Source organism: Orcinus orca, chromosome 13 (genome assembly GCF_937001465.1).
Source record: "Orcinus orca chromosome 13, mOrcOrc1.1, whole genome shotgun sequence".
NCBI classification, from domain to species: domain Eukaryota; kingdom Metazoa; phylum Chordata; class Mammalia; order Artiodactyla; family Delphinidae; genus Orcinus; species Orcinus orca.
Genome location: NC_064571.1, coordinates 65,720,988 through 66,260,767, shown reverse-complemented (window position 1 = coordinate 66,260,767; position 539,780 = coordinate 65,720,988). Strand labels below are relative to the sequence as shown.

Below are 539,780 nucleotides of genomic sequence, written 5' to 3'. Positions count from 1 at the left end.
ATCATGCTGTTGAGATTCTCCTTGCTGTTTGCAGGAATTGGTAGTTCAGTCGTTTTTAATGGCTAAGCAGTATTCCATTGTAGGAACAGATCAATTTACCTATTAATTCTGTTGATGGACATTTGGTTTGTGTCCAGTTTTTGGCTATCATGAATGAAGCTTCTATCAACATTCCTTTGTGGACATACGTTTTCATTTCTATTGGGTGAGAATCTAGAAGTGGAATTTCTAGGTCATATGGTGAGTGTATGTTAATTTTATAGACGGTGCCAAACTGTTTTTTAAAGTGGTCATACCATTTTACATGCTTACCAGCAGATAAAATCAACAGTTCCAGTGGTTCCAAATCCTCAGCAGCACTTGGCATTATCCGTCTTTTTAATTTTAGCCATTCTAATGAATGGGTAGTGTTATCTCATTTTGTAATATTAATTTTCATTTCTTGATGACTAATGATGTTGAGCATCTTTTCATGTACTTTATTGTTCATTCATAAACTTTTTGTGAAGTATCTGTACAAATCTTTTGCACATTTTACAAATTGGGTTGTCTTTTTATTATTGACTTTTAAGAGTTCTTCATAGATTCTGAATACAATTTTTTTGTCAAATACATGTATTATAAATATTTTTTACTCATCTGTGGTTGTTTTGATTGTGCCTAGGATTTAATTTACAGAGATAACTGAGTGACAAAATGAAGACGTCAATGCCAATGAAAAATGTTTTATTACTTATGATTCGCAAGAGAAGGAGGGCCTGCCGTGCCACACAGGACCACATGGGGCCTCATGGGGAAGTACCAGAGTTGATCAGGAGGCAGAAGGAGCAAAGGAGAAAGCTTAGCCCAGAGCCTCTATAACAGTTTTCACAGGAAGAAACAGGTGATGCAGGGTAGGCAAGTTCAGCAAGTTTAGGATTGGATAGTTTGAATAATTTCAGTAGACTCTGGACTATAAGGGTGGCCTGGGAGTGATTTAGGGCAGGGGAAATATTGGCTTGATGTGTGAGAGTTTGATAAAGTTGGTGGTTGAAGATACGGTCTTTGGATTCATTTGTTTGCATATGAAAGGCACACTCACAGGCAAGTTTTTTGCTATCCCTAGGAATTAGCTAGCCCTGGTATGGGCAGCCTCTTTTGGCCAGCAAAGCCCCCAAGATATCAAAGCATCATAAAATATAGAAAATAAAAAACATGATTAATACAATGGTTTGCCTTTTGTTCTTTGCGTCTTTTGAAAAGCAAAACATTTTTATTTTTATGAAGCTCAACTTATTAATTTTTTCTTCTTTATGCTATTTGATTCATGCTATTTGTTCATGCTATTTGTGTCCTCTTGAAAAAATCATTGTTACCCTGAGCCACAAAGATTTTCACCTAAGTTTTCTTTTAGAGGTTTTATAATTTTAGCTTTTACATTTAGGTCATTGATCCATTTTGAGATAATTTTTTGTTTATGATGTGAGATAAGGAGTTGAGGTTCACTTTTTTTCCATAGGGATGTACAGTTTTTCCATCATGATTGGTTGAAAAGAATATCTTTTACCCACTGAACTTGTGAACATATTTCTGGACTCTATTCTGTTCCACTGATTTATGCCTGTCCTTATGCCAATATCACACTGTCTTGATTACCGTATCCTTATAATAAGCCTTGAAATCGGGTAGTGTAAATCCTTCAGTTTTGTTCTTTTTGAGAATTGTTTGCATTCCCATATAAATTTTATTTTATTTTTATTTAACTTAATTTAATTTTATTTATTTTTGGCCACACCACACAGCTTGTGGGATTTCAGTTCCCTGACCAGGGATTGAACCCAGGCCCTCAGCAGTGAAAGCACAGAGTTCTAACCACTGGACCGCCAGGACATTCCCTTTATTTAATTTTATTTATTTATTTTTTAGCATGACGTATTAGGGCAGTTTATTACACAGCAAAAGCAACCAGGACAATGAGCAACAGGAAGTGGTGGCAAACATTAATATTGATGCAGCTTCTAAATCACAGAAACCCTAGAATTGAACCTCCTGCTTTCTGAGGTATGAATGCCACGGAGTGTCACAGTTCAACCCTTCTGCCTACATTTAGAGTTCTCTCTCCTCAGAGCCTGGTGTGTTTCAATTCTCTGCTAGGTTTCCTGTCTAACTTCTAGATCAAGAAAGTTTGAATGAACTTTAGATAAACACTTAAAATTATTTCCTGGAAGTTCACCAGACCGAACATGTGAATCCTCCCCAGTCTGCACAATTGAAAACACGTTATATAATTTCTGCTTCTCAGGGCAGTAGGGCTGTGCAAGACGCAGAACACTGGGACTGCTGCCTGTCCTCTGGAATCACATTTTATTTATTTTTTAAATATTTTAATTTTATTGGAGTATAGTTGATTTACAATGTTGTGTTAGTTTCAGGTGTACAGCTAAGTGATTTAGTTATACATGTACATATGTTCATTCTTTTTTAGATTCTTTTCTCTTATAGCTTATCACAGAATACTAAGTAGAGCTCCCTGTGCTGCTATACAGTGGGTCCTTGTTGGTTATCTGTCTTATATATAGTAGTGTGTGTGTGTACATCCCGTGCTCCTGGTTTATCCTTCTCCTACAATGTTTCCCCTTTGGTAACCATAAGTTTGTTTCTGATATCTGTAAGTCAGTTTCTGTTTTGTAAATAAGTTCATCTGTATCTTTTTTTAAAAAATTAGAGAACGGACATGTGGACACGGCAGGGAAAGGGGAGGGTGGGACGAATTGGGAGATTAGGATTGACATATATACACTACCATGTGTAAAATAGATAGCTAGCAGTAACATTCTATAAAGCACAGGAAGCTCAACTCGGTGCTCTGTGACTTCCTAGATGGGTGCGATGGGGGTGGGGAGGGAGGTCCACGAGGGAGGGGATATAGGTATACATATAGCTGATTCACTTCATTGTACAGCAGAAACTAACACAACATTGTAAAGCAATTATACTCCAATAAAAAAAATTAGATTCCATATATGAGTGATATCATACGATGTTTGTCTTTCTCTGTCTGACTTACTTCATTTACTATGATAATCTCTAGATCCATCCATGTTGCTGTAAATGGCATTATTTCATTCTTTTTTATGGTAGGGTAATATTCCATTGTATATAAGTACCACATCTTCTTTATCCATTCCTCTGTCGATGGACATTTACATATAAATTTTAAAATTAGTTTATTAAATTCTGTTTTCAAAAGAAGATTTTTTGACTTCTGCTTTCTGGCCGGGCACGTAAGGAAATCATTACTCCATCCTAATGTCAAGTTAAAAGCTGAATAAACTGAACATGAACAACTCTTCTTAGAGCTATCAGAGAATTGAGGTCACAGAGCAAACTGCTACTGCAAAATTGAAGACGCAGTCAGGCAGACACAGAATTGCAAACTTACTGGAGCAGAAACCCAGGAGGAGCAGACACTCATGAGCAGAAACCTCAGAGGATCTCATAACCAGGTAGGAAACCCTAAACTGTAATTGATGAATTTCTAGAGGATCAGTGTGGACAAGTCTGTGAGTTAAAAACTCCAAGAGCATCCAGTTTAGCAAAGTCCCCATGCTTTTGTGAGTTTTACCTCCAGGAGCCCTACCAGGTTCTCATAGTGTAGATCAGAGAAAAATCTCTTGCTTCCAGTAAAGGGAGGGGAAAAGTAGCCATTTTGAATTATGCCCAGAGCATTCTATTCTTCCTAAAAAATCCTGCCCTCAACATCAATTATTTTACCAGAACCTCACCTACTGAGATATTAACAGAGCTTAGCTGACCTGGGGGAAGGGAAATACCCAGCTCCAGCCTCCTCTAGGAGGAGGAATATTTTATTTATTTATTTTACTACAGAGACTTTTAAGAGCCATTACAATCAATACCAAAGAAACAAGAGCATGGACACTATTTCAAGTTCTGGAACATAATGTGAAATAGAATATTTATGAATTTCTGCTAAACCTAGCATCATGTTTAAGGCTTTCAATAAGTCTTTTTTTCTGTTGCTTCATGTGAAAAAAACTTTTTTTAACATCTTTATTGGAGTATAATTGCTTTACAATGGTGTGTTAGTTTCTGCTTTATAACAAAGTGAATCAGTTATACATATACATATGTTCCCATATCTCTTCCCTCTTGCGTCTCCCTCCCTCCCACCCTCCCTATCCCACCCATCCAGGTGGTCACAAACCACCTAGCTGATCTCCCTGTGCTATGCAGTTGCTTCCCACTAGTTATCTATTTTACGTTTGGTAGTGTATATATATGTCCATGCCACTCTCACTTTGTCACAGCTTACCCTTCCCCCTCCCCATATCCTCAAGTCCATTCTCTAGTAGGTCTGTGTCTCTATTCCCGTCTTACCCCTAGATTCTTCATGACCTTTTTTTTTTCTTAGATTCCATATATATGTGTTAGCATAAGGTATTTGTTTTTCTCTTTCTGACTTACTTCACTCTGTATGACAGACTCTAGGTCCATCCACCTCACTACAAATAACTCAATTTCATTTCTTTTTATGGCTGAATAATATTCCATTCAACCTAAGTGAAAAAAAAGTGAAAAAAACTTTTTGAAATTAAAATTTTTAAGAAGTGTTCTTCATTTAACTATGATCAAAGATATATTAACAATTCTGGCAAGACTCCATTGAACACAAATACACAAAATGATCAATTTGCTAAAGTCATTGAAAAAGGTACAGAAGGTAAGGCTTGAGAAGGGATTTTATTATTCATTACTATCCTGGACTGATATGTCGATATAGGTTTTTCCTTTTTTTGTACCTCAATATTTACTCTAGTTTGTATGTTTGTATGTTTTTACTGCCATGATTACATACACAAAATTCAATAAAAGAAAATTGTCACTACTAAAACAACAACAGGATTAAAAAATGGGCAAAGAACTTGAATAGACATTTCTCCAAAGAAGATATACAAATGGCCAAAAAGCATATGAAAAGATGCTCAACATCACTAATCACTAGGGAAATGCAAATCAAAACCACAATGAGATATCACTTGAACCTATTAGAATGGCTACTGTTAAAAACAAAAACAGAAAATAACAAGTGTTGGTAAGGATATGGAGAAATTGGAAACCTTGTGCACTTTGGTAGAAAGTAAAATGGTGCAGCTGTTATGGAAAACGGTATGGTGGTTCTTCAGAAAATTAAAAATAGAATCACTGTATGATCCAGCAATTCCACTGGGTATATATCCAAAATCATGAAAGCAAGGTCTCATTGTAAGTTGTACACCCATATTCATAGCAATATTATATTATGATAGCCAAGAGACAGAAGCAACCCATGTGTTAATTGATGGATGGATGGATAAACAAAATGTGGTATAAACACAAAATGGAATATTACTGAGCCTTAAAAAGGAAGGAAATCCTCCAGCAATCCCACTCCTGAGCATATATCCAGAGAAAACGCTAATTTGAAAAGATACATGCACCCCAGTGTTCATAGCAGCACTATTTACAATAGCCAAGACATGGAAGTGAACTAAACATCCATTGACAGATGAATGGATAAAGAAGATGTGGTACATATATAAAATGGAATATTACTCAGACATAAAAAAGAATGAAATAATGCCATTTGCAGCAACATGGATGGACCTAAAGATTATCCTGTTGCAAGGAAAGGAAGGCAATCCTGTCACAAGCGGCAGTATGAATGAAACTTGAGGACATGATGCTAAGTGAAATAAACTAGTCATAAAAAGATGAAAACTGTATGCTTTAACTTAAATGAAATATCTAGAGTAGCCAAATTCATAGAAACAGAAAGTAGAATGGTAGTTGCCAAGGGCTGTGGGGAGGGGAAAATGGGTAATTGTTGCTTAACAGATACAGTTTCAATTTTGCAATACACAAAAGTTCTGGAGATTGTACAACAGTGTGAATATACATAACCGCTACTGAACTGTACACTTAAAAATGATTAAGATGGGGGAGTTTCCTGGTGGTCCAGTGGTTAAGACTCCACGCTTCCACAGCAGAGGGCACGTGTTTAGGGAACTAAGATCCTGCAAGCCATGTGGCAGAGCCAAAAAAATAAACTAATAAGTAAAATAAAATCCAATGTCTAATTTTAAAAAAATGGTTAAGATGGTAAATTTCATGTTACATGTGTTTTACCACATTAAATTAATTGTCACTGAGTTTCCTTTTTTGCCATTACTATCATTAATCTTGTTGTGTGACTATTATTGAAAATTAGTTTATATGGAGGAGGGAGGTGTACAAAATGATTTGTTTAAATGTCAAATATGCTAGGTACACCCAGCTGAGATACAAATAGTCATGTTCTTAGGGCCAAACTTTTCATCACTGGACAAATAAATGAGATTAAAATGGAACTTAGATGGCTAATGGATGGGGCACCAAAGAACTGGGCCCCATTGTCTCTGTGTGAGGAGCCAGAGGATCTGAGGCTTTCAGAGATGAGAGAAGCAAGAAAAGCTGTCAAAGGAAGAAAGAGTTTCTTTGAGGGCAGTTTTTCAAACTAGTGAGCTCATTAGCAGGTCATGATATCAACTGAAGTGTGTTACAATTAGAATAATTTTAAAAATGAAATAGAATTAAAACTATCAGAATGTACTGTATTTTTTCAGGAAAGTTTCGTTACAGTTACTTGTATATCCTGGCACTGGGTAATGATGTCTTACTTCTTATTGTGAGTTGAAGTCAGTAAAAGTTTGAAGTTCAGTCTTGTAGGAGGAATCCCATGGAGGGATTTAATTCTGCCTGTAAGAGGTGACTTTTGAATTGTTCTTAAAGGAAACCAAAGTTCACCAGGCAGTAAAGGGGAAAGGCTATTTCTTGGCAGAGGAAGCAGCATAGGAAAGGAGCCATGGGGGAAAGAGCCTGAAAACACGGATTGAGACAACTCATGAGTGTGAGCAAGGGCCTATTTTCACTCCAGGACTGAGTTCAAATTCCAGCTCTAGCCCTGACAGCCTGGGAGTCCTCAATCAAGGGATAGTGACCGGCACACAGAAAGGATAGCAGCTACTACAGTTTCTTCCCTCCCTTCCTAGACACCTCCCAGAAAAAAGGGTGGGTCTGGGAGGAATCAGTCCTCCACTGACTAGGTTAGAGTTTAAGTGAGAACAGAAAAAAGAGGAAGAAGATAGAGGAAGGGGCCAAGAAGCTTTTTATATTCACATGTAAAGAGAATAAACTAGTCCCAGAGTTAGCCGTCCAGTCACTTCGTCCACTAAAATGATTAACTAAAACTTTACGTGGATCATCAGGCAGCAATCTCAGCTGATTCTGAAGATGCTAAAAATTCATATTCAGTTTGGATACTGAATAGTCTTCCTACCCACAGAGAAGTCTGTGACTAGATCAGGAAACCTACTCAGAGATAGTCAACTAGTTATTTGTTGATCTCAAGAAGAAAATCTGCCTGTAGTATGAAGCTCGGGTCATCTATTGTTACCCACTGACATAAAGAATAAGGCTCTGACCAGTTTGCTCCCCTGGACCCTGGCTATTGCTCTGAACACCCCCCAGGTCCCACCCTTAAGCAAGATGTCCAGAGAATAACTGAATTACATGGAAGAAGTCCTTTTCCTATATTTGTGCTTTGGGAAATAATATTTAGAACTAATTCTAAAAATGGATATTTTCTTCAAAATGGTTACATGAGCTCCTTAGAGAACTGAATTTACTCAGGACCCATAAACCCACGTCTATGGAGCCATTCCTACAACTTATGGATGAAATGAGAGAAAAGTTATATATAATGGGAGCAGAGAGGCAGCACACAGAAGTGGAAAATGTGTGTGAGCTTTGGCATTGCAGTCCTGAATTCAAATCCTCACTGTGCAGCTTATTAGATGGGTACCTTTACCTATCTGAGTCTTGATTTCTTTATCTGAAACACTGACATGGATAATATCCACCTCCTAGGACTGTTATGAAGATTAAACAGGAGAGCAGTTGGGACAGCGATGGTCAGTGGGCGTTATCTGTCTCCCTTTCTAGTAAAAAGGCTCTAGTCTAGAATGCTCTTAGATCTCCAATAGACTCCAGCAATCTCACATATTATTGTTACTGTTAATGTTATTGGCTGAATTGTGTTCCCCCCAAAGTCCATATTTTGAAGCCCTAACCCCCAATAGCTCAGAATGTGACTGTACCTAAAGATGGGGGCCTTTAAAGATATAATTAAATTACATGAGGCCTTTAGGATGGGCCCTAATCCAATCTGCTTGGTGTCCTTATAAGAAGAGTAGATTTGGACACACGGAGAGAGACCCCAGAGATGCACGCCCTGAGGAGAGATCATGGGAGGACACAGTGGGCAGGCGGCCGTCTTCAAGCTAAGGAGAGCGGCCTCAGGAGAAGCCAAACCTGCCAACACTCTGACCTTGGACTTCTGGCCTCCAGAACTGTGAGGAAATAACTTTCTGTTGTTTAAGCCAACCGGTCTGTGGTATTTTGTTATGGCAGCCCGAGCAGACTAACACAATTAGTATTATAGAAGGGCGCTGAACTGTTAAGAGAACAGTGACAGGAGACGAGGTTCTATCCTAATTCTGTAGACAATTAGCTGCGTGACCTACAGCAAGTCACTTGACTTCTCTCTACATTTTCCACCTCTCTCCTCCAGGGTTGTAAGGATTAACTGAGATAAAGTCTGTAAAGACCCTATCAATAATAGGTGTCCTGTAAGCAGCGGTTCCCTTCACTGCTCTGTCCAGATATCAGGTTTCTTGTAATTCAGGGGAGTGCATGGACTGAGCAGTGCCCCTAGGGCTTTTCAGCTCTGACCTCCTGCAACTCTAATAGCAGTCTCACTAACAACAGTAGGTTTCATTTCTGTAAAGCCAAAAAGTATTTTCAAAGTCCTTTCCCTCACAGTAAACACAAATGCATCCCTCTGACTTAACATGCATTTAAACATCAATTCTGAAGAACCCCATGAAACTCCAGCAGACCAGACCCACCACCCCTAAAAGTCTCCCTGCAGGCAAGTCCAGCCAGCCAAGCAAAACTGCATTCTTCAGTGTTAAGGCTTTCATACCCACCAGACACAAACTTTAAATGAATGTAAATCCAAATTTCAACATTAGGTTCCAAAACCCACTTAAAACCCCATTCTCTCTCCCCACTGTACCTGGATGAACAATCCAGTTGCCCTCTTCTTGGTGGATCAAAAGACACTTTTAAAATAAAGTTTCTTTTCATTTGCTTTCTGTTTCACAGCAAAGCCTGGTGTTCCTGTAGATCTGAAGTCTCATTCTGTGGCAGGGGATTGTAAGAAAATGGCAAACACTGACAAGTTCCTCTTTTCTTTTTCTTTTTTCAAAGCATAGTAAGAATGGTTTGGACACAGCTCAAACTGTGTTCAAAAGGGATCAAAAAGGGAAGATGAGTGTAAGTACAAGTAGCTGGGGAAAGAAGTGAAACGAGCTTAAAGATGCAAAAGCTGGAAATTCACAACAAGAAAGGAATTACTCATTTGTTCCCTGTTTATTCACAACATATGAATCCTACTGCTGTTAGTTTATTATTCTATAGCTTAAAATGAAAACAAAGTGTTTTGAACACTTAGTGTGCGTTAATTTTTGTCATTAACTGAGAGAGAAAGAGAAAGAAATGAAATAAACTGGTTTGGTTAGTTAAAGTTTATTGCAAAGCAGCCAAAGTCATGCTTATCATCTGTACCTCGGGTCCCAGGAGACTTCTAGCAAATGCATACTCTTAGTCACCAGGGTCCTCAGCAAGGTGAGCACAGAGCAAATGGACCACCACTATCAGCCCACCCAACTGATAGTGCTCAGGGCATCCTCCAACTATGAAGAGCCACAGGCTCCCACATGCACACACACATTCAGAGCTTGTGGTCACAAACTCCAGGAAGCTAGTTCACACTCAGCTCCCAGAATGGAGAAATCTCCCAGGACTTCTCTTGAGAATGACATTCTTGCATACATTTTCCCCATCTTTGCACAATCTATCATGAGATTTTTATGTTACAAAACTTCTTATTTCAAAAAGAGCATTCCGACATTAACTTACCTGACATAGAAGGATACCTAAGTTTTACCCTAAATAAATTTCTACATTCTGGGTTTTCTATGGGAGTAACAACAGTGTTTCCCAACTTGTGAGATGGGCGTCTCTGAAGTGAGATTAAGGGCTGTGCCATCAGCTGGATTTCTGAAATTTTAGTGAAACTTATATGTAAATGTGTGTTCACAGAGAAAAAACTGTAAAGACAGGCACCAACAATATAAATACTACTTATCTTTGGGGAGTAATTTCAAATTTTTTTCTTTTGTTTATCCATATATTCTGATTTTCTATAACGAACACCTATTACTTTTGTAGTAACAAATGATGTAAAACAGGATAGAAAGGGGAAGTGTAGAAATGTGGTTGTAGTTTCCACCCAAATATATCAAGTCTTAATCCCTGGAACCTGTAAATGTTGTATCTTTATAGACTTGATTAAACTAAGGGTCTTGAGATGAGGAGATAATCCTGGATTATCTGGGTAAGCACTAAATGCAGTCAAAAGTGTCCACATAAAAGAGAGGCAGAAGGAGGTTTGAAAGAGATAGAAAAGGAGAAGACAATGTGACCATGGAGGCAGATATTGGAGTGGCTGTGAGTCAAGGAACAGGGGCAGCCACCTGAAGCTAGAAGAGGCAAAGGATGGATTCTCCTCTTGAGCCTCCAGAGGGAGCATGGTCCTGCTTACAACTTGATTTCAGCCCAGTGATGCTGATTTTGGACATCTGGCCTCCAGAGTGTGAGAGAATAAATTTCTGTTGTTTTAAGCCATCCAGTGTATGGTATTTTGTTACAGCACCCGCAGGAGACTAATGCTGTAGAATATCATGGTAAAAGGAGCAAAATTATATCCACATTCATTCACGCACATCCTCCATGTGGCCCCATCACTTTCCTTTGCAAATGGATTTGCAGTCAGTTGTTTTCAATGAATTTAGAATGGATAACGTACTAAAAATCTTGGCATCTTGAAGAAGTTCCAAGAGCTATGTCCCTTGCCTTTTGCTTTTCCTCCTAGTCTCTTCCCACCCTTTACTCTCCTGGGAGTGTGGCAAAGTGGAAATGCCTAGGGCTCTGGAGCCAAAAGACCTGAGTTCAAGTGTGGGTTTCAAGTGTGGGTTTCATCTTGTTTCTAAAACAAGTCACTTAAGCTTCTTAGCAGGAAAGTGGTGGCTTAAGCCTATTAGCAGTAAAACAATCCCCAGCTTGCTCCAGGATTGTTTGAACATCATCTGAGCTACTGTATCTGAAAGTACCACCTGAGTGCTATTTGGTGACTTTAAACATTTATAGATGCTCATGCTTTTCACTCTCAATTTAATGGGGAGGGAGGGGAAAAGTGACAATACTTTGCTCCCTGGGGGCCTGTAACTCCTAACTCTAATAATTGTTCTAGAATTTTGCTAGTCTTCTGCCCAAAAAGTCAGTGGCAGGGGAAGCTATTGGGCCAATTCATTTTTGGCAACTTCCTAGTATGCCTTAATAAAGGAGGGCCAAACCTTCTTGAGTAACTAACTCCTTTAGGAAGTAGGGGTATATCATGTCTATTATTCTCAGCTTTATATATATATATATATATATAATATATATTTTTTAAAACTCTATATAATTCCCCATCCTCACTCCTTACAATTGGCCTGTCTAATAATTCAGATACACTAATATAAGAGAGGCTTTAGTAAGAGAAACTGAATGTGGGAGGACAGATTGTTGATTTTCAAGGTGACTGAAATCCTATCCTAAAATTAACATTTGAAATAGCTGGAGATATTTGTCAAGAAGAAAAAAAACTTTAAGGAGTTTCGATAGCTGTGTTCAGATGTCTGCAGGGGCGTGGCATAGGGAAGAAGGAGCAGGTTTCAGATGCTTATGACAAATAAATGTTATTTACAAGGAATCAATATTTCATTCAAAACGCCAAGACTGCCAAAGATAAAATGCACTGCTTTAGGGTAACTGGTCATGCTTTTTGCTCTCCTTGAATTTTAAAACACCCTTCCAATAATTGGGGTTTCCCAAATTATGAAACCCACATTCCCAAAGCAAAAGCCAAAAACCCTTTTTCACAGCGTCCCTTGAAGTTAGTGCATACTTGCCCCCAGGGTTCTGCCAATTGGAAACCAATATGAGACTGCACTTGGAGCCAACATGGTGCCAATGTGAAAGCCATCCTGGTGAAATAGCGAAGAGATATCCAGCTTGTGGAAGCAGTAGCACAGTTGCTCCAGCTCTGGTGTCCTGCAGAGCCTGTGTCCAATGGCAGAGACAGTAGGGTTGCCAAGTGAGCAATCCAGCCCTGAAATCACCTGCTCTTGCTTGCACAACCTCCCAATCCTGGTTCTCTGGACCCTCCTGAAGATTCTGTGAGTTACCTGACATCCTCGATAAAGTTCTTTTCTGCTTAAACCCACTGAAATGGGCTCTGTTGTACTTTTTCACATTGACTATTGTCTTAGCAGCTAATTGGCATGAATTCTTTAGGAGGTTAGTATTTGCTTTATGTGGGAAGTTGAATTAGTTCTGATCTCTATCAAATTTAAGATTCTCTGAATAAGAGTGGTAAGGGGATGACAAGTAGGAATCTGGGTAAGTAAATTTGATTAGTGTCCTATAAAAAATTTGTGATTACTTCTCCACCACAGGTGATTTAAAAATTTAAGCAAGAGTATACAGAAGACAGTTAGGCCAAGGCTTAACTAATATTCCACCATTAGTCATATAATAATTCCTTTAGGTAAAGCACAAACCAATCAGTCCATTTTTACAATGGAAATATTTTGGAATGAGTCTATGATGATTCTACTGCCTTTGATTTAGTGTATGAATTTCAAACTCAGGTGTGAAAAGATGCAAACTTTATTTCTCTATAAATCAAGCTGCTGTCTGATACAATCTCCATTTAAGTTGATGGGAGAATTCTAATCTACTCATTTTGAGGTCAGTTTCTCCAGTTCAGTGAGCCCTCAGTCTATCCAGATCTATAGTTTAGTCATATTCCAACTTAAAACTCCTGTTGACTTTTTCTTTTCCCTCTCTCCTTCCTAGGATGTAGTCTAAGTTCTGCCTCTAACAGCAATAAGGGGGATCAGAATCCTCTCCTCAGCTCAGTTCCTATGATGGAACTTGTCGCTGGTATACTCATCCTGAGTGTTACACTTGGCTTGGATGGTGTGTAATTTCTGTTTCCCAGTGTGGATCCCATCTGGTTGCCCGCTGCCAGGAGACTGCTAAGATATGGCTCCTTCCTCCTCTTGCTCCAAGTCAGCAGTTTACATCTCAGCCTTTGAATGCATGTTTTCCACCCCTGCCTTACACACTGTCTGTCTCTCTGCTTCTCCCATCTCCTCACAGAAGACTGGGAATTTCAGACTTCCTGAATGCTACAGGAAAGCCTCCGGAAACTAGGGAGTAGGGTCATCCCCGTCCCAACCACGGATGCTCTAGATATCTGGGTCAATGGACTCAGGACTATTGACTGAGAAAGGTCTTGAGAGAAAAAATGATCAGACTTGCTGGTTAGTATCTAAAATAATTCATCCGCCACATTTTATTGAGGATGGACCTGGATTAAGCTATTTATGTTTGAAAAGTGAACATACCATTTTCTAGTTTCTAAAAAGCTGATTCTGCAAAAGCATTTTTGTATGTAATTAATGAGATAATTACCTCTTGGCTCAATGAAGAAAATACAGCAAGTGCTGAATGGGATATATTTCTATACCATTTGAAACTAATTAAACTGCTTTTATCTTTATAAAATATTTTTAATTAAAAAAGTAATACATATTAATTTCAGAAAATTTGGAAAACATAGAAAAGCTTAATATAGAAAAGCACAGAAGCCACCCACGATAATAATCACTTGTGACACTTTGAGATGTTATACTTTCAGTTATATTTTTTATATTTCTGTATCTATATAATATTGGGAGCATATGCAAATTGAGATCACGAGCAGATCAAAGTGAAAGTGAAAAAACAGATTTTTTTCACTTCATAAAGAATTTTGAGATTGTTTTCCCCCATATCATGAAATAACTCTAAAAGATGATTCTCAGTGTATCATTTCATTAAATGGCTATCCCAAAATTTATTTACTCATTCTCATGGACATTTAAATTGTATCCAGTTTTGGACTTCCCTGGTGGCGCAGTGGTTAAGAATCCGCCTGCCAATGCAGGTTCGAGCCCTGGTCCAGGAAGATCCCACATGCTGCAGAGCAACTAAGCCCGTGCGCCACAGCTACTGAGCCTGCACTCTAGAGCCCGCGAGCCACAACTACTAAAGCGCAGGCGCCTAGAGCCCGTGCTCTGCAACAAGGGAAGCCACCCCAATGAGAAGCCTGCACACCGCAACAAAGAGTAGCCCCCACTTGCCGCAACTAGAGAAAGCCCGCGCGCAGCAACGAAGACCCAACGCAGCCAAAAATAAATAAATTTATGTAAAAAAAAAATACCAGTCTCTGCTTCCCAAACCAAAACATCCACTACTGTGGACAGTTTAAGTAATTATTGTAACAAGAATATCTGATATGTCACTCCTTTGCTCTAATTCCTTTAATGGTTTCCCCCAACACTTCCATAAAAATATTTTTTAATCCTTCGAATAGCATGCAAGATTGTTCATGATTTCTTCTTTACCTATTCATGCAGTCTCATCTGTAGCCATTCTCTCCCACGTAAACTAAGGTCCAAGCAAACTAAATGACTTCCAGTTTCCCAAGTCCATTAAATGATCTTTGGAATGTTATGACCCAGGCTGTCAGCCCCCCACACCTCTTTGGCTGAAATTTTTTACTCATCTTTTAAGTACCAAGTTAATTGTTACCTCCTGTGAGAATTTTTTCAATATTCCCTTTTACACATTAATGGCCATGACTTTCCATTGCTCTACCGCTGATCTATCATTTATTTCCTCAAGGCTGTCCTCATAATATACCCTCAAACTCTCCCTCTCCAAATTGGAAGTCACATTAATGTAGCTTGGATATTAAAATTAAGTATATCTATTTTAAAACTTCAAAAATTAGATGGATTTGTAAGTTTATCAGCAGACAGGACCTTGTAGTGAAAACAGCATTGGGGACTTCCCTGGTGACGCAGTGGTTAAGAATCCTCCTGCCAATGCAGGGGACACGGGTTCGAACCCTGGTCCAGGAAGATCCCACATGCCGCGGAGAAACGAAGCCCGTGAGCCACAACTACTGAGCCCATGTGCCGCAACTACTGAGCCTGCGTGCCTAGAGCCCGTGCTCCGCAACAAGAGAAGCCACCCAATGAGAAGTCCCCGCACCACAACGAAGAGCAGTCCCGGCTCGCTGCAACTAGAGAAAGCCCGCACTCAGCAACGAAGACCAAACATAGACAAAAATAAATAAATAAATAAGTTTATAAAAAGAAAGAAAGAAAGAAAAGGGCATTGGACTAGAATTCAGAAGATTTAGGTACTTCTGTTCCTTCTTCACCTTTTCTGGCCTCAATTACCTCCCTCATAAAGGAATGTGGCTTGACTACAGCCCTAGTCTTTGGGTGGCAATTTACAGTTTATCTTCTTTTTTATTAGTCCAATCCAGCCCCCTTCATTTCCCAGATGAGGAAACTGAGTCTCAGAGAGGATATATAATTTAAGTTAAGATACTATACAATTAATTAATGACTAAGGTAAACGGAAGGGATCTTGGACCGGTGCGGACCAATGCTGACCTCTAAAAACACTCCCTCTTCTAAAATTCTTTAACCCGCCCAGTTAACAAAAGCAGAGGATATAAAGAAAGGCCACAAGAGAATAGACTTAACGGAAACAAAAATCAGCGGGAAGCTCGAGCTTTCCACGAATTACAAGTGAACTTCCTGTCCTGGGTAAACTTCCGGAATCAACAACAGGGAGAGCCAATCAGAACCTTCCTCCGGGAGCCAATGGGCGAGTACATTACAAAGAGCCAATCGCAGCGACGCTGTCACTGTTATGGTCCTGTCAGGGCGCCGGCGTTGTGGTTTCTGGGCGGCAGCCACCGAGAGGACTTTGGTGGGGGACCCTCAGGGGCAGCCCCCCGGCCAGCTGCGCTCGTCTCCGGACTCGTTCCCAGCCTACATATCTCGGCTCGCGGGTCGCGCCGTCGGGCGCGCGTGCTGGTCGGTGCCGCGGCCGCCTTGGGGCCTGGGCCCAGCCACAGCCTCCTCCTCCGCCGCGGGCTCGGTGGGGCCGCGAGATGCAGCCGCCGGGCCCTCCCCCTGCGTATTCCCCCACTAACGGGGACTTCACCTTTGTCTCCTCAGCAGACGCGGAAGGTGAGACTGAGCCCCGTGAGTCGCACTGGGGGACGCCGGGCGGACGCGGCAGTGTCTTTCTGGGGCCGAGGCGGTTGTGGCCCGGTGGGGACGGGCAAGAAGCTGACCCATGGGGGACTCGAGCCCTCTGCTCCCGCCGGGCCTTCCCAGAGGCCCGAGTGGCCGAGGGTGGGGTGTGGGGAACTTTCCAAGTGACTCGGTCAGCTTCTGGTTTTCGCTACACCGTCTGGTGGCAGGTTTTTCTGGCGAACTTACCCACCTCGAGGGCACCCACGGGACCCAAGATTTTATTTCTAAAGTGACTTGGCATTGCTCAGAAAGGGATGGTTAGATTGGCCGGGCTAGGTGTCAAAGAATGAGAACGAGGAACGAGAGCTTGTTGCTTTGTTATTTATCAGCACATAACTTTTTGCTGAGATTAAATTAGGCGCTGCTAATACTAACTTCCCTCGAGGAGTTTGTGGGTTTTATGGAACCTGGTATCTTGCCAACGTTACAGTTTTCCTCCTATTTTATGGTGTTTGACCTCAATATTCAGAGAAGTAGACCCAGATATATTTGGGAACACCCAGCTGGATTACAAGAAGTTTCAGTTGCTTTCCAGATTTCCTTATGTACTGTTTTGAGGAAGCATTTGTGCTGGAGAGATTTTTCTACAGCACGGGAGAATTTGTTTTCCTCTGTACTTTACCAGACTCTTTGTAACTGAAATCTTTCTCTGCTACTTTTGTTAGACTTTGTATACCAGTATACCAGTAATTTTCCAGTGACCAGACTTAAGTGCTGGATATGGAAAAATAAGTTATACTTAACTATAGAAATTTCATTCTAGAGAAGGACCTAGTGTGTTTCCTGAGAAATCGAGTTTTGTAATGCATCAGTTAATATAGCTTGCTTTCCCTTTTTCTGTTTTGCTTTCCTCGTATTGGTTTTTGAATGGCGTTGTTTAAAAACAAAAATAGCACTGTAGTTTTGGTTATATTAAAATGCAAAATACAATTTTTATCATAGAGAACATAGCTGATACATTTAAATGTAATATGGAAATTTGGTGAAATATAGCAACCCAAAATATTTTAGTTTGTTTCATCTACATTTGGTAGCCTAGTGCTTGGGGAGGAATAACCAACCATAGTTTTCCAGACTTTAAGGAAAAATTGTCTGTATACACAAAAAATTGAGTATCACAACCTGATGTTTGTTCAGACTTATATATCTGTGTTTATAGTTCTAATACCCCCACTTCCTCCAGGAATTACCTTTCTTAAATATGCCTAAAAAATCTGACAATAATATAACAAGCTAATCCATTGACTCCATATATTAAACCAAGAAACCTGGAATAAGTAAAATCCGTAAGATTTATTCAGACTTCTCCGTATAGCCTCCAAGATTGTATAGACTCCCTGTATATCCAGGGATATACAGACAAGGATAGATATTTGTATAATACCCTCAAGTTTATAACATTATACAGTTTAAATTTACAGTATTTTAAGCAAACGGCTTGTTTGATCTTTCTAAGAATCCTGCTGAGCTTTTTTATTCCTGTGTTTTTTTTTTTAACATCTTTATTGGGGTATAATTGCTTTACAATGGTGTGTTAGTTTCTGCTTTATAACAAAGTGAATCAGTTATACATACACATATGTTCCCATATCTCTTCCCTCTTGCGTCTCCCTCCCTCCCACCCTCCTTATCCCACCCCTCCAGGCGGTCACAAAGCACGGAGCTTATATCCCTGTGCTATGCGGCTGCTTCCCACTAGCTATCTACCTTACGTTTGGTAGTGTATATATGTCCATGCCTCTCTCTCGCTTTGTCACAGCTCACCCTTCCCCCTCCCCATATCCTCAAGTCCGTTCTCCAGTAGGTCTGTGTCTTTATTCCTGTCTTACCCCTAGGTTGTTCATGACATTTTTTTCCCTTAAATTCCATATATATGTGTTATCATACGGTATTTGTCTTTCTCTTTCTGACTTACTTCACAGTAAGTCAGACTTACTGTGTATGACAGACTCTAGGTCTAGTGAACCTGAGGCTTAGAGAAGTTCAGTAACCTCCACATGAAGGATCTGGAATTAAGAGCTAGCGTTCTGTTTCCTAAGATTTCTTTATACTAAACCATGATGAGTCTGACATATATTTTTGTAAACTGAAAAGTGTATCTGAAGTATAGAGTCCTGGATTTGCATCCTGTCTTTACCAATTACTATCTTTGTGATGTTGGGCAGGTTACTTAATCTCTCTTAACCTCAGTTTTCGTATACATAAAATGAGAATAATAATACCCAAGTGCTCAAACATTTTGCAAATGCAAAGCACTTAGTACACCTAGAAGAGTTAAGTGCTCAGTATTTGTTAGCAGTGTTGCTGCTGCTTTGGATTTCATTATTAATTGGTGCCACGGTTATTTTTTTACTGTTCTCTAACATAAACATTTGACTCTGCAACACCAAGTTTCTTCTCTAGTTTCTAAGCGTGTCACGTAAATTCTTGCTTTTCCCCTCTTACGGTGTTTATCTAACCATGGATGTTTTTAGCTTGTAGAGGTTTTATTGTATACCTTGCTTCTAGATTCTGTCCAAGTCTCTTTCTCAGTGATACTTATCAATACTAATTTGTACATGTCCTTTGTTTTAAAATGTGCCTTGGTGTTTGTCTCCAAACCTATGTGTATCAAGGTCCTCATGCTTAGAATGCTTTTCTCCTTCTTACCCCAAGATGAAATTTTTTTTTTTTTTTTTTTTTTTTTTTGCGGTATGCGGGCCTCTCACTGTTGTGGCCCTCTCCCGTTGCGGAGCACAGGTTCTGGACACGCAGGCTCAGCGGCCATGGCTCACGGGCCCAGCCGCTCTGCGGCATGTGGGATCCTCCCGGACCGGGGAACGAACCCGTGTCCCCTGCATTGGCAGGCGGACTCTCAACCACTGTGCCACCAGGGAAACCCCCAAGATGAAACTTAAGGCTGAATTCAAATACTCCTTTCTTGCTGAAACTTTGCTTAACTGTTCCTCAGAAACAGAAATGTCCCTAATTTTTTCTATATCCCAGCACTTAGCACAGAACCCAGAATATTAACATCACAAAGTAATTGTTTGTTGAAGGAATAAATGATTTCTGCTTTCTTTTATCTCCTATGACATTGATACTTGGGACTATAAAACCTAGCACATTTTGGATGGTATAACTAAAAAGTTACTGGTTTAGAGCCAGAAGACTTCAGTTAAAGTTCTGACTCTTACAGAAGCTATGTGATATTGGCCAAATTACATAGCTTCTATAAACTCACATTTTCATCCATAAAACGAAAATCACACTTATAAGAATATTGTGAAAATTACTTAAGGTAACGTGTATAAAAGCAAGGTCCATAAGTACAAGTTAAAAGAACGTAGACTAAAAAAAAAAAAAAGAACGTAGACTATGTGAATAAGCTAGTAAATGAATAATGAAATCCAGACTTTATATTCAGTTCTGTGGTGTAAAACTACATCCAAAAGCAGTAATGAAATGCATGTGTATAAATGCAAGAATGTACCACCGCAATGAGAAGCCCGCGCACCACAACGAAGAGTAGTCCCTACTCACCACAACTAGAGAAAGCCCGCACATAGAAATGAAGACCAAACGCAGCCAAAAAAAAAAAAAAGTAATGATACCATTAAGTATAATATAGACGTCTTTAAGACAGTCCTTTGACTTTATTTTGTGTCACACAAATAAGTAGTTCTTTGCCTGCTTTATTTCCACAGACCAGCAGCATTGGCATTACTGGGCTCTAGTAATGCAGAATCTGCCTTAATCATAATTTACATTTTGACAAGATCATCCTTAAGTGATTCATAAGCACATTAAAGCTTGAGAGGCACTGATTTAGAATATTATGAAAGATCAACAAAAAGAGGAGGAAATTTTTTATAGCTAGAAGATCAGGGACAATTTAATATTGGTCATATTTTGCCAAAATTTGAAAGATAGGTAATGTTTTGTATATGTAGGATGGAGTATGTCCATATGCAAGGGACTGTATATGAGGAAGTCCCTAACCAAGAAATGGCTTAATAAGAATGGGATTTTAAAGAATTCATCATACATAATAAATGCTATAAAAAGGAGGTTCAGGAACTTCCCCAGTGGCTCAGTGGTTAAGAATCCGCCTGCCAACGCAGGGGACATGGGTTTGAGCCCTGGTCCGGGAAGATCCCACAAGCTGTGGAGCAACTAAGCTCGTGTGCCACAACTACTGAGCCTGCTCTCTAGAGCCCATGAGCCACAACTGCTGGGCCCACATGCCACAACTACTGAAGCCCACGCACCTAGAGCCCGTGCTCCGCAACAAGAGAAGCCACTGCAATGAGAGGCCCGTGCACCACAGTGAAGAGTAGCCCCCACTCGCCACAACTGGAGAAAGCCCGCGCACAGCAACGAAGACCCAGTGCAGCCAAAAATAAATAAATAAATAAATTAATTGAAAAAAAAAAGAGGTTCAAAGGTGGAAGTGGTTAACTGCAGGAAGGGATCAAGGAAGTCTTCAGAGACAGATGAGGTACATTTTGAAGGAAAAGGAGTTCTTCAGGTTGAAAAAAGGGAAGAGCATTCACTTATAAATTATGCAAATGCAATAATTGGTCGAAGCAGTCCCTGTATTTTATACTTCTCAATCTTCACAGACCTAAAACAATGCTGATTTAGACCATGAGCCCCTTGGGGTTAGAAGCTGTGTTTTACTGTCTACCAGTATCATACCCACTGCCTAGCACAGAGCCTGGTATATAGCAGGAACTTAATAAATGTTCGATGACTACATGATACTTTTTGATTAAGATAAAGGTGTTGTGCTGCTAGAACTGAAGCCAACACTAATTCAACAGAAGTCCAACAAGTGGTTGGAAAGGGCGTGAACAGAGACAACTAACCAAGAAAGATGATCTAAGCCACCCAATAGCCATTTTCCCGTCCTCATATTTTTCTCCCTCTAATGATCATTTTATGTATATCAAAACATTCATCTTTCCTCCAAATCTTAAAGGAAACCTTTCTTCCTTTCCAAGGATAAGCCTCTACTAGTGCTTTTATTCGCATATCTTCTTGCCTCTTTTGGAACCTTTCTTTGTTTTTCTCTCTAGCATTTTTTATTTCTCCTCTGTTTCTTCCATCACGATCATCACTCACAGGTCCCCTCCTAATTGACAGAATTTTTAATTAAATCTACTACTTCCCTTTTTCCTTACTTTCACAGCTAAACTATCTCTTATTTCCTGTTTCCTCAGCATCCAGCAATTCCTACCATTCTGCTGGAACTTGACTTGCTTCCTATCATCTACAGAAGGACCTTCAGGAGTGTTTCCCAAAGGGGAAAGGTTGCATGACAAAAATTGGGTAAATAATGTGTTAAGCTAAGTTAAACCAGTTTCCTTAATGCAGAATTCCCAGAGCCTTTAATATGACAATATTAGTTCTGAAACTCCAAATGGAGGTTGTAGTATGCAGGGTTTTCCAAACTTAGTGAATATCAAAAGCTTTTTGTAGAGGGCATCTCATAGGATCCAGATTCCACAGAACATGCATAAAGAAATGCTTACCTATAAAGACAAGTTTAAAAATATTAGGGTTTTTTTGCCTGATATTTATTCTCTTAACACTTTGTCCCCAACCTATCTTCCACAACTTTTGAACTCTGTGCCTTTTATAAGCCTTGGGCTTCCATGCCTTTGTCTCTGCCCTTTCTTTTCCTTGGAATGATTTCTTTATTATTTTTAAAAATTTTATTTATTTTTTATTGAAGAATAGTTGATTTATAATGTTGTGCTAGTCTCTGCTGTACAGCAGAGTGACTTAGTTATACACATGTAGACATTCTTTTTAATATTCTTTTCCATTATGGTTTATTACAGGTTATTGAATACAGTTCCCTGTGCTAGTAGGATATTGTTGTTTATCCATACTATATATAATAGTTTACATCTGCTAATCCCAAACTCCCAGTCCTTTTCTCCCTCACCCCTCTCCCCCTTGGCAACCAGTCTGTTCTCTGTGTCTGAGAGTCTGTTTCTGTTTTGTAGATAGGTTCATTTGTGCCATATTTTAGATTCCACATATAAGTGATATCATATGGTATTTGTCTTTCTCTTTCTGACTTACTTCACTTAGTATGATAATCTCTAGTTGTATCCATGTTGCTACAAATGGCATGATTTCATTCTTTTTTATGGCTGAGTAGTATTCCATTGTATATATGTACCCCATCTTCTTTATCCATTCATCTATCCATGGACATTTAGGTTGTTTCCATGTTTTGGCTGTTGTGAATAGTGCTGCTATGAACATAGGGGTGCATGTATCTTTTTTTTTTTTTAAGATTTTTTAATGTGGACTATTTTTAAAGTCTTTATTGAATTTGTTACAATATTGTTTCGGTTTTATGTTTTGTTTTTTTGGCCCCAAGGCATGTGGGATCTTAGCTCCTTGACCAGGGATCGAACCTGCACCCTCTGCATTGCAAGGCGAAGTCTTAACCACTGGACTGCCAGGGAAGTCCCAGCATGTATCTTTTTGAATTACAGTTTTGTGCGGATATATACCCAGGAGTGGGATTGCTGGATCATATGGTAATTCTATTTTTAGTTTTCTGAGGAACCTCCACACTGTTCCATAGTGGCTGCACCAACTTACATACCCACCAGCAGTGTAGGAGGGTTCCCTTTTCTCCACACTCTCTCCAGCATTTGTTATTTGTAGACTTTTTAATGATGGCCATTCTGACTGGTGTGAGGTGGTACCTCACTGTAGTTTTGATTTGCATTTCTCTAATAATTAGTGATGTTGAGCATCTTTTCATGTGCCTACTGGCCATCTGTGTGTCTTCTTTGGAAAAGTGTCTATTAAGGTCTTCTGCCCATTTTTCAGTTGGGTTGTTTGTTTTTTTGATAGTGAGCCTCATGAGCTGTTTGTATATTTTGGAGATTAAGGCCTTGTTAGTCGCATCATTTGCAGATATTTTCTCCCATCTTTGGAATGATTTCTTATTCCTTCTCTGCTCATCCACTTATCTCTCATGGCCAGATTCCAGTTCTACTTCCACATAGCCTTCCTGACCACCTCTTTGATAGCTTAGGTCTCTTTACTCCTATGGCACCTATGATCTGTTGGCAATAGGCATTGTCATTTACCTACACAAGAGTGTGTTTTACAGTACTAGTAGGGTTTTGTATCATATTCAGCACTCCAAAAAGAAACCCTGTACCCATTTTCAGTCACTCTCTATTCCCTCCCTGCCTTCCAGTCCCTGGCAACCGCTAATCTACTTTCTGTCTCTATCGACTTGCTTATTCTGGATATTTCATGTAAATGGGGTAATACAATATGTGACCTTCTGTGACTGGTTTCTTTCACTCAGCATAATGCTTTCAAGGTTCATTCATGTTACAGCATGAATCAGTAACTCATTCCTTTTCTGGCTGAATAAAATTCCATTGCTTGGATATACTGTCAGTTGGATTTTGAACTCCTTGAAGTATCTCACTTCTTTATATCACTCTCAGGGCATTATAGAAATAAGTAATCCTTAAATATTTATTGGTGGATTAATTAACCAATGTTGAAAGTGAGAAAGGTACTAAAGTGAAAATGACTTATTGTTTGTGATATAGTTCCTTTTGCCAAAGGCCAGAAACTTGTCTCTAGTCTCTCTCTCACTTTCTCATATTCAGTTGGTCATCAAATTATTTCAGAATAGTTCCAGAATAGCTATGTAATTAATCTGTCCTTCCCTTTCTACTGACATTGCCTTAGTTCAAGTCCTTTCCATTTCTCATCTATACTTTTTGCTGACCATACTCCCTCCTCAAATCTCTCCCCCACTTAAATCAGCCCTCCACAGTGCAGCTAAGATTATGTTTACACAATGCAAATCTGATTTTGTATATTTACTTTATTAAAAACCTCTGATGTCTCTTCTTGATATAAGCTCTGTGGAGCTATTTGCCCTTATATTAATTAATTCATCCAACCAGCACACATTTATTGGTTGCCTACTATGGGCCAGGCACTGTTATAGGTACTGGAGATACGTGTTCAAAACAAAACTACAACAAACACACCTTAGTTCCTCCCATCAGCGAACTTACAGACATTATCCAAATAATCATACAAATACATTATTATAAACAGTGATAAATGTTATGAAGGAAAAGTCCAGGGGACTATGAAAGGAACCTAATCTAGTCAGGGAGATCATGGAAAATTTCTTTAAATAGGTATATCTAGGGGACTTCCCTGGTGGTGCAGTGGTTGAGAGTCCGCCTGCCAATGCAAGGGGCATGGGTTCGAGCCCTTGTCCAGGAAGATCCCACATGCCGCAGAGCAGCTAAGCCTGTGCACCACAACTACTGAGCCCGCATGCCACAACTACTGAAGCCTGCTTGCCTAGAGCCCGTGCTCAGCAACAAGAGAAGCCACCGCAGTGAGAAGCCCTTGCACCACAAGAAGAGTAGCCCCTGCTCGCCATAACCAGAGAAAGCCCACACGCAGCAATGAAGACCCAGTGCAGCCAAAAATAATAAATAAAATAAATAAATTTATATATTAAAAACAAAGTATATCTAGGAACTGAAGAATGGGTGGCATTTAATTATCTGAAGTTAGGGGAGACAGCCTGGTACAAAGTCCCTGAGGTACAAGGGATCCTGGTTCATTCAAAGAACTGAGAGGCTTAATATGGCTAGAACATAGGGTCACGGTGGGTAGGGAGGCAGAAAATTGTTCTGGAGAAGTAGATAGGGCATGTAGAGATTGTTAGATTTGAGCTGAAAAAGTAGTGGGAGGCCACTGAAGGATTTTAAACGGGAGAGTGAAAGATTTGCATTTTAAAAATATTCTTCTGCCTATAGGTGAGAATGGATTGGAAAGAGAATGACTAGGGAGAGGAGTTAGTAGACCATTATAGTCATACAGACAGGAGATGTTAATTTGCACGAGCATGGTGCAGGTGGTAGAAATGGAGAAAAGTGGGCAGGTTCAAAAAATATTTAGGGGTAAAAGCGATAGAATTTAGTTGTGGTTGAATGGTGTGGGGAGCATGTGAATGAAGGAAATTGTCAAGGATAATTAAACTTCTGGTTTACAGTGCTAGATGGGATTAGTGGTACTATTCACTGAAATAGGAAACTGGAGGAAGACCTTAACTATCAAGAATTCAGTTTTGGAATATTGAGTTTTAAATGCTTTTGAAATAACTACAACGTTAAACTGACACTTGATTGTATAAGTCTACAGAAGAGGACTGGGCTCAATATATTGCTTTTTGAGCTCAGCCTTCCTCAGTGTTTTTACCTCTTTTTATGGTCTGAATGTTTGTGTCCCCCAAAATTCATATGTTGAAATCCTAATGCCCAGTGGGGAAGTGGAGCCTTTGGGAGGTACTTAGGTCATGAGGATGGGGCCCTCATAAATGGGATTAGTGCTCTTATAAAAAAGATTTCACAGATCTCCCTACCCGTTTCTGCCATGTGAGGGCACAAGGAGAAGTCAGCTAGCCAGAAGAGAGCCCTTTCCTGACCATGCTGACACTCTGACTTTAGACTTCCAACCTCCAGAACTGTGAGAAACAAATTTCTATTGTTTATAAGCCACCCAGTCTATGGTATTTTGTTATATAGAAGCCTAAACAGACTAAGACACTCCTATATAAAAATGATAGTATATACAACTCATAATACTTTATTGTGATCAGTAATTTATAGACATAATAATGCAATAATTTTTGTGTTAATAGGCTTTTTTGAGTAAACAATAATTTTCTGTTACTCTGTTAAGGTGTCCATTTAGCCTACTTTGTGTGACATTCTCCCTCCCCAGGAAAGATGTCACTTCTAATATAATTTAGTAGTGTTGATAGAGGAATCTTTAGTTTTTCCTCTTTAAAAGTTTCCTACTTGATTTTTAAAAAATTATATCCAGATAGATATTATCACAAGTATCTTCTATACAATGTGCTCAAGAAGTACAATATATGATATATAATGGGTGCAAGAATAGCTTTTCTTCTGTGTTTGAAAATTGAAAATGACTTTTTAGTCAACCTTTCTTGGGAAGAAAACAAGGTAGTTAAGCAAGATTTATCTTTTAAAAAAATTAATCTATTTCTTTTCATAAATTTTAAACTTGTAAGGCATTACACAAATCCATAAATGTGGTAAAATTGCATAGAACTATACACACATACACACAAATAAGTGCACTTAAAACTGGTAAAATCTGAATAAGTTCTATCAACTGTATCAGTGTCAGTGTCCTGGTTTTGATAGTACGTATGATGGTATGGTACCATTGGGGGAAACAGGGTGAAGGGTGCATATAACCTCTCTGCAACTTCCTGTGAATCTATAATTATTTCAAAATAAAACTTAAAAGACTCATAAGGCAAATAAAAGAAATTTCTGTTAGATAACTGATTTATGCCAAAATGGGATTTGATTTTTCTAAAGGTAGGCTCAGGAGATGTAATTGATTTTAATTAATATTATGTGCAATATGAAAATTAACTGGCAATATTGAATAGTAAAGCTACTGAAATCGTAAACCAAAATGATATGAATAAAAATATAACCTAGGGGCTTCCCTGGTGGTGCAGTGGTTAAGAATCCGCCTGCCAATGCCTGGGACACAGGTTCGAGCCCTGATCTGGGAAGATCCCACATGCCGCGGAGCAACTAAGCCCGTGAGCCACAACTGCTGAGCCCGTGTGCCTAGAGCCCGTGCTCTGCAACAAGAGAAGCCACCGCAGTGAGAAGCCTGTGCACCGCAACTAGAGAAGGCGCTTCCGCGCGCAGCAATGAAGACCCAACACCGCCAAAAATAAATAAAAAATTAAAAAGTATATATATATATATATATATAAAAATATATATATATATATATATAAAACCTAGGACACAATTTTATACAAGGCTTTAAAAGTTTTTCTCATGGAGTAACATAATCAACTCCAATATAGGTCTAGCAATTATAAAATCATTATATACTTGTGTTGGTTTCTTGAGCTCTTTCATTGGCCTATATACGCATTAAAATGTTTTTATAACTAAAATGGAACAGTGTTTGTCCCTTTAGTATGAAACATGTGCTTGTTTTATTTTGTTGCACAATAGTCAATTCTGGTTTAGATTTAAGCACACATGGATTTCATTTTCATTCAGATAAAATGGAATTATTTTTGTCCTTGCTCTTGGTTGCTTGTTAAGTAAGAAAACGCTTATTCATGTTATGTAAGAAGTTGGCAAGTACCAACAAAATGTTCATGTTCATTGCAGATTACTCTTCTTTCATAGAAATCTAGAACTTTTGTAGGGGCAGATCAGTAAATCTCACCCTGAGTATGCTCTCATACTACACTGACTGAATTCTTCAAAGTGAAGTTCTCAGGCTGAGGAGAAGATTCAGAGAAAAGATCCCTCACCCAGTAATACACTTGAGTTGAAAGGGAGGGAAGATTACTGTTAAGTTTTGTTCTGCAGTTTTTCCAGGTGGCTTTTAATAAAACTTGAAACTTACTGATATTCTTTCCTCTCTCTGAACCCAAACAGTAGTGGAAACATTTTTAAGATTTCTTTCAAAGATTATTTCCTCTTAAAACCATTTACATTTATTATTATCTTTATGTTATTTTTTACTTAGAAAATGACAAGAATATTATAGTGTAGTAAGAAAGGATTAATTTAAGATCAGTGTTTTATAATTCTGGACACCTGTCCTAGAGTTGACGATCAAGCAAGCTGGTTCTTACCGTGGTTTAATGTAAGACAGCTGTGCTCCTGGAGTGACCCCCCCCCCCTTTATTTTTTTTTTAATATTTCTCATTGTTTTCCGACATTATTTTTTACCTGTTAGCTTGATCACATGTTAGGCTAACTACTGAGTTTTTTTACTTTTCTGTTGCTTTTTTTTTTGGCTGTACGCTTTTTTTTTTGGCTCTCACTGTTGTGGCCTCTCCCGTTGTGGAGCACAAGCTCCGGACGCGCAGGCTCAGCGGCCATGGCTCACCAGGGAAGCCCTTCTGTTGCTTTATTTATTTTATTTTTTTTGCGGTACACGGGCCTCTCACTGCTGCGGCCTCTCGCTTTGCGGAGCACAGGCTCCGGACGCACAGGCCCAGCGGCCATGGCTCACGGGCGCAGCCGTTCCGCAGCACGTGGGATCCTCCCGGACCGGGGCACGAACCCGCGTCCCCTGCATGGGCAGGCGGACTCTCAACCACTGCGCCACCAGGGAAGCCCAGTTGCTTTATTTTTAACACATGTAATTGTGTCTTGGGGGAACTGGATGGTTTGTCAGACTGCTGTTTCTAGCATTCTCCTACCATATGTCCATGATATTTTCCTTCTTTGCATAGAATGGAAAACACTACAAAATTATAAGCTAAAGGTGTCTTTTTGAGGTCCTGCATCCCTGCTATGAAAAACTCCTAAACATATACAATTCTTTCTCACAGCACTCCTTAGCACTATAATTTATATATCCTTTTTTGGTTTAGATTAAGGACTTTAACTGCAGTCTTTTCTAGAGGCCAGGAAACAGTTGTTAAGGTCCTTTCCTGCCTTATAATTCCAAAACCTTTAATGTCACTGCTCTACTAATGACTTCCTGATCTAAGTTTTCCTCTTGTTAAATCAAGAAAGGCACTCTTTGTACCTGTTGGAAGTAGAATTTTAGTTAAGTTTCAACTCTTTCATTTTCAACTTAGAGTATGACAAAGAAGCAGAAAGTAATTTTGAGAGAATATTTTAATCACAAGATTCTATGGCAATTAGCATCTATAGGGACTATTTTTAAGCTTTAAGTAGGGAAGGACAGTGAATTCAAAAGTACTTGCATTTTATCTCTAGATGAATTAACTAAACTATAAAAGCTTTTTAGAATCATGTAATGTTAAACCTGGAAAGAACTTTGAATAGGAAACTGGAGACCAGAAGGCATTAATGATTTGCTGTATTAATTAGTAGCTTAGCTAGGACTTAGCTTCAGAATGCAAACTTTATTATAATTAATTGCAGGAGTTGTCAGAACCAGATCGTTATGTGACTCATAATTGATCCACTCACTGATTGAAGTTTAAGCCAGAATTTTTTAATGGCAGTTCTCAAAAGCTAACCTAGAATTTAGGGTAATGTGCAAATTAAGCTCTTCGTTCTACTGTATAGGATCTCCAGGAAAGGAGAGTCTGTGTTGAGTGTTCTGGTTTGCTGTTGCCGAAATTGTTTTCTAAAGTATCACTCCAGTCTTTTGACTTCTAGTTAACAACATTGATGGTTGTTTACTAGTGCATGTTGTCTGGTCCTACAAATGTGTTTTTTTATTAATTCCTGTATGACCTCAAGCAAGTCCTTACTAGTCCCAATTTTTTTTTGACCAGAAATTTTGACATATGTACTACTGTGATTATCTGTAACCTCTAAGGCACTGGTACAGACTGTGAGTGGAATTTATTTTGTAACGTGGATAACAGAGTCTCTTCACTGCTTTTTTTTTAATCTATGTAAATTTATTTATTTATTTATTTATTTTTGGCTGCGTTGGGTCTTCGTTGCTGCACGCGGGCTTTCTCTAGTTGCGGCAAGCGGGGGCTACTCTTTGTTGTGGCGTGCAGGCTTCTTATTGTGGTGCCTTCTCTTGTTGCAGAGCATGGGCTCTAGGCATGCGGGCTTCAGTAGTTGTGGCATGCGGGCTCAGTAGTTGTGGTGCACGGGCTCTAGAGCTCAGGCTCAGTAGTTGTGGCGCACGGGCTTAGTTGCTCCGCAGCATGTGGGATCTTCCTGGACCAGGACTCGAACCCGTGTCCCCTGCATTGGCAGGCAGATTCTTAACCACTGCACCACCAGGGAAGCCCTTCACTGCTTTTTAGAATTGACCTAAAAAAACCCAACAACCTTTATTTTGCCAAAACTAAAGATAAATGATGTAATTATATAAAGAAAAAAGTTAGCTGAAATAGTAGGAAACTCTTACTAGTCAGATTTATCCAAAACTAAGCATTAATATATGAGGCACTTAGCATAGATATTTAGTTTTAAAAGAAATAATGTATGAATAAATATATGAAAAAGTAAGGGAAGTTATCTGCGGTTTTCCTTTAGCAAATAATTATGTCTAATGGTTTGTATATATAAATATGTAATGCCTTTAAAGAGAATTTATACATCACTTTGTTCTGAAGCACATAATGTACATAATAATGAAGGGACTCCGAGATGATATCCTGTTGGGAGTTCCTGGGGGTCCAGTGGTTAGGACTCCGTGCTTTTGCTGCCGGACCTGGGTTCAGTCCCTGGTCGGGGAACTAAGATCCCGCAAGCCTCGCAGTGCAGCCAAAACCAAACCAAACCCAACCAAACAAACAAAAAAAACAAAGTGATATCCTGTAATATATTTTGTATATATCTTCCATTTAAATTTTAAAGTTACAGTTTTAAGTCTAGATTCTGGTACAAGGCTAGCTAGTTAGATGTGAAACCTTTCATGTGAATTCACCTCTCTTGTTTTCGTTTTCTTGTTGTAAAAGTAAAAAGTGGTTTTTAGATATCATTACTGAAAAAAAATTCAACTGAGTAACTTTTAAAGATTTTATTGGCTTATTCAGTGATACATGAAATGGGCAGCATTCCAATTTGCAGGTAGAAAGGAGCTCTGAGGAGCTGTACAAAACGAAAGACTTTAGGCAGAAGGAAGTGGGACAAGGAAGTTATACTAGCTAAAAGTGGATTAGTTATGGCAAGGTCACTTTCCTTTAGGAGATTGCAGGGGTCTTTCAGGCACATTACTTCACTAGTGCTGACCAGGTGATTCCTGATTCACTAGTTTAAGGTTCTGTTTCTGGGAGAGGCCAAAACTGTAATTAAGTCTTGGTTTGGTGACATGATACTTAGCATAAGTGACTCCATTTTGGGCCTGCTGTCTTGTTTTTATCACTGTCAACTATAAAATACAAAGATTGTATACAGTAGCAGATGTTCATATGTAGAGATCTTCAAGTGATAATTATTTAATTGGATATATGCTCGTGTTGGTTAGGATTCACACATTTTACCTTGGTTTATAGTTTTGTCCTCTTTTCTCCTTAGATCTCAGTGGTTCAATAGCATCCCCAGATGTCAAGTTAAACCTTGGTGGAGATTTTATCAAAGAGTCTACAGCTACTACATTTCTGAGACAAAGAGGATATGGCTGGCTTTTGGAAGTTGAAGATGATGACCCTGAAGATAACAAGCCACTCTTGTATGTAAAAATAATATGTATTTTTTGGTTTTTTAGAGCTAGTCTGTGGGATGATTGTATTTTTTCGTATTGTTTAAGACAGGTATAGAAAATCTTAACCTTTTTGGTCAAAAGTTTTAGCTATTTTCAGTTTTACTGTTATAGTTGACCCTTGAACAACACAGGTTTGAACTGTGTAGGTCTACTTGTACATAGATTATTTTTAATACATACATTGGGAATTTTTTTGAGTTTGCAACAATGTGAAAAAACTCGCAGACGAACCATGCAGCCTAGAAGTATCGAAAAAATTAAGAAAAAGGTATGTCATGAATGCAGAAAGTATATGTAGATGTACATGTAACATATAAAATATATGTTAATCAACTGTTTATGTGATTGGGAAGGCTTCTGGTCAACAGTAGGCTTTTAGTTAAGTTTTGGGGGAGTCAAAATTATATGTGGATCTTTGAGGGTGGTACCCATAACCCCAAAGTTGTTCCAGGTCAACTGTAACTAGTAAAACTGAAATAATGAGAGAATATTTTTAACCTACTGAATGGCAAAAGTTAAAAGAATCATAATCCTATATCACACACAAATATACTCCAAACTGTTAGGACTTACCTGGGTCTATAGATATCTGAAGTGAACATACAATGTAAGTAAAAAAGCAAGGTGCTTGGGTGCGTGCTGTGGAAGTTCAGTTTAAGATTTCCAAAAAGATTACCCCTCCAAACTCTCTCCTATATAGAAATTCTAGAGCTACCACTGGGAGGACTATAGGGATACTTTCACTTTCTTCATAGTACTTGAAAATTTTTAAGTGATTATGTATCACTTGGGGAAAAAAGGTGAAGAATTTAACAATTTTGGAAAGAAGAACCTATAGCTTTGTAAAATCAAGGTATTACCAAGTTATTCTCTGTAGTAATTATTGGTAGATCAAGTGCTAAAACATCCTGTTTCTTAACTGTTAATATACCGAACTTCATCAAATCTAAGATGGTATGGATTATAAGATGCAGTTATTTCACGTTTATTGATAAAACAGAAAAAGTACCTAAGACAGCATAAAGCTAGGACATCAAAGGGCTATCTTATCTCCTTAGTGTAAGGATAAATGAGAAATAACCTACCATACAAAGAGAGACAGCAAGGAAGTTTGCTTGTCTGTTTGGCACTGGGTGGGGTGTTGGAAGAAAAAGTGTCTGTGAGAATATAGGATTGCAGTCTGATTTATCAGTACGGTCCCAAAAAGTCTCAAGCAGAGAATTTTATTTAAAGTCCCAAGTTGATAGTGCCTCCAGGAGACTGGCAAAAGGAAAGGCAGATCTTGGAAGCACTTGGCTTCACTCCAGACTGACAGCAGTTGTAAGACACCAGCTATTGTGAGATGCATCCCAACTTTAGAGATGTTGAAATGATAAAAATGTTCATCATGGAACCAGTGAAATGTGGTACTTCAAATGCAAATGTTTTGTTGATCTGTGGTGACTGTAATGTTATATTTAAACTTTTCTTAAATTCTGCTGCAACTGTCTCAGTATTCAGAAGTGTGTGCTTTTTAAGAATTCTTATTTTAAAATTATAGGGAAGAATTGGATATCGACCTAAAGGATATTTACTACAAAATTCGATGTGTTTTGATGCCAATGCCATCACTAGGTTTTAATAGGCAAGTGGTGAGAGACAATCCTGACTTTTGGGGTCCTCTGGCTGTTGTTCTTTTCTTTTCCATGATATCATTATATGGACAGTTTAGGGTAAGTATATCTTACTTTTCACAAATTCTAAATAGTTTAAGAGTTTTAAAATTGAAAATAGCCAAATATTAACTGTAGTACTTCATGTTTGAGAAATGCTTTAGCTTTACCCATTATTTCTCACTTGTTTATCCCTACAAGCTGTTCTTAATTAAATAAGTGGGGAGTGCCTTGGATTAATGATTTCCAAACTCTTCTACATCCTCATTCTCATAAAAAGTATTAGTATTTGTATGGCAAGTGGGTAAAATGGTTGGGACTGCTCCCAGCTGCCCATACCCTTTCTGATTTCTCCCAAGGATAAAGAGTTTGAAACACAATACTCATGTTCTTATCTTTTATTCATTTTTAGTTCTGTTTTTTACAGTAAGCTTCTTAATAAATGATGACAAGAATTCCATCCGTTTTTGTTTTTATATAATACTTTGTCCTATTCTCAGAGGCTTTATCTCTATCATCAAAATATGGCACATGCATATCATTCCCTCATCCCTAGTTTAAGGCTTTAGGGGAGTAAAAAATAACTCTTTACCACAGAGTGATTTGGAAATGAATTAGTTTCCTTTTGTACTATAACATATTTCCACAAGTTTAGTGGCTTAAAACAATGCAGATTTATTCTTTGACAGTTCTGAAAGTCAGAAACCCAAATTGAGTCTTAAAGGGCTAAAATCAAAATGTCAGCAGGGCTGGTTCTTCTGGAGGCTCCAGGACAGTCTGTTGCTTGCCTCTTCCCATGTCTGGAGGCTGCCAACATTCCTTGACTTCTGGCTGCATCACTGCAATCTGTTTCCATTTGTCACATTGCCTTCTCTACTGTAGTCAAATATCCCTCTGCCTCCTTTTTTAAAGGACAGTTGTGATTACATTTAGTGCTCACCAGATAATCCAGAGTGTTCTCTCCATAGCAAGACCCTTAACGTTATATAATACTGGTCCTATTAGTATTTACCTTGGATCAGTAGTTCATATCAAGTATTCTGTTGCAAGTATAAGGACCATTGAAGAAGTTGAATGGGGGTCTGGTCTCCTACCCACCACCAACCCTTCATGTAGAACATCTCTATATGAATTTTATCTATTTTATATAATCTTTCATTTGAACAAAGTGTTCTAAGGCTAAAAACAGAAGATTCTTATCTCCATAGAATGCTTCTTTGTCATTACTTAATCATTCATTTATTTTTGTCAGTATGGACTCATGGATATTTATTTTATTTTCTGGACTATAATACAATACTGTCATTTATTTTATTGCTCAGATTGTTGCAGTTTTAGCCATTGGGAGCGCCTTCAGGTTAGCTTCTGTATCCTTTTGCCATATCCCCATCTTTTTTGAGTACTTCCTTTCTTTCTGACTCCACAGAGTGTTCTGGGCTCACCTTTTATTGTCCCTGTCCCAGCCCAGAATCAGTCATTTTTCTAGGGAGTCCTAGTGCCTTTTGGGGAATATTTAGAAACCAGGATCTGGGCAATAAGTGTGCTTATGTTGCTACTGGGTGTCATTATTTCTAGACCCCCCCAAGGAGACAGAACTTGGAAATACATGCATATATCATTACTATGTCAAGTCTCAGGAGTTAAAATTGTGTGAAGTATCGTCCACATTCTATTACTTGGATAAATGTGTAATTAATGTAAATTTTAGAGACCTCTTGAGAAGACTGGTAACTTGTTTCACAGATGAATTTACCTTCCAAAATGCTATACAGCAGGGGTTGGGAGTCAACAGTTTGGTCTTTCTTTGCAGTTCTTTTATTATATATCATAAAATACTAAGGTTTCCTTAGGCAATTGATCATTGCTAAATTTTCAGTTTGGATGTAAAATTACATTACACATTTATATTCTTATTAAGTTTTACCTGGGAACCCAAACTCTCTATGACCTGAAGTTGGGTATACCAAAATATATGGTAGAGGATTGAGTTCGTGGGAAATTATCAGCTTATTTGGTACACAGATATTAACTGCATGAATTTTTTTTCTCTTAAGGTGGTCTCATGGATTATAACCATTTGGATATTTGGTTCATTAACAATTTTCTTACTGGCCAGAGTTCTTGGTGGAGAAGTAAGTGGTTAATTTTGAAAATAGCCTTTGTTTTTTATGGTAAGCTTTATTTTTGATACTGCAGGTAGTATCAGTAGCTATGTTCATTGTAACTGCTTTTTGTCCCAGAATTGCTTTTAAGTTATGCTACTTCTTTTAAGGTGATGTAAATATTAGTATAAATGTTATGAGAAATAAAGAGGAAAGAAAATCCAATTTCACTCATAAATAATGTATAGCTTTTTAGGGAAGCATGCAATTTATTCTCTGTTACAGCAGTTCTCAAACTTTTTGATCTCAGGTCCCCAAAGAGATTTCTTTCTGTAGGTTGTATTTATTGATGTTTACCATGTTAGAAATTAAAATAAAAATTTTAAATATATATTTATTCATTTAAAACTAAAAGTAAACCAAATACATTTTGACATAAAAAATACATTTTAATGAAAACTATTTTTCAAAACAAAGTGAGAAAAAGGTATTGTTTTACATATTTGCAAGTAGCTTTAATGTCTGGGTTAGTGGAAATTGTATTCTAATATCTGCTTTCTGCATTCAATTGTTATGCTATATTTTGGTTAAAGTAAAAAATAAGGCCTCACACAGGTATATAATTTTAAAAGGAAGAGTATTTTAATACATGTTTTGGATGATTATGATTATTCTACTCTGATACTACATCAACACTCAACAAGTAATATTTTCTTAAAGGTTCGTTGTAGTGAGGAATCTCAAACCATATCAGTGAACTTTTTATACACTGTATCATTGAAATTGACTTTGGATGGATCTTTTTACCCATGCACGATCTACTAAGAAAACATTAGTTCCCTGAGCTTTGTAGATCTTCCAAATGTTGACTCGTTTTATTGTACAATGTCAGAAAATCACATTCATTAATATCACCACCTATTTCATCAGAAAAATCTGTATTGGAAAACTATCAAGATAAGAGTGTTGGATACAAGTTTTCCAAAATTCTACTTTTTGCTTGAGAGAAATTTTGTAATTTGGAAGAAATACTGTCAGTTTTCCTTGAAATAAGAGGCTCACTTCATTCATTTTCATTCATGTTGCCTGTCAGTACCTAACTCTGAATAATCATAGTTTGTCTTTCAGTTGTTCTTTCAAGTAAAAGTGGTATTCTATGGATAAAGCATCTAATTCAACTCTTCACTCACACAGTTGTACAAATGCTCTTCCTTGGGATAACCATTGAATCAAGATACAGAAGAAATGCTTTCTGTGTACTTCTCATTTTGTTACACAGAATATTAAAAAGACATATTCAAAGGTTGAGGCTTAATAAAATTAATCATTTTAACTGCTTCATTAAGGACATTCTTAAGTGAAACTGGCTTTTTTTCTTCTTTTCCTGTGAGTGTGGGGTAGTAAAGAACACAGTAACTACTAGTATGTTTCATGCCACCTTATTTGTGCTAAAGCAGCATGTTTTACCCATTGCTTTTGTTCTATTAGTACCAATATCAACCCAATTAAAAAGGCAAATAATATTTTATTACTATTATAAAAAATAGTTTTGTGGGTTTTTTTTTTGCGGAACGCGGGCCTCTTACTGTTGTGGCCTCTCCTGTTGCGGAGCACGGGCTCCGGACGCGCAGGCTCAGCGGCCATGGCTCACGGGCCCAGCCGCTACACGGCATGTGGCATCTTCTGAGACCGGGGCACGAACCCGTGTCCCCTGCATTGGCAGGCGGACTCTCAACCACTGCACCACCAGGGAAGCCCTGGGTTTTTTTTTTTAAGTTTTATTTATTTTTTTTCCGTGCCTTGTGGCATGTGGGATCTTAGTTCCCCGACCAGGGATTGAACCTGTGCCCCATGCAGTGGAAGCGTGGAGTCTTAACCACTGGACCGCCAGGGAAGTCCCCTATTACAAAAAATAGTTTTGACGTTCCAGTCTTTAAGAAGAGTCTCTGGGACCCCCAGAGGTCCATGGGTCACACCTTGAGAATCACTGCTCCATTAAATTAGACTTTATGAATTACTATAAACCTAGGAATTCCAGCACTCTGGAATTCAACTCTCTGTGAAGAGGGTAAAGCACAAGGGATGCCAGGCAGAGTTACTATATCATGTGGGTGCTGACTCATATCAGGCTTGCTCTATGAACACTGAATGCTAAATGCAGAACTCTTGAGCCTTTTTCTCATACTTGGTGGAAAGGTCTCCACCAAGCTCTTGTTCTTCTGCTTTCCAGTTTCCAAAATCAAGGTGCTCTTGTCCTGTCTTCTAATCTCCTGTTTATGCTTCTTATAAAAAGGAGTTTCCTTTTTTCCTTCCCTTTTAATGGAGTTTCAGGAAGGAATGGTATTAGATATATGCACTCAATCCATCATCTTAACTTAAAACTCTTGAATAAATGTAGAATAACATTTATCTATGTAATTTTATCACTCTGCTTATGAAAATTTAAAATAATTCTAACAGTGACATTTGTTTGCATATTATTTCTTACATTCTAGACAAAACCTCATATAATTTTTAGGTGAAAAAAGGTGTCACTAAATGTTTTGGTAATTTAGGACTGTTGATAGAGAAGTTAAAAGACCTAGATCTTAATTTGAACTCTTACCAACTAGCTTTGCTTTCCTGAACAAAGCTCTTTGTCTCTCTGGAATCACTTTCTTCATAATGGGGACAGTAATACCACATAGGGTTGTTAGTGCCTTTGATCTTCACAATATGTGAAGCTCTATCACGGAGTGTGGCACACAGTAGCCACTAAAAAATATTTCTCTCTTCAGTCCTCCTACCTTCTCTCCCTTCCCTTCTAGTCTGCATTTGTCACATCTAGCTTCTCTAGACTTGAATTTTTCATCAAAATAAGATGGTTGTGGTTCCTTTAAATAATCCTTCTACAACAAGGGAAATAGTGACTAAGAGATATACTCAAGGTAATTGGATATATAAGTCTGAAGCTCAAAAGAGAGAGGGCAGGAAATGTAGATTTGGGTATTATCAGAATTGATAATTGAAATCACGGTGGGTTGTTGACCTTGTCCACGAATATGAGACTATATGATAATTTGAAATATAATGGGTATGATACTTTTTTCTTAATTCTCACCTTTATGTAAGTACAACAAAGTATATATGATGTTTAATAGTGGTTAAAATAAGTATCTTGATTTCTGTGATATTTATTTAACATTTTGAAAATTCACAGGTTGCATATGGCCAAGTTCTTGGAGTTATAGGATATTCATTACTTCCTCTCATTGTAATAGCCCCTATACTTTTGGTGGTTGGATCATTTGAAGTGGTGTCTACACTTATAAAAGTAAGTAGTGTGTTATAAAAAGTAGTTTACTGTTTCCCAGTAAAAAAAAAAAAGTATACAGTTGTCCCTCCGTATCCATGGGAGATTCGTTCTAGGACCCCCCCGCAGACAAGAAAATCTGCAGATGCTTAAGTTCCCTGTACAAAATGGTGTAGTATTTACATGTAATCTGTGCATATCCTTCCATCTACTTTAAATCATCTCTAGATTACTTACAATACCTAATACAATGTAAATGCTATATAAATAGTTGTCTGTAGTGCAGCAAATTCAAGTTTGGCTTTCTGGAACTTTCTGGTATTTTTTCTTCCCCCCAAATATTTTCGATCCACAGTTGGTTGAATCCGTGTATGCAGAACCCACAGGTAATAAGAGCTGACTGTACTAGTTCTCTGGCTAAGAATCTTGTAATCTATAACTGTTTATCAAACAGTTCGTAGTGTTTTGGAACAGGGACCTTACTCACTAATTATACCAGTTGTATTTCTTTTATTTTCCCCTTTTAATTGCCATAAATTATAATGTATGTCTATGGCAGAATAAAGAACAAAGAGCAAATCAGACCTTGGGGTATTACACTCAGAGAATTTTTTAATTTAATGTTAAAATTTTCTTCTAGTTCATCTGACTTAGATTTTGTGGGAGGTATTTATTTAAAATTCCACTGGCTCAAAAGGACACCTGTACCCCAATGTTCATTGCAGCACTATTTACAGTAGCCAGAACATGGAAACAACCTAAATGTCCAACGACAGATGAATGGATAAAGATGTGGTACATATGTACAATGGAATATTACTCAGCCATAAAAAAGGAACGAAATTGGGTCATTTGTAGAGATCTGGATGGACCTAGAGTCTGTCATACAGAGTGGAGTAAGCCAGAAAGAGGAAAAAAATATCATATATTAATGCATATATGTGGAATCTAGTAAAATGGTACAGATGAACCTATTTGCAGGGCAGGAATAGAGACGTAGATGTAGAAAATGGACATGTGGATACAGGTGTGGAAGGGGATGGTGGGACAAATTGGGGGATTAGGATTGACATATGTACACTACCATGCGTAAAATAGATAGCGGGAATATTCTATAAAGCACAGGAAGCTCAGCTTGATGCTCTGTGATGACGTAGATGGGTGGGATTGGGAAGGGGGGTGGGAGGGAAGTCCAAGAGGGAGGGGATATAGGTATACATATAGCTGATTCACTTCATTGTACAGCAGAAACTAACATAACATTGTAAAGCAATTATACTCCAATAAAAAAAAAACCTCGCTAAAAATAAATAAAATAATATTCCACTGGGACTGGACATTTATTTAATAATTGTCACTCATATTTGAATAGTAAGTTCTTTACCAAATATGATATATATGGTTCTAATAAATTGGCTTTTCTGTGTTGCAGAGATCAGGACTTCTTTGTGCTGTGTTAAGCTTATATTAACATATGTACCCACTTTAAACATTTACTGATAATATTAAATATTAATGAGTAGTGATTGAACTTAAATTTTGGCATTTATTAATTTTGAACAACTTTTGGAAATAAATGACCACTCTAACACATGTATGTATATAACATAGTGAATATAATTTTTTTTCTTTATGGAAAATAGAACTTCGACTTAAATTTTTAAGTAGAGTAACTTTTATGAGTTTTGGTTTTACTTAAAGTTTATTACCAATTCCAATATAAAATTATTCCTTTTAGAATTGAGTAACTACAGGCTAATACTGACATTATATAAGCCTTGGGTATTGAGAAGAGTTGGATTTTGGAACCAGTCAGTTCTGAATTCAGATTCTGGTTCTGCCACTTACTTGCTGTTTGCCTTGGGGAGATATCTTTTAGTACCCTCCTGTGCAAATTGGGAGTCTTAACTACTTTTTAGGGTTTGTTACGGATTTTAAAGTATAAATAATGTCTAGTATAGTGTTTAACAGAGTAGGCAAAGTGGTAGCTGTTATTATTATAAATGTTAATCGAATATTTTGAGAACATCTCTGTATGTTTGAACTGTTTGAACACTTTAGAGACCAAGCAGAAGAGCTTTCTTTCCTCTAATCCTAAATATTTTTTTAATTGTCATTATTAGCACTTAGTTTAAAAGTCTTACAGTACAAGAGCTAGCCCCATGCTGGCATTTAATTATCTAGCCTTAGTGAACATACCACTTTACTGAATCATTCAGGATCACTGCTTGTGTGTTGTTTTACTTGGGTTAAAGCATGTTTGAATGCTTCTGAGACTACTGCCCAAATTGCTAAAACTGTCCTCTGGTTATTTTTAGTCATTGAGTTCAACTGAAAATTGGTCTTAATGTTCTTTATGCAACATGTGAATGTTTTATTATAAAGCGGAAGAATCTTTTTTATATCATTAAAAGTTTAGGATACAATTCTTTTTAAACTTTAGATTTTCTTCCCCACATTTCTTTCCCTAATCACTTAATCTTCTGTGTGTAGCAATCTATTTTACATGTTTCTTGTTTTAGTCCAAAGTTTGCTGAGAAATAATGTTGCAAAACTCTCATCACTTAACTCTAGCATTAGAATACAGTTTAATCTACAAGCACTCATTTTTTAACATTAAATCTCTGTAACTCTTACCAATCTTTAACCATTTATTTACAAAAAAATTTAATCATGCCATACAAATGCAATTTGATTATAATTTTACTTGATTTATTTCCCTATACTTTTTTGTAGGTTTAAAATATCTTGCAGGTTTTTTTGTATGTTTTTAGTTTAAAAAGCACAATATAAAATCGGACCATCTCAAATACATTTTCAGTCAGTCTGCCAGTATTTATTTTTTACCTCTGTACCAGTGGTTCTCAACTGATGGCGATTTTGCCCCCCTAGGACATTTGGCAATGTCTGGAGACATTTTTGGGTATCACAAATGGGGAGGGCTGGGATGGCACTCGTATATAGTGACTAGAAACCAGGGATACTGCTAAACATCCTACAGTGCACAGGACAACTTCCCACAACTATTTTGATTAGTGCATGGTTGAGAAACCCTGGTCTGTGCCAGGTCTGTTTCTGTCATAGTTTCCCTGATTTCTACCGTTATAGTTCTTCCTTTCATTTTATTCTGTAAAATGCCTTCAGTGACTATATTGATAAGTATTATATAAATTTCTAGTTGAAATAATTTAAAATTAAGCACGTGCATAATCAGAAAACTCTCTTCCATTATGGTTTACCATGGGATATTGAATATAGTTCCCTGTGCTATACATTAGGACATCAACTATACTTCAATTTTTAAAAAAAGCAAAAAAAAATTTTTTATTATGAAAAATTTTCAAACAATAAAAAAAAAAGAAAACTCAACCAAAATGTTATGGTTTTCCTCCTTTCCATGTAACACTATACTTCTACCTTGTCCTGGGAAAATGATTTGATACTTAATAAATGTTGTGTAAAATTTTCACTTAATATGTTTTTCTACTTCTTGGGGGAAAAAAAGGAAAAATTTCTATTTTGTGAAGATCAATTAGTTTTCTTTCAGGAAACAAATATCTTTCAGCTGCCTATCCCTATAATAGTTTTTCCGAAAGTTGCCGTATCTTAAGTCACCAGGGACACTTGTTAAAAAGTCTGATAATTAGACCCTTCTTCCCCTTAAAGATTCTGATTCAGGAGAACTAGAATGAATCCCAGGATTCTGTTTTTTAATAGGCACCCAAGGTGATTCCTATGATTAGACAAGTTTGATAACAAAAGACTTCATTTGCAGAAGTCAGGGAGCAGAGCAAGGATGAATATTCCTAACAAGTTTTAAACATTCTCAATAAGTGTTACTGCTTCTACAATTGGTTGTTAGGGTTGTTTTAAAAAAATACTGTAAATGTTATTTTTATGATACCCAAAATGTTAATTAACTTGCTAATATGCTGCCTTTTGTCTTTTTTGTTTGTTTTTTTAAAGCTCTTTGGTGTGTTTTGGGCTGCCTACAGTGCTGCTTCATTGTTAGTGGGTGAAGAATTCAAGACCAAAAAGCCTCTCCTGATTTATCCAATCTTTTTATTATACATTTATTTTTTGTCCTTATATACTGGGGTGTGATCTAAGTCATATATGAGTAGAAAAAGACGATGTTACCTTTCTGTGTAGGCTGGGAATTCTTGCTTGAGGGGATTGAAAAAAACGTATTGCTGGTAAAATTTTACATGTTCCAGATGTAAAGGCAGTCTAAGGTCTTTTTAAAACAATATTTTTTTTTGTATTTAATTAAGCAATTGCAGTTACCTGAATATTTTTGGTCAGAATTCTGAATTCTGTTTGATTCATCATATTCCAGTGAATAAAATATAAAAGCATTGTGTTTTTAAGATTGTGTCAATATTCTCCTAAAAACTTGTGCCAAAAGCACCTGGAATGGTAATTATATTTCACTTGAAGGGTAAATATGACAGCATCCTGGTAATCCAAAAGTGCAATTTTTTTCTTTAAAGGGTTTTCTCCTGCATTGCAGATCCTGTAGATATATATTTATATTTATATATATATTTATGAAGTAATTCTTATTATTCACAAAATGTATTTCTGAATAACCTAAAAATTAAGATATTTTAAATCTGATGCTTAAACTTTATTTAATTTGGCCATTAATCTTTTTATTTATAAATTTAATTTTGCTTTTAAATTATATATAATTAAAAAAATCTCATACATGCTTCAGTCAGTATGTCCTTGTTAAGAATTCTTAATAATAACAATTGAAACTAATAACAGTTGCTGATGTAGATTTGGTTGATTTGGGTGTGCTTTTAAAAACCACTTTTGAATGTCTAAACATTTGATTTAAAGTTTCTGTTTATCTTTCTGACCAAAAAAGCAAGAGATATGATGGATATGGCATTCATTAAAATTGTCAATATGTAGAAAAACAGTAATATTTATAGCATCAGTAAATATTTTTAAGTGGTACTCCAAAGTCATAAAAGTTGCTGGAAAGAGACCATTAGAGTCTTGTGGTCCTGAACAATGTTATATGAAGTAGAAGAAAATAAAATGCTTCCCAGCTGTGTGTTTTGTTTTTATAACACCTTGTCCTGTATTACTTGATATTTTAACAAGTATCAGGTACTCTTTAACAAGAATACAATAATATTTACAAAGGGAAGTATTAAATTTTAACTAGAGAAATTTTTTTGGCAAATAATTTCATAGACTGTAGATGTACGTTTAATCTTAGTTTGTACAGTAGATAAAATAATTTATATCGATAAAATAGCAAATGCCTAATAACCATTAGCATATTATTATATTATCCTTTCTGGTCTCAGCTGGAAGAGTTAACTGCTGTCTTCAATATGGTAATGTGGCCACCTCTTGGTATGTATTCCTTTAGCAACCTAATCTGTCAGGAAATATCCAGCAACTCTGAAGTAAGCCTACAGATTAGCAAAATATCAAGCCCATCTCTCTTCCATTTCCCCTCTCCCCTCCCCCACCTGAAAAAGAAAAAAATAGCTTATTTTAAGGAAAACTGTGGAGCTACCTTTGGGCCAGAATAATGTGGAAAAATTACATAATGCTGGTTATTTAAATAAGTTTAGGAAAGCAGATTAGAAGCAACAGGATAGAACCTCTAGAACCTAAAATAATATGGAATAGTGAGGAAGGATCTACAGCTACAGAAGCAGCAACTGTAAAATGAACATTTGTCATACTTCAGGAGTTTCTGAGATCAGTACTTTATTATAGTAGATTATTATATTTGATGGTCATAGTGTTGACCCTGAAATCTTCCTCAGAAAGCTTAGGGGTCCACACCCGGCAGTAGAATTTTACTAAGCAATAAGTCAAGGCATTTTAGGACCAACTCCATCAAAAAGATGGTTTAAAAATTTTTTAAGCTATCATTTCTTTAAGATGTGAATAAAAAGTTCACTTATATGAATCACGTTTATTCCTGATGATGTAAGATAAAAGGAGATATTTGTGTTCTAAAAATAACAGCATTTAATCTTGGGACCTGTCCAATTTAGGATATATATAAATACAATTTATAATGTTTCAAGCTCAGCCAATGTCTTCATGTGCTAATGAGCAAAGCAGTTAAAACAGATTGTTAGTTTGAAAACATGACTTGTAAATGTGTGCAAGATACAGTACTGCTACAGCTAATAATGGTAAGCTGACTACAATGTCCTCTCCTTGAATTTATATATAATAATATTTTATGTCATATTGATTGTAAATCATGATTTCCAGCCTAATTATTAGTTCATTAGTGTTTTTAAAACAATTACCCAGATAGCCTCTTCTAGGTGTCTGTGTGTGCGTATACATGTTTTAAGTGTTTTCAGTTGTAGTAATCCTGATGAATGTTAATCCTCAAAAAAAAAAGAAAAGAATTATGAGACATTTACTTCTGTTTTAAATTGATTATAAAATAACTGAAATTTTGAATATAAATCAAAGTCTATATATAATTTTCTTTGTATTAAAATACAGTTTAGGGAGATTTGTAAAGTTTTATGAACCATTACTAAACCTGCTAATTTCTAAGGTCTATAAGACAGTTTTATATATATCTATTTCCAAAAATTCCCCCAATATTAATATATTAATATTCTAAATTAGTGAAAATTTGCATTGACTTAAAATGTGAGGTAGATATTTTTGTTTAAATATTGTTTAAAATTTAGTTCATTTAAAAAATTCTGATGTAATAAAACATTGAATAAAAGAATGCTTCTACAAACAATAAAAACAATATTTTTCATATTCAACAGAACAGTATTTTAAAATGATTGTTATTTATCTTTTACATTTTCAATACATATTTTAGCTAGTGTTAGGCTTCAGGAAATTGTGACACGTTTGTTAAGTTTTGTTAAAATGTCTTACTTCCATACAGTTTTTTTTGGTAATTGAACAAATTGGTTTTCTTGTTTTGTTCTTTGCAGCAGAGGAGAACAACACACATCTTGGGGAACCAACCATAGGGTGTCTCAGAGTGTTTAAAAGGCCCTATTACAGGATTTAGGCTTGTGTTAATACAATTCATGGCAGTCTGAAATAAGTCTTAATAGAGCCAAAAATCACCCTTAGGTATTCTCTTCTCTGAAATTTTAGTCACATAAACAATATAAGTGTTTTATTATCTTTCATAAAAGGTTTCTTTAACTGAACCCTGTACCTAGTAGTACATTTTAATTTCCCTTTAGAAACTGAATTACAAGTACTCTATTCCTCATTTGTTTAATCTCCTGACAGTACTTTGTGTGTTTGAGAATCTGTTGTCACTTTTCAAATAAATTCCAAAATATGATTTTTGACATTAGTGAAGACTAGACATTCTTATATCTTTGCACTAGAAATCATTATATTTTCTGAAGAAAGTCTGCTTGTGAATACATTTTCTTTATAACAAACTTTCTTCCTGTACATTTTCTTTATAACAATTTTAGGCCCTACTGTGTCTTATGGGGTATAGTGGTCTGAAGAGAAGTGGTTAAGAGAATACTTATTCCCTGGTGCAAAGCATATATTATTGCAGCTTAGGGTTAGGTTGCTCATTTGAAATTCTTTTGATATGCTGAGGTTGCAGTTTGGAGATTAATTTAAGGAAAGAATGTCAGGATGATTAAGATGGCATTAGTAAAATAATTTCCTATTTTACATTTTGTATTAGTAGTAACCATGGTTTCAACTTTTCTAATTTTCAGCAAGATATCCACAAGTTTTTACTTTGAAGATACTTAATTTGAAATTTGCAAGTGCTTGGAAAAAATTCCTGAAACATCCCTTCTGAACAGTTCGATGATATACTAATGCTGTCACTGAGATTTAAGTTAGATATTAATATGAAAAAAATTTTAATGAAATATTTTGAATTTACTTGTAATTAGAGTATATGAAGGTTATTAATGCCTATGGGGTGGGGAAAGTAAGCTTTCCTACCTGTAATAATTTTGTTAAATTAACACTTGGAATATAAGTAAATTAGATTTATCAGGAGTAGAAACCTTAGTTTTTCTATAATAGTTGCCACTGAGCTGTTTTTATTAAAAATCAAGCAAGCAAAAATATCTTACCAAAGTACTTATACAGGATCAAATGAAATTACACAGAATGACTGGTTATGGGAGAAATTTGTCATCTGGTAATAAAGAGAAAAAGCTAATATAAAAGTAGATTGGTGCTATTCACAAATAAGTGCTCACTGATGAAGATAAATGATTGAAATTCTACATTTTTCTTGGTTTTATAGTGATTCTTTTGTGGAATTAATCAGTTGCTATTTAAATATCACTTAAATTGTGTGCACCATTTGATAATGAAACAACCCATATGTTTTGTAATCCTTATGCTGAATTACACTCTGATAATTTAGTGTCTCCATAGAAAACAGTGAAAATATTCTTGTTGATGATGATGGGCCTAGGTACTAAGTCCCTCATACTCCATCCTCTGTGCTAAATGGGACTTAGGAAACTCTTTAGCCTAATACAAATTTATTTTCCAAGGATGGTACCGGTGATGGCCCCAAGAATGAAACGTTCAGAAGAAACAGCATTCGAATTGGGTAACTTGAATGTGAAGAGATAGTAGATATTCATCAGCTATTAATTGACCCCTTTCTATGTGCCAGGTACTACACTAGGTGCAGGAATACAATGATGTGCAACAAAGACCACACATGCACCCTAATGAGCCAGTATTTTTTGAAAGATAGACAATTAGTTTAACGAAGTGTAAAACAGTTGCAACAAATGGAGAAAGGCCTGTGGTGGCAAGAGAGTGTATAACAGAGGAATTAGACAAGAAAAGGCTTGCTGAGGCAATGATGCTTAAGCTGAAATCCTTAGGGATAAGTAAAAGCTAACTAAGCAGAGAAGGGAGGGAAGACTGTTAACAGACAGAGGGAATAGCAGGTGAGTAGAAGGAAACGAAAACTCGTTTGGCTGAAGTTTAGTTGTTTGTGAAATTGAGCGGGTATATTGGTACCACACCATACCTGACATTCTAAGCTATGTTTTCTTTGTCAGAGCTTTTGATTAGAAATACGGTATCTGAAACATGTGCTTTTAAAACTAAGGCCAAGGTCTGCAATTCTACTCCTGATATATCCCAACAGAAATGCATGTACATATGCCACAAAAGACATGTGCAGAGTAACATGAAAAATTGGACATAGCATATCCATCAACATAAAATGGTACAATTATATGGTGGAATCTTATGCAATGAAAATGAATAGAGTCTTGTGCAAGAAAGTGACCACCAAAAGTCTTAATGCTTATCCCTAATGGGGAGGGAGAAGAGTTGTATTTGGAAAGACTCTTGAGGGACTTTAATGGGTGGTTTTTAATGATGTATTAAGCTGTATGTTTCATGTACTTTTCTGTATGTGTGTTACAGTGCATCCTTACATTGTTATAATTGTTTTAACGTAGTTAAATTGCCACTTTGCATTTTACTCTTTTTCATGTATTATTATGCCATAGCCATCTTCATGTCATACAAACTTCATAACCATTTCTTCAGAGAAATCTTCCCTGAATCTTGTAACTGTCCAACCATGTGCCCCAGTTTATCTCTATCACATCATGGCTTATTTCCTTTGTAGTACTACTACTCTTGGTGTCTAGGTTTTTTTTTATTTTTTTCATTCGTCCACTGTAATGTAAGCTCCATTGGGGCAGGGACATTTTCTGACACGTTCATCAGTGTATCCTCAGTACTTTTGTTGAATGAATACATGAACCTGGTCATTGAATCCCGAAATCATATTCGGATCCAGTGAATTTCAAAACCAATAGCTTAATTATAGTCTTTCATAGATTGTTAGAGTTAGGCAAAACTCTAGAGATCACTAATGAGTGTAATCATACGTCACTATACAGATGAGGAAAGTAAAGCCTAAGGAAGGCTTGTCTAAAGTAACACTGTTGACCGGCAGAGTTGGAATAAGAGCTTATGTCTTCAAACCCTAAGTCTAGTGCTCTTTCCATTACAATGTGGAACAACAGTGTTGCCAGTTAAGAGAGCAACATAGATAGTTGCCTTCAGCTCTAATCCATCATATAGATTATTGAAACACCCTTTCTTTCTCTTTACTTTTTGATCTTTTCCATTCCACTTTTAAAAATCCACTATTGGGCTTCCCTGGTGGCGCAGTGGTTGAGAGTCCGCCTGCCGATGCAGGGGACACGGGTTCGTGCCCCGGTCCAGGAAGATCCCACATGCTGCGGAGCGGCTGGGCCCGTGAGCCGTGGCCGCTGATCCTGCGCGTCTGGAGCCTGTGCTCTGCAACGGGAGAGGCCACAACAGTGAGAGGCCCACGTACCACACACACACACACACAAAAATCCACTATTAGCTCTAGGCTTACAAGTGCTACACATTAATATTAAATAATTAAGGTTCAAAGGGCTGTTGTGAGGTTTAAGCGATCTAGTTAATATAAAGCATATAGAATCAGCCTAGTATTTAGTAAATAGTAGCTATTAAGCTGAAGTCATTTACATCAATGAAACGAGGGTTTCCAGAAACATACTCAATTATATATAGGAAGTTAGTATGTTAGAAGTTAGAGGTAGCGTGCCAAATTGGTATAAAAAGATGGATTATTAAATAAGTGAGATATTGCATCAATAAGAATGTATTTGTTTGCAAGAAACAACCCTATGATCAATGGCTTCAGTAAATAGGAGCTTATTTTTCTCATAAGTAATCCAAGAGTGTATAATACAGGACTAATATGGCAGCTTAATGTCATCAAGGACTCAGGCTCCTTTTATCTTTTTACTCTGCCATTTTTGGTGAGCGGCTTTCATCCTTGTCTCAAGATAGCTGCTTCACCTCTAAGCAGGAAGAAAGGTGAAGGTCAAATGGAGCATGTCAGTCAAAATTGCCTTTATTTAAAAATCTGTCTGGAAGCCACATTCAGTGACTTCCCCTTATAGCTCAGGACAGATATGAATCACTTGGCCACCCCTTGCTGCAAGAGAGTCTGGGAAAGTATTTTAAGCTGGGCACAGTTGCTGCCCTAAACAAAGTCACATTGTGTTAGTAAGGAAGAATGGATGCCAGGTAGGTAACTAGCAGTGTCTAACAAAAATATTATAGGCCACTTAGAAAAATACAAGGCTAGATCTGTACTTCTTATGCCAAAGTAAATTACAGATATATCAAATATTTTAAAAACAAAGTCAGAAAAAAACGAATTTTTCATATACTCTGAGAAGGTAAGGCTCTCAAAGCATGACATAAAATACAAAAGCCAAAAAAGAGATTAAGAAACTTGATTACATATCATTTAAAACAATTCTATAGGAAAAAGATGAACTACAAATTGGAGGGAAATATTTGTAAGACATGTAGACAAAAGGCTAATTTCCTTAATATAAAAAGAACATTTGCAAATTAGTAATTTTAAATGGGCAAAGGATATACATGGGCAATCATACAGTATATAATATATAATAGTAAAAGTATAAATTGATAAAATGGACAAGGAATATAAATGAGCACCTCAAGAGAGGAGAAATGATAAAGACCAACATATATATGTACAGGTGCACAAATTCATGGTTAAATACAGTTTAGACAACAACATTGGCCCTCCGTTTGCCAAAACTTTAAAAGATTGATAATATGCAGTGTTAATTGGTTGGGATTATGAGCAGATCTGATATTTAGCTGATAGACACCAGCATAGCTGTCTCAGTTAAAGTACTGAAATTTGTACCAGTGGTAAATAGTATTACTGTAACTGTCATAGCACTAAAATAAATAGATTGTGTAAATTCTAAGATAAGTTCATTAGTTCTTCTGTGACAGCCATTGATAACAGACCTTTTGTTGTAATGACATCTGAGAAACATTTGCAACATCTGTTAGCTTGGCCTGTGTAAATTATAGTAAATAATAGTAAATAATGTCACTGCCTTGTGCATTACCTACGAATCATTCCATGTTCTAACAGTTGTTACTGCTCCTAAATAGTTTAATTTTTTATTTGGTTTTACTGTTTTAGTGCATTGTAATTCTTAGGTGAAAAGTAAATACAGTGGTTTAATATTTTAAAATAGAAGAATTTATAACAAAATAATAATGAACACCCCAAAACTATTTGACAGTATCTGCTGTCAGTGTTGAACATATGCATAGCTTTTGACCCAGCAGTTTCATATGTTCACCAACACGTGAATTCACTGTGCAATGGAACTTGCTGCAGTGATGCGAGTGCTCTATTCTGTGCTGTCCATACAGTAGCTACTAGCCACATAACTATTGAGCACTTGAAATGTGGTTAGTGCAACTGAGGAAGTGATTTTCAATTTAATTTTATTCAAACTTAAAGAGCTACATTTGGCTAGTAGCTATTGTATTGGTCAGAGCAGTGAGTGTTCATAGCAGTGCCATTAGTAATATCCAAACCTGGAAACAACCCAAATGGACAAATTATGGTGTTGTCACACAATAGACTACAATAAGATTGAAAGATGTATAACTACGTGTAAGATTACGGATGATCTCAAAAACCTAATGTTGAGCAACAGAAACCATACACAAAAAAATACGTACTTTATGATTCTATTTATGTAATGTACAAAAACAGGCTGTTGGTTACTCTTGAGTGGGAAGGAAATAACAGAGAAGGTATGGGTATTGGGGCTTCTGGGATGTTGGTATGTTCTATTTCTTTATCTGGGTGCTAATCATATGGGTGTGTTCAATTTATGAAAATTTATCAAGCTGTTGTAACATGTACACCTTTACATGTACACCATGTAACATGTACACCTTTACATGTACACCTTTCTGTAAAGGTATTGTGTTTGAGTTAAAAGTTGTAAATTGGAGAGAGAAAAAAACACCCAGAATGAGTGTTAGCAAAGTGTTGTTAAGCTTCTTAACATTCCTTTTAAATGCTTTAAATATTCATATTCTAAAACTGTGGAAGAACATGATAATGAACTATAGCTTGGAACATTTCTTAAAACGTCCTGAAATGTCTTTTGATATTGTGTAAGAATTAATATAAAATAAAACAAATGATTTTCATTTCTGAAATGAAAACATGACATTGCAAGTGACATGAATGTCGAATGCAGACACTCTTCAAAATTGTAGTGTTGAAAGTGCTAAACTAATATTTCATCCAAAAAGCCATCGTGTTCACATAAAGCTCATGGTTCAAACAAAGATTTGCAATCATCAGTGAGAAAAGAAAAGGATAATCATAAATCATTTTCAACAATAAAGAATTTGAAATAATGACTTCTGAGAATTTCACCTAAGAGTTTCAACTGATCAAACAAAAAATATTTTTAAATACCATTCAAATTGTTAACACCATCTACTATGTTGTTAATGTTAAGTATAATCAAAAGACTTTTAGGCATGAAACGTTTAACAAAACATTAATACAGACTTATTGCAATTTAGATTTATGGTCTTATAAAACGTATCTGACAAAAACAGGAAAGAAAAACTTCAGTCGTTATTGCACAGCTTCAATTGTTACACATAAAAGTGTCTTAATTTACTTAAAAGGCAAAATAAGATTTAGATGCTGTGGAGCTAAAAGTAACATCTGGGGGAAGATATCAAAATTTATTACAGGCATTCAAGTGAAATGATTCCAATAAAAACTATATAGAAATTTTACTGGGTTTTGAACAGCCAGTACTATGGAATGCTAGGGGAAAAATCTGGAAATTTAGCCAAAGTTTTAGAAAAATTTCCAGATGTTTTAACTTGGCCCAAAGACACTAAATTCAAATATCTCCAAATGATGTAATAAAGATGTAAATAAATGAATCACTTTTAAGTATTTTCCCAGTAAACTATATATTTACTATCGTAAATTTGTGATAGCAAATAAAGGTAAAATTTTTCTGAGAAAGTTAAATAATATATGAAGAGCTTAGAATTGTGATAATGATAATTGGAATTATATTTTGGTTTCAGTGGCAGCCTGTAGTGCTAGAACTACAAAGGTAATTTGGAAATCTTATCAAGCCTTGTATATTTTCTTCATTAGAGATTTTGAAATCAGAGCAAACATTTAGAATATGAAAATATTTTTAGAAATTTGTCCTTACTAAAAGGTTTTATTTTTATTTAGGTTTTCCAGAATAGAATGTTTTATTAATTAAGATTTATAAATTAATTTGACAGGAACTAAAAGTGATTGAAACTAAAAACGTGAAAAAGAAGCAATGGAAATACATGTGATATTGTGTGGTAATTATAACTCAATAAAAATTTTAAAAATAAAATATGGAAATATGCCATTTGAGATAAAATATAAGGCCAATTCAAGTGAAACTATTATTATCTAATAAATTGATAACATTTTTATGTATTCCATTTTGTGGTGGTTAATATTATATGTAAACTTGACTGGGCCACGTGGAGCCCAGATATTAACATTCTGTGAGAATGTTTTTTGGATGAGATTAATGTTTAAATATAGACAGAGTAAAATAGATTGCCCTCCTAAGGTGGGTGGACCTCAGTCAATTAGTTGAAAGCCTGAATAGGACAAAAAGGCCTACTCTCCTCTCCCTGCCCCCAGTAAGAGAGAATTCCTCCTGGCTGACTGCCTCCAGCTGGGACATCTGTTTTTTCCCCCGGCCTCGGACTCAACTCTTTCTGGGTTGAGCCTTCTGGCCTTTGGACTGGAGCTGCACCTTTGACTCTTCTGGGTCTTCAGCTTACCTGCTTACCCTGCATGTCTTGGGACTTGTCAGCCTTTATGATCTTGTGAGCTACTTCCTTATTATAATCTCTTTGCATCTCTATATATGTCTAAATGTATGTGTCAGTGAGAGTTTAGGCCTCACATTTTAAAAGAAACAAAAATATTTGTAGAGGGATTTTATTATTGCTACTGTTAAGTAGAACTTACAATATAATTTAGCCCTTTCTTAGAGGTCACTGAGATGTATTCAGCTTTTTGCTGTTATAGTAAATATCCCTAGACTTCTGGGCTTCTTGGGATCATAGATACGCTTTTTAAAGTGTTTGTCTCTGGCAGCTATTGTTTCTTTATGTTCAGACTTCGCATTGTATCCTCACATGGCAGATGGGACTAGGAACCTCTCTGGGATCTTTTTTATAGGAGCAAAACATTATACACACACACATACACACACACACACACTTCCTATTGGTTCTGTTTCTCTGGAGAACACTAATACACTTTCTTTTGTTCCTTATACATACTCTTAAAACATGGACATTCTATATAAGTAACTTCTTTGTAACCTTTTCTAAGTATACTTTAGTGCTCACTGATTTTCAGGAACCTATATAAGAGAAAATAGAGTTATATTTACCTTTTTAAAGCATAGGGAATACAAGGTTTTCTGTAGGTGGGTTGGCATACATGTAAACAGCTTGACATAGAATATGGTTATCTGAAAGCTCAATTTCACTCACTTCTGAGTACTTTTTGGCTGTTCCTCAAATCTGGCTGTGGCCTAACTGGCATCCAGTGGGATTTTTCTCCCTCCGGTGGTCTGACCATTTAAGTCTGTCAGTGCAGTCTGCTGTGGGGTTTATTTTCTTGGAAGCTGCGTCACACTGATAACCCAGCTTATGGGTTCAGCTAATACTTCTTATACACTTATTTGAGAACCTAAGTTTCCTTGTTTTACCTTTGGTCTGGCCCATTGGTTTGGAGGTTATTTTTTTCCCTTGAGAAGATGGGAAAAAGAGACTCCTAGCTCTGTTTGCTTCCAATTATCTGCTAACAATGTACTCTCTTCTTTGGATTTGGACCTGTTCCTAATAGTCTCTAGCCTTTGCTTATTCTGCTTTCTCACATTAATGTGTAATCATTCAGGTACAAGAAACATCACGTTTCTCTGTTTTTCTAAAGTAAATTAAATCTAACCTGAGCTTCCTCAGGGCTGGCTAAAGAACTTCCAATATGGGTGGGAAATGGGATTTCCTAACCCCTTCATTGGCTCCTAAAAGAACCCTTGGCCTTACCTGATGCCAAGGATGAGGTGTGGTTCATTGTTTCCATTGCATTGCTCCTTCTAGAGAATGCTATTGCTGGGGATGACACTCTATCTAGTAGACCGTTGCTCTGTGAGGATCACCAAGATTCCCTCTCTGCCATCTCCCCACTGACCAGGCTGGCACAGCACAGGGACTTATGCTCTGCTCTCAAGGCCCCTGCAATTACACCAGCCTTGACCACCCTGGACATGGCCACATAAGAGAGACTTGTCTAAACATCTTAAGAAGATCCCCCAAACCCAATCACCTTCCCAGTCCCCAGGACCCCTCCTTTTTCCTCTAATCAGACTACTTTTTCCATCCCAGTACCAGTATCTCCCATATCCCTATTCCATTCTCAGCACCAGATTAATTCCTTTCCAACAAAGGCCTAGAAGAAATTATTTTCCCTGAGCCACTGAAATACGAAGGAGCCACAACAGACCCTCCCCTCTTCCTACACACACACACCAATGGAGAAGAGCCCAAATTCTAGAACATAAAGGCTTGATTGGAAAAGGGGTACTACCTCTCTATCATGATGAGGAACTATGTTCGTATCATGATGAGCCTACAGTCAGGAAAATAAGACCAAGGTTATTTATCTTTTAAATATACTATGAAACATTTCAGACTCATAAAAAGTATGCAGATTAATGTAACCAGCACCTGTGTTAAAAAAAATAAAGAACTTAAGAAATAAAGCGTTACTAATAGTTTGTACTCCATAATCACTTTTTCCTTCCTTTGTATCCCCCCAACCCCAACAAAAATGCCAACTCCTAAATTTGGTGATTTTCGTTTCCATATATTTTATTATAATTTACATTTGTGTGTGTGTGTGTGTGTGCGCACGCATGTGCAAGCATGCATGCATATGTTTGTGTCAAGCAATATATATAGGATTTCTTTGTTTAAAAATTTTATGTCAGTGGAATCTTTATGTATTCTTTTGCATTCTGCTTCATCTGTGGGGATACATCTAGCTGTAAATTTATACATTTCCACCACTGTAGAGAATTTACTTGACTGAATATACCACATGTTATTTACCCACTCTCCAGTGGATAGGGGATTTAGGTTGTTGCCAAATATTTGGTATTACATACAATGTAGCTATGAACATTCTTTCTCTTAGTGCCTTGTGCACACAAGTAACGTTTCTCTAAAGGAAATTTTACCTAGGAGTAGAATTAGGAGGTCCTAGGGCATGTGCATCTTCTACCTCAATATAAACTTCCAAATTGCTCTCCAAAGTGGATACAGCAACATACTCTTTTACCAGAACTTCCCTTTTGCTTCACATCTTCCCCAGTGTTTAACATTCTCAGAATTCTTAACTTGCCAATCTAATTGTACCCCATTATGGTTTTCATCACTGATTACCAATGAAGTGGAGCATCTTTTCATATATTTGTTGGCTCTTCAACTTTCGTTTTCTGTAAAGGACTCTTGTGAATGTTAATACCCTATGTCATCATCATCATTAGTAGTAGTAGTAGTAGTATTTTACGGTATTGAGTTGTCTTTCTTGTATTGATTTGTAGGAGTTCTTTACTCAAGAAACTAATTCCTTGTCATTCATTTGCATTTGCAAATATAGTGTTCCAATCTGCAGCTTGTTTTTTCACTTTGTTTATGGAAGTTTTGAATGTACAGAATTTTTAATCTTTAACATAATCAAATGTCATTTTCTTGCACGTATGCTTTAATTTTGTTTAAAAAAAACAACAACCTTTTCTATCGTACAGTCATAAGGATATTCTCCCTATCCTCAGCATTCCCTTGTTTAAAATTTTTGTTTTTCATATTTAGGGCTTTAATCTTCCTGTTTATTATTTTATTCATGGTGTGAAATAGGAACGGATTGTATTATTGTTTATGTTATTTTGTTTATGGTGTGAAATAGGAACGGATTGTATTATTTTCCATATAGATAATCAATTGTCCAAGCAACAGTTAGTAAATAATTCAACATATCCCCACTAACCTGCAGTGCATCAAGTTTCCACGTACGTATAAGTCTATACAGAGGTAATTTGTGGTGTGGCTACCCTACCACACTATCCTTAGAGTTCTTATGTTTTCTATTCATCCGTGATCTTTTGGGTTTTTCTGTGTTCATCTGAGAGCTCCATTCATGGCACTTTGGGTGCTTTGAACACCTCCCCTTCTTACTCAGTGGAATCACTGGCGCTTATATTGTTAGAATATCATTTAGGTTCCCTGTCCCTTTGTATTTCCTTCAAGAATCACTGGCCTTGGTGTCACATGATGAATTTTAAAAATTTTCATGATATCACTCACAAAATTAGACAAAGTGTATGTCTAATTTATATTCAACCTTCTTTTTGCTCTTACAAAATCTTCCAGGGATAAATTCACACTGGTGTCATGGCAAAGTCTGCCCTCCTGGTCAGAATTAAATTTGGCTTACAAGTCATTGTTAAAATTTTTGCTTCCTTCAGAGCAACAGAGTCATGAGCTAGGCAAGAAGAGCTCTCTGGATAGGTATTAAAAACTTTCCAATATCCCACCATGAGGTATTTCTTGATTACTTTTAAAGTAATAAATATCCTTTGACCTTATCAAAAAATCCACAGTCCTATTCATCCTCCACTTTAAAAAACACACTAATTTTCTTGTTTTGCATGCATACTTTGAAGTGTGAATAAGTAGCAGGAAATGGAGCCTCAGCTTAGCCTGAGGTGAAGTCTGATCACATACACTGGATAGATGGGCAGGCTCACCAGAAGCCTATTTCCACCACGGCCTGAAGATCCTCAAAGGGCAAGACTCAGCCTTAGGAAAGAGAGAACGAGGCATAGCAAGTTTGGTGCAGTTGCAGACCTTTAGTTTTCTGAGTGAAGAAGGAATTGTGTGTCGTCTCGCTTGGATTTGATTCCCAGGTGAGCAGTACATTCCCTACCTCTTCCCCAAGTAGAAAACGGGATATGACATTAAAGTCAAAGAACTCAATAAAAAATTTTAGATCATATTGGATAAACTTCCTTCTCAACCCTGGAAATACTTTTATCTTTAAATAGTCATGCTAAGGACAGGAATAAAGACGCAGATGTAGAGAATGGACTTGAGGACACGGGGAGGGGGAAGGGTAAGCTGGGACGAAGTGAGAGAGTGGCATGGACATATATACACTACCAAATGTAAAATAGATAGCTAGTGGGAAGCAGCGCATAGCCCGGGGAGATCAGCTCTGTGCTTTGTGACCATCTAGAAGGGTGGGATAGGGAGGCTGGGAGGCAGACGCAAGAAGGAGGAGATGTGGGGATATATGTATATGTATAGCTGATTCACTTTGTTATAAAGCAGAAACTAACACAGCATTGTAAAGTAATTATATTCCAATAAAGTTGTTAAAAAAAATAGTCATGCTAATAGGGTAAGCCTGCAGCCAGACTGCCCAGGTTCCGATCTCAGCCTTATCATTTGGCTGGGAGACCTTTAGCAAGTTATTTAACGTCTTCTGTGCCTCAGTTTCTTCAATTGTAAAATGAAAATAATAGTAAAAGTGGTAGATATTTCATAGGATTGTAATGATGAGTAAATGTTAATACAGAAATACCTTGGAGATAACTGCGGGTTCGGTTCCGGACCACCACAATAAAGGAAATATTGCAATAATGAGAGTCACGCAAATTTTTTGGTTTCCCAGTGCATATAAAAGTTATGTTTACACTATACTGTAGTGTATTAAGTGTGCAATAGCATTATGTCTAAAAAACAATATACATAGTTTACTGCTGGGACTTCCTTGGTGGTCCAGTGGTTAAGACTCCACGCTTCCACTGCAGCGGGCATGGGTTCAATCCCTGGTGGGGATCCCGCATGCCACACAACACGGCCAAACAAAAAAAAACTTTATTGCTAAAAAATGTTAACAATCATTTGAGTCTTCAGCGAATCGTAGTCTTTTTGCAATTGTAACATCAAAGAACACCATAACAAATATAATAATAATGAAAAAGTTTGAAATATTGCGAGAATTACCAAAATGTGACACAGAGACATGAACAAATACTGTTGGAAAAATGCTGCGGTGATAGACTTGCTTGATGCAGGGTTGCCACAGACTTTCAGTTTGTAAAAAATGCAGTGTCTGTGAAGTGCAGTAAGATGATGTATTCCTTTATATGTATATGTATGCATGTATGTATATACACACAAATATGTAGGTATAAATGCCTATAAATACATCTATTTCCCATTTGTCTGTTCATTGAGCCTAGTAGCAGCAAGCACACAGCATCCAGCTGCTGGCTTTGAAATCCCATTCTCCACTAAAAAGAACCAAGACTTCTTGAAGAAATGCTTGATTCCAGGACTGGGACAGAGAAAATACAAGATGAGCCTCGAACATCTTTTTGAGCTATGTCAATTACAGAAGCCTGTTCGAAGGAGCTCTATTGACCAAATCTGTAACAATTTGAACATCAAGATAAAAAATGAAAGCAAAGGAATATAACCTATTGAATAAAGAGCAGGACCACAATGATAGAACTAGATAGACAGATAGGTAGATTCATAGGTAGACAGATAGGAAAAATAAGTTCATTTTTAAAGTAGAAAGGAAAGCCATGTAGAAGAAATTAAAACTTAGAAAATCATTATTTGGCAACCATAATAGTAAAATTACAGGTGCTAAAACTAGTGGGTGAAAGTTTGAGGATAAAAGAATATTTACATAGTCTCAAAGTATCTCTCTACAAGATACCTATTAACTACAAAGGGTGAACTAATAATTTGATGGTGGAGAAACCTGGCCGATAACACCTTAACCAATGTCAAAGACAGTATCACTAATATTTGGAAAAACCAGTATCATATGTCTTTTGAAGCACTGAAAAGAACTCACCGTCACTTCTGTGGTATTCTTGCCATATTGCATAGCCTGAATCTAATCATGAACTATCACACAAATCCAAACTGAGGAACAGTCTACAACATGAGTGGCCTGTACTCGCCAAAAATGTCAATGTGATTTACTGCAAAGAAAGACTGAGAAACTGTGCCAGACTAAAGGATGATAAAGAGCCATGACAATTGAATGTGCAAATTCATCTTGGATTTTCCTCTGATTTAAAGGACATTTTTAGGACAAATGGTGAAATCTGAATGTATGTAGATTAGATAATAGTATCATAATAATGTCAATTTCTTTGATTTTAGGAAAAACACTACACCGAGGTATTTAGAGGTAAAAATGACATAATGTAACTTATTCTTAAATGGTTCAGGAAAAAATTACATACTATAGACACACACACACATGGAGGGGGGAGGGAGAAGCAAATGTAGTAAAGTGTTAGCAACTGGTGAATCTGAGTGAAAGATATTCAGGAGCTCGTTGTACTGTTCTTGTAATTTTTCTGTCTGAACTTAAGTCAAAATAAGACATTTTATTTTGATAGATATGTTTATTGCCTTGATTACGCTGATGGTTTCACAGTTGTATGCATATGTGCAAACTTATCAAATTGTATAAATATGTGCAGGTTTTTGTATATCAGTTATACCTCAATAAAGGGGAAAACAATTTAAATAAATTTGAAGGAGCTTAGAATGAGGCCTGGCAAATAAGGAGTGTACATGTGTTTGCTGTTACTGTAAGGATAGATTAGAAGCTTAGGTTACATGAAGATATAAGAAGGTGAGAGTAAAGAACGTGAAGGTAGATGACATTTTCCTTAAATTTAGAAGTCCCAGGGATCTCAGGACTTGTGATGGTTTGCTTTAGTGTCTAATGTAGCCTGGACTTTTTTTTCTCACTTGGAAAGAATCTAAAAGCATATGATCTTAAAGTGGAAAGTGAAAAATAGCTTTTTATTTGAAAAGAATGGAAAGATTTTGTAGGCAGATCATAAGCATGCCATCTGGTTAACTCAAGAGAAATCCTAAAAGCTTAGATTTCACATTTTTACCAGCCATGTATGGTTTAAGATAGACTCCCTAAGCTAAAAATAGCGAATCATATTTGTTCTGCTATTCATAAGTTAGTTGAAAATGCCGCTCAACTGCAGTGCTAAAAGATTCCATTTATCTCAACTAAGAATCGGAGGCCACTGTGCCTTATATTTCTCAAATCGAACGTTCATCGGTATGCAAGACAAATTCATCACAAAAGAAATAAGCAATGTTGGCACAGTAATAGTATCTCTAAAATAAATTTTAGATCTTTGAAAATATGATCTCACCCAATGATTCTCAACCAGGTACAAAGTCTGGGGACAGTTTTGGTTGTCACTGCTGGGAGTTGGGGAGAGGGGAGGGCATATTACTGGCATCTAGTGGTAGAAACCAGGGATGCCGCTAAATATCCTATAAGGCACAGGACAGACCTTCAACAGCAAAGAATTACGTGGTCCAATGTGTCAATTGTGCCAAGGTTGAGAAATCCTGCACTAAATGAACATGTTTTCTAAAATTTCAGATAAAGTGCTACTAGGGATGGAATAATGCTTCTAGCCCTGTCTTGATATAGGATATTATGAGCTAGCCTTGTGCCTGGTAGGTAATATGTACTTGATATGTATTTGTTTACTGAATCTATTCTATGTGTATTTTTATGGTTTTCCCTTCATTTTTGTAGGCACTAAAACTAGATCAGAATTTCATTACACCTGCTTCATAAATATCCCACCCTTGTCTCATAAAATAGCAAAGGAGAGATTTTTATACACGATTATACATAAACTAGGTTGTAGGAAATTGTAGAAAAGCCAATATTCATTAGAGGTTGAAAGAGAACCAATTTTTGTAGCTTCTAGTATTATGAAAGAATCTTAAATGTAATGAAGATATTTATTAGGAAATCTCATTTTAAAAAAAAGTTCAAATGATATTAAAAACATGGATAAGAATTCAGCCCTGCAAGGGTTCACACGCTGTGCAAATCTCTAACGCTATTTAGTAAAGAAAAATTAGCCAGTCCAGGGGACTTAAAATGAAATGCCACAGCCCCCCTGCCATTCCTTCTCCATTCATCCCAGTTCTTCTCTGGGGCAACTCGTTTTGTTTTCCAGGTAGTCATCTTTATAACTCTGAATAATATTCCTATGTTAATACTTCTTGATGTATCAGTTGTAGACATTTATTCCTACCTTTGAAAGGTAGGGACTTTACTTAAGCTACTCTCCCTTCTCTCCAATTTTAGTAGTTATATTATCTTTAATATAACTTTATTCTATTGGAAGTCTTTATAACTTAAGATAAACTCCTATTTCCTGTTCATCAGCTTTTTTTTTTTTTTTGTCTGCGTTGGGTCTTCGTTGCTGCGCTGGCTTTCGCTGGTCGTGGTGAGTGGGGGCTACTCTTTGTTGCGGTGCACGGGCTTCTCAACGCGGTGGCTTCCCTTGTTGTGGAGCACAGGCTGTAGGAGCGCAGGCTTCAGTAATTGCAGCACGCGGGATCAGTAGTTGCAGCATGCAGGCCCTAGAGCGTGTAGGCTTCAGTAGTTGCAGCGTGTGGACTCAGTAGATGTGGCTCATGGGCTCTAGAGCCAGGGCTTGGTAGTTGTGGCGCACGGGCTTAGATGTTAAGCGGCATGTGGAATCTTCCCAGACCAGAGCTCGAACCCGTGTCCCCTGCATTGGCAGGTGGATTCTTAACCACAGCACCACCAGGGAAGTCCCCATCAGCTTATATATATCAGGTGTCAGGTCTTAGTTGTGGCAGGCAGGATCTCTTAGTTGTGGCACGCTGGATCTTTAGTTGAGGCATGCGAACTTCTTAGTTGCGGCATGTGGGATCTAGTTCCCCAGTCAGGGATCGAACCTGGGCCCCATGCATTGGGAGCACGGAGTCTTAGCCACTGGACCACCAGGGAAGTCCCTCATCAGCATTTTTTTATAATAGCTTTGTCTCCCCTGTAAGATGAAGCCATTGTCACACCCTCCTTTCCTTTTCTCCTCCTGTTCTTCCACCCAACCTCTGTCAGCTTCACTTTTGCTTTCTGTATTTTAATTTTATGACAGCAAGGTTAATGACAACTACACTCTGTTCTGTAGCTATAAATAAATATGCAGTGTTTTGTCTATAACTGATTCTAAACTTTGAACGGCAGTAAGCAACATTTGCTTTATTATCACTATGTAAATATTACTCAGTGCAGCGGCAGGTGCTATGCCAGGACATTTCCTCCTTCATGAGTCCACTTTTTGACCCCTCTGCCACCTAAGAGAATGTCCCTTTCCTTAAATCCAGTCAACTGTTCAAAATCAAGCCACGTTTTAGTTTGCTTCATATCTGGACTGTGGCTTTCTTGTGAATTTTTCTGTTTTTCCTACAAATTCTAATTGCCTTTCTTTTTCCCTACTGAAAGAGGAACTATGTACCTCCTTTATCCATCTACAGCACGAAAGGCATTCTGTTCTCATTCTTGAATACATGTTCCTTGGGGCCCACTGATTTACGTCCTGTGGAGACAGGTTGTTTCCAGCTCTGCCACATTTTGGCATTGCTCTTCGCTGGACTTTTGGTTGGTTGCTGTCTTCTTGTACCCCATGTCTTCATTGTTCTTGATTTTTGCCCTTGTTTTGCTGGCATACGTCAATAGATTTTCACAAGGATTTCTTGTTTTCTGATTTAGGACATTTCCTTGGTTCTCCTTTCTGAAAAAAATAAGTGATATGCACCCATTTGAATTTCTTCTACTTTAAATGTTCTTCCTTTTGAACTTACCTTCCAACTTCCTTCTTAGATTCCTTACAAGAGAAGCACAAGTATCCTCCTTTAAAAGGTAAGTGTATTATGAATTCTATAACTTGGAGCAATCATTGGTTCTCTGTATGGTGCAATCATTGGTTCCCTGTTTGGTGAAATAATCTAAATAATATGGAAAAACCTAATATGTATTTTGCAACATAAAATTTGCCAAATCGAGTGTGAGTTTGACTAATTTTGTCAGCCTGTCTTGATTTTATTTTCCAATAACATAGATTAACTCAATTTAAGTGTGTGGACATAATTATTGTCACTATATAAAGAGATCTAAATAATAACCACAGATTTTATTTTTTAATAATGGTCATGAGATAAAATTTTGTTTAGCCTAAAGAATTTAAGCATATTTTAATGTTTAAAGTGTTTTAAAAATACTGTTTCTTAGAATGTTAATTTTTTCTTGTAAATATAGTTTAGAATAGGATTGATTCAGGAAGCTAGGACTAAAGGCAGGTAAAGATTGAGGCTTTTAAAAGGGATCCATAATCCCAGGAGTCTTTTCTACAGTAAGACATGAGCTAGTTAAGAGATCTGTCAGAAGACATAATGGATAATATAAAAGTCTTGGACATCAGTGGAAACTAGAATCTAAAACCAAGAGATGGAACAGTAAAGATTCATGGAATAAATAGGAGGCAAGTTTCCTAGCTGCAAATAAATAATAGAGGTAAAGAGGTAACCCAATCAGCAAAGACACTACAGACCTGCATACAGAAATGATCTTCAAGTGTTTGACCACCAATAGGGAACAGTCAAGGACCAATCAGAATTGAGCCTGACCATGGCTCTGGAACCCATGCGTTGAGGACTCTGCTGGATAGAGCTTTGATCTTTAGTGGATGCATTGTAGGGAGGGTCGATGTGGCCCCCAGGTGGGAGGGGAAGTGTGAGGAAGCACTGGGGTATCCAGGAGAGTGGCTGTTTCAGTATTTTAACTACCTGTACAGCCATGCTGGTAAGTCCTGTCTCTTCGAGTTGGTCTCCAGCCTGAAGTGCTTGCAGGGATCAGGGATCCAGACAGTGTTCTAACCATCTATTTAGGAACTCAGCTTCCAGGGTGTTAGGCAAAAATCAGAAACTGAGTCACAAGTGCAGAAACTCAGCTCCAGAGGGGAGATTATGCCAAAGGATGAGAAACTTGGAACAAATGTCAGAGCAGGATAAGTAGCAAAGTCAGATGGCTACTGATTTTGAGCTCTGTATATCTTATCAGCATGGGGTCAAGGTTGGAATCACAGTGAAGGACCCTGGAGTGGGGGTAATTAGAAAACCTGGATTGGAACGTGAAGGTCTGGGCAGAACATTTCAGTATATTATTATTCTCTGAAATCTTATTGATTGTACCAGCTAGGGTTCAGTGCAGGAAACAGAAACCATTGGAAGTATTTTAAGCATGAAGGGATTTATTATGCAGATTTACGTGCTTAGAAAATCTTTGAAAGGGCTGAAGGAGCAGGTTCTAGGCTGGGACTTCAGTAATGAGTCCTAGAACAATACCAAACTGACTCACCAGGCAACTGCCTTCTGAGGCCATTACTTTGAATGATCAAGTACAAGACCCCAACATCACGTATACATTCCAGGGTTCAGGAATCCAACATGGCTCCTATTGCCACAGTAACTGCACCCTAAACCCCAGGAAGCGGTAGAAGGAACACTGAAGGTGCTACCGTAAAAAAATAAAACCCCACTTTCCCATGACCTCACCTGAAGCAAGAAAATAAGCAAGAGGAACAGGAAAATAGCGTCTACCTCACTTTTGCCTTCCAAAGCTCACTCGAATGTGTTGAATTGGTGGAAGCTAATTCACATCCAGAGCTGTACCTGCAAAGGAGCCAGACCATAGATTTCAGTGTTCTAGCCTCTCCAGTCCGGGGAGGTACCCTGGAGAAGGGTGCAATGCAGGCTGAGTGAACCAATCCACATTATCCACTAAAATGACACATCGACTTAAAGGTGCAAGGAAGTACACTGAGCAGAAACAGGAAGGACCGCTCAGGGTGTCAGCTAGAGGCCAGGTGCTGTGCAGGGGTGCTGAATGCAAGATCAAACATTTCTCTATGGTGTTTACAATCACTACGGCCTTATTGGTCAATCTTTTCTCCTTTCAAAATAATTATTTGAGGGACTTCCCTAGTGGCACAGTGGTTAAGAATCCGCCTGCCAATGCAGGGGACACAGGTTCGAGCCCTGATCTGGGAAGATCCCACATGTAGCAGAGCAACTAAGCCCATGTGCCACAAGTACTGAGCCTGCGCTCTGGAGCCCATGAGCCACAACTACTGAGCCCACGTGCCACAACTCCTGAAGCCCGTGCACCTAGAGCCCATGCTCTGCAACAAGAGAAGCCCCCGCAATGAGAAGCCTGTGCACTGCAACAAAGAGTAGCTCCCGCTCACCACAACTAGAGAAAGCCCGCACACAGCAACAAAGATCCAACACAGCCAAAAATAAATGAAATTTTATTTAATATTTATTTATTTAATAAAATAAATTTAAAAAGATTATTTGACAGTTTAATTTTATTTTGTGAATAGGTATTGCATCCATATGGTTCAACATTTTAAAGGTTCACAAGGCTGTCCCTCAGCTACTCAGTTATTCTCCTTATAAGTAAACAATCGTATGTATGCTTCCAGAGATATTTAATGCAAATACAAGCATATATGTGTATCGTATTCGTCCCTCCCACAGTGGTGGCCTTTACATGCCTTGGTCTGCACTGTATATTTTTCACTTCCCAATAGATCTTGGAGATTATGCTGTATCACCACAAAAAGAGCCTCTCCATTCTTATTTACAGATGCCTAGTGTTCCATTGTATGATTTTTAACCATTATTTAACCAGTCCCCCACTGATGGATGCATTGATTGCTTGCTTCTTTTGCTATTACAAATAATACTTTGAGAAGTAGTCTTATACACATGCCACTTCACAAGTCTGCAGGCATATCCATAAGATATTCCTAGATGTGGAATTCCTGGTATTTTCATTATTTAATGAAGAACATGGACTAGAAATGACGAGGAAGACCCGGAAGCACTGAGACAGCTCTGCAGAGGAAGGTAGCCCTAGTGTGCTTAGGTTTGGGTCACCCTATGGTAGATCCTCTAAGACTTTCATGAGGACCTTGTGAAAACCAGGTTTTACTTGCATGTTTGTCCTTTAAGACTCCAATTTACTATGATCAACTGGTCCTTTAAAATTAAGTAATATTAGTTAAGTAAAATTCCCTTTTGTGCGACAGTTTAGCAGTATCTATCAAGATAAATAATACATGTACATTTCACCTAGCAATTTCACTAGAATCACCATAATATCTAGCAAGAGGGTCTGGTTAAAACCATTGTGATGCATAGAATCAGTGGCTTACTGTTAGTTGTATAGAAGAATGAAGAAGCTGTTTATGAACTGATATGGAAAGATTTTCTAGAAACATCCTGAAGCAAAAGAAGCAAGGTGCAGATAACTATGTATAGTATGCTTCTAATTGTATAACAGTAAAAAGAAGGACAACATATACTCATATTCGATAATAAATAAATATTTAAAATTTCTAGAATGATACGTACAAAACTAACAATGGTGGTTAACTGTTAGTGGAAGAGGAGGAAAAGCCAGGCAAACAGAAGACAGAAGGAGGTGGGGAAGGTGGGATGGGTAAGGAAGAGGGAGAGGGAGAGGAAATGAATTTTTAAAGACAAAGTGTAAAATAAAGTAAGCTTTAAGTAAAATAGTCCAGAAGGACAATATCCCGGGAAACCCAGTATTCCTTCAAAACCTCTGGAAATTCTTATGGTCCCCACATATTTCCTATTTGACTCTGTCTTTGAGTTCTTGCTTCTGCTGACTCTTTTTTTCTCTGCCATTTGACCTCCCACACAGTGTTGTCCCTTTGTTGTCCTGTGTTACAGCTGTGCCTCCTCCTGATTCATTCAGTTCCCAAAGTACAACCACAAGCCTTCACGGAGCACGCTTTTACTCAAGGGGTACGTGGTAGCCCATTATGGCCCAACATAGAGCCTCAGGTTGGATGCCGTTCTTAAAAGTCCCTCAGCCACTCCCTCCTCATGACTGCCTCTCCACAAAGAGCCTTGTAGTTGGGGACTTGTCTCCTTTTTGACATTCTCCCCTCTCCTCTAGTATCACTCCCCAAAGTCCTGTGAATTTCTTGAGCAAAGCAGTTTGGCTCTCTCTTTGCCTCTCAGTCCATCCCAGAGGGCCTCAATCAATCTAAAGCAACCTTTAAGGTGTGTGTGTGTGTGTGTGTGTGTGTTAACTTTTTATTTTGAAGTAATTTAGACACGCTAAAGTTGCAAAAATAATACAGAGAGTTCCTGAGTACCTATCACCCAGTTTTCCCTAATGTTAACATCTTGCATAACCATAGTACATTTATAAAAACCAGGATATTAACATCAATACAATACTATTAACTAAATGACAGACTTTATTTGGATTTCATCAGCTTTTCCATCAGTATCTATTTTCTGTTCCAGGACCCAATCCAGGATCCCACATTGCATCTTGTCATCGTGTCTCCTTAAATCTCCTCCAGCCTGTGACAGTTCCTCAGTCTTTCCTTGTCCTCATGACCTTGAAACTTTTGGAGAGTACTAAAATTGTGAAGAGTACAGTTCTTTTGTAGAACGTCCCTTAGTTTGGATCTGCCTGATACTTTCCTCATGATTAGACTGAAGGTGTGCATTTTTAGCAAGAAACTTCAAAGTGATGTCCTTCCCAGTAGCATGTCACATCATGGGGTTCATATATATATATATATATATATATATATATATATATATATATATATTCTTTTTCCAATTATTTTCCATTGTAGGTTACTACAAGATACTGAATATAATTCCTTGTGCTATACAGTAAATCCTTGTTGTTTATCTTGAAAGGTACAGTTTTATTAATTTGATATTAATGCTCAAAGGAAACAGTGTAATGAGAGGACAGATTGGGTCAGAGGATCTTGTGCTAGTTCTGGTTTTCCCAGGTGTCCCTCACTTTGTCCCTCTGAGTAGTAATTCTCAATCACAGGAGCCCCTCAGGCCTCTAGGGGAACTTCCTTGTCCCACAGTAGACCTACTGAGTTGGAATTGTTGCCATATGGGAGAGCAGGTCAGGGTAGATAGATCTGATTTTTTTAAGCAAAACCATCAATTTGGACTTTTAATGTGAAATCTGAATGAATAGGTGAATGATCTCCTCATTGGTCTTCCTATTTCTACTCTTGTAGGGTGAGGCAAGTGAGGCACTCGCCTGAGGTGCAAAACTTATGGGGGTGCCAAAAACCTCAATGATAAATCATATTTTAATGAAGTATTTTTAAAAATCAAAATAAATGCAAAAAAATGGTGGAAAAGCATCAAAATTTTTAGTAAAGACAGGATCTGCACTTGCACAATCCTGTTGTATTTTCTTAAGCTGATCTCAGCCCTGGTTCCAAGAGAAACTTATTTACAGAAACAGGGAGCTGGACTGTAGGCCATAGTTGGTAGATTTTATTTTTTTAAATATTGCTTTTAAAGTATGACTAATCTGGATCACTGAGTGTTTTCGCAGCTCTTTAAATTTCTCATCCAAGGTCAGTGCTTAACCCAAGTGCCTTACCCAAGGTGAGTGCCGCTTCCTGGTTGAGCCTGGCTTGTGGGATCTTAGTTCCTGGACCAGGGGTTGAACCCCAGGCTCTTGGCAGAGAAAGTGCAAGTGTGGAGTCCTAACCACTGGAACACCAGGGAATACCCCCTGCTGTTACCTTTCAATTTACTCTTTACATAGCAGTCAGAGTGGTCTCTTTAAAGGTAAATCAGATCCTGTCACTCCACTGTTAAATGGCTTTCCTTTGCACTTAATGTAAAGCCCCAAATCCTTACTGTGGCCCACACCTACCAGCTCCGACATAAGCTGGCCCCTGCCTTCCTCTTGAACTTCATCTGTGCCATTCTTCCCACGGCTTACTCAGCTCCAGCTACACTGGTGGGAAAAAGCCAAATGCCCCAGGGACTTCATACAGCCCAGAAGATTCTCTTTTCCAAAATACTCCTAAATACTTTCCTCTTCAACTGGTATTTAGATGTTAGATGTCAGCTTGACTTCCATGTTTGTTGAAAAGCCTGATTTCACGCTCTAGTCACTTTTTCATAGCACTATAAGTTTTTCCTTCATACACATCACATTTGTAATCACATATTTTTTTGATGATGATTTGATTAATGTCTGTTAGCTCACTTAGTTGTAATCCCCAAGGAGCAGCCATGCTCTGTGGCTTGCAGGATCTTAGCTGCCTGACCAGAGACTGAACCCGGGCCGAGCAGTGAAAGCGCCGAGTCCTAACCACTGGACTGCCAGGGAATTCCGACACCTGTTTCTTTGTTCTGTTGTTTCTTTCATCTTTATCACTAGTGGCGAGGTTGTAGTAAGTGCTTAATAAATACCTAACACAGTGACTGGACCATAATAAATTCTCAATAATTGTTCACAAAATATTATTAGAAAGCTAAGTCAGGTAGTGTATGAAAGCAAGGAGGAAAGCAAATGAACTTTCCAGGTACTTTAGTCAACTTCCAGTGAGTTCCCACTATTTTTTGGTTTGTTTTTTCAGTCCATGACTTTTCCTTTAATCTCAGGCTGCAATCCTATGCTTACCCTTATTATATCTATGGCTCCTGAAGATGTCTATCCTTAATCCAGAACAGCCTGGTGAACTTTTGTATCGTTGCCTGAAAGTGTCAAAGGTAAGTGGATCAGGTATCCAAAACTTTCAGTTAAATGCCACATTGAGCTTTTCTCCAGAAATAATGACTGCTCACACCAAAAAGGCACTAGGCTTTTCCATATGATTATTCTATATCAAATTCAGAAAATGGAAGGTGTTCAACATGCTTCACTTCCTGTGAGTGTGGTTTGGCCAAAAAGAAGAATTGAACCTATGAAAAAATAGGGGGTTCCCCTGTCTCTTGTTTCTGATCTTCTAGCTCTTTGATTCTCAAAATATGGTCTAGGCATCACCGGCATTGGCCTCAGAGCCGGAACTTGTTAAATGCAGAATCTAAGATCCCCACCCCCAGAATCTATATTTTAATAAGATCCCTGGGCCTTAAAAAATTTAAGAACATGTGTTCCTAGTAAGGGTTTAGTATAAACAGGTACCCACTTCAGAATGGGAAAAGACTCTGTAGTCCAAAGGTTTCTAAACCTGGTTGATACTAAAACCCCATGAGACACTTGTCTAAAAAATATGGATTTCGTGAGAGTCTAATTTTATAGGCTTAGGGTGGGGCTCCAGAATGACTCTGGTGCTGCCAACACATAAAATGACTTTTGGGAACTGCTGGTTTTGTCCAGTTTTATAATTTCACACAGGAGGTGACTGAGTTAGGAAGATTTAGCAGCTTGCTTTTAGTCACTAGTGATAAAGCTCCACTGGAAAAGAATTCTTTTGGAGGGGGATTACAAGTGTTTAATTTTATTTTTTCATTCTGGTAAGTATTTTAAAAAATATTTTATTATGAAAAGTTTCAAACATACAGGAGAGTTGATAGAACTTTCATAGTAAACATAGTAAAAAAGATTCCACCATTAACATTTTACTATCCTTGCTTTATCCCATATCTACACACTTCAATCCATTCCTCTATTCATCCATCCCCAATCTATCTTTTTTTTTTCAATCTATCTTTTTTAGTGCATTTCAAAGTAAATTGCACATATCAGTACGTCTCCCAAACAATGCATCATGTATGTGAGATAATTTGTTTGATTTCTCATCTTTACACTGTATCACATTTTTCATAGGAAGGGCAAGAAAACTATGAAGATAGCAGAAGTGAGAAAAACAGTAAAAACATGTAGAAGAAGGAAAGCAAGAAACACTGGCACATTTAAAGATGATTACCTCCAATTTTCGAAGTACAGAAAACCTCACACCAATCTAGTAAGCTTGTGCAAATTACTACAGAGAGTAATTTTTAAAAAAACAGTACCCTCTAGATACATATTAACTTCATGAAGACTGATCTTTGGCACTAACCCAATATTTGGAGCTAGCGTGCTCTTGTTCCCTGTGACTGCATTTCCCTCCTAGAAATCATGATATTCACATCCCAAATATACACATCCTGTAACAGCCCTAGCTCTGGCCTCTTTCCAGGACACTAGGATACCACTGATGTGAAACGAAACTGAATCTGGAATAACTGAGGAGACTCTAATCCCTGCCCAGTGATGAGAAACAAATGTGGACTGTGCTTCTGTTTTCTCCTGACAGTAAATTTTTTTATTAGAAAAATTGTGATACAATACATATAAAACTTACCATTTTGACCATTTTTAAAAATTAATAAACTTTAGTTTTCTAGAACAGTTTTAGATTTACAGAAAAACTGAGCAGACAGTACAGAGAATTCCCATATAACTGCTCCCCTGTACTCAGTTCTCCTATTATTAACATCTTGCATCAATATGGCATATTTGTTATAGTAAATAAACAAACACTGCTACATAATTATTAACCAAAGCCCATAGTTTACATTAAAGTTCCCTCTTTGTGTTGTACAGCTCTGCGGGGTTTGACAAATGCATAATGTCGTGTATCTGTCATTATAGAAACACACAAAATTATTTCACTGCCCTAAAAATCCCATCCTCCACCTATTCATTGCTCCTCCCTTCCTATTAACCACTGGCAACCACTGATCTTTTCACTGTCTCCACACTTCTTCCTTTTCAATAATGTTGTATGGTTGGAATCATACAGTAGGTAGCCTTTTCAGTTTGCCTTCTTTCACTTAGCCTTATGCACTTATGGTTCCTCCATGTATTTCATAGCTTGATCGTATATTCCTTTTTATCACTGAATGACAATCCACTGTACAGATGTACCACAGATTGCTTATCCATGCATCTATTGAAGGGCATCTTAGTGGCTTCCAAGTTTTGGTGATTATGAATAAAGCTACTATAAATATTTGTGTACAGGTTTTGTGTAGACATAAGTTTTCAACTAAGTTGGGTAAATACCTAGGAGTGTGATTGCTGGCTCATATGGTTAAACTATGTTTAGCTTTATAGAAAACTAACAAAGTGTGTTTCAAAGTGGTTTTACCATTTTGTATTCTTTTTTTTGAGGTATGCGGGCCTCTCACTGTTGTGGCCTCTAACGTTGCGGAGCACAGGCTCCAGACACGCAGGCCCAGCGGCCATGGCTCACGGGCCCAGCTGCTCCATGGCATGTGGGATCTTCCCGGACCGAGGCACGAACCCGTGTCCCCTGCATCGGCAGGCGGACTCTCAACCACTGCACCACCAGGGAAGCCCCCATTTTGTATTCTTACTAGCAATGAATGAGAGTTCCTGTTGCTCCACATCCTTATCAGCACTTGTTATTGTCAGTTTAAAATTGTTTAGCCATTCTAATAGGTGTGTAGTAGTACCATCTTAATCATTTTTAAGTTCACAGTTCAGCAGCATTAAGTACATTCACATTATTGTGCTACCATCACCACCATTAATCCACAGAGCTCTTCATCTAGCATGACTAAAACTCTGTACCCATTAAACAGCTCCACATTCCCTCCTCCCTTTAGCCTCTGCAACCACCATTCCACTATCTGTCTCTAAGAATTTAACTAAGTACCTCATGTAAGTGGAATCATACAGTATTTGTCTTTATGTGATTGCCTTATTTCACTGAGCATCATGGCCTTAAGTTTCATCTGTGTAGTGGCATGACTCAGAATTTCCTTGCTTTCTAAGTCTGAATAATATCCATATATAGATATATATATCTCACATTTTGCTTATACAGTCATCAGTCATCTGTCATTGATGGAAACTTTGGGTTCCTACTGCACTTTAGCTATTGGGAATAATACTGCTATGAACATGGATGTACAAATGTCTTTGAGATCCTGCTTTCAGTTCTTTTCAGTATGTACCCAAAAGTGGAATTGCTGAATCAAATTGTAATTCTATTTGTAATTTTTGGATGAACAGCCATACTATTTTCCACAGCAGCTGTACCATTTTACATTCCCACCAATAGTGCACAAGTTTCAATTTCTACACATCCTTGCCAACACTTTTTTCCTGTGTTTTTTTGGTTTTTGTTCTCTTTTGTTTTGTTTTGTTTTTTATAGTAGCCATCCTAATGAATATGAAGTGGTATCTCATTGTGCTTTTTGTCCTTAGAGTGAATTTTAGTGATACATATACTGGCTGTCAATATCAGGCCAGATAGAAAGAATTTCTAGGAGATCAGCCTTTCCATTAGAAATCATTAGAACTTCATTGTATTCTGCTTTGGGACAAGGCAAATCTCCCCGTAAACTTCAGCAGAGAAGTTAATTGGGCATTAGGCTGTTGATTTCCAATTTTTTTTTTTTTTTAGTTTAAAGATTTCTTTATTGTCATCAAAGTTTTTTTTCTTCCCTAAATTCAGATTCCCTTACTATATCAAGCATTTGTTTTATGCAATTTTGTATATAGCTTAAGTGTGTGTGTGTGCGGGTATTGTGGGTTTTACTGGAGTATGTTATAAATGTGCCCCAATTGTAGCTCCTATGGCATGACCTCAGGCATCCATTCAGACTCCCTCTAGTACTTACCAGGGAATCTTCAGGGACAGTGTTTGCTCTGTAAGCTCCAGAATCAGTTTAACCTCTCTCTCTGTTCCTGTGTGTTTCCAGACAGGCCTCCACTCAGCTAGAGCCCCTGCTTACTCCTCTGCCAATCATCATCTTGTAGTCCTGGGGAAGCTTGTCTCTTTTAGACCTCACCTCTATTCCTCCTACTACAGGCTGGTTCCCCATCACCAGTGACTGCACAAGGGAAAGAGAGGGGCGGGAGGGAGTGAGAAACTCTGCTCTCTCTCTCTCTTTTTATGCCTTTTATTTCTTTTTTTTTTGCCTTGTTGCAGTGACTTCCATTAAGTTCCAGAACTTCCAGTACTGTGTTAAAAAGGACTGATGAGAGTGGATGTTCTTGACTTGTCCCTGATTTTAGAGGGAAAGCAGTCAGTATTTTACTGTTAAATATGGTGTTAGCTGTAGGTGTTTTGTGGACACTTTTTTTTTCAAGTTGGGGAAATTTCCCTCTATTTTTAGTTTGCTGAAAGGCTTTTTTTTTCCTTGTAATGGATGTTGGATTTTTTTTTAAAATATATTTATTGGAGTCTAATTGCTTTACAATGGTGTTAGTTTCTGCTGTATAACAAAGTGAATCAGCTATACATATACATATATCCCCACATCTCTTCCCTCTTGTGTCTCCCTCCCACCCTCGCTATCCCACCCCTCTAGGTGGACACAAAGCACCGAGCTGATCTCCCTGTGCTATGCAGCTGCTTCCCACTAGCTATCTATTTTACATTTGGTAGTGTATATATGTCCATGCCACTCTCTCACTTCATGCCAGCTTACCCTTCCCCCTCCCCGTGTCTTCAAGTCCATTCTCTATGTATGCATCTTTATTCCTGTCCTGCCCCTAGGTTCTTCAGAACCATTTTGTTTTTTAGATTCCCTATATATGTGTTAGCATACGGTATTTGTTTTTCTCTTTCTGACTTACTTCACTCTGTATGACAGTCTCTAGGTTCATCTACCTCACTACAAATAGGATGTTGGATTTTTATCAAAATGCTTTTTCTGTATCAATAAGGCCTGTTTTTTGAGTCCACATGTCTGATTCCAGCAAATTTCTCTTTCCAGAATGATTGTCTGTGAGAATTTCTACTTCCTTTAGGTGATCACCACCTATGCCCAAAATGGTTGGGCTGAAGGCCCTCAAAAGGCCACCGCTTCAAAATAGAATAGCCATGAAAATCAGTACATTTTCAATGTCAGGAGTATTTGCTCTCAACTCCGCGAGCAGAAAGACATTAACAACACAGCTGATGCTAAACTTCACCCAGTCTTGCCTAATTTCATTTCCATGATCAGTTCCAAGAATCTTACCCTGGGTCCTGAAACACTTCACTGCAGTCTGGAGGTCTCAGCCAGTGCTCAAACAAAAATACATACTCACAAAAACAAGCAGCAATTTTCACTAAAGATTGCTCTTTGCAACACTGGTTTTTCAGGGTTCTATGGTTATATGAGTTTGTGAAATGTTGATAAAAGGAGGTTAAACAGTATATATGCTAGTATGTATGATAAATCTCCCAAGAGGAGAAATACAGAGGGAGTTCTTTCTCAAAATTTTTTGATTATTAAAGTGTTGTATTTCAGGACATCTTCTGGGTAATGAGCTTTGGAGAAAGCTAATTTACAGGTGAAAGAAATCTAAATTCACAGAAAGAATTATATATATATATTTTTTCCAATGAAAAAATGTAACACAGTCTAACAGAAAAAACTATGCCTTTTATTCTTTTCAATATAGCACATTAAAGTACACTAAGTTTAAATTTAGTGTTCAGTTTACTAGTTTGTTTTCCCTACCAACAAGATGGGGGGCTTGATTTGTATTAAAGGCCTATTCAGGGGAACCTTTCAGATTAATGGAAAAGTTTGGCCCTAATGGGTCTTGAGAGAGAAAATCTTCAAAATGGCAGTTTTTATAGTTTCAGCTTCAGTCCTCTGATTTAAAAAACTGTTTTGGAAGGATACCTCCAGTTACACTTTGATTTGATCATTTGCACTCCTTTATTTAGCTCAAGACACTGAAGTTTTGAGCAGGAGGCTTAAGTTTGGAGTATGGGTTTTGGAGTCAAACTGCCCGAGTTCAAACTCTAGTATGCTATTACACTCCTCCTCACAAGCTGTGAGACCTTGGGCAAGCCATTTAATCTCCCAGTGTTTCCATTTTTACAGTTTACAAGTACTTTCACAAAGACTCGTAAAAGTAGGGGAAATAATTTGATCATTTCCATTTGACTCTTGATGGAACATTTTCAGAATGTATACATGACTTGCCCAAGTTCACAGATAAATGAAGCCACAGTGACTCAATATCAGATATTCATTTAGACTTTAATACTTGGGTATTTTTCCCAGTTTATTATATGTTACCTCTCAACATCGGATAAAAATGGCATATTTGCCATTCTAAAATGGAATGAATATATAGATTATATAAATACAACTTTGCATATGAATAAACAGGTTTAAGATGTAGTTGGGATAATTCATGAAGATTTCCTGAAGGACGTCTGCAGGAATGTGGGAAGGTAATTAACATTCATAACTTTTATTGAGCACCTACTATATGTCTGATCCTATTCTACACATTTAACAAATGATTCTTAAGCCTCTCAGTAGCACTTTGATTAGATTTTAAGGAAGAGGAAATTAGGCTTTCCGGGATAATACAATGTTCCCCCAATACACAGAATAGTCCTTGATTGTGCTGCATGAATCTACACGTGATAAAATGACATAGAATTATACACACATCGTATGTCAGATCGCTGCTTTTGATATTGTACTACAATTATGTAACTGTTAGGGGACTCTGGGTAAGTAGGACCTCTCTATCTTTCAGGAGTATTGGTCAGGTATTTTATAGAATGACCTTCAGTTTCGGTTTGTCCAATGTTTTTCTCTCAGTTAGATAGAGGTTACGGGTTTTGGGGTGACAGACCACAGAAGTCTGTACTATATTTGCAACTAACTGTGTATAATAATTATTTCGAAATAAAAAGTTAAAAAAAAGCATTGTTATGCTCCAGAGGGGGATTTGTAAATTTACTTAACTGCAGTCCCACAACACCCATACACACCGATTAACAAGTTCTGCGTTTGGAATGTGGATAAACTAAGCTTAACTATACGCTCCCAGCACCTCGTATCTGGCACTTCTGTTCAACAGAAAGATTTGGGGATGGGACGGGGGGCGATGTAATACGCGTGGGCTTGGGGAAGTCGCTCGGTTTCTCCAAATCCAGACTAGACGTTTTTCAGACTGCTAAGCCGAGGCCCAGACCTGAGGTCTCCTTTGGGCCATAGCCAAACCGCTGCACCGCGCTGCTGGGAACGGTCCGGGCGCAGCTGGAACCGTAGCAACGGGCCTCAAGGCGTCTCGGCCAGGTCGCACCGGACGGGGTACTCGCCTAGCGGAAATACACGTCCCAACCCCCCACTCTCCATCCATCCACCCCGCCGCGGCCCGGAGCAGGGGAGCTGGGCGGGGCGCAGGCTGCGGCCACTCCCCGGGCTCGAAAAATACTGGGACGTTGCGGACGCGTAGCTGGCCAGACCAGAAGCGCGTGGCACGCGCTAGCCCTCCCGCGCATGCTTCTCCCGCCCCGGGTCCCGCCTCTCTATCTCCCTCTCCCCCTCCTTCGCCAGCCTCCCTCGCCAGCCTCCCTCTGAGCTTGGCCCCTCCGGGCGCGCGGCCGACGTCCCGCGTGCGTGCCGGCGCCTGACCTCACTTCCGGCTAACGCGCTTGGCTTGCCCCCCGGCCCCGGATGGTGACTGGGGGTGGTGCTGCACCTCCCGGGACTGTCACTGAGCCGCTTCCAGTGTGATTGTGCTGAGCGCAGGCCGGAAGATGGCGGCTGCGGCTGCGGCGGCCTCGGGCCCGGGCTGCTCCTCGGCGGCGGGGGCGGGAGCGGCCGGGGTCTCCGAGTGGCTGGTGCTGCGGGACGGCTGCATGCGCTGCGACGCCGAAGGGCTGCACAGCCTCTCCTATCACCCGGCGCTCAACGCCATCCTGGCCGTCACCAGTCGCGGGACCATCAAAGTCATCGACGGCACCTCGGGGGCCACCCTGCAGGCCTCGGCGCTCGGCGGTGAGTGTGCCGCACGCCGGGCGGGGGCCGGGCCGGCCGCGGGAGGAGCCGGGCCCCGGGATGCTGGGGAAGGAAGCCGCCCAGCCTCGGGGCTCGGCCTCCGGAGGAGGGAAGCGGCGTGACTGGAGCGGGTGGCGGAGGGCAGGGCTGGGGGCTCAGGCCTGGCTGTGAAGGGAGGCCCGGAAGCTGATTGAGGAGGACCTTAGGACTTGGCTTTTTCAGCGGCGGCAGCTGGGAAGTAAAGACGGGCGAGGCGGGGAGTGGTGGGAGTTGCCTTTCGGGCTTTGAGCGTCCGGTGTGGGTTGGTCCTCTGGGAGAGGTGAGGAGGCCTAGGAGCTCAGCACCGGAGAAGCTCAGGCCCCCTGCTAGGTCCTGGAGAGGGTGTCGGTACTGCCTTCTCTTAGATCAGAAAGCGACAGGGTCGCAGGGTTGGTCTCGACGTGAGAGGCCGGTGGCCAGAGGCGAGCGTCCGAGGCGACATCCAAGCCCTACCCTCTTGTGGAGAGAAGTGGATCCGTGTCTGTTCCTGGGACTCGCAGGTGCTGGGATGTACAGCAGGCTTCGCGCCCGGGTTGGGGGTGGGGTGGGTCTGGAGTGGGGGCGGGGAGGGAAGTAGGCGGGCCAGGTGCCTGAACCGTTCCGTCGACGACTTTAGGATTCGGGAGGACGCCATGGAAGACTAGCCCTTGTTCCCTAGGTCGGGGCTTCCACCTTATACTCACCAGGGACGAGAAACTCGGCACCTGCGGTGTATGAGTTACAGATTTCCTTTGGGTTCCGAACTAGGTGAAACTTCCGGCCCTCTCTGCCGGTTTTACCACTGCGAGCTGAAAGTTGGGATACGGAGGCGCGTGTGAGGCTCACCATTGGAGGAGAGCAGTTCTGGCTGGTGTAAACGTTGGTCCAGGGATGGGACTTTGAATGTGCATGAGATGAACGCTCGGTGGGCTGGGGTGGAGTGTTTTGGAATTGCCCTGGCTAGGTTACGTTTGGCTGAGACGACATTTCATTTGCGATAGAATGAGTGGCTTAATTTAGATGTTACAAATTGATATTGGAAAGTTAGTATACAAGTGAGTTAGACTCATGCACAGAGATGTAATGTGTGTGACTGTCCATATTTAGCCAAGTGGAAGTCGTGAAGTGGTCTTACCCATTCACTTGTATTTTAACAGAGACAAATAAGGAAAGGTCGTTATTCTGATTTACTGTCTGAGGCACTTAAGAGTAAATGGGAATCTAGGTATACAAAGTTAAAGGATTTAATTTTTGTTTTTGTGAGCGTTGTGAAAGAAATGGGCTGTGTATAGCTATAGAAAATAAACCTGGAACACATCTAAAATATGTCTGAGGGAAAGTTTGTATTGTAGTCTTGTAATTTTTCTTTTCTTGGCTTAGGTAAAGTACAGGAGTGGTGTCCCAGATGTAGCAATGAGCATTTACTGCAACTTGGACATAACAGCTTGTCACTCTGTATGAGAGGGTGCTTCTCATTAATAGTTGGATTTCTTTCCTCTTAAACTCACTTAAATATATTTCACATATGAAAAGGTATAAAGAACAATTGTGGCAGACAACCATGTATTCTCGACTTGGTTAAAAAAAAAAAAACATCACAAATAGAGTTGAAGTCTTGTGTGTCCCTCCTGGATTGCATTCCTTCAACTCTCCCTCCCCCATGAGCATTATCCTTAATTTGGTTTTATCATTCTTATACGTGTCTTTATGTTTTTTAGTATATACCTTTATCTTTAAATGGTATCTATTACTGTCTTTCATGACTTTAAATTTTGAATAAGTGGTAACATAGTATATATACTTGAATTTCTATAAAAAGCCATCTTAACAAAAGTCTTAAAATGTTTTCAGTAGAAAGAGGACTCTCACAGGGTGATTTTATATCTGGAGGTCGTGTTTCAGAAAGATTATATGTGCCAGAGTTAGTTATAAATGATTGGGGAAATTGGACAAATATGAATGTGCCTGTTCATGAAAGGGAAGAAAACAGTCACTCTAATGGTAGATTACTTAAGGGGAGGGCTTTATGTAAGTGTAAAGGTAGATATATAAACTGTAGCACTGATTTGGGATACCTTAGTTGAGGTATGTTGGAACATTTAATTAGAAAGTATGGGATTGGATACAATGGTGGATAGCTATGCATTGAGAATTGAGTAGTATGTGATTAAAATTATGTAGAAGAGTTTATGGCAAATAAAACAAAAGGATTACAAAAGAAGTTTGAAAGTAACAATGGACAAATTCTGAAGTGTTTTCATATATGAGAAGTGCAGTTTATTAATAATAATTACCAGAGGTTGTATAGGGTCCTGTGTGTGTCATTTCTTCAGATGATGGGGGAAGGAATGCTGCATTTTATGTTTTGCCTGGAATATGTAGGTACTTAGTAGGTTTGGCTTTAATGATGAATAGAGGGTGACAGTCCTATAAATAGGATGGGCAGAAGGTGCCGGTAGTGATGATGGCCCTAACATGACCCCTCTTTCCAGTTCATGGGCAGTGAGCCACCTTCTTTTCTACCCCAGAGGAAAGACATCTTTGTTAAAGGGGATAAAGAGTGGTGATGTAAGTGGTTTAAGGGGATAGAGAGTTTTATTGGGTGATAGAGTAGTCTTATGGATAGGTTCAGTTTATGGGGTTATGGGTAGTCTGTTGGTGTTGGTTGGAAATCGAAAAATGGGAGCAGGACTTGTATGTATATGTATTCACTTGGATGGCCAAGATGGTGAATTTTAAACCACCGTTGTTGACTACTGTATATGTTTAAATTATCTGTATCTCACAAAAAATGTTTATAAATGCATTTTCTTTAGATTAAGAGTCATCAGTATATACTTAGGTTAGGCAAGTATTTGCCCCCTGTTAGTGTTTTAGAGTTAAGATTTCTGAGTCTCTGTGCTCATTCTTTGGCCTGGCATTCAGTAACCTCCATGATCTGGCCTCTAGCAGTCTTTCCAGTCGTGTCTCCCTATTTTGTTTTGTGAAACTGGTTCATTTAATTTTCTTTCCCAACTCCAGTAGTTTTACTCTTTCTTGGAATTCACCAATTCCCTCCAGAAAATTAGACAAATCTTACCCATTTTTCGAGACCTAGAGCATACCTTTGACTTCCTGATTCTTTTAGCCTGAAGTGATCCACTGAACCCCTAAGCACATATTGTTCTATTAATTCTTATTTCAGTAATTTGGCAACTTAACTCTTTGTGATATGTTTTCTGTCTGGAACTATTTAAATTCCATTTTATTTAGTTTTTTTGTGAGTATATGATGTCTGTTTAACTATATTTCAAACTCCCTGTCACAAGGAGCCTTGTCTACTTGTTTATATCCCCTCCCCAGCATGCCTAGTACAACATATTAATAAATATTTTTGATTTGGTATATGTATACTAATGAGTATGTTAAATGGATGCTGCTTTACATATTAACTGCTAAGTAAACACACTTTCTTTGGCTTTGGTGATTTTTGTTTTTTCTTTCTTTCTTAAATGGACATTTTTTTAGATTCACAGTAAAATTGAGCAGAAAGTACAGAGTTCCTCTATTTACCACCTACCCCCATGAATATCTGACACACGTTGGTATGTTTGTTACAATCAATGAACCTGCATTAACACATCATTATCACCCAAAGTCCATAGTTTATGTTAGTGTTCACCCTTGGTACTGTACATTCTGTGCGTTCTGACTGTATATGACATATTGTAGAATATAGTTTCATTGAAATCCTCTTACTCTGCCTATTCACCCTCTCTCCCTTCTGCTCCCTGGCAACTACTGATCATTTCACTGTCTCCATAGTTTTACCTTTTCTAGAATGTAATATAGTTGGAAGCATACAGTATGTAACCTTTTCAGTATGGCTTCGTTCCCTGAATGATATGCATTTAAGTTTCTTTCATGTCTTTCTGTGGCTTGATAGCTTATTTCTTTTTAGCATGGAATAATATATTCCATTGTCTGGATGGACCACAGTTTATTTATCCATTCACCTACTGAAGGACATCTTGGTTGCTTCCAGGTTGTAACAGTTATGAATAAAGCTGCTATAAATACCTGTGTCTAGGTTTTTGTGTGGACATAAGTTTTCAGTTCATTTGGGTAAATACCAAGGAGCATGATTGCTGGATCTTATGGCAGGAGTATGTTTAGTTTGTTTTCTTTCTTCTGTTAAAAAAAATTTTTGGCCGTACCGTGTGGCATGTGAGATCTTAGTTTTCTGACCGGGGATTGAACCTGTGCCCTCTGTATTGGAAGTGCGGAGTCATAGCCACTGGACCAACAGGGAAGTCCCAGGAATATGTTTAGTTTTGTAAGAAACTGCCAAATTGTCTTCTAAAGTAGCTGTACCATTTTGCATTCCCAGCAGCAATGAATGAGAGTTCTTGTTGCTTCACATCCCTCATCAGCATTTGACGTTGTCAGTGTTTTGGATTGTTGCCATTCTAATATGTGTGTAATATCTCATTGTTTTAATTTGTAATTCCCTAATGACATATGATGTTGAACATGTTTTCATATGCTTATTTGTGGACTTTGGGTTTTAAAAATCAAAATAGCTCTGTGTACACCACTAGACCATATTGTTTATATTACTAGATATGTCCCTCTCTTTAGTTATTGTTTGTTAATGCCATTGAGCATAATAGGAAGGAGCAAAGTTTTGAGTTAAGATCCTAGTTTCTGTTTTGTTTTTTTTTTCCTCCCTGAACTGTGTAACTTTGAATTACGTAGCATTTCTTTTCCACTTTCTCCATTTGCAAAAAGGGGGTGATAACTGTATTAATTGTGAGGACTAAGTGTTACACGTAAAGTGCTTAGAATAGTGTGTTCACTGTTCAAAACATGTTTTTTATTTATTTGTAAATCTCTTTTTTTTACTTAAACCATTTTGATGTTCTGTTAAGTTTTTTGAACTTAACACCACATTTGAACTTCTTAGGATTTTTTTTTGTAATTTACCACTTTTCACTATCTTGTAGAATCCATCTAGTTTTTGCTTCAGTGTAAGAGTAAGGTATTGTTAATTTGTTTAGTATTTTCTTATTTATTTAATTACTGGTGGTGGTGTTTTCTCTTGCTTCCTGAAATAGAGCCCCTTCTCCACTAAATGTGTAGTACATTATATATATGTATAGTATATATATAATTTATATATATACATTTTTTTTCTTTTTCTTTTTGTGTATATATACATATTTTTTAAGCAAGCTTTTCTGAGGACATGTGGAGAGAGAATGGGCTTTATGTAGTCCTGAATTTTGAATTTTAGCTCACTTCCTAAACTTCCTGAACTCCAGCTTCCTCCTCATTTGTAAGTTATGATTAATACTTAATAGGATGGTTGTGAAGATTTAAGAGGTAAACATTTTTAAAGTGCCTAACACTGCTAGGCATATGTATAAGCAGATACACAGTGAATACTAATTCTCTTAAGCCACAGGGTGCTTAGTATTGCCGTGCCCCTCACTGTTACTTTAAAAATTGTTCACTGACTTAGTGTTTATATTACAGAGGATAGATTTCATTAAAATGTAGATGGAAATAAAAATGTTGGTAACAAATATTATCTATATTTGGATAAATATCTTTCATTGTGTTGGTGTGGCTAAATGTCAGAATGAAGTCAAGACTGTTGTATTACTAGTTCTGTGTGTGTGTACACACACACACACACACACACACACACACACACACACACACACACACACACACACACACACACACACACACACACACACGGCCAAAAAGTTCATTTGGGTTTTTTCCACAGAAAAAACCCAAATGAACTTTTCGGCCAACCCAGTAGATTGTTCATGCAATATATGTACATAAGTAAATGAAGATATAGATGGGTATTAATCAATGAGTATTGTAGTATATGTGTAAGAGTAAGTTACGTTTCTTCAGTTTCTGAAGTGGGTTACAGATCTCTGTCATAGTGAAGAAGAGGAAACTCCAGAGTTGCTCTGGAGTTTTTAGACAATCATTCTAGTTTTATATATTTTTTTAATGGATATCTCCCCTTTTCCTTTTCTGAGACATTTAGTTTTTGGCTGTGCCGGGTCTTAGTTGTGGCATGCGGGACCTTTCATGGCGGCGCTTGGGCTCTTCGTTGTGGTGTGCAGGCTTCTCTCTAGTTGTGGCGTGCGGATTTTCTCTTGTTGTGGCTTGTAGGCTCCAGGGTGCATGGGCTCTGTAGTTGTGGCGCGCGGGGTACAGAGCACGTGGGCTCTGTAGTTTGCGCCATTCAGGCTCTAGTTGAGGTGCGTGAGCTCAGTAGTTGTGGCGCGTGGGCTTAGTTGCCCTGTAGCATGTGGGATCTTAGTTCCCTGACTAGGGATCGAACCCGCATCCCCTGCATTGTACGGCGGAATCTTTACCACTGGACCACCAGGGAAGTCCCTAAGACACTGACTTTGATTTGACTTGAGAAGTTTGTACAGTGATCATAAATGAAAAAAAAGATCATTGTACTCTACTCCAGTTGTAGTGAAGTTCAGATTGGGTGAATTTTAATCGATTGATTGATTGTCTGGTATGACGGCTTCTTGTTCAGACTTAGAACTCAGAGATACCTGTTCCAAGAAGTCTTGGAATGTAGAAAACTAATTAGGTTAGCTTGCATAGTCCTCACGAAATGAATTTTATGGATGACACTCATATTTATCATCTCTTTAGAGGTGGAAAATATTTTTCTTACTACTTCTGAATTGGGCATGCATCAATTTGGGTAAAATGCAACATCTTCCTGTAGATCTCAGTTTTGGAAATTGTAAATGATACAGATCACTTACTATGTCCTGACTAATTTTGGTGCATGAAGCCTTCCTAGTCTCAGTTATAAACATGGTATAGAGTTGGGGTTTCAGTAGCCTTTCAAGATAGTTGTCTTCTGGATACGTCTGAGTTCCTTATAAAAACTTAATTCGGCAAGTATCTTTGTGGGCTATGACTACGTACTTTGGCTCTGTTTCAGTTGACTGACTTTAGTAATGCTACAGAATGACCTATCTTATGTCAAAGATTTGGTGTTTTATTAGCAAAACATTTTTCTGTAATTAATTAGAGTGAATTAATATTCTTAAAAAATATTTTGCTATGTTTTCAAGATCCTCTATACCCAAATTTTTACATTTACCTCCCACATTTTCCTAACTATTCAATGTTCAAAGATGGCTTGGCTCTAGGAAAGAATTTACCTAGTCTTTGTTTCAGTAGTGTTAGACTTATTAATGAGAGGCAGTATAAGAGATCAGCCTCTGGAACCAAATAGCTTGAGCTTTAGTCTTGGTTCTATTCGATCTTGAAGTTCATCAGGAAGATGAACATAATAATACTATCTACCTCATAAAGTGGTTGTGAGAATTAAAATGAGTCAACATATGTTAAACATATAGAATAGTGCCTGGTATATAGTATGTGCTCTGTAAGTTGTTCTTGTGGTAGCAGTGGCTGTTTGAAAGTTTGCTGAGTGTAGTAGATGTTTTTACTATAGATACTCTGTTGAAATTGCAGTGTTTTTTTCTTCCAGTTTGCCACGTATGTGGAAATGTGACCACTGAAATCGAATAGACATAAGAGCAGTAATTTTGTATTACAGGAGAGTAAAAAAAAATTATGTAAGTTAATTGATTTTGGACTTGAAATTGTTAAAAGAACACAGTGATGTGAAGAGCTGGTTGATTGGTATTCATTTACACATTTATTGAACATGTGCTAGTCATGGGGGCACAAAATAATTAAGGCAACATTTTGACCTTTGAATGCATAGAGGAGGGAGTTTCTTCAACCTGAGCAGAATAGAGAAGGCTTCTCAAAGGATGTTGCCTTTATGATTGGGTTGGGAAGATGACATAGTGGGAGGGATGATCATCTTAGGCCAAGGTACTTGGCTTATGCAGAGACATATTGGTCTTTAAAAGCATGGTGTAGGGACTTGCCTGGTGGTGCAGTGGTTAAGAATCAGCCTGCCGATGAAGGGGACACAGGTTTGAGCCCTGGTCCGGGAAGATCCCACATGCCACGGAGCAACTCAGCTCGTGCACCACAGCTACTGAGCCTGTGCTCTAGAGGCTGCGAGCCACAACTAGTGAGCCCACATGCCACAACTGCTGAAGCCTGTGTGCCTAGAGCCCGTGCTCCACAACAAGAGAAGCCACCTCAGTGAGAAGCCTGCGCACTGCAATGAAGAGTAGCCCCGGGGCGTCCCTGGTGGCGCAGTGGTTGAGAGTCCACCTGCCGATGCAGGGGACACGGGTTCGTGCCCCGGTCCGGGAGGATCCCACATGCCGCGGAGCGGCTGGGCCCGTGAGCCATGGCTGCTGAGCCTGCGCGTCCCGAGCCTGTGCTCCGCAATGGGAGAGGCCACACAGTGAGAGGTCTGCGTACTGCAAAAGAAAAAAAAAAAAAAGAGTAGCCCCGCTCGCAGCAACTAGAGAAAGGCCGCGTGAAACAACAAAGACCCAATGCAGCCAAAGAAATTAAATAAATAAATAAATAAATGCATGGTAAATTCAGGGAAGTTTTGGGGGGAAGACGAGTTGGGGTTGGATGGTTAGAGTTGAAGCTGAGAGATTGGCAAAGACAAGAACGTAATATGTTTTGCTAAAAAGTTTGGAGTTGATATCAATGGTAGGGAGCCATTGTAGGTTATGACAGAATCTCAGTTGTTTTTTATTTATTCATTTATTTATTGTTAACATCTTTATTGGAGTATAATTGCTTTACAATGGTGTGTTAGTTTCTGCTTTATAACAAAGTGAATTAGTTATACATATACATATGTCCCCATATCTCTTCCCTCTTGCCTCTCCCTCCCTCCCACCCTCCCTATCCCACCCCTCTAGATGGTCACAAAGCACCAAGCTGATCTCCCTGTGCTACGTGGCTGCTTCCCACTAGCTATCTATTTTACGTTTGGTAGTGTATATATGTCCATGCCACTCTCTCACTTCCTCCCAGCTTACCCTTTCCCCTCCCCATATCCTCAAGTCCATTCTCTATTAGGTCTGTGTCTTTATTCCCGTCTTGCCCCTAGGTTCTTCATGCCTTTTTTTTTCTTATTTTTCTTAGATTCCATATATATGTGTTAGCATACGGTATTTGTTTTTCAGAAAGAAAGATTCCAAGCTAATGCCCAGTTGTGAGAAGTGATGAGAGCTGCATCTAAGTTAGTTTGAGAGGTAGAAACAACATAATTTGGTGAACGTGGGGATGAGAGGGATTGACAAGGTGAAAATTACTCATACTTAGCTTTCTACTTTGGGTAACTGGATGAATGAATTAACCTGAAGTACAAGAAGTACAAGAAGGTGTGGTGAGTAGCTTTTGTTGGCGAATGCTGAGGAGCAAGAGGGACATAGTGATTTCAGTTGTGTTACTTTTGAGGTTATTGAAGGACATCCATGTAGAGATGTCCAGAAGACATTTGGAAATTCAGGGTTGAAGCTTGAAGATTTGGGAATACAGACTTGGAAGGCATTGGCATTTATAGACAAAGCCTAGTCTAGTGGTTAAGGATATTGGCTCCGGAGCCAGACTGAGTTCCAGTCTATGATTTATCACTTCCTAGCTGTGTCTTAGGCAAGATGCTTAACCTCTCTCTGCACTTCATAATTAGTACCTAACTCATTTGGTTTTTGGAAAGATATTAAGTAAACTAATGGATGTAGACATTGCTTGACCCACCATAAGCACTCAGTAAATGTTACTTTTTGTATTGGTGTTTTAAATTATATAGTTCATTTCAACAGGTGTTTGCCGCATGGGGATAATAAGATGAATTGTAAGTCCACTCTCCTCCCAAATTTGGAAAGCTTTCTAAAAGCAGTGACACCTCAGTTGAAACTTGAAAGAAGTGGAGTTAGCCAGGCAGAGGGAACAGCATGAGCAAGAGCCAGAGGCATGCAGCAGGTAATGTTTGTTATAAGCAGTTTGGTATTAGAGTGCAAAGCATGAGGAAGGGAGTGATGGGATAGCCTGAGGATCTTGGACTTGGCCCTCCTGGGCTATGGCTCCCATATTTTTCAGTTGAAGAACTCCCAGTTTAAGGTAAAAACTGTAGGGCCCTATTATGATAGGTATGTTTTTAGTATTAGTTAATTGAGAAAATATTGCAAAAAGCTACTACTTTTAAGTAATTTTTATTTTAGACTTATTATTGTCTGTGTAATTTGAAAAATACTGCAACACGTAATTTGAGCTTTCCTCCTTGCTGGCTTAACCTTGAAATTTTTATGGGGGGGAACAAGTCAGTTAATATTCTTCTACCTGCCCTCCGACTTCAAAAATTTTGTTGTTATCATCTTCTCACTTGGTCTTTGTGGCCTTGTTTAATGCCCTCTTTAGTATGTCTTTCCTGTCTTTCCGTGGGAGCATGGGAGGGAGCAGAGGTAAATGTGTGTGCATTATATCCTTGTTTAACTGGAAATCTGTAGTTGTAACCGTACTTAAGTTGTTGAACATTTGGAAATCTATCCTTAGGAATGTTCTCTATAACTATAGATAGAATATAAACAATAATAGATTTCTGTAATGGAGTAGGTAAAAATAGTGGGGAGGTCGTGGGAGGTACCTCTCTGATATGTGCATTGTACTGATCATAGCCTCATGCAAAGGTGGGTGCATTTGGCAAGACACTTCTCTGGGTTACCATCTCTAAAATGGGCTAATAATTCTTGCCCAGACTACTTCATTATGTGATATGATAATGAATGTAGAAATTCTTTGTAAATTGTACTTCAAATGTGAGGGATACAAAATAGTTAAGCCAAACTCCTTTGGTATAGAGAGGAGAAAATGGAGGTACAGATGACAAAAAGAATAAGTTATTTGCTATATAAAACAGTTTGTGACAAGGGCAGTGCTCCTAAAAACAAGTAATTGTGCTCTACTTGAGTATGTTAAATCAAGGATGTATTTTAGAGGAAATAAATATTCTTACTTTTTAGAGGAAATGATTGGAATGTTAGAGTAGGGCAGGTAGAAATGTGTTGTGATTTATCGTGGGCACCAGGAGTTTAAATCTTTATGATTTGTTTCTGTGCTTTTACATTGATTTATGTAGTCGGAGAGAGACAAGAAAGACTGGGGAGATAGCACAGGGCAGTGGTTCTCAGCCCCACTTGCTCATTAGAATCATCAGGAGAGCTTTTAAAAAACTATTCTGCTTGGGTCCCAGTATTCTCACTTAAGTGGCCTGGAATGGAGCCCAAGCGTACTTTAAAAAAATTTTTTTTTCTTTTATTTTTAGAGCATGCCTGATGATTCTAATGGGCAGCCAGGTTTAGAGGTTCAAACTTCACCTAGAATCTTAAATGAGCAAGTTTATTTCATATGCCTGGGATGAATGAGAGACAAATTTTATTTGAATTGAATAGTATTGTATTTAGCCATAAATTTTTTTTTTTGGTAAGAAAACCTCCCAAGTTAGTCTGCTAATAAAACCTACCCCACTGTATCTTTTTTTTAAAAAATATTTTAATTTAATTTAATTTTTATTTATTTATTTTTGGTTGCATTGGGTCTTCGTTGCTGCACGCGGGCTTTCTCTAGTTGCGGCGAGCGGGGGCCACTCTTCATTGTGGTGTGTGGGTCTCTCATTGCAGTGGCCTCTTGTTGCGGAGCACAGGCTCTAGGCGCGCGGGCTTCAGTAGTTGTGGCACATGGGCTCAGTAGTTGTGGCTCGTGGGCTCTAGAGCGCAGGCTCAGTCGTGGCGAACGGGCCTAGTTGCTCTGTGGCATGTGGGATCCTCCCGGAGCAGGGCTCGAACCCATGTCCCCTGCATTGGCAGGGGGATTCTTAACCACTGCGCCACCAGGGAAGTCCCCCCACTGTATCTTAAATTGTATTTAGTGTATATATAATGAATATGCTTGTAAGCAACAGGAATATACCAAGGGCCAAATTCCTGTTGCTTTCTATTTTGTCCTTTTCTCATGTAATTCAGTTTTGTTTGATTTTTTGGAACCAGTTAAGTGCTCTGATTCTTTTTCACCAAAATGCCGCTATAGCGAGGACAGTGACCTCATACTGAGGGCAGAAGGAGGGCAGGGGAAATAGTGGCTACAGAGGGCAGAAATGGCTAGGATTATCTACCAGATCAACTGTTCCATGCCTCAAATGTCTTTGTTTCATGTTGTCTTAAGAAAAAAGCTAACTGTTAGAATGTTTCATTTTATCACATTATAGCTTAGTTTTTAAAATATATTTTAATTAATTAATGATTTATTTATTTAGGCTGTGCCGGGTCTTAGTTGTGGTACATGGGATCTTTGTTGTGGCATGTGGGCTTTTGGTTGTGCCATGTGAACTCTTAGTTGCAGCATACATGCGGGATCTAGTTCCCCCACCAGGGATCGAACCCGGGCCCCCTGCATTGGGAGCATGGAGTCTTACCCACTGAACCACCAGGGAAGTCCCAGTATAGCTTACTTTTAATCCATTAAAAAATTCTTCAAAACTATAGAAAATGATTCATTTATTCAGAAACATTTACTGGGACTTCCCTGGTGGTGCAGTGGTTAAGAATCTGCCTGCTAATGCAGGGGACAGAGGTTCGAGCCCCGGTCTGGGAAGATCCCACATGCCGCGGAGCAACTAAGCCCGCGTGCCACAACTACTGAGCCTGCCCTCTAGAGCCCGCGAGCCACAGCTACTGAGCCCGCATGCCACAACTACTGAAGCCCGCATGCCTAGAGCCTGCTCTCTGCAACAAGAGAAGCCACCTCAAAGAGAAGCCTGCACACTGCAACGAAGACCCAACACAGACAAATAAATAAATAATTAAATTAAAAAAAAAAAAAACATTTACTGTGTGTCAAGCACTGGTGATACAGCAGTTAACAAAGTCCTTGCTTTCCTAGAGCTCATGGTTTAGTGGAAAGAGGTGTATTACACACCACACCACACCCCCCCACATACCCTATATCAAGTGGTGATAAATGCCATAAGATATCAAAACTGATGTGAGATGATGGTGGATAAATTTGTGCTGTGTGGTGGTCTCGCGGGGTGGGGGTGGGGTCTCTCTGTGATGGCACTTGAGCAAAGATCCCAGTGATGTGAGAGAGCAGCAAGGCAGATATCCAGGGGAAGTTTTTGTTGGTCTGTTATTGTAGTATGCAGAAACAGCTGGGTGCATTTTCATCATATTTGGATGGAATTTGACTTGAACTGACTTAAAATGTAGGCTATGTGAGGAATGATGATGCGTGCCATCTATGCTATTTTATGTTAAACAGAAAATAGCAGTTTCAGATATGAGCTCTGAATAGAAATTCACAAGGTCACATGTTCCAAATTGTAGAATTATATTGATTTGTAGCTGAGTTGCTTCTCACATGGGCAACTTCCTGTGTAGCAACAGGAATTTATTTACAGATGGTTAGGGGTTCTCCTGTGCAATATCAGATAGGGAAGTTAGTCCCCAAATTTTACTTAATTATAGCCAGGTCAAAATCCTGAAGGAAGCATGTAACCTATATATCCCAGACTGGTTAAGAGATTTAACTGTGTCAAATTGAGTAATGTATATGAAAAGGGCCCCACAATTTCTTACAGGAAGTAGGTCCTTAAAGATTGAGTCCCGTCCATGGAAATTTTTCAGTGGTGATTATGTTCTCAAAACTTTCTCAATTGATGTCAGATACTTAAGATTATTGTAAAAATAAGTGGTCTGGTGGTAGTTTTGGATAAAGTGAATAGGGAGAATTGGAACTTGGAACTCTTAATTTCAGTAATTCTGTATATTTCGGAGAACCGCTTCCATGTTTAGGTAGATCTGCCTAAATAATACTATCCCTGCTTTATATTTTATCCATTTGTTACTTTTTCTTCATGGCCTAGCCACTGAACTTTCCCAAACTTCCTTTGCTTTGCACCAGGTTCTTTTTTATAGGAATACTCATTTTGGCTTTGAATAATACACTATACTAACAACTTTTGTTAAATGATTTTATTTTGGTAACTTTAAATAAATTTTAAGGGCTTTATAAGAACCTAACATTAATTTTGCACGCTCTTTATTGACCTTGAATGATATTTGTATGTTTGTATGTTATGGTAGACTATTTTAAGCATTGAAGTCTGATGATATCTCAGTGGACATGGACTTTTACAGTGTGTTGTGTCCGTTTGCAAAGATAATGTATTTCTGATAGTATTTTTAGAAGTTTTATAGGGATGCACATGGATGGTGTATTTTTAGAGTTGACTATTTCTTAATATGGGTATTAAAATTGATAACTAATTTAAAAAACCCTGCAATTTTCTTCCTTTGAAAATTTCCATTTTAAAAGTGATTTACCTTATTATAGGACATCAGATAGACTAAGGGAAGGTGCAGTTACCTATGGTTTCATTACCTAGAGATGGCCCGTCTTAGCATTTTGGTGTGTAACAGGTTCTTTTTGACTTTTTCTATTATTTAATATATTTTTATAGAACTTGGATGGTAAGATATGTTATGAACCATTTCCCCCCTTTGTTAAAACTGTATTGTAAATATTTTCCTATGTCTTTATTCTTTTATATAATTTAAAAATAAATTTTGATTAATGATTATAATAAATGGCCTTTTATGTGTGTATACTAGTAATACATGCATAGATTCATGTAACCATCACCACAATCAGGGTACAGGGCAGTTTCAATACCTGAAAAGTTCCTTGTGGTATCCACTTTGGTGTCTGTTTGTAGTTAGCCTCCCCCCCACAGCCCCAACCTTTGGTAATCACTGATCTGTTCTCTGTATTGTTAGTTTTGTCTTTTCTAGAATGTATGGAAATGGAACCCTACAGCATGCAACTTTAATTAATGGCTGTGTTTGGTCTTTGTTGCTGCGTGCGGGCTTTCTCTAGTTGCAGCGAGTGGGGGCTACTCTTTGTTGCGGTGTGCGGGCTTCTCACCACGGTGGCTTCTCTTGTGGAGCATGGTCTTCAGTAGTTGTGGCACCCGGGCTCAGTAGTTGTGGCTCGTGGGCTCTAGAGCACAGGCTCAGTAGTTGTGGCGCATGGGCTTAGTTGCTCCGCGGCATGTGGGATCTTCCCGGACCAGGGCTCGAACCCGTGACCCCTGCATTGGCAGGCGGATTCTTAACCACTGCACCACCAGGGAAACCCAGTATGTAACTTTTTTTTTTTTTTTTTTTTTTGCCGTACGCGGGCCTCTCACTGTTGTGGCCTTTCCCGTTGCGGAGCACAGGCTCCGGACGCGCAGGCTCAGCGGCCATGGCTCACGGGCTCAGCCGCTCTGCGGCATGTGGGATCTTCCCGGACCGGGGCACGAACCCGTGTCCCCTGCATTGGCAGGCGGACTCTCAACCACTGCGCCACCAGGGAAACCCAGTATGTAACTTTTTTTTTTTTTTTTTTTGCCGTACGCGGGCCTCTCACTGTTGTGGCCTCTCACATTGCGGAGCACAGGCTCCGGACGCGCAGGCTCAGCGGCCATGGCTCACGGGCTCAGCCGCTCTGCGGCATGTGGGATCTTCCCGGACCGGGGCACGAACCCGTGTCCCCTGCATTGGCAGGCGGACTCTCAACCACTGCGCCACCAGGGAAACCCAGTATGTAACTTTTTTTTTTTTTTTTTTTTTTGCCGTACGCGGGCCTCTCACTGTTGTGGCCTCTCACATTGCGGAGCACAGGCTCCGGACGCGCAGGCTCAGCAGCCATGGCTCACGGGCTCAGCCGCTCTGCGGCATGTGGGATCTTCCCGGACCGGGGCACGAACCCGTGTCCCCTGCATTGGCAGGCGGACTCTCAACCACTGCGCCACCAGGGAAGCCCCAGTATGTAACTTTTTGCTACTGACTTGTTGCACAAAGCATAATGCCTGTGAGAATCATCGAGTTGTTGCATGTATCCATAGTTCATTCCTCTTTATTCTAAATAGTATTCCACTATTTGAATGTATCACCATTTATTTAGTCAGTCAGTCTTGGGAGGACATGCTTTTGATAATTATGAATAGAGCTGTTATAAACACCTGAATACAAGTTTTTATGTGAATAAAGGTTTTATGTCTCTAGGGTAAATACATAGAAGTGGGATTGCAAGGCCATTTGATAAGTGTATGTTTAACTTTATAAGAAGCTGTCAAACTAGTGTGGCTGTACCATTATGCATTTCCATTAGAAATTTTTGAGTTCCACTTGCTCTGCATCCTTGCCAGCATTTGGTATTGTCTCTATATTGTTAAGAAGTCAGTACTACCCAAAGCTGTTTACAGATTGCAATCCTTATCAAAATCCCAATGACTTTTTTTTGTAGAAATAGAAAAATCCATCCTAAAATTTGTATGGAATCTCAAGGGACCCCAAATAGCCAACGCATTCTTGAAAAAAAAAAAAAAGAAAAATGTTGGAGGACTCACACTTGCTGATTTCAAAATTTATTACTACAGTGCTACAGTAATCAAAACAATGTGGTTCTGGCATAGACAGACATAAAGACTGATGGACTAATGAGCACAGAAGTAACCCCTTACATATGTGGTCAAATGATTTTTGACGAGGAGGCCAAGACCATCCAAAGGGGGAAAGGACGATCTCTTTAAGAAATAGTGCTGAGAAAACTGGATATCCACATGCAAAAGAATGAAGTTCGACCATTATACAATCATATACACCATAGTCAAACATATACAAAACACCATATACAAAAATTAACTCAAAATGGATCAAAGACTTGAGTGTAAGAGCTATAACTCTTAAGCTCTTAGAAGAAAACAAAGCAGAAAAGCTTCAAGATGTTGGATATGACAGTGATTTCTTGGATATGATACCAAAGGCACAGACACCCAGAGAATAAATAGACAAATTGGACTTCATCAAAATGAAAAACTTTTGCACATTGAAGGATACTATCAAGAGAGTAAGAAGGCAGAACACAGAAGGGGAGAAAATATTTGCCAATCAGGTATCCAGAGATATAGCCAGATATATTTAGACAATTACAGAGAAGCAACTCAACAACAGCAAAAAACAAATAGCCTGGTTAAAGAATAAACAAAGGACTTAAATAGACATTTCTCCAAAGAAGATAAACAAATGACCAACAAGCACATGAAAGGATGCTCAGCATCGTTAATCATTACGGAAATGCAAATCAAACCCACAATGAGGTATCACTTCACACCCATTAGGATGGCTATTATCAAAAAAGAAAAAAGAAGAGTAAGTGTTGGCAAGGATATATAGAGATTGGAACCTTTTTTGCCATACTGGTAGGAATATAAAATGGTGCAGCCATTGTGGATAACAGTATGTGGTTTCTCAAATAATTAAAAATTACCATATGAACCTGCAATTCCACATTTGAGTAATACAGTTTCTCAAATAATTAAAAATTACTGTATGAACTTGAAATTCTACGTTTGAGTATTGGGTATAAAGAATTGAAAGCAGGATCTTGAAGAAACATTTGTATGCCATGTTCACAGTGGCATTATTCCCAGCTAGACAAGAAGTAGATGCCACCCAAGTGTCTATCAGTGGATGAATGGATAAACAAAATATGGTGTATGTATACAATGAAATATTAGCCTTAAAAAGGGAGGAAATTCTGAGACATGCTACATCATGGATGAACCTTGAAGATGTTATGCTCAGTGAAATAAGCCAGTCACAAAAGAACAAATACTGTATGATGCCACTTACATGAGGTACTTAGTCAATTTCATAGAGACAGAAGAAAGTAGAATCGTGGTTGCCAGGTTCTATAGGGATGGAGGTGGGGAGTTAGTGTCAATGGTTATAGAGTTTCAGTATTGCAAGATGGAAAGAGTTCTGTGGATGGATGGTGGTGATGGTTGCAAAACATGAATGTACTTAATGCCACTGAACTTTACACTTAGAAATGGTTAAAATGGTAAGTTTTATGTAATGTATAATTTACCACAATTAAAAAAATCATTTAAAAAAATCAGATGGTTATGTTTATGCAGTTCTGTCTCTGGATTCTGTTCTGTTCCATAGATCTAATGTGTCTATACATTTTCCAGTAGCACACATTCTTGTGGTAATATAAGTTTTATAGCAGGTCTTAAAGTCATATAATGTGATTTGTCCAGCTTTATTCTTTATCAAAATTGTTTTGGCTATTCCAGTTCCTTTGCCTTTTCAAATTATTTTGGACTCAGTTTATCTATATCTCAAAACTCCTGCTGGGATTTTGATTGAAATTGCATTAAATTTATAGAGGACATCTTTGCGATGTTGACTCTTCCATTCTGTGACCATGGTTTTATTTAGCTCTTCTTTGATTTCTTTCACTGGTCATTTGTACTTTTCAGCATACATATTCTGTATACCTTTTGTTAGATATGTATCTAAGTATTTTATTTTATGTTTTTAGAGCTCTTGTAGACTGTTAATTTGGGGGGTGAATTTTGGTTTCAGATTGATCATTGCTAGTATATAGAAATACAGTTGTTTGATTTTGTGTATTGACTTTGTTCAGTGAAACCTTGCCCAACTAGTTAGCTCTAGGAGTTTTTGTTTGTTTTTTAGATTCTTTGGGATTTTCTACATAGGTAATCATGTTATCTGTGAATAGGGACAGTTTGATTTCTTCCTTTCTAATCTGTCTGGTTCCCCGTTTCTTATTGCAGTGGCTAGATCTTCCATCATGATATTGCATAGGAGTGGTGAGAGTGTAATATCCTTGTCCTGTTCGTGATCTTAGGGGGAAAGTGTTCAGTCTTTTACCATTAAGTGTTTGATAGTGGTAGACTTCCTGTAGTCATCCTTTATCAGATTGGGGAAATTACCTTTTAATTTGCTGAGGGCTTTTTTTTCTTTTTAAATCATGAAAAGATGTATTTTGCCAAATGCATCTGCTGAGTTGATTATGTGGTTTTTCTTCTTTAAGCAATTATCATGATAGCTTACATTGATTGATTTTTGAATATTGAACCAGTTTTGCATCCCTGGGGATAACCCTACTTGGTCCTGGTGTATTGTCATTTTTATATATTGCTAAACTCCATTTGCTTTTATTTTGTTGAGGATTTTTGCATCAATCTGCGTGAGGAATAATGGTATGCAGTTTCTCTTTTTGTACTGTCTTTTTCTAGTTTTGATATCAGGTTAAATCTGGCCTCATAAAATGAGTTTGGAAGTGTTCCCTCTTCTTCTGTTTCCTGAAAGAGATTGTGTAGAATTGGTGTTACTTTTTAAGTTCTCCAGAGAAATCAGGTAAGCCTGGAGATTTCTTTGAAAAGTTTTAAACTGTGAATTCACTTTCCTTAATTTGGATTATCTGTTTCATTTTGGATAATTTGGTAGTTTGTGGTTTTTAAGGAATCTCACTAATGTTTCAAAATTTATGTGTATAGATCTACCTGTATTATTCCTCAGTTACCTTCTTAACATTTGTAGTGTCAAATTTATTTATTTTGATGACCTAAGTTGTCAAATTTATGTGCATAGAGATGTTCATAGTATTATTTATCTTTCGATGTCTACAGAATCTGTCGTCTAGCTCCTCTTTCATTCCTGATATTATTGGTAATTTATGTCTTCTTTTTTTTTCTTTGCCAGTCTTGCTACAGCTTTATAAATTTCATTGATCTTTTCAAAGAACTCGTTTTTGCTTATATTGATTTTCTGTGTTGTTTTTCTATTTTCACTTCCACTGATTTCTGCTATTATCTTTATTGTTTCTTTTCTTTTGCTTGTTTTGCTCTTTTTCTGGTTTTCTTAAGTAGGAAGCTTAGGTTATTGATTTAAGGCCTTCTTCCCCACCCCAGTATAAGCGTTCAATTCCTATAAATTTTACTCTAATCACTGTTTTAGCTTCTTTTTGTTTTTAAAAATTATTTATTTAATTTTTGGCTGTATCGGGTCTCAGTTGCAGCATGTGGGTTCCTCGTTGTGGTGCATGGGCTTCTCTCTAGTTGTGGCACGCAGGCTCTCTAGTTGTGGCCTGTGTGCTCAGTAGTTGTGGCATGAGGGCTTAGTTGCCCTGTGGCATGTGGGATCTTAGTTCCCCGACCAGGGATTGAACCCACGTCCCCTGCATTGGAAGACGGATTCTTAACCACTGGACCACCAGGGAAGTCCCTGTTGTAGCTTCATGTGACGTTTTGATATTATATTTTCATTTTCATTCTTTTTTTTTTTTTGGCTGTGCTGCAGCTTGTGGGATATCAGTTCCCCAACAGGGATTGAACCCAGGCCACGGCAGTGAAAGCGCCGAATCCCAACCACTAGACCATGGGGAACTGAACTCCCTCATTTTCATTCTTTTAAAAATGTTTAGACTTCTTCATCAACCTAAAGATTATTTAGAAGTATGTTGTTTAATTTACAAGTATTTAGAGGTTTCCCATTATATTTCTGTTACTGATTTCTACTTAAATCCATTATGGTCAGAGAACATACCTTTTGTTTGTTTGTTTGTTTTATTGAAGTATAGTTGTTTTACAACATTGTGTTAATTTCTGCTGTACACTGAAGTGATTCAGTTATACATATATACATTCTTTTTTTAAATATTCTTTTCCATTATGGTTTATCATAGGATATTGAATATAGTTTCCCATGCTGTACAGTAGGACCTTGTTATTTATCCATTCTGTATACAATAGCTAACATCTGCTGACCCCATCCCTCCCCCAATCCCCTCCCCCTTGGCAACCACAAGTCTGTTTTCTGTGTCCGTGAGTCTGTTTCTGTTTTGTACATAGGTTCATTTGTGTCATATTTTAGATTTCACATATAAGTGATATCATATGGTATTTTGCCTTTCTCTTTCTGACTTACTTCACTTAGTATGATAATCTCTAGTTGCATCCCTGTTGCTGCAAATGACATTATTTTGTTCTTTTTATTTGCTGAGTAGTATTTGATTGTATATATGTACCACATCTTCTTTATCCATTCATCTTTTGCTGGACATTTAGGTTGTTTTCGTGTTTTGGCTATTGTGAATAGTGCTGCTGTGAACATAGGGGTGCATGTATCTTTTTGAATAATTTTTGTCTGGATATATGTCCAGGAGTGGGATTGCTGAATCATATGGTAATTATGTTTTTAGTCTTTTGAGGAACCTCCATACTGTTTTCCCTAGTGGCTGCACCAACTTACATTCCCACCAACAGTGTAGGAGGGTTCCCTTTTCTCCATACCCTCTCCAGCATTTGTTATTTGTAGACTTTTTAATGATGGCCATTATGACCAGTGTGAGGTGGTACCTCATTGTAGTTTTGATTTGCATTTCTCTAATAATTAGTGATGTTGAATATCTTTTTATGTGCTTGTTGGCCATCTGTATTTCTTCTTTGGAGAAATGTCTATTAAGGTCTTCTGCCCATTTTTCGATTGGGTTGTATGAGCTACTTGTATATTTTGGAGATTAAGCCCTTGTCTGTCACATCATTTGCTAATATTTTCTCCTAGTTCATAGGTTGTCTTTTTGTTTTGTTTATGGTTTCCTTTGCTGTGCAAAAGCCTATAAGTTTGATTAGGTCCCGTTTGTTTATTTTCACTTTTATTTCTGTTGCCTTGGGAGACTGACCTAAGAAAACATTGGTATGATTTATTTCAGAGAATGTTTTCCCTATGATCTTTTCTAGGAGTTTTATGGTGTCATGTCTTATATTTGTCTTTAAGCCATTTTGAGTTTATTTTTGTGTGTGGTGTGAGGGTGTGTTCTAACTTCATTGATTTACATGTGGCCATCCAACTTTCCCAACACCACTTGCTGAAGAGACTGTCTTTTTCGCATTGTATATTCTTACATCCTTTGTTGAAGATTAATTGACCCGGAGGTGTATGGGTTTATTTCTGGGCTCTCAGAGAACATACTTTTAACTTCACTTCTTGTATATTAAGGTCTGTCTTATGATCCAGGATATGATATGTCTTGATTAATATTCAGTGTGCATCTGAAATGAATGTGCATTCTACTGTTGATAGGTGGAATATTTTTAAAATGTCATGGGTTGATGGTACTGTTTTTTTTTTTGATGGTACTGTTTTCTATCTACTAGTTCTGTTAACTACTGAAAGTTGAAGTCTTCCGCTGTAATTATGGATGCCTATTTCTCCCTTCAGTTCTGTTAATTTTTGCTGAATGTATTTTGAAGTTCTCCTATGTGTATATATATTTAGGATTGCTTTTTGTTCTTCATGAACTGACCCTTTTATCATGTAATGTCCTCATTTATTCCTGGTGATTTTCTTTGTTATGATCATTGGCTGATCTAAATATAACTATTCCATCTTTCTATGATAACATTTGCATGATATATCTTTTTTCCATCCTTTTACCCTTTTAGAATGGTAAAAGTTTCTTGTAGACATCATAGAATTGGCTTGTGTGTGTTTAAATTCAGTTTATCTTTTCATTGGCATACTTAGGCCATTTATGTTTAATGTAGTTGTTGATATTTTGATTTAGATACTCCAGTTGATTATTTATTTGTTTCCTCTTTTTTCCTTTATTTTTTCTTTCTGCTTTTTTTGGCTTGATTTTTTTTTTAAACTTATCTATTGCTTTTGCCTAATTATTTGTATGTGCTTTTGTAGTTACTTGAAGGATTGCAATATACATACTTTTCTCAGTCTATTTAGAGTCAGTATTTTACCACTTTATTTATTTATTTATTTAGGGAACTTTATTTACTCATGGCTGCGTTGGGTCTTCGTTGTTGCGTGGGCTTTCTTTAGTTGCAGCGAGCAGGGGCTACTCTTCATTGCAGTGCATGGGTTTCTCATTGTGGTGGATTCCCTTATTGTGGAGCATGGGCTGTAGGCACATGGGCTTCAGTAGTTGTGGCACGAGGGCTCAGTAGTTGTGGCTCTCGGGATTTAGAGCACAGACTCAGTAATTGTGGTGCACAGGCTTAGTTGCTCCACGACATGTGGGATCTTCCCGAACCAGGGCTCAAACCTATGTCCCCTGCATTGGCAGGCGGATTCTTAACCACTGCGCCACCAGGGAAGCCCTATTTTACCACTTTAAGTGGCATATAGAAACCATACTGCCCTATTGTACCCTTCTCTCTTTTAAGTTATGGTTGACTTATTTATTACATATATGTGACATTGAAGACCCCCAGGCATTGTAGTAATTTTTGCTTTCAGTTGTCAAATATATTTTAAAGAACTGAGGTGAAGAATCATCACTTACATTTACCCAGATATTTACCATTTCTGTTGCTCTTCCCTCATTCTTTTTTTTTTCTAATATTTATTTAGTTATTTATTTTATTTTATTTTTGGCTGTGTTGGGTCTTCGTTTCTGTGTGAGGGCTTTCTCTAGTTGTGGCAAGCGGGGGCCACTCTTCATCGCGGTGCACGGGCCTCTCACTATCGCGGCCTCTCTTGTTGTGGAGCACAGGCTCCAGATGCGCAGGCTCAGTAGTTGTGGCTCACGGGCCTAGTTGCTCTGCGGTATATGGGATCTTCCCAGACCAGGGCTCGAACCCGTGTTCCCTGCATTGGCAGGCAGATTCTCAACCACTGTGCCACCAGGGAAGCCCTCTTCCCTCATTCTTGATACTCTAAGTTTATTTCTGAATAGTTTCCCTTCTCTTTGATGAACTTCCTTTTGTGATTCTTTTTGAGCAGGTTTGCTGGCAGAATTTCCCTTTAGTGTTCCCTCATCTGAGCATGTCTTTATTTCACCTTCATTCCTGATGGATATTTTTGTTGAATACAGAATTTCTTTTTTCAGTATTTTAAAAATGGTTCAATTCCTAACAAACCCCATGGTTTTTAATGATAAATGTGCTTTTATTGTAATTATTACTTGCTTGTACGTAACATATCCTCTGGTTGCTTTCAAGATTTTTCTATGTTAGGTTTCAGCAGCTTATTGTGTCTGGCTGTGAATTTTTAACCTACTATTTTTGTGAAATTTCCCCTGCCCCAAAAGAAAATCTGTACTAATGCAAGTCATTAGTGTCAGTCAGGAGTCTGCAAACTATGGCCTGCCACCTCGGTAGCTCTCAACCTGTTTCCTGATTTTGCAAATAAAATGCTACTGGAACACATATATACCCGTTTATTTACATGTTGCTTTTGCACTACAGTGGCAGAGTTGAGTAATTGTGAGAAAGACCATATGTATTGTGAGGCCTTAAATAGTTACTATCTGACCTTTTTATAAGAAGCTTGCTGATCTCTGGTATAGTTGGAGGAAATTTGAGTGTTTCTTCTATTAAAATTTTCTGCTTGAATTTCTTTTTAAACTTTATCCTGTAGGGTTCAAAGTCATTTTACAAGTATCTTCTATAGAAAATTCTAACAAGGTGTAACATGTCATAGAGGGTAGGTGTAAGAGTTTTTCCCCTGTATTTAAAAGCCAAAAATGACTTTTTAGCCAACTTTTCTTGAAAATTTAAACATTAGTTAAGCATGACTTACGTTTCTTTGAGAAATTTATTTTCAGACATTTTAAACTCAGAAGGCAAACAAAATAAATTTCTATTAAATAACTAACTTATGCCAAAATGGGACTTAAGTTTTTTAAAGGTAAACTTGGGAGGTTTAGTTTAAGTACAGGTTATAAGTTTTTTATTTTTTATAAACTTATTTATTTTTGGCTGAATTGGGTCTTCGTTGCTGCGTGCAGGCTTTCTCTAGTTGGGGCGAGTAGGGGCTACTCTTTGTTGTGGTGCACGGGCTTCTCATTGTGGTGGCTTCTCTTGTTGTGGAGCACGGGCTCTAGGCGTGTGGGCTTCAGTAGTTGTGGCATGTGGGCTCAGTAGTTGTGGCGCATGGGCTTAGTTCCTCCATGGCATGTGGGATCTTCCCGGACCAGGGCTCGAACCCATGTCCCCTGCATTGGCAGGTGGATTCTTAACCACTGCACCACCAGAGAAGTCCTGTAAGTTTTTTGTTAATGTTATTTGCAGCATTAAAATTTATCAACAGTGTTGCGTAGTAATACTACTAAAACCATGGAACAAAGCAATATGAATAAATGTATAACTTAAGAGACAATTTCATACAAACCTTTGAAAAGATGTTTTCTTACTGAGTGACACATCCTGGCTTGAACATAGGTTTCTTGGTTTCATCTCTTTTATGAACCTTTATGCACTTAAAATTGTTATTCTTATAACTAAAAATAAATGTCTATTGTTACCTCTCACTGTGAAACCTGTGCTTGTTTTTTTGCTGTACAAATACTCAGTTCTGGGTCAGACTTAAGCACACATGGATTTCATTTTTATCCCAAGTTAGAGAATTTGTGTCTTTGGTCTTATTTCTTGTTAGGTAAGAAAAGACATGCCCAAACGTGTTAGAAGGTGAAAAGTTCCATAAAATATTCTTTGTTCATTGCAGGATATTTTTTCTTCACAGAAATCTAAAACTTGTTTAGGGCCAGATGTAAATGAAATCTTGAGCATACTATCAGCCTACATTAGCAAAGCTCTTTTTCTCGAAATAAAGTTCTCAGGCTGAGTAAAAGATTCAGAGAAAGAGTTTGTGTGGTGGGTTGTACAATTCATGTGCACATGGGACCTCAGATTGTGACCTTATTTAGAAATAGGGTCTTTGCTAATGTAATTAGTGAAGATGAGGTCACACGAACTCAAAGAGCCTTTGGGGTAGTATGGCTGATAATAAGTTTACTGTCTTTCTGGTGTGTAGTACAGCAAGTCACTGCTTACAAATGGCCTTCTGTAACTTAGGTCAAAAAATCGGGAATGGACTCATCTGAATAAACACGGTTCTACTACATGCTGCTCTGTGGGCCTGGAAGACCTCTGAAGAAATTGCCAGTAAGGCTGCTTGGTCACTGTGCATTACTTTGAGGGCTAATATTGTATAGTATAAGAAGTTCCAAAAAAGTGTTGACTTTTTTTTGTCAAGATCTATTGAGGAATTTCTAGTGACATTATATGGAATTCTAGGGTTGCATGGAAACCCAGTTGAAAAGCTTTGCGTAGATTCTCACATTTTATACCTCTCTGGGAAAGTTTTCACAAAATAATGGTTTTTACAGTTCCTTACCTAATTACCTGTCCCTAAAACAATAAAACAGAATTCGTAGTTTTGGTTTTAAAAATTTTATAGTTATGTGTGGGGGGCATGGCACATATGGGAAATCTCTGCCTTCTGCTCAATTTTGCTGTGAACCTAAAACTGCTGTAAAAAAAGGATAGTCTATTTAAAAAAATTATAGTTAATGAGTTTTGAAACTATCTTTACAAGTTCTTACATAATTTTACTCTCAGTTCCTATAATGTGTATGATTTCTTGTGATTTCACCTAGAGATCAAAAGTGCTAGGTCAATATTCCTGTTTTATTGTATTACAGAGATTATTTTCCTATATGCTAACATATATTTCAAATCAAAAGATCTGGGAATGAACTATAGAAATTCCATGAATTTTTCTTGGTTTTATGTAGATAATGAATTAGTTCCTAATCAGTTACGTAATGTCTCCAGGAGCTTGAGAGAGCTGTAATAATCTGGGATTAAGAAAGCCAATCCTAATATTAATTGATTATAACATGTTTTATAGTTGTCCTATAGGTTGATGAGTAGGACCCTGATTTATCTTCTCTTTTCTGCTTTTGTATCACTAGGCAATAATCGTACTACTATCAGGAATGTTCTGTAGCGTCGTGGTGGGGGTTTAGAATAAGGTATACTGGCGGCAGGATTGCTTGCTTCCAGAGAAGTTTCTTCATTAGTGCAATAAAATTTCATAGTTGATCATTCTTTCAAGTCTTTTTTACAGAGACTCTGTATTCATGGGAGAATACTTAACATTAGTCTCCTTATAAATCTCTTATAAATTAAAATGTATAAATTGATGTTATCTTTTCCAATATTTTTTGGTATTTAAAGCTTCTGTGTTTTACTGTCTTTTGTAATACTTCTTGAAATTCTACTCTAATTTATTCTGAGAAATTTTATTTCTGTTAAAATACTCTTCTGAAATTGATTAATGGAAACTTCAGGGGACATTGATTGTCAGTGATAGTTGACTGTTTTTTCAGTGGTAGTTGAACTAGAGACTTTACTAGTTCTCTTAGCTTAGGTTATAACCATTCTCCATAATTTTATCTCAGATATAAAAGCCCTAAAGAACTTTTGAGGTAGTTACCTAAAAACTGTCCACATTGACTTTATGCTTAATGACTTTTGGAAAAAAGATGTAAAGAAAATATTGAGTATTTATTTTAATTGAAGTATAGTTGATTTACAATGTTGTACAGTATTGAATATTTAAAAAATTTTTCCAAACACTTTATTTTGAAGTAGTGTAGTACAAAGAACTTCTCTACACCTTTTACCCAGTTCCACTAATTTTTTTAAATTTATATATTTTATTTTTTTAAATTTATTTTTGGCCACGTTGGGTCTTTGTTGCTGCGTGCCGGCTTTCTCTAGTTGCGTGAGTGGGGGCTACTCTTCATTGCGGTGCACGGGTTTCTCATTGCGGTGGCTTCTCTTGTTGCGGAGAACAGGCTATAGGCACACGGGCTTCTGTAGTTGTGGCTCGCGGGCTCTAGAGCACAGGCTCAGTAGTTGTGGTGCATGGGCTTAGTTGCTCCGCGGCATGTGGGATCTTCCCCGACCAGGGCTCGAACCCGTGTGCCCTGCATTGGCAGGCAGATTCTTAACCACTGTGACACCAGGGAAACCCCCAGTTTCACTAATTTTAATTTTAAATCTTTTACCACATTTTCTTATCATCCCCTCACACATACATACATATTACTTTTGCTCTCTTGTGAATAGGTTGCGTATATCATGTTCCTTTACCCTTTACTATTTCCATGTGTATTTCTAAGAATAATGATATTCTCTTATAACAGCAATATAGTTTTCAAGTTCTGATAATTTCATATTGTTACTTTAAGCTACAGTACATATTCCAATTTATCAGTTCTAATGTCCTTTAGAGCATTTTTTTTCAGTCAAAGATTATTATATTTAGTTGCCATGTAAACATTTATTTTAAATGAACTATTGGCCTTAAAATCTTAAGTGTTGAATTTTTGTTCTTTTAACAGCTAAACCAGGTGGACAGGTGAAATGTCAGTATATTTCTGCTGTGGATAAAGTTATTTTTGTGGATGATTATGCAGTAGGGTGTAGAAAGGACCTTAATGGAATCTTGTTGTTAGACACTGCTCTGCAAACTCCAGTTTCAAAGCAGGATGATGTGGTTCAGCTTGAATTACCTGTCACAGAGGTAAGTTGAAATAAGTATCAATATGCTTTTCTACTTAATGTAGTTTCAGACTTACTAGCTGTTAAATGAAATTAGGTTGTCCTTTGAGAATATTATATATGTATCCCTATAAAAACAAAGAAGTATGAACTGTACAGGTTATACCACTGTAACAGAGGCCCCAAAATACAGTGGCTTAAACAGGATAGTTTCTTTCCAGTAACAGTACTGGGCTAAGTTATAGGGACAGCTTTGTTTACCTCAACACTTAGCTTCCATTTCCTGAGTCCAAGACAGCTGCTTCAAGTCTCATTACTTCTGTCTTAAGGAAAAGGTGGGCAGAAGGCCAGGGGAGCACACTAGTATTACCCACCCTCTTTCTCTCCTTTTCCTTTCACCTACTTCCCTCATCCTCTCCTTCCTTCTCTTCCCCTCCATCATTTTTCTTGTTCTCTTTTACAAACTCTTTCATATATGCCCTTTTCATATTTACTCCATTGGCTAGAATTCAGTCACATGGCCACATTAAGCTGAGGTGGTTCTTTTTTCTTTAATATTAAAAAAAGAAGGAATAAATAGTAATTGACAACCAGTAATCTTTGCTATGTATCATGTTTCTTAACAATTCCAGTTTAAAATTTTAGCTATATGTATTTTTCTGTGTTACATATTCATTACTTAATTTGTAAGTCTACCCTAACTTAAATCCTTTTGTGTGAGTTGATGTTCATATCATGGAATTTGAAAGTACATTTTTCCAATTTATCAGATTTTAAATCATCTCAGAATATAAAAGATTATAATGCTGTACACGCTAATAAAGTGAGATATTATTTGTCTTCATCCCAGTTGTTGATTATTAATTGTTTTGCATTTGGCAGACTGATATGATTAATTCATAAAAATCAATATAGCATATTTCCCATTTTTAGGACATGAAAAGTGTTAATGTGTGAATTTTAAGTGCAGTTTAAATGTTTTATTCCCTCTTTGGAAGGCTTTTTGTAAAAAGAAAGTACCAATGTATATCTACTTGGATTTCATATTTACTGTCATATCACAGTCATCTAGTATATGTTAATATTGAAAGCATGTTGCTAAAGGTTTGAGTTCTGAAAACAGAGTAGCCATCTTTTTGTCATCAGAATATCTGGATCTGGGGGCATGTCTAAAATCTTTGGACAGAGAATTAATTAGTTCTACTTGTACTGAACATTTTTTCCTCTCCTACTTTAAGGAAGTTAGACCATGTGATATCTTAATAAAGGATATACATCGTAGCCTACAATGAAGGATGGTATCAAACTGTTGGGTTTTAAAAGGAACTACAGAATTACAATAAAATAGTTGAACATGTATATGAAATGGACCGTCAAGTCAATATTTTTCCTACTACTCTGACCTAAATGCTAGATATTTAGCCAGCTTCTGCCACCTCCTCCACCTTGCCAGCTCATAATATCTGTAGCTGGTTTTCTTTCTTTCTACATAAATAATTACAGCTCTCTTGTTCATGTAATATTGTTTGTAGTCCTTCCACCATCCCAGGCATCCTTTCCTGCATCACACTAGTTTGTTACTGTCTTGCCTAAAGAATGGGGTCCTGGGTTTGGTTGGATTAGTGTGGATGTGTTCTTTTCCATATATTGCCCAAATATTTCTGTTAACGTAGTTCATATTGAATATGTGGGTAACAATGCAAAGGGCTTTTTTTTTATTACCTGCTGACTTAGTGAGTGACCCCTCTTATGGTTTTGCATAGTTTGAGTATTTTAAGCTCATTGGAGCACTTTACATTTATGTCTTTACATTTTTATCTCTTTTACTTTTGTTCATGGTTTCAGCTTAGCCAGTTTTTTCTATCTTGCTTTGGCTTATAAAAGCTTCTATGTACTAAAAGTTTACTATGTGGTACTACACTGAATACGTTGCTTTATCTCATTTAATTTTGTAACAGCCCTTCAAGTCATTATTTGATTTAACTAAGTTTGTTTAAAAAACGTAAAAGTAGGAAGCTTTAGTATAGTACCTATCAGAATTAAAATATTTGTATAAGAATCTGAATTTAACATTTTTGGTTGTGGTTAATTTTTTGTGATCATCTCTTTTATTTAGGCACAACAGCTCTTATCTGCATGTTTAGAAAAGGTAGATATTTCTAGTACGGAGGGTTATGATTTGTTCATCACACAGCTCAAAGATGGTTTGAAAAATACATCTCATGAGACTGCAGCAAACCACAAAGTTGCTAAGGTAAGAAGTTAAAAAAAAATTACTTTGGGGTTGTAGTAGAAAGAACACCTCTATACTTTTGCCTTTCTCTGTCCTCCCCACACTGATGACTAAGGATGTCTGTGGGAGATGGTGCTTTGAATTAAATCCTTGGATATATTTCATTAATTTTTCTGTGTTTTTCTTTTAACATCTTTCCTAAGTTGTAAATATAGTACATATACAATTTTTATATTGAAGGTATAAAAGGTAGAAGGTAAAAGCTATTTTCCTAAAAATAACTTTTGCATCTATAAATATCTTTTTTTCTCGAGTACAGTTGAAATTATACTAAAATATTGTGATGTACTGTCTTAGTCTGTTTGGGCTGCTATAACGGAATACCACCGACTGAGTGATATTTCTTCTGGTGAAGTCCTTCTTCCTGGGTCATAGCTGGTACCTTCTCACTGTGTCCTTACATGGTGGAAAAGGGAAAGGATCTCTCTGGAACCTCTTTTATAAAGAGGACTCCACCCTCATGACTTAAGTACCTCCCAAAGGCCCTACTTACTAATAACCCTCCCCTTTGGGGGTTAGAATTTCAACAGGTGAATTTTGGGGGGACACAAACATTCAAATTATAGCATATACCATGCTTTTTTTCATTGAAGGATGTATCTTGAGTATCTTTTTGTATCAGTCCTCATAGATCATCTGTATTCTTCCTAATATTTACATTGAAGTTTATTTTTATAGATTTACCATGATTTTATGAACCCTTATTCCATTGATGGGACATTTTTATTTAGTAAAACAGAAATCATACTGTGTATTTCAACAGAGAGAATTTATTGTAAGGAATTGACGTAATATGTGTATGAGAACTGAAAAAGCGAAAAGGAAACCCTGAGGTAATACACAGATGGTAACTATGGGAATCAGCACTCACCTCAGTCTGAAGGAACAAGAGGTTAGGATTTTTAGAACCTAGATACTTAAAAACTTAGAGAATAGGCCCCATGGGTCTGGAACTCAGACTTCTGAGGAGGAGATGTTATCCAGTAGGTACCTCAGGAGCTTGGAGATTGGAACTTGATGAACTGAGCCTCAGATTTCTGAAGAGAGATGCTACTAGGCTAATGTTAGTGTCTCTGAGGGAGCTCTGTGAAACTGGTCCTGGGAATGCTAAGAAAACAAAACAAAAAACCTCTAAAGACCAGAAGAATCAACTGCTGCCACCAGGTCCTTCGCTAAAACAATATTGATGGTAATGACGAGTAATAGCAAGGAGCAAGTCTTTCTCCCCTCATCGTGCTTTCCAGTTTCCATCCTGTGTTCCTTTTGTCAGAACTTAACAGCCAGGAAACTGGTTGGCAAAGAAGAAATAATAGTTTACAGAATCCCAGCCCAAACATGATGGAGAAGAAAAAAAAGGGTAGGTTTGGACCCGAGAGACAGTAGTTTAATAACTGGCACATGCCACTCCTTTGGCCACTCTGCATCTCCATACATACCATCTATATGTGTTTGAACTTTCATACAACAAAAATATTATGCTTTTACTTAACAAGACGTACTGTTCCTTTTTACAAATGAAGATATTCTCTCCCCGTCCCCAGAACAGACACAAAGTTCCAGCAGATATTTTATCCATCCCTAGTTGATACTAACTACTCCTAAAATTTATAGTTTCAAGCGTTTAGGTAACAGAACCGTGCTACCTAAAGACTAAATTAACTACAACAAAAATTCTTACGTGAAATAATGTATCTCTCTGTGTCTGTATCTATCTAAATATATATCCATCTATCATTTATGTATAAGGGAAGAAAATATATATAGTTGCTGTATCCCTCAGTTCTATAATGGTCTGTAATATCAAGAGGATATATTTGATATTTACAGCCTCTTTCTTCTCCTACCTATTCCGTATTCCCTTTGTCCTCAGCCAGCACCTCAACTGGTCAGGTGTCTTTACGTGGTCAGGTGACTCAAGGCTTCACTCTTGCAGGATCCAAATCTTCTGTGGTACTGTGTTAAGTTGTAATTGTCCTTTCACTGTTACTATTAGATGTGGAAGAGCTTAGAGGCACCCTAGAGAGTCTCCTGGATTGTAATTAAGTTCTCCTTGCTCCTGTTATTTAGCATCAATCCAATTTCCCTGTGTTTGTCAGTTTTCCTCATACCAACCAGTAGAATAACCACCTTCTTTGCCTGATGATTCAGTGACAAGAGGAACCCAAAATTGCTGGGTAGCAGTATCAATACCTAATTCAATGGAACCATTGTACCCTTGGTGGAACATTCCTTCCTTGACACAAGACCTCTAGAGCCTAAAGCTTAAAAAAAAAAAGTCTGTGAATGGATTATTACGTATAATAGCAACCCTGCTAGGAGAAGCTGTGTCATGTGTTTTTTGCCGATTGAAAGCATACACATAATCCTGTAAGGTAGAACTCCAGACTTTCAGACGTCTCTCTCAGTTAGTACTGAAGATGAGTCTTTGGTAAGGCATCACACCTTTCTGTCAGGTCAGCTCCTTCTCTATGATACCCTGGTAAGACCAGTCAATCTCATGGGCAAGAGCCCGTTGCTGCCTTTTTTTTTTCCTTTGAAGTGCTTTCTTGGTCAGAAGCAAAAAGCAAAGTTGTATGGAATACTTTGTTGGTACATAAGCCATTCTATTAGTCCCCAGTAGTGGTATAATATTATGGCAGAGCATTGTGGGCAGAACATATAAATGCACATCCAGAATACGTGCCTATTACAGTGAATACAAATTGCTACCCAGTCTGTGACTGAAGGAATCCAATATAATCAACCTGCAATCAGATAGTTGGCTGTTTCTTCTGGAAAATGGTGTCCTATTGGTGCCTCAGCTTTGGTATTTGCCATTGGCAGGTTAACCTGCCGTTAGCCTGCTCAGTCCTGGTGAGAGGAAGTTAATGTTGGGTCTGTACATACCCTCTGTCTCTGTTGCCATGGCATTTCGCATACAGGTCCATTGAGCAAGCACTGGAGTGGCTATGGCCAGAGGGTGAGTGACATTCGTATAGTGTGTATAATTTGCCCATTTCCTCTAGAGTGGATGCCTTTTGATGAGCATTCACGTATTTCACAAATATTTTCACACTCGGTTTATTTTGAGAGGTCCTTCCAAAGACTTTAACTGTTGACTTCCTTGTTAACAGTCTTCCAATCCTGATCCTTCGGAATTCCTGAACATCTAGCCAAAACATTACCTACTGTTCATTAATCATTGAGGACCTTTACTTCTGGCCAACTCTCAGTCCAGACAAAGAGAACAGCCAAATGAACTGGTTGAAGTTCTGACCACTGAGAAGATTTCACCTTCACCACTGTCCTGATTGGGACTGTGATGCTGCAGCCATCCACTTAGGGATGGTACCAACATAATGTGCAGAACCATCTGTATGTCACAGCTAAAGGTTTTCTTCCTCAATTATCTCATCATAAGGAGTTCCCTCTGAAGCCATCAATGTGGAATGAGAAAGGAGTCATAAAGAGTAGATATTGTGGAAATGTGAGCTACTCGATTATTCAACTGGTCCAAAATTGAATTGCCTTTTGGATTTCTCAAGACTGATTTCTTATAAACCACTTAATGAAGGCTAGCCCTCATACCCAGTGTTATGGTTTGGTGTGTCAGATAGCACCTAGTTTGTGGTGAACAACTCTGATTGCATAGACATTTGTCTCATGGGTAGGTATTTCTGTCAGGGACTACTAAGAAGCCAGGAGCTGTTTCTCAAAAGGAGAAGAGTTATTTACAGGAGCGGGCATGGCTTTGCCCTAGCGTTCTGCTACGTGATTGTCCCAGAGACTCCTGATAGGATCTTTACTTGCGGCAGACACTTCTAGTGTCATTGAATATGCTCACAAGTTACAAGTGGTAGAGCATCTTGCAATTCAGCCTGGACATGCTACAGAGCTTCTTGTGCCTTATGTATTATTTGATAATTGAGTTAGAGCAGCATACTCAAATATGCTGAACGCTGGGGTCCAAAATCCACTTAGGCCCACCGAGCATTGTGCCTCTTTTCATTGTTTGCCTTTACAAGTTATAGTAACTTATCTTTCACCTTGGAGGAAATATCCTGACATGCCCAGACTACTGGACCTTTAGAAAAAACTTAAAAGAGATTTTAGGACCCTGAGTTTTTCTGGGGATTATTGATTCTCTCTGGCTTGCATGTGTCTTACTAAGGCATTTAAGTTCCTTGCTACTTCCCCCTCATCTGGACCAGTTAGTGTGATGTTACTAATGTAGTAGACCAAGGTGGTGATCTGCAGGATGTTAGGCTGATCAGGATCTCTACAGACTAGATTATGGTAAAGAGCATGAGTCCTAGGGTAAGACTGTGCAGATTTATTGTTTCTGCCAGATAGAAGCAGTCTACTTTTGGATGGCCCTAAAAATTAGTATAGACAAAAAAGTATTTGACAGAATTGTAGCTGCCTACAAAATATCAAGGGATTTGTTGATTTGCTTCAGTAAAAATATCTCATCTGGAACAGTAGCTACAGTTGAAGTCATCACCTGATTTTACAGTCCATAGTCATTCTTCAAGATCCATTTACGTTTGCATGGGCCAAATAGGTCAGTTAAATGGAGATGAGATAATTTGATTACCCCTGTATCTTTCAGGTCTAGTATAGTGACATTAATCTCAGAAATTTCCTTAGGATGTGGCATTGCTTTAGTTTAGTAGCTTTGTAGAAAAAATGAAAGTTCTAGGGGCTTCCACCTGGCCTTTCTTACTTTAGTAGTACTCCAAGAGGATCAGAGAAACAGTGTAGGAATTTTTCTAGTTGCCTATTCTGTTTCTCTTCCAGTTGTACATTTGGGAAGTAGAGAAATAGCTACAAGATACGTCTGGGGATCCACAGAGCTCATTGAGACAGCTTTGGGCCAAAATTCCATCAATCACTTCACCATCATGTCCCCACTTTCACTAGTGGACCACAGTGATGTTTTAGGTCAGTTCAGTGTTACTATCTTGTGATGCCTGAAAGATCAAAATATTTTCTATTCCCTAGTTCACAGTGACTACAGTGAATGTCCACAGGTGCCTTTGGGGAAGGCTTGGAGTATGATTTACAGTGTAGAGTTGGGGCATTGTTGTAGGATCCTTTCTCAAGGGGATTTGGCCTCCCTTTCAACCAAGAGGCTCTGGGTCTATGAGCGGATTAGGTCTAGAAACAAAGTAAGAGCTTCTCTCTCTCTGTTTCTTAGGTAATGGAAGTCATGTTTCTGGCCACAAGTTTTTCCAGTAATATAGATAAGTAGTAATTTAGTAGGCTGCCTAGAGTGTATTAGACAGAATGGAAACCATTCATAGGCAAGCAGGAACAGGATATAAAGATGAAATTACTTTATAGACTTATTTCTCTTGGAGATTAATACTTAGGATTTTTTTCAGTCTAACTTCTTAAGTAATTATTTTAATATTAAATAATTGTAGTTAACACTTATTGAAGGCTTACTCTGTTAGACACTGTACCAATCCTCACTTGAATTCTTGTAAAAACATTATGTGAATAGGTATTTGTTTTTTCCCATTTCACAGAAGCAGGAAATTGAAGTTAATTTGACTAGGGTCTCATGGTTGATGGAGAAGCTGGGCTTAGAATCCAAGTCTGTGGGACAATAAGGTCTATGCTTTAGATACTTTGCTGAATTATGGTGACAACAAAAAATACATCTGAAGTAAATCTTCGTATAACCCAGTAGCGATGAATTGTGCAGCTATATATTTATGAGTGGAGATATTTAAGTGCCTAGTTTATGCTTAACATTGTATATGTGCTGGAGGAATGTGAAAAATGACAGATGATTTTATTTATTTAAAATTTTAATTAATTTATTTTTACATCTTTATTGGAGTATAATTGCTTTACAATGTTGTGTTAGTTTCTGCTGTACAACAAAGTGAATCAGCTGTATGTATACACATATCCCCATATCCCCTCCCTCTTGAGTTCCCTCCCACCCTCCCTATCCCACCCCTCTAGGTCATCAGAAAACATTGAGCTGATCTCCTTGTGCTATGCAGCAGCTTCTCACTACAGATGATTTTAGTTCTCCTTAATTGTGGATGAGATATGTAAGAAGATGTGCTACCATTTGGTTCTAAACTTTCTTTTTCAGGATGGTTAGTTTCATTTTTTATGTAATTGCAGGTTCTTACTTTAAATGATAAATTAATGGAGTAAACTCACTTGAGACTGTAAATAGTTGTTTATCTTATAATGTATAAGTCATGGTTTTGGTGAAAACTATTGAGTATGTTTTCCTTTGCTTACACTCCTGTTTTCTTTCAGTGGGCCACAGTTACATTTCATCTTCCTCATCATGTGTTGAAGTCCATTGCCAGTGCCATTGTGAATGAACTTAAGAAAATAAATCAAAATATTGCTGCCTTACCTGTGGCGTCCTCAGTGATGGACAGATTGTCTTACCTCTTACCTAGTGCACGTCCAGAACTTGGGGTGGGGCCAGGTCGTTCTGTGGACAGGTATGACCTTGCTTATAAAAAGATGTGACAGTGAGATTGAATTGATAAGTTTTTTGATTAACAAAGAATAACTGTAAAATTTGATGATGATTTAAAAAATTTCAAAATATTTTTGAAAACCACTCAGATTTTTATTTCTCTTAAAATACTGAAGTGAAGTAAACTACTCCTTGACTTGTTAAACAATTTCTTTTGGTGCCTGGAAAGTATTTAAAGGGATTATGAAACTGTATTTTTAAAATTCCATCTTTGTACTTGCTTAGTAAATATTTGAGTCAACTTAAAAATATTATAATTATTAAATATATATGAATTATTTTGCCTTGATGAAATTTTGTGACCTTTGGCATAAATTTTGGTAAGTTAAAAGACTCTGCCAGAATCTGAATAAAAGAGCTATATATTATTTCCTACTTAAAAAATGAACAGTTAAAAAAGCAGTTAGGGATGGGCTTCCCTGGTTGTGCAGTGGTTGAGAGTCCGCCTGCCGATGCAGGGGACACGGGTTCGTGCCCCGGTCCGGGAAGATCCCGCATGCCGCTGAGTGGCTGGACCCATGAGCCATGGCCGCTGAGCCTGCGCGTCTGGAGCCTGTGCTCCGCAACGGGAGAGGCGCCAACAGTGAGAGGCCCGCGTACCGCAAAAAAAAAAAAAAAAAAGCAGTTAGAGCAATTTTTTGGTTTTTTTTTTTTTTGTTTGTTTTTTTCTTTCTTTCTTTCTTTTTTTTTGCCGTACACGGGCCTCTCACTGTTGCGCCCTCTCCCGTTGCGGAGCACAGGCTCCGGACGCGCAGGCTTAGCGGCCATGGCTCACGGCCCTAGCCTCTCCGCGGCATGTGGGATCTTCCCAGACAGGGGCACGAACCCGTGTCCCCTGCATCGGCAGGCGGACTCTCAACCACTGTGCCACCAGGGAAGCCCTGTTTTTGTTTTTCTAGGGCAATTTTGAATTAAGCTTGTTATGCTGCCTGCCCTGGATTTGAACAGTATTATAAAAAACCATACCTCAATCATTATTTTCTTCACTAGAGATTTATTGGAGTTCTGCTTTGTGTAAAACTAACTAAAAAGTCAGTAATGCATTCATTGAAAAACTTAAATGATTTGTTTTTGAAATAAAATTTATCAGTACTGAAGTTTAGAAATGCTTTACTGAAATATTAAATTTAGCAGTTTTGATAAGTTCACATTTCCCTTTCCATGTAGCATTTTACATTTTCACTTCTTCATTGAATGTGAATTGTAACTGCCTATGCTGTTTTCTGAAGTACATTTATAAAGAGTACATGCTGATGTAGCAAAAAAATTACTGAATGAGTTAACCTTTAACTTCTGTTATCTTAAGTATTGCTCCCCCCTGCCCCGCCCTCCCGCCAGCTGCACTGTGCGGCTTGTGGGAATCCCAGTTCTCTGACCAGGGATTGAATCCGGGCCTCCGGCAGCAAAAGCATGGAGTCTCAACCACCGGGCAGCCAGGGAATTCCCGTATAGCTCTTACATTAGTTTGCGATATTTATTAGTTTATCCTTTTGTAAACTGAAACTGCTTAATCAATTGCCCTTTTTTTGTTAAGTGATTTTATTATTGTGTAAATAACTTCTCTTGGTTGTTAACATTTGGGAAGAATTTTTGTATTCCATAGTAATATTGCTATCTCTAACTTTTGGGCAAAATGTGGAGACTTTCATTTTTAATAACTGTCAGATGATATGTGCTGTGGCTATCATTAAAATGTTCTTTGGAATATGTCCGGAGAGGGGGAGAAAAAGGAAGAGTATGTATTTAGAATAAATGTTTCCTATCTGAGAGCCATGCCTATCTTGAGATTATAATTTCAGAGCTATTTTCTTTGCAATCAGTAGGAGAGTATCTGAAGAACTCAGTGCAAGCTGTCATAAATGGTTTATTTTAGAAAATGCATTCATTAGATGGGATTTTCAGTGTTTCTGGAGGTGTTAAAATGTCTCAAAGTATTAATTTTGATATAGCCTGTGGTGTTTATTTCATTAAATATGAATCTAGGAACCTTATGAAAACCTTGATGAACTCTGTTGGAGGTTTGAGTAAGGGTCTACTGGATGCTATTGCTGTTTTGTTTGGTAATATAACTAAATAGACAGGTTTCTGTTTTGAGACTGACACAGATCTTTGAAGACATCTATACCCTGTAGATGATAAAACTTTTCTAACTCAACAATTTTTTTTTTAATTTTTATTTTTTTTAAATTTTGTTTACTTTTGGCTGTGTTGGATCTTTGTTGCTGCGTGAGGGCTTTCTCTAGTTGCAGTGAGCGGGGACTACTCTTCGTTGCATGGGCTTCTCATTGTGGTGGCTTCTCTTTTTGCAGTGCACAGGCTCTAGGTGTGTGGGCTTCAGTAGTTGTAGCACGCGGGCTCAGTAGTTGTGGCACACAGGCCCTAGAGTGCGCGGGCTTCAGTAGTTGCGGCGCATGGGCTCAGTAGTTGCTGTGCACGGGCTCTAGGGTGCATGGGCTTCAGTAGTTGGGGTGCACAGCTCAGTAGTTGTGGCTCGTGGGCTCTAGAGTGCAGGCCCAATAGTTGTGGCGCATGGGCTTAGTTTCTCCACGATATGTGGGATCTTCTCGGACCAGGGATTGGAACTGTGTCCCCTGCATTGGCAGGTAGATTCTTAACCACTGCACCACCAGCAAAGTGCCTGTTTTTCTTTTTTTCAAATCAGAACACAACTATGAGTTAAACCTAAAGCTCTCTAGCAATATTATAGGAAACCATGTACTAATTTAAGGGAAGAATTTAAAGAAAAGTATTTTTCTGGTCTCTTTGTGATGACCTTTACCACTTTCTCTCTCTTTTTAAAAATCAGTTGCCCTTCTGTGTTAGGAAGAGGAAGCTCTGCTTATCAGTCCTTTCTTATTTGAAGCTGTTTGGACTTTTTCTAATTTTGGTAGTCTCCCTTAAAAAGATACTCTAGTATTGTTACAGGTTCACTCTTAGTGAGCTAATGTATTTTAATGAAAACATATGTGAAGATTTCTTTTTTTTTGACAATTCCCTGGAGAGTACAAGTTTCCTGGAAAAGGATTTCTCTGGAGAAAGAACATATAAATTGCTTTCTACTTAAAAAAAAAAGAAATTAAACTAGAATATACTTTCTCAATATGGTTGAGATAAAACTACCATTCCTTTGGTTGTAGTTTTATCCATTTTTGCAAAACTTGTCACATGATGAAAGTGTAGGGTTCTCTGCCTCTACATTTTCAGATTTTCTGCTCTCTGATTGCTAATTATGCAACATTGGTTAATTTAATCTCCCCGGGAATTGTTTATCAGTTGTAGCTATCTTATCATGTTTCTTTTTTCCCTACTCTGTTCAAGGGAAGTTCCTAAAACTGATCATTTTTAATTTAAAATACAAATTTGAATTGGTAATTAGACATTCCCAGTTTGTGTTGATAATCCAGTAAACTTTTTTCTTCAGTGGTAGATAGTAGTGTCACTGTAATTTGATGCCTAACTTTGGTTACATAAAGTTTGTTTACTTTTAGATCATTGATGTATAGTGAAGCTAACAGACGGGAGACATTTACCTCATGGCCTCATGTAGGCTATAGATGGGCACAGCCAGATCCCATGGCTCAAGCTGGATTTTATCATCAGGTAAATAAGGCTGTCAGAAATTTCTTCACAATATGACTTTGTAGCCTTTAGTAAAATTGTCAACATTTTAATACTTTTTCAGTCATTATACTATTTTATGCACCCAGGCTCTGTGCTTGTGTGTATGTATATAATGTGAGTTTTGTTCTTATACCTTTGATCTTAATACTGACTGGCTGTTTCCTATGTCACATACTGTGTATGAAAGGGGAAAACATTAAAAAAAAAAAGTAACCAATAACTGAGAATGCTTTATAACTATTTTCTTTCAGATTATATATAAGTATGATATATACAATATGTTTATGTATACAGTTAATCAACAAGCAGGCAGTATTCTCCAGATTTGTGTCTTGAGAAGTGTTCTCTCTGGGTGTGTGTTTATTTTCAGTTTTGACTTATGTATTCATAACAGAGTAGTACATGTTAGGGTAATGCAATAACAGCAATACATTGCAGTTACTCTTGAAATTTTAATTTTATTGGGATTAAAAATTACCTATATATTAGATAACTATGGAAGCAGCATTGTGGGTAGTACAGTGTGACTTGAATACATATGTATTGAAGAATTGATCAAGAAATTATTTAGAAAGAGAAAGAATTAATCAGGGAAAATAGTCATGGTTTTATGTAGGAAAAGAGGAGGGTGTACAGGTAAGGATGAGTGTGACAAAAAGACATGAGAATGGGACATTATAGAAAGCTTTGTGGAGCTAAAGTAGAGGAAGTTAAGAAAAATGAGTTTAGATAGGCATAATAAACCAGTTAAAGGAAACTTCAGCTGAATAATGTAGACTGGCCTACCACTGTTTTGCCATTGCTAAAGAAGCTGAGAAATCTAATAATTACATGTCAATTTACATAAAACATGCGTATTTAATTTTAGAACTAAATTAAACTTTGAATACATTGAAGTTACTGTCATAAAGAATCTTAAGAGTGATTATTCCTTTGTTATCCTGAAGTGTTCTTGAAGTATCTTAAACTAGGATTAAATCAGAAAACCATATATATTTGAAGATTTTATTCAGAGTTTGTCAAATTTCCAGTTAAAGATAGATTTATCTGGGGACTGGCTAATATTAAAATCACTGAATATGTTTTCCTAAGTTAAGGATTGAATGAGGACTATTTTTCCTAATAATTTATCTTCTTCTTATTTGGTGTCATTTCCTAAAACAGTCTGTTAGGTGATACCTTGATATTTTTTCTGTTGAGCTCTTGTTCATTGTATTCCTTTTTTTTTTTTTTTTTCCTTTTGGCCGCACCATGCGGTTTGTGGGATCTTAGTTCCCTTACCAGGGATTGAACCCATGCCCCCTGCATTGGAAGCACGGAGTCTTAACCACTGGACCACCAGGGAAGTCCCTGTATTCCATTTTTGCAAAGATCAAATCATAGGTTTTCTAGAATCTTCTACCTGTATTAGGTGCTGATTATTCTCAGTCTTCTAAAAAATATATTTACACCTGTAGACATACTAAGTGCTAAGTAGAGTAAGTATTCAAAAATATTAATATTAGTTTTTAGAGGTATATTTCAGTTCAGATTTAGATTTTATATATGTATAAATGTCATTTTGTCATATGTGTTTTACTTAAAGAATGTTACCTTAATTACGTTCACTAGTTTGCTTTTCCTTTTTACTTGCCCTTTCCTATGTAGTAGTATAGAATTCAGTTTTTAATAATAAACCTGTTAGACAATTTCCTTTCATATACTTAACTATATTTAAAATACTTTAGTAATACAATTAGAAGATGCTAGATCAGAGATTGAGGATGTGTGTGTCCCCATATTTGACTTAGTGGTCATTTGCTGATGAAACATAATTTTTCAAATAAGGCAGCAAATTTATAAACGTTTGGGGATTAAAAGTATATTGTTGAGGCCTAATAGTATAGGCTAATTTTCTTTTCCTCAATATGGAATTTTACCTAAAATTATGAACTTATTTAGAAGAGTTTTTATTAAGCAATTTTAATATTGATAAACCTTTTCTGTCTTCTTTATAAATTTGCAGCCTGCCTCATCTGGAGATGATAGAGCCATGTGTTTTACTTGTAGTGTATGTCTCGTCTGTTGGGAACCTACTGATGAACCTTGGTGAGTCTTGATATTTCTGAATGTAATAGGCTAAGTTCTATAAATGTGCTTCTAAATTTTATTTTTCTGATATCTGTATATTAATACTCTTGCCTTTTGTCATCTATATTTTTGCCTCTGTCCTAAGAGAATGAGGTAATGCTGTCTATGCTGTGTCATATCACTTGGCATACAGGATCTCTAATGTGTAACTTTCCAAGATGTGTACATGGGAGAAGTGCCAAAGAATGGAACTAGACTCTGACTGAAAACTAGAAGGCTATGATAAAATAAGTTTAAAAAGCATGATTAAATTCAGCAGTTTAGCCTTGTTCTTTTGAGGGCAGGTCATCAATAGAGAATCCACGGAGGAGGGCCTTTATGATTTGCATTTCTAATTTTGAAGTAATTCTAGGGAGTCTGTGGTGGTTTTGAATTCTAGTGCATGAAAGTTTAGAACTTGGTTAAACAATAGAGATCATGTATTGGAACCTCATTTTTAGAAATAACTACCCAGAGGCCCTATTAATAGAAATAGTGGGACTTCCCTGGTGGTACAGTGGTTAAGAATCTGCCTGCCAGTGCAGGGGACGTGGATTCAAGTCCTGGTCCGGGAAGATCCCACATGCTGTGGAGCAACGAAGCCCGTGCTCCACAACTACTGAGCCTGTGCTCTAGAGCCCATGAGCCACAACTGCTGAGCCCACATGCCACAACTACTGAAGCCTCCATGCCTAGAGCCCATGCTCTGCAACAAGAGAAGCCACCACAGTGAGAAGCCTGCGCAGTGCAATGAAGAGTAGCCCCCGCTCGCCGCAACTAGAGAAAGCCCGCACGCAGCAACGAAGACCCAACGCAGCCAAAAATAAATAAAATGGTAATAATAGCAAATATTTATATAATATGGTTTACCAGATACCATCCTACACATTTTATATATTTTTAACTCATTTAATTCTCACATTAGCTTTATGAGTTAGGTATTATTATCATCTCCATTTTATAGAAGGGAATTGAGAATATTCTCCAGTTTAATCCATAGTCACTCTATGAGATAAGAATTATTATACCATTTTAAAATAAAAAAAATAAAATTTGGTGAAGAGCATTTGGCTAGTAAGTCATGGAGCCAGGATTTGGTTTTAAGATATACCACTTATTTTGTACTCTAATTAGTTCGAGATCTCTGAATGTTAATCAGCTGATGTGAACTTGCTAAAGCCTATTAGAGTGTGCATGTGGATTCCAGGTTGCAGTGGGAAATACTGAAAATATGAAAAATTGAAATTGCGTCTGCTGACTGAGAGTTGAGTATGAGCAATTTCCAATTTAGGTTAAGGTTCTGTTTAGAATTTAGTCTTTTCCCCATGAAACCATCTTTATATATATAGCAACCATTTTAACACGTATATTTTAGTTTCTTAGGCTGATCCTCAGAAAGTTATTTAACCCACACCTGAAAAATTATACCATAACATTATAGAATGTATCTTTATTCATAAATATTTTTCTGTGGGAAAGTTGATTCAGATTTCCAACTTGGGCTGTTTAAAACCCATCTTTTCTTGATATGGTCAGGAAATCAAGGGTTCTACCTTTTCTTTGCCCCGGGATTCAGGATTCCTCAAACTCTTAAGCAGTTGGTAGAGTCTCTGAGGGCCTAGGGCCAGTGCTCCAAATGGATAGAGGGAATGGGATTGATGGGGGCTAGGGAGCTGAGCCTGTGTACCTTCTGAATCTGAAAGGAGGAATAGAATGAAGATTTTTCATTTTTAGGGGAAGATGGGACTCATATTTTCATGGTGGGAGTTGATAGAGCCACTTTGGAGGGAGATTGAACTTTAAAAAAATAAAATAAAATGGGCCCCTTATTATCTAGCAGTTCCACTTCTAATTTACACTAGAGAATTAATTGCTCTTATATGCAAGGAAGCGCAAAATGGTCATGGTAGTGAAAAACTGGAAAATCTTACATGCCTCTCAGGAGGGGACTACCTAAGTAAAATATATTCATGTAATTGACTATGATCCAACAGTTAAAGGAATGAACAGTTAGCTCTCTATTAATCACGAGTACCTTTTAGATATGTTATTGTATCAAGAAAGCTGTTGTAGGGACTTCCTTGGTGGCGAAGTGGTTAAGAATCCGCCTGCCAGTGCAGGGGACACAGGTTCGAGCCCTGGTCCGGGAAGATCCCACATGCCGCAGAGCAGCTAAGCCCGGGAGCCACAACTACTGAGTCCATGTGCCACAACTACTGAAGCCCGCGCACCTGGAGCCCGTGCTCCGCAACAAGAGAAGCCACCGCAGTGAGAAGCTATGCACCTTAACAAAGAGCAGCCCCGGCTCGCCACAACTGGAGAAAGCCCACGCACAGCAGCAAAAACCCAATGCAGCCAAAAATTAAATAAATAAATAAATAAATTTATAAAAAGAGCAAAAAAAAAAAAGCTGTTGTAGAATGATTCATATAATAATATTGTTTATTTAAAATGAAAAAACCCATATTTTCTGAATGTACATGTATGTGTATAAACTTATAAAAATATTTTAGAAGTATATTAAATTCGTAATAGTGGTTACCTGGAGGTGGGATAGGAGATTACTGGGGTTGGCTATTATAACCGAAGTGGGTCTTTTGCTGTATTTCAGATAGTCATATGTTGTGTAAATAAAATTTTAATTAAAAAGTTAAAACTCAGGTTAAGAGAGAAAGATGGAAAGAGGAAAAATACCCTAAGGTTTGGCTGTGAAGGAATCCAGTTCAGATATCATGTGCCTGCAGATGCCATGTAAAAGCATTAACGTAAGACACCTTGTGTATTGTAAAGTGTCCAGGATTTATATATGGTTATAGGTAAGTTGTAGGTGCAGTGTAAAAAGAAATATGTATACCCCATGGAATATTTTATAGTGTATAGCTTTCCTTTCTTTGACATGGAAGTATAAAAATGGGTTTTAAAAAAAGCCTCTTTTTTTGGATGGCAGCATTCTTACATTTCAAATAATGCCTTGTAATTACAGCTAGTGAAAGTTTAAAAAAATAAAAAAAAAGAATAACCAAAAAGAAATAAAGTAGTCACAAAGTTGGGCAGATAATTTTTAAGTGTTAAGTTGATCCTGCTTTAAATATTTGAGAAAATTCTTTAAGTCAGTATACCAATCTTGATCTGAGGTCCTAGTATTTTATTCTTATTACACATGTTAGGGTTTTCTAGTAAACTAATTTACCATTTCATTTTGCTCAGTAAGTATTTATGTGAAGGAAATAATGTACAATCTATAGACATTATCCAAGTTTCTTTAAAGTTATTTGTCTGATGGAGTCTGATAGTGAATGTGAAGGGTATATCTGTGTTTTTGATATATGTTATTTTATCCATACTCTAGAGATCTTTCTGCCTTCAGGTCTTTACTAAAAAAGTTTTTTGCAGTATGAATGGCATTTATAGAGTTTTATTGTATGCTCTTTACAGCTGTGGCCACTTATATAGATAGGTGGGTCTGTATCTACGTATGGATTATTTATTTATTTATTTTAAAAACAACTTTATTGAGATAACTTTGACATGTAAAAATTACATACATTTAAGGTGTACAATCTGGTGTTTTAGTATATATACATATTGTGAAAAGATCACCATAATCAAGTTAATTAACATATCCATCACCTCTAATAGTTACCAGTTTGTGTTTGTGTGTTAAGAATGTTTAATTCAAGATACATCCTCTTCACAAATTTCAAATATACAATATGGTAGTGTTATCTTTTGTCACCATGCTGTAGAATACATAGAAAATTTTAAACTGAAACAAAGTAATTATTTATTTAAAGCTGTGGGAAACTAGTGTGAAGAAATATAAGGAGATTAAACAGTTTTATCAGTATATTAATATGATATAAATTTTACTGTATCATTTATCTGTTTCATCTGAGACTGGTTTTGTTTGTAATCAGTTAAAGTGAACAATTGCTGTTAAAGTGAGTAGTTTAACATGTTAGAGTGATCTCAGTAAAATGAAACAATTTGCTATTTAAGTCTTTAATTAAAGAATACTTTAAGTTCAATTAATTGTTTTTTTTTAAAGAAAAAATATCGTGGAGTTCTCTTTTAGTGTACAGACTTAACGGCTTAGTTGTTCAGTAAACTTTCCCTTCCTTAATTTGTGTAAAGGTCTGAACACGAGAGACATTCCCCAAACTGCCCGTTCGTGAAAGGTGAGCACACACAGAATGTGCCATTGTCAGTCACTCTGGCAACAAGTCCCGCGCAGTTCCCTTGCACGGATGGAACTGACAGAATATCTTGCTTTGGGTCCGGGAGCTGCCCTCACTTTTTAGCTGCTGCAACGAAACGAGGAAAGATCTGTATATGGGATGTTTCCAAACTTATGAAGGTATGTTTTAATTTTGAAGAAACATATTAGTGATTGAGAAAAAATCCGTTGTAAATTTAGGCTTTTCATTTATTTGTTTAGGTGCACTTAAAATTTGAAATTAATGCATATGATCCAGCAATTGTACAACAGCTTATTCTCTCAGGAGAACCAAGCTCAGCAGTTGAATCTAGGAGACCAACTTTGGCATGGCTGGAAGACTCGTCTAGTTGCTCAGATATACCAAAATTGGAAGGAGATAGGTATGTAAATTTGTTTTGATAATATTTATAGAAGTTAAGTGTTTTCTTTTCCTAAATTGTATATTCTCTTAATTCTAATTAAAGAGGCAGAAAACGTTGTTAGTCTCAAGAGATTAGAGACTCAGTGTTTGGTTAGAAATCTGAAATAATTGATTCTTGAAAGAAATTGTCATTCACAAACAACATAGTCTATAAAATATACTTTATTTTCTATCTCAGTCTATGCCAATTGGGAATAATCACACCATTGAAAAGTAAAGTCTAAATAATGAAATGAAATCCTTGGATTAGATTTGTAATTTTGCCTTCTTCTAAATCTTTTCATAGAGCAGTTGAATCATTTGGTTCATTTCCCCTTTTTTCATTAGCAGCTAAAATATAGAAGTGGTAATGAATAGTGAAATAACCCATGGCTAGGCAAGGTGATCTAATTATTTAAAACAATAAATGTATCAGTAGTCAACAGTGAGTTGAGGTACAATAATTAATGCTAAGGAAAGATTCTGGTAGAATTGTTGTGCTGGATTCTATTCTATTCAGCTTTTCTGGAGATTGATGATTTCTGTGGCTGTATTTGACCTGTGTGGGGGAAAGAGAGTCAATTAAAATCCCATCTTACCTACTTGTCTCCAAAGAAGGTCTGCAGTTGTAACTCTAAACTGGGTAGGATTATAGATAGAGCAACATTTGCGATACTCCCAATGTAGGCAGAATGAAGGGGTCCATAAGCCACTCAGCTTGTTTTCAGCAATAGCAGCTACCACTTTTTAAGATTCTGACGGTAGCCATGTGAAATGGAGCCTGTGTAACTGATCAGGTGTCCTGGTATACTGAGATCTATCATTTCACTTGCAGGGCTTCTTGTGTTACTGATGTGTGATTGGTGTTACACCACAGTGATTTATCATTTTTATTTCGCAGTCTGCTTATTTGGTGGCATGCACTTTCATTAAGAAGTAATATAGGGGCTTCCCTGGTGGCACAGTGGTTGACAGTCCACCTGCCAATGCAGGGGACACGGGTTTGTGCCCTGGTCCGGGAAGATGCCGCAGAGCGGCTGGACCTGTGAGCCATGGCCGCTGAGCCTGCGCGTCCGGAGCCTGTGCTCCGCAACGGGAGAGGCCACAACAGTGAGAGGCCCGTGTACCACAAAAAAAAAAAAAAAAAAAGAAGTAATATAAAACTTTACGAATGGAAATGATTTCATTATTTAAATTAATGGGGAATTCACAACATATAAAATGGGAAGTTTACCTCTGTCTAGTCCCTCTTGCTAATTAGTATGTGGAAATTATTAGTAGGTAAATGAATGTGCTTTGAGTTCTGGAACAGACTGAATTGAAGCTTCATGGTGCTCTCAGTTATTTTAAGTCCCTGTGAGAGCTTGATGGGAAAGCAGTTGGCCCATTGTTGTCTTGAATTTGACCATATTTGCCAATAAGACTGAAAAGTAAGCATGCGTGATCTCTTTGATTTACTTTGAAATTAGTGGAAAATTATTCATAGAAGATAATGAAACTGGTGTGTCCTGAACACTGACTTTAACTAGAACTTTTGACTCAGTTTTGTAATTTGAGGATTAAAAATTGAGTCAAGATGTAGTTTTAAGATCACACACATATACACACCTTGGTAAAATGTACATTTTAGGTAAACACTTGTCCAGTATTTCTTGCGGACAGGTATTATCTGAGCTCGTGTGCTAGGGTTGAGATATAAATCGCTCTGCCTGCTTTTTTAAGAGACTTAAAATCTTTCCAGGGTAGAATGACCCTTTTCTCCCAAGATAGTGTGAAATGAGTCATATACAAAGATTACTGTGTGTCGGGGTGGTAGGAGGAAGCTGAAGAGGTGGAGCTTCAAGCCCTTTCTCTCTCCTTCCTTTCCTCCAGAGGTAGCAGGATTCCTGTTGAATTGGTGGTAGATATAATGAGCCAGACTACCTCTGCTTCTGTGGCACGAGATATAGTATATATAGTATATTTTGTCTTAAAATATGCTTTGCTTCATTAGCTTGAAGAATAATACATTAACTGAAGAAATTAAAGCTTAACCAAGAAGTTTAAAGTAATTAGCAGTATAGCTTGCTTGGCAGTTGTTTTTTGTCTATTTCTGCTTAGAAGGCAACATTTGTTTTTGTTCTGAATTTATTTAAGGAAGAATATTTGGGACACATTTAATTTTAATGAATTAACATTTTTGTCTGGATGCCTCATTTGTATGTTATGTCTTTCAAATTTGCAAAAATTTCCTGAGTTTAACTTTGAAATTGCTTATAGTGTTGTATATCTTAGTTATATATCAAAACTAAGGTACACCTGTAGTATTAGCATATATAATCTTAACTAAGCATTTTAAACTTACCATATATATTTTTTTGCATGTTTATTACTTTGGAAAAGGTTTTATATCATGTAAAAGACTTCAGTAAATCTAGTGTCTATTATATAAGTACATTTGACCCTTGAACAACATGGGTTAACTGCGTGAATCCAATTATGTGTGTATTTTTTTTAATAGTGAATACAGCACGATCTGTGGTTGGTTGAATCTGCAGATGCAGAACCACGGATACAGAAGGGCAATTAGTATAAGTTACACACAGATTTTCCACTTGATGGAGTATTGGTGCACCTAACCCCTGTGTTGTTCAGTGGTCAACTGTAATGCATGTTTATTGTAGAAATATTAGAAAATATATGGAAGTAAGTTGAAGAAAAGTAGAGTCCCCATTATCATACCATCCAGTCTTGTTAACGTTTAGGTGTGTATAGTTTTTTTTAAACCCATGTGATTAAAAAAAAAATTTATTGATGCATCATTACCCATCAGAAGATTCACCCTTTAAGTGTACAGTTTAGTGGTTTTACTCATATGATTTTATCACTTAGTAGTATGAGCATTTTTCTGTGAAGAAATAATGTTTTTTTAAATATTATTTTATTTTGAAGAATTTCACAATAAAGCTTGTTTTTTTGTGGGCTAATTAAGGCAATTATCTGGCAACCCTTTGTAACATTCTCTGTAACTTCAAGACAGCTGAATTCCTTCTTTAAAATACACTACTACTAGATTTTATCTTTTGTCTCTGTAACTGGGTAATATTTGGCTATTTTTCTTAATGCAAAAGCCCTCAAAACCTATAGTTTCTTCTTGGTTTGGACTTCTTCATTCTGGATAATTCCCAATCATTCATTTTTCCTCTTAGGATTTATTTTTCCAAATATCTTTATTATTTTTTCTGAAACTAGCCAGTTAATATTTGAATGGCTTGAGGCTAATTAGCAGCTCATCTTTTTCACATTCTTTTTTATTTTTAAATTATAGCACAAAATTTGTTTATGGTTAATTATTACCAATTGAAAAGACTGAAACACAGAAATTATGTCAAAAATATCTAAGCAAGTATCTTCCCACCCCAATTTCAGACATTACTTTAAGCATTTCTAAGGGACATTTCCAGGTTACGTTTCATAATAAAATAACATTATAAATGCCTATGTATTTCAGATGGAAGGTGCAATATATTGTTTCAAAAAGGGAGAATTACTTTTCCTTCTTGTGAAATGCATCTTTTAATTTTTGTAGTTTAGGTTATCAGAATTTTAGAACTGCTGTAAATGTGCTGATTGTTAGTTCATACACTGCCTAATGTTGTGCTAGAGTGGTCTGTAATTATATCTTTTTTCCTGTTTGCTAACAGTGGAGACTGAGGATAATGTTAGATGCAAAGAGAGAGGCTGGCAATTTCTTGGCCACCTGAGTGAAGAGGAAAAAGAGTCTTGTTGTCTTGACTCCTAAGTTATGAGTTTTAGTAGTTTTCCTGCTTTATCAAGGTGGTCTTAACAGCCCCTCCCAAACAAGGAAAAAAAACCAAGAGCAAAACACAAATTAAATGCATATCTGTGTGAAAACACTTACATACACACATATTTATACAGCTATTCTATTTGGTTTTAGGGTAACTTTTCTGAATTCAGTAATAGAATAGTTACTAAAATTTTACTACTGGAAGCTTGTGCTTGATTTTATTAGCTGTTTTTCTCTTTTTTCATTTTATTTACCCAGACTATCCCTAGTCGTACCTATTCATTTGTCGAATTCCCATAGATTCTGTTGTAAATTTTTAGAGATTACCACACTCTATTTCAGGCAAACATTTATTTAATGATTTAAGATGATTCATTATTAGCATTGTTAATCAGTTAGGGTCTCAAACTACTTATATATCATTTAAGCTAGTTGTGTGGTGCTTGTTTGAGATGCAAAACAATGGTGGTAACATTGTCCTTTTTTCTTTGCTGTCTCATGTTATGTATACTTTTTTTGAAATGGAAATTAATTTTTAATTTATCTTTTAAGTGATGATTTACTGGAGGATTCAGACAGTGAAGAGCACTCCAGATCAGATTCTGTGACAGGTATGTAAAAAATACTAGATAATCTTTTTTTTATATCCTTGTATTTATATAGTTTTTAGGTAAAGCTAAATACCACTTAATTCTGTATTTCTTAGTGCAAACTCTAAATTTTCATTAATACACAAAGAAATCTCAAATATTATGTATCAGAGATCTTGAATTAGTAGTGTGTTCATAGAGTTTCATACTTAAAATTTAAATAGTACCTATTTGAGCCAAAGGAATTAAAATGAATCTTATTAAATCTTTGTCACATATTTCAGGGACATTAAACTCTTCCAAATGTGTTCAGCTTATTTGTATAGTGTATTGTATTGTTAAATAAAAGTAACATTTAAATTAATAATTATTAATTAATGATTTCTTATTCTCCCCAAAACACAGGTGAATAGAGAATAAATTATAAAGTATAAAATCATAGACATTAAGGCATCAAATAAATGCTGCCTTGTTCATTAACTTATGAAATATTAAGGCGAAAGAGTATGCTTCATATTTTAATGTAGTTATATTATAGGCAAGGCATCTCAGAATTCGAATCCTAACCCTGTCACTTTTTTTTTTTGGCTGTGTTGGGTCTTCGTTGCTGTGCATGGGCTTTCTCTAGTTGCGGTGCGTGGGCTTCTCATTGAGGTGGCTTCTCTTGTTGCGGAGCACGGGCTCTAGGCGCGCGGGCTTCAGTAGTTGTGGCTTGTGGGCTCTAGAGCGCAGGCTCAGTAGTTGTGGCGCACAGGCTTAGTTGCTCCGCGCCATGTGGGATCTTCCTGGACCAGGGCACGAACCCGTGTCCCCTGCCTCGGCAGACGGATTCTTAACCACTGCGCCACCAGGGAAGCCCAACTCTGTCACTTACTATAGTCTGATTGCACTTCCTAATATATAAAATAGTGATATTAACATCTGTTACTTAAAATTTTGGCAATTGATTAAGATAAAAATATGTAAACAGATTACCTGGGAAGTAGCCACTATTTTAAAGAAGTGACCATTATTAAATTCTGGCTATTTTCTAATGTCAAATGTCATGAAATAAGGACATATATGACTTATTAAATCTCTTTAGGGGAGACTTGGTTTTGTATAGTTCAGTTGTTAAAAGTTATGTGTCTAAAGTTAGTATAGAGTAGCAGGTGCTCTCAATTCCAATTTGTTGTAAAATCTTTTTAAAGCCACCAAACAGAACACTGCACTGATTTTTGCGTTAACCCTCATTTGTCTTTTAAGGTAGTTCTTAGCAATGAAAACAATGAAGAAAAATGTAGGAAATGGCCCCAAATAATATACAAATGTGTAATTAGCTCTAGGAAGAATAATTGATTACATTTAAAAAATTTAGTCTGATGAAGAGTGCTCTTTTTCCACTTTGTTACCCCTTTGCAAAAGAAAGGGCTACTATTGCATTTTGAAAAATCTGATGAAGAATAATACATTGGTCACTGGTTATCTGGAGATCTGGTTAGAGCTTGAACTCTTGCAAAATAAGTCTTTGGTCTTGTCAGGTCACTTAAACTCTCTGGGCTTCAGTTTTTCCTTTGTCAAGTGAAGTATTTGAACTAACTGTTCCTTTTTCTGCTCTTAAATTTTTTGATTCTAGCTATTATCCTTTCCTTTGTATGCTGTGGCCTAGCTCTTTCCTCTGGGTCTAGGGATCTCAGTAGGTATTTTTGTAATTATAGTACTTATATATTGATCTATTTCCTTATCCCCTTTCTACCTTTATCATTTTCATCTACGCCCATTTGATCTTTCACACTTCCTTTAGATTCTGTAGTCCTGTTTACTTCACTTCCCGCTTACCGTATATTTTTGTTGACTCTTTTTATGATACCTCATTCAGGGTTGGGAGTGGTGTCCTCATGTAGTATTAAAAGGTAACCATGGTAAGAGAAAAAAATTCTTCCAGTTCAGAATTTTTAATTGCCTCATTTGAGGATTTGTAAGTAGTTCATTGATTTATAGTAAAATATGTATCTTCTAAGCTAATTCTTTTATATTGAGAGACTGTTAGTGAATTTTGGAGCTTGTGATATTAATGGGAGATATATTTTATTCCTGAAGTATCTAAAATAAGTCATAGATGCTATTTCCAAACTTAAGTTTACTAACTCCAAGTTCTTCCTGTCAAATTGAATGATATGGTCTGAAAAATTGTAGAATATATTTCTTAATTTCAAAAATGTGAGTGGAGACTAAGAGACTTTTATCTGTTTATTAGTTGAAGGTTATGACTTTTGTAAGTAGATCATGTCAGAGAGAAAAGTTTGCTCTTTGGTTCATATATCAGAATTAAGGGTACATACCGTCTTGTGTAGAAGGAGAAGAATGTTTGGCAAGAGATTGAAGAACAGTTCAAATTGAAATTTGATGGTTTTAGGAAAATGCCTAATGTAAACCTCTGGAAGTTTGGCTGGCAGAACTGTGGGTTGACACTACCTAAGTAAGCAGAATAGAGAAGGGTTTCCCAATATGATTATCTGAAGAATATTATACTGCAGGATATTTGTAGGTATGTTCTGTAAAAATTTATTTTGTGGTCCAACAGGTTTGAGAAATTCTGAGACAAGTAAAGATGACAGTTTTCCTTACTGCAGTATTTGACAGTGGTCATGCTTTGTCAATCTTCTGAGGAGAATGTACTGCATACGCTGTTTCCTAGACATCAATTAAATAGTTGGGAAGAAACAGAGTAGTAATGCCACTTGTTATATTTTCTTTTTTAATGGATAATCTCATCTCACATGTCTTTTGAATATTGTCTTAAATGTGTGTTAATATATGTAACTTATGGTCAGTTTACTTTGTTTTAATATGTACATAAGAGCTTTTTCTTGGCAATTTCCTACCATAACTAAAAGAAAAAAATCAGTTAAGTAAATTTCAGTTTAGTCCAATAGATAGTTAGCATCCTCAAGATTTATTACAGTGTATTGCATGTTATAAAAATCTCACTCAAAATAATGTTTCAACTTTCAGCCTCATATCTAAATGAGTAAATTTGTAAAGTAAATATATATAAATATTGCATGGCAATATAAAGGCTGCACATGAATATAGTCAAATGAGTGGTTAAACAGCTTCATTAGTACAATTAAATTGTTAAGTTTATAACTAAAGTTTTTTCTGCTTTGCTAGAAATGGATTTAGTTTTAGATGATAATAGTGACATTGTGTGAAATGAGAAGTTTATGCTGAGAAAATGGGAAAGTCTAGATAAAGCTGTCCGTGAGCATTTTGAAGATATTGCATATGAAATCGTTAACAAAAATGGTGTAAACAGAGCTTTCAGTATATCTCAAGTGTTGGATGTTCCATGAATCTCTGTTGCTCATTCCTGTACTTGGGTAACTTTCAAACTTCCATGCAATCACCTTGAGTTATTTTATACTTATTTCCTTACTCTTCTATGCTCTTCCTAATCTAAAATTGTAAAACCAATTCCAGTTTTTTTGGTATTTCCACAAGTTACATAGAGTGACCTTTACATTATTATTGCTAATAATGTTGTTGCCTGATAGTTTGTGCTATTGAGGAAAAAAACAGATTGGTTGAAACTTTGCATTCAGTATCAAGAGATTATACCTGGTTTAGAGGTTGACTGACACCTACTTCAGGGTTTTGTGTTGAGAGAGGTGGTATTTTTGGAGCATTGAGACTGAGGAATGACCTTTATACTATTTGTAAGGGGACAGCTTGAAGATCACATGGTAGACAAAAGGTCAGTAAGGGTATTGTAATGTAGTTGACTTGAACTATAAATGAGAGGATAATACTGAAGACACTTATATTTCACTTAAAATGACTAATTTTGGGAACTTTATTTTCTAGTTATTATTTTTTCTGAGCTGAGGTTAGAAATAAATTGCATGCTATGACAGTCAGCTGATAATTAGCATGGTGGGGTGGGAGAGAGGTGATGAACTGAGATTACAGTAATGTTTCATGGATATTCTTCAAAGTGCATAAATGACATATGCGTAGTATTGAGTATATTTTTGGTTTAGAGTTGAAGGACAGAAATCTTTTATTTTGATACTAATAATGTCTTCATTCTTTAACCCTTTTTTCCTCCTTTTTTTTTTTTTTTTTTTAAAGATTTTGCTCACAGATTGCCAGGAGAATGTATTCTGAATTAAAAATGATTTTTGAAACTCTTTAATACCTCTGTGGTTTTTCTGAGTAGATTCATCTCAGGTTTGATTAAATTTCCTTTAAAAGGTCTTAAATTCTTCCACTAGTGTAATTAAAATGCACCAACTGGATGAGTCAAAAAAAAGAAAATTAATGAAAATGTTATACTACAGATTTTGATTTATATTCACAAGGCCATTTGTAATGAATATTGTTCCTTTTCAAAGGGCATGCATCACAGAAGGAAGCCATGGACGTGAGCCTTGATATAACAGCACTCAGCATCCTCCAGCAGCCAGAAAAACTTCAGTGGGAGATTGTTGCAAATGTTCTTGAAGATACTGTTAAGGATCTTGAAGAACTTGGGGCAAATCCTTGCTTAACCAACTCTAAGAGTGAAAAGACAAAGGAAAAGCACCAGGAACAACACAACATTCCCTTTCCATGTTTATTAGCCGGAGGTTTATTAACATATAAATCTCCTGCTACCTCACCCATTAGTAGTAATTCTCACAGGTCACTGGATGGTTTAAGCAGAACTCAGGGTGAAAGTATATCAGAACAAGGGTCAACTGACAATGAATCCTGCACTAATTCAGAATTAAATTTTCCTCTGGTAAGAAGGACTTTACCCATTTTGCTTCTTTATAGCATCAAGGAATCTGATGAGAAAGCAGGAAAAATCTTTTCACAGATGAACAATATAATGAGTAAAAGTTTGCACGATGATGGTTTTACAGTTCCACAGATTATTGAAATGGAGCTGGATAGTCAGGAGCAGTTGTTGTTGCAGGATCCTCCTGTGACTTACATTCAGCAATTTGCAGATGCAGCAGCCAACCTTACCTCTCCAGATTCTGAGAAGTGGAACTCTGTGTTTCCCAAGCCTGGGACTTTGGTTCAGTGTTTGAGGCTGCCAAAGTTTGCGGAGGAGGAGAATCTTTGTATAGACTCAATAACTCCTTGTGCTGATGGAATTCATTTATTAGTAGGACTGCGGACATGCCCTGTTGAATCCTTGAGTGCAATAAATCAAGTAGAGGCCTTGAATAATTTAAATAAGTTAAACTCTGCACTATGTAATAGACGGAAAGGTGAGCTGGAATCAAATCTTGCTGTAGTGAATGGTGCAAATATTAGTATAATCCAACACGAATCACCAGCAGATGTACAGACTCCTTTGATAATTCAACCTGAGCAGAGGAATGTTAGTGGTGGATATTTAATACTTTATAAAATGAATTATGCCACTCGGATAGTGACTTTAGAAGAGGAGCCAATAAAAATCCAACATATCAAAGATCCCCAGGACACAATTACCTCGCTCATTTTGCTTCCGCCAGATATACTGGATAATCGAGAGGATGACTATGAGGAACCTGCTGAGGAAATGCAGTTAACCTCAAAGAATGGCATTGAGAGAGAGAAAAAGTCTGATATTTCTACTCTTGGACACCTGGTAATAACCACTCAGGGAGGATATGTAAAAATATTAGATCTTTCAAACTTTGAAATTTTGGCCAAAGTGGAACCTCCTAAAAAGGAGGGCACTGAGGAACAAGACACATTTGTTTCTGTCATTTACTGCTCGGGCACAGACAGGCTGTGTGCATGCACCAAAGGTAAGCTATTGATTAGTTTGGTTCTTCTACAAATCTTATAAAATCAATGTATATGGCATTCATTTATGTGCATACTTAGCATGAATTTTAGATCCATATAGATGGAAATTTATTTTTTTTATAATGAAGTCGTAAATCTTTCTACTGTTTTAACTGTTTTTAAAACTTTTTTCTACTGCCCTAGGTAAGGATTCTAATTTAAATAAGTTAATAAGTCTCTCAGAAAGTATCTTCTCTGCTTTAACCTCAAGAAAATAACCTGCTGTTGTTTCTGTGAGTCCTGACTCTGCATCTGCTCAAATTTGTGGCTTTGGACAAGTTACTTTAAACTCAGTAAACCTTTGTTTCTTTATTTATAAACTAGGACAAGGCAGCCTATTTCCAGGCTTGGTAGAATTAAATGAAATAATGTATGTAAAGTTTCTGGCACAAATACATGTCCTTATTTCCTTCTGAAATAAAAGTATTTAGTAAATAATTATTAGTTTTACCAAATAAATTTTTCTTGTCTTATTTACTCTTAACCTTTTGCTGATAGTGAATCAGTTTTGCAACATTTGAGGCTTCATACAGAGTAACAGATAGTGTTACTAAGGAATTACTGACAATATCAAGAAAATGAATAGTCCTATTGATTGTTTAGTAGGAATTTAGGGCCAGGAAATATTTGAAGCCTAAGTAACTATAACCAATGCTTGGCAGAGGAATTGGGTTTGGGAAGAGTTATGCATCTCATTTGTGGTTCTGGTAGGAATTAACCTGAATTTTTCCTCTCTTTAAAAAGATTTTAAGAGTTTGGCTAAGAAGGATAACAGTGGACGTAGTGGTGTGGGTTGCCTTCTTTGAAACACATCTAGTGAAATAACAAGGGGAAAAAAAATCTTCAAATAACATCAAAATCCAACTAGATTATTTTAAAAAATGAGCAGTGTAGAATAATTTTAGAATAATAGAACTTTCAGAAAAACCATTAAAATACTATGTGGTGTCAAGGATAAATTGAGCTTATTAATCATGTATATGCCAGTTCATTTCTGTGAGAGTTTTACCTCTGTTAATTTGTTTAGTCATCACACCAACTTTATGAGTTATGTACTGTTATTGTCTCCATTTTACAGATAAGGAAACCGAGGGAAAGAGGTTAAGTAACTTGCCTAAGTCACAGAGCTAATAAATGACAGAGTCAGCGTTCAGACCTGGGCAGTCTGTCATCAGAGTGCTTAAACTACATTAAACTGCCACAATGTAATAAAAGCAGAACACCCATACATTGAATTTTTTGGAATATTTTAATCTGAAAGATTTAAAAAATGAAAACAATATAATTTGCTGTAGGCCATCTGGAAGTGGAGCTGGGTTTGGAACCTGAGTTACCTGGTCCCAGGGCACATATTCATAAGATACTAGTAGTTTCCACAAACGCAATCAGAGTTTAATGATTTGATTTATTTGATGAGATAGCTTTTGGCGATTCAGAGGAGAAATAGTATTTAAGCTATGAAATAGATTAATGTTTTCATGGAGTTTGGACAATGAAAATTTCTAGGAAGTGATCTCATGTAATGGAATTTATTTAGATGAATTGAAGGACGAGAGAAAGCCTGAGAAGTTAACCACTTTAAAAATTATCCCCCAGTTCTTTAAGGGTTGACTGATCAAGATGCATTTGAAAAGATGAGATTAATAACAATAAAGAGGACAGAAAAGTTGATGTTTTAAAATGTATGTATGACAGTCCGTAAAGTAGATTTTTGAAAAGCACTGTAGACTGTAAATCAAATGGATTTGACTCTGTCTTGTGAGTATATTCAAATAGCATAAGACTCTCATGGAGAAACATTGAGTCTTTTGATAAAAATCTACAATTAATGTTGTAAGTTAATTTTTTTTTTTTTGGCCACACCATATGGCATGTGGGATTTTACTTCCCCCACCAGGGATCGAACCTGTGCCCCATGCAGTGGAAGTGTGGAGCCCTAACCACTGGACCACAAGGGAATTCCCTATTATTATTATTTTTTGATGAGAACTCTTAGGATTTACTCTTAACAACTTTCATATATAACACACAACTATTGATCTGTTTTTATTTCACTGATTCCTTCTCCTGTCATCTCAAATCTGCATTGAGTCTCTAGTGAACTTTTTCATTTTAGGTACTTTTCAACTCTAGGATTTCCCTTTTGTTCTTTTAAAATAATTTCTTTTTTTTTGTTGAGATTCTTTATTTGTTGAGTCATTTTCACCGTTCGTTCTTCTAATTCTCTATACCTGGTTTTCTTTTATTCTATAAAATATTTACAATAGCTTCTTTGAAGTATTTGTCTGCTAAATCTAAATATGGGTGCTCAGAGATATTTCTCATTGATTTTGTTTTTCTTGAGCATGTGTCACTCTTCACATGTTTTATAATTTTTAATTTAATACTAGACATTTTAAATAATGTTGTAGAAACTCTGGACTATGATTTACCCCCCTTTGGAGGGGGTTGTTGCATTGGTTATTTGGTAACCCACCTGGCCTAAATCTGTGAAATCTGTTTCGTTTGCAGTGAGCAGCCACTGATGTTTCTTTCATTTTTTTACCCCCTCTGGTTTTTATTTATTTATTTTAAAAAATGTATTTATTTTACTTAATTATTTTTGGCTGCATTGGGTCTTTGTTGCTGCGGGCGGGCTTTCTCTAGTTGCGGCGAACGGGGACTACTCTTTGTTGTGGTGCGTGGGCTTCTCATTGCAGTGGCTTCTCTTGTTGCAGAGCACGGGCTCTAGGTGCGCGGGCTTCAGTAGTTGTGGCTCACGGGCTCTAGAGCGCAGACTCAGTAGTTGTGGTGCACAGGCTTAGTTGCTCCGTGGCCTGTGGGATCTTCCCGCACCAGGGCTCGAATCTGTGTCCCCTGCATTGGCAGGCGGATTCTTAACCCCTGCGCCACCAGGGAAACCCTCTGATTTTTATTTTTAAGACTTGTATCTTATTTGTTGTCTCTCTGTCCACATAGTTTAGTATTCAGCCAATGATTTTGATAATTGGCTGTGACGAAACACCTTTACTGGTAAGGTTGTGTTCAGGTGTGCCTTGGCTGTTATTATCTTTATTTTTATTTTCTCTTGTGCCCTTTCAGGTCTTTTCTACGTAGGCATGGGGACTTGGTTGACTGAGAATATGTTGATGGCTTGGACCCCATCTGGTCTTTGCTGCACATATTTGCAACCTCTGATCAATGTGGGATGTGTGGAATGTTTACCAAGCCCCCTATGTTTCTTTCTTAATCTCTCGTTATTTCTAGTGTTTTGCTTGTCCTACACAGGATTCTGACTTCGGATAGTAGAGTAGATGGGCCTTCTTTTCGCCCCTGAGCCACTTTAAGCGGACAAGCTTTCCAAATCAGAGTCCCCTGTGGCAGTAGTAGCATATCTGCTGGTTTTCACCGTTTGACCCACTCTGTTTAAATTACAGTTTTGTGCAACTTTATAGATGCTTTTCAGGAATAAGATTTTTGTCTTCCTTATTATTCTGGAAGCGAATCTCCAAATATTCTTGTTTTTTTTTTGTTCTTAAATATTTGCTAAGCTCATTTTCCATTTTCTTTTCTGTGATAGAAATAATGAAAAATAGAAATTTGATTTGATTTCATTTTATTGTGAATGCTTCAAAAAATTAAGAATCTTTGTTCAGTTTTGTTACTGCTGTGATTAAGAGATTGGGCTGTGGATTCCAACATAGCTAGTGCATCAGTTTCCTCATCTGTAAAGTGGCCACAATTATACTCCCTACTTTAAGGTTATTTGTGAAGACTAAATGAATTAAGCATTTAAAATAGTGTCTTACACATGTAAGTACTAGATAAATAACTATTTTTACATATGTTTATGTATTTGCCATTTTCATCATTAAATTTAATTTTCCTTGACAGTTTGATTTCTGAATTCTTAGAGATATGTCACTTTGGTAGCCCTCTTTTTTTGCCTTTTGAGTGAAATTTAAATAAATTAAGTTTCTTAACTAAGTAGTAGACACTTGTCTGTTTACCTATTTTTCATGTACCTACGTTGATGGAATTTTACTACACTGTAGGTGGTGAGCTTCATTTTCTCCAAATTGGAGGAACCTGTGATGATATTGATGAAGCTGACATACTAGTGGATGGATCTCTTTCTAAAGGAATAGAACCGTCTTCAGAAGGTTCCAAACCTTTATCAAATCCTTCAAGTCCTGGCATTTCAGGTATGGTATTAACTTTTTAAAATGATTCTTAAAAATGCAAATTCTTGTGATGTTCAAAGTTTTCTGGATCTTTCTTATATTATCTTAAACATTATTTCATTTATAGTCAATTCTTGGTTACTTTGAGAGAGTTCATTTCCTTGTGGACATTCTGTTGCCAGGCTTGTTTTTGTCTATTGTTTATCACTATTTTTTCAGTAGTTGGAAAATGTTGTAAACATTAGAATAAGAAATGGTTCTCAACCTGTGGTAGGTTGATCAGTTTTGGTGAAGTCACCTAAGAGGTAAAAACATTATTTTGGTCGTTAAGGAGCTTTCGGTCTAGTTAGGGAGCAACAAAGCATATGAAAAAAAGAAGAGTTCATTAAGTAAGTGTAAAGTGAGTGGAATGGCTAATATTACCAACATTACTACTGGAATAAAAATGCTGAAAAAATATTCTTTCCCAGGGGTGATATATTCAGACTCTCATTGCCCCATTGTGAACCTTTACATAGGTTTTGTTTTGTTGTTTTTGCCTTTTCTCCTACCCATCTTCTCTACTGTCCTCCAAAACTTGTTTTTCAAAAGAAGTAATGTTAGCATTGTTACTCCTGCTTAAAAATCTTTACTTGCTCTGTGGGCTAATAACTAGTCTTTTTCTCAACCTCCAGTTATAGGAAACTTTTCATGATTTCTTAAGTGTATTCAGTTTCATGCTCTTCATATGTTACACTAAGCTCTCTTTCCTTATCCTTTCCCTATACCACAGTCCTTCTGTACTTCCATTGTGCTGTTATGTTTTATTCTTAGCACTTACCACATTTTATTCCCCAAACCTAGCATTTAAAAGAAATTTAATGAATCTTTAAAGAAAAAATGTGTTTAAACTCAAATGTATTCCAAACAAATAATACATGAAGTTGGTATTTGTTCTTCATGAATACTTATATTTGTGCATTTGATCATTCTTCTTTGCACCAAAGGGAAACTTCTAGTGATTACTAGTATAATATATCTTAATTTTAGTGATTACTTGTATAATATATAGCAGTCTTTACTACCGTAAGGCAGGGTTTCTCATTCTCAGCACTATTGACGTTTCGGACTAGGTAATTCTTTGTTGTGGGAGGACCGTCCTGTGCTGTATTAGGAGTATCTCTGGCTTCTACCTACTTGATTGCTGTAGCACACACAATTATCCTCATCCAAATGGCCCTGGGGAGGCAAGATTATCCTCTGGTTGAGATAAAGTGACTCATGTCTCTTGCTATGTATAATTAGACTTGATTGTCTTGATTAACTACACAAGTTGGTTTAAAAAGCTAACATATTGAATGTTTTCATATTTTATAGGGTATTGGTGTAATAAGAGTTTTCATATAAATTCCATAAAAATACTATTTAATAAAGATGAATTAGATTATAAAGAAATAAAGAAGGAGCATTGATATGCTGTTAATGTTTACAAACAACATTTAATACAGTTTCAGTCAGATTTCTGTAAGCTTTGCGGAAAAATGTAATTTGAAGTACACTTGTAATAATTTTATAGAATGCAGTGTAAACTTTCTTTGTGAAGCTATTGTAAACTTACCAGATTTCATATTTTAGTCTTTTTTAAAAGTTATTTTTGTTAATTGGAATAAGAACAACAGTTTTTCAGCTTTGTTCTACGTTAGGCATTTCACAGATGTGAATACATATGTTTGTAAACGCAAACTAATCTCTCTGAAGCAGGTTGTTACTCTTATAATACTGGTATGTATACAAGGTATTCTTAACTACCCCAGAAGTGGAAAAAATGCTGTTTAAGCTTTTGGTTTGTAAGTATTTGTTTGCCGTCAGTATAGCTTTGACTTCTTAAAAATTACTTTTTAATACAGTAAAAAGGGGCAGATATTATGTGCTTGCAGATGTTTAGCATTTTGTTTTATAAATGACAAAGTGTAAAAGTTAATTATTGATCTGATGTAAGTCAGGCTTACATTTCAGCACCACTACTTCTGTTGCCCTTGTTAACCTGGTGCTCGTTAAAGCTCAGTCAGGGCTCTTCTAACAGGTTGAGTTTAGGTTTCTCCAATAAGTACCCTTTCTATAATTTAAAATATTCAAGATGGATTTTTCTTAATGCTAGTTATGTAGTCAGTGCTAGTTGCTTTAGTTGTATATAGGTATCTGAGCCTACATTATTAACTTTGAGGCCATTTGGTGAATGTTGTAATTGACTAGACAAAAAACATGGATTAAAACTTTTTTTAAAACCTATTTCAAATTCTACATTCACTATTGTTAAGGAGTTGATTTATTGGTGGACCAGCCATTTACCCTTGACATCTTGACGTCTCTAGTGGAGCTAACCCGCTTTGAGACTTTGACTCCACGGTTTTCAGCTACTGTTCCTCCATGCTGGGTAGAAGTTCAACAAGAACAGCAGCAAAGGAGGCATCCTCAGCATTTGCATCAGCAACATCATGGAGATGCTGCTCAGCATACTAGAACTTGGAAACTACAGACTGACAGGTAAAACATTCTTCCAAGCTCATCTTATATATTTGTTAGAGACAACATAGAATTGTTATATATGTTACTCTTTTCTTAACTTTTGCATATTAACAGCTTTGTTCCTTTCATTTGTCACCTTAATTTTAGAAATTCCTATATTCTTAGTTGTAGGATAAAACGCTAAGAGTAATCCATCATTGCAGTTAGTTTGTTAAATAAATTTGTGGATTGTGTGACTAAATACTTAAATGTTTGTTTTGTGTAGGTACTTTTTTTTTTAATATGAGTTTTCCTTTTTTCTGTTTTTTAAAAATTTTTATTGGCGTATAGTTGATTTACAATGTTGTGTTAGTTTCAGGTATACAGCAGAGTAAATCAGTTATACATATACCTATATCCACCTTTTTTTAGATTCTTTGCCCATATAGACCATTACAGAGTACTGAGTAGAGTTCCCTGTGCTATGCAGTAGGTTCTTATTAGTTATCTATTTTATATATAGCAGTGTGTATTTGTCAATCCCAGTCTCCCAATTGTGCAGGTACTTTTGAAGGCACTAATAATATGGCTTTCATGGAATTTACATTCTGGTGGGGATAGACAGACAGTAGCAGATATCTACTATGTCATATATAGTCATAAAAGCTCTGAAGCATGTTAAAACAGTATGGTGATAGAATAGTTGTTGGGTGTGTACATGTGTGTGAGCGTGAGAGAAGGAGAGAAGATATGTGTGATATTTTTTTATATAAGGGCCCTCAGAAAGGCCTCCATGAAGACATTAATTTGGAGACAATAGCAAGTACAGAGACCCTGAGAGGTATGTTTTATGAATTTTAGGAAGAGCAAGGACACTACTATTGGAGTGCAGTGAACATGGAGGAGAGTGGTAGGAGGTGAGATCAAAGGAAATGGTTGGTAGCCAGATCATGACCATCTTTATAGGCCATAGTGAGACTTTCATGTTGAGTGAGATGGGAAGATGTTAGATGGTTTTGAATGTAGGAGTGATGCGATATAATTTATATATTAGAAGGATACATTAAGACTGCTGTGTTGGTAGTAGATTACGAGTGGTTGTGGTGTGTGTATTGGGGGGAAGTGATAGAAGCAAGGATTCTAACTTGATTGCTGTTGTGGTAATTCAGGTAATTATGGTGCTGTTGATGGTAACTTGGACCATGATGATAGTTGATGGAGGAAGTGAGGAGTGGTCACATATAGTTTGGAGGTAGAAGGAATAGTGTATGCTAATATACTGAGCATCTGGTGTGAGTGAGAATAGTTAAGGATGACTAATGTTTTGGATTGAGAAATGGAATTTCTTTTTACTGATATTGAAGTTAGTTATCAAGTAATTTGGGTTTATTTATGATAAGTTTGAGATACCTAGTAGGCATTTGGATATGAATCTGGAATTTAGTGGAGTTTTATTTTACAGCATATATGTAGAATTTAAAATCAGAGAATGGACATGTATAAGAAATACAAAAAGTTCTTATTTTAAAATACAGATTCCTGTGACCCCTCTCTTAGATTCAGGGTGGGCCCCATGAATCTGCACGTAATTCTGATGCACAGTAGCTCACACTTAGGGGAACAAGGGCTTTTGGGAATGTACAGTTCCGAAGGCAGGTAGAGATTCCTGAGGTAAGATTATTCATTGCCCTAAGTTTAATCTTTCTCAGTAGAACTGCTTATCTTCTCTCCTGATCTGATTGAGAAGCACTAAGTTTTGTTGGAGGCTGCAAATCAGAGTATGAAAGGTGATATTAGTGGTAAGATGGTTACGGCTGAAGAAAGATTTTCGCATTATTTACTATTTTCTCCCTTACTTGACAGCAACAGCTGGGATGAACACGTTTTTGAATTGGTTCTACCTAAAGCTTGTATGGTTGGACATGTGGACTTCAAATTTGTTTTGAACTCAAACATCACCAATATTCCACAGATACAAGTGACACTGCTGAAAAATAAAGCTCCAGGCTTAGGGAAAGTCAATGGTAAGAATGGATCAAATTTTACATTGAAGATTTTATCTTGTAGTTGGTTTCTTAAAAAAACGAATTTTCAACTTGGCTGTCTAGGTTTGACGTCCCTCCTTGCCCCCCCACCCCTGTGGTATTTTCCTTCTTTACTTTTTGTGGTTCTATTTAGAAAAGTTAATCCAGAGAACATTTAAGAGCTTTTCAGTAACTCATTGTTGTTCAGGCTTGCATAAACTTAAGTAATTTAATTATGGTTCTTGGGAAATGCAGTTAGTTCCTGTGTGAGTTAGTTTCACTTTTAGCATTACTAGACTTACGCATTTCTCTTCCTAAGAGGAGACTTGATTGGGAAAAGAGCTTTGTTATGGAGTCACATATTCTTTTAAGGTTATTAGTAAAACCCAGAAGGTAATGCCAGAAATACATTCATCTTTATTTATCTTTCTTACAAGTTCCGAATTTGATGTATTGAGTTATTAAAATAGATCGTACATATTTGGCATATTGGAAACTAGATGTTATTTCTCAGTGTTTTCTTCTTAATAGGATAATTTAAAAAACTGGGGATAATTTAAGAGTAAAATGGCTACTTCACATCAGGGGTAAAAACATTGAAACCTGAAAAATTTCCTGTTTCACAAATATGTATGTATGTGTTTGTGTATATATGTGCGTTTGTATATATACGTGTGTATTTGTGTGTGTGTGTGTGTGTGTGTGTATTATTTTGAATCATGACAGACTCTGATGTAATTGGGATAGGACTTAGGTGTTGGTATTTTCAAAAGTCTGCAGGTGCAGTACTGTGTAGCCTAGGGTAAGAATTCTTAGTTTAGTTGCCAGCAGATTATTTCTTCAGGTGAATATCCACCATTAAAAGAGAGAAGAGTGTATGAAACAATTGAATCTAATTTTCTTCTTCTCCTAACAACCATTTTAGCATCTGTGATAAAAATCACTGCAGTTCCCAGTTTAACAGAGAATTTTAGAATTTTAGGCACATAAATCATTGATATTAAGCAAAATTAAGTTTACTAATATTTTTATCCTCTAGAAACAGCAGTAGATAGGCAGATCACCTTTCCTTTGTCTCCAGCTCTTAACATTGAAGTGGAACAAAATGGGAAACCGTCCCTGGTTGATTTGAATGAAGAAATGCAGCACATGGATGTAGAGGAATCACAGTGTGAGTTAAATTACAGAGCTGTTGTCCATGACAGTAAAAGGAGTAGTGATCCAAATGCATCATGTTGGGCAAAGATTTCCTTATGGCTTGCAAAAACATGGTTTTAAGAACACAGTTAAAAATAACCTATAATTCTGCTTTGGCAGTATGCTTTAACTTTCAGCGCATCTTTGTGAACACAGCTGCACTAATACTTGCATTCTTGTTTTTTAATATCTTGAGATTTGAAATCATGTCATGGTTCTATAATTTTTTTTTTAATCAAGGTGAATGTAAATAATATGGGAGTGGAAAAGCAACATAATATATCAGATAATTGATTATAGTTCCTTAGCATGATAGTGAATTCTTATTTGAACACATTCAAATATGGAATTTTGTGTGGTGCTGTTACATGTAAATGGGATGGATATTTGCTTATTAAATATTACATTTTAAATTATAAGCTAACTTAAAAATGTGTATTTTTCTTTTTAGGTCTTAGATTATGTCCGTTTTTAGAAGATCATAAAGAAGACATTCTGTGTGGGCCAGTATGGCTTGCTAGTGGCCTTGATCTATCAGGGCATGCTGGGATGTTGACGTTAACAAGCCCCAAACTTGTTAAAGGTGAAGTAACATATTTTACAAAAGCAGAATAAATAATCCCACAATTGTAAAAGTAGATTAGAAAAAACTGATTTCAGAAAAGTAAGATTGTTTTTTGGGGGACTTTTCATTAGTGATTCCATCAGTTTCCTGGTAACTGAGGTAATTTCCTCTCATAAGTGATTATTGTTATGTGAAACTTCAGATCCTACTTTCTGTGTCTTGAAGGTCTCAGTGCTTTTTAAAAAAGCATAAAGAAGATGAATGTAGGATGACTTAGCATGACATACAGAATTCTTCAAATAACCAGACATCATGTTCTGGCATGTTTGCCTTTTCCATCAATTTAAAGTCCTGTGTCTTCAGAGTGTTGTATATTGTTATAATATCTTCGCTTATGGGATTTTTATAGAGGAGTTTTGAAAGTATCAGATGTAATGATCTGAGTGTCTTAAGCACAAATTATAATTAATGTATATTTTATATCTTATATCTGTAAGATATTAGATATTGCAGTAGTAGGACATTTATTTCACCTTTGTATCTCAGGGGTGAATAAAAAAAGCCAACAAATGAGACACTTACCTTGATTGTTAAAGTAAAATTGGAGGTGGGTAAGGTGTGGAGATCCTTCCCTAAACCAAGAAAATATCTGACCACCTAAGTAACAACTATTTTAACTTGTGTACATTCCCTTCATAATGTTTGTCCCTATTCACACGCTTACTTTTAGCTGCAGACATAGTATATACACAAGTTTGAATGTACTCCCTTGACTACATCTTATTCATTCATTCATTAACTTTATGAGACTCTTTAACTTTATGATGTGTTAGGCCACATCCTGGGTTAGTGGTGAGCAAAACTAATAACATCTCTTCTCTCATATTGCTGAGAGTACAAGTTAATTTTGTTGAATGAGAGTGTGAAACTGAAAATTTTATATGAAAATTAAAATGTCGGCTTTGACAAAATTGGGGATAAAATTATGTAACATGTATTTCAAAAGACTCAATAATGTAAAAGTGTTAATTTTCCCAGAATTTAGTAGAAATGACTCTTCTTCCCATCAAATTCCTAAAACTTTGAACTGGAGAAAATGATTGCTAAATTTTTGTGGATGAATAAAAGGATGATATTGGCCAGAGACATTTAGAAAAAGAAGATTGAGGTGGAGGGTCTTATTGGATTCTAGAACCTAGAATAATGCAGCAGTAAGAAGAATGTTAACAGTGTGGCGCTAGCACAGTAGGCAGACAGATCAGTGGAAAACAACAAAAGTAGCTTTTGTAATTACAGAAGGATTTCATACCTGCGTAGGCAACAATCAGCTTATGGTTTGTTCATGGGTATATTAGTTTGAGGGTATTTTTGCAATAAATTTTACATATAGATTGTATAGTATGATCTCAACTTAGTTAAAACCATATAAAATTGAAGCTAGCGATAATAACAACCAATATTTATCGAGTGCTTCCTTTGTGCCATGCAGTTATAAGTGTTTCAGTTACCTTTGAGGTAGGTACTATTATTATTCTCATTTACTTTTGAAGAAACTGAACCATGGAGAGGTTAATTTGTCACATGCCTAATAAAATGGCAGAACCATTATCAAAGCCAGGTAGTGGCTCCAAAGCCTGTGCTTTTTCAACTGTAATACTATAATGCTTATGTGTATGTATGCATTCACATATGTATGTGTGTGCATGCGTGCATTAAAGGACTGGATGGATACACATACGATACATCATTATCTTTGGGTGGTGCTTTAATGACAGTATTTTCTTTGTGTTTTTCTGTAGTTCACAAAATTTCTGTTATTAAAATGAATAACTTCTTTGATTGGGGTAAAACATGCGAGGTGTCAAAACTTTCTATCTTAGGCTGTTCATATAACTCCTGTGCTTTTTGTTCTTTTGCTACCAAAGGTTATTTAGCCATATTGTATGTAAACAGTGTAATTCGAAAATTCTGGCCAAGTGTGTTTTTCTTTTTGTGGAGTTAATTTAACTTGCTCTGGGAAGACAAAAAACAATTTGATTTTTTGGTGATTGAATAATTTACCCCCTTCTGTACCACTCCTCTAGGTATGGCAGGAGGAAAATATCGTTCATTTTTAATCCATGTCAAGGCAGTGAATGAAAGAGGAACAGATGAGATCTGTAATGGTGGTATACGTCCGGTAGTAAGACTTCCATCCCTAAAACACCAGAGTAACAAGGGTTATTCACTTGCTTCACTCTTGGCAAAAGTTGCAGCAGGCAAGGTATGAAACAGTATCATTTTGAACTGTAACGTGCTGTTTTAAACATGGTGGTTGAGATTTGACACACTGTTAGAAGTAGTATGGCCCATAATTGATTTATCAGTAGACACTTTGTTTGTTTGTATTTTTTCTCTGCAGCAAGTTAAAAAAATATAATCAAGGAGAAAATATTTGAATTAACTTTAAGCCGACTACCTAGCTTATATAAAGTACATTCAGTAGGGAATAATTGTTAGCAGGTACTTCCCTGTATAATTATTCTTAGTTCCTTGGGTGTGAGAGTTTGTTTCTCTGCCCTCTACTGATAATTCACTACTTTTTTTTGTTTGTTTGTTTGTTTTGTAAACATTTGAGAGACTGCAGGAACAGAAGTTGAGAAGTGATTTTAGAGATGTATCTTAATTTTCATGGTTCATTTTCTACAACTAGCTATATATCATGCAGTTTCCTCATACTTGTTTGATCTTGGACTTTCCTGAACTCTGGAGAGATTTTGTTTCTCTATCATCATTATTCATAAGCAACAATAGCAGTACCAGTAACACTAATCATCTTATATTTGTATAGGTCTTCCAATTTTTCAAGGACTTCTGTGTACTTTATCTGATTTAATCCTCAAAATAACTCTGAGGTAGGCAGAGCAGGTGTTATTACCTCCAGTTTTTCATGTTGAAAGTGAGTGAACCTTAGAGATTGGGGAGCTCGCATATCTTGTAGAGCTGTAGCTGGGACTTAGACTCAAGACTTTGGCTTTATAATCTTAATTCATTGGATTATTACCTTTAAACAGTGACTATGTCTTTCTTTTTTTTTTTTTTTTTTTTTTTTTGCGGTACGTGGGCCTCTCACCGTTGTGGCCTCTCCCGTTGCGGAGCACAGGCTCCGGACGCGTAGGCTCAGCGGCCATGGCTCACGGGCCCAGCCGCTCTGCGGCATGTGGGATCTTCCCGGACCGGGGCACGAACCCGTGTCCCCTGCATCGGCAGGCGGACTCCCAACCACTGCACCACCAGGGAAGCCCGACTATGTCTTTCTTTCTTTCCCTGTTATAATTCTGGGCTAAATTAGTCATTTACTGAATATGAGGGTGAAAGCTGTCATTTTAATTTGAGATTTATGTTTTGATAGCCATAATTCAGTTATATTCTTTTATTTATAGACTTTAATAGTAAATAATTTTTTTGTTTCATTTGTTTGTTCATTCAGTTATTTATTTTTGTATGTTTAGGAAAAATCCTCTAATGTTAAGAATGAAAATGCAAGTGGCACCCGTAAATCCGAAAACCTCCGGGGCTGTGACTTACTTCAGGAAGTCTCAGTCACCATCCGAAGATTTAAGAAAACTTCAATTTCTAAGGAAAGGTAACCTCATTTTCTTGTACTATTCTTAAAGTAATAGGAGTACAAAGGAAGAATTCCAATAAATATACCAAAATACACAAAATTTTTAAATCCTGACTTTTACTTGAAAATTTTTATTTGCTTTTCATTTCTCTTAAGAACTTATCTCAGTGATGGTATATATTGTCTTTCCACTTCATTGGTTCATCCCTGGTGTCTTTATAGTGTTTGGGAATTTTCAAAAGTTCTTTTTTTAAATTGTGATAGTAATGATTTCAAGTGAAACATTATATGTCCAACCAGGTTGAAATAGCTTCAGTTTTAACTTTTCTATTTTGGTTGTTAATGTGTTTATATATTCTTTTTTGTAGAGTGCAACGATGTGCCATGTTACAGTTTTCAGAATTTCATGAGAAACTTCTTAACACTTTGTGTAGAAAAGCAGATGATGGCCAAATCACAGAACATGCCCAGAGCCTTGTGTTAGATATTCTTTGTTGGTTAGCTGGAGTACATTCAAATGGACCTGGAAGGTTAATAAGATTTTATTTACCACGGATTGCCCTTTGGATGTTATGATTGGAAGTTCAAGATGAGCCTAAACATCTGCTATTGTTTTGCAGCTCAAAGGAAGGAAATGAGAGCCTGCTTTCAAAAACACGAAAATGTCTTTTAGACATTGTACATGTTTGCTTCTTTGAGGCAGGACGCAGCATAGCCCATAAGTGTGCACGATTTCTAGCCTTGTGTATCAGGTTGGTTTTTTTTCTTTGTTTTTGCTGTACGCGGGCCTCTCACTGTTGTGGCCTCTCCCGTTGCGGAGCACAGGCTCCAGACACGCAGGCTCAGTGGTCATGGCTCACGGGCCCAGCCGCTCCGCGGCATGTGGGATCTTCCCGGACTGGGGCACGAACCCATGTCCCCTGCATCGGCAGGCGGACTCTCAACCACTGCGCCACCAGGGAAGCCCCTGTTTTTTTGTTTAATTTGAAAATATACGTTGCAGGTGCACCTGCAGTTTGGCAGGGGATACCTTGTCTATAGTGTTATTTGGTCCCTGTTGAATATATGTATAACTTAAGAGGATTTTCAAAAGTTGATGAGGATTATTGAGATTCTAAGAAAAAATTTGGGTTTTTTTGGGCAAAATGTCATGTTAAATAAATCTAGTAATAAAAGAATTCTACTAGGCTTCTTTGCCTATTAGGAAAACTTCGGGGAGTTTGGTAAGGGGATCCCTTCCCCCACTTTCACTCCTACTGTCCCTGATTGTCTTTGGATTGTTCACCTGAGGCCTTGTTCCCAGTTACATAATAATTTTACCAGACTTATATGTAGTGTTATGCAGATCATTTTCTCTAAACACTGAAACTATCTAGGAAGTGTTTAAAAGCTAATAGTCTATATTGACTATACCTGCTTGTTAGCCCTTTTTGGTAAAAAAAAAAAAAAAAAAAAAGTGGTTTAATGTGTAAGAAAACAGTTACAAAGACCCTTAGTATAATCAATCCCTACTATCTTTCTGCATGTCTATAGGGCTTTAAGGCAGATTTTCTTTCAATTTGTATGAACACATTTTAAAGATTTTAAAAGTACTACACCATGTTTAGAGTTGGATTTAGACCTTGAGTAATGTATTTAAATTTTTTCTTTTAAAATTGTTTTCAGTAATGGCAAATGTGACCCATGTCAACCAGGATTTGGATCTGTTCTGTTGAAGGCCTTACTTGATAATATGTCGTTCTTACCTGCAGCAGCAACTGGTGGTATGTGAAATTAGTTCAATCACAAATAGCTGTAGCCTTAGGAAATATCTCACAGTATGCTTGGGGTTGTGTAGTAACTTCTTTTTTTTCTCAATTAGTTTTCTTTTTTTCTGTAGCTTATCTGTTTTTTAAGGGGTTTTAAATTGTGATTGGGTAGGCAGATACTCTCTGTTCGATAATATTTTTAGGAAAAAGTTAATGGGAGATTTAAGTAAATAACCAGGTCATCTCAATTCATACATTTTCTGTACTTCATTAAAATAATTGAGTTGCTTGGTTGTTCACAAACTAAAATGTCAGTAAGTGCCAGAGAGATGACATAAATAAGAAGAATGGTTCATAAACATATTGTGTGAGAATGGTAGGGTCTGTGGCAAACTCTGGTTCCCTAAAAGAAGCCAGTGGGTTGTTTTTTTTTTTTTACAGCACCTAAAGACTGGAAATGCCATTCAAAAATGAATGTAGTTATCAGGTAGGAATTTACTATGAAGGGCTACAGATTTGTCCTTTACCTAGTGTTAGTTTTTTGTGGGCATTTCTCACAGTCTTTTATTTTATAAATAACCATTCAACAAGTTATCTCAATGAGATAAACATATTCCACAAGGATTTGATCTTGGTGGTATACCAGAAAAAAAGTTTGCTCAAAGTTAGGGTAAATGGTTATTTTATCAATACCTTAATTTAGACAAAGAGTCTGTTTATATTTACCTTGAACATATATTGACTAAAACTATGAACTGTTTGTTTTATAGAGTAGAATGTTTTGGACTTGGTTGCTCACTTTAATAGTCTCTGGTGTTTAAAACAGTTTCTTGAGGATAGTGTTAGTGGTAGGGTGCTTAAATTATGGGATGTATTTAGTTAGATATCTCAAGTTAGAGTCTTAAAATACATCATCATGGTCACCTTTTAATATCACCTTTGGTCTGTATCTAACTGGCAGTATGGAATAACTATACTTCATTCACTTGCTAAAGTATATTATTTGTAGGTCACTGCCATCAACTGGTTTTGAAATTTTTAGTATAGAGAAATAGTATTTTAGGAAAGATGGCTTGAAGGACCTGACATCTCCGCTTTTCTAGCTATTATAAAATGTCCCTCAGAGTCATCTCACGTTACTGAAAACCTAAACGACTAGGTTGATCCTATACACTTCTCAAAAAATATGATTGCAGTTCTTTTTCAGTGTCCTCTTAGAGTCCTCCAAGGAGTTAGTCCTTCTTTGTAATTTGCCCTTACAGATTTTATTTCCAGAAAATCCTTCTAGGAAAAGGGGACATACTGATAAATATGAAATCTGAAGTTCTCTTTGTTAGAGAAAAATGAGGAAAAGAAACAGTGATTTAGACAACTGATTTGCTGCTGTTGTTTTCAGGTTCGGTCTACTGGTATTTTGTCTTACTGAATTATGTTAAAGATGAAGATTTGGCTGGGTGCAGTACCGCGTGTGCATCTCTGCTTACTGCTGTGTCCAGGCAGTTACAGGACAGGCTAACACCAATGGAGGCTTTGCTTCAGACAAGGTATTTTAATCTATGAAATGACTAATCATGGGCCTTTCTGGATATGATACCACCTTTGCGCATAATTGTTATTATATATATTTGCTTAAGTTTTTCTTCCCTTTATTTTCTCTGAAAATAATTCCCTTTAACAACTTTGGAAGTCCTGGAGATGGTTATTCAGAGGGCTAATTATATTAAAATACTTAAAAGTGGTGTATCTTGCTAATGGTAGAAGCACTTAAGGTAATTTGTTTCTTTGTTGTTAAAACTTTGTAAGCAAAATTATGTAAATCACTTATTGCCCTTAACTAGTATTCTTTATCTGCTGTTTGATTTTCTAAAACTTAAACATAATGAACTAAGAAATAGCTAGAGGTTAGATTTGAGTTCTTGCCTAATCTTCATTATTTGAAGTATCTTATTTAAAGCAAGGATTTTTGTAATCTTTATAGATTAGAAATCTTGATTTCAATGAGATGTTACTCAAAGCCTTTGTACCTTCTGCTGAGTCAATGTAATGATTGAGGCAAGGGAGGGGTGCTTGATAGCTCTTTCTTGATTCAGACTGCAGATGAAGGTTGTCTTGGTTCATTAGTTATCAGCTTAATTGAAATCACATTTATTGAGTCTCTGGACTGTATCTTTTGGAGTATAGGTTTTCAGGGAACACAGTTGAGATTCAGTGAATTTAAGGAGTTAATAGTGTCTCCTTCTGCCCTGTGTAAAAACTGCTTTGAAAACTAAGTAAATAGATAATTTGTTAATTAGATGGCTGACAGGAAAATTGTTAGGACATTATTTTATTTTTCAGATATGGATTATATAGTTCACCATTCGATCCAGTCCTCTTTGATTTGGAGATGAGTGGCTCTTCTTGTAAAAATGTATACAACAGCAGCATTGGTGTCCAGTCAGATGAAATTGATTTATCAGATGTCCTTTCAGGTAGTAAAGTCTTTTATTAAAGGAATTTCTGAATTTTATATCTTGGGTTTAAGTTACCATTGATTTTTTAATAGATTGTAGTCACTACATTCTATCTTTGAGAACTAAAAGTTTTTAGAACTTAACTTTAGTATCCGTGAGTCATTAAACTATTTGCCTTTGTTTCTTAACTCCCCCCTCAAAAAATATTGAAGTTATTTTTGAAAGGGTTGCAAATTTGGTTTTTGTGTGTGTGTGTGTTTCATTGCATGTCAGTATGACGTTAATGCTAATAAGAGATTAAAATTTGGTTATTTGTTGTAGTCCTTTCAGTTTTATGTGGTGTGCCTTTGTTGTTCATAAACTCAAAGAACATGTTATTTCATATTACAAAATATGAAAATAAAATTAATTTATACTTATTTTAATAAGCAAAGATGCAGAAAGAAAAAATAATTTTCTGCATCTTCTGTCACACTCTCCTGAGGTGAACTTGGTACACCATGTTACATGTATTCTTGTATGCATTTCTAAAGAATATGTTTTTAGGATTGAATGTATAACACTATTTGTATAATCTTTTCAGGTGCTGGAATTTGGTGTTTTTCTAGTTTTGTCAGATAGAGCAATGATCGCTTTGTTTTTTGTTTTCTTCCATCTTACCGAACTTACTGCAGGTGTTGCTAGTAAACCAAAATGTTAAAAAATTTATTTGTAAACATACTATGATAATTACCACATTAATTATAAGTAAATTTTGGGAGTTAGTCTCAGGTTTGTAAATTATGAGTTGTGAAAAAAGCAAAAGAGAAAAATCAAATATAGAAATATAAATAGAACACAAAATGTCTCAACTCTAACCTCTTCATCCTTTTAGATTACCATTGTTAACAGAATGCTTAGCTATTTAGACGTATTTGCTGCACGTGTTTATGAGCATTTTTAATGAAAGAGGTCATACTATACTTCTGGTCTGTTACTTGCTTTTTAATGACTTATTCTGCCTTAGATACTGGTGTTATCTCCTCTGTTTGATGACTTAGGCTCCTGACTACCTTACTGCCAGTGTGTCTCTCTCTAAGTGACTTGTCAAATTATGACTAGAACTCAAAGGAGGGGTTAGAGTTAGACCTGTAGATGCCTTCTGAACTCCTTAGGATAGAATGAAATTCCTTATAGAGAGAACGTAAGGAGAGGACCGTAGAGCTCAGGCCAAGCCTGGGGGTTAAATAAGCAAGAGCAGCCATGCTCTATATTATAGAGTATCATAGGCCCAGAAGAAGGGACTTAGAAGTCGTGATATATGTCTCCATATGAGCGTCTCTTCATTTTATTTCTCACCATCCAGCATTCCTTTTTTCAGTTAATGGCATCCATGGCACAAAACAGAAATCTGAATGGTATCCTCTCTTTCTCATCCTCCACAATGAGGCTGTCGTTAGATTCTATTTTTCCACCAACATATATTTCAAATCTGCCCATTCTCTTACTTCCCACGATCGCAGTATTACGATCTAAGCCACAGTCGTTTTGAACCTGGACTACAGTAATAGCTTTCTAACTGGTCATTCTGCATCTGTTCTTGGCTCACTTCTGTACATTCTCCACAATGCAATGAATGCAATCATTTTTGAATGCAAACCTGATCTGATCATTCTCTGTCTCTTCTTAAAATACTTTTCATTTCTTTCCATAATTGTGCAGTCCAGAGTCTCTAATATAGCACAGAACATCTTGTGTGATCTGCCCTGTTAGTTTTCTTTCTGTGGCCCAGTGATTCTCAAAGTGTGGTCCATAGGTCCCCTCAGGGTTCCTGAGATCCTTTTAGGGAGTCCACGGGTTAAATGTTTTCATGATAAAACAATGTTACTTGCCTTTTTTCATTGCATTGACATTCATACTGATTGTGCAAAAGCCTGATGCTCTTCCCCATGCACTTAGAGTAAGAAGTATGGCAGTTTCACTTAGAAATACCTTTGACGAAACAGTAAAAATTGTTAATTTTATTAAATTTTGAACCCACGAGTATGCATCTTTTAAGTATTCTGTGATGAAATGGGAAGTGTGCATGAAACACTTCTGCTGCATGCTGAAGAACCATGGTTGTTTCAAGGAAGTGCACTTGTGTAGTTGTTAGAGTTATAAGCTGAACTAGTTGCTTATTTCATGGTATACCATTTTTATTTGCAAGAATGACTGATAAAATACGTTTATTCAGATTTGATTATTTGGCAGGTATTTTCTCAAAAATGAATAAAAAATGCCTGTCAGTATCTATCCAGTTGATAGTATTTGTTGCCAATATTAGAAGCAGACTTTTAAGCAGAAATTAGAATTTTGGAAAACTTGTTTCCTCTGAAATGAGCTTTAATGACTTTTCTGATGGCCTACGATGATATTAGTGAATGTCATTTTCTGATATTATATGATGAAATGTGTTAACATTTGGAAGATCTGTATATAGCAGTGGACCAGTATTTTCCCTATGATTGATGCATGGTGATTCAACATCAAGCATGGGTTTGAGAAGTTCTTTTTTTTTTTTTTTTTGCGGTATGCGGGCCTCTCACTGTTGTGCCCTCTCCCGTTGCGGAGCACAGGCTCCGGACGCGCAGGCTCAGCGGCCATGGCTCACGGGCCTAGCTGCTCTGCGGCATGTGGGATCTTCCTGGACCGGGGCACGAACCCGCGTCCCCTGCATCGGCAGGCGGACTCTCAACCACTGCGCCACCAGGGAAGCCCAGAGAAGTTCTTTTTTTAAGATTTTTTAAGATAGAGTTTGAGAAGTTCTTTTTTTAAGATTTCAGATACCGTATTGCAACTAATCCTAAACTACCACTTTTCAAGTTTTTGAATATTTAATACTTTATTAAAATATTCCGTTCTTTTCCAATCACATATTTGTATTGGGTCGGCGTTTCTTCATGTATTTCTGCCAGAGCATCCTATTGTAATACATTGAATGCAGAGGCAGATAGGCAAATCCAACTACCTTCTGATAAGCCAAATTTTAAAGAGATTTGCAAGAATGTAAAACATCACCAGTCTTCTCATTATTTTTGTTTTTTTTTTAAAGTATAATTTCCATTTTATTGTCTTTCCAGGGGGCAGTATTTCTTTAGTCTTTAAGAACTTAGCTTCTTACCTGGGCTTTGGTGGAGGTCGTGGGGCAGCACCAGCAGGTCTAAATCCAGGTGGAGGTGTTCGGTCCTTCCCGGCTTCCCGAGAACGATTCCTGACTGCCTTGCTGTGAATGGCACAACTCACGCAGTAATGCAGTTTCACATACAGCTTGGGAAGCACATAGGCATCGAAAACACTCGCTTTGGAAATGTCCTGGATGGCTGTGGCCTCTACGATGTTCCGAATGACGAGCTTCTTAATGGCCTTATCCTCGGGCACGCGTCGGGCACAGTTGGTGCAGCGAATAGGCTGCATGTGGCTGCGGCCCTTCTTGGCACGACCATTATTCCTTGTTTTCTTGGTCATAACAGTCATTTTTCATCAAAAGATGCTATTTAGTTTTATACCTAATGAGTTTATTACTGTTATACTAATTAATGTTTAAAATATTCTCATCTTAAAATTTCTACCTTGATAAATATTTCTATATAGACACACACACACACACACACACACACACACACACACATACACACAGAGCCAACATAAATGAAAACTCAATTTTCAAGTTCTTTTAATTATTTTAAAGATGTGTAGAGGGGTTTTAGGGTTGAGAAATGTTCCTCTAGGCACATTTTTCTTTCAGTTTCTCTAATGTGTCATGTTCCTTCCTACTGAAGGGATTTCACCCATGTCATTTCTTCTGCCTGGATTCCCGTCCCAGTGAAATAAAGACATAAAAATCTTTTATTCTTCCCATATGTCTCATCACCTCATCATGGAAGTATTTTATTACCCCTGGCATAGACTGATTTCCCCTTGATTTATTTATCCTTTGAACTTCTCTTAAGTAAAGCATAGGAATTTTTTTTGGTTCAGTTGTATAATTAATTAATACCTGGTAACCTTGAACAGAATATGCATTTCATGACAACTAGGGCCTGTCCCTTTTCTTGTATCTCCCATGTCTTCTATTGAATAAGTGCTCAATAAATATTTTTTTAACACACGTGTCAGGTCCTATGCTGGGTGCCAATGGGACGTTGGAGAACAAGGTTTTGACAGTTTAGTCTTGCGTTTAATTTATTCCTTCAGATGTTTGATGATATTTTTCATATCTCTCCATTCTTTCCATCTTCTCTTTCTGTTTTACTTTGTGTGTTAAAGAATTCTGTTTAAAAGTAGTGCTCTGATTAGAACATTTGAAAAGTACTAAAAATAACCCTTCCCTCTTCCTCCCCTTGTACGATATACACCACTCTTAATTCTTTTGTGTTCTTCTGTCCAGTCTTCTTACTGTGGTTTTACGATTCGCATAGTTGTGACCATTTGATTTTTCTTTCTTACTACTACATGTGCCAACTTAAACTTTTTATGATTATAAGGTAGCATATCTCATTCTAGAATATTGATATTATATTCAAAATATAAAATTTATAGATAAACCTTGCTAATATTTTAGAATTTTTTTTAGTTTTTAATAAGTGTCATTTGTACTGTTGACATCATAGAATGTATTCTGATATTTTGCATACTTAAACAGATTGAGTAATAGCTAATCTAAGTAGCTGGTTATTTTTTCCCCTCATTTAAAATCTATTTTATTTATTTATTAATTGTTTTTCTTTTGTCTTCTGTTCCTCATTTAAAATCTAAATCACTTGTTATAGTTTCTTGTTAATGTGAATGGCCACTAGGTTGCTTCTCTGCAACTCTGCTTTTGTAGTAAGGAGACTAGTATCTGTGTGTTTTCTTAATACCATGTCCATTGTTGAAGCCCTGTGTAAACCCTGTGTTTATGCATTTATACATCTTTCTATTTAAAATCGAAGTAGTAGCTATAATTCTCAATATGACTATTGCCTTTTTAAGGTTAATTCACGTTTTATAAAACTTGTCTCTTTTTTGTATTAGGAAATGGAAAGGTCAGTAGTTGCACAGCTGCTGAAGGTAGTTTCACATCTCTCACTGGACTTCTAGAAGTTGAACCTCTGCACTTTACTTGTGTGTCAACTAGTGATGGAACCAGAATAGAAAGGGATGATGCAAGTACGTTTACTGGTATATACCTTCTCTTATTATATACATTCTTTTATTACATATTTTATGTTGTAATAAAGTGATATATCAGTATTTACATATCAGTTTATAGTATATGTAATTTCCTTTGCTGTCATGTTTAGTAGAAACTTATTGGTAGGAGGCACATTTTGGGGAAAAATCATAAGTGGTTTCATATTCTTTTCTAAGTCTATTCATGGGTTTTTTCCTACCCTCTAGAACCCTATGTTAAATCTTTTTGTTTTATGTATGTGCGTTTTTAGAAACATTTTAATTTGGAAAATATCAAACATAACGAAAGTAGAGGGACGAGTACAATAGACTATATTTTCATTACCCACCTTCAGCAATCAGTCTTGATGGTCAGTTTGGCATCATGATTTAATTTCTTGCGTTTAAAGTTAAAGGTATATTTGGTAATGTCTTTGAGAAGGTTGAGATGAGTGAAGACGAAATACTGTTTTTTCAGCTAGTTTAAAACAACTTTGGATATATGAACCAGTATTTGTGTGTGTTGAATATATGGTGTTGTTGATGTTTTAAATGAATAATCGGTGAGAAGAACTTCTGTTTATTCTGTATATCTTACTTTCTGTGTTTTTTCTTCACATTGTAGGATCAGTGTTTATTTACAGTTAGTTCTATCTGGGCACAAATAATTGAAGTTTTTATAATTAAAAATATTGGTATATGGTTTTACATTTATATTACAGTCCCAGAAGTGTTTTTGAATATTGTCTTGAATGAATTCTGCTGTTGATGGTTTTTTGTAAGTAGGTGTCTTTTTGTTTCTTCAACTGTCTAACAGAAAGTAAAAATAGTTTGCTTGAGAAGTCATGAAAAATTTAATCTTGCACTTGGGTCCAGAATGGCAAAGTGTTTTAAAGGGAAATTAACAGTCCTTTGAGTGCCTTTTTATTCAGAATCATCTTGTATCTTCCAATTGTAGAAGTAACCACTAAGTGAAATTCATGGCTTATGTAGCTGAGAGTTTTAATTTAAAAATAAAATTTTATATTTCTTTCATATGGAGATGCCAGAAGGGTCAAAATTCATTTGTGTTTGTTTTCTTGGACTATTGCAGTCATTTTGTAGAAACTTATATATTTACAGTGGTATGGAAACATGCGATAACAAGAAATTAAACTTCCAGAAAACTCTTTGGTTCTAAATCAGACTTTTTTTTTGGAACTGTCATGAAATTAATTTTTTATTTTAAGAAAATTAATGTGTTTGAATAAGTAATACTTTCAGAAGTTATAAAATTTAAAACATAAAAGATCTGGTTTGAAAAAGAAAAGTATTTCCTCACGTTCCTACCCATTTCTACTCCTGTAAAACGTACAATAGGACCCGTTTCTTGTCTTTCCAAAGGTAGCCTATGCTTTTATAAGCGTTCACCTCTGTATTCCACCCAGATTGAAACCACCACCAGCAGAGGGATACTTACTAAATGTTAGGGCAGAGTCCTGACTAGTGATCATAAGGTGCTAGAAGATGACTGTAGTCTCTCAGCTTCCTGTCTCCTTTTCTTTTGAAACATGTTAATTGTGAAATATAATGCGCATACAGAAAGGTGCAGAAAACAATTGTATAGTGAAGCAATTTATCACAACACAAACTGCCCATGGGACCACCAAGTCAAGAAATAACATTTCCAGTACTCTAAAAAAGATTTCTTCATGCCCCCTTTCCATTTATTTTTCCCTCACTCTCTCCAAAAGGTAAACATTGTCCTAACTTTTAGAGTAATCATTTCTTGGTTTTTATTTGTTTCTTTGTATAACCTCTTAGCTACGTGTTCCTAAACACTGATTGAGTAGGGTCTGTATAGTATAGAATTGCATTTATGTATTTGTTGGTCAGCCTTCTGTTCCATGTTATCGTTGTTAAATTCATCTATATCATTGCATATATAGATAGTTGGTTCATTTTCATTGCTGTTTACGATTCTACTCTCTGAATAAAACAAAATTTATGTACCCACTATTGATTTGTGTACTCGAGTGACATTTAGGTTGTTATATTGTAGTGCTGTTAGTACTAGTGGATACACTATTCTCTTAGCTATGACTGTAGAAGTTGATTTGCTGCTTTATAGGGTTTTCATATATTCAACTTTAATAAGTAACGTTAAAAAATGCACTCCTTAATTTACAAGCATATTAAGATTTTCTAGTTATCATCTTACTCATTTCTATTTAAAATGCTGTGGGGTCAAAAGAAATACTTTGTCAGTCTGCAAAACTTATTGGGAATTGCAGAGGATCAGCAATAATGCTTGACAATAATGTTTACTCTGCACTTGGTGAAGTGTGCTCTGTATATCCACTTGGATTAATTGTGGTCTTCAAATTCTCTGTCTTTGATTATTTCATCTTTTTTTTTTGTTTGTTTTTGTTTTTAGTTAATAAGATCAACGTGTTAAATTCCTTTCATTATACCTGTGGATTTGTCTATTTTAGTTTCAACAATTTTTATTTTATACATTTTGAAGCTACCATATAAATTTAGAATGGTTGTATCTTTCTTGTGAATTGAATCTTTTATCGTTAGGTATTCTCTCTCTCTCTCTAAGACTGATTTTCCTAAATTACTTTGTTTGATATTTCTCTACCAGTTATCAGCTTTCTTTTAGTTACTATTTGTATGGTATATATTTTTCCTGCTTTTTACTTTCAGCTTTTCAGTGTCTCCTTTCATTTTAGTCATGTCTTTTATAAGCAGAATGTAGTTGCTTTTTTCCTCGCCTTCTTTCAGTTGGAGTATTTACTTTATTTACATTTAATATACTTAGTAATATATTTGGATTCAAATCTACCATGTTTTTCATATATTCTATTAGATTTCTCATCTTGCCTGTTAGATGTTTCTTTTTCTCCTTTGTTTCCATTTTATTGGTGATTGTATTTTTATTGAGCTATTTTTCTACTTTTTATTATAATATTTTTAGCAATCATCCCAGAGAGCATAATATACACATATCCTTGACATCCAGAAATCCAGTTGCTTTTCTTTTTACCATACAGTGCTAATATATTGAACATTATCTATCACCTTTCTAATTTATATGGCAATGTGGCTTTGTACCTTAATTTTATATGTATTTTAATTCCATGGTTATTATTATAGTTTTTATATTCAGTATTCATTTGGATTTATTTCATAACTCCATTTTCATTTCTCTGTTTCTTTGCTTTTGAGCTTTTCTGTGGTTTGATTTTTCTTTATGTCTGAAAACTCTGTAAGATCACTTTTTTTGTTCTTGTCTACTGATGATGAATTAACTTAGTTTTCTATAGGAAAATTTCAAATATTTCTTGAAAAATTAGATAAATGACAGCCATTATCCATGCATAGTATCTATCTATTTATTTATTTTTTTATTTTTATTTTTTTTTGGCAGTACGCGGGCCTGTCACTGTTGTGGCCTCTCTCGTTGCGGAGCACAGGCTCCGGACGCGCAGGCTCAGTGGCCATGGCTCACGGGCCCAGCCGCTCTGCGGCATGTGGGATCTTCCTGGACCGGGGCACGAACCCGTGTCCCCTGCATCGGCAGGCGGACTCTCAACCACTGCGCCACCAGGGAAGCCCCGCATACATAGTATCTTAAACAATGCAGATGTCCTCTTTAATAACTGATTCCATTTTTATTATAATTATCTAAGTTAACTATGGTTTATTATGATGCACTTTATCATAATCCAATAAATTAGTATAATCAATGTCATAGTATCATCTAATTTTCAGTACTTAATTAAATTTTTCTGAACATCATAATAATAACTTTCTACATTTGGCTTGTTTGGATCAAGATATGTCATCTTCATTCTTTTTTTTTAAATAAATTTATTTTATTTATTTTATTTTTGGCTGCGTTGGGTCTTCATTGCTGTGCACGGGCCTTCTCTAGTTGCGGCAAGCGGGGGCTACTCTTTGTTGTGGTGTGCGGGCTTCTTATTGTGGTGGCTTCTCTTGTTGTGGAGCATGGGCTCTAGGCACGCAGGCTTCAGTAGTTGTGGCACGTGGGCTCAGTAGTTGTGGCTCGTGGGGTCTAGAGCGCAGGCTCAGTAGTTGTGGTGCATGGGCTTAGTTTTGCCCCGCAGAATGTGGGATCTTTCTGGACCAGGGCTTGAACCCATGTCCCCTGCATTGGCAGGTGGATTCTTAACCACTGCGCCACCAGGGAAGCCCCCATCTTCATTCTTGAAGAGTATTTCACATGTTATAGAATTGTAAGCCAGCTATTATTTCTTCTAGTTATTTAAAGGTAATCTTTCATTTTACTTTACACTGTTTTTGTTAGACATCACTTGTCAGTCTTATTATTCCTTTTTTAATGTCATTGTCAGTTTTCAAGGTGTTTTTGAGATTCATACTCTTCCCCCGCCCTCCTTGATTTCTCCCCTTCACCTCCTTTCTCTCTGTTTTCAGCATTTTTCTATGATTTCCTACATGTGGTTTCAGTTGTAATTATCCTGGTTGGGATTCACAGAGCTTCTTGAATGCTTACTTCGTATCTTCCATCAGCTTTAGAAAGATCTCAGCCATTAACTGTTGAAACACTGCTTCTGCCCTGTTTTTTATCTTCTTTCTTTTTGCATCTCCAATTTCATGTATGTTACACTTCATCACTATAACTGACATAATTTCAACTTTTAAATCTCTTCTTTTACTATGGGTATTTTCTTCTAATTCATCTTAGTTTACTCTTTCTCTCTTCTGATGTGTAATCATTTGTGGGGGAAAAGCTATCTTTCCTTCACTCTACTGCAATGTCACCTCTCTTCAGAATTATGTGTTTGCTATCTGTGTGGGTCATTTCTGTTCCTTTGGTCAGTTTATCTAGCCTTATGCCAGTACCTCATTGTCTTAATTACTGTAACTTTATGTTAAGTCTTAAGATCTGCTAGTACAAATCTATCAACTTTTTTTCTTTTTTGGTAGATTTAGAAAATTTATATATGAAGTTTTCATAGTGTTGTGCAGTCATTACCACTAATTCCAGAGCGTTTTAATCACTCCAGAAAGAAACCCTGTAACCATTAACAGTCACTCCCAATTCCCCTCTCTCCCATCTTCTAGCAATCACTAATCTGTTTTGAGTCTATGGATTTGCCTACCCTGGACATTTCCCATAAATGTGGAATCATATAGTATATGACCTTTTTGTCTGGGTTCTTCCACTTGGTTTAATATTTTCAAGGTTTGTCCATCATTTTTGATGTACATCATTTTTGTAGCTGAATAATATTCCATTTTATATTTACTACTTAAAAATTTTTTTGGATGTACCACATTTCGTTTATCTACTCAGCAGTTAATGGACATTTGGGTTGTTTCCTCTTTTTGGCTATTAAGAAAAATACTGCTGTGAACATTTTTGTGTTAGGTGTTCATTGTGATGTATGTTTTCAGTTCTCTTGAGTGTATACCTAGGAGTGTAATCCACCAACATTCTTTTTCTTAAAGGTGCTCTTTCATAAAGATTCTGGGTCTTTTGTATTTCCATTTTTTCCAGCTTTATTGAAATATAAATGACATATAACAGTGAGCAAGTTTAAGGTGTACAGTGTGTTGTTTTGAAAAATTTATATATTGTAAAATGATTACCTCCATAGCATTAGCTAATACCTTCATCGCGTCACAGAATTACTGTTTCTTTTTTGTGGTGAGAACATTTAAGATTTACTCTCTTTGTAACTTTCAAGTATATAATGCAGTATTATGATCTATAATCAATGTGCTGTACATTAGATCTCAGTAATTCCATTTAAATTTTAGAATTGGATTGATAATTTATACTCAAAAAACTTATTGTATTTTAATATGGGGTTTGAATATAAGTCAGTTTGGGAGGATTGACATCTTAACATTAAGACTTCCAGTCCATTAACATGGTAATATTCTTTAGTATATATTTATGCTAAATTAGGTATTCCATTTATCTTGGTGATGTCTTATAGTTCTTGGTGCACTAGAAGTTTTGCACATCCTTTTTAGATTTGTACCTAGCTATTTGATTTTTTATGCTATTGTAAGTGCTATTTTTCTTAATTTTATTTCCAGGTTTTTCTTGCTGGTCTATAGAAGTATAATTGATCTGTGTATATTAATCTCATACCTGGTGACACTGCTATATTAACTTATTAATTCTTGTAGATTGTATATTCTTAGGGATTTTTTTTTTTAGGGAGTTTAAATATACACAATTATATCATCTGTTAATAAAGAGATTTTTACTTTGTTGTTTTTCTAGTTGTTGTATCTTTTATTTCTTTTTCTTGCTCTATCATGCTTCCTAGGACCTCCTGCATTTATACTGATTAGGAATGGTGATGGTAGTCATCTTTTTCTTGTTCTCACCTCTTTTTTTTTATATCTAGTTTTAGAGGCTCTTAGTATAAAAATAGAAAATGATATTGAAAACTCAGACTGTGCAAAAGATTTAAAAATTAGTTTTATAGTAGCAGGATGACTTATTTTTCTTGGGTTGTTTATGTCTCTTATGTGTTTCTTGTGACTTAGCTCATTTTCCTTTAAATATTATTTGGGCATTAGATTTTTAAAGTCAGTAAAGGGCTAAAATACACATGGTTAATATTGAAAAACCACTTAAATTACCCCAAAGTACAAGTACAACATAAATGCCTTAGTAAGTCTAATAATTTTCCCTCTAGAGTTGGAATGAACTGCTGTTGCTTTGGTGGAACACTTGATGGAGCAAGTGGATTTCATTTTGCAGCACACAACTTATATGAGTTATGATTGCTCTTTCTTTGCCCAAGCTTACATAGTTGAATTTGTGCAAGTTAAATGAGGTGTATGATGGCTACACTGTAATGATCATGTTTTTTTTTTAAGTTGAGTTTTAATTGTTAAGAGGCTATGCACAGTTTTGTTGTTATTTCAATCTTGTGATTATAGCTTAGTTTTTAAAAATAGTTTATTTGAATTCTGGCATAATATAGTCATTGTTAGATGTTAAGATAGGCTGTCAGATTACCTTTTTTCTCCCCTTTTCAGGTATTTATGAGCAGATTACTTCCCTCAATTTTATTTTATTTATTTTTATTTTTATTGGAGTATAGTTGATTTAAAATGTTGTGTTAGTTTCTGCCATATAGTTCCCTCAATTTTAGATACATTATCTGTAAAATGGGATAATATATTACCTACTCATGTGCCATTGCAAAGATTAAATGAGTTGATGTAAGTTCCATGCTTAGCACTATGCCTCATGTTAGGTTTGATTTCACACAGCCCTTGGTTCTAACCCTAGTTCTACCATTAGGTAACTCTACAGGGTAACTTCTCTGAGCCATTCTTTACTTAATCAACTAAAGACCAGAATCATAGTACCTGCCCTTCAGGGTTCATTTGTTGAATGTAGTAATTAACTAAAACAGTGTAAGGTAGTAGGTAATACATACTAAACATTTGTTGTTATTGTAGCAGTTATCTTTCCTTAATATAAGTAAGTCTTTCTCTTACTTCACTTAGTATAATAATCTCCAGGTCCATCCATATTGCTGCATATGGCATTATTTCATTCTTTTTCATGGATGAGTAGTATTCCATTGTATATACGTACCACATCTTCTTTATCCATTCGTCTGTTGATGGACATTTAGGTTGCTTCCATGTCCTGGCTATTGTAAATAGCGCAGCCATGAACATTGGGGTGCACGTATCTTTTCAAATTAGAGTTTTCTCTGGATGTATGTCCAGGAGTGGGATTGCCGAATCATATGGCAATTCTATTTTTAGTTTTTTAAGGAACCTACATACTGTTTTCCATAGTGGCTGCACCAGTTCACATTGCCACCAACAGTGTAGGAGTAGGAGGGTTTCCTTTTCTCCACACCCTCTCCAGCATTTGTTATTTGTAGACTTTTTAATGATGGCCATTCTGACCAGTGTGAGGTGGTACCTCATTGTAGTTTTGTTTTGCATTTCTCTAATTATTAGTGATGTTGAACATATTTTCTTGTGCCTATTGGCCATCTGTATGTCTTCTTTGGAGAAATGTCTATTTAAGTCTTCTGCCCATTTTTTGATTGGGTGGTTTGTTTTTTTGTTATTGAATTGTATGAGCTGTTTGTATATTTTGGAAATTAAGCCCTTGTTTATCACATCGTTTGCAAATATTTTCTTACAGGTTGTCTTTTTGTTTTGTTTATGGTTTCCTTTGCTGTGCAAAAGCCTATAAGTTTGATTAGGTCCCATTTGTTTATTTTTGCTTTTATTTCTATTGCCTTGGGAGACATTGGTACGATTTATGTCAGAGAATGTTTTGCCTGTGATCTCTTCTGGGAGTTTTATGGTGTCATGTCTTATATTTAAGTCTTTCAGCCATTTTGAGTTTCTTTTTGTGTATGGTGTGAGGGTGTGTTCTAACTTCATTGATTTACATGGGGCTGTCCAGCTTTCCCAGCACCACTTGCTGAAGAGACTGTCTTTTCTCCATTGTATGTTCTTGCCTCCTTTGTCGAAGATTAATCGTGTGAGTTTATGAAATTAAGTTTTTATTTCATCTTTTTCCAAAATGTTTTACACAGATACTGGTAAATATATCATGGGAAAAAAGTTCTTTTATGCTGTATATTTGAATAACATTGAAAAGAGGAGTAAAAAAATTTTAACTTCGTGCGATTTCATAGGCCTGTAATGATGGTAATGTTCATGGGTAAGCAGTGTGTGCCAGACTTATTTGACTGTGCATCTGACATGCTTCTCCTCTTCTTAGTGTTCTGAGGAGCATATGGTAGGAAACATTGCTTTGCATATTCTTTGTGGGCAAGATTCTCTTTTCCAGGCTATGCTTTAAATGAGGAAATAGGTGTTGTCAGTCTTGTTAAATGATGTTCTTGTAATTGAAAGTTGTTTGAGCTTTTTAGGGGAGGGAGAAGAAGGTGGTGTTGCTGTAAGAAACTTAGTAAAGGAAACTCAGCCTGTTTCTTATGCTCAAATTGCATAAGAGTTTAGCCATGTTAAATGAAATTTCTTCCATGCTGACAACATTTTTAAACTCAAAAGCATACTAATTTTTCTTTGATCAGAAGTCATTCCTGGATCCCTTATACTTGAATACTATTATTATTGATATACTTTTACCATTAAGATTTCCTCTAAAGAGTCTTATTTTTTAAAGGAAAATTAACTGTAGTTTTAGTGTGAAAGTAGTATATACTTTGTATATGTTTCTCTGTGAACCTTTTCTTCATCCTGTTTCTTTTCCCCCCTTGTCTTATGCCAGTGAGTTCCTTCGGGGTTACTCCTGCAGTAGGTGGACTATCATCTGGGACAGTTGGGGAAGCTTCGACAGCCCTGAGTTCGGCAGCCCAGGTAGCTTTGCAGTCTCTCTCTCATGCAATGGCTTCAGCCGAGCAACAGCTGCAGGTGCTGCAAGAGAAACAGCAGCAGCTTTTGAAGCTTCAGCAACAGGTTGGAGACTATTTGGCTCTTTGTTCATGCTGTCTCTAAACTTCAAAAGCTGAAAAAATACTGTAAAAATGACCATTATTTTTGTAAAGGTTGACCGATCTGAGCTAATCATTTTCTACAAAAATTGAGGTAACATCTTTGTGATATACTTAAATTTTTAAAACTTATATAAATGCATTTTCTTTGATACATATCTGGGGGAATATAATTGATATTTTCTTTGCAGTCTTTAAGTAAGTTCCATCCTTTACTCTGTTTATAAACACTCTTGGTCAAACATAAGAGTTAAAAGTTACTATTTTAATGGATTGAAAAACCTAAAACAACATTTTAAAGACCAATTAACTTAACGTGAATTAAAATTTACTAATAATAGCAGATGTTTTGGAAACTTCATACAGTTCCAGGTGACAAATTGTATCAGGTTAGGCAGCATGAGAATCCATTTCCTGTTAATATTTTGTTTTGAGGAGAACTTTCTTTCCTTATTTACATTTAATTGTTCTGGTTCCTTTCCGCCTTTGCTTTGAGAAATTCCTATTTCCCAAATACTCAGGAAAGTTTATATCAAATATTTAAGGAAGTATGTGTGTGTGTGTGTGTGTGTGTGTGTATTATACACACACACACACACACACTCACACACACACACATATATAGCATAGAAGTACTCCATGTTGAGTCCATTTTTTACTTAATTTCCTTTTTATTGAACTAAGATACAGTTAATCATGTTTATTTTCACAATATATACCCACGTAGTATTCCCCACAATTTAGATAGGCAGGATTAGTCTATATTTGTTGCTTTTACTTCTTTTACAGAAAGCGAAGCTGGAAGCCAAGTTACATCAGACAACAGCTGCAGCAGCTGCAGCAGCATCCGCAGCATCAGCAGTAGGTCCTGTTCACAACTCTGTGCCTTCCAACCCAGTGGCAGCCCCTGGATTCTTCATTCATCCATCTGATGTTATTCCACCCACTCCAAAAACAACACCACTTTTTATGACTCCACCACTCACCCCACCCAATGAAGCAGTTTCCGTTGTGATTAATGCCGAACTTGCACAGCTTTTCCCAGGCTCAGTTATTGATCCCCCAGCAGTCAATCTTGCTGCACATAACAAAAATTCCAACAAGTCCAGAATGGTAAATTACTATATTTTAAATAGGTGTTCGCTTAGACATTTAAAAGTATTTTGATGTATACGCTAACTTTAGAAAGCAAAGTTTTATTATGTTAACTTGTTATATCAAATTAGATTTTTTATTTAATGTTATAGAATATACATCTGGAAATGGGACTTGTTAACTTTATATTATGGTTATTAGTTTTTATAGAGCAAGAGTGATATCAATATAGAGTTATACTTTTTTCTTTTCTAGAATCCACTTGGCTCTGGTCTAGCCCTTGCAATTTCTCATGCTTCACATTTTCTTCAGCCTCCCCCTCACCAGTCCATTATTATAGAACGGATGCATTCAGGTAATCTTTGATTTGCTTAAAATATTTTTTTTGCCTTGTCTGCTGGCCCTTTGAAGACTTAATATTTTGTAGTTTGATTTTCCTGTGCAAATAAATCACATCTGCTCTTGGGAAAGTCTTTTTACCAAGAATAAACATTACATAAGGCTCAAGCTGTGTGCTTACCAAGTTGAATGGAAGAGTGCTGCTGAGTGGTTTCATTAATTGTATCCAAACAGTGGATTTCTTCTGTATAAGAATCTCACCTGGGGCTTCCCTGCTGGTGCAGTGGTTGAGAATCCGCCTGCCAATGCAGGAGACACGGGTTCAAGCCCTGGTCTGGGAAGATCCCACATGCCATGGAGCAGCTAAGCCCGTGAACCACAACTACTGAGCCTGCACTCTAGAGCCCAGGAGCCACAACTGTTGAAGCCCGCGTGCCTAGAGCCCATGCTCTGCAACAAGAGAAGCCACTGCAATGAGAAGCCTGCGCACCACAACGAAGAGTAGCCCCTGCTCACCGCAGCTAGAGAAAAGCCCACACGCAGCAGCGAAGACCTAATGCAGTCAAAAATTAGTTAATTTAAAAAAAAAGAATCTCGTCTGTTGAACTATGGTTGACATAAATATCTGTCTTTATTGTAGCTGATCAATTACCATTACACTAAAAATTATGCTTAAAGAAGTATTCATTAAGACTAGCATTCTAATGTTGGAACCATTTTTTGAGAATAGCTGACAAAATTACTGCTATTAAAATAACTGAGTAGGATTACTAACATTTCATGGTCTCTGGATAGTTCAAATTTTACTTAGGCTTCTACCATGCTTATATGCTACAGACCTGTGATCAGGATAGTTGCTTTTAATTAGAGCATGTTTACTAATACACTGTAGGCAATATTTGCCTTATTATCCTACCAAATGTTATTTCTGGGCTTGAACAGCAGCAGAATTTAATGAAGTCCTTAGGTATGTTTTATAGGAGGAATTAACATGAATATAGTGCATACTGTATCACTTTTCATCATATGAAGAGTTGAACCATATTTGCTTTATTGCAGTGGGTTGTTTCCTCTTTGGAAGAGAGAGTTTTAAAAATTAAAGTGTTACATGCTGTTTTCTGCCCAATTAATCATCCATTGGTAACAGTAATTAGTGTTCATGGCGTATAGACTGAAATTCGTTGTTGTCCAGTCTCTATGAAATGTCAGCAGTTGTTTACACTATGATTTGGTTTTCTATCTGTGGACTCGACTGTGGCACGTAAGCCCCCTAAAGGGGGGAGAATTATGTTTTTTGTTCAGTAGTCTTTCTGTTTAGGAAAATACTGCCTTGTTTTCCTTAAAATGGCTCTATGGAAATGGCACTAGTCCTACAAGTTAAATTTAGTTGGGTTCCTTCACTGTAAAATGTAACTGGTAAGGTTACTATCTGCCCCTAACACAATAAAGAAGAAAAATAAGTAGGATTTTATTAATGCCTGCTGTTTCACTAACTGAGCTTATTCCTGAAATGTGTGTGAGTTGAGAGATGCAAATCTGCTCCTCTGTTTCTCTCAGATCATTCTTTTGTTAATATATGAGCTTACACATAAAAGACATACTGTCTCTTTAGTGTCGCCCTTAAGAGTAAGCCTTCTACTTCATTTGGTACTGAGCTGAAGAGACAGTGATGTGTCAGTATGGGAGGGAAGCATTGTTTGTAAGTAAGTTTTATCTGTCTCCATTGGAGGACCTTCCTCAGAGATTTTTTAGTGTGGTAGTAATGACTACATGTGATTTCAGCCTTACGCTTGTCTTTTACATCTTAACCCCAATGTAAGATGCAACTCCAAAAGATGTTAAATAAGGCTTAAGAAAACCAAAATCAAATAATAAAATTTGGTATCAGTAATAAATACATTTAGTTGTAAAATTAAAAGACCAAATGACTGAAAGAAAAACCGATAGGTACTTCATTGAATTAATCTATATTTTTGCTGATTTACCTTTTTTTGCTCTAAAGTTTTAAAATAAGCTTATATGTACAGTTGATTGCCTTCATAGTAACAAACTTATTCTTGTATATTTTTTACTTAAATCTTGGGGTTCAAACTAATATAAATTGAGGTTTTAGACAGTTTTTGAATGAGAATTATTAACATTTCTTCTTGTTTGTAGTTTAGTGAGTTGATTTCATATTTTAAGATGAATGTTCCAGATTGTTTCAGAGTGTGTCTTTTGGTTAATTGATACATGGTATTTTGTGTCAGCTGTTGCTCTCTATCTCTCATAGGAGCAAGGAGATTTGTGACCTTGGATTTTGGTAGACCAATACTGTTGACAGACGTATTGATTCCCACTTGTGGAGACTTGGCCTCCTTGTCAATTGACATTTGGACATTAGGAGAAGAGGTTGATGGGAGGCGACTGGTAGTGGCAACAGATATAAGCACCCATTCACTAATTCTTCATGATTTGATACCACCTCCAGTGTGTAGATTCATGAAGGTAAAGAACTTCAAGAAAATGAATTGATATGCCTTCCATGTTTCTGATAAGTTATGGAAAATATTCAGACATATAATTTAAAAGTATCCTTATAGCACAGGGAACCATATTCAATATCCTGTGGTAAACCATAATGGAAAAATTATGTATAACTGAATCACTTTGCTGTACAGCAGAAATTAATACAACATTGTAATTCAACTATACTTCAATTAAAAAATAAAAACAAAAGTATCTTTTTATAATTTATAATATAATTATCTTTTAAAATACATGACTCAGATTTTTATTGTGGTAGATGGGTGGTTATGTATATTTATAAGTTTTCATTTCAGATCACTGTCATTGGACGCTATGGAAGTACAAATGCCAGAGCTAAAATCCCATTAGGATTTTACTATGGTCATACCTATATCTTGCCTTGGGAGAGTGAACTGAAATTAATGCATGATCCTCTGAGGGGAGAGGGAGAATCTGCAAACCAACCAGAAATTGACCAGCATTTAACAATGATGGTTGCTCTACAGGAGGATATACAGTGCAGGTTAGTAGAAAATTGCAATATATTTTAGTCTTATTGAAACCCTATATTTTCTATAATGTCTCCCACATACTTGTCAAGAAATGACTTTTCATAAGTGTATAGAAAAGAGAAAAAGGCAGTAGGACACTAGCATGTTACAATAATGTTTAATGCATTAATATATTGTGATTAAATAATTGGTTCTATTTTTTTTAGTACTTACCAATTGATGAATTGACATTGATTAATTCTTTTTAATGGTTGTGTGTTAACTTGTTTTAGAGATTTAATTTTAGTGTGTATTCGTACATGTATGTCAAAGAGAACATTGCAGGAATTATTTTGTTCGTTTATTTTTTACTTACAGGTATAACTTGGCTTGTCATCGACTAGAAACTCTTTTGCAAAGTATTGATCTTCCTCCTCTCAACAGTGCTAACAATGCACAGTACTTTTTGAGAAAGCCAGACAAGGCCGTCGAGGAGGACAGCAGGGTCTTTTCTGCCTATCAGGACTGTATTCAGCTACAGCTTCAACTAAATTTGGCTCATAATGCAGTGCAGAGGCTCAGAGTAGCTCTTGGAGCAAGTAGGAGGATGTTGAATGAAACTTCAGACCCAAAAGATTTAATTCAGACGTCTTCCACAGAGCAGTTACGTACTATCATCAGATATTTATTGGACACTTTGCTCAGCCTTCTTCACTCTTCCAATGGTTTGTATTTGACTTAAGTATTTAAAAAGGCCGGAAATATATTTGATGTGATTTTGTTGCATGTTTTGTTGTATTCATATTTCCTGGGTTCTGTTTATTTTGGTATCCTTTCTGATGTTTTTATGTAATGTGTTTTTAGGTTAATTCATTTTTTCCCCTTATTTTTGTTTTTCTTAAATAGATTATTTTTTAAATTTTTTGAATTTTACTTTATTTTTATTATACAGCAGGTTCTTATTAGTCATCCATTTTATACACATCAGTGTATACATGTCAATCCCAATCTCCCAATTCATCCCACCCCCCCAGCCGCTTTCCCCACTTGGTGTCCATACATTTGTTCTCTACATCTGTGTCTCTATTTCTCCCCTGCAAACCGGTTCATCTGTACGATTTTTCTAGGTTCCACATATATGCGTTAATATACGATATTTGTTTTTCTCTTTCTGACTTACTTCACTCTGTATGACAGTCTCTAGATCCATCCACGTCTCTACAAATGACCCAATTTCGTTCCTTTTTATGGCTGAGGAATATTCCATTGTATATACGTACCACATCTTCTTTATCCATTCGTCTGTCGATGGGCATTTAGGTTGCTTCCATGACCGGGCTATTGTAAATAGTGCTGCAGTGAACATTGGGGTGCATGTGTCTTTTTGAATTTTCTCTGGGTATATGCCCAGTAGTGGAATTGCTGGATCATACGGTAATTCTATTTTTAGTTTTTTAAGGAACCTCCATACTGTTCTCCATAGTGGCTCTATCAATTTACATTCCCACCAACAGTGCAAGAGGGTTCCCTTTTCTCCACACCCTCTCCAGCATTTGTTGTTTGTAGATTTTCTGATGATGCCCATTCTAACTGGTGTGAGGTGATACCTCATTGTAGTTTTGATTTGCATTTCTCTAATAATTAGTGATGTTGAGCAGCTTTTCATGTGCTTCTTGGCCATCTATATGTCTTCTTTGGAGAAATGTCTATTTAGGTCTTCTGCCTTTTTTTTTTTTTTTTTGCCATACGCGGGCCTCTCACTGTTGTGGCCTCCCCCGTTGCAGAGCACAGGCTCCGGACGCACAGGCTCAGCGGCCATGGCTCACGGGCCCAGCCGCTCCACGGCATGTGGGATCTTCCCGGACCGGGGCACGAACCCGCGTCCCCTGCATCGGCAGGCGGACTCTGAACCACTGCGCCACCAGGGAAGCCCTGCAGATTTCTTTTGATTTCCATTTGCATGGAATATCTTTTTCCATCCCCTCACTTTCAGTCTGAATGTGTCCTTAGGTCTGAAGTGGGTCTCTCGTAGACAGCATATATGTGGGTCTTGTTTTTGTTTTTGTTTTTTTTTCTTCGGTACACGGGCCTCTCACCGCTGCGGCCTCTCCCGCTGCAGAGCACAGGCTCCGGACACGCACACTCAGTGGCCATGGCTCCCGGGCCCAGCCGCTCCATGGCATGTGGGATCCTCCCGGAGGGTCTTGTTTTTATATCCATTCAGCAAGCCTGTGTCTTTTGCTTGGAACATTTAATCCATTCACGTTTAAGGTAATTATCGATATGTATGTTCCTGTGACCATTTTATTAATTGTTTTGGGTTTGTTTTTTGTAGGTCCTTTTCTTCTCTTGTGTTTCCCATGTAGAGGTTCCTTTAGTATTTTTTGTAGAGCTGGTTTTATGGTGCTGAATTTTCTTAGCTTTTGCTTGTCTGTAAAGCTTTTGATTTCTCCATGGGATCTGAATGAGATCCTTGCTGGGTAGAGTAATCTTGGTTGTAGGTTCTTCCCTTTCATCACTTCAAGTATATCATGCCACTCCCTTCTGGCTTGTAGAGTTTTTGCTGAGAAATCAGCTGTTAACGTTATGGGAGTTCCCTTGTGTGTTATTTGTCGTTTTTTCCCTTGCTGCTTTTAATAATTTTTCTTTGTCTTTAATTTTTGCCAATTTGATTACTGTGTGTCTTGGCGTGTTTCTCCTTGGGTTTGTCCTGTATGGGACTCGCTGCGCTTCCTGGACTTGGGTGGCTATTTCCTTTCCCATGTTAGGGAAGTTTTCAATTACAGTCTCTTCAAATATTTTCTCGGGTCCTTTCTCTTCTCCTTCTGAGACCCCTGTAATGTGAAAGTTGTTGTGTTTAATGTTGTCCCAGAGGTCTCTTAGGCTGTCTTCATTTCTTTTCATTCTTTTTTCTTTATTCTGTTCCGCAGCAGTGAATTCCACCATTCTGTCTTCCAGGTCACTTATCCATTCTTCTGCCTTAGTTATTCTGCTGTTGATTCCTTCTAGTGTAGGAATCACTTATTGTATTGTTCATCTCTGTTTGTTTGTTCTTTAATTCTTCTAGGACTTTGTTAAACATTTCTTGCATCCTTTCGATCTTTGCCTCCATTCTTTTTCCGAGGTCCTGGATCATCTTCACTATCATTATTCTGAATTCTTTTTCTGGAAGGTTGCCTATTTTCATTTAGTTGTTTTTCTGGGGTTTTATCTTGTTCCTTCATCTGGGATGTAGCCCTCTGCCTTTTCATCTTGTCTCTGTTTCTGTGAATGTGGTTTTTGTTCCACAGGCTGCAGGATTGTAGTTCTTCTTGCTTCTGCTGTCTGTCCTCTGGTGGAGAGGCTATCTCTTAAATAGATTTTTGATGATTTTTTTCTTGAGTTTCCGCTATTGATGTGTCATATCATTGTGTTACTAGCAAAACAATAAATAATGTTTGAAAGTGCAACGGTGAAAACTGTTAATAAATTGCTAATCTAATACAGAACTGTCATTTTCTAACCAGGAGCTATTTTTGATTATTATATATGATGTAATGTGCGCACGTGCACACACAGCCATCTGATACACTGAACTCCACAAAAAAAGAAATATAATTGATATAATTGCTAATTCTTCTTTTCTCCAAGTATTTGACAGTTAAAATTCTACATATAAGGAGTAAATAAATGAATAGGAAAATAAATAGACCAAAAATATGCTGGTAAAGAGGAAAGCCTATCTAGGGATGCTGATGTTGATACTATAGCATGCTCTTAACTAGGAAATTTTACTGTTTTCTTTCTTGTAATAGGACACTCTGTTCCTGCAGTTTTGCAGAGTACATTCCATGCCCAGGCCTGTGAAGAGCTTTTTAAACACCTGTGCATCAGTGGAACCCCAAAGATACGGTTACATACTGGTCTTCTACTGGTTCAACTCTGTGGTGGTGAAAGATGGTGGGGCCAGTTTCTTTCTAATGTTCTTCAGGAACTGTACAATTCAGAGCAACTTCTCATCTTCCCACAGGATAGGTAGGTCAGAAAATATTGGATTAATTTGTTATTAGTGACTTATGCTTCCCGCAGTGTTCAGATTTGGAAATCTTGTGTATGTGGATACTGAGTGTGGAGAAATGAACTAAAGCCTGTCTTTTCACAGTTTGAGGAATGCCCAGTGAAGGGCATTTTGAAGAAGATTCTACATGATGTAACTGGACTATATTCTTTAGTTTCCTAACTGAATCTGTGGAGTTTATAGATCTGTGTTTACAAATATTTCCTATCAGATCATGTTATTTTATGTATCAAATTTATATTTTTGAGTCTATTATACAGTTCTCTCTAGTTGATTTCTTGTAGATAAAATTAGAAAATATAAGCAGTAGCTGAAAAAGAGCTAATTTTAACATTATACTTCCAGATATAAATCTTACTAATAACCAGATATTCTATCATTACTCTCTTAGATTACAAAGTGAATTATTTTTAAGATGAACACTTAAAGTGATTCATATTGGCTATTTTATTTGTATCTTTTTTTTTTTTTAGGGTCTTCATGTTACTTTCCTGCATTGGTCAGAGATCACTTAGTAATAGTGGAGTATTAGAAAGCTTACTTAATCTGTTGGATAATTTACTGTCACCTCTTCAGCCGCAGTTACCCATGCATAGGAGGACAGAAGGTATTATTTAAATTAGTGATCTTTAGTAAAAACGTAAGATTCCTGTAAATACGGCTTTTATAAAATGACTAGTCTGAAATACTTATTTTACTATTCATTTTGCTGCACACTAATATTTTTATGATGTAGACTTTTTAGAATGATCAGCCTTCGTGTGATTGACTGCCACATGGTTACTGCTTTTTAAAAATGTTACCTTTTCTTTATGTGAGTTTTGAACTTGGGAATTATTGTGGGTATGTTGTTTTTATACTATCATAGATAAAATCAAACTCTTGTGTTTAAGCTTTAAGGCAGCATTGCTGTTCTCATCATGGATAATGAGCTTCATTTGAGCAAGAAAATTGTTATTGGAATAAAAACTTTAGAGCATAGTTTAAAACTGTATGAATTATAACTTGAGAGACTTTAAATTTCAGTCACCTGTAAGTCGAGGAATAGCTTCTTATACCTTGTTTTCTAGTTTATAAGTTATTACCTGTTAGATTCAAGCTACACTTATGAATCTATTTTTGTACCAAGAAGCATTTGTCAAGTCTTCCATTTGATTTGATGTGTTACTTCATTTTTGGCCATAGGTTTCAGTTTTGAGGCTTACTATAAATATTAGTGTTCATAATTATATGGTGTGTTTTGGATTTATAAAATGTCTTAATTTTATAATTATTTTATCAGATTTCATTAGGATTCTTAGAGTCACCTGATTATTTTTTCTCCTCACATTTCTATTCAGGAGTACTAGATATTCCCATGATCAGTTGGGTTGTTATGCTGGTGTCCAGGTTGCTGGATTATGTGGCAACTGTAGAAGATGAAGCAGCAGCTGCAAAGAAACCTTTGAATGGTAAAGACAGGGAGAGGTTTATGACAGGTATCAGAAGTTTATAATAATCTGTTGGTGGGGATTTTGAGTGACTACCCAGTTTTTCCAGAACTGGCATTGGCCTGGAGATTCCAGCTGTATGTAATTTATGTAAAATATTAATTAACTTTACCAGGAATAACATACATATAGGTGAAGTTTATAAAAAGGAAATCTGTGGAGAGTTATTGTATTTAGTTTAGTATATCATTCCATTTACTATTATAAAATGTTTCTACTAATTAACTACAAATGACTTTTATGCTTAGATATAGAAATTCTCAGATTTTTGCGAGTTGTAATCTTTCTCCGTAAGCTTAAAGCACAGAAAATTTTTTAAATGAAAGACAAAGTGCAAGACAAATTTTCTTCTCCTCTTCCAAGTTAACAAGACTTTATGAAGTAGCTACATCTAATATGTAAATACAGATAGTAAGTGCCTTAAAACTTAGAATTTTATACATTATTAGGATTATAATATTAAAAAAAGATCACTTGAGATGTTTTATAGGTATAAGATGTTACAGAAAATCCTGAATGAACTTTTTGGCCAGCCCAATTAATCAGTTGTTTATGGTACACATTATGTTTGAGAATAGGGTGGGGAATTCTTTTCATGTACAGGGAATATTTTTAACAAATGCTATATGTCTCAGTTATAGGATGTAGAATTAAGACACAAATACAACTACCTGTAAAGTTGGAATGTAACAGATGGTATGGGAGGAGTTAGTTTTTATTTACAGTATTCATGTATTATGGAAATACATTAGTAGAAGACATTTTTTTAGGGCTTGAAGAATTTGAATTGACTTGACAAAGGGATAATAGAAAACAGAAAAAGATGTCATTAGGTTAAGCAGACATGAAAAAATCATTGAGGATGGTTAAAGTATGGGATTAAGCCTGAACTGAGCAAAGTGACAAGGAATAATCTGGACACATTCCAAAATGAGAATAAGTAGAGCTACACAGCATGTTTTTTAAACTATCCAACTTTATTTTTGCAGTCATTAAATCAGATTATTGAGTATCCCTTTTTTTGGGTCCCTGTACAAAAAGCATGTGAGTTCGAAATAGGCAATAGTGAGCATTTTGTTGTTGTTACAGTTGAGCGACATTATCAAAGTTGTGTTGTACAGAGATCAATTTTAAACAGTTGTGGAGAAAGTTGGCTGTTAATGAAAGGATTGGAGGCAGAGAGAACTGTGGTCTTAAAGTCATTTAGGATCTAGGTTAACTTTTCTAAGGTCAGATGTTCTTAGCAATTTCTTTACGATGGTTTCCTTAATTTTTTTAAAAATTGCTTTGTCGTTATTGACACATTTATCATTTTATGTTTTCTGGGTGTCAATAGTACTTTAAAATCACATTTAACAGAATTATTAATACAACTTTTCCTTGCCCTGTAGGTAACCAGTGGAGTTTTATTAATAATAATCTGCACACCCAGAACATAAATAGGTCTTCCAAAGGCAGCAGTAGCCTTGATAGATTATATTCCAGAAAAATAAGAAAGCAGCTAGTTCATCATAAACAGGTAATTTTCAGTATTTTTTTTGTTTGTTTGGTTTGTTTTAATGTTTGAGACATTGCATGAGATAGACCTGCCATCAGACCTTAGGTATGATATTTAATGAACTAGTTAATTTAGGGAAATTATTTGACACTTTTGAGTCTGAGTTCCTTATTTGTAAGATGGCAACAATATGTAGTTTACAGATTTTTGGTAATGTCCTTTAAACCGTAGGGACATCCCTGGCGGTCCAGTGGTTAAGACTTTGCCTTCCAGTGCAGGGGGTGTGGGTTTAATCCCTGGGAGCTGAGATCCCACATGCCTCACGGCCAAAAAACCAAAACATAAAAAAACAGAAGCAGTATTGTAACAAATTCAATAAAGACTTTAAAAATGGTACACATCAAAAAACAAAAAACTGTCTACCTCTTCACATGTCTATTACTACCATTCTAAGTGCAGCCGTCATTTGCCTAGTCAGAAGGCCTATCTGCCTTTGTTCTTTCTCAGTCCAATCCATTTTTCATGCTGCCCCTACAGAGTTCTTTTAGATACAAACCTAATCATATCACTCCTTCTCTAAATTATTAGTGGTTTCCAGTTGAACTTTGGATGACGGTCAAACACCTTAACATAGCTTTAGTATATCTGTCATCTGCCCATCTAACTTTCAGGTTTGAATTTTGGTCTAGCCATACTGAATGTGGGTTCCTGGACCACCTACACCAGTTTTTTCATCCAGGATTTTAGTATGTGCTTATCCCCCATCCCTCCCCTCCTTCCCACCAACTACTAAATTTACTGTTTTGCTTGGATAATCTAACTTATTTTTCACATGTTAGTTTACATTCACTTCCTCAAAGACGTTTTCCCTGGTTTCTCAGTTATTATCCCATAAAATATGTTCCCCATGTACCCTATATTTTTCCTTTCATTATATTTATCATACTTTTTTGTTGGGATTCTTTTATTAACCTGAGTTTATAGCTGATGTCAGATTCTTATGAGCCAGTTCTTTATTTTAAAACGTGTCTTCCTCTTTGTCTTACAGTATATACAGGAATATATACTGTATCTTTGATACCCGGTATAGAGCCTAGTGTGTCATCTAAAAATATTTGTATAATTGATTTAAGATGAAATGAGATTTTATAAGAACGCCTTTAAGATCTGAAAGTTTGTGAAAGCTTTTGGGCTTTTTAAAAAATATGAACTCAGCAATAAATTATTTAGTTTTACTACTGAATTTTTCAACTATGAGCAACTATTGGCCTTTTGCAAGAAAAATGATGTGAAGCTTTTCCCTCAACTCCTTTTTCCATTTGAGACTCCTAACTAATTTTAGGTGGTACTAATAATCACCTAAAATTTCAAATTCAGCTAAAATTTATCGAGCACTTAATGATTATATTTGCTGTATTTACTTTAGGATATGAAGATGGAAAACAAACCTAGAGAATGATCCAGTGGATTTTTCTTAGCAGTATTTTACTATTTTATGCTTTATTATAAAGGACATTTTGGGGACAGTTAGCAAAACTTAAAAGTGGGGTCTGGGGCTTCCCTGGTGGCGCAGTGGTTGAGAGTCCGCCTGCCGATGCAGGGGACGCGGGTTAGTGCCCCGGTCCGGGAGGATCCCGCGTGCCGCGGAGCGGCTGGGCCCGTGAGCCATGGCCGCTGGGCCTGCGCGTCCGGAGCCTGTGCTCCGCAACGGGAGAGGCCGCAGCAGTGAGAGGCCCGCGTACGGCAAAAAAAAAAAAAAAAAAAGTGGGGTCTGAGGAATAGTTAGTTGTTAGTAGTGCATGGATGTTACTTCTTTGATTTTAGTGGTTGTATTATGGTTTGTAGGAGAAGGGTCTTGTTTCTAGGAAATACACATTAAAGTATTCAGGGGTGATTGGTCATCAGGTTGCCAACGTATTCTCAGATAGTTAGGGAAAAAATGTCTTTGTATAGCAATATAAATTGTTGATTAAGATTATGGTTGTTTCAAAATAAAGATTATATTTTTTCTTGATTGCAGTTGTTGTATATGTTAATTGTAGAACTTTTGGAACAATTTTCTGAAAATACTGATTTGTTCTTCTCACATTCACATACCATGTATTGATTATTTAATACACGTGCATGCTGGTTTTAATTTATGATATATTTTTCTTCATATATGGAGATAACAGCCAAATGGATATTTCTTTATAATATAATGTTCTTTTTCTTGCTGATAACAAAAATATGTAGCAACAGTAGAAATTAAGGAAATATTCCTTGAAAAGGTAGATTAAGTTCTTAACTGAATTGTGCATTTATAATTATGGCTATAATGTTCTAGTGACTTTCTGTTTAGAGTAATGTTCTGCATAATGGATATATGGCAAAGTGGTTTTGTCATTCAGCAGATTTTCAAGGTCTTTCTAGGCAGAAATTTTTTTCTCCTTGTTGGTCTATTTGTTCATTTCAACCTACTAGTGGTTGCCAGGGGTACGGATGGGACAGATAGGATAGGAGGGAGGAGGGCGGGCAGCATAAGAGGACAACATGAGAAAACCTTGTGATGGTGATGGTGTACAGTATTAACTGTAGTGGTGGATACCTGAACCAACAAATTGGGTAAAGTGTACCAGAGATCTCTGCATTATTTTTTAACAACTGCATGTGAATTTACAGTTACTGCAGTAAACTTTTTAATTAATAAAAAACATAGACATACCAAAAAATGTTCTACTTTTGAAGATTCCCATAAAAGCCAAGCTAAGAATATTGTACAATAAAAGAATTTTCCCCATGTATTTAAAAATAATTCTTTTCCTCTGTTTAAAAAATACTCCATCAGTCAGTCTCATTAGTGGCTTACATAAAAAAGTATTCCAGTTATTTCCCTTCTCCCATGGGTAAGAAATTAATTACTTCTTAATTACAACAGGGGGAGATCTTTTATTTGGAATTTGGAAGTGATTTTTAAAAAATCAGCAACATAGTTTAAACTAGATTTTTCAGAGAATTACTTATTCTATTAGTTTGATGTATAGATTCTGAGGAGTATAATAATTTACTTTGTTGTTTTTAACACTGTTAACTATAAGATTAACTTTTTTTTTTTTAAGCAACTTAACTTACTAAAAGCAAAACAGAAGGCTTTGGTGGAACAGATGGAAAAAGAAAAAATACAAAGCAACAAAGGATCATCATATAAACTTCTGGTAGAGCAAGCCAAATTAAAGCAGGCGACCTCAAAGGTATGATCTTTACTTTTTAATGTAATTATCTTAGAAAAGTCACTCTCCCTTTTAGTATTTTAAGTTACTTGAATAGTTAAGTATTTTTAGTAATGATCAGGAAACTTTGTTATTCTGCTTATCAACAAAAATCTATTCCTTGTACCTTTTTTGGGAAAGGTAGCTTTTAACTCAAGTAAATATATGATTAATGTGGGCTTAAAGTATTTTTATAGTGTATTTCTTCTAAAGTGAATTGTGTTCCAGTAAATTGAAGATAAAAGGACTCAGGAAATATATGGTTTTCCTAATGTGTCCTTTATATGTAAAATTTTTAAAAATAATGATATATTTTTTTAAATTTGGGGGATAACATTTATATGTAGCAACCAAGTTTACATATTGTGTTTCTTTAAATATGAAATTACAGTTACTCCATCAGAGTTTGAAATGAATTAATACTCTGTACTTAGTATATATAGGTTTCTTTACCATTCACCTTTTATGATTATATTTAGATGTTTTGGTAATATTTATTTAAAATGTTAGATTTGACCTGTTGTAGCCTTTCTATAGAACTTCACCTTTCTGATATTCTGTTATGTATCTGATACCTTATTTTAAAATAGGACATGAGGTATATTGGTCAGTATAGTTTTTAATAGTCTTACTTTTTGAAGCTTATGGTTTGCCTAAAAATTTTGTTCTTTAGAAGTTGTAAGTTTTCTGAGTGAATATTTTCATGTCATAAATAAACTTTTACTGCAAGAATTTTCATTCAATAAACAGTGGTTTAAATATTGTAAATTTCTGTGTACAGCACTTTAAGGATTTAATTCGATTACGTCGGACAGCAGAGTGGTCTCGTTCTAATTTAGACACAGAAGTTACAACAACAAAGGAAAGCCCAGAGATAGAACCACTTCCATTTACCCTGGCTCATGAACGTTGTATTTCAGTAGTCCAGAAACTTGTCCTTTTTCTCCTCTCCATGGATTTTACATGCCATGCAGATCTCTTATTATTTGTTTGTAAGGTAAGTAAACGAACAGACATAATTTATAATTATACAGACTTAGTAAGAAAAAGAAATAAGAAAAAATGCAGTTTTTAATTGATTTTTAAGAGAAATAAAAGTGCTTTCACTGGTTTTCCTTTTATGCAGTTTAGTTTTTTTTTTAATGTGCCTTGAAAGGTTTTAAAAATATTTTGGCACTTATTTCTTAGGAGACCTAATGTGTGTGTGTGTGTGTGTGTGTGTGTGTATATATATATATATATATATATATTTTGCGGTACGCGGGCCTCTCACTGTTGTGGCCTCTCTGGTTGCGTAGCACAGGCTCTGGACGCGCAGGCTCAGCGGCCATGGCTGACAGGCCCAGCCGCTCCGCGGCATGTGGGATCTTCCCGGACCGGGGCATGAACCTGTGTCCCCTGCATCGGCAGGCGGACCCCCAACCACTGTGCCACCAGGGAAGCCCCTAATGTATATTTTTAACCTAGTTAAAACTAGATTAATGTAGATTTGAAATGTAAGTAATGTGGGTATGTCTATCTACAGCCTACCTTTTGTCTATTAGGATAGGAAATTATTATTATCAGGATAGGAAATCTACAAACGAGTGTCAGATTATAGCAGTGAAGGGTGTATTAATGCCCTGAAAGCTTTCCTGTAGCATATTCATTGCTTATAGAAATTATTTTAAACTATTCAACTCAGGTTTTTACCTGGATTTTAATATTTGATCCATGAAATTACATTTCTTTTGCATTTACATCAAATAATTATTTTGACATCAAAAGCATATCTCATTGAAAGCAGTTACTTCAATGCTTTATTTTTGGAAAAACATATTTAATTGCTATTTAAGTGTATGATTTTATAAAATGTATTACAGGTTCTTGCACGCATTGCGAATGCCACGAGGCCAACTATACATCTGTGTGAGATTGTGAATGAACCCCAACTGGAAAGACTGCTATTACTCTTGGTTGGAACTGACTTCAATAGAGGAGATATATCTTGGGGTGGTGCTTGGGCTCAATATTCCTTAACTTGTATGCTACAGGATATTTTAGCAGGTTTGTTAGGATTTATTTTTAATAAGGTATGTCAAAATTAGCTTGTTGCTGCTTGACTAATCTTTAAAGGAAACTGTGAGCTCCTCAAAAGTATAAAATGTCTCTTTCATGTATGGCAGTAGCAACCATTTAGAATTACTTTTGCGTTTAATTATGTTGACACTTGTAATAAATGCAAGTTTTTATGGAGGAGTTAGGTTACAGAGTACAGGGATATTGGAGCTAGTCAGCTTCCTTATTAATACCAGCAGTGGGCTGCTTCCTAATTCTTTATGTGCACTTGAGGAAGGTACTCCCTGCTCCTCAGTTTTTTCATCTGTAAAATAAGGATAATAAAAGTATCTTTCTTATGAAGTTATTTTGATGAATAAGTGAGTTAATGTGTGTAAAGTGATTATAATAACTCCTTGTTCATATCGCACATTTTGTATTTGCTATTAGTTAGCATTTGAAGGTAATGCAGTGAGCCCTAGCATTTCCTTGGGTAGGTGTGGACTCATTTGCCTCAGAATCTTTTGTGGTTGGTAGAGTACACATGCTATTCTCAATACTGGATGAAAAACTATGGTTTGGATGTCTGTTTACTAATTACTAAAGCAGTTAGGATGCTCTTCTTACCTGCAGGAGAATTGCTGGCTCCAGTAGCTGCAGAAGCCATGGAGGAAGGAACAGTGAGTGATGATGTAGGTGCAACAGCTGGTGACTCTGATGACGCCCTGCAGCAGTCTTCAGCTCAGTTGCTGGAAACTATAGATGAACCTTTGACACATGATATAACAGGTACATTCTTTAAATTTTTTACTTAAAATATCTGTAGCTCTTTTTTAAGAAAATGAAACATGTTTCAAAATTAAGAATATTAATGAAGTATAAAGTTAAGTTTTATATTAGGTCTTTGGCCTTAGTAACCATATCAGTTATTTTCCTGATAAGTATGTTTTGCTTTGATTCTCTGAATGCATATTAAAATAAAATGGTATCCTTTCACAGGGTCTGTGTTATCTTGATATGGTCTTATTTGGCTATGTTGAAAGAATTACAACCTAGAAAACAGTTAAAGATACACAGTGGTAAAGATAGCAAGGCTCTTGTTCTCTTTTTCTTTTTTCTTTCTTTGTTTTCTGCCTTTTCAAAAACTATAATGTGTATCTTAGCGTGTACAGTCCTTTGTGGTGTACTCCTTACTTTTGAAGACTGTTTTGCAATGCTGTGGTCATTTCATCTGTCTCATTCCTTAATCTTAGATTCTCTCATGATTTTATCCTTTCTGTCTGATAGTCCCTTTATCTGGAGTAGACTTTCTTCTCTAGTTTGCATGATGAACTTCTTATCTAAGATTCCCATAAAGCATGCTCTCCTCCAAGAAGCTTTTTCCATTACCACCAGCAATGCTGGAGACTGCCATCGGTGCTGCCTGCAGCACTGCCTACATTCTAGATTGTCTCTGATAGCACCTATTACGTTGTAGTTGGTTTAATTTCTGTAGTGTACCCTCACCTCTGAACCTCTGTTAATTTGTTGGAGGGTGGACATTTGTTTTATTAATCTTTATATACTCAGACCCTAATACAGGCTAGTATTTTCTTGGCATTCTATAAATATATGTTGAATAATAGAGGGTGGGAAGGGAAGGAAGATAAGAGTTGTAAGGCATAAAAGGCTAGTTAAAAATTTGGAGTCATCTGAGAGCAAAATCATTTCCAATTCATGATAGAAAAATAAGGTGAATAGCAGTCTTAAAACTGAAATCTTTGCTTTTCACTGTAATACCTGGTATTATTTCCTTAACTACTGGATGTAATATAATGAATTACATATTGAGGCAATAAAACGAATAACATTGTTCATTCTAGAAATGGTTAATGATTATTTTTAACAACAAAGTTTATGTAACTTGATTCAACAAGGATTAATCATATGGTCTTTTTCCCTAGGAAGTCACATATTATTGCACTGGTGCTCTTAATTTTGTGTTATAGGGTGATATTTTTGCATACTTACTCTTAATTGTCAGGTATAAAAATTTAGAGATTTTTGTATCAGTAGAAATATATATTATGTATAAGTAAATTAACTTTTTCTGTAATTAAAAGCAATATATTGGTTAAATTTTATGTTATGTACTCCACCAAAAAAAACCACTTTCAATTATTTGAAGGTGCACCTCCTCTTTCCTCTTTGGAAAAAGATAAAGAAATTGATCTTGAGCTACTTCAGGATCTAATGGAAGTTGACATTGATCCTTTAGATATTGATTTGGAAAAGGATCCTCTTGCAGCCAAAGTTTTTAAGGTACGATATAGTAGAGTATTCTTTGCAATTAAAACCTTTCATCTTATACTTCTGGTTTATTAATTACTTAAAAGACGAAAGTATACACCTAATATAACCCATTATTTAGCTTACTCAAAATTAAATTCCTCTAGGTACTATAGTAGATTTTTTATAGAACTAGTGGAATAGTATACGGAGGACTTACATCATTTTATTAATATAGCCACTAACATTATCTTATATGATAATAAGAACCACTAATAAGCATGGGAGGTATGGTTATGGACTGTTGACATTTCAAGCAGCATTTAAGCTTATCCAAGTTGGGTTCATTGCAGAATCTCCTTCTTTGTTAGCTGCTACTTTTTCTAAAGGAGATACCTCCCTAATACTTTATTTTGGTTCATTTTGTGTGTAAGAGATTTTATTAAAGATGTTAATTACCTCTCAGAGTCTAACAAATAAGGTTTTTTTAGATTTTGGGATAAAATGGAGAGAATATTAGGAACCATTCCTTTAATCATTAAGATTATGTTTTAGAAATTTAAAGGGTAAGGAGAACGTTTATTTTGTAGCCCTGTTTGACTTTAGGTAATGTAAATAATATGTCACTCTTCGTGAAGAGGCAAAAATAAACCACAGTTTTTTCCTATTCTTTTAAGCCAATAAGCAGTACATGGTATGACTATTGGGGTGCTGATTATGGCACCTACAATTACAACCCATACATAGGAGGTCTTGGAATTCCTGTAGCAAAGCCACCAGCAAATACAGAGAAGAATGGATCACAGACAGTTAGTGTTTCAGTGTCTCAGGGTAAGTGTGTGTTCATATTTTAAGGCATAAGCTATTCTTAAAACAAGTCCTCAATTTATGTATTCTTTGTCTCCTGAGAATTTGATCCTGAGTGTTTGCTGAGAGGGTTTATTATTGCAGGGGTGCCGTGAGAGTGACTGTCATTCAGAGCTGTGTGTCAGTCAGTTTAGAAGAGCTTCTATTTATGGTCTATTTTTTGTTTCTCAGAATAACACTTTGCAAAATATATTTGTGAGTTGTGTGGGTTTGCTGGTGGTTTTAATTAATTGTGCTTCCTTTTATTTTTATTGTTAATAATAAATTTATATTTTATTTGTAAACAGAATGAAATCACGTTGAGTATTATTTTTGCACTCTTCTAGTCACATAGAGTATATAACTTTTTTTAAAAATAAAATCTTTTCTTAAATTTTGAAACAATCATACATTTACTGAAAAGTTGCAAGTTAATACAGAGAACATTTGTTATCCTGACCCATTTGGGAGTAAGTTGGTAATCTGATGTTTTTTTGTTTTATTTTGTTTGTTTTACAAAGCAGAACATTTCTTCTACATAAACACATCAGGAAGCACATTCCATCAAAATCAGGAAATTAACATTAGTAACTTTAAGACCCCATTCAGGTTTCAGCAGTTATGTCTAAATTATGCCCTTTATGCAGAATGATCCAGTACAAAATTGTGTGTTGCATTTACTGTTGACCCTTGAATAAGGTGGGGGTGGGGGGCCCACTCCCACACAGTTGGAAGTCTGTGTATAACTTTACAGTTGGCCCTCCGTCTCCAAGGTTTTGCATCCATGCATTCAACCAACTATGGATAGTGCGTACATATTTGTTGAAAAAAGTCCATGTATAAGTGGACTCATGTGGCTCAAACTGTGTTGTTCAAGCATCAACCGTAGTTATCATATCTCTTTAGTCTTATTCAGTCTGCCACACTTTGTCAGAGGTAACTTTCATGACCTTGGTGCTTTTGATGATTATAGGACACTTGTTCAGTAGTATGTCCCTCAATTTGGGTTTGTATGCTATTTCCTCACAATTAGATTGTGGTCATGTGTTTTTGGCATAAATATCAAGAAAGTGTACTGCTCAGGTTTTCTTACTGCATCCTATTAGGTGGCTCATGATTTTAATTTGGACCACTGCTGGTGGCATTAAGTTTAATTACTTGATAAAGGAGATGTCTACCAATATTTTCCAGTGAAAAGTTATTCTTTTCCCTTTTGTAAGAAAGTTTTGATGGGTTGGAGTGGCAGAATAATACTTGGAATCTATTCTTTTTTAAAAAAGTTATTATTTTATTCACTTAGTTTTGAATAGACCAGTGGTTTCCTATTTTATTCAGTGGGTTATAATTTGTTATCATTATTTTCTTGTTTTTATTGAGGTAAATTCAAGAGATCATAAAATTTTCCATTTTAGCCTTTTTTTTTTTTTTTTTTTTTTGCGGTATGCGGGCCTCTCACTGTTGTGGCCTCTCCCGTTGTGGAGCACAGGCTCCGGACGCGCAGGCTCAGCGATTGTGGCTCACGGGCCCAGCCGCTCTGCGGCATGTGGGATCCTCCCGGACCGGGGCATGAACCCGTGTCCCCTGCATTGGCAGGTGGAACCTCAACCACTGCACCACCAGAGAAGACCCATTTTAACCATTTTTAAGTGTACAATTCTGTGGCATTAAGTACATTCGCAATGTTGTCATTATTTATTTTGATGTTCGAAATGTCCCTGATTTGACACATGGTATCTCCTTTAATCTGGTCTCTGTCTTTTTGAAATGTCTTCATATTTCTTTGAACACTTCTCTGTTTCCTGGCATAACAAAATGCCCCAGGCTCATCATTTACTTTCCCTTCCCCAGACTGGGAGTTAGCCACTTCATGAATGAAAATGGTATTTCAGAACCTTTTAGTGGAGAAATGTGATTAAGAATTCAAGATTTGAGTGCTAGATAGACTTGCTGTTAATTTTTGGCTGTTCCACACTCTCTCTTGATGGATAAATCTAGGGAGTGTGTACACACATTTGTGTTTATATTTATTTCTATATTTGTCTGTCTATCCGTCTAGAATGCCATGAGTCCACATTGATATATCAGTTAATCTAACAGTAATCTACTCCATAAGCTTCATATTAGTTTTTTCCTTTTCCATATTTCTCTTTTCTCTGATAGTGAGGTACCTGATTCTCATCATTCTTAATTTATTTGCTTCCATTATCATTACTTCACTTACTTGATCTACCTCTCTTTATATATCTACTCTCCCATCTCTAGCCTCCTTTGCACAGATGTTGTTACCTGCTGTAACTCTGATACCCCATGCCAGGTTGTTCTGATGTGAAGATACACTACTCACCCTGTTTTGGGTTCAGATGTCAACATTTTATTGTAGGAAGTAGGACGTGAATAATAATTATCAAATAGGTTTTGTTTTTTCTTTTAATTGCTTTCTGTAGCCCTAGATGCTCGTCTAGAAGTTGGACTTGAACAACAAGCAGAACTTATGTTGAAAATGATGTCAACCCTAGAAGCAGATTCCATTTTACAGGCATTAACAAATACATCTCCTACCTGTGAGTAAAAGTCACCATTCTTAGAGAATTACCATGAACAGTTCATCTCCTGATTATTTTCAGGTGCACTCAGTAAGGATGGATTTTTAAATTCTCCCTTGCTAAGTTAGTAGGAAGTTGAGAAATAAGACAAAGGATTAATAAATCAGGAGAGCAGAGGGGGAACAAATTACCTCCATGTAGTGCTCATAAGTTCAGTCCAAAAACCTGAGTCATGTTTTTGTTATGGTGGTGGTGTGCGGTTAATGAAATTCCTGGGGGAGCCTGCATAGCTAGCTGCCTGGGAGTTCGTTGCATTATATCCAAATTTATGATAAAATGGGTTTCTTAATAGTAACATCTTTATCTTCCTTTAAGACCAAGATGGAAGACTTAGGTAATGAAGATAGCCAAATGGGCCTGATTGAACTACAGAATTGAGAGGATTTACTACCTAATTATTTACAGCAAAAGAAGAAAAACTTTTTGTAGTAAATGACTGGATAGTAAATATTTTAGGCTTTCTGGGGCTATACAGGGTGTGTTGCAGGTCTACTCTGACTTTGCAGCAGGAAAGCAGCTGTAGACAATATATACCTAAATGAATAGGCATGGTTATTAAAGAAACCGTGTTACGGAATCTGGTGGCCTGTCAGATTTGGCCGTTAGGACATGGTTTGCTGACAGTTGATGTTGTTCTAGGCTTGGGTAGATCCCCTTCTGTCAGGTGAGTATAGTTAGATAGCAGCCTGTCTGTCTTAACATAGGAGCTGTGCTGACGTGATGGTGATATTTTTATTTTTCTTAGGCCAAGAAAAATAAAAACATGGTGGGTAATGGTGGTGAGTAAAGCTGTAGAGATACTAGTTAGAACCTAGGAAGCACATCATGTCCTTCTCCTATGAAGTAAAGTTCCCAACCCATTTCAATAGAGAAATTTGGATTTTTAGATCTTCCTATGTTAAATTGAATTCTTTTGGTTTGCATTCTGTATTTCTTGCCTTAGGAAGTATATAAAAAAGGAGAAAAAGAGAAGATTTGTCTAGTGTTCTGTTTCTTGATATATTCTATCTTTTGATTATTTTCCTGTGCAGAACTGTGTTCTCCTTTTAATATAAAACTTTCTAAATATACGAAAAACTCTCTTAACATCCCTTTATTTCTCTGCTCCCCATGAATATATACTCAGTTAGTTTGGTGTGTGTATCCTGGCATCAGAATTTTTGAACACTTCCCAGGCAATTTTAATGTGCTATCAAGGTTGAGAATCAATGGATTAGAGTCTAGGTTATTCTAAAACTACCTTCTCAAGAAATAGGCAGGATTCTTTTTTCTTTCCCTTTTCTCCTCCCTCTTATTAATTAGGAAAAAATTGAAAATAAAAATTTATAGAGAGTAAGGTTCTTCTCCCTTTGTGGACAAGTCCTGTGAATTTGGGAGCTTCTCTTTGTGGTGATTATCTTTTGAACTTTCAAGTAATGTTGTAAAAACAGGTTTTCAAATAATACAATGCTGAACCATTTTAAAGAATGCAATTTTAATTTTTAAAAAAATATACCTTGACTTACCTGTACATATTAATAACTAGTTAACGTTTCTCCTGATACTTTGTGTATAAAATCATAACTGTGTTTAATTTTCAGTATCACAGTCTCCCACTGGAACAGATGATTCGCTTCTAGGGGGTTTACAAGCAGCGAACCAATCCAGCCAGCTCATTGTACAGTTATCATCTGTCCCAATGTTAAATGTTTGTTTCAACAAACTTTTTTCCATGCTTCAAGTCCATCACGTTCAGGTATGACTTCAGGAGAAATTGTGTATTTTTAGACATTATTGCCAGCCTAGAAAAGATGAAAATAAACGGGCAGATCAGTCTTAACCAGAGAGGGATGATTTCTTTGTCATACTCAGATGAAAAAATGTTGGAGATACTTTGATTAACCCAGCTCCTCAGTGATAGGTTATTTATAACTTTTATGATTTTAAGCTTACTGCTTTTGTTCCAACTACATATTATACACACACCTGCATTTAAAGACTTGAATCACGTCTTTTAATTTAGTAAAACATTTATATTAGGTAAATTATAAATTTTAATTCAGTTAAATTTCATTTGATCTAGAATTTTAAGATGTGTTTGCTTGTGAACTGAATTGAAAGTAACCAGAAGAAGTATTTTTCTTTAACATTTATTTTTATTATTTATTTATTTAATTTTATTTTTGGCTGTGTTGGGTCTTAGTTGTGGCACGCGGGATCTTAGCTGAGGCATGCAGGGTCTTTTGTTGTGGCATGCGGGCTCTTCATTGCAGCGCACGGGCTTCTCTCTAGTTGTGGCATAAGGGTTTTCTCTCTCTAGTTGTGACACGCAGGCTCCAGGGTGCATGGGCTCTGTAGTTGTGGCGAGCGGGTTCCAGAACAAGTGGGCTCTGTAGTTTGCAGCATGCAGGCTCTCTAGTTGAGGCACGCAAGCTCAGTAGTTGTGGCGCGTGGGCTTAGTTGCCCCATGGCATGTGGGATCTTAGTTCCCTGACCAGGGATCGAACACGTGTCCCCTGCATTGTAAGGTGGGTTCTTCACCACTGGACCACCAGGGAAGTCCCCAGAAGAAGTATTTAACAGAAAAATTATTTACTCATAATCATAAGGATTCATACATGAGATTTTTGCTTAGATGGTATTTCCTAATAGGTACATTTTCTTTCTGTCAATTTACATTCTTTTTCAGTTGGAATCACTTCTCCAGTTGTGGCTCACATTGAGTCTGAATTCTAGTTCGTCTGGAAACAAAGAAAATGGAGCAGACATTTTTTTATATAATGCTAATCGAATACCTGTCATTTCATTAAATCAAGGTAAGATTTATTAGAAGGAAAGTTATTAACGTAGCATAAACAATCTAAAAAGGTATTGATTAGGTTAACACCTAATCTTTGTCATTAGGGTTGTAATGTTGTAGTGAAAAAAACATTTAAAATACTGACTGTTCTCTTTTGCAGGAAAGAGAACAGAAAACTTATTCTCTGGTCTGTATTATGTCTGTGTATAACACAGACATAAAATCTACAATGTTCTGTTTGTCTTTACATTGTAGTTCCTTAAAGTATTGTCTTGTTCATAGGCTGTTCTTTTGCAACTGGTCTTTTTTAAAAAATGTGAAATACCTCTAGGGAATTGGTAAATTGGAGAAGGATGTCAATTTTTTGTAGAAATTGTGTTCTTTCATTTTTTTTCTTGGCAAATGCAGGAATGTGGGAATAGTGAGACTTGAATAATATCCTTCAACAGGAATAGAACTAGCTTTCAGCTCGGGCTATAGGAATCTATTTAAAGAACAGTAAAAATCATTTATTCCTGATGCTTTCTCTCTAGAGATGTGCATCATGCATGGCCTTCACATGGCCTGTCTGTCAACCTTAGTGACAGCCACACTGGCTTACGGTCCTACTTAACATCCGCATTCTCTCAGCAAGAGCTGGCCCTACTTTAATTATTAGGTTTCCTTCTGTTTCACTGTGTTAATGATTATTATTATAAATTTTACTCCAATCAGTTTTTAAAACTTTTTTATTGTGAGAAACATTAAGCATAAACAAGAGTGAATAGAAGGGTAAAAAAAGTAATTATTTCTTACTGTCATCAGGTATTTTGTGAGTATTCAAATTTCCAATTGTCTAAACTATTACAGAATTTTTTTTGTATATTTGAAATAGATTCCATATAGAGTCTACACATTTTAATTAATTATGTTTCTTAATTCCTCTAATCTGTCTTTTTTTTTTAATCCCCTTGCAAAGTTTGGTTGTTTTGTCTTTCAAGATTCCCTAGGTCCCAATTTTTAGTGATTGTATCTCTATGATGTCCTCTCTACTTTCTATAAATTGGTAATTAGACATGGAGCTTAATTTGATTTGAGTTTTTTTTTTTTTTTTTTTTTTTTTTGTGGTACGCGGGCCTCTCACTCTTGTGGCCTGTCCCGTTGCGGAGCACAGGCCCCGGACGCACAGGCTCAGCAGCCATGGCTCATGGGCCCAGCTGCTCTGCGGCATGTGGGATCTTCCTGGACCGGGGCACGAACCCGTGTCCCCTGCATTGGCAGGTGGACTCTCAACCACAGTGCCACCAGGGAAGCCCAGAGGTTTTTTTTTTAAGGCAGTTTCATAGGTTGTCTTTTTTTATGTTGTTAATAGACACTAATGATTAATGCCTAGAATTAGTAGCAGTTCACAGGAAGTTTTGAAATGAAGATAGTCTAATTTTGTTATTCCTTTTTTATTAACTGAAATACTTCCATAAAGAGAAACTTCCTTTCATGTGCTATCATGTCACCCTTTGGAGATACAGTTTTTATATAGAGCCAGGAAAAATGCTAGAAATTTTCTGTATTTTAAAATTAAATTTAAAAATTAATTGGTTCACAAGTAGTCTATAATCATGACCACTTAGTTTCCTTAGTAAATATCTGTATAAGTTCGTGATTTTAAAGTATTTCTTACGTTTCTGTTACAATCATTATGTTTATTGATGCTGAAATTATGCTGTTTGTGGTCAGTAAGATGATGCTTCATTAGATTCTTTTGGTTTTGTTTTTTGTGAAATACACAACTATATCTTTGTTAGATTTTAATATCATAGGTGTTCCAAACTATATTTCCTGCCTGAGATCTGGAATCAGCCATTCTACACAGTGTTTTAAGGGCAAAAACTGGGCACTGTATTATGTTTGTTTATTTTTAATAACTTTTGGCTTCTCCACCTGCCACATGTGCTTCTTATTTAGGCCTTGCAGGTGACTTAGTTATTGTTTTAGTTTGTGCTTTTTCTGTGAAGTTACATTGGTTTTGAACGGTCAACCCCATCCCTGTCTTTCCAATATGCCCTATTATTTTCAATTTTTGGCTTTGCAGAATGTGAGGATTTTTAGTAAAGCACAAATTGTGTTACAGTAGAAATGCCTGTAGTTTGGAAAGGACAACAAATGTATAGTGATGACATGTTATTTTATTTGTCATGGGATGAGCTTTAACCTTAGATATAAAATGTTATTGACTCTCTAATGCTTTAGTTATGTTTAATGGGGAACTTTTATTTATATGTTTTGAGGACACAAGGTAGTGAATTGATTTAAAAAAATAATGTCATGTTTTACAATTTATTCTTTTTGTTTTAATTCTTAGTAAACATTTGCTTTTTCTGAGTTAAAATTTCCCCTTTCTCTTTTCTACGTAGCATCAATAACTAGCTTTCTCACGGTGTTAGCGTGGTATCCCAATACTTTGCTCCGGACATGGTGCCTTGTTCTTCATAGTCTAACACTCATGACAAACATGCAACTTAATCGTAAGTCCAAATATTTATTCCTTTAAATCTCTGACATATACTTTATTATTCTTGCTATGAGATTCTTGAAAAAGATTTTTTCAAGAAGTGATATAGTTGTGAAGATGATTAAATTCTTTATTTGCATATGTCTCTTCTGAATTTGTTCTTTTTGTTGTTGTTCTTAATGTATCTTGCCCTTTGTGCTTCTTTACTTTGATTATATACTCTCATCTATCTACAGTTACAAGATCAAATTATATTTTTACCTTCTAAAAACTTTTACTAGTTTTTAAAAATTGATTACTCTTAGAGTACAAAGTCAAGTATTTAATGTTAGTCTATGTCTTGTGTTGGTTATTTATTCTTTTTAAAGTAACTTAGCAGTTAAAAATGATTTATTCATTATAATATTCATGAACGTATATGACTAGGTTCCTCGGTGTATGCTTTTCACATCTAAAACCTACATTCACTGAACCTAATCGCTTCTTCTCAGATTCTAAAGTCCTATTAGTTTCCTACTTTCTTCACCCCACTCCTTTATTTCCCAATTAAGATAGTAAAATTAATTTCTGAACCTTTTAAGAAAGGAACTTTTAGTGCTTTCTGTGGCTTTTTGTATCTCAAAGTCACAAAGATACTCTCATACATTATCTTCTGTACTGCTTACTGGTTTTACTTTTTACATTTAGGTCTAGATTTTATCTGACATTCTTAGGTTGTTGGGAAGTAGGTATCCAAGTTCATATTAGAGAGCAAGGAGTAGCCATTTGTGAATTGAAATCTTCATTCCATCTGTAGGTTATGACAGCAGGTGGGTGGATTTCATCCCCATTCTCTTTGGGCTTAATTTCATTGACTAGAAAGCAGCGTCACCTTGATAAAGGTATTAATTAAAATCATTGCTGAGAATCAAAATGCTACTTCATTTTTCATTTGGAATATAATATTTTCCAAATATGGGATTGAAAACATCCCTGTGTGATACTGAAGATAGATTTGACTCAAGGATATTTTATTCACTTCAGAAAACTTGTGCATTGTCTGTGTATCAGTTAACAGTATACAACCTTTATGTAGCTGACATGCAAAAATGAATAGGTTTTGCTTCAGTTTATCTTAGAAGGCTGTGTTAAAATTTACCTGAAAAATAGATCTTTATTTCTGGAAGGGGGAAATAATTACTAAGAATAGGCTCACCAAAAGGACAGTAAGCATTTAGTTATTTCTTTTCCACTTGACTGTATACTGAATAAGATGCACATTAAACTAGGTATTTTTCACAGCCAAACTAGGAGAGAGGCAGGAGATCTATGGCAGATGAAAATAGAGAATGAGGCTCAGTCAGTGCAGTAGAGATTCAGATCCTTTTAGTAACTCCCAGGAGTATGTGAGTTTCCTTTGAAATTAAAAGATGTTTTAAATACTGCATTTCCATTGTTTCGGGGTCCTTTCGTTGGGGACTTTTTTTTTTTTTTTTAATGTTTTATAGCTGGTTCCAGTACTGCCATTGGAACTCAGGAGAGTACTGCCCATCTGCTGGTTTCAGATCCAAACCTGATTCATGTTTTAGTGAAATTTCTTTCTGGCACCAGTCCACATGGAACAAATCAACACAGTCCACAGGTAATGTGACTTCTGAAAGCCAGTGATAGGCCCAGATTATACAGTAAACTTATTTGTAAAGGAAATTTTAAGTGCAGTTAAATACATAAAATTTTCATTACTAAAGCATTAAATGATGGCCTTTTATGTATCAATGTAATAAAATGTTTTGAATTACATATAATAATAGCTATGCTGAAACTGAATTATAGCAGGTAGTAAGTTTTCTCTTGGAATTTTACTGGATTTTTTAATGTAGCGATATATTTTTGGTGTTAATTTCATATAATTTGAGAAACATTCTAAACAGATATTAACCTTAATGTTAGGGAAGCATTTAAAAAATTGGGGAATTTAAAAATTTTTAAAAATAATGTGTTATGGGCTTCCCTGGTGGCGCAGTGGTTGAGAGTCTGCCTGCCAACGCAGGACACAGGTTCGTGTCCCGGTCCGGGAAGATCCCACATGCCGCGGAGTGACTGGGCCCGTGAGCCATGGCTGCTGAGCCTGCGCGTCCGGAGCCTGTGCTCCGCAATGGGAGAGGCCACAACAGTGAGAGGCCCATGTACCCCAAAAAAAAAAAACGTGTTATGTTAAATGACCTCTATTATCAAGATTGACAGGTCACCTAACTTAATTCTTTTATGCTATTAAGTATTTTATTTAACAAAAAACAAAAAGATGACATCAATGGACCTAAAGGGTATTATGATACGTGAAATAAAACAGAGAAAGACAGATGCCATGTGAGTTCTCTTATATGTAGAATCTAGAAAACAAAGCAAATGAAGAAACATAAGAAAACTGAAATTGAGTCCTAGATACAGGGAACAAACAGCTGGTTGCCAGAATGGGGGATGGGGGATGGGGGTGGGGGAAGGAGGGTGAGGGAAATTGAGAGGTACACATTTCCAGGTACAAAATAAATGAATCACCAGTATAAAATGTACTGTGTGGGGCGTATAGTCAATAATAATGCAATATCTTTTTGATGACAGATGGTAACTAGTCTTATTGTGGTGAGCATTTTGAAATGTATAGAAATATCAAATCACTGTGTTGTACACCAAGAACAAATATAGCATTGTAGGTGAATTTTACTTCAAAAACAAACAGGGCTTCCCTTGTGGCGCAGTGGTTGAGAGTCCACCTGCCGATGCAGGGGACACAGGTTCGTGCCCCGGTCTGGGAGATCCCACATGCCATGGCCGCTGAGCCTTCGCGTCCAGAGCCTGTAACAGGAGAGGCCACAACAGTGAGAGGCCCGCATACCGCAAACAAAACAAAACAAAAAGACACAAACTCATAGAAAAAGAGATCAGATTCGTGATTACCAGAGGCAGGGGTTGGGGGAATTGGATGAAGGTAGCCAGAAGGCAAAAACTTGTTGAGAGAGTAAATCTTGAGACTTCTCATCATAAAGAAAAAAAATTTTTTTCTTTTATTTTGTATCTATATGAGACGATGGCTGTTCTCTAAACTTACTGTGGTAATCGTTTCATGATGTATTAAGTCAAATCATTATGCTGTATACTTTAAACTTATGCAGTCCTGTATGTCAATTATATCTCAAAACTGAAATGAAAAAAAATATTGCTTTTGTTAATTCAGAAAAAGAAGATATATCAGAGCTTATAAACATTTTTAGTCTAACCAGAGATTTCTTTTATATCAGTTTAGCTTTTGTTATATTGTACTGCTTTAAAAAATATCTTTCCTTCATTATATTTCTTTTCACATAAAATATATTTAGTGTTCATAGCATCTTTCCAATGGACGTTATTCAAGATTATCTTGCAAGGTTGTCATCTTTTATTTCTTAGCTATGTGCTTATCTATGTGCTAGGTCTAGGTGCTGTTCTAGGTGCTAGGGATTTAAGTAGTTACCCTGTCCGAGTCTCTGCCTTTCTTGGAGCTTAAGTTCTGTTGGATACATTTAGTCAGTACTCTCATACTGAATAGACTTGATTTTTGTAGATCATCATAAAATAAACCAGACAAGGAAAAAAATGAGAAGGAACAAACTACTTGTAATTAGATTGGGCCAGAGTTTTGATGGGGGTAGAGGCATGTTATCAAGTGATTATTACACATAAAGATTGCATGAATTTGGAATGTGAAGATTCCTGAAATCACTAATTCCAGCTTCTTTATTTTACATATGAGTAAACATGCATTATCTGCATTGCCCACAATTATACAACTAGTTAGTGATAGAGCCTAGGTGTCAGGGAACATGCCGCTGTATAAAGTAGTGTTTTTTCCTCTCTTTTTTTTTTTTAAAGGCAAAGTAAAAGTTACTGAAGGTCAAGGTTTCCTCAGATATTTTGGTTTTGTAGTTTGGTTATGAATGTTATGATTTTTATACTCAGTGTTAGAAATTGTTAACTTTAAAATGGTTTGGAGAATTACATTGCATTTTGTTTTTTCCAAAACTCCTCTAGGGTTTTATGATCATAACATTCCAAAACATACTTCAGGGTACTTGGTGTGGTTCTCACTATCATTTTTTTTTCATTGAAGAGATAGAAGTTTGGGAAAGCATTGTTTTTACAAATAGATACAGGTTCGTTTTTAGCTTTAAGGGGTTTTTTGTAGGGTTTTTTCCCCAATTCACTTTAGTATTTGCTCTGCTAGTCATTAGAAGCATGACCTTTTGTGAATCACTTAACGTGAGTCTGAGTTCTTTTGTTTTGAAATGGGATAATTAAGAAGATTGTGAAAATCAGTACATAAGTTCTTTGTGCTTTTGAAAGCATTATAAAGATATTCTTGTGTAATTCAGGTGAGTCTTTTTCTGTATTGAATTAAATAAAAGTAACAAGTTATTCTAAACCATAATGAAAAAAATATTGACAATAGAAGCTATAATTTTCGATTTAAAATAAGTATATCAAGATCTAAAAGCTTAATTGGTTTCCTACTATCACTGTTAATATTTTTGTTCTTCAAATGAAAAGTTTCACCCGTATGGCTCTTGACTTAACGTTTGATGCTTTTTTATTTTTTTTTCTCTACAGGGAAAGAGAATTTTTTTTTCCACATCTTTATACAATATTGTGTTAGTTTCTGCTATACAACAAAGTGTATCAGCTATATGTATACTTATATCCCCATATCCCCTCCCTCTTGAGCCTATCCTCCCTCCCTATCCCATCCCTCTAGGTCACCACAAAGCATTGAGTTGATCTCCTTGTGCTATGCAGCAGCTTCCCACTAGCCATCCTTTTTACATTTGGTAGTGTATATATGTCAGTGCTACTCTCTCACTTCATCCCAGCTTCCCCTTCCCCCGCCGTGCCCTCAACTCTGTTCTCTACGTCTGCGTCTTTATTCCTGCCCTGCCACTAGGTTCAGCAGAACTGCTTTTTTTTTTTTTTTTTTTTTTTTGCGGTACGCGGGCCTCTCACTGTTTTGGCCTCTCCCGTTGCGGAGCACAGGCTCCGGACGCACAGGCTCAGCAGCCATGGCTCACGGGCCCAGCCGCTCCGCGGCATGTGGGATCTTCCCGGTCCGGGGCATGAACCCGTGTCCCCCGCATCGGCAGGCGGACTCTCAACCACTGTGCCACCAGGGAAGCCCCAGAACCGCTTTTTTAAATTCCTTATATGTGCGTTAGCATACGGTATTTGTTTTTCTCTTTCTGACTTACTTTATTCTGTATGACAGATTCTAGGTCCATCCACCTCACTACAAATAACTCAGTTTCGTTCCTTTTTATGGCTGAGTAATATTCCATTGTATATAGGTGCCACATCTTCTTTATCCATTCATCTGTTGATGGACATTTAGGTTGACAAAAGATTAATCTCCAAAATATACAAGCAGCTCATGCAGCTCAATATCACAAAAACAGACAACCCAATCCAAAAATGGGCGGAAGACCTAAGTAGACATTTCTCCAAAGAAGGCATACAGATGATACTTTTTAAATGAATAATTCTGTAGATGGGATCAGTAAGCAGTTGTCAACAGAATTTCATTTCTCTTCAGGTTGGTCCAACAGCTACGCAAGCTATGCAAGAATTTCTTACCCGATTACAAGTGCATCTTTCTTCAACATGTCCTCAGATATTCAGTGAATTTTTGCTCAAGCTAATTCATATACTTTCAACAGAAAGGTAAATGTCAAGGTGTTACATATATTCCTGATATAGAAGCAATAGGTAATCCTCCAAATTAATTTCCCCTTAGCATTTGTTGGGAGTTTATCTGGGAACAGATAAGCAGGACGATATTAGGAATTAAGAGGGAAAGGTTTATTGGTATGTTTCCCAGTTGTTTTCACTTCTTTTCATTATGGCTCTCCCAGATCCTGAACTCCTTCTATTGTGAAAGGAATAACAGGTTCATAGATTAGGAAGTATAAACCTTCTAGGTGAAATTTACTTGAAGCTGTTTAAATTATTCTAGAATACAGGTAGAGAATTAAAGCTACCAGTAATTTTATTTGAAACCTATATTTGATAAAACCCAAAAAAGATATCTTAAAAAAGAAAATTAAATACTAACCTCATACAGAAATCCTAAATAAATTGATTACCAAAGTCAGGCAATAGGTTAAAAAGAATAAGCTGTGACCGTGATGGGTTGATTCTTAAAATGCGTGAATGCTTCGATATCATATATCATATTAATGAGTCATTTTCGTCATAGTTTAAGGCATTTCATAAAATCCAACATTACTTTCTGATAAAACTTTTAATGAAATATAAACAGTATCATCTTAAAGTTACAAAAAACATTATGAACAAACCAAACTCTAGTATGTTTGATTATTTTAAAACTTCCCATTAATATCAGGAAGAAATTAAAGGTGCTGTTTGCTATATTTATTATTTAATTTCATTGTGGAAGTGCCAGTGAATTTTTTAAAAATTTATGTTAGAAAATGATTAAAATCACTTGTAGATTATATCACTCTTTAAAAATTAGTTCGAAAATATTAGAAATCAGAAAAAGGTATGATTTATAATAGTTATAAAATTAATAAATTTATTCATAATAATAGTTATTTTTCATAGATCAGTAGCAAAATGCCTGAAACCAGTATAAAAATTAACGCAAAAAATTTATATGGCGTATGTTTTCATAGCTGCAGAAAATTTTATAGTACTATCCTCATTTGTTTTCTTCCTCCTTTATAACTATTTTAAAACACTAATGTGGTTGTAGTTCAACTTGTTTGTAGTGTATACACAGTGAAGCACAGGTGTGGGAAGGAGTAGATTCACAAAACCAAAAACATGCTGTTATGATATGCATCTGTGTATTTGGAAAACATGAACTTGAGGTTTTTGTGTGATCCAATTAAGAAGCAAAAACCAGTTACCATGGAGTTCATTTTTCTTTTAACTAGGCTTTTTTTTAAACTGTATGTGAGACCTCTAAACACACTCATTAGATGTAGACTTTAGTATCGTTCTGTCTATGTAGGGTCTAGCAGTAAAAGGTTTCATGTGAAAATTCGATGCATTTACTCTAACATTTCCTACAGAAATATCAATCTTGTTTTAGTTTATAACATGCTGTCTTTTTTAAAAAAATCTATTTTATATCTTTTTTTATAAGTAAAGGTATTTATAGGTTTACGTGCCTCAAAAACTAATTACAATGTTTTTTTCCAGCTCCTCTTCCACCCTGTACACACCTCATACATTTTCTAGCACATTTTCTTTAATTGGGTCCATAACATTGGCCCAAATATATTCTTAGCTTTTGTTTTCTTTGTATGTTTTTAAGAAAGTGTCTGGCATCCGTATAAATTAGCCTGCAGCTTTTTAGTTCAATTAATACTATAGGTTGAGAAGAAGTACCCAGACTTCATATGAAGAGGGCACTCATTTATATCACATAAGTGTTTTGCAGATATATTCTCTTGGTCTGTGGATTATATTTTCATTTTCTTAACAATATCTTTGAAAAAGCAGCTTTTAATTTTGATGAAATTTTGTTAGCTTTTTCTTTTATTTATTATTATTTTTGTTTCATAACAATATCCTTGCTTAACCCAAGGTCATAGAGATGATTCTCTATGCTTTCTTCTAGAAATTTTATTGTTTTAGGTTTTACACGTAGGTTATATTGAGTTAAATTTTGCATTTGGGTCTAAGTTCTTTTTTTTCTTTTTTTTTTTTTTTGCCTGTGGATGATGTCAAATTGTTACTATACCATTTGTTGAAAAACACATCCTTTTTAAATTGAATTCTCTTTCTGCCTTTTCCAAAAATCAATTGACCATATTTGTTTTGCTCTATTTCTGGACTCTATAGAATTGATGTTTTTGTCTATTCTTTTCTGATAACACACTGGTTTGGTATTTTTATATTATTTCTTGAGGTCTGGTAGTGTGGATTTTCCAACTTTGTTCTTGTTGTTTTAGAGTTGTTTTGGCTATTCTGCTTTCTTTGCTTTTACATGTAAGTTTTAGGATCAGCTTACTGATCCCCCACCACCCCCACAAAAACAAAAACAAATCAAACCAAAAAAACACTTCTGCTCCATTGTGACTGAATAAGCGTGAATCTGTAGATCAATTTGGGAGGAGTTGTAGGTATATTTATAGATACAGATATAGTTATTCATATAGACATAGATACAAAAATATAGTTATACGTAAAGTTATATATATATTTGTGATTTTTCTTTGTACAGTCATGTGGTTAGTGAATAGTATGTATGTCTTTTTGCTTTTTCTGCACCTACTGAAATGATCATATATTGTTTCTTCTAAAATCTGTAGGTATGATAAATTACATGGATTTTTTTTTTTTTTTAAGTGTTGATCAGTATACATTCCCAGGATATATACTCACTCGGTCATGATGTATTATCCTTTTTATATCTTGCTTGTTTAAGTAGTTAATGCTTTGTTGCTTCCCTGGTGGCTCAAATGCTTTGTTGAAGATTTCAAAATCTCTGCTTATGAGAGATATTTGCATTTTTAAAAATAATGCCTTTGGTTTTTATGTCAGGATAATCCTGGACTCCTAAAATGAGTGTTTCCTTTTCTGTTTTCTGGAAGAGGTTGTGTAAATTGGATTATTACTTATTTAAATGTTTGATAGTAATTGCCATTGAGACAACCAGGGTCTGGAGTTTTCTTTGTATTAATAGAAAAAAGTTTCTACTTATTTTATAGGTAAAAGATTATTCAGGTTTTCTTTCTTCTTGAGTGAACTTTGGCAGTTTGTGTCTTGAAGGAATTTGTTCATTTCATCTGTGTTGTTGAATTCATTATTTGTAATTTTTTCAATTATGCTTTTAATGTTTTATAGTATGTAGTTTGATTCATTCTATCATTTCTGATATTGGTAATTTTAATCTATTTATCTTGGTCATTCTTGCTAGAGGTTTATAATATTATTGATATTTTCAAAGAACCAACTTAAAGCTTTGTTGATATTCTTTATTTTTTCATTTCCAATTTCATTAAATTTTGCTCTAATAGTTATTATTTCCTTCTTTCAGTTTTTCTTGTATAAGTGTTTGACAATATGTGTCTCTTAATTGATCTGTTAGACCACTTTACATTTAATGTAGTTATTGATTTAGTGGACTAAAATGTATCACTTTGCCAGTTTTGTTTATTTAATCTATTCTTCGCTTAAAAATTTTTTTTCCTGCCTACTTTTGGATTAAGTAATTTTTATAATGATTTCATTTTGTTTCTAGTATTATTATTTATAACAAAGAAATTTTGATTATAGTGTTTTCCCTAGCTTTGCAATATATGTCTTTATTTCATCACATTCTGCTTTCATATATTATTATACCTTAGCTCACACATAATGTAAGAACTTTACAGCAGTAGATTTACAGTTTCTTTCTTTCATCTTTTGTGATGTAGGTATCATATGTTTACTTTTACATATGCTGTAAACATAATACATCCCTACAATTTTTGCTTTGGATAATCACATATCTTTTAGACACTGAAGTAAATAGTATTTATGCCTGGAAATGGACAAGCCTCTTCTACCGGGTGATTAGTGTGAGGATTTGAATCACTCTTTTCAAGATTTGACCTGGCTTTGGTTTTATTGTTGCTATGGTTACCTTTTGTGTTTTGTCAGCTTCAAAATGATCTAGTTAGCTTGTTTCGATGTGAGTCAGGGTAAAGGGGGTGGTTTCCAGTTTTATTGTTCCATCCTTAGCTTTTGTTGTTCCTTATACATTTGTACCACAGAGGGACTCTCTCTCCATGGCTCCATCTCTAGCAGTCAACTGCTTTTGCTTGTTTCTTAATGTTCACTAGACTCCTAGTGATGGCGGGTGTTTTCCGATATTGTGTCCAGCCTCAGTCTTTGGCAGGCACTCTGTGACTGAACCTCAGGGGAAGGAGCTTTCTCAATAAATTTTTCCTTCTTTTTGTCAGCCAAACTCTGGCTTATATCTTTGGCCATTTCTGAGGAGAGCATTTCCTTCTCTCCAGTGGTAGGAAACAGCTATTGGTATTTGAGGGGTTTTTTCACTAGCACCAAATACATGGTGTCTTTTTTAACACCATTTCCCTGATTATCTGACATCAACCTGTGTCCTACAGTTCAGTTCTATTCTGCCACTATCCAAAGTTAGCCCAGGTTTACAGTTTTAACTGTTCAATCCCACAAGACTGTCCTTACTTCAGAGGGCACTTACAAGTCCAAGGTCCCCAGGTTACCCACATTTTTGTATCATTTGACTACAAATTCAGGGGTTCTCACAATCCCCCCCTCAGGTTCAGTAATTTGCTAGAAGGATTCACAGAACTCAGGAAAAACACTTTATTTTACCAGTTATATAAAGTATAGCTCAGGAACAGCCAGATGGAATAGATGCACAGGGCAAGATATGTGTGGGGGTTGGTGAGGGAGGATGCCTGTGAATGGGTATGAACTCCAAGGGTTCAGTGTTACCACACTTACATACCTGGGGTTTAACAACTTGTAAAGTATTTTACCTGAATTCTTCTTAACCATATGTATATTGCCAGCATCTCGACTTCCCAGATTCTGCGACAGGAAAGCCAATGCTCATATTCTGTCTTCTTGGAGGAGGTGCCTATCTTTTCATGGATTTCAGGCTTTTTGGTACTCTTTTGACCTTAGCTCTCTGATGGGTTCAAGAAAAGTTATGACTTTAGAGTTAATTTGGCTTTTTTAATTGATAAGCTGGGGCCAATGACCTTTCCAGCTTTCTATTTCTTAGGCATAAGTAGAACTTGAGAGCATTCAATTTTGATGCATAAGAATTACTTGATTGAATCTTAATTTTTGAAAATCAAAATCAGTAAGAAATATTTAAACTAACAACATTTGAGGTTGTAACAAACCAGAGCTCATTCATTATGAGGAGTGCCTTGTGATATATAATTATTTTAGTCTGTAGCTTCAAAATCATCTCTTTGATTTACTTGTCCTTCAGTTTTCTATTTGGAAGGGAATTCATTTTTTATTTTATATGATAAAATGGAGGCAAGAACAAGAAGGACTCAGGAAGAGCTGGAAACTCTTTGCTACAAAATGAAATAGTGAATACCAGCAGTTTAATTATTGTTTAGCTTTCTTGTATTCTGGTGGTTACTTCTTTCAAAACAATTTAAAATGGATTAATTTTTAATCCTCTCTCTTTTTCTGCAGGGGTGCCTTCCAGACAGGCCAAGGACCTCTTGATGCCCAAGTAAAGCTCTTAGAATTCACTTTGGAGCAGAATTTTGAAGTCGTTTCAGTTAGTACTATTTCTGCTGTGATAGAGTCTGTCACTTTTTTAGTGCACCACTATATCACTTGCTCAGACAAAGTAATGTCTCGAAGTGGATCAGATAGCTCAGTGGGTGCTCGAGCATGCTTTGGGGGACTCTTTGCCAACCTCATTCGTCCAGGTGATGCAAAAGCAGTTTGTGGTGAAATGACAAGAGATCAACTCATGTTTGATTTGTTAAAACTGGTTAACATTTTAGTACAGCTGCCTCTTTCGGGCAATAGGGAATACAGTGCAAGAGTGTCTGTGACCACCAATACGACAGACAGTGTTTCAGATGAAGAAAAAGTTTCAGGAGGCAAAGATGGTAATGGAAGCAGTAGTAGTATTCAAGGATCACCTGCATATGTCGCTGACTTAGTGTTAGCCAACCAACAGATAATGAGCCAGATTTTGTCGGCTCTGGGCCTGTGTAATAGCAGTGCCATGGCGATGATAATTGGTACGTATTAATATTAAGAATATTAATCTTATACTTGTTTCTAGTACTATATCTCTTTCCTTTAGCAATGTATGAATTCTTTTACTTTATAATGCAGAGTTACTCTTTTGTAAACTTCTTAGCATGACTGATTTTTATTAGTGAAAACTTTTATAGAGTGGCTTCAATCAGTTGAAAATTTTTAAGTGTGAATTTTTTAAAAATTGGAAAATACTAACAAAATAACTTGTAGTGAATTAAGAAAAAAAATCAGTCTTGTAAGTTAGGTACCATAATTTATAGTCACGTATCGCTAACATTTTAACGATGAAGAATTTCACATCAAATTTTGTATTAGGGAATGAGTAAGATTTATTTATTCACAGTTTTTTAAAAAGTGAAGTATAAAATTTTGTTCAAGTTTCTATGACACATATATCAATGTAAAATTTATATATAGTTGCTTTCCTTTTCTACCTATTTGAAAGCTAATATATTATGTTAATTTTTTTAACTAATTAAACTTCTGTAAATTGTGACAAAATCCATTCCTGATATATTTTTGCTTATTAGTATTTCTTTTTTCATGTAAGGGAAACAACCATATCTTTTTGATTAAAAGTTTTGAAGTTTAGTCACATAATAGTATCACTTATTTTTCTCTCCTTTTCTTTTTGGTATGTATAATGATGTTCCTCAGTCATGTAATAGAGCAACTTTATTGTTACCAACAACAGAGGTATCTCCTATAAAAGATACCAAAAAACATCCTCTACTGAATGTTATGAGAGATATTTTAATTTCTAGATATGTGTATATGTATACACACACACACACAGCTTTTATGTACCCATCCTTCAGTGGTTTGGGGGTAAAATGGCTTTTAAGACTCTATTTTAATTATTATGGTTTTTAAGGATATGCGTTTTAAAAATGTGTCATCTTTTTATTTAAACTAGGGGCAAGTGGATTACATCTCACCAAACACGAAAACTTTCATGGTGGGTTAGATGCCATATCAGTTGGGGATGGATTATTTACCATACTGACAACACTTAGTAAAAAAGCTTCTACAGTTCACATGATGCTGCAGCCAATTTTAACCTACATGGCCTGTGGATATATGGGCAGACAGGTAAGTTCAATCCAGCAACAACTGCAGTAATTTAAGTAGTTACTAGCAATGGGAGCAGAGAATTATTTGTAAGACAGAGACAGCGTATTCTAGTTATATGTTGGAAAATGAATGGAGTCAGCGGGTGAGAACTATAGATTACTAGTAGAAGTTGGAGAGGAAAGTTTCCTTGAAACTGTCAAAGATGACTACAGTGATGTAAGAATAAAATGTTTAACATATTTTTAAATTTTAGATTTTCTTTCCATTGTCTTAAGAAGTAGTTCTTTCCTTTTCCCTAACCATAGCATAGTTGAAAACCAACATGTTCTTCGTAGATGTTACATATGAAAATTTAATATGAGTATTTTTTTTCAAGCTTAAGTTACATATTTAGTTTCCTTTCAGTTAAAAGGGGTTAGGGTAATTTTAAAAGAGAAATAGGTTAGAATGTTACTACTTTTTAAATTTCCTTTTTAAAAAATGAGATTTTAGGAGCCAGTGTGATTATTTTAATTTCTAGTCCATTTACCATTTTTTTCAAAAGCAGATTTTAAAACAGTTTCTTAAGGAATCTTCTATATGTCAGTGTATAATTATCATTTTCATAAATATACATTGCATGTGTATATATATTTCCCCATTGGAAGATACAAAGATATTTGAGAAGGATACATGTTTTAAATGAAAGTACTGTCTACTCGAAAACAAAATCGATGCACATTAATTTAAGGTAGAAAATGATAATAGTAGGTAAACACAGATGCAAAAAATGCTGAGTTCAGAGAGGAGACTGTTCATTTCCTTTTTGATTCAGGTTAAGATTTCCTAAATATTTTGGCAGACATTTTGTATTTAGTGATTTAGGTTAAGGTTGCCATTTTATAATAATTAACTGTAAAAGAATATTACATTCAATAAGAAATTTAGTTGTCCTAATTCACAGGAAATTAATAATCACCTTTTAAAAATCACAGTATACATGTATGGTTTTTTTTTTTAGGGCTCTCTCGCTACTTGCCAGTTATCTGAACCATTATTGTGGTTCATTTTGAGAGTACTGGATACTAGTGATGCCTTGAAAGCATTCCACGATATGGGTAAGACAAAGTTACAAAACTGTCATTTAAGTGTAACCATTTGATAGTAAATTATGTTCTTATTTTTGTAGTCTTCTGTGAAAGTTGACTCAATGTCAAATCATCTATGTTAAGATAATTTTCATTTAGTATTCTCCTTAAATTTAGGTGGTGTTCAGCTCATTTGCAACAATATGGTTACTAGTACAAGGGCTATTGTAAACACTGCAAGAAGTATGGTATCAACTATTATGAAATTTCTTGACTCTGGTCCGAATAAAGCTGTTGACAGCACTTTGAAAACACGAATACTAGCTTCTGAGCCTGACAATGCAGAAGGGATCCATAACTTTGCACCCCTGGGTAAGAAAAGCGTTATTTCATCTTATGAGTATGAATTTAAGTAGTAGTTAATTGGCTGGTATGAAGCAAAAATAGTTGTCAAAGTAAGTTGATTGTGTTACAGTATCACCATTTCAATTACAAGCCATTGATTTTAAAGGTAGTAGTTTTCCAAACATTCTACTGATTAGAAGGAAATTTTTAATTGTTCTTTAGTAGTAAAATTTGTTTTTATTTCTGAGTTTAAATAGAACACAATTTATGAAACTAAGTAGTAGATTCTTATGTCAGTTTTCATTGTAAATGTTAGTTTTAAAGGACTTGTTCCTTCTTATTTGGAGTGGTACTTTTTTTTATAAAAAGTTTCAGATTTATATAGTTATTTTTTTTTCCATTCTACATAGTTTCTTTTTATATTTTTCTTTTCATATTTCTAACTCATGAATATTGACAATTTAGAATAAAGGTGATTATTTTCAAACTGAAGCCTGTATTGGACATTGTTTTTTACTTAAATCATTTGAGAATTACTGTGCTAGATTTGTTGTTGCTAGTTTAGTTTTCATTTGACATGTTAGTGCATAGAAATTAGGCAGCAGTTAACAGTGAATTTGTCGCCTTGCCAGTTGACTGGATGTCCTGAGGTTTTGTGAATACTGTAACAAATTATGCTAAATGTATTAAGTACATTCATAGTATTAAATGTTCATGTTTTTAGCTAATTTTTCTAGTGTAATTATTATGGTTTGAATAGTTCTTGATGCCTTATTGGGTTTCTTTTGCAAGTTTTTATTTTATTTAAAATACTTCTGTAGGTACAATCACATCTAGCAGTCCTACTGCCCAACCAGCTGAGGTGCTTTTGCAGGCCACACCACCCCATAGAAGAGCTCGCTCTGCTGCTTGGTCCTACATCTTTCTGCCAGAGGAGGCTTGGTGCGACCTTACCATTCACCTTCCTGCAGCAGTGCTTCTTAAAGAGATACATATCCAACCTCACCTTGCATCTCTTGCAAGTGAGTAATATTTTTTGTAAAGATCCATCATGAAAATAAACTATAATTTAGAAGCATTTAAAAAATGAGAAAAATACTTAGCAAACAGTGATTAACTTAGATACAATTTCCAGATCGCTTAATTTTGAACAGTTTTAATATAATATTTAACACTACCACCGAATCATTTCCCATCAAATGAATTGACATGGCTATTCCCCTGAAACAAATAGAGTGTGTGATGAAATTTAAACAAATATATTCTAGTTATATATTATTTTGCCTTTCCTCTTCCCTCAAATTTATGAAGCTATCTATATAGCATTAAGATAAAATAAGTTAGTTTATACAGCTGTAGACAGCAGTCTTAGTTTTTCTAGGCTGGTCCTCAGTCCTAGCTCTGTAATGTGAAATTAGCATAGATTCCCCTTCACATTGTAAGGTAATTACATCTGCCTTAATACTTTGTGATATTTTGAATATTTATGATCTTTAGATTTTTAATATTTTGAGTATCATTCATTTGATGCATTTTCATTGAATACATTTTGTTGTAACTTTGCAACGTTAAATAATTGAAAAGAATTTTAGAAAAGTTGTACATTAAAAGGAGCAGGAACTCCTTTAAGTATTCATGAAGGAATATGAAGTACTATTTTAAGTTTATGAGGGTCCCCAAATTCTTTCAATATAAATATAATAATTTGTACAGAATTGTTGAAGTCGTCACAGTCATTTATCTTCATTGATTGATTCTCATTGCTATCATATGTCACTAATTTAATGAAGAACTATAGGGAATTTTGTAGACCCCTGGCATATTTGGAAGAATCAATTTTTCCATTTATTTGCAAGATTAGATTATTATACTCTAATACAGTTGTGGAATCCACACATTAGATAAAAATAGATATAATGAATAAAATGGCAGAAGAAAAATAGACTAATGCACAGTGTTTTAGCAGGTCAAAAATAATTATATTACATGGCAAAATATAAGTCAGTGTAAGACTTAGGGGATAATCTAAGATGAGGAGGAAGCTCCTTTTATTCAGAAGGAGAAAGTGGTTCATGTGAATGGTGGCTTTGGAGTGTAGCTAGAATTTGCACATAGGAATTGGGACAGGAAGGATGTTACAATGGAGAACTCTGTACATTATGAAAAATCAGTAGGTTAGGTGTTCTCCAATACAAGTGTGATTAATAATTTTGGTTTTGGATTGGAGCAGAAACTGAAGATATAGTGTGTTTCAGTGGAAATAACATAGCCTTTAGAATCAAACATGGGCTTGAATATAAAATGTGCCCTTTGTTCATTTGGGGGTTTGAATTATTTAATCTCTTTGTCAGTTTGTATTGACAGATTCAAAGAGATTAAATAATGTGGATAATACTTATCTCAAAAGGTAAGATTAAATTTAAAAATTGATGTGACTTGTCTAGTTCTCAGTGTAAACCAGGAGTGTAATTGGCATATAATAAAAGTTACTTCCTAATTTTACAGTTGATATTAAAGTCAAAGTTCAAAGATTGTTTTAGTTGATAGATAAATTTATTATATGGGCTTCCATGTTTGTGAGAAAGAAATTTTCCCATAACAGCTGCCAGTTATTACTTCATTGGGCCTCCTTAAATTTTAGCAGGAAATGGTTTTATTTTTAAGTATTCTGGACGTTTGTTTAAATTTTGAAAGGCAAAAACAGATTAGAGGCAAAAGCAATTTCTAAATTCAACTGTGTTTAAAATCATAGCAGTATGGTAGTAGTGAAATAATGAGTTTGTGAAAAAGTACTTTTTAAGTTACATTCCTCCCAATTTACAACAGTAAACCATAGCATATTAATCACCATATTGTTGGTGATAATTCTGAGTAAAGTAGAAATAATAGAGTAAGTAATTGCCTATTTTTCTTTTCTTGGAGCGAATTAAGTACATGTGGATTGCATATCTTCAGTTACTCTTTTTTAGGTTAATGTTAGAATTTTTTAAATATAATTTTTATTATACTGTGAATTTCATATAATAGCTGTAAAATCAATTATGGTGAAAGTCAGTGACAAAGTATGACTTGGTGTATACATTTTCTTTTTATGAGTTCATAATGAATATAACTGAAAGCTGTTTTACTGGGATTGCCACTAAAATATGAACTCTAGTTTACTTTTCCTTTAGTAATTGTTCAATTTTCTCTTCCTGTAGCCTGCCCATCCTCAGTGTCTGTTGAAGTAAGTGCAGATGGGGTAAATATGCTACCATTATCCACTCCTGTTGTCACAAGTGGTCTCACCTACATAAAAATTCAGCTTGTAAAAGCTGAAGTAGCTTCTGCTGTCTGCCTTAGACTTCATCGTCCACGAGATGCCAGCACATTAGGCCTTTCACAAATTAAATTACTGGGCCTCACTGCTTTTGGTACCACTTCTTCAGCAACAGTTAATAATCCTTTTCTTCCATCTGAAGATCAGGTATCCAAAACAAGGTATGTGGTTTCTCATTCTTAAGAAAAACCTTTCTGTGCTTTTCATGAAATTGTTTATACTGTGTTTTTTTTTTTTTAGAGTTTAGGAAATTCTTTGTTCCATAGGTATCTAAGTAATATCATAATTTTATTAAGTGTAATAAAGAATAATTCTACAGAAGCAAAACCTTGAGGCTGGTTAAAATTGAGATTTATGTATGTTTAATCCTTGGGATGATCCACAATGTGGTATATGTGGGTGTGGGTTCCAGTTCTTTGGATTGTAGTCTTATGTAAGCATTTCCAAATGCCTATCCCCAAGAATACATCTGAAGCATACAAATTGATCATATAGATAGGCACCTAGCCCTATATGGTCATTCCTAAGTTGCCAGTCTGCAGAGGGTTAGATTTGAACCATACAAACTGACCAAACAAAGAAGGACCTGAATATATCCTTTAATTTACATTCTTCTGGTAACGTTTGATGGTTGAAAATTTTATAGATTGTCTTAATATAAGTTTTACCTGACAAAAAAATTTAGGATTTCTTTTTTATTCTTGAGCTGCCAAGACTTTACAGTTTTGCAATTCTGTGATCCTTTGCAGTTTATATTTATGCATATAAATATATGTATATACAAAAACATTTCCTGACTAATTAAATAAAAAGGAAGTTCATAATTCCTAAATGCTACTAGCACTTAAGTATTTTATTATGTTATAGGGGAAACTTACTGTGTGTTTAATTCTTTATTGATGTTACAGTATTCTAAAAGTATTTTTTAACGTAGATTGGTGCTACTTACGAAATACAACATGCTGATCTTTTCGTTTTTTCTTTCTTTTTTTTTCTGCTTTATAAGTCACAAGGAATTTTTTTTTTAAATACATATCCTCTCCTTGTTTTTTATTTAGATTCTTTTCCCATGTAGGTCATTACAGAGTATTGAGCAGAGTTCCCTTGCTATACAGCAGGTTCTTACTAGTTATCTATTTTATATATAGTAGTGTATATATGTCAATCCCAATCTCCCAATTTATCCCTCCCCCAGCTTACCCCCTGGTAACCATAAGTTTGTTTTCTACATCCATGACTCTACTTATGTTTTGTGAATAAGTTCATTTGTACCCCTTTTTTTTAGACTCCACATATAAGTGATATTGTATGATATTTGTCTTTCTGTGTCAGACTTACTTCACTCAGTATGACAATCTTTAGGTCCATCCACAACATGCTGATCTTTGAGAAGTTTTGTTTTACCCCTGAAGTAATTTAAGCTACTTAAATTTACCCATATAGGCCATTTTGTGTTGTGTATTGCAGTATTGGATGGTTACGGTTATTACATCATTGCCTTACTCACATAAGTGATCTGGAAGGAATGATGGCAAGTGCAGCTGCACCTACTGCTAATCTGCTACAGACTTGTGCTGCCTTATTGATGTCTCCATACTGTGGAATGCATTCACCCAACATTGAGGTTGTGCTTGTAAAGATAGGACTGCAGTCCACTAGAATTGGCCTGAAGCTTATAGACATTCTTCTGAGAAATTGTGCAGCATCAGGCAGTGATCCTACAGGTGACAATTTTGATATTTTAATTTTTACATATCTGCAAAATAATGGCAGTTGAACTATGTGATATTTGTGATTAATTCTGTTTCTGAAATTAACTTCCATTATGGCTTCATTATTTTTGGAGTTTTGTTTCTGTTGTTGAAATTTACAGAAGTTATTTTTAATGAATAATTTAAGATTAAATTGAGCAAATCTTCTCATCCCATTTGCTTATTTAGCAAATTTTTCCTTTTGATTCTTTGTTGCAAGATTTGAATAGCCCTTTACTTTTTGGAAGACTGAATGGACTCTCTTCTGACTCTACGATAGATATTCTTTACCAGCTTGGGACAACTCAGGATCCTGGAACAAAAGACAGGTAGGTATGTGGTGATCTCGGTTTTCATATGAGGACACACATACACACAATCAGATGTAGTGAATGTTACTTGGAATGCTTTATTTTTCTTTTTTTAAATTAGTTTATTTATTTTTGGCTGCGTTGGGTCTTCATTGCTGCTCGTGGGCTTTCTCTAGTTGCAGCGAGTGGGGGCTGTTCTTCATTGTGTTGCACGGGCTTCTCATTGTGGTGGCTTCTCATTGCAGAGCACGGGCTTCAGTAGTTGTGGCACGCGGGCTGAGTAGTTGTGGCTCGCGGGCTCTAGAGCACAGGCTCAGTAGTTGTGGTGCATAGGCTTAGCTGCTCCGCAGCATGTGGGATCTTCCCAGACTAGGGCTCAAACCCGTGTCCCCTGCATTGGCAGGTGGATTCTTAACTAGTGCACCACTAGGCAAGTCCTGGAATGCTTTCTTTTTAGATCTTTTCATAAAAGTTAAGCTTAGGTATTACTAAACATGTAGAAATATAGGAATATTGTGTCCATATTAGGTACTTGGAGTATTTTGTTAATAGCAATAATGTTTGTTTTTATTGATTACTTATTGCTATTGATTATATTATTCACGGACAACTTTTCATATACTCCTTACCCTCTTTCTCCTGCTTCCTACCATAAAATGAAACACTCTCATACCAAGTAAATAATATCTGAATGTTTCACCTAAATGTTTAGTGATCTTTCGGTATAGGTAATTTTAGGTGAGTTTTACTAGTGTAGATCTTCCTTGATGTCTTTTACCTCCAAATTGATAGGAACTCCAAGTAATTTTGAAAAATGTTTTAGTTGATAAATTTTTGAATGATACTTTGGTATTCTCTGGTTTTATGTATATCATCTGTATCTGGAGAACATATTTATAGAGTGTGTGATTCTATAAATAATATAAATTATCTTCATACTAGAGATTGTTTCCTGAGTTAATATCCTTTGAAGTATATTGAATATTTTATATCCAATTAATATTCTTTAATATTGTTATTAGTTTGTGTTTAAAATGAAATCATTTGGTATGTTATTAAATGTCTTACTTCATAAATTATTAACAGATTATTTTTTGTGGGTGCTTATTCATTTTATAGCTATTTACCAAGTAGTTGCTATATGCTTGACATTGTGCTAATACTGGAGAGGTAAAGTTTATTGAGTCCAGCTTGTGCCCTCAGGACTGGGAAGACAGCGGTGTCACTCATAAGGGAAGATTTATGAAGGTCAGACTTAAGGGTATGAATTAGAGTGACAGACAGTGAGGGCATCTCGGAAAAATTGTTACTTAATCTCTGGTAATGTAATAGCTTTCATTTAGTTTAGGCTCATTGCTTTCAGGTTCTCTGGATTAAAAATATTTAAAGGACATATTGAACAAAGTATAATTAGTTTCAGCAGGGTAACTTTAAAATATTAAATAGGCTGACTTCCTTTCCATTAAACTTTTTGCTTTATATACACTATGTGATACCTGTATTATATTTAAAAATATACTGGAGTATTTTTGACAAAGATATTAATTTATGTCAATTCATAATTGTTAATAGGATTTAAAAATACATTAAAAATATGTGCTAAATATTTTTCTAGAATAGTTTTCTTTAAATCTCTTGTGATTATTAAAAAAATTTTTTTATCATAAGAAAATTGCATTTAAAATTATTTTCTTAGCATAAATGCAAATGTAAATATTTCAGAATGTTTCAGAACTAACATTAATGACAAGATTGTTGGCTGCTGTTTTTCTAGAAAATGTTACTCTTCTGTAATTGCCTCATCTCCCTTCTTTTTCTATGACTTGTCCTTATGTCCTGTCATACGAAATTTAAAGCATCTTACCCTTCAGTCCTTCAGGGTAGAGAGAGGGATTAAGTAGTATTATATACGTTCCAATTCCCATTTCTTTTACCCTGAAGCAGAGAATCTTGTGCTCTAAACTAGACATTTAAAAGTAAACAAAAACAAAGATAAATACAGTGTTTTAAGAACTTGACAATAAGTCTTACCTCCCACCCCCCCAAAATACAAACTCCAAAGCATTACTGCTTTAAAAAGCCTTTTGCTTTCATTTTGTGGTCTCCAGCTCTAGGGGATTGAGTGTAGAGTGGCACTTGAAAAAGAACATATGTTGGGGCTATTCTGTTGTCAGAGTGAAAGAGAGTGGGTGGCTACTACTAGTATTTAATGCTTGGGGGCCTGAGTTGTGAAACATTTCATGCTGTATTGCATGAAATTCTGCACAATGAAGAACTGGCCCCAGATCGCTGCTCTGTGGTATGTGGATTTGTTACAAGATGAGTGAAAATTTAGAGGACAGAGTGAGTTTGTTTAAGCTGTGTATCCTGTAATTCTAGATATTTATATATTCTGTCATAAATGAGGTAAGAATCAATGATTATTTGCTGAATTAGACTTGAGTTATCTCAAACATTTTCATTGCTTAAGATTGGTAGCGTTTTGGAAAATTAGAGTTACTATGACCTTATTGATTGTATAATTCCTTTTCCCTCCTATTTTATTGATATGTTAAAACTATTGAGAAAAATCAGTATATTATTCCGATAAATACATTGCTTACATGCAGTGGTGGTATTTATATGTATTAAATGTCAGCTGGAGTATAATTGGTTATTCAAATTCATCTTCTTCTTTTAAGAATTCAAGCCTTGTTAAAATGGGTCAGTGATTCTGCAAGAGTGGCTGCTATGAAAAGAAGTGGCAGGATGAGCTACATGTGTCCTAACTCTTCAACAATAGAGTATGGTCTTTTGATGCCATCTCCTTCTCACTTGCACTGTGTAGCAGCAATTCTGTGGCACAGTTATGAGCTGCTGGTAGAGTATGATTTACCAGCACTGCTAGACCGAGAGCTCTTTGAGTAAGTATGATTTGTGAAATTCTCTTTTCCCCCAGTACTAGATCACTTTAGATTTTTACTTGATAAAACAGCATTTTACATTTTTATTTATATAAAAATAATACTTCAAAAAGTACTAGTTAAGTATAATCAGTATAATTTCGAAATGATATGCTACACAAATTTAATTAATTTATCTTCAAGTTTTAAGAAGCTACATTAGTGTCATTGCTGCTTTTCCCACCTAAAATTGGAATGTTTAATATATTCTCCTGCAGGTCATAATGTTTATTCTCATCTGCAAATTTACCTTCCAGATTCTTTTATCTTTAATATGCAACTTTGGAGGGAAAGTGTAGCTAGAAATTTTGAGAGACTACTTTAGACAGTTTTTACAATTGGTTGTTTTTACTTCTTTCTAGATGGCTGTTATGATTGCTCTTTTGACAAGTAGTTTCCACTTAACCCACATTTCTTCACCATACTCAGTTAAGGCTTTGTTGAGCTGACTGCCTAATAACTGCTAAGTCTATAGCAAAATATAATAATTTATTTCTGAAGAGTTCCATGACTCTTAAAAGGTTGGCTTTTTGTCCTCTAGTTTGTCATTTTCATATTTGGTCCTATCAGTTGGCATAATCCATGACTTATTAGTGAAACTTGCTAACAGTTTTCATTTTGCAGATATGAATTAAAGCCATTAATAATGTCGAATTCAGTCTAGACATTTCTTAGGTATAATTTTTTTAATTGTTTCTTTATGTCATTTTTTTGAGGTCACACAGAGAATGGTAGAACCATTTTGATATAGATCTCTTGGTTTTCTATACTCATTTTACAAATCTAATCTAACTTCCAATCTACTGAAGTACTTAATGATGTTTATCACAGTCTTCCTGAAACATTACAGTGTCATTATATTGAACGTCAAACTATATAATTTTCATGAAAGTGATTTCTACTAGAAATAATTGACAAAGAGGTCATACTAAATATATGTATATATTGTTAACATGGTATCTTTTATTCCGTAGGTTACTTTTTAATTGGTCCATGTCTCTTTCCTGCAACATGGTTTTGAAGAAAGCTGTTGACAGTCTACTTTGCTCGATGTGCCACATACACCCAAGTTATTTTTCTTTGCTTATGGGCTGGATGGGAATTACCCCTCCTCCAATGCAGTGTCACCATGGACTGTCCATGACAGATGATAGCAAAAAGCAAGATCTTAGTTCATCTTTAACAGATGACTCTAAAAATGCACAAGCACCTCTTGCACTAACTGAATCACATTTGGCAACCCTTGCTTCCTCTTCTCAATCTCCAGAAGCTATCAAACAATTACTGGACTCAGGTTTGCCTTCTCTTCTTGTGAGGAGTCTGGCTAGTTTCTGTTTTAGCCACATTTCTTATTCTGAAAGCATTGCTCAATCAATAGATATTTCCCAGGACAAACTCAGGCGGCATCACGTTCCACAACAATGTAATAAGATGCCTATCACAGCAGACCTGGTTGCTCCTATTCTTAGGTTTTTGACAGAAGTTGGCAATAGCCATATTATGAAAGACTGGCTTGGTGGGTCTGAAGTCAATCCACTATGGACAGCACTTCTGTTTTTATTGTGTCACTCTGGGTCCACTTCTGGAGGACATAATTTAGGTGCACAACAGACCAGTGCAAGATCAGCTTCTCTTTCTTCAGCTGCTACAACAGGATTGACTACTCAACAGAGGACAGCAATTGAGAATGCAACTGTTGCATTCTTTCTGCAGTGCATTTCATGTCACCCTAATAATCAAAAGCTGATGGCCCAGGTAAGAGTAGAAAAACTGGCTTATGTTCCAGTGTCTTATTATTTTAATGTGCTGTAACATGGCACTCTTGAAATTAGCTCAGAAAGGATCATGTATTAAGGCCAGGTGATGGTGAAGTTTGGGGTTGGTTGCATTTAAGGATTTGAATTTAAACTATAATTAATATCTCCTCCCTCCTCTCCTCAACTGTTAAATAAATCAGTTATTATTTCTGATGAATGATGGGCAAATTCATGGAGATTCTAGCTAAAGATCATACATTCCTCCTTTTAAAAAACTGCCCCTAATCAAAAGAACAACGCTTCAGGGACTTCCCTGGTGGTCCAGTGGCTAAGACTCCGCGCTCCCAATGCAGGGGGCCTGGGTTCGATCCCTGGTCAGGGAACTAGATCCCACATGCTGCAACTAAGAGTTCGCATGCCGCAACTAAGACCCGGCACAGCCAAATAAATACATAAATAAAAATATTAAAAACAAAAAAACAACGCTTCAGCTATTGGAACAGGATTGACCACTTGAAGGTGGCCATCAAGTGCCTCACAGCATTGAGGCATTGCATTTTATAGTAACCGGATTGTTAGAGCTGTTGATTTGCTTCTAATGAAGCAGACATTAGAATGAGTTTCAGATAGGAGACTCCTGACAAATCACATTAAAGGTATGAAAGATGATTTTATTGTATTAAGTCCACAGAGCCAAAAATCTTGAAAGCTGGAGTTATCTGGAGCATAATTCTGGTTGCTTTTTGCCAGTTTCTGTCTGTTGAGATCTTCAGCAAGTTGTTTAAACTGTAAAATGGAGATAGTAATACCTGCCTCACAAAAGGTTTTCTTCTTTTGAGAGGATTAAATATGATCATGTATATGAAGTATCTAGCATAGAGCCTGTCTGAGACATGGTAGACACCAATAAATAGGAACCAGCTTCTATTTTTACCCCCTTATTTGATAGTGCTTATTCAGGTTAAACTATTAATGAAGGATGAGCTATCATAATTTTAGAATCTAGAAGGATGAGCTATCATAATTTTCAAAATATACTGAATGATTTAACTTTAAGAAGAGGAAGATACTTTGTTGCATAAAGTAATTAATTATTGGGAAACTACTTAATGTGTCTAATTTGAAAGAAATGCTTAAATGACCAATTTTAACCAAGTCCTTGAATACGGACATTTCACAATTTGGTTTGTGCCTGTGGGTAGTATGAAACTTTGTGTTCCATTGTCTTCTGGCCTAATAATCATCACTTAGCTTCTTGTTAAGGCTTTGTTTTATATTTTTAATATATTTTTTCAAAATTTTTGTTGTATTGTAACCACATTGATATTGACTGAAGTTAAAATTAAGTTGGTTTTGCTGGGTATTTATTATGTGAAAACCCTGTAGTAGTAACTTCTCTCATCCACAGAAATTTGTATTTCACTTTTAACTTTTTGTCTACTTCCATATAATCTTTAATTGCTGATTTGATGAATTCAAATACACTTATTAATCCACATTTAAAATTTCCTCTTTGTTCTTTAAAATATAAAGCTGCAAGTAAATACCTCATTTAACTTTTTAAATCTCTCACTTTGCCAGGTTCTCTGTGAACTATTTCAGACATCTCCTCAAAGAGGGAACCTTCCAACATCAGGGAACATTTCAGGGTTTGTACGTAGATTATTTTTGCAACTGATGTTAGAGGATGAGAAAGTGACAATGTTTCTTCAGTCTCCCTGCCCAGTGAGTATTTAACAATTAAATTAAATCTTTATGATGAGCTGTGTGTAAAAATATTTTATGTTTTCATGTCAGAGCTTTCAGTTATCTCTGTTCTAATTTCTAATGAAATGAAATGAAATAGAAATCAGAGGTTGTGCTAGCAAAGCGAAACTAGCACAACCTTTATACTTAAGGATAGGACTTAAAAATCTCAGCTAACCCTCTCTGTCCAAAATAACCTAGTTGTAACTTGCCATAGATAGTATAATTTGATTTGGGGGGTGGGATTGACAGATTATTAGGTACAATAGTGCTAATGCAAAGTATGATGAACAAATCGCATGGCAGACATGCCACATTTGAAGAAATATATAAAATAAACTCTTTACATTTTTGTATGCATTACTGAATTGTTTGTTTTTCTATGCTTCTGAAATTGTTATATAATGATATACATTTCAAAAAAACCTTCTTAATTTCTTTTAAATTTATTTCCAGCTGTACAAGGGTAGAATTAATGCTACTAGCCATGTCATCCAGCATCCAATGTATGGAGCAGGCCACAAGTTCCGTACACTTCATTTGCCGGTCTCAACAACATTATCGGAAGTTCTTGACAGAGTGTCAGGCAAGTCACATTTAAATATTTGTGTTTCTTTAACTTTATGTTAGATGTATATAGGAATTTTATTATTTTTATAACTTTATTGCATTCACTCACTCACCAACCATTTCATGACTAGAAAAGGTCAAGGTAGCTTCACATTTAGAAGCATGATGCAGTGGACAAAATGTACAATACATTCCAGCACCTGTAATTCTTTTGCTGTGATGTTTGTTATGTGTAGTAATGACAGAATGGGCAGTTGGAAATGTAGACAAGCTGTGGGAAGCCATTGATGGAATTTTCTCATGATAAACCATCAGGCTGTGTTTTTTGTTTTTTTTTTTTTTTGTGGTACGCGGGCCTCTCACTGTTGTGGCCTGTCCCGTTGCGGAGCACAGGCTCCAAACACGCAGGCTCAGCGGCCATGGCTCATGGGCCCAGCCGCTGCGCGGCATGTGGGATCTTCCCTGACCGGGGCACGAACCCCTGTCCCCTGCATCAACAGGCGGACTCTCAACCACTGCGCCACCAGGGAAACCCTGGGCTGTTTTATAGTAGATGAATTACAGTGTATTAGGTTGCATGACAGAATTCTAAGTAATAAACATTTACTAAATCTAGGGGAGAAATGAGTGGTCAGTAGGTAGAATCAGCTGGTGACCTTATTGTTTATAACAGTGAAGAAAGCAGAGAGCACGTTTCCCCTAAGTTTTTCAAGAGCTCTCCAATGATGCCTTTAAACAGGATATAAATTATTAAAGTAAAAGCATTTTTTTGAGGTAGAATACAAATTGACTGTGGTTAGTTTGGGTTTATTGCCTCTCAGAAATCCTAATCAGTGATGAATTCATTGAGCATCTGCTATGGGTAAACACAGTAATTTCTTCTAGGGATGTAAAAGTGAGCAGGACATATATTCTACCTCTCAAAGTATTTATGATCTTTTGTATGTTGTCAGAATAAAAAATAAACTGAAAATTTTAAATGTTTGCATTTTAATTTAAATATAAGTCAGTGTGTTTCTATCTGTATATATTAGAGGGGGTACCTAAGTCTTTAAGCAACACTGATAACTGAAAGACGTTAGGAGTATCCAGAAAAAAAGCTGGTGCTATTTGTTAGTTGGAAATAGAAATCTAAACTTAGAATAAAAGACTGAGTTGAAGAGATTTGGGAGTTGTTACCATACATACGTACATAGATGGTAAGTTAAACCATGTGAACAGATATGATCACTTTGAGAAAATAATGTAGAAAAGATTCTTTACCAGTTTTAGACACTGCATCTAACAGAAATGTGTGCATAAAATTATAATAGTTTCCTACATTTTTACATGTTATACAGTAAAATGTTAGAATATATGATAAATGTGTAACAGTTTTTTCTTATTTGAAAATGTCCACCTTACCTGTTACAGCTAAACTTTTGTGAAAATTTGACTTTGCAAACTTTTTTCTAAATTTCAATTTTCTGAAATTGTACCTTCTACATGATGAAGAAAAACTTTAAAATTAATTAATTGAAGGAAGGAAGTGGGGAAGAGTACTAAACTTCAATATTTGAGATTTCATACATTAACTTGATAATGGAAAAGTGTAGACATAGTACAAAATAATTGGAAATTTAACATTTTTATTTATCTTTAAATGAATACTATTTTCTAAAATGTCATGGTCTGTCATTTAGGATATTTAACAAAATAGTTCCCTTTATTAACTAAAAATTAACAAATAAAACTTATTGCTGTGGAAGAATAGTACATCCTAGTAAAAAGTCCAACAAAGTTATCCTGAGCAAATATCCGAAACTTATAAGTGCTCAGTTTAACCTTTGTTTAGCAACGCTTTGGTACTTTAAGGTGTATTTGTGATATTTAGCCATATCTTACGATATCTTAACATGTGCATGTGTATTTTATTAACATGTATGAAAACAAGTAATCCAAAATTATTCAAGCCATACTTTTACCCACTGCCTATAGCTTTCGACTATACTGCTTTCAAATAATAAAGTTCATGTGTCTTTTTAAAAAAATTCTATTATTGTTTTTAAGCAATTTGATTATTATTATCATCAAATAATATACCTTGTAGTTATCTTCATGTTTCTTATGATTTGAGTTTTTGGACATGAATCTGTGTGGGTGTATAAATTTCATCAAATTTGGAAATTTTTTGGCTATTAGTTTCTCAAATATATTCTGTCTCCCCGTCACTCTCCTCTCTTTTGGTGATTCCAGTTACACATTTATGAGGCCTCTTGAAGTTGTTTCACAACTCACTGAAGCTTTGTTCCTTTTTCCCCCCATTTTCCCCCTGTATTTAAAGAAATTATCTTTTTTTACAACTTTATTGGAGTATAAGTGCTTTACAATGATGTGTTAGTTTCTGCTTTATAACAAAGTGAATCAGTTATACATATACATATGTTCCCATATCTCTTCCCTCTTGCATCTCCCTCCCTCCCACCCTCCCTATCCCACCCCTCTAGGTGGTCACAAAGCACCGAGCTGATCTCCCTGTGCTATGCGGCTGCTTCCCACTAGCTATCTGTTTTACATTTGGTAGTGTATATATGTCCATGCCACTCTCTCGCTTTGTCACAGCTTACCCTTCCCCCTCCCCATATCCTCAAGTCCATTCTCTAGTAGGTCTGTGTCTTTATTCCTGTCTTACCCCTAGGTTCTTCATGACATTTTTTCTTCTTAGATTCCATATATATGTGTTAGCGTACACTATTTGTCTTTCTCTTTCTGACTTACTTCACTCTGTATGACAGCCTCTAGGTCCATCTACCTCATTACAAATAGCTCAATTTCGTTTCTTTTTATGGCTGAGTAATATTCCATTGTATATATGTGCCACATCTTCTTTATCCATTCATCCGATGATGGACACTTAGGTTGTTTCCATCTCCGGGCTATTGTAAATAGAGCTGCAATGAACATTTTGGTACATGACTCTTTTTGAATTATGGTTTTCTCAGGGTATATGCCCAGTAGTGGGATTGCTGGGTCATATGGTAGTTCTATTTGTAGTTTTTTAAGGAACCTCCATACTGTTCTCCATAGTGGCTGTACCAATTCACATTCCCACCAGCAGTGCAAGAGTATTCCCTTTTCTCCACACCCTCTCCAGCATTTATTGCTTCTAGATTTTTTGATGATGGCCATTCTGACTGGTGTGAGATGATATCTCATTGTAGTTTTGATTTGCATTTCTCTAATGATTAATGATGTCGAGTATTCTTTCATGTGTTTGTTGGCAATCTGTATATCTTCTTTGGAGAAATGTCTATTTAGGTATTCTGCCCATTTTTGGATTGGGTTGTTTGTTTTTTTATTATTGAGCTGCATGAGCTGCTTATAAATTTTGGAGATGAATCCTTTGTCAGTTGCTTCATTTGCAAATATTTTCTCCCATTCTGAGGGTTGTCTTTTGGTCTTCTTTATGGTTTCCTTTGCTGTGCAAAAGCTTTGAAGTTTCATTAGGTCCCATTTGTTTATTTTTGTTTTTATTTCCATTTCTCTAGGAGGTGGGTCAAAAAGGATCTTGCTGTGATTTATGTCATAGAGTATTCTGCCTATGTTTTCCTCTAAGAGTTTGCTAGTTTCTGGCCTTACATTTAGGTCTTTAATCCATTTTGAGCTTATTTTTGTGTATGCTGTTAGGGAGTGATCTAATCTCATACTTTTACATGCACCTGTCCAGTTTTCCCAGCACCACTTATTGAAGAGGCTGTCCTTTCTCAACTGTACATTCCTGCCTCCTTTATCAAAGATAAGGTGATCATATGTGCGTGGGTTTATCTCTGGGCTTTCTATCCTGTTCCATTGATATGTTTTTCTTTTTTTGTGCCAGTACCATACTGTCTTGATTACTGTAGCTTTGTAGTATAGTCTGAAGTCAGGGAGCCTGATTCCTCCAGCTCCGTTTTTCGTTCTCAAGATTTCTTTGGCTATTTGGGGTCTTTTGTGTTTCCAAACAAATTGTGAAATTTTTTGTTCTAGTTCTGTGAAAAATGCCAGTGGTAGTTTGATAGGGATTGCATTGAATCTGTACATTGCTTTGGGTAGTAGAGTCATTTTCACAATGTTGATTCTTCCAATCCAAGAACATGGTATATCTCTCCATCTATTTGTATCATCTTTAATTTCTTTCATCAGTGTCTTATAATTTTCTGCATACAGGTCTTTTGTCTCCTTAGGTAGGTTTATTCCTAGATATTTTATTCTTTTTGTTGCAGTGATAAATGGGAGTGTTTTCTGGATTTCACCTTCAGATTTTTCATCATTAGTGTATAGGAATGCCAGAGATTTCTGTGCATTAATTTTGTATCCTGCTACTTTACCAAATTCATTGATTAGCTCTAGTAGTTTTCTGGTAGCATCTTTAGGATTCTCTATGTATAGTATCATGTCATCTGCAAAGAGTGACAGCTTTACTTCTTCTTTTCCGATTTGGATTCCTTTTATTTCCTTTTCTTCTCTGATTGCTGTGGCTAAAACTTCCAAAACTATGTTGAATAAGAGTGGTGAGAGTGGGCACCCTTGTCTTGTTCCTGATCTTAGTGGAAATGCTTTCAGTTTTTCACCATTGAGGATGATGTTGGCTGTGGGTTTGTCATATATGGCCTTTATTTTTTTTTATTTATTTATTTTTTTATATGGCCTTTATTATGTTGAGGAAAGTTCCCTCTATGCCTCCTTTCTGCAGGACTTTTATCATAAATGGGTGTTGAATTTTGTCAAAAGCTTTCTCTGCATCTATTGAGCTGATCATATGGTTTTTCTCCTTCAGTTTGTTAATATGGTGTATTACATTGATTGATTTGCGTATATTGAAGAATCCTTGCATTCCTGGAATAAACCCCACTTGATCATGTTGTATGATCCTTTTAATGTGCTGTTGGATTCTGTTTGCTAGTATTTTGTTGAGGATTTTTGCATCTATGTTCATCAGTGATATTGGCCTGTAGTTTTCTTTCTTTGTGACATCCTTGTCTGATTTCGCTATCAGGGTGATACCAGGATGATGGTGGCCTCATAGAATGAGTTTGGGAGTGTTCCTCCCTCTACTATATTTTGGAAGAGTTTGAGAAGGATAGGTGTTAGTTCTTCTCTAAATGTTTGATAGAATTCGCCTCTGAAGCCATCTGATCCTGGGTTTTTGTTTGTTGGAAGATTTTTAATCACAGTTTCAATTTCAGTGCTTGTGATTGGTCTGTTCATATTTTCTATTTCTTCCTGATTCAGTCTTGGCAGGTTGTGCCTTTCTAAGAATTTGTCCATTTCTTCCAGGTTGTCCATTTTATTGGCATAGAGTTGCTTGTAGTAATCTCTCATGATCTTTTGTATTTCTGCAGTGTCAGTTGTTACTTCTCCTTTTTCATTTCTAATTCTATTGATTTGAGTCTTCTCCTTTTTTTTTCTTGATGAGTCTGGCTAATGGTTTATCAATTTTGTTTATCTTCTCAAAGAACCAGCTTTTAGTTTTATTGATCTTTGCTATCGTTTCCTTCATTTCTTTTTCATTTAATTCTGATCTGATTTTTATGATTTCTTTCCTTCTGCTAACTTTGGGTTTTTTTTTTTGTTCTTCTTTCTCTAATTGCTTTAGGTGCAAGGTTAGGTTGTTTATTCGAGATGTTTCCTGTTTCTCAAGGTAGGATTATATTGCTATAAACTTCCCTCTTAGAACTGCTTTTGCCGAATCCCATAAGTTTTGGGTCGTCGTGTCTCCATTGTCATTTGTTTCTAGGTATTTTTTAATTTCCTCTTTGATTTCTTCAGTGATCACTTCGTTATTAAGTGATGTATTGTTTAGCCTCCATGTGTTTGTATTTTTTACAAATCTTTTCCTGTAATTGATATCTAGTCTCATAGCATTGTGGTCGGAAAAGATACTTGATACAATTTCAATTTTTAAAAATTTACCGAGGCTTGATTTGTGACCCAAGATATGATCTATCCTGGAGAATGTTCCATAAGCACTTGAGAAAAATGTGTATTCTGTTGTTTTTGGATGGAATGTCCTATAAATATCAATTAAGTCCATCTTGTTTAATGTATCATTTAAACCTTGTGTTTCCTTATTTATTTTCATTTTGGATGATCTGTCCATTGGTGAAAATGGGGTGTTAAAGTCCCCTACCATGAATGTGTTCCTGTCCATTTCCCCTTTTATGGCTGTTAGTATTTGCCTTATGTATTGAGGTGCTCCTATGTTGGGGGCATAAGTATTAACAATTGTTATAACTTCTTCTTGGATCGATCCCTTGATCGTTATGTAGTGTCCTTCTTTGTCTCTTCTAATAGTCTTTATTTTAAAGTCTATTTTGTCTGATATGAATATTGCTACTCCAGCTTTCTTTTGGTTTCCATTTGCATGGAATATCTTTTTCCGTTCCCTTACTTTCAGTCTGTATGTGTCTCTAGGTCTGAAGTGGGTCTCTTGTAGACAGCATATATATCGGTCTTGTTTTTGTATCCATTCAGCCAATCTGTGTCTTTTGGTGGGAGCATTTAGCCATTTACATTTAAGGTAATTATCGATATGTATGTTCCTATTCCCATTTTCTTAATTGTTTTGGGTTCGTTATTGTAGGTCTTTTCCTTCTCTTGTGTTTCTTGCGTAGAGAAGTTCCTTTAGCATTTGTTGTTAAAGCTGGTTTGGTGGTGCTGAACTTCTCAGCTTTTGCTTGTCTGTAAAGGTTTTAATTTCTCCATCAAATCTGAATGAGATCAATGCTGGGTAGAGTAATCTTGGTTGCAGGTTTTTCTCCTTCATCACTTTAAATATGTCCTGCCAGTCCTTTCTGGCTTGCAGAGTTTCTGCAGAGAGATCAGCTGTTAACCTTATGGGGATTCCCTTGTGTGTTATTTGTTGTTTTTCCCTTGCTGCTTTTAATATGTTTTCTTTGTATTTAATTTTTGACAGTTTGGTTAATATGTCTTGGCATATTTCTCCTTGGATTTATCCTGTATGGGACTCTTTGTGCTTCCTGGACTTAATTAACTATTTCCTTTCCCATATTACGGAAGTTTTCAACTATAATCTCTTCAAATATTTACTCAGTCCCTTTCTTTTTCTCTTCTTCTTCTGGAACCCCTGTAGTTCGAATATTGGTGCGTTTAATGTTGTCCAGATGTCTCTGAGACTGTCCTCAGTTCTTTTCATTCTTTTTTCTTTGTTCTGCTCTGCAGTAATTATTTCCACTATTTTATCTTCCAGGTCACTTATCCGTTCTTCTGCCTCAGTTATTCTGCTATTGATCCCATATAGAGTATTTTTAATTTCGTTTATTGTGTTGTTCATCGTTGCTTGTTTCATCTTTAGTTCTTTTATGTCCTTGTTAAATGTTTCTTGCATTTTGTCTATTCTATTTCCAAGATCTTGGATCATCTTTACTATCATTATTCTGAATTCCTTTTCAGGTAGACTGCCTATTTCCTCCTCATTTGTTAGGTCTGGTGGGTTTTTATCTTGCTCCTTCATCTGCCGTGTATTTTTCTGTCTTCTCGTTTTTCTTATCTTGCTGTGTTTGGGGTCTCCTTTTTGCAGGCTGCAGGTTTGTAGTTCCCGTTGTTTTTGGTGTCTGTCCCCAGAGGCTAAGGTTGATTCAGTGGGTTGTGTAGGCTTCCTGGTGGAGGGGACTAGTGCGTGTGTTCTGGGGGATGAGGCTGTATCTTGTCTTTCTGGTGGGCAGGTCCACATCTGGTGGTGTGTTTTGGGGTGTCTGTGAACTTGGTATGATTTTAGGCAGCCTCTCTGCTAATGTGTAGGGTTGTGTTCCTGTCGTGCTAGTTGTTTGGCATAGGGTGTCCAGCACTGTAGCTTGCTGGTTGTTGAGTGAAGCTCGGTGCTGGTGTTGAGATGGAGATCTCTGGGAGATTTTCGCTGTTTAATATTGTGTGGAGCTGGGAGGTCTCTTGTGGACCAGTGTCTTGAAGTTGGCTCTCCCACCTCAGAGGCACAGCACTGACTCCTGGCTGCAGCACCAAGAGCCTTTAATCCACACGGCTGAGAATAAAAGGGAGAGAAAGAAAGAAAGAAAGGAAGGAAGGAGGGAAGGAGGGAGGGAGAGAGCGAGGGAGGGGAGGAAAGAAAGAAAGAAGATAAAATAAAATAAAGTAAGATAAAATAAAGTTATTAAAATAAAGAATAATTATTAAAAAAATGTTTTTAAAGAAAAAAATAACGCACGGATAGAACCCTCGGACAAATGGTGGAAGCAAAGCTATACAGACAAAATCTCACACAGAAGCATGCACATACACGCTCACAAAAAGAGGAAAAGGGGAAAAAATCATAAATCTTGCTCTCAGTCCACCTCCCTAATTTGGGGTGATTCGTTGTCTATTCATGTATTCCACAGATGCAGGGTATATCGAGTTGATTGTGGAGCTTTAATCCGCTGCTTCTGAGGCTGCTGGGAGAGATTTGCCTTTCTCTTCTTTGTTCTCACAGCTCCCGGGGCTCAGCTTTGGATTTGGCCCCGCCTCTGCGTGTAGGTCGCTGGAGGACGTCTGTTCTTCGCTCAAACAGGACGGGGTTAAAAGAGCAGCTGCTTCGGGGACTCTGTCTCACTCAGGCCAGGGGGAGGGAGGGGCACGGAGTGCGCGGCGAGCCTGCGGCGGCAGCGTAACATTGCACCAGCCTGAGGCACGCCGTGCGTTGTCCCGGGGAAGTGGTCCCTGAATTCTGGGACCCTGGCAGTGGCGGGCTGCACAGCCTCCCCGGAAGGGAGGTGTGGATAGTGAACTGTGCTCGCATACAGGCTTCTTGGTGGCAGCAGCAGCAGCCTTAGCGTCTCATGCCCGCCTCTGGGGTCTGTGCTTTTAGCCGCGGCTCACGCCCGTCTCTGGAGCTCCTTTAAGCAGCGCTTTTAATCCCCTCTCCTCGCGCACCAGGAAACAAAGAGGCAAGAAAAAGTCTCTTGCCTCTTTGGCAGGTCCAGACTTTTCCCGGCTGGCTAGCCGTGGTGCACTAACCCCCTACTGGCTGTGTTCATGCCGCCAACCCCAGTCCTCTCCGTGCGCTGCGACTGAAAACCGAGCCTCAGCTCCCACCGCCACCTGCCCTGGCGGGTGAGCAGACAATCCTCTCGGGCTGGTGAGTGCCGCTCGGCACCGATCCTCTGTGTGGGAATCTCTCCACTTTGCCCTCTGCCCTCCTGCTGCTGTGCTCTCCTCCGCGGCTCCGAAGCTTTCCCCCTCCTCCAGCTGCAGTCTCCGCCCGCAAAGGGGCTTCCTAGTATGTGGAAACCTTTCCTCCTTCACAGCTCCCTCCCACTGGTGCAGGTCCTGTCCCTATCCTTTTGTCTCTGTTTATTCTTTTTTCTTTTGCCCTACCCATGTACGTGGGGGAGTTTCTTGCCTTTTGGGAGGTCTGAGGTCTTCTGCCAGCGTTCAGTAGGTGTTCTGTAGGAGTTGTTCCACGTGTAGATGTATTTCTGGTGTATTTGTGGGGAGGAAGGTGATCTCCGCGTCTTACTTTTCCGCCATCTTCCCCTCGTCCGCTCTAAAATTTTTGATAATTTATATTGTTCTATCTTCAAATTGACTTCAGTATCTAATCTGCTGGAAGTTATATCTGGTTCTTTTCTATATATGTCCTTCTCTTTATTTAAAGTGTACAAGCTTTCTTCTAGTGTCTTGATTTTTTGTTGTTTGTTTGTTTGTTTGTTTTGGTCACACCGCTCGACCCGCGGAATCTTAGTTCCCTGACCAGGGATTGATCCCGTGCCCTGTGGAGTGGAAGCACAGAGCCTTAACCACTGGACTGCCAGGGAAGTCCCTAGTGTCTTGAGTCTATTGATCTGTTTATGTAGATTTATTTTTTTCATTGTGGATTGTGTGTTACTGCTTTTTTTTGTGTGTGTGGTACACGGGCCTCTCGCTGTTGTGGCCTCTCCTGTTGCGGAGCACAGGCCCCAGACGTGCAGGCTCAGCAGCCATGGCTCACGGGCCCAGCCGCTCTGCAGCATGTGGGATCTTCCCGCACTGGGGCACGAACCCGCATCCCCTGCATCAGCAGGCGGACTCTCAACCACTCCGCCACCAGGGAAGCCCCTGTTTTTTTAATTTGCCTAGAAAATTTCGTTGGTTGCTAGACAATGTGATTTTTACTTTTCTGGGTGGTGGATATTTTTGTATTCTAATAAATATTTTTTATTTCTTTCTGAGATGTAGTTATGTTACTTAAAAACAGAACGTTACTTTTAGGACCAGCTTTTAATAAGCTTTATTAGGTGGGACCAGAGCAGCTGTTAATTTAGAGCAGAACTTACTGTGATGATGGAAATATTTTATAATCCTATACTATCTAGTGCAGTAGCTTTTAAGCATATAGAATGTGTCTGGTGAGACTAAGGAACTAGTGTTTTAATTTTACTGGACTTACTTTTAAGGAGGTACTGTATTGGAATAGAAGCACAGTACCACATTTGAAAACAGAGGTCTGGGGTTAATTTGGCCCCACTGCTGAGGTTATACTCTTCTGATAATTCTGTTAGAAATTCACTAGGCATTGGGAATACTAAGTATTCCAGCCCTCATTTTAGAACCTGGGATTCATCCCCTTGCTACTTTTTTTTTTTTTTTAATATTGATTTATTTTATTTATTTATTTTTTGGCTGTGTTGGGTCTTAGTTGTGGCGTGCAGGATCTTTCTTTGCAGCACACGGGCTCTTCGTTGTGGCATGCGGGCTTCTCTCTAGTTGTGCTGTGCGGGTTTTCTCTCTAGTTGTGGCTTGCGGGCTTCAGGGCGAGTGGACTCTGTGGCACGCGAGCTCAGTAGTTGTGGCGCACGGGCTTAGTTGCCCCGCGGCATGTGGGATCTTAATTCCCCGACCAGGGATTGAACCGGCGTTCCCTGCCTTGCAAGGTGGATTCTTTTTTTTTTTTAATTAATTTATTTATTTATATTTGGCTGCGTTGGGTATTTGCTGCTGCACACGGACTTTCTCTGGTTGCGGTAAGTGGGGGCCACTCCTCGTTGCAGTGCGCGGGCTTCTCATTGTGGTGCCTTGTCTTGTTGCGGAGCACAGGCTCTAGGCACGCGGGCTTCAGTAGTTGTGGCTCGCGGTCTCCAGAGCGCAGCCTCAGCAGTTGTGGCGCATGGGCTCAGTTGCTCCGTGGCATTTGGGATCCTCCCAGACCAAGGCTCGAACCCGCGTCTCCCGCGTTGGCAGGCGGATTCTTAACCGCTGCGCCACCACGGAAGCCCACAAGGTGGATTCTTTACCACTGGACCACCAGGGGAGTCCCCCCTTGCTACTTTTTTTTTTTTTTTTTTTTAACATCTTTATTGGGGTATAATTGCTTTACAATGGTGTGTTAGTTTCTGCTTTATAACAAAGTGAATCAGTCATACATAAACATATGTTCCCATATGTCTTCCCTGTTGCGTCTCCCTCCCTCCCACCCTCCCTATCCCACCCCTCCAGGCTGTCACAAAGCACCGAGCCAATATCCCTGTGCCATGCGGCTGCTTCCCACTAGCTATCTACCTTACTGCCTTTGTTAGTGTGTATATGCCCATGACTCTCTCTCGCCCTGTCACCCCCCTTGCTACTTTTTAAAAGTATTTTCCTTGCCCTTTAGGTGGTTTCCTTGTGTGTAATGCTTGTCAGTATGCATTCCAGATTAGAGGAGACCCTCTCTAGATCACTGGGGCTCACTCTCTGTGCAGATCTCTCCTTGTTGGCACTGTGCCCTGTGAACTGCAGCCAAACCTGCCTTTGTCTTCCTGGATTCCCATCTCTGTATCTTCACCTTGAGTGATGCCTCGGTTGTGCTGAGCTGTGGTCTGGGAAATTGCGGGAAATAAGCTGGTGCAATCCTAGTGCTTACTTCATTTGTTTCCATTCACCCAGGAATCACTGTCCTGCCTTCCTGATGCCCAGTATCTGAAAACTTTATTTCATATATTTTCCTAATTTTTAGTTATTTCAGGTAGGACAGTAATCTGGTCTTTGTTATTTCATTTTGGCCACAGGTGGAAATCCAAGCCAGAACAATTTTAAGCAGTAAATTGAGCAAAATCTTTCTCAGTGATACCTTTTAGTGTTTGAATGGCATTTATTGAGATAACACTATATATATTCTTGTTTTGTTATTTTTATTTAGTTAGGAGTCTTAGATAACAAAGTAATATAAAAATAAAGAATATAAATTCTTATCACCTAATGAACTATGATTGTGTGAATTTTTTATTACTTAAATATTTCCCTCTGACTTGTGTAACTCTTTTTGCCATTTGGGGTTACTTGCTTGTTTTTCTGAGAAAGTAAAATGTATTGTTGCATTATGTATTTATTACAGTAGTCCCCCTTTATCTGCAGGGGATACATTCCAGGACCCCCAGTTGATGCTTGAAACCACAGACAGTAGCGAACCCTGTATATACTATGTTTTTTCTCTTCCATACATATCTATGATAAATATGATATATATGTTAATCTCTTACTGTGCCCACAGTAAGAGATCAATAAGAATAACTAATAATAAAATAGAACGATTACCTAATATACTGTAATAAAAGTTAGGTAATGTGGTCTCTCTTTTTCAAAATAATCTTACTGTACTGTCTCACCCTCCTTCTTGTGATGATGAGAGATGATAAAATGCCTACGTGATGAGATGAAGTGAGGTGAATGACATAGGCATTGGGAACATAGGCTTAGGTTACTTTTGACCTTCTAACAATACATCCAAAGGAGGAACAGAAGAGGGATCATCTGCTTTGGGTGATCCTGGGTTATCTAGCCATGACGACTGACATCCATGACTGAATGTCAGAGCAGACGATGACATGGTTGGGAATTCCAAGTGGGATGGATCCAGTGAGATTTCGTCATTATAGTCAGAACAGCAAGCAATTTAAAACCTATGAGTTAATTATTTCTGGAATTTTTCATTTAATATCCTCAGACTGCAAGTAACTGAAACCACAGAAAATGAAACCATGGATAAGGGGGAGCTGCTGTATTAACAGTGTTTAATTTTTTTTTTAATTTCACAAAAATAGAAATGGTCTAAAGGCAATCTGTAGTTTAGAAGAGGTTCTAGAAATTGAGATCACAGGGATATTTTCAGATATTCAAAGAAAGCTACAAAATAGGAAATAATACAAAAGATGCTGTTTTATCACTTGATCATTTCACCTTAACATTATAATAAAGCACTGGATCATAACTGTGTTAAGTTAGAAAAGTAAAAAGAGAGCCTGTATCAGTCATATCCATTTAGTGAAAAACATTCTTAATGTCAGAACAGTTCATCCAGCTTTTTGAGCTTCTTAATGGTTAAATAAGATCACTGTATGGACATCATTTATTTCATGATTTATAATAGCATGCCATATTCAAAAGCATGAAAGAAAATATGATTTCAGAGTAGTAACTATCTATGAAGGTCTTTAGTATTCATTCTTTTTTTTTTTTTTTTGCGGTATGCGGGCCTCTCACTGTTGTGGCCTCTCCTATTGCGGAGCACAGGCTCCAGACGCGCAGGCTTAGCGGCCATGGCTCACGGGCCCAGCCGCTCTGTGGCATGTGGGATCTTCCCAGAACGGGGCACGAACCCGTGTCCCCTGCATCGGCAGGCGGACTCTCAACCACTGCGCCACCAGGGAAGCCCAGTATTCATTCTTAAAGTACTTGTAAAATATATCACTTCATCTAAGCTTCTTAACCAAATAAAAACAACAAAACCAGAAACCTCTGTTACTTACATTTGTTCCTTTATACTCCTATTTGTAGAATAAAATAGAAGTCTAATGTAATGCATTAGGAGGAGTCCTGAGCTTGAATTCCATATTGCCCTTTGCAGGTTGTATGAGTAACCTTGCTAATAAGGCTGTTTACCCTATTTTGAAAATAATATTCTTCCTTGGTTTGCATGTTGTGAGGACTGAAATTGATGTTACGTGGCAAGCATATTGAACTATGCCTACAGTAAAGCAAATGCTCTTGATAATGGTTTTCAAAACTTCCTCTAGAGGTAGACTATTGTAATACATAATATTTTCTAGAGATTGGAATTTAAATATCCTGGCCTAAGGAGAGTGATGAGTTCCTTTCATTGATAATGAGAATTGAATGTCAGATTTTCCTTAACAACATTCCTTCCAGACCATTTACATTGCCTTTGTATTAGTGATAATAATAATCTCGTGTAAACGTCCCCAAGATATTTATTGCTTCCCTTCTTAACCATTTTGAAAAGCAATGTATTTTGCATAAAAATTTCTTACAGATACACCAAGTATCACTGCTAAACTAATTAATGAACAAAAAGATGACAAAGACAAGAAAAACCATGAAGAGAAGGAAAAAGTTAAGGCAGAAAATGGATTTCAGGACAATTACAGTGTTGTTGTTGCTTCAGGTATGCTTGCTTGCTTTTTTTTTTTATGATCTTGATTTTGTTTGGGTTTCTGTAAAATGTAACAATTTATATTTACAGGAGCTTCATGTAATAAAAAGTATTAATGCAGAAAGCTGGCATAATGATGTCTTAATATTAAATACACAATTATTGCACCAGAAATCCATTACTTTTTGGCACTGGAATTATTAAACTTATTTTGAGCTTAGTATATTTTAATCAGATACTCAGCATGTGTAAATAGATATTTTGTTTCAGTTTGACAGCGTACTGGGAATTATACTCTTAAAAGCTCACTAAGTGTTAAGGAATTTTTCTGTAACCTCCTATTTATTGATTGATTGATTGATTGCTGCATCGGGTCTTAGTTGCGATGCGTGGGCTTCTCTCTAGTTGTAGCACGCAGGCTTAGTTGCCCCGTGGCATGTGGGATCTTACTTCCCCGACCAGGGATTGAACCTGCATCCCCTGCATTGGAAAGAGGATTCTCAATCACTGGACCACCAGGGAAGTCCCTGTAACCTCCTTTTTTTTAAAAATGAAAAAGTATTCACTAGTTTTACTTATGATATTGTGCTTATTACATAAAATTAGAAAATAAAAATCATCAAAAGAAAATTGGTTGAAAAATGAGTTTTTACTGTTAGATGCAGGAAGAAGAAAAAATGACCATGATAAGTGATAATTTTGGAGGATATTTTCTTTAACAAAATTCTTAGTTCAGAAGAGAAAGCTCAGCCTAGATTACCTTACTCCTCAAATAGCAGACCTATGTATTGGTTTAATCCATCCTATCTCAGAGAAAAATTAAGAACACAAGATTTTCTGTACATATTTGCACAAAATTACATTCTAGTAAATGGATGGTCATCTATATGTATCTCAGAGAGTATAGGAGTTAATTTATACTTTCTTGGAAAATAGTTACACATGCAGCCAGTTATTCATGGAGTATAATACATGACAGGTAGAATCAAGAGAATAGATATTTAATGAGAAGAAATATTTCTATCTTTTGGCGTTAGGAGTGTGGCGCTTTAGTAATATATTGTAGGAATACACTTTTACTTCATGAGTGTGTTGGCTATATAAAATCTTGGTGATTTTTTTTCTTTTAGGGCTGAAATCCCAATCTAAACGTGCTGTGTCATCTACACCACCTCGCCCACCATCCAGGAGAGGGAGGACAATGCCCGATAAAACAGGAAGTGCTTCCTCAGGAGCAGAGGCCGCCAACAAAATAATCACTGTCCCTGTGTTTCACCTGTTCCACAAACTCTTAGCTGGTAGTGTTCACAGTGATAAAACATATAAGAAATTTTAGTAATCTTACAAGTGTACAAATCAGATGTGTAATCAGGTGCTATTGATGAGATAAATAATTTAGTGAAACTTTGTCCATATAGTTCCCTCCAAAAGAAGTGAGAACAAAAAGGGAGTAACCTATTTCGTACCCCTTTTAACACTATAATGTTGCATTTTTACACTTTACTTGCTTCCTGAATTTTCTTATGAATGTGCCATAAAATGATCAGTAAAATGAATATTTTTGTGTGTTCATAACAAGTTATGTAGGATGCAGTGTGAGGCTAATTTTAAAGAATTAGTTCTAGCTGTGGAATTCTTAGATGTAGCCCTGATAGTTAAGCTTCCTCTCTACCTAAACATATTCTTTGACCAGTATACTTTCCGTTGGTCAAGGTGATAACCATTTTATCTGCATTTTTGTGCTGTATCATTATAATCAAATTGCCAACTAACTTTGACTGGATTTTACTTCTTAGCTTTACATTGTTGATTTAAAGCAGAGGTCAGTAAACTACCGCAGGTGGACCGGATGCTTCTTTTTGTAAAAACATTTTTATAGGAATACAGCTATGCCCATTCAGTTATGTATTGTCCATAGCTGTTTTCATGCTACAGTAGAGTTAGTAGGTTGCAGCAGAGACCATATGGCCTCCATAGCTTAAAATATTTTTTATCTGGCCTTTTATGGAAAAGATTTGCCAATCCCAGATTTATGGGAATGTTTCTTTTTTTTCTATTCACTGTGGCTCTCAGAAGATGTTGGTGGGATTTGGTTAGCAACTGATTAACACTTTGTATAGATATTTTTGTTCACATATGTCAGAAGTAAATTTGAGTTTTGTAAACATTCTGTGGGCAGTTTTTAAATTGCTTTGAAATTGGTGTCAGAATCAAACTCTTACCTGTAATTTAACTTAGTAAAAGCATTAAGTAATTGAGTAAACGGAATCAAGTAAATGTCTCCCTCTCGGATTCCAGGTTTAACTTAGTTATGTCATTTTTAGGCCAGCCGTTGCCAGCTGAAATGACGCTTGCCCAACTTTTAACTCTGCTATATGACCGAAAACTTCCTCAAGGTTACCGTTCAATAGATCTGACAGTTAAATTGGGTTCTAGAGTCATCACAGACCCAAGTCTGTCAAAAACAGATTCTTTTAAAAGACTGCACCCTGAGAAAGGTATGTATATGATATTTCTTTAAAATTGCAGTCTGTAATCTGAGCAGGCAGGGATTTGTATAGCTGATGACTTAATGTACATTTTTGTTACATCAACTTGAGATCCTTTTCTTTCTTTATGACTGAGTTATCTGTAAATATAGAAAATTGCCATTATTTCCATTGGAAATTAATGTTAATTCCTTGAGTAGCATCACTTATTTTATGGGCCCATATGCTTTAATTTCTGCTTTAATTTTTTTTTTCCTTTGGCCACACTGTGTGGCTTGCAGGATCTTAGTTCCCCGACCAGGGATCGATCCTGGGCCCTCAGCAGTGAAAGCATGGAGTCCTAACCACTGGGCCACCAAGGAATTCCCTGATTTTTAAAAATATTATTTCTGCATGAGCCATGTGAATTGTTCATAATTTTATAATCAAAGTGAGAACCCCAATTTAGAATTTCCAATTTATTGATAATTTATATTGAGTGATATTTTGTGTTCATAAACATTTTTTACCTTAAACAAAAGTCGGATCATACATTTTCTTACCTTTTTATTTTTATATATTCAATTAAATATTTATAAATGTGCGTTTTATTGCCTATTTTTAATATATAATTAATATAATAATTTATCTGTTTCACAGTTGTTGAAGGAATCTGATTGTTTCTGATTTTTCACTACTATAAATGGTATTTAAGCAATGATTTTCATAGTGTGGATATGGTGTCATCTTATTTATTGTCAGTCTTTCTCATGATGAAAGATTCAATTATTAGCCTTTTGTACTCTTTAATAAATTTTAGTACATTTTCTTTGCCCAGATTTTCAGCAGGATCATTTGTCTGTTTTAATGTTCGTAGGGTCTGGTTATGTGTGAACATAAACTTTTGGTTTTTCTCTGTGAGTGATTTGAAGTTAACCAATATGGTATAATTTTCAGTTTTCAGTAAGAAAAGTCTTTGTCATTATTCAGTTTTTCCTAATTGGATACTTTAGAGCATAACATGCACATACATTAATATTTTCTGGAGTCTCTGATGTTTTACTTATTTGCCCTAAAGGACAGTACTTCTCAAACTTCAGTATGCTTGTAAATCACCTAGAACATTATAAAAATGCAGATTCCTACACAGTCTAGGATGGGACCTGAGAGTCTACATTTCAGAAGCTCTCAGGCTGATACTGATGCTTACTAGTCCATGGACCATATACTTCGAGTAGTAAGACTGTAGGAAGCAACATCAGAAGTTATCTAAATGTGTTTGTAGCATCTAGCCTAAAATAGCTGTATCTGAATAACTTAAGATAATTATGCTCTTTTGTTGAGTAGAGAGATGACAACAGTATTTGCTTTGTAAATGAAAAAGTATTATAAAAATAGACCCTCTCTTAGCTGTTATTTGCGATTATTCTTCTAGATCATGGAGATTTACTTGGTAGCTGTCCCGATGATGAGGCTCTCACTCCAAGTGATGAATGTATGGATGGGATACTGGATGAATCCTTACTTGAAACCTGTCCCATTCAGTCACCATTACAAGTTTTTGCAGGAATGGGTGGACTGGCTCTTATTGCAGAAAGACTACCCATGCTATATCCAGAAGTAATTCAACAGGTAAGATAAGATTCTAAATAATTATATCATTCCATGGGAAAGACCTTCTGTTTTCCGGTTTGTGTTTAAGTTAACATTTGGAAGTACCGTTTCCCTTAGTCTTTGAGTAGTGTATAAACCTTTCAAAGCTCAGCCTATATGGAGCTGTGTAAGAATTAATTTGGTAAAGAAATGTTGAAGACCAGGCAGATTTGCCAGGGGCATCACACTGTAGCATTACTTTGATTTCATGGTCATCACACTGTAACATTTTTGTTTCTGTGCTTCCTAAGGTGTGATATTAATTACGGATATTACTGGAAATGGGAGAGTGAAATAGTAGTGTATGCTTCTACCCAAATACACTATGTCTTTTGGCTTAACTTTTATTCCTTTTTAAGTGCCATTTCCATTTAAGTAGTTTTTAAAACATTAATCTCTTCCCCTGTTCATTGATGTTACTGTCACTGAGGTGTGTACTTTTGATGTTCTGCTATTAATGAGGGGGGAGTGTGATGCGTGAAGAGTTGTAAACACCAAGTTCTTTATTTCTGTTGATTGAGGTAGGGGAATTATTCTCTCTAATTTTATCTACTTGGAGTGTGTGTGTGTGTGTGTGTACTTGGGGGTGTGTGTGTGTGTGTATGTGTGTGTGTATGCTTGCATTAGTTTCTTAGGGCCATGGTGACAAAGTGTCACAAACTGGGTGGCTTAAAACAACCGAAATTTAATTTTCTTACGGCTCAGGAGGCTGTAAGTCTGAAATCAAGGTGTCACCAGAGCCATGGTCACTGATGGCTCTAGGAGATTATCCTTCCTTGCCTCTTCTTAGCTTCTGGTTATTGCTGGCAGTTAATGGCATTCATTGGTCTGTAGCGGCATCACTCCAGTTTCTGCCTGCCTTTTCACATGGCCATCTTCCTTTTGTGTATCTGTGTGTCTCTGTATCTCCCTCTCCTTATAACAACACTGTCATTGGATTTAGGGTCCACCCTAAGCCATTATGACCTCATCTCTTAATTGATTACATCTGCAAAGACCCTATTTCCAAATAAGGTCACATTCACAGGTATTGGGGGTTAAGACCTGAGCATATCTTTGGGAGGATACAGTTCAATCCACAATAATACCTATTCAGTAAATGGTTATTACTTAACCTGCTATTCAAAGAGCTTATGCTATTTTTATTTTAAGATAATATAACCATGATATAAGATGACTGTCACAGAAAAATATGAGTAAAATTTTATTTCTTCCTAGAAAATGTAATGATACAGCCAAAAGTTTGAAATGGAAAAAACTTCGACATTCTCAAGATTATTGTTGTTCAATGAAAATGACTTCCCTAATTCAGTATTCAGTGTGCTTTATTATATTGAGTGGAAATTGGGTGCTACTATAATAAATACTAAAAGGTGGAAGTGGCTTTAGAATTGGGTAGTTGTCAGAGTGTGGAAGAATTTTGAGGAGCATGATAAAAAGAGGTCTAGATTGCCTTGAACAGGTGACTAGTAGAACTATGGATGGAAAGCCTTTGCCAGTGAGGGCCCAGATGAAAGTGAGGATCACAGTAGAGAGAACCTGTGTATCATAGAGAATACCTAAATTGGCTTAAGCAGACTGTTGGTAGAAATATGGATGTTAAAAGTACTAATGGTGCAGCTTAGAAAGAAATGAGGAACATGTTATTGGAAACTGGAGGAAAGGATATCCCTGTCTTTTATTGGTAGAAATCCTAGCATATTTATGTCCTGAATGTGGAAGGCAGTACTTGTAAGTGATGAACTTGGATATTTAGTTGAATTTCCAACCCGAGTGTGAAGAGTTACCTGTTTTCTTCTTGGTGCTAATAGTAAAATGTGAGAGGAAAGAACTGTTGAGCAACAAGCAACTATCACTTGACAATTTGAGAAATTCTCAGTCTATCCAGATTGCAAAAGATGCTAAAATTAGAGATTTGCTGTCAGAAAAGCATGCTCTGGAGAAAAAGCCAAAGATGTGGCTGTTCAACCTTTGCTGGTGCCTCCGAAAAATCAAGATGCTAGTGCATTCAGTCACACAGAGTGCTATTTGAAGAGATCAGTCATATTATTCATGGATCCCGTCAGCCATCTAAACAGAAGCCAAGAATAGAGAAAGTTGTGTGACAGTGGTAGCAAAGTCAAAGGAGGAGATGTGACTGTGGAAGCAGAGGTTCAAATGAAGCGGCCAAAAGCCAAGGAATGTGAATAGCCTCTAGAAGCTGGAAAACACAAGGAACCCACACTCCCTGAGAGTCTCCAGAAGGAACGCTTGATATTTAGGATCAAAAGCTTTGATTCTAGCTCCCTAAGACTCTCTTTGGATTTCTGACCTCTAGATCTTTAGTATAACAAATTTGTATTGTTTTAAGTAAGTTTGTGGTGATGTGTTACAGCTTACCATATAGGAAATGAATACAGATTTTGGTCTGTACTTTCTTAGGATGTTTTTGTCTCATTTTGGTATCAGGGTAATACCGTCTTGTAGAATGGGTTGGGAATTTCTAATACTTCATATTAAGAAAACTGTTAGATGGATTTTTCTACAGATTAAACACTAAAGATTACAAAATTAGTGATAGAGAAGATGCGTCAAAAGAAATCATCCAAACTGAAGCATGGAATGTATAAGGAATGAAAAGAACATAAGAGCTATATGGACTTGTAGCTAGAAGTGAAAAATTCTGATGTGAATTTATGGTTGCAGAAAAAGAGTGGATTGAAACAGGGACAGAAACAGTACAGAAAGGAAGAAAATTTCCAGAACTGATATAAAACCTCAATCCAAAATTCAAGAAGCTCTGTAAACCCCAAGCAGGATATTCATATTTAAGAACATTATGATAAACTGCTTAAAACAAAAACAAGAGAAGAGCTTAAAACCAGCCAAAAAAGCAGTCAACTCATTTCTTTTCAAAACAGTAACAATAACACTGACAACTAACCTTTCATCAGAAACCTTGGGAGCCAGGGAATTACATCTTTGAAATATAAAAAGAAAAAAAATCTGCCATCCTAGAATTTTATACCCAGTGAAGAAAATTTTGTACATTTCCCTCAACATTACTACTCTTTCCATAAAAAGTAAATTGGTAAAACAGAATAACAGGTATAGGATTAACTCTCCTGTATATATAAACTCTGGACAGACTATTTTAAAAAAAAATGTTGAAAGGCTCTGGAGAGCGACTAAAAGTAGACACATATTGAAGAGGATTTAAACACAAAAAGAATGGAACCACATTGGGTGAGATTAGTGTCTACGTGACTTTTCTCCTGAGAGTACTCCTCAGGCTCTGTGGGGTAGGATGGTAGAACTCATGCAAAAGCTACAGAGGAGTTTGGTTCTTCCATCCTGGCTGGAAATTAAAAGGGGAGGAATTCAGAAAGGAGGGAGCCACAGATGGGGGAGCTCCAGGAATTCTGCACATGAATTTCTGCACGTGAATTTCTGCACAACAATAGCTGGCTCCTGAATTATGGATACATAGGTTTCTTGAGGGAAAACTAGAAGGGTGAAAGAGCTGTCCAGAGATTTCAGCGTCTTTCCAGCATGGAGAAGACAATTTGCAGTTCTATTCCTTCCAAGTTAGAGGTAAAAATCTTGGCTTTTCTATTGGAATTGAAAATGAGTTACACATTAAGAGTATAGATGGCATCCCGGTAATCAGGGATTCACTTGAGAAATAAGAGCAAAACCAAAATAAACTCTCCTAATAAATTTACAGAAGGCCTCAAGGTAACCTATCAGTAATTTAACTATTTTCTAAAATAAAACTGAACACATTGCAGAGTATGATTATAGAACTAAGAGTTACTACAACATCTCATCAATAATGTACGGTGTATAATAGAAAGATTACCAGACGTGCAAAGAAATAAGAAAATGTTACCTGTGGTTAACAGTGAAATAAGTCAGTGATCAGATCTTATTCACATTTTGCCAGTTGTCCCACTAATGTTCTCAAGGGCAAAAGGAAAAAAATTCAATTTCTTTTGCATGATTTGAGGGAGGTAATCGTCAGAGATTCAGTTCAGGATCATATATTGCATTCAGTTGTCTCTTTAGTCTCCTGTAATCTGTAACAATTCTGTTACCTTTGTTTTTCATGACCATGGCATATGGAAGAGTACAGGCTAGAAATTTTGTCTATATATTTAGTCACAGATATACATGTTTCTATATATTTTTTCCTAGACTTGTTTGCTTATAGGGCATGGAATCAGACTACCCCCAGCAGTGTGTACATTCCTATATACCATATCTTCTTCTTAAAATACCGTTTCCACTAAAATCAGTGCCCCTTGGAAAAATTCTAGGATTGGGGCAGAGAATGTACAAGATGAGCCTAGATACAGAAGCCTGCTTTAAGGGGGTTCCACTGACCAAATCTGATTCTCCTTGGGCATCAGATAAAATGATAGTAACAGATTATAACTTATAGAGTAAAATTAGAATCCATACGGATATAAATAAATGAATGAATAAATAGATGGAGAAGAAGGAAACGTTTTTGTGTACAGTTCAGTGCCAACTAATGTAGCAGGAATGGTAGAATTAGAAAATCACCATTTGGCAACCACTGCAATCATGATTATTTCACACAGCATAAAAATGCTAACTCTAATGATCAAAGTTTAGTGCAAAACAGGGTATTTATATAGTCTCAAAGGACCTGTCTACAGATACTTAACTAATTCCAAAGGAGAAAATAGTCATTTTTAGAGTAGAGATACTTGGCAGACACCACCATACTCATGGTATCATGTAACTCATTTTAAAAAACATGTCCTTTTACTGATTTTTTTAAAAAAATTTATTTTATATTGGAGTATAGTTGATTAACAATGTGTTAGTTTCAGGTATACACCAAAGTGATCAGTTATACATCCTTTATTGATTTTTATATTCTTATATTTTAAGGAGATCATTTGAATTCAAGTCTTTAGTTTGAATCTGATGTTGAAACATACAAATAGCCGAACAAAATTGTTTTTTCTTTAGGTGAGTGCTCCAGTTGTAACATCTACCACTCAGGAGAAACCAAAGGATAGTGATCAGTTTGAATGGGTGACTATTGAACAATCAGGGGAATTAGTTTATGAAGCACCAGAAACCATTGCTGCTGAACCTCCACCTATCAAGTCAGCAGTACAGACCATGTCTCCCATACCTGCCCATTCTTTGGCTGCTTTTGGATTATTTCTTCGTCTTCCGGGCTATGCTGAAGTGCTACTAAAAGAAAGAAAACATGCCCAGTGCCTTCTTCGCTTGGTTTTGGGAGTGACAGATGATGGAGAAGGAAGTAAGTGTTTAGTGTTATTAATGAAATTTAATGTAGGTAGGTTGTGTAAAATTACTCAGATCATTACCTATTATTCATCATTTATTTATTTCATAGTTTAGCTACTAGATAATTTCTTATTGGCAACTTAGTTCCAATAATAGATATAATAAATCCTAAAGAAGCTTCATTTTCACTTCTTTATTCATTCAAAAGTTATATATTGAGTGCTTACAAAACTGCTGGGCACCGTTGGAGGCATTTAAAGATGAAGCAGGTATTTAGATCCTGCCATCAAGTAGCTAATGTGTTCCAGTAATAGCAATGAGGAATGTATATACACATATAGACATAGCAAGTTATAAAAGCCTTGAGAGAAGTACAGTATTATGGAGGCTTACAAGTGTGAGATCATTTCCTTACTACCCAGCAATGTGAATAAAACAGCATTGTAGTTTTTAGTGGGGCCTTGAAGGAAATTGTCAATGTAGGTTGAGAATGGTTATTGCAGAAAGAAGGAATGATTTGAGCAGTGTTTATATGCTCATATTATATGAGAGGGGATAAGTTGGCTGATGAAATTTGCATAAAGCAGGACTGAGAACTCATTTAAAAAGTTGTTATTGATAACAGATCATGGAAAGGCTTCTTAAGAACTTCAGATTTTATTCCGAATAGTAATTAAAATTTATTAAAATATGTTAAGTGAAGTAGTGATATGATGAGAATCTTTTTAAAGAATTCTTCAGTGAATCTGGTAGTAATATTTAGATTAAAGAGAAAAGAATGGGGCTTCCCTGGTGGTGCAGTGGTTGAGAGTCTGCCTGCCAATGCAGGGGACACGGGTTTGTGCCCCGGTCCGGGAAGATCCCACGTGCCGCGGAGGGGCTGGGCCCGTACTGCAAAAAAAAAGAGAACAGAATGAAGAAAATATTATAACAATATACTATATGATTATTTCATAATATAATAATAATAGAGCATAATAATAGAAAGCTATGGTGATTATTTCCATTGGGCTGGCAGTTGTGTTAATAGAAGAAACAAAGAAAAATCATAGGGTAGCCTAGCAAGTACATTTTCATTTGGTTTACCTCTAATTCTTCAATTACCATTACATTTGATAATTAGTATTTTTTAATCTTACTTTAAACTCATGTCGTTTTGATTAGAGGTGATATCTTTCACATGCCATTTAGAAAGTATACACTTTTAAACTCTGTACAACAAAGTATATATAATCCAATAAAATTATATGAATTTATTCGTGAATCCTATAACTGAAGCTGTTGAATATTCATTGCATGGACTTTTTCATATTGATGGAATTCTTCAAAAATGTTGACATAATTTTAAATGTTTTTGTAATAATTGTTATTAAATTACAGTATCTATATACTAAATAAGTCCTGCTTGTTTGGTTTCATATATAAATTATATATACTTATTTTAATGGATCGGGAATTTCTAATTGCTTCATCTGATTTTTTAAGTACCTAGAGGGATAAGAACCACAGTATTTTAGGACTCTATTATGAGATAGTAGGTGTAACACTAAACTGAAAAGGAAAAAGAATTGTCTTTAGGTCATTTCAAACTATTTCTAGTGAATATACAATGAATGTTTATTAAAAAGCATAATTCTGACATACCTTTTTACAGTAGTCTCATCTCCCATTCATTTAGGAGTGGGTGTTTGTTTGTTTTGTTTTTTTACATTTAAGGCTCCTCCCTAGCTAGAACATAGTACAAAACTTTATTGCAAACAAAACAAAATTGTTACACGCTTGCATTCATGGTTGAAACTACTTCCAAGGCAAGCAGTTACTTTCATACTCTTGTAAGAAACTTTTAATGCTTCTTTTTTAGTTGTTAGTTTTTGCTTAAATTCTAGATTATAATAATTTTGACAGTCTGTAACTAATATCATATGAGTATATTTCAACTTTCTTTTGGAGTTTATGTATCTGATGTCTTCTTACTGAACTTTTCTAGACACTTTATTATTAAAGATTAAGATATCACTATTTCTGATATTATTTTGTGGTTGCTTTCTAATAAGTATAATGATATAATTTTATATTACATTGCCATTATAAATTTGTGAGCTTGTGTGTTGTTCCTTATTGTGTTTTTAAATATTTTTAATTTTGAGTTCTCTTCTCCTTTTAATCTAGGTCATATCCTGCAATCTCCATCAGCCAATGTGCTCCCAACCCTTCCTTTCCATGTCCTTCGTAGCTTGTTTAGCACTACACCTTTGACGACTGACGATGGTGTGCTTCTGCGGAGGATGGCATTGGAAATTGGAGCACTACACCTCATACTTGTCTGTCTCTCTGCTCTGAGCCACCATGCCCCACGAGTTCCAAACTCTAGCCTCAATCAAACAGAGGTAGGTTCAGTTGTTTTTATAAAGAAGGTGTCATTTTATTTATATCTATTTTTGGCTGTGTTGGGTCTTCGTTGCTGCGTGTTGGCTTTCTTTAGTTGAGGGGAGCGGGAGCTACTCTTCCCTTTGGTGCATGGGCTTCTCATCGCGGTGGCTACTCTTGTTGTGGAGCACAGGCTCTAGGTGCGTGAGCTTCAGTAGCTGTGGCACGTAGGCTCAGTAGTTGTGGCTCATGGGCTCTAGAGCGCAGGCTCAGTAGTTGTGGCACACAGGCTTAGTTGCTCCGCCGCATGTGGGATCTTCCCGGACCAGGGACTGAACCTGTGTCCCCTGCATTGGCAGGTGGTTTCTTAACTACTGTGCCACCAATAAAGTCCCAAATGAGCTTTTTAAAGATGTCTTTTAGAATAGTATCAAAAATAGAAAATGTCGGACTTCCTTTGGGGGTCCAGTGGTTAAGACTCTGTGCTTCCAACGCAGGGGGCGCGGGTTCAATCCCTAGTCGGGGAACTATATCCCACATCCTTTGGGTGGCACGGCCAAAAGAAAAAGAAAATATCTATAAATAAATCTGAAAAAGATGTGTAAGACATCTCATAAAATATATAAAACTTTTTAGAAAGACAGTTATTAATTAGACTTTAATAAACTGAAGCATCTGTCCATGTTTACCTCTCACAGAGTAGAAAATACGGCATTTCATTAACATTTTTTTTTTTTTTTGACCGTGGCAAAAATAAAAAAGAAGGAATACAGTGAACAATAGCTCAACGGAAAAAATATCAAGGCATCACCTAACAGAGACTGTTTTAGGAAATGACACCAAATAAGAAGGAAGAAGATAAATTATTAGGAAAAATAGTCCTTGTTCAACCGTTAATTTAGGAAAATAATTTCAGTGATTCTGATATTAGCCAGTCTCCAAGCAAATCTGTCTTTAGCTGGAAATCTGACAAACTTTGAATAAAATCTTCAAATATATACGATTTTCTGATTTAATCTTAGTTTGATACTTCAAAAACACTTCAAGATAACAAAGGAGTAATCACTCTTAAGAGTTTTTGAAGTTTTTCAAAAACTTCAATGTATTCAAAGTTTAATTTAGTTTTAAAATTAAATAAGCATGCTTTATATAAACTGACAGGTGATTATTAGATTTCTTAGCTTCTTTAGCAATGGCAAAACAGGGGTGAGCCAGTCTACATTACTCAGTTGAAGTTTCCTTTAATTGAAAACATATGACACCATTATAGATTCATCCTAAATGATTTGGCTCATATCCCTATTCCTTTCACTGTTTTCTCTGTTTAATTTTGAGTTATTGACTCTTTAGGCCCTAAAATGCTTTGACCTATCTATTCCTGGGAAACATTGTTAAAGTTTCATTTATCCTTTTTAAAAAATAATTAATTAATTAATTTTTATTTTTGTCTGTGTTGGGTCTTTGTTACTGCGGGCAGGCTTTCTCTAGTTGCAAGGAGTGGGGACTACTCTTCGTTGTGGTGCGTGGGCTTCTCATTGCGGTGGCTTCTCTTGTTGTGGAGCACGGGCTCTAGGCGCGTGGGCTTCAGTAGTTGTGGCCCACGGGCTTAGTTGCTCCACGGCATGTGGGATCTTCCTGGACCAGGGCTCGAACCCATGTCCCCTGCATTGGCAGGTGGATTCTTAACCACTGAGCCACCAGGGAAGTCCCCATTTATCTATTCTTAAATATAAGCATTTGTTCCCCATTTTTCCCTTCCCCTAACCCTTGACAGCTATACTTTGCATTCTGTCTCTGTTTATTTACCTACTCTGGATATTTCATATAAATGGAATCATACAACATGTTACCTTTGTGTCTGTCTTCTTTGACTTAGCATAATGTTTTTGAGTATCATCCAGGTAACATGTATCAGAACTTCGTTATTCCTTATGGCTGAATAATATTCCATTGTATGTATAAACCACAGTTTGTTTATCCATTCAGCCATTGGTGGGCTTTTGGGCTGACCCTTTGGCTATTGTGAATGGTCTTGCTATGAACATAAGAGTAACGTATTTGTTTGAGTATCAGTTTTTATGTCTTTGGATGTATACCTAGGAGTGGAATTGCTGGGTCACATTGTCTTTCTTTGTCTAATTTTTTAAGGAGTGCCAAACTGTTCTCCATAGCAGCTAAACTATTTAAATTTCTACTGATAAATTTTTGATGATAAATGAAACCAAATAGTAATACATTTTAATTTTTTGTTATAAGCCGCCAGTATCAAGCTCTCACAACCCTACATCAACAGAAGAACAGCAGCTCTATTGGGCCAAAGGGACTGGCTTTGGAACAGGCTCTACAGCTTCTGGATGGGATGTGGAACAAGCCTTAACTAAACAGAGGCTGGAAGAGGAACATGTTACCTGTCTCCTGCAGGTATATTTGCAAAGTTGACATTGTCAGTGATAATAGTTAAATTTTTTGTTGTTGTATTGATTTTTAACTATTGTTGACTATCCATCTCATCCTAAGCTACTTTTATACAGCCCATTGTACTTCTTGCTCTCAGTACATTTAAGATACTGGACAGAGATTTCTCTTCCCTACTTGTAACTCTAAATTCTTCCCTCTTAGCTTCTTCACTGAGAGGAAAGTGACAAAGATGAAATTATCAAATAACTGGACTGTGCCATGTCTACTTTCTTCTGGTCAACTTCTCATCTAAAGTGCTATATCTGGACTCTTTAAAAAAATCTATTTTTTATATCTTTGTTTCTCACATTGTTCTGTAAGTTTTCTAGAACTGGGCAAGGTGAACTAGCTTATAAAGTCTTCAGTACCACAGAAATGAGAAGAGTACGTTCTTAAAGATTAGCTTTTGTTCCTGGATCAACTAATTGACTAAAATTAGTTGTCCATTTTTTTTTTAGAGCATTGGTGAAGTCTTTGAACATAATTTTTGCAGTTCTAGGATGATAAGCTTATTCTTGTATAAAATTCTAAGATTCCATCACCCTCAAACTGTAAACTGAATCTATTCAATGAAATAAATAATCTCAGAGTTCCTACTAAGCTTTTAAGTTCATGTTCTTAGGTGGATTGCTTCTGTATGTCTGGTCATACAGTACATCATCATGGAAAGCATACCCTCTTTTGAAAATCTAAAGAAAAAACGTCATTTTTAAAACATGTATGAGGCATTGATTGAGTTGAAAATACATTCTCTTGGTATTCAGATTGACTAACATAAAATATGGGCTTTTAAACTACAAAGATAGAATGCAGTTTAAATCCAACAATTTTTATTTTTAGGTTCTTGCAAGTTATATAAATCCTGCAAGTGGTGCTGTAAATGGAGAAGCTCAGTCATCTCACGAGAGTAGAGGACAGAACAGTAATGCCCTTCCATCTGTTCTTCTAGAGCTTCTCAGTCAGTCCTGCCTCATCCCAGCCATGTCATCTTATCTACGAAATGACTCAGGTAAATCACACTGTAACTAGTCCTTTGAAATATCTTAGTGGATGATTACTTTTGTTTACTTATTTTATCATTATCAGTTTAAATAATAAGGTTCAATTGGAATATTTGAAATTATCCTTCACTGATATATATAGGTGTGAGTTTGATGGATTTATTTCTTAAAATTATTTGAGAAACAGTTAGTTGTTTTAGGGGGCCCCTAATTTGTTACTATGTAGTCATCTATAACATAAATAAAAGTTTTCATTATCCCTTTGTTTTCAACTGTGAAAATACATTTTTTTCTTTTAATAACCTGTAACTGAAAATGATAGGGCAAAGGCTAGCAGTTTCATGACAATATTCTGATCTGAATACGATTAATTGAATTTCTATGTGTTTTTAATGTTTTTCTCAAATATTAGAATTTCAGACAGTAGTTATTTGAAGAAAGGCAGATAGATGAATTATTCAAGTCCATAGATACTTGACAATGGGTATTAGTTTTTACAAATTCAGTAATAAAAGTACCATAGTTACTTACTTTGTCAATATACAATTGATTATTGATTGAAACTAGTTCATTATTTTCTTGGTTGTGGAATTATCTTCCAAGAAATGTATTCTTTTCCTAAATAAGAATAGAAAGTTTATGTTTTATTTAGACACTCAGTGACATACAAGTATTGCCAAGAAAAACAAACAGTTAACATTTCCTTTTAGCCAGGACCTTTAATTTTATTTATTCATTTTAAAATTTAAAATATTTGCTCTGCTTCTTATCTCTGCTTTTATTCATATTCTTACTCAAGAAAATAAACACTTACACATTTAATTATATTATTAAGGAAGAATAGGTAAGGAAAGCAATGGAAATGAATCTTGAAGTAGTTTATTTTGATTTGTGGTAGCAGTTCAAATGCAATTGGATGGATGGAAAATGTACTCGTATTTGAAAAGGGATTACTGCCCATATTCTCCACTTTGAAAAGTTTATTGTGATTCCAAACACACCATTTCCCAGCCTACCTCAAACTTTTTCATAAAAATATTGAGGTGTTATGTAATTGATTTTTTTTTTTAGATTGACCTGTTTGATCCATCAGACTTGTCTTTTTGAAAAAATAGATGTCAAATGCACAATATATTTTTTGATTAAGTAAAATATTTGGAGCTGTAAACTTAAGTATTTCAGATCAGTGCCGCAATTTAACATTAAATCGTTTAGAAAAATTGAACAGAGTAAGATAAGGTTTCTCTTTACTTCCTTCCACATTGTTAAAATATTATTAATCCTTTTACTTTCAAACTGTATGACCTCTCAGAAATTTTTAATTTTGTCTTGTTCGGAAATTCAGTCCTTGTGTAACACTGAGCTTTTATCTTTATGGTTCAGAATCAAAAAGGAAATCTGGTATTACTTACTTTTACTGTTTAAAATAGTCTATTCAGGTAGGTGCACTTTCTGTTAAGTGTGTATTTTAATAAATAAGCCTTGATTCTGGTAAACATATGGAATTGCAGAGACTTAAGATAGTCTGTCTTGGAACTACTTTAGAAATTTAACGTTTGCCTTTCCTTTGTGATTATTTTCCCAGAGTAAAGAAAAGACATTTCTTTGCCCAAGGTTGAGATTTATATGCTTGAATCTGGTACTTTGTCCAGTGGTATAATTTTAATTTTAATTGATAGTGGCCTAATTTTAATTGATAGTGGTATAATTTTAATTGATAGATTTATATTTGAACCACATTTATATTTGAACCACATTTTGTAACCACATTACAAAAATTATTTTGAAATAAGATTTTAAGTTAAGGTAAATTAATATAAAATAATTAACTTAGTTAAGATAAGTAGGTCAGATAATTGGCAGAACACCTCTTAAATGATGTTTTCATTTATCAGAGAAAATTTTTTGGAACTTGGGATATATTCAATCCATAGTTTTTAAGGAACAAGGTATATTATTTAAGTATGCCCATTTAGAATATTCTAAATATGAGTTATAGATGTATTTCAAGAAAATGTAACTTAATATATTAGTAAATATCAATTTTGGTTAAAACGCTAATTTTTAAAGTGACATTTTAAAATCTGAACAAATTATCTAGTCAGTCTTCTCAGAACTTAGTAAAATTCTTATTTTATAAAATTAGTCTTAAGTCCATTTTCCAGTGTTGTCATTGGTCTGTAGAATATTATTTTTGGCCATTTGAGGGGTTGGGATAAGGTAGAGCATCCAATACAGAATCTATTACTTCATGTAATTGTCATATCTTTGTTCTCCTTTAATCCAGAAAAGTTCCCAACTTTTCTTTGTCTTTCATGATATTGACATTTATACAGAATACAGACTATTTTATAGCATATCCAGCAAGTTGGTTTTTAAGTGTGAGAGCAGTGCTAATAATTTCGTGTGAGATGTTATATTCAATGGCTTGCTTACGTTGCTAGCAGATGATATGCAAAAACACAAGCCGAATGTAATAAGCTCTTTCGAGAGCTGTAGTAAAATATAGTTAACCTTTGGGAGATTGGTTCCAGGACCCTCCACCAAAACCAAAATCCACAGGAGCACAAGTCACTTATATCAAATGGCATAGTGTTTGCATATAAGCTCTGCACATCCTCCCGTATGCTCTAAATCAACTCTAGATTACTTATAAGACCTAACACAATGTAAATGTTACATAAATAGTTGTTATGCTGTATTGTTTAAGGAATAATGACAAGAAAAAAGTCTACAGGTTCAGTACAGAGACACTCATCATAGACCTAACTACATAGTACACACCAGCAACAACAACATATTTTCTTCCTTTCAGCACATACAGACTGCTTTCATTTAATGAAAGAGAAATACATAGAATGTTTAAAATATAAGTACATATAGAAAATATAGTTATAAATAGAGAAAATATAAATTTTTTCTTTTTCTCACACACACTGTGTTAACACTCACCAAAACCCTGGTTCTTCTCTTTTGTTAACCGTCATGTGATGATGATGATGATTGCTGTCTTATGCCTATGGTGAGGCGACAGATGTGTAGCATGTAGGTAAGCAGTGAGACATCAGGCTAACTTGAACCTACTGACAGGACATCTGTGTTGGAAGAACCAGCTTCTAATTGCAGATGTTGATACTTTGGAGGAGGTCCAATAATAATGATGTCTTGATGTGTGGAGGTTGTGAGCTGAGGGTCTTGAAGTATTGAAGATCAAGGCTTCACAATTGCAGGTGCTTTAGTTAGAAACATTGTTGTAAGCTGTTTCTTCTTTTCTTTGCATCATCAAACAAATCTTGCAGTGGTTGTACTTATGTTGTTATCCCTCGGGTGACACGGAGGTTTCATTCCATTGGAGGATGTACTCAGGATCATATCCTTTAACAATTCCACCTTTTGAAAAACTGCTGCAAATTTTTCAAGTGTCCAGATTGATAGCCCTGCCTCTTCTAGATCTTCTGCTGCATCATCATCATCATCATCATCATCATCATCATCATCTGTCAAGGATTTCAGTAGATCTTTGAGTTCCTTGTTGGGAAAGGTTTCTCTGTGTTCTTCTGTGTGTTCCTTGTTGTCCTCACATCATATCAGTGAAGTCTTCTCCACCAACTTCACTTGCAACATTCAAGATATTCCTGACTTCTGCATCAATAATGGGTAATCACTGACTACCCCACTCGATAATGGCTTCCAACATGCGTTAACGGTCTTGGGCTTTAGGGCATCTGCAGCCTCTGCAATAAGGACAGTTTCATCTATAGTTGTGAAGCTCTTCCATAAATCCACGATGCTGAAGTCAAGGTTAGTATCAAGGGCAGCAGGGATCCTCCTGAAGGTGAAGTGGGTGTAAGTCACCTCAATAATGCACTTGATGATCCATTGGTCAAGTGGCTGTGGTAGTGAGATAGTGTTAAGAGGCAGAAACATCACTTCCATGTTCTTGTTGGCAAAGCAGAGACATTGGGGATGGCTGGGAGCATTGTGAGGAGGACCTTACTGGCAGCCCCTTCTCTTTGAGGTATTTCTTCACTTCAGGAATGAAGCACTGGTGGAACCATCTCAACAAGATGGCTGTCACTCAAGCTTTCTTGTTGCATCGCCAACACACGGGCAGGCAATTTTTGTTTTCAAGGGCCTGGGGATTGTTTGCTTCATAGATGAGGCCTAGCTTGATCATGTGACCTGCTGTGTTGCCACACAGCACCAGTAAAGCTATCTTTCCAGGCCTAGAGCCCCCGCGGCCTGCTTGGTACTGTTATGGATGTAGGTATGATTGGACATCTTATTCCCGAATAAGCCTGTTTCATCACAGTTGAAGACTTTCTCTAGAAGATAGCCTTTCTCTTCTGTGAGTTTCTTGAGCTCTTCTAGGAATGCCGATTCTCCTGTGCTCTTTAAGTTCTTAAGACTGTAGCACTTTCCGTAGCTAGCCAACCATCCTTTACTAGCCTTGAACTTCCTCTCCTCAGCTCTCCTCAACCCCCTCACAGTAGTGCTCATAGAGGCCAAGTGCTTTTTCACACATTGTTTTGCCTTCAACGGGGATATGCTTCTGTGACATGTCCTCTAGTCACAAACTTGATGCTTTCTCAGTCTTTGCAGGCACTTTATCACGAACCAGAGAAACCATTTTTGCCATTGTAAGGACAGCACTAACACTTCCACAAATTTTGACTTCTTTCTGTTTTATTTTATGAACGTTCAGTTTATTCTTATCAGCCTTACCAGTCCACTTTGGCAGGCGACATGCCACTTTTTAAATGATCTAAGATTTTAATTTTCTCGTCAAGAGATAGCACTTTATGTTCCCTCTTAGCCTTTGAGGTGTTGCTTTGACCACTTAATTGCTTTTTAGGAGCCTTTTTTTTTTCATAGAAACAAAGGGTGCACACAGCACAAGTAGTGAATGAGTGAGACTTGAGGCGAACAATGGTCATTAAGGTAACTCTGTGTATAGAACAGTGAATTTGAAGCCACAGCTTCAAGGTAGGTAACTGAAACAAATAAGTGATTTATATGTTTGTATTAGGCTATTTTTATCTCTAGTATCATTTTTAAAAGGAATGATAAAAATCTTAAAAGGAAGAAAGTAGTTATTTTCATGAGATTTCTTAGGTAGATAGGAGAATATTCATATGAAGGATGTGCTCATTTTAATTTCTCTCTCCCAACATTCTGAGTTCCATTTGTCACAGCCATGTTATTTTGAAAGCTGCGTTGTGAACGAGGATCATTTTTCCTCAGGCTGCTGTCAGTTACATACACGCTATTGAGTAAGCCTTCGGTTACCCCACTGGCCACTAGATGGCGATCTCATTTCATTGCTAGAAATACTTTGTAAAATTGTATGAATGTGAGAATTAGCAGGTAAAATGTTACTTTAGAGTCTCTCACCCTTATCATTCTCATTCCCGTTTTGGAAAATGACTTGTTCCTGTCTTCAGAAAACAGCACCACTGAGCACATTAAATTACTTGCCATTAATATAGTAGAGCATGCTGGAAACTCTTTATCAAAGTGTTATAAAATCTCTACCTTTTTAGTGCGTGTTTCATAGTGTCAGATTAGGAAAGAGCAAATGAAATCCAGAGAAATTTATTCAGTTGCCCACGTTTTACTGTTTAGCTGTGATGTGGCCATTACTAAGCTCACATATTTTCAAATTTAAAAAAGATATAAATGGATTTTTTCACTATGGAAGAGAGAAATGAATACATGTGATATGTTAAAGGAAGGAATAAAGGAGAACAAGCACAAAACTTTTTTTTTTATTGAGAACATTATAAAGTATCTACTAATTTGGCTTGGTTGTCTTAGCTAAGTGATAGTATATACTAGTATTAAAATTTCCTCTTTTTCATAATATTGGTATGGTAGTTCTGTAACTAGCTATAATGGGACAAAAGCCATTATTGCAAGCTTTCTTATACCACCTGATTTTCCTCAGGAAAATGGATTTTGGGTTAAAATCCAATATATCTTTGGAATATATCTTAGGTTATATTCCTCAAAAATTCAGTATTTAGGTTTAATTTTATGAGAGAATAAAGTTAATTTTGTTGTTATGGCAAATGTCTTAAATATGACCACATTCTTTAAATCTTAAAAAGATCCTTCAGAGTAAACGTACAGTTGGAACCGTTGCTATCTTTTCAGGCCTCAGGGCAGCAAATTCAGGAGGGCCTGTTGTTTGTAGAGGGCTTACAAATTATATTAGTACTGTTACATGAAAATATAGTGGTTTATCAGTAGAAAATATATTACTTTATCATTTACGAAAATAGTTATTTTGCTTGTTTTGTTGATACACATTGCCTGAGAAACAAATAAGTAGAAATTATTGAGCTGTCATAACACATAGTTCTTAACATCATATCCTTATTTATGGTTTTCTTGGTAAAGTTCATTTGAAACTTTTGAGTTATATTGTATTTTATTGCCATTTCTTTACACTGTTTTAATAATGAGTCTGTCAGAAATGGGTGAAGATTTTACAAGATTCTTCTGCTAAGTAAAGTTGCAGGTCACTTGGTTTTTAATTACAAACTGTGTTATAATATGGCCCCAGTTTTCTTAAAAATTATCTGAGTAATACAAATAAAATCTGAAACACTTGCCTGCATTTAATGTATTTTATTTCTGCATATGAGTCAAAAACAAGATCCTGTCTGCTGTTTCATTCTTGGTAAAAGAGTACAGAGTACCAAAATTTTGAGCATGATAGTGGCCACTCAGAGTATCTGGCACACATAAGTGCTCATCAATAAATATTAGTTTCTTTTATCTAGAATTTTCCTGTTTGTCAAAGGTATTCTATTTTGAAATGTCTTTGGTATGGAATACATTACTCTGTCTCTTAAATGATTATGTTGCATAAATTTTATAAGGGGGAGAGAGGTTGCTTAAATTAAAATTTATCTGGTCTCCAGTTGATTTGATTTGTATAGATTTGTAAGGGTAAAATACCTGGAACCTTTCAAAGATACCTTCCTTGTTTACCCAAAGTAGAGTGGTCCTTCTCTTCCTGTTAGTTGCCAGTGTATCTATTGTTTATATTTTCACTTCTCACATTGTAGTCTGTTTATAGTACACACCTTCTTAATAAAATTCCACCTAACCAACCTGCCAAATGAACTATAACTCTTCATTTCTTCTATAAACAACTTGACTTGTGCCATATATATATATATATATAAAATTTCCCATTAATTAAATTGTAAGCCTATTAAGAGTTATATTTGTTTCCAAATTTATTTATGCCAGTTATATTGCCATTACATAGTCAAATATTACACATATTAGATGCTTATATGATAAATTAGTGAAATACTTTTTTTATGTGTGGCTGTGCAGTGTGGCTTATGGGATCTTAGTTCCCTGACCAGGGATTGAACCTGCGCTGTGGCAGTGAAAGCGCCAAGCCCTAACCACTGGACCAGCAGGGAATTCCCAGTAGAATACTTTTTAAAAGCATAAAAAGGGAATTGGCTAAAACAATCATTGAATTAGGCTTACATGAGAAACTGTAAAAGATTGTGTGTGTGTGTGTGTGTGTATCACACCCCCAGTATAATATCCTTCTTGCTGAGTAGAGCAAGTTGGCCTTGACTTGTGTAAAAAACATTCATACTTTGATATTCTGCCAAAAATCTTTGACCTCTTGATAGGGTTTCCGTTTATTTCATTATTTTGCCCTAGTGGCTGGCTTAACTGCCAACTTCAGCCAAAGTTTAACATATTCTGGGGTTGACATGAATCCCCAAAACAGTTTGTTGGCTAAGGCTTGATTGAAAAGTATAAATTCAAGAAATTAAACAATGGAAAAATTGAAATATTGTGTATGAATCCTTACATACAGAAGTTATTTTTATCAAAGTATTTGTGTAAGACTCATTGATGTTTTCCTTACAGCACTTGTATGTGATAGAGTTATTACTAATTACATATTAAATTCATGGCTCTGCAGTAAAACAACTTTGAACTAACATTTTATTAATGTACAAATATTCTTGATGATATATGCTCACTTAAGATATCCTTTCAGTAATCTCATTTGCAAAGATCTTTATTGCAGAGCCATGTTTTGTTTTTAAATGTATAGTATCAAGGAAGAGTTTTTGGTTTATTCGTTGAGTTACATTTTAGTGAGAATTTAAGATCCTAGATGAAAAAATTCTCTCTTACTTTACTGTACCCAGTGTTTATTTCAGCCTTTTTTAAAAAAACTGTATGTTGTTCAAGTATAATTTCTACAACTATTGATCTGCTAGGGAAGAAAATAGTTTAGCGTTAGGAAGGTTTATAAGTGTAAAAGTCAAATTATTGGATTGGTACTTTGAAAAATGGAGCTGCCTTTTGAATAAGGTAGTTTACCAGATAGAATATATTTGTTACATGATTATCTTTTAAGATATGTATACTAGCCACGCTAGTTGTAGGGATGTTGATTGCATATAGTCATGGATTAAATTTTAATATTCAGTTACTTGAAAGGATTTTTAATTTACAGAGAAATAATTTAAGGATCTCTGATTGCTTTATTTCCATGTGATATTTCCGTGAAATGTAGGATGACTTTATATTTCAAGTTAGGCAAAGTAGGATGAATAAATTCTTTAATTGAAAATAAATATTTGAGCAATTTATTATTTAATTTTCACATTAGTTTTTGAGTCCACTCAAATGAACATTCCATAAACAAGTATTACTTTATTAGATTGAGTTGAGGTTTTTATACTTTAGGTGGGCCTCTCGTTTTGTATTACTGAAATTGATCAGAGAAACAAAGTCAACACATGCTGAAGAACATCAGAAAAAAACAAGATGCTTTTTCTATGTAGTATTTATTTTCTATGCAATCTTATAGTTACAAATGCGTAACTACCAAAAAATTATTATAAAGCATGCATTTCTTTTGAGATATTAAGTATAAATCCAGAGGAAGACAATGCTTTTGAGAATATTCAGCATTTATTGATACTGAATAAAACTTTATTTTTCTGTAGATTTTGTTAGTTTTCTTTCCCATGCTGAAAAAATTTTCCTTTCCTATATTAGGTAGATTAGAGGCTTAAAATAAACATAAATTTAAAAGCAATTGGAATGAAAATGATATATATTCAATATGTACTTTTAGAAAAAAATCCATTGCATGGTTGCTTTTGTGTCTTATTTCTATTACTGGATCTTGTGTGTTTTCTGGCATACAGAAATAAATCTTTATTATCCACATATTCACTGCAGTGCCTAGAGTAGGGCACTTACCCTGGTTACTGCCCTTAGAGCCAGGCACTTGCCCTGGAATGTTTGTCATAATCTTCTGGAAATATTCTTTTAAAGGTTATTCTTAGAAATCATTTTTGTTAGAGCTGGCTTTTGTCCTGAATGCAACCCCATGAAAGAGACTATCAGCTTGTGATATAGATATACACAATAACTACTACCAAGAAGTTAAGTACTATCCCAATAATGCCTAACATGGTCAAGACAGATTCTTCATTTTCTTCTTTCTCTTCTTGCTTCTTTACATCTTCTGTTGTAGTGATGACAGGAGTACCCATTTTCCCCAAAAATCTCTCGGTCTGGAGAAGAAGAAAGTTGACTGTGAAACAAATCCTTAGGAAAGGTATCTTTGAACTATACAGAGAAATAGGAAATAAATTTATTGTACTTGCTTTTGTTGCATTATTTTTCAGCCTGCAGTTCTGATTTACTCTGTTGAAGGTGGTGGAACATGATAGAAAATAGAGGCATTTTAGTAGAACTTCAAATAATCTATTATCATTTTAACAGTTGGATAGAATAATAGAAAATATAATGAAAAGGCACACAGATACTGTCATTTATATATTCTGGGTGTATATTTAGTAGCCATAAATACATTTTTTAAGTCTTTTATGTATATTTAACTAAGCTGATGTATTTAATGTGAATTACAGTTTATACCTAATATGTATAATCACCACATATTTTAGCCTAAAATAATGAAGTTACTAAACGTCAGAGTTTATTTTTTTGAAGTATAGTTGACGTATGATATTATAAAAATTACAGGTATACAAAATAGTGATTCACAATTTTTAAAGCTTATACTCCATTTATAGTTTTTATAAAATATTTTCTATAAATGTCCAAGTTCCAAAATAATTAAAAGAGAAGTGTTCCTTACCCTACATTGCATCAGGAATAAAGTATTCCCAGTTATCCTGCTTTAGTCCACAGTAGTGATGAATGGACCTTTTCTCTTTGTGGAGAACTTCTGTTTACATTCAGCGAAAAGGAAGTGCACAAAAAACCTGGACAAACTTCTTTATTGAACATGGCAAATGTTTTCAGTTGTCCAGAAGGGGTGTGTCTTTTCCATTAGTAATCCGTGGTGAATTTCACTGTAACTGTTTGGTAAGAATTGATGAGCTTCTGCCAGTAGTCAGCCAAGCAGTAAATGTTTTACATTTTTTCTTAGAATTATTTTTAGCTTTTATACATGCTGGATCATGTGTTTCATGGATAAAATGACTAATCTTTTTGATTATTTCTTATAAATTTCTTATCAACCTTTAAACCATTCTGTTTTTTTCCAGCCATTTGAATATCCTTTTCCCCATTGAAATGTTGTTTCAAATACAGAAGATGAGAATTTTATTCTTTTACCTAGTACTAGTAACTACTTTCAAATTAGAAAATTTCTCTTACTGAAATAATTATATAGTAGTGTCACACCTGTATCTGTAGTTGTTGATGATACTTCCAAGGTAGTTTTCAAGCATTGCATAATTCAGCAAACAGGTTCATCTGAGGATCCAAAGGATAGTGTCTTTACTTGGTTGGTGGTAAGCAGTGACATTGAACATGCACTTGGCATTTGCTGAGTGAAGAAGTTGCTGCAAGCCACCCTTGCAGACATGGAGTTGAATAACAGTGTCATGCCCCTGCTCTTCTTTGTCAGGCTGGTCACATTTAATCCTGTATTAATGATGAAGTGTGCTGTGTGGAAAAACACCTAAAGTTTTCTGATGAAGTTCTGCATGGCCAAACATAGGATTAAGGAATTCAGGATTGAAACACTTGGTATATTTTGTACTCGTTTGTATTTCATTAAGAGTTTGTTACATTTACGGACTCCTCTTGTTCGCTGACCACCCATACATGTTAGTTTAAAAGTGCATATCTTAAAAAAGCGAGCAAAAATTAGCTCTCCCTTAGTTTTCCAGATTCCCTTCTGCAGGGATATTCAGACGTAAGTCTTTAAAAGAAAAACACGAGTAATGTAAAATCAGATATGAATAATCATTTTCCAGTTTCCTGGCATAAGCATAGATTGCTGGATGCATTAATATCTGGGTGGAATTTGACATTAAAATGAGCACACTTGTTTATGTAACTGACTGTTGTCAAGAAAAATGCAAATATACAAAACCTTCCTATTTTAAGTTTAAAATGTGTATCATAAGAAATGGCATAGTACTGAAATTTATTTAAAGTTCTTTGTAAATCAGACCCATAATTTTGTCTTGCCCTGTTTTTACTATTTTCAATCTCATTGTCCACTGCCTATTACCTTGCCTCCACAGCTTTTGCTTGCATCCCTCCTTGATATGAAGAGAGTATCTTCTCTTTCCATAATTTAAGATTCCCAGTTGGAATCCTCTCACTGCTAACTTAATTGAATAAGATAAACAACAATAGCATAAAAAGAAGTATCATGTTTCATTTATTTTAGAAGAGCTGTCTTATTTTCTCTACGCCCATTTATTTCCAGATTTTAAAGTGTTTTAAAAATTATCAACCCTTCATGTTTGTCAGATTCCTTTCCCCCTCTCGTCAGTATTGAGTATCAGCATGGTAGGCTGTCCTCGGCTTTATTCGTATAATGGAGAGGTAGCTTCTCATTTTGTGGTTTTTCTTGTTGTTCTTGATAACTTCATAACCATTTAATTGCTTTTGAAAAATCAACCTGTCTTGGATTACCTGTATTCTTATGTAATTTTAGGTAAAGTACTATAATTTTAGGTAGTTAATTTTTTAAAATTAATAGACTAATATTTTAAAAAATCAATAGACTACTAGTTTAAAAGCAGCTTTGGGTTTACAGAAAATTGAGCAGATAGTACATATCACCACCCCCTTCCACTCATAGTGTCCTGTTACATCTTGTATTAGTGTGGTACATGGTAAAATTGATAAACAAATAGTGACATGACATATTATTTTTAACTAAAGTCAGTAATTTACATTAGGGTTCACTCTTTGTGTTATACCATTCTATGGGTTTTGACAAATGCCTGGTGTTGTGCATTTCACCATTACAGTATTGTACAGAATAGTTTCACTGCCCTGAGAAATTTCCTGTGCTCTATTCATCCCACCCTCTCTCTCTCCACAGTGAAACCTCTGGTGACCACTGATATTTTTCCTGGCTCCATAGTTTTTCCTTTTCCAGAATGTCATATAGTTGGAATCATAACAGTGTATAACCTTTTCAGATTGGCTTCTTTTACTAAGCAATATACATTTAAGTTTCCTCCATGTCTTTTCTTGGTTTGGTAGCTCATTTCCTTTTATTGCAGAATAATATTCCACTGTATTGATATATAACAGTTTGTTTATCCAGTCACCTTTTGAAGAACATCTCGATTGCTTCCAGTTTGGGGCAGTTATGAATAAAGCTGCTATAAACCGTCATGTACAGATTCTTGTTACTGTTTTTGTTCCATTGATCTATTTGTTCTTTCGCCAGTGCTACATTATCTTGATTATTGTAGCTTTATAGTAAGCTTCGAAGTCTGGTCATATCAGTCCTCTGACTTTGTTCTTCTTCTTCATTATTGTGTTGGCTCTTCTGGGTATTCTGCCTTTCCATATAAAGTTTAGAATCATTTGGTCAATATCCACAAAATAACTAGCTAGGGCTTTTATTGGGATGATTTTTGTACTCTGTTCTTTTTTTCATTGTATGCGGCATGGAAGGGGATTGGGGAAAATAAAACACTGTGTGCAATACTTTGATAAATAAGTTTATAGAGCAGTACAAATGGAAATCTTTGGATAACTGGCTACATTTATAGTAATGGAAATTCTAATGTTTCAAATACTTAAATAGAGAAATGGAAGCCATTCAAAACGTGAGTGAAAGACAAAGTTTTTCCAAGACTTCATTCTTTTGCTGATCTCAAGTTGGAAGAGGCTATATGAGTATGCATTTACATCTATGTTTGCATATATTTGAAAATCAAAACATCATATTAGGGGGAAATGTTTGGAAAGCTTATTGTGTTCTTTGTCTCATATACAAAGTAATATTATTAAGCAATTGAAGAAAATAAACATCCCAGAAGAAAAAGGAGCAAATGGTATGTGAATAAGTACTTAAAAAAATTAATAACAGCTTTATTGAAAGATAATTCACTTACCATACAATTTGTCCACTTAAAGGGCACATTCACTGATTTTTGGCATGTTCACAGTTATGTGCAACTGTTATGACAATCAAATTTAGAACATTTTTGTCAATTTAAAAAGAAACCAGAGGTGGCTTCCCTGATGGCACAGTGGTTAAGATTCTGCCTGCCAGTGCAGGGGGCATGGCTTCGAGCCCTGGTCCAGGAAGATCCCACATGCCGCGGAGCAGCTAAGCCCGTGCGCCACAACTACTGAGCCTGTGCTCTAGGGCCCACGAGCCACAACTACTGAGCCTGTGTGCCACGACTACTGAAGCCCGCGCACCTAGAGCCCGTGCCCTACAACAAGAGAAACCACCACAGTAAGAAGCCCGCACACCACAACGAAGAGTAGCCCCCGCTCACCGTAACTAGAGAAAGCCCGTGCACAGCAACGAAGACCCAATGCAGCCATAAAGAGAGAGAGAGAGAGAGAGAGGAAGGAAGAGAGGGAGGGAGGGAGGAAGAAAGGAAAGAAAAGAAAAAAAAAGAAAACGAAATGAAACCAGGGCTTCCCTGGTGGCACAGTGGTTACTGCCAATGCAGGGAACGTGGGTTCGAGCCCTGGTCTGGGAAGATCCCACGTGCCGTGGAGCAGCTAAGCCTGTGCGCCACACCTACTGAAGCCCATGCGACTAGAGCCCGTGCTCCACAAGAGAAGCCACTGTAGTGAGAAGCCTGCGCACCTCAACGAAGAGTAGCCCCTGCTCGCCGCAACTAGAGAAAGCCCGCGCACGGTAACGAAGACCCAGCACAGCCAAAATAAATGAATTAAATTAATTAATTTTAAAAAAACCACCATATACACCTTAGCTATCATCCCTCTTTCTCCTTACCACCCCTCCAGCCTTAAGCAACCACTAATCTACTGTCTCTCTATGTATAGTTGCCCACTGTGAACATTTCATATAAATCAGATCATGTAATATGTAGTCTTTTGTTTAAATTTTTAATCTCAGTACAGTGTTGTCAAGGTCCATTGATATTGTTTCATGTATCAGTACTCGATTTCCTTTTTATGACTGCATAATATTTCACTGTTTGGATATCTACTGCATTTTGCTTATTCATCATTTAATAGACATTTGAGTTGTTTATACCTTTTGGCTATTGTGAATAACAGTGAACATGAGTGCACAAATATCTGTTTTCGTTCCTCCTTTCATTTACTTTGTCTGTATACCTAGGAGTGGAAATGCTGGTTCACATGGTAATAAGTTATTCCTTGACTTTTATTTTATTTATTTATTTCCCGTTACGCGGGCCTCTCACTGTTGTGGCCTCTCCCGTTGCGGAGCACAGGCTCCAGACACGCAGGCTCAGCGGCCATGGCTCACGGGCCCAGCCGCTCCGCGGCATGTGGGATCTTCCCGGACCGGGGCACAAACCCGTGTCCCCTGCATCGGCAGGTGGACTCTCAACCACTGTGCCAACCAGGGAAGCCCCTCCTTGACTTTTAAATTACAGCCATCTTAGTGTATGTGAGATGGCAGGTATCTCATTGTGGTTTTGATTTGCATTTCCCTGATGACTAATGATGATGTGTTTGCTGGTCATTTGTGTATCTTTTTTGGAGAATTATCTATTCAGATCCCCTGTCCCATAAGTGGGGTCTGGGGAAAAGGAAGCATCTGCCTCTTAGCTCTACTTATCTGAAACTTAGCCACAGCAGCAAGTAGCTGGTGGTAGGATGAGAAATGCTGAGATCTTCCCCTCCTGGGGAGATAATCTTCTAACTCAAGCTAGGGGAAGAGGGAGCTCAGGTTCTACCAGTCTGTGGTGAGTTTGCTTTCTTGCTGAGCTGAGAGCAGGAAGAGAGTAGGATCTTGCTTCAGATACTTTAGGTTCTTGTTTTTCTTACTGAGTTTTAGTAGACTTTCTTACATGAATGTTTTCTCAGTTTGTTGTGTGCTCTTTGGACTATTTCTAGGGCCTTGAGTGGTGATGTTTTTTAAAAAATTTGTATCTGTTTCATGGCGGAGCAGGTTCACTGAACTCTTCATGCTGTCAAGCTGGTGCGAAAAAAAAATTAGGTTTCAAAAGCCTAGTAAAATTTTTAACCTCTCATTAATTGTTCTATATCCTTATAGTGGGATATTTTGCATCCATTAATTCCTTGAAAGTAAAAATTCAACACATACCTAACTGTACTATATCATGTGCCTTTTACCTGTAACATTAATCAGCTTTATTAAATATTAAATTACCATTTTTTTCTTTATCCAAATATTATATTCTTCACTTGTTTTAAAATTCAAAAGCTTTAAGATGGTATCTAATAAATGGTTGTCTTCCTGCACCTGTCCTCTAGCCGACCAATATAGCTCCCTAGAGATAATCAATAGTACTAATTTCTTATATTTTTTAATAGAGATCCTGTGTGTGTGTGTATATATGTATATATAAAAAACAAGTAAATATGAATACATATTCTTTTTCCTTACCTTTTACGTTGTTGTTATGTTTACTGAAATGGCACTATACCATACAACACCATTTCTTTCTTTCTTTCTTTTTTTTTTTTCCCCCCACACCCATGAGGCTTGTAGGGTCTTAGTTCCCCAATCAAGAGGTTGAACACGGGCCCCCAGCAGTGAAAGCACCATGTCCTAACCACTGGACCGCCTGGGAATTCCCCATACAACCCCATTTCTATTCCTTGTTCCTCCTGTTCCCACCTTAGGTATTTTGGAATTTGTTCCAATGCAGCATAAGGCACATCTTCATTTTTATGACTGCATAATTGATATTTAGTAATCGAAACAGCTCCATCTAATGAACATAAATGGATTATTTTGCTGTTATAAACAATGTTGCAGTGACTAATTTTGGTGACCTTGATAATTTTATCTGTAGGATTAATTTTCAGAATTAACTAGAATTGATGATTGAAAGGGTATGCCAATTTGTTGTTTTGACAGATTGTAACTTGTGCTCCATAGACATTATACCAGTAATGTTGAGTGGCTATTTCCCCACACCTTTCTTTTTTTAAAAAATATTTATTTTATTTATTTATTTATTTTGGCTGCACCGGGTCTTAGTTGTGGCACGCGGAGTCTTCATTTTGGCATGCGGGATCTTTAATTGCAGCATGAGGGTTCTTAGTTGCAGCATGCATGTGGGCTCTGGTTCCCCGACCAGGGATCGAACCCGGGCTCCTTGCATCGGGAGCACGGAGTCTTACCAGCGAAGTCCCCCCGCACCCCATGCCTTTCTAGGAGTTTGATACCAACTTCCTTCCTTTCTTTTGTCTATCTATACATGTAAGCATATATAAATTTTATACATACACACATTATTTTTTCTGCACCAATTGTGAGACATATGTTGCAGATATGATAGCTCTGTTACCCCTAAGTATTTCACTGTTTATTTCCTAAAACACAAAGGCAGCCTACTACATAACCACATTACAGTAACCAAAATCAGAAAAAAAGCATTGATAGAATACACCTATCTAATCATCCAATCCACAGATACCATACATATTTCATCTGTTGTCCCAATTATGTCCTCTATAGCAAAGAAAAAAATTGCTTTTTGTCCAAAATTTAATCTAGGATCATTTAGTAACCTTTTCCACCTTCTTCAGTTTGTAACATTCCTCCAACTTTGTCTAATGACCAGGACAATTTAATAAAATTTTTTATTATGTAAAAGTTCAAAATATGTAAAACTAATGAATGTAGCATAATGAACCCCTTTGAGTTCCATCACCAGCTTCATCAGATAAACATATGCCATGCTTTTCAGTTACATGCTCACTAACCCATTTTTTCCAAACACATACATATATACACATAATAGGTTATTTTAAAGCAAATTTAAGACATGGTTTTATGCAGGCTATAAGTATTAAGCAATGCCTAAAAGCACGAAGGAGAAAGTAAAAATAAATTTTAACATAAGTTACCTCATGGACCACCATCCAGAAATAGTAATCAGTAACATTATATCTAGCATGTATAGCTAGAAGTATGAACAGACAGATTGGTAATAGAAGATGAGAGTATGAAAATATTTGGAACTTACACAGATTAGCTATTTCTACCAGAATTGGAGAAAAGAGTAAAAGGCTGGTGTTGGGACATCAGCGATTATATACCCAAGCTCTTGTAACTTTTATGTGGGCTAGAATGAATAGAAATTCTACATGGAAGTATTTTTGTCAGTCATAGGTATTCAGCTAAACAATTAGGCTTTGCATGATTTGCAAAGTATTTTTGTTTTGTTTTTACCTAGAGGATTTCTACTCTCAGAGATTTTATTAGTCAAAGTATCATTGTAAATTTGTTTGTTTCTTGTTCCTTTGTCCTACTAGATAGTTTCAAAAAAGGCAAGCATTTGACCAGTTAATATTTATAAAGTTTACTTAACTCTTAAGATGCATTAATTGCAGAATTTGTAATCTTATGGCAAATAAAATTCAGCTGTAATTATTTTGACTCTCTAGGTCCTTTGCATTTCCATATATATGAGTCATCTTGTCAGTTTCTACCCCCCAACTAAAAGCCCATTGGAAATTTGATTGGAATTGCATTCAATCTGTACATGAATTTGGAGAGAATTAACTTATTAACAATATTGGGTCTTCTATGAGCATTGTATATCTAGTTGTTTAAATTTCCTTTAATGAGCCTCAGCAGTGTTTTTATACTTCTGAAATTGTCAAATTTATCCCAATTTCATTTTTTATGCTATTGTAAATTATACTTTTTTTAAAATTTTATTTTCTTGTTACTAGTATGTAAGAATACAGTTGATTTTTATTTATTCACCTGATACCCTACTACCTTGTACAACTCAGTAGTTGTGCTACATTCCTTAGGATTTCTGTATAGAAAGATAATCATGCCATGAACATTAAAGGCAGACAATTTTATTTCTTCTTTCCAATTTATATGAGTTTTGTTTGTTCCTTTAAAAGATTTTTTTTTTTCTTATTGTACTGTTTAGATCTTGCAGAAGTTGTCAGTTTGGGGGAAAGGTGTTCAGTCTTTTCACCATTAAATATGGTGGTTGATGTAGGGTTTTTTTTAGATTCCCTTTATCAGCTTGAGGCAGTTTTCTTCTGTTTCTGGTTTGGTTAGAGTTTTATCATCAGTGGATTTTGAATTTCATTAAATACTTTGTTTAGATCTGGTAAGATGATCATATGGCTTTTCTTATTTTGTCTGTTAATATGGTGAATTACATTGATTTTTCAAATGTAAAGTCGACTTTGCAATCCTGGAATAAAAGCCACTTGGTTGTGATTTATTTTACTTTTTTGTTTCTGTGTTCATGAGGGATACTCATCTGTAGTTTCTTTTTTCTTTTCTTTCTTTTTTTTGTTGGTAATGTCTTTGTCTTATTTTGGTATCTGGGTAATTTTGTCCTCATAAAATGAGTTGTTACCACTTCCTCTGTTTTCTGAAGTAGACCGCATACAAGTAATAGTATGTGTTTTTTAGGGAATTCCCTGGTGGTCCAGTGGTTAGGACTAGGTGCTTTCACAGCCGGGTTAGTGGGGGGGCAGGTGTCAATCCCTGGTCATGGAGCAAAAATCCCGCAAGTCACGTGGTGTGGCCAAAAAAAAAAGTATGTGTTTTTTAAGTGTTTGATAACATTTACCTGTGAAGCCATATGGAGCTTTTTAATGAAAAGGATTTTAAGTAAGAATTCAATTTTTTTTAACTGACGGGGGCTATTGAGATTTGCTATTTATTTTTAAAGAACTGATTTGGGGGAATTCCCTGGCGGTCCAGTGGTTAGGACTCTGTGCTTTAACTGCCGAGGGCTCGGGTTCAATCCCTGGTCAGGAAACTAAAATCCCACAAGCCGCACTGCATGGCAATCAATCAGTCAATAAGTAAGTGGGTTTTTTTTAATGTTAAAAAAAAAAAAAAGAACCGATTTGGCATTGTTGGTTTTCTCTGTTGCTTATCTGCTTTCCACGGTGACAGCATAGGAGTGGTTGCCTGAAGCTGGCCAGAGGAGGATGATTAACTACAAAGGTGTTTGGGATGATAAAAATATTACATATCTTCATTTTGGCAGTGATTACACAGGAGTGTATATTGTCAGATATCATTGAATATGTACTTAAAATTAGTGCATTTTATTGATTGTAAGTTGTGCCTCAATAAGTTGATTTTGAAAGTTATAAATAATTCATCGGGAAATGATTTTGTGATTTTGCTTGGATTACTTAGAGTTTTGATTTTTTTTTTGTTAATAACAAGTGCCACTTAAAGATTCTAGAGAATTACATTATATTAAGAGGGAAATTTCTTATTTTACCATTTGAATGTTGTAGTAGAAAGCTAAATTTGAGACTGTGCTGTAAGGTATGTTGAAAATATTTAAGATTATGAACTATACCGATTAAAGCTTAAAGGCACCTAGCACTTTTTAGTGTGCTTTAAGGAACCTGTTAGGAGGAATTTCAGGCCATATTAAATTTTTTCCCATACCTAGAACACTTTTTTTTCCTCTCTGTTGGTAAATCATGTTAGTGTTTTTTCTGAAACTGTGACTATTGAGTGCTGTTATATTTCAGTAGTTAAGTTTCTGGACTTCAGAACTGGATGGCCTGTGTGTGCGTTCTGCTTGCTCCACTTCACTGATTATACAGTCTTGAGCAAGTTCTTCATGCAAGTTCATTCCTATGTCAAATCATTTCTTATATTCTTTGGATCGAATAGTTTATTTATATCTCAGAACATTTTAGATTTAATTCTCCAAGTTTATTGTCTTATAGTAAGAACACAATATTGCCTCATTTTCAATCGCATTGATTGTTATCCTGGCAAAGTGTCTGTCATTAAACCCCTAAGACAGTTTTTGTGTATACATAGTAACCCTCTGTCACTTTAATGTTTAGAATTACTTAACGTGATGTGATTTAGCAGGTAATTTATGTTACTGCTTTTCTAATGTAAGAATATATGTTATTTACTATATTATAAAAAAACATGCTGGGCTTCCCTGGTTGGGCAGTGGTTGAGAGTCCGCCTGCCGATGCAGGGGACACAGATTCGTGCCGCGGTCCGGGAGGATCCCACATGCCGCGGAGCGGCTGGGCCCGTGAGCCATGGCCGCTGAGCCTGCGCGTCCCGAGCCTGTGCTCCGCAACGGGAGAGGCCACACAGTGAGAGGTCCGCGTACTGCAAAAAAGAAAAACAACAAAAACAACTGTGCTTTCTTATAGTTGGCTTTATTTTTCTGGGAATAGAATGTTGAACAGTGAAGTGTGGATTAGTTGGAGGTAATATTGTAATACGGAGCATAAATTACATTCATAGAACTCCATTCAAAAGAATGTAAGGAGAAACAGCAAATTCTGAGGAAAGTATTATAACTATACATTATTTAATAAAATTGGGAAATAATCTTCTACCTCTTAATGAACACACTATCTAAAACACTAAGTGTTTTTCTTTTTTATAGAGGTCAGATTAATTTTTAGGATTAATTAATGTTGTTTGTTGCTTTTTATAACTGGGATAAGATCATAGCTTAGGGCTTCCCTGGTGGCGCTGTGGTTAAGAATCCGCCTGCCGATGCAGGGGACACAGGTTCGAGCCCTGGTCCGGGAAGATCCCACATGCCGCGGAGCAACTAAGCCCGTGCGCCACAACTACTGAGCCTGCATGCTGCAACTACTGAGCCTGCATGCTGCAACTACTGAAGCCCACACACCTAGAGCCCATGCTCCGCAACAAGAGAAGCCACCACAATGAGAAGCCCGCTCACCGCAACGAAGAGTAGCCCCTACTTGCAGCAACTAGAGAAAGCCGCATGCAGCAACAAAGACCCAATGCAGCCAAAAATAAATAATAAATAATTTTTTTAAGTAAATAAGTAAATGTATTTACTGCCATAATGTATTATCTGGACTATTTAATCATTTTTATGTGTGATATAACTAAATAGTTACTTAATTACATTTTTTGCTGTCTCCCCAACTCTGTGCCATTTTCATTTTTTTTTGTTCCCTAAAAGTGCTACACTTTGTACATTGGTGCTTCATGAACATGTACTTTAGTCCACTTACCAACCAAGCAATTAATCTTAAGATCCAAGTAGAAGCTACATTGCTGTGGACTTACTTTTATATTGCACATCTGCTCATTTTATGCTTTCCCCTTCTTCCTTCTTACAGTTCTCGACATGGCAAGACATGTGCCACTCTATCGAGCTCTGCTAGAATTGCTCCGGGCCATTGCTTCTTGTACGTGCATGGTGCCCCTATTGTTGCCTCTTTCTGCAGAGAATGGTGAAGAGGAAGAAGAACAGTCAGAGTGTCAAACTTCTGTTGGTACATTATTAGCCAAAATGAAGACCTGTGTTGATACCTACACCAACCGTTTAAGGTACTATACTTTGTTCATTTCTTTTGACCTTGGCTTTTACTATCTTTTTTAAAATAGCTTTGTTGGTTTTTTAAAAATGTATGCTAATTAAACAAACATATGCACAAGCAGTAAATAAAACTACAAAGAAAAAGTAGCCACCAAATCCTACACTCAGAAACGTTTATTAACAGTGGCTTACCAGACATCGCCCTATGCGATCTTATAGCTATAGATAGAGTTTTTCTTAAGTGCTATCACATTGTACCTATTATACAGATAGATGCTAGTTTTACTCAATATTGAGGTGAAAGACACCTTCACTCTCAGTAAATACATATTGCTGATAATGTTCTTAATATTTCTGATTATGCATTGTATATAGATGCTGTATTTTACTTAACCATCTATTAGTGGACATTTGGGTTATTTCTAATTTGTAGTAACCTCTGACATACATCTTTTGGGACTTGCAAAAATCTCTGCAGAGTAGATTCATAGAATTAGAACTGTTGGCTTTAGGAATTACTAGTTTCATTTTGATACATATGTTATAATTCATGCTATAATGTTTTTTAGAAGGTAGAGGATTTGGTATTTATTTGTTGAAGTTATAGTAAAGTTAGTATTTTATCTTCGTGGAAAATTGAAGTTTTAAATGAATCTTTGGTTAAGTTTATACCTTGCTAGAAATCAGATGGTGAGTCCTCTTATCAAAAACTTTTTTAAAAACCTTTTCCTGGTAACCTTTTTCATTCTCTTAGCAGAATCTGTTTAATGGTTGTCAGTTTTACTTAAAGATGGCATAAATTCTGATGTTTGCATAAACATTCAGAATTAGGCTAGAGGAAGCTTATTTCTTTGTTAGTGGTCTTTTGAATCAGTTAATCTTCTTTACCATCTTTGCAATATATTTGTCCTACCTGTTCTCACTTATTTTTTTAGTAGCCTAAAATTTGAGAAACTCAGTATACATCAAATGATGGCAGAGAATTGGTCATTGGAGGAATAGTTTTTGTCAGCTTTCATTTTTCAGAAGAAATCAACTCCTCAGATTATTCTGACTCTTTTAGCTTTATTGTACTGTCAATATCACTTTAAAAACTAGTGGCTCACTGCCAGGCAGTAAGAATCATGAATTAGAGAAGAGATTAAAGAAGACCCAGTTGATAGCGATATAAAAAGCTGTAGGTTCATACTCTTTTACCAGGGAGGGAAAATGTAAAGGTATATTTTCTTTGATAGTGTGAGACATTTTTATGTTGTAGAGAAGAAAATAATATTATCTTTGGTCCCATCCTTCATTATGGCAAAAATCTTTCTAACTGGTAACCTAGGTAGCTAACATAATTATACAAAAATAGTGTGGTATCATCAGACTAAAGGTCTGATTTTCTAACTGAGCTAAGTGAATGGAATTTGCAGACCTAGAGTGCCGTTTTTGCTGCTTTTCTTAATGTATATCCTGTTCACATAACATGCAGTATAATTTCTTAAAAATTAAACTTCTGCATGAAATGTATTAATGAACCACTACAAAAATTTAATTGCGGATAGAGGATAACTGAGTTTCAGTTAACAGGAGCTCTTTATTTTTCTACTTGGTTACCTGGAAAAAAAAATTCTTTAAAATCTTTCACCAAGAAAAAATGACACTTCAAACTTTTAAATTTTGTACCAGCAAAACATGCATGTAGGGAGCTTCCCTGGTGGCGCAGTGGTTGGGAGTCCGCCTGCTAATGCAGGGGACACAGGTTCGTGCCCTGGTCCGGGAAGATCCCACATGCCGCGGAGCAGCTAAGCCCATGCGCCACAACTGCTGAAGCCCACACACCTAGAGCCCGTGCTCCGCAACAAGAGAAGCCACCACAATGAGAAGCCTGCGCATTGCAACGAAGAGTAGCCCCCACTCGCCGCAACTAGAGAAAGCCCACGCGCAGCAATGAAGACCCAACGCAGCCAAAAATAAATAAATTAGTTAATTTTTTTTAAATTGAAAAAAAAACATGCACATAAAGATCATAATGACTGTTCACAGAGATCATTTCATTTTTTATTTTATCTTTACAGTGACCCTGGGCAGTTAACTATATTTTAAAGCTATTTTACTGACAAACACTAAAGAGAGTTTTGTATTATGGTTTGAATGTGCCTCTTCGTCAAGATTCCTCATGATATCTTTTGTTTTTTTATATATGTGTAGAATACAGCCTCTGTTACAAAAAGAAGCCAGCAAAGACATACATGTTATAACATCCCTACTTTCCTATCAAGGTTTGGCACCTTGAGAATTCACTTTCCACTTCACAGAAAGAGGGGAAAATCTACTCTTTTCCAGCCTGTCAAAACTTAAATGTATTTCTTTTCATATTTTCATCAGACTAGAACTCTAATAAAGTGAACAGTATAGTCCAATTTCCTGTAAAGTTTATACCCACAGAAATTGGTCTAAATTTATTTTTAACACTGTTTCAAGATGCAAAGCTTCCCCCTCCCCCCTCCCCTCTACCTGATCCCCAACTGTATTTAAAAACAAAAACAAAACCCAGGATACTCTGAGAAGAGGATGGTCAAGGCAAATTACATTCTGTTTACATATCAATTTTAGGATGTGTTTTAGTGCTTCATCAGGATTTGGAGTTATGACTTTAAAAATAATGTGTAGGTGTTCCCCAGCTCAGAACATTTTTGCATTATTTTTGTCTCTTTTTCTCTCAGTAAGAAATAAGGCAGGTGGGGGGGATGCCTTGACTGTGGGTGATTCCCTGGGATGTCCTGGCCACATCTGCACCTGGGGGCTCAGGGGAAAAATAGGTAAGGGTAAATAGAGTACATCTATTTAGTATAGGTTTTTCTTTTTTTTTTTTAAAGGAAGAAAGCAAGTACTAGTTTACTAATTATGTTTATGTATATTATTGTATTGCCTTGTTTTCTTCTTATTATTTCTCATTTGTTACTTTTTTTTTTTCTTTCTAAAAGCCAGGAATACACAAAAGGCATGCAGTTTTTTCCCTCCAAATGAAAATTTAACATAGCACAATTTTGTCATATTAGATAAAGAAAAGATAGATTCTCTATGTAATTTGCAGGTCTCTGGATGATAATTGTGGTTACATATAATGATTTACATTGATATTATTTCTTCTGTATATGTTATACTTACAATTTTTAGCTTTTTTGGATGAAAGAAATTAAAACGTTTTGCCCAAATCTAAAGAGGAAGTTTACTTTTACTGGTTGGAATAATCCAATTAAGAGTATCCTATCTTGGGCTTCCCTGGTGGCGCAGTGGTTGAGAGTCCGCCTGCTGATGCAGGGGATGCGGGTTCGTGCCCCGGTCCAGGAGAATCCCACATGCCGCGGAGCGGCTGGGCCCATGAGCCATGGCCGCTGAGCCTGCGCGTCCGGAGCCTGTGCTCCGCGACGGGAGAGGCCACAGCAGTGAGAGGCCCGCGTACCGCAAAAAAAAAAAAAAAGTATCCTATCTTGAGGACAATACTTAAACCCAACTAATTTTGATCTCAAAATTCAAAGAATGATAGAGATTATATAGGTTAACTGACTCTCCCCTCCAAGCCTGAAACCTTCTATAAGAGGAACTAGGAAAATATCATGAAGAAGCTGAAAAGGCAGATCACTTACTTTGCTTTTATCTAATTTGTGTTTTAGAAGCTTGCGCTTATATTCAGATAGGTGATATCTGGCCTGGTCACAAGAGCATCACTGATTTGTTCATTTAACGGATGTTTATTGAATGTTCATGAGAGCATAACAAGAAAATTAGGACTTTTTCTAAGGGACTGACGGATTATGGGGGAAACAATAACTAGGCAGTTTTAATAACACAGTACATGGCATATTGGAAGTTTAAAACATTACTGGAGGATCAACCCAGATTTGGAAGCCCAGAGAATACATAAGAATTGGCTAAATAAAGAGGAGCAGGGGCCTGATGTACCAGGCTGTGTGAAGAATGTTGGAGTGAAAGAAAGCATCAAGTATTCAGCGAAATGTAGAGAATAAAGAAGTTTGGTGTGCCTGGGTGTCCTTCGGGTGAGAAATAGGGGTGGGAAATGAGGCTAGAGAGGAAAGCAGGGGCTTGAAGAACTTCATAGTTACCTACTCTTAAATGTGATGAGCCATTGAAAGGATTTCAGCAGAGATCTAATCAGATCTGCATTATAAAAAGATTGTCTTGCAGTGTATCTGAATGGTTAGGGTGGGAGTTAGAACAAGACTAAATTGCCATGGAAGAGATTTTCATCCTTTCTATCTTGACAGTTGAGCTGTTTGTGTCCTCTCCCATCCTGCCATTCTGGGGACTGAGGATTTGAGTCTATTAGCATTCTTGCTCTAAAATTATGGACTTAAAAGAAAGAAAGTTCCTAGGTAGAAATACTGTCTATGTTTCAGATGTTTGACTTTAAAAAAGAAATAATATAACTCAGGCTTTAAATTACTTATTAACTACATTATTCTGCCTATGTGTTAGTATCAGTGACTGCGGATTTATCCCTGGGGATCTCCTTCAATAAAGTGTAAGTGCTATCGAATAAATGGTTTTCGGAGCATGGTTTCCTTTGTTAACATACCAGAATCTGAAGTCTGTAATCCTACGCAGAAGTTCTCCAGTACTAATCCTACTAGGTTATTTTACTGAAGACAGAAAACAGTCATCTATTGGCTTGACAGAGGCTCAGAATCATTAGCAGAGAATCTAAAATCTTTTATATTAAGGTTTAGGAATGACAGGGTGAGACTACATTCATTTTCATACAATTCTTCTCTTTCCTTAAAGCTGTCATCCAGCCAAAATTGTATATGTGGAAAACTTATATGACAGTAAGTAGGCTTTAGATTTAATTTTTCTAGAGCCTTTTGTCTATATTATTTTAGAATTCATCTTAAAAGAGTATCATGTGATAATGGGATTTTTATTAATCGGATCAAAATAAACCAAACCATTTTCATGGTTGAAAACTGAAGGAAATTTTTCTTGGTAGAAATTCTTTGTCAGAGTGAAGAGCCTCAGCATTTATGAGGAGGAACTTTCAAACCTTATACCACCCATGCTTTTGCTAGAATCTTTCTTTACATCAGATTTTCTTTTTTAACCAAACATTTTATTTAAAGAGGAAACTTCACATTACTAACATATCAGACGGACCAGTATCATTTGCCATAAATAGAAGATAAGTCTAAAAGTGAATAAACTAAATTTAAAAAATTAGTGTCTGGGACTTCCCTGGTGGTCCAGTGGTAAAGAATCCACCTTACAAGGCAGGGGACGCGGGTTTGATCCCTGGTCAGAGAACTAACATCCCACATGCTGCAGGGCAACTGGGCCTGTGCGCCACAACTACTGAGCTCGTGCATCTCAACTGCACGTGCTGCAAACTACAGAGTCCAAGCACTCTGGAACCCATGCGCCACAACTACAGAGCCCATGCGTCCTGGAGCTTTTGCGCCACAACTAGAGAGAAGCCCACATGCCACAACTAGAGAGAAGCCCACACACCACAACGAGGAGCCCAAGTGCCGCCATGAAAGATCCTGCGTGCCTCAACAAAGATCTCATGTGCTGCAACTGAGACCTGATGCAGCCAAAAATAAATAAATAATAAATAAATATTAAAAAAAAAAAGTTAGTGTCTGACTCCAGACCCGTTTTGTGTTTTAATAAGGAAGATTTAACAATGCTAAGAAATTACCAAAGGCTTACTGAGACCTTTCTTTTCATTGGAAAGAGACTAGTTTTCTCACTCTTCAATTCAGTTAACTAATACCATGTCTAATTATCACTTAATGTTTTCTCACGCTTTGGGAAACTTTATTAATAGGATATATCAAGTCCTCTAAAAGTAATGGCATTTTGCAAATATAAACTAACAAAATTAAAAAGGAGAAGAAATGGGATGATGTATGTCCATTGACTGTCTTACTCTCCTTCCCCCTTTTATCTGTGCTTAATTGGGAGAATCGAAAGTTAGCAGAAGCCAGACTAGCCTTGCTTTTGTTTTAATGTGGCTACAATTTAGAGTGGTATTTTGATTCTCATCCTCACTCTCCTATGGATGAGGATTAGTTTGGTGACAGATAATTACAGTATTCTGATGGGATTGGTATTAGTGTAAACCAGAGCACTATTCAAGGAATAAATGTATATACTTCTAGTTTATTATGTTCATCTTTCCTGGCAAGACTAACCTGTTGACATGGCAAGGTGGCACCTAGGAGTGATTTATTGTGATTTAGTCTGTCTTTAAAAAGTTGTTAAATATTTACTGTACAAATTGCATTAAGAACTTCCTAAAGATGACGATATTTTAATATTCTTTTACTCATGATTCTATATTTTACTGTCTACCACCTCTCCTAATAAGTCCTCTCAAGATTCACAATTTGCAATAACTGCTTAGAGTTAATTTGAGTCTAATGGTTAACATAAATAAACTGATGAATATTGCTGTTGGCTGATTATTAGTAAACATTTATATTAAGATAAGTCAGGGAAACATTCCTAACTAAAGACTAGGCAAAAGTGTATTGCTTCAAAATAGAGAATTTTTACATTCAGCACTTTCCAACTTTTGTCTGAAACAGATAACATTTAGATAATTAATTATGAGGACTTTTTCAGAAATTAATTTTTTTCTAAGTATATAATAGCATGTTTTGTACACTGGTTTTATACCATTTTGAAAACATACCTTAAATGTACCTATAATGTTAAATGTAATTTTCTACTTAGGCCATTTTCTAACATCATCTATCACTTAAAATTTAAACAAAATTGGGACATTTCATGATGCTATCATATGGAAATTTTGTACTTTTTTCTTGCATAGTTTTTGAAAACTTTATTACCATAAATGTTCCGTTTTTCAGGTGTCCTCAGTATAGCAATATTGACACTTTTCTTTCTTACCGAATGCAGAAAAAAAAGTTTTTCATTTATTTTATCCAAAAAGCCTTACTTTCTGGGTTTTTTTTAGTTTTATAATTTGATGATTTTTGTGTTTAATACTTTTAATTTTTATATCTACAAGCAGTGGAAGAAATAGTTCCCTAGGGGCCAAAAGAGAGAGGCTGGGGCAGGGGGCGAGGGGGAGCGCATGTGAGAATGACACCCTGATACAAAAGTAGGAGGTAAAGGATGTATAAAGGTGTAAGCAGTGTTTGTTAGACACATGCCAAAGACAGCCTGTGATTAGATGTTTACTGCACATAAGTCCAAGGTCACTACCACTTAATTTTATGCCAGTTATGAGAGATCAAAATCTGGTAAAAATGGGGCTTCCCTGGTGGCGCAGTGGTTGAGAGTCCGCCTGCCAATGCATGGGACACGGGTTCGTGCCCCTGTCTGGGAAGATCCCACATGCCGCGGAGCGACTAGGCCCGTGAGCCATGGCCGCTGAGCCTGCGGGTCCGGAGCCTGTGCTCTGCAACGGGAGAGGCCACAACAGTGAGAGGCCCGCCTACTGCAAAAAAAAAAAATCTGGTAAAAATGAATTTTTCTAACTGTCAGATTAATGACTTAGGCAGATAAAAGACAAAAGTATTTTCTGAATTCCTTTTGTTCTGTCAGTTTGAAATAATTTTGATTAGTATAATATTTATGTTCCAGCCTCTATGTTTTTATTGATTTCCCTTCTTGTTTCTGAAGAATAAGCCAAACTGCTTTAAATGTGCGAAAAGTTATAATAAATATATAGTAGCATATAGCTGTGTAAAAAATACAAGGAATAATATTATAACCTAACTTTTGTGTAGGATATAGAGTTTCAGAAGTTCTTAGATGTGTATTACTAGTTTTTTTTGCTCTGTGTGGTAGACAAGAAAATATTCTTGTTCTACAAAGAATGAAACTATTACTTAGAATTTAACATTTAAAAACTTACTAATAGGTAATAAATCTGGGATTTAGCTCCCCACTTTCCTGATGCCTGTAGTGTTCATTATCAAAAACAACATTTATGAAGAAAGGGGGACTTCCCTGGTGGTTCAGTGGGTAGGACTCCATGCTCCCAAGGCCGGGAGCCTGGGTTCAATCCCTGGTCAGGGAGCTAAATCCCACATGCAGCGACTAAAGATCCTGCATGCCGTGGCTAAGACCCAGCACAGCCAAATAAATAATTAAAAAAAAAAAAAAAAAGACAAGTTGATTGACCCGTAGTCCAGATACTTCTATTTTTATACCCCATTGCTACCTTTTACCAAAATTGTTTATTGATCACTAAGGTGACATGTAATGGCTAGACTTCAGCTTTAGCTGATTCCTGAAAAACACTTAGATCAAGTACCAAAGTACAGCTTATTCTATTATTTAAGTGATTAACAAACATAAACTCATTAAAAATTATAAATTGACTTAATACTTCTACCTCAGTAGCATAACATGTAAAATGATTATTTATTCCTTGTCAGATTACATTAGATGAGCTTTATGTTTCAAGATGGTTTCCACTATCTTACTTCTGACAAAATCTCAAGCAATCTTAATTGCTGAATTTGAAGTCTCTTGCTAAGTAAGATTTAGTTTGTAAATCTTTCTGGGCACTTCACGATAAGTAACCTGTCACATAATATCTACAGGGTTTTAGAACTATAAGGAATGCTCTTAAGAGTTCAGATAGTTCATATCCCCCTTTTTATAAATGATGAAAACAAGGTCCATAAATACTGTGATTTGTTCCAAGGTCTCGTGCTTAGTGGCAGAGAGCTATGATAAGACCTCAAATTTCCTAATGTCCCAATCAAGTATATTTATTTACTAAATTGAACTTAACTTCCAAAGAACAATTGGATTTATGCGTCAGTGAATAATTAGAAATCGAAGTGTGAACTTATTTCTGATTTGGCTTTGGAAAGTTAGGATACATAAATATTTTTAATGTTGACAAGTAACATTTTTTAATTGAAAATTTTGCTTTTGATAATTAAAAAAGTATATATAAAAATGCAGATTCTACAGAATTTTTCTTATATTTTCTTTTGCTTATCTTTTTTCACTCCCCTGAAGAATTTTTTTTAACACTATGATAAGATGTTAAAAGGCAGCATATTTCGTTAGATATGCATAGCCATTCGAGTTGTGCCTAAGTGATAATTACTAGATCACTAAGGTAACCTAAGTAAGGTAAACTGTGTTTTGTGGTCTGTAGAACATGAGCTGGTAGCAACTTCATGTAATTATCACTTAAATGAGGATTAAGTCAGCTTTACCCATTTGATTTTTTTTTTTTGCTCAAAAGAATCAATAAAAACATTTCCTCTGAAAATTTCTTAGTTATTGATGTATGTATTTTTCCTTTACTGTCTTTTCAAGCTGATTTGGTGTCTACTTGCATAGACTAGGGTGGTGTGTTGGAGATATAATTATTTTCTCTATGTTGCTGGAGAAGCCTCTTCCCACCCCGCTAAACACCCTCTTGTTTTCCATCTCCTGAATTTTGTTACTATCTTAGTATGTCCTATATTTGTAATATCTTTAACTCCCTTGTCAAGAAGAAATTAAAGAGTTTATTAGCAAAACTCGATATTTAAATAACAAATAGAAAAAACAACTCCTGCCTGTTTATGACCAGTTGTCGATCAGCATTTTATTTTAGATTCTTAAAAAAGAAAGAAGTTGAAAGCAACTCTGTCACCTCCATTAATAAAGGGATTTGTGGCATCAGGTAGCGTAATACTTTAAACCTTTATATATGTATTGTTTCCACTTGAAATATAATTATCTAGTGTGAAAATTCATTTTGTTGCCCACAAAATAATCACAGTGTGAAAATGTGAGCCCTTCAGATTTTAAGTACCATTCTTGGTGAAATTCATCTGCTGGCCATTTCAACCTGTGTTATCTCAAAATGAAGTCACAGTACAGCCATAGTAGTTTGGTTTCACTTTTGAGTAAGTGTGGCACTTCGTAGCCTCCTTGGAGTTGGAGCAAAGGCAGATATTTTGTCCTTGATCTTTTGTGCAGACTTTTCCTGCTCGACTCCAGTAGACAAATAATCATATTTTGTATATTTAGTATTTGATAGCTTCACCAGAAGTTTGAAAAAGGCACTTGCCGCCAATCACATAATCTTAATTGCTAATAAGGACGTGACACAAATGACTCTGTTGAGTGTAAGGTGTTCTCAACATTGAACTTCTCTTTAATAGCATTATTAAAGTAAGCATCCTTGATTGCCCTTTCCCTTAGCTATCCCAAAGTGTCTTCCGGTGCAAAGTTCATCAGTTTTTAAAATAACTGAATTGTCTTGTAGAAATACCCAATTCATTTTTATCCAAGTAAGCAATAAGATTAGTTAATTTACTTCTTAAACGGCATATTTTCTATCAAACTCTCTTGTTTTAACTCCTTTAAGTTAGTTCCTTTAGGGCTTCAGTTGAGAAAGAATTTCAGTTCCAGTCCTCCTACATTTGTTTTCATTGGAAAAACATTTCCTATCTTTTCTTTTTCCTCTGTTTCTCAAACCTACAAAGTGAAAAAGGCCTGATTTCTTAGACAAGAAGAATTTGTTGCAACCATATATATATACTTTTTAAGTTTCTTTTTGTGATGACCTTGAACAAATTCAGTGGTTTGTCAACCTTTCTTACTTGGTGGTGGAGACAGCAGTGCCAACATTTATTTTAATATCTCTTAGCCCCAGTTGGATTGTCCCCTGGTGAAGCATATTACTTGTGGCAACTCCATTCCACAGCAGCACACAGTACCGTATTTGTCCTGTGATGTTTAATCTGACTGGAAAACTATTATATTTTTATCTAATCTAAAAATCAAGGTTTTATTTTCAAAGGCTTCTCATACCTCTGTTTTGAATATTCCCTTCTCTCCTATTGCTCATTTATGCTTCATTTAAGACAAAGAAGATTTTATTTTCTACTTTCATTTAAATCATATTGAAAACTAAAACCAGTACTTCCATTTGGAAAGAATTTAAGTAAAAACTAAAGGGAATCTAAAGTTTAAAACTAAGCTTTAAAATAAGCATGGAAAACATTCATCTTACAAAGGTCTTATCCCATTTAGTGGTGCATTTCAAAAATTATTTTCGTGTTTTCTATAGACATTAGAAGCAAATAATTCTCCACAGTAATATTTTTAAAAATCTTTCTGCTTACTTTTACTTCTACTTTTTTTTAAACTATAATTCCTGGCAAAGAGCTTTAGAACTGTGGATATGGTGCATTGTTTTATAGGTAAATATAGAAGTTTCATTCTCTTGTAGTTTTAGAATCTTCCTCTAAGACACTAATTCTTAATACTTCTGAATCTGGACATTTCAGCACGTGGTGTCCTGATTACTTCTTCAATGTGGTTCTGCTTTTTAAATGTTTATTTCAACAGTTTGATAGTTTTGACTTTAGAATTAGGAGTGCAGGGGATTGAAGTGGTCTTTCCTAATGTCCAACCAAGAAGATAGTTGTATTAAGCTGTTTTTAGTTTATAGATTATAAGAGAACATAATTCTGATATCTTGTAGTCATACAAATATCCAACTTAATGTGGGTGGTAGAATTAGAAGAAGCAGTTCAATATAACTGAATGTTGAGTTATGGGTTTCTTTTTTCTTTTTGTTTTCACAAGAAAGATTTGCCCATTCTGCTCACATCCTAGTTTAGATTATATGTCACAGAGCCAAAATTTGCTTAATTTATTAGCTGTGTCGTTGGAATTCACAGCATAGTGGAAAATGTTTGCAGATAATTCTGTGCAATAGTAGAAACTTCAGTTGATTCCTCGTATTTCTTCAGGGCAGTGATCACAACCAGATTCAACGTATGCACAAAGCAGCGGATACCATGGTAGCGGCCGTCGCTGATTGCTTTTACCATGTTGGATCCATTGTCAGTCTCAAAGACCTACTTCCAGCTAGGTGCCTTGAACTCAAATAGCTTTTCACACAGACTTCAGGATGTGAGCTAAGGTATGGCCTTTTTTCATGAGCTGGGCCTACATATGGGTTGACAGTAACCTGCAGCTTTTATAGAAAAGAGACTGCTGTCTGTAGTTTAATGTCAGACAATGACTAGTTGTAGTCATCATCAGGCAGATAGTGTGTGTTCTTCATATATTTGAAGTACTTTTACCTTTTGAAGATTATTCCTTTTTCTGCTGTATGTTTTTTCAAAAAGACTATCCACATAAAAAATTCTCGTTAGAACCTGCTGTAAAGGTCTAATTATGTCTGCTTTATGATTCAGCCATTATCTTCAAGATGTATGTGATTATTTCTTTTACGCATTTGGTGTAAAAAATGCTGTTTTTAAAATTTCTGTGGATCTTTTTGCAAAATTCTTAAACATCTTTAAAATTTTGTGGTCAAAAATAACAAAAATTTTTATCCTAACTATTTGCAGTATTTTAATAATAGAGATTTCTCCTACTAATCATCTTTTAAAAACTGGAGTTAGGAAATTGGTATTCATGAATAGGGCTTGAAATTTAGAATCAGTAGTTTTCTGAGGGTAACTTGCTCTAAATTGCATTGAGGCAGTTTACTCTCCATGCCAGAGGTTCTTGTTTCTTCAAGGAGAAAATACCCTAATTCTGGAAAAATGAGCTTCAGTCCTGTAATCTTCCTTCTCTGCTTGGCAAGATATGTTTCTTTAAGTGACATCTTTATTGAGAATATAATGGATCAACTGACTAATCATAGATTTAGGAAACCATCTTTATTTTATTATGGCTATAACCATAACTCTTCTGTTTTCTCAAACTACTTACTGTTATTTTCCTATTGTTCAGTGGCCCTTCTAATTAAGAATTTTTTTAAGCCCCAGGAAGAGAATCATTTGCAACTGGGGAGAGAGAGAGTCTTTATAAATTCAGAGGGGGTACTATCAATCAACTTAAGTGTTTTTTCTTGACTCTCAGTGTTTCACAAAGTTTGTGAACAGCCATTGGTAAATGCAGAATTTGAGAATCTGTTTGATCTTGTCTACCAGAATCATATCTTTATTTAAAAAATTGTCAGACTCACTATTAAACTGTAGTCTCAGCTTAACTTCATAGCTATAAAAGATGCAGTATGTTATTTGATTCTAGCAGTAAAATGTCTATTTCAGTCTTAAAACATTCATTCACTATATTCTCCTTACTTACATATGCAAACATATATGTTCGTATACATGTTCACACACAGAGGTTGATGCCTAATATGATACACAGCAAAACATCTACCAAGTGGTTCCTGAGTAGCAAATGAGAGTTGGCCATGTGTTCTCTGTGACTCCTACATATACATCAGGGAAGATAAGAAGAGAGGGTAGGAGAAAAGGCAGTAACCCAGTGACACATTACGGTTCTTAAGTTAAATCCTCTTGCCAGGTGAGGTGGTGTATGAGGTGGTATAAAAATATCTGTGGATGCTAGATTTTCACACAGTGTGGGAGCCAATTCAAGACTCATGCATAACACTAAATCCGGTTACCCTTGTTATCCATCTGAGTGGCTCTTCTTAATTTACCTCTTATTATCTACCTAAAGTTAAGCACTGAATTGCTTCTGAGCAGATTTTTGTCTTTGTGATAAAGAACAGTTTATTTGGACATAGATTGCATGATATTATTTTGTTAAAGACTCTTCTATCTTCTGTCAGTCTTTTTATAGTTCTCTAAGGCTCCATGCCCACTTTGTGAAATGTTGTTTTAACATAATAGCCATGTCCTTTTGTTAGTAGCTGTACAAACTAGAAAAATGAATGATGCGTAGTTTAGATCATACCTTAGCATAAACATTTTAAACGCTTTTATTTATATGTGATTTCAGTTTGTTTTAAATTATCTATTTAATGAATTAACAAAGATGTAGATCTTTAGTATCTAAGAAGTAGTGTAATGATGATGTGAGTAAAACATGCTGAGAGTTGAAATAGAAAAAAGGAAATTGATACTTAGTTGCTGTTTTTAGTGAACCTTGTTAATAAAATGCTACTGCATTCACCTAGAAAATTTAATTTGAGTCTATATTAGACCCTGAATAGGGAATACAGAAGAATATCTTTAAAATGATTATGCCCTAAAACTTAACGTTTAAATAAAGATTCAGTGTATAGAAGCACATTATATTAAGTTACCTAGTAGTGAACCTGCACTTTATTCTGGAATTTTTCTTTTTTTCCCCCCCTTGGAAATTAATATACTCTAAGTGAAATACAAAGAGTATTAAACTGAAAAACCACCTATGGATCTTTGATTCCCAAGTCTTAGAAGGCAGAGGATCTTTTACTTTTAGATATAGAAGTGATTTCTCTACTTCTAGGTACATAGTTACTGTAAGTATGTTTTTAAAGGTGTGGATCGAAGGACATACCAGGTATTGGGGTCTTTTTACAGTATGACATTTCTACAGTGTTTAACTCTTGTCTGTTTTTGCATATGAAGAGACAACCTACCGGAAACTGGTTATTATGCTAGGCATTATCCTATGGCTTCAAAATGAATCTGATTTAAACTACTCCTGGTATATATCATGTGTATGTCAAATGAAATGCAGACTATCATGTTGATTTTTAAACTGTTACTGATTTATGGAAGTATTTATTTTTCAAAACTAAAATCTTAATTTTCCTTGCATTTCTTTCCATATTAAAAAAAACTTTTCAGATCTAAAAGGGAAAATGTTAAAACAGGAGTAAAACCAGATGCATCTGATCAAGAGCCAGAAGGACTTACTCTTTTGGTGCCAGACATTCAGAGGACTGCTGAGATTGTTTATGCAGCCACTACCAGTTTGCGGCAAGCAAATCAAGGTACAGCACTATTCTCTTTATGCTCCTTTTCTTTTGATACAAAGATGTTTCATTTACTACTGAAAACCGCCTTCTCTTCCCTCTATGTTAATGGTTTTCCAGCAAGTTATTTACTTAAAGATTCTGTTCTATGTCAGGTTTTCAAGCTAATTATGTATAGTCTCTAATTTTAAAATATTTATCTCTACTGTGTATGATTTCTAAGACTGTTGGTAGGCTGACAGCATGCATTATAAATTTCTCTTCCCACTGAAAGTTATGAAATTGAAAAATGCAATTGTATTAGATAGAAAACAGTACATTAATAGTGTGTAAGAATTCAGTTAAAATTGGCATTTTCACATATTAGCAATGGAAGAAATAAATGATTCTTCATCATCTATTGCTTTATTTCTGCTGTTTTTGCCTGAATAGATGAAATCTAATTAGCATTTTAAGAATTTAAGCTTTAAAATTGATAAGATTTTTAGCCCTATTAGTTATTTTTATGAAATAGAAAGAAATCTTTTAATTTTAAAATGGTACAATAGGAAGATAATTATGAAGAGTTTGGTAATTTTTCAGAATTCAAATTCTGAACTCTAGAAGTTAATAGTTTTTTTGTTTTACTCTTCGAAAATGTATACTTATGTTATTTATCTTGAAATATTAAATAACAGAAAAAAAACTAGGTGAATATTCAAAGAAGGTGGCTATGAAACCCAAACCTTTATCAGTATTGAAATCACTTGAAGAAAAATATGTGGCTGTCATGAAGAAATTACAGTTTGGTAAGTTGAAATTGTACTCTTTATTTCTTCAGCTCTCATTTTACATTTTTTAATAGTGCTATTGAAATGTGTTCTAGTAAAATTAAAGAATTTCAAACTTGCTTTTACCATGAATTATTCATATACTGTATATATGTGTGTATGTATGTTTACATATACACACATGCAAAAATTTTTATCATCTTTCTATCTCTGAATTTATATCTGTGTTTATAGTTATGTTTGGAAATCATGATTCAGTAGAAACCAGGAAAAAAACAAAGCCAAATGTCTAACAAACAGGCAGAAAGTGGTTTTCTTTCTTTACCCCTCCATGTCTGCATATCCTTGCCTGAAGGAAGCCAAGACCTGGGACTTTGAACCAAGTCTGTTACTCTTACCATTTTAGAATCCCAAGGGATATACCTTTGGAAAATGTAGCCTTTCCCATTCCAAAACTCTTGACAAGTAAGGACTGATGAAAAGATCATATAAGCACCCTTCATAAGGTGCTGGTTTATGAATAAACACTAGAATTCCAAATTTTGATGACCATTATTAACTATTATTGTATGTCCCTCTTTTTCATTCTTGAGAACCAGCCCAAAGGACATTGACTATATTAAAAAGAACACCAAAGTAGGAGTCCAAAAAAAATGTAGATTTATGTCATAACTGTCAGAGTCATAGGCCAGAGCCTTTGATTAATGTTAGTCAGCCAGGAGGCTACTCTCATATCACTTAAAATCATAAACTCTGCCAGTTGGACATGACTTTAAATGTAATTGAGTTTTGCTATCCATTGACTTTTAGAATAATTTAGAAAAAAAAACGGGTTTTCTGTTGTGTTGTTTTTTAGTAAACGTTTTCTAACTTAGGTATCAAATATTTTCTCATATCACGATTCTTATACAACTTGATATTTATTGACTGCCTAATATTTTTTATAAGCCTAATTATTTTTTTAAAGTACTTTATATATTTTAAAAAAAATTTTTTTGGCTGCGCTGGGTCTTTGTTGCTCCATGCGGGCTGTCTCTAGTTGTGGTGAGCAGGGGCTAGAACGTGGGCTCAGTAATTGTGGTGCACAGGCTTAGTTGCCCCTCGGCATGTGGGATCTTCCCAGACCAGGTCTTGAACCCATGTGCCCTGCATTGGCAGGTGGATTTTTAATGACTGGACCACCAGGGAAGTCCTTGACTGCCTAATATTCTCATATAAAGTACTGTCATTTGTTTAACCAATAACTAGACTTTTAGGTTGTTTCCAGTTTTTTAGTAACGTCTGCAACATCTCAGTGGGCATTATTGCATATAAATATTTGTACACATCCAGGATTATTTCCATAGGACAAATTAATAGAAGAGGAATTGCTGAATCAAGCAGTATGTAGGTTTTTAGCAACTAGCCATTATCTTTGATTGTATATTTTAATAAAATTTTGGTATTAGAAGACCCTGTTTTCTTATAGATATATGATATAAAAATTTCCTCCAGGCGTGGGGATAAGCTCATGTATGTGTCTGGTGGATTGCTGTTTATAAAACTCAAAGGAAATTTATCCCTGTATTATGTGAAAGGCAGCAGAGTTGAACAGATGAAATAACTCTGGTTTACAACTTTACTGATAGAAACTACTCAGAAGTCTTGTTGAGACATAGTACATTTGTAGTGCACAGACCCATGACACTGTTTATAGGTCTTCCCCTTTTTTCTGGATTATAAACTTCTTGAGGCAGATATATTTTCCTGTTTATTATTTAACTGAAAGAGCCTAGCCTAGGACCTAGCACTTAGTAAGTTCTTGGTAAAATTTACTGCATTAATGATAATTATAATGTAGTTTTCATGTTTTTCTGTATATTTAGAATTGTATGAACACAAGATCAGAAGTTACCATTGTTTCTTTGTATTTGCCCTTGTATCAGTAGGTGGTTTTAATTTAGTTTTATAAGATATTTAAATATCTTTGTTTTCATCCATTGGTGGGGTAGGGTTAATCTGAATTAGAGATGTAGTTCAAATCCACTTTTTTTCTTTCTATTTTGTATGGACATATAGCTTATAAGTAAATCATAACTTTAAGTCCTTCCAAATCTGCCTGAATAAATGGTTAAGAATTAACCCATTACTTTTATTCTGTCAAAGTACTTCAGAGATTTCCCTAATAATCCTCCTTTATCCTATTAACTTAAATTTCAAAAGTAATACAGAAATAAACTTCAGCCTGTCATTTCTGTTTTCTGATTCCAAATGCAAATATATAAAGACTTATTCTCTTTTTAAAAATGAAATATAATGAAATACTTTTTGGCATTTCATGTTCTGAAATATTTTGGCAAAAAACATTATATACCATTCATTTTATCTACTACTTTGCATTGTGATTTAAATGCTTGATGTTATATAATCTACCTGCATGTCCAAATTGTAAATTTTAGTTGATTTCTTCCTTTGCTTCCATGACATATTCCATCGCTCTAGCAGCATTAACACACATATGTAGGTATTACGTAAACATTTATAGTTTGCTCTTCTTCCACATTGTAGACCTCTCCATTTTGTGGGGGAAGAAGGATTAGTGATTTGTTTATTTGTAATTTTTTGTTATTATGACAGCTATCCTCCATTCTGGTTCTTTTTTTTTTTTTTTCAGTGTTTTTTTTTTTTTCTTTTCTTTTAGATACGTTTGAGATGGTTTCTGAAGATGAAGATGGGAAATTGGGTTTTAAAGTAACCTACCACTACATGTCTCAGGTGAAAAATGCAAACGATGCTAACAGTGCTGCCAGAGCCCGCCGCCTTGCACAGGAAGCTGTGACGCTGTCAACCTCACTGCCTCTTTCATCGTCCTCTAGTGTTTTTGTGCGCTGTGATGAGGAGCGACTTGACATCATGAAGGTAGAAAAAACAACTTTTTTTCCTATTTCCCTGGCTAATCCAGTTATTCAAGTATTCATATAAAGCACTAGAAATAACATGAATTTAAATAAATTTAATAAAAATTCTGTTGACCATTTGGTACGCGGGCTTCTCACTGTTGTGGCCTCTCCCATCGCGGAGCACAGGCTCCAGACGCGCAGGCTCAGTGGCCATGGCTCACGGGCCCAGCTGCTCTGCGGCATGTGGGATCTTCCTGGACCGGGGCACGAACCCGTGTCCCCTGCATCGGCAGGCGGACTCTCAACCACTGCACCACCAGGGAAGCCCAAGGGAGTCCTTTTCTAATGTTAGTTCAGAGTATGTGGATGAGAGTACTATTCAAAATAAAGATTTAGAAGAAAATACCAAGATACCTTCCCTGAACAAAGGCTGTGTGCAGCCTGTCATAGTTTTAGAACATACTATGAAAGGATTTAATGCTGGTCAGTTGAAAAAAAGTTACAGGACTTCTTCCTTGTAATCCAGAATACTTCTCTCATGTTTTATACTATCAGTCTTCAAAATTTTTTCTCTCTTTTTCTTTTCTAGGAAATTTATGTATTTACAGACTCATATGATTTAAGTAATGGTAGTACAATAATAAATAAAACCAGCAGCTTTATGTTTTAACACTGTGGTGATCTGCCCTTAAATTCCAAGAGACGCTGCAGCTAGTAATTTTTAAAGATTTGATAGCTGGGGTGGGAGGAACCTTTCTTTACTTGATTTAATTCATGGATTAAATATTGCGTCTTCTTTAGATACACAGCTAAAACTATTGACCCATTGATTTGAATAAGGTTTTTTGCTTGTTTGCTTTTTTGTTTTGCTCTTTTGGATAAATTTTCAGTAGAAATCTCATAGACTTTGCCTATCGACCACACTTTTCCTTGTTACAAACAGTAGAGCCGATTATTGTATGATTGTCTAGGGAAGTATTTTATTGCTAAATAGACCACACAAGTTCAAACTTGTGACTGTTAAGCATTATGCTGTACCTCACATAAAGGATCCCAACTTGGAGCCCCAAAATGTAAATCAGAGTTGTCACAGAATGGGACTCTAGTACCACTTGCCTCCACGCACAGCTGTTCAGGACCCGAGGCTTTGCTGCTTATGTCTTGTACACTAAATATCTGTTGATTGACTCAAACATAATTCATTAAATAATTCTGACACTCACTGTTGGGTTCTCTGCTATTTTTTGGACTACCAGTAACCCTAAGGGAAACATCACACCTACTGTTGTCTCAGAACCTTTTTATCATAAGGTGTTAGGTGAAAACATTTATTCCTCTTACCTACTTGTCTCATTATCCCAGAAGAAAATATTTAAAAGTAAGCTATTAAATATTTAATATTTAATTATTAAGGAAGTCTTGGACTTCCTTGGTGGCACAGTGGTTAAGAATCCACCTGCCAATGCAGGGGACACAGGTTCGAGCCCTGGTCTGGGAAGATCCCACATGCCGTGGAGCATCTAAGCCTGTGTGCCACAACTACTGAGCCTGTGCTCTAGAGCCTGCGAGCCACAACTACTGAGCCTATGTGCCACAACTACTAAAGCCGCATACCTAGAGCCATGCTCTGTCTGCATCAAGAGAAGCCACCGCAACGAAGAGTAGCCCCTGCTCGCCTCAACTAGAGAGCGCCCGTGCACAGCAATGAAGACCCAACGCAGCCAAAAATAAATAAATAAAATAAATTTATTTTTTAAATGTTAATTTAGTTTTTTAAAAAGTAAGCTATTTCTTAAAATATTAACTTGAAGATTTGAAGCAGAAAGTTACTCTCATACCTTTGAGATATGATAATGAATATACCTAGAATCTCAAATTGTTGACAGTAATGTAGAGATCATGAAGGAAAGCTCTTAGAAAAAAAGTAACTTAATATTTTAAAAGGTATTTGCTGTTAAGGTAAGCTTTCCTGCTGCCAATTGGGCATCTCTCTTTTAAAAGCCCATTTTCACCAAAACCAAATCACTTTAATTGTAATTTAAAACTGTTTCCTAGTCCTGTGTATGTTTTTAACTTTTAACTTCATTTTTAACACATTTTGGTAGAGATGTATATAGGATGTAAGAAGATTGTTCTTATTTCATGTTGAATTGTTTTTCTAAATAGTAGCATTTAGGAATAGTAACACAGGCTTTTGTGTTTGTATGTGCATACTAGGTTCTGATAACTGGTCCAGCAGACACTCCTTATGCAAATGGCTGCTTTGAGTTTGATGTCTATTTTCCTCAAGATTATCCCAGTTCACCTCCTCTTGTGAATCTAGAGACTACTGGTGGTCATAGTGTGCGATTCAATCCAAACCTTTATAATGATGGCAAGGTAATGTAATTGCAGTCTTTTGTTTCTAATGCCAAAGTATTGTAACCCAAAGTTTCTTTGTAATTTGAACAGAAATTTTGTTTTAGTTATCATCTTTTCAAAAGTACATGAGTTTCTTTGTGCTTCTTTTCCCTGTATGCAAAGATTAGCCTGAGGAATGAGAGAGAAGGAACCAAAAATGGCAGAAACACAACAGTGTTACAAAGCACTTATAGTCTTAAGGGGTTATTGTGAGGGACTAACTTATTCAACACATTCCTTGGCCAACTGAGAGCTATCTCCACTCAGAAGATAATAGAGACAGATGCCTGTCTTTGCCATTCACCTTTCTTTACTTTCTTTTTACTTTGTGTTTTTTTTTTTTTTTTTTTTTTTTTGCGGTACGCGGGCCTCTCACTGTTGTGGCCTCTCCCGTTGCGGAGCACAGGCTCCAGACACGCAGGCTCAGCAGCCATGGCTCAAGGGCCCAGCCGCTCCGTGGCATGTGGGATCTTCCCGGACCGGGGCACGAACCCGCGTCCCCTGCATCGGCAGGCGGACTCTCAACCACTGCGCCACCAGGGAAGCCCCTGTTTACTTTCTATATCTTCAATTCCAGTTATCTTTTCACAATTACCTGAAGATACTATCCATGTTTTCTATGATACATACCATTGTGTACCATTATTTTTAAAGTTTAATTTGTTTTAAAATGTTTTATATTTTCTTGTAAGTAGGAAGATGCGTTCCTGTCTCCACAAAAATAGTTAATGAAGAGGTATAATAAAAATCATTTCATATGGCAATAAACCTTTAAAAATTAGATTTAAAAGAATAATCATCACCTTTCAAAGTAATTTTGGACAGTTTGATGAAATTTCAATAGTAAATTCCATGCTGAGAGTATTTAATGTTTAAAAATTACTAGAAGGTCAGAAGAAATTTCTCGATTTCATAAGCAGACTCTTTGATGATGTGAGAATAATAGATGCTTGAAGTTGATCTGGTTTATTAAAGATGGCCCAAGTTTTCCCTTGGTTTTGTCTTCCTATTTTTAAAAAGTGCAGCCTGCCTCCAATCTGTGCTTACAAGTTATCATTTTGTCTTCACCATAAGCTCAAATCACAAAATTGGAATTCATTTTCTGGGTTTATTGTAGGATACTTAACCAGAGGTAAACCTTACTTTGTTGGGGAAAGCAAAGAACAGGTCTTTTATAACTGAGCAAATTAGACAAAGTAGCAATGTTGACTTTATTCAAGAGAGAGTCTGGAACTTGAATAGAGTTTAAGTGTAGATGTTAAGAATTATTTAAGAAATTACTTCCTTTGGACTTCCCTGGTGGCATAGTGGTTAAGAATCCGCCTGCCAATGCAGGGGACCTGGGTTCAAGCCCTGGTCTGGGAAGATCCCACATGCCGCAGAGCAACTAAGCCTGTGCACCACAACTACTGAGCCTGCGCTCTAGATCCCACAAGCCACAACTACTGAGCCCACATGCCACAACTTCTAGAGCCCGTGCTCTGCAACAAGAGAAGCCACCGCAGGGAGAAGCCTGTGCACCACAACGAAGAGTAGCCCCTCCCCCACTCGCTGCAACTAGAGAAAGCCCACGTGCAACAATGAAGACCCAGTGCAGCCAAAAATAAATAAATTAATTAATTTAAAAAAAAATAGAAATTACTTCCTTAAGACTTACTGGTATAGGGAAGAGGTTTAGAGTTTGAGATTCCAGTACCCTGAATTGTATAGTCTGTTCTATTATACATTGGGACTAACATTTAACCTTGGGATCTAGATCTGTAGTTAGGGAGAAGATCCCTGTCATTGGTAGTCACAGGGATGCTCTAAAAACCAGGTGGGATGGTATGTATGATAGTGCTTCAAACAATAATTCACAAAACTGTTCAGATACAAGTCTTTTAAAATTATTAATGAATTTATCTACTAAACAAATTGATGTATTTTACATTATTGTTTTCACAGAGAATAGCAAGGAGATGGACTTCTCTGCTTTTTTAAGGACCACTTATTTTCCAAATCTGTTGCCCATTACATGAAATTATTAGTTTACAAGTACAGATAACATGTCCCTGGTTCTCTTTTTCCTGGAGTGACTGTTGACCTGTGTTTGGCAGATGCTTTGAGTTCATTCTTGGCTCTTTGAGTGAACAAATAACTAATGCGTCTTCAAATTTGTTCTGAAGAACTCTGGGGATCCTCAGGACCCTTCAGGGAATCTGCAGGGTCCTCCCCTTTCCCACTTCATGTTTGCGTGAGGCCAGATTTTATTCATACATTTCAACCAAAGCAATATATAACAACAAATCGAATGTAGAGGCAGGTATGGAATCAAGATCTCTTCTATTGGGCTTCCCTGGTGGCGCAGTGGTTGAGAGTCTGCCTGCCGATGCAGGGGACACGGGTTCACGCTGCAGTCCGGTAAGATCCCACATGCCGCGGAGCGGCTGGGCCCGTGAGCCATGGCCGCTAAGCCTGCGCGTCCGGAGCCTGTGCTCCGCAACGCGAGAGGCCACAACAGTGAGAGGCCTGCGTACCACAAAAAAAAAAAAAAAAAAAAAAAGATCTCTTCTATTAAGCTATAACCCATTTTCAAAATTTACAGAATTTTGAAAGAGATTTTCTTAAATGTAAAACAATACCACTTTTCCTCACCAAAAAATATTTTGTTGTTGTTTGGAAAAGAGTTATTTTTCATTAAAAAATATGTTATTTGTATTAATGTGTAATAGCTGCTAACTCACTTTTCATTATGAAGAAATTGTAATGCCACACAGATCTGGATCACATTTGGAGATACCAATTTGTTTTAACAGACCAACCCTTAGGGTTTTCTGGGGGTCCATAAAACTGAGATACTTTGACATAATAACATTTCAATTTTATTTCTATTTCCGTCAGATTACTTTTAAAAAGCACTCCTTTCAATTCTGTTTATACTTTTCCCCCTTCTTCCTCAGGTTTGTTTAAGCATCTTAAATACATGGCATGGAAGACCAGAAGAGAAGTGGAATCCTCAGACCTCAAGCTTTTTGCAAGTAAACAAATTTCTCTTACAATTTCACTTAGAAAATAAGGAACCATCTTGGTTTAAGAACATTTTTTTTTAGCGACCAAGAATAAACATAGTAAACCATAAAAAATAAAAAGCTAGATTGATAGGAAGTACATACTAAACAGCTTATAGGTGAGCAGTTAGTACAATGGAGTTATAGCTCATTTTGAGTTTAGAATCTTAAGTTAGGACATTAGAATTTTCTTTTTGTCAAAATTCCCTTTTAAAAAATCCCTAACTTGCCTAACTTGTAGTTTAGTACTGTAGTTGTAGTTTTAAAAATAAATTTACAGTTTTCAAGGTTTTTTAGTTTAAAATTGGATTTGCTTTTAACTTTTATATTATCTGTATGTCTAATATATACCAAAAATCCTGTGAAATAAAGAAACTTATTCTGAAGTGTTTAAATTTTACAACTTTGAAACCTTACTACACATAAAGTATGATCTTTTCTGTATTTTCCCTTTAGGGTTTTTTGTCATATACATAGTTTACATAGTCATAATTAACATAGTAGATAATTATTTGTATATTGCTTTGTTCACCTAACAGTAGAGCATATCCATCTTCCCCGTTTACAATTTTATAATTTGTAAATGCTATGTAATAATCTTTTGAGTTCATATAGTATAATTGAACTATTTCACCACTGTTGACTAAATATTTCACTTTTATTATTTTAGTTTTACAAATAATACCATTATTATATGACTTTCTCTACATTTTAGATAGTTTACTGAATATAGATTTCCAGATCTGTGACAAAATTGACTTGAGCAAGAACAAGAGAGGCTGTATCTTTTCTGTGGCAAGAGTGAATCGCCTTGTTTTGTCCAGATCTTAGGGGAAAACTTTCAGTCTTCCCCCATTGAGTGTGATAATAGCTGTGGATTTTTCATAAATTCCCTTCATCATGTTGAGGACATTCCCCTCTACTAGTTTGAGTATTTTTAACATGAACAGATGTTGGATTTTGTCAAATGCTTTTTCTGCATCTATTGAAATGATTGTATTATTCTTATTTTTTATTCTATTATTATGATATATTAATTTTTTGATATAAACCAACTTTGCTTTCCTGGGATAAAGCTCAGTTGGTCATGGTGTGTAATTCTTTTTGTATGTAACTGGATTGTTTGCTAGTGTGTGTATATATATATGTGTATATATATATATATATATATATATATATATAGGCCATGCTGAGCGGCTTGCAGGATCTTAGTTCCCCAACCAGGGATTGAACCCTGGCCCAGGCAGTGAAAGCGCCGAGTCCTAACCACTGGACCGCCAGGGAAGTCCCAGTTTGCTAGTATTTTTCTTAAGGATTTTTGTATCCATATTTCTAAGAAATATTGGCCTGTAGTTTTTTGTGTGTTATACTGCTTTATAAACATCATACTAGAAACAAATGCATCTAGTCAGGAACACATTGCCCTTTGTTGTCTATTAGATTTGTTCTTCAGAGGCAGACTACAGAGCCTTAGGAAAAATTACTTAATTTCTTTACTTTTTAAATTTTATTTATTCTTGGCTGCGTGGGGTCTTTGTTGCAGTGCACAGGCTTCTCATTGTGGTGGCTTCTCTTGTTGCGGAACACAGGCTATAGGTGCACGGGCTTCAGTAGTTGTGGCACACAGGCTCAGTAGTTGTGGCTCGTGGGCTCTAGCGTGCAGGCTCAGTAGTTGTGGCGCACGGGCTTAGTTGCTCCTTGGCATGTGGGATCTTCCCGAACCAGGGCGCTCACCCGTGTCCCCTGCATTGGCAGATGGATTCTTAATCACTGTGCCAAAAGGGAATTCCCATATGTGACTGGTTTTTAATGTTGCTGTAATCTACCTAAAATACATATTAATGCGTTATGAATAGTTTGTTCCAGTTGGATGTTAATAAAGATGTCATGTGCAAGAGGAGTTAAACATATTTAATGTCACATAATCAACCATTTATAAATATATTTATAATATAATAATATATAAATACTACCATTTTTCTTAAGATGGAAAGTACTGGAAATCAGCCACTGATTATAGTTCTACTCAATAGCAGCATAATTTTCCGTAGAGGAGGATGCTTACTATTTTGAAAGGCTAAAAGCATTTTTAACTAAGACTGGTTTCTTTCCATTACCCTAAACAAGTTATTAGTTTGTATAACATAGTTTCTTGTTGCAAATTAATATTTTGGATTGTATACTCTGTACTTTCCTGTGTTTGAAATACCTATAATGAAAATTTTTAACATACCAGACCAGGTCAAAGAATTAAATCTTCTGACAAGTTATAATTTGAAAATAAAGGCATTCATAGGAGGCAAGATTGCTGACTGGTTATGGCCTGGTAGGGTTAAAATTTTTGTTTGACACAGACAGTGAAAGGAAGCTGTCATATATGGTTCTTGATTTAGTCAGCCTCTGAATAAAATATAATGAGAACATCTTGCAGTTTTGTGGGTGCTAACATAAAGCTAAAGAGGAGAGGGACTGTAAATTCAGCCTATGAATAAAAGCTTTTTTGACTCTTGACTTTATGAAAATGTCAAAGAACTGACTAAGAATCGGTGAACTTCCACTATGGAATGCAAATATATTCTGTTTATTATTAAGTATAACTTATATATAGCATATTAATGTACGTAATAGATATTTTTCTGTTAATTACCGACTCATTTTCAACTCATTCTAAGAAAACACTTTAGGCCAGATGTGGCTATGATAAATATTGGGTTTTTTTGGTTTGTTTTTTGGTTTGATCCAGGGAGCTCTTTTAATTAAGTTTTGTTGATCAAAATGGAACTCATGCTGACTGCTTTTTTGCATATCCGTATTACATAAGTTAAAATGTATTGATTTTAGAGTAGAAGTGATTTTGTTTTGCATTTTGCTATCTTCTGGATGTATGCTGTCATTTTCACTCCACGAAAGAATAGCTATTGTGTATTAATTACACGTATGAGCCCTATTGTTTTACACCTCTCAACCCCTTATTTAATTCTCACAGTCATCCTATAATGTAAGTAGGTATTATTTCTATTTACAGACGACCAAAAAATGGATTCTGAGGGGATAAAGTTATTCTGCCTACCTTGGTCTCTCTGACTTCAAAATATAGTGTTTCTCAGAGTTAGATAAATCCTATTAATTTAGAATATTGAAAATCAAATCCTTTTAAAAGAGAGAAATCCTCTTCCCAAGGATTTATTTACTGGTTTTTCATGAGAGTGTTTTATGGGCTACAATAAAGTGTGCTGTGAAATAAAATGAGTAAGTAGGTCAGATAATTCAAGGCTCCAGAAATTCCATAAAATGAATATTTTGACTCCTAAATAGCTGAGTTCACCAAAGAAAAATAAAGTGGCACTTATATATTTCCTATAAGGTACATGTTTAAAAAGTAAATAGAAGATGCCCGTAAAAAGTAAATAATAATGTCACCCAGTGAGAAAAGAGCATGTGTTATAAATTATTCTTTGAATTTAATTCCAAGAAATATCGATCTCTGCTAATTTATTTGTTATCAAATGCAGATGTTATAGTTCAATTTTTTTAGCAGACAATATTAAACTCAAATTTATTTCTCAAATATAGTTTTCTTTGTTCTGTATACAAAGCATCTATTTTTCATTTCCTGTATATAGTTTAGCTCTTTTAAAAAACCAGATGTGTTATGAATCTGAAGTAGTTTGTAAATTGTTTGAATCTCCAGCTGCTTGAGATTTATAAAACTATATTTTGTCTCAAAGGAGTTGAGGTTAAGTAAGTAACTGAATCCTATGTTACAAAATTTCTTTCTCCGCCTTTGTAGATAATGGGAATATACCCTACTCATATAAGAGGAAGATTATTTAAAAGGGAAAAGGAAAGGAACTAATAAATATGCCCTGGAAGATTATTTCAGAAGTGTCAGATTTGAGTTGGGGGAAAGTATATAGCCAAGGGAAATCACTTTCCTTTAGTGATATACTTAGTTTCAGTAAGTTTAAAAATTATGAGATCTTTGCCTCAGAATTATACAGGTTAATTTTTTTTTTCCGTAGTTGACCTTGGCCTCAGTAACATGGTTACTTCAGGTCATATTTAACTTTGTGTATTCATAGGTCATATATTTCAGGTTCAAGTTTTCCATTTTTTAAATTTTTTAAGAAAATATATTCCTTGACTTCTAAGGTGCATATCCTTGATGTTTAATCATCTTCCCTAAAGAAAATGCAACTGCTGCTAATTGTTTTTCATTTATGAAGTGGGAAAATTATAGCTAATATTTTCCTGCCTCCAAAGATGTCATATTAGCCAGTTATGTAAGTATATTAGCAAACAGTACTATACTAACTAAGAGTGAACTCTCAATATTGGTTATATCTAGAGAAACAAACCTTCTGGTATGTAAGTAGGGGGTCAGAGCTGGTCTTAGAGCCATGTCATCTTGCCATTGAAAGCTTCTGGTAATATTTTTGTGATACCGTGAAAGTAAATTTTCCTTGGAATGAAAGTAAAGACTGCGTCATGTGTAGTTTTCCTTACAAGTGAGTATTGTTAGGAGTCCATTGTTAGCTTTATGCCCTTTAAGAGTAAGGACAGTTCGAACAAAATGATGTCTAAATTGGTATGGGATGTTTATAAGCAAGTGTTTTTTTTAGTAGTTTCAGGAAAAAGGATCTTCATACCTATTTTTCTTTTTCAAGGATTCAAGAATATAAAACATATATATAAATATTATATAAGATTCTACTATACCTATTTTAATTTTGCTCTAATAATAAAGTATTTCAGTGTCAATTATTAACATCAGTTTTATGGTGATAAAGTTATGTGGAAGCACATATTAAAAGGCACTCCTAGTTGATAAAGCAAGGTATTAGTTTACTGGTAGTAAAAATGTCCTATCATAACTATTCTTTATTTCTTTGGTCCTCAGGTGTTGGTGTCTGTTCAGTCCCTTATATTAGTAGCTGAGCCTTATTTTAATGAACCAGGATATGAACGGTCTAGAGGCACTCCCAGTGGCACACAGAGTTCTCGAGAATATGATGGAAACATTCGACAAGCAACGGTTAAGTGGGCAATGCTAGAACAAATCAGAAACCCTTCACCATGTTTTAAAGAGGTATGTTTAATAAAATTAATGAAATACTTTATTAAAGACATAATAGAATATAGTTTAGGTATTATACTTCCCTTTATATCTGTGGTATACTAAAGTTTACTCTTGTTTTTAGTCATGAAAAATCAGTAATAATATAGTACAGGTGAATTTTTTAAACCATTTACTTCCTAAAAGGCATCTGACTATATTTTTGGACAGTTTTATTAATTCTTTATTTTTCATGGCTACTGTTCTACTAGCATACTGTGCTAGTTATTATGTTAGTATATGCTAGAATATGTTACGAAAATATTCTTCATAAAAATATTCTTTTTTATTAGAGATTAAGATACTTTCTAATTGTCTTGCAAATAGAAACTTTGCCCTTATACTAATATCTGTGTGTGAAATTGAAGAAAAAGACATTTTCTTTTCTTTAGGAAAAGTTGAACTTAGTTTCTGAAACCAGTCTTGATACTGTCACGTGCTTTCATTTTTACCACATCCTGAAGTGTGGCTCTTTTCCTGTACTTAGTTATCTCTCCTTAGTCTGCCTAAAATATGGTTGTATTTTTTACTTGTCACATCAGATTACATCATCACATCTTACTTTAACTCTGTCATGAAACATTTTTTTTCCTAAATTGTTTCCCTTGATCATCAGTTTCTTAGGTTGTGCTAGAAACACAACACTTTAGAGGAAGAATTGGCGTATTTACCTGATAGAAAATTGATCTTTAATACAGTTAAGCAAATATTATGTGTGAACTATATGTAGCATTATACGCAAAACTCTCCTCATTAAGTAGTATCGATGAATATACTCTGAAGGAATGTAAAAACGTTTCTTCCTTTTGTTATTACTAAATGACTTTGCACTTTGAATGACATAGTTGGGTATTTTACTTTTGCAAAGGCTTGTATTCAAGGCTGTGGGTAATTACTTTTCCTAATATTACAGGAAATACAAACATGCATTTCTTTGTACTCTTAAGCATAATGTTCTGTCCCTTTTCAAGTTTGGGCTACTTACATTAAGTAATTCATTTGGCAGCCGTGTGGAATATCAGCTGTTACTAGGTACTGCACTAAGATACTCTGAACTCAAGGAAAAGTGAAAGTCAGTTCCTGCCCTTGATAAACTTATATTCCTCCTGTTTGTATCATATATTAATTTCTTAGTGCCTTTAAGACTCAAATAACGGGGGAGCTGTGAGAACAAAGAAGAGAAAGGGAAATCTCTCCCAGCAGCCTCAGAAGCAGCGGATTAAAGCTCCACAATCAACTTGATATACCCTGCATCTGTGGAATACCTGAATAGTCAACGAATCATCCCAAATTAAGGAGCCCTGTGGATGAAAGGCTCTTGGTGCTGCAGCCAGGAGTCAGTGCTGTGCCTCTGAGGTGGGAGAGCCAACCTCAGGACACTGGTCCACAAGAGGCCTCCCAGCTGCACATAATATCAAACAGCAAAAATCTCCGAGAGATCTCCATCTCAACGCCAGCACCCAGCTTCACTCAACGACCAGAAAGCTACAGTGCTGGACATCCTATGCCAAACAACTAGCAAGACACGAACACAACCCCACCCATTAGCAGAGAGGCTGCCCAAAATCATAATAAGTCTACAGACACCCCAAAACACACCACCAGACGTGGACCTGCCCACCAGAAAGACAAGATCCAGCCTCATCCACCAGAACACAGGCACTAGTACCCTCCACCAGGAAGCCGACACAACCCACTGAACCAACCTTAGCCACTGGGGACAGACACAAAAAACAACAGGAACTACGAACCTTCAGCCTGCAAAAAAGGAGACCACAAACACAGTAAGATAAGCAAAATGAAAAGACAGAAAAACACACAGCAGATGAAGGAGCAAGATAAAAACCCACCAGACCTAACAAATGAAGAGGAAATAGGCAGTCTACCGGAAAAAGAATTCAGAATAATGATAGTAAGGTTGATCCGAAATCTTGGAGATAGAATGGACAATAGAATGGACAAAATGCAAGAATCAGTTAACAAGGACCTAGAAGAACTAAAGATGAAACAGGCAACGATGAACAACACAATAAATGAAATTAAAAGTACTCTAGATGGGATCAATAGCAGAATAACTGAGGCAGAAGAACGGATAAGTGACCTGGAAGATAAAATAGTGGAAATAACTACTGCAGAGCAGAATAAAGAAAAAAGAATGAAAAGAACTGAGGACAGTCTCAGAGACCTCTGGGACAACATTAAACGCACCAACATTCGAATTATAGGGGTTCCAGAAGAAGAAGAGAAAAAGAAAGGGACTGAGAAAATATTTGAAGAGATTATAGTTGAAAACTTCCCTAATATGGGAAAGGAAATAGTTAATCAAGTCCAGGAAGCACAGAGAGTCCCATACAGGATAAATCCAAGGAGAAACACGCCAAGACACATATTAATCAAACTGTCAAAAATTAAATACAAAGAAAACATATTAAAAGCAGCAAGGGAAAAACAACAAATAACACACAAGGGAATCCCCATAAGGTTAACAGCTGATCTTTCAGCAGAAACTCTGCAAGCCAGAAGGGAGTGGCAGGACATATTGAAAGTGTTGAAGGAGAAAAACCTGCAACCAAGATTACTCTACCCAGCAAGGATCTCATTCAGATTTGATGGAGAAATTAAAACCTTTACAGACAAGCAAAAGCTGAGAGAGTTCAGCACCACCAAACCAGCTCTACAACAACTGCTAAAGGAACTTCTCTAGGCAAGAAACACAAAAGAAGGAAAAGACCTACAATAACAAACCCCAAACAATTAAGAAAATGGGAATGGGAACACACATATCGATAATTACCTTAAATGTAAATGGACTAAATGCTCCCACCAAAAGACACAGATTGGCTGAATGGATACAAAAACAAGACCCATATATTTGCTGTCTACAAGAGACCCACTTCAGACCTAGAGACACATACAGACTGAAAGTAAGGGGATGGAAAAAGGTATTTCATGCAAATGGAAACCAAAAGAAAGCTGGAGTAGCAATTCTCATATAAGTTATATATATATATATATATATATGTAGTTTGCTTGAGTGCAGTGTTTTTTGTTTTCTGTACTGAATTCATTAGCATGGGTCGGTATAAAATTTAGCATAGGTCAATATGTAATTTGTAAACTAATAAGGTCTTAAAAGTGAGGAATTAAGTCTTTTAAATTTAATTATTTATTGTAAAGAGCAGAATAGCATACATAAACAGGTGCCTAAGGAAAACTTGTATTCTAATATGGAACTCTCATGAACACCTTTTTTTTTTTTTTTTTTTTCTTCTAACGGTATGATAGTAGGCCATTTGATTATTTTTATGGCTTTAACTTTACAACAATGAAATATTCGTAAATTTTAAAAAGTATTTTTCTTTATTTGATGCGCGTGGGATACTGGAGAAATGAAAGGTCAAACATCTATTGAGGAATCCATACTTGTCTATATATTGTGTACTTTTATTTCAAGAACTGATTTAAAATTCCTAAAAGGATGCTATAATAAGTTATTATGCCATTTTACAGACTGAATTAAGTGAATTTCAGGGAGGTATGAAACTTGCCTAAGGCTATCCAGCTACCAAGCGGTAGAAGTGAGAATTAAATCCAGGTATACCTATAAAAAAAAAATAAAAAAAAATAAAAAAAATAAAAAAAAAGAAGGCAAGGGCAGCACCAGGGTATGGGGTTGTTAGTTTTATAGGGGTGAGTAATTTCATACGCTGATGAGTGGGAGGAGTATTCCAGCTATTTTGGGGAAGGGGTGGGGATTTCTAGGAATTGAGCCACCGCCCACTTTTTGACCTTTATGGTCATCCTTGGAACTGTCGTGGCACCTGTGGGTGTGTCGCTTAGCTTGCTGATGTGTTACAATGAGTGTATACTGAGGCTCAAGGTCTAGTGGAAGTAGACTCGTCCGCCATCTTGGACCTATTTTGTTCTAATCAGTTTATGTTGTGTCCTCGGGCTATGTAATTCTTTTAAAGGTTGTGCCCTGCCCCCTTTCCTCCTGTTTCATATTGAATATATAATATTTACCAGAGTATGTTTTAATAATTAATACATGATATATTGTATAATTTATATATCATATATATAATGATATCTATAGGTATTTGTTCTAATAAGTCATTAAAAATAAATGAATATTCAAAAAAAAAAAAAAAGAATGCTTAAGACAGGAATAAAGACACAGACCTACTAGAGAATGGACTTGAGGATATGGGGAGTGGGTAGGGTAAGCTGTGACAAAGCGCGAGAGAGGCATGGACATATATACACTACCAAACGTAAAATAGATAGCTAGTGGGAAGCAGCCGCATAGCACAGGGAGATCAGCTTGGTGCTTTGTAACCGCCTGGAGGGGTGGGATAGGGAGGGTGGGAGGGAGGGAGATGCAAGAGGGAAGAGATATGAGAACATATGTATATGTATAACTGATTCACTTTGTTATGAAGCAGAAACTAACACACCATTGTAAAGCAATTATACTCCAATAAAGATGTAATTAAAAAAAAAAAGACTCAAATAACGTATCCAGATATGTAAACTACTTGACAAGTCTACTAGAATGTATAATAACCACCTCAAACTTAACACTGCAACACTGCACTCTTGATTCTTCCTTCCTTTCTTCTCTCAGTAAAAGCACCATGGTCTAAACCCAAAACCCTAACAACGTGTGGCTTCATTCTTTCACTCACATACCACATTCAATCTGTTGACAAATTTCGCTCTACCATTCAAAGCATAATCAAAATATGATGAAAAATATATTTTCACTGTGACCAAAAAGGGCTTAATTTCCAAAATATACAAACAGCTCATACAGCTCAATAACAAAAAAACAACCCAGTCAAAAAAAATGGGCAGAAGACCTAAAGAGACATTTCTCCAAAGAAGACATAGAGATGGCCAATAAGCGTATGAAAAGATGCTTAGCATTGCTAATTATTAGAGACATGCAAATCACAACTACAGTGAGGGGGGCTTCCCTGGTGGAGCAGTGGTTAAGAATCCGCCTGCCAATGCAGGGAACACAGGTTCAAGCCCTGGTCCGGGAAGATCTCACATGCCGCGGAGCAACTAAGCCTGTGGGCCACAACTACTGAGCCTGCGCTCTAGAGTCCGTGTGCCACAACTCCTGAGATCGCGTGCCATGACTACTGAAGCCTGCGCACCTAGAGCCTGTGCTCTGCAACAAGAGAAGCCACCGCAATGAGAAGCCTGCGCACCACAATGAAGAGTAGCCCCCGCTCGCCACAACTAGAGAAAGCCCGCACGCAGCAACAAAGACCCAATGCATCCAAAAATAAATTAATTAATTAATTAATTTTAAAAAAAGAAAAACTACAGTGAGGTACCACCTCACACTGGTCAGAGTGGCCATCATCAAAAAATCTACAGGGCTTCCCCGGTGGGGCAGTGGTTGAGAATCCACCTGCCAATTCAGGGGACACGGGTTCGATCCCTGGTCCAGGAAGTTCCCACATGCCGCGGAGCAGCTAAGCTCGTGTGACACAACTACTGAGCCTGTGCTCTAGAGCCTGTGAGCCACAACTACTGAGCCCACGTGCCGCAACTACTTAAGCCCGCGCGCCTAGAGCCCATGCTTCACAATGAGAGAAGCCAGTGCAATGAGAAGTCCACGTACCGCAACGAAGAGTAGCCCCCACTCGGCGCAACTAGAGAAAGCCCGCACGCAGCAATGAAGACCCAACACAGCCAAAAATAAATAAATAAATAGAGTAAATTTTTAAAAAATCTACAAATAACAAGTGCTGGAGAGCGTGTGGAGAAAAGGGAACCCTCCTACACTGTTGGTGGGAATGTAAATTGGTACACCCACTATGGAAAACAGTGTGGAGGTTCCTTAAAAAACTAAAAATAGAGTTGCCATATGATCCAGCAGTCCCACTCCTGGGCATATATCCAGAGAAGACTCTAATTCAAAAAGATATATGCAGGGCTTCCCTGGTGGCACAGTGGTTAAGAATCCGCCTGCCAATATAGGGTACATGGGTTCAAGCCCTGGTCCGGGAAGTTCCCACATGCCGTGGAGCAACGAGGCCCGTGCGCCACAACTACTGAGCCTGCGCTCTAGAGCCTGCAAGCCTAGAGCCCATGCTCTGCAACAAGAAAAGCCACCACAATGAGAAGCCCGTGCACCGCAACGAAGAGTAGCGCCCGCTCGCCACAACTAGAGAAAGCCCCGCACACAGCAACGAAGACCCAACGCAGCCAAAAAATAATTAATTAATTAATTTTAAAAAAAATGATACATGCACCCTGATGTTCACGGCCACACTATTTACAATAGCCAAGACATGGAAGCAACCTGAATGTCCATTGATAGATGAATGGATAAAGGTGTGGTATATATGCAATGGAATACTACTCATCCATAAAAAAAAATGAAATAATGCCATTTGCAGCAACAAGGATGGACCTAGAGATTATCATACTAAGTGAAGTAAGTCAGACAGAGAAAGACAAATACCATATGATATCACTTATATGTGGAATCTAATTGAACTTAAATCTAAAATGAACTTACTTACAAAACAGACTTGCAGACACAGAAAACAAACTTATGGTTACCAAAGGGGAAAGGGGGTGGGGGAGGGATAAAGTAGAAGTTTGGAATTAGCAAATACAAACTACTGTATGTAAAACAGATAAACAACAAGGTTCTACCATATAGTACAGGGAACTATATTCAATGTTCTGTAATAAATCATAATGGAAGAGAATATGTATGTATATGTATAACTGAATTACTTTGCTGTATCCAGAAACAGACACATCACTGTAAATCAACTATACTACAATTAATTAATTAATTAATTAAATCTTCACCCTGGCCAGCCTATTTCAAGCTCCCATTACTGGGACTTCCCTGGTGGTGCAGTGATTAAGACTCTGCGCTGCCAATGCGGGGGGCCCAGGTTTGATCCCTGGTCACGGAACTAGATCCCACATGCTGCTGCAACTAAGGAGTCAGCAAGCCACAACTAAGGAGCCCACCTGCTGCAACTAAGACCCAGTGCAGGGACTTCCCTGGTGGCACATGGGTTAAGAATCTGCCTGCCAACACAGGGGACATGGGTTCGATCCCTGGTCCGGGAAGATCCCACATGCCGTGGAGCAGCTAAGCCTGTGTGCCACAACTACTGAGCCTGCACTCTAGAGCCCGTGAGCCACAACTACTGAGCCCGCATGCCACGACTACTGAAGCCCACACATCTAGAGCCCATGCTCCACAACAAGAGGAGCCACCGCAATGAGAAGCCCACGTACCGCAACGAAGAGGAGCCCCTGCTCCCCACAACTAGAGAAAGCCTGTGCACAGCAACGAAGACCCAACGCAGTCAAAAATAAATAAATAAATTTATTTTAAAAAAAAAAAGACCTGGTGCAACCAAACAAATAAATAAATATTTTTTAAAAACCAACCAAACAAAAAAATCAAGCTACCATTACCTATTGCTTGAATTGTTGAAGTAGTTTTCTGATTTCGCTGCTTCCACTTTGTCCTTCTACAATGGTTCTCCACGCATAATCAGATCATCTCACTCCATTGACTTCCCATTAAAAGAAGATGAAAACACAGAGTCCTTACCATAGCCTTCAAAACTCTACATTGTCTGGCTCCTGTCTGCCTATCCTTCATCTCTAAGAGTTCAAAGGCTTTTGATACCAAATGTTAGGTTGTGGAACAACTGGAGCTCTGATATATCAATACTTTGTAACATATCAATAGTTTCAGGTAATAAGCTTAATATATGCTTTATGACTAGCAATTCCATTCCTTGGTATATACTCAATAGCAGTTGTGTACATATTGGGTGTAGAGAATGTTCATAACATTGCCAAAAATTGGAAACAGTCTGATCAGCAGAATGAATGGAGAAATTATGGAATTTTCATAAAGTGGAGTACAGCAGTGTAAATGAGTGAACTCCTTCACACATTAAGATGGACAGATATTATAAACACAATAAAGAGCATAAGAAGCCAGGCACAAGAGTACTTTCTATATGATTCTATTTATAAAAAGTTCAAAACTGAGTTAAACTCATACTTAAAGAAGTTAGTATAGTGTATACTTTTGGATGAGGGTTAATGGTAAGAAGTAGCACAAGGGGATCTTCCGGCATGCTTGGTAATGTTCTGTTTCTTATCTAAGTAGAGGTTGTTTTCTTGTGTTCACTGTGGGAAAATGCGTTCAGTTATACACATGATTTGGGCACTTTTCTGTGTATGTTAAACGTCAGTTTTGAAATGTATTGAAAGAAATTTGTAAGTATACACAGTCAGTGTAATTTGTTGGTTCATGCTTAAAGTTTTGTTTTGTTTTCTGGAAGAATAGACTGCTAACACAGGGGACTCAGAGTGGGGACATGACTTTCACAAAAAGGAAATATGTATAATTTGAAACAATAATTCTTTCTCATCTTTTAGAACCTAGCTCACATTAAAGGGGTACCCCTTGTCCATGAATGCTTTTCTAATTTTCCCAATCAGTTGTGGCCTGCTACTTTTTTAATTTCATGGGATTTGTTTTTGTTTTTTATTGTTGTTTTGTATTTTTCAAAACGTATCTTTTTCTTGTGCACTCATCTCCCATCTTATTCTGTGGTCATCATGGTTCTTCGTATCAGGTGGTTTCGTACTCATTTTTGTATCCCTGTATGCATCAAACTCAATAACTTACTGGTGGTGTTTTATGTCCATTCCCAGTTTTTCCTGATTTTTCCTTGTAGGTATTATTGCCTTTTCTTTAGAGGAGACAAGCTCATTGGGCAACGTAGTAAGTAGCTCACCCAGAATACAGAATAATAATTCCAAAATGATCTATTTTCTAGCTTAAATTTGTCAAAAATAGACTTTTACTACATACACAGAAATTTTACTCGGTTTTTCAAAGAAAGAATTTTTAAAATCTGAAATGTAAAGCACATTTATCTTAAGGAGTTAAACGTCATAAAATAAAATCTTGTTCATAAGTTAACCAGAAGACAAAATTAAGAGAGTAATAATATTGCCTATTTGGGGCTATGTTCTGATATCTGTGCGAATGCCTGTGATTGAGAATCTCTTTACTCATGTAAATGTTCTTTGAGTTCTCTTTGAAAGATAGAGATTGACAGTTTTTCTGTTGTCAGTACTTTTTCTCCTGGTTATTCATTTATTTACATTTGCCTTCTGACTTTATTGTTTTATAGATGTCTTATGTTCTCTGGATAGGATTAACTACTGAAATGTCTGAGTGGGATTGGGCATTATTTTCTGCTTATAGAACTGGGTATTTCAACACAAGTCATCTGATGTCATAATCCTGATGCTTCCCTGTTAATAATGTAGAGTGTTAACCACATTGAGTTTTGTGGAGAGAAAAAAAATGCCATGTCGTTTAAATTTCATGTTTTTGTAATGCCACATACTTTGTCTTTTAAATTCTGACCCGATCACATGTTGTTCTCTTGCTTGGTTTATTCTTAAGGTTATACATAAACATTTTTACTTGAAAAGAGCTGAGATCATGGCCCAGTGTGAGGAGTGGATTGCAGACATCCAGCAGCACAGCAGTGATAAGCGGGTAGGCAGGACCATGTCTCACCATGCAGCGGCTCTCAAGGTGAGTAACCCTCCCTAACAGGAGCCTTGTCGGTGGCTTTAAAAGAAGAGTTGTATATTCACTGACAGAACTGTGATGACTGCTAGAAAGAAACATTAAATTTATTAAGTTCAGAGGTTACCCAGAAGTCTATAGAAAAGATACATTCCTTTTGACAACGAAGTGACAGTTCCTAAAATTAAAAATGAGTATAGGGACTGAGCCAACAGAGCTTCATAGAGTTGTTTGACAATGATGGCAACAAAATGTTCTCCATGACAGTTTGCATTAGCTTTTCCCTGAGCCTCTTACGTTCCAGAATTTTATTACTTGGAGTAATGAGGGAGATGGTAGCTGCAGAGCCTCCAGCAGCTGATTGGTGTGGAAGCATCTGTGATACAATCCTGTTTTGGGGGCAGTGAGCTGTTGTTTTCAACTAGGGCGTTCACAGAATGGAAATGTAGTACATTATGGTTTTGGAGATTTTTTTTTTTTTTTTTATGTGGGAATCATACCTCCAAAGGCCACCTTTTTTTCCCTGCCTTGGGAGATATCTGTCTTTACTCACCTCTGTTCCTTTTATCCTCCACTGATTATGGTCGTCTCTACTGGCTCCTTTCCTTCTAACTTTAAAAGTATCTTCACTTAAAATGATTAGATTATAATGATAAGGATTTATTAGGTTTTTTTAATTGGTGAATTTTTTTAATGTCCCTATTTTTCAGGTTACATACAGAAATATTTATGAATGTAAAACCATACAATATCTGGGGTTTGCTTCAAAACAAAATGAGAAAAGTGGTGGTATTATAGATGAAAGAAGACTAGCTCTGAGTTGATAAATGTTGAAGCTCGGTGATAGATTCATGGGAGTTCATTTTATATTCTGCTTACTTCTGTATATGTTTGAGATTTTCCATTATAAAAACCTTTAAAAACAAAATTTTTTTTCTCCTTAACATTTGCATCCCCTTAAGCTAGTTTTATTTTGCCCCTGTTATTATAAAAATGATTCTCTCCTTTTACTACAAAAACTAGAGCTGTTAACACTTTTGCCTCCATTTTTAAATAACCCTCTCACCAATCAACGTTTTGCAGTTGAATTTCCATTCTATGGAAGTGACCCGCTATCCAGTTCTCAAAGTGACCCTGGCTCTGCTCTCTATGCACCTCTCTCCCCTCCGTGCATCTCTCTCCCCTCCAGGCCTTTACAGATGCTTACTTTTGCCTGCTCTACTGGCTCACTTCCATTCAGTTTTCAGCTGAAATTTCACTTCATGGAAACTTGCCTTGACTTTTAAATTAGATGGTTTCAGTATAATCTCTTGTAACACTGTTGCCTACTTGATAAAAACAGTCCTAACACTGGTCTAATGTTCTTTTTTTCTCTGTACTTTTCATCTGTGGGCTATCGTGGCTCCTCTTCTCACACTCTTAATTCTTTCAGCTTGTTTTTTCTTTCCCCTTCTCCTGGATGATTGTGTACCTGAAGCCTTACTATTTGGCCCTTAGGACTATTTTATTCTCTTTCTCTATCATTGTATCTATACCCCTGACATTGGCCATTTTCTCTTTAAAAGTGACTTTGCAAACTGTTGTCTGCTCTTAGCTTTCTCAAAGTCATATTACTGGCATTTTTACTTGGATGCCCTGTCATCACTCTTCATTGAAGATCTAAAAGAGAGAACTTATCTTTCCTTCAGTCAAATTTTATAACCTTCTGTATTTTCTTAATCTTAAACAACTTTTCTCTGTCTAAAAATCTTCAAATTTTATTTAACTCCCGCTTCATCTAGTATACCTACCTGGTCAGTGCTAGGTCCTATCAGTGCTGCCTTCATACGGGGATTCTCCTCCCCATTATTCTCCTCAGTTCCCATAGCTCAGTCGTTTAGATATATCTTTCCCTTACACAAAACCTCGGTGGCTAAAGTCCAGCTTCTTTTGCTTTGTTATTTCAGTCAGTGTCTTGTTTTTATCTCAAATTCTTATTCTTTGTTTCTGTAATGCCCTGATTTGGAAATCTCTATCCTGAATCAGTCCAAATTTATATCATCTCAGGTATACTTTTGCTGCTGAGTGCTACTTGAGAAAAGTATGCAGCTCTTCAGTTTAATTTCACAATAAAGGCATAGTATTCCCACCTCAACTGGGCCTTCATAATTGCCCTTTTTTTTTCTTCTTCTTCCCTAGTTAGTGTTTTCTTCTGTTGTCCATGGTGGAAGGGAAATTGAGGCTAGAAAAATTTCGAGTTACCAGTATGTAAATATACTTTGAAACCTTAAAAATGGCTGCAAATGTGTAGTTGTCTTATCTTGCTTATATGTCTTCTACTTCTAACCAAAGTTTAGGCTCTGTAAAATCAGAGATCATATAGTTGGTCCTCCATATCCACAGGGGATTGGTTCCAGGATCCCCTGCAAATACCAAGATCCACAGATGCTCAAGTCCCTTAGATAAAATGGCCTAGTACAGTCAGCTCTTTTTATCCAGCTGTGTCCTCCTTATTTTATGCATTGCTTTTACATTGTTACTGTTGAGCACAGTTCCTTGTTCTATAAATGTTGGTTAATTTTCAAAGTCAGCTATTGACACAACTAATTTTCAAAGCCCTTGGTGTGAGATTTGAGGTCATTTCTCTCCCACTAGAAATTTATAAACTAAAACTTAATGTTTGTAAACAACCAGCCACTCTCTGTTAACATCTCTGTATCCTTCCCTAAATGGCAGTATGGGGTAATACAAAGTTATGTACTCTCTCTAGATCTTCTTTTTCATTTGCTTACGTTTTAAAAAATCCTTATGATTAAATTATTTATAAGGTGTAAGCCAGGCATTACATGAGGCAATGAGTATGAAAGATTTCAAACGTTTTACATAGGGCCTAGTTTTCATTCACTAAAATAGCAGTGGTTTTATTTTAATTTATGGACTGTCTCTCAAAAATTTTAGTCAGAGGCAGCATGTATTACAAGTTAAGATGTTATTCTCTTTAATTTAAAACTATATATGGCAAATGACTGGTGTCCTCTAAGTCATTAGTAATGCTGTTTTTGTTACAGGTGTTGGGGCATTGGTAGGGTCTGTAGGCATGCTACTCAGTACTCAGGGCTTACCAGAAGCATCAGTTACTTTGAGGTTAGAGATTTGTGCCAACTTTGTTCACTGCCTGTTAGAGCAGCTAGCTTAAGGAAGGTCTTACTAAATTTTTGTAGACCTAATGCTTTGGGTTTTGTTTTGAACTCAATTCTTCCCTCCAGTGATGTTGTGCTAGTACCCCAGGGTTTACAGTTCTAACATCACTCATTTTCCCCTGCGTAGCGTCACACTGCGCAGCTCCGAGAAGAGCTGCTGAAACTTCCCTGTCCTGAAGACTTGGACCCTGATGCCGATGATGCCTCGGAGATGTGCAGTGCCACAGCGGGTGCTGAGGAGACTCTCATGCATGATCAGGTCAAACCCAGCAGCAGTAAAGAACTCCCCAGTGACTTCAAATTGTGAGCTGCATTGATATGGACTTCATAGACGCAGAGGCTTTGAAGCACAAGCCAAATATGTCAATATTTGTATGTAAGAAACTAATTATGTAATAGGTAATGAAACTGAAATTATACTACACCCTTAAGGAGATCCAGTTTAATTCAAGGTGATCTTTTATTTACCTGTACAAGAGTGTAAACTTTTTTGTGCTTTTATTTTTCACTTGTGAGAACCACTGATTGGTATGTTCAACAAATTTGTGTATACAAAGAAATGGATAAATCACTGATTATATAAGGGAAACTACCTTAGGAAAGAATGTTTACTGAATTTTTTTTTTTTTACTGTAGAGTGAAGGGTTGTTAACAAAGAATATATATTGGTCATTCTTACAACTACTATTTAAAGTCAGCAACTTTTCACTGAATTTGATAGATTTTATGTTTGGCCATATCTTCATGCTCATATTTGATTTCTGAAGACCTCCTACATACACTTCAATAAAAGTTAAATGGACATACTCCCTCTTTTTTGATTTACTGGTACATTTTTTAAATGATAAATCTGCCATAAAATGCATTATAGCTGGAGACTTGCACTTGTATGGATGAATTTATTACATTCAACGTATTTAATTTTATGCTTTCTAAAATTCTAAGATGCAGAAAAATAAATGAACATGATTTTATTCTATGCCAATATTTGGGCCTGTGAATGTATCTGTTATTTGAATTTAAGTATATGAAGAGGAATGGTCAATTTGAAAAGTCACTCTAAACTGAGTTTTTCCTAAAGGGCTCCTTTCTTCCTGGACTATCTGGTTTTATTACTAACGTCACATGTATGTGTTAAACATTGAGGCTCTGTAGAGCAGAGAGGATGTACCTCTCTGGTGCTGTTACAGTACATTCTGTACTTGCCATATAGGCTCATTTTCTTGCAAATTCTTCCTAGAGCCAAATAAATAAAGACTTAGGTGTATTGGTATGTCTTGTTTCTAAAACAGTTTGCCATGGTGTGAAATGCTATTTCTACAAAGAATTGGACACTTTCAAGAGCTACTCACGGGAAAGGGAAGGCTATTTTTTTCAAGACCAGTTATCACAAAGGAAGAGCTAAGGTGATTCTTGATAGTGTTAATAGAAAATAAACTGGAAACCCTGAATCTGGAGCTGACCTGAGGGAGAAGCTGTATCCTGAGCAGTGAGTTACTCTCTGAAGGAAAAGGGGAACTAGGGATCATGATACTCTCTCAACAAGGTACAGAGCTCCTTAAAGTGAATGAAGTGTGTGACCAGGAAATCAAAGGTTCCAAAACACATAGCATTAGGTCTAGTGGGTGATGAGTTACACAAGCATGACAAAATCAAGTCAGTTTGTGAGGAAGCAGAGTCAATTAAATGTTACTCACAGACCTGCTATCTTATAGCTCAGTATAAAATTAGCAGCAATAAGTAGTAAAAGGACGGTCATCACATCAATCCTCTAGGCCTTTTGTTTTTCAGTCTGTCAGGGTCCTGTCAGGGATAGATGATAAAAGCTTCTATCCAAGTATATTGTTTACCTCCAATTTGGGATTTTATTTTTAATCATTAAAATAAGGTAGGGTCATTTCCCTAATGGTCATTTCACACCAATTAGTCCTCAGAAAACTTTATAAAGGCTAAGTAACAATATCAGTACTGTAAGTTCCAGTTCATGTTTTTTAAAAACCAAGACCTAAAGTCTGAATTTGAGACTTTAGTCTAATTTGGTTCCACCTGGAATCTAGACTACAACAAACATTTGAGCACTCAGTTTGTACTAGGTACAGGTTCCTGCACTTGAGGATTGAATGACAAACATGAAAACATAATGTCAGTGCAAAATGGTAAGTTCTCTGATACTGTTATTTACAGGGTATATTGGGAGCACAGAGGAGGGACACCTACCTCAGGCAAAATGTTGATGGGCAGGAAGAGCTTCCTAAAGGAAGATATCCTGGACTTCCCTGGTGGCGTAGTGGTTAAGAATCTGCCTGCCAATGCAGAGGACACGGGTTTGATCCCTGGTCTGGGAAGATCCCACGTGCCGCAGAGCAACGAAGCCCGTGCGCCACAACTGCTGAGCTTGCACTCTAGAGCCTGTGCGCCACAACTACTGAGCCTGCGTTCCACAACTACTGAAGCCCGTGCGCGTAGAACCCGTGCTCCACAACAAGAGAAGCCACCACCATGAGAAGCCCATGCACTGCAATGAAGAGTAGCCCCCGCTCGCCACAACTAGAGAAAGCCCACGTGCAGCGACAAGGACCCAATGCAGCCAAAACAAAAACAAAAACAAAAAAAAAGGAAGATATCCTGAGTCTGGAAGGGTGAGGATAAGTAAGTTAGCCAGGCAGAAAGAAGTTATTCCAGATACAAGAGAGCAAAAAGGAGAGCTTGAGTTAATGGTACCATGTTCGATACTATTGGACTTTAAGAGGCAAAGTGGGGATAGTTGAATGGGTGCGATGTGGGCTGTGGTGTCAGGAAGATAGGAGGGGTTGGGTCATGGAAGAACTTGGTTGTCCTGTTAAGGAGCTTTGACATCCTGCAGGTGATGGAGGGCTGTCCAGTAGCTTTAATTAGAGGAGCAACCTGGTCAGATGGTATTTCAGGAAGATCGTTCTGCCAACTGTTGGGTGGCAAGGAGGTCAGTAGAGAGCCTACACTAGAGTCGAGGTCGTGGTCATAAACTAGGACAATGAAGGGGTGGAGAGGAAGGGAAAAGTGACAGAACTTGGGGAAATATGTATTTTTTGGTATGGGAATAACTCCAGGATGTTTACAGGCTGAGGAGCCAGGGGAGAAGGGTGAGTGTGAAGGCCTTGGAGAAGGCTGGAGCAGATGCCAGCAGACATGGGATGGCCTAGGTCCAAGAGCACGTGAGGAAATCAGTAAATCCAATGGTCAGTTCATAAAACTATTAGCTATGAAGTTGTGATCTTAAAGAGAAGTACAAAAATAAACTGCTTAGTTAACATTTTAGTGTTAAGACCAGTATCCCCGAAGTCAGACAAATGTAGAAAGTACTGTAAACTTTTTTTTCTTTTTTTTTTTGGCTGCACCTGCTGCTTGTCAGACCTTAGTTCCCCAACCAGAGATCGAACCCGGGCCCTCAGCAGGCAGTGAGAGTGCAGGAGTCCTAACTACTGGACCTCTAGGGAATTCCCAACAATTTTTCTTTGATGTCCTATAATTTGGTTTACTTAGGGTAAGATGGGTGAGGTGAAATATTCTAGTTAGTGTGTCAAACTGTGGTGAAGGGCCAAGGTTTTTGGTTACCCTTCTTTCCGTTAGAGACCAGTACTTTATAAAATACAGTGAAGACATTGCAGCATTGTCCTATTGCTTACTCACTTTCTGTACTTAGCCCACTGCCAACTGGTCGCAGTCTGTGGACTGTGGCTTGATCGGCCCTGTACTAAATAACTCAAACGAGGGTTGGTCCCTAGCTAGGCATTGCTGACTGGCCATTTATTCCTTAAACCAAAGCTAATTATTTAGTAGACAAATTTCTACAGTTACATTTTTTTCACCATATTACATATTTTTCCACAATTAATAGTTAATACTCTGGTATGTCCATGAGATTGGTTAGACCAAAAGATTCCAAGAAGGAGACAGACATGCCTGCTGGATCAGCCTAGAGATGGGAACAGACCCAGTTGCAGACCTTGGTGGAGCTAGATACTCAGCTGGAGCAGGCAGCCAGGGTACAAGAGGACTGGAATGAGGAGCCTGGGCCAAGCTGCTGCACTGGTGTTTCAGTCTTAGACAAGGTGGTCAGAACATGACAGGGCCTCAGGTTCATTTGGTTTCAGTAATACTGAGCTTTTTGAGTTGTTTTTCTTTTTCTCTTTTATGATAGTTATACTCTATAATGAATAGCTCACTAAGGAAAATTGGGAAAATACTGAAAAATACAACATGTGAAATTAAAACACTTAATTTTCTGATATCTTTCTTCATAGTCTATTTTCTATACTTCTCTTTTCTATATAATTGGTATATTGTATGAACAATTTTAGCACCTTTTTAACAATATATTATGCACTTTTTATCATAAAGAAAATTAATGGCGGGCCTTACCTTGTGGCTCAGTGGTTAAGAATCCGCCTGCCAATGAATAGGACATGGGTTTAAGCCCTGGTCCAGGAAGATCCCACATGCCGCGGAGCAGCATGTGTCACAAGTACTGAACCTGTGCTCTAGAGCCCATGAGCCACAACTACTGAGCCAGCGTGCCACAACTATTGAAGCCCGCACGCCTAGAGCCCGTGCTCTGCAACAAGAGAAGCCACCTTAATGAGAAGCCCGCACACCACGAGGAAGAGTAGCCCCCGCTCGCTCACTGCAACTAGAGAAAGCCTGCGTGCAGCAACAAAGACCCAATGCAGCCAAAAATAAAATAAATAAATAAATACATTTATTTAAAAAAAAATTAATGACTGCATGATATGAATGTAGTTAACTAATCCCTTACTGTTGGACATTTAAGCTATTTCTATTTTGCTAACTATAAATAATGCTCTAATAACCATGATCTATATCTTTTATTTCCTTATGATAAAGCCTAGAGTTATTAGGTCAAAGGGTTTGATATTTAATGACTAATTGCTTTCCAGAGAGATTGTATTGATTTCACACTTCCAGGTTCAGTTAATGTTCCTATTCCCTGGCCAGCATTGGGGATTATAACTTTTTAATCTGGAATTTTTAATGTATCATCATTAAACATGCTTTAGTCTACTTTTTTTTTTCAACAGTGTTTATATCAATATTTATTAGCCATTTGAATTTCTACTTTGTCAATAATCAGTTTATACCTTTTCCCCATTTTTTGTATTGTTTTAGGATGTTTTAATGTAAATGAGCTACTTGCATAGTAGAATATTAATTTTTATCATATTTGTATGTTTTCCAAGTGGCCTTTTAACTTTCAATTTTTCTCATAGAAGTTTTTTGTTTGTTTTAATTTGGCTGCATTGGGTCTTAGTTGTGGCATGCGGGGGATCTTTGTTGTGGTGCGTGGGCTTCTCTCTAGTTGTGGCACGTGGGCTCAGTAGTTGTGGTACATGGGCTTAGTTGCCCTGTGGCATGTGGGATCTTAGTTCCCTGACCAGTGATTGAACCTACGTCCCCTGCATTGGAAGGTGGACTCTTAACCACTGGACCACTAGGGAAGTCCCTCATAGAAGTTTTAAATTATCATGAAGTCATCTATTGATCTTCTCCTTTGTGATTTTAATTACTTTTTTACTCTTTTTCAGAACTCCCCTCTACAAAGACGAAAGAATCATATATTTTCTAACTAGGTTGGTTCTGGTATTGGTGTAAACCTGTCTGGAGCTAAATTGGAACAGGCCTAAAAGTTCTCTGCTTCCCATCCCCTCCAGAGCCTAGCAAAGTGGTAAGAATGTAGGGGCCACATGCTTGAGTTGGACGGGGCACACCAGGTTGAAAGGAAGCTCTTTCCTCTTTTTCTCTTCAAAATCTGTCCAGTTTCCAGCAGCCATCCTCCTTTTTTCTCAGCTTCTAGTGTCCTGATTCTTCAAACTAAAGGAGCTGACAGCCCTCTGAACTTATGCATTTCCTGGGCAGAAGAAGCATCCTCTGGCCTTCTTCCCTCAGCCCCTGGATGTGATCCTGTAGTGATCCCATGGGCTCCACCAAAAGACTGGTTTTCTTTGTTTTATTCATGTGTCCCTCCTCAGGTTGCACCAGCTATGTTTTCCAGTGCAGGAAGAGATGAAGAGATTGCAACAGGCCACCGTTTTGATAGTGTTTTAGTTTTACTCACTTGGAGTGTCTCCAAGGAGGGAATGCCCAGTCCAGCTATGTCAGCTTCAGGTTGCCCTGGGTCACTGGGCAGCACACAGCCTCTGGTTAAGTATCTCTGCCTAGTGGGGTTCCTAGGAGAGTGATTGATCTTCTCCACCTCCCTGGCCTCTCTCTTTTCCAAGGGCTGAGTCACAAGGGTAGACACAGATCTCCTTCATCCTCGCCACCCCCTCCCCTTCTGTTCCTTGCTCTTGTTTTTCCCTAGCCTTTCTACAGGTTTTGTTCTTTGATTTATCTCGTCCTCTTTTCACCTTGTTGTCTGCAAAACTGGCATACCTAGCCCCAGAGTACCTCCCATTTCTCTGGAGCTATTATTATTTAGAGGGACCAGCTAGAGCTCCTTTAGCTTGTTGGTGCCCCTTTTCTACAAGTGGCTATCCTTGTTATCTTAGCTCTAGCTCTATAAGGTTTTTTTGACCAGTTGGCTCTTGTAATTGCTGTGAGGCAAGGCTAAGCATTGGCTACTGAATTAAAGGATATAGTTTATCTGGCAATGGTTCTTCAATATGTACCATGTTATTGAGGTAATACTCCAAAAGTGCAGACTAACATTTTCAATATTTGTATGAAAAGAAAGATTTATAATTTTCTAGGAATAGTTAATCTGGACTCTCCTGTGTTCATAATCTTCCTGTGTTTATCCTATATTATTACCTATAGAGATTCTCTGATCAGAGGTAGTATTTTTAGTAATTTCTTGAATTATACATAGTCTAGGCTTTCTAATGTCTAGTTCAGCTATAATCTGATCCTGCATAAGAGCTGCAGTACCTTCTGTCTGGAAGCAAATCCTAAAATTGTAGGTGTTGTGTCCCATAGAATAAAGAAGTATTCTTCTACTAATGATTCCAAAACACTAATCATAGGTTAGGATATAGGCTCATCAGAGATTCTTACTATTTGAATGCTTCTATTAAACCAATGTAAGTAAAGTTCATTTCCCTTCAACCGCTTTACAGTTTACTGTATACCCTCAAATTTGTCTTTTATTATCTTTTTTCCCCCACACACTGGCACAAGAAGTTCCTCTCTTTTTTTCTTAAGAAAAGTGAACTTGCTTTCCTTTTTGCTTTTCAGCCAACTTTAAAATTGTTCACAGCAAGATTTTATGTTCTACAGTAGTAGGAATGAGGTAGATAAAATGGCACTATATCAACAAGAATTATCGTCCCATTATTATAGATAATTCTCCTTGGGAGTTTAGAGGAAGGACAGAATATTTTTGGGTGCTAATATCTCTTGGAATGGCACCATTGGACCGATTTTGGACACTTGTCCTTTTTTTTTAGGCAATGTGGATCAATGTTTCTTTCAATGGGCCTTCTGCTTGTAATCTGTACCATTATCCTTATATGTAGGCCCCCAAGTCTTAAAGAAGAAAGGCTCATTTTGTTGTTTTATAGAGAGAGACATAAATTATATGGATTTCTCACTTGTTTACTTTCTGAGACTATCCGGAAATATCTAACTACACAGTGGATATTTTTTAACCTGGCAATTTCATGTATTATTTCTGATTGAATTCAATAATTCATGCTTGAGCCCATTTATAAAAGAGGTTATTAGGCTCCCTTTATCTCACCTTGAGTCTACTCTAGAATATTGGCTGAAACTTTCTTAAAGTCTTTTAAATCTGTATTTCATAATTTTGAAACTTTAGGTTTTAAGTTTAATCCAACCTTAACAGAAAGGCTTCTGAACTTTATGTAGTGTTTTTATTTTTAAATTTTACATAGAGGCTTTATTGAAATCTTTTTTTTTTTTTTTTTTGGCGGTACGCGGGCCTCTCACTGTTGTGGCCCCTCCCGTTGCGGAGCACAGGCACCGGACGCGCAGGCTCAGCGGCCATGGCTCACGGGCCCAGCCGCTCCGCGGCATGTGGGATCTTCCCGGACCGGGGCACGAAGCCGTGTCCCCTGCATCGGCAGGCGGACTCTCAACCACTGCGCCACCAGGGAAGCCCGAAATCTTTTTTTTTAATAAATTTTTTTTCTCTTTATTTTTTATTTATTTATTTTTGGCTGCATTGGGCCTTCATTGCTGCGCACAGACTTTATCTAGTTGCGGCGAGCGGGGGTTACTCTTTGTTGCAGTGCACGGGCTTCTCATTGCGGTGGCTTCTCTTGTTTCGGAGCACGGGCTCTATGCACGCGGGCTTCAGTAGCTGTGGCGCTCGGTCTCAGTAGTTGTGGCTCGCGGGCTCTAGAGCACAGGCTCAGTGGTTGTGGCGCATGGGCTTAGCTCTTCTGCGGCATGTGGGATCTTCCTGGACCAGGGCTTGAACCCATTTCCCCTGCATTGTAAGGCAGATTCTTAACCACTGTGCCACCAGGAAAGCCCAAAATCCTTTTTTTACCCTGCTATTCTGAAACTTTTTTTTTCCATCTAAGAGTCTAACAGTTAATTGAACTAATTGATACAGAGGTATAGTCCAGGACTGTAACCTATCTCAAATATCTTGTCCCTTTATCTGTTTTCCTGAAGTTGATGATGAAGTTAATTATAGTCCTTTACTTGACTCTTGACGGTAGTTTTAATTTAACTTCAAATCTGTCTTTCTGTCCTAGCAGTTTTACAATGTACTTGTCTTTTTGTTTGATTGGTTTTTGTTTTCAGATTGTCTTTTTGTATTACACAAAAGGATATTTATTTAAAATGAGAAAAGAGACCCTAATCAATAAAAATGCCACAAACATAAAATGCAGAAAAAAATTAATTTAATTAATTAATTGACATCTTTATAATACTTTTTCCTTATATACTTTGGCTGCAGTTTTTTAAAAAATCTTTTTGTTTTGTTTTTTTTTCTTGCCTGTAACCTTTTGATTACCTCTTCATAGGACCACGGTTTTTGTAATGTTTTCTAAGATTGAATAGAAAGAGAATTCATTATTTCTTCCTGCATGGTTGAACAAACTTTGCTTTCTATTATTGATGGTAGGGATGCATAAAACATACAACTTCTTCCATGGACATATACACTGTTTATAGTATTCCAACAGGTTTGTGGCCTACCAACACATACATTTTGTATTCTGTGATTCCCATCACAAAAGAAAAGAACATGATGGATTTATAATGGTATCCATACTCAGTGTAAACATCAAGTCTATTCCTGGTAGGGGTGGGTTTCCATTTTGGCCAAGCGTTGATGAGGATTGAATCTTCTCACAATTTTAGATTAGTCTGATTACTGGAAGAATTTTACATCGACAGCTTCTGGTTGTGGGCATTTCAAATCTTGTTTCTCTTCCATTTCCCACCTACCTCTTGTGTTGAGCACCACAGAACTCACTCATTCATTTCATTCTAAGACCTCCAGCCTTCAATTTTTTTTCATGGTAGGTCAGTACAGAGGCTGTAGGAATATTCCTGGAAGCCAGTTCCTACACTGAAGTGGTTAGCAATATCCACAGAAATGACAGCATACTATATAAATCTAGCTCACCCATCCAAAATTAAACACATCCCCAACTTCCTGGATTCCCCAGATTACCACAACCACTCCAAAGCCACCTGAGTAGAGGGGAAGTATCTCAGTGAAAGGTACAATAGACCTAACTGATTGACATGAGAGTATCTTTTTTTTGGCCACGCCGCATAACTTGCAGGATCTTAGTTACCCAACCAGAGGTTGAACCCATGCCCCCCACAGTGGAAGTTCAGAGTCCTGACCACTGGACCACCAGGAAATTCCCAAAAGTATCATTTTTTTTTAAGTTGTATTAAGATATATTTCACATACCATACAATTTAACCATTTGAAGTGTAAAATTCAGTGGGTTTTAGTATATTCATAGATACATGCAACCATCACCACAATTTTAGAATATGTTCATCATCTCAAGAAGAAACCCCATATCTTTTAGTTATCACTGTCCACTCCCCTTGTCCCCTCACCAGCCCTAAACCATCATTAACCTACTTTCCTATTATGTATTGTAAACTTTATGCAATCTTAGGATCAGGTCACTACATTGTTAGGTCCGTTCCCAGAGTCTTGAGAGGGGCCATAAAACTTAAGGTGCATTTATTAGCTTTGTGGTTTATCTGCCTCTGTACCTTTATTCTGCCAGAATCTGTACATTCAATTCCCTATCGTTCACAGAGTTGATTTGATCTACTACAGTATGTGCGTGTGTTTTGTGAAAATTCTGTGGGTAAAGAGTTCATTTGAAAAGTCAGGTAAAGCTGAGTAAAACGAGAGTAACTCAAAGAGGATAAGATTCAGAAGGTTACAAAGTCTTTGAGACTGTCTCTTTTTAAAAATATTTTATTTATTTATATATTTATTTATTTACTTTTGGCTGTGTCAGGTCTTTTTTTTTAACATCTTTATTGGAGTATAATTGCTTTACATTGTTATGTTAGTTTCTGTTGTATAACAAAGTGAATCGGCTGTACGTATACATATATCCCCATATCCCCTCCCTCTTGCGTCTCCTTCCCTGTCCCACCCCTCTAGGTGGTCACAAAGCACCCAGCTGATCTCCTGTGCTATGCAGGTGCTTCCCACTAGCTATCTGTTTTACATTTGGTAGTGTATATATGTCCGTGCCACTCTCAAATTTCGTCTCAGCTTCCCCTTCCCCCTCCCCGTGTCCTCAAGTGCATTCTCTACGTCTGTGTCTTTATTCCTGTCCTGCCTCTGGGTTCTTCAGAACCATTTTTTTTTTTTAAGATTCCATATATATGTGTTAACATACGGTATTTGTTTTTCTCTTTCTGACTTACTTCACTCTGTATGACAGACTCTAGGTCCATCCCCCTCACTACAAATAACTCAATTTCCTTTCTTTTTATACCTGAGTAATATTCCATTGTATATATGTGCCACATCTTCTTTGTTAGTTCATCTGTCGATGGACACTTAGGTTGCTTCCATGTCCTGATATTGTAAATAGAGCTGCAGTGAACATTGTGGTACATGACTATTTTTGAATTATGGTTTTCTCAGGGTATATGCCCAGCAGTGGGATTGCTGGGTCATATGGTAGTTCTATTTTTAGTTTTTTGAGGACCCTCCATACTGTTCTCCATAGTGGCTGTATCAATTTACATTCCCACCAACAGTGCAAGAGGGTTCCCTTTTCTCCACACCCTCTCCAGCATTTATTGTTTCTAGATTTTTTGATGATGGCCATTCTGACTGGAGTGAGGTGATATCTCATTGTAGTTTTGATTTGCATTTCTCTAATGATTAGTGATGTTGAGCATTCTTTCATGTGTTTGTTGGCAATCTGTGTATCTTCTTTGGAGAAATGTCTACTTAGGTCTTCTGTCCATTTTTCGATTGGGTTGTTTGTTGTTTCATATTGAGCTGCATGAGCTGCTTGTAAATTTTGGAGATTAATCCTTTGTCAGTTGATTCGTTTGCAAATATTTTCTCCCATTCTGAGGGTTGTCTTTTCATCTTGTTTATGGTTACCTTTGCTGTGCAAAAGCTTTTAAGTTTCATTAGGTCCCACTTGTTTACTTTTGTTTTTATTTCCATTTCTCTAGGAGGTGGGTCAAAAAGGATCCTGCTGTGATTTATGTCATAGAGTGTTCTGCCTATGTTTTCCTCTAAGAGTTTTATAGTGTCTGGCCTTACATTTAGGTTTTTCATCCATTTTGAGTTTTTTTGTGTGTATGGTGTTAGGGAGTGTTCTAATTTCATTCTTTTACATGTAGCTGTCCAGTTTTCCCAACACCACTTATTGAAGAGGCTGTCTTTTCTCCATTGTATATTCTTCCCTCCTTTATCAAAAATAAGGTGACCATATGTGCGTGGGTTTATCTCTGGGCTTTCTATCCTGTTCCATTGATCTACATTTTTTTTTTGTGCCAGTACCATACTGTCTTGATTACTGTAGCTTTGTAGTATAATCTGAAGTCAGGGAGCCTGATCCCTCCAGCTCCATTTTTCTTTCAGAAGATTGCTTTGCCTATTCGGGTCTTTTATGTTTCCATACAAAAATTGTGAAATTTTTTGTTCTAGTTCTGTGAAAAATGCCAGTGGTAGTTTGATAGGGATTGCACTGAATCTGTAGATTGCTTTGGGTAGTAGAGTTATTTTCACAATGTAGATTCTTCCAATCCAAGAACATGGTACCTCTCTCCATCTGCTTGTATCATCTTTAATTTCTTTCATCAGTGTCTTATAGTTCTCTGCATACAGGTCTTTTGTCTCCTTAGGTAGGTTTATTCCTAGGTATTTTATTCTTTTTGTTGCAATGGTAAATGGTAGTGCTCCCTTAATTTCTCTTTCAGATTTTTCATCATTAGTGTATGGGAATGCAAGAGATTTCTGTGCATTAATTTTGTATCCTGCTACTTTACCAAATTCATTGATTAGTTCCAGTAGTGTTCTGGTAGCATCTTTAGGATTCTCTGTGTATGGTATCATGATCTGCAAACAGTGACAGTTTTACTTCTTCTCTTCCGATTTGGATTCCTTTAATATCTTTTTCATCTCTGATTGCTGTGGCTAAAACTTCCAAAACTATGTTGAATAATAGTGGTGAGAGTGGGCACCCTTGTGTTTTTCCTGATCTTAGTGGAAATGGTTTCAGTTTTTCACCGTTGAGGATGATGTTGGCTGTGGGTTTGTCATATATGGCCTTTATTGTGTTGAGGTTAGTTCCCTCTATGCCTGTTTTCTGGAGAGTTTTTATCATAAATGGGATTGAATTTTGTTGAAAGCTTTCTCTGCATCTATTGAGATGATCATATGGTTTTTATCCTACAGTTTGTTAATATGGTTTATCACATTGATTGATGTGTGTATATTGAAGAATCCTTCCGTTCCTGGAATAAACCCCACTTGATCATGGTGTATGATCCTTTTAATGTGCTGCTGGATTCTGTTTGCCAGTATTTTGTTGAGGATTTTTGCATCTATGCTCATTAGTGATATTGGTGTGTAATTTTCTTTTTTTGTGACATCTTTGTCTGGTTTTGGTATCAAGGTCATGGTGGCCTCATAGAATGAGTTTGGAAGTGTTCCTCCCTCTGCTATATTTTGGAAGAGTTTGAGAAGGAGAGGTGTTAGCTCTTCTCTAAATGTTTGATTGAATTCGCCTGTGAAGCCATCTGGTCCTGGGCTTTTGTTTATTAGAAGATTTTTAATCACAGTTTCAATTCAGTGCTTGTGATTGGTCTGTTTATATTTTCTATTTCTTCCTGGTCTAGTCTTGGAAGGTTGTGCTTTTCTCAGAATTTGTCCATTTCTTCCAGGTTGGCCATTTTATTGGCATATAGTTGCTTGTAGTAATCTCTCGCGATCCTTTGTATTTCTGCAGTGTCAGTTGTTACTTCTCCTTTTTCATTTCTAATTCTATTCATTTGAGTCTTCTCCCTTTTTTTCTTGATGAGTCTGGTTAATGGTTTATCAGTTTTGTTTATCTTCTCAAAGAACCAACCAGCTTTTAGTTTTATTGATCTTTGCTTTTGTTTTCTTCATGTCTTTTTCATTTATTTCTGATCTGATCTTTATGATTTCTTTCCTTCTGCTAACTTTGAGGGGTTTTTCTGTTCTTCTTTCTGTAACTTCTTTAGGCGTAAGGTTAGGTTGTTTATTTGAGATGTTTCTTGTTTCTTGAGGTAGGATTGTATTCTGTAAACTTCCCTGTTAGAACTGTTTTTGCTGCATCTCATAGGTTTTGGGCCATCGTGTTTTCATTGTCATTTGTTTCTAGGTATTTTTTGATTTCCACTTTGATTTCTTCAGTGATCTCTTGGTTATTTAGTAGTGTATTGTTTAGCCTCCTTGTGTTTGTATTTTTTACAGATTTTTTCCTGTAATTGATATCTAGTCTCATAGCATTGTGGTTGGAAAAGATACTTGATTTGACTTCAATTTTCTTAAATTTACCAAGGCTTAATTTGTGACACAAGATATGATTTATACTGGAGAATGTTCCATGAGCGCTTGAGAAGAAAGTGTATTCTGTTGTTTTTAGACGGAATGTCCTATAAATATCAATTAAGTCTGTCTTGTTTAATGTGGCATTCAAAGCTTGTGTTTCCTGGGCTTCCCTGGTGGTTCAGTGGTTGAGAGTCCACCTGCCAATGCAGGGGACATGGGTTCGAGCCCTGATCTGGGAACATCTCACATGCCATGGAGCAGCTAAGCCCATGCACCACAACTAGTGAGCCTGTGCTCTAGAGCCCGCGAACCACAGCTAATGAAGCCCAAGCGCCTAGAGCCCATGCTGCACAACAAGAGAAGCCGCCACAAGGAGAAGCCAGCACACCACAACGAAGAGTAGGCCCTGCTCACTGCAGCTAGAGAAAGCACAGGCAGCAATGAAGACCCAACACAGCCAAAAATAAATAAATAAAATTTATTTTAAAAAATAAATAAAGCTTGTGTTTCCTTATTTATTTTCAGTTAGTTGATCTGTCCATTGGTGGAAGTGGGTTGTTAAAGTCCCCTACTATTATTGTGTTACTGTCAGTTTCCCCTTTTTTGGCTGTTAGCATTTGACTTATGTATTAAGGTGCTCCTTTGTTGGGTGCATAAATATTTAAAATTGTTACATCTTCTTCGATTGATCCCTTGATCATTATGGAGTGTCCTTCTTTGTCTCTTGTAATAGTCTTTATTTTAAAGTCTGTTTTGTCTTATATGAGAATTGCTCCTCCAGCTTTCTTTTGATTTCCATTTGCATAGGATATCTTTTTCCATCCCCTCACTTTCAGTCTGTATGTGTCCATAGGTCTGAAGTGGGTCTCTTATAGACAGCATATATATGGGTCTTGTTTTTGTATCCATTCAGCCAGTCTGTGTCTTTTGGTGGGAGCATTTAATCCATTTACATATAACGTAATTATCAATACATATTTTCCTATTACCATTTTCTCAATTGTTTTGAATTTGTTATTGTAGGTCTTTCCTTCTCTTGTTTCCTGCCTAGAGAAGTTCCTTTAGCATTTGTTGTAAAGCTGGTTTGGTGGTGCTGAATTCTCTTAGCTTTTGCTTGTCTGTAAAGGTTTTAATTTCTCTGTTGAATCTCAGTGAGACCGTTCCTGGGTAGAGTAATCTTGGTTGTAGGTTTTTCCCTTTCATCACTTTAAATATGTCCTTCCACACCTTTCTGGCTTGCAGAATTTCTGCTGAAAGATCAGCTGTTAACCTTATGGGGATTCCCTTGTAATTTGTTGTTTTTCCTTTGGTGCTTTTAATATTTTTTCTTTGTATTTAATTTTTGATAGTTTGATTAATATGTGTCTTGGTGTGTTTCTCCTTGGATTTATCCTGTTTGGGACTCTCTGCGCTTCCTGGACTTGGTTGACTATTTCCTTTCCCATATTAGGGAAGTTTTCAACTATAATCTCTTCAAATATTTTCTCAGTCCCTTTCTTTTTCTCTTCTTTTTCTGGGACCCCTATAATTTGAATGTTGGTATGTTTAATGTTGTCTCAGAGGTCTCTGAGATCGTCCTCCATTCTTTTCATTCTTTTTTCTTTATTCTGCTCTGTGGTCGTTATTTCCACTATTTTATCTTCCAGGTCACTTATCCATTCTTCTGCCTCAGTTATTCTGCTCTTGATTCCTTCTAGCGAATTTTTCTTTTTTTTTTTTGCGGTATGCGGGCCTCTCACTGTTGTGGCCTCTCCCATTGCGGAGCACAGGCTCTGGACGCGCAGGCTCCGGATGCGTAGGCTCAGCGGCCATGCCTCCCGGGCCCAGCCGCTCCGCGGCATGTGGGATCTTCCCAGACCGGGGCACAAACCCGTGTCCTCTGCATTGGCAGGCGGACTCTACCACTGCGCCACCAGGGAAGCCCCCTTCTAGCGAATTTTTAATTTCATTTTTTGTGTTGTTCATCATTGTTTGTTTTCTCTTTAGTTCTTCTAGGCCCTTGTTAAACGTTTCTTGTATTTTCTCCATTCTATTGCCAAGATTTTGGATATCTTTATTATCATTAATCTGAATTCTTTTTCAGGTAGACTGCCTATTTCCCCTTCATTTGTTTGGTCTGGTGGGTTTTTACCTTGCTCCTTCATCTGCTGCATATTTCTCTGTCTTCTCATTTTGCTTAACTTACTGTGTTTGGGGTTTCCTTTTCGCAGGCTTCAGGTTCATAGTTTCCCTTGTTTTTGGTGTCTGCCCCCAGTGAATAAGGTTGGTTCAGTGGCTTGTGTAGGCTTCCTGGTGGAGGGGACTGGTGCCTGTGTTCTGGTGGATGAAGCTGGATCTTGTCTTTCTGCTGGGCAGGACTGCGTCCTGTGGTGTGTTTTGGGATGTCTGTGAACTTAATATGATTTTAGGCAGTCTCTCTGCTGATGCGTGGGGTTGTGTTCCTGTCTTGCTAGTTGTTTGGCATGGGGTGTCCAGCACTGTCGCTTGCTGTTCGTTGAGTGGAGCTGGGTCTTAGAATTGAGACAGAGATCTCTGCGAGAGCTCTTGCCAATTGGTATTACGTGGGGCCAGGAGGTCTCTGGTGGTCCATTGTCCTCAACTTGGCTTTCCCACCTCAGTGGCTCAGGCCTGACATCCGGCTGGAGCATCAGGAGCCTATCAGCCAGACAGCTGGAGTTCCTTCCGAGTTGGAGAATCTGGCTTGCATTGGCTGTCCTTCTGTGCTGCACATTAGAATCACCTACTTATTTTTTGTTTTTGCAGGCAGTGTTCCACAGAGAAAAACAGTAGCATGAAAATAGTCACAGCTCTGAGATGGCTTTCTTTTTCATTTGTGCTTAGTCGGGTTTCACTTGCTCATGGGGCTACATGCGGAGGCCTCACATCTGGCTCTTCTAACCAGAGTCTGAGTTGGGTCTTAGTTGTGGCATGTGGGATCTTTCATTGCAGCACACAGACTTCTCTCTAACCGTGTCACGTGGGCTCAGTAGTAGCAACGCCTGGGCTCTAGGGCTCTATAGTTGCCGCACACAGACTTAGTTACCCCGCGGCATGTGGGATCTTAGTTCCCTGATCAGGGATCAAACCCGCATCCCCTACATTGGAAGGCTGATTCTTAACCAGTGGACCACCAGGGAAGTCCCATTGGGTACTGTCTTGGAGTTTGAATTTTTTTTTTTTTTTTGAGGCCTCACTTTTCCAATTTTAAAGAAGCTGATATTGTCTATTTGGTGTTTTGTCTCCTAATTTTTTTTAGAATGCCTCTTAAACGTATTTATTCTTTATGACATGTCAGAAGCTTCCCATGATGGCCATTGTTTTTTAAGTTTTAAAAGATTTAAAAAATTTTTTCGTTTAATTTTTCCATTTACCAAAGAAAATTCAAGAGTTAGGATTATGGTATAGCTTTGTATAAGAGGTAGAAATTCTTCCAGGAAGAAGTTTAGACTTTGTCACAGGCAAACCTGTGACACACCAAGAGCAAGGCCAGCACAGTTGGTTAACGTATATGCTTGGTAACTGTATCTCACATTCTCCTTTACAAGAAGGACACCAGTCACTTTGGATTAGTGCCCACCCTAATGACCTTATTTTACTTTAATTACCTCTTTAAAGACCCTATCTCCAAATACAATCACTTTTTTTTTTACAATCACATTTTGAGGGGTCCTAATTGGGGGGCTAAGGAATTAGCATAGGAATTCAACATAGGAATTTGGGGAGCCTACACAGTTCAGCCCGTAACATATAGCAAGGTGTCAATGCAAATAATCAATAAACAATCTGTAACAGGAATAGAAAAAATAGAAAAATCCAAACTGAGGATTATAGCTTGGGAAACACAAATTGAGGACACACTTGAACAGTGTTCCGCTGGACTACAAAATGGGAGAGGCTTATATAGGCAAAAATGGAAAAGTTGCGTAAATTGTTAAGAATTAGGATTAGAGCTGGCATGAAGGGTGCTTGTTAAGCAAGGATTGATTGGGGTCCAAAATGGTTGCATGTTTACGAGGGAAGACCTTGAGGCCTTATGGTTGCATCTGGTAGCTGCTAGCCGATATTGTTTTGAAAATGGCTGGTGGTGTCCTTGAGTTTGATACAGTTCAGAAAATTCAGATTCTCAGTTGATGCGGGAATGTGTCTGAAACCACATTCACAATGGCCACCAGGCTCTACTTTGAATGCCTGAATCACATTTACTCCGTTTTGATTTTAAAGGATCTTAAATATGTCATCAGTGAGAAAGTTATGCTGGTCAGGCCCAGTCTCTCACAGCTGAGCAGAGTGTTGGTCTTGCATGGGTTTGGGGCAGTGTGGAGATCAGAGTCTGGCAGACTTTCAGAGCAATAAGGAATTGATATCATCTGAAGTATGACTACCTAGTTGACACTCTTGTTGGTTGGTTGGCACTCAGAGGTAAGTTTATTTGATTGAGTCCATCCCTGACAGGCTGACTTTCAGAAGCAAGAGTCTAACACTGATTGGATGGCTTACGAAAGTATCTTCAGTGAGGTAGGTTTTCATTAATTGATTGAATAGGTTTAATGGCTGGCAGAATAGCCAGTCTTTTCCTAAATTTTGGGGAATGTTATTCTCAACATAAAAAGTGACTTTCATATGTCCCACTTTTCTTCTAAAGTGGCTGAACATCTCTTAGCTCTAGACAAGGGAATTTGTGGTACTTTCTGGCTGATTGACAAGTTTACACTCTGAATCCAAGTCAATGATATTTTGTTGGTCTACAGAGGAAAGAAGTTTGGAGTCATCCTGGTTCTTCAGATCACTAGTTGTGTGGCCTCAGACAAGCCACATGACTTCTCTGAGAGTCATTTTCTTCATCTGTAATTGGAAACAATAATAACTATCTGTGTTATTATAAGTATCAAGGGCATAACTTAAGGGGAATGCCTAGCACAGTATCCATGGTACCTACCAGTTCATGGTTCTCGTCCCTGGCTTATTAGACTCACCTGGAGACCTTTAAAAAGTCCTGAGAATAGGAGTCTCCCCATCTGCCAGAGCTTCTGATTTAATTAGTGAGGGTTGATTCCAAGCAGGCGATTACAAAACTCCCAAGGCGGTTCTGATGGACAGCCTGATTTGAGAACCACTATTAACTGCTCCCAAAAGTGGTAATTCTCTCTCAGTCCACTCTCTTCTATTTCTATTAGTTTTCCCCCTGAAGTTGATGCCCTTCCCAAACTTCAGAAATTTTTCTCCTATATGCCTGAGAGGGAAAAGTCCTCCCCATGCCATGTGTGTACTGATTTTGATAGGATGTCTATGGCTCTGATATTACTTTAAAGTGGCTATCCTCTTTTTTTTTTCAGTTGAGGTAAAATTGGTATATAACATCACATAGTTTCAGGTGTACAACATTTAATTTTATGTCTGTATACTCTGTAAAGTGACCACCCCCCAAAGTCTAGTTACCATCTGTCACCATACAATTGACCCCTTCACTCCTTTCCCTCAGTCCCTAACCTCTTTACCCTCTGGTAAACACCAATCTGTTCTCTGTATCTACGAGTTTGTTTTTCTTTGTTTGTTTGTTTAAATTCCACATATTAGTGAAATCATATGGTATTTGTCTTTCTCTGTCAGACTTATTTGACTTAGCATAATATCCTCAAGTTCCATCCATGCTGTCTCAAGTGGCAAGATTTCCTTTTTTTTTTTAATGTCTGAGTGGTATTCTATTATATATACATACCACATCTTTATCCATTCACCCATTGATGGACACTTAAGTTGTTTCCATATCTAGGATATTGTAAAAACTGCTGCAGTGAGCATAGGGGTGCATATGTCTTTTCAAATTAATGTTTTAGTGTTCTTCAGATAAATACCCAGAAGTTAAATAGCTGAATCACATGGTAGTTCTATTCTTAAATTTTTCAGGAATCTACATACCATTTTCCACAGTGGCTGCACCAATTTACATTCCCACCAGTAGTGCACAAGGGTTTCCTTTTCTCTACATCCTCTCCAACACTGTTATTTCTTGTTTTTTTGATAATAGCCATTCTAACAGGTATGATGATTAGTGATGTTGAACATCTTTTCATGTGCCTGTTGGCCGTGTGTGTGTCTTCTTTGGAAAAATGTATATTCAGAACTTCTGCCCATTTTTTTTAAATTTTATTTATTTTTATTTATTATTATTATTATTATTATTTTTTTTTTGCAGTACACAGGCCTCTCACTGTTGTGGCCTCTCCCGTTGTGGAGCATAGGCTCCAGACGCGCAGGCTCAGCGGCCATGGCTCACGGGCCCAGCCGCTCCACGGCATGTGGGGTCCTCCCGGACCAGGGCACAAACCCGTGTCCCCTGCATCGGCAGGCAGACTCTCAACCACTGCGCCACCAGGGAAGCCCTTCTGCCCATTTTTTCATTAAGTTGCTTTTTGTTGTTGAGTTGTATGAGTTCTTTATATATTTTGGATATTAACCCTTTGTCAAGTGTATGATTTGTAAATATCTTTTCCCATTCAGTAGGTTGCCTTTTCATTTTGATAATGGTTTCCTTCACTATGCAGAAGCTTTATAGTTTGATGTAATCCCATTTATTTATTTTTGCTTTTGTTTCTTTTGCTTTTGGAGTCAGATCCACCAAACATTGCTAAGACCAATGTCAATGCGTTTACCACCTTTGCTTTCTTCCAGGAATTTTATGGTTTCAGGTCTTAAAATCTTCAAGCCATTTTGAGTTAATTTTTGTGTATGGTGTAAGATAGTGGTCTAGTTTCATTCTTTTGCATGTGGCTGTCCAGTTTTCCCAACACAATTTGTCAAAGAGACTGTTTTCTCTCTGCTGTATCTTCTTGGTTCCTCTGTCATAAATTAAATGTCCATATATACATGGGTTTATTTCTCGTCTCTCAGTTCTGTTCCACAGATCTGTGTCTGTTTTCTTATGTGAAGTGGCTATTCTTTTCTTGTCTGTGAAGTGATTATCCTCTTAATGCATGAAAGTACATGTTACATTGATCATGTGGATAAGAGAAGTGTCTTCAGATCGAAAACTGGAACTGAGGAGGCAGGTAGGGAGACTGGAAGGTAGAAATCTCCTTTCTTGTTCCAAACTGTAAAAGGACATCACACAGAAGTCTGCTTATAACATTTACAGGGTGAGAGGCAAGATGGAAATGAAGATACACATGCCATTTTTAGGTTCTTAATCAAGCTAACAAAGTATTATGTGAAATATGACCTATAATACTACTTTGACAAATATATTTTCATAGCAAAAAGTGTGTTAAACTAAGTTTTTTATATACGTGCTAGTCATCAAAATAATTAAAATAATTTATTGGGCAATTGAAGGGCCAGTAATGTTTGGATAAGTAATGAAATAAAGACATACATAATTAACATTATGTATTCCATAAAATGTATTTATCTTGCCTTTACTTCTACAAAATCATTAATTATGTTTTAATACTTGTATTAGTTCCTAGGGCTGCTGTAGCAAATTACCACAAACTCGGTGACTTAAAGCAACAGAAATTTATTCATTCACAGTTCTGAAGACCAAAAGTCCAAAATCAAGGTCTTGGCAGGGCTGCTCTCCCTCTGAAGGCTCTAGGGGAGAATCCATTCCTTGTCGTTTCCAGCTTCTGGTGACTGCCAGCATTTGTTGGCTTGTGGATGCAGTACTCCAACCTCTGCCCCCATCTGCACATATCTTTCTTGTGTGTGCGTGTGTGTGTGTGTGTGTGTGTGTGTGTGTGTATAATCTCCCTCTGCCTGTCTCTAATATGGACACTGCTGATGGCACTTTGAACCCATTGGGATTATCCAGGATTATCACCTCATTTTTAAATCCTTAACCACAACTGCAAAGACTCTTTTTCCAAATAAGGTAACAAGGATTAAGACTTGATGTCTTTGGGGCTACTAGTCAGCTCACTATAATAATTGAGGGTTTCCTGCTTCTTTTTACATTAATCAACTAAAGGATTTAAAAACATGTATTTTTATTTAAAGTATGTAAAGTTTAAATGTATTGTTGGCCTGAAACATATAGACTGCCAGATACTTCTTCAGCAAAGATGGGTTTATCTAGGATCATCAGAGAATTGCAATTTGGGGCCTGCAACCATGGCAAGCCACGTGTAAGTACCCCCTTCTGGTCTCCCAACTCTGTTTAATTGAAACGTCTGTTTGTTAATTTTTTATATTTCCCTCTATTGATCAAGGCCTTTCTCTGAAAGCATCCCTGATCAATAGTCAAGTTTTCTAGTTTCAGTGGCTTTTTGTTCCTCTATGTCAGGAAGGACCTTTCCTGAGCGTAATGTCTCACGTCAGAGGGAAAGTCGACAGATTGGAAACTGATTAAGGTCATATTCAAGTAAAAAGGACAGGTAGGAGGGAGAACTCTCAGGTACTTTTTGTCTGAAGTCCGTATGTTATCAAGATCATAGATGTTGGAAATCATCTGAAGCATTACATCATCATCAAAGGTTTGGCAACAAAATTCTAACAGACCTAGTCCAGATATCTTGGGCAAGCTGTCTCATCAAATGTTGTTTGCTTCAAATCCAGGAAATCTTTACTTCAGGTCACCAGATGATATGTAGGTCCAGTCAGGTTTTGGCACTTCCTTTAGCTGTGTCATGTGAATCCAAGAGTCTGTTGATTGGAATTTGGGGGCACAAGGGTTGGTTAGCGATACTTGGTAGGGGCCTGTCCGGTGTGGTTGAAGAAAGTTCTGAAAGTTTCCTTTCCAATAGATGAAATCTCTAGGTTGCAAGATGTGATGCTTAAGGTCTTTGTTTCCTGAGGGTTTGCTGAGAAAAGATTGCTCTACCAAAACAAGGTTATTTTTAATAGAAGCAATTAGCCCTTTGCAGTATTGGACTACCTTTCCTTTTATCCATTGTGGATCAAAAGAAGCAGAGGCCAATTGCATTGGGCATCCTGTGACTATCCCAGTAGGTGAGAGTTCATGAGTTTCAAAAGGGGTGGGTCTGAGATTTAGAAGGACCAATGGCAATGCTTTTGCCCAGCGTATTTGGAGGACCTCTACAAATTTTGCCTATTGGGTCTTAATAATGCTGTAAGTGCGTTTGACTAAACCAGAGGTTTGAGCTTGGTGAGCACAGTGAAAGTGCTGTAAAACCAGCGAAGCAGCATAGACTTGTTGAAGCACATGGCCAGTAAAATGGGTTCCTCAATCACTGCGAAATTTGGGAGGAGTTTCCCAGGTAGGGGTAATCTTTTCCAAAAGGACTTCAGCCATAGAAGAGGCAGTAGCCTGTCTGCAAGGGAACGCTTCAGTCCAGTGTGAAAACATACAGACCACGACTAAAACACATTTATATTCACTAGACACAGGAAGTTGTATCAAATCCATTTGCCAGAGCTCGAGCAGTCCATTGGGCATTTTAAAATGTCTGGGAGCAGTACCAACAGGCTTCCCTGGGTTGTACTTTGGACAAGCGGGACAAGTGAGGTAGGTGCTTTTGTGGCCTTGTTGATATTGTGGCCTTGTTAATAATCACCAGTATTGATTCATGCAGGCTACTATTTTGTCAGTAGACCAATGGTTTAATGCATGCAGCATGATGAGGAGTGGGAATTTTAGAGTCTCCTGTAGGACTGGGTTGTTATTTGGTCCAAACCAGAGCTTTCTCTTTTTATCAAACCAACAACTGTTGAATTTCCAATCTTGTTTTTCCTTTTTTGAGGCTAATTGTTGAGCTCTCTAGCCAGTGTTTCTAAATTATCATTTGGGGAAATATCTCTTCGAACCATGACAGAGATTTGGCTGCTTTAAGGGCAGCATTCCTTGCAGCAATATTGGCAGGATGATTTTCCCCTAGCTTCCAGAGAGTCAAGTTTAGAATGCCCCAGTATCTTAAAAGTAGCTAAAGAGGCAAGTAAAAGTATTACATTAAATAATTCCTGAACATAGGGGCCATTTAAAATTTTATTTCCACTAGAAGTTAGGAAGCCACACTGCTTCCACAACATTCCAAAATCACAGGTACTCTAAAAGCATATCTACTATTGGTATAAATATTGGCAGTTTTGTCCTTGGCTAAAGTACAAGCCCATGTAAGAACATATAATTCAGCTTGTTGGGCTGAAGTAACCATAGGTAAAGATGCTGCCTCAACAACATCAAAAGGAGTTGTAGGGGCTTCCCTGGTGGCGCAGTGGTTGAGAGTCCGCCTACCGATGCAGGGGACATGGGTTCGTGCCCCGGTCCGGGAAGATCCCACATGCCGCGGAGCGGCTGGGCCCGTGAGCCATGGCTGCTGAGCCTGCGTGTCCGGAGCCTGTGCTCCGCAACGGGAGAGGCCACAACAGTGAGAGGCCCGCGTACCGCAAAAAAAAAAAAAAAAAAAAGACAGTGTTATAGAGGTCTAATTGACATAGAATAAAGTGCACATATTTTAACTGTACAGGGCGATGTTTTTCCATATGTACATTTCCATGGAACCATCAGCACAATCAAGATAGTGAACACATCCATCAATCCCCAAAGTGTTCTTGTTCCTCTTTGTAACCTCTCCCTGCTTTCCTCTCCGCCTCCCCACCCCAAACAACCACTCATCTGCTTTCTGTCATTAGAGTTTAGTTTACATTTACATAAATGGAATCATATGAGATGTTCTCTTTTTTCTTCTGACTTATTTCACTCAGCGTAATTATTTTGATGCTTGTGTATGTTGGGTGTATCTATAGTTCATTCTTTTTTATAGGGGAACAGTATTCAATTGTATGAATATACCACAATTTGTTTATTCATTTACCTGTGGATGGACATTTGTGTTGTTTCCAGTTTTGGGCTGTTACTAAAAATGCTGCTATAAACATTTTCAGGGCTTCCCTGGTAGCGCAGTGGTTAAGAATCTGCCTGACGATACAGGGGACATGGGTTTGAGCCTTGGTCCAGGAAGATCCCACATGCCGCGGAGTAACTAAGCCTGTGTGCCACAACTACTGAGCCTGCGAGCCTAGAGCCCGTGCTCCACAACAAGAGAAGCCACCGCAATGAGAGGCCCATGCATGGCAACAAATAGTAGCCTCTGCTCACTATAACTAGAGAAAGCCCGCGCGCAGCAACGAGGACCCAGTGCAGCCAAAAATAAATAAATAAATATAAAACAAAAACTCCAAAAAAATTTGCAAACATTAAAAAATTATTATCATTATTAAACATGAGAGTTGTTAATGAATATGAAAAGGGGTTGAAGGGTCATGAAATGCTGGTTACAATCCTGACTTCTCCATGCTAGTGAAGAATGTCTTGAGCTAGTGAAAAGATCCTGCCTCCCCTTTACTACCTGAAAGACATGAGATAGAATTGGTTAAAACACATAAATGTATCAAACCTGAAGCTACTTGGAGAAAGGTGTCATTTACAACACAATTTAAGGTTCTGTGTAAACATGGCATATTGAATGTATGCATCTAATTTCTCTCCTTCAAAACCCATTAAAACTACGGTAAAGACAGCTCATGCAGCTCAATATCAAAAAAACAAACAACACAATCAAAAAATGGGCAGAAGATCTAAATAGACATTTCTCCAAAGAAGACGTACAGATGGCCAAAAAACACATGAAAAGATGCTCAACATCACTAATTATTGGAGAAATGCAGATCAAAACTACAATGAGATATCATCTCACACCAGTCAGAATGGCCATCATCAAAAAATCTAGAAACAATAAATGCTGGAGAGGGTGTGGAGAAAAGGGAACCCTCCTACACTGTTGGTGGGAATGTGAATTGGTACAGCTACTATGGAGAACAGTATGGAGGTTCCTTAAAAAACTGAAAATAGAGCTACCATATGATCCAGCAATCCCACTCTGCATATATCTGGAGAAAACCATAATTCGAAAGGATGCATGCACCCAGATGTTCATTGCAGCACTACTTAAAATAGTCAGGACGTGGAAGCAACCTAAATGTCCATCGACAGAAGAATGCATAAAGAAGATGTGGTACATATATACAATGGAATATTATCAGCCATTAAAAGGAATGAAATAATGCCATTTTCAGTGACATGGATGGACCTAGAGATTGTCACACCGAGTGAAATAACTCAGAAAGAGAAAGACAAATATCGTATAGTATCAGTTATATGTGGAATCTAGAAAAATGGTGCAGATGAACTTATTTGCAAAGCAGAAATAGAGTCACAGATGTAGAAAACAAACTTATGGTTACCAAGGGGGGAAGGGAGGGGTGGAATGAATTGGGAGATTGGGATTGACATATATACACTACTATATGTAAAATAGATAACTAATGAGAACCTACTGTATAGCACAGGGAACTCTGCTCTGTGGTGACCTAAAAAGATTAGATATATGTATATGTATAACTGATTCACCTTGCTGTACAGCAGACACTAACACAACATTGTAAAGCAACTATACTCCAAAAAAAATTAATTTAAAAAACTACGGTAAAGAAAAAAAATTAAGACATAACTCTCAAGGAAAGAGAAGATGAGAGGAGTTAACAGTGTTGGAAGCTAGGTAACTGATTTCACTGACCAAAGAAAGCCCAATCCTAAAAATGCAACAGAGAATGCTAAGGCCACTTTTTTTTTTTTTTTTTTTTGCGGTACGCGGGCCTCTCACCGCCGCGGCCTCTCCCGTTGCGAAGCACAGGCTCCGGACGCGCAGGCCCAGCGGCCACGGCTCACGGGCGCAGCCGCTCCGCGGCATGTGGGATCCTCCCGGACCGGGGCACGAACCCGCGTCCCCTGCATCGGCAGGCGGACCCTCAACCACTGCGCCACCAGGGAAGCCCCCTAAGGCCACCTTTTATCTACACTGAAGAATCCCCAAAAGACTCAGGAACGAGGAGCACTAGGTGCCTCTGGGACCGAAGATTATGGGGTGGGAGAAGGAGGGGCTAAAATGAGGAGGACTCCTGCACAGCTGAGTCAGTCGTTTGGAACGTGCATCCACTGCTTTCCCTCCACCACCCCTGCAGTGGTGTATATGGACCCTGTAGAGGGTCCCATATACAGACTGGGTCCTGAATGCTGAGACTCCTGGCTTTCTTGCTCCACTTGGCTTTGAAATTCTGGCAACCAGACACTATCCAGGTGGGAGATTTAAAGACTCTCCCTGAGAAATCTGACTAGCATAAGAAAAAGGACTTATAAATAGTGGCATCTGGGTTCCCACCAGACCTTCCAGCCAAGGCACTCCACACTGATCCTAAAGTGGACATAGCTCACCTACCAACTCAGTTTCCACTCAGTATTTTCTTTTTAATTTTTATTTATTTTATTTTTTTAAAGTTTTATTTATTTTTAAAATTTTTTTGATGTGGACCATTTTTAAAGTCTGTATTGCATTTGTTAAAATACTGCTTCTGTTTTATGTTTTTTTTTTTTTTTGGCCTCAAGGCATGTGGGATCTTAGGTTCCTGACCAGGGATCAAACCTGCACCCCCGGCATTGAAAGGCGAAATCCTAACCACTGGACCTCCAGGGAAGTCTCAGTATTTTTTTTTTTTAAATTGAGATGTTTTTTCTCCCATTTTTATTACTGGACTCTATTTTGTTTCAAGGGAGATTAATAGATTTAATGACTATCATTGTCTCGCAAATCACATTTAAAATAAACCTTGATACAGCAGAACTTAACACAACATTGTAAATCAACTATGCTTCAATTAAAAAAACAAAACAAAACTTGAATTATAGTGAGAGCTCCAAGTTCACCCTGTGGGTCAATGGGGCTCTACACACAAGTGAGGAACTTGGTGTAGTGGTTAGTGTGTTTCTGCAACTGTTGATCTTTAACAACTGTCAAATAGTTCCACAGTGCTATATTTTGTGCTTGAAAAAACAGATGATCGCACCGATCAAAAATGCTTCCCTGCACAAATACCTTTTCATTACTTCTCAGTGAGAAAACATTCTAGGGCATCTGCTCTTTTCTCACAGCCCAGGTCTGGCTTCTGTTGGCATCTGCTGGCAGCTGCTGAGCTAAGCCGAGCACCTCTTCCTTCCAAAGTCTAGAGGGGCTCTGGGTCCTGAGGAAGAAAGTGAATTAAGAATTCGTAGGAGGTGCCGACTGTCCCCATGGCGGCTGCGCTGGAGCCCGGGGCGCCCGGGAAGGCGAAGGTAGAATTAGAAGATCATGTGACGTTCGAGTAGGAGGATTTATCTTGGTGACTTTAGGATGCTGGTTCCATTGTAGGTATAATTATGCAAAGCTAAGAATCCAGGAATGACTTGCCAGAGAAGGAATTAAAAACAAGATTTTATATGAAAGTACCCATCTTGATCCTGAAAGAAAACAAACCAACAGCGGCAGCAGCAGCAATTGAGCAGTCTTGAGCACAGAAAACCCAGACACAACTCACTTAGGTGTGAACAAAGCTGAGATCAACTATAGAAAGCATTTTATGTACCATAAAGCTTTCAGTCAAGTAAATAAAGTATGTGTAAGTTGTAAAAAAAAAAAAAAGAAAAAAAGAATTACTTCGCTTCTCGCCTTGGAGCCGGTACTGGGCAAGGCTCTTCCAGAACTGCACTTGATTCTTCCATGAATCCCGAGTGGTCAGTGTCACCCTGCAGCTTTCTCCTGGATCGTGTACGGCAGGCGCACTCACGGTGCAGGCTTCAAGCTGACTGGGGCAGAGTCCTGTTCCACCAAGTCCGGCTCTCAGTGCTCCGTTCTGGCCTAGGAGTGCGGCTATGAAGATTAAAAGACGTGCGACTAAGGCGCCAGCTCTGGGCCGGCAGCAGGAACGCAGGGCTGGGAGGTTTCTCACAGTCTAGCCTCCAAAAGTTTCTCTGCACCAGTGGCTGGGCCAGATGTCCCACCTAATTATGATTTATGTAGTGGCAGCATCAAAACCGGATACTTTTCTTACACTTGAATACATTCAAGAATAAAGACCTCTGCTGACAGGGTTCTTTTTTTTTTCCAGTATTTTTTAATTTTAATTTTTATTTATTTTTTGCTGCGTTGGGTCTTCGTTGCTGCACGCAGTATTTCTCTAGTTGTGGTGAGCGGGGGCTACTCTTTGTTGTGGTGTGCAGGCTTCTCACTGCGGTTGCTTCTCTTGTTGCAGAGCTCGGGCTCCAGGCGCAAAGGCTTCAGTAGTCTGGCACGTGGGCTCAGTAGTTGTGGCTCGCGGGCTCTAGAGCTCAGTAATTGTGGCGCGCGGGCTTCGTTGCTCCGCGGCATGTAGGATCTTTCCGGACCAGGGCTCAAACCCGTGTCCCCTGCATTGGCAGGCGGATTCTTAACCACTGTGGCGCCAGGGAAGCCCAGCTGACGGGGTTGTTAACCTGGGGTTCACAGACTCCACTTCAGAGGGACTTTAACTCCCTGAAATGGTACCCCAGTGTTGGTGGTAAGGGTCCACGTGCTTTTGCGGGAAGGACTATGGCTTTCATCAGGTAGTCTGGAGGGTTCTGACCCAAACAGGTTTAGGAATCAAAGGCTTAGACCTTCCAAGTAAACCGCAGCTAGGCAAAATCGCGACTTTGAACTGCCTTTCAACCTGCCTCCTCGGTGGGCGGTACAAGATGACTCCACGCCCTCCACTCCTTCGGCAGCACCCCTGGGGGCAGGGCTGAGGTCGGCCACGCCCTCCAAACACCGCCCATTCCCCTGCTCGGGGTGGGGCATTCCTACTGGGCATGCTCAGTACCAAGGACTCGGGTTGGTCTCCTAGGCGGAAGCGGGTCCCTGAGAGTTTGTGTGTTCTTCCCAGGGTTCTCCGCGCTACCGTTATGGTCGCCTCCTTGTGCCGGTGTCCGCACATGGGGTTCTAGGGCTGTGGATGTGCTTACAGGAACTGTCGCCACTACTCTTCGACGTCTTTGGACCCTCTTCCTTTCACTTTCTTTTGTTGACTCCTGTGTGACCCTCGTAGGACTCTGTTTTGGTTGCACCGATATCTGAGGTGATGTGGACCCCGGAGCTGGCCCTACTGAGGGGCTTCCCCACTGAGGCTGAGCTGCAGCAGTGGAAGCAAGAGGGAGTCGCCGGTTCGGGTGAGAGGGGTGCACCTGCCAAGGAGGGACTGAGGCCAGCGTGAGGACTGTGGGGAGAAGGGGTGGCGGCGGCTGGGTTCTCATTCCTTCTGGTTTTAGTTTTTTCCTACCCAAATCTATCTGATTCTTAATGCTTTGGGTTGCTGCATCCTTGACATAGTGGGCGCGGTCCAAAGGCTCCGTGCATGTCTTTACCCCAGACTTCTCACCGTCCGGGTTCAATAATAATGTCAATTGTTTTTCTAATCCCTTAACATTTCTTCAGTCATTTAATGCTTAGAATAGACCTGTAAGGTAGACACTACTTTTATTCCCGTTTTGCAGATGGAGGCATTTAAGTACAGATTAAGTAATTTATTCAAGGTCACACAGCTGGTAAGCACAACAGCTGAAATGAGGCAGCAAAGATGTAATCTTGTAAGCAAAGCACATTTACCGGAGAGAGAAAGAGTTAAAAGGCACATATACTAGTGGGATATAGGCACATCTGGTTGTGGAATTTAGGCTGGACCCAAAAGAGAAATAACAATGTAGGACAGTATATGTCCTGTCCTATATTTTTGTGTGTGTATGTATGTGTGCGCGGACCCGTGTTTGTGTGTATACGCAATAGGTGCTTCAGGAGAGAGGTAGTTTCTGAAGTTTGGGTCTGGAAGTCTCATGGAACAAGTCAAACTTGACCTGAGTTTTGTTTAAAGAGTGAGACTGACAAGTGGAAAAGTTCCCCAGGAGGAGTCACAAGTGTAAAAGTGTGGAGGCAGAATGTGCATATGGATATTAGGGGAACAATGAGGGAACCAGCTTTTCATCAGGGAGGACAGTGGGGGTAGGAGGAGCCAGATCGTGAAAGGAAACTTTGTAAGGAAACTTTTCTGTTGTCAGTAGGAATTCTTTTGAATTCCCAGCAGAATTCCTTTTGATGTTACTTGCTAATGAGGAATATTATTTCTGGGTCTAACTTCTGACATGCTGCTCATGGTATGAATGAGCTTCTAATTCTAGGAGAAGTGATGGGCATTTGCTCAGTACTTTGTGGTTAATGTATAGGAAGCATTCTAAGTATATACATTTTTTTTTTGGCATGCTGAAATGATAATAGTTACCTTTTACGGTATGAAAGTAGTTGTTCTTTGGATTATTGGACTAATTTTTTTCTATTACAGAGAGTGGATCTTTCCTACAATTGCTGCTAGAAGGGAACTATGAGGCCATATTCTTAAATTCATTGACTCAAAGTATTTTAAATTCAGCAACGATGACTGAAGAAAAGATTGACAGCTACCTAGAGAAGCAGATAGTAACATTCCTGGATTACTCAACAGATTTGGACAAAACCAGAAGGTAGAATTTTATTTGAAATTTTCGTAGGGAAACAGATTCTGAATACATTTAATATTGCCTTGACAGTGTAAGGCACTGATTTTTGCAGTTGTTGAAAAACCTGGCTTTGTGTTTACTCAGGACTCATGATGTACCAAATAATCTATGTAAGAGTTTCTGTCCAAAGGACCATCGAGAATGAAAAGGTAAAGTCGTGTAGGATATACAGGTTTCATATATAACACTGACTTATGACTGGGTGCTAACCTACTGAGTTTCTAAATTCTTAAGTCTCATAGGTTTTAGCCATAGACAAGACTTCAGATCTTCTTTTCTTTTAACTTGAAAGTGTACACTCTCCATCTTGCTGTTTGTAGATTGCTGAGTGATAATTATAACTACTTTTATTATGTTTTAGGTTATCTTTAATGTTTTTATTATGGAACCCTTGGTTTATCTTCTTCCATTGACGTTTATGTAATTTTATAGGATTAAATATAATGGATAGTTACACAGCAGTGTAACCTAAGTTTTTCAGTGGCTTATATTTTACTGTTGTTAGTTTGTTAATATACCTTCCTTTTCTCTAGCATCTCTGGCAACCACATCAAGCTTTAGTTGTCTTTAAAACACAGTTTTGTTTTACCATTATTTCTAGGGAATGGCTTCATTTAGTTCTTCAACAAATCAACTCCTGGCTAGGTGTTGAGGTTGTGAAGATGAATAAAACATAATCTGTATCTATAAGGAGTTCACAAAAGAGTGCTACTATAGGCATTTTATTTAAAAAATTAGTGTCATTCATTTTTATTTTTCTGGTTTACTAGTAGTTTACATTCCTCTGATGTTGTTCCTGACTCTTATTTTGCTGTCAGATGTGTGTGTGGTATTATAGCCATTAGCTTTGTGTGGTGCACATGAAAACACACATACACACAAATACATCATACACTGGTAGACCAGAATTCGGCTTGTCACACAGAGCTGAGAAGAGACATTTCAGTTACCTCATTATGAGGTATTTGGAAATTAAACTCTATTCTCAATTCCCCTTAAGGATCTTGATTTTTAGTTATGACAGTTATATTAAGGCTTTGAGATCTTGCTGCACACCTGTTTCCTCAAGTTTCCTGACTTCTAATTACAAACAGCCTCTTTTGTCACCTGTTTTCTGCTCATTCTTTGCTGTCAGTTGTGCTGCATCCAGAGCACTCCAGCTACCACAGGCTTGTAGGCTTGATTTTTTTTTTCCTTAAAGAATCTTCCTTTTGAGGTAGGGCCTAGGGGATATGGGAAGAAGAGGGTGACTGCTTTTATTTTTCCTTCAGTGTGAAGCTACAGGATTCTCTGGCTGCTGTTCCTTAGAGTTGAATCCCCACCTATTTGTGTCTTAATCTAGGGGTTGGCAAATTACTGCTGGTGGAGCAAGTCCAAAGTGCCTAAGAATGATGTTTACGTTTTTAAAGGGTTGGAAAAAAAGAAACACGTGTGACCCACAAAGCTTAAAGTTTTTTTTTAAATCTCTCCTTTGCAGTATAGGTTTACCTACCCACTCCTGTCTTCAGCCAAAGTAGGATTGAAAAGGAATGGGTTCAAGTGAAATTTCTAGGGTTTTTTTTGTTGTTGTTGTTCTGATAGTTGGTAGTACAGGATCAGTAAAATATTTGAAAACAACTTTTTGTTGTCAGCTTTCTTTTGTATAAAATCAGTTTTCCATCCAGTGTCAGAGCTGTTAAATAGAACACAAGACAAAATTCTAAGTGCCTGATAGGGTCCTAAACCAGTGCTGTTCAGGAGAACTTCCTGTGATGATGGAGATGTTCTGTATCTGCGCCGTACAGTACGGTAGCCAGTAGCCACGTTTGGCCATTGAGCACTTGAAATGTGGACAGTGCAACTGAATTTTAAATTTTATTTAATTGTAATAATTTAAATTTAAAGCAGCCGTATGTGGCTCATGGTGATAATATTGGACATTGCAGATGTAAATTGTTTCAGAAATTTTTTTTTGTAATACTCTCAGATAATCTCAATAAATGTTGATATCTTACATTTTTCTTAATAAAACTGAAATGAAATAGTGTGTGGTTATACAGTGATAGTGGCTCATGTTTATTTCTTTATTCTCATATGCAGACAGCAGCTGATATTCCTACTTGGTGTGAGCAGTTTGCAACTTTTTGTTCAGAGTAACTGGACGGGGCCTCTTGTTGATTTACACCCTCAGGATTTTCTGCCGTCTGTTTTGCTCCAGCAGTTTAGTGAGGTACGCTTCTTGGAAATGTCATATATAGGTATTATTGTGTTGTTTATTCTTTAGGAACGGCTCTTTATAAACTGGAGTTAATAATAGGTAGGAGAGAAACATGACTTTATTGCTTGTACAGAACCTACTAAGAATGCTTGTTCATTGATCAGATTTTCAATTCCAGAAGTTCCATTATCAGACTCAAACTCCTCTTCAGATGCTCCCCATTTTATGGAGCTCTGTTAGCTGCTCTTTTTATTAAAGTGCAGGCAGCTGCACCAGTCACCCAGCTGCATGTGTTACCACAGTTACATAAAGATCTTTTCTGGCAAAGCAGAGAATGTGGAGATCTGTTTAATTTTGTTGCAGGAAACTTTTGCTGCTGTCCTTACTAACAGTTCCCAGGGGTGATTTCCTTTATGTCACAGATATACTTATTTGTATATACTTACAGTGTCTGGCACAGAGGTGCTCCATGGTGATAATGATTCTTCTTATCCATATATGGAGGTAATATTATTGACCTGCATCAGTAGGTCATCAGTAGAGCTTGCAGTTTGAATTCCTCAGTACTGTTTGAGCACATATACGCAGGGCTTGGGGGATATGACATGCTCTGAAAAGAAGTATGGTAACTGATTTATCCAGACACCTCAGAACTAGAGCATTACTATCGACCACTCAGCCTGGAAGGCTGCGCTTAGCATCCAAAACTTGCACAGCAAAAGGGACCTATTTACTGTTACCTGGTTTCTCAGAATTAGAAGTAACAAATGAAAGGGGAATGGAGTTGTTAGAGATTAGTGTTAATAATTTGATGGTGGTTGGAAAGAGAAATACAAAAGCAGTCATAATCTGAAGCCTCTGTACACATCAGTTTACTGAGTCATTATGTTATATTGCAATAGAGTAATTGAGATTCATAATGCTGGCCCTAAATTGTAATTGAAAGGTTAAAAGCTCTTCCGTATCTTATGTCTAAGAAGGGAATTTAATCTATACTTTACAGAAGTTTTCATCCAAAATGGTTAAAATAAAATCCCCAAGATTTTGGCACTTAAAGAGATATGCTTCAATTATCTAGGAAATTACTTATAAGGAATGTCTCATTCCCTCTCTTACTGTGTATAAAACAGTTTCTGGCCTCTATTGCCCTATAGTGCAGGTTAGAAACCCACCAGACAAAGTTGTAAATACATACCGAGCGCTAACGTGTGGTTGGAGTGGTGCTTCATTCATGTATGCTATATCAATTTGACGTATTCTCTAGATGAGAAGACTGATGCTCACAGTGGTGAAAGAAACTTGTCAGAGGCCTTATAGCTGGGGGATTGGAACACACATTTTCTGGGTCCGAATTCAGTACTCTTTCTGCTATACTAAAGTAGAAGCACCTGTAAAGTTAGGTAACAATTCAAACAGTACAGAAATGGGTTACATGAGAGGTTCAACCTATAAGAAATACTGAAATTAGGCTTCCCTGGTGGTGCAGTGGTTGAGAATCTGCCTGCTAATGCAGGGGACACGGGTTCGAGCCCTGGTCTGGGAGGATCCCACATGCCGCAGAGCAACTAGGCCCATGAGCCACAACTACTGAGTCTGCGTGTCTGGAGCCTGTGCTCTGCCACAAGAGAGGCCGCGATAGTGAGAGGCCTGCACACCACGATGAAGAGTGGCCCCCGCTTGCCACAACTAGAGAAAGCCCTTGCACAGAAACGAAGACCCAACACAGCAAAAATAAATAAAATAAATTAATAAACTCCTACCCCCAACATCAAAAAAAAAAAAGAAATACTGAAATTAATGAAGACGTGTGGAAAGTGAATTTTGTCTGAGAAGACCTTTTCGTCAAGAGTGGACCTTGAGTTAGAACCTGAAAGATGATGAGGAAATGGACAGGTAGAGAAGAGAAAGAAATACGTTCTAGGTGCAGTCACATGAGCAGAAATTTAGAGAGGAGAAGAGTGCGGTGTTTGTGGGAAACGGTTGCTTTGAGCCTGTTGGAGCAGCAGTAAAAGGTCAGCCTTGATGGGGCTCAGACCAAATCATAGGAAACTTTAAATAAGACCTTGATTTTAATTTTTTTATTAGAAGTGCATCATACATCCAGGGACTTCCCTGGCAGTCCAGTGGTTAAGACTTTGCCTTCTAATGCAGGGGGTGTGGGTTCAATCCCTGCTCTGGGAGCTAAGATCCCACATGCCTCGTGGCCAAAATACTAAAATCAAAAAACAGAAGCAAATTCAATAATGACTTTAAAAATGGTCCACATTAAAAAAAAAAATCTTAAAAAAAAAGTGCCTCATACATTCCAAAAAGCATACAGAATGTGTACAGTTTAAATAACAAAACTCCTTTGTTCCCACCACCCGGCTTGAGAGAGAGAACATCACCAGCATTGTAGAACAGAGCTTCCCGACTGCTGTTCCCCAGGTTTTGAGCCCCTTTGCCATTGCAGTAGCTGTGTGGGGCTGGGGCTGGGGAGAGCTTTTGAACTGGTCTCGTCTGGTGTAGTAGCCTTCTCTAGTTACCTGATGTGCACTACAAATAATAGCATCTTATGCATTTGCTCTGACTTGGAAAAGGTTGGGAAATACAGGGTTATAAGGTCCCCTGTGTGTGCTTCCTGGTGGTATCCCTGGCCCCCTTTCTCATGAACCGCTCTCATGAATTTTGTGTTAACATTCCATTGCTTTTTTTTTTTTTTAATTTTATTTATTTGTTTGGCTGCGTTGGGTCTTCACTGCTCCAGGAGTGCTTTCTCTAGTTGCGGAGAGCGGGGGCTACTCTTCGTTGCAGTGCGCGGGCTTCTCATTGCGGTGGCTTCTCTTGTTGCAGAGCACGGGCTCTAGGCGCTCGGGCTTCAGTAGTTGTGGCTCACGGGCTCTAGAGCGCAGGCTCAGTAGTTGTGGCGCACGGGCTTAGTTGCTCCGCAGCATGGGGGATCTTCCCGGACCAGGGCTTGAACCCGTGTCCCCTGCATTGGCAGGTGGACTCTCAACCACTGCACCACCAGGGAAGTCCTCCATTGCTTTTCTTCATGATTTTAGCACCTATGTATGTATGTATCCCCAGAGGACAGATTGTTTAGTTTTGCCAGTTTTTGAACTTTGTATAAATGAAACAAATTGTGTGTGTTCTGTGACTTGCTTTGCTCAGTGGTGTATTTCTGAAATTATACTATTATTCATTTTTACTATTGCATAGTATTCCAGTTGTATGAATATACCACAGTTTATATATCTGTTCTACTCTCAGTGGCCACATGGGATGTTTCCATTTTTTGCAATATATTATGTACAGTGCTATTAGGAACACGTCTTCTGGGAATCATTTGCAAGAATTTCCAAGCACAACATATGCTTAAAAAAAAAGGGATAGTGTTTGGTGCAGTGTGCTAGATGGAAGAGGCTGTTTTTACTGGCCCTCAGGCTGTAGTCGGGCAACCGCTGAGGGCTGAGGGGATTGATATTTTGCCACACGTGGAAATGCTTCCCAGCACTGAGTTGGGAAGCTCTGCTGAGGACATATACCTGTGAGTGGAGTTGCTGTGCCCTAGGGTATATGCATGTTCAGCTCTTGGTCATGTCATGTTGTTTTTGAGAGGATTATTCAATTTATACTCTATACCAGCAATCTGAGAATTTAGAAGATAAAGGGAGTTGAAGTTTTTAAACTGGGGAGTGGCACATCAGTATTTTCTAGTTGTCATTTTCCTGTGCTGATTTATGTTTCATAGTTCTTGTGAAGGACAAATATTTGTGAATATACTTTATGGTCATGGAGTATAGTCATCAAAGCCAAATTAATTTCCCCTGCCTCTAAATTACGGCCTTGGCATTTTTAGCACTGTTTTTTGACCTCTGGTGCTAACCAGCCTCAGGGGAATAGCAGTGAAGGTTCATTTCTGAGTAGGTCACCTCTCACACATAAAAGTTGATCTCCTAGTAATCTAGTTTTATATTAAGTTTATCTCAGATGTTGACTTTTTTTCACTATTCTGATAAATAAGTATTTTTGTATGTCATATGCTCTCTTGACTGAGGAGTCATTCCTAAGGGAATTGTAACCTTCATTTTGTCTGTTTTAATTGAGAATATAAACAATTCTCTTTATTTATTTATTTTTTGGATTCTTTTATAGGTTATTACAGAGTGCTGAGTAGAGTTCCCAGTGCTATACACTCATCCTTATTGGTTATCTGCTTTACATATAGTAGTATGTATTGTTCATCCTCAAGATTTATCCATGTTGTATCATGTCAGAATTTTCTTACTTTTAAGACTGAATGATATTCCATTGTATGTACATACCAGTTTTTTTTGTTTTGTTTTTTGTCTTTAATTAATTTTTTTAAAATTTATTTTTGGCTGTGTTGGGTCTCCACTGCTGCACACGGGCTTTCTCTAGTTGCAGTGAGCGGGGGCTACTCTTTGTTGTGGTGTGTGGGCTTCTTGTTGCAGTGGTTTGTTGTGGAGCACGGGCTCTAGGCGCGTGAGCTTCAGTAGTTGTGGCACGCGGGCTCAGTAGTTGTGGCTCATGGGCTCTAGAATGCAGACTCAGTAGTTGTGGCTCACGGGCTTAGTTGCTCCACAGCATGTAGGATCTTCCTGGACCAGGGCCTGAACCTGTGTCCCCTGAATTGGCAGGCGGATTCTTAACCACTGTGCCACCAGGGAAGTCCCACAATCGTCTTTAAAACTCGGCCATTTCCCAAAACCTCTGGAAGCACATTTAGAATTCGGTTGGAATATCAGTGTTATGTCACAGGAAGATAGGAAAGCATTTAATTTTTTAATGATGGTGATGCAAGGTAACTCTAGGAAAAGAAGTTTATTTATTTGTTTATTCATGCATTCACTCCTTTATTTATTTATTATTTACCCAATTAATGACATTTCCAGAGGACTTAGAGTAGGAGGTTTGGTAACCAACTAAACCTTTGAGTATCAGAGGTAATGAGATCCAAGTAGTATATCATGGAGTATCTCTTTGTGTAATTTTTTATTTGTTTCCCTGTTAAATTACTTGTTTGTTATCTTTAAAGATTTCGTTTAGAAGAAAATGATCTAAATTTGTTCTACAGCAGGTAGACATCTTTCTCATCTCAATGTGATTAGAATAAGGATTCTTTTCCTTAAAGGCATGTCTTATACTTCACCAGCTTGGTTTGGATGTTAGGAAATAAAGATTGTTAAATCCATCTAAATGGCAAGATGATTTGATGAGGCTGCAGGTCCAACTTGGGCACATTAGGCAGGGTCTTCTTTCTAGTTCTTTTTTAAAAAAATTTATTTATTATTTTATTTTTGGCTGCATTGGGTCTTTGTTGCTGTGCGTGGGCTTTCTCTAGTTGCAGTGAGCAGGGGCTGCTCTTTGTTGTGGTGTGCGGGCTTCTCATTGCAGTGGCTTCTCCTGTTGCGGAGCATGGGCTCTAGGTGCGCGGGCTTCAGTAGTTGCAGCATGCAGGCTCAGTAGTTCTGGCTCACGGGGTCTAGAGCGCAGGCTCAGTAGTTGTGGCGCACGGGCTTAGTTGCTGTGCGGCATGTGGGATCTTCCTGGACCAGGGCTCGAACCCGTGTCCTCTGCACTGGCAGGCGGATTCTTAACCACTGTACCCCCAGGGAAGCCCTTCTCTCTAGTTCTTAAGCAGTAGATTCACTTGTGTATTCGGTACCTCCACTTGGAGGTCTCACAAGGTACCTCAGACTCATTGTGTCCAAGACTGAACTCATGGTGAGGTTCTTCTCCAAACCAGGTCTTCTTCTGGTGTCTGTGTCTCAGTGACCCACACTACCATCATGCAGTTGTCCTAGTCAGAAGTCTAGAAGTGATCCTGGCCCTGTCCTTGAGGACTTCCTCATGCTTAGCATAGCCCAGGAGCTTGCTGAGGGGCAGGAAGAGGTAGAGAGGTCTGAGGGGAAGGCAGTATGAGGTGGTAGGAAGAACACTGGTTTGGGAGTTGGAAAACTTGGGCTGTAATGTCTTTTCAAACGCTGATAACTTCTGTGTGATTTTGGACTGCACTTAACTTTTTTGTATCTGTTTTCTTCTGAAGTTGAGGCAGTTACAGTACTTAAATAGTTCCTTGATTATTGAACTTAAAAAAAAAATTCCTTCTACCCTCAGTGTAGGTAACAGTAAGCTTTATTTGTGGTTTGGTGGTGGTCATTCACGTTGTCTTTATTCCTCTAGTACACTTTTCAGTAATGATGAAAGTTAGACAGAGGATGAACCCACAGCTATTACTTTCTTACCTTTATTGAATGTTTCAACAAAGCATTGAGCCAGACACTGATCACTTGGATTGTTTAATCCTTACAAGAACCCTGTGAGGTTTAGGTTCTATTATTTTATTTTATAACTGATGAAACAGAGGCTTCAGTTAAAAAAAAATTACCTATGCCCACAAATTAATAATCAGAAAAAGGACCCTATCCTGTGTCTGTGACTTACAGCCCATGTTCCTAACATTGAGCATTCCTACTATCGATTTTGTGGTGACTGTCAAAATGATTCAGTCCACATTTTAAAAACACAGGTGCTTCGTCTGTTGTAGAAAATCTTTGTTCAGTAAGAAGTAGATTTTTCAGAGGCATCCCTTTTGGGCAGCCTCTGTTCACATTGATCCATGATTGTATGCCTACTCAGCATTTGATATGTAAAACCTTGTTGTTTTTTGGCTTTATAGTAATTATGGAGTAGCAATGGTTTGTAATGACATTAGCCAGCTGGTGAAGCATATATGAAATGTAGGTGTTTAATATGAATACTTTCACATAGGGATGGTTTTTATTGAGAAGCTATTTTGTTGTAAGTAAATCTGTAAAGTCATGATGCTTCTTCAATAGTAGCATTTTCTTGGGCTTCCCTGGTGGTGCAGTGGTTAAGAATCTGCCTGCCAATGCAGGGGACGTGGGCTTGAGCCCTGGTCCCGGAAGATCCCACATGCCACGGAGCAACTAAGCCCAAGCGCCACAACTACTGAGCCTGCTCTCTAGAGCCCGTGTGCCACAACTACTGAAGCCCGCACGCCTAGAGCCTGTGCTCTGCAGCAAGAGAAGGCACCCATGCGCCGCAACGAAGAGTAGCCCCTGCTTGCCACAACGAGAGAAAGCCCATGCGCAGCAGTGAAGACCCAGTGCAGCCAAAAATAAATAAATAAAATTTATTTTGAAAAAAAAAGGGTGCAACTTGGGAAAAGCAAATTAAAAAAAAAAAATAGTAGCATTTTCTTGATTGCCCTGTTCTCTAAAGTACAAGCAGGCAGCTGTCTGTCAGGGCAGGCTGGAGTTGTAATGTTAGGACTCCGTCCAGTGCCAACTGCTGTGTAATAGATCAGTGCCTGTGTTTCACAGCTGATTACCTGGAAAATATGTATTCTTGTAAGACATGTAACGATTAATATGTTGCTAAATTATATCATCTTAAATTTTTTTTTTTCAGGTCAAAGGACTGGATGCACTCGTTCTGAGTTTGCTCATTCTAGATGGTGAATCAATCTACAGCCTGACCTTGAAGCCTATACTGCTATTATTAGCACGAATTTCCCTAGTGAATGTAAGACATAGGCTGACAGCTATTCAGGTAAGGGAAGAAAAGGAGCCAGGAGATTCAGACCCAGGTGTGACTTTTGTGCCGATTAGCATAAAACTTTAGGTGTGATGCTGAAAATGTCTTGGTATATTTGTTTTCTAAGTCTTCTTTAGGTGTTTAATTTTAAAATCTGATGAAAATAAGCAAAAACTGTCTCCTCTCATGAGATTCGTCTAGTATAAAATGAGATGTTGAGCCTCTTTAATGGGGTTGTATATATGTGTTGTGTGTATATTTGCATGTGTATAAATGTTCATTCTCTGAATCTTAAAAATAGGTTTAAAAACACCCTTCATAGTTTTTTGTGAATTTCATGTAAGGATAATGAGTAGCCAGAAGTATAGCACTTTCAGTAGATCTTTTTTTTAAAAATTAATTTCACTTTTTACTGTTTTTTATTAAAGCTCCTAGAAATTTTTTTTAATAAATTTATTTATTTTATTTACTTATTTTTGGCTCCGTTGGGTCTTTGTTGCTTGCACACGGGCTTTCTCTAGTTGCGGCAAGCAGGCTTCTTATTGTGGTGGCTTCTCTTGTTGCAGAGCACGCGCTCTAGGTGTGTGGCCTTCAGCAGTTGTGGCACGCGGGCTCAGTAGTTGTGGCTCGCAGCTCTAGAGCACAGGCTCAGTAGTTGTGGCGCATGGGCTTAGTTGCTCCATGGCATGTGGGATCTTCCCAGACCAGGGCTCGAACCCGTGTCCTGTGCCTTGGCAGGTGGATTCTTAACCATTGTGCCACCAGGGAAGCTGTTTCTTGATTACTGTTTCTTGGCTCACATCCTACCTTGTTTCATATTTGGGTTGGATTTAGTAGAGCATTTGTTGAATGCCTGTTATATGGTTTCTTTAGGTCACATATAAATTAGTGAGAAAAGCACTGATACAGATAGCTATTACGCAGTAGGAGGTGACGAAAACCACATGAGAGATTCGAAGAAAGTCCTTGAGGTGTAGTGGAGGTTGTCAGCTGTGCAGTGTGCAGGCTCCGTCACAACTGGTCAACTCTGTGCACCTAACTATTCAATCTGCCTTGTAGTGTGAAAGCAGCTGTAGATGATATGTATGTGAATGGGTGTGACTGTGTACCAATAGAGCTTTATTTATGGACACTGAAATTTACATTTCATATGCTTTTCACATGTCACAAAATATTATTTTTCTCTCTTTCTTTCTTTCTTTTTTTTTTGCAATGATTTAAAAATGTAAGAACAAGTCTTGGTTTTAGGCTATAGGAAAACAGGTGGTGGGCTGGTTTGGGTCCATAGGCTGTAGCTTCCTGACTCCTGTCCTGATTGTTGCAACTTGGGCATACAGACCTTGTATCTCCAGAAATAGTAAATCTAAATTTTATGTGAGATCTCCCAATTTCCAAGTGTTGGCTGAAAAAGTTTAAGAAACACAGTATTTCTATTGGCAAAATGTGGACTTGGTCTGTACTGTAGAAGGGCTTACTTTCCTAAGCATTTAAGTTGTGACAAAGAGGAGGTAAGAAGGGAATCATGCCTCTTTCAGCAGCTCTCATGAGGAAAGATGATTTGGAATCAGTTGTACCAGAAGGGTTTTTTGTTTTTGTTTTTTTTTTTTGCTGTACGCGGGCCTCTCACTGTTGCGGCCTCTCCCGTTGTGGAGCACAGGCTCAGCGGCCATGGCTCACGGGCCCAGCCGCTCCGCAGCATGTGGGATCTTCCCAGACCAGGGCACGAACCCGTGTCCCCTGCATTGGCAGGCGGACTCTCAACCACTGCGCCACTAGGGAAGCCCAAGAGAAGGGTTTTTTAATAGATGGATTTTAACATATCCTAGCAGATATAAGACCTTATCTTTGATTTTTTTGTTTAGTGATGTTAGCTTGAATAAAAAAATGTTTTCCCAAGTTGATCTGAGTTAAATGATCTTATAGACTGACTAGTACTTGGCCCTAAAGGAAGTATCATCAAAGCATGAGGTTGCTAAATGGCATTATTTTCTTTCTAGTGAGACTAATGGTCAATGAGTTAGTGATACAGTTTTCTTGGTGGAAAACTTTCATCAGCAAGTACCTTCTTTAAGCATCATTTGTAAAAAGATACATATAGTATCAACAGCTTAGGAGAACAAGTAAATATGTGAACTGCTGGTTGCAGATGTCGTAGGATTGGAGAGATAAGTTACCTGAGTTTCCTGGCAGATGCTAAACAGCTTTTGACTTCTGTTTCAAAACCCTATTTTCTTGTACATCTCCATGCAAAGATCATTCTGTGCTGAAACCTTGCCTTTCAGTTGAAATGTTATAGTTTTCTTTCCTTTGGGTCTTTGATATATTATTCTGTAAACGATGATGTTAAAAATTATTTCTTTGAGAAATGAAGATAAAATGATAAAGAAGCATGACATGCTTATCCAAGTTAATCTTAACCTTTTAAATTAATTTTGAAATGGCTGGATCTTAAGGAACATATCAGGTTGTTTATTATGATTTTATTTTTGTGGAACTATAAAAGAAGATGATTTTCCCCCACCCCCTAGTCTGTGAAGTGGATAGACTAGTGTTAGTAATATGTGAATGTTGAGTAAAAAGAATTTTGGCTTTGGAATCAGACCAGAGTTTGTCTGGCTCAGCCACTTAACAACCGTGTGGCCTTAGGCCAGTGAGTTTCTCTGAATATCAGTTTTCTTATTTATAAAATGGACTAAGTTGGCAAACATTTATTGGGTTTCTTTTGAGTACACTCATGCTCCCTGCCTTCTAGGAGGTTATTGACTAGTGTGACTTGTCAATCAGAATATTCTGTAGTAAGTGCGATAATCAGGAGACAGGATCTAGGAACTATCTAAAGCAAGGCTTCTAGTTTTCTTTTTTATTAATGCCTCAAATTGTCTATTAAGTGATTCCTGACAGATAGAAAAAGGCACTTATATTTTCTAGTAGAAAAATAGGCTATGCTTTCTTTCTCTGTTTCACACTCCCCCTTCTCCCATCTGAAGATTTTGGGTTAAGAGTTAGTTTATAGATCTGATTTTAAGAGTTGAGCATCTTATGTTGTATGTTTTCTTAAAAGGGCAGTCTCTTTGACCGGATCTATCTAAATTCCCATGTCTAGAAAAGGAAAGACTGCTGCCAGACCTGACTCACTTATTGCTGACAGCAGATAAGGGACAGATAATTGAAATATAGACTGACTTCATCAGCCTAGTGATAGGAAAAGAATGAAAATGAGACAGCACCTCAGGGAATTAAATTAAAAATGATGTGAAACTTTATTAGATAATTCTACCTTTCCTCTCCTTAGATGGACTGAGGGAACAGCGTTAATAATTAGAAAAGATTTTGTCAGAGGGTCAAAATTCATTTGTGATTTTTTGATTGTTGTAGCATTTGTGTGTAGTTTAGAAGGGGAGCAAGCAGTTTTACCCCTTAATCAAATGAAATTAAGTTCAAGTAAAAAAGAAAATGCTTTTGGTAATTAAGCTTGATCTCCTATTAGTAGGTATTGCTTTAAAAAAAAAAGGAAAATTAATTTTTCACTCCTTTGTGCAATATAATTTAGAGTAACATAGTTGTAATTACGTTAGATGATTCAATGCATCATCATACTCGGTAATTTAATGAGCCTATCAAAAATATTTAATACTTACTACTTGCATGCATGCGCACACACACACACACACACATGCATAGCAGAAGATCTAGAAGAATATAAACCTTTGTCATGGATTTTTCTGTGGGAGGAGAAAGACGCTGAGGCAGCAGAAGAGAGACTTTCATCTTCACTGCGTATGCTTCTGTATTGGCTTGTTGTTTGTTGTTGTTGTTTAATAAGGATGTGTTGAAAAGTAAGAGTAAGCATCAGAGAACTGAGAAAAAGCTACTGTGTTCTCAGCCTGTGCATTAGTCAAGACAATGTATAAAATGCAGTTTCTACCCTCCAAAATATATGGACCAGGTATTTACACACTTGAAAAACAAGAGCTCTGCAGTGTGGTGCTAACTTCTAAGCACAGTGTGGAAGTTTAGAGAAGTGAGAGACCAGTGTGTGCCCTACTAGTGGGAGAAGGCTTCATGGAAGAGGGTGTGGAAGAGATCTTCCCAGTTTGGGGAATATCTGAAGCCAGGGTATATCTTACCTTGTAGTTTGCATAGCATACGTTGCTTCAAGGAGGATACAGAGATGAGTAAGACATGATTCCTTATCTTGTTGGCTAGATGGCAGACAGCATTGAAAGCTAGGATGATATACACGAATACGGTGGAGTGTGTCTGCAAAGAGAGGTGCAAACAATGTGCTGGAAGTTGAGATGAGGGAAAAAAATCACCCCATAGGAGGTTCTTGGGGGAGGCCTCCTAGGATTGTTCGTATTGGATTATGGTGCTGCTAGAGTGTCACAGCAGAGCAGCACGATTACAGTAGGTATTTTAAAGGAGGAAATGGTAGGTTCGAAATGACATCAGGAAGCCCAACTGGCTACAAATACAGGCTTTGAGAGAATGGAGGAGAGATGTTATTCTTGTGGAAGACATGGCAGTGGATTTGGTATTATTACTGAAGACATAGCAGCTTATTGAAGGGTAAATTTAATCTCACAAATGTAAAAAAATTCTAAAAATTGATTTGAATTAATGTGAAATTTTTTTCCTAAGGGTCCTTTTAATTCAACGTAAACACGTTGGTGTTTCCTTTTTCTAGAGCTTGCCATGGTGGACTTTGAGATGTGTGAATATTCACCAGCAATTGCTTGAGGAACGCTCACCTCAGCTCTTTGCTCTTGCTGAAGACTGTATTGATCAAGGTATGTCGCAGATGTTGTTTGCTATGAGCATGTAGCTCCATTCTGTTTTCTTGGCTGAGACATTCCTCTTTCGTCTGTTGTTTGACAGCAGATGGTAACTTTTTGTGTTCCATTCTTTCTGGATGTGGAGTATCACAAATTATTAGGATGTCAGATTATAGGATTTCTTTTTTGTCTTTGAATTTTTAAAAAGGCAATCACTATTATTTATATTACCTACTTAAAAAGAGTGAGTTATTCTATGTAGCTCACCATGATTTTATCACAAACTGCCTAAAGGTATTTAAATATTTTCTCGGTTCTTTAATGTAAGAAGCCTCATTAGAAACAAATGTAAACTCCCTTCATTTAAAAAAATCTTTAACTAATTTGAACTGGAGTAAATTGTGCCAAATTGCATGCAGAACAGGAAATTATTTATCCTATATCCTACTGAGTACATGAAGAAAGGATTCAGCTTTTCTTTTTATTAAACATTTTGTAGAAAATACATTTTACTGAGGATGACAGTGGGTAGAGAGGCATTTTTGCATTTTGTTTTATTGTTTTTTATTGTAGTACATAATGTACCTATAGAAATGTGCCTAGATATAAATATAAAATTAAGTAAATGATCATAAACCACACACCCCTGTAAATGCCTTTGTTGCAGATGCCTCATATGTCTTTTAGGAAAACATTTTGAAGAAGGGGGAAAATCTTGGGTACCTTGACCCTTGATTTCCCTGGGATTTTGGAACAATTATTCCTAACAAAAGTTGCCAAACAAAAACAAATTCTCTTGTAGTGAAGGAATACAGAACACAAGTAAACTTGAGTTCAGAAATGAACTTCTGAGTTTCAGAGAAGGGATTTGACATTAAGTGTGCCTGATTCCAGAGCCCTTACTCCTCTCACATCACAAGAGTATGAAGTCATTATGTATGTGGGTGCGTATGTGTGTTGGGGGTGGTGGTTAGCATCACTCTGCGTGGAGAAGCAGTGATCTGCTCTTGATTGAGGCGGCACATTCGTAAGGCGTAAGACAGCTCTTGTGGGTGTGGGCATGTGTAATTGCAGGATGCTGCTGTACCTTTCTGGAGTCTGGTTCCTTTAAAGGTGCATCTGTATGGTAACAGGCTAGGTCACAATGCACTAGAGAGGACATTAGTTCGTGCAGTAACACATACTACTAAGCTAGAAACTAGTTTCTCAATTTTGTTCTAAGACAGAAATACATACACGTATTGCTAATCTTAGATAAAATGAACATCTATATGTGATTCAAAATGAGAATGTCAGGTAAATATTATTCAGTCAGTATAATTGTTATTTATATGCCTGGACTTAGTTTATACTTGTTCAGGATTTTAGGTTATGTAAGAGTGTGGAACAAGCAAGGGTATGTTAGATCAGACTTGTGCATGTAAAAAAGTTATTCTGAGCTTAAACTTTGTATATATGAAACAATATTTGTTCTTCATGAGATTTAAACCTGACATGTTAGCAGATTGTTTTATTAAATGTAAGCAGTTTACTTTTCTATACAATGACATTTCACTACATGTACAATGATGCAATGAAGTAACAGAACTGAAAAACAGTATTTCTTTTTCCTGTAAAAGTCTTTGGTTTAATGCTTTTGGATTACAAAAGGTTTTTATGAGCAAATTTAGGCTGCTGAACCATCTATATTTTTGTTAAGACTGTAAGCAACTCTCTGTAAGTTGTGAGCAACTTGAGGGCTGATTTTTTTTATAATAAGTTTTTTTTTTTTCTTTTTTTTTTCTTTTTGCGGTACGCGGGCCTCTCACTGCTGTGGCCTCTCCCGTTGTGGAGCACAGGCTCCGGACACGCAGGCTAAGCAGCCATGGCTCACGGGCTCAGCCGCTCCGCGGCATGAGGGATCTTCCCAGACCAGGGCACGAACCCATGTCCCCTGCATCGGCAGACAGACTCTCAACCACTTCGCCACCAGGGAAGCCCTTGAGGGCTGATTTTTTTCTTGTTTCTGCTTAATGCCTAGAAAATAATAAATATTTAATGCATATTTGTTGAATAGTGATAGCTAACATTTATTGAGCCTTTTCTACATTCACTTTTCAGGGGAGAAGTTGCAGGACTCCCTCTATTTGTCCTCCATCTTGATAGCAGTTTTTATCTGAGTTTACTTCTATACAGAAGTTTTTCAAAAAGTGAAATGTTATAGAAATTATGAGAAAATTGATCCTATCCAGATACCCTATGGGATCTTGAATCTTCTCATTACAGTGTTGCCTAAGTGTGGAGTTCTCTTGCAAATGAAATATGAAGTTGGACTTGGAGAAAATTAAGACCTGATGCCCAGTTTAGCAGACGTCATTGTCCTCTTTCTATTTTTAGTAAAATGAAAACTGTATAGACTAAGTCTTCCCGCATTCATGCCATTTCATATTTTTAAAATGAAGTGAGATACGTTCCATAAACAAACTTAGTGCAAGGGAGACAGAGGAGTGGGGGCTCACAAAACTGGTAAAGTTTTGAAAGTCAGAGATGAGTTGAACTTTACTGATATTAATGGGGAAAAAAGTTGATTTTTCCTGAGGATAGTGAAAGCGTTTGGAAGAAGATGGCATCAGGATTCAGCCCACTATTTAATTTTGTAAAAGGTTATTACATTATACTGTGTAGCATATTATACAGTTTCGTATGCTTCATTATACTTTTATGGAAAATCGGTAAATGAACAAAAAAACAAGGTGTCACTGGGAGTTTTTATTTCTCTTTTTGTAAAGGAAATCAAGTTTGATGCAGTTGCCAGAGGGAAAGCTCCATCTCTTCCCTTTATCCCATATACTATATATAAATCTGCATTTATGTCTACATCTTTACCACATCTCAGTGACTAATGTTCTTAATGATGACCCTTAATTATTAAGAAAAGAAAAAAAATACCTTTTTTATGCACCATTTTCAAAGGTAGGAACCATATGAATGATAGGAACCATCCTCTTCTTAGAGAGAATTCTAAAAGGTAAAATTAGGTCCTCAACAGAAAGTGTTAACTAAGATATCTGGAAGATATGACTCTAAGTGACTCATTCCCCAAGTGGTCTCATTTCTTTCCTGCAGTATATTTTAGCATATCATTTGCTTTGCCTTGCAACTAAGAATTTTTTATGTTGCTGTTCTAGGCTAATCAACGACATTTTTAATTTTATCTTCTCGTAAATTGGTCCATTTTGGCTATGTCTAAGTGTGCACATAGTCTTAAACTGCAACATTTCATAAACAATTTTATTTAAAAAAATGTTCTGGGATTTAACCCAAATGTTGACCCAACAGTCAGTTATAACTGAAATATTGTTCAGTGTCCAGAGAAGAATATTATATTTGAAATGTTGCCCTTGAAGGATCATCAAAAAGTTGGCAAGTTTTTTTTTTGCTTCAGTCTATGAAACATAAGCAACTGCGATCTTTATATTTTTGTCCAGGAATGTTGCATCAGTACAATGTAGTGGAATATAACCCATCAGAATGCCAGCATAACTTTGCTGGACTGATCACATCTCTGAAAGGAGTGAGTTAGAATCTTGAAAAGTCTGATCCTCAGTGCACTCTGAGATCCTCTTTTGGATGTCATACTGATGAAACCGTGATTCTCTGAAGGCTGCTTAAGGGCACACAATCATTTATTGTGGGATCTGATACTGAAAACGTGTTCCGTATAGTGCATGAGATGCAATATTGAGGTTTAGGTATTTGAAGATGAGTTTATGTCTAAGAGAAAACAGGCTAAAATGCTTTGTCCGAGATTCCACGGTAACATTTACAGGCAGCTCTGTGCCTCTAGGCTTAGATTGTTTCCACATAGAAAGAGTTCGTCAAGAGATTAGTTTCTTGATGACTGATGAATGTATGGATTTTTAAAGATAAATTTGATACTTTGGGATGGATGTCTTTAAATATACTAAGTATAATTATCTAATTATAATTATCCATATGAATCCATAGGGATTTCATTTTAACATAGCTTTCAATAATCTCATGAGAAGAGATTTTGGTTTTAGCATACATTTTAAATATATGCTAAATATATTAAATATATGCTGGTTGACATTTTGATCCAGAAGGTCATGAATATTCATTTCCATGGAGAACCTACTGATTTATTAAAATAGTAAATATATGTCTGTTGGGTCAACATGCTCCTCTTTCTGTTTAAACTTGAGTTATCCAAAGCTTAAAACTTTGTGTTCACGGTTGACTCATTGTTTTCCATCATTCTTCGTATCTAGCCAGTTCTTAAATCTTATCAGTTCATCCCTAAGAGTTCCATATCCATCCTTCTTTTCCATTCCTACAACTCTTATCCTAGTCCATATCTGAAATCTTTAGTTTGGAAAGGCCCTTTAGAGGTTATCTTGTCCAGCTAACTCATTTTACAAAGAATTGAGACTCAGAGAGATTCTCCAAGAACCAGAACTATGATCTGGAGTTTCTGACTCCAAATCTGTTTACTCTTCTTTCCATTACTTTTCTCCAAACTGGTCAGTAGGGCAGAATTCTAACATCTAATAATAATAATGCAGTTTACATTTCAGTAGTTCTTACTCCACACCAAGTACTGTTCTAAGTCTTTAAATATGTTAACTACCTTATTCCTTCCAACAACTCTATGAGATAGAACTGAAGACTTGATATTGGAAGGTGTAGCAGTGAATTTGTGTGCTTTTGTTTTTGCAATGTTTTTGAAGTATAATTAACCTACAGTAAGACTCAAATTTAAGGTGTACAGTTGGTGATATTTTACATATGTATATACTTGTGAAATTATCACAATCAAGATAATTAACAGAACCTAGAGTTTTAAGATCTGACTTTCAGTTTCTGTTCTGTCACTGACATGCTGTGTGCTTCAGGGAGCTCGTCTGACTTCCAAACCAAGAGTTTTCTTCTGCGTAAAAATGGTCTTTAAGTCCTTACTAGGTGTAAAATAATGTGATTCTTCGTAGGCCAGCTTCCCACCCATCCTAATGCTGGGATCTGTTGGAAGATCGTGTCCAAAAATGTTATTTCCGGGCTTCCCTGGTTGCGCAGTGGTTGAGAGTCCGCCTGCCGATGCAGGGGACACGGGTTCGTGCCCCAGTCCAGGAAGATCCCACATGCCGCAGAGCAGCTGGGCCCGTGAGCCATGGCCGCTGAGCCTGCGCGTCCGGAGCCTGTGCTCTGCAACGGGAGAGGCTGCAACAGTGAGAGGCCTGCGTACTGCAAAAAAAAAAAAAAAAAAAAAAATGTTATTTCCTTTTTCATTGGGCTTTCTGAGATGACCTTGAGAAGGAGCTCATTCCATTGTTGGGATCTGTAATTGCTACAAAGTGCCTTTTAGTAAATAAAAAAACCTGCTAGTCTTTCACTTGCTAGCTAGCTAGAGCCGTGCTGTCCAACACAGTAGCCACTAGCCGCATGTGGCTAATTAAAATAAAAGAAATGAAATAAAGAATTCAGTTTCTCTAGCCCCATTTCAAGTGCTCAGAAGCCACCTGTGGTAAATGGCTACCATTTTGGACAGTGCAGCTGTGGAGTATTTACATCGTTACAGAAACTTTCATTGGCCGGTGCTCCTATTGAGCAACAGAATTTCAGGGTAGGTCTATCCTTCTTTCTGTGTGACCAGCCTTGCAGTTCCTTAAGGCTGTTATCACCATCACTTTGTGTCTGAAGGGTTGCACCTGACTTGTAGGCTCCTTCTTGGCCTTCCTTTCTTCTGCCTGTACAGCAGTACTGGATTTTTTTTTTAAATACCAATTTCATCATGTCATTTTTAAATTAGGAAAATCTTTAATCATTCCCAGTTTTATTTTTGACTTTCTGTTTCCTGCCCAACTTGATATTTAATTAAAAAAATTTTTTTTGCAATGATTGCTGAGTTCCAGTCACTGTGGTAGTTGCTAGGGATATCAGTGAACTCAGTGGGTTAGGGAATAAAATGCAAGTGAAACCGTGCACCTCAGATTGGGACTTGAACCCACGCAGCCGGGACTTGAACCCAGCCAAAACCCTGATTGGGAACTCGAACCCAGGTGGCCGGCACTCGAACCGGGACAAAATGGACAGGTGATACCTCCAACTGAGATCACACACTTGGTTTCAGGACTTAATGAAGCTCAGGTTCTTGATGTCTCATTGCAGAAAGAATTCAGTGAGAGACAAAGTGATAGGTAAGAAGTGGATTTATTTAGAGGGAAACACACTCCATAGACAGAGTGTGGGCCATCTCAGAAGGCGAGAGTGGTACCAGGGTATGGGGTTGTGAGTTTTTACAGGGGTGGGTAATTTCATAGGCTAATGAGTGGGAGGAGTATTCTAGCTATTTTGGGAAGGGGTGGGGATTTCCAGGAATTGGGCCACTGCCTACTTTTTGATCCTTATGGTCTGTCTTGGAACTGTCATGGTGCTTGTGGGTGTGTCATTTAGCTTGCTGATGTGTTACAGTGAGCATATACTGAGGCTCAAGGTCTAGTGGAAGTTGACTTGTCCAACATCTTGGACCCATTTGGTTCTAATCAGTTTTTTTTTTTAAAAACATCTTTATTGGAGTATAATTGCTTTACAATGGTGTGTTAGTTTCTGCTTTATAACAAAGTGAATCAGCTATACATATACATATATCCCCATATCTCTTCCCTCTTGCGTCTCCCTCCCTCCCACCCTCCCTATCCCACCCCTCTAGGTGGTCACAAAGCACTGAGCTGATCTCCCTGTGCTATGCGGCTGCTTCCCACTAGCTATCGGTTTTACATTTGGTAGTGTATATATGTCCATGCCACTATCTCACTTTCTCTCAGCTTACCCTTCCCCCTCCTCCCCTGTGTCCTCAAGTCCATTCCCTAATAGGACTGTGTCTTTATTCCTGTCCTTCCCCTAGGTTCTTCATAACCATTTTTTGTTTTCTTTAGATTCCATATATATGTGTTAGCATACGGTATTTGTTTTTCTCTTTCTGACTTACTTCACTCTGTATGACAGCCTCTAGGTCCATTCACCTCACTACAAATAACTCAATTTCCTTTCTTTTTATGGCTGAGTAATATTCCATTGTATATATGTGCCACATCTTCTTTATCTATTCATCTGTCGATGGACACTTAGGTTGCTTCCATGTCCTGGCTATTGTAAATAGAGATGCAATGAATATTGTGGTACATGACTCTTTTTGAATTATGGTTTTCTCAGGCTATATGCCCAGTAGTGGGATTGCTGGGTCATATGGTAGTTCTATTTTTAGTTGTTTAAGGAACCTCCACACTGTTCTCCATAGTGGCTGTATCAATTTACATTCCCACCAACAGTGCACAGGGTTCCCTTTTCTCCACACCTTCCCCAGCATTTAGTGTTTGTAGGTATTTTGATGGTGGCCATTCTGACTGGTGTGAGGTGATACCTCATTGTAGTTTTGATTTGCATTTCTCTAATAATTAGTGATGTTGAGCATTCTTTCACGGGTTTGTTGGCAATCTGTTTATCTTCTTTGGAGAAATGTCTATGTAGGTCTTCTGCCCATTTTTCGATTGGGTTGTCTTTTGATATTGAGCTGCATGAGCTGCTTGTAAATTTTGGAGATTAACCCTTTGTCAGTTGCTTCATTTGCAAATATTTTCTCTCATTCTGAGGGTTGTCTTTTTGTCTTGTTTATAGTTTCCTTTGCTGTGCAAAACCTTTTAAGTTTCATTACGTCCCATTTGTCTATTTTTGTTTTTATTTCCATTTCTCTAGGAGGTGGGTCAAAAAGGATCTTGCTGTGATTTATGTCAGAGTGCTCTGCCTATGCTTTCCTCTAAGAGTTTTATAGTGTCTGGCCTTACATTTAGGTTTTCATCCATTGTGAGTTTATTTCTGTGTATGGTGTTAGCGAGTGTTCTAATTTCATTCTTTTACATGTAGCTGTCCAGTTTTCCCAGCACCACTTATTGAAGAGGCTGTCCTTTCTACATTGTGTATTCTTGCCTCCTTTATCAAAAATAAGGTGACCATATGTACATGGGTTTATCTCTGGGCTTTCTATCCTGTTGCATTGATCTATATTTCTGTTTTTGTACCATACTGTCTTGATTACCATAGCTTTGTACCATAGTCTGAAGTCAGGGAGCCTGATGGCTCCAGCTCCTTTTTTCTTTCAGAAGATTGCTTTGGCTATTCGGGGTCTTTTGTGTTTCCATACAAATTGTGCAATTTTTTGTTCTAGTTCTGTGGAAAATGCCAGTGGTAGTTTGATAGGAATTGCATTGAATCTAGATTGCTTTGGGTAGTATACTCATTTTCACAATGTTGATTCTTCCAATCCAAGAACATGGTACTTCTCTCCATCTGTTTCTATCATCTTTAATTTCTTTCATCATTGTGTTAAAGTTTTCTGCATACAGGTCTTTTGTCTCCTTAGGTAGGTTTATTCCTAGGTGTTTTATTCTTCTTGTTACAGTGGTAAATGGGAGTGTTTCCTTAATTTCTCTTTCAGATTTTTCATCATTAGTGTATAGGAATGCAAGAGATTTCTGTGCATTAATTTTGTATCCCTCTACTTACCAAATTCATTGATTAGCTCTAGTAGTTTTCTGGTAGCATCTTTAGGATTCTCTATATATAGTATCATGTCATCTGCAGACAGTGGCAGCTTTACTTGTTTTCCGATTTGGATTCACTTTATTTCTTTTTCTTCTCTGATTGCTGTGGCTAAAACTTCTAAAACAATGTTGAATAATAGTGGTGAGAGTGGGCAACCTTGTCTTGTTCCTGATCTTAGTGGAAATGGTTTCAGTTTTTCACAGTTGAGCATGATGTTGGCTGTGGGTTTGTCATAAATGGCCTTTATTATGTTGAGTTAAGTTCCCTCTAGGCCTACTTTCTGGAGGGTTTTTATCATAAATGGGTGTTGAATTTTGTCAAAAGCTTTTTCTGCGTCTATTGAGATGATCATATGGTTTTATCCTTCAGTTTGTTAATATGGGGTATCACATTGATTGATTTGCATATATTGAAGAATCCTTGCATTCGTGGGATAAGCCCCACTTGATCATGTTGTATGATCCTTTCAATGTGCTGCTGGATTCTGTTTGCTAGTATCATTATTATTATTATTTTTTTGCAGTATGCGGGCCTCCCACTGCTGCGGCCTCTCTCCCCGCGGAGCACAGGCTCCGGATGCACAGGCTCAGCGGCCATGGCTCGGGCCCAGCTGCTCCGCGGCATGTGGGATCCTTCCTTACCAGGGTACGAACCTGTGTCCCCTGCATCAGTAGGCAGACTCTGAACCACTGCGCCACTGTGGAAGCCCTGTTTGCTAGTATTTTGTTAAGGATTTTTGCATCTGTGGTCATCAGTGATATTGGCCTGTAGTTTTCTTTCTCTATGACATCTTTGTCTGGTTTTGGCATCAGGGGGATGGTGGTCTCGTAGAATGAGTTTGGGAGTGTTCCTCCCTCTGCTATATTTTGGAAGAGTTTGAGAAGGATAGGTGTTAGCTCCTCTTTAAATGTTTGATAGAATTCACCTGTGAAGCCATCTGGTCCTGGGCTTATGTTTGTTGGAAGATTTTTAATCAGTCTCAATTTCAGTGCTTGTGATTGGTCTGTTTATATTTTCTATTTCTTCCTTGTTCAGTCTCAGAAGGTTGTGCTTTTCTAAGGCCCTGTCCATTTCTTCCAGGTTGTCCATTTTATTGGCATATAATTGCTTGTAGCAATCTCTCATGATCCTTTGTATTTCTGCAGTGTCAGTTGTTACTTCTCCTTTTTCATTTCTAATTCTTCTTATTTGAGTCTTCTCCCTTTTTTTCTTGATGAGTCTGGCCAGTGCTTTATCAATTTTGTTTATCTTCTCAAAGAAGCAACTTTTAATTTTTTTGATGTTTGCTATTGTTTTCTTCATTTCTTTTTCATTTATTTCTGGTCTGATCTTTTGATTTCTTTCCTTCTGCTAACTCTGGGGTTTTTTGTTCTTATTTCTCTAATTGCTGTAGGTGTAAGCTTAGATTGTTTATTTGAGGTGTTTCTTGTTTCTTGAGGTGGGACTGTAGTGCTCTAAACTTCCCTCTTAGAACTGCTTTTGCTGCATCCCATAGGTTTTGGGTCATTGTGTTTTCATTGTAAATTGTTTCTAGGTATTTTTTGATTTCCTCTTTGATTTCTTCAGTAATCTCTTGGTTACTAAGTAGTGTATTGTCTAGCCTCCATTTGTTTGTATTTTTTACAGATTTTTCCTGTAATTCATATCTAGTCTCACAGCGTTGTGGTCAGAAAAGATACTTGATATGATTTCAATTCTCTTAAATTTACCAAGGCTTGATATGTGACCCAAGATATGATCTATCCTGGAGAATGTTCCATGAGCACTTGAGAAGAAAGTATATTCTCTTGTTTTTGGATGGAATGTGCTATAAATATCAATGAAGTCCATCTTGTTTAATGTATCATTTAAAGCTTGTGTTTCCTTATTTATTTTCATTTTGGGTTTCCTTATTTATTTTCATTTTGATCTGTCCAGTGGTGAAAGTGGGGTATTTAAGTCCCCTACTATGATTGTGTTACTGTCAGTTTCCCCTTTTATGGCTGTTAGCATTTGCCTTATGTGTTGCGGGTCTCCTCTGTTGGGTGCATAAATATTTACAATTGTTATATTTTCTTCTTGGATTGATCTCTTGATCATTATGTAGTGTCTTTCTTTGTCTCTTGTAATAATCTTTATTTTAAAGTGTATTTTGTCTGATATGAGAATTGCTACCCCAGCTTTCTTTTGATTTCCATTTGCATGGAATATCTTTTTCCATCCCCTCACTTTCAGTCTGTATGTGTCCCTAGGTCTGACGTTGGTCTCTTGTAGACAGCATATATGCGGTCTTGTTTTTGTATCCATTCAGCCAGTCTGTGCCTTTTGGTTGGTGCATTTAATCCATTTACATTTAAGGTAATTTTCGATATGTGTGTTCCTATTACTGTATTCTTAATTGTTTGGGGTTTGTTATCATAGGTCTTTTCCTTCTCTTGTGTGTCCTGCCTAGAGAAGTTCCTTTAGCATTTGTTGTAAAGCTCGTTTGGTGGTGCTGAATTCTCTTAGCTTTTGCTTGTCTGTAAAGGTTTCAATTTTGTCCGTCGAATCTGAATGAGATCCTTGCTGGGTAGAGTAATCTTGGTTGTAGTTTCTTCCCTTTCATCACTTTAAATATGTCCTGCCACTCCCTTCTGGCTTGCAGAGTTTCTGCTGAAAGATCAGCTGTTAACCTTATGGGGATTCCCTTGTGCTGTTTTTCCCTTGCTGCTTTTTAATATTTTTTGTTTGTATTTAATTTTTGATAGTTTGATTAATATGTGCCTTGGCGTGTTTCTCCTTGGATTAATCCTGTATGGGACTCTCTGTGCTTCCTGGACTTGATCAACTATTTCCTTTCCTGTATTAGGGAAGTTTTCAACTATAATCTCTTCAAATATTTTCTCGTTCCCTTCTTTTTCTCTTCTTCTTCTGGGACACCTATAATTCGAATGTTGGTGCGTTTAATGTTGTCCCAGAGGTCTCTGAGACTGTCCTCAATTCTTTTCATTCTTTTTTCTTTATTCTGCTCTGTGGTCGTTATTTCCACTATTTTATCTTCCAGGTCACTTACCCGTTTTTCTGCCTCAGTTATTCTGCTGTTGATTCCTTCTAGAGAGTTTTTAATTTCATTGATTGTGCTGTTCATCATTGTTTGTTTGTGCTTTAGTTCTTCTAGGTCATTGTTAAACGTTTCTGTATTTTCTTCATTCTATTTCCAAGATTTTAGGTGATCTTTACTATCATTACTCTGAATTCTTTTTCAGGTAGACTGCCTATTTCCTCTTCATTTATTTGGTCTGGTGGGTTTTTACCTTGCTCCTTTATGTGCTGTGTGTTTCTCTGTCTTCTCATTTTGCTTAACTTACTGTGTTTGGGGTCTCCTTTTCACAAGATGCGGGTTTGTAGTTCCCGTTGTTTTTGATGTCTGTCCCCAGTGGCTAAGGTTGGCTCAGTGGGTTGTGTAGGGCTTCCTGGTGGAGGGGACTTGTGCCTGTGTTCTGGTGGATGAGGCTGGATTTTGTCTTTTTGGTGGGCAGGACCATGTCCGTTGGTGTGTTTTGGGTTGTCTGTGACCTTATTATGATTTTAGGCAGCCTCTCTGCTAGTGGTTGGGCTTGTGTTTCTGTGTTGCTAGTTGTTTGGCATAGGGTGTCCAGCACTGTAGCTTGCTGGTTGTTGAGTGGAGCTGGGTGTTGGCATTGACATGGAGATCTCCGGGAGATTTTTTCCGTTTGATAATACATGGAGCTGGGAGGTCTCTGGTGGACCAGTGTCCTGAACTTGGCTCTCCCACCTCAGAGGCATGGACCTGACACCCGGTCGGAGCACTAAGACCCTGTCATCCACATGGCTCAGAATAAAAGGGAGAAAAAAAGAAAGAAAAAAAATAAATACAGTAAAGTTATTAAAATAAATAATTATTAAAAATTAAAATATTAAAATGTAATAAAAAAGAGAGCAACCAAACCAAAAAAAAATCAACCAATGATAACAAGTGCTAAAAGCTATACTAAAATAAACCAAAACAGACAGAGAGAACCCTGGACAAATGGTAAAAGTAAAGCTATACAGAAAAAGTCACACACAGAAGTATACACATACACACTCACAAAAAGAGAAAAAGGAAAAATATATATATATCATTCCCAAAGTCCACCGCCTCCATTTGGGATGATTTGTTGTCTATTCAGGTATTCCACAGATGCAGGGTACATCAAGTTGATTGTTGAGATTTAATCCACCGCTCCTGAGGGTGCTGGGATAGATATCTGTTTCTCTTCTTTTTTCACACAGCTCCTGGGGTTCAGCTTTAGATTTGGCCCTTCCTCTGCCTGTAGGTCACGTTTAGGCACCCGTTCCCAGCTGATTTGGGGGCTCTGGCTCACTCAGGCCGGGGGGAGGGAGGGTACAGAATGCGGGTTGAGCCTGCAACAGCAGAGGCAGCATGATGTTGCAACAGCCCGAGGCTTGCTGTGCATTCTCCTGGGGAAGTTGTCCCTGGATCATGGGACCCCGGCAGTGGCGGGCTGCACTGGTTCCCGGGAGGGGAGGTGTGGACAGTGACCTGTGCTCGCACCCAGGCTTCTTGGTGGCAGCAGCAGACTTTGTGTTTCATGCACATCTCTGGGGTCCGCGTTGATAGACGCAGCTCGCGCCTGTCTCTGGAGCTTGTTTAGGCGGCGCCCTGAATCCCCTCTCCTCGCGCACCAGGAAACAAAGAGGCAGGAAAAAGTCTCTTGCCTCTTAGGCAGGTCCAGACTTTTCCCCAGACTCCCTTCTGGCTAGCTTTGGTGCACTAGCACCCTTCAGGCTGTGTTCATGCAGCCAACCCCAGTCCTCTCCCTGGGATCTGACTTCTGAAGCCCGAGACTCAGCTCCTAGCCCCGCCCGCCCTGGCTGGTGAGCAGACAAGCCTCTCGGGCTGGTGAGTGCTGGTCGGCATCGATCCTCTGTGCGGGAATCTCTCAGCTTTGCTCTCTGCACCCCTGTTGCTGTGCTCTCCTCTGTGGCTCCGAAGCTTCCCCACTCCGCCACCCACGGTCTCTGCCCGCAAAGGGGCTTCCTAGTGTGTGGAAACTGTTCCTCCTTCACAGCTCCCTCCCACTGGTGCAGGTCCCGTCCCTATCCTTTTGTCTCTGTTTATTCTTTTTTCTTTTGCCCTACCCAGGGACGTGGGGAGTTTCTTGCCTTTTCGGAAGTCTGAGGTCTTTTGCCAGCATTCAGTAGGTGTTCTGTAGGAGCTGTTCCACATGTAGATGTATTTCTGATGTATTTGTGTGGAGGAAGGTGATCTCCACGTCTTACCCTTCCTCCATCTTGAAGATCTCCTTGGTTCTAATCAGTTCATGTTATGCCCTCGGGCTATGTCATTCTTTCAGTGGTTGTGCCCTGCCCCCTTCCCTCCTGCTTCACAAGTAGAAGAAAAGAGGAGGGGATGGCAGCCATTAAAAAAAAAAGAAAGAAAGAAAGAAACCTTGCTATATGTGACAACATGGATGAACCTTGAGGGTATCATGCTACGTGAAGTAAGTCAGAGAAAGACAAAAATTGTGTGATCTTACTTATATGTGGAATCCAAAACACAAAACAAAGAAACACAACAATGAAAACCAACTCATAGATACAGTGGTTGCCAGAGGGGAGAAAGGTGGGAGGGGCAAAATAGGTAAAGGGGATTAAGAGGTACAAACCTCTATTTATAAAATAAATAAGCCTTGGAGACTTAATATACAGCATAAGAAATGGGTCAGTAATATTGTAATAACTTTGTATGGGGACAGATGGTTATTAGACTTACAGTGGTGATCATTTCATAATGTATACAAATGTGAAATCCCTATGTAGTACACTTGAAAATGACAAAATATTGTACATCAACTATATTTCAATTAAAAAAGAAAGAGGAAGGAATGAATGAAAGGATATGATTAGTCTAAACTTGAGAGACCAGAGAAGGCTTTACAAAGTGGCTAATGCTTGAACTGATTCTTGAAGAATGAGTAAGAATTTATTAGGTGAAGTTGGAAATGACATATAATATGTACAAAGAGAGGCACATAGACTTGAAACATCTTTGTGCATTTGGGGATTCCGGTAGTTTGGAATGGTTGGAGCGATGTTAGGAGTTGTGTGTCAGGTTATGAGGTTGAAACAGGTTGACAGGAGCTAGATGGATAGGAAATTGGATTTCTATCTTGTTGGTGACAGCCGTCAAAGGGTTTTTAAATATTTTTTCACTCCTAGGATATTTATTAAACACCAACTATGACAAGTGCTAGACTTAAACAGCAGTGAATAAGACACTGCTCTGACCCTTACAGTCTAGAGGTGGAGTTATAGCCAAATTCTACCCATCTTTTAAGGCCCAGCCCTTCTGACGAGGTTTGTTCAACTATCCCAGCTTTATGAATTTCCCCCCCTTTGGTATTTATGGTCAGTACCACCCAATTTCAAATCATATTAACTGTGTGTTGAATAATGATTATGTGTCTTCTCTTCCTAGTGCTCCTTCCCCCATCTTCTTTTTTGCAGAGAGTAGGGCTTAAACTGTGCTGTAGGATATAGCACAATTGTAAGCATATATAATATTTCAGTAGATATTGATTAGAATTGTGGGATGGAAGAAAAATCAGAGAGGGCAATGTAGGAAACAAGCTTGGAAAGTATGGAAGTTGGGGAGAAGAGGATTTTTGTTTGTTTTTTTTAAGAAATGAGTTGAAATTGGCTGTCACTTTCCTATGGCTGTGTGCCTCCCTGGTTTTCATGACTTACGATGGATACCCTCCATCCACCTATTGAGGATCTTACGAAGTTTCCATTTGGTTGGCATGTTACTGAGGCAACCCAGGCTACATTTGGCTCTGAAAGTGCAATCTGTCTATATTAATCTTAAGTACATATCTAGAATTCTTTTGTAAAGAACTCATCCTCATCAACCAGGGCTCTGTGAAAACCCTAAAATTTGGTTTATGTAGGAAAGGCCAGATATGTTCTTAATTATTTTTCTTTATTAGTTGCTAATATTTTGGACTTAAAAAATTTTTCTTGAAACATAAACCTCTAGAAAAGTTGCAAGTATAGTACAAAGAACTTTTTTTCCCCCTCTGAAACCGTTTAAGAATAAATTGCTGAATTGATGGCCTATCACTCCTCCATAGTTTAGGGTATTTTTTCTATGAAGGCATTTTCCTATACAACCACAATACAACAATCAATATTAGGAAATTAACATCGATACAATACAAATATTTAATTACTGCCATTCAGGATTTGCCAGTTGTCCCTAAAACGTCCTAAAAAGCAAAATGACCCAGTCCAGAATCAAGTGTTACATTTAGTTGTCATATCCCTTTAGTCTCTTTCAGTCTAGGTCTGTCACAGAAATCATGCTGTGTTACTGTCATTGCATCCTATCATATGGTGCACGATTTCAGTTGGTTCCATTACTGGTGATACTAACTTTGGTCACTCGACTAAGGTGGTATTTGTCAGTCTTCTTCACTACAGAATTATCCATTTTCTCTTTATATTTTTTAATTTTTGAAACAGCTTTATTGAGATAAAATTGACATGCAGTACACCTGACATACTTAAAATGTATAATTTGTAAAGTTTGGGCATATGTTTACACCCATGAAACCATCACCACAATTGAGATAATGAACATATACTTTGCTCCCAAAAGCTTCCTTGTGCTTCTCGGGAGCCCTGTCCTCTCACCCTTCCTGATCTTTCCTTCAGCCTCTTCAGGCCAGCACTGATCTGCTTTCTATAGCTATATATTAGTTTGCATTTTGTTGAATTTTATAAAAGTTGATTCATACAGTCTGTACTCTTATTTTTTTTTTTTGTGGCCTGGCTTCTTTGACTCAGCATAATTATTTTGATTCATCCGGTAGGTCTTTCGTTTTAATTTTTGAGTAGTGTTCCATTGTATGGGAATACCACAGTTTGTTTATCCTTTCATCTGTTGATGGAAATTTGGATTGCTTCCAGTTTTTGGCTGTTACTCTTTATAATTAATTGCTGTTTTATGATGATGTACTTAGAGACCATGTAAGTCTCCTATTCCTCACTAAACTTTGAATTTATGCATTTATATATTGATACTGGTATGTGGTCACAGATTCCTAATTTATTCAGTAGATTATAATTGTTACTATAATTGTTTTGATGCTCAAATTGTCCCAGATTTGGCCAGTTGGAGCTTGTTGAAGTTGGCTTCTGTGCCCTTTCAACATATCTTTGGGCACTTCTTTAATTTCTGACATAAGAAGATGCTTTAGCCTTATTTGCTCTGGCCCTGGAATCAGTAATTTCTCCAAGGAGCTCTGGTTCCTTTTAAAGCCTTTCAACAGACATAGCTGGAAAGTATATGTATATGTATATATAAGTACATGTACACATCTGTATCTATTTCTATATTTATCTTTGTATTAAAAACCACAAATTTACATAATCTCCAATTCCAATCCAATATCACAGGGCTTATTTTAGTCTTCTCTCTTCCAAATTTCTAACTCTTTTCTTTGACAGTGAAAAACCAGGCTCCCATTAACCTCAATATGAGTACTTGTACAGTTTTCCCAGCCATACCTCTACTGTGCAGGCTGCTCCCTTGGCTCTGACCTTGGGTAACACACAGCTTAATCCTTGACCTGGCTCTGTTGAATGTTGGTTAAGTCCCTGGCCCTGTTGAGCACGCCAGTTGAGACCCCAGCCCCGCAAACATACTGCTCTAGTCTCTGACTGATCCCCAGCCCCAGCAGACTCTCCGGGTGAGCCCTGGACCTTGCAAACATGCTGGCTGAGTCTTTGGTCAAGTCACCAGTCCTGGTTTTAGGAACGCATAAGTCATGTCTCAAACTTAGGGCAAGCACCCAGCTGAGGCCCTTGTTGAGACTTTGTTTTTGGCAAACACGCTGGTTGAATCCCCATTCAGACCAGGCCCCAGGAGACATGCCTGTTAAGTCCCTGACCCTGACCAAAGAGCTCCAATTAAAATTTAACCTTACGAAGTGTTTATAATGGTATTTATATCTTTTTCTTAAACTGGAGATCTTGTTTCTAACAATATTAATGTAATTACTTGTTTTACTTTACATATAAAATGTTTCAATGGGGAAAAAGTAGTCTTTTCAACTGGGACAAGTGGGTAACCACATGCAAAAGAATGATATTGGACCCTTACCTTATACTGTCTACAAAAGTTAAATTTAAGTGGATTAGAGACCTAAATGAAAGGGCTAAAACTATAGGACTCTTAGGAGAAAATATAGGGGTAAATCTTTATGACCTTAGATTTGGCAACAGATTCTTAAATATGACACGAAAAGCATGAGCAACAAAAGAAAAAAAATAGATACGTTGGACTTCATCAAAATTTAAAAAACTTTTGGGTTTCAAAGGACACTATCAAGAAAGTGAAAAGACAAGCCATAGAATGGGAGAATATATTTGCAAATCACATATATCATAAGGGACTTGTATCTGGAATATGTAAAGAACTCTGACAACCCAATTATAAAAAAAAAAGACCCAATTAAAAATGGGCAAAGGATCTAAGCAGATGTTTATCTAGAGAAGACATAAGTACATGAAAGAATGTTCGATATCGGGCTTCCCTGGTGGCGCAGTGGTTGAGAGTCCGCCTGCCGATCAGGGGACGTTGGTTCGTGCCCCGGTCCTGGAAGATCTCACATGCCGTGGAGCGGCTGGGCCTGTGAGCCATGGCCGCTGAGCCTGCGTGTCCGGAGCCTGTGCTCCGCAACGGGAGAGGCCACAACAGTGAGAGGCCCGCGTACTGCAAAAAGAAAAAAAAAGAGTTCGATATCATTAGCCATTAGGGCAGAGAGAATCAAGACCATGGTGAGATGTAAGTTCACACTCCCACGACTGGCTATAATAAAAAAAGTGAGATAATAACAAGTATTGTTGAGGATGTGGAAAAATTGGAACACTGCTGGTGGAAATGTAAAATGGTACAGCCATTTTGGAAGACAGTTTGGCAGTTTCTTAAACAGTTAAGTACAGAATCACCATCTGATCCAGCAGTTCAACTCCTAGGTATATACCCAAGAGAAATGAAAACGTAGGTCCATACAAAACCTTGTATATGAATGTTTATAGCAGCATTATTTGTAATAACTAAAAGATGGAAGTGTCCATCAAGTGATATATGGATAAACAAAATATTGTATATCCATACAATGGATTCCATTGTAGCATTATTTAGCCATAAACAGAAATGAAGTGCTGATACATACTACAACACAAGTGAACCTTGAAAACATCATACTAAGTTATAGAAGCCAGTTATGAAAGACTACATAGTATATGATTTCATTTATATGAAATGTCCGGAATAGGCAGATTTAGAGTCAGAAAGTAGATTAGTTGTATTTAGGGCTATGGGAGGGGTGGGCGGAGGAGAGTGATAGCTAAAGGGTTCAGGATTTATTTTTGAGGTGATAAAAATGTTTTAGAGTTGACTGTTGTGATGGTTGCAGATTTCTTGGAATATACTAAAAGCCATTGAGTTTCACACTTCAGGTTGTTGGGCTTGTACGTATGTGAATTATCTAAATAAAGCTGTTGAAAAATTTAACCTTGCATGTACAGCATAGTGACTATAGTTAATAATTCTGTATCGAAAGTTGCTGAGAGAGTAGGTCTTAAAAGTTCTTATCACAAGAAAAAAAACTGTAACTGTATGTGGTGATGGATGTTAACTAGACTTACTGTGGTGATCATTTTGCAGTATATACATATATTGAATCATTATGTTTTATACCTGAAATTAATATCATGTTATATGTCAATTTTATTTCAATAAAAAGGTGAAAAAAAGATTTAACCTAGGAATTTCTTAAAATGTCCAAAACCAAAATGAAGTCAATTGTATAACTTTACTAAAAATGTTAAAGACATACTGTTTTCTTGAATAGGATGATCAGTATTGTAAAGATGCTAATTGTGCAATTACAGTAAGTGCAATTACATTTTGAAGAGAGAATATGCAAATTGATTTTGGAAGAAAAAGTATGTAAGAATAGTCAAGAGGATTTTTAAAGAGAAAAATAATGATGCAGACTTTCCCTTAGATATAAAAGTTACTCTAAAACTATAGTAATTTCAGCAGCATGATAGTAGTAAAGAAATAATATGATATAAAAAAATTTAATCTTGCAGTGTATCAATATCTTTGATTTCATATTTATATCCTTCTTCTCTTAAACTGAAAATCTTGTTCCTAACAACATAAACATAAGTACTTACTTGCTTTGTTGTATATATAAAAAGTTTCAAAACAATGCCAGCATTCCTACTAACAATAAGACCACTGAATAAGGCTCAAGATTTCTTTGCAACTCTCTTTGCCCCTAGAATATGTTACCTTAAGGATGTATACTATGCTCTAAGGCAAAACATTTTAAAGACATTTGCAATAATTCTTTCCCTTGTCACCAACTTGTTATATAGTTAGAGTTATATTTTTCCATTTGTTTTCAATTTTTAGGACTTGATGTTTTTATTTTTGATTTTTTGAATATATAAAATAATTACGTGATTCCAGAATCAGAACTCTTCAGAGAAGAGTCAAGGTCAAGTTAAGGTCGCTTCAGAGAAGTTTCTCATCTATCTCTGTTTTCCTTCTACCCTATTCTCTCTTTTTCCCTTTATTAGTTTTATTAATTTTTGGTTTATTCTTCTAGTTTTCTTTTTGCTCTTTGGTATTCTCCCTCCCTTCATGTTACACAAAATATTTTATATATATATATATAAAATATAAAGTATATTTTATGTATATACACACGTATACACACACACATTGCTGTTTGGGACTTTATTTCCTTAATTTTTTTTTTTTTTTTTTAAAGCTGAAAACCAAATCCTGTTCTTTTAATCATTTTTTTTTTTTAGATGTTGGGGGTAGGAGGTTATTAATTAATTAATTTATTTTTGCTGTGTTGGGTCTTCGTTTCTATGCGAGGGCTTTCTCTAGCTGTGGCAAGTGGGGGCCACTCTTCATCGCGGTGCGCGGGCCTCTCACTGTCGCGGCCTTTCTTGTTGCGGATCACAAGCTCCAGATGCGCAGGCTCAGTAGTTGTGGCTCACGGGCCTAGTTGCTCCGCGGCATGTGGGATCCTCCCAGACCAGGGCTCAAACCCGTGTCCCCTGCATTAGCAGGCAGATTCTCAACCACTGCGCCACCAGGGAAGCCCCTCCTTAATGTATTTTGAAGATCATTCCTTTTTACAGCTGTCTAATATTCTAGTATGTTGGTGTTTCATAGTTTATTCACCTGTCTTCTTTTGACAGACGTGAGACCTCTGGACTATGTCCAATCTTCTGCTGTGTTTGGATCCTCAAAGGTAGACTTTAAAAATTAGCTGAGGCAAACAGGAGCCCCAGGTTCCCCTAAGTGGCAAAAGCTTCTATTCCTCATGTATTATAATTTGCGCTCTTACTTTTCCCTACCCTTTGTTATTTTCCGGAGGGCTAGTTCTACCTGTCCATTCATGTCCAATTTTGCTGCCAAATGAGGTCAGTTCAGATCTTTTCCCCCAAAACAAATTGCAAAAACACTTTAGGTTTGCAGGGATTTTAAAAAATTTCATCATTGCAGATAAGGGATTTTGGATGTATAATAGGCTAAGATAAGCAGTATCTTATAAATGGGTGACAGGGTAGTCGATAAATGTCTGACTTGGCAAACTTTGATGCCAGAAAGAAGGGCTTATGTGAACCGTAAAGGTTCTGTGGCATGAGCAAGATGGTCTAAGGTCATTGTGGTTGAAGCAGAGAGAGGACAGTGTGGGAGGTGGAAGTCCAGGACTGTATAGGATATGATAGGGGATGTTCAGGAATTTTGTTTTTATCCTAAGAGCAATGGGAATCAGTTAAATGGCTTTAGCTAGGGCATATTTGATCAGTTTTATTGATGGTTATGCTGTATATTTAAGAAATTAAATAATCCTGTACGTGCTTGTCTAGTTAATATCCATGAGATTCAGCTTCTCATGAGAATGTTGTCACTAGGATGATGGGGTTGCTTTTGGGGAAACACCAATTCTCTACCTTTTCATTGCTCTTTACTCTTCTAAGTTTTATGTCTTCATCAGTAGCTTAATTAACATTGGGAAGTATCTCTGCTGAAGCAGATACAAGTACTTACAGCAGCTTTCAACTTTTACTCTAAATCAGAAGCTTTAAAAATAGATAAAATTCTCAATGCTCCTTCACACTTGTTCATAAAGAGACTTGGCCTTCTTCCTTTCCATACTCCAAAGATGTACTGTTTTTTGAAGTCTGAAACTGCAGTGTTGGGTTATGGTCCTTGGCTTTTTCCTGTCTGTCTTTGGGCAATGTTTTCTCATTTTTCTCTACCTAGGGGAGGTATGGAGGTAATAAAAGTTATGTTTTGGGGGACTTCCCTAGTGGTGCAGTGGTTAAGAATCCGCCTGCCAATGCAGGGGACATGGGTTCAAGCCCTGGTCCAGGAAGATCCCACATGCCACGGAGCAACTAAGCCTGTGTACCACAACTACTGAGCCTGCGTTCTAGAGCCCATTAGCCACAACTACTGAGCCTGCATGCCACAACTACTGAAGCCCGTGCACCTAGAGCCCGTGCTCCACAACAAGAGAAGCCACCCCAATGAGAAGCCCGTGCACTGCAATGAAGAGTAGCCCCCACTTGCTGCAACTAGAGAAAGCCCATGCTCAGCAACGAAGACCCAACACAGCCAAAAATAAATAAATTTATTTTTAAAAGTTATGTTTTTGTATACTAAAAGTTATTTAAAGTAATTTAGCAGTTCAGTTTTAGCAAACATATCTTGGTGATAGACTCTGCTTCTTTTTACTTGGAAATATCATTATTTCACTCTCCTTGAATTGTCGGCTAAAGGATTCTAGGTTCATAGTTATTTTCTCTCAGTACCATGAAGATATTAATCTGTTTTCTTCTGATTCCACTGTTGGCATTGAGAAATCAGGCGTTGGTCCAACTATTCTTCGTTTGTGTGCATTTTTCCTTTTGCTGTTCTTAAGATCTTGTCTTTGTATTTGGCATTCTTTAGTTTGACTGTTACTGGACTAGGTGTGGATTTCTCTTTATCTTGTTAGGGATTTAGTGGGCTTCCTGATTCTGAGATTTAGTTTCTTTCCACATCTCTGGAAATGCTTAGCCATTGTCTCTTCAGATATCATCTCTTCTTCATTATCTGTTTTCTCCTTCTAGATCTTCAGACACATTAGAACTTCTCATCTGCATCCTCAACGTTCTTTAATTCTTTTATTTTCTATCTCTTTGTTGCCCTATGTTGCCTCCTGAATAATTTTATTTAGATCTATCTTCTAGTTCTCTGGTCTGTCCATTTAATTTTTAATTTTAATTAAAATGTTTTTTCTAAACTATTTTTGGTTTCTTTTCTGATTTGCCTGGTAGATTTCTATAGTTTCTTTTTCCTTGTTCATATTTTCTAGCCTTTTATTTTTTGAAACCTATTGAATATTTCATGTATGGGTATCTCAGAATTTCAGCCTCTGAAGGCTTTGAAGGTGTGTTTCTGCCTTTTGCTGTTTCTGCTAATGTTCTGTTTTTTGGTGGTTTTTGTTGTTTTCTGTGAGCTCTTGTTCCTTGGAAATTTATCTGTGGGAATTCATTGAATCCTGGTTGAAGTTGCATTCCTACAAAAGAGGATTTTTCTTTGTGCTACTTCTCTGGGGACCTAAATTCTTGGCTTGAGGGGTAGGGTTTTTTTGTTTTTGTTTTTGCGGTACGCGGGCCTCTCACTGTTGTGGTCTCTCCCATTGCGGAGCACAGGCTCCAGATGTGCAGGCTCAGCGGCCATGGCTCATGGGCCCAGCCGCTCTGCGGCATGTGGGATCTTCCCGGGCCGGGGCACGAACCTGTTGTCCTCTGCATCGGCAGGCGGATTCTCAACCACTGCGCCACCAGGGAAGCCCTATTTGTTTTTGTGGGGTTTTTTTTTTTTTTTTTTGACTGAATATTGTCTACAAATCTGTGTGAAAGCTAGCTTATGGTGATGAATTCTTGGGATAAATGTTTTCCCCTTTGCCCACTGCCATTTTCCTTTTTGACCTCTTCTGCGTGGCAGACCTAGTTCTTTTTTTTTTTTTTTTTTTTTTTTTTTGGTGGCGATACGCAGGCCTCTGACTGTTGTGGCCTCTCCCGTTGCGGAGCACAGGCTCCGGACGCGCAGGCTCAGCGGCCGTGGCTTACGGGCCCAGCCGCTCCGCGGCATGTGGGATCTTCCCGGACCGGGGCACGAACCTGTGTCCCCTGCATCGGCAGGCGGACTCAACCACTGCGCCACCAGGGAAGCCCAGACCTAGTTCTTTTTAACTTCCATTGAAGACACAGTTCTTTGGGGCTCAGTTTTAAATGGAGCTCTTTGGCTAGATTGCCTACTTTGGGTAGGTTCAGGTCTGATCTTTTGACTTTGGTGCTCCTTGCAGCCATCAGAGTGGAATCCTCAGGTCCCTAAAGGTTTGGTAGGTAGCTTCCGGGCAGAATATGGCAGACTGTGTGCTTAATTCCTAAGGTTGCAGTTTTCATTTAGTTTTTGTCTTTTGATGATTCCTTATTTTGTTCTCAGCAGTCATTTTGTTCCCAACACAATCATTAACACAAAAATATATTAAAAATTTTAAATCCAGTTTCTTAAAGGTATTTTTATTGGGAGAGTAATTGGTCATGCTGGTGGAATTAAAGATTAAACTAATTCTTAAAAAAATTAGTATCTATCCTACTTTTTGAACAGTCTTTGACCCCTGAACATGTAAGAAATGCAGAAAAAGCACAGAAGTAGAAGATCAGAACCAATTGTACTAATATGTGTTTGTGTGTATACACACACACACACACACACATATATTTCTACAAGTAGGTAAGTGGGTAGGTAGGAGGGACGATAGATATACACATCTTGCTTTGAGCATTTATGTGACTTATGTGTTATTAGGACAGTTTAAATTTGGTGGTCCTCCCTAGACGTTTGTGAGTGATCACAGCATAACAAGCCTACTTAAGTGCAGAAATGGCCGTTTTGTGATATTTGAGAGAGGATTTTGAAAAACCTTAGGCAACATCCCTTAATACAGTTTGCATCCAGAACCTTTAGAGAAGATTACTGTCATTGACAATTAGGTGAAATTGTGTCATTTGTGAATTGTGCTAAGCTCATAGAAGGTTATATTTCTGAGAGTAGTGGCTAGACACTCAGGAATAATGGGCAGAGAAAAGAAGAGAAAGTTTAAAAAGAAAAAGCACTCACTGACAGCATGGAGTATCATCAGATCCACCTTTTCTTGAGTTTGGTTTGCATGGAGGAAATCTGTTGAAGGATTTTCACAGTGAGGAGTTCGTGTTTGTATGCCTGTCTGCCTTTTGAAGTAAGACATGTACATCTTTTTTAAAAAAATTAATTTATGGCTGCATTAGGTCTTCGTTGCTGCATGCGGGCTTTCTCTAGTTGTGGCGAGCGGGGGCTACTCTTCGTTGCGGTGCGCAGGCTTCTCATTGCGGTGGCTTTTCTTGTTGCAGAGCGTGGGCTCTAGGCACGCGGGCTTCAGTAGTTGGGGCATGCGGGCTCAGTAGTTGTGGCTCACGGGCTCTAGAACGCAGGCTCAGTAGTTGTGGCACATGGGCTTCGTTGCTCCACGGCATGTGGGATCTTCCCAGACCAGGGCTTGAACCCGTGTCCCCTACATTGGCAGGTGGATTCTTAACCACTGTGCCACCAAGGAAGTCCTAAGACATGTACATCTTGATTTAGTCTCTTTATTTGAGTTAAGAATCTCTTTAAAGGACTGACAGTATATAGAAAAACACTTTCTTTTTCAGACTCATTTTATTTTCAGTTCATGGTAAGACAAAGGATGTCTGTTTCTTAGCTGTAGGTTTCTGTCAGATTACTTGGTGAGAAAGTAGATTAGGTTTTGTAACATCATCTCTACACCTTTGTCCTTCCAATGCCAGCTCCCTCCTCCCGTTTTCCCAACAAGTTTGGATTCAAATTCTGGCTTTGTCATTTAACAGGTGAGGTGACTAGTCAGTAAGCGATGTAAGCTCAGTTTTCTAATGAGTTCAATGGGGTTAATGTCAACCCTAAAGACATCATTGTGAGAATTAACACAACATGTAAAATACGTAGTGCTGAGCAGAGTAGCCATCGATCAATGTCACTTCCCTCTCAGCTTGAATTACAGAAAACTGATTCTCAATTTTTGGACATTCTAAGTGTGTTTTCTATTCATTCATTATACTTTCATTCATGTAAACTGTTTTGTGCAATGCTGATCCTGTTCCGGGAACATTTGTGAAGGATAGTTTTTCAGGGATATTGTAGAGGGATGGATGAGGTGACCTGTTGGAAACTCCCTTGGTGTATGCCAACTAGCCCCTTTATTATATATAATTAATTTTGAAAATCATCTTATTTCAGATACCATGTTATTAGGCTATTATTCTCCCATCTTTTCATCTCATGTGTTTAGAGAAATAAAGTAGAATATGACTGCTAAGCCAATACTTATTCATTTTCTATTTGATACTCATATTGTGTTAGCTCTATATGGATATATATCTGTTTCTTCTTTTAAGGGAGAAATTCTACATTCTTTATGGGGAAAACTGTCTGTAAGCTGAGCTGTTCATTAGATTTTCATATCGTTTAACTTTGCAGATTCACTTGGTATATTGTATCATCACCTTGTGTTGTCATATTTTTTTATTGTACGATTAAGACAAGTACTCTAAAATAAGAAAGAGTAGGGTTATGAATCATATCTCCTAGGATTGTGTGGAATAAAGGAGATAATGTATATAATATCCTTAACTTGAAGCTTGGAACATGTAAGTGCTCAGAGAATGCTTACTGTAACCTATTATTATATGTGTCTCTCATCTTCCAGATTTGAAATTCTTTAAGAGCAGGAACTATGTAATATATATATTTCATATTATTATGGACTCAGTGTTTTACTTTATAATATATTTTTATTCTCATCATACTTTTCAATGTTTCATCTTTTGTCTTACAGTGATGAAACTAGAGGATCTGTTTGTAGATGATTCAGGTCGATATTTGGCTGTTCAGTTCCATCTGGAATGTGCATATATATTTTTATATTATTATGAATATAAAAAAGCAAAAGATCAGTTCAATATTGCTAAAGAGATCTGCAGATTACAAATTGATTTGACAGGTAAGATTTTTTTTGACGTTTTGTGGATAATTGATTTATTTTCATGATAAACTAATATATAATTGGTAGTTTGTCTGTATTGTATGGTTGTATTTTATTATCTGTGTCCTCTTGTTTGCTTTACAAAAATAGATTTTATTTAAAAATTCATAGTTTTAGAACAAAGTTGAAATCATATACTTTATTCCTGTAGATGCCCATGTCTAGTTAGACATGTCAGTAGTATGTGGCAGCTGGGCAGTACACAAATGAACTTTGTGTATTTGGTTGTGCATGTGGGCTTCCCAAGGCCCCTCCTGATTCCCAAATTTACTTTGCCCTTTCTGTTAAATACCCACCTGCGGCTTCCATCCTGCCTTTCTTGTATTTCTTAAGAACAGAAATTTTTGACTGTTTTGTTTAGATGTTTCTTCATGGCCTTAGAACACTGTCTGGCATACAGTAGGCACTCAATAAACATTTGTTGGAAGAACAAATAAATTGCAGAATTTTTCCCAAGATCTCTGTGTTTTTTTCTGAGTACCAAATAAGAAACATTATTTTCTCTTAATGTATTGCCCTGTCCCTAGTCTCACAATGTAATTGGCATTCTATATTGAAGACATTCATGAAAATCAGACATCATCAGTGGGTCACACCATTTATACCTGTTGAACCTGGGCTCTGTGAATGTTGAAACAACAATCTGTGAATGTTGAAATGATTGAAACTGCTTGTCCTGCGTAGGCTTGGTCTAGATTATCTCTAAGGCCCATTCTTAGTCCCCAAACTCTGTGCTTTTTGAGGTAGTCCTGTCAATAAAATCCTTCAGGTACATTATGAGGTAAATGTGACTTTGTGGCCTAGTCTGGCATCTTACCCACCTTTTATTACATTGTTTGTATGGGGAGAATTATTAAATATCCAACTTATAACTTTGTGACAATGGCCAGGTGTAAGTTGGAGTCTTGTTTTTGAGATATATGTAATATAAGTTGTGAGGTTAGTTTCAGAGATTTTGTTTTTAAATATTTCGGTCCTAGGAGACTTCTTTTTTTGGATTATTTAAAAAACTAGTATCATGGTACCCAGTATAGTCAGCTTTAGCTGTTGGTGTATTTACTAGCTAGTTCTTCATATTTTTTTCCAAGTTAAGGCTGAAGAACTTAAAAATACAAATGTGCTCACAAATATAAAATGAGAATCAGATTATTACTTTTTTCTTTTCAGCTCTAGCCTTACTATAAAAAAGTAAGCTGTGTTAGACCATCTCAATAGCTATTTTTAGTATAACGTGTTTAAATGGTTGTTGTATAAAGTAGAGCCAGACTCATCACAGGATAAAATCCAGACTTCTTAGACTGGTCTTTGTAATCAAGGGTCTTTGTAATCTGACTCTTGCTAGAGAATAGATGTCAGAGGTTTTGCTTCTCTTAAAGCTGTTCTGCAGCAAGTTATTTCAGATACAAAATGAAAAAAAATTTGGTCTTACGTGGAGCCAGATAGTGTAATAGAAAGACTGTGGGATTTAGAACCTGAAGACCCTGGCTTTAAGCCCTGGCTCTGATACTGAAAACCCTGTGATCTTGAGCAAATGACTGCACTTCAGAACTTCCCTTTTTTCATCTGTTGTATGGAGAGGATAGTATTTCTTCTCTCTATGACACCTAATGAGTTATGTTTTTTGAGAAGGGAGGTAGTTTAGTGAAAAAGTAACTATGTGGAAACTAGTGGCAGAAATCCTGGGTTTGAGTTTTGACCTTATAACTTACTGGCTTTATAATTTTATAAAAAGTCATTTTAAAGTCATCTTTGAGCCTCAGGTTTCTCTTATTTGAAATGGAGAAAATACCTCATAAGCTCTAAAGCACTCTGAAAATACTACTCTTTAAGATCGTACTGTATGTCTGATTGACAAGTTGATACATATAATTTAGTATATATTTTTTCAGGTGCTTTGGGAAAAAGGACACGGTTCCAGGAAAATTACGTGGCCCAACTTATTCTAGATGTAAGAAGGGAAGGAGCTGTGTTTTCAAATTATGAATTCACTCCAGCACCCACTCCTCAGGAATATTTAACCAAGGTAAGTAGGATTGTAAATTATTTAAATTAGCATCCAAGTCTAACAGTTTCCGTAGGTGAGTTTTGTAGAAACACTGGATGGGGTGGGAAGAGGCTTCTTTTGACCCTTCTTGAGCTTTTACAAGGTGGCTGGATGTTTTAAAACAAAACAAAACAAAACAAAACAGGACCCATTTTTTTAAGCCATTTTTACCTTTAAATAGAGATAAAATGTTGTTTTTTCCCTAGACTTCAGTAAGTATGAATTAGTAATGCAGTTAGTTATGTATTACTACCCTTGAAAAAAGTCCAAAAGGCAGACTGAGTAGAGACTAATTTTTCCAGTGGCTACCATATTTTTTGCCTTCTGTTGATATTTTCAAATATTAAGAGCCTTGAAATTTCTTGGGTTTCTTCTAACTATGTAAACAGATGATCAGAATTCCTTTTTACCAGTTTTCTGGTCTGTCCTTAGTTACTACTATGTCATTACTGGGCTGGTTGCTGCCTTAGTATGTTTTCTTGACTTGGCTAATACATTCTCTTGTAGCTTAAATTTATAGCTTTTAGTCAGTTTACCTGCTCAATAGGCCTTTCCATCTGCTTCCATGGAGGCCATTAGCATTTACATTTTCTTATCCCAGAGACCCCAAACCAACATTTTTGCTTGTTCTTTGGTTGATGTTACCGTCCTTGAAGCCCATGTCTTGCTACTTTTCATTCCAGAGCCTGCAAACAAATTTACTTGGTGCATTGAACACGAAAATTCTGTTGTGTACTGAAAATAATGCCAAGGGTAGGGACTAGGGAGATGGGAAAGAGTGGCAGCAGTAAGGAGTCCTGAGGAAGGCCTTTGATGCGATCTTACGTCCCTCCTGGGCTTGCTCCAGCTTCTGTTTGCTTTTGTGGTAACTTCAGGGTGGGGAAAGTTACTGATCTAAGAGGAGAAGGAAGGAAGGAAGGAAGGGAAAAATGGAGAAACTCAGGGATGAGACTGCACAGAGGACAGCCTATATCTCCTGATGTAGGTAGAGCCACAGTTGAACAAGTATTTGTACTGCTGTGTTGATGCTGGTCAGGGAACTGTGTTGATACCTGCTTCCATCCTCCATTTCCTCCTTGTATATCCCAGACCCTTCTCCTTCAGCTATTTGATGTAACCCAAGTCCCTCCCTGAGTCTTAGATTAAGTATCATTAAGCTGGTTTTTAGGCCATAGCACAGCATCAATGAAAAGAGATTTAATTCTGCAATCTAAGCATTTAATTCAGTAATCCATTGTTGTTTGTTTGTTTGTTTGTTTATTAGTGTGGAGTTCTCGTATTGAAAATTGTCTCCTATGATTATAAATAGAATGTGATGACTCTTATGAGGAATGTATAAAAATGATGTACAATTTAATACAGAATTTATTCTTTCATACTTGAAATAAAATACATTCTGATAGTTTTATGATCTTCATTAATTACCACTTAAAGGTGGAAAGTACAAATTATGTGATGTAGGTATGGATTAGATAGAAACAGCTTTTTACTCATGGATGGAAGATAGACTTGCTTGTTTAATCAGTTATGTATGATATTTTCTTATTCAGATACCATTAGATTATAAAATACACCATCTGGTTTTTTTTTTTAAATTTTATTTATTAATTTTTTGGCTGCATTGGGTCTTAGTTGCGGCACACAGGATCTTTGTTGCAGCATGCGGGCTCTTTGTTGCAGCGCATGGGCTTCTCCTTAGTTGTGGCACCCAGGCTCCAGAGCACATGGGCTCAGTACTTGCAGCATGTGGGCTTAGTTGCCCTGCAGCATGTGGGATCTTAGTTCCCCGACCAGGGATCGAACCCGCGTCCCCTGCATTGGAAGGCGGATTCTTAACCACTGGACCACCAGGGAAGTCCCCACCATCTGTTTAATAACCAAACTCTTCAGGAAAAAAGGAACACTATTATACCAATTATAGTGATTATAAAATACATCGTGATTAGAAATGTTACAATGTGAAGATGTATATCTTAGAATTGAGGAAATACAGTAATTTTATTGCCAGTGAGGAACATAGTGTTTCCCTTTGGACCTTGCTAGACTTTTAATCTGTTATTAATGGGGAATTACATAGCCTGAAGCTATTGGACTTCAGGCTTTAATAAGCCAACAGTTATGAGCAACCCCAATGTGCAAATCAAAGGCGCAGTCTCTGTTCTTTATTATTCAATCATGAGGGCACGGTGTGAGGAGGGAGAATAAATTAAAATTGTATATTCACAGAAAACACAAACACATACGTGATCAGCATCATTGAAAAGAAATATACATTAAATGCTGAATATGGTGTGTCCCATGAATTGGAGATAAATTACGTGCTAATTTCTTTTTCTCTTTTTTTTTTTACATTAAGCACAATACAGCAATTTATAAAGATGCTTAAAATGAATACAAAGGGAAATAAAGATCACAGAATTACACATTGTACAGCAGTGTGTCACATATAAGATGGTGTAAATGAATACACCAGTATGGTGTTTAACTAAAGATAAAACGGCACCCATTGATTTGCTGCTTCTACACAGCCCAAAGCGTTCATACAGATTGAAAGGGTGTCAATATGAGTAGTTGCAAAGTCAGTTCTTGCATGTGATTTTAGCTTTAAAGGTTTCAGAAAACAGATCTGCGATATCAGTTTTCATTTTTGTCAGCTGTAATGTCAAGGATATTCAGAACAAGAAAAATGCAATAATACAGGACAATCTAGATCTGTGACTGGCCTCTGTTGCAGGATTGTACAAGGTTATGCGCAAAAACAAAGTCTGTCCAAAAGTCCACACTCTTGCAGTTTCAGCCTTTAGTTTGATTATCTAGATATAACGTTTATTACACAGCAAGGGCAGCATGAAAAGAAGAAACAAATTTATGATGGGTGAGCAATAACAGTATCATAAGCATCACTTGACTAGGAGGTCTGAAAGACTGTAGCTAAATTTTTGATTCAGTAGAACGTTATGAGGTTGGAGTGGGACTAAAGTAGAACCGTATTTTAAATTTGTGGCTTGTAGAACACATAGGCAAGTAGGTAGTGCAGCCAACCAGTTTTAATTTCGAAAAGAGCTGAATAGGAACGCAGAGTATCTTGAATGAAGATTGAAACTATTTTGATCACCTGTTTGTAGCTGAAGAGTAATAAATAATGCCTTGTTGTTAAGGCTGACCTGTCTCAGGTCTTCTGTGGGGGCTGGAGGGGAAGGAGTCCTCGCTGGGAGGTGGAGACTTGGGTCCCTGTCACACCTTTATTGTCTAGCCGAGGTGAGAACCTGGGAAAGTTATTGTATTTTTAGCCTCCTCATTTGTTTTTCCCCACATCACACTTTTAAAAAAAAAATTTATTTATTTATTCGGCTGCGATGGATCTTAGTTGTGGCACGTGGGGTCTTAGTTGCGGCACAGGGGCTCTTGGTTGCAGTGCGCAGGCTTCTCTCTCATTGTGGTACGCGGGCTTAGTTGCGCTGCGGCATGTGGGATCTTAGTTCCCCGGACAGAGATTGAACCCTGCATTGGACGGCGGATTCTTAACCACTGGACCACCAGGGAAGTCCCCACATCACACTTTTTTTAAGGGATCAGATTAGATCTATAAAGGTGCTCCACAAACATTGGATATTAAAAGCAGGTTGATACAACCCTATCTGGATGTGAAAAGGTGAGAGATTTGGATACTCTGGAGCTGCACTGTCCAATATGGTAGCCACATATGGTTATTAATCACTTGAAAATTGGTTGGTCCAAACTTTGATGTGCTGAAGTGTAAGTGTAAAAGATGTACTAGATTTCATAAGCTGTGTATGAAAGAGTGTATAGTATCTAATTAATTATTTTCTGTTGATACATGTTACAAGGATAATATTTTTGATGTATTAGGTTAAATCACTTATTATTATTATTTTTTTTTACTTTTTAAAGTGTAGCTGTTAGAAAATTTAGAATTACATAAGTAGCTTCCTAAAAAAAAATATGAAAGGCTTGTATTGAAAACGGTTGGCCACCAGGGTGCGCTGTGCACCTGCCAGCTCTGCCTTTTGAGGTTGTGCGGGTCAGGGAGGAGGAGACACTTTTTCAGTGCAGCCTGAGTAGCCACCTAAAGTTGTGTGTTTCTCCTGTCAGCAGTTGTTGGAGGTTGTTGTACTCTTTTCTCTTTTCTCGAAACCTTATAGATAGAGCTAGGCCTACAGTTTAAAGTCTTCCTAGTTTTAGCTACTACTTCTATTGAATTAGAAAAAAATTTAAATCAGGTTTATTGAGGAATAATTTACATAAAATAAAATGCACTTATTTTAAGTGTCCAATTTGATGAGTTTTGACAAACAGGTAGAACCATGTAATCACCACTGTAATCAAAATACAGAACCATTTCCATTAGGCCAAGAAGTCCATCCATACTCCTTTGCAGTCAATCGCTTTCCCTCCCACTGGTCTGCTTTCTGTCACAGATTAGAGCTGTTTTTTCCTAGAATCTCAAACAAATGGAATCATATAGTATGACTCTTCTGTGTCTGGTTTCTTTCACTTAGCATAATGTTTTGAGCTTCATCTATATTTTGATACCAATAGTTAGCTCCTGTTTATTGCTGAGTTATTTCATTGTATGGATAAGCCACAGTGTGTTTATCCATTCACCTCTTGGTAGACAATCGAGCAATTTTTAGTTTTTGGCTGTTATGAATAAAGCTGCTTGGAACATTCATGTGTAAGTCTTTGTGTGAACGTATGTTTTTAATTCTCAGGGGTAAATGCCGAGGAATGGAAGGGCTAGGTTGTGTGGTAAGTGTATTTTCAACTTGAGAAACTGCCAAAGTGTTTTCCAAAGTGGTTGTACTATTTCACATTCCCACCATCAGTATATGAGAGCACCAGCTGCTCTGCATCCTTGCCAGTGCTTGGTAAAATTTTTTTGCTATTCTGGTGAGTTGTGTGTAGTGGTTTCTCATCGTGATTTTACTATTTTTTGATGATTAATTTTTTTAAAAATCCATTTTATTGAGATATAACTTATACACAGAAAATTTTTAATTGTACAGTTTGCTGAGATTTGAAAAATATATACACACAACCATTACAGTCAAGATACATTTCATTACCCTAGAAAGTTCCATCCTGCCCCTTTGCAGTTAATTCCCCATCCTCTCTGGCCCTAAAGAGTCATTGATCTGCTTTCTGTGGCTACAGGTAGTTTGCCTTTTCTAGAATTTCATGTGACTGGAATCCTACAGTATGTACTCTTTTGTATCTGGCCTCTTTTGCTCAGCAGTTGAGATATATCTATGTAGTTGCATGTGTCAGTACTTCCTTTTTGTTTCTGATTAGAATTTTATTAAATGCATATAGCATAATTTTTCTTTTTAATCTGTTTACCTGTTGACAGACATTTGGGTTGTTTCCAGTTTAGGGTTATTACAGATAAAACTGCTATGAACACTTTTTTATTTATATACATATATATATACACACACACACACACACACACACATGTTTTTGGGTGGACATACGTTTTTGTTTCTCATAGGTAACTACATAGGAGTGGAACTGATAGCTCATATGGTAAATATGTTTATTATAAGAAACTAGCAAACTGTTTTCTATGGTTGTACCATTTTACATTTCTACCAGCAATGTATGAAAGTTCTAATTGTTCCAGATCCTTGTCAACAATTAGTATTGTCAGTCTTTTAAATTTTATCTATTCTAATGTGTGTGTACTAGTAGTTCATTCTGATTTTAATTGGTATTTCCCTTTTGACTACTGTTGTTGAGGATCTTTTTATGTGCTTACTGCCCATTCTTTTGTGAAGTGTCTGTACAAATCTTTTGTCCATTTTTATGTTGGGTTGTTTATCTTCTTCTTAAGTTGTAATTCCATATTCTGAATACAAGCCTTTTTTCAGATATTTGTTTTGTGAATATGTTCTCTGAGTCTGTAACTTGGCTTTTCATTTTCTTAACAATGTTTTCAAAGAGCAGAAGTTTTAATTTGCTGAAGTCCAGTTTATTAAGTTTTTCTTTGATGGTTCGAGTATTTTGTGTCCTAATTAAGGACTGTCTGCCTACCCCAAAGTGGCAAAGCTTTTCTCCTATGATTTTTTTTCCTAGAAGTTTTTTAGTGTTAGCTTCTACAGTAAGGTCTCTGATTAATTTTGATTTAATTTTTGTGTATGGTGTGAGATCAGGACGGAGGGTCATTTTTTCCCAAATGGATATACAGTTGTTCTAACATCATTTATTGAAAAACCTTTCCTTTGTTTGACTCACCTAGACACCTTTGAAAATCAATTGACCATACAACATGGGTCTAAAATTTTGGACTTTATTCTATTCCTTTCATCTATATGTCTGTCTTCATGCTAGTACAACACTGTCTTGGCTTTGTAGTAATTCTGAAATCAAGTACTCTACCAACTTCTCTAAGTCTTCAGGTTTTATTCCTTTCTCAAATTGTTTTGCCTATTCTAAATCCTATTGAGAAACAGAGTTGGCGGTTGATGTTTTAGATTATAATTTAGAATCAGAGTAGAAAGATCTGGTTTTGAATCCTGATGTGTTAGAGGGGCTTTTGCCTACTAGGCTGAATCAACAATAGCAGTCATTCCCTGTTATTGATGTTGTCAGTGCATCCTGAGGTATAGATGCGTGTCCTCCATTTCTGCACAGTAAATTGTCTCCAAATATGTGTTTCACAAGAAGCAGCCTATTGACCATATATAGACATTGTAAAATCTTGAACAAAAAGATGTTATCCCCCCAGCAATCTGTTGTGTATAGTCTGTTGAATGAATCAGAATTAATTTTTTGTTCTAAGTAGTTTCTTTTGTATTCCACCAGAATATTGAGCTCAATGATGATACTGTTCTAAATGAGATAAAGTTAGCAGATTGTGAACAGTCGCAGATGCCTGACCTGTGTGCTGAAGAGCTTGCTGTTATCCTTGGAATCTGGTGAGTTAATGACTTACTTGGCTACCTTAAACTTCTGGCATATTGGTTCTCTTGTGTTGGGGAAATCTTTGTTCGAGCAGGCTCCCAGAGTTGTGGATGAATAGAGAATCTTGTCATGGCTTATGAAGATGAAGAATACTTGGGCAACCAATTAGAGTTAGAAATGAGGAATCTCAAGAATCTCCTGTAAGTTGGTATACTTATCCTTCTCTTTTCTTCATAAACAAAATTTCTTTGGTTAACCTTGGCTAGGAATAGACTCTTAATGAAGTATTTAGGATAGGTGACTGTTTTGACCTTTGAGGATATTTACGTTCAGAGTATGGAATTTTTTATTTTATTTTATTCTTTAAAGACTTTTTGATGTGGACCATTTTAAAAATCTTTATCAAATTTGTTACAATATTGCTTCTGTTTTATATTTTGTCTTTTTGGCCCCGAGGCATGTGGGATCTTCACTTCCCGACCAGAGATCAAACCTGCACCCCCTGCATTGGAAGGTGAAGTCTTAACCACTAGACCTCTAGGGAAGTCCCTAGAATTTTTTTTTTAATACAAGAGAACCTTATGTGTGGTAGAAATAGTTTTTCATTTTATTTTATTTTTCTATTTTGAAATAATTTCAAATTTGGAAAAAAGTGGCAAGGGCAAGGCATTGGAAATAACTTTTTTGAGAATAATTTTCCAACATGATATTCTATCACCCCTGAATACTTTAGTGTGTGTTTTCAACAAACAAGGGAGCTGTTGTGCATAGCCATAATACAGCTATCAAAATCAGGAAATTTAACATTCATACTTTACTGTCACTTCCTACTCAGACCCCATTCAAGTTTTGCCAGTTGTCCCAATAATCTCCTTTATAGTACAGGATCCAGTCTAGAACATATGTGTTACATTTAGTTGTCATGTCCCTTTAGTTTCTATCAATCTGGAATAGTTCTTCATTTTTGCTTGACTTTCATGATCTTGACACCTAAAATTTATAAGCCAGTTATTCTGTAGGCTTACTCTCAGTTTGAATTTGTCTGATTTAAAAAAAAAAAGGATTAGTTTCACATTTTGTATCATTATCAGGGGTATCAGAAAATGGAGGTTTTGTGGTTCTTATTGCATCCCAGCAGGTAGAAAACAATTTTCATTTGTTCCTCTACTGGCCATGTTAAGTTTGATCACATGATTAAAGTGGGGTCTGCCAGGCTTCTCCAATGTAAAGTTATTCTTTTTTAACTTTTGTTATTAACATGGTCTTTTAGAGTATATAAATATCCCATTTCTCATCTGGAGATTTAGTAATGTTCAAAACAGGCTATTTCACTAAGTTATAATATTGAGACTGGTTAAATTAGTAATAGGCAATTTAATAAAGGGAGCATTTATAAAAAAATTTGTGTTTTAGCTCAGTAGAACTTAGCATTTTATCTCATAGCATTTTATCTCCTTTACACTAACAGTAGGTTTTCATTTATACAAAAGTTACATTCAGTTCTACAGTCCCCTTTTGTTTGATTAAAAAGAATCACACATGCAGAGTTCTGTTTCTAATCCAAATCAGTTGTCTTATCACATTATTTTATTCCAGTGACAGAATTTATGCTTACTGCCAAAGAATTATTTGTTCAATTCATAATGATACTTAGTATATAAATAATATAAACAGCAATCATTTACAAGCAGTGTTATATGCTAGGAATTATACCATGTACTTTCACCCTATCCCTCATTAATGTTCTAACAGTCCTAGAGGTTGTTGTTTTTCTCCATTTTTCAGATGGGAAATCAGGGTTTAAATGGCAAAATGACTCAATCAGAATTACAGTACAGCATTTAGGGCTTGAATCCAGGTTTTACGGACCCAAATTCTGAGTTTTCCTTTATGCTATTTCTTAAAAGATTATTTTGGCAAACATAATTGTCAACTCAACAGGAAACTAAATCAAACCCAATATATATATTCCCAGAGTTCTCTCAGTTGTGCTTTAGCTTTATTGAGTCTGACTTCACAGTTGAGAGAGGACTGAAAAACCAAGAAAATGCTTGTCTGCAAATACTTTTGTTCCCCCAAATATGATCTTGGTAGAATCTCAATATATAGAACAATTAAAAGTGCTGAATGGATTTCATGGGCAATTTAAATCTTCATTGTTTGGTAGAAACTACTCGATTATATTCTGAATCTTGGGGCATCTGATGCACTTTATAAACCCCTGGGTTGGAACATCCGTGAATTGATGATTTGAATGTGGGGGTCGTGATTTTATTATACTGTCTGATCTCTGCGTGACCTCCATGGCCACTAACCCCTGTGAAGAGGTGATTTGGACATTGTGGTGGGCTGGGTTCTTTGGAAAGGAGATATAGGGGGAATTCATATAGATGGTGGATTGACCAAACTGTGGGGCCAGCTTCATGCTCCTTTTCTTCAACTCCTTTGCTTCACTGGCCTCCTGCTTGAATTTGATTTTACCTGGAGGCCACATGTCTCATACATCAATGTACCTGATTGCTTTTATGTAAAGTAACTGTGGGAGAAATTCCTTAAAATACAGCAATCCTTCAGTAATTCAGACAACTGGAGTGAGAAGGGTAATTGCTTTTGAATTAGTAGTCTGATTTTCAGATATGCAGAGTAATATATTCTAAGCCTAAGTTAGTAAGTTACAGTGAAGAGTGGTGGCCTGATTCAGTTACTGTATCATAATTACTTGTAATGAGCCTGTAGCATTTCAACTTTATCTATATACTTTATGCAGTGAAGTTAAGATTGGAATTTTGTATGTGAGGGATGAATTTTCATCCATTTTGGTTGAGGTTCTTATTTTAGAATGACTTTTGTTTTTTTGTTCACTTATCAGAGTCATAGTATTAGAACCGAAAGGACCTTAGGGGTTATTTGGATCATCTTGCCAACTGATAACATAATTCCTTTGTGCAAACTAGAAATGTCTAAGTATGTATGTGTGTATTGTGTGTGTGTATGTTTTCAAATGAGGTAAATTTGAGACATAACATTGTATTAATTTCAGGTGTACAACATAAAATGATTTTATAATTCCTTCCTTCCATTCATTTTTTTTTTTTTACCAACAATATGTTCATTTAACAATTATTATGTAAACATTTTATGCTCATTATAAAATCCTCCAACAGTATGGAAAATTATGAGGAAGTGGTACTATTTTGTGAGGTGGTATTTTCTTTTCATTCTTAATACAAGTAATATTTGCATACAAAATAACTTATGTAATATATAAATATAAGTTATATAATATAATAAACTGAACCCACCGCCCAATTTAAAAACTAGAAGATTGCAAATACCACCTGCTCAGTCTGTGTGCTTCTTTCCCATCTCATCTTCCTGCCTCTCTTTAAAAGGTAATCACTGTCCTGAATTTTGTCTTTTTCTTGCCTTTTCAAAAAATATATTTATTCACATCTTTTATACCTCTAAGTCAGTTGCTTCATTTTGTTTGTTTTCGCGCTTTATAAAAGCGCTATCTTACCATATGTAGTTTTCTGTGATTTGCTTTTTTCTCTCACTAGTGTCTTTCTGTGCCTCATCCATGTTGTTATACATAGCTGAAATTTACTTTGCCGTATAACATTCCATTGGGTGAATCTTTTACAATTTATTGGTTTCTTTTTTGGACATCTGGATTGTTAACAGATTTTTCCTGTTACGCACAATATTACTATGGATATTCGTGTGTATGATCCCTGGTACACCTGTTGAAGAATTTCTCTCAGCTCTATACCTAGGCTGGAATTACTGAGATTAGGATATATGAATGTTCACTTTACAAGATAATGCTAAATTGTTTTCCAAAATTATCCAATCAAATCATCTGCCTCTTTGACAACTTCTTAATTTTTGCCTGTCTCATGGTGATACTAAATTTTTTTTGTATGAGTTTGATAAATAGGAGTTGTTGCTATATTTTTTTCATTTTCTTTGTGGAGTGACACAGATTGGATTTCATTTTTTTCTTATAAAATAAATTGTGTTGATATTTTGTACACCAACCACATTTCATTTCTCAGCATTTTATTACTTTTTGTACTTATCTTTGGCACACTCATCTCTACATTTCTATATAATGCAGTAATATTAAAATGTGCTTTCAAATATGTAAATATAGTTTACTTGCCTTTTAAAAATTATATTTCATTCATTATGACATGCATTCTGGACTTAATTTGCTTTTTTTTTTCAATATAAAGCACAAATCTCCAAAAGAATAACCCAGTGCATAAGTTAACTGAAGAGGAGCTGCTGGCATTTACATCCGTGAGTAATGTCTTTTTCCTTTCCATTTCTTTCTTTTTCCTTGTAAATTATTTTGCCTCTGGTATATTCTTGCCTCAGATTGCTCATGATGAAACACTGCCACCTAAGGAAATTGAGGGGAAAAAAGCTCATCATTTTAGTTTCCAAGCTGCATATATCTTGCTGCTGATTTAGACATAAGCATTTTTCTTTGCACTTGCTTAGATTTGGGGGTGGTGACCAAATATTTCTTGCTCTTTGTTTGATCCCAGGGCCTAGTCCAGTATCTCACATATAATAGGTGCTCAATAAATACTTGTTGAATGAATAAATGAAGTGACAGAGCAAGAGTTTGAACCTTTACTCCAAAGCCAGTATAGTGTGCAACTCTTTCGTCTCAGATTGAAGGTGATGCGACACGGATGTGATGAGAAAGAGGACTTCAGAGAGCGAGGAGGAGAACCAGCAGAGGGAATGGGTTTTGGAGGCTGAGGCAGGAGGCAGTGTCAAGAGCCAGGAGTACTTGTCAGCATTCAGCAGTGGAGAGCAGTCTGGAGGAAAGGCTGAGGCTTTGATGTTTTGCGTTGCTTATCTCTATGACAGTTTCAGTGGAATAGCTGGGTAGTCACCTCACTACAGAGAATTGAGGGAATGGGGTGTAAGAAAATAAAGTTGATAGATGAAGACCACAGTTAGAGAAGAATGGCAGTGAAAAGGAAAGATAGAGTAATCGATGTTTGAGGATTCATGATCAAAGAAGGCTTTTCTAGAAGAGGAAGGTCAGAGAGCAAGAGGTCAGTCAGTATCTTTTTAGCTTTATGGATAAGAAGAAGATACACACTTCTTTAATGAACACAAGTTGCTTAAGATACATCATTTTTTCAAAGACATTTTTATTATCATAGTTAGGGATCAAGTTAGAATTCTGGTGTTTTCTTCCTTTGTTATTTTTCAGATAAGACAAAAATAAAGCACTTTTATCTGGTAGAAAGGAAAGCTAGCTTACTTTGTACTGTAAAATAAATTTTGCAAGTTACTATTTTCTACATACAGTTTTGGAACTGGTTGGATGTTAATCTTCTGAGTCCTCTGGGTGCCTGTTTTATTTTCTCACTTAAGTATTCTTAGAAATCTGCTGTTTTTCATTATAGCATATGAGTGTTTAGGTAACTATGTAGAATGTCCCTAATTAGTCATTACATATGCTATAGGGAATTTGACAAGTAAAGTGTTAAACATTTTTTAAAAGATATATTTTAAAAATTGTTACGTACCTCCCATTTATTCATTCAGCTAATATCAATTGAATACTTAATATCTACCAGGCATTGTGCTGGTTATTGGAGATACAGCAGTAAACAGTCTTTTCCCTCTTGGAGTTTACATCAGTTTACACTCTTGTGAGGGAAATAACACAGTAGACAAAAAAATAAATAGATATTTAATAGAAGTGCTCAATGTAAATATAAAACAGTATAAGGGAATAAGAATAGGTTGGGGATGGCTGTTTTATTTTATTTATTTATTTATTTATTTATTTGTGGTACGTGGGCCTCTCACTGCTGTGGCCTCTTCCGTTGCGGAGCACAGGCTCCGGACGCGCAGAGCCTGTGGGATCTTCCCGGACCGGGGCATGAACCCGTGTCCCCTTCATCGGCAGGCGGACTCTCAACCACTGCGCCACCAGGGAAGCCCGGGGATGGCTGTTTTAGACAAGAAGGTGGGGGAAGATCTCAATGGGAAGGTGATGTTGAACATGGATCTTCCTGATGTGAGGCACAGGAAAGGACATGGAGGGTCTGGAATGATGGGGAGCTTGAGTCAGTGTAGGGAAGTACAGAGCTGGATGGGGACAGTCACCTAGTATCTAGATGATAAATGATGACCAGGATGCTTGTGTTTCTTCTGATGACTGAGCTAAACAGGATGCAGCATATGATAGGAAGTGTTCCTGCTGTCCTCTCATGGGGACAGTGGTCAGCAGTAACGCCTTCTTGGGATTGGCTTCATAAACAGATTATTGTGGAATGTAGATTATCCACAGTTATCCTGAAATGACATTAAAACACTCTATTTACATTCAAGCAGTTAACTTTTTTTTTAGTGTTTTTTGTGGGTGGGGTGTATTCTTTTCTTTAACCTTTTCTTATTTCTTTTCTGATTCTTTTCTCTTTCTCTCTCTCTTTCTTTCTTCTTTTCCTGTTCTTGTTCCTCTACACAGTGAGGTACTTCTGAAGTAATTAACTCTGGTAGCCTGTGATGGTAGGTGACTCAGCCCTCCTAACTTGCAATGAAGGTCATAAACTCAGGTTTCATACTTTCCCCCCAGGGCTTTATAATACATAAGTTTTCTGCTCTCCTCCTCCAGCTCTCTTCCAAGTCAGCACTGACCTGAGGACTGATCTCTTTTTCGAGGAAAGCTGTTCAGTGACAGTGCTTTATAGTGCCAGGCCTAACTCTTCTAAAGAGATGAGTTTGTTAATGCCAAGTAAATGTTTAATTGGTAAGAAGTAAGGCAAGGAACTTATAGTGAGGAGGGCTTTGAGGAGCCCCAAGCATTCCATTTCTTATCCCAAAGGAAGCATACGGAATACACCAGAAAAACCCAAATCAGCTCTTCCTTTTATCATTCAGTCCTTCCTCTTATCCCTTCTTTGTGCATGATTCTGAAGTGGGTAATAAGGTGAATTAGAAGTGGCCCCTGGTTTCAATGAAGAATTTCACTAAAATCTATATCCTATAATATAACTGTATGTCCTGGACATAAATATCCTTTATTTATATCCTATATAACTCCAGAGGAGTGTTTGAGACAAGAGGTACCACTTTTAAGTGCTACCCTGCTTCTGAACTCTCTTTTAACAAGGATCATATTTGGGCTTACAGTATTGTAATTATTTATGTGTATGTCTTATCTTCCCCATAAGGCTGTAAACTTCCAGTTTTAGGCACTGGTCTCTGTTCTTCTCTGGGTCTTCTACAAGGCCTACTGCAGTGCTTCAATGCTTTACTCACAGTTGTTGCTCAAGAAAAGTATGCAAAATGCAGGAATGAATGAAGTACACTAGAACCAGAAACAGGATTTATTTCTGTCCTGTGGCAAGGTGCTGCATTGCTCCACTTAGTTCCATAATATAGGTAGTACTACCACCCAGCGTACTACCTAGTGTATCCTTAGGATAACCACTTATTTCATCTTCCTCTTCAGTGAAATGAGGGAAGGAGTGATGTGTCCCTCCCTCGGCACTGAAAACTTGTTTTGAGGATCAAATTACAGAATGTATGTGAAAATACTTCAGAGTGGGTAGATAGAGCCTGGTGCCCCCGTAGCATTCAGGAATGAGTCAGCTTATCTGGTTGCTGGTTTGTAGGAGCGCGCTACTGTTTTCAAGGAATAGGACTTCCTAACTGGATAAGGCCGGTTTGGAATTGGCTGTAGATGTGGAAGAGAAGGGAGTAGAGAGGAAAGAAGCAGCATCCTCTTCCTTCCTGAGCATACGTTTCCATGCTATGGCTGTGGCGTGGTGGCTGGGGTCTGGAGTTGTGAACTCTTGAGGCTGTGAGGTGTCTTCCTCTGTTGATAGAAGAGCAAGTCCTGAAGAAATCTCAGTCCCCTACCAGAGTATTGTGAGCACTTGGAGGGACAGGAATGACAGTTATTGAACATTTGATTTATACTTACTGAACAAATGAATGGCTTATTGGTCCTGAATTTTGTTCAGTTTTCATGTGCTATCCTAAAGTTTACTAAAATAATGGTGAAATCTCTTTTTTGGAAGAATTTTTGCCACTGTTTCCAGGTTGGTGTAGCATGTTGAAATATATGTGAGATATGTTGGGAAAAAGTTTTAATTCAGCAATGGCAGAAGATTTTCCCAAGAAGAATACTTTACCTTTTTAATATTGGTATTATGTAATGCTCTTCCTGAGATATTCTTTCCTCACATTTCAGGAAAACTGAATGAGTCATAGTAAAAATAACCCACATTGTTCTAGAGAGTCATTTATGTTGTGTCGGCTTGATAATTTAAAATTAGCTCTGTTGTCTACGTTATTTCCTTTCAGATGAGCCAAATCAGTGACATTCAGTAATGCCTTTAATTTCCTTTCATTGTTGAAAATGGGAACAATTTAGTTAATTCATACAGGTGTTTCAGTTTTCATTGGCAAAAGTTCTGCTTAAGTGTGAATTGGTACTGGCAGCCTGCCTTCTCACTGTCTGCCTGAAGCCCCAAGGTCTCTGCAAATGAAAAATGGAAAAAGACCTTTGAAAGTTACACATTATATTGTATGTATTTTCTCTTTCTGCTATTAACTTTAAGGCTACTTAATAAATACTTAACTATGGAATTAAAATAGTTTGCTAACCATTTTTGAAGAGAAAAATTATACCTTTTTTTCTTCTAGGGCATACTTATTTCTTAATTTTAATTTTTTAAGATAGGCAATATAACTGTGAGATAGTCATGATACTTCGCATTACATGTTGACATGTCTATATTAAGCAGGATAACCCAGGATTTTGATTTTCTTTCTGGTTTGAATACTTGTCTCCCCAGATGTTACTCATGCATTTTAATTTAACAGGCATTCGGATCATGAGCCTTGTAGCTATATCTGGGTCATAACTTGGTAACTTTTAAAGAAGCAGGAGATGGGTATGTTTTGTTCCATTTGTGGGTTAACTGTTACTCAACAGAGGCTTAAAATATTTTTTTTTGATTGGAGTTGAACTAGGTTACTTGTATATATCTTACTTCAAGAATAGACAGAGAAAGAATAATGAGTAATAGGATTTCTGGGATCTTACATGGCTCTTTTCTTACCATCATCTACTTTGGTAACTGCTAGATTTCTTTCTTCGCAGTTAACCATGGCTTAAGGTTAATGCTTATTTGTGGGTCTATTTCTAGCCATGTTTGAGTAACTGGTACTGCATTTGAACTCTCATTGTAAACAACCACAAATCTGGGGCAAAATAAATATATGAAACAGCAGTATATAAAAAGGATAGTAAGTTATGACCAAATAAGTGTTTATCTCAGGAATGCAAAATTGGTTTAACATTAAACAGTCATTGTAATTCATCTTATAATGTAGTAAAGGAGAAAAGCTGAATGATTATCTCATTATATTTATTTATTTTAGCATTTGAAAAAATTCAACACTCTTTCATTGTAAAAACTTAGTAAACTATGAATAGAAGAGAATATCAACCTTATAAAGGGTATCTATGAAAAATCAGAGTTAAAATCATTATTGATGAAAAACTAGTTTTTCCTCTAAGATCAGGAAAGTGGCACTTCTATTCTTCATTGAACTGGAAATCCCAGCTAGTGCAATAAAACATTAAGAAGATACAAAGGGAGTGCAAATTGGAAAGGAAGATATAAGATTATCGTTTTGCATAGATAGCACAATTCGTTACATAGGGAAACTCTATAAAGAATAGACATGAAAGCTACTGGAACTAATAAGCAAGGTCTGAGAATACAAGGTCAATATAAAAAAGTCAGTTATGTTTATATATACTAGCAGTGAATAATTGGGAAAGTAATTTTAAAACTACTTACAATAGCATAAAAACACCAAATGTTTAGTGATGAATTTGACTAAAGTGTAAGACCCGTACACTGAAAATGACAAATATTGCTTTAAGAAATTGAAGATCTGAATAAATGGAGAGACTTACCATGTTCATGGATTGGAAGGCTTAATATTGAGTTGACAGTTCTCCCAAAATTGAGCTATAATTTAAATCCAGTAGCAATTGGAATCCAGGAGAACCCCCTTCTCTTTTCTATTTTTGCAGAAATTGACAAGATGATTCTAAAATTTATTTGGAATACTTTTGCTTCTGCGATGGCCAAGTAAGCTCTTTGGACCCATCTGTCTGCAGATAAAAATTACAAACTATGGACAAAATACAAAAAAACAAACAAAATAAACTACCTGATGACATTAGGTTATATGAATGACCATTAAGAGAATGAAAGATTGTTAATATCACTAGTCATTGGGAAAATGCAAATTAAAACCTCAACAATATACCACTATACACCACTTAAAAGGTATATTACCATACAGAGTAGTTGGAATTCTCATACATTGTAAATGTAATGTGACATAAAATGGCACAACCACTTTGGAACACAGTTTGGCATTTTCTCATACAGTTAATCATCAATCCCACCTCTAGGTATTTGTCTATGTGAAATGAAAGTATGTGGCTCCACAAAGACTTACACAAATGTTCATAGTTGTTTAATGCATAATAGCTTAAAACTGGAAGCAGTGCAAATGTCCATCAACAAGGAAATGATAAATTGCAGTATATCCATCTAAAGAAATAATACTCAGCAATAAAAGGAAGTATTGATACATGCAACAATGTGGATGAAATCTGAAAAACACGATTTTGAGTTAAAGAAGCCAGATTGTATGATTCCATTTCATTAGAGTTCTAGAATAGGCAAAACTAAATCATAATCACAGAAAATAGATCACAGATTGATTGCAAAGAGGTGCAAGGAAACCAGGGAATTTTTGTGGCTGATAGAAATTTTGTATATCTTGATGTTTGTGGTGTATACATTTGTCAACACAGATCAAACACTATACTAAATATGGGTTTATTTTATTGTACCTATCATATACTTCATTAAAGTCACTAAGAAGGGAAAATGCATGTATGTTATTTAGAGCTGTAATATTTAAGATGGATTAGTTTGTCAAAGTAGATTTCGGTTTCCGTGTAGATTAGTCCTTATCATCAATTTATGAAGTACACCAGAAATACTCAACCTACCTAAAGTGTTAAATGGAAAGAATGTAGAAGGAGAAGAACAAATTCCCGATGGGAAATTGCTCAGTGTTCACATTCAGTATGAAGCTTACTTCTTTTTCAAGGCAAAATCAAGCTAGTTTTACCCAAATATTTTTGGAAACTTGTGTTCAAAAGAAACCCTAAAATTGAGTGGATGGATATACTGTATAGATCTCCAGTTGGGGGTCCCTTTGACCCTTAGCATCCAACCCAGGTTGTCGATATTCAAATGTTTATTGAATTGAATTTTTTCCCTCTCATGATTGAGAGTCAACAGAAACAACAAATAGAAAGATAGTTAGGATGAATGTAATGCTTAGGAGTGCACAGGGCAGGAAACTTGTGTATACAATAAAATAAAGTGAGGTACTAATATATGATTTCAGGTAACTTCTTGTGTTAATGGACATAAAAGTAGTTAATTAGTAGAATTTAATTATTTTAAATCTGTAAATGCCATCTTTAGTAGAATCGGTATTGGGCCTGCAGATCAGACTATTGGTTGTGTGGCAAAATGTTAACACTTGGGTGAAGGGTGTATGGGAATTCTTTGTATTATTCTCGAAACTCTTCTGAAGAAGAAAATAAATTTGAAAATAAGTTGAAAGACCTCTGGCACAAAACTATATGGAAAATGTGCAAAGTCCATTATTGCCTCATTGCTAGATAACCATCCTTATTTGGGGTTGAAGATATACACAGGCCCTCTGGAGCATACTCAGGCTACCTTTAAACTTCGGTCGGTCTCCCTGTGTCTCTTACTGGGTTTCAACCTTGTCTTGCCCCATATTGTCTGTAGCAGCAAAGGAAATAGGGAGGAGCTACGAAATTTAAAGACGTGGCTTAAAATAAAAGGAAGAAGGGGGACTCCTGGACCAGAGAGCAGAGGCTTTCACAGTGTTAAGACACTGCTGATCTCACAAGAGGTAGAAAAGGTGTCGTCCAAGGAGTCTTCAGACCTGATTTAAACACGTACATATGTGCATAGCCACTCAGAGACGTCAGCAGCTGGGATCAGGGCCAGCAATGAGAGGCAGGGAGCCGAGGCCTCGGCAGGCAGCCGTGAGGGATGGGGTTACCTGAAGTAATAGCACTTTCAGAACTTTCCACTGAGCTAAGACTGAAGCAAGCAAGTCTGAAGTGATCGTGACTGCATGGTGCTGCTTGGCTGTTGCAGCAGAAGCCAGTCTGTCTAGAGGAAAACATCTCCTAAACCCAACTTAAAAATTGAGCAGTGAGCTCATAATTAAAGATCAATAAACAGAAGAGAAGGCAAGCCACTGTGGTTGAGAGTCAACAAACAACAGATTAAAGGATGAATTGCAGTTTTCTCATTCATAATGCATAACAGCTATGTGTGAAACGTTTACAGAAATATAGGGTATAATCACAAAGATAACCTAGCAACTTATGTTAGTTATTAGATGTTCATGATTTGGGAGAGAAAATGTAACTTCTAGAAATAACTTGAAATTAAAAAGCAGAATTAAAAAATAATGTAATCCATGTTTATCCACATCAGAGAGATGTCCAAAAACACCAAGAAGTTGTGTATAACTAGAAATTCCAGTCTTAGAAGTACACCTAAGAAACTCATGCATGTGCATCAGTGGATGTGTATAAGAATGTTTAACAATAGCAGTGTTTGTAATGGCAAACAAACTGTAAACAGCCTAAATGTTTGTTGACAGGAGAAGGGATAAATAAACCGTGATATCTTATATCACAAGTATGAAATATTATACAACAGTGAAGTGAAAATAAATGAACTATAGCTATAAGTAACAATGTGGATGAGTTTTATAAAGGTAATGATAGGTTAAAAAACCAGTCCCAGGGACTTCCCTGGCAGTCCAGTGGTTGAGACTCCACACTTCCAATGCAGGGGACGCGGGTTCGATCCCTTGTTGGAGAAGTAAGATTCCCACATGCCACAAGGTATGGCAAAAACAACAACAAAAAAACCAGTCCCAGATTCACAGGTGCTTATATTATACTTTATAACTTGCATTTTAGTTACTTTTAATCTTCTTTGTATATCAAATAATAAAAAAATCTGAAAAGCATTTTGGGCAAGAGCAAAATCATTTAAATGTTATTTGATAAACGATTTTAAGGAATAAACGACACTGACATCATTGTGTATATTTTACTTTTAAAGTGAATCTTGTTGTTTATTAGGCTGGTGACAATGGAGAGCATTAATGTAAGGTGAAGGAAAAAACCTTAAGAAAGAAAAGCTCCTTAGTGGAGCTTCCAGTCCCCAGATAGGAGAAATATATGGGGCTTATAGCTAAGATGTTGATACATTTGATACTGAGGAGTCTTACTCAGACTCGTGGCTTTGTGCTTCGGCTTTTGGCCATCATTGAAGCTACAGGTGTTAGGCCTTTTGACATTATGAATTCACATGGTGTTAAAGGATGAAAAATCCAGTTCAAAAATAATTTGTATGCTTTAAATAGGTCTGCTTTTCATGACCATGTGAAAGGTGCATCTGGTACTGACGAACTGGCATCTCCAGAATGCAGGAGATCTTTCTTTTTTGAGGCAACCAAATGACCATCAGCTTGATCTCTCTGGTGTCTGCTTTCTATGTGAAAATTTGCAGACTGGAGAAAAGAACTTTGAGCGCGTTGTAATAGCAGGAGATCCAGAATCTCAGGATTTGCCAAGCATGCTGCTAGATACTGTGGAAGAAATAAAGGTATAAAACATAAGACTTGCCTTCATGGAATTTTTAATTTAGCCAAGATCAGATAAACTTATGAAAATGTAATTAGCAGTACCAGGCAATTTAAACTACAAACTGATAGCACAGATAAATAAATCCCCTAACTGCTTAGAAAAGAAGAAAATATTTAGAACAGAGCAGTCAAAGAAGGCTTTGTTCACTAAGGGAGGATTAGAGGGGCCTTGAAAGACAGATGGGATCTAGATGGAGTGATAACACCAGCAAAGGCAAGGAGATGGCCATGTGTGAGCTGCACTGGGTTCATTTGGCTGTGTTGGAAGGTTTGTTTAAGGCAGTAGTAAGACTTGGGGGAAAATAGCTTTGAGACAGATTTTAAATGGTCTAGAGAGCAAGGACAGGGCATTTGGACTGCTGTTCTACTGGGAATGATTTATAGACTACATTTGGAATTTAAAGTTATTTGGTACTGATTTTAACAACGAATGCTCTTTTAAACAGTTGGTTAAGAAGGGGGAATAGTTTTGTTTTTTTTATAATATTTCTTTGTTCCTTACTTTTATAAGGTCAGCCTGACCTGGGTTGGCGTTGTTTGATTTGCCTTTAGTGTAGCCAAACAACTATGCATCCACAGGAGAGCTCTGAGTTGCCTTGATTTATGTGTAGAAAAAGCAACTATGTGAAAGTTCCTTCATATTTAAAAGAGCAGACTGGCTGTCTGTCATGTAAAGGGTCCTAGTGACCTCTGGAAGAAGAGTATTTGAAATGTATAATGATAAGAATGAAAGGAAATTTGTTTCTAATAGAAACAACACTCCAGATCCTCTTTGATGGTGGTACATAATTTTCTTGGCTACTTATCTGGAAATGAGGGTAATGTTGCATATGGTGGGAAATTGTTAGCTAAGTAAAATCATGCCTTCTGTATAGTGTGTCATAATATTAAAATTTACTTTTTAGTGTAAGTTAAAGTGGTATTCACTGACTTTTTCAAGTAGTTACTGGCATTTCCTCAGATGTCATCAACAGATGATTACAGCTCCCTTTCTGGTCTGAGCCCAAGCATCAGCTCAGGTGGCATAGTTTAGTGAGAAACTCCTACTGAGGCGTGCAGAACTGTCTCCCTTTTGCTCTCAAGGTATCTTGTTACACTCCTTATCAACAATTGCTGAAGTGGATTGATTCTTTAACTTATAAAATATTCTAACTATAAATAGTTTATTTCAACTTTCACAACAACAATAGAAATGTTAAAGTGTGTATGAAAAGTGATACACTTGTAGAAACCTACTGACTCAGTGAGTAACCTTTCAGCAGTTCTGGTTAATGAGATTTGAGATATGAGAGAACTTTCCTTAAAAAGAGACACACAAATGTTACCACTTACTTTTAGGGGGTTTCTGGCCTCTGCCCTAGTATGTGAAAATGGTGGAAATTCCATTTCACATACAAGTATATGGTTGCAATAGGCACAGTGTTCTGTAGCAATTGTCCTAATTCTCAAATTGCTGCTAGTTGAAAACACCAAATTTCTTTTTTTCTTTCTTTTATTTTTTTAACATCTTAATTGGACTATAATTGCTTTACAGTGGTGTGTTAGTTTCTGCTTTATAACAAAGTGAATCACCTATACATGTACATACATCCCCCTATCGCCTCCCTCTTGTGTCTCCCTTCCACCCTCCCTATCCCACCTCTCTAGGTGGACACAAAGCACGGAGCTGATCTCCCTGTGCTATGCGGCTGCTTCCCACTAGCTATTTGTTTTACGTTTGGTATTGTATGTATGTCCATGCCAATCTCTCACTTTGTCCCAGCTTACCCTTCCCCCTCCCTCCCCATGTCCTCAAGTCCATTCTCTAGTAGGTCTGCATCTTTATTCCCATCCTGCCCCTAGGTTCTTCATGACCTTTTTTTTTTTTTAAGATTCCATATATATGTGTTAGCATATGGTATTTATTTTTCTCTTTCTGACTTACTTCACTCTGTATGACAGACTCTAGGTCCATCCACCTCACTACAAATAACTCAATTTCGTTTCTTTTTATGGCTGAGTAATATTCCATTCTATCTATGTGCCACATCTTCTTTATCCATTCATCTGTCGATGGACACTTAAGTTGCTTCCATGTCCTGATATTGTTAATAGAGCTGCAGTGAACATTGTGATACATGATTCTTTTTGAATTATGGTTTTCTCAGGGTATATGCCCAGTAGTGGGATTGCTGGGTCGTATGGCAGTTCTATTTTTAGTTTTTTATGGAACCTCCATACTGTTCTCCATAGTGGCTGTATCAATTTACATTCCCAGCAACAGTGCAAGAGTGTTCCCTTTTCTCCACACCCTCTCCAGCATTTATTGTTTGTAGATTTTTTGATGATGGCCATTCTCACCAGTGTGAGATGATATCTCATTATAGTTTTGATTTGCATTTCTCTAATGATTAGTGATGTTGAGCATCCTGTCACGTGTTTGTTGGCAATCTGTATATCTTGTCTATTTGGTCTTCTGCACATTTTTGGATTGGGTTGTTTGTTTTTTTGATACTAAGCTACATGACCTGCTTGTAAATTTTGGAGATTAATCCTTTGTCAGTTGCTTCATGTGCAAATATTTTCTCCCATTCTGAGGGTTGTCTTTTCATCTTGTTTATGGTTTCCTTTGCTGTGCAAAAGCTTTTGAGTTTCATTAGGTCCCATTTTTTAATTTTTGTTTTTATTCTCATTTCTTTAGGAGGAAGGTCAAAAAGGATCTTGCTGTGATTTGTGCCATAGAATGTTCTGCCTATGTTTTCCTCTAAGTGTTTGATAGTGTCTGGCCTTACATTTAGGTCTTTCATCCATTTTGAGTTTATTTTTGTGTGTGGTATTAGGGAGTGTTCTAATTTCATTCTTTTACCTGTACCTGTCCAGTTTTCCCAGCACCACTTATTGAAGAGGCTGTCTTTTCTCCACTATATATTCTTCCCACCTTTATCAAAAATAAGGTGACCATATGTGTGTGGGTTTATCTCTGGGCTTTCTATCCTGTTCCATTGATCTATATTACTGTTTTTGTGCCAGTACCATACTGTCTTGATTACTGTAGCTTTGTAGTATAGTCTGAAGTCAGGAAGCCTGATTCCTCCAGCTCCGTTTTTCTTTCTCAAGATTGCTTTGGCTATTCGGGGTCTTTTGTGTTTCCAAACAAATTGTGAAATTTTTTGTTTTAGTTCTGTGAAAAATGCCACTGGTATTTTTTAATAGAGATTGCATTGAATCTGTAGATTGCTTTGGGTAGTATAATCGTTTTCACAATGTTGATTCTACCAATCCAAGAACATGGTATATCTCTCCATCTGTTGGTATCATCTTTAATTTCTTTCTTCCATGTCTTATAGTTTTCTGCATACAGGTGTTCTGTCTCTTTAGGTAGGTTTATTCCTAGGTATTTTATTATTTTTGTTGCAATGGTAAATGTGAGTGTTTCCTTAATTTCTCTTTCATATTTTTCATCTTTAGTGTATAGGAATGCAAGAGACTTCTGTGCATTAATTTTGTATCCCACTACTTTACCAAATTCATTGATTAGCTCTAGTAGTTTTCTGGTAGCATCTTTAGGATTCTCTATGTATAGTATCATGTCATCTGCAAACAGTGACAGCTTTACTTCTTCTTTTCTGGTTTGGATTCTTTTTATTTCTTCTGTGATTGCTGTGGTTAAAACTTCCAACACTATGTTGAATAATAGTGGTGAGAGTGGGCAACCTTGTGTTTTTCCAGATCTTAGTGGAAATGGTATCAGATTTCACCATTGAGGAGGATGTTGGCTGTGGGTTTGTCATATATGGCCTTTATTATGTTGAGTTAAATTCCCTCTAGGCCCATTTTCTGGAGGGTTTTTATCATAAATCGGTGTTGAATTTTGTCTAAAGGTTTTTCTGCATCTATTGAGATGATCATATGGTTCTTATTCTTCAATTTGTTAATATGGTATATCACATTCATTGATTTGGATGTATTGAAGAATCCTTGTATTCCTGGGATAAACCCCACTTGATCATGGTGTATGATCCTTTTAATGTGCTGTTGGATTCTGTTTGCTAGTATTTTGTTGAGGATTTTTGCATCTGTGTTCATCAGTGATATTGGCCTGTAGTTTTCTTTTCTTGTTACATCTTTGTCTGGTTTTGGCGTCAGGGGGATGGTGGCCTCGTAGAATGGGTTTGGGAGTGAACCTCCCTCTGCTATATTTTGGAAGAGTTTGAGAAGGATAGGTGTTAGCTCTTCACTAAATGTTTGATAAAATTCGCCTGTGAAACCATCTGGTCCTGGGCTTTTGTTTGTTGGAAGGTTTTTAATCACAGTCTCAATTTCAGTGCTTGTGATTGATCTGTTTATACTTTCTATTTCTTCCTGGTTTGGTCTCGGAAGGTTGTGCTTTTCTAATTATTTGTCCATTTCTTCCAGGTTGTCCATTTTATTGGCATAGAGTTGCTTGTAGTAATCTCTCATGATCCTTTGTATTTCTACAGTGTCAGTTATTCTCCTTTTTCATTTCTTATTCTATTGATGAGAGGCTTCTCCCTTTTTGTCTTGATGTGTCTGGCTAATGGTTTATCAATTTTCTTTATCGTCTCAAAGAACCAGCTTTTAGTTTTATTGATCTTTTGCTGTTGTTTCCTTCATTTCTTTTAAATTTATTTCTGATCTGATCTTTATGATTTCTTTCCTTCTGTTAACTTTGGGGTTTCTTTGTTTTTCTTTCTCTAATTGCTTTAGGTATGAGGTTAGGTTGTTTATTTGAGATGTTTCTTGTTTCTTGAGGTTGGCTTGTATAGCTATAAACTTCCCTCTTAGAACTGCTTTTTCTGCATCCCATAGGTTTTGGGTGATCGTATTTTCATTGTCATTTGTTTCTAGGTATTTTCTGATTTCCTCTTTGATTTCTTCAGTGTTCTCTTGGTTATTAAGTAGTGTATTGTGTAGCCTCCATGTGTTTGTATTTTTTACAGATTTTTTCCTGTAATTGATATCTAGTCTCATAGCGCTGTGGTCGGAAAAGATACTTCATACAATTTCAGTTTTCTTAAATTTACCAAGGATTGATTTGTGACCCAGGATATCATCTATCATGGAGAACGTTCCATGAGCACTTGAGAAGAAAGTGTATTCTGTTCTTTCTGGATGGAATGCCCTATAAATATCAATGAAGTCCCTCTTGTTTAATGTATCATTTAAAGCTTGTGTTTCCTTATTTATTTTCATTTTGCATGATCTGTCCATTGATGAAAGTGGAGTGTTAAAGTACCGTACTGTGATTGTGTTACTGTTGATTTCCCCTTTTATGGCTGTTAGCATTTGCCTTATGTATTGAGGTGTTCCTCTGTTGGATGCATAAATATTTACAATTGTTATATCTTGGATTGATTCCTTGATCATTATGTAGCGTCCTTCTTTGTCTCTTGTAATAGTCTTTGTTTTAAAGTCTTTTTTGTCTTATATGAGAATTGCTACTTCAGCTTTCTTTTGATTTCCGTTTTCATGGAATATATTTTTCCATCCCCTCACTTTCTGTCTGTATGTGTCCGTAGGTCTGAAGTGGGTCTCTTGTAGACAGCATATATACGGGTCTTGTTTTTGTATCCATTCAGCTGGTCTATGTCTTTTTGTTGGAGTATTTAATCCATTTACATTTAAGGTAATTTTCGATATGTATGTTCCTATTACCATTTTCTTAATTGTTTTTGGTTTGTTTTTGTAGGTCTTTTCCTTCTCTTGTGTTTTCTGCCTAGAGAAGTTCCTTTAGCATTTGTTGTGAAGCTGGTTCGGTGGTGCTGAATTCTCTTTGTTTTTGCTTGTATGTAAAGGTTTTAATTTCTCCGTCAAATCTGAATGAGATCCTTGCTGGGTAGAGTAATCTTGGTTGTAGGTTTTTCCCTTTCATCACTTTAAATATGTCCTGCCACAGCCTTCTGGCTTGCAGAGATTCTGCTGAAAGATCAGCTGTTAACCTTTTGGGGATTCCCTTGTATGTTATTTGTTGGTTTTCCCTTGCTGCTTTTAATAATTTTTGTTTGCATTTAATTTTTGATAGTTTGATTAATATGTGTCTTGGCGTGTTTCTCCTTGGATTTATCCTGTATGGGACTCTCTGTGCTTCCTGGACTTGATCAACTATTTCCTTTCCCATATTAGGGAAGTTTTCAACTAAAATCTCTTCAGATATCTTCTCAGTCCCTTTCTTTTGCTCTTCTTCTTCTTGGACCCCTATAATTTGAATGTTGGTGTGTTCAGTGTCATCTCAGAGGTCTCTGAGACCGTCTTCCATTCTTTTCATTCTTTTTTCTTTATTCTGCTCTGCAGTAGTTATTTCCACTATTTTATCTTCCAGGTCACTTATCTGTTCTTCTGCCTCAGTTTTTCTGCTATTGATTCCTTGTAGAGATTTTTCATTTCATTTATTGTGGTGTTCATCATTGTTTGCGCTTTAATTCTTATAGGTCCTTTTAAAATGTTTCTTGAATTTTCTGCATTCTGTTTCCAAGATTTTGGATCATCTTTACTCTCATTTTCTGAATTCTTTTTCAGGTAGACTGCCTATTTCCTCTTCATTTGTTTGGTCTGGTGGGTTTTTACCTTGCTCCTTTATCTGCTGTGTATTTCTCTGTCTTCTCATTTTGCTTAACTTACTGTGTTTGGGGTCTCCTTTTTGCAGGCTGCAGGTTGTAGTTCCCGTTGTTTTTGGTGTCTGCTGCCAGTGGCTAAGGTTGGTTCAGTGGGTTGTGTAGGCTTCCTGGTGGAGGGGACTGGTGCCTGTGTTCTGGTGGTTGAGGCTGGATCTTGTCTTTCTGGTGGGCAGGACCACGTCTGGTGGTGTGGTTTGGGGTGTCTGTGACCTTATTATGATTTTAGGCAGCCTCTCTGCTAATGTGTAGGGTTGTGTTCCTGTCTTGCTAGTTGTTTGGCATAGGGTGTCCAGCACTGTAGCTTGCTGGTCGTTGAGTGGAGCTGGGTGTTGGCGTTGAGATGGAGATCTCTGGTAGATTTTCGCTCTTTGATATTATGTGGAGCTGGGAGGTCTCTGGTGGACCAGTGTCCTGAACTTGGCTCTCCCACTTCAGAGGCACAGGCCTGATGCCCGACCAGAGCACCAGGACCCTGTCATCCACAAGGCTCAAAATAAAAGGAAGAAAAGAAAGAAAGAAAGAATGAAAAAGAAATAAAATAAAGTCATTAAAATAAAAAATAATAAAAATTAGAAAAATTTACAAGGTAATTTAAAAAGAAAGAAAGAAAGAAAGAGCAACCAAACCAAAAAGCAAATCCAGCAATGATAAGAAGTACTGAAAACTATACTAAAAAAAATTAAGAGAAAACGGACAGACAGAACCCCAGGACAAATGGTAAAAGCAAAGCTATACAGACAAAATCACACACAGAAGCATATACATACATAAGCACAAAAAGAGAAAAAGGAAAAATATGTATATATCGTTGTTCCCAAAGTCCACTGCCTCAATTTGGGATGATTCTTTGTCTATTCAGGTATTCCACAGATGCAGGGTACATCAAGTTGATTGTTGAGATTTAATCCGCTGCTCCTGAGGCTGCTGGGAGAGATTTCCCTTTCTCTTCTTTGTTGGCACAGCTCCTGGGGCTCAGCTTTGGATTTGGACCTGCCTCTGCGTGTAGGTCGCCTGAGGGCGTCTGTTCCCCAGCTCAGACAGGGCAGGGTCAACGTATCAGCTGATTCGGGGGCTCTGGCTCACTCAGGCTGGGAGGAGGGACGGTACGGAATGCTGGGCGAGCCTGTGGCAGCAGAGGCCAGAGTGACGTTGCAACAGCGTGAGGCGCGCCGTGTGTTCTCCCGGGGAAGTTGTCCCTGGATCACGGGACCCTGGCAGTGGCGGGCTGCACGGGTTCCCCTGAAGGGAGGTGTGGATAGTGACCTGTGCTTGCACACAGGCTTCTTGGTGCCCGCAGTAGCAGCCTTAGCATTTCATGCCTGTCTCTGGGGTCTGCTCTGATAGCCACGGCTCGCACCCGTCTCTGGAGCTCGTTCAGGTGGTGCTCTGAATCCCCTCTTCTCGTGCACCACAAAACAATGGTCTCTTGCCTCTTCGGCAGCTCCAGACTTTTTCCCGGACTCCCTCCCTGCTAGCTGTGGCTCAGTAGCCCCCTTCAGGCTGTGACCACGCAGCCAACCCCAGTCCTCTCCCTGGGATCCAACCTCTGAAGCTGGAGCCTTAGCTCCCAGCCCCCAACCGCCCCAGCAGGTGAGCAGGCAAGCCTCTGGGGCTGGTGAGTGCTGGTTGGCACCGATCCTTTGTGCGGGAATCTCTACGCTTTGCCCTCTGCACCCCTGTTGCTGTGGTCTCCTCTGTGGCTCTGAAGCTTTACCCCCCACCACCCCGTCTCCCTCTCCGCCAGTGAAGGGCCTTCCTAGTGTGTGGAAACCTTTCCTCCTTCACAGCTCCCTCCCACTGGTGCAGGTCTCGTCTCTATTCTTTTGTCTCTGTTTTTTCTTTTTTCTTTTGCCCTACCCAGGTATGTGGGGAGTTTCTTGCCTTTGGGGAGGTCTGAGTTCTTCTGCCAGCATTCAGTAGGTGTTCTGGAGGAGTTGTTCCACATGTAGATGTATTTCTGATGTATTTGTGGGGAGGAAGGTGATCTCCATGTCTTACTCTTCTGCCATCTTGAAACTCTCCCAAATTTCTTTCTTAAGTGTCTGTTTTTACTGGATTTTTAGCCAGTACTCAGTTTAGTGAGCCAACATTTCATCAAATCGCTTTAGTTAATAGACTCCAGGTAAAAGTAAATGAACTTTAAAAAAGGATAGCATTTGCAACTGCCTGTTTCCACTTATTTATATGAGGTACCTAGAGTAATCAAATTCATAGAAAAAGTAGCATGGTGGGGACTTCCCTGGTAGTCCAATGGTTAAGGCTCTGCACTTCCACTGCAGTGGGCATGGATTCGATCCCTGGTCAGGGAACTAAAATTCTACATGACATGCCCCAAAAAACACGCCCCCTGCCCCCCCCCGCAAAAGAAAAACTAACCCAAAACAGAAAGCAAGCAAACAAACCAGAAAGGAGCATGGTGGTTGTTGCCTTGGGGTGGAGTGGGGTATTTTTGTTTAATGGGTATAGAGTTTCAGTTGAAGGATGAGAAGATTTCTATAGATTGGTTGCATAAGTAAACTGTACAGTTAAAAATGGTCAAGAGTGTACATTTTATGTTATATGTATCTTACCATAATTTAAAAAAATGAAAAAGAGGGGAAAAAGATAACACCTGCAATAATGTTAAAAAACATCAAATTCCTAGGAGTGAATCTGTCAAAGGATTTACAAGGCCTCTGTGCTAGAATCTACAAAACATTATTAAGAGAAATTAATGAAGACCTAAATAGAGGAATATGCTATGTGTGTGTGGGGCTCAATATTTTAAAATTTCAAGTCTCCTCAAATTAACCTACATTATCAATGCAATCTGTAACAAAATCCCAGCGCTTGATTTTTGTTGTTGCTGTTGCTGTTGTTTTTTCTGGTTTTGTGGAACTCAAGCTGACTTTAAAATTCATATGGAAATGTGAAAGGCTAAGAATAGCGAAGTCAGTCATGAAGAACAGAATTGGAGTACTTCCACTGGCAGATACCAAGACTTATTATAAAACTATATCAATTAAGGCAGAGCTTAGCCTATTGTGGTTCTTGGACTGGCAGCATCAGCATCACCTGGGAGCTTGTTAGAAATGGAATTTCTCCGGCTCCACTTCACACCCTGTTCAATCAGAATCTCTGGGGTTGGGGCCAAGGAGTCTGTGTTTTAACAATCTCTCTAGATTATTCTTATGCACTTGAAAGTTTGAGAAACACTGAATTAAGACATTTTGTCACAAGGAAATACAGACTAACTAGTGGAACAGATAGAGAGTCCAAAAACATAGCCATACATACACAGTTCATCTGACTTACGTCAAATCTGGCGTTGCAGTGCAGTGGGGAAAGGGTAGGCTTTTCAATACATGCTAGTAGATGATTTATATCCATATGGAAAAAAGCTACCTTAACCCCTATATCATACTAGATATACAAAAAATCAATTCCAAATTGAATATGCCGAAGTAGAAAGCAAAACTGTAAAGTTTTTAGAGGAAAAATACAGGAGAACATCTTTGAGACCTTAGGACGATCAAAAAGGACAATAAAGCTCTAACCATAAAACAAAAATGATAAACTGGATGACTAGTAATATTAAACACTATAAATTTCAAAAGATACTGTTAATATTTGTAAAGCAGTTAGACCAGTGCCTTGCCAGAACAAGTATGTGTTGTGTTTTTGTCAAATAAGAAGATGAATATGTTTTCCTCTTCCAACAAAAAGACAGGGAGGCTTGTGTTCAGAAAATATAAAGAATATTTAACAAATTATCAAGAAAAAATTTTTTTAATTTATTTATTTTTGGCAGCATTGGGTCTTCGTTGCTGCGTGTGGGCTTTTTCTAGTTGCGGTGAGCAGGGGCTACTCTTCGTTGCCGTGCATGGGCTTCTCATTGCGGTAGCTTCTCTTGATGCGGAGCATGGGCTCTAGGTGCGCGGGCTTCAGTAGTTGTGGTACCTGGCCTTCGGTAGTTGTGGCTCGTGGGCTCTAGAGCGCAGGCTCAGTAGTTGTGGCACAAGGCTTAGTTGCTCCATGGCATGTGGGATCTTCCCAGACCAAGGCTCAAACTTGTGTCCCCTGCATTGGCAGGTGGATTCTTAACCACTGTGCCACCAGGGAAGCCCAAGAATATTTTTGACAACCCAATAGAAAACAGCAGGCAAAGGACTTCAATAGGGACTTAAAAGAGAGGCATTAAAATGGTCATTAACATATTAAAAGGTGCACAACTTTATTAACCAGTAGAGAAATGCAAATTTGTTAGAGAAGTGAAAATTAACCATAATGGAATACTACTAAATACCCACCAGAATAGTTAAAATGTAAAAAATAGACAATATTGAGTGTTGCAGGGTTGTGAAGTAACAAGGACTCTAATGTTTCTAATAAGAGTGTAAAGTGGAAAACCTTTTAGAAGATTGGGTGTATTCCTGAAAGCTGAATACTCTGACCTAGCAGTTTCACTCGTAAGTATATGTCCAGCAGAAATACTTGTACATGTTCACCTCAACTGATGGCACATTCTGATAGCACATCTAGAATGTTCATAGCAGATTTGTAATAGCCCCAGATTGGAAACTACCTAAATGCCCATTAGCAGGATAATGGTTAAATAAATTGTATATTGCAGTGAAATATTATTCAGCAATAAAATGAACATTCTTCAACTATGTAGAGCATTAAAGCATATATATCCTGTTTAATTTTCTTTTTCTTTACCTAATGTCTCATATTCTGACTGATTTTTACCTTGTGGGCAGCAGTGTTTTGTAAGATATATTAGACACAGCCTATCTGCAGTTACCTCCTTTTAGAAAGACTTTCCCAAGTCAGTATATCTCCCAGCCAAACAAATATAAGATAAATGCATTCTTCAGTGATATCATTATCCAGTCAGTTCCTTCTTTAAAGCTTTTCAAATGTCTGTTTTTCGGATTGCATTTTACTTTCAGCGTTTAGTGAGAATGTTTTGCTTGAGCTTCACATAAAAGTCTCAAACTCTTGTTCTCATGCCAGCATAGAAAACAGTCTGAGTTGGTAGTTTTCCGAGGAAAATATCTCCCCGCTTTGGTATGCAAACCTTTTAAAGCTGGGCTTTAACTGACAAGCCCACGGCCTGTGCTGGCCCATGTGCCATGATGTTATTGGTGTAAAGTGACCGTGTGGCTGGGGACTGTGGGGGAGGACAGAGTTTTCCTCCACGCTCTTAGGGTTCCAGACTGGGTCTGAAAATTCAACTGACAAAGACAGATTAACAGGAAAAAAGGGCACACATTTACTTAATAGAGATTTTGTGTGACACAGGAGCCTTCATAAGGAAATGAAGACCTGATGAAACAGTTCAACCTGAGTATTTTTGTGCTAGGTTTGATGAAGTGCGGGCAGTCGTGGAGGAGTATGATAGTTCAAAGGTAAGGGTAGTACACTGGGAGAAATTTAGTAAGGCCTGCTTGTTGGGATTCTTCTCAGGGTCCCTTTTTCTTCAGAGATAAGGATGCACCTTTCCTCTGGGTATAGGGAAGGCACCTCTCATATGAGAGTTTTATGACCTGTTTCAGGAGAAAAGGGCAGTGGGAAGGTCGGAGTGATCTTCCTGCTTCAGCTGTTTTCTCAGACTCCTTCAGCTTAAGATGCTCAGTATGCCCAGGTACCATATTTTGGGGGTAGCTGATGGTTAGGGCCATCACCTGTGCCCACTCTGGATGCTGCATTCCTGCTGAGGGTGAGAGAAGGCATTACAGGAGGAGAAATCCCGGAGGGGACCACATGTGCTTTTTAGCAGGTACTCTCAGAGGCTAGTTAAGTGTTAACCTATTCATGCTTATTTAATCCTCACAAGTTTGTGAGAGATGGGAGTTACTACTCCTATTTTAGAGAGGAGGAAAATGAGATCCTAAGAGGTCAGGTGGCTTCCCAAGGTCACCCAGCTAATCACCTGACTTGGTGGAGCTGGGATTCTGATCAAGCTCTGGCTGACTTGGAGATTATCCCCACTGTTCTACAGAGCCATTTCCTCAGTGCTCTTCCATCCTGTCATGAGGTTACCGAGACAGTCCCTTTAATAAAATGAACAGAAAACAGGCGACCCACTGTAGGTAGTAGAATCAGTGTGCAGATTTACTTATTTCATGTCTTCTGTTTCATCATGTATATATTTATAGTGCCATATAACTGTATTCCAAGGAGATAAAAATATTTTAATTTGCAAACTTAGTTATAGAAGAATTAGGTTACTTAATAGTCATTGCATTAGAATGTAAGTTCTCTGAGGGCAGGGACCTTGTCTGTCTTGCTCGCTACTTTGTCCCTGGGGCCTTGTGCACACTGCCTTGTACAAAGTAGGTGCTCAAGTGAATTAATGAATGAACACATTTCAGTAAGAATTTATTCTTCTGATTCTCCTTCTCCATTATTTGCATATTCTCTGTTTACTCCTCTTCTTCCACTTCCCTTTAATAGAGCAGTTTCCTAAAGTTCTCTACTGAGTCCTCTTCTTACATTACTCTACAGTGTTTCCTGGGTACTGTCATCTACTTCCTTGGAGAAAGTGTTAAGAAAACAATGTAAATGTGTTCTGCGGCTGTAAAAAAGTGAAATCTTGCCATTTGCGGCAACATGGATGGATCTAGAGGGTATTTTGCTAACTGAAATAAGTCAGACAGAGAAAGATTGCATGATCTTATATGGTGAATCTAAAAAACAAAACAAGCAAATAAACAAAACAAGATGAAAACAGACTCACAGATTCAGAGAAGAAACAGGTGGTTGCCAGAAAGTGAGGTGGGGTGGGCGAAATAGGTAAAGGGGATTAAGAGTTACAAACATCCAGTTATAGAATAAAATAAGTCATGGGGATATATTGATAATACACAACATGAGGAATATGGTCAATAATATTGTAATAACTTTGGGAAAAGATGGTTACTGGACTTATTGTGGTGATCACTTTATAATGTATGCAAATATCAAATCATTATGTAGTACTCTTTTTTTTAAATAACTTTTTTATTTTTGGCTGTGTTGGGTCTTCACTGCTGTGCATGGGCTTTCTCTAGATGCGGGGAGCAGGGGCTCCTTGCAGTGCGTGAGCTTCTCATTGCAGTGGCGTCTCTTGTTGTGGAGCACGGGCTCTAGGCACGTGGGTTCAGTAGTTGTGGCTTGCGGGCTCTAGAGTGCAGGCTCAGTAGTTGTGGCACATGGGCTCTAGAGCGCAGGCTCAGTAGTTGTGGCGCACGGGCTTAGTTGCTCCGCAGCATGTGGGATCTTCCCAGACCAGGGCTCAAACCCGTGTCCCCTGCATTGGCAGGCAGATTCTTAACCACTGCGCCACCAGGGAAGCCCTGTAGTACTCTTGAAACTGACATAACATTGTATGTCAACTATATTTCAGTTACAAAATGAAAATGGTTGAAGCTCATGCATCCAGTGCAATTTCCAAAAAAAAAAAAAAAAAAAAGATGTTGTTTTGGGGATCGAGACCAAGTATTAGAATCAGCTTTTGCTCCTAATGAAGGTGTGACATTGAGCAAGTGATCTAACCTGTTGGTGCTTCAGTCTCCTTTTTATTGTAAGAAAGTTGGCAAAGATTTGGAGTTGAAAAATTCACATACCTATAGGGGCCAGGTAGGTAATAGAAATGATGGAAGTGAGCTGGGCACGGTACAGTAAGGCATTGCAGGGACGGTGATATAGTTTATGTATACTCCATTGAAGAACTTCTTGCTAACTTTTAATGAGATTTTGGAGTTACAAGGGAATTTGACCAAAAACAAATACTTGTATTAGCTTAGCCTACTAGTTCTTAAATTTGGCTATGTCTTAGAATTACCTGGGGAGTTTTTAAAAAACACCGATGCCCAGATTCTGCTCTCAGAGATCTGATTTAGTTTTAAAATACCAAAAGCTTCTCCTGCTAGTGCGCAGCTAGGTTTTGAATGATTAATTGGACGCTTATTAACTAGGATGTTTTTTATACCTGACTTTTAGAAATAAGCAGATAATCAAGGATGTAGTCAGCTTTCAGACAAATAAACCTTTTGCCTTTCTGCGAAGCAATCTTCACTGAAAGTTATTATATCACTCAGGGACAGCATTGGTTTCCGTGTCACCAGCAAAGAGCTTAAGTTGTGTTCATTATACCAGTCAGTCCCTATTGTCTCATAATACATTTTGCCCCTGTTTTCACACACCCAGAACTTCCACTTTTTCCCCACTACATTTGTGGTCATATTCAGTGGTTTCTACTGCACTCTGTGAACTGATGGTTGGTCACAGTTTTCTCTGGGGCTAGGATTCAGTATGTGCATATTCAGAGTTTTCTTATGAGCCAGTCTTTCTTAAGGTGCCCTCTCTAGGATAGCATTTTAACTAACATTAGAGACTCCCTACCCTAACCAAGACTAGAAAGCATTCTCAAAAATTTTAGAGCGGTTTTCTTAAAGTTTGATTTGCATTTGCATCAGTGGATTAGGATATTTAAGTGAAAGGTACCAGATTTCTAATTATTTGTTTTTGTTTGTGAGTTTGGATGATTTTTAAAAATGTATTTCAAATTTGAGAAGATGGCATTTATTTTATGTAGTTTATTTTCTCACATTTTTAAATAACTCGTGAGATAAAAAGATTTATTAATTTATGGTATGATACATTCTGCTTACCTTTTTGATTATATGGAAATATTCTGATTCATTCCTTAAGGAATTTATTCAGTAGAACAGGTCAACTAGGTTAAGTAATGACTCTGCTCAGATGAATACATTCTTCATAAAAAATATTCTTCATAAAAAACATAAAGCACGTGTTGTCTTTTATTATTTTTCACTGAGGTGATTTTCAAATCTGCACTCACTCAGCACTACCTGATATATTCATTTTGTTATATTCAGAGTGGAATTACCCAGCTTATCCATTCCTTCTGTGGTTTTTTTCTTTCTTTCTTTCTTTCTTTCTTCCCCTCAGTGTTTGCTTTCACAACCCAAGTTCTGGGCCATTCAGACATCAGCTTTGATCCTCCGGACAAAACTTGAGAGAGGAAGCACACGCCGAGTGGAACGGGCAATGAGGCAGACACAGGTAAGAATTAATGTGGCAATTTTTGTTATTCTTCCAGCTCTTTATTATTATCAATAACCGTACATGTTTGTTGTGAGTATAAAATCATTTTCCTCTAACACGTTTTATTATTGAAGAGTGTTGTTTTAGAGTCTGCTTGGCTCCAAAACCCAACTCTGTCACTTAGCTCTGTGACCGTAGTATTTAACCTTTCTAAAGGAAAGCTGTTCGCTACTCAACATTTCTGACGCCAAGTGTGTGGGTCTTTCACACCAAGCATTTCATCATTTCCCTGTGGACATCAACTGGGTGTCCTACAATTTAATTCAATTCTGACCCTCCCTGGAATTAGTACAGACCCCATATGTTAAGGGCTAAGTTCCAAAAGACTGCCTCCCACTTCAGATTCCAATCTCAAGTCTTCTACTTCTGACTGACTGGCTATAAATCAGGGGTCCTCACGACCTCCTCCTCACCTCAGGTTTGATAATTTGCTAGAACTGGCTCACAGAACTAGGGGAAACACTTAATTACGATTACTGGTTTATTATAAAGGATGTTATAAAGGATTCAAATGAACGGCCAGATGAAGAGGTATATAGGGCAAGGATCCTGAGCAAAGGAGCTTCTCTGTCTTTGTGGAGTTTGGGGTGCACTCCCCCTCCCAGAACGTCGGTGCGTTTTCCAACGTGGGTGCTCTCTGAACCCATTTGTTTTGGGGGGTTTTATGGAGTATCTATTATGTGGGCATGATTGATTAAATCAGTGGCCATTGGTGATAACCTCAATCCCCAGCCCTTTTTCCCTCCCCGGACCTTGGGGTGGGGCTGGAAGTTTCAACCCCCTAGTCACATGGTTGGTTCCTCTGACAACCGGCCCCAATCCTCCCAGAGTCACCTCATTGCCATAAGCTCAGGTGTGGTGAAAGGGACTTACTATGGATAAAAAAAGACACTCTTCTAACCCTACAACTCAGGAAGTTATAAGACTTTTAGAAGCTCTGTGCTGGGAACCAGAGCTTATATATTTCTTATTATATCACAGCATCACATCCCTAAGTTTCATTATCTATATAATAGGGTAGTAATAATTGTACTTATAGCATAGGTTTGTGGTGAGTGGTAAAGAGATAATACAAGAGTTAGTGAAAAAGGTAAGCAGTTTCACAGACATAGATTGTATGAAGAAACAAAATTCATCCTAATGCAAAAATATTCACTGATGAAGTAGAATGAATAGTCTCTATTCCAAAGTGGTTTTTTTTTAAAACTACTGAAGAATATTTTATTAATTTCTTTGTTTAAAAATATTTCTGATAGACACCTCACTAAGCTTAGAGCACTCTATTGATGCTGCTGGAAATATAGTACAAAGTTATTCCTTAGGTTCTGTATCTTTCCTAGCTAGCTTTCCAGTTTGAAACCTGCATGATTCTCTGAATTGTGCAGATGATGCTTTTAGATATCAAATACACAGGATGTGCTTTGCTTGGGGAAAATGGATTTGAAGAAAGAGCCAAATCACCATGCTTTGGCCCTTTGCCCCTGTCTTGGCCTTACTATATCTGGGGTCTCTTCATCTTGCCATGCAAATGCTATGTGATGAAGAGAGTGGTATACCTTTCTACCTATACAGTGGAATGGGGGAGTTGTTATTCCTGCCTCTGTGGGAAAAATCAGAGAAAGTCTTTTCACTCCCCAACCCAGAAAATTTGGAAATGAGTCAGATCATGGAACAAGATGAATTAGACAAAATTTGTCTAATTTTCTGTCACTTGTTGAGCCATTTACTTCATAATCTGAACTTTTGCCAATTCCTCTGATTCAGAGTTTGATATTACTAATTGTTGAAGTTATTGCATCCCTGAAGAATAAGATGAAAATGATTTAAAAAATACATGTATACATAAAACAATGGTTTTTTTTTTGTTTTTTTTTTTTAACATCTTTATTGGGGTATAATTGCTTTACAATGGTGTGTTAGTTTCTGCTTTATAACAAAGTGAATCAGTCATACATAAACATATGTTCCCATATGTCTTCCCTCTTGCGTCTCCCTCCCACCCTCCCTATCCCACCCCTCCAGGCTGTCACAAAGCACCGAGCCAATATCCCCGTGCCATGCGGCTGCTTCCCACTAGCTATCTACCTTACTACGTTTGTTAGTGTGTATATGTCCAGGACTCTCTCTCGCCCTGTCACAGCTCACCCTTCCCTCTCCGCATAACCTCAAGTCCGTTCTCTAGGAGGTCTGCGTCTTTATTCCTGCCTTACCCCTAGGTTGTTCATGACATTTTTTTTTCTTAAATTCCATATATATGTGTTAGCATACGGTATTTGTCTTTTTCTTTCTGACTTACTTCACTCTGTATGACAGACTCTAGGTCTATCCACCTCATTACAAATAGCTCAATTTCGTTTCTTTTTATGGCTGAGTAATATTCCATTGTATATATGTGCCACATCTTCTTTATCCATTCATCCGATGATGGGCATTTAGGTTGTTTCCATCTCCGGGCTATTGTAAATAGAGCTGCAATGAACATTTTGGTACATGACTCTTTTTGAATTTTGGTTTTCTCAGGGTATATGCCCAGTAGTGGGACTGCTGGGTCATATGGTAGTTCTATTTGTAGTTTTTTAAGGAACCTCCATAATGTTCTCCATAGTGGCTGAACCAATTCACATTCCCACCAGCAGTGCAAGAGTGTTCCCTTTTCTCCACACCCTCTCCAGCATTTATTGTTTCTAGATTTTTTGATGATGGCCATTCTGACTGGTGTGAGATGATATCTCATTGTAGTTTTGATTTGCATTTCTCTAATGATTAGTGATGTTGAGCATTCTTTCGTGTGTTTGTTGGCAGTCTGTATATCTTCTTTGGAGAAATGTCTATTTAGGTCTTCTGCCCATTTTTGGATTGGGTTGTTGTTTCTTTATTATTGAGCTTCATGAGCTGTTTATATACTTTGTAGATTAATCCTTTGTCCGTTGATTCGTTTGCACATATTTTCTCCCATTCTGAGGGTTGTCTTTTCGTCCTGTTTATCATTTCCTTTGCTGTGCAAAAGCTTTGTAGTTGCATTAGGTCCCATTGTTTATTTTTTTTTAATTTCCATTACTGTAGGAGGTGGATTAAAAAAGATCTTGTTGTGATTTATGTCAACGAGTGTTCTTCCTATGTTTTCCTCTGAGAGTTTTATGGTGTCTGGTCTTACATTTAGGTCTTTAATCCATTTTGAGTTTATTTTTGTGTAAGGTGTTAGGGAGTGTTCTAATTGCATTCTTTTACATGTAGCTGTCCAGTTTTCCCAGCGCCACTTATTGAAGAGGCTGTCTTTTCTCCATTGTATATTCTTGCCTCTTTTGTCATAGATTAGTTGACCATACCTGTGTGGGTTTATCTCTGGGCTTTCTATCTGTTCCATTGATCTGTGTTTCTGTTTTTGTGCCAGTACCATATTGTCTTGATTACTGTAGCTTTGTAGTATAGTCTGTAGTCAGGGAGTCTGATTCCTCCTGCTCCGTGTTTTTCCGTCAAGACTGCTTTGGCTATTCAAGGTCTTTTGTGTCTCCATACAAATTTTAAGGTTTTTTGTTCTAGTTCTGTAAAAAATGCCATTGGTAATTTGATAGGGATTGCATTGACTCTGTAGATTGCTTTGGGTAGTATACTCATTTTCACAATATTGATTCTTCCAATCCAAGAACATGGTATATCTCTCCATCTGTTGGTATCATCTTTAATGTATTTTATCAGTGTCTTATAGTTTTCTGCACACAGGTGTTTTGTCTCCTTAGGTAGGTTTATTCCTAGGTTTTTTGTTTTTGTTTTTGTTTTTGCAGTACGCAGGCCTCTCACTGTTGTGGCCTCTCCTGTTGCAGAGCACAGGCTCCTTATGCACAGGATCAGCGGCCATGGCTTATGGGCCCAGTCGCTCCGCAGCATGTGGGATCTTCCCGGACCGGGCCACGAACCCGTGTCCGCTGCATCGGCAGGCGGACTCTCAACCACTGCGCCACCAGGGAAGCCTTATTCCTATGTATTTTATTCTTTTTGTTGCATTGGTAAATGGGAGAGTTTCCTTAATTTCTCTTTCAGATTTTTAATCATTAGTGTATAGGAATGCAAGAGATTTCTGTGCATTAATTTTGTATTCTGCAACTTTATCAAATTCATTGATTAGCTCTAGTAGTTTTCTGGTGGCATCTTTAGGATTCTCTATGTATAGTATCATGTCATCTGCAGACAGTGACAGTTTTATTTCTTCTTTTACAATTTGTATTACTTTTATTTCCTTTTCTTCTCTGATTGCTGTGCCTAGGACTTCCAAACTATCTTGAATAGTAGTGGTGAGAGTGGACATCCTTGTCTTTTTCCTGATCTTAGAGGAAATGCTTTCAGTCTTTCACCATTGAGAGTGATGTTGGCTGTGGGTTTGTTGTATATGGCCTTTATTATGTTGAGGTTCGTTCCCTCTAGGCCTATTTTCTGGATGGTTTTTATCATAAATAGGTGTTGAAATTTGTCAAAAGCTTTTTATGCATCTATTGAGATGATCATATGGTTTTTATTCTTCAATATATTCATATGGTGTATCACATTGAGTTGCATATATTGAAGAATCCTTGCATCCTTGAGATAAACCCCACTTGATCATATTGTATGATCCTTTTAATGTATTGTTGGATTGTGTTTGCTAGTATTTTGTTGAGGATTTTTGGATTTATAATCATCAGTAATATTAGTCTGTAATTTTTTTTGTAGTATCTTTGTCTGGTTTTGGTATCAGGGTGATGGTGGCCTCATAGAATGAGTTTGGGAATGTTCCTTCCTCTGCAATTTTTTGGAAGAGTTTGAGAAGGATAGGTGTTAGCTCTTCTGTAAATGTTTCATAGAATTCACCTGTGATGCCATCTGGTCCTGTACTTTTATTTGTTGGAAGATCTTTAATCACCGTTTCAATTTCATTACTTGTGATTGGTCTGTTCATGTTTTCTATTTCTTCCTGGTTTTGTCTTGGGAGGTTATACCTTTCTAAGAATTTGTCCATTTCTTCCAGGTTGTCCATTTTATTGGCATAGAGTTGCTTGTAGTTGTTTCTTAGGATTCTTTGTATTTCTGTGATGTCTGTTGTAACTTCTCCTTTTTCATTTCTAAATGTATTGATTTGAGTCCTCTCCCTCTTTTTGTTGATGAGTCTGGCTAATGGTTTATCAATTTTGTTTGTCTTCTCAAAGAACCAGCTTTTAGTTTTATTGATCTTTGCTATTGTTTTCTTGATTCTATTTCATTTATTTCTCCTCTGATCTTTATAATTTCTTTTCTTCTGCTAACTTTGGGTTTTGTTTGTTCTTCTTTCTCTAGTTCCTTTAGGTGTAACGTTAGATTGTTTTTTTGAGATTTTTCTTGTTTCTTGAGGTAGGCTTGTATAGCTATAAACTTCCCTTTTAGAACTGCTTTTGCTGCATCCCATAGGTTTTGGGTGATCGTGTTTTCCTTGTCATTTGTTTCTAGGTATTTTTTGATTTCCTCTTTGATTTCTTCAGTGATCACTTGGTTATTCAGTAACATATTGTTTAGCCTCCATGTGTTTGTGTTTTTTACGTTTTTTTCCCTGTAATTGTTTTCTAATCTCATAGTGTTGTGTTCAGGAAAGATGGTTGATATAATTTCAGTTTTCTTCAGTGTACTGAGGCTTGATTTGTGACCCAAGATGTGATCTCTCCTGGAGAATGTTCCGTGTGCACTTGAGAAGAAAGTGTAATCTGCTGTTTTTGGATGGAATGTCCTATAAATATCAATTAAATCTTTCTGGTCTATTGTGTCATTTAAAACTTCTGTTTCCTTATTAATTTTCTGTTTGGATGATCTGTGCATTGGTGTAAGTGAGGTGTTAAAGTCCCCCACTGTTATTGTATTACTGTCCATTTCCTCTTTTATAGCTGGTAGCAATTTCCTTATGTATTGAGGTTCTGCTGTGTTAGGTGCATATATATTTATAATTGTTTTATCTTCTTGGGTGGATCCCTTGATCATTATGTAGTGTCCTTCCTTGTCTCTTGTAACATTATTTTAAAGTCTGTTTTATCTGATGTAAGTATTGCCACTCCAGCTTTCTTTTGATTTCCGTTTGCATGGAATATCTTTTTCCATCCCCTCACTTTCAGTCTGTATGTGTCCTTAGGTCTGAAGTGGGTCTCTTGTAGACAGCATATACATGGGTCTTATTTTTGTATCCATTCAGCAAGCGTGTGTCTTTTGGTTGGAGCATTTAATCCATTCACTTTTAAGGTAGCTATCGAAATTTGTGTTCATATTACCATTTTCTTAAACGTTTTGGGTTTGTTTTTGTAAGTCCTTTTCTTCTTTATGTTTAATTTTTAATTACCTACTTATTAGCGGGAATAATTGAGAGTTAGCTAAATTAGAGATTATATTTTCATCTGGCAATTTAGCAATCTGAGAGCAGTAGAGACCAGCCTTTGTAATATCCTACAGTCCAAATCTTCAGTCGAGTGCCAAAGCTAACAGGAACAGAGCAATCACTGTGATCACACTGAGGGCAACGTAGAGGTCTCAGCGGGTAGTAATTCACACTTTGGTTGGTTGTATTCTTTTAAGGGGAAAGAGGTAAAGGAATTTCAGTTTTTTCTTACAGGGTTTCCTAAAAAATGATGAACTGCATGCATAAATTGCTACCCTTTGAGGTCATTAGAAGAAGTGATAAGAATTGTAAAGCAAGTATACTCCAATAAAGACATTGGGCTTTCCTGGTGGCGCAGTGGTTGCGAGTCCGCCTGCTGATGCAGGAGACACGGGTTTGTGCCCCGGTCCAGGAAGACCCCACGTGCTGCGGAGCAGCTAGGCCCGTGAGCCATGACCGCTGAGGCTGCGCGTCCGGAGCCTGTGCTCTGCAATGGGAGAGGCCACAACAGTGAGAGGCCCACGTGCCCCCCACTCCCCCCCCCAAAAAAAAGATGTTAAAAAAAATGATAAGAGACCGGAGTTCATGAATTAGCTACTTAATTATCTCGAAATATGTTCACAGTATTTCTCAACATACCATAAAACAAAGCTTTTCCTCTGTATTACAAGCTGGTCATTTGTTCTGCATTGCAGACTGCTCTCTGAAGTTTTGGTGTCTCATAATATGCACCTGCTCTATTACATTTTCACATATCTTCTTCATGAAAGTACATCCACATGAATTATATTTGGCAGGCTTGGCATTGACCTTGATGTGCAGCTATTTGCGTGAGTGGAATATATGGCTGTCATTATGGATTACAGGAGGTGCAGGGGAGCACGTGATGTAGTAATTCAAGCTGACCTTGGCTGTATTTGGCTTACCCCACGAGGGGGTATGGCTTCAAAATTTGAGAAGTTGCATTTGATTTTTATACTTTAAATATCCTTTTCTAAATATAAGGTGCTTGTAATGGACAGATTGAAGTTTAGAGCTTTTTGAGACTTTTTATACTTCTACTTTAGTACAATTCAAGGACAGGTCTCAGTAGGAAACTTTTAGTTGTAAGGGACAGAAACCCAATTCAAACTGTCTGTAAAAAAGGAAATTGGTTGACTGTTATAATAACTGGGAAGTCTAGGGGTATTCCGATCCCATAGTTAGCTGGATTCAAGGCTCGAAGAGCTCATCCGGTCTTTCTGTCTTTTCTCATCTCTCCTTTTCTCTGCCTGCTTCAGTGTCAGATTGTCTGTTGTCAGAAAAGCACCAGATTTTATTGTCCATAGACCTCACAATCCAAGAGGAAGAGATGTCACGTACTGTGGCCAAGGCTAAGCACCCTAACCTCTTATGCTTCACTTCCCTTACCTGGAGAATGGAGAGAGCGGTAATGCCCACCTCATTCAGATACTGAGGGGTTAAATGACTTAATATTTGTGAAACACTCCAAATAGCGCCTGGCACATAGTAAACCCTCAGTAAATGTTGACTGTTTCTATTATCCTGACTTTAAAGGAGGTACAAGAAAAGAAAACTGCCCAATCCTTCATAACTCACTAAAAGCAATCATTATTACCTAGAATAGAATGCTTTAGATTTAGAAAATCTAAAAACATTGGGATAATTACAATGCTTCACGTTTAGTGTGCTGGGTCCCGCCATTGAGTTTTTCACATATCTGAGATATGAAATCATGTCTTCTGTTCTAACTCTGTACTTCACCTGCATTAATAACCACATGTAGCGCTTGAAAGTTATTGAAAAGTATACTAGAACTTGCTCCTGTGACTGTAGCTATGCTGTTTTTTTTGGAGTCATTATAGTTACTACTGTTTATTCAGAACTGTGTACAGTTACTACCGTTTCCTGGATACTCATGTGCCAGGTTCTAAATAATCCTAGGAAGTAGGCACTATTTATATTTTTACTGGTGAAGAAACTGAAGCACAGAAAATATAAGTGACTTACCCAAGGTCTAATTGAATTCACACCAGGTCTGTGTTGGATTTCGAAGTCCATGCTTTTTTTTTTTTTTTTTAAATTTATTTATTTTTGACTGAGTTGGGTCTTCGTTGCTGTGCGTGGGCTTTCTCTAATTGTGGCAAGCGGGGGCTACTTTTCGTTGCACTGCACGGGCTTCTCATTGCGGTGGCTTCTCTTGTTGCAGTGCACGGGCTCTAGGCACGCGGGCTTCAGTAGTTGTGGTGCCTGGGCTCAGTAGTTGTGGCTCGTGGGCTCTAGAGTGCAGGCTTAGTAGTTGTGGTGCACGGGCTTAGTTGTTCCACAGCACGTGGAATCTTCCTGGATCAGGGCTCGAACCCGTGTCCCCTGCATTGGCAGGCAGATTCTTAACCACTGAACCACCAAGGAAGCCCCCGAAGTCCATGCTTTGATTCACCATGCTGTATTCTCAGGAAACTCTGAGAAAGAAGATATCAGTGGAAGACTTGGCATCATCTGGGGGAAAGGGGTTGAACCAGCATAGGCAGGAAGAAATGAATAGAGGCTTTTGTGAGGAAGGTTTGGTTGCAGAACTCAGCGTCTGAATGCCTACAATTTAGGTGAAAGGAGGAGGAAATGGATTGTACACAATATCAGGATGCAGTCCCATGTGGGAAAAGAACGTGCACCTGGGTGAGTGAAACTGGCTTCTGCTAAGGCCAAGAAAGGGGGATGCCTGGACAGAGGCTGATGGGCTGAACCAGGATGTGAGTTTCGTGATAATAGATGAGTAAAAATATAGGCAACAATTAGTTCATAAATAAGGGAGATAAAAGAAGGGAGAAGCGATAAACAACATAAAATATTGTTAATAGTTAAAAAAATATTTTGAAAACCTAGAAAGTTACAGAACAGTGAAAACTCAGTAACAGCAGAGAAACTTACTAGTGGAATGGAATAAAGTACACCCACTTAAAGCACACTTCTAAAGGCACTAAATGCTAACTTCAGTCAGATTCCAGTAGGGGCACACTGAAGGTCTTTGACAGAGTCAGATTGTGTTGATTGAACTGACACATTGGTGTTTCCTGGGACAGCACCCTGTGTACATCTTATGAGCCTTATACAACATTTCTCAAACTTGCCTGAACATATGAACCACTTCCAAGGTGCTTGTTAAAATATAGCTCTCCATGGGACTTCCCCGGTGGCGCAGTGGTTAAGAATCCACCTGCCAATGCAGGGGACATGGGTTCGAGCCCTGGTCCGGGAAGATCCCACATGCTGTGGATCAAGTAAGCCCGTGTGCCACAACTACTGAGCCTGCGCTCTAGAGCCCACGAGCCACAACTACTGAAGCCCGCACGCTTAGAGCCCATGCTCCACAACAAGAGAAGCCACCACAATGAGAAGCCCGCGCACCGCAACCAAGAGTAGCCCCTGCTTGCCGCAACTAGAGGAAGCCTGCACGCAGCAACAAAGACCCAATGCAGACAAAAGTAAAAAATATATATATATGTAATATATATATATATATATATATATATATATATATATATATATATATATATATATATATATATATATATATATGGCTCTTCAGCCCAGCCTGCAGAAATTCAGGGTCTGGTGAGGGTGGTGATTATGGGTGCGTTTGGAAGAGACTGCCCCTGACAGAGGCAGGTTGTTAATCTTTTGTAGCTCCAGATATTTTCCTGTCTTACATCCAAGTACAAACAGAACAGAGACTAAAAGGGCATTTACCAAGGCCTGGAGGCCAGCGTTGTGGTTTAACAGGGGACTGGGTGCCAGAAGGAACCTTAGAGGTGAGTGTTACTGAGGGCTGCAGACGAGGGCCAGGTGGAATTGAGCTGGCTGAGGAACAGATGCTTTGCATCTGACTGAGAGTGCTCAGGAAAGTAGGTGTAATTATTATTAGACTTAACTATTTTAACTTTTTTAGAAAGGATAATACTGGGAATTTAAAGCATTCATTTAAGTTTTAATAAATATTCTTTGCACTCTTATGATACTTGCAGACTGTAAACAGACTGACTTTTCTCATTTCCTAATCTTTTAAGAAAAGATAATAAAGGAGAACTTCTAAGTATTGCCTTAAATACTAAGCAGGGTCCCCTGAGAAGTTGTGGGAGAAGGTTGGAGGTGGGCGGCGTCTGGGGAAGGCACGAGAGATTGTGCATCTCCCAGTTCTCAGGCAGCAGTTCTCAGGGGGTGATTGTGGAGCCCCGAGGCTCCTCAGCCCTTTCAGAGTGTCCAAGGTCACAACTGTCTTCACAACAATATTGAGATACTATTTATCTTGTCACTGTGTTGATACTGAATCACTAGAAGCAATGGGGGGTCAAACTGTTGGCCCCTTAACCGGAATCAAGGTCAGGACACCATACTGTGCTGGTAGTCATCCTGTGCTTCACCACCACGAGTTTGTAGCTTAAAAAAAAGAAAAGACAGTTTTGTTTTTTGGGTTTTTTAAATTTATTTATTTTTTGGTTGTGTTGGGTCTCTTAGTTGCAACGCGTGGTATCTTCGTTGTGGCACTCAGGATCTTTTGTTGTGGTATGCGGGCTTCTCTCTAGCTGTGGTGCACGGCTCCAGAGTGCATGGGCTCAGTAGTTGTGGCATGCGGGCTCTCTAGTTGTCGCACGCTGGCTCTAGAGTGCGTGGGTTCAATAGTTGCGGCATGCGGGCTTAGTTGCCCCGTGGCATGTGGGATCTCAGTACCCCAACCAGGGATTGACCCATGTTTCCCTACATCGGAAGGCGGATTCTTAACCACTGAACCACCAGGGAAGTCCCAAGACAGTTTTGTTTATGAATGTCTTTGATAAAGCGGTAAATATTATTTTATTAAGTCTTCACCCTTGACAGCATGCTTTTTAATATTCTACGTGATGAACTGGGAAGTACTTGCGAAACACTTGTGCTGCGTGCTGAAGTACAGTGGTTGTCTCAAGAAAAGCTAAGCGAGTTGCTTTTCCTAGGAAACACTGTTTTTACTAAGAAGAACTATTGACAGACTATGCGTATTCATACTTGGGTATTGGGCAGAAATTTTCTTAAAAATAAATGAAGTGAGCTCATCACTTCTAGGAAAATAATTGACAGTATTTCTTACCAGTGATGAAATTTTGAGCTTTTAAGAAAAAAAATGAGACTTTTGGAAATCTTTTATATGCAGTTATGAATTTGACAGCTTTCCAATACTTCAAGTACTGGGCTGAGAGTTTTCTTGTGAGATTATTGGTGATATTAATGCATACAATTTTTAATATTATATGAAATATGTCAACATTTGTAAATCTGCACATTTTCCAAATGACTAATGCATGATGTGAAAAATCAAGCATGGGTAAAAGATCCATTCAGGGTTCAAGATACATCAGTGAGTAGTTTTTTGTTTTTTGTTTTTTTTTTAGACCAGTGGATTTTACTGTAACAGGGTATTTAATGTAACAGGGAAACATTCATTGATAGGATTTCAAATTCCACATTGCAGGTAACTCTAAGAAGCCACCACATTTTGAATTTTGATGTAGTGTCAAAGGATAATGTGCACAATTAACTGAAAAAGCTGTTAACATACTTCTCCCTTTTCCAACTACCTATCTGTATGAGGCCAAATTTTCTTCATAAATTTCAACCAAAACATCATATTGTAACAGATTGACTACAGAAGACAGTATGAGAATAGATGACAGAATAGCTGTCATCTATTAAGCCAGACATTAAAGACAGTTGCAAAAATGTAACACATTGACAGTTTTTTTTTTTTTTTTTTTTTTTTTTACTTTTTTCTTTGTGCCACTCAGCTTGCAGGATCTTAATTCCCTGACCAGGAATTGAACGCGGGCCCCCAGCCGTGGAAGCTCGAGTCTTAACCACTGGACGTCCAGGGAATTCCCAAGACATTGCCAATCTTTTCAAGACTTTTTTTTGGGGGGGGGTAGATATAGTTATTTTTCATGAAACATATTATGTATGTTAATGTAATAGATTCATTATTTTCTTTTAGAATGGATTAATATTTAAATTTTATTCAGTTTTAATTTCTAATATGATAAATATTGATAGATGATAGCCCACACAAACAAAAGCTCTTTGGAGTCCCTCAATAATTTATAAGAGTTTAAAGAGGTCCTACAACATTGTAAAGCAACTATACTCCAATAAAAATTAATAAAAAAAATAAATATAAAGAGGTCCTGAAACGAAATGGTTTAAGAACTGCTAAGGTGTGACTAAGGGGAATGTTCCAAGATCCTTGTGTGGGCTTCCTTGAAGCCTCCCTCTTTATGTTCATCTCTTCTGTCTGGAATCATAAAAAAGACATCTAGGCTCTCCCAGCCCCCTTTAGTAGACCCAGCTCCTACCAGCCAACACATAAAAGTCTTTGGAACAGGAAGTAGTGATTAAAGATCTTCTTGGCCAGGCCACACCCTGACTCCCATATTATGTGATTAGGTGGGGAAAAACCCAGTTACTTAGAGTTCTCAGTATTTTTCCAGTGAGAAGCTGCTTTTTATTTTCACAGCTCTGATAATTTCCACTTAGGAGGTAAGGTTTTAATGAAGCTGTCAACTTAGTGTTTGGAATCAGACAGGCTCACCTATTTCATAGCCTTAAACTTTGGGCAAGCCATTTTTAAAAAAATGAATGAATGAATGAATGAATGGCTGAGTTGGGTCTTTGCTGCTGTGCACGGGCTTTTTCTAGTTGCGGTGAGCAGGGGCTACTCTTCGTTGCAGTGCGCGGGCTTCTCATTGTGGTGGCTTCTCTTGATGCGGAGCATGGGCTCTAGGTGCACGGGCTTCAGTAGTTGTGGCTCACGGGCTCTAGGTGCACGGGCTTCAGTAGTTGTGGCTCACGGGCTCTAGAGTGCAGGCTCAGTAGTTGTGGCGCATGGGCTTTGTTGCTCCGCGGCATGTGGGATCTTCCTGGACAAGGGCTCAAACCCGTGTCCCCTGCATTGGCAGGCGGATTCTTAACCACTGCGCCACCAGGGAAGCCTGGGCAAGCCATTTTTTTAATCTCTCTGATTCCCTGCAATTCCCAATACACAAGGTAAAACTGAATTAACAATAGGTTTAACAACTTAGTAGGTTGTTAATAGGTTTTGATTCTCATTCCCCTTGTTCCTATTAGAAGTTTTCTTGGGCTTGGGAGCTTGAGATGGCAGTTAGCTTCACCACTCTTAATCATGGCGGAATGACTGCAGACTCCTGTCAAAGAGAGCAGTTCAGCCCAACTGTTGGATATATTTGATTAAGTACGTATTTTTATAATAAATCCCACCCTCCTACACACACACACACACACACTCACATTGCACAAAAAAGCAAGGTGATTTGGCATATGATCAATCATACCTTTTAGATTATCAGCTAATTTCTACTTGGCTCTTCAGAAAGTGGATAAACACTTTGATATCACGCAAGCAAGAAAGAATAGCCTTCAGTGAAAGTGTAGGTCCTTAGGGACTAGCTCTGTTCTTTTGAAGATATGTGTGCCATACTTTTAGATACGAGCACATAAATAAAGTCTAAATCATACCAGACCTTGTTCAGAATCGTCCTTCTATACTAAGTCATTCTCCATGTGCTAATTTTAAAATGTAGCCTTGATCTTCTCTAGTTTTTTGGAGGGGAAGTTCTTTCGGTACTGAAAACAGAGCATTGAAAAGAGAGGACCCATCATTGTTTTCCAGGGTTTTATTCCCCATTCCTTAGAGGTATCTTTTATTCCCCATTCCTTAGAGGTATCTCCTGACCTCTGGTACAGTGGCTCCTGGAAGGCTGGAGAGTCGTTATTGTTTGGGGTTAGAGAATCTGTATGCACAAGCACGTTGTCTCAAAGGACACTCAAAGTATAAATGCTTTGCGATGGAGTTTGGGGAGAAAAAGACATTAAAAGGGAGTCTTAAAACTTGAAAACAGTTTCATATCACAGTAGTTTATACATCATGAGGTCATCTTTGGTGTCTCCCAGCAGTTATCATACCTGGATTTTCTGTGACTTGGCTGTCCCCCCACCTCCTGACTGAGCTCTAGACTCTTCCTTACTCTTTACTCATCGTCTTTCCCGTTTATCCACATTTCTTCTGTCACCCTCCTATGTACACTCTGCTTGCTTTCAACTCTTAATGATTTGTCTAGGGTATATTCACTTCTCTCTCTCTCTCTCCATTTTTGACGTTACCATTTTCCCTTAAAGGCAACTTCTCATACCAGTTTTAACTTATGACCAAGTGCCCATGACTTTCAGGTGTGAAATACATGAAATTTAGAAACTGGAGAGAGAAAATGGGAAGTGAAAGGGTAGGACACTGCTTTAGAGGTCATTTACCTCAATTTCTGGGGGTGTGTGAAAGCTTACAAAGTGCCAGTTTGTCTCTGAGCTACTGTTTCTGTCCACGTTCACACACACACGTATACACGGCAGGAGCTCGGGCTTGCTGTTCATTCAGTCCCATTCTCCTAGGACTTAATGTCCTGCCGTTGTCTTCCAGACCGCTTTGGTACAGTTTGCCCCTGAGGAATGAACCTGATGCTTGTGTTCGGCTAATGGTACCTGAAACTAGCAACCTCCTCAGATGCTTGAAATTAAACAAAATACTCTTTTGATAAAGCCATATACTCAGAGTGTTTGGAGTGCAAAAGATCATTTAGAAAATCATTTCGTAGATGAGTGCCTTTGTGTTTAAATGACTTGCTTGTTGGAGGCAGAACAGCAGGCAGGCCACTTCACCTATCAGTACTCTTTTTGTTGTAAAGGACTCCAGTTCATTTGACTATAATGGGATTATTCCAGAATGAGTCATTAGAAATAATCCTGCTCTGAAAAACCTAGAGATGAATTGTAAATAAGTTCCTGTATTTGGAGTGAGTTAGCAAATAAGAGAGTACTTTGAATGCAGTAGAGGAAATAGACAAGTTAATTTGACGTTCTTGGTTTTATTGGTAGGTGAATCTTTAGGTGGTTGTCATATTTAAGGTAGGAAGAAGTATATTCTGTGCAGGAGTGAAAATAGGTTAGAATTCTGTTTTTAATCTTTATTATACACATGGCCTATTTGAGTTCTATAAAGCATGGCTGTACTTGTACAGGGGTTTATTTATGGTATCAGATTCAAGTAAATGTTCATTCTCTGCTCTCTCCGGTGGTCTCTGACATTTTGGAGAGTATCTGAGAGTACCAGAGACACTCTGAGGTCATCTAAAAGTATCGGAGAGTATCTGAAATACATAATAAATCTGTTTATTAATAAATGAGGAAGTATTTACTGAGCACTGATTAATACGTTTTAGCTAGATGCAGTAAGTGCAGCAAACAGCGTGAGTTTTGTTTGAAAATCAGATGTCTTGCATGTAATTAAGACTTCATAAAAGTAAATGTTGGGATGTTGCTTTTGGCTTTTAATTATTAAATAAGCATTATTTATTTTTTCTTTCCAAAGGAATAAAAAGAATTTGATAAAAGGGAAAATTTGCCCCCCTTAATGAAGTAATTCAGTGAACCTTCTATTTATGTATTGTAACCATATGTATTCAGCCAGAGGTTTTTCTTCTCTTCTCTCTCTCCTACAACTAAATAGCTTTGGGCAGAAGCATGCAACCTTTTTGCTATTAAGTTTCTCTGAAGTAAGGCCAGAAAGCTTTGAAAATATTTTGATCAAGATGGTTTAGGAGTCTGGTTATGACTCAGTTTGTTCTGACTGATTTGATTGAATAACATCTTGGATTGTCAAAGAAGTGATGTAATGAGTGTTTTCTCATTCTGCAGGGTATTCTTAGACTAACAAATGTATCTCCCACCTATTATAATATAGAGAACTTCCCTTCTCCCCCAGTTGAGGAGCAGTTCCCCTGCTCAGAAACTGGTCTCCTCTTACTTATAGTGGGATTTGTTAGATTCTTGTCCTTTTCTTTCTCCTGAGGAAGTTTGAACTTGCTACCTCTTACTTTCTTTTTTTGTTTTTGAAATTTTCAATTTTAATTTCATAAAAACTTGAAAAAATTTCAAACTTACAGAAAAGTTTTAAGTACAGGACCAGCTGTCTTTTGTATCCTGAAGTTTTGGAAAGTAAGTTGCAAACATAGAGCTTCATCATCCTCAAATACATGGACGGTCTCCTCCATAACTACAATATGTGCATTAACATCAGAAAATTAACGTTGACGTATTGTTGCCATCTAATCCTTATAAGATAGGCCTGTGAAAACTAGTCAATTGCCAAAAAAAGAAAATTTGAGCACTGCATTATGCAAAAAAGGTCATGATAATTCACAGTTGAGAGGTCTCCGTATAAAACAGAAAAAACATATATGTGTACTGTATGGCAAATGAGGAGGCAGGTGAAGATGATCACGGTAATGGAACTACTGTCTGTGTATTTACCTAGGACTCCCGTGCGTCTGCATTCACTTTGATGCTGAATATGTGGGGTCCTGTGATGACTCATCACGTGACTACCAGTTAGTGCCAGCCTTTGGCTTTGCATTTGGCCCTGGTACCTTTGCTCAGAGTCAGCCATCTTGGTCTTGTTGGTCTGCTTCTTGACATAGCCTCTTCGAGTTCAGTTACTTAGTACAAAAAAAAAAGTGCAGGTATTTCAAACCAGCAGAGGGATTCCTCAGTGCATGCAGCTTGAAGCTGTCCACTGCACCTTAAGGGTGGTCTCACATGAATGAATGTCCTGCCCTATGTCTCTCTTGCTGAAGAGTAAGAGAACTCACCCTCTGTGATCAAATAGACACATGCTTTGATTTCACTTTATTCGTTAGAAAATTCCTAAATGAAGTTCTTCATGTAATTTTTCTCTGATTTATGTTAGAAAGTGCCATTGTCACATTGACAGTATGGCTGTGAAATAGATATGCTGAAGAACAGTTTTTCTTAGAAAAAGTAAAAAGGCTGATTAATAAGGCTAGTTCTTTGAAAGAACTATTATAGGAAACCTCAATTTAAAAAACTATTTTCCTGGGCTTCCCTGGTGGCGCAGTGGTTGAGAGTCCACCTGCCGATCCAGGGGACAGGGGTTCATACCCTGGTCCGGGAAGATCCCACATGCCACAGAGTGTCTGGGCCCGTGAGCCATGGCTGCTGAGCCTGCGTGTCCGGAGCCTGTTCTCCGCAACAGGAGAGGCCACAACAGTGAGAAGCCCGCGTACCGCCAAAAAAAATAAATAAATAAAAATAAACTATTTTCCTGGTAAGTTTTAAATGTACAAATTTACATAGATGTTGATTAAAGTTTTTAAAAATATTTAACGAAATTCAAGGACTTCCCTGGTGGCGCCGTGGTTAAGAATCTACCTGCCAATGCAGAGGACAAGGGTTCGATCCCTGGTTTGGGAAAATCCCACATGCCGCGGAGCAACTAAGCCCGCGTGCCACAACTACTGAGTCCATGTGTCACAACTACTGAAGCCCACGTGCTCTAGGGCACGAGTGCTGCAACTGCTGAGCTCGCATGCTGCAACTACTGAAGCCCTCACTCCTAGAGCCCGTGCTCTGCAACTAGAGAAGCCACCGCAATGAGAAGCCCGCGCACTGCAACAAAGAGTAGCCCCTGCTCACCGCAACTAGAGAAAAGCCTGTGCACAGCAACGAAGAGTCAGTGCAGCCAAAAAAAAAATGAAATTCAAGAAAAAATTCACACATCCCATCACCTTATCAAAGTAACTTGTGTTCTTTATTGTTTATATGTCTGTATAACTTGCAATAAGAATCTTGTTTATATTAAAAAGTTATTGCACATATAGATTCTGATTATGATACATGCTCTTAAGGCTCTTGCAGACCAATTTGAAGATAAGACTACGTCTGTATTGGAACGTCTGAAGATTTTCTATTGCTGTCAAGTGCCACCTCATTGGGCCATTCAGGTATTTTTGTTGTTGTTGTCATTGGGTATGGAAAATACTTCGCATTTGAAAGATAAATGCATTAGATGTTTATGTTTGAGTTTTCAAATATTTCAGTGAAAAGAATAAAAGTATCTAGCTGAGGATTGCCAGTTACTTCAAACTGCTATTTGAGTAAAGTGATATTAGACTTTTATAACATTAAAAAAAATTTAAACTAGATCAACTAGAACCACAGAAGTCTTCATTTTCAATGTTTAAAAGCCCTTTAAGGACCTTCTGCTAAAGAATGAACCTTTTAAGCAAGTTGTGTACAAAAGGTAAAGGAAAGCATTTATTCAATACTTGATATTGTGGGATACCCTTAACTACTCTCCTCTTTCTAGTGATATGAGAATACCTAGTTTAGCTCCCACACCATGGTTCTCCTGTGTAAGAGGCGTCGGTTCTCTAGTTTGTAAAATTTTAAGCACTGAAGGCCACTTAAGATATGTGGTCCAGTTTCTTAATTCTACAGAAAAGAAAATTGAGGCCCAGTGCAATTAATTACACTTTTCCAATGTTGATCATATAGCTGTTCATGAACTACATCTTTAGTTTCCCAACTTTTAGTCTAGTTTACCTCCTTTCCTGTATCTCCATTGGGTTGTAATTATTACAAATAATAACAGCCAGCTTTTACTGCACATTTATTATGAGGTGCACATTTTGTTCTGCCTTTCACACACGTTATCTTATTTTATTGCAACAATTTTGTGAAATAGCCTCATTTTACAGATGTGAAAGCTATGGTGCAGAGTGGCTAAGTGGAGTTAAATGATGCTAGCCAGAAATTTCTAGATGATTTAGTAACTATTGTCATTTTAACCAGCTTCCTGTCCTCTCTTGTGGATTAGGCACATAGGCAGTGATTTAGAACTATAAATGCCAACCCACAATTCAGTGACTCAGAATCTCCATCATAAGATTTCTTAGAGAGTAGGTTATATTCTTAAGCACAGGGTAAATGAGGGGGTTTATTACACATTGGGATTCATTTTATCTATTGAAGGCATCTCAATAAAACATAGGCACAAAAAAAGCTTTGTTATATCATCTCAAAAGGAGTAGCTTCTTCATCAGGAAGGTGTTAAAAATTGGAACTTTTTGGCATGTTTTTGACCCTGATCTGTGAAATTTAAGTGCTTTGTACTGTGTGATTTGTGGTGTATAAACCTCTCAGACTGTTATTGTGACAAAACATGTCTGTTGAGGGTGTAGCTGTTACTCTGTTTCTGAACAGAACCATTAGGAAAATTAAGTACTGTTCAAATAAATTTAGGATGTAGGCTAAGTGTTTATTTTATCTGCTTAGGAAGCTGTGGATTTTAGGATATTTGGGCAGTTAGATAAACATCCTCTTTCATTAAGAAATTAAATCATTTTTCTTTCATAATAGGGAGTAACCATATCTTTATGTATTATTTTTAAAGATCAAGAAGTAACAGCATAGTTTATTATAAAAAGAGAATTCATCTTTACTGCTAGCTAAAGATCATATCAGCTTAGATGTCATAACTTTCTTCATCTGTTAAATGAAAAGATTAAACTACTTACTACATGAGCATTAAGACTTATTCCAGCTCCCACATGCTATGTTCAGGTTTTGAAAATGTCCAACCACATATTCTAAAATAGCCAAATTCTCTTGTATTTCATAGGATACAGAAGAATTGGACCATCCCTTTTATTTATTTCGATAATATGTTAGCTTATAATTTTCAGGCATATTTCATTTTACTTTCTAAGTTTGTTAGTCCTGCATGTTCCATGTCCATAAGCCTCTTAACTCTTAAATATGTATTGAATTTTGAAACCAGACCTTCAAGAGTCTCACCTACTTTTTAAACCTTTTTAATATTGTTTTTCTATTCCTGCAGGTTGGATCACTTATAATATACAGTATGTTTATTTTTGAATATATTTAACCTTCACTCACCTTACCATAATTTGTACCCTTTTATCTGCCAAGGACTGGGAAATTAGTAGCTAAGTTTTTTAGGATGTGCTTAAAATAAATTAGTGTTTTCATTTTCCTCAGCTATATGCCCAGAAGTGGAATTACTGGATCATATGGTAGTTCTATTTTCAGCTTCCTGAGGAACCTCCATACAGTTTTCTGTAGTGGCTGCACCAGTTTACATTGCCACCAACAGTGCACAAGAGTTCCCTTTTCTCCACGCCCTCAGCAACACTTATCTCTTGTCTTTCTGATAATGGCCATTCTAACTAGAGTTTTAAAAATTGATTTATTGGATATCAGCTTTACAACAGAGATTGTCCTATATAGAATCTCTAGGTAATGAAGAAATACAGATTTTGCCTTTTAAGTTCTGAATTCTTGGGAAAAAATTGATATATTGAGTGTTTTGAACAGTTCCTATATTGTTTTTTAATTCCTTACCCCCTCTAAAGAGGCTTGCTAAAGTAAAGGTAAGTATTGAATGATTGCAAATTTCTAATTAGTAGAGGTTGAATTGTAGAAATTAGGCATTTAATACAGTAAGCAGATGCTTAAAATGGCAGATTGGATATACCTACAAGTGGAATAGGAATCTGTCTTTGTGTAAAGGATTGTTCATTATTTTAACTTGATTTTCTAGCGCCAGCTTGCAAGTCTACTCTTTGAGTTGGGATGTACCAGTTCAGCCCTTCAGATATTTGAGAAGCTAGAAATGTGGGAAGATGTTGTCATTTGTTATGAAAGAGCTGGGCAGCATGGGAAGGTATGTAATAGTAAAATTCTGTGTACTGGCCAGGGCCTTTCATCTTTGAGCGTCTTCTCACTTGTTTTTTAAGCCTACTTTTGCCAACAGTTCACTTATATTCCTTTTTTTACTTTTTTCCCCAGAAATCTTTTTAATGTTTTCTCTGATTTCCATTGGGGCAGGTTATTTTGTCTGCATGTGTATGTGTATATAAAAGAGAAAAGCAAGGCCCAAAACTGATACAGTATTTGATGTTTGTGAATAAATAATGAAAGCTTTAAACACATTGCACCTTGCGATCTCTTTCCTTTATTAACTCTCCTTCTGTAGACAACTTCAAAATGAACTATTAGAAATTATTTTAAGCACCATTGTGTTGCCTTATGATCAGAGGCTGTGGGTCTGAAGGAAGGTTACCTAGGAGGGAGGGCAGCTGGCTTGGCCTGTAGAAAATCCAAAGAGTGTGACAACCCACCCCGCCTTGGGGCAGAAGAGTTGTCAAGTGTGTAATGCACATTTAATTCCACCTTTAAATTGGGTCAAGAGAGAGAATGTTGCCATATTTGCATCTGTTATTAATCTATTGTTTTTTCCCTCATAAATGAAAAGAATTTTTAAAGAAAGAAAAAAGGACTATGCAGTGTGTGTATGTTCAATGGACACATTGAAATCATTTGTTAATTTTGGATTAAAATTTTAAATGGCTAAATTTCTATCATAAATGTAGTACACAGGCAGAGTAAAACCCACAAATTGGATCATTTGTGTCTACAGTCAGCCTTTTGCCGTCACGCTGAAAAAGAGAAATGGTGGTACGTGTGTGTCTGTTTCTTAATACCTTTCTAAGTGTGTGTATTTTAGACTAATAGTAAAAGTTACATTCCTTTCACTAATCACTAATGTCAGTGAAGGTCTTTGAATTGTATTGGGTTAAGGAGAGACTACCATGGTGATAACATGTTACTATAGAAGATTATAGAATTATAATATTTTCATCCTGGGAAAGGGCTCCATAATCATCCGTTCCATTTTTCTCCTTTTCCAGGTAAGGAAAGGAGTCTCTAACGATTCGGGTTAGGTCACAAAGCTAGTTATTGATTAATAACTTAAGAGACCACATGACGTAATGGTTAAAAGCATAGCCCAGACTGCCTGGATTCAAAAGCTAACCTTGGCACGTGCTAGCTTTGTGATATTGGGGCAGGTTGCTCAAACATCCCCTAGCCCCCAAGCCTCAGTTTCCTCATCTAGAGGCACATAATCTATCTACCTTACAAGTTTTCGTGGCAAAATGTATGTAAACTACATAGAATGGTGCTTTCCTCATAGTGCTGTGTGAGTGTTTGCTGCTATTACTGATTCTAAGACATAATGTTTTTCACATTTTAACGTCTTTGAATTTGGAATATATCTGTTGCTTGATGGCATCTGTCAGTCGCTGTCAGTCAGGTGGCCATTTGGCCAGGTTGTAATTGCTTGTGCTTGTACAAGTTTAGTTGTAGCTATATTTAGTATCATCATTTCAATTGAGTTATGTACACAGTGTCAGCTCTACATATGTTGGGTTTAATTGCCATTTAAGATATCTTCAAAAAGATTCCCTTATGATATGGCGTTGAAACACAGAGTTATTGAACACACAGTAAAGGACCAAAACAAGGTCAAGAGGTGTGAATTTAGCATTAGTGAAGTGAACATGTGCCATTGGCAAAATCATCACAGTTCCATTTACTTTTCTTTAATAACACTAAAAACTTTATGGCAGCCAAGAAAGGAAGACATCCCAAAGTAAATGAAGCTGTGTTTTGTACTGAGATCTGTGAAAAAATGGTTGCCACTTAAAATTTCAAGCAGTGTATTGAGGGCAGGAAAAATTGCCAAATTTTTCTGAATAGATTTCAAAAATATCAAAGCACTGAGAGGCTGATGTGATTCATCCATGGCATTGTGTCATAATTTAATTGAAAGCGTTTTTTCTTTTTCTTTTTTTTTACGGTACGCGGGCCTCTCACTGTTGTGGCCTCTCCCGTTGCGGAGCACAGACTCCGGACGCGCAGGCTTAGCAGCCATGGCTCACGGGCCCAGCCGCTCTGCGGCATGTGGGATCTTCCCGGACCGGGGCACGAACCCGTGTCCCCTGCATCAGCAGGCAGACTCTCAACCACTGTGCCACCAGGGAAGCCCGCATTTTTTCTTTATTAGTTAAGAGTTAGTCTTACTATTGATGGCATCTCACATTTGATGAAATATAGTATTATGTTTCTTCAGGGACTTAAGTTTTTTTTTTTTTTTTAGTGCCTATTGTCTGGCACACAGGTAGTACTCAGATATTTGTTTAACAAAGAAATGAATGGATGAATGAATGGTATCTTGACTCCCAGGATACCATTGATGTAGTTCCCATTGCATCATTCTTCACATCGGTCAGTGAACAAATAATAACTGTATATAAAAATATGGAAATTTTTGAAATAGTGATTTTTGAAATAATTAAGCAAGTTGGTGAATCACAAATATCCAAAGCACATTTTGAAATATTAAATTTATTTAATTATTTTTAGAAAGTATGGAAAGTAGAGACCTTCTCTTATTGTAAAAAAATATATATAATGAGTCCATTCCTTTGGATGGATGGACTATGGAATGGATTTGACTATGTTTCCTAAAGTAGTTGTGGTATTATTATTTTTTAAATTTGCACATAACCTTATAAGAAATGTCTTATAGTAATGATAAATTCCTATGTTTTTAATCACTCTATAAAATGTGCATATTTTAATTTTTAGGAATGTATAGTCATTTACTTTGTCTCAAGTCTTTTGTGAGTTACAGCCAAACATCCTTCAAAATCTTGATATTAGCTTTTTATTTGCCACATAAAAGACTTCCCTTACCTGTTTTTCTTATGCTGTATTTACAGATCAGCTTAATCATAGACCCTAAAAACGTTTGCGTCAAGTTGGAAGCAAATGTTTTATTTCTAAAACAGCTAAGATTCTTTTAGTGTTTGGTTGTGTGCCAGTAGTTGTCACCACATTTTGATTTAAGTAGAAGTTTGTGAAATTTTAATCCTTGCATTTAGTGCTTAATGGCATAATTTATTTTTGAAAGGCAAATTCGGAAAAGTATCTAAGTCTAATTATTATGCTCTGGTGCTCATGTTTGCACCCCACTAGTAAGATCTCAGACTTTCTAATTTAGAAACTACCTACAGAAATTCTCGTTATTTAATGACCACTGGCAAAATAGCCAAGATTAGTTTTGCTTGACCTTGGGGTCAGAACTGGTTCTTATCTGCTAGCATTTAATTTTTTAAGGCTATTTGGCACACTGCAGTTTCCCCAAGCCTTTTCTATAACACAAGTTTTATTTTGTTGCTCAAATTGGGTCCATAAGTGAAAAGACAAAAGACTGAGCAGGCGTAAGCTGCCTGGAGAGGGCAGGGGGGAAGGAAGTGGAGAGATTCAGGTTGGGACCTCTCTTATTTTCTCTTGTTTCTAGGAAACAAGGCTTACCTGAGATGCAGAGCCTTATCTTTCATTATGCTACAGTTGCAGATCATCGTAGCCTTTGGGCTTTAACATTTTTTTCCTTTAAATTGCCAAGTAAATCTTTTATTTCTAAAACAGCTGAGATTCTTTTTAACATTTGGTTGGGGTTTTCTAAGATAGTTTCTTTATATGATTTAAGAGAGTTCCCACATGTTCTTTTCTCACACTACAGTCGAGTAAGCTTCCTAAAAGGCAAATCTGATCATGTTGTTCTGACTCTTCAGGAACTTCCCTGTATCTCCAGGATTAACTCAGAGCTCTTTAGCGTGAATGGTCTTTACTTCATGATCTGACTCCTGCTTACCTTGCTAACTGCATTGTCTGCCTACTTTTTTTTTTTTTAATATTTATTTATTTATTTTGGCAGCGCCAGCTCTTAGTTGTGGCATGCGGGGTCTTTGTCGCCACACATGGGATCTTAGTTGCGGCATGGGGGATCTAGTTCCCTGATCAGGGATCAAACCCGGGCTTCCTGCATTGGGAGCACCGAGTCTTAACCCCTGGACCACCAGGGAAGTCACTACCTACTCTTTTATCTCTGCTTTGCCCCCCTTTGTACTCACTCATCCAGGTTGTGCCCAAAGTTCTGGTAGGACTAAACTACTTGTAATTCTTGAATTTTCAGCATTGTTTGACCTCAGAACCTTTGCACATGCTATTGTCTGTCTAGAACTTGTCCTCCTTAGCTCACTCCTTATTCTTCAGACGTCTCTTTGGTGATTGCTTCCTACAGTGTACTTTCCCTGAAATCTCCCTTGAAGATTTGGTGATATTCTCCTGTGTGCTCCTATAACACCCAGCAGTGCTTTTATCCTTCATGTGCTGGCTTAGCTCACCTGCTAAACTGTAAGCTGTTTAAGAGCCAGACTTGTGTCTATATTATTTATAGCTGTCTCGCCAACACTTACCACAGGCCTGGAGCCTAGGGAGAACTTAAATATATTTGCTGAATGAATGATTAGTAGGTGTTCGTAGAATAGTGATTGCATTGAAGCAAATTCCCAAGTAGACACTCCTTATGGAATTTACATGTGGTGAAAGATACCTCTCCAACCCCTGCTATATATTTTCTCTCCAAAAACAAATTATAACATCTCACCCCTCTCATTTCAACCTTTTAATTTTAGGAATAGAAATAGGAGCCTTCGAGAACTTTTATTTTTGCTCTGCAGATGCTAAGATACTGTGAGCATGCTGTTATTATGTAATGCAATTTTGAGAGCCTTTTATGTACTACATTCTTTATAGAATTATTTTCTCACTGTCATTTAATATTTGTAACAGCCTACAAAGTATGAATTGTTTTTGCCACTCTACTGATTAGCCTTAGTAAGTGGCAGATTTTGGAATCCAAGCTCAGACCTTCCTTTCCTCTAAAGCCCACACTGCTTCCCCAGCATCTGCCCCCCATCCTGGTTGTTGTTAATCCCTTAAAATTTGATGGTCAATTTGTAAGTTAAAACCTGTTGTGTTCACTTGAATGAGGAAGATAGGCAGAACAACTGAAAATATAACTTGGTGTACAAATAGGAGATGACCAACTAATTGGATAACAAGGGCTGTTTTTTGTTTTTTTTTTTAATTTTTTTTTTAATTAATTTTTGTCTGTGTTGGGTCTTCGCTTCTGCACAACGGCTTTCTCTAGTTGTGGCGAACGGGGGCCACTCTTCATCGCGGTGCGCGGGCCTCTCACTGTCATGGCCTCTCCCGTTGCGGAGCACAGGCTCCAGACGCGCAGGCTCTGTAGTTGTGGCTCACGGGCCCAGTTGCTCCACGGCATGTGGGATCTTCCCAGACCAGGGCTCGAACCCGTGTCCCCTGCATTAGCAGGCAGATTCTCAACCACTGCGCCACCAGGGAAGCCCAACAAGGGCTGTTTTTAATTATTCTGTTTTATCTTGGACCTGGAATATTTATGTTGGCAGGTACCCTTTGAAAAATCAAGCCAGAGCGTGGTGCAGTTACACACATAAATGTAAAGAGCAATTAGTGAATAGTTGGCTCAGTCAGAGAGTGGATAAGACTAGGCATCACCTCACGGAAAAGGGGAGTGAGCGACTGGGCTGAGATGAAGTGTTTTGTACTTTTCACCTCTCAGTTGCCTCTCACAGAACAAGAATGTAGGCTAGGGATAAACTGCCTTTCTGCTAGAAGGATTGTCTGTGACAGCCGTAAGAGTACAAGGTTCTTTGGTGCTCTCTTAGTTCTGCCCTCTCGTCCCATTCACTGTGTCAAGGGCAGTAGAGCACCTTTCCAGTGGTCCAGCTCCCTGTTTTTGAGAAACAGTCTCTGCAGTAGTAAAAATTAGAATCCATTTTCCTCTGTGCTTCAGAGGAAAAGACTGAGTTAGACTATGCCCAAAGTTGTTTGAGCTGTACGCACAACACACACACACACACACACAAACACACACACACACTTTTAAAAACCTGAAGCTATTGTCAGATGGCCAAATCTAATTCATAGTACGACTTTAAATTCTTAGCCTGCCATTTATTGGTCCCCTTGGAGCAAACCTCTACTTGTTAAGCCTAATTCTGTCATTTCTGTAGTCCTCAAATGTACTTGTTATAATTAGTACCATCTCTGGGTCTAGAGCTCATTTCCCCACCTTCATTTTTTTGCCAGGAGAGCTTCCTGTAGTTGTTGGTCTACCAATTCCCCTACCTACATACTGACCAGATGCAGTGTCAGATGAGGGCCACTCTTATCGCACATTAGAATTTTTAATTCCTTCCTCTCATTCACAAAATCAAGGCCCAAATCGCAGCCAGGAAGGGCAGTTTGTTTTGATAATTCCTTCTGACTCAAGTAGGAATAATTTTCTTGAAATGTTTTATTTTTCTTTTTATTAGATACTGAACTGAACTTTCACCCATATTCTTTACCCCAAATGCAGGGCCTTGTCTCTGACAGGGTGCTTCCTGGAATCCTAGTGTGCTTCGGGTAGGGTCCCTGCTTCAAACCCGAATATCCCATATAACAGCTTGTAGAAAAATATACCTTCATAAATGTAAGTGAGTCCCAATATGGCATATTTTTCACTATATTAACTTTTTTCTTGCATATATCTAAAATTCTCAGTTACCTCTCAACACTGGACTGTTTGATCAAAAGGTACATCACCAGGGTACGGAACTTAGGCTGTCAGTTTTGCTCCTCGGTATTTTTAGTCCTAAGGAGAGTCACTTCTTAGGTGTGATCACTTGCATGAGAAGGGCCTGTGAAATTCAGATTCTGCTGTATGACCTCTCTGTTTGCTAGGACTAACTTGTTGTTAGATCATTCCTAATTTAGTCATGCTCAGTGTTGATGTCAGCCAGAGCATGTCCCCAAAATGTTCTCCCTTTGTTCTCAGTAGGAAGAATCTTTTATGTCTCATTTAGAATCTGAAGCCCTTTGTGATTTCAGTGTTAGTTTCAGTTGAATTCATCCAACATTTATAGAGTACCTGCTCTGTGCTGGGCAATGGTATTCCAAAGATGAGAATGAGAAAAAAAGTTACCTCCAAGGAGCTTATAGTCTGATAGTGCAGATATTTGTGAGCAGAATACTTTAGTATAGTGTGACAGATGCTAAGATGGAAGTGTGTAGATTCCAAGTTCTACTTGGCCAGCAAAATATTTCTCCCACTGCTATCCTTCTATAAAGCAACATTCTACTCAGTTTGTATCTTGTACAGATTCTTTCTGTGAGATCTACAGGGCCTCCTCCTGTGATTCCACACATTTTCATAAAAAACCGATGTTTGGTTGAAATCAGCCTTGAGTGGAAAAATTCAGCTTTAACCTTGTAGCATCAGTACTTTTCCCCTTTGTCCTTACTTCCTCCAGTCCTGTTACATGAACACCTGGGTTACATGAACACCTGGGTTACATAAACGCCTGTTTAACAGTTGACAACAGCAATTCTTCTGTCTTTGGAGAAACTGTACACAGTGACTAATATGATTATTTATAGAAAATTTTAATGTTTCTAGAAGCTGTGTCAAGTTTCTATCCTTCTTCCTAGTAGTGAAGCCTCAAGCATCTTGCTTTCCAATCTGGTTTTCCAGTGGAGGGATTGAGAAAAAACACAAACATTAGTTTAGGGCTTACTGTGTGCCTGACAAAATGCTAGGTACATTTCACATCTAATTCTTCATCTTAATTTTTGGATATAAATTTGTTATTTATTTATTTGGCTGAGTTGGGTCTTCATTGCTGCGCACGGGCTTTCTCTAGTTGCAGCGAGCGGGGGCTACTCTTCATTGCGATGCGCGGGCTTCTCATTGCGGTGGCTTCTCTTGTTGCGGAGCACAGGCTCTAGGCATGCGGGCTTCAGTAGTTGTGGCATGCAGGCTCAGTAGTTGTGGCTTGCGGGCTCTAGAGCACAGGCTCAACAGTCGTGGCACACGGGCTTAGTTGCTCCGCGGCATGTGGGATCTTCCCAGACCAGGGCTGGAACCTGTGTCCGTTGCACTGGCAGGTGGATTCTTAACCACTGCACCACCAAGGAAGTCCCTCACAGATCTTCTTATTGTTCGAAGTCTAGAGAATGAATTATGCAACACAGTTTTCTAGGGACATGTTAGGGCCCTTTTGGTTTTAAGAGAACCAACATATACTAGCTTAGGCAAAAAAAGGAATTTATAGGTTCATGCAACTGAAAATTCTAGTAGACCCATCATGATAGCCGTATCCAGGGGCTGAGATGATGTTTTCTCTCAAAGAGCCAGACAAGATAGCCCCTGGAAGCTCAAGGTTAGTAATCCCATTGGAAAAATACAGTCAACTCCTTGGCTGTGACAGAAAAGTTCTGAACTGCCTGAGGCATGTGCCCTTGCCTCTGATAGGCCCTACCTGTACCACATGGAATGGTTTCCCCTCAGGGAAGGGGAATCAGAAGATCAGAGAATAGATTCTGAGCAGGAAAAAGAGCAGTTGATGTCCACTGTAGGGTGGGAGTTTAATTTTCTAAATCTGAAGTTGCAAGAGGTATTTTGTTTGGCTTACATAGTGTTTTGAAAAAAAATTAGAGTAAGCATTTTCAGGCAATTTCATCTAAAAATCTAGATTTCTTCTCTTAAAGAATCAAATGATGTGGAAACATTGGGGCAAATTCCCATATTCTTGTGCTAACTGGCTGGAGTTGAGGAGTGGCTCCTTCCTTTGTATGTTCAATCGCCAGCCTACTTTATTCATTCTCAATAATTGGCAAGAATCTCTGGGCATTTGAGTGAGTGACCCTTGCTCTAAGCACTGCAGGTTTTCCTGGTAGAGTAGGGAGAGTGTTATTCCAGCCATAATTCATAAGGTTCTGTGTAAGTCTTGGCTGACTTAATTTTATGCTGAGATTCACTGTGCCTAGTCATTGCTGTAAAGTTGTATTAAGAATAGTAATTAGTTGTGTGGAATTACAAAATAAAATAGATATGTAAGATATGTATATATGTGTGGGTAAGGGAATGGTCTTTGGGGTTTGCAGGTTCCTGTAGGCACCCCAGGTTCATTGCAGCCATTTGCCACTTGAAGTATGCCTTTGCATGTTTGGGAATGTATTTTTATCCTACTTCATAGATGTTAAGATGACAAATTTCTTGTATTTTGTAAGAACATACATCTGTGTTTTCCAGTAGGGAAGCCAGAAATACCACAAAGCTTTTCACATTCTATGAAGATTTCTGACCACCCACATTTTGACACTGCAGAAGTGATATTACAAGCCCTTGTGCTTTATTTATGTTCACTGGGCACATCTTTTTTAGTTCTTTATTTGGTAATAAATTATATAAATTGAGTGGATAAGTGGAGGAGGGAAGAGAAAATAGAACATGTTGGAGAGAGTGAGGAAGACTGAGGGTGTGACTAATTGAAGAGAGCAAATATATTGCCTGCAAGCATTGCCCTTGGGGGAGATAAGTCTGTCGGCAGGATGAAGAGGTGTAAGTGCTCAAGGAGAAAGAATTGACTTATCTAAAGAAACGTGGGATAGGAATTTGAGGAAAAAAGAGGCCAATTTAGATTAAGCAGAGTCACTGCTCTGGTGTTTCTTACCTTCTTCTGGAAGCTGCCCCACTCTGGCCCTCCAGACCCATCTTCCAGAATTGATATTATTTATTATTGATATATAGGCATTTATAACTGTAAATTTTCCTCTAAGCACTGCTTTCACTGCATCCCATAAGTTTTGGCATATTATATATTTGTTTCCATTTATCTCAAAATGTTTTCAATTTCCCTGTGATTTCTTTTTTGACTTACTGTTTATTTAACAGTGTGTTGTTTAATTTCCACATATTTGTGAATTTCTCAAATTTCTTTGTTACTGATTTCTAATTTCATCCCATTGTAGTTGGAGAATATCCTTTGTGTGACTTCTACACTTTCAGATTTATTGAGACATTTTATGACCTAACATATAGTATATCTTCTGGAGAATGTTCTGTGTGCACTTGAGAAGAATGTGTATTCCACTGTTGTTGGACAGAGTGTCCTTTAAGTGTATGTTGGGTCTAGTTGGTTTATAGCATTGTTCAAGTCTTCTATTTCTGTCTTCTGTATAGTTGTTCTATTCATTATTAAAAGTTGGATATTGAAGTCTCCAAATATTATTGTTGAATTTGTATTTCTCCCTTCAGATCTGTCAGTTTTTGCTTGGGGCTCTGTTGTTAGGTGAGTATATGCTCGCAACTATTCTATCTTCTTGATGGAGTGAATATTTATCATTAAAATATGCCTTTCTTTGTTCTAGTAACAATTTTTGTCTTAAGGTGTATTTTGTCTTATATTAGTATAGCTACTCCAGCTTTCTTTTGGTTACTGTTTCCACGGTGTGTTATCTTCCTTTTTATTTTTTAAAAATTTTCAATCTGTTTGTGTCTGAATCTAAAGTGTGTCCCTTGTAGACAGCATTTAGTTGAATCATAATTTTAAAATCCTTTCTGCCAATCTTGCCTTTGATTGGAGTATTTAATCCCTTTACATTTAATTTAATTACTGATAGTGTAGGATGTATGTTGGTCATTTTGTTTTCTATATGTCTTTTTTATTTCCCCATTACTGCCTTCTTTGTGGCTAAATGGTTGTTTTCTACTTCTAGTATACCATTTTAATTCCGTTGTCATTTCTTTTACTTTTTTTTCTTTTTGAGTTTCTTAGTCCTTGTACTAGGCATTATTTAAAATAGCAGATTTTAAGTGTCTTTTAAGTCCATCATATGGACATCCTCAGGGATGGTTTCTACTTTTTTTTCCCATGTAAGGGCCATACTTTCTTGTTTCTTTGTGTAGTTTCAGATTGGTTAGCTTAATGGTCAGCTAATGATTGGACAGAAAATTCCTTAAATGCCTAAATTAAGAAGTCTCCCAGTCTTTGATGGTGGGCTCTAGGTGTGTGTGTGTTGGGGTACGCTTTCAGCACTTAGCCAGGCAGTTGACAACTCTGCCTTAGCATTCACTAACTGCTTGTGCAAAGCCTCAGGGTCATCCTGAGGTGAGAGCATAGGGCCTTCTCAGGTCTTTCCTGAACATGTGCACAGCCCTACACATGCATGGACTTCTAGATTCCCACCAATATGGTGGAGTTTTTCAAAGCCCTTATGTATATCTCATTCCCTTATTTTCCTTTAAGTGTTTTGTATAGCCTATTGTTTGCCCCAGCTGTTACTACCTCAGGCAGCTGCAGAATTAATTAATTGTCTCTAATTGTTTTTGACAAAGGGTAGTCACTGGACAAGTTCAGAGTTAGCTTAAGTAAAGACAGCTTTGCAAGTGGGCTCTTCCAGGGAACCACCAGACAATTTTCTGGGAATGAAACTTCAGAGGAGCTCCAAACCCATTTTGTTCCCTCTGGTGGCTGCTGGGCTGATAATTTTCCCATGATAATATGCTGTTGGTTTTCAAGGCTAGTGCAGAGCTGGAGAAGAGGGAATAGGAATGGTACATGTTAAAATGACACAAAGCTTGCTGTTCTTACCAAGAGTTTTATCATTTTCTTGAATAAACACTCCCTGGGTTATTTCAAATCTTTGATTAATTTCCAGAGTTCTGAAAAAGTTGATTCTAACACTTTTTTCCAGTTTTCTTTGTTGCTTTTGTGGTGCAGGGAAATTTTAGAGGTCCTTATACCACCATTTTTGCTGATGTGAAAATAGGAAAAGTATTGAACCTGAAATCAAGGTCCTGTTTTTCAACTTAGTAGGTTTTGGTTTGGGGCTTACCAGTTGATCAAGGAATCTAAACTTGTATTTGTCTTAAAAATGGGCATATTAGTATCTACCTCTCAGAATTATTACAGAGGTTAAGTGAGATAATGCATTTAATAATGTGCTGAATAAAAACTAATCTGTAAATACTGTCAGATGGAAGGACACGTAAGGCATTTAAAAGGAAAAATGAAAAAAACAATTTTATCATTCAGGTTTTGTTTATGAAAGCAGAGCCACTTTGAGTATTTTGGGGAGTAGAGGTTCGCTAAAAGAATTAGATATTACACACATGTGGGAAGGAAAATGAAGGAGTGAAAGAGGGAGTAAGAGGATCAGGGAAAGAATCATTTAACGATCCGCTTGAAGCATTGGCACAAGTGCATCAGTCAGAACTTACAGGGGAATCTGAGAAGCCACGTACTTCCAGCCATTGCAATGGGAGGATGAAGAAGGAACTTGTGGAGAGGTCTGTGGAAAGCTGTTGGATCTCTGTAGCTACAAGCTCCGTGGGTCCAAAGTGAAGTGTCTTATGGTGGGCCCGGGATTGCTATTGGTTGACAGGGCCAGCAAGTGGAAAGACAAGATGGACACATAGAGCATGGTCAAGCTGGGATCTTCAGGACATCTCTGCCTCTTGTTTGATGTCATATTTAACCATGACAACCTTCCAAGAGTAAAGGATGTTTGTTGCTTTACTTCTGCCTTTCAAATCCTTAGCAAGTTTCCCTTCTGACCAACTCTAACACGAAATCAGAAGGGAAAGGGATTTTAGGAAACGTAGTTCCCAGCTTAAGCAAGTACATAGCATGATCTGGTACATATGACTATGCAGTGGTTTAGTCCTTTTACTTGGGAGTTTACTTATTTGGAAAGTGACAAACTACTAATAGGCCCAGAGTATTGTATTTTTTAATACAATTAATTAATTATTTTTTATTTTTTTGGCCAGTTTTTTGGATCTTAGTTTCCTGACCAGGGATCAAACCCACTGGACTGCCAGGGAATTCCCAGACACAGAGTATTTTATAGATTGTGTTGTATATGTAAAGAAGAATTTCTGATTTGGGGGGAAACGTACAGTTTCTTCAAAAGAGGTTTAGATATTGAAGCATTCTTAGGGCATATAAGAACAAAAATAACTAGAAATAATAACAAAAATAACACATTAACATTTATTTTACATATCTTGCTTTATTTAATAAATGAGTTCCTTCTAAGGAACGTATAAAATGAATTTTTATAAATGAAAAATTTCCTAATAACAAATTACAGTGACAAGAGTATATAATTTCCAATTGGTTTTTGGTTGACATTGGCATATAATTTTTTATTTTAGTTTCTTGACCTTTTTTATTAGCATGATGTCATCAAGACTGGTAAGGCCTAATGGAATAGTGAGACAATCAAGGTACTTGCAGACTGAATTATACCATAAGTCTATGAAATTCTGAGGAAAGACAGGGAAGTCTACTTTTCTCTGTGCTAGTTAAAACCCACTGCATTTGATGTTGCCTGGCTATTGGGTAGAGGAAAATGTATTTGCTGTATCAGTACCTGCTTAGCATATGTCAGGGGCTGTGATTATTTGCTACAGTAAAGAGATCATGTCTGGAACAGTAGCTATAATTAGAGCACCATTACATTAAGTTTATAATAATCTATGACACTTTCCAGGACCCGTCTGTGTTCTCAATTTAAATGGGTAGGTTAAACGGCCCATGCACACACGTACAAACACACACACTTTGCAGTGTCTCTCAAGGTTTTGATAGTGGCGCACATGTCTGTGGTTTGTGTGGATAATGCGGTGTTGCTTTGGGTTTTCTCTTTTAATGAGGAGAAGCAGCTTCGGAGGCTTTCACTCGGCCCTTTATTGGCCCACAGTAGCACTCACTGTGGACTCTGCTTGTTGCTGGATGTATGTAATTCAGCTCTGTATTCAACTAGGGAAGTAACCACTGGGTGGGTTCGGGACTTAGTCCATCCCATGGTAGGCTTAGTATCTCCCATAAACCCGCTAACTCAACATGGTGATATTCTGGGTCCCCAGGGATTAGCAGTAACTAAGAGCTAATCAACCCTGAAAAGAGGAGGTATTTCTTTTTCCCCAGGATAAAATTACCTGGTAAATGGTTATAATTACTTATTTAGGGAAGAAGAATTGTGGTATACACGTGTTATGTTATCACAGGGTCCTTTCTCACCAGTACTGAGTTGCTTGCTTAGGTATTTGTTTGCTTATAAGAGGCTCTGAGTCTGTGAAATGACTCAGGGATAGGAATTGGGTGAGAGACAGTGTGTCAGCATGGTGATTCAGGTCAGACATCTAGTCTCCAAATCTAGATTTTTTTTTAAGTCTTACGTAGATCAAGTTGTACTTAGTTGGCTGTTTATCTAATTTGGTTAAAAATCTTTATGATCAGTTGGCCATCACCTATGATCCATGCTAGTCACACCATTCTACTTATCACTCTGGATGTGCCTGTTACAAAGAACTGTGTTCGTCTTGCTTCCAGGGGCTATCAGCAAGTCTCTGCTACCTTGGCTTCTGATCATCCCCACTGAAATCAGGAAGCCCATTTAACAGAAGGACCTCTCGGCTTTACCCCCAGCTTACAGGATATCTACTATAGCACTTTTCAAAATGCTGATACTCCCAGGTATAATGTATTTCTCAAAGTCAGGGTGAAAGGAGTATCCCCTTGGCCTTAATGGGGGACACAGGTAGGGTGGGTAACAGGTTGCAAATGCTAAATTAACAACAGCCTTTTCTTCTGAGTTGTTGGATTCTTTCTTCCATATTACACCAAGGAATTTTTGGCATCTCAGCCTTCGTTTTGGCCATGTTTGAGTCTAGGTTTTAGTCAAGCAGTTGAGCAAATAGTTGGAACCATCCCCAGCTGCTTGCGTTAGAACTGTGAATCAAAATTTTCTGATGAGTGTCTACATTAAGCTGATTTAAAATTATGATCCTCTTTGTCTATGGTCTAGCTCCCTTAGAATCTTTTTCCACATGGTCCCAAGGTTTTCTCTCTAGAAAGTAACAAAATCTTGCAGTTCTTTTTGTGTATAAACCCATTTACATGTCTGGAGGCAATGAGGGGTGGGAGGGGTTAGGTAATAGGAGAGAATTGGCATTCTCTTGCAAGGTAACTCCTTGAGGTGTAGTTGTTACACTGTCCTTAAGCAAGGTAGCACTAGTCTTATCAGATAGGGGAGGGTTGCCTCTGCTGGCTTAGGAAACTCCATAGAATCTGGGGGTTTTCTGTTATCTGAATCGTCCCAAATGTCTCCATTTAAATTCTTGGGTCTTGCTCTTTTATAATCAGTGCCCTCTTCTCCTGGCCACGACGAAGTAACTGGCACTAGAGTAACCCTCTCGCTTTAAACAACTGTTGCAGTTATTATTGGTATATAACAAACCACATCAAAACATAGTGGCTTAAAACAATAGCAGTTGTTTAGTTCATTGTTTCTGGGGAACAGAAATTTAGGAAGGCCACTTATGACATGAGAAAGGTGAGGTGATACAGTATTAACTCTAAATGAACTTAGATCAATTGAAGATGCACACGAGTAGCCCTAGAGCAATCATGAAAATTTAATAAAATGATGTGTAGCTAAGAGGCAATAGAGGAAATAAAATGAATCAGTAAAACATATTTGATTAACCCAATCAAATGCCCTAACTTTCACATAGAACTAGTGAAACTGAATTCATCCTATATTGTAATTCAGCAATCCTACAAGAGCAATGCCTGCATCTGATTTTTGCCTGTACCAGCTTGGCAGCGACAAGGAAAACAAATTCTTTTAGGAAATTATAGAAATTCCCTGGTTCTCTGGCCTTGAGGATTTAAAACACTGAGTGTCCTTTTCTCTTTTTGAGCTGTCCAGTGAACTTAGGAGCAGCTGACCTACCTCACAGTCTTGCGCTCTCTCACAATGTCCTGTCACTCAAACTGCAAAAGCCTTGCATTAGATCGGTGCTTCATTCTAAGTTACCGCAGGTGATAATTTAAGTAATCCTTTCATCACTGGATGTCATGGACTAGTGACGTTAAACCCTGTCATGATCACTGGATCCTCATTGTCTTCAACTCCAACCAGATCAGATAACCAATTACAAAATTTCATGTTTTTTTTTTTTAACATCTTTATTGGGGTATAATTGCTTTACAAAGGTGTGTTAGTTTCTGCTTTATAACAAGGTTGTCAGTTATTCATATACATATGTCCCCATATCTCTTCCCTCTTGCATCTCCCTCCCTCCCACCCTCCCTATCCCACCCCTCCAGGTGGTCACAAAGCACCAAGCTGATCTCCCTGTGCTATGTGGCTGCTTCCCACTAGCTATCTATTTTACGTTTGGTAGTGTATATATATCCATGCCACTCTCTCACTTTGTCCCAACTTACCCTTCCCCCTCCCTCCCTGTGTCCTCAAGTCCATTCGCTAGTAGGTCTGCATCTTTATTCCCATCCTGCCCCTAGGTTCTTCATGACCTTTTTTTTTTTTTTTTTAGATTCCACATATATGTATTAGCATACGGTATTTGTTTTTCTCTTTCTGACTTACTTCACTCTGTATGACAGACTCTAGGTCCATCCACCTCACTACAAATAACTCAATTTCGTTGCTTTTTATGGCTGAGTAATATTCCATTCTATCTATGTGCCACATCTTCTTTATCCATTCATCTGCCGATGGACACTTAGGTTGCTTTCATGTCCTGGCTATTGTAAATAGAGCTGCAGAGAACTTTGTGGTACATGACTCTTTGAATTATGGATTTCTCAGGGAATATGCCCAGTAGTGGGATTGCTGGGTTATATGGTATCAGTATCAAAAAAACAAACAACCCAATCCAAAAATGGGCAGAAGACCTAAATAGACATTTCTCCAAAGAAGATATACAGACTGCCAACAAGCACATGAAAGAATGCTCAACATCATTAATCATTAGAGAAATGCAAATCCAAACTACAATGAGATATCATCTCACACTGGTCAGAATGGCCATCATCAAAAAATCTACAAACAATAAGTGCTGGAGAGGGTGTGGAGAAAAGGGAACCCTCTTGCACTGTTGGTGGGAATGTAAATTGATACAGCCACTATGGAGAACAGTATGGAGGTTCCTTATAAAACTAAAGTTTCACTTTTTTCAGGAGTGTATTGACAGCAGTAACTTCTGTACCCAGTTACTGTAATGGTCACTGTTTAATTGCAGACCACAGAATCCACTCTAGCAGTTTAAAGCAGAAGTGGGAGAGTGTGGGTTTCGAGTTTTAGTGACATGCTGTCAAGAGAAATGCCTCAACTACACTGTAAGGTCATTTCAGCAAAAATCCTGCTGTGGCTACAATCTGTTATACACAATTTGGTTGAATACATACACGTATATACATAAAAATAAATATATTAAATACAAAGTATATTGAAATGTACCTACTGAAAATATATCGAATGCGGAATTATAGTTAGATACATTAATAACTGCTGTATTATCTGTGAATAAAGGAATTACATGGATTATATTTGAAAACTTCATGTTTATTTTGGCCATTTAGGACTTGGAATTGTTTTCTCTTAGAACCTGTTTTATAAATTCTGGTTTCATTTTCAGACTAGCCTAAAAGACCTACATAACCCATACTGTATCAGAAATGCAAAAGAGGCCATAGCATCCGAAGACACTTTCAGAAGCACAGCCGTCTTTTAAAAGATTTCACAAAAATTAGACTGCTTAAGACTTAAATTATAGATATGTTGAACCTAAAGAAAATAAGATATACAGACTTTAAGATTGCCAGCCATGCAAGTTAGGGGGTCTAAACTACCATTCTAGCTACCAAAGGATGGCTTCCTGGTTATCTCCATCCACTTTGGCCAAGGCTGTATTGGCATATTTGGTGACCCCACTGCTGTTTATGTGGAAGTATTTGTATGTGAGGATGGAAAGTAGAACTGCTACCATGCTTCTTGCCCTCTGTTGAAATTAATCAGAAATGGGGGTGGGGGTGGGTAACAGACATGGGTGGGGGAAGTGAGATAGTATATGTCACAACTACAGAGTTAGCTTGGGTGACAAGGTGAATCCGAATTGTGGACACATGAGAATAATACCCAAGCCATGTACTGAGGATGGTCTTTAATTTCTACAGTGAATGGACTGTCTGGAAGCAGGTCTCATGTTGGCAAGGTTTTTTGTTTGTTTGTTTTTTTGGCCACGCTGCACAGCATGCAGGATCCTAGTTCCCCAACTGGGGATCGAACCGTGCCCTCTGCAGTGGAAGCACGGAGTCCTAACTACTGGCAGCAGGGAATTCCAGCAGGTTTTATCTGTGAGGTGTGATGTAGTTCGGTTAAGAGGTAGGTGCTTAGCAGTGCCTATTAAATTGTACCCTCTCCCTCCTTTTATAAATTTTTCAGCGATCCCAGGCTCCTGAAGCATACCATTTTTAAAAAGGGAAAACATACTTTTCATTGCTATTGGGTGGAGGTGAACTGAAGGCTCTGCTCTAACAAACGGTCACAATGGTGACAACTGGAGCAGGGAGCAGGGAAAAGGGGAGCTAAGTGAATCCCCCCCAGTATCATGAAGTCAGCCTCTCCTCGGGGCCTTTTCTTGAGGATTCCAGAGGCCAGCAAAGCGTGTTCGCCTCTTACTTCTTGTTCCTCTGTTACTTGTACCATATTGATCTCCTACTGTTCCTCTCTTTTTCAGCCTGTGTGCTAGATGCATGAAATAAGCAGGTCATCTCAAACTTTGAAAATAAAATTTTGGATCATGTGACATAAAAGATTGTATATGTGCTAAAAAATAGGCATTTGTCACTGTTCAGCAATTTAGTTATTTCTGTTGTTATTTCTAGGCAGAAGAAATCCTCAGGCAAGAGCTGGAGAAAAAAGAAACACCAAGTCTATACTGCTTGCTTGGAGATGTCCTTCGAGAGCACTCTTACTACGACCAGGCCTGGGAGTTGTCTCAGCACCGCAGTGCTCGCGCCCAGCGCTCCAAAGGCCTCCTCCATCTGCGAAGCAAAGAGTTTAAAGAATGTGTGGAGTGCTTTGAACGCTCGGTGAAGATTAATCCCATGCAGGTTAGACAGTTCATAAAGCCTCATCTGCTCTTGTCTTTCTTTGATTTTGACTTACTGAATGAACACCCATTTTCTTTCATAAAGACTGGGGAGCTCATCTGTGAGCTAAGGACCTAGCCTTTAGAATACTTCTTGCTTGTCACTAAGAGTGGACAGGTTGCTTTTCTCTTACTCGCTTTCTTTTGTGCTTCTTTTATTCACTTTTCTGTTTCATTTTGTTATTTCTCTCTGTTAACTGTCCTTAACACAAATACAGCTATTAAAGTTAGGCTCCATTTTGAGTAGATATACTAGGAAGGAAGTGAATGAGAGTCAAAATTACAGGCAGTGAAGGACTCTGCAAGTAATTGTTGATGTCAATAATGAAAGAAAAACCTTTATATAAAAAGGGTAACATATAGAATGGGTAGTTGATCATTTTAGGGAAAAAAAAGTCTGTATTTACATGCACAGAAGCATTTTTAAATGTTTAAAAAAATTTTTAAGATTTGAAAAAATAATGCAAAAGGAACCTGGATCTTTAAAATAAGTAAGTGCAAGATAAATCCACAGGAGAGGACCTAATTTTGAGGGGAAAAAGATCAACCTATTTTGTATTTCATGATATTCAGTTAGTTAAATGGTTTTATTCCTAGAAATGTTTATTTTTTTTAACCAAACTTTCTTTATGACTGCTTTCCCAATCACCAAAGTCACACATACCTGTCAACCATCCTCCTGACAAACATGCACACCGACTTAGTATAATTTTAGTTATAATAGTAATTTAATATCAGCCACTAATATTTACTGAGTACTTACTATGAGCCAGGTACCTCTTTGGGCACTTTGCCAGTATTTGAACCCAGACAGTCTCACTCCAGAGCCAGCAGTCTGTTCTTTTTTAAATTGTGATAAAAAGCCTGTAACATAAAATTTACCATGTTAACCATTTCTAAGTGTACAGTTCAGTAGTGTGAAGTACATTAACTTTGTTGTGTAGCCATTGCCACCACCCATCCCTACAACTCTTTTCATCCTGCAGAACTGAAACTCTGCACCCAGTAAACAGTAGCTCCCGGTTCTCCTCCCATGACTCTAGTCCCTAAAAACCACTGTACTTTCTGTCTCTATGAATTTGGCTACTCTAAGTACCTCATATGAGTGGGATCATACAGGATTTGTCCTTTTGTGACTGGCGTATTTCACTTAGCGTAACGCCCTCAAGGCTCATCCATGTTGTATCGTGTGTCAGAATTTTCTTTCTTTTAAGACTGAACGATATTTCACTGTATGTACATACCAGTTATTTTATCCATTCATCTGTCGATGGACACTGGGTTGCTCCTACCTCTTGTCTGTTGTGTAGTGCTGTAATGAATGAGGGTGTGCAGAAAGGGTCACTTTTGAACTGGGTAGACTTGGGGCATATCTTTTACATTGAAAAAAAATCAGAACACATTTTTTTTTTTAATGACAGGTTGAGCTAATTGCTTACTTTCCTCGCTCTGGGTAGTGAATACAATGAGAATCTTTCTCATCTGTGGGCTGGTGAGAAGCCTGGAGAAGAGAGTAGGACAGGTGGGAGTACAGAATATCAGCAGAAACTGACAGTTGCATTTCGCAGCAAGAATGCTTACCGTAGAGTTGGTTGTTGTTGACAACTTGCTCTATCTCAGAGTTCTCAACTGGGGACGATTTTGTCTCCGGGTCCTTTGGCAATGGTGGGGAGGTGAAGGGGTGCACTACTGACATCTAGTGGGTAGAGACCAGGGATGCTGCCAAACATCCCATAATGCTCAGCACAGCCCTCCACAATAAAGAATTATCCCAGCTAAAATGTCAGTAGTGCCAAGGTTGAGAAACCCTGCATTAACTTGATTATCACTGGACACTTTTTTTTTGGTAGAAAATAGAACTCAGTATTGTGTTACTAAAATTTTACTTTTATGGAAAACTGTATCATATCCTTGCTTATCTGTTTAAAGTTTACCCAACCACAGCTGCCATAAGGAGTGGGGAAAATAAATTCCCTCCCTTAGCCTCCATTGCCTAAGTTAAATCACGCACATGGATTGTTTTCTCAAGCACACAGTCTCTTAACGTCCAGCCTTAACATTGTCCTCCTGCCTCACTGGCTACTCCTTCTCAGTCTTCTTTGCTGGTTCCTAGGGCTTAGTCGTTGGGCTGTATATCTCTGTCTACACTCACTCCCTTGATTTAATCTAGTCCCATAGCTTAAATACCATCTGTATGCTGACAACTCCCAAAAGTCTATTTTCAGTCCTGTCTTCTCCCCTTAATCGTAGACTTCCGTATCTCACTGCATTCTCAGTCTCCCCATTCGTTACTCTGACTAAACATTTCTAATATCCGAAATACTGTTCTCCCCCTCCTAAAAGCTTTTGCCCCCAAGATCATCCCCGTCCCTGTAAGTGGCAGCCTGTTTGGTCTTGGAGTCATCCTTGATTTCTATTTCCCTCATATCCCACATCTAATCTATCAGTAAATCCTAGGAGATCTGCCTTTGAAATATATCCAGAATTGGACAACTGCTTGCTACCTGCAACCATTCTGGTCAAATACCCATCACCTCTCACCTAGTTAATATATTACCTCCTTACTGGTCTTCCTGCCTCTGTCTTGTTACAATCTGCCTATACTCAATGAACATCCAAGTTGATCCTTCCAAATGCAAGTCATATGTGTCATTCCTCTGCTCCATCACCTGTGATAATAGCCAGGTCTCTGACTGGCTCAAGGCTTTTCCAAGCCTAGCCCCTGTTGCTTCTTTACCTTCCTCCTCCCATTCTCCCCCTCGCTCACCCCACACTAGCCTCTTTGTTCTTCCCTGAACATTCCAGGCACATTTCTGCCTCTGGGTTTCATCACTTGCTGTTCCTCTGCCTGGAATGTTCTTCTTCTGGATAGATATCTGCATACCTTGCTCCATGACCTCATTCACTTCTGGGATCAAATGTCACTTTCTCAGAGAAGCCTTCCATAATCATTCTATTTAAAATCACACCCCCACTTTCCACCCTTACCTTACATTCCTTATTTTCCTTCCCTACTTTATTTTTCTCCATAGTACTTAGCACCTTCTAATATTATATATAGCTTACTTAAAAAAAAAAATCTTTTTCTCCTCCACTACAGTGTAAGTTCTATGAAGGTAGAAATTTTTATCTGCATGGTTCATTCACATTTTCCTAGTGCTTGTAACAGTGCCTAGCACATATTGGGTCTTTAATAAATAATTGTTGAATGAGTGAACAAATAATATCTTCAACCAGTTATTCGATCAAATACATATTAATTGTCTGCTGTACACATGGCACGGAACCAGAGGAGGAAGCAGTAGCAGCAGATCACCAGATGGCCTGGTTTGTACCCTCTGCTACAGTCTAGTGAAGTGGACATAGACAAAGCTAGCCAACAGTATGAGGCCTCAAAGAAAAACCCAGAGAGTAATTTTTAAGACACTAGTTTTATAGAGGCCAAAGAGACTATTTCTGCCTTTTGTAGACAATGATGAAGAGAGGATGGTGAATTGGGCTTTGAAGGACACATAATACTTGAACAGGCCAATGGAAAGGCAGTGGTGAGGGCATTCCAGGCAGGTGAACAGTTTGAGCCCAGCCCTGGAAACACAAAGAGAAGGGGTGTGTGTGTGTGTGTGTGTGTGTGTGTGTGTGTGTGTGTGTGTGTACAGAGTGTTAGTGAATAGGCTAGTTTTTTAGAGTAAAAGGGAATAGGACAGTCCCAGTGGGAAAGCTAGACTGGAGCCAGATTATGGAAGGTCTTGAAGGTGAGGCCTTTGTTTTTTTTATTTGGCAGGTAGGAGGCTATTAAAGGGTTGATTTGTGTTTGGCTTTGTTGAATTGAAGGAATGTGGTGTGCATGGAGGTGATTTAAGAATATTGTTCTGGCAACTCTGTGGCCATGGGAGACACTAGATGTAGGCAGGCTTAGGAACTATAGCAGTGGTCGAGCAGGACAGTTGTCTGTGGGGGAGGGGCAATAGGAAAGAAGGGGTGGAGTAAGGGAATTCGCAAGGGAGGACGTGACAGGGCCCAATGGTCTCATTATATGATTTCAAATTAATTACTTAGCAAGACAAAGAAATGACAATTGCTCCAAGCAGCGTCACAGAGCAAACATATTATGTGAGGATATTTTGCAGTTTGTCATATGGATCGAATTCAGGCAGGCTGTAAGCCATGCCAAAATATGCAGGCGTATGATGCTACAGTTGTACAGAACTACTACAGGATGCAAACTTGAATGCTGTAGACTTACTATAACTCTTGATGCAAGTTTGAATTGTCTCTGAAGAAGGAGAGCTCCTACATGCTATTGTCTCCTCTAAGTCCTGGAATGAAAGGAAAATAGAAAAAGAGAATTTAAAAAATTCTATCCCTGCTTTTCTGACATATCCAAACAATTAGGTTTAATAACAAAACTCAGGCAAATGAGAGAGATATTTGAATGGCTTTTGTGCATTGTAATGGCTTCCTGAAATCAAATTGTTATAAAAATAGGAATGTTTGGTTTTATATTAGGGATGGTCTACAAAACTAAATGCATTTGTCTATGGTGCATTTGTTAGAGAACCAGAAGATGTGTGTACCATTTGCATTTGTGTTGAGATTGCTAGCTACCATTCGTTTACCCCTACATGTTTAATTTTCCCAAGTAACTTTTGAAACTAGTAAAATTCAAAATCAACCGTAGACTTCTGGGGATTGTGGGCTGTTAGAAGCTGAAGTGGATGGTAATAGGAACATACATATGGATAATTACCTTAAACGTAAAAAGATTAAATGCTCCAACCAAAAGACATAGACCAGCTGAATGGGTACAAAAACAAGACCCCTATATATGCTGTCTACAAGAGACCCACTTCAGAACTAGGGACACATACAGACAAAGTGAGGGGATGGAAAAAGATATTCCATGCAAATGGAAATCAAAAGAAAGCTGGAGTAGCAATTCTCATATCAGACAAAATAGACTTTAAGACAAAGGCTATTACAAGAGACAAAGAAGGACACTACATAATGATCAAGGGATCAATCCAAGAAGAAGATATAACAATTGTAAATATTGATGCACCCAACATAGGAGCACCTCAATACATAAGCAAATGCTAACAGCCATGAAAGGGGAAATCAACAGTAACGCAGTTATAGTAGGGGACTTTAACACCCCATTTTCACCAATGGACACAGATCCAAAATGAAAATAAATAAGGAAACACAAGCTTTAAGTGATACATTAAACAAGATGGACTTAATTGATATTTATAGGACATTCCATCGAAAAACAACAGAATACACTTTCTTCTCAAGTGCTCATAGAACATTCTCCAGGATAGATCATATCTTGGGTCACAAATCAAGCCTTGGTAAATTTAAGAAAATTGAAATGTATCAAGTATCTTTTCCGACGACAATGCTATAAGACTAGATATCAGTTACAGGAAAAAATCTGTAAAACACACAAACACGTGGAGGCTAAACAATACACTACTAAATAACCAAGAGATCACTGAAGAAATCAAAGAGGAAATCAAAAAACATCTAGAAACAAATGACAGTGAAAACAACGACCCAAAACCTATGGGATGCAGCAAAAGCAGTTCTAAGAGGGAAGTTTATAGCAATGCAAGCCTACCTCAAGAAACAAGAAACATCTCAAATAAACAACCTAAGCTTACACCTAAAGCAATTAGAGAAAGAAGAACAAAAAAACCCCAAAGTTAGCAGAAGGAAAGAAATCATAAAGATCAGATCAGAAGTAAATGAAAAAGAAATGAAGGAAAAAATAGCAAAGATCAATAAAACTAAAAGCTGGTTGGTTCTTTGAGAAGATAAACAAAATTGATAAACCATTAGCCAGAATGATCACGAAGAAAAGGGAGAAGACACAAATGAATAGAATTAGAAATGAAAACGGAGATGTAACAGCTGACACTGCAGAAATACAAAGGATCATGAGAGATTACTACAAGCAACTATATGCCAATAAAATGGACAACCTGGAAGAAATGGACAAATTCTTAGAAAAGCACAACCTTCTGAGACTGAACCAGGAAGAAATAGAAAATACAAACAGACCAATCACAAGTACTGAAATTGAGACTGTGATTAAAAATCTTCCAACAAACAAAAGCCCAGGACCAGATGGCTTCACAGGCGAATTCTATCAAACATTTAGAGAAGAGCTAACACCTATCCTTCTCAAACTCTTGCAAAATATAGCAGAGGGAGGAACACTTCCAAACTCATTCTATGAGGCCACCATCACCCTGATACCAAAACCAGACAAAGATGTCACAAAGAAAACTGTAGGCCAGTATCACTGATGAACATAGATGCAAAAATCCTCAACAAAATACTAGCAAACAGAATCCAACAGCACATTAATAGGATTATACACCATGATCAAGTGGGGTTTATCCCAGGAACGCAAGGATTCTTCAGTATATGCAAATCAATCAATGTGATACACGATATTAACAAATTGAAGAATAAAAACCATATGATCATCTCAGTAGATGCAGAAAACGCTTTTGACAAAATTCAACAGCCATTTATGATAAAAAAAAAACCCTCCAGAAAGTAGGCATAGAGGGAACTTACCTCAACATAATAAAGGCCATATATGACAAATCCACAGCCAACATCGTTCTCAATGGTGAAAGACTGAAACCATTTCCTCTAAGATTAGGAAAAAGACGAGGTTGTCTACTCTCACCACTGTTATTCAACATAGTTTTGGAAGTTTTAGCCACAGCAGTCAGAGAAGAAAAAGAAATAAAAGGCATCCAAATCGGAAAAGAAGAAGTAAAGCTGTCACTGTTTGCCGATGACATGATAATATACATAGAGAATCCTAAAGATGCTACCAGAAAACTACTAGAGCTAATCAATGAATTTGATAAAGTAGCAGGATACAAAATTAATGCACAGAAATCTCTTACATTCCTATACACTAATGTTGAAAAATCTGAGAGAAAAATTAAGGAAACACTCCCATTTACCGCTGCAACAAAAACAATAAAATACCTAGGAATAAACCTGTCTAAGGAGACAAAAGACCTGTATGCAGAAAACTATAAGACACTGATGAAATAAAGATAATACAAATAGATGGAGATATACCATGTTCTTGGATTTGAAGCATCAACATTGTGAAAATGACTGTAGTACCCAAAGCACCCTACAGATTCAATGCAATCCCTATCGAACTACCACTGGCATTTTTCACAGAACTAGAACAAAAATTTCACAATTTATATGGAAACACAAAAGACCCCGAATAGCCAAAGCAATCTTGAGAAAGAAAAACGGAGCTGGAGGAATCAGGTTCCCGGACTTCAGACTATACTACAAAGGTACAGTAATCATGACAGTATGGTACTGGCACAAAAACAGAAGTATAGATCAATGGAACAGGATAGAAAGCCCAGAGATAAACCCACGCACATATGGTCACCTTGTTTTTGATAAAGGAGGCAAGAATAAACAATGGAGAAAAGACAACCTCCTCAATAATTGGTGCTGGGAAAACTGGACAGCTACATGTAAAAGAATGAAATTAGAACACTCCCTAACACCGTACACAAAAATAAATTCAATATGGATTAAAGACCTAAATGTAAGGCCAGACACTATAAAACTCTTAGAGGAAAACACAGGCAGAACACTCTATAACATAAATCACAGGAAGATCCTTTATGACCCACCTCCTAGAGAAATGGAAATAAAAACAAAAATAAACAAATGGGGCCTAATGAAATTTAAAAGCTTTTGCACAGCAAAGGAAACCATAAACAAGACGAAAAGACAACCCTCAGAATGGGAGAAAATATTTGCAAATGAATCAACTGACAAAGGATTAATCTCCAAAATTTACAAGCAGCTCATGCAGCTCAGTATCAAAAAAACAAACAATCCAATCCAAAAATGGGCAGAAGACCTAAATAGACATTTCTCCAAAGAAGATATACAGATTACCAACAAACACATGAAAGAATGCTCAACTTCATTAATCAATTGAGAAATGCAAATCAAAACTACAGTGAGGGCTTCACTGGTGGCGCGGTGGTTGAGAGTCCGCCTGCCGATGAAGGGGACACGGGTTCGTGCCCCGGTTCGGGAAGATCCCACATGCTGCGGAGCGGCTAGGCCCGTGAGCCATGGCCGCTGAGCCTGCGCGTCCGGAGGCTGTGCTCCGCAATGGGGGAGGCCACAACAGTGAGAGGCCTGCGTAGGGCAAAACAAAAACAAAAACAAAAACGAAAAACTACAATGAGATATCATCTCACACTGGTCAGAATGGCCATCATCAAAAAATCTACAAACAATAAATGCTGGAGAGGGTGTGGAGAAAAGGGAACCCTTTTGCACTGTTGCTGGGAATGTAAATTGATACAGCCACTATGGAGAACAGTATGGAGGTTCCTTAAAAAAGTAAAAATAGAACTACCGTATGACCCAGCAATCCCACTACTGGGCATATCCCCTGAGAAAACCATAATTCAAAAAGAGTCATGTACCACAATATTTATTGCAGCTCTATTTACAGTAGCCAGGACAGGGAAGCGACCTAAGTGTCCATCAACAGATGAATGGATAAAGAAGATGTGGCATATATATGCAATGGAATATTCCTCATCCATAAAAAGAAACGAATTTGAGTTATTTTTTGTTGTTTGATTTTTTTGTTTTTTGTGTTTTTTTTGCGATACACAGGCCTCTCACTGTTGTGGCCTCTCCCGTTGTGGAGCACAGGCTCCAGAGGCGCAGGCCCAGCAGCCATGGCTCACAGGCCCAGCTGCTCCACGGCACGCGGGATCTTGCCGGACTGGGGCACAAACCCGCGTACCCTGCATCGGTAGGCGGACCCTCAACCACTGTGCCCCCAGGGAAGCCCAGTTTGAGTTATTTGAAGTGAGGTGGATGGACCTAGAGTCTGTCATACAGAGTGAAGTAAGTCAGAAAGAGAAAAACAAATCCCATATGCTAACACATATATATGGAATCTAAAAAAAAAAAAAAAGGTCATGAAGGACCTAGGGGCAGGATAGGAATAAAGACGCAGACCTACTAGAGAATGGACTTGAGGACACGGGGAGGGAGGGAGAAGGGTAAGCTGGGACAAAGTGTGAGAGTGTCATGGATATACATACACTACCAAATGTAAAACGGATAGCTAGTGGGAAGCAGCCGCATCACACAGGGATATCAGCTCGGTGCTTTGTGACCACCTAGAGGGGTGGGATAGGGAGGGTGTGAGGGAGGGAGACGCAAGAGGGAGGGGATATGGGCATATATGTGTATGTATAGCTGATTCACTTTGTTATAAAGCAGAAACTGACACAGCATTGTAAAGCAATTATACTCCAATAAAGAGGTTAAAAAAAAAAAAAAAGAAGCTGAAGTGGGGGAAGTGGTCACCAAACCTCCCAAGCAGAATTTTGTAGACTCCGGACCAGAATCAAAACATAAATCCTTAGGTCTACTCTTAGGTAGTTATTCTCATTGTCCCCTACTTTTATGCAAAAAATAAAATCAAAGAAATTGTTCAGATATCAAGCTAGTATGTGTAGCCCTGAAAAAGGAACATGTCACTTCCTATCATTTTTTACCCCTCCCTCAGCGCATATACTTTATTTGTTTTATTTTGTCAATTTCCCCCCTTACCCCCGTTAAAAATTTAAAATTTTCCTTGACTTTCCTCCTCAATTAACTGGTCATTTTTGTAAGGTTATATGATATTACTGGCAGTATATATATGGAAAGATACATGTATAGGCAGAAGGGCTATAGGAGTTGAGAGGAGGTGAGGGATCGCTGTGGACTGATGCAGCCAGAGATGGGACAGAAGTTAGCTCAGATGTTCACTGATTGATGCAAAGTGAGTAGATGTGCAGGAGGGGAACTAGCTTCACATGTAGGAGAAAAGCATGAAGAAAGGTGAAGATTTGAGAGTTTACTAAGTGGCTATCCTAATTTGTGCCTAATATGCTGATAACACATCCAGTTTATTGTATGTCCCAGATTTTTACTTTTTTTTTTTCTTGTTTTTAATTTTTGGCCACACTGCACGGCATGTGGGATCTTATTTCCCTGACCAGGGATTGAACCCGCGCCCCCTGCATTAGAAGCTCAGAGTCTTAACCACTGGACCACTAGGGAAGTCCCCAGATTTTTACTTTTTAAATGAAGTGCTGTTATTAATAGTTACATTAAAAGAAGTTGGAACGGGTTTTCATAGACATTCATTTTGTACTTCTGTGTTCAGCCATAGCCTCATCTAGTGTTGTGTTTAATGCATGTGGTGGATGGAGCTCCCACTTTACGATGTGCTATAAAATCTGAAAGGTGGCCAGTAGGAGCCTGTGTCTTTTTTCCCCAATGCTTTCCAGATGCAACTTAACTAACATTGCCCTTTAGAGGACAGTGTGTAGGATGCTTGCTGATAACATCAACTGTGTTTGCTCTGAGTGGCTGAGGGCAGCCACCTCCTTCAGGTTTTGGGTGGTGGTAGGAGAAACGTTTGAGCCAATGTCTCTATAAGCCCCTTGGTATATATCAGACACTTGTGTCAAGCTGCAGCCTGTGAGATGCATGATGTTGCCTGGTTACCAGTTGGCAGAATTAGTGGGAAATATGGGGAATTGTAGGCTAGATAGATGTATGGGGAGTAGAGGCAAAGCAGTCCTGCCAGAAATAAAAGCACATGGAGAATAGGCTGAATTCCCTTGCTGCAGGGGTTTGGTCACTTACTGTATGTTCTAAATGTACCACTATTTCTATATTATATTGCTTGATAACTTTTTATATAGTTTATAGTAAACCCTTTTGGCAGCAATCATCTCCAAAAAGCAAACAAATTTTTAAAATGTGTTTTTAGGGAATAATTAAGAACTTAATTTTCACTTGTCAAGAGAGTAAATAAATGTATTAATATAACTTGTCCAAGATTTAGCTGATATAATTAAATTCCACCTCAGGGCCGGTAATCATATCACTAATCACATGAAAACCAGAAGACCCAAGATTTCTGAAGAAACATTAGTGTTTATGTCAAAAGTTAGTAGTTGTTGTTGTCTTAATAGGAAGCATGTCCAAAGATGACAATTTAATATGCAGCTGTAGGAGGTGTATTTTCATGTCATTCTGTGAGACTGGACTTTTATCTAGAGTAAATGAAAATGCGCAAAATTAGTTTAGAAAATTAGTTGATACCAAATTTTTTCGTGTGTGTGTGAAAAGTGAGATCATAACTGTTAATGTGCTAGCTCTTAGCAGAAGTAGTTCACTAACAGTTGAATCTGCCAGTTTTATATCAGTGACATCAGATGCTTCAAATAGAAAACTCATTAATTTGGTTCTCACAATGGTTTTAATTTTTTTCACCTAATTATTGGATTCAAAATAAAATTTTTGGAAATTCACTCTATTAAAGGTGAAACATCTGACATTATTCTGAATGCTATTGTTAAACATCAAAGATAAAAGTATTTCTTTTAGTGGTGATAATAAGGATACAAATTTTCATGGAGCATGACAACATGGTAAAAGTAATTCTCTTTTTGAATTAAGAAAACCAGTGGAACAGAAATGTACTTGGAATGGGTTGTAGTGGTGGACATAATATGGTCCAAACGAGCTTCTACCAATGGAAATAAAAACTAGCGGTCGTCATTTACACATACTTTAATACACACTGTTTGGGTAATTAAATTACAAAATTCTTGTGATGTCTGATGTGATGTCTGATGTTGAATTAAAATAAAATTAGTGTGGCAGTATATACTTTCTCTTGTTGCTGCCCATCACCTAATGCACTATAAAAATGTTTGAGTTTTCTTTTTTTATAAATTTATTTATTTATTTGTTTATTTATTTATGGCTGTGTTGGGTCTTTGTTGCTGTGCACGGGCTTTCCCTAGTTGCAGTGAGCAGGGGCTACTCTTCATTGCGGTGCGCAGGCTTCTCATTGTCATGGCTTTTCTTGTTGGGGAGCACGGGCTCTAGTTGTACAGGCTTCAGTAGTTGTGGCATGTGGGCTCAGTAGTTGTGGCTTTCAGGCTCTGGAGCTCAGGCTCAGTAGTTGTGGCGCACGGGCCCAGCTGCTCCGTGGCATGTGGGATCTTCCCGGGCCAGGGCTCGAACCTGTGTCCCTTGCATTGGCAGGCAGATTCTTAACCACTGTGCCACTAGGGAAGCCCTGTTTGAGTTTTTTGAAGAATTTTTTAATAAATCAATTTAAGTGTCCTATAATGATAGGAACTTTTTTTTTTTTTAAGGAGTCTTTCGTTTGGGCTGCATTGTGTTCAAAATCAATTGGAAATCTTTTATGTATTCAATTAACGGAGTTCAAAAAAATTTCAGCTTTTACAACTTTTACCAGATTGTAATTATTGAAAGCAAACTTTCAAACAGGAAGACATTGAAATTTATCTTGAAGAGGAACAATGAGAGTTTAAATCGTGTACAGGATTTAATTTAATAATGTATAATTGTACTTTTGAATATCCCTACTGTGTTAGTCTGCTAAGGGCTGACTGATACTACAGACTGGGTGGTTTAAACCACTGTGGTTTAATTATACTACAGACTGGGTGGTTTAAACCACTGTGGGAATTAATTTTTTCACAGTTCTGGAAGCTAGAAGTCCAAGATCAAGGTGCCTTCAGGGTTGGTTTCTGGTGAGGTCTTTTCCTTGCTTTTAGACAGCTACCTTTTCACTGTCTCCTCACATGGCCTTTTCTCTGTTCATGTGTAGAGAGAGCTCCAGTGTCTTTTCTTCTTCTTCAAAGGATACCAGTCCTGTTGGATTAGGGCCTCACCACTTGACCTCATTTAACCTTAATTATCTCCTTAAAGGCCCTATCTCCAAATACAGTCACACTGCGGGTTGATATGAATTTTTTTTTTTTTTTTCCTCTCTGCGGTACGCGGGCCTCTCACTGTTGTGGCCTCTCCCGTTGCGGAGCACAGGCTCTGGACGCGCAGGCTCAGCGGCCATGGCTCACGGGCCCAGCCGCTCCGCAACATGTGGGATCCTCCCGGACTGGGGCATGAACCCGTGTCCCCCGCATTGGCAGGCGGACTCTCAACCACTGTGCCACCAGGGAATCCCCAACATATGAATTTTGAGAGGGATACAGTTCAGTCTGTAACATCTACCTAGGAGGAATCTTTTCTTTGTAACCTTTTGTTATGAAACTTTCAATTATACAAAATATATACTAGCAGAGACCAGAATAAAGAGTCCCCTCCCATGTGCCTATGAACCAGCTTCAACAGTTACTAACTCATGACTGGGCCTGTTTCATCTATATTTCCCCACTCCATCCCATATTATTTTGAAACAAACCCAATATATCATTTCATTTTTAAATGTTTTAGTATGTGTCTCTAAAAAAATAAGGACTTAAAAAAATAACCAAGTACCATTGTTCTTAAGATATCAATAATAATTTGCCAAAGCTTTTGATTTTAACTGAATAAATTTATATTCTATTCTAGAATAGAATGTAATTGAGAAGGCCTATAATTTATAAATTTGTAAGTTTGATGAAACCTACAAAGAATCATAAATTTGATGAATTATTTGATGAATTTTGTCCTGTTAAAAATATTTGTTGAAGAAAAGTACTCTAAATGGAGGCCAAAAGACAGGACCAAAGAAAAATATTTATAAGCTTCAGTATTAACAAAACTAGAATTCAGAATATCCTTTGTTTAGCAGCAGTTGCTCTGAGCTTCCTAGTTATCTCAGTACATTAAAAAAAAATTTTCCCGGCTTTGTTGAGATATAATTGACATATTGTATAATTGACATATTGTGTAAGGTATACAACGTGATAAGATTTGATACATGTATATATTGTGAAATGATTACCACAGGAGCATTAGTTAACACCTCTGTCACCTCACCTCTGTCACCTTTGTGTGTGTGTGATGATAATATTTAAGATCTACTCTTTTAGCAATTTTCAAGTATATAATACAGTATTGTTAACTATAGTCACCATACTGTATGTTAGATCCCCAGAACTTATTTATCTTATAACTGGAAGTTTGTATGCTTTGACCAATATCTCCCCACTTTCCCCCACCCCCAACTCCTGGCAACAACCATTCTGCTATTTCTATGAGTTTGGCTTTTTTAGACTCCACATACAAGTGAGAGCATATGGTATTTGTCTTTCTCTGTGTAACTTATTTCACTTAGCAAAATGCTCTCAAAGTTCATCCATTTTGTTGCCAAAGGCAAGATTTCCTACTTTTTCATGGCTGAATAATATTTCACACAGTGTGTGCACACACTCACACAATTTCTTTATACATTCATCTATTGACAGACAGTTTGTTTACATGTCTCAGCTATTGTGAATAATGCTACAGTGAACATGAGGGTGCAGATATCTCTTCGAGGAGTGATTTCATTTCCTTCAGCTATATACTCAGCAGTGAGATTGCTGGATCATATGGTGGTTCTATTTTTAATTTTTCCTCAATACATTTAGAAAGAATATTTTCTCAGCTAAAATTATTATGACCTACAAAGAGTCAATCAAAAGTTTTAACAATTTTAAATGTACTAACGATAAATTTGACAATTAACAATAAAGAATAACTTTGAAGTAGACAGTAGGCACTTTTATGAAAAAATTAAAAGTACTAAGATACTGAAAAAAGTATCAGAAAATATCAATGACATGGTATTAGAATTAGATATGACTAAGGAACTGATTAGAGGATATGAATATCTGCTAAGAAAAATTGATTTTAATTCTGTAATATATTAGAGAAATATGCAAATGTCACAAATATATAGCTTGCTTAATATTCCTTTTGTTATTTTTAAATTTCAGATAATCAGAATTTACAAATTTTTAATATATTTTATTCAATAAATAATTTTACTTTTGAAAATGGTTTTCAAATAGAACCGTCTTTAGGTCCCCTGTTATATTAGTAGTAAAACCAATTTGACAATCAGTAGTTTGTTGGTCAATAAATAAGGTCTTTTTAAGGTCCTATAATTTTAATGATTTTTTAATGCCTTGTTTCATTGTTTTAAATGTTGCAGTTTGAACAGTACATTATGTGGTTGCCTCACTAAGCATTATCAAGATCCTGCTGTGAACCAGACACGGATGTGGGAATGAACCGGGCTGTGTCAGCCTATCAGCAGAGAGCAGAGAGTTTCCACTGGGAAATGATATGGACAGAACTAGTTTGTGAAGGGCCTTAAGTGCCTTTCTTCAGGATTAGTAACCCTACAGATATGGAAGTCTGTTGTGGTTTTGAATAAAAGAGTGATATGACAAAAGTGACATTCTAGGAAGTTTAAATAAGGGATGAATGTCATGGATGAGTGATCAGTGGCTTTAGCAGTGAGGATGGAAAGATAGAACAGGTTGAAGCTCATTATAAAGGAAAATTTTCTGGGCCTTATTCACTGGATTGGCAGCATTGAGGGAGAGTTCGGGATCTGAGAACATGCCAGTTTTCTCAGTTGTTTGGTTAAAAAGGAAATGTCCCTATTGATAGATACAGAGAATTCAGGAGGAAGGGAAAGTATCTTTGGTAGGGGAAGATGATGTGTTTTGAGTGTTGAATATGAAGAGATGTTGCCGTGTCGAAGTAGAGAGGGCTCACAGTCCAGTGAAAGGCAGTCCAAGCCTGAAGCCTAGGAGTGAGGCCAAGAACTGAGCTTGCAGATTGGGGCTTTTCTGTGGAAGTAAGGTGAATCCATGCAAGTGAATGAACTCTTGACAGAAAACTGTGTTGGAAGAGAACACGAGGCAAAATCTTGAACTTCGGGCATCTCCTGGGGTTGGAGGAAGATAGAGGAAGTAGCACCAGTGAAATATGATTCAAACAAAATATACCAGAGTCTTGGTCAGAGGGATAGAAGGACCCCAAAGAAGGGAGTCATGGAAACTAAAGGAAGAACGAGTATCCGTAAGAAATGTCACGTGTAGTGATAAAGTCTAAAGAGAGCTAAGAAGAGTTTATTGGATTTGGAGCTCACTAATGACCTTCAGAACCAGCTTCAGGAGGCAAAAGAGTGTGTGGCAGCTGAGGAAATGGACATAACATCCATAGACTGTTGTTTTTAGGAGCATGTCAAGGAAATGAGAGTCAAAATGTAGAGTGTTGTACCAAGGGGCAGAAGAGTCAAGTAACACTGTTCAAGATACTGGAGACCTTTATGTGGTTGAATCCAGTGAGTGAAGGAGAGATTGATGTTATAGAGAGAGATGGGTTGCTAACCTAGGGAATGTCATTCTAGGAAGGAGTGAAATGAGAAGAGATGAAGGCATTAGCTCTGGAAACAGAATAATGTTTCCAACGAAACAGGAAAGAAGATGAGAGCATTAATATTATAATAGCAGTTTCTGTTTATTAAGCATCTTCTATAGTGTAAGCTAGAATATAAGTGTAAATGAACTGTTTATAAAATCACTGTGAGGTATTGGGGGAGGGGTTACGAAAGAATTGTGTTGAGATGTGGCCTCTTCCTCTCCTGTGGTTTATATGGGCTAAATGGAGAGAAGAGGCAGAAGTAACTTTTCCTGTGACCAAGGGGTAGAGTAAATAGACGCCGTGCTTTGGGTGCCTAGTGAAGGCGTGATGAAAAGTAGGTAAGGCCTGATGGAGATGTCACGAACTAAGAGGAGTGGTTGGGATTTAGATAGGAGGCAAAAATTAGGAAAATAGTTTCGGGAAAGGAGACTAGCAGATGCAAAAATCAAGCATGTAGCAAGCAAAGGTTTCTTGGTAGCGGTAGGTTTTGACTATTTATTCTTTTTTTTTTTTTTTTTTGCGGTACGCAGGCCTCTCACGGTTGTGGCCTCTCCCGTTGCGGAGCACAGGCTCCGGATGCGCAGGCCCAGCGGCCATGGCTCACGGGCCCAGCCGCTCCGCGGCATGTGGGATCTTCCCGGACCGGGGCACGAACCCGTGTTCCCTGCATCGGCAGGCGGACTCCCAACCACTGCGCCACCACGGAAGCCCTGACTATTTCTTCTTAAATTCAGTTGTAATAATAATTCTAGCAGCCAACGTTGAGTATTTACTAGGTGCCAGGTACTATTCTAAGCATTTTGCATACAGTTTTAATCCTCAGCCCAATCCCCAAGGTACTTACTGTTATTCCCCTCATTTCACAGGTGAGGAAATAGGGGGTTAATTAATTTACACGAGATCCCACAGCTTATGAGGTGTGGCGCTGGGATCAGGGTGGGGCTTTCTGATTTCAGAGCACTTACTCTTAACCTGTTCATTGTTTTGCCTCTAGAGGATGTTGTCTTATTTAGGAAGGAATGGCAGATTTGGCTGAGGTCAAGTTAGATGTTATGGAAAGCCTTGAATACAAGACTGTCGGGTTTGAACGTTTTTCTTTAATACATAACCATTGGGGCTTTTGTCAGGAGCAAAGTGAAGTTGTAACTTTGATGTAATGGGACAGTCCAGCACATGACAGTGGGTGACTCTCTGCGAGACCAGGGAGTTTTAGAGGAATCAAGGCAACCTTTCCCTGCCCGTGCTATATGTAAGACTAGACTTCCACGATGTAGTACTCTGATAGAATTGTTAATTAACCTGAGAACTTTTGTTCTTCTTTGATTTGTAGGGGTCAACTTTTTCTCTTTCATTTCAGTTTTTGAAAGAAGAAATGTTTTTATTTGAAATGGAGTTAGAATTTCTGTTGTGCACTTGTGTTACTGTGGTGGGGAGGTTCGAGGATTGGAGCTTACATTCCAGTGGAGAAGAGAATAACCATATGCGAATAATATGTAGAGAAAAAAGAGATTCTTTCTCTTTTGTTCTTCCTTTCTCATATTGGTAAGCAATAAAAAATGAAACTCTTAAGGTCTAACTTGCATAACTGCCAAGAAATACGAGCACTGTGATAACATCTGGGCTGTAGCTGGGACTAAGGGGTAGAGGGGAGGGCAGAGCTCTGCGGCCATAGACCTGACTCTGAATCCTAGTAATCCCAAGGTAAATCACTTCATCTTTCTGAGCTTCAGTTTCCTCATTTGTAAAGTGGAGATATAATCCCTATCTCAATTTGCTGTTGGGAAAGTTAGAGCCAATATGTATAAAGTATCTAGCATATTTCCTGGCCCATAGTAAGTTCTCAGTTGACGTGGAGTTTTCTGTCCTGCCCATTGCAGTGTGGTAGAAAATCATTGTTACCCCATTATCTGTAGCCTAAAGATAGGGAGGTATATCTAACAGGAGAGTTTCATGCAGATGATGTGTAAACACCCATGTTACCTCACATGTGAATTCTCTGGAAAGAGCAGGCAAATAGAAGAACCAGTGGTAACCAAGTCTAGGACAGGAATAAGAGGAGGACACTAAACAATTAATACCCTTTCTAGTAGAAGAAAAAAAGTGTGTATAAAATTCAGTTGCTCTTGTAGTTTAAAAGAAGACACTGACATAGAGGAAACTTTTGAGAGAGAGGGAGAAGCTCGTAGGTTAAGACTTGTGTTTCCTTAGGGAGGAGAACATAGTATTTAATAGTAAATGAGAAATTTGGTTACGAAAGAGTTGGTGGTGCACATTTTTAAAAACTATGAGCAGCGAGCATCATTTTAGGAAAAGATATTAGCAGACAGCATTGATAGCTCTCTTGGATTTGGCTTGGGTCACTTCCTGTTTAACGAAGCCGCATTCAACAACTTATCTGCATTTGGGGTCATGGGAATGAGTCAGGGGTATAGAAAGGAAAGAATGGAGAATGTAGCTTGGCTTCAGGATTCAGTTATAATGTGTTACACTTTATTATATGGGACATCAGAAAAATTCAGTCAATCCTGTAAGGAAAATTAGTAAAAAAAAACAAAAGTGAAGCTACTGGTTATTCATTCATTCTGCAGAAGCCTTGAGGAGGAAGGAAATTTGAATAGTAGGCTCATAATTTAAGAAAGAAAATTGTAATACATAAGTAAATGACACCTATTGCAGATGTGCTTTAAATACCCTTGTAAAAATTAACTTTTAAAAGTAATCCATGCCCACTGTCCAGTGGTACTTAGTGTTCAATTTCTATTTTAATTATTAAGGTTTAGTAAGTATTGCAGTTACTCTCTTCATCACATGTATTGCACACCAGAAACCAGGAACCATTGTGTGGCTTTAGGCAAATCATTTCTTTTCTAGGCCTCATTTTCCTCACCGCCTCTTTTCATTGATTTCTAAGCCTGTAATTGAACTGATTTCCTCCTAGTTTGTCAACCCTGCTGATTCTAAGTATTCTATTTGCATCATCAGTGTACTTGTTCTGCCACTAGATGGCATTAATGTACCTTTGAACCCTGTCACCTCCAGGTTTTCAGAATCTGAGGTCTGAAGGAGCCTTGGAATTTTTGCTTAATCCACCCCCCTATTTAACAACTGGGGAACTAAGACTCAGAGGTTAAGTGACATGGCCAAGGTCATACAGTACCTTAGAACCTCTTGAGTCCCAGTCATTTATCTTTCCCTCTATTGCACTGTTTCTGTAGGGGGCTTTTGAGGGAAATTCAAAGAGAGATCATGTTTTCAACCATTCCTGCTTTTTGATAATTATCTTTAAAATAATTTAAAACCATTCTTCAAGTGCATATATCATCATATTAAAGATAAATAGTTGGTCTGCTTTTGTGTTTCTGTACTGGCTCCCTCAGAGGAAAAAGCTAGACTGTCAGCTTCTAAAGATCACTGCGCTGCCTACAGCTTGCCTGCCTTCACAATTTGCCTTGGAAATAAGCTCCACAGAAACCTCCACCAGAGCTTCTCTGTCAGATGATTATCTTTCTCCATCCTTGCCCAGTCCCTTGGTAAGAGATTTGCCTTTCAGCTTTTTCCTCCAACCGAACAGCCATCGATTCTTCTGCTTCATCTTTGTCCACTTGCCTAATCCAGAGAGCTTTTGGAGGGGGGAATTAGATGATGCCCTGGTTCTTAAAAAATTGGTCTCCTGGGTTTTCCCAGCACATGTTAATTGGACTCTTTCCTTCCCCCCAACACCCCGCCCTCTCTACTGGTGACAAGGATGGCACTGCCGTAAATCATGGCTGTGTGTGGGGCAGGCGGTGTAGCGGGGGGCGGCATGGTCACGTGGAGATGATGTGGGCTCTGGAGTCACACTGACTGGGCCTCGAATCTCCTCTTTTGCTGACTGCCTCTGGTCCATGGTCACCTCTTTAATGAGGGTGATATTTACTGCCTCACAAGGCTGTTGTGAGGAATAGATGAGGTTAATGTGTGGAAAGCTCGCAGTATCAGTGCTTGGCAAACATTGTAGGTGCTCATTAAGTGCTAATTATTCTGGTTGCTGTTGTATGGAGGGGACAGCAGTGACTATAGTATATGAAGAGTTGGAGCCTAAGGGAGGGTGTCAGCCAGAGGAGCTAGTTTCTTCAATGGAGAAAAAAGGGAGGGATGCAGGTATGCCAGGGTCTGTCTCAGTGTTTTGGAGAAATAGTGTAGAAGTGTGCCGCCCAGTACGGTAGCCACTAGCCACATGTGGCGGTTGAGCACTTGAAGTGTGGCTGGTCCAAATTGAGATGCTGTAAGCGTAGGACACACATCAGGTTTCAAAGACGTCATACGAAAAAAATGAACATAACATATCTCGATAATTTTGTATATTGATAACATGTTGAAATGATACTATTTTGGATATGTAGAGTTAAATAAAATATGTTATTAACATTTATTTCACCCATTTCTTTTTACTTTCTAAAATAGCTACTAGCAAATGTAATGAGGCTAGCATTATATTTCTATCTGATAACATTGGACTAGAAGATAGAGACCTTTGGTACTCAACCATATACAACTTTAATTTGGGGAATCATGTGAGTTTTCTTTTTTTTTGAAGCTTCTTTTGATTTTTTTTTCTTTTATGATGTTCTGTTCTTCAGAGCATGACCATCCTAAATCAAGATGCCAGTGAGGATAATATAGATTAAGTAATAGTTTAAAATGAAGAGTAAGAGGCACTGAATATTCTCCTTAGTCCGCCAAATTCCAAAGACCTCTATTGAGATGCAGGGATGAATGCAGTTTTGATGGTTTAGTGGGTCAGCCAGAGCAGTTAGAAGATCCTAGAGTTGTTGTTTTTTTTTAAGCCATTTCATGATTTCAAAGAATAGGATGTGTACAGAAGTCATCTCCCATCATAATTATATGTTATCAGTAGATGAAAACCTACTAGCAGTTAATGATTCTAGAATTTTCTTTCAGACACAAATTAAAAAGCAATTACACAAATTACCAAGAGCGAAAAGAGAATCATAATACTATATATTAAATTGCCATCTGCCTGGTTTTCATCAAATTTATTTTGGTTTTAGGACATTGGTTACAAAATATTGACTTGTTTTAAAAACCTAAAGATCAACAGTAATCTCATCACCAGCTTGTGTTAGAGCTGTGAGATAATTGCTAATTTCAGACGTTTGTAACCTTTGTTTTTTCAGGTGGATTGAAAAATAAAGTTCTTTATTTACATCTTAAATTTACACTTGTTGTTTTTTATAACACATGTGAAATAGTTTTGTGGGGAGTTTGTCCTTTGCTGATGCAGGAAGCAAGCAGGGCACGTGCATTTTGAGAACTTTGAGGGCAATTCTCATTTTTCTTGATGTAGTCCCAGAATGAGGTATACCTCATTCCAAGTAAACTTGCTGCCATGATTTATTGGGGTATAAGATGCTGTCAGTTGTAAGAGGCACATGTAAGTGCCACCTTGTATAGAAAGTTGAATGCTGCCAATAAAACTGATCAGCTGTGGGTTATTAAGATGCATCTATTGCAGAGATGTTAAATGGAAAAAAAAAGTGTACCTTATAAATGATGAAATATAATACACAGATTTTGAAACTTTCAACTAGGTTAAAAGTAAGAGAGCTTGTTTTATATGTTGTTTTATACGTTAGCATCAGACCCTCCCCAAATGAGTCACGTTTAGTGAGTATGGAACTCTTTTCAGTTAATTCTGTAAATAACCAGACAAAAGCAAAGTGTAATGAGCTAATTTTTAAGTTGCTAGAGTCCCTTGATTGAGAAAAGTGAACTTCTAACTTTATTTCCACCTAGTACCTCTGCATCTCCCCCACCCCCCCAAACACACAGCCACCCCGTTTCTAGCCATTACCTATACCTCTAACAAAATCTCTTCTCTTAAAGGCTCCTCATAGCAGTTATTTATAGCCTCTTGTGAATTCAAGGCAAAGTGTTAAATTGCCCAAGGATGTTTGCTTTCTAAGCCTTATCTCTAATTATCAGCTAAAAATCTATATCTGCTTAAAGAAATTTCAGGCCTCAACTAGCCATATGGAACAAGTTTTGTAGGAATGGCAGGGGGAGGAGGGATGTAGGGGCAGCTTCCTACTTGCCTCTGTGGAAGGCTATGGACAGATAACAGAGCACCTCATTTCCTTTCCCACCCTAAAGTGTTCAACCAAGTCTGTCTGCTGGCTTACTGCCTTTGTACTGGAAGTCAAAGAAAGTAAGAAAGTAAACTGCATTCTGCTGCTCGCCTTACTAACTATATCTAAAAGGAAAGCAAAGTTGTAATAGCTGCATTTCTGACTAATTTCATTGAATTTTTATCAGTCTTATCTTCCTTTTGACAGAGGCTATTGAATTTTAAGGAAACCCTGTGATGTAAAGAATTCTTTTGTGATTTCAATAGCTACTTCCTAATTTACCTGTTTTCTACATCTCTAAGTTTACAAATCATACTGACTTAAGTCAGGCTTTCCTCTTTGAATGACTCTTTGGTAATCCAGATTCTCAGCCTGCTTTTTCTAAATTATTTTGGGCATGCCTAAACAGATACATGCTAGGGCAATTTGGCTCTTGGTTAAACTGCAGAAGTACTTGTGGTCTAACTTGAAGATGGAAGCAAAAATTTTTCCTCTCAAGTTTGTAATACATTCATCAGTTGTGAACCTGCTGATGCTCTGTATACTTTCTACATAGTTACATAGATGCTCAGTAAAAATGTTAGATTAATCCCACATTTGTAATATCAGGGCTTGTCAACAGAGCTGTCCATTGCTTTCATGGAGTTGGTTAACACAAAAAATGGTCTTTCTTGGTAAAAGACGTGCAGTGATATTGCACGTGCTTTCAGTGTTGTATTAGCTTCGAAAATTATATGGAAAAATGCCATCTCCATTGCTAAGTTTCCTACATTTAAACTAATATAAAATGTAAGCCAAATTATAGCTCTACATTCTTTATAGTAGTGTAGTGTGTTTGTTGATAGTATCTTTTTTTTTTTTTTTTTTTTTGTGGTACGCGGGCCTCTCACTGTTGTGGCCTCTCCCGTTGCGGAGCACAGGCTCTGGACGCGCAGGCTCAGTGGCCATGGCTCACGGGCCCAGCCGCTCCGCGGCATGTGGGATCTTCCCGGACCGGGGCACGAACTCGTGTCCCCTGCATCGGCAGGCGGACTCTCAACCACTGCGCCACCAGGGAAGCCCTGTTGATAGTATCTTAAATGATTTTCAGGTTAATTCTATAAATGTCTATGTGTTTGAATGACTTTGTCTTTCGGTCTTTGCAGCTCGGGGTGTGGTTTTCTCTGGGCTGTGCCTATCTGGCCTTGGAAGACTATGGAGGTTCAGCAAGGGCATTTCAGCGCTGTGTGACTCTAGAACCTGACGTAAGTTTGTTTGTTCTTCTTTCCTTATTACAGCTTTTTGGTACTCTTTAAGTTATTTGAATTGTACTGCAGTTCAGAACAGCAATTCCTATGGGTCTGTAGTTTCAGTTATGTAAGATGAGTACACCTAAAATTTTTAAAAAGGGTGATCTCATGTTGAGTGTTCTTATCACAGTAAGAAAAGAGAGCGAGAGAGAGAGAAAGCGGCAAAAAGATTCAAACTTTGTATTATTTTATGTCAAAAAAAAAAGAACACCAATTCCTTTTGTGGTGGAGGAAGGTATCTCTTTGGCAGAAGGTCACACCCTAAGTTATATGAGTTATAAATATAGAAATAAGTTTCTTCTCGTAATAGCTAAGTTATTCATTGTTTTGTTTAGAAAATAGTTTTGGTAGAACAGTTTTTTAGTTAAAAATATACTTTGCTGAGTATACAGCAAAGTGTCACATATATTTTGTTGCTCACCAGCATGTGCTGCCTATGTTAATTGCACTATTAGAAAGTTCTTTTAGTCTATAAATATTTAACAGCTTTACTGAGATGGTAAATAATTCGCGTGCCATCTAGTTCATCCATTTAAAGTGTACAATATAATGATTTTTAAAATTATTTTCAGAATTGTGCAACCATCCCCACAGTCAATTTTAGAACATTTTTATTACCATAAAAAGAAATGCCCTGTACCTGTTAGCAGTCACTCCTCATTTCTCCCAAACACCTTCCACGTCTACCCCCCATCCCCACCCCTAGGCAACCACTAATGGACATTCTGTCTCTGTAGATTTGTCTATTCTGAATATTTCATATCAGTGGAATCATACAATGCGTGGTCTTTTTGACTGCCTTTCTTCACTTAGATTAATGTTTTCACAATTCATCCATTCTCTATTCAAAAATTTGAGAAACTGCCAGACTGTTTTCTAAAGCACCATTTTACATCCCCACCAGCAATGTGTGAGGGCTCTAATTTCTCAACATCTTTGGCAACACTTGTCTTTGATTATTGTCTGTCTTTTTGATTACAGTCATCCTAGTAGGTGGTATCTTGTTGTGGTTTCGATTTGCATTTCCTTGATGGCTGATGATGTTGAGCATCTTTTTATGTGCTTTTTGGCCATTTGTGTATCATCTTTGGAGAAATGTTTATTGATATCCTTTACCTATTTGGGTTATTGGTCTTTTTACTGTTGAGTTGTAAGAATTCTTTATATATCCTAGATACAAATCTGATATCAAATATATGATTTGCAAATATTTTCTCCTATTCTGCAAGTTGTTTTTCACTTTCTTGATAGTGTCTTTTGAGGTACAAAAGTTTTTAATTTTGATGAGGTCCAGCCTGTCTGTTTTTTCTGTTGTTGCTTGTGCTTTTGGTGTCATATTTAAGAATCTGTTGCCAAATCTAAGATCATGAAGATTACCTTATCTTTTCTTCTAAGAGTTTCATTGGTTTAGCTCTTATGTTTATGTCAAATCTGCTGTTAAACATATTCATTAAACTTGTTATACTATGTGTGGTGGTGGATATTCACTAAACTTATTGTGGTAATCAATATATCCCACCGATATATACACATATATCAAATCATTATGTAGTACACCTAAAAGTAATACAATGCTATATATCAGTTACATCTCAATTAAAAAAAAAACTAAACATCATTTCAGACAATGTATTTTTTTTTTTTAGTTCAAGAATTTTTATTTGGTTCTTCTATAGTTTTCATGTTTCTACTGAGATTCCCCAGTTGTTACCTTATCGTGTTCTCTTCAAATCTTTTTTTATATTTATAACAACTGCTTTGAAATTTTTGTATGCTTATTCCAACATCTCTTTAATTTCTGTGTCTGTTTCTATTTACTGATTTTTTATTTGGTTATGGATGAATTTTCCTGCTTGTTTGCCTGTCTACCAATTTTTAAAAATTATATCCTACACTTGTGGATGCTATGTTGTTGAGTTTCTGGGTTTTGTTGTCTTCCCCTTGAGGAAGGTAGAGTTTTATTTTGGCATTTGGTTAATTTACCTGTGAATCAGCTTGATTTTAAGCTTAAGGTGGGTCTGGAGTTGTCCGTATTCCAGAGTTGCTGTCAACCTTCTCTTGAGGTATAACCTTTTGGGGGCTGAACTTAATCCCACAGGTGATCAGTAAGAATTCTCCTCTCTGGTTGGTTGGAACTTGAATAACTCCCAGAACCGTGTGACCTCTAGAATCTCCATTCAGCTCGCAGCTGTCTGGTAGTTGTTCCCTGCCTGGCCTTAAGAAGTTTTGCCCTGCACACGTATAGCTTAGTATTCAGCCAAGGACTCAAGGAGATGCTTATTGAGATTTCTGGAGCTTATTGTCTGCACAGATCTCTCTTCCCTGTTATTTTGTCTTGCAAATTCAGCCACCTTTTCAGCCCTGAACTCTGAACTCTTTTCCCGCTCTTAGTAAGACTTGCTGTGCTTTGTTTGGTTCCTACCTTTCTGTGCTGCAGCCCTCAAAGTGCCTCTAGATAGAAGTGTAGGTTGATTGTTGAGACAACTCAACTGTCCTTCTCTCAGGGATCATAGTCCTGTGTAACCCTTTGTCCAACTTCTCAAAAACAGTTGTTTCCTAAATTTCGTCCAGTTTGTAACTTTTTATGGTGATAAGGCTAGTCTGGTACTAACAGTGCTCTGTCTGTAAGGAGAGGTCCATTGCCAATTAATTTTTATATCATAGGTATGGAACTTGAGAACTATATACTTTATGTTTTATAAAACGTGGAACAAAGAGGAACAAGCATAATTTATATCATTCTTGTTAGAATCAACATTTATATAGAGGCTTTAATTTATTTTTGTCATTGCATAGAGGAATAGGTAGAGAAGTATGTTTGATTGATGAAATACTTAGGCTTAACACTGGAGAACACATATTCCTTTACTCTTCCATCTGATGAAGGATGATGGTAAAATAGCAAAGCCTTTTATGATAGGAAAAACAATATTTTGCATTACTTTAGATTTGTAGTTAATCTATATATTGTGTAAATTATGTTGTAAATTGTCCAACTGTTTTGTAAATATAAATTTGGAAATAAAATCTTAGCAAACTTCCAAATTAGTGCTATAATAGTTATATCATTTTGTTGACCTAAAAAATTATTTATTTATTTATTTATGGCTGCGTTGGGTCTTCGTTGCTGCACGTGGGCTTTCTCTAGTTGTGGCGAGCAGGGGTTACTCTTCATTGTGGTGCACGCACTTCTCATTGTGGTGGCTTCTCTTATTGTGGAGCACAGGCTCTAGATGCTTGGGCTTCAGTAGCTGTGGCACGTGGGCTCAGTAGTTGTGGCTCGCGGGCTCTAGAGCACAAGCTCAGTTTGTGGCACATGGGCTTAGTTGCTCTGCAGCATGTGGGATCTTCCCGGACCAGGGCTTGAACCCATGTCCCCTGCATTGGTAGGCAGATTCCTAACCACTGTGCTACCAGGTAAGCCCTTGTTGACTATTTTTGTTCTAAATTATAAGTGTTAAGTTTAATTTATTTAATTTTCTTATACATTTTTAAACATACCTTATTGAAAATTAACATTGTAAAGAGTACATCTTGAGCTAGGAAAATATGTTATATTTTTTGGTTGCAGCAATTATACCTAAATGAGAATAGTCTGTAACTGTTGTCTATCATTTCAGAACGCTGAAGCTTGGAACAATTTATCAACTTCTTATATCCGATTAAAACAAAAGTAAGTGCATCAAAGTAGATGAAGAACTTTGCTTCCAAAATAAATGAATGAGATTTTCTTCAACTGAACACTGAAACATTGTGCCTTACTCTTTGTCTTTTTCCCCTTGCCTACCCATATCTTTGAGTTAGAATGACTTAATATCGCCATTTGCATTCCAGGTGTAGTTTATTTCTTGAAAACATTTAGTATGTAATAAAATAAGAAATATATATATATATTTTTTTTAAGAAATATTTTTTGACCTCTTTATTTGATACTGAAGTTTTGTATCCTAAATTTCATTGCATGGTAAAAGCAAGCATGCCTTTAGTCAGTCAGCTCAACTGATAGATTCTTAATGATTGCTTGCTGTGTACTGGACATTATTGAGACATATAAGTATGAACCAATGTCTTCAGGGAGGTGGGTTTAAAAAATAAAATATTATGCCATATTATTTTAAAAATTGATTAATAATATAAGTTGTATGTGGTAAATCTCAAGTGAGAAGTACAAAGAGGGCTATAATAATGGTAGGTGATATTTGTAGAACAGTTATATTCTCTGCCACTCATGTAGTCCTGTGAGGATCTCAGAGGAGAGAAGGTGTGTGATGCTGGTTCAGAAATGCTTCTGAGAGAATGTTGGATTCAAGCTAAAATTTGAAGAATTGGTAGAGGGGAGAGAGGGAAGCCTTTCAGGATTTGGAAATAAATGGTCATTAATTTGTGTACCTAGCGTTCTGAATCCATGTGACCAAATGCAGAGTGACAGGCATGAATGCCACACTTTAGGATATAGGAAGTAAAATAGTCCAGCTCGAGACTAGTGAGATCTATAGTGGGAGATGAGGTTGGAAAGGTCACTTGGGGTCAAATGGCAGCGTGTTCTGATTATCTGACTGACTAGTTGAGACTATCCTGTTGGCAGTAGGAAGCCAGAGATTTCAGTGGGGTGATTTCATGAAGAAAGGAGTTTTTTAGGAAGATTTATCTGGTGACAGTGTGTGAGACAGAATAGAGTGGGAACTGGGGACAGGGAAACCAGTTAGGAGACAGCTGTGGTAACAGTCCAGGCAGGTGATAACTAGACTGGAAAAAGAAGGGGCAGATGCCAGTTTATAAAGAGAACAACCAACTGGGCTTACTGACTGGCTATAGAAAGCAAACGAAAGGGAAGAGGCAAGGATGGCTGTTGCCCCAGTTTTAAATAAATGAATTAAAGGGTAGATATATTTCCATTTTTATTTCGCCTTATTTTCAAATTTAATTTTTCTTTGTGGATTCACAAGTATTTCTGAAGATACCATTAAATCCACATTACGTCGAGATCATGAAATGCTTCCGCTGCTCTTGGATGACAATCTACGTAAATAAAGTACTGTTTGTTCTGCTGCTCCCTTTGGAAAGTAATATTATGTTCTTGATTGCAACTGATTGTGTTAAAACTCACCAGAGACCCTTTTGGTTTAGTTAAAGCAGGGGCAGGGGAAGTCCCTGTCATAGTTGTAGAATGATCTCAGTGGGTTTTTTTAGAAATACTGATAATTTTGTATGTAGTGAGGCTCTTGATACTCTGTGTTGTCCTCCAGCCCATTAATCCTAAGAATTCTAATTGCTTTCTCTCTTAGTGGTTCTTGCACATTGTTCCTCAGCTTCTTTTTGACACTTTTTTGTCTTCCTGCAGCTCCATGAATAGGTTTTTGTGTCACAGTGGGGTTGTAAGGTCAGAGGTAAATCACTCCTTTATTCTTGCCTCTTTACTCTTTGCTTACTTTGCTGCTGCTGCTCCAGAGAGAGCTCAGTTTTGACTCAGGAGATTGTTACTTCAGGGGCAAATTATTAATGCTCCTCTCAAAAGAATCCTACCCCTGCCTTAAAGTGACCCTTTAAACTATCTCATCTCTCCCTCTGCTGTCACCAGGTTCTTCACTAAAGTGCTCTTTCCCCCGTTTCATCTGATTCCCCTAGGCATCATGTCCCTACCAGTCCCGTGGGAAATTTTTCCATCTTCCTATATAACTGTCATAGTGCAGTATCACTACCATTGTGGGTTTGATAAATGAATCCGGAATTGAAGCTCCTTAGAAGGAAGTCATACTTCCAAAAAAAGGATTTCATTGCAAAAATTTTGAAGCCAAAAAATTGTGATTGGAGGATAGGAGGACATACAAAAAGGATAATCCTCCTGGTGTGGACTGCTGCTTGTTGAGTTCTTTTCCAGTAGGACAACTTCACCCCCACCCCCTATGTAGATGGGAGACCTGCAGAATCTCAGTCCACTGCCTTTGAAGGCAGTTGCTATCACATATGAGGTGGGCATAGGGAGTAGAGTAGAGAAAGAAAAAAGAATCACATAGAAACAATTTATGGCTGAATTTGAAGAAGTATTAGAGCAAGGGCACTTACATTTTTAACTGTAAAGGAGGGTGGGTCAAGGGATAAATGAATCAGTGCCATGACAACTTACGGTAAATTGTTTAATATAGGGTATAAGAAACTAAACTGTGGTGAATTGTGGTTATGAAAAGACTAAAAGGACTTAATTGTAAAGAAATTTTGATTAGTACTATAGGTATATTAGAGAATGAGTAAATGATTTGTGTGTTCAGTGACTAGCAGGGAAGGTTACTAAAAATAATTTACACTTCTTTTTAAGTGCTCTAGGGGGTGACTCTCAGAACAAGGGCCTGAGTCAGCCAGAAGACCCCCCACCATCCTCTCTAAAATTTGCCTTGAAGTCAGCAAAGAGGAGGGGTCTTGATGAAACCCTGTGAGGCTCAGCAGGGAAAGGGAGGTGGACCTTGTAGTCTTAAGTTAGCAAATTCAAAGTGGCTCTTGGAGAGGGAGATTTGATAGCATACCTTTGAAAGAGGTTACTATAGTTGTCCAGTAAAGCATTTATGATCTATAAGGGAGCCAGTAAAGTATTAAGAATCTTTTTGAGAGCTGAGATGTTTAACTTTTAGAATAGGTGACATGAAGTTCTGTTGATTTCCTTGTCAATATCAAGTTTTTAATAGTGTTTTTCTATTTTTTGAAGTAGCTGGGATAAGGCAAGGATTCTGTGATGGTTTGATAAAGCTTATCTGTAAAACCACCTAGCCTGGTTTTAATTTTTATTTGGCTTTCTGTTTTTTAGCTCATTTTGCACAATTTGTTCATAATGTTCTCTTATGAGTTTTTTAAAAATTACTAATTTATATATACCATTTTTCTAAATTCTAAATGGAATTTAGTTAGACATTTGTCTGTTTCATTAGTCTTTTTCAAAAAGCCAGCTTTTGGTTTTGTTGATCATTTATATTCTTTATATTTTATTTCATATTTTCTTCTTTCTTAGAATTTCTTTTCTTCTTTCTTAGAATTATTTGGTGTTCTTTTACAAAATTAAGTTGGATGTTTTAGCTCATTTATTTCCCATCTTTCATAATTATAATCAATACATATAAAAATATAAATTTCTCTCTAAATACTGCTTTACATATATCTTGCAGATGGTGGTATATAATGCTTTCATTAAATTTTAAATATTTTGTACTTTCTAATATAAATCTCTCCACACCCTCCCCCCACTGTAGGTTCCTTTTTTTTAGGAGTGCATTTTTAAGTTTGCAGGCATACATTTTTTTAACTGTCTCTTTACTGTTGATTTCTTATTTAATTGCAGAGAATATGGTCTATATACTTGTAGTTTTACTTTTTTTTTAAACACAACTCATAATTGTTTTTGGTCTCAATAATTATTTACATTTACTGACATACTTCATTTTCTCTTCTCACCATTGATCATTTCTTGTATCCCTTTTCTTCTCTTTGAAGTCCCTTTTATTTTTGCAAGAGGAGATGCTTTAATAGTTCTTTTAAGTTAGGGTCAGTAGGTGGTAAACTTCCTTAGTCTTTGTACATGTAAAATTTTTTATTTTGCATTTATTCTTGAGTGGTAAGTTTAGTTGATTATAAAATTTTAGGCTGACAGTTATTTTTACTTTGCACTTTAAAGTATTTTATTGCCTTCTACCATCTTCTGCTGCTAATGAAATATCTGCTGTCCTCTAACTGTCATTCTTTTATAGGTTTTAGGATTATCTTCATGTTCTGCAGTTTCACACAAAGTGTCTAGGTGTTGTTTTACCTTTATTTATTGGCCAACCCAATATAATGCTCAGTACACAAAATATACTTTTGATCATAGAATTTAGATCTTTGTTCAGTTCTAGAAAATGCTCAGCTATTATCTTGTCAAATGTAGTGTCTTGCCATTTTCTGCATTTATTTACTCTGGAATGTCTATCGAATATATGCTTAAATCTTACCTCTCATTCTTTCCTCTGTCTCTTTATTACTCTTTTATTTTTTAATCTGAATTCCTCACTGTTATCTTTCAATTCATCAGTACTCTTTTTGACTGTGTGTAATCTAGTTTTTGTCACATGTTGAGGTTTTTTGGTTTGTTTGTTTGTTTTTGTTTTGTTTTGTTTTGTTTTGTTGCGGGGTACACGGGCCTCTCACTGTTGTGGCCTCTCCCATTGTGGAGCACAGGCTCCGGACGCGCAGGCTCAGTGGCCGTGGCTCGCGGGCCTAGCCGCTCCGCGGCATGTGGGATCTTCCCGGACTGGGGCACGAACCTGTGTCCTCTGCATCAGCAGGCAGACTCTCAACCACTGCACCACTAGGGAAGCCTGGTTTGTTTGTTTTAATGTCTCTTGCAATTTCAAAATTTCTACTTGGTTTTTATATATGTCTCCCTATTCTTGTTTCATTTCTACTTGTTTTTGTTTGCCATTTCCTGTTAGGGAAATTTGAGGTGGTTTCGGGTTGTTTGAACCTCTAATACTGTTTATTAACATGAATGATTAAGGACTGACAGAAAGTCCACATTAGTATTTTATACATTTAGCTATAGTTTATTTAGCTATGGTTATTCATTATTGTTTTGTTTTTGTTTTTGTTTTTTTAACTTGACCTTCAATAGAGTGAAAGCTTTTAGAACTTTACAAGAAGCCCTCAAGTGCAACTATGAACATTGGCAGATCTGGGAAAACTATATTCTCACTAGCACTGACATTGGGGAATTTTCAGAAGCCATTAATGCTTATCATCGGCTCTTGGACTTAAGAGACAAATACAAAGATACTCAGGTAGGATATTCATATTTTGTTATTTCAGCTTGTGTTTGGTATTAATACTTCATTACATAATGTAAATTGTTTCCTTGACTCTACATAGGAAAATTTTGTTAAACACAAGTAATATATAAAAGAGGGTTTTTTTGTATAGTTGAATATTCTTAGTTACATATTAATTCTGGCATTCCAATGTCAAATATGTTTGTGTAATCATAGACTGAATATTACTGTGACTCAGTTATGAAAATCTGATATGTGGTTTACATATGTATAGTCAGCTTGCAGAAACTTAATAGAGTGATGCTTGTGTTATTTATAACTTTGGTTATCTCAGTGCAATAGCTGGATTAACTCCCATACTCATTTATCCACTCGTTGAACAGTCATTTACTGCATACTTTCAGATTGTTTGAACAATATAGAAATGAAGACTAACATTTTCTTTGCACTGTTTAATGAGATGGTCTTCATCTGGGATGAAGTCAGGACTGGTTGATTCTTAACAGTACAAAAAATACTATATCCTTTCAGAAACTATGGGAGACTTGAAGCCTCTATGTTTGACATCCAATAGTATTAAATATATAAGACCTTGTGGGTTTTATTGTGGGTGAAGAGAATGTTTAAAGATAGGGTGTATAGGAGCTTATAGGTTACAAAGTCCAGGGGCTTGAAAATTTAATACTTTATTTGCAATAATCAACATATATATTATTTAAAGTGATGAATTTGGAATTATGAAAAAACAAATAACATGTAATATATGATAATACCTCACTACTCTTATGGCTTATTATAGATGTACTCCAGCTGTTCCAAAATTTACCTTGTCTGGTTTCTGGTTTCGTAGCCCCAGCCCTCAACCTGTTTGCATGTTCTTGCAAATCCAGCTATATAATTCACTAAATTGCTTTAAAGCTCAGGTTCTGGGCAGTTCACTTAAAGATCTGTGGCTTCAAGTAGAACCATATGCCTACTTACAGGAGCATTGTTGACCCCTTCAATTACTTTTCTTTTCCTTGTTTTTTTTTTTCCCCCCTTTTTAACTGTTGTACATTAACCATCCATTATAGAAAGAAGGGACTTGAATTTTATAGAGTGAAGATCACTTAAAACGTGCATGGAAGCATAGCAGAGTTTTACATCCTAGAGAGGATAGGAACCCTAGCCAATCTGTTTGCACAGTCCTCTGGCCATCTAGTACTTGTCCTGTTCACCATTGTGATGGCTCTTTCTCTTCCGCACTTAGTGCCTTGGCAAAGGGCACTGATGAGGCTCTGAACAGATCTCGGTGTGTTGCTGAACCACTGAGGATGGTGCAGAGATTGCCAAGTGCTTGTCTCTTGTTTATCTCAACTGTAATTTTTTAAAAGACCTTTCTTTACTAAGAAAGCCTTGTGAAGCCTGTTCTAAAATCTCAGGGAGAATGTAAATAATTTGCATTGGTAGTATATTCCATTTTACACTTGAAATAAATTCTTTTTTTTTTCCTTTCACAAAGCTTGTTCTGAATGCATAGAGATGTATTTTGAGAAAAGGAAAAAAAGTTTTAAGAAAAACCCCAAAACTTCTCCCAGCATAAATTAAGATGCTTTCATTTAATTTTTATCTTAAATAGAGTTTCCAAACATATTTTAGTGATCATATTCACAGTTTTAAACTCCTTCCGGCAAATCTAATCATAAGAATTTTCACCCATAGCAAAACTGTGTTCTAATTCCCATTGAAAATTTTCTAATCCTCTACCTGTTTTAGCAGAGTATTTAACTTATATCATTTTTAAATTAAGTGAAAATTGAGTCGTTTCCTACCTAGAGAAAATTATTAGGATTTAGTTTAAATTCATGGCCAGCTAATATGTTGATTTCTTTTTTCCTGTAATTCTTTTGTTCCTCAAATTCAGAATATGAACCAAACCTCCTTTCATACAATAGTATTTCATCTGAGCACTAATATTTTGATGAGTTTGAAATTAGTTTTTATAAAAGTTCAGTATTTTTAGAAACAATCAAGGGTGGCATCTGTATTCTTAAGACTTCTTCCCTCAGCATCCCTGCCACACACAGGAACACCAAGAATCATTCCTGTTAGACAAAATACTGCTTATAAACAGAGCACCTAGAAAAACATAAGGTGCTATAAAGATGTCAGATGGTATGGCTGTTAGCTTAATTTTTATATTTGGATTTGGGGAAATATTACTCAGAACGTAAGAACTAGATAACCAGTGACTTGCTCGGGTCAAATGATCATCTTTAGCACCTTATGATAGAGAACTTTCGGGTATTCAGATGGAGAAATAGCCACAGTGAGATAATTTGTCAGTTTATACTAGGCCCTGTTAATAGCTTTCTCCAGAAGTGTCACAGAATACTGATGGAGGTGTTTGCTCTCTGGCAGGTGTGGGTAGAATCACTCCAGAGTGGTTAACTCATCACTGAAGGAAGGTCTTGATGGCTGGTGTGGTCTCAGTCATATTTAGCTTCGTGGCATATTTGTGTCTGCCATCATGTTTTCTCACTGCTAGTCAGTGTGAACTGAGACAGTTGATAGATTGTCTGGAATATTTTTATCTTGGCTAAAATAATTTTACTGAATTTGACTCTGCAAGTTTGGTAACAGGTGTCTTTCAAAAAAACTCTGATATTCTTATGTTTCACACTACCTGACCTCATTCTATTTCAGTTTGCTTTAAAATTCTCTTTTTATCTATTCTTTTTCTACTTCTTTATAGATGTGATTACTGCCATTTTAATTTTTTTATTGTGTGTATGTAAATTCATATTCATTTTAATACAGACACATGATAAATTAACTATAAATTGTTTTTCTCACTATTTGTAATAGGAGAATGGGTGGATATACTGCCTTTATCATTTACTGCCTTTTGTCTCTATGTCCTAATTTTGACTAATGCATAGATTAGTATAACTCAAGAACACTGTTCTACAATAGATATTTATATTCATGTCTGGATTGTACACACTTTTATTAATCTATCATAAAACTAATTTTCATGTTTCTGTGTAATTAGTCCCTGTTTGATTTTCCAGTTTTTTACTATTGTTAATAGTGCCATGAATATCCTTGTAGACAAATCCTTGTGTACATTCATGCTTCTTTCCTTGGGATAATTTCTAATGTTGATGTGTTCATTTTTTTTCTTTTTCCTTTTCTTTTTATCTTTTTCTGCTCTTCCCCCATCCCCCCTCCTCCTCCCCTTCCTCCTCTTCTTCCTTCTTCTTAGATAACTTTCAGTCATTTTGGGAAAAATTTAAGTATTGCATTATTGCACCCCATTTGCTGTTTATAAATGGACGAGGAAGGAAAGGGGATTAACATATATCCAGTGCTTACTATGTTCTTGGCACTTAACATGGATTATCTTTTATAGGGCATACAGTATTTGAGGTGGGTACTAAATAGTCCTCATTTTACAATGTATGAATATGAGACCCAGAGAGGTTATATAACTTGACCAGTCATATATCTAGTAGGAACCAGAGATAGGAATCACATTTAGGCATGTCTGTTTTTTGTGTGAACCAAACCTTGAAGTCTATGGGAAGATTTATATTAAAAAGCACATTTCCCCATCATATTAATGTGCATTTGAACTATATCTAACAAAGTTTTTTTTCCTTCAAATTGGGGTATAATTTACATATAATAAAATGCACAGATCTTAAGTGTAAGTTTGATGTGTTTTGACCATTAAGTATTCTTATGTAACTACTTCCCAAAAAATATATGGAACATTTTCATCACCAGAGAAAGTTCTATTATACCCCTGTGCAGTCAACTGAACCACCACCCTTTCCCCTCACCCAGGCAACTACTATCTGATTTCTGTCACCACAGTTCAGTTTTGCTTTCTCTTGAATGTCATACAATATGTATTCTTTCCTATGTTGTTCTTTGTGTGGATTTCTATTTGGGGAAGGAGGGAGGTGGTGTTGATGGGCAGTGGGGCAGGTTGCCAACCAGATTGAAGTCCTGGAGCAAGTGGTGGCTGGGCTTACCTGAGAGAGAAGAGCAGAGGGAATGGATATATTATATACAAATTCTGTCTCTGTGAAGTAGATACTATCTCCATTTTACTGCTGAAGTATCTGAGGCTCAGCAAGATGAACTAATAAAGTTGATCTTTCACAGCTAACGAGCAGTCAAGCCAGGACTTGAAGTCTGACCTATTTAACCTAAAACCTGTGCATGCCTTTTCCACACGTGAAGAAATTTTTTCTTTTTTTGGTGAAGGAGTGAAAAAGACAATGTTAAACTGCCTACGTCTCTCTGATAACTGAAGTGTGGGGAAGCCAAGGGTGAGGGTTATCAGACCAGGAAACAGAGCAGGTTCTTTAGAGAGCTCCAAGTGGAGGGGGGACTTGGCCAAGCCAGGGAGGCGGGAAATGGCCTCATTCCTGGCCTCCAGCCCTCCTGGAAGTGTTTGTACCTGGACCTGAGGCAATCCTATTCCTTCCTGCTTTGAAGACCTCCAGGATTCAAAGGGCCAACGCCTTGTGCTTTCAGCCAAGATTTTGGGGAGACTTGGCCAAGGACCTCAAGGTTAGTGTTGGGGAAGAGGATAGTTATACTTTTCTCTTTGTGGAGATTAGAATCGCTGCTCCTCCATGTGAGAAAACGTCAGCTCTCTTCAGGGGCTAGTGGTGGTCCCCCACAGTCACACTCTGCTTGATGCAGTCCATGGACCATGATGGAAGTGAGAAATAGGCTGAGGAAAGAGAATGAAACAAAAGTGCTCTATCACTGAAGTGATTAGAGATGTGGGTTAGAGATTTAGACGTCATTACATGAAGTTGGTGGTGTGGCATTGGTTTAGTTAGGAAGTGAGGGGCTGCAGGGCTGTTTATACTGATTAAAATGAAATCCCTCTAAACATCCAGGCTCAAAAAATATACTTAGATTATTTTATGATACACAAAATGAATTCCAAATGGGCTAAATATATGCTAAATATTTTTTCATCTCCTAGAAAAATTAGCAGTACAAGTGGGTATTTACCATATTTCCTGAACTTTGAAGCAAGAAAAAAAAACGTGAAGGAATTTTTATGACTTCATGGAAAAAATATGTGATGAAATATTTGTAACAAATAGAAAAGATAAAAAGCTAATAATATCCTTATTATATTAAGAGTTAACATCTGCTACAGGAATGAAATGGGACAGGAGAGAGGATTCAGAAACAGACTCAAGTATGAGAATTTAGTTCATGTTAAGGATGGCATTTTAAATCTGTGGGATAAAATAAAATATTCAATATGTGTTGAAATAGTTGGCCAAGTATTTGGGACCCAAAATGAAGGCTCTGCTTCACTCCTTAAACCAAAATAAATTCAAATGGATAAGATATTTATTTATTCATTTATTTGGCCGTGCCACCTGGCGTGTGGGATCTTTAGTTCCCCGACCAGGGATTGAACCTGTGCCCCCTGCAGTGGAAGCACAGAGTCTTAACCACTGGACCGCCAGGGAAGTCCCTGGATAAATATTTAAATTGAAATGGCTTGAGAAGCAGGATCATGTTGTAGGTAAGAGCATAGATTCTGGGGTTAGACAGCCTTTGCTTACTACCTCTGCCAATCACTAGCTATATGACCTGAGCAAATTACTGACCACTTTTGTTCTTCAGTTTCGTAAAACAGGGCTGGTGTTAGTACCTCACAAGATTGTTGTGAAGAGTAAGTAAGTTAATATATGTAAAGGGCAGAGAATAGTGCCTGGCACATGTGAGTGCTGTGAGTATAGCTGCCGTCAGCATCGTGATCATATCGTCACTATTATTGAAAAAGTAAAACCATAAAAGCACTTAAAAGAAAGTATGGTAAATATTTTTGTAAGCTTGGGGGTGGAGAAAACATTTTTAATCATGACACAAAAGCCACACTCTGCTAAAGAAAAGATGGAGAGATTTGAATTGAAAACTTCTACACATGAGGAAAGGATGACTTCTGACCAGAGGGCTGGACGCCACTGTCCTGAGGAGGGACAGGCTGAGACATGACAGCCTCACTTAGTGCTTCCTGAACTGAAACTGGAAGAGGGTTAGTAGAAGCCAGTTAAGTGCCCTGGGAAGCATTCGTCGTACTGTTCTCCACGTTGCCTTAGTCTTTCTACATAAGACTGCTGGATTCGTTACCTGGGGCTATTCTACCAAATTACTACATGCTTGGTGTCTTCAAACAACAGAAATTGATTCTCTTCAGTAATGGAGGCTAGAAGTCTGAAATCAAGGTGTTGGCGGGGCCATGCTCCCTCTAAAGGCTCAGTGAAGAATCTTTCCTTGCCTCTTTCAGCTTCTGGTTCCAGGCATTCCTTGGCTTGTGGCTGCATAATTCTAACCTGTGCCTCCCTCTTCACCTACTTCACCTCCTTCCCTCATGTCTCTGTTTGTCGGCTCCTTTTCTTAGAAGAATATTAGTCATTGGATTCAGGGCCCACACTAATCTAATATGACTTCAGCCTAACTATTTCTACAAAGACCCTATTTCCAAACGAGATCACATTCTGAGGTTCTGTTTCAACATGAATTGTCGGGGGGGACACTATTCATCCCACCACAACTTTCATGCTCCGTTTTAGGGAGAAAGCGGTGGCTTTGAGAATAGTGAGGCTGGTAAAGGTAAGGGAGTGTGTCCAACACACACCTCATTGGTAGCTTTGGTAGGAGGAGAGGTGACGTGCACAGAGGTGCCCCCGAGAGAAGGCCAGAGAGACCTCAGCTGATCACATGAAGGTCTTGCCTAAAACAATACCAGAGATTTGAACATCTGGAAGGGACAGAAGGGATAATAAGAATAGGGAAGGAGTTGATAGAAAACTAATAAAGCTTTTCAAAGAGATACACTTACTTAGTTGTATGCAGTATTGAGAGAGAAGACCGGAATCCCATGCCATGGTGGACAAATTAGAATTTCTAAGAAGGATCTATTTTTAGGCTTCAGAAGATTGTGAGATTACCTGAAATATCATGAAAAAAATTTGTGTATGTGGCTATGCACCTATTCTGGGTAGAGGGTTCAAAACTCTCAGTTAGATCCCCAAGGGTGTCCAGAACCCCAAGAAAAAAACCACAGACGAAATAAAGAATATCTTTGGAGTAGAGTATTAGGACTAGTTTTCCAATAAAAAGGCAAGTGGACCTTCCCTTGTAATCACCATGGGTTAAAGTTTACCTGTATAGCTGTGTTATATTACAAATGCATTTATCATTGCTCTTGTCTTTTGAAAGTTCTCAAGCTTTACAAACTGTGCACAAAATAATTTATGTGCACTCCCCCCGCCCCCAGCCCAGTCCCCACCCCATTCCTCTGCTGCTCTTCAGGGCTGACTCTTTGGGAGAAGCATCTTGCTGCACAGTCTCCACTTCCCCTCTTCCTGTCCTCTTTGGAACCCACGCCCTCTGGGCTCATCTCCGCCAGCCTCCTGAGCGTGCTGTTGTCAGGGTCTGTATTGCCACATCCAGGGGACAGCTGTCAGCCCTCAGGTTTCTCAGCCTATCTGTTACACTAACGCAGTTGATCTCTCTTCCTTCTTCAAATGCTTTCTTCGGCAGGCTTCCAGAATTTCACAACTCTTAAGCTACCAGACGCAGCTTCCTCGTCTCCTTTGCAGAATCATTCTCGCCTTTCCTTCCCTATGAGAGCAATTCCAGGCTCAGTCCTCACGCTATTTTTCTGCCCCACTTACACTGCTACCCAGGGGATCTCACCATTCCCTTGGTTTTTCCCGCTCATCTTCCTGAGGATACGTATTATGAAATCAAGTTTTCCTCCACATGTCCCTTTAATTCTTTGTCACATAGGCTGTTCAATTTGTTTCTTTCATTATGGTTGCACTTTTCAGATGTCTTACTTTTGTCCCTCTTGGCTCCTACTCCCCCGGGGATATTGGCTTCTTGACTGGTAATGCGTACTTGGTGAGAGGGTCTAAAGCAAGCCCAGGACCAACTGTGCCCCTCCCGGTGAGTTTGGGCCACAAGGGGAGCTCACCTTTTGGAAACACCTTGCCACTGCCTCCTCCCACCACCACCACCACCGCCGCCAAGTGGCCTGGCTCCTCAGGAAACCTTTCTTATCTCTGCCAGGCACTGCTGTCTTCCAGTCCCATCTTCCTGAGTAGTCATCCAGCAGGTGGGGGGCTGGCCAGGCCCTCTGCCCCCAGGCGGTACCTGCCTGGTCCCTGGCTTGCACTGGGCTGGCACTGCTGTGTTTCAGTCTCTCCACGTTGATGGCAAGTGGTGTATAGAGTAGTGTGTGGAAGAAAAAAAAAGCACAACTAAACAGCTTTTCTCAGCCCATCTGTGAACCTTGGTCCCTTGTACATCTCCATCGTGGGCTGCTCTTCTCCACCAAACCAGGACCCAGCCAGTCTCTGTCTCTCCAGGGTTTCCCATGTGTTTGCTGTTACTTTCTCAGATTCATCAACTTTCTCTTTTTTTTAAGCAGTGTACAGAATTGGGGTTCAGAAAAAGAGGCTAGCAACGTGTTAGTGCATCAGCTTGTAGGCTATGTAATCTCCATATGAAGATGAACAATAAAACCGTTTTCACATTGGAAAATAATGAGTTCCGTACAAATTAAGAAAAAATTTAAATATCTTAAAAAGGAAATATACTTACTGAACAAACATTTGGAAAGAGATTTAAATTCACTAATAATAAAAGAGAAATTCAGAATAATAGCTGCGTATATTTTTAGTGGAACAAAACATCAAAGATTAAAACACCTACACACACACACACACACACACACACATACACACACAGTGCTGGTAATATGCAGTGAAATGACACATGTTCATATACTACAGATGGACATCTAATTTGATTTAGCCCTTTTTGAAACTATCCAGGCTATCTCTAGAGTCTTAAAATGTTTATTCCCTTGATTCCATAGTTCTGTTCCTGGAATTCTAACCTAAAGAAGCTTCAGTATGAAAAATATCTTTAGGCACAAAAATATGCAGTGAAGTGTTCTTTATAATGATAAGGACAATGGCAGTACATGGAAACAGCCTAACTGTCTAACTGCAGGGGAATTGTTAAATAGACTGTGCTCTGTCAACCCAGTGGGAGGCTTTGAACCTATTAAAGTGATCTATCTAAAGAATATATGAAAACATCAAAAAATTCTATGACATAATGTTAAGTGAAAAAGGAAGATAAAACAGTTTACATAGTATTATATTTAAAAATTTACATACAGTAAAGAAATTAGAAATTAATGACAGTAGTGCTTGTGTTTGCGAATTTTATTTTCTCTTTTTATTTTTATTAGCTCCAATGTCTTGGGGAAATTTTTAAGTTAAAAAAGAAAAAACTACAAAAACCTGTCTGGTTTGGGTTGATTCAAGATTTGGCAAAAAAATGATAATGAACTGATCAAAGTTATTGGCATACATATTTCATAAAAGAGCAAATCTTTCCAATAAAAAGAACTTATTATTAGAAAGGAAGGAACAACAGAGGAGTAAGGAGCTGTGCTTTATCATTTAATACAGCAAATGCTTGAGAGCAAGAGCCAGGATGCGAGCTGCAGGTTCAAATCCACCTCTGCCTTCCCTAGGTGTGTGACCTTGGACAAGTTATTTACCTTCTCTGTGCTCCAGTTTCTTCATCTGCAGAATGCAAATAACAAGAGCACCTTCCCCCTAGGGTTGTTAGGAAGATTGTATTCATAGAGCCCCCGGCTCATAGGAAGGTGTATATGTACGAATATTACCTGCTATCATCATCGTCTTCTCTTCATCCTCATCAAAACTCAGGAGGCCAGTATCACTTGTGTTCAAGACCCAGCTCCACCATTCACTTGCGTTGTGCCCTTGAGAAGTTCATTTTGCCTCTCATGCTTCAATTTCTTTGTAAAGTGGAGAAAATAAAGTCCCTGCTTCCTAGGGTTACAGTGAGAACTAAATGAAATCATGTTGGTCGCATACTTAGAATGGGGCTTAGCACATGGTGAGTGCTCAGAGCAGGGGTAGTGGGAGGTATTGAGGGCTGATACCATGGTGGTAGAGTTTGTTCTTCTTTAGCTCCATTTTAATCCAAGTAAGTATAGAGGCACATAATGAGTGGGCGATGATGAGGGCTTTGCTGTCCCCTTTTGACAGAGTAAGGAAGTTGAGGGTCAGTGATGATTGTGATAGTTTATAGGTTTATATTGCTTTACAGTTTTTGAAGCTCTTTACCTGTATATTGACTCCTTGATACAACAGTTCTGTGATGTTGCAGACAGAAGACCTGTCCTCGTTACCGCTGTTTACCAACTTCCTAGCCATTCCCGCACATTCATGGTGGACTTCAGCAACCGACTATGTATATCTTCCTCCCCACTCTAGATCTACTGTTCTTGAACACTTGGTTTTAGGTAGATGGCACATCCAATACTTTGGACTTAAACTTCTTTGCTCTCATCTTATTTCATAGGAGCAACCCATCCAAGTGGCCATATCTTGGATCCTGTTTCCCCAAGAATCGTTTACCTCTAAATTCTTAAACTTTAGTACTCTACCCTTCAGCCTCTTATTACATACTTAATAATTTATAGTTTTAACTAGTTACTGATGGGTTCAGTAATCATATTTTTACCCAGTTTACAGTAGATAAAAACATTTACTTGTTAAAAAAAAATCTTTTTCACCTTTGATGGTGCAAAGGACTATAATGCAGGTAAACTTTGTAGACTGCCCAGGAGAAAATCATAATCCTTGGTGATTCATTTTATCAGAGAAATCCTACTACAACACCCTTTGCTTTTTTTAAGTTAAAAATATGTGTTTACTAAAGAAGGGTTAAATATATGTTAAAAGTTACTATTTTGGTAGTCAGTCTGGATAACAAGAGTGTGATTTTTCTCACCAGTTAGAGGGAAGGAAATGGTGATATTAACCAGTAAATTATAACATTAATAGTTTTTTTAAAAATTTTATCACTCTAAACCCACTTTTGAAGATTACATATTAGCTCCATTTGTTACTATATTTTAATAACTCTTATTTTTTTCCTTCAGTTTATGGGGCTTTCTTAATTGCAGGAAATACCTTTTTAATTAACGTTTATTAAAATAGAGTGAAAATATAGAAAAGTACACAGGTCATAAGTAAACATGAATTTTCACGAAGGGCACGCACTTGTGTAAACCACCCGGGGCCCCCCCCCGCCGCCCCACGCCCTTCCCCGAGTGTGAGTCCGAACATCACCAGCATCCCAAAGTCCTCACAGTCCGTTATAGTCTTTGCCCCTCCCCCCTCCGCCCACACACACCAAAGACATAATTTTAAAGTTTATAAATGAATATTCATGTGTGCTGTCGTTTTTTGTTTCCTCTTTGCCAATCTTTGTATTTATTCTTTTTCTCTATTTTTAAATTTTTGTGTTATTAAAATAACACATAACATATAGTTTTTACAAGTTAAGTCGTAGTATAAGGCTTATAACAAAATACAGCAATTTCCTGCTCCACCTCTCCCCCCTCCTATTTTTTATTAACCAAATTTTAGGTATTATCAGTTGACTTCCTATTATAGTAAATAAGGACTTAATTCTTTTATATTAGCATTTCCACTGCTTCCCTTTCTTATTTTCCCAATGTATTTATATTAAAAATTTTGGTTACATGAATATTTTCTATTAATATTATATGCCTATGCAAATTATATTCAAAATAGGTATTACAGGATACTATGATTGGGGGTATTTTTTGCTTTTTGTTTTTTATGATGTTAATACTTGTCTTGGTTTTCATGTGATTCTCTTTGTGAGCCTCTTGTCTAAAATCATGATCTCTCATGCCCTCCTTTTTCTGGCTTTAGCTCTGCATACAGTCACTAACCCGTGTACCTGCCAAATCCAGCAGAATCTTCCAGTCCTGATCTTCTGTAGATGTACTCTCCTTGTTACTTTCTCCTTCCCTGGTTTCCATGACATCGCTTTCTGCCACCTTTCCTTTGTGCATAGACCTCTGTTCATCTACCCTCCTTTTAAATGTTGTGTTCCCTAAGACTATCCTTGGTCTGATGCTTACCCAACACAGTCTCTCTAGGCAATGTCTGCCGTGGCCATGAATGACTTCTATTATGTATTCTTCCATATAGAACTCTCTTCTAAGGCCCAGATCCAGCTATTTAATCATTGTACATCAAATAGAGAGTATAAAAACAAATTTGTTATTGCCTCCCCTTATATTCAGGGTCTCTCTACTTATGGTATCTGCATATGAATTGGGTAGAGGTGTTTGGTATCTGCCCCCTAACCCCAACACAGAGGCACTCTATCTACCTCCTTACCCTTTTGCAGTTCCCTCTATGCACCCACAAATACACACACACAACCCGCTTCACCAACTTTCCCCCTCTCAAACAGCAGTACTGCAGCTCTCCATTTCTATTAGCAAGAAGGCCAAAATATTTTTCTTCCCCTTTGGCTACTCATCGTGGCTAAAATGAGGGGATAGGGTGTTGGGCCAACTGTGATATCCCAGAAAAAAACAAAGAATTTTACTAATTTAGTATGCTTCATTTGTCCATGTTAGTAACTATTTCAATAGACCATCTCTTTCGAAGTATGTTAATCCTTGAAACGTTTACAGAATGATTACTCGAAACAGGTAGTGCACATTCATACCGTTTCTCCTGCATTGTGACTTTCATATTTAAAACCATGAGTGGAATTGTAATATCTATTTCATTACTTTCAGATTTAAAACTACATGTTGGATTGTAATGTGAATTTATAGGCAGAGATAATTTACCTTGTCCATCAAAAAAGAAAAAAGCACAAGTGAGTGTTCTCCTGTCCACTTTTCTCCCTGTATATAATTAGGACCATAAGTCTGAGCTCACATTCGTAACAGTGTTCATGGGCCAGAGGAGCCCTGATTCCTTGGATGCGTCTCATGCCTAGATCAGAATGCTCTACGGGGAGATGGAGCAAGGTGTCACACTGGTTGCATTTCTCTTAGCAAAGCTTTCTGAAAGAGGTGTGTTCATTCAGTCTTTCTTTAAGGCATAAGTACTCCTTGCATCAGAGCTGTGTGCCAGGCTTGATGTTAGATACTGGGGACACAAGGTGATGAAATGTGGTCCTCTCCCAGAAGTGCAGAGGAAGAATAAAGATGTGGCACCCTGTCTCTTGGAACCTTGCCACTCAGAGTGTGAACTGTGGACCATCAACACCAGCATCACCTGGGAGCTCGTTAGAAATGCGGAATCTCAGTTAAGATGGAGCGGCATCTCCATCCAGGATTCCTCATTTACAGCAAGCTCCTGGGTGATGCCAATGCTGTCCGTCCAAGGGCTGCACTGAGTAGCAGCAAGGTCTGAGGGCAGTCTCCTCGAGCTGGTTCTTTAGGTGGATCCATGTGTCTTTGCTGGTCTTCTGTCACAAGAGTGGATGACGGAGGATGCACTTTCTATGCTTCCAGGCAGCCTTGAGATACACAGCCTAATATAGATGTGACAGATGTAGCTTGTCATAACAGTGTAACCCACGGTGGGGCTCACCTTAATTCATCTATCAGCATTCAAGGCATCTGACTAATGAAAATGAGATGGCCACGAAATTGCAAATGGTGAGCGGACCTGGGGTAGTTGGAAGGTCAAGAGCTACTTTGTGGGTACCCTGCATACCTAAGGCAAATGCACTAGCAGTTTATTATGCAACAATTAGGAAGGGCCAGGACCTCTTTTAGCAGAATTAGAGTGTTATCACTGCAGTCCAGGTGGGAATAGTGAGGTCCAACCTAAAGGAGGAGAAGCTGGATTTAGGACTCATTAGGAATGTTGAATCAAATTGGTTACATGTGGCCCAGCCAGGAGAGAAGAGACTCTAGGTTGGTGCTCAGGTCACTGGCTCTGAGACTGCAGGAGGAAGAGGGATCTGGGATCTAGGTTTCCCTCTGGGATCGATGGAGCATGAGATGTTGATGGGACATGGCTGGTAGATATGGAGGTGCACAATCCTGGGGCTCCAGAGAGGAGTCGGGCTGGAGCTGCGCTGACAGTATCGGGTAGACTTGGTCATAGTGTATTTGCAGCTACAGGTGTGGAGCAGATCATTCAGAGAGAGCCCTCAGAGTGTGAAGAAAGGTGCACAGAGCCTAGGGCCCTGTGGAAGCAGAGCCCTCCAAGGAGCCTGAAAAGGGACACTGGGAGAGGTAGTCGGCCTGTGATTCCAGACCGTGGTTCGGGATGGCTCGTCTTGTATTTTATTTTTCAAAAGTGACGGGTGATATTCTTACAGGCCTGACAAGGTTTTTCACTGTCATCTTCGTTGATGGTGAGGGTAGCTCTTTGTTTTTAGTTATTGTTTGGTTGTTTCTAGCTTCCCAGTTTCTCCTGTGCATCTTTTAAGGTCCTTACAATTCTGGTCAGGGCAGTGATGGATGGGATGGCTGATCGTAGTGGAGATGTTGCATCTGGCCTCAGAGGAAAGCTGCAGGAGCTGTTTGGCAGAGTAACTTCAAGAGTGACGAACGACGGAGAAATCTGGAGGCTATATGCCCAAGTGTGTGGAAATGGGCAGAGTGACAAGCCTGATGAAAATGAAAAGGTGAGTCCTGCCTCAGTCCTCTGGGGCTTTTGCCTTCTGTTTGAACATAGGTGTAGTGGATCTGCTTTTTTGATGGTTGGAGGAAGACTGTGATAATTTGAAAGGTAAGATGAATACGCTCAAGTTTTCAGGTGTGATTCAGAGTTCTTAACATAAGCACCCTGAATTGTGGACACGTTAAGATTTGTAAGTATTCATCTTTTTTCTTTCCATGAATTTTTCTTAAATAATTGTTCTCTGTTCCCTGCAAAAGGGTCTGTCTTAACGTGCTCTCCCTCCAGAGCTGCAGCGAACAGCTGGTTCTTGTTATTTACTCCACACCCCTTTCTGCAGGCTCCTTGCTGAAGACTAAGGTAGACGGTACAAGGACAAAGGAGTGTTTAAATCCGAGATGGAGACTATGAAAAGGAGAAAGAAAAAGGGGCTAGATAAGAATATCAGAGAGGAGCTTTTAAAGTCTAAACATAAAATATTTTACAAAGGTTACCCTGCCCCTTTCTCACAAGTGCAGTAGAACACCAGATAGATTCAAGTTATGCCTTAGCTTCTTATCTTAGAATGTAGATGCACCTCCAGAGTTTCCAAGGTTGGAATACTAAATATTTTGTGCTCTTTTCAAAATATCCACAACAAATCAAGTGTACTTCTTGTGTAAGTTTGGAATTCGCCACAGTACAGCTAATCTGTGGGATTCTTAGCCATTCTCTCCTCCCTCAGTCCACCCAGCTGGCTTCCACCAAAGCCCTGTCAGCCCAGAGAACACATACTCACACGCAGGCATGCACACACTCCTGCTTTCCGTCCTTCCATTTTGCCTTGAATTATGTCCCCTGTTTATGTGCAGAATTAAGGGTACTCTGACTTCTCTGATCTGTGACTTCTCCCTCAAGAATCCACAAGGGTGGGGTTGTGAAAGAGAGTGTTTTAAACATCTGTGAGTTTACACACCTACCAGTAATTCAGTAGTTTTCACCAAGTTCACACCTCATTCTCTAAACTGGTCTCTCAAGCTGATGGCTACAAATGCTAGGGAAATGTGTATACTTCTTATAGATTTCCAAACCAAGCGTTTTTATTTTTCTGTTTGGAGGGAAGTGTCTCTATCCAGACACATCCAGTTGATTTCTTTTAATTGCTCATTGCTGTTGGATGTGCATCTATGCCCCTTCTTTGATGAGAATCATAGAAACTGTGCTACATAACAAGAGAGACTGGTTTTTCAGTTGGAATTAGTTCCATATGACTTCCAGGAAGCTGAGTTTGAAATGTGAATTCTACTTGTTAATCTGAAAGTTGTTCTTTTTCTTTCCTCAGGCGTTCCAGTATCTCTCTAAGGCATACAAGTGTGACACACAGTCCAGTTGTTGGGAGAAAGATATTACATCATTTAAGGAAGTGGTTCAGAGAGCCTTAGGACTCGCACATGGTATTTGATGTGATGTTTGATATCCATGGCATATTTTAATGTATTTTTACTGATAAGAAGTATTAGTCAAAAGCAAAGTTCCATTACAAATAATTTCAGGTTATTTCATTATATTAAAATTGTTGTAGTTAATTCAGCAAATATTTACAGACCAACTATTATGTAGTAGGCACCCTGGAGCAATAAGAAGAAATAGGCTAGAGGCTTAAATAGTGTTTGAATAAGTGACAGATGATAGAAACTTTAGAGATAGGAAATACTTTTACAACTGTATTTAATCTTCACTTCACACAGAAGTAACCTTCTCCTGCATTGATGATGTAGTAGTGAGAAAATATTAACTTTTCCTGACTCATGTTCTTCTTTTATAAATGAAAATATTCATAAAAATACATAGATTTCTGGAGTGCATAGCAATATACATAAGAGCTATGGCATATACAAAGGAAATTACAAATATAATCTAATCCATAACTTTGGGAAATTTAGTGGGTGATATTTGAGGGGAGGGAAAACCTTACATATAAAATTGTAGGCCAGTTGGGGTAAGATACTCCAGATAAAGGCCGCCTTTAATTATTTGCATTAATGAAAAATATACTAGTTAAAGGTAATAATGCACTTTTATATTTATGTTTGAATATAGGCATGTGATGCCCTGGGAATGCAATTCAAATAAAATAATGAAGCCACACTGTCAAGAACTGAATCACAAGGACTGTGAACCTATCCTAAAGTCCTCCTCTAACTTCTGCAGCTAATAGTTGCAGCAAATAGGTAGCCAACAAGGGACAATAAAAAGGGCAGAACTTTGGACTCAGGGAGGCCCAAGTTCCAGGACCAGCTCTACCACATACTAACTAGGTGACTTGGGGTCACCATTACTTAGCTTCTCTGACTCTTAGTGCCCTCATGGGGAAACTGGGGATAACCTACCTATGGTTGTTATGAAAAATAAGAAAAAACATATTTAAACACTTACCAGTATCTTACACATGGTTTAAATGTTAATCCCTTGCCTCCTTACCCCCACCCTGTTCCTTCTATGGTAGAGGATCTGGGCTGTATGATAAGGGACTCAAAACTAAAAAGAAAAAAACGAACAAGAATAAAGTTTAACTTTGCCTTGAAAGAAGTCATAGAACATTCAAACAATTTAGAAATGGGCTTAGTAGTTAATAATTACTTATCTTTGACAAAAGGATATAACTATCCAAAAGGTTGAGATAATTGCCGATAGACCAGTGGAAGGATGGTCTAGGGTGGCTAGAATTTATGTAGCTTGTGCTGGCCTCCTGGTGGGTGGGCTTAGATGGAGCTCATTCTTTATCCCTTTGGCCTTTGTGGATATGGTACTGTATTTCAGTAAACCCATGCTAAGCAGTTATAACAGGGTGCAGTTTTCTCTGAATTTATCTGAGCTACTTCAGCTTGCCAACCCGAAACATTTCGGTGAACAGCAGGCTCTATAACAGTCAAAGCCAAGATATTTTCTGTAATCACTAAGTGATAGTGTTAAACCTGTCAAATATAAATATGCAGGTTAAAGAAGTACTCTAGGAAAAATCTTCATTTTGCCTCTTAAAGTTGATTGCGAACTATTTTTGGTACCTTTTTTTGTTTTTTCATCCAGGCAATACTTAGAGAAAAACAAGTGTCTGTTCTTTTAAGTTTCCCTTTGACTTAGTGAATTATGTGTTCGTGCTCCTACAACATTTTAAGCATACTTGAGTGGGTGCTCAGCTTTCTTTTCTCGTGATATTTTAGATTTATGGAGATAAATCTTAACCTTTTCTATGTTGCTTTTGTATACCAGTGCTTCATGGAAGAAAGAGCTGAGTTTCTCTGTTATTTCTGTTCTCTTTTTTAACTTTCTCCCCATCAGTGTTCTCCACCTCACCCAATTCTGGAAAAGGAAATATAACATTTAGAAAAATCTCCATATGATTTATTCCCTTCTGGGTTGCTATTTTTAAGAGTAGCCATGTGCTTCAGAAAGCTTGGTGTAAGACATTGTGGTCTCCACGTAGTGTTGGAGACCCTTCTATGATAGTGTTGTCATCGTGTACCCATTGTTCTGTCTGGAAGGTATTCATTTACAGTCTCTGCTGTTCTGTCTTCTGGGAAAGAGTGGACAAAAGTTCGTTCCTTCTTTGCCATCCAGGAACTTCTAAAATAATAATTACGCATTTTAACTACAGTCTGCCTGGAGGAAGCACAGCTGTCTTGGATTTCCCGATGATTTGAAACAGCAGGTTGTTTCTCTCTCTCCCTGTCTCTCTGTCTCTCTGTCTCTCTTTCTCTCTCTGTCTCTCTCTCTGTCTCTCTCTGTCTGTCTCCCCCCCCCCATCTCCCCATCTCTAACGCCTTTTGGAAATGGGATTGAGGAAGGGGACTAATGGAGCACTGTTTGTCTTTTTGCTTTTTTGTTTTTCTCAAAATGACAATGAAGGATTGAAAACAGAATCACAGCTGTTTTTGATATGTTACTAGGTACTAAATAGCCCAAGTACCTCAGTAATAGCAGTTACAACCTTCCTCTATTATGGGACACAGACATCATAATCCTCACTATCTCCATGTTAACTGTACCCTTTGAAAATGAGTGTAACGTTGTTGATTACCATGCATCCTTTCAAAGTCTGATTATTATTTTAGAATAGGAATGTCAAGCATAGTTCTCACCAGCCATGGAAGGTGTTAATGAATGGCAAAACTATTTTGCCAGGCACAAGCAACCTCCAATTGGTGAGAGTTTGCATACAGAAAGAAATCTGTTTTCCATCCCTGTTCTGTGATACAGGGCACTAAGTAAACTTCAGTTGTTGCACTGTTTAGTGTAGTTTTAAAATAGGATCTGATTATTGATCTGTTTGTAGTGAGCATAATTTAGAGGAACAAGAACAAATCAGTGGAGAAATACGAGGCATTTTTTATATATATATGTGTATATATATATATATATAAGCAAGACATTAAATATTATTTATTCCAAGTTAGTTTCATTCTTTTAGAATTTCTCGTTTTGTGCATGTTTTATTATTTTTTTTCTTTCTTAATTCAGCAACATTTTATTTTGCCCCTCTGCTCATTAGGCATTTACTGTCTTTTTTTTTATATATACACATTCATATATATATATATGTGTGTGTGTGTACTTAAAAAAAGTTTTTTAACATCTTTATTGGAGTATAATTGCTTTACAATGGTGTGTTAGTTTCTGCTGTATAACAAAGTGAATCAGCTATACATATATCCTCATATCCCCTCCCTCTTGAGCCTCCTTCCCATTCTCACTATCCCACCCCTCTAAATGGTCACAAAGCACCAAGCTGATCTCCCTGTGCCATGCAGCTGCTTCCCACTAGCCATCTATTTTATATTTGGTAGTGTGTATATGTCAATGCTACTCTCTCACCTCATCCCAGCTTCCCCTCTCCACCCTGTGTCCTCAAATCCATTCTCTACATCTGCATCTTTATTCCTGTCCTGCTCCTAGGTTCATCAGAACCATCTTTTTTTACATTCCATATATATGTGTTAGCCTATGGTATTTGTTTTTCTGTTTCTGACTTCACTCTGTATGACAGACTCTAGGTCCATCCATCTCACTACAAATAACTCAATTTCATTTCTTTTTATGGCTGAGTAATATTCCATTGTATCTATGTGCCACATCTTCTTTATCCATTCATCTGTCGATGGACACTTAGGTTGCTTCCATGTCCTGGCTATTGTAAATAGAGCTGCAATGAACATTGTGATACATGGCTCTTTATGAATTATGGTTTTCTCAGGGTATAGAGGCATTATATTTTTACAAAGCTCTTCACTTGTTCTTTTTTTTTAAATTAATTTGTTTGTCTGTGTTGTGTCTTTGTTGCTGCACAGGGCCTTTCTCTAGTTGTGTTGAGCAGGAGCTACTCTTTGTTGTGGTGCGCAGGCTTCTCATTGCAGTGGCTTCTCTTGCTGCAGAGTATGGGCTCTAGGCATGCAGGCTTTAGTAGTTGTGGCACGCGGGCTCTAGAGCACAGGCTCAGTAGTTGTGGCGCACAGGCTTAGTTGCTCTGCGGCATGTGGTATCCTCCCAGACCAGGGCTCGAACCTGTGTCCCCTGCATTGGCAGGTGGATTCTTAACCACTGTGCTTAACCATTTGTTCTTAAAAAGCATTAATAGGCAGGCCCTGTGCTAGGAAGGGTTACACGCTCTTGATAATTTCAAGTTTTAGGAAAATGGACTCTCCAGAATGCTGGAGGTAGAGGTGTCGGGAATGAGTGACTGTCCTCTCCCCCACTTCTTGCTAATGGATACCAAGCATGGCTTAGTGACCCCAGAGCCTGGTCGTGGTCACGTTCCCTAAATGCAGGCGCCTAGGTTGTTGGCGTCACTTCTTCCAGAATGGTGATGTAAACTCTGAATACGAAAATGCAGTAAGAATTGAGCTGTAGATATCTGGCATGTCACTTCTTTGGGCTGGTGTCATCTGCAATTGTGATTCCCCATTAGGGACTCAGTACCGTGAGAAGCCACATTAAGATGAGCTGCATATGTTTTTGTTCTCTGTGGGTACCTTGTGTTCAATTAGACCTTATCTCTGCCTAATTTCATTACTCTGTGCTTGTGTGTGTGCACGTGCGTGTGTGTTTTCACGGTCCATTCCCAACAGTCTGTAACTCACCAAATATCCCTCATTTTCCTCAAAATTTTCCTTTTAGCAATAAGCTATCCTTCTTAAGGGATAAAAGGAAAATTTATGCATATAACTTATTTTCCTTTCACCAAAATAAAACTTGTCACGTAGAAATATTTCTGAAGTCTGTTACTATAAAATCCTAATTAACTAATTGGTTTTTGTACTTAAAAATTATCCATTTTTAATGGATGTGTTCCCCATATTTATCTTCCAGTGGCTATAAAATGCAGTAGAAGCAAATCCAGTCCCCAAGAGGCTATACAAGTGCTTTCTTCAGTGCGACTCAATTTACGGGGCTTGTTATCTAAAGCAAAGGTGAGAGTGAAATGTGAATTAATTAGAATTATCATAGAAAATAAAAGGTCTTTGGTATCAGCCAGGTGCTCTTAAGTCTTCCTTTACATGAAGGATAATTTTAGGCCCATGTTATATTTTAGACATCAGCCCCCAGGTGATTAGTTGTACTGGTGAGGAGATGATTGACCCAGTGGCTAAATCACCCTACACATGGGTAACTTAGGAGTCTTTGAAATTAATATTTATAATCCAGCTCTTGATGCTTTCTTTAAGTCAAATTAAAACACTGCTCTACTACTTACTATCACTTTTTCCCGAAGTGTGGCATATATACTACTAGTAGCACTTGGGTAAACATTTTATTTTAATATGTATTTATTTCAGTGCATGTTAGAAAAAGTATAACTAGCATATCAAACCTACAATTTCATGAATAGTATTGCTTATTTTCTATTTACAGTAGTGTTCTAATGTTTCCTTTAAAATACATTTATTTAAATAAAAAATTGATTTAGAGACGAATATTAAGTAGGTGATATATGGATTTGACACAAATATTAAGGTAGATAGGTTGACTCAAGCCTGACAACTAAAACATACGCTATCAGATTACAAATACCAACCTATGAACCAGTGCTAGGATGGGGACACCCGAGAATTACGGAGGAAGGTTTTTTGAAGATTGGACTCCACATCTCTACCTGTGACAGATCGGGTCTGGGACAGAGCCTGGGAAATTTGTGTTAAATTTCCCAGGTAATTCTAACATGCAGCCAGGTTTGGAGTACACCTCAGGAACAAAATTTAAAGGAATATAACTTCTAACACACTTTAGCACTTTTTTTTCTAATCTTTCCTTGCCTTCACTATTTAATCCTGGGTTGCAAACTAATTTTACTTCACTTCTGAGAGCAAGTCCATGGCAAGTGAAGGTCACTTCTGGACACGTGTAAAAACCTTTCCAGACTATGCTTTTTATTAATTGATGATCTTTTCAGATCAGAGCATCATTTTTGCCTCATTAGATTATTAACTCACTTTTCTGTCCTTATTAGTCTGCATGCTGGAACCAGGTTTCTGTAATCTACCTGGGGAAACTGTATTTCCTCCCAACAGGAAACTTCAAACAACTTCCGATTATGAGTCTCTCAGAAAACTGCAAGAGCTCTCTCAAAGAAAGTCAAGGTAGCAGACTTTTTCTGTGACTCTCCTTCCCAAATTGGGAGCTAATTTTCCTAGTTTTGGTGAGATCACTAACCTACCCATGATTGTTTATTTCTTCAGGATGTACTCTACAGATTTCCCTATTCTGTGCAAAACTTTTTCTTATAATGTATTAACTTTACATAAACCTATACTTATATGACTTAAATAGTCTTGTCTGTACTACCCATCCGTTCATATTGTGGAACTCCAAACATTGAAAATGAGACCTTAGAACATCATCTGTATTTAGATTTTGTTCTCATTAGATCACAACTGGATTATCCGAAAATGGGAAAAATTGCTTCCCAACATCTCCTTTTAAAGCACCTTTTTGCATATAATATTTGGGAGTCTCTGATTTTGTAGTAAATCATATGCCTTTTCTACTTTTTCAACAAATTGGGTTTGCTAAGCAGAATTGCCTTCCAAAAGAACACTTTTGCAGAACACTTTAAAAAGTGAAAATGGGGCTTCCCTGGTGGCTCAGTGGTTGAGAATCTGCCTGCCAATGCAGGGGACACGGGTTCGAGCCCTGGTCTGGGAGGATCCCACATGCCACGGAGCAGCTAGGCCCGTGAGCCACAACTACTGAGCCTGCGCGTCTGGAGCTTGTGCTCCGCAACAAGAGAGGCCGCGACAGTGAGAGGCCTGCGCACTGCGATGAAGAGTGGCCCCCGCTCGCCACAACTGGAGAAAGCCCTCGCACGGAAACGAAGACCCAACACAGCCAAAAATAATAAATAAATAAAATTTTTTAGAAAAGTGAAAATGAATGACGATAACTGTGTTAAATAGCAGGCTTGGTTTGCATGAATCTCTGGTCTTTTCTTGCCAGGCCTGGGACTTCATGGAATTAAACTCCTAGGTAGAACCTAGAGATTCATCTAAAGTCATGAAGTCCATGCTTGGCCAGGACACAGTAACTCCTCGGCCCTCAGCACCCTGTCCTTGTACAGGTTTGCTGCAGGGGGTCGTGAGGGCGGTTGGTGAAAACGCTGGAGAGCCTGGAGACAGAACAGATTTACCACTTACACTCCATGGGATCCTCAGCAAATTATTCATTCTTTCTAAGCCTCAGTTTCTTTCTGCTTTCTCCTTACTTTATAGGGAAGTGATGCACACTATTTTTTAATTAATTAATTTACTTTTGGCTGCATTGGGTCTTTGTTGCTGTGTGTGGGCTTTCTCTAGTTGCAGCGAGCGGGGGCTAGTCTTTGTTGCGGTGCACGGGCTTCTTATTGTGGAACACGGGCTCTAGGCACGCGGGCTTCAGTAGTTGTGGCTTGTGGGCCCTAGAGCACAGGCTCAGTAGTTGTGGCTCATGGGCTTAATTGCTCCGCGGCATGTGGGATCTTCCCAGACCAGGGATCGAACCTGTGTCCCCTGCATTGTCAGGTGGATTCTTAACCGCTGCGCCACCAGGGAAGTCCCAGTGGTGCAGATTTATGATGATTTGCAAGTACTGTAATTCTTAGTAAAAACAAATATGCTATGTGAGTCCAAGTTACTTTCCTCAAAGGTGTTTTCTCTACTGATCACATCGCAGTGGTTGGTATGTCAGTCTGTTGTGAAATGCTGTACAAGGTGTGACTACACAGTAATGTGGCAAAGCTTTGCAAAGCATTTTTGAAGTTCTGCATTCAAGTGAATGTTCTTTGCTCCATAAATCACTATGAGAAACTCTAAGCTTATTGTAGTGATGATGCCATCACTCAGAACATCTTCAGAATTCCCTTTTTAAAATAGCTGTCAGAACAATTGCTATCATCTATGGTGGTAGTAAATAGTTATATTGTAATGGTAAATTTGATTTTTGTAAACAAATCATCTAGTCAGTTGTGATGAAAAAGATTTATGGTAAGCTGAGTAAATTACATTTCTGATTAAAACACATGTGCGTGCGCACACACACACACACACACACACGCACACACAATCATAAAATCCTGAAGCTGATTTTCTTGGGTGCCTATACCGGCTCAGCAGGCAGCTCCTAGAGAGGCATTCCAGAATGTTTCAGCCATGGTAGCATTATTGGAGTATGTTGCAATATGCCTCCCAAGGCAATTCCTTTTACCGAAGGGGGGCACTTTTATTTTGCTGGGCTTTTTTGCTGTCACCAAATTTTGATGATCTTTGTGGCCTCTGAGTCCTAAGACATATTAATTTTCAAATAATTAGCATAAAAGTATGATTTATATGAACTTGAATATAAAATACATTTGTTTTGCTTGTATACACAAAGAATAGATTTCTTTTGTTTGGATGAATGATGTCTCTTTATCCAAAAACCATCTTATGACATTGAAATGAATAATATAATCAATATTCAAGGCAACCATTTTGAAGAGCAGAGCTGATTTGAATTTACAAGTTTAGGCATATTGTTTGATTCATCCTTTAATTGTTGCAACTTGTATATTTCAGGATGGCAAATAGAACAAATACTACTGTTGCTACTATAATGTATTATTAAGCAAAGGGAATTTTAATTCTGTACTCTATCTATATTATTTTAAAGAGATTTTCATTGTTTTGATAGTTCTGCCTTGTTCTTTGTGTTGCAGCAACTTTTTACAGATGTGGTAAGTGGAGAAATTTCCAGGGAGTTAGCTGATGAAACAGCAGCAATGGACACCTTAGTAACAGAGCTTCAAGACCTAAGCAACCAATTTCGAAATCAGTATTGACCATCCTCAGAACAGCTTCTGGAAAAGGTGCTTCACCTTCTGGAATTTCTCTTATACCTGTGTATCTAAACCACAAGATACTAATTTTTTTTAATAAATTTCTCTTGTATGGGTAACATTCTTGCTTTTGTAATCTTTCCAAATGTTTGAACTTTCTGAAATACATTAAATAAAATGTTCCTTCCTTCTTTCTTTAGGCTTAATTACAGTTGAATTCACTATTTTTATTATCCTTCAGGTATTTCAGCACAAAGAGCTGAAAATGTAGTTTTCTTTTTAGCGTAGGGTTTATTCTGTCACAGCCTAAAATGAATTAGATCATTCTTTGGAAAAAGTCTAAACAGGAGAAAAAGAAATCACACGCTGCAAGTCTGTGGAATCATTAGATTGGCTGATGTGTTATCCAAAAGTGATAAAAGAGTACTTTTGGTGATGGAAACCTTTACGCTTCTTGAGATTTTGTATTTGGGTCCAAAAGATACGGGCTTGGCTAAGTTAGAAATGTGGGTATGGTTTAACTTCTAAATCAGGGAAAATGCAAGAAAAAAATGACATAAGTCAAATTTTGACTCAGCCATTAGCCACTAGTAACCAGGCTGACCCTCATTGTGTATACTGCCAGCCCTAAAGATGGTTATTTAATAAGGTTATTATGAGTGAAGACAGCTATAAATGGTGCCATATTACAAAAATGCCAAAGTAAAATGTTTTCTTAGTAATGTCTATGGAAACAAATATTGAAGGCAGCAGCTGAGCTTAATAATCTCACTACAAAAGTCATAGTAAGGAATTTGAAGTCCTGGCTTGGGTTGCTGAATATTGGGTCCCATGCATAAGTCATTTGACCCTTGCTGTTTTCCATGTTCTTATTTATAAAATGTGAATAATTTCTATCCCATGCTGCTTTGTGAGTTTCTACTGCCTTTGGAGATTTAAAAATATGTAATCCACAAATGTAAGTATTCTGACCATTAAAAAAAAAGTTTTTAAAAACTTTCATCAGTGAATTTTGGTTATGAATGCTTAGCAGTGCTTCTTTTACTTAACCACCTGCTTCTCTTTTCTAGTATCATACTAGCCTAAAAAAAAAGCTGATGTATGTCTCAAAGCAGTTTCTCTTACAGGAGATGCAGTAACTATGAGAAAGACCAGTAAAATGATGTAGTAGCATGAATTAACATTAAATGTCCACTTGAATCTTTTATGGAAGCCATTGGGGAATAGGTGGGTGGGTGGATGGTTGGATGGAGGGAACGAGGTTTTAAGATTAAAACCTCTTTATCGGTACCTAGCTGTGAACCCCAATAGAAAACAGATAAATACTGAAAAGGGTAAAGATTTCAGGAATCGAGTAGAAGATTGAAGAAGAATTTCCAGGTTTTAGAAGTTTTTAGTTCTCAGTTTGTTTTCCTTTGGGTTCAAAGTAGAAAGGCACTGGTGAGTGTGAACTGCCACAAACCAAGTCCTAAAAGGATTATTACCTTCCAGTCCTATTTTCAAATGCTATAGTGGACCAAAGTCTCCAGGAAGCTGCCCTACACCTATTTTTTCTTGGGATGATCTCACAAAAGAGCTATTAGATATCTTCTTTTAAAGATATAGACCTATTAGTTATGTTTAATAGTCTTACTAGGCGAGTGAATGTTAAGTGAATGTTTAACATAATTGAAGAAAATGTCGGGGGTAGGTACTATGGTAAAGTAGGAAGAACTTGGGTTTTAGCAAAACCTCATCTGTACCACCTCCTAACACTTAATACTTAACGCTCTGGTACTTGATTTTTTCATCTGTAGAGAGTGTTGTGATAATAGTACCTCCTGTCAAGTTCCTAATATCTCTTATAGCACTTTCACCCAGGTGCAGAGTCAGTAACAGAGTATCTGTTTAAACAGCTGTATATCATTTCCAATAGGGTCTTTGATGCTTTGTATTGCTATGTTATGATTTATATACTTGCTATTTCCAAATGCCTTATCTTTTACAGATTTCAACTTTGGTTTTTTAGTATTAATACATTGGTTTTCAGAATTACTTTTTTGTCTTATCAACTAGAAAAATACAAAGATGTTATCCTTTAATCTTTATTTAGTTCCCACAGCATAAATAATAATACTTACTGAGTACTCACTATGTACTAGGTAGGTTTGTGACCTCACCAGTAAACTAAAGAAAGAAATAGCCGGAATTCAAAGACTGCTGAAACCTGCATTCTTTGTACTTGCTATGTTGGGGCTAGAAAGAACTTCCAATGGTCAGCTGATTTCAGTCTTCTCTTTCCAACAATGGGATACCTGGAAAGATTGCCTTTCATTGTTTATAAAGTTTTTCAAGGAGAGAAATTCTGTGAGATCTCAGTTAACAATTGCCTGTGGTCTGTTAAGATTATTTAGGATTATTTGATCTTTATTTTAGTAAATTCTTTGTTGGCCTTTTTCCAAAGAAGCAACATAGTAAATGGGGACCCTAACTGCAAAGGAGTTAAAATAAACCCAAATGGAATAAGAAATCACTTCCCTACACCCAAACCCAAAACTCAGGAAGCTTGGAGAGTTGATACTGAGTCTGGGAAGCAGCGCCATGGGGGGTGTGTTGAGGGGTCGTGAGTAGAGTGGTGAGGTTCAGAACTGCAGAATCCCAGAGTGGACTTTGAGGTTCCCATGTAGGGGTGGACAGCTTGGCCTTACCTCAGATGAAGCCTCAGTACAGTAATGAGGACCCGAAACATTGAAAGCACTGACTTATTTAATTTTGGTGTATTTTTTTTTTAGATTTCTTTTTGTGTTTGTGGACCATTTTTAAAGTCTTTATTGAATTTGTTACAGTATTGCTTCTGTTTTATGTTTTGGTTTTTTGGCCCCGAGGCATGTGGGATCTTAGCTCCCCGACCAGGGATCGAACCTGCACTCCCTGCATTGGAAGGCAGAATCTTAACCACTGGACCATGAGGGAGGTCCCCGACTTATTTAATGTTGTATCAAGGCTGTTCTCTTCATGCTGTACTTGTTTCTGTTGGACATCTATTAGTGTGCTTTCATAAGCAGAAATGTGAAGAAATGGTATCAAGTATGTGTAGTAAATTCACCTACTTTCCAGACTACATTCAAAGATTGTGACATAAGCAGAGGTATGGCCAAGTTTGGGCTATTTGTGACCATTTATCCAAATTATGGTAAGTCTACTAGGTTAAAACCCTAGGTGAGTCTGATGAAAAGTATTCTTTTTTCCTTTTTCTGTTTGTATAACATTCACATTCATCTAAGTTGGTGTTTAGATAAGGTAACTCTATTTGCCAAGAGTGAGGAATAAAACCTGTTAAGTGGGTGCAACACACTTCCTTTCTGCCCGTTCATTCAGCAGGCTCTATAGTGAAATGGCAAAGAGCCTTTATTGAAATGGTGGGCGCCATGCTGTGGTGATACAGATGGATTTTTCACAACGTGCAGAAGTGCTTATAAATAGATAGGTTTCAATCAACAAGCAGCTTATTCAGGCATGTGCTCAAATATAGTAGCTGCATTCATTAGATAGACATTTCCACTAATCCCAAGACTATACTAATAAAAGAGTAATCCTTTATGGGCTAAAGGTAGTGCTGGCTTGCTTTTAACTCTTAGAGAGTCTTTCACAGACCAAGGCCTAATAATAATTGTAGCTGCATTAGGTTTTCACCAAGTGGACTATAAAAGCTGAGCTTATCTTGAAATTTTTTCTTTTCTTATTTTTTAAAATTGCAGTAGCTTAGTGGACAAAGAGATACTTTTTACTCAGGATATGCAGCTCACAGCAAAGCCAATTTAGAAACCAATTTTGTGTGCATTTGTGTGTGTGTTCTCATTACTTTATTATAAAGTGCCTTCTCTTTCACCGTGGTTAATAAAGTGGTTAATAAAGAGTTCGCTTGAGCAGATTTTGTCTTTCCCTTTGACTTTAGGATAAATAACAAGTTAATGTCAGTTTTGAGGAGATTTGCAAACTCTTAGTAGAGTGGTTGGACTTTCTATGTGGACCTTTTCGGGATTGGATTTGTCCAACAAGGTCTTCACTCCTCCCGCACTGTTCAGAGCTAGCTGTAATTAGTTCGCTTTGCACAACACTAAAATTTTTCTCTTGCCAGTGATGTCAGATCTGCCTTCCTTTTTATTATTCTGACTTTTTATAAACACAGTGACCTGTGAGTCAACCACACCATCTCTTGGCCGTGTGCCAACATTGTGATTTATGAAGAGGGACTCCCGCCAAGTACTGTGAGGCAGAAAGCTGCTATTATGAAAGTGGTCCTCTGAACGGTAAGTATCAGCCATTTTTGAATCTTTTGTGGTGTTGCCAGAAAGGGGTGGGGGGAGGTAAATCATGTTAATGTTGTTAAGGAGCTGACCCATGCATTGCTAACTTTTTCCAGACTGAGGGCTCAAATGAACATGAGCATCTATAGGCATACAGATATTATTACACAAAGCTGCTCACAGACAGAGAAATGCTTCTTGAAGACTCTATTACCATGGGACTTGAGGAAGTCCTTAGCCTCTCTGTAAACTGTCAGTGATCCATATGACAGAGATGTTATCACAAGATCAATTGGGAAGATGCATGTGGAAGTGCTTTGAAAGTAAAATTTAATAGAAATACAAATAAGAGTGTCTTAGAAACCACTTGGTAATAAGCATTGATACAGCCTTTTCTGTTCTCCATTGGGAGCTTAATGACATTTAGTGCTGCTGGACCATGATGCCAAAGTGTCGTGATTCTCAGCATTTTCATTCTGTTGCAAACTTTCCACGTTTCTGGGCTACAAGTGCGGATAGGGGAAGGGAAGAAGGAAAGACTGTGATAGATTTTTATAAAGTCAAGGAGAAACAAAACCAAGTTCCTATCATCAGGATTTCTTGGGTTGGTGCTAGGAAAAGGAAAGAGTAACAGTGATGAGGGAGAGTAGGCAGAACAAATGGTGAAATGGGGAATTGACTGCCTAGGATAAACTCAGGGTTAGAAGACCTAGATTTAAGTCCCAGCTTCACCACTTCCTAGCTGTGACCACACCTGAGCATCTGAACCTCTTTGGGTCTCAATTTTCTCAACTATAAAATGCAAATAGCCTACAGACCAGACAGAATTGCTATAGGGGTCATATCAGATGATGTGTGCAAAGTGTTTTGTGAGCAACTGAGCACAATTAGTTCTTGTTATGATCAAGAGAAAGGGGCATTGTGGATGGTCTTTTGGGTCCCAGGGACTGGTGGAGTCCCTGGATGGGGGCATCCAGCAACTTGGCTCCAATTTCTGTAATCCCTGTGGGGTCATGACCCTAGAGCTTGAGAAACAATGCTGCAGAATTGTTTCCAGTCTTCTGTGTGCCCTTTATCACTCTACTTACTGAAATCAGTTTGGCCTATAAGATGTCTGGTGCCAGGGTTGATAAAAGCTGTCTTGGTATTTTTACAGTCGTCTGGCCAGAAAACCTGTTTATGCCCCAACAGTTCTTTTTCACAAAAAAAATATGTAGCAGTAGCAGAGCTAGAGTGTGCTTCATATGCGCAGTTGGTGCCCTTGATCATAACCAGTAGGAAACAAGGTTATTTATTTTGAGGGGGTGGGTAGGCATGCCCTGATTAATGTTCACCTTCCTACTTTAATAAATTACACACGTGTTCCTTCCACGTTCATTGTCAAAAAGTTAACAAGCTAGAAGAAAAACACTAAATCACCCAAAATCGCACCCCCATACTAGATAACCATATTAACATTTTTCTGCATATTCTTCTAGACTGTTTCCTATGAATGTGCACATACACATCTGAGAGAGAGAGAGAGAGAGGTAGGCTTTAAAATTTTTTTTAATTAATTAAGTTTATAATTAAGCACATGGAAGTAGGCCTGCCTTTAATATGGTGGGGCTTTGAGCCAGAGTACAAATGGAGGCCCACATACCATATGTCTAAATTATTTAAAAGTTATAAACCAAGCTAAGAAACTGTTAAATAAAATTTGTTTTGTTTTTTGATCTTGACAAATATTCCTTCATTCTGACTTGGAAGGGCATTTAAAAATTTTTTTAATTTATTATTAAAAATTTTTATTGAATGAAAGATTGTTTAAATTCTATAGTGCTTTACAGTTTCCAAATGTTTCACACACATGATTTCATACAATCCCATAATAACTCCTTTTTTTTCCCTACCCCTATATTGCCCCTCCCCACTTCAGTCTCCCCACTGGTCACCAGTAGTTTGTTTTCTATTGATATATCTGTGAGTCTCCTTCTTTTTTGTTTTATTCACTAGTTTATTGTATTTTTTAGGTTCCACATATAAGTGGATATCATACAGTATTTGTCTTTCTCTGACTTATTTCACTTAGCATAATGCCCTCCACATCCATCCATGTTGTTGCAAATGACAAAATTTCATTCTTTCTTATGGCTGAGTAGTGTACCATTGTATATATACACCATGTCTTCTTTATCCATTTTTCTGCTGATGGACACTTGGCTTGTTTCCATACCTTGGCTATTGTAAATAATGCTACTATGAACATTGGGGTGCATGTATCTTTTCAAATTAGTGTTTTTGTTTTTTTCGGGTATATACCCAGGAGTGGAATTGCTGGGTCACATGGTAGCTCTATTTTTAGTTTTTTGAGGAAGCTCCATACAGTCTTCCACAGTGGCTGCACCAATTTACATTCCCACCAACAGCATACAGGGTTCCCTTTTCTCCACATCTTCACCAACATTTGTTATTTGTGTTTTTTTTGATGATAGCCATTCTGACAGGTGTGAGGTGATATCTCATTGTGGTTTTGGTTTGCATTTCCCTGATGATTAGTGATGTTGAGCATCTTTTCATGTGCTCAACATCTGATGAGCTGTTGGCCATCTGCATGTCCTGTTTGGAAAAATGTCTATTCAGTTCTTCTGCCCATTTTTTAATCAGGTTGTTTGTTTTTTTGATGTTGAGTTGTATGGGCTATTTATATATGTTGGATATTAACCGCTTATTGGTCATATCATTTGCAAATATCTTCTCCCATTCAATAGGTGTCTTTTTGTTTTTTCAGTTGTTTCCTTTGCTGTGCAAAAGCTTTTAAGTTTAACTAGGTCCCATTTGTTTATTTTTGCTTTTGTTTCCTTTGCTGTAGGAGATGGATCCAAAAATATATTGCTCTAGGTTATGTCAAAGAGTGTTCTGCCTATGTATTCCTTTAGTAGCTTTATAGTATCTGGTCTTTCATTTAGGTCTTTGATCCATTTTGAGTTTATTTTTGTATGTGGTGTTAGAGAATGTTCTAATTTCATTCTTATAAATATAGCTGCCCAGTTTTCCCAGCACCACTTATTGAAGAGACTGCCTTTTCTCCATTGTATATTCTTGCCTCCTTTGTCATAGATTAATTGACCATAAGTGCGTGGGTTTATTTCTGGGCTTTCTGTTCCCTTCCATTGATCTCTGTTTCTGTTTTTGTGCCACTACTATACTGTTTGGTTTACTGTAGCTTTGTAGTATAGTCTGAAGCCAAGGATTGTGATTCCTCCAGCTCTGTTCTTCTTTCCCAAGATTGTTTTGGCTATTTGGGGTCTTTTGTGTTTCCATACAAATTTTTTAAGATTTTTTGTTCTGGTTGTGAAAAATGCCACTGGTAATTTGATAGGGATTGTACTGAATCTGTAGATTGCCTTAGGTAGTATGGTCATTTTAACAATATTAATTCTGGAAGGGCAGTTTTAAAAATTGAATGATAGTTGACTTACAATGGTGGGTCATATTTTAACTTAGAATATTTAAAACCTCAGGATTCCAGACCAGAAGAGGGTGGTGCAGGGATAGTCGGCCCTCCTTCAGTGCACCCTAGTCTTCTGGGGCCTCTTGTGCACCAGTGTACACACCCCAGCACACATCTCAGGTCTATCATACCCCCCACAAACAGTTATAATGCTACCCCTCAGACCTAGGGGTGCAAGACCAGAGGCCACTCTACCCTTGGGAATATAGGCCTGGGAAAGAGGTCTACGCAGCTCTGTGATGCAGGCTTTGGGTGTTTGGGCAGGGGATTCTGGGGTCTCAGTTACCTAAGCATGGCCTAGAAGGTGCGGGTAGTACAGGCTTTAGGTAGGCATGTCCCTTTCTCTTGGTCCCATGAGTGAGGGGTGTCTGTAGAGGGACAGAGAGGGACCCGTCAAAGTGAAAGGTCAAGGCAGAGGCCCCTCTTGACTGGTTTTAAGGGAGGTACTGATAGGAAAATAGTGTCAGACATAGGAGGTGTTGAAAGGAACACCTACTCGCCAGTCATTAATTTTCCTTAAAAGAAACAGAATTTCCTTCCATATTCTAGGAAGGAGAAGAACAGGAGGAATAATTTAGCATCTCTACTCTGTGTTTACTCCAGTGCAGGAGTGACTTAAGGGACTAGACAAGTCGGCCCTCCCTCTCTTCCTCTCTTCTCCTTCCCCCTCCCTCCCTCCCCCGTTCCCCTTCTCACTTTCCAGCCAAAAGAGAGGTCGCATTCTCTTCCCACCCCTGCTCTCAATGGAAGCACAAAAAGTCAAGGCCCAGCCTTGTCTGAGAGTTAGCCCCCCTCTTAGTCTCCTTAATGGGGCAGTAATTCTGGGTTGAGGAATGTATCTACTCTGTAGTCCCAAACTCTTCCTTTATGGATCAATCCAAGAACTAAACTTCAGGAGAAGTATCAGGAGGCCCAAATGTGATAACACATCAAAATAATAAAACTGACATTTTAATTTCCATCTGTCTGAGTCCAGCATCATCAGTACGTTAATTAGTTTCAAAATCAGTTCAGAGAGGGGAGGGGGGAGTAATTAATTAGAGGCAGAATTCTTGGATTCAAGCCCTAGCTGTGTTCAGTGAGTTGTCTAGTGGATTTTTTTAAGCATGGTGAATTTTTAACCAGGGCTGTGAATCAGAACCACCTGAAGAATTTTACAAAAACCAAAACACAGGAAACAAAAAAATCCTAGATTCAAACCTAGGAGATTTAGATCCCCTAGCCCTGAGCAAATGTGTTTTTTTAAAGCTCCAAAGATGATTCTGATACTTGCCTGTGTTTGGGGATTGCTGAACATAATTAAGCTTTAGAAAATGAAAATAATTCCTGTATTGCTTCGTAACAGCCTGATGGTAAGGATTAAATGAAAAGAAAAGCACTGAATGCTAAAGGTCTCTCTCTCTATATATATAAAGTATTGTTGCTTCTATTATGAATAATTATTTAGTATTACTAGTATTAATAATTAGTATTATTAATTACTACAGCTATTAAGTAATGTACATTTGGAACAAAATATAGTAAAATAAATATCAATGTTAATTGCCAACAATATGATTAGACATCCAGAGAAACCCATACTTACAAGAACTGAATATACTGGATAAAACATTTATTTAAAAATTCCTTTTAAAGGCATGGCTGAATTGGTGGGGAAATAGGGAAATTCTTGGTGGTCATAAAGCATGAATCAAGAGAAGTAAATAAATGCTAAAGGGGCTGTGTGCTCTGAAAGCATCTACTAATTCCTGGGGGGTAAACTTAGGTATTAATGGGCTGAGCATGCTTGGAGACATGGGACAAAACCTAGGATCCATTTGAGTAAGAAGATTGGCTCAGGGATCCTCTGTATCCGGGACCATCCTCCATGAAAAGTGTAACAACAGTTACAACAAAAACTCACTCCATAGAGGGACATTGATGGAATATTTCTCTGTCTCAGACTTGGCTCTGGGTTAAGGGGGGAAAAAAATGAAAAATCTCTTCTCTGAAAATTCTCTGATAATTCCTAATAGCAAGGCTGCTTAATATTGGAATTCATACTCCCTGTGTGGGCCTAAAGACAAAAATTATATCTGGCCCACCCAGATTGATGTGCCACCAGATATTTGTGATAAAATAAACCTCTTTGGAGGCATGCATTTTGAACACAGACCTCAATGCATTATTCCAATAAGGTTCTAAGGAATAAGTATTCACAATAAAAAATAAGAAATGCAAATATGTAAATGATATCCAATAAGGGATTAATATCCAAAATGTATAAAGAACTCATATAATTCAACATAAAAATAAATCCCAATTTAAAAATGGGCAGAGGGGGACTTCCCTGGTGGCGAATCCTCCTGCCAATGTAGGGGACACGGGTTCGAGCCCTGGTCCAGGAAGGTCCCACATGCCTCGGAGCAGCTAAGCCCGCGTGCCACAACTACTGAAGCCTGCATGCCTAGAGCCCATGCTCCGCAGTAGGAGAAACCACCACAATGAGAAGCTCGCGCACTGCAACGAAGAGTAGCCCCCGCTCACCGCAACCAGAGAAAGCCCACATGCAGCAACGAAGACCCAATGCAGCCAAAAATAAATAATAAATAAATTTATAGAAAAAAATAGGCAGAGGATCTGACTAGACATTTTTCCAGAGAAGAGAGGTACATGAAAAGATGCTCAACATACTAACCATGGAAATGCAAATCAAAATCACGGTGAGATATCACCTCACAACTGTCAGAATGGCTATCATCAAAAAGACCACAAATAACACATGTTGGCGACAGTGTGGCGAGAAGGGAGCCCTTGTACGCTGTTGCTGGGAATGTAAATTGATGCAGCAACTATGGAAAATAGTATGGAGTTTCCTCAAAAAAACAGAAATAGAACTACCATATGATCCAGCAATTCCACTCCTGGTATTTGAAGAAAATGAAAACACTAATTTGAAAAGATATATGCACCCCTATGCTCATTGCAGCATTATTTACAATAACCAAGATATGGAAGCAACCTAGTGCCCATCAATAGATGAATGAATAAAGAAGATGTGGTATAAATATACAATGGAATATGACTTAGCCATAAAAAAGAAGGAAATCTTACCATTTCATGGATGGACTTAGAGGGTATTATGCTAAGTGAAATAAGTGGGGAGGTAGTCAGTAACTATGTAATATCTTTGGTGACATAACTAGACCTATCATGGTGATCGTTTTGAAATGTATAGAAATAATGAATCACTACGTTGTGTAACAGGAATTAACAGTGTTGTGGTCAATTATACTTCAAAAACAAACAAACTTATAGAAAAAGAGATCAGACTGTGGTTACCAGTGATGGGTGGTGGGGGGAGGGGGAACTGGATGCAGGCAGTCGAAAGGTACAAACTTCCAGTTATAAGATAAGTACTAGGGGCTTCCCTGGTGGCACAGTGGTTAAGAATCTGCCTGCCAATGCAGGGGACTCAGGTTTGAGCCCTGATCCTGGAAGATCCCACATGCCGCAGAGCAACTAAGCCTGTGCACCACAACTACTGAGCCTACGCTCTAGAGCCTGTGAGCCACAACTGCTGAGCCCATGTGCCACAACTACTGAAGCCTGCACTCCTAGAGCCCATGCTCCACAACAAGAGAAGCCACCGCAATGAGAAGCCTGCATGCAGCAACGAAGACCCAATGCAGCCAAAAATAAATTTTTAAAAAAAGATAAGTACTAGGGATGTAATGTACAAAATGATAAATATTATTAACACTGCTATATGTTATATATGAAAGTGGTTAAGATAGTAAATCCTAGAAGTTCTTATCACAAGGAAAAATTTTTTTCTATTTAATTTTGTATCTATATGAGATGATAGATGCTTACTAAACTTATTGTGGTAATCATTTCATGATGTATGTAAGTCAAATCATTGTGCTGTACACCTTAAACTTATACAGTGCTGTATGTCAATTATATCTCAATAAAACTGGAAGAAAAATAATCAGAAATGCACCATGGGTAAGAATCAGTTGAAACAGCAACAGAATAAGATTGAGAAAGACCACAGATGTCGGAATTACAGAATATACAAAAAGTACATTTTTTTATGTTTAAAGAAATAAAAGGGGAAATCAACTTTGAACTCAGAAGACTATCAGAAAGTTTCAGAAAGGTTTAAGAAGAACCATATTAAACTTTGGAAAATGAAAACTATGATAATTGAAATTAGAAATTCAGTAGGTAGGTTAAACCAGGGTTTCTCAACCTGATGTTTTCAACATTTAGGCTGGATAATTCTTTCTTGTAGGGGGCTGTCCTGTGCATTGTAGGATGCTGACTAGCATCTTTGGCATCTATCCTCTAGATGCCAGTAGTATGCCCCTCCCAGTTGTGACAACCAAAAATGTTTCCACACACTGCTAAGCGTCTCCTGGAGGATAAAATCACCCTCTTTTGAGAACCACTGAGTTAAAATGGCAGATTAGACAGAGCTGAAGAGAATTTGTGAAGAAAAGGATAGCTCTGGACATAATGCAGCACATTCATATCAGAAGGGAGAAAAATAAAAGAGAATTTAGGACACATGGAGAACAGATTTCCAGAAGGATGTTTCTAATCAAAATTTCAGAAGAATATTAAAGAGAATGGGAAAGAGGCATTTGAAGAGTTTATAAATGAAAATTCTTCAGAATTGATGAAAATTATTCTCAAATTCAGAATTTCCATATAGATTTTAAAACTCAACTTCTCAATTTACACATATACACAACCTTCAGGGATTTTGAAAAGAAAAAACAATGATACCATTTGTAGTAGCATAAAATCAAATACTTAGGAATTAATCTTTTTAAAGATGGGAAATACCTCAACAGAAAACTAAACATTTTCAGAGAAATTTTAAAAGTCCTAACTAAATAAGTGGTAGGAGATACTATGTTCATGAATTAGAAAACTCAATATAGTAAAGATGTTGTTTCTCCCCAAATTGATCTATAGATTTTGAAAATAGTCTTAATCAAAATTCCCATAGATTTTTTTGGTAGAAAATAAAATTTTAATTTTAAAATGTATATGGAAAGTCAAGCACTGAGAATGCCAAAACAATCTTGAAGAACGAAGTTGAAGACTTACAGTACCAGATATTGATTTATTATAAAGCAACAGTAATTAAGACAGTGGAATATTGGTGCAAGGACAAATAGACCAATGAAGCAGAACACAGAGTCCAGAAATATACATATACGGACACTTGATTTATGACAAAGGTGGCATTGCAAAAGAGTGGAGAAAAGATAATCTTTTCAATGAATGGCGCCAGGTATTTAGATATCTATATAGAAAAAAGTTACTCTTGACCCTTCTACCTCACACCATACATTAAAATCAATTGTAAGTGAGTAGACCTAAATGTGAAACAATAGTGCTTCTAGAAGATAATATAGGAGAATATTTTCATGACATTGGGGGAGCTAAAGATTTTGTTAATGAGAAAAAAAAAAGCACATTAAAAAAAATATATTGAACTACGTTAAAATTAGGAGCTTCTGTTCATCAAAAGACATGACAAGGGGAATCGAAGCTAAAAGGTGGGAGTAGATATTTGCAATACATATAACTGGAAAGGATGTGTACTCAGAATATTAAAAATAAATAAATAAAAACCATAATAAGAAAAAAACCAACCCAACTAGAAAAACTGAGTATTTCACAAATGAGGATAACCAAATGGCCAATAAATTCCAGAAATATGCTCAGACTCAGTCATCAGAGACTCAGTGATCAAATGCAAATTGAAGTCACAATGAGATGACCACATACCCAACAGAATGGCTAATACTGAAATGACTGCGCATACCTAGTGTTGGTGAGGGTGTGGAGTAACAGATGCTCTTAAACATTGCTGATAAGAGTATAAATTGATACAAATATTCTGGAAAACAGTTGAGCAGTGTCTGCTAACTGAAGACATACATATGCTAGGATCCAACAAGTTTCCTCCTAGGTGAACGCACATGCACAATACAAGTGCATACACACGTGCACCAAAACTCTCATTCAAGAATGTTTATAGCAGCATTATCCATAATAGCCTCCAAATATCCACCAACAGTAAAAGGTATACACCCATGGGGGGGTAGCCATGCAATGGAATAGTACGCATCAATGAAAAAGAATTTATTACAGCTGCACCACAGCAACAACATGAGCGAATCTCTAAAACATGTTGAGCAAAGGAAGCCAGACATGGAAAAAATGCATGCTGCATGTTTCCATGTACATAATATAAAGTTCAAAAAGCATCTGAGGACTTACCTGGTGGCACAGTGGTTAAGAATCTGCCTGCCAATGCAGGGGACACGGGTTTGAGCCCTGGTCCAGGAAGATCCCACATGCCGTGGAGCAACTAAGCCTGCGAGCCACAACTACTGAGCCCGCATGCCCCAACTACTGAAGCCTGTGTGCCTAGAGCTCATGCCCCGCAACAAGAGAAATCACCGCAGTGAGAAGCCCACACACCTCAATGAAGAGTAGCCCCTGTTCACTGCAACTAGAGAAAGCCCATGCAGCAGTGAAGACCCAACACAGCCAAAAATAAATAAATTTATTTAAAAAAAAGAAAAGCAGCTGAAATTATAGTACTTAATGATGCAGGCATGGGTGTCAAAACTGTAAAGGAATGCAAGGAAGTGATTACCACAAAAGACCGGACGGTGGTTACCCCTGTGGGTACACAGGGGTGATGGCTGGGAAGGTGTATGGAGGGCTCCTGGGGAGTTGGCAATATCATTTATCAGCTTAGGTCATGGTTAACGTGATTCTTTTGCCAAATCATTGAGTTATACATTTTTCTATATATTTTTATGAATGTGTGTTACAGTTCATAGTAAAAAAACTTTAAAATATTAGAAACAGAACAGTCAGGCTTAATGTGAATCTGAGTGTCTGCTTTCCCTTCCGGATCTTTGCACTTTTCTACCTCTTTGGCCTTTCCTTCTTTTTTAGGAGACCTGACTCCTTTTACTTGCAAATCATAAAACTGACTTTGAGAAAGCATACTTCTTTTTGAGGTAAAATTTAGCATCACAAACCCAGACTTAACCCCATGTAACTTTAACCCTCCATCCACCCACCCCAGCCTCTCAAACACCTTAAACAAAATCAAACATTTTACAGCTAACTCTAAGGTGGTTTTACCCTAAGACCAAAATGTGGATAATTTTACAGTGTACTCTAAAGTCTCTATTTCTTTTGTCTAACATAGTTTACATCCTGTGCTTTCCACATTGCTGTCTGGCTAAGTAGCAGGGTACTAACCTAAGGGAACCTGGCCATCTTTGACTCATTGATAGAATGTGGCCA

At 37.4% G+C, this 539,780-nt stretch overlaps 4 protein-coding genes across 14 annotated transcripts; 3 read left to right on the top strand and 1 right to left on the bottom strand.

The window, feature by feature from the left end:
* The first annotated feature begins 16,002 nt into the window (after window positions 1–16,002).
* Window positions 16,003–43,062, top strand: YIPF4 (Yip1 domain family member 4). Its single transcript, XM_004268200.3, has 6 exons — window positions 16,003–16,343; window positions 31,460–31,613; window positions 33,187–33,358; window positions 35,353–35,430; window positions 38,600–38,713; window positions 42,659–43,062. The coding sequence occupies exons 1-6, from the start codon at window positions 16,265–16,267 to the stop codon at window positions 42,794–42,796; spliced, it is 735 nt and encodes a 244-aa protein (XP_004268248.1). The 5' UTR covers window positions 16,003–16,264; the 3' UTR covers window positions 42,797–43,062.
* Window positions 43,063–77,922: 34,860 nt separating this feature from the next.
* On the top strand, window positions 77,923–317,427 carry BIRC6 (baculoviral IAP repeat containing 6). Of its 6 annotated transcripts, none has more exons than XM_033425249.2 (74): window positions 77,923–78,193; window positions 106,208–106,389; window positions 108,484–108,621; window positions 114,928–115,121; window positions 118,648–118,759; window positions 120,786–120,868; window positions 125,024–125,246; window positions 125,328–125,488; window positions 129,851–129,909; window positions 134,265–135,659; window positions 139,734–139,883; window positions 142,160–142,385; window positions 144,210–144,370; window positions 145,410–145,541; window positions 146,019–146,150; window positions 148,217–148,395; window positions 149,624–149,757; window positions 150,108–150,269; window positions 150,360–150,491; window positions 151,405–151,502; window positions 152,884–153,031; window positions 153,825–153,958; window positions 158,975–159,121; window positions 168,381–168,568; window positions 169,393–169,716; window positions 169,954–170,053; window positions 172,310–172,524; window positions 172,860–173,068; window positions 173,415–173,761; window positions 176,831–177,050; window positions 177,567–177,700; window positions 178,434–178,571; window positions 179,975–180,102; window positions 183,180–183,311; window positions 184,111–184,326; window positions 185,192–185,375; window positions 186,000–186,155; window positions 187,534–187,667; window positions 188,312–188,465; window positions 190,925–191,041; window positions 192,664–192,818; window positions 193,752–193,878; window positions 196,253–196,363; window positions 197,838–197,971; window positions 201,944–202,071; window positions 207,571–208,133; window positions 209,072–209,247; window positions 210,230–210,326; window positions 210,474–210,668; window positions 211,463–211,663; window positions 213,842–214,121; window positions 215,428–215,684; window positions 215,932–216,040; window positions 218,704–218,925; window positions 219,939–220,719; window positions 222,303–222,446; window positions 222,924–223,053; window positions 237,295–237,426; window positions 238,545–238,712; window positions 239,739–239,912; window positions 241,318–241,514; window positions 246,519–246,819; window positions 248,976–249,193; window positions 251,430–251,594; window positions 252,471–252,639; window positions 274,217–274,427; window positions 289,023–289,168; window positions 289,828–289,938; window positions 292,601–292,818; window positions 295,017–295,178; window positions 298,139–298,216; window positions 303,147–303,335; window positions 312,853–312,987; window positions 316,288–317,427. In XM_033425249.2, exons 1-74 carry the CDS (start codon window positions 77,953–77,955, stop codon window positions 316,465–316,467), a joined length of 14,583 nt encoding a protein of 4,860 aa, XP_033281140.1. In that variant the 5' UTR covers window positions 77,923–77,952; the 3' UTR covers window positions 316,468–317,427. The 6 variants fall into 6 exon arrangements, 5 of the variants coding, with proteins under 5 accessions (XP_033281140.1, XP_049552260.1, XP_049552259.1 ...); XM_049696303.1 differs by having other exon boundaries at window positions 77,936–78,193; window positions 158,975–159,109; window positions 168,381–168,469; XM_049696302.1 differs by having other exon boundaries at window positions 77,936–78,193; window positions 168,381–168,469.
* Window positions 156,991–157,450, bottom strand: LOC105747913 (40S ribosomal protein S26-like). The gene has a single exon (XM_012532398.3). It carries the CDS (start codon window positions 157,433–157,435, stop codon window positions 157,079–157,081), a length of 357 nt encoding a protein of 118 aa, XP_012387852.2. The 5' UTR covers window positions 157,436–157,450; the 3' UTR covers window positions 156,991–157,078.
* A 28,404-nt stretch (window positions 317,428–345,831) lies between the features above and the next one.
* On the top strand, window positions 345,832–524,788 carry TTC27 (tetratricopeptide repeat domain 27). 6 transcript variants are annotated; one of them, XM_049696319.1, is made up of 22 exons: window positions 345,869–346,162; window positions 347,326–347,503; window positions 349,619–349,748; window positions 357,177–357,317; window positions 361,990–362,092; window positions 388,705–388,869; window positions 390,801–390,934; window positions 397,781–397,893; window positions 402,118–402,184; window positions 427,291–427,404; window positions 445,603–445,698; window positions 448,320–448,442; window positions 467,041–467,268; window positions 486,968–487,120; window positions 490,864–490,962; window positions 494,628–494,680; window positions 499,637–499,802; window positions 514,161–514,358; window positions 515,673–515,784; window positions 520,694–520,794; window positions 521,893–521,961; window positions 524,550–524,788. In XM_049696319.1, exons 1-21 carry the CDS (start codon window positions 346,075–346,077, stop codon window positions 521,917–521,919), a joined length of 2,589 nt encoding a protein of 862 aa, XP_049552276.1. In that variant the 5' UTR covers window positions 345,869–346,074; the 3' UTR covers window positions 521,920–521,961; window positions 524,550–524,788. The 6 variants fall into 6 exon arrangements, with proteins under 6 accessions (XP_004268250.2, XP_033281152.2, XP_049552276.1 ...); XM_033425257.2 differs by lacking the exon at window positions 521,893–521,961; XM_004268202.3 differs by lacking the exons at window positions 486,968–487,120; window positions 521,893–521,961 and having other exon boundaries at window positions 345,832–346,162.
* Window positions 524,789–539,780: the final 14,992 nt, after the last annotated feature.

Coding starts and splice junctions, on each gene's coding strand:
- BIRC6 (XM_033425249.2), top strand. CDS start 77,953: ATGGCGGCTGCGGCTGCGGCGGCCTCGGGCCCGGGCTGCTCCTCGGCG. Junction 108,622..114,927: donor CAAACCACAAAGTTGCTAAG/GTAAGAAGTTAA, acceptor GTTTTCTTTCAG/TGGGCCACAGTTACATTTCA. Junction 168,569..169,392: donor TTTTGAAGCTTCAGCAACAG/GTTGGAGACTAT, acceptor CTTCTTTTACAG/AAAGCGAAGCTGGAAGCCAA.
- TTC27 (XM_033425257.2), top strand. CDS start 346,075: ATGTGGACCCCGGAGCTGGCCCTACTGAGGGGCTTCCCCACTGAGGCT. Junction 490,963..494,627: donor GTGTGACTCTAGAACCTGAC/GTAAGTTTGTTT, acceptor CTATCATTTCAG/AACGCTGAAGCTTGGAACAA. Junction 514,359..515,672: donor AGCCTGATGAAAATGAAAAG/GTGAGTCCTGCC, acceptor TTCTTTCCTCAG/GCGTTCCAGTATCTCTCTAA.
- YIPF4 (XM_004268200.3), top strand. CDS start 16,265: ATGCAGCCGCCGGGCCCTCCCCCTGCGTATTCCCCCACTAACGGGGAC. Junction 31,614..33,186: donor GAAGATAACAAGCCACTCTT/GTATGTAAAAAT, acceptor TTAAAATTATAG/GGAAGAATTGGATATCGACC. Junction 33,359..35,352: donor CATTATATGGACAGTTTAGG/GTAAGTATATCT, acceptor TTTTCTCTTAAG/GTGGTCTCATGGATTATAAC.
- LOC105747913 (XM_012532398.3), bottom strand. CDS start 157,435: ATGACTGTTATGACCAAGAAAACAAGGAATAATGGTCGTGCCAAGAAG.